At 44.1% G+C, this 553,104-nt stretch overlaps 42 protein-coding genes, 6 long non-coding RNA genes and 2 other non-coding genes across 90 annotated transcripts in view; 27 read left to right on the top strand and 23 right to left on the bottom strand.

The window, feature by feature from the left end:
- Window positions 1-16,174: 16,174 nt before the first annotated feature.
- On the bottom strand, window positions 16,175-17,886 carry LOC148395621 (uncharacterized). Its single transcript, XR_015859493.1, has 2 exons — window positions 17,498-17,886; window positions 16,175-17,143 (listed from the first exon to the last, which is right to left on the bottom strand). It is a non-coding gene; the product is annotated as an uncharacterized LOC148395621 (long non-coding RNA).
- A 707-nt stretch (window positions 17,887-18,593) lies between these two features.
- Window positions 18,594-33,509, bottom strand: arhgap32a (Rho GTPase activating protein 32a). The gene is made up of 23 exons (XM_088381147.1): window positions 32,999-33,509; window positions 29,594-29,708; window positions 28,875-28,971; window positions 28,320-28,402; window positions 28,100-28,184; window positions 25,838-25,924; window positions 25,639-25,776; window positions 25,473-25,565; window positions 25,281-25,403; window positions 25,084-25,161; window positions 24,576-24,657; window positions 24,321-24,470; window positions 23,885-23,987; window positions 23,664-23,808; window positions 23,498-23,580; window positions 23,284-23,391; window positions 23,074-23,219; window positions 22,799-23,012; window positions 22,552-22,700; window positions 22,399-22,473; window positions 21,985-22,323; window positions 21,815-21,928; window positions 18,594-21,487 (listed from the first exon to the last, which is right to left on the bottom strand). Exons 2-23 carry the CDS (start codon window positions 29,683-29,685, stop codon window positions 19,590-19,592), a joined length of 4,482 nt encoding a protein of 1,493 aa, XP_088237273.1. The 5' UTR covers window positions 29,686-29,708; window positions 32,999-33,509; the 3' UTR covers window positions 18,594-19,589.
- Window positions 31,909-32,929, top strand: LOC148395623 (uncharacterized). The gene is made up of 2 exons (XR_015859494.1): window positions 31,909-32,108; window positions 32,799-32,929. It is a non-coding gene; the product is annotated as an uncharacterized LOC148395623 (long non-coding RNA).
- Window positions 33,510-34,050: 541 nt separating the features above from the next.
- igsf9ba (immunoglobulin superfamily, member 9Ba) lies at window positions 34,051-74,995 on the bottom strand. Of its 5 annotated transcripts, none has more exons than XM_088380639.1 (21): window positions 74,862-74,995; window positions 64,035-64,187; window positions 58,114-58,311; window positions 55,519-55,665; window positions 52,607-52,758; window positions 51,140-51,257; window positions 49,861-50,002; window positions 49,178-49,323; window positions 48,113-48,396; window positions 47,923-48,042; window positions 47,377-47,527; window positions 46,542-46,665; window positions 45,520-45,695; window positions 45,216-45,442; window positions 45,063-45,147; window positions 44,825-44,986; window positions 44,712-44,757; window positions 43,827-43,913; window positions 41,711-43,327; window positions 38,682-38,815; window positions 34,051-38,604 (listed from the first exon to the last, which is right to left on the bottom strand). In XM_088380639.1, the coding sequence occupies exons 2-21, from the start codon at window positions 64,093-64,095 to the stop codon at window positions 38,402-38,404; spliced, it is 4,380 nt and encodes a 1,459-aa protein (XP_088236765.1). In that variant the 5' UTR covers window positions 64,096-64,187; window positions 74,862-74,995; the 3' UTR covers window positions 34,051-38,401. The 5 variants fall into 5 exon arrangements, 4 of the variants coding, with proteins under 4 accessions (XP_088236765.1, XP_088236764.1, XP_088236766.1 ...); XR_015859408.1 differs by lacking the exons at window positions 64,035-64,187; window positions 74,862-74,995 and adding exons at window positions 40,826-40,868; window positions 63,541-63,867 and having other exon boundaries at window positions 38,581-38,604; window positions 38,682-40,068; XM_088380638.1 differs by lacking the exons at window positions 64,035-64,187; window positions 74,862-74,995 and adding an exon at window positions 63,541-63,867.
- Window positions 67,451-76,235, top strand: jam3a (junctional adhesion molecule 3a). 2 transcript variants are annotated; one of them, XM_088380644.1, is made up of 9 exons: window positions 67,451-67,658; window positions 72,839-72,910; window positions 73,008-73,121; window positions 73,249-73,401; window positions 73,937-74,139; window positions 74,297-74,396; window positions 74,873-75,002; window positions 75,077-75,128; window positions 75,209-76,235. In XM_088380644.1, the coding sequence occupies exons 1-9, from the start codon at window positions 67,466-67,468 to the stop codon at window positions 75,242-75,244; spliced, it is 1,053 nt and encodes a 350-aa protein (XP_088236770.1). In that variant the 5' UTR covers window positions 67,451-67,465; the 3' UTR covers window positions 75,245-76,235. The 2 variants fall into 2 exon arrangements, with proteins under 2 accessions (XP_088236770.1, XP_088236769.1); XM_088380643.1 differs by lacking the exon at window positions 67,451-67,658 and adding an exon at window positions 67,697-67,825.
- Window positions 76,236-76,503: 268 nt separating this feature from the next.
- LOC148395626 (vacuolar protein sorting-associated protein 26B-like) lies at window positions 76,504-79,749 on the top strand. Its single transcript, XM_088380642.1, has 6 exons — window positions 76,504-77,148; window positions 77,528-77,684; window positions 77,804-77,968; window positions 78,037-78,212; window positions 78,279-78,421; window positions 78,497-79,749. The coding sequence occupies exons 1-6, from the start codon at window positions 76,926-76,928 to the stop codon at window positions 78,668-78,670; spliced, it is 1,038 nt and encodes a 345-aa protein (XP_088236768.1). The 5' UTR covers window positions 76,504-76,925; the 3' UTR covers window positions 78,671-79,749.
- On the bottom strand, window positions 79,143-80,802 carry thyn1 (thymocyte nuclear protein 1). The gene is made up of 8 exons (XM_088380645.1): window positions 80,733-80,802; window positions 80,292-80,341; window positions 80,059-80,219; window positions 79,926-79,994; window positions 79,760-79,852; window positions 79,596-79,691; window positions 79,326-79,476; window positions 79,143-79,257 (listed from the first exon to the last, which is right to left on the bottom strand). Exons 2-8 carry the CDS (start codon window positions 80,332-80,334, stop codon window positions 79,211-79,213), a joined length of 660 nt encoding a protein of 219 aa, XP_088236771.1. The 5' UTR covers window positions 80,335-80,341; window positions 80,733-80,802; the 3' UTR covers window positions 79,143-79,210.
- Window positions 80,803-80,885: 83 nt separating this feature from the next.
- Window positions 80,886-83,968, top strand: acad8 (acyl-CoA dehydrogenase family, member 8). The gene is made up of 11 exons (XM_088380045.1): window positions 80,886-81,045; window positions 81,343-81,443; window positions 81,508-81,677; window positions 81,831-81,940; window positions 82,016-82,092; window positions 82,168-82,305; window positions 82,381-82,516; window positions 83,014-83,111; window positions 83,187-83,339; window positions 83,421-83,523; window positions 83,591-83,968. The coding sequence occupies exons 1-11, from the start codon at window positions 80,931-80,933 to the stop codon at window positions 83,644-83,646; spliced, it is 1,257 nt and encodes a 418-aa protein (XP_088236171.1). The 5' UTR covers window positions 80,886-80,930; the 3' UTR covers window positions 83,647-83,968.
- A 7-nt stretch (window positions 83,969-83,975) lies between these two features.
- Window positions 83,976-116,829, bottom strand: esamb (endothelial cell adhesion molecule b). 3 transcript variants are annotated; one of them, XM_088380042.1, is made up of 13 exons: window positions 116,565-116,829; window positions 112,752-112,891; window positions 110,465-110,976; window positions 110,162-110,384; window positions 109,654-109,739; window positions 109,246-109,571; window positions 89,867-90,012; window positions 88,741-88,942; window positions 88,420-88,575; window positions 86,574-86,618; window positions 85,416-85,538; window positions 85,202-85,331; window positions 83,976-85,042 (listed from the first exon to the last, which is right to left on the bottom strand). In XM_088380042.1, exons 6-13 carry the CDS (start codon window positions 109,298-109,300, stop codon window positions 84,565-84,567), a joined length of 1,335 nt encoding a protein of 444 aa, XP_088236168.1. In that variant the 5' UTR covers window positions 109,301-109,571; window positions 109,654-109,739; window positions 110,162-110,384; window positions 110,465-110,976; window positions 112,752-112,891; window positions 116,565-116,829; the 3' UTR covers window positions 83,976-84,564. The 3 variants fall into 3 exon arrangements, with proteins under 3 accessions (XP_088236168.1, XP_088236169.1, XP_088236170.1); XM_088380043.1 differs by lacking the exon at window positions 86,574-86,618 and having other exon boundaries at window positions 110,162-110,976; window positions 116,565-116,827; XM_088380044.1 differs by lacking the exons at window positions 109,246-109,571; window positions 109,654-109,739; window positions 110,162-110,384; ... (1 more) ...; window positions 112,752-112,891; window positions 116,565-116,829 and adding an exon at window positions 90,480-90,777.
- Window positions 114,741-140,747, top strand: LOC148395630 (roundabout homolog 2). 3 transcript variants are annotated; one of them, XM_088380035.1, is made up of 25 exons: window positions 114,741-115,171; window positions 121,833-122,159; window positions 127,277-127,434; window positions 127,623-127,882; window positions 128,470-128,597; window positions 130,177-130,301; window positions 131,218-131,389; window positions 131,501-131,706; window positions 132,613-132,694; window positions 132,750-132,921; window positions 132,982-133,148; window positions 133,241-133,362; window positions 133,440-133,656; window positions 133,825-133,943; window positions 135,170-135,347; window positions 135,499-135,717; window positions 136,400-136,442; window positions 136,557-136,693; window positions 136,818-137,102; window positions 137,607-137,742; window positions 138,390-138,664; window positions 138,744-138,854; window positions 139,462-139,590; window positions 139,746-139,849; window positions 139,922-140,747. In XM_088380035.1, exons 1-25 carry the CDS (start codon window positions 115,111-115,113, stop codon window positions 139,931-139,933), a joined length of 3,945 nt encoding a protein of 1,314 aa, XP_088236161.1. In that variant the 5' UTR covers window positions 114,741-115,110; the 3' UTR covers window positions 139,934-140,747. The 3 variants fall into 3 exon arrangements, with proteins under 3 accessions (XP_088236161.1, XP_088236163.1, XP_088236162.1); XM_088380037.1 differs by having other exon boundaries at window positions 138,762-138,854; XM_088380036.1 differs by having other exon boundaries at window positions 114,742-115,171; window positions 132,753-132,921.
- On the bottom strand, window positions 138,212-139,161 carry LOC148395631 (uncharacterized). The gene is made up of 2 exons (XR_015859302.1): window positions 139,027-139,161; window positions 138,212-138,944 (listed from the first exon to the last, which is right to left on the bottom strand). It is a non-coding gene; the product is annotated as an uncharacterized LOC148395631 (long non-coding RNA).
- Window positions 140,748-141,269: 522 nt separating the features above from the next.
- On the top strand, window positions 141,270-142,759 carry lim2.3 (lens intrinsic membrane protein 2.3). Its single transcript, XM_088380046.1, has 5 exons — window positions 141,270-141,434; window positions 141,625-141,800; window positions 142,098-142,247; window positions 142,409-142,543; window positions 142,605-142,759. Exons 2-5 carry the CDS (start codon window positions 141,626-141,628, stop codon window positions 142,664-142,666), a joined length of 522 nt encoding a protein of 173 aa, XP_088236172.1. The 5' UTR covers window positions 141,270-141,434; window position 141,625; the 3' UTR covers window positions 142,667-142,759.
- Window positions 142,760-142,828: 69 nt separating this feature from the next.
- Window positions 142,829-146,529, bottom strand: hspa8b (heat shock protein family A (Hsp70) member 8b). Of its 2 annotated transcripts, none has more exons than XM_088380040.1 (9): window positions 146,366-146,529; window positions 145,312-145,521; window positions 145,022-145,227; window positions 144,798-144,950; window positions 144,169-144,724; window positions 143,843-144,045; window positions 143,571-143,769; window positions 143,275-143,507; window positions 142,829-143,196 (listed from the first exon to the last, which is right to left on the bottom strand). In XM_088380040.1, exons 2-9 carry the CDS (start codon window positions 145,514-145,516, stop codon window positions 143,029-143,031), a joined length of 1,923 nt encoding a protein of 640 aa, XP_088236166.1. In that variant the 5' UTR covers window positions 145,517-145,521; window positions 146,366-146,529; the 3' UTR covers window positions 142,829-143,028. The 2 variants fall into 2 exon arrangements, with proteins under 2 accessions (XP_088236166.1, XP_088236167.1); XM_088380041.1 differs by having other exon boundaries at window positions 145,312-145,518; window positions 146,366-146,519.
- A 2,006-nt stretch (window positions 146,530-148,535) lies between these two features.
- LOC148395634 (zona pellucida-like domain-containing protein 1) lies at window positions 148,536-150,911 on the top strand. Its single transcript, XM_088380755.1, has 10 exons — window positions 148,536-148,653; window positions 148,725-148,951; window positions 149,013-149,197; window positions 149,264-149,336; window positions 149,402-149,499; window positions 149,560-149,640; window positions 149,720-149,891; window positions 150,220-150,316; window positions 150,404-150,433; window positions 150,516-150,911. Exons 1-10 carry the CDS (start codon window positions 148,536-148,538, stop codon window positions 150,593-150,595), a joined length of 1,161 nt encoding a protein of 386 aa, XP_088236881.1. The 3' UTR covers window positions 150,596-150,911.
- sytl2b (synaptotagmin-like 2b) lies at window positions 150,679-162,893 on the bottom strand. 2 transcript variants are annotated; one of them, XM_088380746.1, is made up of 21 exons: window positions 161,928-162,893; window positions 161,679-161,825; window positions 160,276-160,430; window positions 158,895-159,052; window positions 158,680-158,785; window positions 157,698-157,746; window positions 157,559-157,625; window positions 157,171-157,489; window positions 156,968-157,104; window positions 155,021-156,847; window positions 153,941-154,054; window positions 153,826-153,876; window positions 153,668-153,756; window positions 153,500-153,583; window positions 153,205-153,374; window positions 152,712-152,814; window positions 152,328-152,489; window positions 152,120-152,204; window positions 151,925-152,021; window positions 151,645-151,850; window positions 150,679-151,379 (listed from the first exon to the last, which is right to left on the bottom strand). In XM_088380746.1, the coding sequence occupies exons 3-21, from the start codon at window positions 160,377-160,379 to the stop codon at window positions 151,231-151,233; spliced, it is 4,077 nt and encodes a 1,358-aa protein (XP_088236872.1). In that variant the 5' UTR covers window positions 160,380-160,430; window positions 161,679-161,825; window positions 161,928-162,893; the 3' UTR covers window positions 150,679-151,230. The 2 variants fall into 2 exon arrangements, with proteins under 2 accessions (XP_088236872.1, XP_088236873.1); XM_088380747.1 differs by lacking the exon at window positions 161,928-162,893 and having other exon boundaries at window positions 161,679-161,835.
- A 149-nt stretch (window positions 162,894-163,042) lies between these two features.
- picalmb (phosphatidylinositol binding clathrin assembly protein b) lies at window positions 163,043-173,887 on the bottom strand. 6 transcript variants are annotated; one of them, XM_088380748.1, is made up of 23 exons: window positions 173,196-173,887; window positions 171,041-171,183; window positions 170,834-170,909; window positions 170,661-170,763; window positions 170,474-170,567; window positions 170,224-170,335; window positions 170,037-170,143; window positions 169,911-169,952; window positions 168,493-168,578; window positions 168,280-168,403; window positions 168,064-168,197; window positions 167,806-167,906; window positions 167,495-167,647; window positions 167,112-167,195; window positions 166,747-166,839; window positions 166,493-166,600; window positions 165,978-166,094; window positions 165,864-165,894; window positions 165,687-165,786; window positions 165,360-165,419; window positions 164,893-164,997; window positions 164,457-164,562; window positions 163,043-163,860 (listed from the first exon to the last, which is right to left on the bottom strand). In XM_088380748.1, the coding sequence occupies exons 1-22, from the start codon at window positions 173,323-173,325 to the stop codon at window positions 164,470-164,472; spliced, it is 2,196 nt and encodes a 731-aa protein (XP_088236874.1). In that variant the 5' UTR covers window positions 173,326-173,887; the 3' UTR covers window positions 163,043-163,860; window positions 164,457-164,469. The 6 variants fall into 6 exon arrangements, with proteins under 6 accessions (XP_088236874.1, XP_088236875.1, XP_088236877.1 ...); XM_088380749.1 differs by lacking the exon at window positions 167,112-167,195 and having other exon boundaries at window positions 173,196-173,886; XM_088380751.1 differs by lacking the exon at window positions 167,495-167,647 and having other exon boundaries at window positions 173,196-173,885.
- An 857-nt stretch (window positions 173,888-174,744) lies between these two features.
- Window positions 174,745-209,270, bottom strand: LOC148395637 (uncharacterized). Of its 2 annotated transcripts, XR_015859483.1 has the most exons (8): window positions 209,150-209,270; window positions 204,875-204,940; window positions 200,609-200,848; window positions 199,738-199,812; window positions 189,638-189,728; window positions 182,124-182,305; window positions 178,948-179,180; window positions 174,745-176,901 (listed from the first exon to the last, which is right to left on the bottom strand). It is a non-coding gene; the product is annotated as an uncharacterized LOC148395637 (long non-coding RNA). The 2 variants fall into 2 exon arrangements; XR_015859482.1 differs by lacking the exons at window positions 199,738-199,812; window positions 200,609-200,848; window positions 204,875-204,940; window positions 209,150-209,270 and adding an exon at window positions 193,000-193,266.
- On the top strand, window positions 177,506-182,559 carry zpld1b (zona pellucida-like domain containing 1b). 2 transcript variants are annotated; one of them, XM_088381110.1, is made up of 10 exons: window positions 177,506-177,933; window positions 178,966-179,186; window positions 179,296-179,410; window positions 180,041-180,105; window positions 180,592-180,689; window positions 180,862-180,942; window positions 181,063-181,234; window positions 181,294-181,399; window positions 181,923-181,952; window positions 182,131-182,559. In XM_088381110.1, the coding sequence occupies exons 1-10, from the start codon at window positions 177,807-177,809 to the stop codon at window positions 182,313-182,315; spliced, it is 1,200 nt and encodes a 399-aa protein (XP_088237236.1). In that variant the 5' UTR covers window positions 177,506-177,806; the 3' UTR covers window positions 182,316-182,559. The 2 variants fall into 2 exon arrangements, with proteins under 2 accessions (XP_088237236.1, XP_088237235.1); XM_088381109.1 differs by having other exon boundaries at window positions 177,507-177,933; window positions 179,296-179,477; window positions 180,033-180,105.
- On the top strand, window positions 183,721-186,666 carry LOC148395639 (zona pellucida-like domain-containing protein 1). Its single transcript, XM_088381111.1, has 10 exons — window positions 183,721-183,817; window positions 183,997-184,217; window positions 184,278-184,462; window positions 184,533-184,605; window positions 184,674-184,771; window positions 184,970-185,050; window positions 185,118-185,286; window positions 185,349-185,454; window positions 185,800-185,823; window positions 185,961-186,666. The coding sequence occupies exons 1-10, from the start codon at window positions 183,721-183,723 to the stop codon at window positions 186,089-186,091; spliced, it is 1,185 nt and encodes a 394-aa protein (XP_088237237.1). The 3' UTR covers window positions 186,092-186,666.
- Window positions 209,271-210,466: 1,196 nt separating the features above from the next.
- Window positions 210,467-241,337, top strand: LOC148395640 (CD166 antigen homolog A-like). 2 transcript variants are annotated; one of them, XM_088381376.1, is made up of 16 exons: window positions 210,467-210,759; window positions 233,243-233,349; window positions 233,536-233,752; window positions 233,933-233,997; window positions 234,353-234,440; window positions 234,973-235,146; window positions 235,598-235,722; window positions 235,816-235,948; window positions 236,221-236,333; window positions 236,430-236,556; window positions 237,152-237,273; window positions 238,900-239,032; window positions 239,575-239,604; window positions 239,946-240,057; window positions 240,236-240,380; window positions 240,439-241,337. In XM_088381376.1, exons 1-15 carry the CDS (start codon window positions 210,702-210,704, stop codon window positions 240,336-240,338), a joined length of 1,707 nt encoding a protein of 568 aa, XP_088237502.1. In that variant the 5' UTR covers window positions 210,467-210,701; the 3' UTR covers window positions 240,339-240,380; window positions 240,439-241,337. The 2 variants fall into 2 exon arrangements, with proteins under 2 accessions (XP_088237502.1, XP_088237504.1); XM_088381378.1 differs by lacking the exon at window positions 239,575-239,604.
- A 1,391-nt stretch (window positions 241,338-242,728) lies between these two features.
- dyrk1ab (dual-specificity tyrosine-(Y)-phosphorylation regulated kinase 1A, b) lies at window positions 242,729-253,116 on the top strand. Of its 2 annotated transcripts, XM_088381136.1 has the most exons (12): window positions 242,729-243,532; window positions 244,794-244,855; window positions 246,206-246,402; window positions 246,524-246,616; window positions 246,714-246,902; window positions 247,001-247,148; window positions 247,233-247,519; window positions 247,601-247,747; window positions 248,053-248,193; window positions 248,283-248,586; window positions 248,662-248,786; window positions 248,937-253,116. In XM_088381136.1, exons 2-12 carry the CDS (start codon window positions 244,828-244,830, stop codon window positions 249,525-249,527), a joined length of 2,250 nt encoding a protein of 749 aa, XP_088237262.1. In that variant the 5' UTR covers window positions 242,729-243,532; window positions 244,794-244,827; the 3' UTR covers window positions 249,528-253,116. The 2 variants fall into 2 exon arrangements, with proteins under 2 accessions (XP_088237262.1, XP_088237263.1); XM_088381137.1 differs by lacking the exon at window positions 244,794-244,855.
- Window positions 253,117-253,330: 214 nt separating this feature from the next.
- trnap-cgg (transfer RNA proline (anticodon CGG)) lies at window positions 253,331-253,402 on the top strand. The gene has a single exon. It is a non-coding gene; the product is annotated as a tRNA-Pro (tRNA).
- Window positions 253,403-253,625: 223 nt separating this feature from the next.
- trnap-agg (transfer RNA proline (anticodon AGG)) lies at window positions 253,626-253,697 on the bottom strand. Its single transcript has one exon. It is a non-coding gene; the product is annotated as a tRNA-Pro (tRNA).
- A 265-nt stretch (window positions 253,698-253,962) lies between these two features.
- On the top strand, window positions 253,963-257,488 carry thap12b (THAP domain containing 12b). Its single transcript, XM_088381334.1, has 5 exons — window positions 253,963-254,311; window positions 254,599-254,719; window positions 254,880-254,987; window positions 255,066-255,102; window positions 255,258-257,488. The coding sequence occupies exons 1-5, from the start codon at window positions 254,223-254,225 to the stop codon at window positions 257,141-257,143; spliced, it is 2,241 nt and encodes a 746-aa protein (XP_088237460.1). The 5' UTR covers window positions 253,963-254,222; the 3' UTR covers window positions 257,144-257,488.
- Window positions 257,489-257,660: 172 nt separating this feature from the next.
- On the top strand, window positions 257,661-262,360 carry map6b (microtubule-associated protein 6b). The gene is made up of 3 exons (XM_088381335.1): window positions 257,661-258,431; window positions 259,507-259,723; window positions 260,560-262,360. The coding sequence occupies exons 1-3, from the start codon at window positions 257,815-257,817 to the stop codon at window positions 260,758-260,760; spliced, it is 1,035 nt and encodes a 344-aa protein (XP_088237461.1). The 5' UTR covers window positions 257,661-257,814; the 3' UTR covers window positions 260,761-262,360.
- Window positions 262,361-262,973: 613 nt separating this feature from the next.
- LOC148395646 (histone H4 transcription factor) lies at window positions 262,974-268,562 on the top strand. The gene is made up of 10 exons (XM_088380069.1): window positions 262,974-263,152; window positions 266,343-266,509; window positions 266,571-266,797; window positions 266,871-266,982; window positions 267,040-267,192; window positions 267,277-267,351; window positions 267,446-267,566; window positions 267,637-267,775; window positions 267,844-267,968; window positions 268,038-268,562. The coding sequence occupies exons 2-10, from the start codon at window positions 266,359-266,361 to the stop codon at window positions 268,435-268,437; spliced, it is 1,503 nt and encodes a 500-aa protein (XP_088236195.1). The 5' UTR covers window positions 262,974-263,152; window positions 266,343-266,358; the 3' UTR covers window positions 268,438-268,562.
- On the bottom strand, window positions 265,235-283,005 carry LOC148395647 (mediator of RNA polymerase II transcription subunit 13-like). Of its 3 annotated transcripts, none has more exons than XR_015859303.1 (35): window positions 281,762-283,005; window positions 280,283-280,517; window positions 279,385-279,553; window positions 277,591-277,736; window positions 277,327-277,524; window positions 277,046-277,243; window positions 276,811-276,967; window positions 276,622-276,729; window positions 275,796-276,512; window positions 275,480-275,696; window positions 275,367-275,394; window positions 275,165-275,286; window positions 274,986-275,076; window positions 274,706-274,902; window positions 274,437-274,624; window positions 273,484-274,373; window positions 273,222-273,389; window positions 272,767-272,990; window positions 272,478-272,673; window positions 272,070-272,382; window positions 271,759-271,975; window positions 271,482-271,673; window positions 271,187-271,410; window positions 270,966-271,108; window positions 270,729-270,887; window positions 270,465-270,647; window positions 270,250-270,395; window positions 269,949-270,113; window positions 269,758-269,858; window positions 268,929-269,582; window positions 268,728-268,812; window positions 268,013-268,416; window positions 267,656-267,918; window positions 265,851-267,581; window positions 265,235-265,756 (listed from the first exon to the last, which is right to left on the bottom strand). XR_015859303.1 is itself a non-coding variant. In XM_088380062.1 (30 exons), the coding sequence occupies exons 1-30, from the start codon at window positions 281,825-281,827 to the stop codon at window positions 269,450-269,452; spliced, it is 6,291 nt and encodes a 2,096-aa protein (XP_088236188.1). In that variant the 5' UTR covers window positions 281,828-283,005; the 3' UTR covers window positions 268,928-269,449. The 3 variants fall into 3 exon arrangements, 1 of the variants encoding a protein (XP_088236188.1); XR_015859304.1 differs by having other exon boundaries at window positions 268,013-268,663; XM_088380062.1 differs by lacking the exons at window positions 265,235-265,756; window positions 265,851-267,581; window positions 267,656-267,918; window positions 268,013-268,416; window positions 268,728-268,812 and having other exon boundaries at window positions 268,928-269,582.
- Window positions 283,006-283,631: 626 nt separating this feature from the next.
- Window positions 283,632-286,039, top strand: miso1 (mitochondrial inner membrane subdomain organizer 1). 2 transcript variants are annotated; one of them, XM_088380070.1, is made up of 5 exons: window positions 283,632-283,832; window positions 284,076-284,135; window positions 284,224-284,383; window positions 284,609-284,769; window positions 284,837-286,039. In XM_088380070.1, exons 1-5 carry the CDS (start codon window positions 283,695-283,697, stop codon window positions 285,077-285,079), a joined length of 762 nt encoding a protein of 253 aa, XP_088236196.1. In that variant the 5' UTR covers window positions 283,632-283,694; the 3' UTR covers window positions 285,080-286,039. The 2 variants fall into 2 exon arrangements, with proteins under 2 accessions (XP_088236196.1, XP_088236197.1); XM_088380071.1 differs by having other exon boundaries at window positions 283,636-283,832; window positions 284,840-286,039.
- A 68-nt stretch (window positions 286,040-286,107) lies between these two features.
- plch1 (phospholipase C, eta 1) lies at window positions 286,108-316,494 on the top strand. Of its 5 annotated transcripts, none has more exons than XM_088380066.1 (24): window positions 286,108-286,361; window positions 289,219-289,315; window positions 297,168-297,314; window positions 298,120-298,363; window positions 298,484-298,613; window positions 299,916-300,086; window positions 300,173-300,266; window positions 301,594-301,797; window positions 301,925-302,045; window positions 302,712-302,883; window positions 304,721-304,828; window positions 306,143-306,301; window positions 306,735-306,797; window positions 307,279-307,373; window positions 307,851-307,948; window positions 308,037-308,216; window positions 308,551-308,658; window positions 309,399-309,523; window positions 309,596-309,680; window positions 309,761-309,907; window positions 310,080-310,159; window positions 310,305-310,364; window positions 311,160-311,520; window positions 312,613-316,494. In XM_088380066.1, exons 2-24 carry the CDS (start codon window positions 289,237-289,239, stop codon window positions 315,087-315,089), a joined length of 5,508 nt encoding a protein of 1,835 aa, XP_088236192.1. In that variant the 5' UTR covers window positions 286,108-286,361; window positions 289,219-289,236; the 3' UTR covers window positions 315,090-316,494. The 5 variants fall into 5 exon arrangements, with proteins under 5 accessions (XP_088236192.1, XP_088236193.1, XP_088236190.1 ...); XM_088380068.1 differs by lacking the exons at window positions 286,108-286,361; window positions 289,219-289,315 and adding exons at window positions 294,115-294,227; window positions 294,326-294,468; XM_088380067.1 differs by lacking the exons at window positions 286,108-286,361; window positions 289,219-289,315 and adding an exon at window positions 291,239-291,598.
- A 1,611-nt stretch (window positions 316,495-318,105) lies between these two features.
- On the bottom strand, window positions 318,106-328,631 carry LOC148395650 (secretory phospholipase A2 receptor-like). The gene is made up of 37 exons (XM_088381428.1): window positions 328,354-328,631; window positions 326,951-327,150; window positions 326,783-326,889; window positions 326,547-326,659; window positions 326,424-326,477; window positions 326,193-326,348; window positions 326,027-326,106; window positions 325,532-325,646; window positions 325,409-325,456; window positions 325,175-325,342; window positions 324,462-324,581; window positions 324,282-324,386; window positions 324,172-324,195; window positions 323,595-323,797; window positions 323,424-323,530; window positions 323,175-323,287; window positions 323,058-323,102; window positions 322,830-322,985; window positions 322,661-322,743; window positions 322,325-322,439; window positions 322,207-322,254; window positions 321,968-322,135; window positions 321,449-321,571; window positions 321,255-321,359; window positions 321,149-321,181; window positions 320,945-321,082; window positions 320,572-320,715; window positions 320,280-320,414; window positions 320,052-320,200; window positions 319,858-319,978; window positions 319,734-319,785; window positions 319,597-319,663; window positions 319,394-319,527; window positions 319,274-319,323; window positions 319,042-319,215; window positions 318,802-318,947; window positions 318,106-318,727 (listed from the first exon to the last, which is right to left on the bottom strand). Exons 1-37 carry the CDS (start codon window positions 328,412-328,414, stop codon window positions 318,620-318,622), a joined length of 4,068 nt encoding a protein of 1,355 aa, XP_088237554.1. The 5' UTR covers window positions 328,415-328,631; the 3' UTR covers window positions 318,106-318,619.
- Window positions 328,632-329,164: 533 nt separating this feature from the next.
- LOC148395651 (uncharacterized) lies at window positions 329,165-332,040 on the top strand. The gene is made up of 3 exons (XR_015859538.1): window positions 329,165-329,304; window positions 329,672-329,914; window positions 331,248-332,040. It is a non-coding gene; the product is annotated as an uncharacterized LOC148395651 (long non-coding RNA).
- A 313-nt stretch (window positions 332,041-332,353) lies between these two features.
- Window positions 332,354-336,536, top strand: LOC148395652 (extracellular calcium-sensing receptor-like). Of its 2 annotated transcripts, none has more exons than XM_088381481.1 (11): window positions 332,354-332,987; window positions 333,148-333,377; window positions 333,449-333,531; window positions 333,705-333,884; window positions 333,997-334,185; window positions 334,250-334,717; window positions 334,782-334,991; window positions 335,057-335,180; window positions 335,254-335,447; window positions 335,516-335,797; window positions 335,877-336,536. In XM_088381481.1, exons 1-11 carry the CDS (start codon window positions 332,719-332,721, stop codon window positions 336,297-336,299), a joined length of 2,652 nt encoding a protein of 883 aa, XP_088237607.1. In that variant the 5' UTR covers window positions 332,354-332,718; the 3' UTR covers window positions 336,300-336,536. The 2 variants fall into 2 exon arrangements, with proteins under 2 accessions (XP_088237607.1, XP_088237608.1); XM_088381482.1 differs by having other exon boundaries at window positions 334,824-334,991.
- On the bottom strand, window positions 336,240-339,831 carry LOC148395653 (extracellular calcium-sensing receptor-like). Its single transcript, XM_088381483.1, has 6 exons — window positions 339,646-339,831; window positions 339,292-339,577; window positions 338,400-339,218; window positions 337,954-338,175; window positions 337,763-337,886; window positions 336,240-337,699 (listed from the first exon to the last, which is right to left on the bottom strand). The coding sequence occupies exons 1-6, from the start codon at window positions 339,780-339,782 to the stop codon at window positions 336,789-336,791; spliced, it is 2,499 nt and encodes an 832-aa protein (XP_088237609.1). The 5' UTR covers window positions 339,783-339,831; the 3' UTR covers window positions 336,240-336,788.
- Window positions 339,832-340,255: 424 nt separating this feature from the next.
- LOC148395654 (extracellular calcium-sensing receptor-like) lies at window positions 340,256-343,131 on the bottom strand. Its single transcript, XM_088381372.1, has 6 exons — window positions 342,929-343,131; window positions 342,599-342,866; window positions 341,731-342,522; window positions 341,417-341,647; window positions 341,226-341,349; window positions 340,256-341,166 (listed from the first exon to the last, which is right to left on the bottom strand). The coding sequence occupies exons 1-6, from the start codon at window positions 343,129-343,131 to the stop codon at window positions 340,256-340,258; spliced, it is 2,529 nt and encodes an 842-aa protein (XP_088237498.1).
- Window positions 343,132-347,150: 4,019 nt separating this feature from the next.
- On the bottom strand, window positions 347,151-350,049 carry LOC148395655 (extracellular calcium-sensing receptor-like). Its single transcript, XM_088381373.1, has 6 exons — window positions 349,859-350,049; window positions 349,491-349,779; window positions 348,615-349,421; window positions 348,321-348,548; window positions 348,125-348,248; window positions 347,151-348,055 (listed from the first exon to the last, which is right to left on the bottom strand). Exons 1-6 carry the CDS (start codon window positions 350,047-350,049, stop codon window positions 347,151-347,153), a joined length of 2,544 nt encoding a protein of 847 aa, XP_088237499.1.
- Window positions 350,050-350,253: 204 nt separating this feature from the next.
- Window positions 350,254-353,039, bottom strand: LOC148395656 (extracellular calcium-sensing receptor-like). The gene is made up of 6 exons (XM_088381374.1): window positions 352,951-353,039; window positions 352,596-352,887; window positions 351,738-352,526; window positions 351,446-351,667; window positions 351,258-351,381; window positions 350,254-351,194 (listed from the first exon to the last, which is right to left on the bottom strand). Exons 1-6 carry the CDS (start codon window positions 353,037-353,039, stop codon window positions 350,254-350,256), a joined length of 2,457 nt encoding a protein of 818 aa, XP_088237500.1.
- A 2,398-nt stretch (window positions 353,040-355,437) lies between these two features.
- Window positions 355,438-358,992, top strand: LOC148395657 (extracellular calcium-sensing receptor-like). The gene is made up of 10 exons (XM_088380679.1): window positions 355,438-355,703; window positions 355,765-356,065; window positions 356,141-356,227; window positions 356,299-356,406; window positions 356,476-356,642; window positions 356,708-357,161; window positions 357,364-357,594; window positions 357,731-357,854; window positions 357,919-358,391; window positions 358,558-358,992. Exons 1-10 carry the CDS (start codon window positions 355,438-355,440, stop codon window positions 358,990-358,992), a joined length of 2,646 nt encoding a protein of 881 aa, XP_088236805.1.
- Window positions 358,993-363,465: 4,473 nt separating this feature from the next.
- On the bottom strand, window positions 363,466-382,530 carry LOC148395658 (neprilysin-like). Of its 4 annotated transcripts, none has more exons than XM_088381535.1 (23): window positions 382,300-382,530; window positions 377,067-377,243; window positions 376,875-376,910; window positions 376,072-376,233; window positions 371,029-371,109; window positions 370,773-370,868; window positions 370,588-370,706; window positions 370,453-370,521; window positions 370,098-370,232; window positions 369,573-369,674; window positions 369,363-369,499; window positions 369,146-369,239; window positions 368,936-369,064; window positions 368,011-368,109; window positions 367,854-367,931; window positions 367,632-367,735; window positions 367,216-367,274; window positions 366,683-366,802; window positions 365,999-366,132; window positions 365,674-365,739; window positions 365,412-365,507; window positions 365,192-365,268; window positions 363,466-365,068 (listed from the first exon to the last, which is right to left on the bottom strand). In XM_088381535.1, the coding sequence occupies exons 1-23, from the start codon at window positions 382,340-382,342 to the stop codon at window positions 364,969-364,971; spliced, it is 2,313 nt and encodes a 770-aa protein (XP_088237661.1). In that variant the 5' UTR covers window positions 382,343-382,530; the 3' UTR covers window positions 363,466-364,968. The 4 variants fall into 4 exon arrangements, with proteins under 4 accessions (XP_088237661.1, XP_088237663.1, XP_088237660.1 ...); XM_088381537.1 differs by lacking the exon at window positions 382,300-382,530 and adding an exon at window positions 378,356-378,425; XM_088381534.1 differs by lacking the exon at window positions 382,300-382,530 and adding an exon at window positions 377,835-378,243.
- An 8,486-nt stretch (window positions 382,531-391,016) lies between these two features.
- LOC148395659 (putative G protein-coupled receptor 149) lies at window positions 391,017-398,093 on the top strand. 2 transcript variants are annotated; one of them, XM_088381644.1, is made up of 6 exons: window positions 391,017-391,309; window positions 391,415-392,166; window positions 392,658-392,839; window positions 393,243-393,745; window positions 395,485-395,628; window positions 396,436-398,093. In XM_088381644.1, exons 1-6 carry the CDS (start codon window positions 391,226-391,228, stop codon window positions 396,940-396,942), a joined length of 2,172 nt encoding a protein of 723 aa, XP_088237770.1. In that variant the 5' UTR covers window positions 391,017-391,225; the 3' UTR covers window positions 396,943-398,093. The 2 variants fall into 2 exon arrangements, with proteins under 2 accessions (XP_088237770.1, XP_088237768.1); XM_088381642.1 differs by having other exon boundaries at window positions 391,017-392,166.
- Window positions 398,094-399,344: 1,251 nt separating this feature from the next.
- Window positions 399,345-410,182, top strand: dhx36 (DEAH (Asp-Glu-Ala-His) box polypeptide 36). 2 transcript variants are annotated; one of them, XM_088381675.1, is made up of 27 exons: window positions 399,345-399,869; window positions 399,986-400,143; window positions 400,318-400,386; window positions 400,648-400,912; window positions 400,990-401,028; window positions 401,114-401,284; window positions 401,343-401,422; window positions 401,494-401,568; window positions 402,000-402,166; window positions 402,249-402,330; window positions 402,408-402,548; window positions 402,614-402,719; window positions 403,571-403,658; window positions 403,727-403,782; window positions 403,890-403,954; window positions 404,283-404,426; window positions 404,660-404,777; window positions 405,467-405,565; window positions 405,627-405,800; window positions 405,860-405,946; window positions 406,022-406,099; window positions 406,197-406,296; window positions 406,373-406,463; window positions 406,964-407,084; window positions 407,652-407,804; window positions 407,941-408,201; window positions 409,525-410,182. In XM_088381675.1, the coding sequence occupies exons 1-26, from the start codon at window positions 399,636-399,638 to the stop codon at window positions 408,178-408,180; spliced, it is 3,201 nt and encodes a 1,066-aa protein (XP_088237801.1). In that variant the 5' UTR covers window positions 399,345-399,635; the 3' UTR covers window positions 408,181-408,201; window positions 409,525-410,182. The 2 variants fall into 2 exon arrangements, with proteins under 2 accessions (XP_088237801.1, XP_088237800.1); XM_088381674.1 differs by lacking the exon at window positions 409,525-410,182 and having other exon boundaries at window positions 407,941-408,437.
- LOC148395661 (rho guanine nucleotide exchange factor 26-like) lies at window positions 408,540-436,263 on the bottom strand. Of its 2 annotated transcripts, none has more exons than XM_088381677.1 (14): window positions 436,066-436,263; window positions 434,307-435,699; window positions 433,975-434,026; window positions 433,759-433,901; window positions 431,922-432,139; window positions 429,633-429,785; window positions 429,374-429,503; window positions 428,931-429,005; window positions 427,913-428,002; window positions 427,690-427,844; window positions 413,911-414,120; window positions 410,078-410,148; window positions 409,891-409,995; window positions 408,540-409,824 (listed from the first exon to the last, which is right to left on the bottom strand). In XM_088381677.1, the coding sequence occupies exons 2-14, from the start codon at window positions 435,609-435,611 to the stop codon at window positions 409,682-409,684; spliced, it is 2,850 nt and encodes a 949-aa protein (XP_088237803.1). In that variant the 5' UTR covers window positions 435,612-435,699; window positions 436,066-436,263; the 3' UTR covers window positions 408,540-409,681. The 2 variants fall into 2 exon arrangements, with proteins under 2 accessions (XP_088237803.1, XP_088237802.1); XM_088381676.1 differs by having other exon boundaries at window positions 436,043-436,263.
- On the top strand, window positions 429,897-482,034 carry LOC148395662 (uncharacterized). 3 transcript variants are annotated; one of them, XR_015859588.1, is made up of 9 exons: window positions 429,897-430,342; window positions 430,467-432,722; window positions 437,203-437,283; window positions 438,198-438,357; window positions 460,363-460,466; window positions 463,820-464,017; window positions 465,317-465,410; window positions 473,322-473,470; window positions 481,427-482,034. It is a non-coding gene; the product is annotated as an uncharacterized LOC148395662 (long non-coding RNA). The 3 variants fall into 3 exon arrangements; XR_015859586.1 differs by lacking the exons at window positions 429,897-430,342; window positions 430,467-432,722 and adding an exon at window positions 437,041-437,128; XR_015859587.1 differs by lacking the exons at window positions 429,897-430,342; window positions 430,467-432,722 and adding an exon at window positions 437,054-437,101.
- Window positions 450,677-453,749, bottom strand: LOC148395663 (ras-related protein Rap-2b). The gene is made up of 2 exons (XM_088381683.1): window positions 452,891-453,749; window positions 450,677-451,520 (listed from the first exon to the last, which is right to left on the bottom strand). The coding sequence occupies exon 1, from the start codon at window positions 453,477-453,479 to the stop codon at window positions 452,928-452,930; it is 552 nt and encodes a 183-aa protein (XP_088237809.1). The 5' UTR covers window positions 453,480-453,749; the 3' UTR covers window positions 450,677-451,520; window positions 452,891-452,927.
- On the bottom strand, window positions 460,622-463,277 carry p2ry1 (purinergic receptor P2Y1). Its single transcript, XM_088381682.1, has 2 exons — window positions 462,947-463,277; window positions 460,622-462,219 (listed from the first exon to the last, which is right to left on the bottom strand). The coding sequence occupies exon 2, from the start codon at window positions 462,184-462,186 to the stop codon at window positions 461,125-461,127; it is 1,062 nt and encodes a 353-aa protein (XP_088237808.1). The 5' UTR covers window positions 462,187-462,219; window positions 462,947-463,277; the 3' UTR covers window positions 460,622-461,124.
- On the bottom strand, window positions 473,541-512,568 carry LOC148395665 (muscleblind-like protein 1). Of its 3 annotated transcripts, none has more exons than XM_088381679.1 (10): window positions 512,113-512,568; window positions 497,051-497,816; window positions 484,956-485,126; window positions 481,403-481,606; window positions 478,806-479,045; window positions 477,925-478,075; window positions 477,646-477,681; window positions 476,848-476,939; window positions 476,593-476,669; window positions 473,541-476,513 (listed from the first exon to the last, which is right to left on the bottom strand). In XM_088381679.1, exons 2-9 carry the CDS (start codon window positions 497,222-497,224, stop codon window positions 476,613-476,615), a joined length of 1,125 nt encoding a protein of 374 aa, XP_088237805.1. In that variant the 5' UTR covers window positions 497,225-497,816; window positions 512,113-512,568; the 3' UTR covers window positions 473,541-476,513; window positions 476,593-476,612. The 3 variants fall into 3 exon arrangements, with proteins under 3 accessions (XP_088237805.1, XP_088237807.1, XP_088237804.1); XM_088381681.1 differs by lacking the exon at window positions 512,113-512,568 and adding an exon at window positions 507,876-508,003 and having other exon boundaries at window positions 477,925-478,042; XM_088381678.1 differs by lacking the exon at window positions 512,113-512,568 and adding an exon at window positions 507,876-508,003.
- Window positions 512,569-519,776: 7,208 nt separating this feature from the next.
- LOC148395666 (succinate receptor 1-like) lies at window positions 519,777-522,836 on the top strand. Its single transcript, XM_088380851.1, has 2 exons — window positions 519,777-521,175; window positions 521,402-522,836. Exons 1-2 carry the CDS (start codon window positions 520,927-520,929, stop codon window positions 522,350-522,352), a joined length of 1,200 nt encoding a protein of 399 aa, XP_088236977.1. The 5' UTR covers window positions 519,777-520,926; the 3' UTR covers window positions 522,353-522,836.
- Window positions 522,837-523,562: 726 nt separating this feature from the next.
- aadac (arylacetamide deacetylase) lies at window positions 523,563-532,695 on the bottom strand. Of its 2 annotated transcripts, XM_088380849.1 has the most exons (7): window positions 532,537-532,695; window positions 528,735-528,958; window positions 528,444-528,601; window positions 527,251-527,479; window positions 526,588-526,657; window positions 525,831-526,002; window positions 523,563-525,467 (listed from the first exon to the last, which is right to left on the bottom strand). In XM_088380849.1, the coding sequence occupies exons 3-7, from the start codon at window positions 528,582-528,584 to the stop codon at window positions 524,859-524,861; spliced, it is 1,221 nt and encodes a 406-aa protein (XP_088236975.1). In that variant the 5' UTR covers window positions 528,585-528,601; window positions 528,735-528,958; window positions 532,537-532,695; the 3' UTR covers window positions 523,563-524,858. The 2 variants fall into 2 exon arrangements, with proteins under 2 accessions (XP_088236975.1, XP_088236976.1); XM_088380850.1 differs by lacking the exon at window positions 528,444-528,601 and having other exon boundaries at window positions 528,830-528,958.
- Window positions 532,696-533,908: 1,213 nt separating this feature from the next.
- On the top strand, window positions 533,909-543,705 carry igsf10 (immunoglobulin superfamily, member 10). The gene is made up of 10 exons (XM_088380848.1): window positions 533,909-534,005; window positions 534,703-534,955; window positions 535,376-535,505; window positions 535,584-535,974; window positions 536,243-536,998; window positions 537,062-538,699; window positions 538,779-539,915; window positions 539,989-540,892; window positions 541,077-541,443; window positions 541,518-543,705. The coding sequence occupies exons 2-10, from the start codon at window positions 534,720-534,722 to the stop codon at window positions 543,060-543,062; spliced, it is 7,104 nt and encodes a 2,367-aa protein (XP_088236974.1). The 5' UTR covers window positions 533,909-534,005; window positions 534,703-534,719; the 3' UTR covers window positions 543,063-543,705.
- A 3,489-nt stretch (window positions 543,706-547,194) lies between these two features.
- p2ry12 (purinergic receptor P2Y12) lies at window positions 547,195-549,600 on the top strand. 2 transcript variants are annotated; one of them, XM_088380853.1, is made up of 3 exons: window positions 547,195-547,298; window positions 547,369-547,601; window positions 548,195-549,600. In XM_088380853.1, exons 2-3 carry the CDS (start codon window positions 547,377-547,379, stop codon window positions 549,002-549,004), a joined length of 1,035 nt encoding a protein of 344 aa, XP_088236979.1. In that variant the 5' UTR covers window positions 547,195-547,298; window positions 547,369-547,376; the 3' UTR covers window positions 549,005-549,600. The 2 variants fall into 2 exon arrangements, with proteins under 2 accessions (XP_088236979.1, XP_088236978.1); XM_088380852.1 differs by having other exon boundaries at window positions 547,201-547,298; window positions 547,365-547,601.
- Window positions 549,601-551,536: 1,936 nt separating this feature from the next.
- p2ry13 (purinergic receptor P2Y13) overlaps window positions 551,537-553,104 on the top strand; it is a 2,250-nt gene continuing 682 nt past the window's right edge. Inside the window, exons 1-4 of the mRNA XM_088380660.1 lie at window positions 551,537-551,629; window positions 551,952-552,008; window positions 552,368-552,559; window positions 552,634-553,023. Of these exons, the coding sequence (XP_088236786.1) occupies window positions 551,958-552,008; window positions 552,368-552,559; window positions 552,634-553,023 (633 nt within the window). The 5' untranslated portion in view covers window positions 551,537-551,629; window positions 551,952-551,957. The remainder of the gene's footprint in view (window positions 551,630-551,951; window positions 552,009-552,367; window positions 552,560-552,633; window positions 553,024-553,104) is intronic.

Raw genomic sequence — 553,104 nt, forward strand, 5'->3', positions numbered from 1 at the left:
GAAAGATGTTGTTGACCTTTTCCTGGCCCGGCTTGACTCGAAGCAGCAGCACCTGTCGGCCAACATGCAGGTCTGCTTTTCTGTCCTGGAGAAAAAGAAAATAAGAAAAAAAAGTCTGTCAATTTGTCAAAACTCTAACATGAGCTCGGTGAGTCTGTCCATGTCAGTCATGGTGTCATGGGAAACACGTCTACACACGCGTCTTTCATGATGAAGCCTTCCTTCCTCACGCATGACCACGTCCGCATATTTTCAACACTGTCAGTTTGAAAAGCAACATGGGGAGAACACGTCCACGTCCATCTTCAATCACACCAAAGGAAATGCATTTGGTGAAGAAAAAAAAAAAACGTTTTTTTTTTTCTTCTTCACTGTTGGCTATAGTCAACGATGACAATCTTCCTTCAAAGCAGCTGCTAAATTTAACTGCGGTTAAAAATAATAACGAGTCACTTCAAAAAGTTCTTGTGTCATAATGACAAGCACGTGATGTGTTAGAAGAACCACACTGGCACAATTATCTCAAAATGCAATTTTTCTTATATCCAGCTCTTCATCATCTTCAATGACAGTGATCACCACTAGATGGCAGACTCTGCTGATGAAAGCCAAAACACCAAGAGAAGAAGAGCGAGCAGGTCTGGACACAAACAAATCTGCCTAGTTTGCCATGAAAGATTTCAAATTAAGTCGCCATGCCAACAATCATCTCAAAAGCATACAAACAGCAACAGTTTGAAGTGACTTTTTTTTTTTGAATGATGATTGACTCTGCTGAATATTCAAAGTATCAGGTGTGTTTTGAGAGACAAAGAAGGAAAGGTTCAAGTGCACGTTTTTCAGGGCTCCGAATTAGCAAAACAATTAAAAAGCGAAAGGTTAAGCATCTCCAGGAGAAAAGGTGTAATTACTACAAGGGGCAAAGAAAGCTCGGAGCGTCACCCTGGAGCAACCATGAGGAGCGAGCACCCACCTCGCAGCACCAAGGTGACTCAACTGCTCGAGCACTTTGCCAATTTGGGCTTGCTGTTCCGCTTCACAGGCAGCACCCTGACACAATAAGCACATTTCTTATCGTCTTATTGCCTAATCTCCCCATCGTATTTACTATTGTGGATGCATAATTCATTTCCTTTTCATTTCAAATGCTGCCATTATCTGCCACGTGTGGAGGCCCAAAAAAAAAATGGTGGTGCCTTTATTTAGTCATTATTTTGAATTATAAGAAGTGTTGTCTTTTGGCGGGGTAGCCTTGAAGCACCGCCATCATTTATCAGTCCCACTCCGTTTTTACTTATCAAATTAATTAGTTAGGTAATTAAAAGTTACATATTTTAATTAAATTGCTGCCGGATACACGCCCGTCACCTGGAAAGTAAAAAAAAAAAAAATAGGCGCCGCGGGGGGATTGGAGTCGAGCACTTTCACTAGACTTTACCACGTGCTTTTTGCTTTTGGACAAAATGGACGCCTTTCAACAAATGTGAAAATTGTGCTTTGGTAGAAAAGGTCAGCTTCTTTTTACACGCGAGTGCATTTACGTTTCTAGCGCTTCACTTATTTTCAAATTGCCAATAAAATACAAGTTGTGTTGAGAAAGAGACAAAGAATTACTTAGAAGACACTTAATTAGTGGATTGTAAGAATAGAGAGGAGTACAAAGTTGGCCAATTACGTTCATAATGACTTTTCCGACACATCATTACATCTCATCTACATCTATTTAAGAGAAGTCGGTGCAAGCCAATCTGCTTGCCGGCAACGTGTGAAAAATCACTGGCAGTAATTTGATGACTTTCTGCATGCAGGGGTTCATTGTTTAACTGTAATTAAATAAATGTGTGTGTGTGTTGACTTGATGACACCGAATACATCACTTTTGCTAAAGTTTCTCTTGTGATGACGTTATCTAAACCAAGAGTAGTTTCAATCAAGGGTGAGGAAGCTAAATACAAATGTTTTTAGCCCTAATGCTAATGTAGCCTAAAATAAGTTACACTCTCTAACAGTAAGTCAAAATTAAAAAAAATAAAAAAACACAAACAATTGTTTTTTAAGGGTTTTTTAAACGGATCCCTTCTCCACCATTAAACATATTTAAAGTAGAGTTTTTTTAAAGGGTATGTCAAAAAGATGAATTACCCCCAGGCAGGCTTTGTTTTGTTGAGCTGTAAAATGTATTAAATGTTTAATTAAATAGTTGAAACTAAGCGGACCCTTCCTCCCCCCAGTTCTGCTCCATTAAAGGACTGAATGATGTCATTAATATTCTCCGCCCTTCTGCCTTACTTCCTTAATTATGACTTTGAGGCTTTGTGTCATTCACGCTGTTATCACGTTTTTCTTCATTATTACGTTATGCTCTGTTATCGTCCGTAGCGTTATGCTTTCTATTCTTCTTGCGTGTTTGTGGCATTCAATGCTATGCCACATTTTGTTTTGGATTATTACATGATGCTACATCTTGCTGTGCTTTAGTGTTGGCTCGTGAGTGAACGAGAGTGATTCGTTCGTTTTTCAGTTCACATGACTTCAACCAGTAGGTGTCGGTAATGCCCATTGAAGCTGGTGCCATCTCGCCGTAAAACAAAACGAAGAAGAAAATGACGTAACTTCCTGTTCACCAACAGAATGGATCTGTGAGTGAGTGAGTGAGTGAGTGAGTGAGTGAGTGAGTGAGTGAGTAGTAGTTGAGTGAGTGAGTAGTTGAGTGTGAGTGAGTGAGTGAGTAGTTGAGTGTGAGTGAGTGTGTGAGAGTGAGTGAGTGAGTGAGTGAGTGAGTGAGTGAGTGAGTGAGTGAGTGAGTGAGTGAGTGAGTGAGTAGTTGAGTGAGTGAGTGAGTAGTTGAATGAGTGTGAGTGAGTGAGTGAGTGAGTGAGTGAGTGAGTGAGTGAGTGAGTGAGTGAGTGAGTGAGTGAGTGTGAGTGAGTGTGAGTGAGTGAGTGAGTAGTTGAGTGAGTGAGTGAGTGAGTGAGTAGTTGAGTGAGTGAGTGAGTAGTTGAATGAGTGTGAGTGAGTGAGTGAGTGAGTGAGTGAGTGAGTGAGTGAGTGAGTGAGTGAGTGAGTGAGTGAGTGAGTGTGAGTGAGTGAGTGAGTGTGAGTGAGTGAGTGAGTGAGTAGTTGAGTGAGTGAGTGAGTGAGTGAGTGAGTGAGTGAGTGAGTGAGTAGTAGTTGAGTGAGTGTGAGTGAGTGAGTAAGTGAGTAGTTGTGTGAGTGAGTGAGCAGTTGAGTGTGAGTGAGTAGTTGAGTGTGAGTGAGTGAGTAGTTGAGTGTGAGTGAGTGAGTGAGTGAGTGAGTGAGTGAGTGAGTGAGTGAGTGAGTGAGTGAGTGAGTGAGTGAGTGAGTGAGTAGTAGTTGAGTGAGTGTGAGTGCGAGTGAGTAAGTGAGTAGTTGAGTGTGAGTGAGTGAGCAGTTGAGTGTGTGTGAGTGAGAGAGTGAGTGAGTGAGTGAGTGAGTAGTTGAGTGAGTGAGTGAGTAGTTGAGTGAGTGAGTGAGTACGTAGTTGAATGAGTGTGAGTGAGTGAGTGAGTGAGTGAGTGAGTGAGTGAGTGAGTGAGTGAGTGAGTGAGTGAGTGAGTGAGTGAGTGAGTGAGTGAGTGAGTGAGTGAGTAGTTGAGTGTGAGTGAGTGAGTGAGTGAGTGAGTGAGTAGTTGAGTGTGAGTGAGTGAGTGAGTGAGTGAGTGAGTGAGTGAGTGAGTGAGTGAGTGAGTGAGTGAGTGAGTGAGTGAGTGTGAGTGAGTGAGTGAGTGAGTGAGTGAGTGAGTGAGTGAGTGAGTGAGTGAGTGAATGAGTGAATGAGTGAGTGAGTAGTAGTTGAGTGAGTGTGAGTGCGAGTGAGTAAGTGAGTAGTTGAGTGTGAGTGAGTGAGCAGTTGAGTGTGTGTGAGTGAGTGAGTGAGTGAGTGAGTGAGTGAGTGAGTGAGTGAATGAGTGTGAGTGAGTGAGTGAGTGAGTGAGTGAGTGAGTGAGTGAGTGAGTGAGTGAGTGAGTAGTAGTTGAGTGAGTGAGTGAGTGAGTGAGTAGTTGAGTGTGAGTGAGTGAGTGAGTGAGTGAGTGAGTGAGTGAGTGAGTGAGTGAGTGAGTGAGTAGTTGAGTGTGAGTGAGTGTGAGTGAGTGAGTGAGTGAGTGAGTGAGTGAGTGAGTGAGTGAGTGAGTGAGTGAGTGAGTGAGTGAGTGAGTGAGTAGTAGTTGAGTGAGTGAGTGAGTAGTTGAGTGTGAGTGAGTGAGTGAGTGAGTGAGTGAGTGAGTGAGTGAGTGAGTGAGTAGTTGAGTGAGTAGTTGAGTGAGTGAGTGTGAGTGAGTAGTTGAGTGAGTGTGAGTGAGTGAGTGTGAGAGTGAGTGTGAGTGAGTGTGAGTGAGTGAGTGAGTGAGTGAGTGAGTGAGCGAGTGTGAGTGAGTAGTTGAGTGAGTAGTTGAGTGAGTGTGAGTGAGTGAGTGAGTGAGTGAGTGAGTGAGTGAGTGAGTGAGTGAGTGAGTGAGTAGTTGAGTGAGTGAGTAGTTGAGTGAGTGAGTGAGTAGTTGAATGAGTGTGAGTGAGTGAGTGTGAGTGAGTGAGTGAATGAGTGTGAGTGAGTGAGTGAGTGAGTGAGTGAGTGAGTGAGTGAGTGAGTGAGTGAGTGAGTGAGTGAGTGAGTGAGTGAGTGTGAGTGAGTTAGGTTTAGGGTTAGGGGTTAGGGTTTGAGTGAGTGAGTGAGTGAGTGAGTGAGTGAGTGAGTGAGTGAGTTAGGATTAGGGGTTAGGGTTTAGGGTTTGAGTGAGTGAGTGAGTGAGTGAGTGAGTGAGTGAGTGAGTGAGTGAGTGAGTGAGTGAGTGAGTGAGTTAGGGTTTAGGGTTTGAGTGAGTGAGTGAGTGAGTGAGTGAGTGAGTGAGTGAGTTAGGGTTAGGGTTAGGGTTTGAGTGAGTGAGTGTGAGTGAGTGAGTGAGTGAGTTAGGGTTAGGGTTTAGGGTTTAGGGTTAGGGTTTGAGTGAGTGAGTGAGTGAGTGAGTTAGGGTTTAGGGTTAGGGTTTGTGTGAGTGAGTGAGTGAGTGAGTGAGTGAGTGAGTTAGGGTTTAGGGTTAGGGTTTAGGGTTAGGGTTTGAGTGAGTGAGTGAGTGAGTTAGGGTTTAGGGTTAGGGTTTGTGTGAGTGAGTGAGTCAGTTAGGGTTTAGGGTTAGGGTTAGGGTTTGTGTGAGTGAGTGAGTTAGGTTTAGGGTTTAGGGTTAGGGTTTGAGTGAGTGAGTGAGTGAGTGAGTGAGTTAGGGTTTAGGGTTAGGGTTTGTGTGAGTGAGTGAGTGAGTGAGTTAGGGTTAGGGTTTAGGGTTTGAGTGAGTGAGTGAGTGAGTGTGAGTGAGTTAGGGTTTAGGGTTAGGGTTTGAGTGAGTGAGTGAGTGAGTTAGGGTTAGGGTTAGGGTTTGTGTGAGTGAGTGAGTGAGTGATGAGTGAGTTAGGGTTTAGGGTTAGGGTTTGAGTGAGTGAGTGAGTGAGTGAGTTAGGGTTAGGGTTAGGGTTTGAGTGAGTGAGTGAGTTAGGGTTAGGGTTTAGGGTTAGGGTTTAGGGTTAGGGTTTGAGTGAGTGAGTTAGGGTTTAGGGTTAGGGTTTGTGTGAGTGAGTGAGTGAGTGAGTTAGGGTTTAGGGTTAGGGTTTAGGGTTAGGGTTTGAGTGAGTGAGTGAGTTAGGGTTTAGGGTTAGGGTTTGTGTGAGTGAGTGAGTGAGTGAGTTAGGGTTAGGGTTTAGGGTTAGGGTTTGAGTGAGTGAGTGAGTGAGTGAGTGAGTTAGGGTTTAGGGTTAGGGTTAGGGTTTGTGTGAGTGAGTGAGTGAGTGAGTGAGTTAGGGTTAGGGTTTAGGGTTAGGGTTTGAGTGAGTGAGTGAGTGAGTTAGGGTTTAGGGTTAGGGTTTGTGTGAGTGAGTGAGTGAGTTAGGGTTAGGGTTTAGGGTTTGAGTGAGTGAGTGAGTGAGTGTGAGTGAGTGAGTTAGGGTTAGGGTTTAGGGTTAGGGTTTGAGTGAGTGAGTGAGTGAGTGAGTGGATGAGTGAGTTAGGGTTAGGGTTTAGGGTTAGGGTTTGAGTGAGTGAGTGAGTGAGGGTTAGGGTTAGGGTTTGTGTGAGTGAGTGAGTGAGTGAGTGAGTGAGTGAGTGAGTGATGAGTGAGTTAGGGTTTAGGGTTAGGGTTTGAGTGAGTGAGTGAGTTAGGGTTAGGGTTAGGGTTTGAGTGAGTGAGTGTGAGTGAGTGAGTGAGTGAGTGAGTGAGTGAGTGAGTTATGGTTAGGGTTTAGGGTTAGGGTTTGTGTGAGTGAGTGAGTGAGTGAGTGAGTGAGTTAGGGTTTAGGGTTAGGGTTAGGGTTTGTGTGAGTGAGTGAGTGAGTGAGTGAGTGAGTGAGTGAGTGAGTGAGTGAGTGAGTTAGGGTTTAGGGTTAGGGTTTAAGGTTAGGGTTTGAGTGAGTGAGTGAGTGAGTTAGGGTTAGGGTTTAGGGTTAGGGTTTGTGTGAGTGAGTGAGTGAGTGAGTGAGTGGATGAGTGAGTTAGGGTTAGGGTTTAGGGTTAGGGTTTGAGTGAGTGAGTGAGTGAGGGTTAGGGTTAGGGTTTGTGTGAGTGAGTGAGTGAGTGAGTGATGAGTGAGTTGGGGTTCAGGGTTTAGGGTTAGGGTTTGAGTGAGTGAGTGAGTGAGTTAGGGTTAGGGTTAGGGTTTGAGTGAGTGAGTGTGAGTGAGTGAGTGAGTTATGGTTAGGGTTTAGGGTTAGGGTTTGTGTGAGTGAGTGAGTGAGTGAGTGAGTGAGTGAGTGAGTTAGGGTTTAGGGTTAGGGTTAGGGTTTGTGTGAGTGAGTGAGTGAGTGAGTGAGCGAGTGAGTGAGTGAGTTAGGGTTTAGGGTTAGGATTTAGGGTTAGGGTTTGAGTGAGTGAGTGAGTTAGGGTTAGGGTTTAGGGTTAGGGTTTGTGTGAGTGAGTGAGTGAGTGAGTGAGTGAGTGAGTGAGTGAGTGAGTGAGTGAGTGAGTGAGTGAGTGAGTGAGTTAGGGTTTAGGGTTAGGGTTTGAGTGAGTGAGTGACGAGTTAGGGTTTAGGGTTAGGGTTTGTGTGAGTGAGTGAGTGAGTGAGTGAGTGAGTGAGTGAGTGAGTGAGTGAGTGAGTGAGTGAGTTAGGGTTTAGGGTTAGGGTTTGAGTGAGTGAGTGAGTGAGTTAGGGTTAGGGTTTAGGGTTAGGGTTTGAGTGAGTGAGTGAGTGAGTGAGTTAGGGTTTAGGGTTAGGGTTAGGGTTTGTGTGAGTGAGTGAGTGAGTGAGTGAGTGAGTGAGTGAGTGAGTGAGTGAGTGAGTTAGGGTTTAGGGTTAGGGTTTAGGGTTAGGGTTTGAGTGAGTGAGTGAGTGAGTGAGTTAGGGTTAGGGTTTAGGGTTAGGGTTTGTGTGAGTGAGTGAGTGAGTGAGTGAGTTAGGGTTAGGGTTTAGGGTTAGGGTTTAGGGTTAGGGTTTGAGTGAGTGAGTGGGTGAGTGAGTGAGTGAGTGAGTTAGGGTTAGGGTTTAGGGTTAGGGTTTGAGTGAGTGAGTGAGTGAGTGAGTGAGTGAGTTAGGGTTAGGGTTAGGGTTTGTGTGGGTGAGTGAGTGATGAGTGAGTTAGGGTTAGGGTTTAGGGTTAGGGTTTGAGTGAGTGAGTGAGTGAGTGAGTGAGTGAGTGAGTGAGTGAGTGAGTGAGTGAGTGAGTGAGTTAGGGTTAGGGTTTGAGTGAGTGAGTGTGAGTGAGTGAGTGAGTTATGGTTAGGGTTTAGGGTTAGGGTTTGAGTGAGTGAGTGAGTGAGTGAGTTAGGGTTAGGGTTTAGGGTTAGGGTTTGAGTGAGTGAGTGAGTGAGTGAGTGAGTGAGTGAGTGAGTGAGTGAGTGAGTGAGTGAGTGAGTGAGTGAGTAGTATATATAGTATAGTAGTTTTTAAAAAACGTGTAAATAACGTGTATATAAGCCTAAATATTGTTATCCAATGTCTACTGCAATTTCACATTAGATTGCTGGTTTGAAACTGAACTTAATGAATGAATTTTGAATTTACTTTTATTATTGTTGTTTTTGTTATGTTAATAAACATTCATTATCAAATCATGTCTGGTGTTTTATTCCTTTTTTTTGGATTCGCCAATTAAAACATAAAAATCAGACATTAGGTTAACTGCTTTATATGACAATATGTATGTGTTTTACGTTGTGATATGAGTTGGTGTCCCCCAAAATAACACGTCGGCATAACGGATTTTTTTTTCCAACCTTTTATTCAAACACAAATACATTCACTATAATAACACCATCAACTACAATCCAACAAATACAAAATTAAAACATTAATGTCGGCATAACGTGTGTTGGCTGGCATAGGAGCAACACTGTCTGTCACTCATGCGTGAATCTTCACGAACGAACCTGAAAATGGCGGTGTACCTAATAGAGTGTCCGGGTGACGTCACAGATCAAACAGCCAATCAGAAAGTGGGGGTGAGGGCGGGTGTGGCACTTTTCACTTAAACCAGCGGTGTCGACCTCCAGTCCTTGAGGAGCCGCGTTCCAACATGTTTTCCAAGTGACCCTCGTTAAGCGCACCTGCGGGAAAACTTTTAGCTTCTTTCACGTTCAAAAGGAGCTAAAAGTTTTCACGCACCTGCACTTAACGAGGGAATCACACGGACACTCCATTAGGTACACCGCCATTTTCAAGTGTACCTAATAACAGGCCACTTTATTAGGGAAATATCATGGTCAAAGGTCACTGGTGTCAAGCTCTAGTCCTCGGGGCCGCATTCCAACATGTTTTCCAAGTGACCCTCGTTAAGCGCAGGTGCGTGAAAAGTTTTAGCTTCTTTCACGTTCAAAAGGGGCTAAAAGTTTTCACGCACCTGCACTTAACGAGCGACTCACACGGACACTCCATTAGGTACACCGCCATTTTCAAGTGTACCTAATAACAGGCCACTTTATTAGGGAAATATCATGGTCAAAGGTCACAGGTGGCAAGCTCACTCACTCACTCACACTCAACTACTCACTCACTCACACTCAACTACTCACTCACTCACTCACTCACACTCAACTACTAACTCACCCACTCAGTCTCACACTCACTCACTCACTCACTCACTCACTCACTCACTCAACTACTCACTCACTCACTCACACTCAACTACTCACTCACTCACTCACACTCATTCAACTACTCACTCACTCACTCAACTACTCACTCACACTCACTCTCACTCACTCACACTCACTCACTCACTCACACTCAACTACTCACTCACACTCAACTACTCACTCATTCACTCACTCACACTCACTCACTCACTCACTCACTCACTCACTCACTCACACTCAACTACTCACTCACACTCAACTACTCACTCATTCACTCACTCACTCACTCACTCACTCACACTCAACTACTCACCCACTCACTCACACTCAACTACTCACTCACTCACACTCAACTACTCACCCACTCACTCACACTCAACTACTCACTCACTCACACTCAACTACTCACTCACTCACTCACTCACACTCAACTACTAACTCACCCACTCAGTCTCACACTCACTCACTCACTCACTCACTCACTCACTCAACTACTCACTCACTCACTCACACTCAACTACTCACTCACTCACTCACACTCATTCAACTACTCACTCACTCACTCAACTACTCACTCACTCTCACTCACTCACACTCACTCACTCACTCACACTCAACTACTCACTCACACTCAACTACTCACTCATTCACTCACTCACACTCACTCACTCACTCACACTCAACTACTCACTCACTCACACACTCACTCACTCACTCACTCACTCTCAACTACTCACTCACTCACACTCAACTACTCACTCACTCACTCACACTCAACTACTCACTCACTCACACTCACTCACACAGAGACACACACACTCACTCACTCACACTCACTCACTCACTCTCACACTCACTCACTCACTCACTCACTCACTCACTCACTCACTCACTCACACTCACTCAACTACTCACTCAACTACTCACTCACACTCGCTCACTCACTCACTCACACTCACTCAACTACTCACTCACACTCACTCTCACACTCACTCACTCACACTCACTCAACTACTCACTCACACTCACTCACACTCACTCACTCAACTACTCACTCACACTCACTCACTCACTCACTCACTCACTCATTCACTCACACTCAACTACTCACTCACTCACACTCAACTACTCACTCACTCACTCACTCACACTCACTCACACTCACTCACACTCACTCACACTCACTCACACACACTCACTCACCCACACTCACACTCACTCACTCACTCACTCACTCACTCACATTCAACTAGTTACTTACTCATTCACTCACTCACACTCATTCCCTCACTCACTCACTCACTCACTCACTCAACTACTCACTCACTCACACTCACTCAACTAATCACCCTCACACTCACTCACACTCACTCACTCACTCACTCACTCACTCACTCACTCACTCACTCACTCACACTCACTTACTCACACTCAACTACTCACTCACTCACACTCACTCACACAGAGACACACACTCACTCACTCACACTCACTCACTCACTCACTCACACTCATTCCCTCACTAACTCACTAACTCACTCACTCAACTACTCACTCACTCACTCACTCACACTCACTCAACTAATCACTCTCACACTCACTCACACTCAACTACTCACTCACTCACTCACAGTCAACTACTCACTCACTCACTCACACTCAACTACTCACTCACTCACTCACTCACTCACTCACTCACTCACTCACACTCATTCAACTACTCACTCACTCACTCAACTACTCACTCTCACTCACTCTCACTCACTCACTCACACTCACTCACTCACTCACTCACTCACTCACTCACTCACTCACTCACTCACACTCAACTACTCACTCACACTCAACTACTCACTCATTCACTCACTCACACTCACTCACTCACTCACACTCAACTACTCACTCACTCACACACTCACTCACTCACTCACTCTCAACTACTCACTCACTCACACTCAACTACTCACTCACTCACTCACACTCAACTACTCACTCACTCACACTCACTCACACAGAGACACACACACTCACTCACTCTCACACTCACTCACTCACTCACTCACTCACTCACTCACTCACTCACACTCACTCAACTACTCACTCAACTACTCACTCACACTCGCTCACTCACTCACTCACTCACTCACTCACACTCACTCAACTACTCACTCACACTCACTCTCACACTCACTCACTCACACTCACTCAACTACTCACTCACACTCACTCACTCACTCAACTACTCACTCACACTCACTCACACTCACTCACTCACTCACTCATTCACTCACACTCAACTACTCACTCACTCACACTCAACTACTCACTCACACTCACTCACACTCACTCACTCACTCACTCATTCACTCACACTCAACTACTCACTCACTCACACTCAACTACTCACTCACTCACTCACACTCACTCACACTCACTCACACAGAGACACACACACTCACTCACCCAACCTCACACTCACTCACTCACTCACTCACTCACTCACTCACTCACTCACTCACATTCAACTAGTTACTTACTCATTCACTCACTCACACTCATTCCCTCCCTCACTCACTCACTCACTCACTCAACTACTCACTCACTCACACTCACTCAACTAATCACCCTCACACTCACTCACACTCACTCACTCACTCACTCACACTCACTTACTCACACTCAACTACTCACTCACTCACACTCACTCACACAGAGACACACACTCACTCACTCACACTCACTCACTCACTCACTCACTCACTCACACTCATTCCCTCACTAACTCACTAACTCACTCACTCAACTACTCACTCACTCACTCACTCACTCACACTCACTCAACTAATCACTCTCACACTCACTCACACTCAACTACTCACTCACTCACTCACAGTCAACTACTCACTCACTCACTCACACTCAACTACTCACTCACTCACTCACTCACTCACTCACTCACACAACTACTCACTCATACTCATTCACTCACTCACTCACACTCATTCACTCACTCACACTCACTCACTCACTCACTCTCAACTACTTACTCACTCACACTCAACTACTCACTCACTCACCTACTCACTCACCCACTCACTCACACTCACTCACTCACACTCACTCACTCACTCACTCACTCACTCAGTCACACTCACTCAATCACACACTCACACAACTACTCACTCACTTACTCACACTCAACTACTCACTCACTCCCACTCAACTACTCACTCACTCACTCACACTCATTCACTCACTCACTCACTCACTCACTCACTCACTCACACTCATTCACTCACTCACTCACTCACTCACTCACTCACTCACTCACTCACACTCAACTACTCACCCACTCACTCACACTCAACTACTCACTCACTCACACTCAACTACTCACTCACTCACTCACACTCTACTAACTCACCCACTCAGTCTCACACTCACTCACTCACTCACTCACACTCACTCAATCACACTCACACACACTCAATCACTTACTCACTCACTCACTCACTCACTCAACTACTCACTCACTCACACTCAACTACTCACACACTCACACTCAACTACTCACTCACACTCAACTACTCACTCATTCACTCACACTCACTCTCACTCACTCACACTCACTCACTCACTCACTCACTCACACTCAACTACTCGCTCACACTCAACTACTCACTCATTCACTCACTCACACTCACTCTCACTCACTCACTCACTCACTCACTCACTCACTCACACTCAACTACTCACTCACACACTCACTCACTCACTCTCAACTACTCACTCACTCACACTCAATTACTCACTCACTCACTCACACTCACTCAACTACTCACTCACACTCACTCACACTCACATACTCACTCACTCCCACTCAACTACTCACTCACTCACACTCACTCACTCACTCACACTCAACTACTTACTCATTCACTCACTCATTCACTCACTCACTCACTCACACTCAACTACTCACTCACTCACTCACACTCACTCACTCACTCTCAACTACTTACTCACTCACACTCAACTACTCACTCACTCACCTACTCACTCACCCACTCACTCACACACACACACTCACTCACTCACTCACTCACTCACTCAACTACTCACTCACTCACACTCAACTACTCACACACTCACTCAACTACTCACTCACACTCAACTACTCACTCACTCACTCACTCACTCACACTCAACTACTCACTCACTCACACACTCACTCACTCTCAACTACTCACTCACTCACACTCAACTACTCACTCACTCACCTACTCACTTACCTACTCACTCACACACTCACTCACACTCACTCATTTACTCACTCACTCACACTCAATTACTCACTCATTCACTCACTCACTCACTCACTCACTCACTCACACAACTACTAACTCACCCACTCAGTCTCACACTCACTCACTCACTCACTCACTCACACTCACTCACACTCATTCAACTACTCACTCACACTCACTCACACTCACTCACTCACACTCAACTACTCACTCACTCACTCACTCACACTCAACTACTAACTCACTCACTCACACTCAACTACTTACACACTCATTCACTCACTCTCTCACTCACTCACTCACTCACTCACACTCAACTACTCACTCACACTCACACAGTCACTCACTCACACTCACTCACTCACTCACTCACTTACACTCATTCGATCATTCACTCACTCACTCACACTCAACTACTCACTCACACACACTCACTCACTCACACTCAACTACTAACTCACTCACTCAGTCTTACACTCACTCACTCACTCACTCACTCACTCACACTCACTCAACTACTCACTCACTCACACTCAACTACTCACTCACTCACTCACACTCAACTACTCACTCACTCACTCACCTACTCACTCACTCATTCACCCACACCCACACACTCTACTCACTCACACACACACTCAACTACTCACTCACTCACACTCATTCACTCACTCACTACTCACTCATTCACTCACTCATTCACACTGAACTACTCACTCACTCATTCACACTCATTGACTCATTCACTCACTCACTCTCTCACTCACTCACACTCAACTACTCACTCACTCACTCACACTCATTCACTCACTCACACACTCACTCACTTACACTCATTCACTCACTCATTCACTCACTCACTCACTCTCAACTACTCACTCACTCACACTCACTCACTCACACTCAACTACTAACTCACTCACTCAGTCTCACACTCACTCACTCACACTCACTCAAACTCACTCACTCACACTCAACTACTCACTCACTCACACTCAACTACTCACTCACTCACACTCAACTACTCACTCACTCATTCACCCACACCCACAAACTCACACTCAACTACTCACTCACACTCACTCACACACACTCAACTACTCACTCACTCACTCACACTCATTCAGTCACACTCACTCACTACTCACTCACTTATTCACTCACTCATTCACACTGAACTACTCACTCACACTCATTGACTCACTCAGTCACACTCATTCATTCACTCACTCACTCACTCACACTCAACTATTCTCTCACTCATTCACTCACACTCACTCACTCAACCACTCACTCACACTCAACTACTCACTCATTCACTCAACTACTCACTCACTCACACTCACTCAACTACTCACTCACTCACACTCACTCACTTATTCACTCACTCACTCACACTCACTCACTCAACTACTCACTCACTCACTCACTCACTCACATTCAACTACTCACTGAAAATGGTGGTGTACCTAATGGAGTGTCTGTGTGATTCCCTCGTTAAGTGCAGGTGCGGGAAAACTTTTAGCTTCTTTTGAACAAAAAAGAAGCTAAAAGTTTTCCCGCAGGTGCGCTTAACGAGGGTCACTTGGAAAACATGTTGGAACGCGGCCCCAAGGACTAGAGCTTGACACCTGTGACCTTTGACCATGATATTTCCCTCATGAAGTGGCCTGTTATTAGGTACACTTGAAAATGGCGGTGTACCTAATGGAGTGTCCGTGTGATTCCCTCGTTAAGTGCAGGTGCGTGAAAACTTTTAGCTCCTTTTGAACGTGAAAGAAGCTAAAAGTTTTCCCGCAGGTGCGCTTAACGAGGGTCACTTGGAAAACATGTTGGAACGCGGCCCCAAGGACTAGAGCTTGACACCTGTGACCTTTGACCATGATATTTCCCTCATGAAGTGGCCTGTTATTAGGTACACCTCATGGACACTACAATAGGTACACTACACGAGGTAAAAAAACAAAAAAGAATAAATAAATAAATAAGAAAGTGTAGTGTAGTGGAGTCATTCATATACCTTTCAGGTGCTTTGAATGACTACCCTGAAAAAATTCGAAATTTCTCTGCCAAGGTGACCGAATGGAATAATATTGGTCTGCAGTACAGGAGAGGCGGGTTCGAGTCCCGCTTCATGTAACATTTGGAAATCACACGGACTAATACAAGTGACTTTAACTTTAACTAATATGCAAGACTCGAACTCGGTTCTCCAGAACACAAGGCAAAAAGTCCCGCTCTGAAAACATTTACATATTACACAAAGCCATGTGAGAGATTCGTACTCGGTTCTCCTGAACCCAAGGCAAAAGCTTTAACCACAAGACCATCTCTGGATCTTCAAAACACGCTGGAGTTTTCTTTATGTAGATCAGTCGATCGACAGCCGAGAAGCAGTTGTGGGCGGGCTCGCTGACAAGCAACCTTTGTTGATCTTCCAAACTCGTGTCGTCATGATGCAATACTCATTCAAAACAGTTAGTTGTCACCAGTAGAGCTTGGCGAAATTTTTGGGGTCGTTTCAGCCTTCTTTTGGTTGCAACCAAATTTAAAATTTAAAACCACGGCAGAGAAGGTCAAGCTTTTCCATATCACATCTCAGTGAAAATGATTTCATCAGGTACGAACGTAAACACGAATGAAACGTGAGCGTCATCACTTGTTCAATCATCAAGTATTGTATTTAGCGTCCTCATGGCACGAACCATCTTATCGCTTTAAAAGACCGCTGATTAACCAGTTCTGAAATTCAATAATCAATTATACATGTTCATGATTAAAACATTATTCTCAGTTGTTTTTTTCCATCTCTAAACGAGGCAACGTCGATCACGGTGAAGTCCGAACAAGCATCTTAATCAAAACGGCATTGTGGTGCTAACTTAGCAAACGGCTGATAATCACACATTTATATTTATGTACATATTTTTACATTGAAATGTTTTACATTTTCAGCTCATAATATAAAAGCTTCCAGCTGGATTCTAAGACATGAAATGGAACATCATGAGATATACATGTTCTCTCACAAAAAAAAAAAATAGACAAATAAGCATTAATATTTCCCGTACATGTTTAAAAGCACTGATGTTAACGTTAACTCAGCCTTCACACAGTAAGCGAAAGTTGTTGTTGCTAAAGTGGCTATTTTTAAAGGTGCAATTGCAGCTCGTTCACCGCATGGTCGCTACCGTGACAAAAATGTGGCGTGCTTCATTGGAAGGTGAGAATTTTTCCCCCCCACATTTAAATGGATTCCAAAAGAAACGTCTGCTGGATTGACCACTGATTTTCTTTGAAGGAGCATTTCAAGTTCCAATTTCTTAGTTTCCATATTTAAAAATAAAAAGTGAAATGATTTGGGGGTAATAACTCCACGTAGAAGCATTTGGCGTGGCAGTTACGGGGGCGTCCCTGGTGAGGCGACGTCACCTTTCAACTCGCATCTCAACATCTGGATGCTAGCAGATGTTCCCCAATCATTTCTCGCAGAGGTCAAAGTTACCCGCTCTTGAACTCTCCTCATGTCACTTCCAAGCGTTTTCAAATCTTTTTATGCTCGCATTGGGGCATTTTTTATGGCAATGAGATGGAAACTTCAAATAGTTAGTTTTCGTCTTTCGTGTCTCACAAGCCAATGTAGATACTTTTGCACTGTGCAAAAATCATCTCTGTAATTCGCCACCAGGGTTGCAGGTGAGCTGGATGGAGCGAGATGATGTCACTTGTCAGCCAATTGCAGAAGACATAAAAACATTCACACCTACGGAGACAGCATAAATACAGTTTAGGTTGAACTGGGTTTAAAAAAGTAACAATATTTCATGTACTTTGATTAAATACTGAATTGCAGGCATTCTAAATAGTGTGGTACAAATACCAGTACAATAATGGTACGCAGGCGCCCTCTGGTGGTAGCTAAAATAATGACCGGAAGTGGTGTTTTTTTTTTTTTTACAGGAAACAGAACAATAACATTAGGTGTCCATACAATGTCAGCGTCGCGAACGAGTACTCTCATGCAGTGCATGCATTCTCATTTATCAAGCGATTTAGTACAACTTTATGTTTTTAAAAGGCTCATTATTGCCATTGTCCATTCAAAACATTTACTTGCCTGATTGTGACTTGAGTGCGACGCCGAGGGTCTCCTTAACTTGCACATCCGGAAGTGTTTAATCGGGCTAATATGCACAATATAAACTTATTTTACTTATTTTAATACTTTTGTGTACTTATTTTAGAGTTTTACTGAGTTTATCGGTCGTTTATTCGAACTAAGCACTCCATTCGCGTAACTAGCCAGATGCTTGTAGCATCACGCACTTCTTCGTGGTTGGAGGGTCACGCACTTCTTCGTGGTTCTTCTTCTTCGTGCGCTGCCAAATTCACAAGCCTGCGTCCTCCGAAAGTCGCACATGAGGTTAAAAAAATAAATAAGTAAAATTATTTGTTGTACAATACAATGGTTTTAAATAGTGCACTGTTTACTAATAAACAAATTAAGCTTATGGAAAAACTAATCAAATGTTATGTCTATAGAAAGGGGAACAATTTGTCTGACGCACATGTGTCGTGTAACTTCCAGCTTTTCGCAACCTCACATTGAAAATAGTTTGTTCAAATTATGCTAGAATGTGAAAAATATTTGAACCCTTTTCAATTCAATTCTTTCGGGAAAAAAAAAACAGGGGAACAATTCTTGACTGAATAAACCCATCTGGTTGTGCTGCATCACGCCCGAGCCCTTAGAAAGAGATTGCTTTTGAATATTTTGCTCGAGGCCGCCTTTGTGTATGTGTGTCTCCGGTTTGTTCCAGTGTGCCATAAATAATTTGCCTTCAACCTTCACTGGCATGAAAATGGAAACGTGCTGCTTATGAGACAAGAAGGGGAACAGTGAGCATGCGTTTTGAATGCCAATGTGCGCATGAATAATCAATGAGTGCGCATAAATGCTTGACCATTGACACCATGCACCGGACCATAAATATGCTCCATTTGCCACATGCGGATGTCAACTCGTGTGACGTCATTAACATACACACACATACTGAACGTTTCCTGAGCAACTATTTCAAAGCAATGAGTCATTCATGACCTCCTGGGCAGAGCAAGATCTGCCGTTAACCGCCGTAAAGGCTTGTCTGAGCGCCACCTAGTGACCGTCAACACTACTACACGTGGGGTGAAAGCCACAATTGAAACGCCTCTAAGATAATACAATAATGATCATTTATTTGGAACGGATGATATATTTATTCTCTTTTTTAAGACAAGCACTAGAAATGAAATGTATTGAACATGTCTTATTAGAATAAAATCCTCTACATAACTTAAGAGTAAAACACCTTTAGTATAATAATGTCACAGTTCCACCATTTATGTGACAAAACATCAATAGACAAAAATAGATTTTTCTCACAGGGGGAGCTGCGTCAATCGAAGGTAGAGAGCGTATATACGGTAGCTTCATGATTTCATAAAACATCGAAGTCAGCGATCGCAATGAGGTCGATTCCCGTTTTTAAAAAGTGCGCTTTTTTTTTCTGCATTCCGCGACGATTCCGAGCAAGCGAGCAAGCATTTGTGTTTCCACAGAAAAATATATCGGATGTTTCTATCGAGAGGTTTGGAGTAGACGTCACGCCGATGCATTGTTAAGACAATGTGTTTTCATACAAAGTGCTTCCAGTTTTGAGCGCACTGCAATGAGACATGCACAGTACATTGGCCATGTTTTTAGTCAGCTGCGTGTTTTTTTACAAAACATACAGAACCACACTAGAAAAAAAAATCTGTACACGTTCTTCAGCGTACCCAACTAATTAAAATTGACCTGGTCTTCCCTTGGGTTGTACGCAACTAAAACATGACAGCCATTTTGTCAAATTGAAAAGCTAAAGCAGAGCTGGGGAACCTTTGGTCTGATGTTATGTTGTTTTTTTAATTAAACTATTTTAGACTCCTAGGGAAAAAAATGCATTTATGTATTGACTCTTAGGTTCCACAGCCCTGGTTTAAATGAAAAAAAATCTTGGTAAAGATGACACTAGCAGCATGCCCCCCCTTCCGCCCCTTAGCGGCAGCTTTGTACAGCTCCAGCAGGTTCAACAGAAGGCTTAAAAAAACAGTCGGATGGTCTGGCAGAGGATAAAGTGCTGTTCTCCTTTGGCCCAACTGTGCATGGACATAAAAAGCCGCGAGTGTCACTCACGGACGCCGGAGTGTGTCCTGACTGCCGACTGATAAAAAGCATCCTGAGCCAGAGCCTTGGACAGCAGCCTGTGGCCGGCGTGCGGAACGGCGGCGGCGGAGGTTGACGCGGTGGTGTCCGGGCCCGGCGAGTACCCAGGCCCGGCTTGAGTGGATCTTGTGAATTTAGGCCGGGGCGCTGCGTAAAAGCCCCCCGCCGTGTGGTCGTAGCGCACGGGCCGCACTTTGGCGCTCTGAGTCCTTCTGTTGGGCTGAGAGGAAAAGGATCCGGCGTGTTCAGCACCCACCGGCGATTTGGCAGGGCGGTGATGATGGCGATTCTCTCGGGTGCTCTGCGATCGCTCGGGCTTCCTGAGGATGCCGGCTCGGGCGTTCTTGAAAGGGTCCGTTTGCCTTCTGTCGCTCAGCTCGGCAAAGCTGCTCTCTGGCAGCGAGGGGATTTTCCGAAGCGGCGCCTGGCGACGACGCTGCGAGGCGCTCTCGTTGACGAGGACGCGATGCGGCTGGGGAAAGGAGGGCGACGTAGCCTTGACGGCGCTTTGGCTTTCCCTTTTGGCGGCCGACAGCATCCCGTTTCCCGGATCCGACTTACTCCTTATGTGCATGATCTCTCTTCCCGTCGAGCCAGCCGGGGAAACCGGACTGTCGTAGGGAGACGTTATTTTACTCTCCTGCGTCTGGTAAACGACCAAGTCGTCGCTGTTCATGAAAAGTTCCCTTTCGGGAGGATGGCCGTGTCGTGGGGAGTAGTAGAACTCTGGCGGCGCTCTTTCCTTGGTGGACCGCGTCCTATAAGGCTGACCGTGGCGCATACTGTTACGTTGGAAAGGATCTAAAGCATCTCGGTAGTCGGTAGGGTTCAAATCCGGGTAAGGGTTGTACAGCACTTGTTGAACCTGAACGTCCTCAAAGTGGGGCTGGAGCAGCCTCTGATAAGCCGCCTCCTGCTCAGGATAAAAATCAGGGGGCAGGACGTCAGCGGCCAGCTCGTAGCGACTGATTTGCGGGGCGTGGAAGGAGCGCGCCCGCCTGATGGCGGGATGCAGAACCAAGCTGTCTTCGGAGCGCTGCCAGTGGCTTTGCTGTCGCTGGCCGGCGGCCGGAAGTTGCTCGTCTCGGTAGTAGCGTCGGTACTGAGGCGACAGGGGCGGTCCTAACCCGGAGGCGGTGCAGCGGCTCTCCGAGGACTGCCTGAACACGTGTCTCGGTCCCGAGAGGTGACGGGGCAGAGCGTCGGGACGAAGGCAGCGAGCGAGTCGTCCGGAGTGAAAGGAATGCGGGGGCCGATGGCTCGGGTTGCGTTGGACGTCGTCGAGCGGGCCGAGCGCTCTGTAAGCATAGCGGCGGAATGATGGAGACTGGAAAGATCGCGGGAGGACTTCGTCGATGGAGGCGGGCATGGAGGTCTCGGCCAGGATGGCGCGAAAGTTAAAGATGTTGATGGAGTCGGCGTTGGCGTAGACGGGGGAGGTCAAGGGGCTGCGCGGGGAGAAGACGGGCTCGGTGGGAGTGGAAACGCCCACGCTTTGATAGGTGGGCTCCTCCGGCGTGACGTCGCCGTGCCGCGAGTCCAGGCTGCCCGAGCCGAGCGGGCTGACGTTGGGCGTGAAGTTACTCTCCGCTTGCGAGTAGAGGTGCGCGGGCGTCTGCCACTGGGAGGCGCCGGCGTACGGCTGCGGGCACATTTTGAGATCCAGAGCCGACGGCCGAGTCGGCCTGTCCTGAGCTTCCTGCCGCTGGAGAGGGCGAGCCGGTTGGTTCCTTCTTCTCTGCGAGCCGCCGCTGGCCTTTTGCGCCGACTCGGCCAGCGCCAGAGCCAGCTTGCGGGCGGCGCTCGTCGGGGAAGGGTGAGGAGGGAGAATAGACACTGAACTCATAAGTCTATCTGCTCCTGGGGGGGCAGAAGACAAACAACGCTACAGTATGACAGGACAAACAAAGCTATGGTAAGACGTGATGGGACAGGACACAAAAGCTTTCATAAGAATCTACATAAACACGCTAACTATATACAGTGCATGCGGAAAGTATTCAGAGAACTTCATTTTTCCTCCCTTTTACGTTTTATTCCAACATGGGGTTTTGTGTTTGGAATTTTGAGGAAACCCGTTTTGGAATGAGCCCATGACAACAAAATATAGAAAAATGGAAGTGCTGCAAAATCCTTCCTGGATGCACTGTACAAGAAGTGCTGACTTTACAGGTGAGTCCTACTGACCTGGATCCGGCAGGGTTTGCGTGGAGTCCGTCAGCGCCGACGCCTGACTGGCCGAGCTGCGCGGGCTGCAATGTCCGTAAGGCGCTCGGAGCTCTTTCGCATCCGCCGTCTCCCCTGTGGGTTGCAAAAGGTGAAAAGTCGGAACATCTGCCGGAGATTTCCTCGCTTACCTTTTCGGAGCTGCGCAGGGCTGTTGATGTTATTTGGAGAAGTTGTGGCGTCTGACTCGTCCTTCCTGAATTTCAGTCCCTCCCTGTTGCGGGGTGCCCGAGGAGTCCCGGAAGCCAGGCTGCACTGGAAGGACATGGGGTCAAAGTCCAGCGAGGACATTCCGGCCACGGGCGGGTCCAGTTCGATGTCGTCCTCCGGCAGGGGAGGCGAAGATTCTTGGGTGCCGTTCTGACTCGACGGAGGTTTGCTTCTGATTCCGAACACGTCATCTCGGTCGGATGCGGGCACGGCCTCACTGATTGAGCGGGGACGGAGATGCTGGTACTCTGGAGGCTCGCCTAGAGAGGAAAAAAAATATATTTTGAAATCTTAAAAACATTTCTTTGCAGCGTGGGCAAAATAGACTCGATTACCTTCCAAATTGTGCAACGAGGTGAGCGATTCCTCGCTTTTGGCTGAGCGCAATGTGCCGCTGTCGCCTCTCCCGCCTATTTCGGCAAGAAAAGTGAATCGTGCGCGCCGATTAAACGGAAAATGAAAAAGGCGGCACGAGTCAGCGAGCCCACCTGGCAGTGCGATGCTCTTTATCTCGTTGGGCTCGCTGGGGTGTCGCTTCAGCTTACGTTTGGACACGGAGTGCGACTTACCCAGGTGGAAGAAGGACAGCCAGTTGCCCACAGGAGACTTCTTGGGTTTGCTCGGAGCCCGCTTGACACTACGAAACAGAAAAGGGAGGGGGGGAGCGATATCAACTCGAAACACGTCCATTGGGCTATGTCTGTGATGTCATGCTGGGCCGGTCCTTGAACGCACCTCTCCAGCGGGAGCTCAATGACCGTGTGGAACTTGCCCAGCAGAGCCCCGGGCCCTTCCCCGACCTCGATGTAGTCGCTGTGGCTGAGGCAGGGCGTGGTGGCTGGCGAGCTAAGCTGAGCCTGAGTGCGGGCTTGAGCCTCCTCCAGAGACAGCAGCTTGGTGGATGGCGAGCAGACCAGTAGAGACTTGGGTCTGGATAAGGTGTTGTTACCTAGGAGATACACGCTCCGAGTCAGCGCCACCTTGTGGAGCAATCAGATTTTTGCACTCACCGGCGCTTTCCCGAATGATAGCGTTGAGCTTGGTGCTAAAGAGCGCCTCGGTGTTGTTGAGGATGAACTCCACCACCACCGATTGGATGCGCACCTCCATGAAGGCCGCCGTGCCGCTGAAGCAGGCCGACTCGATTTGTTTGGACCTGCAACGCACAGCCAGAGTGTCTTAGTTGAGCAAAGCGACGAACACTTTAATGGCTGACTCACCTGAGCAAGTTTGGTGCCCACACGATGGCCAAGTTTTTCGTGTGCATGTTGGTGCTGGAACTAAAAGTGGCCAGATGGGACAAGTGTCTCATGAGGTACTCCAGCGTCCTGCACATTGAGTGTCATCATTATTATTATTTTGTTATTATTATTTTTTTGCACATGCAATCGCATTTGTAGCCACCAGAATGTGCTAGCGAGCTATGGAGCAGACCTGTAATGTGGAGGCGGCAGCTGCTGGATGACGTTGTGGATTTTAACCAGCCTCTCCTCATCTGTGGCTGCAGACACGGCCTCCTGGGAGCGAGACAAAGAGGCTTAGACTCCCATTCTCTCTTTTTTTTTAAATTTGTGTCATCAGCAACCACAGAAAAACTCACTGAGAATCTGTCATACAGCTGGTAGGTGAGCAGAGGGTTAGGAAGCTCTCGGAAGTACAACTTGCAGAGGGAGCCCACCGAATGGATGTCCTGTCGAAAGACATCTCGGCTCAGGTCGGGAATCTGCTCCGAGTCAAACTCGTGCCTGAACGTGGACAAATTAAAAACCATGATATAATGTTTTTTTCAAAACACATAAACAAATCCATTTTAAAAGCAACCTGAGTTTCTGGATGTTGGAGGAGATTCCAGAGAGCCTGTAAATTCCGTCCACCACGCCGTGCTTTTCGATGAACTCGGCGCAACTCTTCACAACCTGAGGGACTGAAGGCAGACACCAAAAGGAGCAATTTAGAGCCAGCTTGAAGGCAATAAATGTCTTTTTGTTACAGCCAACAACACAGCATGAGTCATTGCGAGCTATAAAATTTCATTGCACTGGATGAGGGTGGCTGCTGATATTAAGCGTGCCCCCCCCACCCCCGATTATGAATAAATCCCTTGAGAGGATTAAAAACCGACATGGAATTGATCCAACCAACACAAGCAGGCTAATGCCGATGCTCTCGTTTCTTGATCGACATTATTGAAATTTTATAGAAGCAATTTTTTCTTATCGTTTTTTTTTTTTTTATTCTTGCTTTCGTCGCAATTCACCTTCGTGTTCGGAGCTGTGGAGGTGTTCGCCCAAGTCGCAGCCGAACACTCGCTCCCTGAGAATGCCGCGCTGGCGAAGCTTCTGCGGCGGCGGCCGTGACTTCATGAAAGATCTCAGGAAGGTAACCAGCTTGCCGTGCTTCTTACATACTGTCGATGGAGAGACAAAAAGCCCACTTGAGTGCAATCTGTCTCATGTCCCAGGAGGAAGTTGGACATCAATTATGCAGGAAAGAATAAAGAGGGGCGGCGTACCTGGTTTGGGAACCGAGCTTTGAACGCTGGGAGGAAGCTTGTCGTTTATCAGCTCGACACAGTCGCTCGGGAAGAAACCAACCTGAGAAGTCCGTGGAAGACACATTTATTCAAGGTGATGTCAGGCCATCAATGTGGGATTTTTTTTTTTTTTAATGTTTCCAATCTATTTCTTATATTGATTATGACTGCAAATAAAATAAAATCCTCACCAGAAAAAAAAACTTATTTGATAAATAAAATTTTAAATTTTTCACTGGAAAAAAAAAAACATTTAAAAAAACAAAAACGCTTTACCTAACAAACAAAAAAAAAAAAAAAATCGCAAAATACCTCACCAGGAAAAAAAGAAGTGTTTTAAATAATTTTTTTTGACTTTGAAACTTTTGAAAAAGGAAGCGTATTAAATAATACAAAAAAAAATGCTTAAACTGACAAATAAAATCACAAATTTTCCACACCGGAAGAAAAAGAAGAGTATTAAATAATACAAAAAAAGTTGCTTTACCTGAAAGCCATGTTTGCCTCTCCACCAGCCTGTATCCTCTTTTGGAGGCATGTCGATGACAGAAACAATGTCCCCTACCTGATGACAAAAAATAAAATTACCCCAATTAAACTACAGCATAAATACTGAGCTCAACTAACAAAAGACTCAAACACAAATCCAGATATATTGATTTTTTTTTTTTTTTGTGCTGTTACCTCAAAGGTCAATTCATCGGTGGCCTGAGCTGTGTAGCGTTTGGTGACGTGGGCGGCGGCAATGGCAGGGACGTTGATGGACGCCTCCTCAGACACCAGCATATGGTTCCCCTTGTTGTCAATCTACAAAACATGTCCACACATTTACTATAAATCAACTTTATCCACACAAACACACACACGCTTTACTACCTCCATCCATGTCAGAACCGGACCACAATTGATCTTGTTGTCGGCGATGACAGAGAAACGGGACAAGTAGGTGGCCAACATCTTGTTTACTGCCTGAAGAGAAAAAAAATGTAAGTGTTAAGAATGTTGTGTTTCAGACTCGCCTGAAAATCCAAAGTGCCAATACCTGGGCCGTATCCTTGGCCGGGTCGTATTTGGGCAGCTCGGCGAGTTGTGAGTAGCGGCGGTCGTAGATGCACAAGTGCAAATGTTTGTCCAGCACACGAAAGTCCTCGTAGGACCTCTTCACCAGCCAGTTTCGAGCCTGGAAGGAAGACCAAAGCATTTCAAGATGTTGAAATCTTGACACGAAGCGGCGAGAGTACCTGGCAGGTGATCTGGACCAGAAAGAGAAGTTCTTTGGAGTCCTGGCCCCCCTTTTGGATTTCACTCTGCCCTTCTGCAAAGGCCAGCTAAGAAAGAAGCAGATCAAAAATAAAGGTAAATAAGATTAAAATAAGATTTTAAATAATTGACATCCTCTGCGGAGGCGACCTGGAAATAAATTTTAAAAAATGTATCCAGACAACATTTTGGTTACTCAGCTAAGGTGAAAAATTAAAACATTAATTGGAGCAGTTTCGTCCACTATTCATCAATCATGCAGTCACAAATAAATAAATAATTCTATAAGCTTTGAGCCTTTTTTTTTTTTTTACTCTGCTCCAACCAAACGTCCTCTTTAGTGATGCTCTGAGTGGGGAAGAAAAAAAAAAAAAAGAGTTTTGGGAATACATTGGCAGATGTGGAAGCAATGAGTCGCGGGAGCTTCTGGGTATTTATAACAGTTTGAAGCACATTGAGACGGGCTGTTACACAACGCGCGGCGACCCAGTTTACTGCTACGAGGCGGTGAACAGGAACACCGAGAAAATAAAAGAAGAACCAAGAAAAAAAAAAAATCAGCTCAATGTCTTGATGCATGTCAGCCGTGTGCAAAATTCCACTTGGGTGGAAAGTGTAGAAATTGCATTAGCAGCCAAATGTAGCGCTTCAAGCTGTCTTTTGAATTCTTTTTCAAATTTACAATGCAAAAAAAAGTTAAGAATCGGCAGTAAAAAAAAAAAAAATTCTTGGTTTGAGCCTCAACAAAAAATGAGAAAATCCACGCGCCATAATCCAAACAGTAATTAAACATACAAAGGGTATTAGCAGAGTTAATTGGAATGGCCCCACCTCAGCCAATTCTGAATAAACCTCAAATGGATCACTGCCAACTTGTTATGATGGCTAAAGAAAGAGTAACAAAAGCCTGATATGCACATCCACTGGACTGCCACCAATGTGTCATTCTTTGTTGGCCCTGCATCACATCCATGCATTATTCACAAACAAAATCAGAACAGTGCTGCAAGAATTTCAATCTCATTGCTTTTCTTTCATGTAATTTAGCAAAAAAAAAAAAAAACAATTGGTAGGCAAAAACAAAGTTGCTGACTTAGGTTATACTCCAAGTTTTCATGAAAGCATTAGCATAAAAGGCTACGCTAGCACAAGCCTGTGTTACCTGGAAGCAGATCTTTCTTTTGGTCCTGGACCTCCCAAAAGCTCCACAAAAAAAAAAAAAAAAGAAAACTCAAATGTTTGCTTCACAAACCGACGTTGCTCCTCGCTAGCTGGAAGCTGGTGCATGCTCTCCCATTCAAAACATCCAGATGAGACGAGGATGCTCCGCACTGTGTCTCAGACTCCCCTCCTCCCTGTTTTGGTGCCCCCTCCCCCTTCCATCCCCGCCTGCCTCCCCCTTTCTAAACAGCGCTTCTGTCTCGCCACAAAAGGCGACTTGGCAGTGAACGAATGCGAATCCTCGTCTCGGCCAAACCTGGACGCGGCTACCGTGAAAGCTGGCACTGCGTTTGGGGCTGTGAGGGAGATTGGAGAGGATGGAGGTGCGAGGGGGTTGTCCTCGCTGCCCTTGTCCGGTTCAGTGAGATCTGATCCTTCCAACCCCCTCCCCCCTATCTGACGTCACATCTCCCTCGCTGTGTGTACTACTGACACGTCGAAAAAAATCTCACCTGCTTTTCTTCCACCCTTGGCATGATTTTACAGCCGGGTCCAAACGGGCACATAGTTTGCGTGATTGTCCTTGAAATGCAGCTCCTTAAATTGGGATGCTGCCTCAAGCGCTAACCCTGCTCGTGTGGGAGGCAAGAGAAGCGCTTTGAGGCGAATGCTAATCACCCGATGCAACATTAGCATGCAAACAGTGATGCTGGAATTTTTCTACATGTCGAAAAGATTGTTTTTGGAAAGCAGACAATTTCGGCTAATTGCGTTTCAAGCTTGATTAGCCCAGATGCGCTTTTTAGAAGAGCTCGTGCCTCAACTTTCGCCAGCCGCGTTCGAGATGTCGACTTATAAAGTCATAAGCTGATTCCGTGTGGTTTATTCTCAAACTAATAGGCGAGATCACGGCTTTAAAACGGTGGTGGGATCTGGATTAAGAGATTATAACTGAGAGAGCTAACAAACGAGTGGGAGTGGCACCAAAAATAATAATAAGTGTGAAAAATAGTGGCGGTTGATATTTCTAGGCCTAAGTGGTCGAAAAAAAAAAAAAGTACTTTTTGTCAAGGAGGGCTTACCTCAACGTTCCCAAAGTCAGCAGTCTCGTAGTGGAAGTGCGCACATTCGGCCAGACGGGGAAAGTGACCCTTGGGAAAGGTCAACCTGCAAAGTACAACGGCATCAGTTCGCTAGTCTGATGCTGTGATGGAGGCAAAAGACGCAAGGGTGGGGGGGGCTCATTGCACTGGCCTGGATACGAGGCCTGATTTGCAGCCCGTAATAGCACGGAGCACCTACTTCTTCATGTTCTTGACCTTCATGCTCGCCGTGCTGACGCAGGAGCGCAGGAGGGGCTCGGCTGTGATGTCATCACTGCGCGCCTGCCACACAAATACGGACGCCGATTAACGTGGACAAGCGAAATCATCTTTGCACTAAAAGTCATTCGTCGCCTCCACACGGTCGGGGCATACAAACACAAAACCATTTTGTGAACAGGTTCATCTTGTTTGGTGTTTGCAATCGACCCGACGCCGTTTGCGATTCGACCCTTAACAGGCCCGAGGCACGTTAGCATTTGAATATTAAAACCAGTTAAATGGATTGAGCTGGTTTCGTCATCCCATACTCAACCAACTGGCTGGTCATGTCCACAAAAGAGAAGCCGCACTTAGTGTTAAGAGAAGCCGCACTTAGTGTTTTTCCTTCCAGCGTTACATTTCCCTCCGAGACTTTAAAACCACTCAGTTAACAGACGATAAAGGGCAATGACATAAGATAGACGACAAAGCGCGTCTTTGGTAAAAGAACACAACGTTCATGAGGCATCTTGCCAGTTGTATGGATGTGTACCTGTATCTCCCGTGGTTGTCCCTCGTCTACGGGGCTGCTGGGGGAAGCTTGAGGTAAGACATCATCTTTGTTCGGCTGAGTGAATGGTGTCGTGTCTCTGTAGGGAAACAAAATGGCCGTTGTCTCACCCCGAAGCAACATATTAATGGTGGTTTTATTATGACTTGTTAGTCAGCAAGCACAATTAAGTGACAAGCTTAATGAGTGCCAAAAAAGAAAAAAAAATGTCGTAATTTGCCAGTCAGCCAGCAGAGGGGGCAAGTGAGTCAACAATACGTGTCACCCTCAAATCATGACACTGCACTAGCATGGTTGAAGTCATTCGACATGTGACTGATAAGATTCGAACAATCTTGCCAGTAAGACATGACAAAGCCGAGAGGAAGTGCAGTCTCGCTGTGGCTTTTGTGTTCGGCTCACCTATTCAGCCGACCATAAAGGCGGCCAACCACCAGTCGAGCGCTTCACAAAAGACCGACTCCAAATGTGACTCAATGAGTTCGAAGGGGGGGGGGTCGACTTTTATGAGCAACAAAAAGGCGGAAGGCGTTGTCACACTTATTCAGGGTGATGAGCTCAGTGACATGAGAGCACACATGACTCAGATTGCAACATGAAGTCACAAACTGCAAATTGGCTGTGCACGAATGGAAGATACATTGATGCTTGCTGACTCCATAGAAGTTGTTGTGAGTGCAGAAAAGAAAAGATGCTCTCACCCCTCAAGGACGCGACGACTCTCTGGGTCCCCCCGGGGCCGCGAGGCGGCGGCATTCTCGATCACCGCGGCAACCACGCAGCCAGCCTCCATGATGCCGTGGTTCCGCGAGCTCCCTGAAACGCGAGGGATGAGATTAAAAAAAAAGGCGGGGAGAGAAAGAGCGCTTTAAGGCAGGTGGGTGAAGAGAAGAAGGAAGAGTGTGCAGCGCGCGAGCGCCTCCTCCTGAGGCGAGAACGCTCCAACTAATATGTGATGATGTCATGCTACGATGCTGCCAGCTGACACGGTGATGATGCGGAGGGGGGCGTCTACTTGCTGAAGGGAATGGAATAGGCTATGTTGGGGGAGCATGATACTTAAAATTAGCCTGATTTGGATGAAAGGGGTTAGGGTTACAACTTTGTGCGTTGTTTTATAAAAAAAACCAAAAAACAATTTGGCTTGTTTCATATAAAATATTTTGAGTTCATGTTAGGCTAGCTCCGCTAAAATAAAGGCAAATGAACACACAGCTAATGCAACTTTTGTGATTTGAAAATTGCATTTTACGACACTGAATGAGATCATTTTTTCAACCCTGATAGTAACCCTGTCGCACCTTGTAAGTGATACCAAAAGTATTTCTGGGGCTATTAGCTGGCTGATATGATTACTCCTTCTCTCTTCATGTCGTGTAAACAAACAGAAGGCACAGCGAAACCAGACTCTCTAATGCTCCTCTCCGCAATCTTCCCATAACTAGCTTTGCAATGAATGCTTGGCGACAAACAATGAGTGGGGGCATAGGGGCGCAAGAAGCACTAAAGGCTCCATTACATTTAAACGCTGAAGCCGTTCCAGGTCGTCACTAATCAGCATTGAAACGTTGGGAGTGAACTCATCACCGGAGCACTTTCCCACCAGGAACGTGGCTGGCTGGCTGGCTTGGAGCCTCGCTGGCTGGCTGTTGACGGACTTGATGACTCAGCAGAATGCAAGCAGGCGTACAGGACCAGACTGCGATTCATTTTTATACAAGCGCTTCAAATGCCTTTGACGTGTCGTTTGATTTAAAAACGCGGGCCTCACCTTGGTCTTGTCTTTATTTACAATATCTGCAATTACAGCGCATTCCTCGGGGGAAAAATGCAGCATACCAGTCTAATACTTGGCCTTGTCGACCAGCATCGCACGCCGAGGACAAAAAAAAAAAAGCTGTGTTCTAAAATGTGAAGGCTAACATCGACTGAAAAACATGAGCTTGACACACCCGTCAAGTCAAATGAGATATGTTTGATTTTCTTCATCAATAGTGCTACTCTCATTGAGCTATAAAAAGTCTACACACCCCAGTGCAAATGCCAAGTTTTTGTGTGATAAAAAAATAAAAAATGGCGGCAAGATAAACCATGACAGCTATCGTTGCAATTTTTTAAAAAATGGATCACATTGTAGACTCGAGAGCTTCAGGCAGATAAAAAGGCTCGTACCGATAAAGCCGAACATGAAGACGTCATCGTCGAACAAAGCGCACGTTCTGACACGAATGTAACATTACATCGTATCTTCTGCGGCAAAGCAGACGCCACCACGGTTCTGCTGGTCCTGAAGCAGCAACAAACAAGACAGTCTTCCTGGAAGGAACCCTTTGAAGCACCAATACTTAAAAGGTGTTTTTTTTCTTAAACCCGCATTGAAAAAAAACCCGACATCTATCTGATGGCCTACATGGCAAAAAATAGGACGAGCTTACTCCATGCGGGCTGTTTATGGAACGTGTTTCAGCTGCTGCTGTCTTGACAGGACGAATGTCTACCGACATATTTTCTCAGCGTAAACATGAGCAGATGAGCCCGATTAGTCACGGATATATTTCTCTGATAGTCCACCAAGAATGTATCCAAATGCTCATCGATACCGCATCGTGATGTAATCGGTGTAGGAGTCAACGAGAGTCTTGGCAAAAGTTGTCTTTGTGGTCTATTTATAGCGCGGTGGGATTACATCGTCATCTCGGGTGAGAGACGGACGGACGGGCGTGTTGATTAAATATTTGTGGCTTTATTGTCCACAATTTAATCAGAGCGTGCTTAATCGCCGTGCACCCTGCCCTTGGTGTGACGACGGGGCGATTGAGCCACCGTGTGAGCCGACATCAAGTTAATCTGGCAGATTTGGAGAAGATTACGTGATCGTACGACACCCCCCTCCCTCCCCCCTGCACTTGAAAAAAATGGCTGAAAAGGAGAAGGGGCGGGGAAGACGGTGCCTCGGGCAGATTGAGCGAGTCAAAAGGTTTCTGGGAGGCTTATTACCCTCCTCTCGCCACCTCATCCTCAGTCTGGAGTCGTCGGCGTGGACGGGAGGGGTTGCCATGGTAACCGGCGGCCTCCTCTACACCGCGGGGCCCGTGTTGACTGCATTCCGCGGTGCACTCTTATTGAATTACTGGGCGCAGCCACAGTGTGCTTAATAATTTGACTATATTTCCTTGATTGGCGATCGGAAAAATTCACGGAATGGGAGCGATAAAGGTTGGGAATCACCACATGGTACTGAAAAAGTCAATAAAAGTTCATTACAAAAAATCTGATACTACCCAAGACGCACCAAACGACTGCTTTAGCAATCAATTGCTCCGTCAATTATTTTCCGATGAATCCAATTTTTTTTTCATCTATATCTATTACAAAAACCATAAAAAAATTGTAAATTTGGTTTAACATAAAGCTAACAATTCTGCTTTCACAGCGCACTACATACAATTTAGAAATTTAGAACAATTTTAAGTTGACCAATGTCTAAATGATTCACCGACTATCAAAATAGCCGGATTTATTGTCGGATCAAGTGATTCATTCTCACACCTTGTCACACCCATTTAAGTTACAAAATCCCGGACAAACAATGACACTACTATATTTCTCAAGTTTTAAAACGTGACTTACGCGCTTTTTTTGGTCACATGTCTATGTTTTGTCATTTTACATAACATACTCGTCCCAAGTGGCCTTGATCATATATAAGGTTGCATTTTTTTGGTTGCTGTCTATTAAAATGATTATGCATAATATTGCAGACATGTACAGGAACAGGAACAGCGAGTGTGTGTGTGTGTGTGTGTGGGGGGGGGGGGGGGGGCGAACACTGATAGGTAGTATTACACTATATTGCTTTAAGTGTCAAGTGGCCGGTTACAGCTAACTGGGTTAACTTCTTTGCAGGTGGACTCTGACCTGGCGCACCAAAGCAACAGCTGTGTCCTCCCCCACCCAACCACCCACCCACCGACCACTCACCTTGCCACATTTGCTGCTCTTTCTGGATGACAACGTTTGTGTGCATCGACTGTGCAGTCTAACGTGTGTGTGTGTTACGTGATGTCATGACGGAAGGATGAGGGCGGCTTCGTGCGTCCTCCTACCTGCTGCGGCCGGGTGTCCTCCGCTGGTCTAAACCGCCGAAGGGAGCAGCTCCTCGGCATCCGCCAGGATGTAGTCGACATGGCACTGCATCGACGCCCGGCGATAGTGTCCGCTGTTGACAACGTCCAAAATCGGAATGAATAAAAATATAAAACAAAACAAAAAAGGCAAAGGAGCTCCTGCCTGTCTCCTGAGGTGCTTCTCCGCTTACTGGTGTGTCTTCACTGCACTCTGGCACGGGAGCGCGCACGGCACCGCCTCCGTGCCCGCGCGTCGGATGGATGGCGCTTGCTAGCGAACGCGCGGGTGGTGTTTCCCACGCCGAGTCACTGCCGAGGAATCAGGCTGTGAAGTAGATGAAGGCGTGGGAGGGTCCGTTGCGGGGGGGGCTCAGTTTCGTAAGTGTCCACAAAGCCTAAATGAACCTTTATCCAGCACGAGCGCGAACGCTTACATAAGCGAGTGTGTAGGTGGGAGGTGGCTACCATGCTAATACTAGCCGTAGTTTGTAGAAGACAGAATGTCCCCAAGTTATTTACCGAGTGGCTTAAAAGGTGGTTACCCCAGGTGTGTGCACATACTTGTTAGTGTGTTTGTTTCCCAGCATGCCTCTGGGCTCTTGAATTTGAGTAAAAAGCACAAAGGTCAAAGGTCATTCTCCTTGGATGTATTTGTTTTTCTTGCTCCACCCAAGCCTCCTTGTAATTAGCTTTTCCTTAAAAAAAAAACAAAATTAAACATTAACTACAAATTTAAGATGTCTGCATTAATATTTAACTTTGAATAAATGCGTTGTGCTTTGACAAGAGGTCATGTTGACAAAAATGCACAACACTTACACCCGGTGTCTAGTATGTGAACTACACTTTATGAACAAAATGATTGAGATTGACCTCTTCTTCAATTAATCGTAATTTGGAATTGACACCTCAGATGACTCTTTATCTTCACAAGACATTTAGACAAAAGCGTCTTTTCCAACTTTGTTCTCCCTCTTTTGTAACAAAAACAAAGTAATGTACAGCTGTCAATAAAGAAAGTACAACAGGAACGACCTCTTTTGTCTTTTTTATTATGTCAAAATACAAAAATTTGAGAGAAAAATTCCTTATGGGACTAAGCGTTGGACATGATATGGTGACATGAATGTGTTCATATTCTCGCAGGCCGCCCATGTGGCGAGGATGAGCTGAGATGGTGCGCTCATTCGGCAACAACTAGCGCTTGTGGCGCTTTTTCTTCCCTTAAAAAGGCCGAAGGGTTGGAACCAGGCCAGAGTGAGTTTTTTTTTTTTTAGCTTGTTTCTGTTTCCTTCACACACACTCAGACACGCGCGCACAGACACACACACACAAAAGAAAATGATTTTACAGATGCCACTTGACAGCGGTGAGAAAAGTAATACAAATATCATACATAAGGCTTTGGTACAGCACCATACAGTATGAGTTAATTGCTCACAATGTGTCCATGTTAAACCTGATGACATGACGGAACAACAAAAGAGTAAATAAACGAGTTCATTGCGCCAAGATATTTACAAATGTGGATTTTGCACCCGGAAACAGAATGTAAACGTGATGTACAGCACAGAGTGGAGAATGGAAAATGTTCCTCTGAAGCACTACGTGGCTTACTTGCTTGATTATGAGCATTTTACGCTAAAACAGTTAACAATGTAGTGCTTTTTTTTTTTTATTGTAGCCTACAATAATAAGAATCATAATCATAATACATTCTAGTTCCTCAGTGCTGGTACACATAAAAAACAGAGAATATAGAAAAAACTACATATTATTCTAGCTTTCTGTCCATTTAACAACCAGCTCAGATGTCCGTGAATGATTGCTAAAGGTTGGTATTGTCTCTACATGCAAGATTAATACAATAAAAAGAATTGTATCATTTGTTTTAGAAAGTATCAACTTCCGACAGGAGCTAGTGAAGCAGAGAAGTTGTGACCGAAAAACAAAAACAACGGAGCTGACAGTACGTCCAAAGCAGCCATCTTTAACGCTGTACAAGATTCTTTTGGAGAATGCAAGAAAAAGAAAAAAAAAAGATCTCGGAAGACGAAATCCGTTTCTAGAAGAAGAGGATGTGGCTAACCGGTACAGTACGACGAGGAATACGAGACCCTTTGCGACGTGACGTCACACCACCGTCTCCTGCACTTCACTTGTGCCCAAAAAAAAAAGCCATTTCTTTTTTTGCTAGTTTTGAACTCTGGAGCGCAATGGTGGTTGGTAGAATAACTGCGGTTATAAATTGTGGGAAGTGCGTGGATTAAAAAGCATCTGCGGAAGTGCGGACACGGTGTGACGTCATGGTGGAAAGGTTCCATCGATAGTGGTGTGGCGAGAGACGCCCCTGCAGTGATGTGCTTGAGAAAAAATCGCTGCTAACGTGAGATGGTAGACCTACAAGTGAGTCCCCCTCATTTAGGCTGGGTTCACACTCGATATCAGCACTACTTTTTCGAGAGGGTACCTTGGAAGCACGGACGCACGCACACACATACACACGCTATAGAAACATGTTGAGGTCATTTGAAGATCACAAATCTAATTAGGGTCTTTTTTTGGCCCACGTTTCGGAAGCGTACACAATTTTTTTATGATTGACGGCTCTAGTTTTAGCAATCCCCCCCCCACCAGAAACACAAACAAAAAAAGAGGTTGTCGTTTTCTAATCTACAGCACCACAAAGTTTTGAACGTAGCACCAAGTTAGAGTGCTGAGAATCCGCTGAGCAAATTTAGATTTATCAGAGGGATTTTTATTTTTTTCTAAAGAGAATCTTAGGTGGACTATCTTTGTTTGCCACTTATATTGACATGTAGAACAATTACACACTCTTCCACTAGATGGCAGAAGTTACAATGAACCTGTGTATCCACTTACTGCCACTCGTGCGAAAGAATATTAGCTAAAAGGCTAACATTTTATTTTTTGTGAGTAAATTCAGAGATCATCATTTCGCTAAAATTGGTTAAAATAGGAAATTTGATTGATGGGATTTTATTTTTGAGGCCACATCACCCAGCCCTACTGTCACAACTTTTGAAGGCTCTGCGTGAAAGCGCCTACCAAAGTTCTGGAGCTTAACATTTTCACGGGATGAAATATACAAGCAGAAGCAATACATCGTACGTTGCTAATATTGTTACGTTCACTCCTCTGGGGGTAAAACCATGTGCGCTAAAAGCGTGACAAACGAGGCACCTTTAAATATTTCCACTTAAAGCCGTACTGTAAGCAAATACTGTTTTTTTTTTTGAGTGTTTAATATATTTACCGTATATAATCTAATTTCTCTCTCTACATCTCGTCATTTTTGTACATCCTCATTACAAGAAGGTCTTCCCGTAAAACGCGGGTTCTCTTTACAAATACGATACATGTACAGTACATAACAAATATAGATCTTTTTTCCGTTCTTCTTAAATTTCCGTTTCATATTTTGCGTGGGTGCTCACTTTCAGGCAACCATCAGCTTTGACTTCTCATCTGTGGCATATTTGCATGATTGAAAAAAGTATTTAAAGGAAAAGAGAGCTCGTAAAGGGGCCTAACAGTACCGAACGATTTGGCCTGGATGCAGGCTGCGCTTTAAAAAAGAAAAGAAGAAAACAACGGTCATTCAATGCACTGCGACATCGCGACATTCATTTCCTGTACAGCGAAAAACGTACATTCATTATCGGCTAGTGTCAGAAAATTAACAAACATACAGAGTAGTAGCTGGAAAGTAATGTATGGTTGTTGAACAGTCGTGCTGTTGGTTGCGGTTAAGCACAGTGGACCCCCGGGACTCGGACGGGATGTTTTGGGGTGGTTTGTTTGTTTTCTTTGGCTTTTTTTTTGTGTATCCATAATGATAAGCCAAAGAGACAAATGAAAATGACAGTAATAAAACATCAAAACAAAACATTGCCAAAGACTTTTACATTTGTATTTTCAGACTTTTTGATGGAGTTGATGTTAGCCTCAGTTGCTAGCTGCTAGTGAGCCGCTGCTACTCTGTTTCTGCATTTACAGGGAATTACCTATTGATGCAAACAATAATTCAATGCTATGCTAATCAACGCAATGCTAATCGTCATTAATTATGCCGTGCTCTTGTTAAAGTTTCCATGCTAACGTTTTTATGTGTGTCGCGAGGTGCTGCTTAGCTAGTAGCAGACTGTCTAGTCAAGTCTTAATCAATAATATCTATAGAGTTGGATCATTATATATTAAGATTGTGAAAAACTGTGTTGAACTTCTTTCATAACATGAGTCCCGAGGGTCCGCTGTATTGAATTCATTGCTTTTAGGACTTTCCAGCTTTATGAGGCAATTGTATGCTTGCTAAATTTCTACTGAACATGCAGCACCTTTACTCCGTCTGCATGAACTTTTATTTATTAGTTTATTTATTTGCCTTTTTTCCCCTTTTGGTAGCCCTGCGCATTTCACGTCTACTCGGAAATGCGCGGTGAAAACTATAAAAAGCCAACAAAGAAAACAAAAAGGAGTCATGCTTCCTCTCTGGCATAAAACAGAACAGTAGTATTGGAGCCCTTCCCGACGAGACTAATGCGAGAAGGCGACGGAAAAGGCAAGTCGAAGCTAGAAAAAAGACAAGCGCAAAGGCAAAAAAAGGCACCTCCAGATGTGCCACCAAGTGAAATTCATCCTTGTCAACATTTTACGATTGGTCACCCTGTTCGTCTAAAACCTCCCGACCGTCGGCAGAGTCCGTCCTCGTAACATCGACACATTAAGACACGGTCTCAAGTGGATAGTACCGCTAAATAAACACAAGCTAATAGCGAGAACCATACGCTAGCTAACGTGTCGGGGAAAACGAAACAAAAAAACGAGCACATTGCGTGACCCAAACCTTAATATTCTTTTTTTTTCTTCCCCGTATGTAAAAAGGTCAAGTACGTACAGTATACCACAAGAATTACAGCAACTCTGCGTTTACTCTGAGGTATATTTGGTGGTAAGAACCCTGTGTTTAAATACTGACACTATTTGTATTGTAGGAAAAGTTGGTGAGTCGTTGCACCGGGCATAACAGTACACTGTATCACTGGAAAAAATATATGGACCCCCCCCTCCCTCCCCCACATTGCCCGCCCCCTCCCTCGTGAGTGAAAAAAAAAATTATTACTGTAGTACGGAACTTCACTCCCTTGTTTTGACTATTTATATACATGATATATCTTTTCAAGTGAGATGGAGGGAAGCCAAACTAAATGTTCATGTACTCACGTCGATGCCTCCGTTGGAACCCCCATCAGCTCGAGAGATCATACGAAAGCTATCGGGTTGATACTAAGATTGGGTTGTAGGGGTGGGGGGCACAGCGGGCTTGAAATGGAGTTCAACAGCTTGGCAGGCCCCTCGGGGTCAGCGGAGGGTCCCGTAATTGGGGCCCTCCGAGTCGGCGCCGGTCAGGATGCCCGTCTGGTCTTCCTCGGAGCGCCCGCGATGCAGCAAGGAGGCCAAATAGAGATAGGGGTTCTTCTTGGTTTGCCGTTTTCTCGTCCGGTCGAGTAACTCGTCCCCGTGGGGCGTCTGACATGGCTGCTGGGTCTGAGAGGGAGTCGCACCTGAGATGGGAGGGGTGGGGGAGACATCTGATCTAGGATCCGAAAAACGATCTTCACCGATAATGATCAAAACTCACCGGTTCTCCTCGCAGAGGTCGCGTTGTTATTATTGTTGGTGGCCACTCCTTTAGCTTTAGTGATACAGTGGTGTAGCAATGCCGGGAGACTCTCAGACCCAGCAGCAGCATCGCTAGCCCCACCTAGAGGCTCCCTGGGAAGAGCATACAGAAAAAGAGAGAGGTACACCACACGGCGTCCTCGCATTAATCCAACACTCGGAGCCATCGTAGAGTGAAAATACAGAATAATGGCGGCACACCGGTCGGACTGCTACTGAGTGGTCTGAAAAACTCCACATTAGCACTGACGGATGATAAGCGTTAGACACAACCAGGTGGGACAATAAAAGACGGAGAGGAACAGTTGACGCACTTGAAGCAGTCGTTACACAAAGGACTTGATTTTGCTCGGATTGAAATGTGTAAATTTGTTGCTGATCACAATTTGCTTCCTGTTCATAAAAAAAAATAATATGCCATGAGGGTTTCCGCCTTTACATAATGACTGCTTCAGAAAAGCTAAATTGATCACTTCCTATTCATGGAAAAAAAAAAAAAAGAATATGTCTTAATAAGGATGGACAGAGAATAAAAAGGTGGCAGATTAGCTAAAATATTTTGATTTCATGATTGACACACCTCTTATGGAATTGATCCTTAATTACACTAGATAAAATCATTGGAATTGTATTTATTAAAAGATTTGAGATGGGGAAAAAAAGAAACGTCTACTCTAGTGAAATCACGACATGTGGGCCGGCATCTTGTTGGCATGCAATGTATCGAATGGCTAAATTCTAGTTGCTGTTAAAAGTCAGTATTCCGCATAATGACAACCCTGGTATGGAAACAGTGAGCCGAAACTAACAACTAGTAGCCTGTAACTAGTAGTGGCATCTTGTTAAAGCTTCACATACTTTTTTTCTTTTAGCTGTATGTGCTTTGTGATTGGCTGGCGGCCAGTTCAGGCTAAAGAGTCAGTTGTAGTCAGCAATAATAAAAATTTTTTAAAAAATCCTGTCCTGCTCTGCTTTGATGCCCATTTGTACACATTGCAGAACAAGAACAAATTGCAAACCAGCAAAATGGCCGCCCACATGCCCTTAAAAGCCCATCCTTGGAACACGATGGATAGATACACCTTTAATAAGTACATTTCCAGTCTTGACAAAAAAGGATCGAGTTGGTGTAGTTTCACTTATTTATACCTATTACAACTTATTGAGCTAACATTTAACTCATTCATTGCCAGATTTTTGACGGGTTTAGCTGTCCATGGTAGTGAATGAGTTAAATTGAGGCTCAAAGTGGAGCCAAAGGGCCGTATTGAGTGGAGTGAGGTCAAGTTTGTGGAGCCCCACATGGATTAACTGATCTTTTTAGGGATGGCGTCCATGGCTTGCTGCTGTGGAGAGAGAGAGCAAGAGGTATTAGCAGAGAGGGGCGGAGACAAAACCGGTGTGGGAGGGGAGGGGGGGGGGGCACGGCGTGCTGGCTTCAAGCGCAGCACGTTTTCCATATAGACACGAACACGGTACAGCACACGTCGATCGACATGAACACTGCGGCACAAGAGGCTTCACCATGCCGACGGGAGGAGATGGCAGGAAGAGGAAAATGGCCGTTAAGAAGGACGAGTCACATGACGGCAAAGAAGGAGGATGGCCATTAAAAAAAACGGTCACATGACGGAAGGAAGGAAGGAAAGAAAGCACAAATGTGAGAGAGAAGTCAAGTTCGTCTTGTTATTTGCTTGGTCGTATAGAGAGAAGTTTAGAGAATGCATGCATGGCATTTTGCACATGGAACAAATCTTTAAAGGGGAATACTCCTTTCTATCATTCAAGTGCGTCCTCTATTGATTCAAGGCTGTTTGTTTTTCCTTTTTTTTTTTTAATTATTTATGCACAGGTAAACATGTCAAGCAAAGCCACTGGCAAGCCTTTAATGGCGGCAACTTGTGCCGCGGCAGGCTTACATTGGCCTTAAGACACAAATGCGCCCTGCGGCCATGATGATTACAGTATTAGCAAAAAAAAATGGCGCTCACTTGAATCCAGCACAGAGGCACCACCCAAAGCGATTCCCCTTTAAAGGAGAGAGTGATTCGAGCCCTCCACCTGCTGACCCCCTCCCCTGTCAAACATGGGTCCGACCCTTACCTATTGCGGCGTGGTGGGCCGGGTCACAACGCTGCCCAGATAGCTGAGATCAATCAAAGACAAATCAGGTAAGACCCTCGCCCCGCTAGCAAACAGCAGTCTTATACACTGCTACAACTTCCCCCGTCTGGGGACCATTGAAACGCACCAGCCGGTCCTGGCTCGATGCTTGGCGAAAGGGGCCGCTAACATCACGGGGGCATATATACGACATTTTTGTAACTGAATTACCGCGTATGGTATCGCGGATGTATTAGCATGTTTTCGGAAACAAATCCAAAGCTGTCATTTCCGTAGGCGCACCCGAAGGCACCGTTCAGTTGTAAGTGGCGAGGTAATTTCTTCCGAACGCGAAGATTAACCAAGGTAACCGAGGACCAACTACAGACATGAAAATAAATCTGAAAATATACAATTAAGTAGTATGATACATTTTGGTACGCTTATTATCTCAACAGTGGTATCTATAAAGACAATTGTTGTAAAGACAGTTACAGTAATCTGTATTACACCTGATGGCAACAAATTTGTGTTTGACCTTTATACCGTGTTTCAAAACGACTTTTACCTGTAGTAATCGCTAAAATGCTTCAGCTGAAGGTTTCGCTACATTTTGTTTTATTATGTATACGAATCTCTATTTTATGGGTCAATATTATCTCAAAAATGTGCTATCAAAAATACATTGTCAATTTGAAATGGACTTTTTCTCAGGACGAAGAGATTAATTAAGATATGCGTGCTCAATGCTATTACATGCCTTCTGCATATTAAAGAACAATATGCGTCCTAATTACATCTTAACGGAGCCATTGGAAGTCATATTGACTTGGAAAATATAGAGCAGACAGGGAGAGACTATTCTCTGGTGGAAGGATCACCTACCCTGAGGCTGAAACCTGGAGCTGGGAGGGTTCTGAGGGTAGCATCTCCTCCTCTGTCCTTCTCTGGGATGGCCTTTGCCCGAAAACGTCCCTGCCCTCCGACGGGGGAGAGGGGGACTGCGAGGGGTAACTGGCTGCCGTGGAGGCGTAGGACATGTGGGCGCCGTGGTAACCAGGGCCGGCCTGCTTGCCGCCCTGACTCGGAGTGGGCGAGGCGGTCAGGGAGGACCTCCGGGAGACGCCGGCCGAGGTCTGCAGGCTGAGCTCGGCCATCTCCAGAGACCGAGAGGTGCGGAGGATGCCGGGGCGTGGAGGCGGGCGCACGAGAATATCTGGAGAACCCGGCTGGGTGCTAAGCGGGCTTTGAGAGAGCGGGGACAGGCGGGAGGGTTGGAGCACTAAGGGGGGCAGGCCGGGGTCGGCTCGGCGCCCCGCCCTCGGGCTGAGCCAAGACTGGGGGCTACTACTGGGGGCTGTGCTTGGGCTCCCTGCGCGGGCTGCCGAGTCAGGGTAAGGCAACACTGGTACGCCCACTCCGTGGGCCGTGTGTCTGAGCTGGCCGAGACTTTGGGCCTGTTGCATAGCTAAACGCCTAGCCGGAGGCCCCGGGGGCCCGGCTCTGCCCGGGGGAGCCACAGGGACCTCCAGCTGCAGGAGTCTCGGGCTAGTCGGATCCGTCATGGGAGGAAGGTGGAGGCGACCGGGCGGGAGCGAGTGAGAGGCGTACGAGGGCGGCTCGGCCATGTCCGGAGGATGATGTAAAGGATGGTGCGAGGCGAACATGAAGCGTGGACCCTCCAGACCCAGGAAGGGTAACGCGTGAGGCTGCCAACTTTCAGGTGAGCGAGGGGGAGGGCTGTGAGACAGAGAATGGCCGGAGGCGGTGTACTGATGGTGCTCCATCTCTCCGCTCTCCTCGGGGATAGAGGGATAGCCAAAGGGCCCCTCGGCGGTGCCCGGCGGGGAGGACAGAGCGGAGCTATGCGGGCTGACGTCGGGCATGTAGAATGGCGGCGGGATCCCTGATTCGATGCGGCTGCCCAGATACCCATAGAAGGGGCCCTGGGGGAAGCCCCTGTAGCGAGCGGACGGGGCCTGCCCCGAGGCGTGGATTGCGCCGCCCTCTGCGAAGCTCATACCTTCCATGGCCCTGTGCAGGTGGGGGCTGTAGGTTGGGGGCTGCGTGGACTCCAGGCTGGAAGATGTCGGGGACAGCTGGGGCCGCAGCGTGGGCATGATGGGCGGCAGAGGCCCGGGGTCGAAATCGTTCTCCTCGTCGGACTGCCGGAACTCGGGGTACAGGTCGGACTCCTCGGCGAAGGGGAAGCCCTGGATGCGACGAGGCGGCGGGCTGGTTTCCATGACGAAGCGGCCGTCGGGGCCGCGGCATATCAGCTCGATTGGCGTGGTGATTTCGGCCTCGTGTTTGGAGACGCTGTACTTCTTGCTGGCTATGGCACGCTTGGTTTTCTTGTAGAAGGAGAGCTCCTTGTCCTTGTCACGCTGAGGGCTGGGCAGTTTCCTGACGTACAGCCCGGGTCCGTGGGAACCCTCGGAAGAAATGGAGCGAGGCCGGGATGGCGGCGAGCTCTCTGGGCTGATCTTCCCTGATGACAACCTGAATGGGACAGAGACGGGGCTTTGTTAAAAAAAGGTTAGAGCCAAATCGGAGGTCCTCTGAAGCGCCTTGTCATGGGTGGGATTGCTCATGTACCCGCAAAAATGGTAAAGATGTAAAAGTTCTGTGTGTAGCCTATGATAGATTTTTTTTTTCTTCAAGGACACAGAAGAAATTTTTTTCAGCAGTTTCCTTCAATGTGACTTTCAGGGTGACTTTTGCTAGCAGCTATACCAAAAGCGTGTTTTTTTTGAAGATGCAACAAATGATTGCAAAGACAAGCATATGGCAACTTGAGGATGTCAGACAGCTAACAAACAAAGCAGGGATGACACACACAAAAAAAAAGCCTCAATCTGTCCACACTAAGAGCGGCGTAACGACGAGTTGCTGTGCGTGTATCTCAAAAGTGTCTCGGCATGCAAAAGCAACATAACAAAAAAAGGTCATGTTTATATGAAAACATGCATGCCAGGCCAGTGCAGTGCAGCACACTCACAGGGGGCTGGCGGGCGGGGGCAAGAAAGTGCTCCTGGCAGGCTCGTCCCAGCAGGGCTCTACCCCTGGCAAGGGGGTGAGAGGAGGCCTGCGGCGGGAAACAAACAACACGGGCCTAGTTCATCTTTAACTGTATCAAAAAGTAGAGGAGGCCTGCTTGCATACGGTTGTCACAAATGAGCCTGTTTTACTCCAATTGCAGTGCACTTGTATTATTTTTATTTTTTTAAACACAGACGGATGATTACACACACACTGTACGGTCAATGCGCAGCTAAACAACTTAAAAAAAGTGTTGAACACTGAGGGTCATGCAGAGAGCGGACAGTGTTTGAGGTTAAAGAACACACATGGAGATACAAAATCAATACACACACGCACACACACACGCTGCTGCTGGGCCACATTGTGCTTTAAATGCTGACCAGGCAGCTTTGAACTCTTAATCTGCTTGTGATCTCCACACGCTCACCTCTGTGCGTGTTCTTTTGCACCTAGCATATTATTTTAAGTATAATATTGTACATTTCTAAAAAGAATTTTTTTTTTACCTTCATTCACTGCCATTGACGGTGTCAAATCTGCACCGTAACTGGTGTGAGGTCTCGATCGCGTGGTGCTAACAGTGACGAAGCTAACGAGGCTAACGCCTAGTCTCATTCACCATCATCTTATTTTTGTACGTCTTGACTCACGTAGATGTGTGAAGACTGTTAATTCGGAGGAGTAGACCCGACTCGTGGGTTGATGTCCCTGTCTATTCTCCCCACAGCCACTAGGGGGCATGTTTGTCTGCTATCTTGGTATTGATAGGCTACGCTATGCTGCAAATCCCGGCACCAACGCCAAAGAAGATGCAGGACTGCGGACGTCAGCGTTTACTTACGGTGATTCCACGCTCTTCCTGAAGTGTGTCACAGACAAGGGGGGATCTGAAGGGGGAGACGTTCACCGTTAACACGTGTGGCGAGATACCGAAAGCGTACGCCGGTTAGTGACCTGGTTTGCGTTTGAGTTTGCGCCGGTGCTGCTTGTTGACGAAGCACGCCGCCAGAGTGCTGAAGAGAACGGCCGCTGCCAAGAAACAAATCGTTGCCACCACGCCCGCCACCAACGGGCGAGCCAGCCCCTCGTCGGCCACCTCCGCGGGGGGGAAGGGATCTGAGGGACAGAATGGAAAGAAAGTCAGTTCCTGCATGGTCAACATTTTTACGGTAAGATTTTGTTTTATACTGACCCGTGCTGGACACTCCCACTACATTACTGCTTTCGCTGATCAAGTCTTCCATGACTGCCATCACTCGAAACTCATACCAGGACTCCTGGTGTCCGAAAACAACATACCTAAGATCTTTAACCTTCTATTTGCCTGACTAAAATGGACGAATACCTGAACCAGGTCTCTGGCGACTAGCTCAGTCTCAGTGGACGGGATCAGGTCGTCCAGGGTCTCCCATCGCTCCCCGAGGCGGAACTCCATGATGTAGCGGTTGATGGGAGAGGAGTGGTTGCCCGGGGGGAGCCAAGTGAGGAGGACACCGTGCTGAGTGCGGTTTGCGGTGAGGCACCGTGGTGGGGTAAGAAGCACCAGTGGTTCTGGGGTACCCAGAGGAGAGCCTGGGGGAACACAGACAAACAGAACTCTGGGACTGTTGAAATTCACAGTGTCGATGGCCACTCAAACCTAAGCCCACCTGCAGTGTTGACTGTCACAACTTCGCTGAATGGGCCTGTGCCCAGCTTGTTCTGTGCCAACACGCTGAACTGATACTCTGTCCCAGGCTCCAGCCCTGGCACCAGCAGCCACGTCTGAGCACCAGAAACCGGCATGGAATGCCAGTCGTGTGGACCGAAGTCCACTCTCTTTGACCTGTGCCCGGCGAAGGGAAATAGAAACCACAGAATTTAAGAAGATTTTAAATATCATACAATAGCTTGTGACTGGTGTTTGCTAGTGCGAGTAATATTTAGCTTTTTTTTTTTTTAAACTGGCGGGCTTCACGGTTAAAAGTTGGATTGCACACACAAGTGACCTACTTACAGTGATCCACCAGGGAAATAAGGTCACTAACGAAAGGGAAACAATATTACAGTCACCTGATTATAACTTCTTTTTCTTCCAGCTCTGTAATGAAAAAATAACTCCCCCCTCCCCCCCAGAGGGACATAAAGTCCCTTTTCGTGCCGTTATCTTTCATTGTTGTGATCATACCAATAGCATCATGTTTGGCAGTACAAAATATTCCTTGTCATCTGCTTAAAAAATAAACACCTCCCTCAAATAAACCCTTTTTCCATAAAAAAAAAAAAAAAAACAAGTGCTGACCGAGTATTATTGCCTGTTGTAAACAAGTTCCCAAGCACAATTAATGAATATTTGTTATCTACTTAAAAAAAAGCAAACGCCTTGCTTGCTTTCCCCCCCAAGGAAGAAAAAAGGCAGTAACAGAGTCTTATTGCTTGTTGTAAACGCATTCCTTCCGCTAATAAATAACCGAGTGTGCCATTCACACACACACACAAAAAAACCTTCCTCGAATAAACGTCTCCTTCTTTCCCCACCAGACTTGTGCAGAAAAGATAGTGACTAATTATCTCACATCAAAAATGCTCACACATGGATATGGGAGACTCGAGCTTGTTTTCAGTGAATCTTGCCAATCAATGCGCGTAAACAGTCTCTCGGTTCAATCTTGAGTCGAGTAAATGCACTCACACTGGACCGTACCACACGGAAAAAGTCTGCTCGAAGCCGCCGTCGTAGCCCGCTTCCCAGGATACATTAGCGGAGGTGGTCGAGGGCACAACGTGGATGTTGCCGGGGGCGTGTGGGCTGGTGCCTGAGTGGGTCATAAACACACATACACAAATAGAAAGCATAAAGGAAAAGAAACAATACATATTTTGTATTCATCAATCCAGTCATAATTGTCGTTATGTGCACCGATTAACGTTTCAAGAATAAATTTGAAATAATTTGAGGATTAAGATGCAATTTTTCTAGGAAGAACGCCGTCATTTTACAACAATAAGCGGAAATAAAATAATATTTCCATTATACAATTGGTCTTATTTTAAGTTGGGGGATCAAAGTTAGCTTAGCATTAGCGCTGCACATACCATAGCTCATATGGTACATATAATAAGCAAACTAAGACTAGAACGGGAGTCTCATTAGTTGTGCTGATTTAAAGTCACTGCCGTTCTTGTGACTCATCCATGCGATGTGCCCGGCTGTGACTTTACAGTTTGCAGTAAAGACGTCCTTGCTCCACTGGCTGGACACACACAAAAAAAAGCTGCGCCACGCTGTGATTACAGAATGAGTCTTCAAATGAGGCACATAAAGCTATTACAGATAAGATGAAATGAAATTTTAATGACGCCCACGGCCAAATTGGATAGAGGCGAGCAGATTACGAGATGTCTATTGCTCGCTGCTTCGTGGGAATCGCACAAAGCACATGGCCGAGAGCCATGATAATCAACTTCAAGACCTGATGATGATGAGCTATGTGTGTGTGTGCGTGCGTGGGTGTGTGTAATGGTACCAATGACCAGGATCTTGGTACTGGCGGTGATGCTCGTGACCACGTTGGTCGCGACACACTCCCACTCGCCGTGATCCTCCTTGCTGAGCGACATGAACTGTAAGCTGCCGCTCGGGAGGATGTTGTGCTTGCTCCGGCTTGGCTTCCCAACCTGCATGTAGATTTTCAAGGAAGGAAAATAATCCAAAATAAGTTAAAATGTTACTATCCACTTGTAAAATTGGCCCAAAAAGTTAAATAATAATAAAAAAGGCAAAATTTTCCAAGATTTTTCCATAAATTTGTACAATTAAAAAACAAGTTTGTCAAAAATTTTAAAAAACTTAATGACAATAATGTCAACATTTATCAGGAAAAGTTTAATTCTTTAATTAATCATTTATTATTCAAATTGATTGAATTAATTCATAAAAAATAGTCATCATTTTGACAGCTCAAGATATTTTTATGTTCGTAAAATAAAGTGACTATCATACAAGAATGAAGCAGAAATTTGACTCAAACAAAATCCAAATACAACAAAAAAAAAAGTCATTTCTGTCTCACCTTCCTCCAAGTGATGCTGGGAATATCGGGGTCTCCAGAAGCAGCACAGGGGATGACTAACTCTCTGCCGGCCTCCTGTCGGTACTCCCCCCCAGGCCTCACGTTAAAGTAAGGGGGATCCTTCACGCGGACACACAAACGCTGGCATCAGAATCTATCGGAGGCGCCCACTGGCAGCTCCGCGTGGTACCTTTAGCACCAGAGTGGCAGGGGGGGACATGCCCATGGTACCCAGGGCGTTGTAAGGCACACAGGTGTAGGTGCCCAGGGAGTCTTCGGTGGCTTCGGCTACCCGGATGCTCCCGTCCGGCGTCAGGCTCCAGCCGGGGTACTTGTCCACTCGCAGAGGGTAGCCGTCCTTCTCCCACTTCACCGACGTCACGGGTGGATTGGCGTCGGCCGGGCAGCGGATGATGCCTGGCAGTTTGCGGGGGACGTAGATGACTGGCGGCATGTTGATCACTCGGGCCGGGTCTGGAGAGAATCAAGTGGACATTTTAGGAGAATGAAGTCACAATATGATGAGGAGAGCTACAAAGATATGATTTAAAGACAATAATTTTTTTTTACAAGAATTCCGATGCTTTCGGGGTTAATGGCATGTTTATAAGAGAATAAATCAAAGTGTTGAAATGTGACATTGAAACATGCTGTACAGTTAATACAGATTGTCTGGGACAACTGATTTAAAAAAAATATTGTGCGCCCGTGGCTGCAGAGTCGTCAATTCCCCCTCGGCGCTCCGTTCCCACATAGCTTAGCACGGTAATCAATGACTGGCAGGAGGCAAGCGGGGAGCAAATTAGCTCGGCTAGCGCACAACGGTTGACGATGAAGGCAGCCTGAGAGCAAAGCCTTCATTCTTGCAGGAAACAAAAATGGATCTCTCTTAAAATGAAGACATGACGAAACGATGGCCGCCACGTGAACTAAAAATGGCTAACGATGAAATGAAAATCAATTTCATACCTCATGAAATCAAGACCGGTTACATCTTAACATAAAAATGTCTGCCACGTGAAATGAAGATGGCAGCCATATGAAATAAAAATGACGGGCCTTAATGAAATGAAAAGGACAACATAATCCGATGTAATGAAGACGGCGACACCGTGAAAGGCTGTCTTGACGTAACCTTGAAATTGGGCAAGGAGGCTGCATAGTAGTGAGAAATAATAGAGCAGGCTCCACGCTGTTCCCCTCCTCCACCCAACCCCCAACCGGCGGCGCTGGCGGTTGCCACGGCAACACTCACACTGAACGGTCAGGTAGGCCGACGCCGAGGGCGAGATGCCCAGGCTGTTGCTCGGGCCGCACGTGTATTTTCCCGCGTCCTCGGGCTTGACCCGGAAGATGATGAGGGTGCCGTCGATGAGGATGCGCACTCGCAGTTTCAGATCGCTGCATGGGGCGACACGCGTGGTTTTATTTCAACGCACACGCAGACCAGTTCATACATGTGCGTGTAGCGTTCTAAATTACATGAAGAGGCCATAAGAGAGCAGCAGAGAGTCTAACAGTTGATCATGACAAAATTGGCACATTGCACTCAATAAAGGGATCATAAATTGCATTAATTTTAAACTTATTTAATTGAAATGAACAAAGAATTTGGTTTCTGTTTTTTGAATGATTTTTTTCCAAATTTAAAATTAAGCGTGTAGATTAAACCATTATCTTAATATTTTTATTCAGTTTGTATAGTTTTATTATTTTGTCTAAAATTCAAAATATGAAGTTATTTTTAAATCAGGCATTATTTTTTCTTAAATTAATTTTTCAAGTCAAACAATTAAAGTTGTCTTTTTTGACAAATAAGCACAATATAATAAATATTTCTTTTAGAAGATGCTGACATTGCGAAAGGTTCTGACAATAACTACAACACAAAACATCTTTCCACTGATGATGTACAAAATAATATATTTATATAATTACTTCTTGAAGTAGACATTATCCTCCTCCCAGAACCAGGTGTAGGTCAAGTTGCCAGGATACGCTTCGGCTTGGCAGGTGAACAATGCATTCTGGGATATGTTGACAGTGACGTTCTCTGGCGGGGACACAATGAACGGAGGCCCTGAAACACAAAATGTTGTTCAGCCATAATATTATCATCAACCGGCTGTAGTGACATTAATTAGTTGTATTAAGCACACTACAATGAAGCTGCTTGTTAAATATTTTCTTTGCCATTTTTTTTCCGGTTCTATTTAACTTCACACTTGTACAACGGTTAACCTGTTCTTCTACAGAGAGCACATGCATCATTTCCACTCCTAATCACCAGAGCGATGACACAACGCAGTACGGCAGCCACTGTTGGTTGTGCTTGTCGAGCTAGCGCGTGCTTCACATTGTAACCTTTCCGTCCCCCTTGAGAGCACACTCGCTCTTAACTCACCATAAAAAAAAATAGAGGGGAAAAAAAAAAAAGCAGAAGCCATGAAAGGTAAGATGTCTTTTTGTGAGCGGGGCCAGATACAAAAAAGCCTGCTGCTCGTTTCCAGCGTTGAGGATAAAAGTGGACGACTGACAGGCACAACGAGGCACAATCGGGTGAAAATGGAGAAACTTGGGAAAGAAAACTCACCCAGGATAAAATTAAAATAACCAATTAAAATGTCATTGGGGGCAGATCTGGCCCGTCACATCATTTTATGTGGCCCGATAAGGCAACTCGTGCGTCAACTCTATGTTTCTTGTTAAAATAATTATTGCATTTTTTTTTTTTTCAAAACCCCACTTTCAAAATAAATTTCAAAAAATTGCGTTTGAGTCAATCCAATCAAAATCTCGCTGTCACATAATATATGATTCATAAAAGTTTCAAAACAACCGCTTGAAGGAGAGCCTGACTGACCGGCTGACAGGCCAACCTTGACAGGCGAGGCGGACATACGTGGACCCAAAAGAGAGTCCAAAAAAAAAAAAAAATCTAGCACTTTCCTCGTTGTTGCGTTTTTAAGACAACACCTGGCTTGTTGTTTACGTTATGTCAAACCTCTCAGGAAGCTGAGCTGCACACGAGACGCAACATGTCGGACTATCGGAATTAATGGAGAGGAAAGATTAACAAGTACAACGCACGTCCAATGGGAGTGCTTTAGGTGTGGTGAAGCAGCATGTGGCTCACTATTCAAGTTTTTATTGAAAATTAACATTTTTCTGTTTATGGGCTAACAACACGAACCTTCTAATGTGAACCGACTCGTACCTTGCACCAGCAAACGGGTGGTGTGAAGCACCTCCCCCTGGTCGCTGTAGGCTCTGCACGTATACGCGCCCCTGTCGTCGCGGGTGATGCCGAGGATGGTCAGGCTTCCGTCGTGCACCTGAGAAAGAAATAATGATATGAACATTGCATGAGGCGGTTGCTGAGCTGCCTCAATGAGAACCAATAAAAGAGCATATGAGAAGCACGCACCCCCCCCCATCCGTCTATAAATTATGCAACAGGTTGTGAGGTCACGTCCATTCAAGTCACAAACAGCTGTAGTCAATGCATTATGCAGCCGAGGGAGAAAAGAGCTAAGCTCGAGGAACTCGGCCACATATTCTCCGTCTGACACGCTGTAAGCGATTGAACGGTCGCAAGATTAACTAACGCGCCGTATTTGTCGCGCAGTTCATGCGCGACAGGCTGAGAGTCAAAGTGTGAAACAAACAGTGAAAAGCTGCAATGTTGATTCAATCTGATGCCTGGGAAACAATTTATCATGACTTTTAATACGACTTAAAATTGAAGAGAAATTTTCTTGCATTAATATCAGAGGCAGACATTTTTTTTCTGAATTAAGGAATTTTTCCACCGATTATCTCTATTTTTTTTAGGATTTATTCGGGGACGTGTTTATTTTGTGAACTAGACAGTTTCAGGCATTTATTCACATACCTGCCACATTTTTTTTTTTTGGGAGGAAAGGCATTGATTTTCTCAAGTACAACGGCTTTGTTTGGAGGATGCATTATTTAGAGAAATGTGTTCATTTATAGAACTGCACCAGCAGGTGTTTATCTAAAGTGGGCTTTATTTGGAGGGGGGGGGGGGGGGGGCAGTTACACAGCAGAAGATTAACAGGTGTTTGTTTCGGAAGGCACTTTAATTGGAAAGCCTCAAAACGCTGAAGGTAGGACAATTGGAAACTCGACGACTGTACATATGGCCGCTCTTTTGTTTAACATCTTCAATATATGGAGCCTTTTCCTCCGTGCGCATAAATAAAGCAATAAAGTTAAGTAAAACGAACACCATGACAACCCCGCCCCCCCCCAAAACCCGTCCGCCTCCACCAGCTCCTGTCTGACACATTCCTGCATTTCTCTGGCGAGTCTCTGTGGAAGCGAGAGCATGCGGGTGAGCAAACACACCAGCACACACACACATACGCACACCAACATTTGGACAAGATTCTTCGCACGCGTTTCCCAGGAAGAAAAATATCAGAGCAGAGCGGATAAGCACTCGGCTCACTTCTGGATTTGTTCAAAATTCAAATTTAAGTGAAACGGTCAAATCAATACAATTGGATGCCCACAATTAATAATGAACATTTAGTGGAGATCTTTTTTTTTTTTTTTTGTGAAGGCAATTGGTGGACATGAAGATGTTCTGTCTCCATCAGTCATTCACATGAATTAGACTTCTTTGCAAAATAAATGACATCAAATATTTTTGTTTTACCGAATATTTAGCGTTGGTGGCAAGCTCCTCCCCTTCCCTCAGCCAGCTGATTACAGGTTTGGGGTTTCCCTGGGCGGAGCAGCTAAGTAGGATGCTGCCTCCTTCCTTGGCCTCCACATACTGCGGCGGCGTCGATGTAAATGTCGGCGGCGCTGTTGGAAGATATATAAAAAATATTTACTCATATCCAATCACAACAACAAACTTTCCTTCAAAAAAATCCAGAAAGAAGTCTCGATATCCTCGCATCACCCCAAAGATTCTCTGAAGCTTCAACAGCAGCCACCGAGAAGAAGCTCATCACCAGCAACCCGAGGGGCCAATAAACCTTCTTTCCATATTTTTTTTTTCCTCTGCTATGAGTAATTCAGATGATAAATAGTGGCAGTGTGCTCATTTTAAAAAGAAGACGACAAATGGGCCACTTGCTCGCTGCTGGGAAAGTTGCCACGCGGCGTCACACCAACTTGACTGTCTCTTTGATTTTCTTCCCGGGTAAATTTGATTGGGATATGTGGGCAAATACTCGTAAGACCAATTAGGGGCGGAGCTACTTTTATGACGTAACTGTTCTCTTTTCTGACCCCAATCTCATGTACCTCTTGTGGGAACGAGCACGCTGTGGCAAGCAAGCGAGCGGCACACGCGGCGGGTACATCGGTCAACTTGGGACTCTATTGTCAGATACAGCGAAACACCGGAGTCGCTCCACTTAAAAATTTTTTTTAAAAAAGTCAGCCGGGCGTCACGACTTCGCCCTACTTGCGGCATCGCTCCCGTCATCAATTATACACATTTAAAATCGAGGTCTGCATCCCATTGTTGTGCTGCGAAGGATCGTTCATCCTTAACTCAGTCCACTATGTTTATGCTAAGACAAAAAAAAAAATGGCAGTCAATGCCCATGACACGGTTTTTTTTTCCTCCTTACGTCGAGCGTTGTCTTGATGTCTGCAAAGCTGAGTGATGCGTGAAAAGCACAGCGAAGGGAAGCACCAGGCAGACTAGACAGGAGGAAGAAGAAGAGGATGAGGAGGAAGGAGGGAGGGAGGCAGACCGGAGGGAGACTGGCCTCACTGTTCTTTTTCGGGCACAAGGCCTCGCCATCTGACACCTGCCACTGAGTGGGCACTAATGCGCCGTCCGCTTGGCAGGAAGCGAAGGCCACCGAACAGGAACTCCAAAGGAGGTGCGAGTGAGCTACGTGTGTGTAAACAGGAGAAAAAGCAAAAAAGGCGGACGAGGACGGCACCTGCTTCCCTCGCACCACTTGTTTGATGTGAGCACTCTGAACCTACGCCAACATTGTAATATTTTCTTTTAAGGGGTCTTCAGAGCAAACTGGGTTCGTAGCGTTTGGCGACTCCTCCACGACTTCGCCCTGCCTTTTTTTTCCCCCGAACAAAAAGTCGAATGGAAAAAATGTTTGATTCTCAACATCCGCACCACAAAAAAGTCTAGATGACGATATTATTAGTCGCTGTTGAAAGGCCTGACGGGAGTGAAGAGCTCCGCAGCAGGACGCTGAGCGTGAATACTGATGAGGTAAAGCGACAGAGGTGCAGTATGCCCGGCACAACAAAAAGACATTGATAAAAAGTAAAACAGTCTGACCTATTCACTCGCCGCGCGGGACAGAAAATGGGGACGCTCTCGTGTCGGCGCCGTTTTATGTAACGCTTGCCGACGCCATCGGGGGGGGGGGGGAATAAACATTATGAGCCTTCACGCACATCAGCATGTTTCACTCCGACGTGATTATGCAGGGCTGCGGGTTTTATAAATGGTCCTCAACAGTACACGATTCCACAGCAGCACCTTGTCATCGTTATTCAAATAGGGAGATCGGCAAGGCACTGTAAAACATATGCATAATCACATTTCACACACCAGAAATACAGGTGTGAATGACACAGGAGGTTAAAAGACCTGTGAAAAATTAACAACTTTTTATTTTTATTTTTACTCGTGTAAAAAAATGATGCATAGTGCAGGGAAGGCAGTTTTTGTTGCATCGCGCACATCTGCAAAAAAAATAAAAATAAAATACAGCTTGATAGGAAAGCTAGCTAAAACGCACTCCTCACATAAAACAGTGTACACTGCATAGGATTTACTAATGCGCTTGGGGGGCCTTGGCGAGGAAATGCAAAGGTGCAGATATGTTATTTTCCCAGCCAGTCATCACTTTGGTAGCTCGCAGACGACGTCTCATAACTGCCTTTAACAAACCACAATCGATAACGGAGGCTGGCTCTAACCGATCTCATGAAAAGGCACATCACTGGGAGCTTTACCACAACTTTTAAAGACTGGATGCTTTTGTAAATGAGCAAAAATCAATAAAAGGTGAAAAAATTACATATATAGTGCAATTTTGTATTGGTCGATTTATGATAGTCATCATATATTGGTATTATGATTCTTATAGTATTGGTTGTGGTAAATTATCGTAGTATCATCATCAGATAATTCTTATAAATATTATCATTGTTATTGATATAATTTTTTGTTATTTTTATAACTAGGAGTAGTAGCAGTAATAGAAGTATAGTGGCAGTAGTGGCAATGGCGGAGCTGGAGGGGGGGTGGAGGGGCACTGTCCCCCCCATAATAATGATTGACATAAAAATGATTGACATTTGGGTATTTTCTCATTTTTCAGAGATTTTTCCCCATATTTTACCTAACCCTATTTCTATCTGCATATTTTGAAGATTTTTTTTGCTAACCCCCTAATATCCTTGCTCCCCCCCCAGAAAAAAAAATCCTAGCTCCGCCAATGAGTAGCAGTATTAGTAGGAGTCACATTACTTATAATTCTAAAAATCATATGTGACAGTTTTAGCATTCAAATAGTCATAATATTCTATAAAAATATTAATTTTACTCCCTGAAGCCGGAAGACTCACCATTGACCGTGAGGTGCACCCAGCTGCCGTTGTGGAAGGTGTCGTACTGTTGCTCCAGCATCAGGACCCGGCACTCGTACCAGCCCTGGTCCTCCGAGCGCACCGGCTCGATCTGCAGGGAGGCCTTCCCGTGCAGAGAGGCTCGACCTGTGCGGCAAACACAACGCAGTTATCAATAAATCGGCCAGAATCATTACCGACCGATGAGTTTGGTTTTAGCGCGCGATCGTCAGAGTCCACAAGCTGGTGACAGCCTGTGACGTCTCAGCGTCGAGTGCAAACAAGTTTATTTTCCATCTCAAATAAACGTGAAATTGGCCAACTGGCCGCAAAACAGACACATTCCTGGAGGCCACAATTTAACCTGATTCAAAAGTATCTGCGTGGGTGGAAAAAAAAACAGCCTTCCATCTCAAAGTCGGCATACGGTTTCACACACGATTTTTTTTTTTACCCCTCTCCTACTTCACCGTTCAGGCTAAATTGGAATTCAAACGGGGAGCAAATCACAAGGGAAGGGAGAAGTTGAAGAAAGCGAGCCTGCCGAAATCCGCCGCCTTTCGACCGTCTGTCGAGCACGCGGTCCGCCTTTGACAGCCCGACAGACTACAACGTTTGCTTCTGCTGGGCTTGACAAGTGTTCTGAGATGGAGCATCTTTGCAGACTTTGATGTGTAAACGAAAGGCCATATATGAGCCGCTTTCTTTTTTCTTAGAGGTGCCGGTGCGTTCTTGCGGAACTGTACAACACGCGATGGCATCGACCGTGGGATGGCCGCCATCGTTTAGATGGAAAAGGGACATTTTTTTGTTAGCGCAAAATCAATGGAGTGGGAGGTGCGCAGCGACTGCAGTTTTGCAGGAGGAGAAAAAAAAAAAAAAAAAAAAGGCAGTCTTAAAAAAAAGTCAGGTCTATTTTTGGGTCGGCCATTGAAGTGCTGAGTCGGGGCGGGAGGTGTCTTTTTGAGATCAAGGGAGTGGGTGCTGCTCAAGTGAACCGCAATGCATCCTAATTATCATTTTGAGGGCTTTCGCAACATGTATAATACAAAACTTTCGGGAGCACCTCTCCCAGAATTATTTGAAACCTCAAAGTCAGTTGCATGAAGGAACTAAATGTTTATTTCCCGCAAATAATGTTTGCTCTGGCTTCAAAACATCATTTCACATCTACAGGCCGTGGCTTCCTCCACACACATCGCTCCGAACACCCCGAGGGAGGGGGGGGGGGGTTGTTGAAAGATATATGATCTTCTTACGCCGGCAGCTTGTCCCAGAGCCCAAGAATCAGACGCTAAAAATCTCACAAGCTGCCCGACTGAATTATTGATGGAGTCTTTGCTTTGAGTCGGCACAAAAATAGATGTTTTTTAAATGCTGTAATTTCCATACGGCCGCGGGACAAGTGCGCGCGGTAATGAAGGGGAGATAATATAGTCTGCGAGGGAGGGGGGGGGGGTAAAGTGTATCGTTTAGCGGGAAGAGATTTTTTTTTCATTGGAATCCAGAGTTCGGCAGAGTCACTGACATCGAGGATGTAGCTGACGCGCAGCCTTAATAGGTGCTGCTGTTTTGGTTAGCAACCAAATGAACGTATAGATCATTTTCTCCATTCTCCCACACCCAACGTGTGGCCAGGTGGACACTGATACGCTTTGAAGGCGCCACTTTGCACATCGTAGGAAACCCGCTGCAGGTCAAAAGGCTCAAGTCAACAATGACCCCCCCCCCCGTAGGATCGGCACTACACAGGAGGGATCCCCTTTAAAAAAAAAAAAAAGTGCAAAGTCATTTTTAGATTCAAGACTTGAAATGCAGCCATGCTTTGCCTCACTTTTGACAGCGTATTAAGAGCCGAGGGTGGGGTTTGCGAGGCGGTAAAGAGGAACCAACGGGAGGGGATAAATGTGACCCCATTCTGACAGCTCGCCATCTTGTCTCACACACATACACACGCACAAGGCAACATCAGAGGAAGCAATTTCCTGCTGCGTTGAAGGCGCCGCGCAGACGCATCGACTAAATCAGCGCAGGAGGATTTATTTTTTAAGGTTATGATGCGATTCATGCGGCGTGTAATGCATCTCTAATAGGCGTGGATTTTACTTTCACTCAACTGTGTGAGTCACACATCAATCACGCACACCCGTTTATTTGTGTCACTGTTATTTCTGATGGGAGGATTTTTTATGTTTGTGTGTTTTTGGAATTTTCTAAAGGATGGCAATTACGGGACGCATCCCATAATCAGAGAATCAATAAAGAGTTGATTCATTCTTTCGATTTTTGGAGTTCGAATTAAAAAGTGGTCTCCATTTTGTGACAATGAGTGTCTGTCTGCGATTTTGGAATTTGTGTTTTCTAAAGGATAGATCACACATCTAATAAGAATCAATCAAGAGTTGATTCATTATTTTGATTCTTGGCGTTCGAATCAGAAAGTAGTTTCCGTTTTGTGACAATGAGTGTCCGTCTGTGTTTTTGGAATTAGCGTTTTTGAAGGGATAGCAATTAGGGGACAGACATCCCATAAAAAATAAATCAAGAGTTGATTCAGAGATTCTTGGCGTTCGAATCCATTTTGTCTGCACTCACCGGTGTACTCCGGGTCCACATGGGGAGGGTAGAAGCGGAAGTTGATGAAGAAGGGAATAGGCACTCCGAACTTGAACCACTCCACCACGTAGGGGGGCTGCTGGCCATCCAGGGGAGGGGACACGTCGCACCCCAGGATCACGCTCTCTCCGGCGCGCGCCGTCACAAACCGAGGCTCCTCTCTCACTCCGTGGGCACCTGAGGACGTAATTAGGCGCTTCCGTCAACAAATTGACTCCCTTGCATTCAAACACTTTATTGCACACGGACGAGAAAGCGGCACGGCGTTTGGCCGACGGTGCCGGAACGGAAGCTGCCAAGAGCTCGCATTGATCTTCGCCGGCTGCCACCGGGCCCGACCGCGGTCCAACCTGCCTCAGCAGAACCATCACTCCGGGAATGGATTTTCTCCAGTTTGCTCCCCCATCACCCCCGAGACCATGCTTTCATTGAGCCGTGCCATCAAGGGACATGCTGACATTTCACAAAATGCAAGTGGAAGCTTTCATTAGTAGGATAATGCTTGATGAGATAATTGTTGGTATCATTACGATCCATCAATCTTTTCGTTTTGACATTTCGATGCGAAGGTAGAGCCAAATATTGAGACGTTCTAAGATTGCCGATTCCACCCAAACCGTTGGCTCAAGATTTTAATTGAAAAGGAAATCAAAACGAGTCCCGAAGGAGGAACTAAAATGATTCGTCAACGACTTGTAAGATTGTTTTTTGTTTGTTTTGGAATTTTCTCGACTAACCAAAAGCTTGGACTCCGTATCTGAAAGGCCATATGGATCACTTAGCGAGTGTGTTTATCATTTTAATCGGCATTATCCTGTCAGAGAGTTAATCCACTTTGGTCGTTTCAGCCGGCGCAGATTCTGTTCAGAAACAGAAGCAGATTAAATCAAATTATGTGTTTTTTTTTCAGACTCATCTGCTGGAATCTGCTTTGCTATTGTGTCTCTTGACCAGAAAAGAAAATACTAAAGCTACGTTGTATTTCCATGCATAATTTCCTCCGTTGACTTCATAATATCCTCACTGACAATGTAAGTTTTAAACATTTATTTTTGAAATGTATAGAAGTATACAACAAAGCATCCTGATGTTTTTAGGATAAAAGCCGAACACACAAAAGTGGTGGTCTTTTCTTTTTGAAGCCAGGATGTATTTAGCCCGGGGGAAGGTTTTGAAATGCAAAGCACTGACATTAAACAGTCCTTTTTTTTTTTTTTTAAACCATTGCTATGAGTGAATAGTCGATAGATATCAAAGGCTTTTTGAATTCAAGGCCTTCGCGAATGGTTCAGATTTCCTCTGCAACTTCACACTGGCCACATTGTTTGCTTTGGCTAAATAGAGACACTTGACGTCAAGCGCAAACTCAACGCTCCCACTGGTGAGTGGGGGAGGCGGGGGGGAGTCAATTTGTTGTTTTCTGTGCTGACGTTCAAGATGGTTCTGGTTCCTGGCTGGACATTATTTTTGGATCCGTGAAGAGTTCCAGGGCTAATAATTGTCCAATCTCATTAGGGGATCCTCAAGGGGGCGCAATCAGCAGTGGCTCGATCAGAGCATTTAGCAATTTCATTTCCTTGATGGATTCACGATGATGCCCGCAAGAGTTTATGAGCACTTATTGAGACGGAATATTCATGCTCTCAACAACATATTTGTTTCTTATCATTCTAGCTTCAAATTCAAACTAAGAACCATTCTTCTTTTTTTAATTTATTACGCACAGACTAACATAATTAGCATATGGCTAAAAGTGTAACTGCTAACAACTCGCCAAATAAGCTCGCCATTAACAGTAATGTACTTTTTTGACTGTCCCTGAGTCTCCTTTTCATCTTTCAGAATTTGTCAAAAGGTGAGTAGTTTATTTTATACTATATACTTACTTCACTTCAACGATACTGAAAATATCACTCAAAACAGCACCGAGGTTAAACCGTGCCGAGTAAATGCTTAAATTAATTTGTGATGCTATAAGATTTATTTCATAACAGTGCACACAAACTACTAAAAAAGTGACATAAAAAAAAATTATTCATATTGTTATGATAAACCCCATGAACCAATAAGAGACATCTGTTCAAGTCCAAACAGCAGGCAGCTGTCCTTAACAACACGCCAGTCGTTCAGGGAGTATGATGGGGGGGCTACGAGGTTAATTCCACCACAGATTTCAACTTGTTTTCAAGTGCATGCAAACAACATAAAAAGCATCCCACACACTCGTCACTACTTCACTCCAAACGCTCAAAAAGCATGTTACGTCGAGCAAAGCGTCTCATGGACTACGTCGGCATTTGAAGTGTCGACCAAGCTAGCAAAGGGGGATGATTGCATGTAAGCTTGCGTCGTCGCGACAAATGCGGCAGGCTCACTGGACGAAATGGCCGCGGAGAGCTTCTCAAGGGCGTGCGGCCACTGGGCTGGATGGGCCATTGACAGGGAGGTAATTGAATGCCAGCCTACGTGGCTGAAGGTCACATCAGGGAATGAGCGTGTGGATGTGTGGATACGGTACGTATGCACGAAGTGGAAATGGCGTCTTGCTTGTGTTAGTTGAAAATAACTCAAAAAAATAACTCAAATTTAAAATGTTATTGTTGTGTGTCTTGATTTTATACTCTGAGGGGAAGCTGAAAAGTAAGTTGCTTGAAAAGTTTTTGCTATGAGATGACATCTCAATAAAAGACGATTCAATTTTTGATTTCGTTCGATTTTCCGATTCAAATCCTTTTTTTACAGAAGTGGCTATCATGTTTTTTCCGGGTTTTTTTTCTGATGGAGGTGCAAGGCTCAAAAATTGTGAGAACATATGATGGATGCAGAGGGGAGGGGCCGAGGGGGTGTGTCAAATCTAGCTGATGATGATTTTAAAAGTTCAAACGAGGCAAAAGTGGAATAATGCGAGTGGAAATTGACATCTCGGCTCTCGTACGCTTCGCATCAGCCCTGCCGGTGTGCTGCACAGATAAAGGAAATCGGACACCGCCAAAGCAACGCTGTTCCTTGTAGTAGTGAAGCACAGAGTGAAGGTAATCTTATGAGTGGAGTTAATGTGTGTGACCTTGCATCCGTTGCTAGCCACGAGAGTGGGTCAGCAGACCGTAGATTGCACAACATTAGATGGGCACTCACTGTTTTCATATGATGTTATCTTCATGCAATAGCAACCAATGTAACATCAATATATTTAAATACACGAGCTTGTGCAGGGATGGGCAACTGGCTCTCTTTGATTAATTAACAAAATGAATAAAAAAGCAAAATAAAATTTATGAGGAAAAGACAATTCAAAATGTTTTTTTAAAATGTAATCCCAAATAATTATATTTAAAAAAAAGTTATTAAAATATTCATTGTAGATTTCTGAAGGAAAATGCCACAGGAGGTGGTAAAATACTCAATATATAAAAAAAATACTGAAAAATAATTCTTAGAATCTGTAGTAGTTTTAAGATGTAATCTCACCATTCGCCACTAGATGGCAGTTGCTCATACTGCAAAGTATGCCAAACAAATTGAAGTCGGAAAGATTTTGTTTTAAGAACATGTACTGATCAGTATCGTCCGAAATAAAAGCATCAGCACTCTAAATCCAGACTCACACAATGTCCCAGACAGAAATAACAAAAGTCAGAGCGATCGATCTATCTGAGGCACAATCTCAAATCTCCCGAGATGCCTTTGACAATGTGACTGACAGTCTCGCCACCTACCCAAATATTTTTTTTAACCTATCGCCAAGTCGCGTTTCACAAGATCTCTGCATGCTGTCAAGCAGGAACGCAAAAGCTGAAAATAGTCGCCTTCAAACAGCAACGCTCTGCCAGTGTCACTTAATTACCGCTTACAGTGGCTCCTGCTTCACCTTGATTGGTTGCCAAATTACCGTTGACTTTGTTGAAGTGACCTCCAGTCTCACAGACCATATGCTCTCCAACCTCACTCCCAACCCGCTTACTTGGCAGGAAATAATAATAAATGAATGTATTAAGCAACTTCTGTGGTATTTTTGCGGCGCTGTATCGCAGAATAAAATCAATTTATTAGCATTACCTGCATTGTTTGTTAGCTTGAGCTAACTCTTCCAATGGACAGATCTGCATGTTGCATACTTAAAGCGTGCGAAACAGAAAAAAAAAAAAAAGGCGCAGATGCTCAGCAGTTGACTTGTCCCGAGGCTTATCCAGGGTATCGTTTGCCAGTTTGCACAACAAACCACGTCGGGACGTTCATGTTAACACGCAACACTTCTTGCCATTCAGATCTTACTTGACTGATTTCACTGACCATGTTTTGGCTCCATCTCATCAGTCAGCCACATAGCAGAAAAATTATAATCTCATCTAAACTTGACCTATTTACTGTCTTGGCAGCTTTGATTTACAGATGACATGAATCTGCGATTCGACTTGTCGCATAAGCTCCACTTTTTGGCCCTCAAGGTTTACGTCAGGGGGAGGGGGGGTATCTTAATGCTTTGCCTCACATTTGATAGAATCTTTCCTAATGTGCTTGCCTTTGTTCAAGCAAAAATAGGAGCTAAAGAATGAACAATAATTTTGACTTTCCGGCATGCCGCTTATGAACGCCGCCTTCAAATAAACGTCTGGAACTCTGCAGTTGAGCGTCTCGAAAGCTCTGGTGGCTTTTTGAGAAAATCCTCCAGTCTGTCACCTTCACTGCAGCAAAACCAAGCACCCTCTCACAAACTCACACACGCAGCCACGCTTTAACACCCCACTTTCTCTCAGACTTCACGCCAGACGTGTGCTAGCAGAGCACTTTTAACTGGGATGGGTATGCGTGGACGTGGGGGCGGGAGGGAGTCACTGGGATCAGTTACCAGGCAACAGCTTGGCCCGTGTCTCCCTCGTCTGGACATGAATGGGAAAGCAAGGTTAAGTGAGTGCATCTGTCAATGCACATGGAGTACGACTAGGACCCCACACTGAAAAAAAAAAAAAAAAAAGATAATTTGGCCATTTGATGATGCGCAACTGGACAATCGCTCCCACGACATCCTCCCATAGTACAAATTGCAGGGTCTTGTAGTACGTTTATCTGACATGTGCTGCATTATTTAGCTACTTGCTCCATCCTTGGAGGGGTTCAGACGGTCACACCCCTCTCTCTCATAGGAGCATGGGACCGACCTGTCGTGCTATGATCCTACATGCATGCTTTCTACACACTGAATGAAGCATGATCAATCGCGCTCAGAGTAATCCATTGTGTGTGTTGAGCGCGTGTGCGCGCGTGTGTAAGCCTTTTTAGGAGCGAATCTCGTGCAAGGAAAAAAAAAAAATGCCACGCATGTCTCGAGCTGCAGCAGCACACGCACGGACGCACGCACAGATGGTGTGCAAAAATGCAACGGGAGCTATTATATTGCACTTGACTCACCTTGAGCGGCCGTTCCTCTGGTGCTGAATACACTTGCTATAAGAGTGGCCACATACCAAATCATAGTACTATTGCCAGCCAGCTATCGCCACGCCAAGTGCCCCGTTCGTTCGACCACGATGGCTCATATTCGACCTTGCGCCTCCTTATCAAGCTCTTCTCTCTCCTCCTTTTTTTTTTTTTAGCGACTTCTCGTATCCGGTGTCGTCTCCCCGGCGCGCTCGCCTCCCTTCGTCCCTTCTTCCCTCCCCCGTCCTTCCATCCGCATCCCCGATGAGACACAGCACCTGCACCGCCGCCGCCGCGCTCGTCTCGCCACACACGGAGCAGATTTTTTTTTTCCTTTGCCCCCCCCCTCTCCCCTCCTTCTCTCTCTCCCTTTACGAGCGCCTGAGCGGAGAGCCCCGGAGTGGGAGGAAGCGCAAAAGCCATCCTCCTCCTCGCGAGCGCCCTCCCTTCGCACCCTCTTGCAAATCCCGCCCCTTTTCTCTCACCTGATTGGCTATCGGTCGGGCCTCCCGCGCGAGGATTGGCTGAGCCTGCCGTGCGCTTCATTCAAGGTGAGTTGGAGCGTGCCCGTAGTAGAGTAGTAGCAGAGCCGCAGAATCATGCGCACTGACAGAGGGACATGTCGGACATATTTCGACCTAAAAAAAAAGCAAGAATAAAAATAAAAAATCAATAAAAATCATCTACATGTGTACAATCCACGCCTTTCAGTGTTGATGGTATGACGTGATTGCAAGTGTGTGTGACGCATGGGTGTGGCGACAGAAATAAAGCATGAGGATGCAGCAGCTTCCCTCCACTACACATGGTTAGCCCTGATAAGACAGCAACTCCACTACTACGCTACACACACCTCTCCTCACCCCTCCCCTCGCCTATCCCCTTCAATGGATGCCTGTTTCTGCATGCATGTGCACACACAGGGCTGCGATGATTTCACCTCCAGAAGACGCCGCTTTGCACCAGCCAGGAAACCATCACAGGCTGTATTCTGCATGTGCAATATACAGTATGTTGTACATTATAAAGCCAGCATGCATGGGAGACTATGGATGAGCATATCTACCTCACAACTCGGTTCTAGGTTCCATGCTCAACTCAGGCCTTCCTACGTGGAGTTTGTATCCTACAAGGTTAATTCTGTCCATTTTCAATAGCGCAGGGATGGGCAACTGGCAGTTCTTTGCTTTTTCTGGTGCGCATACGTTAGCCACTAGAGGGCAGAATAATACAAGACAAAGAAGACTTTCACAACTAAGTGACTACAGTAATAGCTATTGTTCGCAGAAGATATAAAATACTGTATATGCCCGTGAGTAATTTTATTTAAGCTTTCGTATGGTATAATGTGATCATAATATTGATCCTCTTCTACAAGCTTCAGGAATTGTTTGTGGGCATCTGCACAGGTAGCGAGCTTTGTCCCTCCTCTGCACTGTAAGAATGATCTACACACACTTCCCGTTCCACCCCTCCCACCCGAAGTTACTGAGGTGCTGACACAACAACTCTGACGAGATACGTTTCCATGGCGAAACGCACGTGACGTCACAGGCATTTGCCTCACGAGGCAATTTTTATTTATTTTTTTTGTGATGGAGTCAGATTTTCCTGCCAGAGAAAATATAACATAATCTCTTACGCAACCAAACTATTAGTTTTAGATGAAGCCATAAAATCTTACGGATTTTGGGCGACAAGGGGAGTCCCGAGAAATCATTTTGGAATTATGTGTTACGTAACTTAAAAATGACGTGAAGTTAAGTGAGACAAACACTTTTTCCCATTGAACAAACAAAATACGTCACTACAATCTATTATTCATGTTTTAGAAATGGAAGAGAAATACACCCCACAGAGACTTCAAGTGACCCTTTTTTTTCAATGAAAAGACTTTTTGGTGTGACATTGTTAGGCGCTGTTGCCATGGTTACTTACACCCATGCCTCTACAGGTGTGTCACATGCATCACTACCACCGCAGAACGAGTCCAATCAAAGTAAAATTAAAGCAAAAAGGCAGCAATGAGGGGGATGACAAGCAGCCATGTTTAAAAGGAAGTCATTAAGTCTTTCAGGTTTTTTTTTTTCTTGCGCAAATCTATTTTTAACACAGTGCTAATTGCACCACACGCGCAATGCCTGCAAATTCACAACTCTCGTACTTCGGTTTAATATCACGTTGCTACTTTGTGATGGAAGTCATTTGAGAGAAATCAAATTTGGATTTTTTTTTTTTTTTTTTTTTTTTTTTACCCAACTCGTAGGAGCTTCCAGAATAGGAGGCAGAAATAGCAACTTTCCAAAGGGCAACACAAACTATCTTGACCTGACCCGCGGGCTAGAGAGAGGGAAGTCTGAGCTTCCCGACTGAAGCCGACTCCGGTTAAGCGATAGAAAATGGATGGATGGAGACAAAGCGGGCAGAACAGTAAAGCCCGGGTTTGTACTGCCTCCTACTGGTCATTGACAAGTAAAAAACTCATTTAGATAACCACGATTTATTTGATACAAATTCAGTTTTTCAAGTCGATTAATCAAAGATTCAAGCTTGAGTTTCTGGTTTCACGTATTTCAACTTGTAGAAGTTTTTAAAGTGACTATTCCTATTTTTGTTGTTTTTTTTTAGGGGGAAAAATATGGACGCTTTTGTCAAAGTTGCTAAAGTGAGAATATTTTGACTATCCTCTACTGTCTTTGGCAGGTGTTTGTTGCCTGCGAGACCGTGCACAGGGTTTAACGTGTACAATGGTCGCTATGGAAACCACATCCACTAGTTCCACCTCCCTCTCCATCCTCGCTGTACCTTCTGCGAGGTGGCGAGCATGTGTGCAGCTGCAAACGACAAATAAGACGCTGCAAATGATGGCGTGTCAGAGCTCAGTCCAGACTGTTACTTCACCATAATCAGATTCAAAGAGAATAAAAGTTAGTTTGGAGTCCACGTTAGGAGTTCAGGTTTGACTGCCGAGTCCTTGACTAGGTTTAGTTTTTATATTTAAGATTGTAGTGTGATTAATAATAGATATTTGAATGATTTTTGGAAGAAAATGCTGAGCTCTTATGGAGCCAGTATCAGGAGACGGCAAAGAATATTGCATTTGTGCATTGTTTAATATTGTTCAGCCAAAGCAGGCAGCATATGCCGCAGCAATAGTAAAGTCTTAGTTTATACCGCCATCTACTGGTCAATGACAAGTATACACTCATTTGAGTAAGCACGATGGAGCGCGCAATTCATGTCAAAAATCAGATGCAATCATTTTGATGCAATAATTGAATGCATCTTACACATATGTGGAATATAATTAAAAATCAGCACATGCAGATTTAGGGAAAATAATGTATTTCATCGTTTTAGGTGCAAGCTCACTTGTATTTTTGACTTATTGATTGGTCTTTCCGTGGTTATAAATGCTGTGGTCTTCAAGCACATAGTCAAAAGTGATGAACATGCATTTCCTGTCCATCTTCCGCCCCTATGCCCTTGTGCGCAATTTGACTTTGACTTCGCCCTCACCTTGATCTTACAGGCACGTTTATTTCCTTTTATTGATTGCTGCTTTCTGTGTAAATGGTAAATGTCACAACGGTTTGGTTTTGTTACATTAATTTTGACATTTTATAAAACATTATTTTTAAGCGTGAAGTGGGCATTCAATTAAACCTTAAATCGCCCCTTTTAATTTGACTTGCTATAAAGTCCTTTGAAGGTCTCATTCATTGCTTGTGTGTTATTGTTGTTGTTTTTTTGAATAATCCACAAAAGTGTGGGCCGATTTTTATGATGCTTAAGTGAGAATATTACCTCAATGACATTTTACTTCGGAATTAAAAAAAAAAAACCAGACTGACTTCAGCAGGTGTTTGGAGCCTGCAAGACAACACACAGGGCTTTTGGATTTCAAAGTGTAGCTATGGAAACTGGTCGATGGCAACATCCACCAGTCCTGTCTGTCGCTCTCCCTTTCTCTCTTTCAGTGTGCCCCCCATCCTCCTCGTACCTTCTGCGAGGTGGCGAGCGTGTGCGCTGCCGCGAACGACAAATGAGACGCTGCAAGATGGCGATTGTGCGACTGATAGCGTGTTGTGTGCTGTGCACCAACCTCGGTAAGACCGTGATCTCTCCACCGCGCATATGCTCGTAGTCTAATAGTATTGGCGTTGTGAATATTACACGTGACGTTGTCAGATGTCGGTCGCGGGAGCGGAAAGCAGCAGGACAACATCTGCTTTATGTGCGGCATCACTTTGTCTTGTCGTGTGTGCCCTCATGTGTAAGTAGAGCGTCCATTCTGTTTCACTTCACTACTATTGTAAATAATGGCTGCGAACGTGTGAGCGAGGGGCTTGCTTGAGACGAGCTGCTTTTTGTTCGACTCTAATACGGAATGTGGCACAACAGCGAGAAGAGGCACCTGAAGAATCTAATGTGCCGATGCAAGAAAATCTATACGGGAATATAATACCTATGCAGTATTGTATGTTGTTGCCTCGGTCGGTTGAAATGAAAGCTTTGCTGCTGGTTTTATTTTATTTAATTGATTTTAATTGGACTTGTACGCGGAAATCTTACACGACGAGAGCAAGTAAATTAAATAAATAACGAAGTCATACACATTCACATTTAGAGCAATTATATCCATAAAAGTACGACGTGATTAATTAAAGTCGAAATCTAATCACGAACATTAAATGTATTGACAGATCAGCACAATTCGTTAACGTGTTGCAACTTTCAACCAAAGTATCTTAAAGCGGTTATATTCGTCATATCGGATGTTATTCTTCATTTTACGTTACAAAACTGCATGAATATCGCTCAGCACTACAATAATAATTAATAGATCATCCAATAATTATGTCTCGCGATCAAGTGCGTGAAATGCAATGACCCCCCCCCCTAAAATTGGCATGTTTATTCGTTTTTTAATTTCAACTGGCCGGCTGGACTATTTCATGGAGGTATTTACACATTTCAAAATGAACGTGTATTGTTGGCATGTTTTTTTTTCTTGTACGCGCTAATGTAGCGTTGCGGCCATCAGCTGACTAATGATGCATAGACGGCAGGTGGTGACGTCTCATCAACCCCGCCACGAACAACCAGTCGGGCTGATGGATGCGGCCGGTGTTGGGATGATGTGTCGTGCTTGCGTGTGTGTGCGGTCACCTTGCTGAGTGCATGCCGGCGGGTGTGTTGGCTGGCGTCTATAAACGCTAGATTGCATCCGTAAGGCTTGAACTCCTGACCTAAGTGTGAATCAACGCGCTGACAGGTAGAGTTGCATTTATGAGACTACTTGCGACGCTGCCGATGACTCCCCTCTCGCACCCATCAAGTAGTTTTAGCCGATGAATTTTTGCGGTTAACTCGTTCGGGGCAACGTGTGCAATTTTCGAAACACATGGGACGTTTTGAGAATTTTTTGTAAGAATGTTCCGTTTTTTTTTGGTATTTTCGTAAAAGGAGACCAGTTACAAATGGGCGTTTGCGCCGTTGTGGGAGTGGACACTGTCGACTTACTTCCCTGCTATCAGAAGCAGATTGTTACTTTAAAAAAATCACTGTGTTTACTCAAAGAGTAAGTATAACGTTAGTTTACTTTTTTACGTTTTTTTTGTAACACTGCTGACAAGAACATAGTGCATGATTCCTTTCTTCTTCTACTGCATCGATTCAACCGCTTTTGGAAATTATGGTTCTCGGGCGGCAGAAATATCGATACAAATGATCCCTGTGGGAACAATAAAGGTTTCTTAATTGTGAAGTCATTCCCCGTTGAGGATAAAACAAAAGTTATTTACTCCCTAAGAGTGACTTCATTGTTTGAAGAGTGAGTATTGCGTCGGTGTGGAATAGAAGTGGTTGGGTAACACTTCCTTTCTCATCCCCCTCAAGAACTTCTGACAACGTCCTCATGGTCTAAACTGCGCCGGTTGTTTTGACAAAGTGGATCCCAACGGTCCGCTCGCTAGCAGCGTGTTTGGCGAGGCTGCGCTGGAATGTCTGGGAAAGGCGCTTTTTATAGCCACGTTCATATTTTGGCGCGTAAGAGGATTGCGGGACGTGACTATTGGAGTGCACGTTCCTCCACGTCGCAGAAAAGGTTTGGATTAAGACGTGTTAGATTATTGTTGTCATTTGCTCATATTGTCTTGGTGCTGACCTGCATTGTGTCACACAGACACCATTGTGGCTTGCATGCTTTTATTCTCCTGTCAGTATTTAATCTCGCATTGTCTCGTAGTTTCCCACGGCCTACATTTTGCTTTGGGTGGCAACCTCAATAAAATCGTGAAAATATTTGACAGTCACTAGATTGGGGGCAGGCCTTTGACTATATCTTGTCAGCCACACATGTGACTCAGGCAAGATTTTTTATTTTATTTTTATTAACGATGTGTCCGTTTTTACATCCTGTCCACTAAAATAGGGCACGAGGATTCAATTGTTTTGATATTACAATTTTTATGTTGTTAATATTTGACATTAACACCCTTTTTTCATATTATTATAATTTTTTTCTCTTGTAACATTGACCCTATTCTCATAATATCATGACTTTAATTTTGGAAAAATTAATTTGCAAAAAAACACTTTATTCTTGTAAAATTACAACATAACTTAATTCTTGTAAAAATAGAATTTCATTATTAATTAATAATAAAAATAATTAATTTAATCCTCACAATATTATATAAATAATGAAATTCTTATTACATCACAACATAATATATATACAATTTCTTTTTAATTTTTAAAAAATATTTTAACGCTCGTTGTTGCATTCCGACTGGGTTGCGGAGGATAAAAATCAATGTTCTCGTCATTTATTAATAATTAAATTTGACTCTTTCGCAGGCTCTCAACAAAAGTGACCTGTTAGCCTCCCTGGCGACATCAAGCACGTTTTGTTGATGTCATTGAATAAACGTGTTCCATATGTTTAGAATAACACAATTGCGTCGTTGTGAACGATGTCATGCTTTTTTTTCTCAACCTTGTGAAAGCGCCTCACTGGGGGTGGGGGGGGGGGGGTACGAGGGGGGGGACAACAACCTCTCATGTCTTTATCGCCGCTTGACCGCTAAACCATAATGCTACACCTCTGGCCTATCGAAGCTGTTAAGGGATAATCCACAAGTTGCGAGGAGGGGGGGATTGTTTTGTTGGACGAGCTCGCCTTGTGTCTCTCGGGATGTCCAGTCACAGCTGGAGTAAAAATAGCCCGCCTACCCCCCCAAATCGTGTTCCGGGTGGGAAAAGTCAGAGGGAAGACAGAAGCCGAGACCTGGACGTCACGTCTCATTTGCGCACGGCGACACGTTGATACGACTTGATGTTGGGGCAGGAGCTGTGTTTTATGTGTGTGTGTGTGTATGTTAGCGGCCTCCTGCTCAGAGGCGAGGGAAGTGATGTCGTGTGGGTAGCAGGCTGCTTTGAATAAAGACCTCTAAATTAGTCAGAAAGCTGCAGGGGAACAAGGAAAGGAGATGTGCCATGCTTTTATTTGTCTTCATTTGAGCCTCCATTTTGCTGCCTTTTATCCAGTCCCCAGTGGGAGTGCGCATCCCCCTTTATGACCCAGCAGGGGGGTTGTCGAGTCCCGTGTGTAAACTGCTATTAACTTACATGAGAATCAACACAAACACGACACAGATTTAGCAGATGGTGAAAACATTCGCCACGGCTAATTTTGAAGGACTCGCAATTGTGGGTCACTGTGGTTCCAATTCCCGCTCATCCAAAAGCATATATATAGTTTTACGAAAAAAGTGACTTTCGACGTGATGAAAAGAATTGTGCAAATGGATTCTCATATTTTATATATACTCTTACATGTTTCATGAGAAAACCTTTGCCACCAAAATGTTGCAATTTTACAAAAGCAAAGTACGAGGATAAAGAAGCACGATTTAATTTTTAAAAATGACAAATTTCGCAAAAAATCTTATTGTGACAAGTTATGATTTTACAATTTTATTTCTAACAACGATGGAAACTGAGAAGTAGTTCTGAAATTCAATTTTAATTGTAACAATTGTAATAATAATAATCTATTCTAAATATTCTCACAAAAATGACCATGTTGGATATATATAGCATCATTTGTGGATTCACCTTTTCCTCCTACTCTAATTTTGATGCTAAAGCATTTAAAACAAAATTGGCATTTACTTAAATAACACCGATTGCTTTGAGGAGTCCACTCAAGCAAAAGCGTGCTCGAACCTTAAGAGTAACTGTATGCCTCTGTGTGCCTCAGGCCAAACAAGAATGATGATTAAATATGCAGCACATTTAAGCACGGTTAAGTAATTTGCACGTCTGCTTTTTGCGGCGCCCACAATTTTTGTTTATGGTTAACGATCTGCATACATTTTAAACATGAAGGTCTTTACCTGCACGGAAAGCTTAAAGTAAAAAAAAAAAAAAAGTATCATCTATTATTTAGTAAGCGATGCTTGGGTTTGTCGAGTCAACGCTACGTAATGGTTATGACAATGCTCTGGTCTGAAGTGTTCTCATTTCATGTTCTGACATCTTCTAGCTTTCTTCCCATTAACTATTGACCGCACGTTACGCTTTCTGCGGCTGGTGAAGAAGACTAGGGCCAAGTCAGACCTCAAGGTCGCGTAAAACATTGCGGCCGCATCGATCGGCCATCTTTGTTGTCCTAGGCATGGTATGTTTATGAAATTGCATCCCGCGTCGTACTAAGAGGCAATTCCTAAAGCTTCGCTCCTCTCCCGAAGGCTAAATAAGGTGACCGCATTTTGATGGAGCGCCACCATTGTGCCCGCCAGTGCCTCCGTTGTCCATACCTAATAAATTGACAAATGAATGTACCCGTAAAGCTCAAAGTCAGCACTCCTAACCTCCGCCTGCGTTCTGGAGAAAAGCCAAAACAATAAAAGTCGGTCAGCGCCGGAATATTTACGTCCCGGTCCCGTATCGTTATGTTTTTTTATGAGCGGCAAGCGAACTTTAGGAGCTTCCTCTCTCGTGACCCGGCGCCGCTTGCATTATAATCCAATTAAGCGCCATAAAGCGACGAGGCGGATGCGATGCTATGCATCTTTCGGTTTTGGGTTAATCTTTTCGGATAGAAATAGGAAGCATTTAATGCTTCTCTTTGCGGAGAGCTCGTGTGTGTGTGTCGTGATAATCCGTTGTTTATATAAAGCGAGTTGCCCAGCTGATGTGTGCTAATGAAAACTCCATCAGGGTGACTCAGCATTAAGTGTTTTTTTTTTTTTTTTTTGCTTCTTCCATCTTTCCACAGGCCACATCCCATCATCGCTCGCGGTAATCCTCCGAACCACCGACAAGATCGTGTGGGCAAATGAGTTTGAGCGTAAGTTGCCGCAACCTATTTTCGCAAAAGTAGCTTTTCTTTCCCGGTCTTAATTTGCATGGCGCTTTTTTCCAACCCGCCGTTTTACTTTCCGCAGCCGTCGAGCTGACCTGCTTAATAGAGTCCATCTCCACCAACAACCCGAGGATTGAGTGGAAGAAGATTAGGAACGGCATCCCGAGCTATGTTTACTTCCAGAGGAAGATAGCGGGTAAATGAACGGCGCGCTAGGAGAGCTCGACTTGGAATTCCGTTGGCGACCTGACCCGAGTCGTGCTGTGCCTTTCAATCAGCCATTGTAAAGTGTTTTTTTTTCTTCTTTTCTTTCCTCTCAAAAGGCGACTTGGAGAACAGGGCGCAGCTCAGAGAGCCGGCCAACATTCTGATCTTTAACGCCACCCGCGCGGATACGGCCGAGTACCGCTGCGAGGTGGCCGCCATCGACGACCAGAGAGACTTTGACGAGATTCTCATTAGTCTTGCCGTGAGAGGTGTGCGAAATGAAACAAGCGAATAATTTTTTTTTTGTTAGCTGACTTAACACTTAGCAACTTCTCCAGACCTCACCAAGTCAACAGGCATGATTTAAGCTTCATTGAAAAGATGTGAACTGCTAGAAACGGTAACTCTTAAATTACTCAAAGACAACTCCAGACTTATGACAAAATGTCTCTAATGACAAAGGGCTTTGTTTCCGGGGCTTTCAGCCCAAGTGGTTACACTCAGCCCAAAAGCAGTCTTGGGATGTTCTCTGTACAGCGATTTACGACATCTACTCGATTTATCTTCCTCAGTTTTTGCTGTGTTAACTTTCTTTTGGGAAGTACAGTAAATTAAAAAAAAAACCTTAAGGCTACATCTGCTTGCGCAATCCTAAACACAGCCAACTTTTTGCCATTGTTTCAGTTCAGGTCGCTCACTTGCTTTCTGCCACCTGAAGTTTCCCGTCTCCCAATTTTTATAAACATTGTAAAAAGATTTTCAGCTGTCCGTCTTGTGGACAAATTAATTGCATATTGTTCGCAGTGAAGCCCGTGGTGCCCCGATGCAGCGTCCCCGAGGCGGTCACGGTGGGCACGTCGACCGAGCTCCGTTGTCTGGAGAACGAAGGTTTCCCGGCACCCGTCTACCGCTGGTTCCAAAACAACGAGGAGCTTCCCCAAGACCCCAAGAACACCCCCAAGTTTATCAACGCCACGTACACCATCAATACCGACACCGGAAGCCTGGTATGATAACCCCCCCGACCCTTAGTTAGCACGTTTTTGTCTGTTCAGCATATCAACAAAATCTGCCGGTATTGGTTTGTCTTCGGATGTAAACAGCGCATGCGAGGAATTTTTATGCTGCCGAGTGTCACTCGACCGACTTGACATTTCCCCTTAGAAATTCCGCAGGGTGAGGAAGGAGGACGCGGGGGAGTACTACTGCCAGGCCAAGAATGACGCAGGCCACGCCCAGTGTCCCTCCCAGTGGATGGACGTCTGTGAGTGACGTGTGATTGACACTTTTGACAACGATGAGGAAAACGTTGAGAACGTGGATAGCATAAAATGCGAAAGGGATTGATCGGAATTAGAAGCAACGGATGAAGAATACATTTCTATTTGTCTCACGCAAAAGATTTGCTGGGCTATATTCACTGGACACTTCATTAGGTACACCTGCAAGGTCTATTTTGAATTTTATGACGTATTCTCAGAGCCATACAAAATGTATGATGACATATTACCTAAAGGAACACATTTATATGAGTTATGACGTAGTGCTTAACATATTTATTAAACCAGGACCGTCATGTGAGGCTTACGTCACAGTTGGCCTAAAATTTAAGCCCTAAATTAACAGCTGTGGTAAATTACTTTATAATACGTCTTTGGGAGTTTGAAACAATCCTACCAAATTAATTGATTGTATATTGGGATGTGTAATAAGATAAAAATGTCTGTACCTTTTCCACAGATGATGTCGACGTCCTCGATATCGCCCTCAAGTCTGTTGGCGGCGTGGTAGCGGTCATTTTTGTGATCGGCTGCATCTGGCATTGCCTTTCCCGCGCCTTCTCCTCTAAAAAAGGCCAAAATGAAAACGAGTGAGTGTCTCACAGCAATGTATTTACACCAGCGTTGACAAGACATGCATTTAAAGTGTCATCGTTTACGACAGATTCAGTTGGCCGGCGCAGAATGATGGTGTCGACTACGGCGATGCGGATGAGGTACAAAATTTTGCTGGAGGGAGAGGAGGGATTTTAGATCAAATGTATTTTTCAATACAATTTTTTTTTTTTTCCCCCAGGGACATTTCCGCCACAAGTCATCTTTCATCATCTGAGCCTACGAGGAAGTTACATCAACGGCACTGGTGGTTAAGTTTGAGCTGTAACATGGCACACTCTGTTCTCGGATGCACATCAAAATCAAACCAAGTTGCCAAAGTAATGTTCAATATGGTTTTGTGGCACTAGTTCATGTTTTTTATAGCGTTGACAGATTTTATATTATGGAACTCTCCGGTAATCCTTCCATTGTCCACCTCGCACTTGTAGAGTTTATTTTTTTATTTCCTGAATATTTCTACTAGACAGTAAAGTCATTCATTCACTTCCAAGCTGTGACATTTAGCCGAATGATCAAAGTGTTGGCGAGGGATGTGTTGGGAGTAACATTCCATCACAGGTTTTGGAACAAATTCGCTTTTCTAATGTTTTTTTTATAGACTGATTTTTTTTTTTTTGCGGAAGTCCTGTGTCATGTGAAAAACTTTTTTTTGTCTTCTTCCAAGTGGCCAAGAGTTGAAAGGTATTTGTGTAGTTGTACAGGCAATAAATAAGCAGATTAAAAACGGAGGATATCAAATAACGTGAGGCACAATTTATCTGCCCTGAGCATACAGTAGTTACGACTGACAACATTATATGTCCAAGTTACCCAGTGGAATTGAACACTATATATATCCCACTTTGCTGCAAATTCAGTATTTACTATTAAAAAGTGGCAACGTTTGACATTTAGAGTGCTGTTTGTGTATAAGTGACCTTCTGTGTGTTACTACTTTTTGGGTTGTAGATATTGGACATATTGTCCAGTTTTGCATCAACATTCTACATAAATGCGCAAATGTTTTCCCCCAGTACCTTATTGTAAATAAGGCAATAAACTGTTCAAAATGGTGATTTAACAGTACAGTCATTACTGTCCAGTGCTGTTTCAAACTTTTTTTTTTTTTTTTAATGTTCATGATTTGTGTAAAAACTCAGGAACTGTTGTAAAATGCCCACTGTTCATGGTTGATTTTGTTATGAATAAAATACATTTGAACTGTTCATTTTCTTAGTGTGTCCTTTCAGCTGCGAGTTTAATGTGATTGAAAATATCTTTTTTTTCTTTATTATTTAGAAGTTTTCTTAACTATTATGCGTCCTTTATTCCTGTTAGCTTACTTTTAAATATTAATAATAATTTAATTGATACAAGAAGTAAACGAGTTAAATGTTTAAACATCTAGCTCTTATTGTGTATCTATACTTCCGGTCAGTGAGTAACTGCTTAATATGCTTTTACTTTGTAGCCACGTTTACCCGGAAGTAGTAGAGTCGACCCAGATGTCTTACATCCTGCGTATTTGACAACACTCGCTACATTCTCTTATCGGATCAAAACAACCATGTAATGTAGCGATATTCACGCCGCGAACGTGTTAGGCACACATCGAGTGTACATTTTCGGGAAAAATTGCGGCTGAAAAAGAATAAAAACGTCGTTTTTCGTTTTTTTTCTTTTTTTTTTCCCTAATCGATGGACATTTTGATTTGTGTTGAGCCGCACGTATCGTTATCGTGTTCCGCCCCGTCGTTCCCGCAATTGGGCATGATGGACACTTGACGTGTTTGCAATACAAATACGTCCACTATTAAAAAAAAAAAAAAAAACCGTGCCGCGGCCTGCGGACGGAGGGAAATTTAACCTTCGGGCCTTGTGCTATAGCTGTATACAATTTTAAAAAGGTGACAACAATGAGCTTCTTCAGTTTCGGACAAACTGCGGAAATCGACGTGGTGCTCAACGACGCCGAGACGAGGAAGAAGGCAGAGCACAAGACAGAAGATGGCAAGAAGGACAAATATTTTCTCTTCTACGACGGAGAGACCGTCAGCGGCAGAGTCAACGTCACGCTCAAGAGCCCCGGAAAGAGGCTGGAGCACCAGGGCATCAAGATTGAATTTGTCGGACAGATTGGTAAGGAATTAATCTACTTTATCTATCTCATGCAGAAGATGAGGAGGTCATCGGAGGAACTGTAGCACGCCTCGAAGCTGCGGTGCCCTACATTTGTAACCCAGTTTAGTCAGAACATAAATGGGGGGGAAAGTAAAAAAAAAAACTCGTGTAGCACACCTCTAATCTCCTCAACGCCTATTTTCTGCCAAACAATAAAAAACTGAAAAATTGATACCCCAAAAAGTGGTTGTAATTGCATAGATGCCACAAGATGGCGGCAAAGCGCTTAGAACAGAGAAGATCATAAAGCATCAACACAATGCATGTACACAATTGTGAACTTGTGTTACTCGTGTTTTAAGAGGAAAGCAAAAATGCACTTACTTTGTGTTTTCAGAGCTGTATTACGACAGAGGGAATCACCACGAATTCGTTTCCCTGGTGAAAGACTTGGCGAGGCCCGGTGAGATGACCCAGTCGCAGACATTCGATTTTGAGTTCACTCACGTGGAAAAGCCTTACGAGTCCTACACGGGCCAAAATGTCAAACTCAGGTAAACCTTCACAAACTGTAGCGACCTCTCAAATGTTTCTGTAGACAGCTCACAGCAGGAATAGACACTTCATTTTAGGGAGGGGCAAATAAGTTGCCAATTTACTGTAACTCCCACAGGTACTTCCTGCGTGCGACTGTGATCCGAAGACTTAACGACATCAGCAAAGAGTTGGACATCGTGGTGCACACACTCAGCACGTACCCCGAACTCAACTCCTCCATTAAAATGGAAGTCGGCATCGAGGACTGTCTCCACATTGAGTTTGAATATAATAAATCCAAGTAAGACAAGAAATAGTTCCTAATTAGCATCACGATTCTTGAATTGGATCACCTTCTCCCTCTAACAGATACCACCTGAAAGACGTCATTGTGGGGAAAATCTACTTTTTGCTGGTGAGGATTAAGATAAAGCACATGGAGATCGACATTATTAAGCGGGAGACGACCGGCACAGGCCCCAGCGTGTATCATGAAAACGACACCATCGCCAAGTATGAGATAATGGATGGAGCACCAGTCAGGGGTAAAACAAATGAAATTTCATTCACTATTATTATTATTATATAATCACATTGTGTTTTGTTTTTAGGCGAGTCAATCCCCATCCGGCTGTTCTTGGCGGGCTACGACATGACTCCCACGATGCGAGACATTAATAAGAAGTTCTCAGTACGCTACTACCTAAACCTGGTGCTGATTGACGAGGAGGAGAGACGTTACTTTAAACAGCAGGTAGCCATTTTGTCTTCAAGTGGCACGGAACCCTGCTATCTGATATGTAGCGCTATTTTCCCCTCGCGTTCCCAGGAGATCACGCTGTGGCGGAAAGGCGACGTGGTGAGGAAAAGCATGTCCCACCAGGCCGCCATCGCCTCCCAGCGCTACGAGGGCTCGGCCGCCTCGGAGAGCGCCTTGGAGCAGTGCGCCAAGGAGGAGGGCGGGTACGAGCCTCGCCTTCGAGCGGACCGGGGGTCCCCGTGAGGCAACTTCCTGTCTGAGGGATGACGACGAAGGGAGACTAGACTGGACTCATCCGTCCTAGCTTTGTTGTTTGTTTTGCTGGGAATCAAACTAAATCACCTCACGCGTTAGAATTCCTCCGATTTTCACGCTAACGCCATTCCGTGTGTACTCTTTAACGCTTTAATTGATTTAGTTTATTTTGAACGAACAACATTCCGGTTGGGAGCTCTGAAATGTGAACGAGTGTCGTCCAACGGGTGCGAATGTGTAAATAAGAGCGGTTCAAGGCGGCATTCCAGCGGCTGCGACATCCAAGTGTTAGTTTGGTTCGACACCTGCGTGTGTCCTCCTGCCACCAAACATGATTTTAAGTCTTTGAAAGTAGAGCTATTTAGATCTTTTTGCAAAGCGCTTATGACTGGATTCATTGTCCCCAAATGGTCAAATAAATTGATGCCAAATGGGGAAAAAAAAAAAAATGTCACACGTATTTTTCCATTGAAGTTTTATCCGTCACCCCAAACATTTTACAATGAGTTATTTCAGAAAATCAAAGACTTACAGCGGTTCTTGGTCCTCCAAGCTCAAAACAAAGTCAAATTGCTCTGCGGGGATGATAATAAAAAGTTGGCACCTACGCTGATGCCAAACTTTAAATGATCTCATCACTTACCAGAGGTGAGAGGCTGCACGGACAGCCTGGCCCTGGTGAAGAGCATGACGTCCTTCAGAGGGCCACCTTTGGTCTTATGTCGCTGGTGGTACTCTTTGAGCTCGGCTAAAGGAAGAAAACGCTTCAACATTCTTTGGTACTGAACGTCCACCTAGGAGTCAAAAACACCAGCAGCGTCGTCATCAATCCTTCTTGTCATGTAAGAAGTTTAGACTTATTACAAGTGTTAAAAAAAGTTTTTTTTTTAATTGTTTAGATTATTTTTCTTACCATGCTCCACTTTGGGTTGTCTGGCTTGCTGCTAGCGTCATAATGAACATCTTTCTTATCAAACTGAGTATGGTCAACATATGCTTCCTTCACTATCTGTACAAAAAGCAGAAATTACATTCAATAAAAATTACATTTGGTAAGTAGAACAATATACATCTTACTTTCATGATTCCTGCTATGCCAGGTTCCTTACAGTTGCTGTGGTAGAAGAAAACCAACTGGTCCTCTTTCATTTGCCGCATGAAATTACGTGCCTGACCAAGACAGAGCTAAACTTCAAACTGCGAGTGAATCTTTTTGAGAAACCGTTTAATTTTGCAGCTCTACCTGATAGTTGCGGACACCATCCCAGCAGCTGGTCTGATTGGGTAAGGCCTTCAAATCCTCAATTCCAAACTGTGGATTGAATGATGATGAGATGTTTGCAAGCACACTCGAGTAGTCACATCACGTATGGTACCTTGACGTCAATGCCTTTCTCAAAGCGGCTTTCTGGCTCAGACTTCATGAGCCAGCGACAATACTGGTTGGCGCTCGGCTCCTCGGAAGCCTCGGCAGAAGACGAAGCTTTTCTCTTGAGGCTCGGCTTTGGAGAAGAACCAACCTCTTTAGCGTCCTCGTCTGTGTTACATAGACTGTGCTTTTAAACAAACTGGACGAAATGGATGTACTGAACAAAATGCTTTAACCAACCTGAATTTGTTGTTAGTTTTCTCAATTTCTTCTTTGGAGGCATTGTTTCTCTGTAGGTAACAAAGCGTTTTAAAATCTCACGTTTTAAGTAGACTTGAATTTCATTGATATACAGTCAATATTTAGTACAGGAATAGAAACTAATGCAGGGCAAATATAATCTTTAAGAGAAAGACTATCTCAATACATTACATTAATGTTCTCAAGGTTTGGTTAAAAAAAAAAAAAAAAAAAAAAAAAAGCTTCGGTGTTTAATAGTCCGAGTAGGTCAAATTAGCTAAACATGTCCATCCATTTATTTTCTAAAGATAGCAAAAACATGTTTTGCTAAGATTAGTTTGGCGGAAACGATTATTAAGAGATCCACAAACATTATAAGATATTATATTAAGGCTTAGTAAGTTTAAAATGTCGCTGTGAGAGTTAATTTTAAAGTCATACCTTTAAAGTCACAACTGTCACCTCTTCAAGCGGCCATTAAAACCCGCGCAAATCCGGAATGCGTGACGTCACAAAAAGCGACGCTTGGCTTCCTCACCGGCGCATTCATTGGCGCTCGTTCCAGTACTACATATCCCAGAAGCCCTAGCGACTGGCGTGACATAACGCCGATTGGTAGAAAAAATAAAACAACAAAACATGGCGGTCGGGTCGCTGGTGAGAGTCGCCCGACTGACAGCGACCATTTGCAGGAGTCGCCGTTTATTCGCCTGTCGAAGTCCACAGAGACGAGGGATAGCTTCATGCATCGATCGTAAGTTCATGTAAAACAGTGCGCATAAATTTATCGTCATCAATATATTCATTTGCGTAATGTCTCGTTATAGACAATCGCATTTCTACATAACGATCCAGACGCATTTCAAATGTCATTTAACCACCAATTAATGCAGTTTGGCCATTTTTTAAGTGTACATTTAGCTTAAATGTCATTGACAAGAGGCGCTCCTTGCCTCATTGGTCAAAGATACCCGCACCCCTTCAATAGTACCGCCCACTATTTTTTCCCGTTATGTATTGCAATTAAATTGTATTTTTATTATTATTCCAGCATCTCACGGCCTTACAGATGAGCAGAAGGAGTTCCAGAAAGTGGCCTTTGACTTTGCGGCCAATGAAATGGCCCCGCACATGGCAGAGTGGGACCAGAAGGTTGGTTAAACACTCAAAAATGAACACCTCCTGAAATAAAAGGTTATTCTGCTTTTACCATCAGGAAGTGTTCCCGGTGGAAACCATGCGCAAGGCGGCTCAACTGGGCTTCGGCGGAATCTACGTCCAACCGGACGTCGGGGGTTCAGGTCTGTCTCGCTTGGACACATCGGTCATTTTCGAGGCCCTGTCTACCGGATGCGTCAGCACCACCGCCTACATCAGTATCCATAAGTATGTGTCCTTCAATGTGTATAACGGAGAGCTGCTTTTGATATTTTGGGTTCTCGATATGATGCAATTGACAAATAACAAGAATATTTTGCAGATTTTATATTGAACGTCATTAAAATGTGAAAGTGTCCCTAATTTGTAGTTTGCATGCAGTATGTGCGCCTGGATGATTGACAGCTTTGGCAGCGAGGAGCAGAGGCAAACGTTCTGTCCTCAATTGTGTTCCATGGAGAAATTTGCCTCTTATTGCCTTACTGAACCCGGTCAGTTACCTCCGATACTACGAATCGATACACTTCTCGGACTCCGTTACTTGAATGTGTCTTCTGTGATTTCAGGCAGCGGCAGTGATGCCGCGTCGCTCCTGACGAGTGCGCAGCGCCAAGGTGACCATTACATCTTGAATGGTTCGAAGGTAAAACCTTTCATCAAATTCGGACACCATGATCTGTCAACATTAATGTGGGGCGTACCTCTTATGTGACTCCAGGCGTTCATCAGCGGCGGTGGCGATTCGGACGTTTACGTGGTCATGTGTCGCACAGGAGCCAAAGGTCCGAAAGGCATCTCTTGTCTTATCGTGGAAAAGGGAGCACCGGGCCTCAGTTTTGGCAAAAAGGAACAAAAGGTAATGGCGGTTGTTTTTGTAGAGCTGCGGGAGACCACTAGATGTCAGTCACAATTTAGTTTGCGCCTTCCTCAGGTTGGGTGGAACTCACAGCCCACCAGGGCAGTCATATTTGAGGACTGTGCTGTACCTGCAAGCAACCTGCTGGGAGTCGAAGGTCAAGGCTTCACTATTGCCATGAAAGGACTGAACGGAGGCAGGATTAATATTGGTGAGGTGGCATATAATTGTTTTTCAATTGAGTCGCACAGGATATAGGTCGTATTAAGCAGGGATTTTTTTTTTTCAATATTCTGTATAAAGCCTGACATTTAAAGAGCGGTGTGTATTTTTTTTCCCATATCTATTTGTATATACGCTCTAAGTGCACAGTGCTACATTCTAGTGAATTTTTGAAAACTACAAACTGCTCATTTTATCGCTGATATTCTTATGGAGTCAAAAATACAATAATTAGTTCATGAAACAAATTTGAAGTCTTAATTTGGCAACAACTTTTTTCCATATTCCTTTATTATTCTGACATATAACTTTCAGCATCGCCCCCTGGTGGAGTGGAGTGATTATAAGAGAATAAACTTTGCTGTTGTAATGTCCTTTTCTTTCTTTTTTTAAATCTGTATTCAATTGTTTTGACCGTAACATGTAGGTGAGCTAAATGTTAGCATTTTGGCTTTTAGTGTGAACATTAACCATACCTTCAAACAGCTTCATGTTCTCTGGGCGCGGCCCACGCCTCCGTCCTGCTTGCTCGGGACCACCTGTTGGTTCGTAAGCAGTTTGGGGAGACACTCTCCAACAACCAGGTCAGTCGGAGACTTATTAATGGCTCAATATGTAAGTTAATTGTGATATTTACACTGCGTGTATTGTATTTGCAGTTCCTTCAGTTCAAGCTGGCAGAAATGGCCACCGATTTGGTGGCGTCTCGCCTTTTGGTACGTCAGGCCGCAGTGGCGCTTCAGGAGGAGCGAGCGGACGCCGTGCAGCTTTGCTCCATGGCCAAGCTCTTTGCCACGGACCACTGCTTCGACGTGCGTACCCCCACCGTTGGCGAATTTCTCTACTTGTGGTCGACGTAGTCATCATTTGGTTATTCTTCTGTACCTGCTCAGATCTGCAACCAGGCTCTCCAGATGCACGGCGGCTACGGCTACTTGAAGGACTACGCCGTGCAGCAGTTTGTGCGCGACATCCGTGTGCATCAGATCTTGGAAGGTCAGCCACTACGTCAGCGTTGATGTTCTCGATACGCTCTAACTCTCGATTGCTCATTCCTCCACAGGAACCAACGAGGTAATGAGGATGATCGTCTCACGCAGTCTTCTGACAGAGTCCTGATAAGACTTCTTTGAAGACCGCCATTTTGTGTTACTGTGTGACAGCACTTTGGAGAGGCCTAGGAACTTTTGAGGGTGGGGTCGGACTGGACTCGTTTGATCTAGAAAAAAGCAGACGCGTTATTTTGTGATGATTCAAAATTAATGCTGTCACTTTGCGAGGATTTCTGTTACAATAGCATGTTAGCATACCGGGACTTGTTTATATGTTTATATCACATCACAGTCACCTAATTTTTGTCCTCAAGTGACCTTGGTTAATACGGTATGTACAAAAAATGATTCTGACACTCCAAATAAAATCTCAGCATTTGACAAGAAAATTCCTCATTAAATGAATGTCATTTTTTTTTTTTTTAATTGGAAAACAACTGGCAACCATCCGAACTGTATTTCAAATGCTACATGTAGCTGCTCAACATTTGCAAATAACACCATATGTATACAGAATTTTTCAGTCGCCTAAATCCCACTACACAACCAGCGGAAAGCGGGGCCCATTATGGGATGTCGCCAGGCCCTCATACATTAGCTGTCAGTAATCACCAAAAACAATCCAACACCATCAACTATATTCACTATTTTTCTTTTAGCTTACATTCCGTCTATCACAGGCAACACATCCATTATGCTCCACAACCATTAAATTCTCTATAAAAACCTGAATTGTAATTTTGTGGGTTTTTTTTTTTTCCTTTGCTCTTAATTGAAGCTTCTTTTTTACAAAGCCAGAGAAACCTCAACGAGAATGTGCCTGAAAACTACACAACCTAAGCTGTTTGCTCTCCGGAAAATAAAAAAAATGTGCCGAGTCAGTAGTACGAATGAATAGAATGTCCTTGCAGGAGGTCACAGAGAAGTCCAATCACAAGGCAGAAAAACGTTAGAGCCCGCCCCCTCCTTGCTGTCCAATCAGAGGCTACACAAGGGAGCCCGCTTGGCTCTGCGCAGGCACCATGACGGCCACCGTGCCAGCCCGGGTCAGCGTGGATGACGAGCTGGCCCGCGGGGACGCCGTGAAGGCGGGCGGCGTCTGAGGCTGAGCCCCCTCCGTCCTGGCGGGGGGCATGCGGACCAACTGGGGCGGGCCCCCGTTAGCGGCGGGGGGCCGCTTATGTTTCCGCGACGGGGTCCCGCCCGCATTGTAACCCGGCAGGCCACGCAGGGTGTTGGCCTCGCCCGGGCGGAGCTGGTAGGCGTTGATGACGGAGCCCGTGTCGGTGGTGGACGAGGGCGAGTAGGGGTAGTTGAAGGCCGGTTGGCGGTGGTGGTGATGGTGGTGGTCGCCGGGCCGAGGGCTGGTGGCGATGGACGACAGCGTGCCGTTTTTGGAGACAATGTCCGAGCCTGTGTTGCTCTTTGCCCACGAAACTCGCTTCGGAGCCTGAGCGTCCTCTCTGTATACGGACCGCACAAAAACGTTTCAATTAACCAGCCCGCCAATAGCAAACCAAATCATGTGGCGGCCATTTTAAATCCATGCAATAAATAACTTCAATACACTTTTAGGAGGGGCGTCTAATATTATGGTTCCCACTATTTTCGAGACTTCTCACTTGATCTCGTTGGCTGTCTCCTCTTCAGTGTCCCGCTTCCTCCTCAGGACGAATATGAGGAAGAGCACCATGGCGACCAGTCCCACCATGGAGCCCAGCGTGGCTGCCGCTATCATGCCCGCGTTGGAAGCTGCACAACAACAACACAACACGTTAATCGGACCTGCTTGAGTCCTGGAGTGGCGTGTGTGTCTGTGTGTGTGTGTATACACACAGGTGATAACCTCCAGGTTAATGGAGCAGCTGTCTGTGCCGGCTGTGTTGCTGGCTCGGCAGATGTACTTCCCCGACATGCTTTTGGTCAGGTTGCTCAGCCGCAGGGTTCCTTGTCTCTCGTCTGAAAGCAACACACACATAAGCGTAGACACACACAAATACACTTGCTCACACCAACACAATCAGTGATAACAGTTTGACTTTACACTACTGCTACTACTTTAAAAGGGCTCTTAACTGTGTGTTTTGTATTTTTTTTTTGTGTATAGGAAGTTTCATGATTTTATTTTTACTCAGTTGAAAATATAATTATGTCGCATCCAGAAAGTAGTTCCCGCTGTGTCATGACACAACCATTGTGTCCATATGACCCTCGTGTTGACTCATTAGTTACTATTTCCTGCCATTAATCCGCCATTTAATCCACCTCTGATGCGTTTCCAACCGTCACTTTGGCAGCGAGCGTATACACATCGCTGTCCGTCGCACGAGCGCAGATTTCCGTCTCATATTTTTGCACACAAAGGTCGCGACACCGCGGCTAGCGCGTGTGTCCGCCGCTGTGCTTTCACAGTATTACCATTCTACAAAATCTGTTGCAGCAGCTGCCTTTAAAACGCCGCCATTTAAAAAAAAAAAAAAAAAAAAAAAAGGTTAAGAAGGACAAATCCATCTGCGAATCAATCTTCAGACAACACATGGAGGCATGTTGTCATCTTGTGTTGATTTTTGAAAACATGCTTCTTGGAATCGAAATGCATAATGACCCCTGGTTGATGCCACAACAGGGGCAGGCAACCGGGGCAATTGCTGAAGGAACCCCGAGAGGTGACCCAATTAGGTCCATGACACTAATGATATTTCTAATTTTGGATAAATAAATTAAATGTGGAGTGATGATGAAAAACTACAACCAATCACAGCCAATCACAAATCCAGCCTGGGAGCTAGTAGAACATCAAACTGTCTAATGTAGAGTTCTAACACAAACATTTTATATAGAGCAACATGGCAATGAGATACTAACACAAAACAGATTTAAAGGAGAAAATCGAACCAATTTTTTTACATAATATTGTCATCTGACTGATTTTTCTCCTTTAAAACTAACAAAAAAAGATTTAGGATGGAGGGATGAATGAGGTGAAACCCTTACCCATAAAGCCCAGGACCAGTATGGGCTGAGGGCATGGCCTCCATTCTTTTTTTTTTTTTTTTGTATGTGTGTTCGATGTTATCAGAGAAAGAGAAAGAAGATAAACATGAACAAGAATGGCAATGCGTGATGCAAACGAGGCGGAGGGGATGAGGAGAGGAAGAGATGCTCTCAGGCCCAAATCCAACTTAGGGCTCTTAGAGGGACTGATCAAGTAATGACATGGGGCATGTTAGATTAGGCAAAAAAACAGGAAAAGAGGGAAGAGGAACAGAGAGAAAATGAGAGAACGATGGATGAAAGAAAAGTTCCAGTATCAAAGGAGAGCGAGCGTACATTAAAGTGCCGCTAGAGTTGTGTTTTTCAAAGATTGCGAGCAAAATAAACAACAATCAAAGGGAGTAGCATTCATTTGCTAAATCTAAAGACTTAAGCGTCATAAAGAGATAAACGATGCACATCAATGGATGCTAAGTTGTTCTGAAGCAGATGGCCGCAAATGGCCATGCAGATTTGAAAGTGTTTGTTTGTTTTTGTCCGTATTTCCGCTTTCGGCATTAGTACAACAAACGACAACAAAGGCTGAATAAAGTAAAACGATAAGAGACGTATTGATTAAAGAAAAACAATTGACGTTGGAAAATACATTTTGTGTATCGAAATACAAGAACTTTGTTAACCGCATTCTTTCCAACACTGAACAAATTATTATTTTACTTTTTAATCCCATTTTAAGTTCTGCAACTAGCTACTAGCTTCATACTAGCGCGCTAGTTCCCTAGCTAGCGCTAAACTAGTTTCTTTTGTTTGTTGCTAGTGCCGTAGTAGCCGGCCAAATATTTCCGTTGCTAGGACAGCGTTAACCAGCTAAATATTGCCATAACCATTTTTTTTTTTTTTTGGCTGACGTGAGGCCGCTGAGTCAACAATGTTGTGTTGGGGTCAGCAGCGAGGTGCGTGACATTTGGGCTAGCACGGCAACAGCATCGCGTTTGCTTTTGCTTTGACACATGGCGTGGTTACGAAAAAACAGACAAAAATATTGACACAACAATCTTGCATCAGAGTAAAAAATATAATACAATTTTCATGCAGTTGTAAAACTGATAAACTACAGCAACCTCTTTTATTTTGGGGTGGATATTTTTAGTGGCATATTTTTGTCGCAGCAAGTTTTAGTAAATGCATACGAGCCAAATATGTAAATAAAAAGAAAGCCGGTGATGTGAGCCAGCAAACAAGCCTCAAGCTCTCTAATTATCATGTCCATTTGTTTAATCCTCTCAGAGTGTGTGCAGCTTTTTGTACATACTCAGTGTTATGTAAGCTTAAATTCAAATTTAATGTCAAACCAGCTTTTATTTTGCGTCATTTTGAAGTACAGTAAATTTTTATTTCGGCCTCTTTGCTGTCCGCATCATCTCACCGACTCTCGTGATTTTCCCCCAAAAATCATCCGACCAATCGTTGGGCGGCGTTTTCGAAGCCCCGTGAGTAGTTTGTCTACAGACCGTGTAGCGAGGCGGAAATGATGAATCGTGGTCACGTTGGGGGAAAGTGACCTTTTCCGGTGTGAATGCTCCCTTAGGTTCCAACTCAAGTTGCATGATGTGGACAAAAGTATTGAGACACCAAATTAAACATTTTATTATTTTTAATCACATTACCTTTTATTATTATTTTTTTTAAGTTTTTTTTAAAACTCTGTTTTTCCAGAGCCAGTTAATTGTGAACTCAATGAACTCACACTGAAAATCAGTCTTTGGAAGCTGGGTGACCCAATTCTTTTGTCCGCACAGCAACATTTATTAATTTATTTATTTATTTATGCTTGATGATTACTCACTTTGCATTGGCGAAAAGAAGACCTCCTGCATGGGGGCAGTCTTGGTCCACTTGTACTGAGGGACAGGCTTTCCATGAGTGGACTTGCAGCTCAGCGTCACGTTGCCGTTGACGACGGGCTCGCCAGTCATGGTGCACACCGGAGGGGACGGCGGGACTGGGAAGACGACACATAGCAGGATTAGGAACGATTATCGTCATATTTTTTGCTGGGAAAAGGTAGGAGTTTATTTGAGGGAGGCTTTTAGTGGAAGTAGCAGCGTCCTGGCATTTCTGATCACACCTGACCTTTATGCAGCGATGCCAGGGGGGGCGGCGTTACCTTTGACATTAAGACGCATCTGTCCAGAAAGGCCGGTGCCTCCGGGTATGATGACGTCGCACACGTAGGACCCCGAGTCCGTCTCCTGCGTGTTGTTGATGAAGATGGAGAGGTTGGCGGAGGGCATGGCGGCGCTGAAGCCCGCCCGAGTGCTGAAGTCATTCTGTCCGTGGCCCACCTCCCCCGAGCTGAAGTTGATCACCTGGTAATGAATCAAATGAATTCTGCATATCATACATTCTAATTGCATTGGTTGGCAGGCTTCTTTGCCGGTAGAGATTAAGCATATAAACAGAAATGGACGTCCATCATAAAGATAATCCTGATGTGTGCAGATGGCAAACGGCGACTTTTCCGATTTTCTCTGCGAGATAAGCCGCCAGGCATCAGACACTGAAACTGTTTAGATTATATTAATCATGCCGAGACTCACGCACGCTGTACGTGCTAATATTTACAGATGAAATATGTCATTCGGTTCACTTGCTCCCGGAACGAATTAGACGTGGCATGTGTTGCAAAATTGTTCATCTCAGCGGAGCATCTTTATGACCCCACACCCTCAGATGACCTTTCAGGACATCGTATGTAAGACCACCTCCCGCAAGTAAATAAAAATATTTTCCAAATAGTGAGTGGTGCTGGTGGAGTTTTATTACAGTTACCTAGAACTGAAAATGCAATTCCTAATAATCTCTCAAATCCTTTCAAAGCTCAGTGAGGCACTAATGTTCAAAAGGGACAAAGACTGACGAGAGTATTGTTATTATTGTCCGCCTACAACCTTTTTTTTTTTTTTTTTTTTAATCGCTGAACCATTTGTGTTCGGTTTGAAGCACTGTAAATAAATGCTAATTAGCTTTAGCATTGGCTGTGTTAAATAGACGTCATTCTCACACACATCTAAAGGCCACCGCTACGTCCCGTATCATATCCTTCCGTCATGTATTCTCCTTCGACAGCGCCACAATGACCTCCATTCACCGTGTTGTCTTTAATCCCACTAAAGATGATCACCGTTGTCAATTCCCGTGGAGGTCATCGCATGGTCAACTCCAGATCAGTACTTTCTGCATTATTTAGTGATACATTACTCACTGTGGGTGTTTTTAAGCCTTTATCTCACCTGCTTGGAGTGGTTTCCAATGAAGTGCCAAATGATGGTGTTTTTGGAAATATCCGAACTGGGGCTGTACCAGGCTTGCAGCACCACCATCTGGCCCTTGACCACCTCCATCTCCTGCCGCGGGATTTCCACCTTTTGGCTGTCACCTGGAAATGTAGCATAAATTTGTGTTGCCTATTAATAATCAATATGGCTTGCTCGGTCGTTTCATTGACCACGATGGGTAAGACTCAATATAATATGACGTTTTTTAATGTCTCTTATTCACGTGGCTGTCAACGAGGTTTTATTTAGTCCCAATACTGTGCATCCCCTTGATAGGAGAAAAGCTTGGGACTTTTTCAATTCCCCTTTCCTTATATATAATACTGTTTTATATATTTAAAAAATAATAATAATTAAAAAAAATATATATATATATATTATATGTATGCAATTGATGTAATTGATATTCTTTTTTTTTTTAATTAACCAGCCAATTAAGCTAGTACTAAAAATGTCTTTTGCCAAATATCTATCAGCATCAAAAAGTCATTAAATCATTGTGAAATTTCCATCTGCACCTCCACTTCATTTCCCATTCAAATTCAGACAGACAGACAAAAAGACTCACAAGGCGCCCAGTCACCAGAACCAGACAGCTGGAGCTGGATCAAATGATCCCAGCAATCGGAGTCCGAGTGTGTCTCCAGTTTGGAATGTTGTGGGGAGGAAAAGCAACCCAGAAGGGAAAATAACACAAAAAAAAAAAAAAAAGGAAAAATAGAGAACCCAAGTCCTCGGGAAGGTTTTGACGAGCTTAGCGCTCAAGAGAGAATGGTCAATCAAGAGCGGGAGAGCGCTGTGATCCACAAACGGACAGCTTGAATGTCCACATCTGTTCAGCCAGAAACATCTTTCCCCTTCTGGCTTTTCCATGCATGTGCAGGGCAGAGGAATTAGGAGATTGGAGTTGGGTTGGGCCGAGCTGAGCTGATCTGAGTGGGGATGCGCGCATTTGGACCAGTTGTTTTTGTGACCTGAAAAAAAGTTTACTTGCAGTGACTCTGTTTTTCTTTTTTTTTTTTTTTCTTGCCGCTTCTAATGGCAAAGTGACCTCTGCCTCAGTGGTTGCTCCTCTTCCTTAATTTCTCAATCTGTCAAATCCCGTTGACTAATCCCCGAACAATCCCGGGCTCAATCCTCTCACCTCACGTGAGGTAAAACAGCTCAGCCGGACATGGATATGATGATATTGATATAATGCTCACACACACGCATAAACATACACTTTGATACCAGAGTAATCAAAAATGAACAGAGCTAATCACTTTGCTTCACATGTAATCATGACATGTCATGCTAGCTTACACCGTCCTGTTTGGTTGTCATGACAACATAGGATGCAGACAAAGCTATCTATAAAAAAAAAAAATGATTTTTTTTTTTTTTTTAAATAAAAGGATTAAACTGAGGTGAGGTGTCGGGGGAAAAAAATGCTAATATTCCTCCCATTTTTCCTTTGCTGAGGTCACCCTCAAGCATCTATTGCACGACTGAGATTTACATCTTTCACTGCCATCATCGCCGCAGGCCATTTTCATTCTTAATGTGGCACAGCTTCGGTGTTCAGACAGAGGAATTGTCTTTTTTTTTTTTTTTTTATATACCTTCTGTTATATTTCTTTCTTTCTTTAACACCCCTCCCACCCTCCACAAATCCTGTTAGCGCTCCAATTTCATCTCCAGCTAGCGCTAACCAATAAACCGCCTTGGATCTGCTGTAACATTATGTAACAACAACAAAAATTGGAGGGGGGGGGGGAAGGTTTTGAGAATGAGGATGTCTGGAATGATGCAATATTTCATTTTGATTAATCAACATCATGCAATCACGACGGATGATCAGGTGGACTGTAGACTGATGATGATGATGATGATAAACGGGGGGGGGGGGGATAATACTCTTCTGTCTGCTTCATTGAGGAGGTTTAGTGTGTCATTCACTTGTTTATGAAACGAAGGAAAATCTTCGCTTAATCCACAGCCGTCTCCATCTGGGTTGAGAAGCAGACAGAGGTGTTCCGAGATGAATCCCAGCTCAAGCGGAATCGGCCAATAAACGCCGCTCGCATATGATTCCATGAAGGCTCCGTTCAACATTGTCCTAATTTCCACTTGGCCCAAAGGCGGAGGAAGTTATGCTTAATGTCGGCTAATTGGATTCTTCTCTTTAAAGTCAATAATTGTTTAGGGCAGAGGGTTCCCAAATTTAAGAGTAAAGAGCTGCGGCAGAAAAATAGAAGGAAGCTGCGCCACCGGGATTGTTTCATATTACAAGTGACAAAAGCAAGATTGATTGAGCTTGATGAATCAAAACACATTTTTATGATTTGGGTATTTGTTTTTACAGATATTATAAATGGCCTAGTTTTTATTTTAAAGTTGGTGATTTAGTATTTGCATTACTAAATATCTATCTTTTTGAGTTGGGTCCAAAATGCCCTAAGCTCTCGTTCGAGCCTTATGTAATACCAATATTTGCCTACAGGGGGCAGCACATTCCTATGTTGCCATCGGAGGGCTAATGAGGAGATAAGATCGCATCATCATTAAAACGGCATGATAAACACAGGATAGAATCTAATAAATGGCTGTAAAGTGGAGCAACAAGAGAGTGCGGCTCTTATTAGTCCCCAAAATAAAATCAAAATATGTCCTCGTAGTGTGTGCGTGTCTCTGCGCGCGCGTGTGTGTGTATGTATGAGATCAAGCGGAGGATAAAAAGTGCGTGGCTCAGTCAAAAGCCCCGAGGGAGCCATGTAAAGTCCTGTGTGAAGATAAAGTGATCCTCTTTAAGCGGCCCAGGTCTATCTCATGCACTAATCTCTGGTTGCTTCCAAGCCTTCTCTTGCTCCTCTCATGTCAGTCCCTCTCAACAGAGCCAAAACTCGAACTGAGCAAGTCTCCATACATCGATCACAACATTCATACAAAAAATAAAATTTATTATTAGGATTATTATAATTATTAAAATTAATTATTATTTATTATTTATATTTTTATTTATTTTTATTTTTCATTTTTATTTATTATTATTATTATTATTATTATTATTATTATTATTATTATTATTATTATACCTACACAGCCAACATGGCATCCATCCATCCATCCATCCATCCATCCATCCATCCATCCATCCATCCATCCATCCATCCATCCATCCATCCATCCATCCATCCTTCGGCATAGAGGCACAGGACTCAGGGTGACTTTAAAATTTCACTTTGACCAAATTGAAAACTCGCGACAGATTCGACAATGGAGCGAATCGGTTATTCTGTAAGATTTTGACAGACAGGAAAGATGGAGGGAGGAATGTAGGACAACCAAATAGCCCGCTCGGTGTCAAACGGCATGTTGGACTGACCCTACAGGCTTCAAAACAGATGGCGACTCAATAATAAATATTTGGGGAAAGGCGCCTTTAAATTGGATTACATTAGTATAATCTCTGCAGCTATTTTCAACTATCTCGGGCACACTGGTTTTAATCCCTCTTAACTTTTGATTGTGTTTTAAATTGATTCTCCGCGCGCACCCACACGCATGCGTGAGGTGACACACACACATACACAACTTGCAGCAATGCTCACACGTGCTAAAGTATATCAACAAACATAAATAGTTTTATCATCACTGTAACAGCTCGGGGTCAGAGCAGAAGCTCCATAAAGAGAAAATAAAAAACGATTGTTTGTTTATTGCTTTAAAGGATATTCCCTTGAGGTGTAGCATCTCTTTTTTTTTTTTTTTTTTTAGAAGGACCTATTTTAATCAACAAATGTGCGCCACTGAGATTTTTTTTTTTCTTTACAAATTATTGATATTGTTAATGGCTTGCTCCCTTTTATGCTAATAAGTTAGCACACTTTCCATTTTGGAGCTCTCATGACTATTTTGTTTTGTCCCGTTTGAATTAAAATTTTGGCACACAAAAAAAAAAATCTACACCACGGTAACGCCTTTCATACATTTTCAACATGCGGTGCTCCTCTGCTCCTGTTTTGGTTAGCAACTGAATCACGTTCAACTGGGCTTCGCCATTTACTATCGTGTGCACGTGTGAACATTTCCGTCCATCACGATGGAGACAAAGCAGGTGTCTATTTGAAGGAGATGTTTACTCGTCTTAATAAATCACGAAGCACCCATCCCGATAAATACGCAAGCTTTCTTGTCATAAAGCATTTATTCCGTACAACGCAAGTGCAACTATTTACACCCCAACTATTTATAGCGCGAGAACATGAAGTCATTTGAGACATTATTGCCTCCATCTTCATCACCGACGCCTCGTTATAATCACATTATGTACCCCGCCATTGAGTCCTCTTGCTTTGTCCTTCACCTTTTGTGCCGTTTTTTATTTACAAGCGTGATGATGCAGAAAGTGGCGGCATGTGACGCTTTGCGTGTGCCGTGTTTCTTAGCTCCTTTTGACAAGCAAACACATTTAACACAATGCCCGCAGAGCTGATGCAAACATGAAACGCAAGACAGACAAATGGGGAATGGGGGCGGGGGGGAGGGGGGGGGTAGCAGCGAGTGTGTTGGGTTTGAGGCAGAGCATGGGGAAAGTGGGCTGATGCTTTGATCACATGCAAATAGCACACACTGGGGATGTAGGTGTTTATGTATGTGGGGAAACAAAGACGGCTATTGTAGAGCAACTTTGCCGGAGTGTGCAAGTTTGGGAATCCGATGTCTTCTCGTCTGCGGTGGGCAAACTGCTTTTAAATGTCCTCTATTATTTAGGACCGTCATTTGAAAGCGATTAATCATGACAATATGACTTCATCGCTGAAACGAATTGCCGAACAAGACATTAAACAATTTTGTAAATGGTTCTCTATTTGTACCTTGCGATTTGTTGATGACTATCTTGAGATGTAGATATGCAGATAAGTATATTTGTTAAAAAATAGATTTCATGCTCTTCCCAGTTGTAGTTTACTGTCAAAATAGACCGAAACAAAAAATGACATTTTATGTATTTACCACAACCACATAGATTAGCATTTGACTCTGCTAGCATAATGCTAACGTTAAATAGGAGCTACGTTGCTGTGCTACGTTTTAAGCGACAGATTAAACACAAACAGTGCCGCACATATTCTTTATCCTCCGTGAAGAATGACTAATATTAGTGCCGTATCGATGAGCCAAGAGGAGCTGCGCCAAATCGGTCTGCCTGTCATCCAACGCTTAAATGGCCACCGGAAAGACTATTAAGATCATTTTAATTTCTTATTTGTCAATTAGTTTTATTCATCAGCTTTGTTACTATCCTGCGCCAATAGCAGGGCGTTACGCTACATCCAACACCAATGCTAGTAAATTTGGATGTAGGAATGGTCAGCCAGACTCGAACGGGCGGCTGCCAGCGGCCTCTTTATCCAAGCTGTCCATCATTCCCACATTGACCTCCCTCGCCAACTTTCGGGCAGGCAATGAAAGGCAATGCAGAAACTTAAATAGGCCTGCCATGTAATGTTGCGCCACAACAGAGTCCGCAACCGGCCGCCGAGGAGATCTCGATAAAGCGCGCCGCCACACCCGATGAACCGGCCACATCGCCGCCCGCGGGGTGATGCCGAGTCTTTCTTGCGTTGCCACTAGTAATTAACAAGTGGAGTGATCTGATTTCAGATTTCCACTGGGACGTCATCAGAGAGAACTCACAGGATGATCTTTATAATCTGCCCATGCTGCATCAAATAATCCAACGCCTCGAAAATTGATGGCGGGGGGGGGAATGAAAGAGTCAAAGCCCACACATACATCAATATTGGAATATATTCAAGGTGCTTCATTATTTTGACTTTATTTCAACGCACATCGACATGCAGCAGACCATGCTAACGTTTGAATCACAGCACGCTACATTTGCAGATCACATGACGCGTCTCAACACGTCTTTACCTTACGCGCTGAAATGAAGTGATGCATAATTAACAAGAGCCATTACATCGACCGAATCAATATTTAAAATAAATATCTAATAATAGCATGTATTTAGGACATGACGGCTAGAATTCTCGCCGCATAATGAGCCAGGATAGCGAAAGCGAAACGGAGCACATGGAAAAAAGTGGGTTAAAGAAATTTCAAAAAGTGGAGTCTTTAGATAGAGCACTTAAAGCGACACACCCGCTAAGTTGAGAATGTGGTTATAAAATAAAAATTGAAAGTCAAATCTTCAAAGTGACTCAAGTAAAGCAGTGATGGGCCTAATCTGGATCGCACGTATGATGTGAGCGACCCGCTTGAAAGTGGTTCGTTTCCCGGACATATTTGGCATAAAAGCGTCACATGTAACCTTAAATGCCATTTGAATAAAATCAAGTGGTTATTAGTCCACCAGCTCTGCACGCCTCTTCGGCAGTTCCCCGCCGCCATCACGCGTGACATTTAGCGGCGAGCGGGAGCGACATTCGTGCGTCAGGCACGCTGGCGAATCACGGCCGTGATTAATATGGAGCAGGTAATGCTCTCGCCTCGCTGTTGTACATTACCCGGCTAATGTGACGCTTTATTGATCCCTGTAGGGAAAATGTTCTTTTGGCGGCGAGGTCTCGGCGCAGGGTCAGGAGGAGCCGGAGCGGCCCTGCAGCCGGGCTGCTTGAGCATTCAGCGCGGGATTGAAGAATGCTCGCTGATATCATTTTGGTGACCGCAATAATCCGGCGTCAGCGTATTTCCACCCGTAGCGGTGACATTTCGTTTTTTTGGGGAGGGTTGAAAAAGTGGAAATCTATACGTCAACAAAGAAAAGTGTCGTATTCAAATTCAGTCACAGTCCAAAGAGAACCGCCGAGTTAATCTCGGAGAGAAAGGATGATTCGACACGTGCGGCGCGATACGATTCAAGGGCATTTTAAAGTGGAATGATTCGATTCGGTTCAGCGGGATTATGATTCGATTCGTACGGCTCAGTTGGAGAGGCTATGACGCGATGAGTTCCTTGTCATTTTACAATATGATTGAACGTGTCGGTACTGTGGCATTTCTTTCGAAAAGATAGAATGGGAACATTAGGCTCACATAAAAATATTATTATTATTTTTTAAAAATATGTAAAATATAAAAATAAATAAATAAAAATAGAAAATAAAAAATACAATAAAAAATACAATAAAAACTAAAATGATTTCTGATTTTTAATATCTTTTACGGAATACTTAGCAAGTAAGAAAGCTCATTTAATGCTTCTAAAAATAGCCAAATGTGATACTACATAGATATCAAACATTTTCTTAAAATGGGTCCAGAAACTGTTAACAAATACTACAAATTTTTTATGAGACCCAAGATCGCTATCTATCAGATTTTTCTGCTTTCTCCTCGATTCCAGAGTGCAAGTAGCCATTTCGAAAGGTGCGGGAAAGATCTATTGGCCTTCTACTCCCCTGAAGCCAAAGCCCATTATACCAGGTTTAACCTGCCGAGTCAAAACAATTGCTCTGGAGCTTGTGTTGGAGACCCAAAAAAAAGAAAGAAAAAAAAGGAAAAGTTGGGTATACCAGTCAGCTCGCACACACTCCTAGACCTCAATTTTCTTCCCCCTCAGCTCTTTTCGCCTCGTGCCACGTCTTGTGGTAACAGCTCTCACTCAATGCGAACCGGCTGCCAGAAACAGAGGAGACGTCTCGCCTGCTTCAAATTGGGTCATTGGTAGAAAAAAAAAAAAAAAGACGCTGCCCTAAAGACACTGTTATCCAGCAAGATGGCAGCTCACCTGATCAAGGAAATTGGGTCGCTTGCACCAAGGGGAGGGGTGGGGGGGGCAACGTGAGTGACAGCCAAGAGACCTTCGACATGAAGCTAAATATTCGCCGCTCTTGAATTCATCACAATTGACAAAGTGGTCGAACTTTGTTTCTACCAAAGTTCAGTTTCCACAGTGAGAGAGCAAGTGACCATGCTGGCATTTATTTCTGTGATACATGCGACAATCTCCCATCCCGGGGTAGTCCAGTCAGAGCTCCGTTCCCTGATGGAGGATGACACAAGAAGTTGATCTGTAAAAAAATGACGCTCGGGGCGCGCTTGTGTGCCATCAGGACGGTTGTCTAAGGAGAGCTGAGCCAGGAGTGCTAAGCCAAAACCTGATTTGAGCCGACCCCAAAAAAAAAGTCTGTTTTTTGTAGGAAAATCGGTTGAGCGTAGACTCGAGGATTGTAGGCTAGCGTCTTGACAGAGCGATGCATGAGAAGCTGTCTCGTCCGCTAACGTCATCCGCTAGCTGGCCGCCGGCGAGAGTTCTCACCCTTCTCTTATATGTTTCACGCAGAAAATGACTGTCACAACCATCGTGCCAACAGACGCACGGAGAAGTCCGACGACAATGATGATGATGATGGTCCCGGGCCAATTTTTAATTAGTGTCTTTCTTGGTGTGAAAATGCAGTTTTACAAATGAGTGTGGCGAACTACCAAATGTGTGAAATGACGCATGGGGGCAACAGCGGAGATGTTAAATCCATGCGACATTATTGACAACACATTTAATTTCAATTTTAAAGCCACCAAAATTGAATTGTTAGATGACGTACTTGACGGTGAGTCTAAATTCCAGCTCAGGTTACAACTGATGAAGATTCCAAGGTTCTTTGCAGGCTCTTAAATATTTTATGAGCCATTCTCCAGCTGCTACAAAACTAAGGCCGGAAAAGCTCAAATAGTAATCAGAACCTAAAACCACACCACGATTCAATGGACAACATAACTCAGCTTTAGAATGCGACCTCCTTCCTGGAATCAGAAACGGCACGCCGTAAAGTGTCGACACGGCTAATCAGATCATTTCAAGGCTTCTCAGAGCACGGCTGGCGTGTGGCTCGCCTGCCACCCAATTACGGAGGCCCCGTCAAGCGTTGGAAAGGTGCGAGGAGCTCAATCAACATGGATTATTTCAAAAGTGAAAGCATTCGATGGCACCGACACGCCTGACATGATCGATGGGCTGGCAGAAGCTCTTAAGGCCTCTCAAGGGTCCGCTTTACGAATGCATTTAAACACACGGCTCGCCTTCAACATCGGGATTAAGACCGCCGACTCCCCCGAGGCCGAACAAGTGGCATCTCCGGGTAATGATCGAAGACACATGAAAGAGGTTTTATTCTGGTTTTTGTGTAATCCTCTTGAGCTACTTTTCTCGGCTCCAATAAGTTGATCAAAATCTGGCACCTTAATGGCAACAGATTTGCCATTTAATCTGTTGGGTGTAGAAATTCAGTCAATGCTTCAATCTGGTTAGCGGCCATGTGGGGTAAGTCTCATTTGTTTTGATTGTAAAAACACTTATCTCCGGGTGGGCTTGTTACTAACCCTCAAAACGTTATATAATTAATCTATGACTGACCGGAACAAATGACACTTGGAGAGACCAGCCGTAATGTGGATGTTGACCTATTTCTCAACAAGGATTTTTGATGTCGCTTATAGACCTTTCCACTCATAATCTCATTTACATATTTCAGAGCATCGTATTAGCAGAAGGTCTCAGCCGACATTACATCAGTTACTGCCAAAATGTTTATCACCCAAAAACAAGAAAAACAAACATGGGGGAGCTGCCAAAAAGCAGTTTGGTGCTAGCTAACTAACAAGCTAGCTACTTAAATTGCTAGGTATCTCATTAGCTATCTAAATACACTAACATCAGACCCTTAACATTAAAATATGAATATATATATCATTATTTGAAGTGCTAGCCAAAATCAGATCTACCGCTACACCAAAAGATACATCAGCCAATTATTCAATCCCAGTTTCAAAATTAGCATCACAACACCAACGGCTAAATTGAACCACCTGAGCGCTAAAAGTGTCTTTCCAAATTTTCAAAACCATTACCTGGACTCAAATGCAATTGTCCTCAATTGCAACTTTAATTGCTAATCACAAATGGAGCATATTGAGTGCATCAAGCATCAAAGCTGATGGGAATGGCCAGATTTGCTCCAGCACGACACGGTATGACCCAGAGCGTTTCAATACGCATTAAATTGCCTTTCCTAAAGCCGTGATTGTGTTAAGATCTTTGCAGCCAGTTGGCAGCAAAGGGGTTAAGCCTTTAATTCAGCCACAATTCCACAGAGCATTGATTAGTGGAGATGGATGAAGCCACTGATGGAGGGGAAAGTCTTTCTTTTTCCCGTCTCCATATGCTGTTGTTGTTGCGGAGGAGGCTTTTATAGATCGAAACGTAAACGTGTCTGTAAACCTCATTTGACGCCGTTGTTTTTCTCAAATTAAATGAATTAGTGCTGTTTTCCGAAAAAAACTACCCGCCTGACGGGTTTACGGCCTCTCGGTCATAATCAGAGACCGAAATCTTGAGACCTGGTCTCGAGCGAAATGGTCTGTTTCCAAGGCCGGGTCACTAAGATGCTTCTTCGCGCTTTAATCTCATTATCAGCGCAAGCTGGCTTTGGCAGGCGAAGGGAGGGCGGACGAGACAACGTCATAACACGACCGTGGCTCTTTGACATGGGAGGCTGGGAGCTCATCTATTGTGGCAGGAACAAGACTGCCACTGTGCACCGAGTGTGAAAGATATGATAGAGTGCAAGTATTGCATCATCATAATAGTGCCTGGACCGATCGGGTATGATATTTGAAATAGAGTGGAAGGTGGAAAAGTTGAACATCGATTAAAACTTTCAGGAAAAATATCCATGAATTCATTTTCTATAGCAAAGCTTACTTCCCAGAAGCGTAAACTGTAAATATTAACATAATATAATATAATATAATATAATATAATATAATATAATATAATATAATATAATATAATATAATGCAATATAATATAATATATATTATATATAATACTTATTTGGCATTTTTCAGACTAAACCGAGTCACATTCCAAACATTTGCCTCTAATAAAAATCATGCGCGGTCAGTAATGAACGATCTTAATTGAATCAAGAACACACTAATGAGTCAAGCCAAACTGCATATTAGAAAACTCATGTCTGTTCATTTGCCACAGACAAGAAGGATTTTTTTTTGTGCTCAAAAAAGATAGCAACGTCTGTAGCATGTTTCTTTCCCAAAGATGCGTCACCAAAATATACGCCAATGCTTTTACGTCTTTCTCATTTGACAAGCTTGTTCTCTCATTTGAAGCCACTCGCCTGACATTGGGCTGATTGGAAGAAGATTAAAGGCATGACACTCATCTCCGCTGCGGGATTTGACTCAAAAGTGTCTCCGTGTTGGTCTTCGTTTGGATAATTAGCCTGCGTGACAGCCAACAGATGAATAATGAAAGACATTTAAATCCTGCTAAAGCCGCACAAATGTTCTGATCACTTACGACTCGCAAGATCATGGAAATATTTTTTAATATGGGGAGGGGGGGTTAATGACACATTTCTGGAGTTTCCCGATGTTGCCTTGTTTTCACTTTGAAGCTCTTATTTGACTTTTTGTTGAAGTTTCTTCTTTTTTTAAAAAAAAATAACATTTATTTTTCCGACTGCTTATCAACATTAGGGTTGTAGACAAAAATAACATTTTAGGTTTGAATTAATGCCTGATTTTAGGGCAAAAGGATTTTGAAAAATAATGTAATTGCATTTTTTTCCCCATTATTATATCATATATTTATAAACACACACCTGCAGCTTCTGATTCTACCTTGGACATGTTTATGCATTCGCAGATGCTTCTTGATACCTGGCACCAAAGAAGACAACTGTTGGCTTTACATCAGTGCAAGCAGCCAGTTTGTGTCATCTCCTCTCACTTCTGCCATCTCATTTTATTTTTTAACCAAAAGACTCACTGGACTCGGATGAGTCAATTAAACCTGGCGCACCATTTTCACTACCAACTGCTTATATGCACCATAACATACAGTTGAAGCTATTGCTTGTTAGCATTAAGCTAGCAGAATAAATTCAACTATGTGTAGTTGTTTTTGTTTTACGTTTTCCTTGCTTCAGTTGGACGTAGCAAAAAATAGCGCAGGGTCTAATGTTTCGAGAACTGCTCACTATTTAATTGTGGCTGCTTATTGTGTCAAAGCAAAAATAAATTTCAAATTGAGTCACTCATGTTAAGTATGACAATCGGACCGCTTTGATGATGGCAAGCGGAGAAATTATCTCATTTGATAGCTGACTTAATACCGTGTGCAAGTTGACGATTTAGAGCTGAACATCAGAAATGATGTCTGCGGCAGGTACCATGGTTACGTTTTTTTTTTTTTAAACCATGTTTGAGTAGCTCTTCGAGAATAGACACAGCTGTGTTCGCCACAGCAATTTAGATGACCACGTGAACATACCGGCAAAACCCGGGCTGGAAATAGAAATGAGCAAAAGAAAATACTTAATGTTCCGATTGAATGTTATATTCCGGTGAGGCTTTAGGGTTTCAAGACAAACCTGGATTTTTTGGAAATTAAATCTTGGTTGACTGCAAATTAAGGTTTTGGGTAAGACGTCTGAGTTATGGTTTCAAATTAGGGTTTTAAGAGTCAGACTTTAAAGTGGCATGATTTTGGGATTGGGTCAGGTGAGAGAAATAAGCAGCGATGGAGGGAAAATTCTCGGCACAGTTAATCTGGCTTGGGTGAAATAAAAATGGATCATATGATAATTAAAATAATCTTCATACTGTGGTGGAACTAATCTCATTCTAATGGCAGAATCGCTGATGTGGACACGCGGATTAGCTTTATTGGAGTATGTTAGGGAATTTTTATTGGGACTAACGTTGTTATCAGTACCGCTAATCGCATCCATGACTTTTTCCGAACATTTTTTGCTGCTTGAACCATTTTCGACATTAGCAGAAAAACAATGCCATTAAGCTTGACTGTGTCATGTCTCTTAAAAGTAAAAAAATGAAGAAATTGAAAAAATGCTGGTCCTCTTTCATTCCTGTTCTTTGTTCACAATGTGCTTCCTTGTTAAATGAATTAAAAGCGTTAATCGTTATCACCCACCCGAGGTTAAAAACGTGACCCTGAACTTGCTGAAAAGACGTTTTTAATCTATTCCGCAGCCAAGTTTCACTACCGTTAGGGTGAAGCACTACGGACGCTCATTGATTTTCTTTCTATTCTTTGCCAACAGGACAATAAAGACGCAGCCCCGTAATTGATCCGGCTGTCCACCGTACGGGTCCGATATAACGACGTCGCCGAGGAGACATCTTTCTTATCAAACGTGGCGGTGGTCGCGCACTAATGGCATGTGGGGACGCTAGCAGGCGGGAGTGTCACGTCAAGCGGCGGTCTGGTCATTACTCGGGCCCGCCTTCAAATCGCAGTCATCCCAACGAGCCAATTATTCTTGCCTTTGACAGATAACTGAACATACAAAAACACTCTCATTCCTTTTCTTAGCAACATTGACAGGCCAAAGGTATTCATTCGGAAGGCAATTTGTTTCAAAGCCACGGGGACCAAAACAAAACAAAAAATCCTCCATATGACTTTTAAAGGACAACAGCTAACACGCTAACATGACAACCTTGTTAATACTGTTTTAAATGGAAATTTTTGTTGATATTTTACAACACTGTCTTTTTTAGCTTCGAATAAAACCCAAACTAAAACAATTATAACATGAAAAAAAGCTAACAAAAACTAGCACTGATTTCACACCAACAGCTAACACACAAGGTTGTTATTAATACTTTTTTAAATTGTATTTTTGTTGATATTTCACGACACAATACTTATTGTGACTTTTTCCACTTGAATAAAAAACGAATCAACCCAAAACTAAAACAATTACGGCATTAAAAATAAAAACGCTAACAAAAACTAGCAAACTCTGAAAACTAATTTGCCGCACAAGCTAGCCTTCCTTGTCGGAAGACTTTTCCAATAGATGAGTGACCCCGGGGACCTTCATTGGCCTTCACGTGAACGTGCCCGGAGCTCGGAACACCGGGTTACACCTGCAGCCAGATGACGGCATTAATCTGGCCACGCTATCCCTCCCCTGCCATCTGGTGAAAGGCGCAACCTGCCTCTCACCCTTCAATGAATACTAATCTCAGCTTTCTTCTCCACGAGAGAAATAAGAGGACGATTCCAGAGGCACGGAAGCAGCGATTTGCCTATCATCTGACATTTTGAAAGTAACCTAGCTAGCAGGGGAGAGAAGAAAAATCCCGAAATTGCTCAACTATAACAGCCAATAATCTTTCCGCACTCCCCTCAGATGGCCCATTTTCCTTTCCGACATAAAAAAAAAAATCTTTCTCTCCATACCAGCGTTTCATTTCCCCTAGAAAATACTTTTTCCTCAACGGGATAAAAGAAAAACAAGTTCACATCAAAGACTTACTGGTGTCATCTTTTTTGAAATCATTTAAAATAATAATAATAATAAAGGAAAAAATATTCTGCCTGTCTCAGCAAGTGTGGACGCGAATCTTTTCCTTCATATAAAAGAGAATAATTGGGATGAAACCGAGACTTTGGCAGGTTTCCTCTGGCGCTGTCAAAATATTCCGAGATGGAGCTTCAAAACACGCGTGACTAAAAGGTCAAACAACTTTGAAAGTGAGCATTCAAAAGTCTTCACGAGTGATTGTAACAGGTGCACCTGGTTCGCATCATCACGACCCACACCCGGTGTGGGAGGGGGGGTGATGATTCACTTGGTGAGATAAATCATTTATAGGCCACAATCAGCAGGGACACCTCCGGCGGCATTACACACGCCTCAGGTCCTCCCCCCCTGCGAAGGAGACGAGGAGGCAAAACGAGGTAGAACGTCTCATCTCCTTCGGGCGTCCGACTGGGGTGACCAGCGGCGGCCGCATCGTTAGTCACACGAAGATGTGAACAACTGGTGAGCCAGCTCACAACTGATTCATCTAAGATGCACACATTAAAAAAAAAAAAAAAAGACTTTACATGTCAGCGAGCAAGTGGGAGTAAAAAAGACGCTGACTGTCACGGAGAATCTGGTCGGGAGCTTTTACTAATAATTGCCAATTACTCTCTGTGTGAGGGTGGTAGGAAATAAGAGAAGAGAATTGTTTGAATAAAATACATCAAATTCTAAGAGCAGTTTCTTAACCTGTCCGACAGTTTCGTCATTTTACAATAGACCTACAAAAGTGTGAAGGACATGCCACAATATTAGGTACGCCTGTGATATAGAATACAGGTCATGTTGCACGAGCAAGGAGGCATGCCGAAAATCATCAAATCGGAAGACGGCGATGACCAAAATATTAGCTAATAGCCGCGTGGTGATTTTGCGGGTAAACGAAAACACGCAGGATGCTTGCCAATGGAGTGCATTAGACCTCCTTCCACTTTACATTAGTCAGACAATCAATTGGCTTATTCGGAGCAGCTTACGAGTGGAGCAAATGGATTTGTGCCAGGAGAGCAAACAACACAAGAATCATGTTAATGAACTGTAATGCATTCTTTACATCATGATGATGTTCTGGAACCTTGGTCTGAGAGATTTTTCCTCAACCGGATCTCTTGAATGTTTAATTTGCCAAATACATAATACCAATTTCATAGGAGCGTCATAGAAAATCGGATTACAGGCCATTTTGTTATTGTTAGTGAATGAACACATATATTTAATGTAAGTTCTCTCAGGGAAGGAAAGTGATGCCTCGGCTCCTTCGTATTTGCGCTTTGGTGGCCCCGGCGCTCGCTAAAAGATTCTTTTGGCTGATTAGCATTGTAGGCCAGTTAGATAACGTGTGGGCCGTGGATGGCAAAATGGCTAATGCGGGTGTACTGTAGCGAACATCAAAGCGAGCGATTCGCCAGCGCAAAATGCTGATTGGTGTGTGAATATAATGACGCTTGGAAGTCACGTTCGCCTTCGAGTCGGCGGCGGCTGGATGGGAGGGGGGGGGGTGAATGAACAACCTAATGGGCATCGAATCCGATCTTTACGGCCAAAATGTAATCGTATTATATTTGTAAGCACGGAGCAGAAGCGAGCCAGCAGACTGTGACAAAGAATTTTTTTTTTTCCCGCCCCATCTCCTCAAATGCCGTTTAAGAGACAAGCTGTGCCGCGTCGCTGCTAATATCCATCACCATGCTAGTCTTGACCACCTTCTTAAAGTCACATGATCACGAAGAAACACCTGTCGGCTTCCACACACGCTGAGCTCAGCTTAAGTTTCTCACGTTTTGCTGACGTCGCAATAATAAAATTGAACTGGTTGAAATTGTACGACTTGTGAGGCTAGCAACTAATCTGGCCTAGTTTTAGAGAGTTGGAGAGTTATTTGCATTTTCCTGCCTGTAATCAGCATCTCGAACCTCGGCGGGGGTCTATGTGTGTGTGTGTGTGTGTGTGTGTGTGTGTGTGTGGTCAATTAGACAGCCTTGTGAAACACCCACACTAAGGTATGTGTCAGCCTAACAAATGCAGCCATGCATGGCGTCGAGGTGGTACTGCTGGTGTGTATGTGTATGTGAGTGTGTAATTTGCCGAAATGCACTCGGCTCAGTAAAGTGACAGCGAAGATGTACAGCGCGGCACTATCGTCTCCACACGAGATTGTGTCACTGACAGAGAAGAATAATGGGCATCGTGTTGCATTTAAATGTCACTTACTTCGAGTTTTTAGATTCCAGAGATGGGTACAGGTTGCCGGTAACAAACGATAAAATCTCCCACATGACCTACTGACCTCTATGATCACATAAAACATGCTTGTAAATATTTTAAAGGTCTGTATTCACATATTCGTTGTGAGTGTAATAAAACTGTGACGAATGCTAACCGATAGCATGTCAATGGTGTTTGCCATTATGTTTAGCTAGCTGGTCTTTTTTTAAGTTTGGTTGGTTGAAAAACATGAGTCATTTTCTTTGTTTTATTTAGTTTGACAGTAAACCTGGTTAAAATTTAGTTAAACCAGTTTTTAAAAAAATGTTTTTTGCATTATTTTAGTGGTGTAGTTAGTATTTCCATTGGTCCAAAATGTACTGCTTGGATTCTTTACACTGATTTCCTGTGAGTATAAAAAAAAAATTAAAAAAGAGGTTTAAAATCTGCAAAGATCAAAATTATTTTGTACCTTAAGACCTTTTCTATTCCCTCTGAGACTTCCTGATGGGAAAACAGTTTGTTTCCACACTGGCCTAATTTCTACTTCAGCTAATGAAGCCCTACATGATAAAATGAGATGATCCTCAGAGCTCAATGTCGATGGGATGCGGTTCCACCACCAGGCGGGCAAACACGAGGTCCACGCCACACGTCTTGAAAAAGAACCGTTTCGCTACGAGGCGTTAATTTGCAAACCGAGCTAACGCTACATTCCGACTGCGAGCTCGAGTCACCTTGGCACCGTCCTCAGCGCACTTTGAGAGATCAGTCATGTGACATAGCTGGCATGTACTCAAACATAAAGGCGTTAATGGTTATAAAGAAGCTGCACCCTGATTCGAGTCCATCATCAGAGCAGAGGGTTCGCCGAGATTGCACAGTTTTTGTTCATTTTCTGCTTTTAGCATCTGCGACAACAAAATATGTTTCGACTATTCAAATTCCTATTCAAACGTTCATTTAAAGAGGAAGTTAAACATTTTCTTATTCATTAATATTGATTCATATTGTCTTTGTGGAATATGAATCAAGGAGCCAGATCCGGATGTTTTGATTCGACTCCCAGAGGGCGGCCATTTTGCTACTTGTTGTCAACTGAAAATGACATCACAGTGCCAAACGGATGAGCCGTGATTGGTCATGAGCACGTGACGAGTGGGAGCACAAATATTGTTCAAAAACTTTTTGACTTGACTTCAAGTTTAAAAAAAAAAAAACTTCACTCCGACATAACATTTATGAGAGTGCCACATGATTTTTTTTTTGTCCGTGTCCCGATACTTATGGACGTGACCTCTCCAATGAAGGCGGCATGTGTTGACGCTTGACTAAATCCAAATGTTCACCAAAAATGCTAAACGAAAAATGACGCAGTGCTCAGTTGACTCACACAAGTTTGAGGAGCCTTCGGGGCTTCTCCGACGAGCATCTGAATTATACACAGTATGAGCCGCTTTGGACAAATTAATCATATTTAATGCGTGCAAACGTTTGCGTACGCTTGGTGACGCAATTATCACTTTGGTCTACTAAATAGCAACTTTTAAAGCAGCCGCTATTAACACGAAGGTTAGGCAGGACCTCATCAGAGCAGATCAGTGCAGTCATTGTCTGCCAAATAAATAAATCATCACGTGAGCATGTCTGCTTCTATTTTTTCCAGGTAAATCTCTGCTTTTATGTCATTCCCCAGCTCACTGGGGACGATAAAGTAACATCATCGTCGTCGAAATTCATTTTTGGAGCGTTCAAGCGTGCCGAGACAACATTATGCCCTCTTAAGATGAAGAAGTGCTTCTCTGCTGTGTGCTTAAAAGCACCCCCCACCCCTCGCCCCCTCCCAGCCTGGTTCAAAACACAGGCGACACAACCACAGTGGAATTGAAAGCTAAAGATACAAAAAAAAGACATTTTATGACTTGTCAGCACGCTCGTTCTTGCATTTGACTTTGCAAAACATGGAAGTAAGTGAAGCTTTAACCTTGAAGAGAAAGTCAAGTTCTCGATTTGAACACAAATACATGCATACCATATATTCAATCATCTGGTTAGAAGGGGAAAATCCATGTTTCAATTTAAACGGCTTCAATACTTGATTATTTAACCTCTAAGAACTTTGTTTGGACACCATAAAGGCTCCCCAAAGGCCCCAAAATGAGTCGTTTAAGTTATGTATTGTGCTAATATATTTATTTTCAAGTAAATTTGTGAGAATTATATTGTAGATTAAATTTTCAGACTGCAATTTAACTATGTTCATGTAAATTTGAAGCATTTTATGAATTATATTGTGCTTTTTTAATACAAATTTGTAGAGTTAAATGATAAATTCAGAGTACATTTTGAGCAAAAATCTATGTACTCCGACAAGAGGTTGCACGAAATAAAATCATGTGGATCCAGGTATATTTTAAAAATGGATTAAAATAGACTTAAAAACTGTATCTGGATCCAGATGATATATTTTGTGCAACCACTTGACGTAATAAAATTGTGTAAATTCAACACAGTTATCAATTATTAGCATTATGCAGATTTTTCTGCGCACTTTTTTTATAATGAAGTTCGAATGAAGTGTATTTTGATTTTAAGTAAAGTTGTAAAATTAGATTGCACATAGTAAAAGTGAGCTCATTAAAGACAGGATTTTGAATAGTGGAGTTATTTTATAGCAACCCTTTGACCTTGGGGTCAACCACAGTTTACATGCAAAGCAAACAAGAAGCCTTTTTTCCTCTTAATTGATCATCTTACCTTGAACAATCCACCAGATGATGATCAAGGCTCGCAGTTTTAAGTTTGTCTCCATGGCGCCATGCACATCCAGCAGGCATGCAGGAGCCTCTTCAAACTTGTCCAGCACACCTCACACACCTTCGACTCGCTCGTTCAGGTAACTCCACAAGAAGCCACGACGGGAGCGACGCGCGTCGTGCAAATGGAATCTTTGCTTCATGTTCCCATCCAACTCAATCACGGCGGACATGGCACGTTGCTTCCTTCCGCCGGGGACGACAAGCTCCGCAGCCTGTTCCGCTTTCGAGTTGCTCCTCGTTCACCTTCAACTGTGCTGTCGTGTACTACGAACACCAGAACAAGTGCAGCTTAGCCAAGCAGAACGTGAGAGAGTGCGCGCGTGTGGCGGCGGAGTCTCCTTCTCACCTGACTGGCTAGCTCTCTAGCGCCTCCTGCCGTACGTCACAGTTATCGCAGCTCATCAAGCGTTAAGAAAGTTTTGTTATAATACCCTTTAGGACAACAGCAAATTTTAATCTGAGTTTCATTTAATATGTCCATAAACTGATTAAGAATACAATCTATTTTATCAAATTTATTGGTCCTGTTAAATCTGTTGTCCCCCAGTACGTCTTGTTTATCGTCATTGCGTGAAAGTAGCATCGTGTAGAAGTTTTTTGTGAGTGCCATTTTATGTTGCTACATGGAAATTATAATCCACCTGACTGGTCCAATCCCAAAAACAACTAGGTATAAAATGTGTGTTTCTTGTTGGAACAGTCTCTTTCAATTAATAATTGATTGCTTGTATAAAGTTAGCTTCAGCCACCTGGAGAAAAATAGACGTCTGCTTTTTTAGAATGTAGCTCATAAATTCAGCAAGATGTGCTGTTATCTGAAGATAAGCTCAGATATGTTTGTGCGTTGTGCTCACCTGAATGTATCCATTGTTAAAGTTGGCAATATCTGCAATGGGAGTCCACTCCTCAAGGCCTTTTTTTAAAATGAGTTTCCTCCCTGTTGATCTTTGTGGCCTTCACGGTTACAATGAACAATACTTGCAGGTGAACATGGTGGTGTTGAGCTTGTCTGCCATCTAGCGGACATTGCTTGTAACAACACATCTGGTGGTGATGTGCTAATACATTTGACAGATCCTTGACAAAACGGGACATTTAAAGGTTCAATATTTAGACGGGTCGTTTTTTCCCTTCTGTCATCACAAGTTGATGTTTACCTTATCACGTTTTCCTGTCGCATTGCCTCATTTTTCTCCCTTAACAGCATATTCCAAGCACGTCGAGAGTATTTCAGTGAAATAGGCTGTGACAGTTTACGGCTATCTTCCATTTACTGCTAATCTCAGGCTGCCAGTTAGCCTCGAGAAGTCAATTAAATGGAGCAATCGTGGTGTCATGTTTTCAAAAGCTTTCATGTGGACAGATGATTTAGAAATAATCCCATTTATAGATTCGCTTGCTTGTTGGAAAAGGCACCTGACGTGAAATCAATGTGACGCGTTTTCTAGAACATTTTAAAACTTGGACTCAATAAAGGAAGAAAAAAAAGAAAGTTTGTATTCATCTCATCTCCTAACCTCTTTTTTTATTTTGCTTTCCTTAAAAGCTAGTAAACGTGTACAACAAATTCCAACTTCCCTTGACACTTCCGCTGGTGAGGGTTGCACTTATGTTTTTAGCCAGCAGAGGGCGTTCCAGAGCCTCGACTGGAATCACAGGTCTGACCTTTCTATTTAAATTGGAAAAGAGAGAAAGTAATCATTAGCAGTGTGCATTAGTGTAGAATTTACATTAAGGAACAGACATAAGCAATAATGCTTCTGGAAACATCATTATTGGAAAGCCGAGAGAAGAGCCTGTGATGAAATGCTCCAATAAAAAATATCATAAAAACAAAAATGGGTTCTTCTGGCTTAGTGGTAATTACATGGCAGGTCTCTGTGTGCCATGCAATCAACTGTGGCCCATTTCTGAGGTGAAAAGCACTTTCATTTTCTTCCCTCCTCTTCAATTTTTGCAAACATCCAAATGTGTTTGCTAAGTGAAAGTCATTCAATTGCTTTTTTGAGTTGCAACAAAAATTAACTCTAAAGCCTTATGCTAATGACGAGTTGGTTTCATTATGCTAACTATTAGCAATGGTTCAGCCTTGAGTTGGAGCCGGCAATCAATTAGCCAAATAATTTTTTCGTGAAAACTGGCAACGATTGCGATCTGTCTCGTTCTTATCTTTATATCAATGCTAATTTGAAAGTCTCGACTGATGATTCATTTCTGACCCAGTTACGCAACTATGCTGTGATTTCGCCTTTCTTACGTGCATTCAAAGTGATATAGCCTCCTTTTTAGTTTGCTGACTAATAGGAGACGCAAATGATGTTTGGTTTTGTTTTCCAAGTGAACTTCTTGTTTGGTGACTCTTTTGTTACCTCCGCACTGGGGATTTTTAAGCAGAAACACACACACTCATACACACATATTCCTCCTGTCGTCTCTCTCCAGGCATTTGTTTGATGAATATTAATCGAGCACACCTTTTAATAATGAATACAGAATTATTATAAAGTTATCTTGAACTCCTCCTCGCCTACTTTCCCAGACGTTTTACTCAAGGCCACATTGCGAGACACCGGCCCGTGAGGCATAATTAATAATGATGAATGTGCGTTTTTCCAGCTAATTAGGCCTCCATTTTTGACAAGAGCTTTTGATTTATTTATTTTTTTTGCTTGAGAAATTGGTCACACAGCATCACAATGGCTTATTGCTCAACCTTGTCCTTCAATAGCACAAAGCCATAGAAATAAGATTAATAAAAAAACAGCAGAAATGAACAGAGGCCGGGCTCTCGTGCAAGGACCAACGCGGAATCACGCGAGGAAATGTAACGTGAAATAGTGAGTAAATGGAATGCGAACGAGTGATATGTCCGGCAAATAGGCTCATTATATCAGCTTATCGCAGAGACAGTGGCAGCGCTCCTGCAGGGCCTGTGTGTGAGCACGACTCACTGCAAACAAGTCACACAATGCGGAGTACAATGGAGCAGCGAAAAAGGAAGTGAAATGTTGAGTGGGGCGCTAATAAAGGCTTCGCTGAAGCCCGCTTACGCTATAAATAACCCATCGGAGTTCATCTGACCCTTTCAAGGTCCTTTGCCAAACACACATATCAGCGAAATGTGCTGACGAGGTTTCCGCTCAGGTCAACACCTCAGATCTCCCAGAATGGACAACGTGCTAACAGGCGCTAATTGCCACTAGCCGACGATAGGGTGTTCATTTTTGTGTTGCATTTTATATGAGAGGGGTAAAGCAGACACATAAGGTCAGAGCCCGGGGGGGTGAAAGTTGAATCTTACATTCTTCATGGCAATCACACTGCATCCCACCATCTATACACACACAGCAACACAAAATACACAACATAACCCACAGCGGCAACTTCAAATTCCTTATCTCACACATGCACATAAACGAAAATGACAGTAATGGTAAATCTTACCTTATAGACTGCGCTTTAGGGCTTTAAGGGATTTTGTGCCGGTTCCAAATATATTGCATGTGCCCTTCGTGGAGCGCTTGACATTTTGATGAGTACAGTTTGTCAGTGCTGCAACACACAATCCAGGAAAATGCTTCGACCTGAATCACAATGACAAAGTCAGTGAAATGGCTTCCATTTTACACACTGGTCGTTTACATCGCAAGCTTGTACATAAAACTCAAATTAATCAGTATGGGCTCATAATATTTATTATTTTGAAACCCTTCAATGTAGTCTCAGTTTTAAATGTTAGATTGATACTAGCAAATATTTGTATTTTCCCAATTTTTATTTATTGTGAAACATACCAGACAAGCTAACATTTAGCCTAGCTAGCTCCTTTGATTTGTACTACAACAGACTTTGTGTGGGTCATTTCAAGTACATGTATCCCGAGAAAGTTATTCGCCAGTGTCTCCTCACACTTGTGAAGCTTTTAAAGGAAAATAAGTCCAATCTTCTCAAGTGACACCACCGGGACCATCACCTCCATTTCATGCTTCTTCACTCTTTGTGGCCCCTTAATAAGCTGCACACTTCTACTGAAGCAGAGACAGAGTCATTGTGGGGCTCTTCTTTGTGTCACGCTCTCCAACAGACATCTGGACTCCTCTCGAGCTACCCGATCCCCATTCGCATTCACCACGAACAAAGGCAAGCCGGCGTCCAAAAGTCACCCTTCATCAAGAGCACCTCGCCTGGCCTGACACAAACACAATGAGGTGGAGGGATGAGATGCGCCGACACGGCTGAATCGTTTGCTCTGGGCAAAAGTGAGTCGCATCCTCTGGGGAGATATGTGTCCACCACACCCCACAAGGGAGAGACCCCGGTCAGCCGGAGGAGACGCCATCAGGGCCAGATTGGCGGTGGGGACAACAGCTGGCTAATAAATCAACAGGGGGGGACTCAGCAACATGGCACTGCTGTATGACCAACAGGATTTTGCTTATACACGACAAAATCAACTTAAAAATATAGAATTAAAGAGTAAATTGTAAGACAAAAGTGTCAAACTCAAGGCACGGGGGTCAGATACGGCCCACCACATCATTTGATGTGGCCCGCTAAGACAAATTGTGCATTAAATTCCTGTGTCATTACTAGAATTGCATAATTGTCTTCACTTTTAATATCTTTTTTTTTTTAAATATTTGACCAGTTTTAGAAGCTATGACTACAATGCGGCCCGCGAAAAAAACAAGTTTGACACCCCTGCAGTAGAGTTAGCTTTTAGCAATCAGTTAGCATGTTGATACCACCTAACTGAAATCATTCTGTGACTGCTTTACGGTTTCATATTGTTATTGTTTTTTTTTGTCAATATTGTTACGAACAACTTGTGAAAATGTTACATAGCCCTTATTTATCTGTTTATAGTAAATCTATTCATTTGAATTTTGTAATTTGGCTCTACTCTGTGTTGACTATCGTAGAATATTTTGTTTTCCAAGCAGATCGGGAAGAAACACCCTTAACACAGTGCACATGATAATCGCTCAGCGTAATCTTTCAGAGAAATTCAATAAAACAAAACGTGCCAACGATGGGAAGAGAGGGAAAAAATCTATTATTGGCATTTGTGTACTGTCTGTCCCTTTTCTCTCTGCACATAGTGTGCTTTTTATCCGTCTCCCCAAAAAAAATAAAAAAATACTGCTTGCTTGGAATCAGGTGTCTGAAAATAGATATGAGCTGTAATCCTATTAAAAATAACAATTTATTTTCACTCCAATTTGTCTCACTCTCCAATTTTGCATATGTGATGTCCGCACTGTTAATTCACGCCGAGCTTTACTAAGATATTACACCCACAACAAACAAAGGGAGATTGCATTGTTGTTTTTTTCCCCCACTAGTGCATTACAATGTGTGTGTGTGTGTCCACACACACTTACTCAGACAAACACACACGCAGAGCACAGATGTCGTGTCTGTCCCTTTAAAGAGTGGAGCTGGCTGAGGATTTGTTGCAGCCATCAGGCGAAGAAGCGCAGCTCTCGCCTCACATTGGCGTCTGGAGAGCAGAGAACACGTTCTCCTCCTTCCCGATTGAGCTCAATCGACCCAAAGCCACCTTTTCTTTGTGTTCCAAGCAGAACCACGAGAGCTCCGAGCGATGCTGCCGTCTTGTAAGGTTCATCCAAGCGGACGGTGATGCTGATGATGCTGACAAAGCTCTCTGGGATGGACTGTAAAGTTTGTTTGGGGGTGATTTCACTCGCTTGAAATCATCCAGCTGGGGTGAAAGAGCCCGCTTGGAGTGTCAAGACAGAAAAATCCCGGATTGGAGCTTTGACCCAGAGCCGGCTTGGCGATGAACTTTGGACATCTGCTGTTTGGGTTGTTGGCCATATTCACCAGCACCATAACATCAGGTAAGACACGGATTACATGCTCATATTGTGTTACAAAAAAAAAAAAAAGCTTAAATACTACCAAATGAAAAAGCATTTTAATAGTTCTAAATTGTTCTAAAAATTTGCATATCGCTGTTAAATGACATTTTGAATATTTTATAATTTACTTACATGATTTGATTGACATCTTCAATATGATTTGATGACTATAAACTCAGTGACTTAAGGGACAACCTGCATATTATGTACCAATAATAAAAAAAAAAGTCCCAGTGGCATCCTATAGCATAATTTTATTCTGACATTCAAAGACCTGTGCAAGATTATTACTACCTGTAGAAGACCAACATTTATCCCAAAGGACATTCGCCAATTGGTTGATGTATTGTGAACGAATATCTTATTCTAGGAACTTATCGTCCAAGTGGGACAAATGAGCCAAAAAAAAAAGGACTTTATAGTATGTACATTAAGAGCTACAATGACTTGCCATCTGGGTGATAACCTCAAAGGACACACTGACCCTTTACTTTTACGACCAGGATCAACCACGAGAGTAGCAATAAAATCTGGTTCTCTATAGGGACGGTGGCTTTAGCTTGAAATGGCCCCCCATTCTCTCCACGCTCACCCCCACCCAACTGAAAATGCTTTTAAGCGCTTATTTTTTTATTACCGTTGCGAGCTGGATTACAAAAGCATTCCAACCATTGCTTTAATAGCAGATTATATTGACTGAGATTTAATCCAAACCCCAAATTAAATCTTGAGAAAAAAATAAATCATGAATACAGATTGTTAGTTGATCATTTATATCCGACTGATGATCTGGATTCAATCTAATTTAAAAAAAAATTAATCAAGCAGCACCACAGTTTTGTGATTGAAAATGATCAAATATATTATAATAATAAAGAAACATCAGTTATGTATATATGCATATATATGTACAGTAAAATAAGATTCACTGAATCAGAAAATAAATGAATAAATAAATAAATAAATAAATAAATAAATAAATAAATAAATAAATAAATAAATAAATAAATAAATAAATAAAAGTGAAAAAATATGTTTATTCTAAGAAATAAAATAAAACAAAAACCTACACTATGAAAGCCCTTTTCACTTTTGGGGTGAGAATAACAAATGGCAAAAACTTTCACTGTAAACACAAAGTGAAGTTCCATGTTTGTGTATCAGGTGACGTCAATTTGAATTAAAAATGCATCGAAAAGATTTTCCTGTGGCTACCGTCTTAACAAATTGTATCACTTTACCATTATGCTTAATTATGCTACTCTTCACATTGCCCCCTCTTGGCCGTGACTAATCAGTAATATCGGCTTGGAAGTGCACATTTGCATTAAATTACCATCCACGATCATTTCACTGTTTGGTGGTCACTTACCTTTCATATTTCCCTCTGGGATGATTTTAGCACTTCCACATTCTAATCACGCTCCACATCTCTTTGCGATGGCTTTTTTAGACTAGTGTAACTTCTCGCCAACTCAGGTGCTCTCGAACACCCACCATCTCCTCGTCTGCCCGCCTCCATTAATACTGCATGGAAAAGACTGAAGCTCATTTAAACTGCATATTTTGCCGATGCGTCTGACGGTAAAGCACTCGAGCGTTGAGTTGATTTCGAGAGGTTTTCAAGAGAGGAGCAGGTGGAGCTCATTTGGTTATTGCATTGAGCGGACAAAATAATGGTGAAGGTACTGAAAGATTTTTTTGGTAGGTGGCTGTGTGAAATTTGCTTTGAAAGTCAAAGGTACTTTATTCAGCGGGGCTTGACTCGCTTTTGACATTATTCCATCGAAAAAAAAAAAACGTGGGTGATATTAAACCACATGAAACCACCACTTGGCTGCAATTGTCTTTCACTGAAATGAATGGAAAAGCCGTTAAAAATGACGACTAGGCTAAATCCGTCAAGTCTATCAGCCGAGGCTGAACGTGACGTTAAAAAATTCCAAACATCATGTGACCAAACCCAAAAAAACCACGACCTGTGACATCAGCATCGTCTGTCTACATGTGTTGCTGCACAGCTTGTATCAAAATCATCAATTCCTGAAAGTATGAAATAAAAGGTGCAATCTATTTCCCTGTCTACGGTGTTTCCCATTATTTGTTAGCATTAAGCTAGCCGGAAAATTGCAAACACCCCTCGTAAGGCATTTGTATAGTTCTAAATACAGCAAGTGTAATTGTCTTAGCTTTACAGAAGACTTTAACTGGGAATGGCATTAAACATCTTGAAGCCTCTTCTTTATCCACTATCCTAAACTGTAGCTTGTTGTGGAGTTGAATTTACTGCCACCATACTGTTTATATCTCTAATTTTTGCTCACCAAAAAAATAAAAATATAGACGACAGCCCCTCCCACCTGTCTCCATGTAGCATGCACTGGTTTGAGGTTACGAAATTCATTGATGCCTGCAGTTCATTCTTATGCGGGAGCACAAATCTCCGTTAATTCTCCGTTAGATCCTATTAAGATGTGAGCTCTCTTGGCGCGCGTGATGCTGAATGATGGCAAACAAGTCTGGCCTCCTCTTTGTGCCCTTGCGCTTGCATGATGACAAATGTAGCTGCGGGCTCACGAAAACATCTATCTCCGTCTCCTCCACACAAAAAAAAAAAAAAACCATTGCTTGATAAAGCCTCGGAAGAAGCTTCTTCTGGTCTCATCTGTTCTATACCTGAGTCACGCTGACGGAGGCTGATGATGTCCCTGTTTCGGGTAGAGCCGATGATGACATCACCGCCAGATGATTTGAAGGGCCGTGAGGAGGTACACAATGGCTCAGATGGCTCGGAGCGAGGCCAGAAGAGAATCAAAGTCGACTTGGCTTTAAATTTGTTTGGTAAACACGTTATCACCCACCGGCAGAGGAGATTTGGAATGCTACAAGACTGCGGCTGCCATTTTATTGGCCTTCAGAATCTGGAAATGAATTAAAAATGGATTCAATGCGTTGGAATTAAGCTGATTTTGACCTCGTTATGTGTGAAAAGTTGTGAGGAGTCAAAAGTCCAAGCAAAAAAACAAAAATTAGCATGTCCTCTCATTGGTTTAAGAAGTACTCTATTACTGCCACTAGGGGGCGCTTCAGATGGTAGAAGTGTGTTATTATAAGTGTAGTGATGAGCTGGTATAACTACACATTTACATAATTGCACAATTTAATCAATGTATATTTGAACACAAATGGTGCAGCAACACTTCTAAACAGACAATAGTCACTTCAGTAAATCAATTAAATATTACACAGTCCAAAAAAAGGTCTGGAGTGACCCAAAAAGCTCAGTCTCAAAATCCTGAAACCTGAATTGACATATGGCTGAATGCCATAACGGTGACTTTTTGAAAATGTTTGTGTACACTGCACGATTACAGCTAAAAGGATTTCACACAGCTCACAGCGCAGCGCGACACTGCGACACTTCTCGCCGTCTCGAAAGTTTCACATTCGTCACTCGTTACCAATCCGACGTCTCATCCTTTGTGACTTATAAAATCAACGTAACGAGTCATCAATTTCTCCCGTTAAATGTTTAATTATTGTACCGGAGTGCCATAACACTTTTAATCTCACACCTTGGCCTCAGACCCTTTTACGCGGACCATTAAAGGTGTCCTTTTCACGACTCGTGTCGCTGGTCCGCCAAGGCGTCTCAAATGTCTCGTACAATTATAGGTCACTTTGTGTGGTTAGTTACCACTATGCTAATGTTTTCCTCGAGCTAGCAAACGTTACAGGTGGTCCGAGCTTGAGGCTTGTTAGGCATTTTTTAATTTGCCCACCAACTCGGAGTGTTTGATGTGCCATCAACGCATCTAAAGACGCTCTGTCACTTTGCAATTAAGAGCTTGTCTGTTAGCGTCGCTAATGGTTAGCGTCCCGCATCCTGTTCCCCGCCTTGATGTGTTTGTACAGCGGGAGAAGATGAATAAATCCTCCCAGCTTAGATACAATCAAGGCGATTAGCGCACTCTAATCGTCCTCACGGTCGGTTCACGGTGAGTGAGAAGTCAACCACGCTGCTAATAAATCACTAAAGTGGTCTTTTTCAATAGAGGATGGCTATATGGCTGTGTGGGGAATATCAAATTAAAGAAGAAAATTGCTATAATTCTGCCAGAAAAAAGCTCCACGGGTTTCTTGCAGTGGATTGATGAAGCGAGCCAGCAGGCGTCTGTAAAGGACGCTAGCTCAAGGTTGCATGTTGACTGTTTGCATTTTAGGGCCTTTCTTTTGCCAATATATTTTGTCCTTGAGGAAGCAGGAGATGCATTTCTTCCAGATAAGAACATACTGCAATATCTTTATTTATTTGTCATCAACATGTTTGACCAGTCACTGGCGGAGCTAGAGGGGGGTGCCCCGGGGGCACTGCCTCCCCCTGAATTATACTTAAACCCCACAGGTGCTAGTTTTGCGATTTTTCCGGGAATTCTTTTCTCACTTTCCCCTCACCACCTGAAAAGCACATATAGTGATTATTTATCGGCATTTCCGGAAGAATTTTTGGGCTTTGAAAAACCATTGTTTTTGGACCCCCCTGAGGTATCCTTGGAGTTCAGCTCTGACCCTCATGAGGCCCAGAAGTTTAGAAACATAGCGGGACGATCTATATGTTAATTATTGCAGCTATTTGTGTGCAATTATACTGTCATCCATTTCTTCATGCATTAGTATATGTGTGAAAAAGAAACAAAATATGCAGACTAAAACACCTCAAAAAAGGTGTCCATAATTGAAGCGCTACATCTTCCCCTTCAAAAGAGGCTTTCAAGCAATCATTCTGTCACCGTTTAAACATTAGCGAACAAAATGTCGCTTTGGTACAAAGCAAAATGTGTCGGCGTGTTTGCTCAATGTGTCCCTGATTGCAGGCTTGTCACCGGTAGAAGCTCGGCAGCCGCACAAAGTCAAGATGCCAGAGTCGTGTCGCACCCGTGACACCCTGCCAAACGGTGTTGAGTACACACAGACGTCTGGCTGTCGCCTCCGGGTTGCCGTGTTTCAAATGGCTGCGTGCTAATGAGAAGCCGCCACCGCCCCGTGTCATTAATTCAGTCCATTTAAAGTCATTTGTCTGTGAATTAGTTCCCCAGTTCTCCCGACGGTCAATTGAGTTATGAGTTCATGCGTAGGCAGCACTATTGGCAGGTTTCATGCTTCGGAAGGCGTTGCTAAAATAATGAATTGCTTTTCTTGCTTCTGCTCCTTCAATGTTGGATGGAGGTCACGGAACGGCTTACAAGAGTTTGATTGGTTCCGCATTCTTAGCTCAGAACACTTGTGTGGGTTGTTCTCAGGAAGCATGGTCCAAGAGTGTGACAAACAAGTCCAAAACTTTGTTCATGTTAAATGTTGTCTCCTCAATGTCATGGTTTTTATATGGAGTAGCAAAAAAAGCTAAAAAAAAATTCTGATTGATTTCTCATACAGTAGTGATATTAAATAATATTAATGATGTATTCATTAGCTTTGTCTTTTTTTTTTATTTCTGCGATGAACTTTTGAAGGCCATCTTAGTTGAGAGGAATCAAAGATGTTTCTCTTAGATGCAAACATTGAGCCATATTCTTGTTTGTTTATTTGTTTGTTTGTTTGTTTTGTGACCCCATCTTGTTCCAGTGGCATACAAAAGAGAGTTTCGAGTGATATTTCCAAGCCTTCCAGATGCCTTCGTTCTTTTTCGAGGGCTTGTTTACCATCTCTGGGCATAAAAAATGTGCTTTGCAAACTGTGTCAATGCAGCGCGGCTAAGAGAAGAGGCCATCTTGAGCGTTAGCATGGGGGTCACGTATTTTTACAATGTGTTTGCGGTGACCCAGCCAGAACGCCGGGGTTTCTTTTCTAATAGCTCGATTAGCGCTTGCATAAAACCTTTTAGAGCGGTGGGCGACCTTGAGGTGTGAGCGGCTCTAAAACGCTGACTTCAGGTTGACCGAAAGATGTCAATCTGCTTATCGCTACAAAAAGGAGGATTTGCGCCCCTTTAACATCAGCATGTGTGTCATTAGGTTACTCTCAACTGCTCATCTGCAATCATAATGGATTTTTTTTTTTTTAGTCCAGATTACGTGCTGGAAATAATGCCTGTAAAAGCAGTGCAGTGACCAATTTCATTTTCTTTTCATTTTCAGTTGTGTTAATTCCACGAGGAGGAGACCATCTGTTCGTCAGAATCCACCTAAAAGCGGCGGTGTTTTGAATTATTCATGGCTAAGAGTAACACGTTGTTAGGGATGCCGGCTTGGCCTCTAAAAGCTTAGCGTAAATCTGCTGGCCCTTTTTCCCTCAGTGGTGAGGAAAAAGCTGGTAATGGATCCCTTGGGAGATGCAGAGATAGAGAAAGAGTTATCTTCATCACCATAGCACACCTCTCATTCTCTCAATTTCGACTTTTCGGGCCCAACAGTCTCCTTCGACCGCAACAGGCTGACCAGCGACATAATAAATGACAAATTAAATGCTTGGCTGCATCCTGAGTGCAGACCTTGTCCTCTGGGATTCTCAGGACACAGACTGAACGCTTTTGAAAAATCTCATTTCCCTTCCTTCAATATTGCAGTTGTGAGATATATATGATATATAATAATAGAAAATAAAAAATATATATATCTAATATAAACATCTTTCCATCTCTAAGGGTCACGGGTGCGGTTCGAAGACAGCGCCCCACGGATCGTGGAGGACCCGTCCGACTTGATCGTCTCCAAAGGGGAGCCGGCCACCCTCAACTGCAAGGCGGAGGGCCGCCCCGGTCCCAGCGTGGAGTGGTACAAGGATGGCGAGCGGGTGGAGACGGACAAGGACGACCCTCGCTCGCACCGCATGCTCCTACCCAGCGGCTCGCTCTTCTTCTTGCGTATCGTCCACGGCCGACGCAGCAAACCCGACGAGGGCGTGTACACCTGCGTGGCGCGGAACTACCTGGGGGAGGCCGTGAGTCGCAATGCTTCGCTGGAAGTTGCAAGTAAGTTTTTGCGATATTAATTATTATTTTTTTCATATATATTAAGGTAGCTAGGCCAAGCTACCTAAGCCGAGCTAGCATTTGTACAAATGTTTGGCTGCTTATATACACTTTAATGGTATGTTTTACAACTTGTTTTTATAAACTATATTATTCAGATAATAAAGCATACCAGCAAATCAGGTATTATCACTCAAGTACAAAGGGGAAATTGATTTTACATATCTGCAGAATGTAAAATGGTTTAGACCAGGGGTGTCAAACTCATTTTTTTCCTTATATACAGTAAAAGCTACAAAACAAACTGACAAATAACTCGTTTTCAAATCAGACGAGTAAAAACTCGTCAAATATTTAAATATAGATATTATTAAAAGTGAAGACAATTTGCAATTCTAGTAATAACACCCGAATTTGATGCACAATTTGTCTTCACGGGCCACATAAAATAATGTGGCGGGCCGTATCTGGCCCCCGGCCCTTGAGTTTGACACCTGTGGTTTAGACATATTAGTTTACTGTCGCACAGAAAGTGCCTTTTATTCAGGTGCACCATGTTGGAACAAATCACATTGATTGTGGTGGACTTCTTCTTTAATTGCATCATTTGAGATTTGACTGCGTGCGTATTGTCTTTGTTGTGCAGCTGAGGACTACAGCAGGGGAGCAGAGCAGATACACGACACGCTCGCTCCGCTATTTTTCTTTCCCGTCGACCCGGGACGTGCGCCATTGTCTTCTCTCCTCCTAATTGCGGCAGCGTGGCTCGGCCCCGGGCTGAACCGCCGCTCGCCTTGGCGCGGGGGGAAATGGATTAGTCGGTGCCTTGATTAGGGGAAGCTGCAGAAAAGATTAGCAGGGTCGAATCGTCCCGGTAGGGGAGACGCAAAACAGCGGTTGGAGTCTTATCTCGTGTTGTGGTTTCATGACAGGGGCGTTCTATTTTGCATGGCTGGCCTCATCTGCATCTCACGTTCGCATTTAAAAACACAGATGTTACACCGCTCCCAAAGATACATTACATCCAGAAAGTAGTCACGGAGAAGTCAAGCTTGGTGAATATTTTGTAGCGACATTCTGTCAGCAACATAACACGGAAGTACTGGCGCATTTCCCCTGGAGCATGATCTGTTTACTTTTAATCTGCTTTCCTTTAGCAAGCAGAAGGGCATATGCTAAGCCAGCATGGTCGTGGTCTTCTTAGACCCCCCCACTCCACCTCCCCTATGAGGGCGATTGTGCTGACTGTGGGCTAAAAAAGTGACCCAATTACCTCTGGCAGGGAAGGCGAGGATGGGAGTGTGTGTGGGAGTGTTTTAATGAGAGACCACTTTTAAGATGGTGGTCTGGCACGAGGATTTGTGTTTGCGTGCGGCATGACAACAAGTGGTGGAGAGGAACTCGTGTATAAGTCCCAGGAGCGCTAACGAATAGCCATACATCTGTTCCACTTCACCGAGATTGACGTTTGCTGGCAGAGCGTGAAGTCAACTATCCTAATTTGATCACTGCCGGATTGTGTCTTTTTATATAAGTCCACTTTCTGTAAAAGCAGGACTATTCTTAATAATATTAAACTGCAGGAATTATTTTTAAAAATGTGGACATTTTAGATAAGCCTGTTGTGTTTTTTTGTTGTTCTTGTAATGTACTGAGGTGCTTTCGGGTTCCTTTTGTGCTTAAAATATGCCAAGACAAACAAAAAGTAGGAACAAAACAGCTCATCCAAAAACTAAAATAATAACAAAAACTCTCACTAGATTTTTTTACCAATTATTCCTAAAATGGCGGTGCACAAAATATCTTCCAGCCAGTGAGCGCCTTGTCTTAAAGTGTTTTTGCGCTTGGATGCAAGCCAGTGTCATTATTCTCTTTAACTACAAACTTCCAAAGCCTTGAAAGAAAGAAAGAAAAACACAAAATAATGAGACAATGTCGCAAGTAGCGCTTCCCTCCAAAGTGCCAACACCCGGCATCACCCATGCTAACGCCTCAGTGAAGAGACGGCGGTCACATGGCGTGGGAGGATTAAAGTAAAGTAGGACAAATAAAAAAGAAAAGTTGCTTTAAAAGGCTCTGCATCCAGATGTTCCTCTTATTCCCGATGAGGGATTATGAAGGAATCAAACTTGTCGGGCGGCGCTGTTTTCTCCTGTGTTTGAAAAACTTCATTCTAAACTGTTATAAACTCATAATTTTGGGGGAAAAAAATGAAATTGTCTGAAATAAAAATATTGAAATGTTCCAAATGAACAATAATTTCAGGTAAATGGCCTTACATAGATCAATAAGAGAATTGGAACCTTTAAGAAACCCTAATTTTTCAAAAAAAAAAGATGAAAACAAAAAAACAAACAAAGCACTAATGGACATGGAAACTAAATAGACAGGAATTAAAAAATAGAAACAAAATAATAAATAAACCATAGCAAAAACAAGACACGAGTGGCTAAGCGAGCTGATTGGAAGACACAAAGGGGCGGAGCCAATAACAACAGGTACAAACAAGGAAAACAAAAAGTTCCTGGATTCATTTTCGCTTTCTACCATGAGCAGAAAAGTCATCAAATCAGCTTGTTAAGCAGGGCAGATATTATAATGATATTCCTACAAGGAGACTCCAATCATAATAAATAAATTTAAAAAAAGTAAGCAGAAGTGCGTGCGGTGATAAATTAATTAGTTGTCAGACTCAGCACGAGGGCCCCCCAGCAGGGAGCTCGGCCGTCGGGTGTAAAAAGCACCTGCGTTAATTGTCCTCTTGCTGAGAGACGGACCACTTTACGGTTTTAAGGCGCACGACCAGACAATCCGAGCGAGGATTAAAAGGATCGTCGTCGGCCTTCCAGCCGATGACTTCATTAGTTCTGACTGGCTGCTGGAATCGGCCTTATTACCAAATAAAATGTTCACCCGAAATAATAAGAACCCTTTCCCTTTTAAACATACACACAGTGGTACGTATTGCGCAACACTGTTTGCAAACTATTCGCCTAGCAACAAGAAAGCAGCCATCGTTGAAAAAACAAAAGTCAGATTGTTTCACGAGTTCACGATACATCATAATAAATATTGCAGTTGACGATCCGAAGACTTCACTTCCCCACATTTTGCCGTTCGCAACATGACAGAGGAGCATCATGTTTCTTTCAGTGTGTCACTTATGTAAATAGCTTGTCGCCTGTTGACTAAACCGCCCCGCGGCTGTTTTTTTTTTTTTTTCCCACGCTCACAATCGATTAAAATAAAAAAGAGCCATCAAATGAAATTGTATCTCCTTTTTTTTTTTTACTCGTCTCCCTCTCACCAAATCTAAGAAGAAGACGATGCTCGGCAGGGGATATCAACATCAATCTAGCGAGAGCCGGCTCCCTGCCTGGAATGATGATGCAACGCTTATTTAGCCCTATTTTGTCTTTTATTGAAGTGCACAGGAAGCGCCTCGGGGAAATTGAGTTGGGAGGATTTGTCTCTGCGAATCGGAAGGGTCAGGGCCTCGCCATATCGCCCCCCCCCCCCTTGAGGAGAATCGCTTGTCCCGCTCAGTGCTATCATGGCAGAGAAGTTAGAGGGGGTGGGGGGGGGGAGTGACCGGCTTGCAAAAGTTGCAAGTGGGAACGGGAAGGATCTCATTAGCAGTACTTTAAGGGGAACAACGGAACCGCCATTAGTCATCTTTGGACAAGTGCTTAAGATGGCCGCCTCGGAAAAGTTTTACTTTCTGCAACTTTCTCCTCTTTTAAGTACCGTCTGTCTATCGGGCCCCCTCAGGCAAGTTGCCTGCCCTGTTATTTAGTGCCCGCTTCCAAGATTTTTCATCCAGGGCTTTGGATTGATAGCGGCATCAGAGAGCGTTTGTGTACAGAGCAAATGTCACGCGGGTTGATTTGGAAAGGGATGCTCGTGTTTTGTGTGTTCAGAGCAGAGCTCGTTACAGGAGCCAAAATGGACGCCCTTGTAGTTTCACATTGGAAGAGCGAGGTGATGGCAATTGAGGTTTTTTTTTTTTGCACGTTAGGTGAATGAATATAAATGTACTCACCGACATCCCTAATGAAGCCTCGTTTCTGCAAAAGGTCACTCCACCCGTGCCTAAAATCATCCGAGGTGCGCCGGTAGAATTCTCACAAAGCGTCCGGAATATTCATCATCGTTTCCCCGAGACGCTTGATGATAACGTTCCATTTTTACAACCTCGCCATCATTTAATTTCAAATGAGCTTAGTCCAAGCCCGGCGGGGTTGAAGATTGATGTTGCACGGCCCGGCCCGGCCGTCGTGATCGTCTGAGCTGGCAGGCAAGCGTGCAGATCATTGATGGAGCTCAAAATTGCTTCCAACTGAAAATGAAATTTGGTTAAATGTCATTATTAAGTTGGTTTTAATACAATATATATCTTAATAAATTATAAATCTTTAAAAATAAATATTTTTAAAATATTTATAAATTAGTATTTTTAAAATATTTAATTTTAAAAATATTTTTCAAATAAGTATGCAGTGGTGCATTATATATCTGCACCTTTAAGCAGATCTGCACCAAAAATCTTTTTCACCCGACTGGATGATGCTAATGAGCTACTTTTCACCCACACGTTGAAGTATTTTTCAAAGGGAGCTACTTTGAGGTACTTTAGACTGCCTGATAAAAGTTCTCCAAGTTGATCTGCTGAGCGAGATTACAATGATGGATTCCGCCATGGAGGAGACGGCTCGGCTTGACACCGAGCTTTGCTCTGTCACTCACGGCGGGAAATTAAAAGATATCAAGACTTTGCAAAGTCAAACTTCTTCTGCAAACACAGGTGTAGTGACATCCATGGCTACGGTATATTCGCGAGTTCTTTGAAAGGATAACGCAAAGCTTCTGTAAATACACAAAACCCGCCCCTCCCCTCCCTATGAATTATGAATTTGCAATGTTATTTGTTTACTCAGTGTAGGACGGGGAGATATGCATAAGTCATCAGCTCCGCCAGAACGGACAACAGAGAAAAACGCTACAGGAGAAAGTCACGCAAATCAAGACTAAACAATTCCAACAAATGTTTTGCCAGCAATATGGCCGCCTGCTTCTTGCCCATGTAATTAGTTCTGGTGGGGTTTTTTTCTCCGCAGTACTCCGAGATGATTTCCGTCAAGCGCCGAGCGACGTGGTGGTAGCCGCCGGCGAGCCCGCCGTCTTGGAATGCGTCCCCCCGCGCGGTCACCCCGAACCGTTGGTGTCCTGGAAGCGCAACAACGTCAGGGTCAACACCAAAGACGAACGCATCTCGGTGAGTAGCGGCCAAATTCTAATTTTATTGAAATATCATATTATTATAAATATCAGGTGATTATCCAGTAATTTAATTTTTTAACTGAAAATTCTAAAATTATTATTAAAATTAAATTAAATTAAAATTTGAACATGACTTATTTTTATTTTTAATACAAGACTTAGTTCTGATGCCATTCTTTTTAGGTGCGCGGGGGCAAGTTGATGATCTCGCACACCAGGAAAGGCGACGCGGGCATGTACGTGTGCGTTGGCACCAACATGGTGGGCGAGCGCGACAGCGACCCCGCCGAGCTGGTGGTGTACGAGCGCCCCGTGCTGGTGCGCAGACCCGTCAACCAGGTGGTCATGGAGGACGACACCGTCGACTTCCTGTGCGAGGTCCACGGCGATCCACCTCCCACTGTGAGATGGCGGCGAGAGGACAGGGAACTCCCGCGAGGGAGGTAAGAAGTGTGAACAAAATATTTTTTTAGCGCCAACTACTGCCAAAAGGACTTATTTGCAGTCTGATTTTTTTGAAGTCTCAGTGCCTGGTATCGGTAGCCTCCTCGAGTACTCAATACCTCAAAATAAGAGTGCCAACTATTGCCAAAGAAGACTTACTTGGAGTCTGTTTTTTTTAATTTACCTTAAGTATCGGTATCTGATATCGGCGGCCTCTTTGAGTACTCAATACCTTAAAATAAGAGCGTGTGGATCAGTGGTCTGACCTAACTCAATAAAGACGGAACCATAAAAGGATTCATTAGTCGGCAGAATTATCCTGTGACTGATTTCCTTTCCCTTTTTCTTCCAACTCAATATACCATGTACTTAGCTAAGCCTATTAAATAATTCTGCATTCGCTCACTCGCTAATGTAATTAATATTTGAAATTAATCGCTAATGATTAGTGGAATGACTTTCCATACTTTGCAAAATGAGCTTCTGTTTGATCTTATTATGCACATGATACCGACTCGGCTTCTTAAAGTGAAATTATTTTCCAGATGATGGCATAACTTCCCGCCGGGGTCTCTTCGTTTGTTAGGTTCGAGATCCGCAATGGCAACAGCCTGCGTTTATTCCGCGTGAAGGAGCAGGACGAGGGCACGTACACCTGCATTTCGGAGAACAGCGTGGGCAAGACGGAGGCCTCGGCCATGCTGCAGGTGCACGGTGAGCCGATGAACAGGAACAAGACATGCATTTTGTATGCCGGCTGAACATGCTCAAGCATGCATGGAAGCTAGCAAAAAAAACTTTCCCCACCTTTTTCCCAAATCTTTAATCCGCTCATTTTTTCATGTTGTCAGTGCGGCACTAATACTCTGTTCATGTCCACATCATATTAAAAAAAAAAATGTGGTCATCTCCTGTCCGGTGCTTGTTTTGGCCCGAGTTAGCATTCGCCACATCTGTCGGGATTATGCTAAACTGTCGGGATTAGGCCATTTGACAGATGTTTTGCTGGACGTGCGTTTGAACTCCCTGCTGCCGAGCAGCCCCTGCATTAATAAGACATGACTCCTCTTCCGTTTCTCCTTCCTGATTTTCTTCGCCCCGATTCCTGCGTCTAGATTCAAACGTTTTCCTCCACTTATGTTTTTATCAGTCTAAATGAAATCCAATCCCGGCAAATTGTCGTTCACTCCCATTCGCTGTGTGTGTGTTTTTTTCATTTTCCACACGCCATCGGCGCTTTTGTGATGTCGCTGCGTGTTTCATCCATCTCATTAATTTTCCATCTCTCTCCATCTTGTTTCAAACCCTATCATCATTCCAGCTGGCCGGCTACATAACTTCCACTCATCCCCTCCGTGCCGCCCCCCCCCCACCCCACCCTTGTCGTTTCGTATTCTTATTTTCCTGTTTGACAGACAGCGTGTCTTCCTTGGCTTTGAGGAGCACAAATAAAAAAACTTCAGATAAGCACAAGTCGAAATTACTACATCACAGACTCATAAATCCGTTCACGTCTCTGTCGGGCCTTCTATTGTTCAAATTAATTCTCACTCGGCATTTCTGAGCACCAATTAGCACAATTACTTACTAACGGAGAGGAGCAACGTTTGACCCCAAACTGCTCTGAAACACGTTCACTACCATCGACGGCTATAGACGTCAAATTTCCATTTAAACCGGGCTGACAGTGTAAAGTATTTTTGCTTTGACTTACACGGCAACTTTTTCGCATCTTATTATTTAAATGTGTGACTGCTATAAATCTGTTCAGATGTTAAAATTTTGCATGAGAAACCTGTGGGAAGATGAAAACATGGACAGGTGTTTTCTAGCAAAACAGCAGAAGCATGAGATGTCATGTGACTCATGCAGCCCACGTTGCGCACCGAATAAACATGTTGAAATTTCATGTTGCCATTTTTCCCAAAATTGTCCTTTTCTAGTTATAGCTGTTATAATTTTTTTTTTTATCAGCCAATACCAATTAGGTCATTTTTTCACTGCCAGCACTACAAGTCCCAGAATGCACCAAAAAAATAAAATTCACATTGACTCAAGATTTGCTGACATCACAAATGTCTGACTTTTGAGACACATTTTTTGGAAGTGTTGCTCTTTTAGGATGCCGAAAAATGTGCCGACTTGCAAACATAAGGGCGGACTAAAAGCCATGAAGTTTAATGGCCTATCTATCTTTGATGAGTTGCGCAATCACGTGTTTTCGGAGTAATGATGACAGCGAGGAAAAAGATGTGCTTAACTAGTTTCATCATCTTCTCCTCTCCTGCTGTAGTGCCACCTCAGATCGCTTCCAAGCCACGGGACCAGATCGCCTCCCAGGGGAGGAGCGTCACCTTCCAGTGCGGCACCACGGGTAACCCCCCGCCTGCCATCTTTTGGCAGAAAGAGGGCAGCCAGGTGAGCAATTGGAAGAGTCACTTTTATGACATCTTCTTAGAAGACTTAAAACGGAAGGAGCTGCTCTAATGTAGAGCGGATGGGAGGAGAGGTGGAGGAGGAAGTACAGCAGGTGTGTGAAGAACCTCTGCGGGCATTACTTGAAGACAAACGGTGTCCTCCTTCCACGTGGGGGCTGTAAATAAACAGCAAAAAGTTGCTTCAACATTTTTTTTAACTGGTCTGTTTTTTTAGGGGGGGGGTCCATCTGTTTATGTGGATTATGTGCCTTCCACTCACGTCTAAGCCTCTTACAGAAATAATATGCATGCCTGTGCAAACACATCTATGCTATTTCCCACTCTGGAAAATAGAAGAAAAGAGTATGAAACATCTGTTCCAGGCCCTCATGTGGATAACATAAAAAAAGCCCTTGTTATTTTTTTTTTTATGACACCAATTTTTCCCCTACAGACTCGTCAGTTTTCCCCAAAGTGTTGTAAACGTAACGACATCAGCTCATGAAGGCTTTCATTTGCCGAGTCTACTTGAACTCGGTTGCTCGCCAAAACCAAAGGATAAAAAAAGTCTCATATCTATTCGACAACTCAACTCGTTGACTCTGTCGCTAACCAAAACAGCAGTACCTACCATCTTTTCTCAAATAGAAGCCATTTTTGAAATAGAAACCATTCTATAAAAAGACATAACTATAATTATCTCAGTCCCTAGTCCCTGAGCTCTGTTGCTAGCCAAAACAGCAGCACTGATCTAGTTCTCTAAGACCCACCTCCTTTTTCCCCACTTAAGAATGGTGGTAATTATCTCAAACACCTCAATCTTCGTGTGTGTTTGCAATTCCCATCGCCACCTAGAGTACCGGAGTGGAACAGCATTATCAACGTGATAATTTAATTACTGCATGCTGTGTTTCCAGATGTTGCTGTTCCCTGGCCAACCGCCATCCCAGTCAGGCCGTTACTCCGTGTCCATGAAAGGCGAGCTGACCATTACCGACGTCCACCCGGAGGACTCTGGCTTCTACATCTGCCAAGCCATCAGTGTGGCGGGTAGCGTGCTGAGTAAGGCCCTGCTGGAGGTGGAGGGAGGTATGATTAATCACTTCCACCTACTTGACCTTTCACCTCATCATACATCAATTATGCTGACAATCCAAACCTTATTTTATGCATAGATGTAAATAAATGTCTCCATGCTAGAACCTTCAGGCCAGATCCCGCCAATCATTCGGCAAGGCCCAGCCAATCACACGCTGTCCCTGGGTGCCACGGCCCGCCTTCACTGCCGAGTCATCGGGGGACCCTCGGTCAGGATTTCTTGGGAGAAGGACGGAGATAGAATCGAGGGGAACGACGATCGCTTGACTTTAGCCGAGAACGGCACGTTGGAAATAAAAGACATAGAGGTGAGCGAGTGAGAATCAATATGAAAGTTGGCTTTATATCAAAATAGCAAGGTCAAATTACGACAATTTGAAATTTGACCTTCATCGTCTTTTTAGCTTTTCACTCCGATCCACTTTGATGCCAACTGCCAATTTATTCCATAATGATGAGCGCGTTTCAAAGAGCGACGTCTCCGAGGCGCCACCTATCTCTCTCTCTCTCTCTCTCTCTCTCCGTTGCAATTACGTGCTCAGGCGGTGTATAATTGTAATGTTAATGAAAGCCCCTGTTTGCAAATGCTAATTTAGCGCTGCGCTTTGATGAAGGAGTGGGAGCGCTATCGGGGGGCCGTAACCCCACCTGGACTTTGGCAAGGCGGCATCCTTTATCCTTAATTGACTGGAGATAGCCTATTAATCATCTAACTGGCCTCTAATTAAAAGGCCTGCTTATTGTCTGCTCTTGCAAACTTAACATTAAGCTTGGCTCCAGTGCACCATTGAGAGGGTGAGGAAGAGGAGGAAGAGGAGGAAGAGGAGGGGCGGTTGGTTGATCTGCCTTGGCAATGCCCTCGATGGAACAGAAGAGATGCATTAGTGTAACATCGAGGGGGTGTCGAGGGAGTACAAAAAAAAAAAAATGGAGAGGACGCGTCAGAGACTAAAAATATTTAGCCCGCCCGCACACTGACATCGCGCCATCAATATTTCATTGGTGAGCTGAAGTCATCTGAAGATGTTCACCTGATTGCATGCCGCCAAGGTCAACACTGCCGAGCATGATCTCATTAGGTCTCTGGATCTTTGCAGCAGTGCGGGGCGGGGCGGGGAGTTACTTTGAATCTTATTCTCGGAATCGACTCGATATTTATAAGAGAAATTCCTCCACATGATTCAAAATTGATTTTCCCAATTTGTGCCCGACAGGAAGCTGACTCTGGTATGTACACGTGTGTGGCGTCCAGTCCCATGGGGGAGTCCAGTTGGAGCGGGATGCTGACTGTTAGAGGTATTATGCTTTTCCGCACATCATCTCCAAAACCTCTCAGCGTCCCTTTCTTCAGCAGAAGGCCCTGTCTTGTCCCCGTCCCGGATTTCCGAGTTCATCCAATTGCCGGGACCCCCGCAGAAGCCCGTGGTGACCGACGTGACGAGGAACAGTGTCACCCTCACTTGGCAGTCTAACCCACATGAGGGCGGGGCCGCCGTCACCTCCTACGTCCTCGAGGCCTTCAGGTACGTGCGGCTGTCACTTTATTAGGCACCCCTACGCCATCTTTGGATTGTCGCCCGCAGCCAATCGGTGGGCAGCACCTGGCAGACGGTGGCGGACCACGTGCGGCACGAGCGGCATACCGTCGTCGGGCTCATGCCCAACACCGTGTACCTCTTCATCGTCAGAGCCCTCAACTCCTACGGCCTGAGCGACCCCAGCCCCATTTCGGAGCCTGTCAGGACGCAGGGTGAGATGATTTACTTCCTGGATGCCAATTGCTAAATCTCTGTGGTTAGGGTTAGGGTTAGGGTTAGGTATTTATAGAACCGTGTGTTCCAGACGGGAGTCCTCCAGAAACGGGCGTGGACCACAGACAGGTCCAGAGGGAACTCAGCGAGGTGTCGGTTTACCTCTCAAAGCCCATCGTTCTATCTCCCACCAGCGCCAAGATTTCTTGGACCGTGAGTGTCGAAGCATCATCGCAGAAGCTTTTCCATAATCGGATCACTGAACTTCCACTTCCGCCAACTCTCCGCAGGTGGCTCGTCATTCCCGCAACGTTCAGGGGTACCGCGTGTTTTACCGTACCATCGGCAGCTCGTGGCTGGTTCAGGACGTGGAGGCCACGTCGGATCACAGCACGGTCTTAGAGAATTTACTCGGCAACGCTGAATACGAGGTGAAGATCAGGCCGTATTTCAACGAGCTGCAGGGACACGACAGTCTCATGGTGTTGCTACGCACCCCGGAAGAAGGTAAATGATACCACGTAAAATTCTCCACCCAACTCCGCATGAGCAAGCACTAAACAACAGAGGAAAAACTGCCACTAAGGGAGAAACTTCAAGCGGAACGGAGAATGTCTACGCTTGCTCATAGCGCTGAATAATTATAGCCATGGCATTTTTTTTATCACTCCGCAGTGTTGAGCACAGCTCCGCAGGCAGTGTCGGTGGTGCAGCTCACCAACAGCTCCAGTATCAGCGTGTCCTGGGAGCCGCCGCCTCATAGTGTGTATTGCGGCATCATTCGGGAATACAAGGTACGGTCGTTTCAACATCAAGCAACAAAAAGAGCTAAAAATAGAACCTTGGATTACCAATTTGACTGATTTAGATCCCTGCATTCCAATGCAAAGAGTGTTTTTAAAGTAAAATGACTTGATTCGATTCGATTCATTGGGATTATGATTCGATTCAATATGGTACATCTCAATTTGAGTGTATTTTTGTCACTTTATATATTATACATAATTTATGAAAGAACTTGTCAAGACTCCAAACGTGGCATTTCCTTTAAAGACATATATCCCCTAAAAAAGACGATTTGATTCGAAGCGTTCGCATCTTTCAAATCAAAATGTTATCTTAGTGCACCCTTTGACTAATACACATTTTCCTTTGCTAGACCTCCTTAAATTCCAAAGTACAACTGCTCCATAATCATTTTGAATCAGCTAATACATTTACATTAGCATTAGCATCAGCGCTAATGTAGCTGTTATCCAATGGTCAGATGACTTATTAGCATTTAGCATGTACAATGACTGGACTGGCTTCGGAGCTTGTTATTGTCACAGTTTGCTTTGCTGCCCACTACATGTTATATAAGCAACTTCACCAACTTGGTCAGCTTGTTGACATTTGTAGCCCTTGTCTGTTTGCATTTATCACAGCGATGCTGTAAGGGAAAGAAGTATTTCTTACTGCAGCCATAATTCCTGCATTCCAGTCACTGGCGGCAGCAGGGTGTGGTGCAATGCAATGCAACTGGAACAAAGTGCTTTTTTTTTTCTTCAATCCGCCTTCTTTCTGTAGCTTACACACTCGCATTATGAAATTAGTGATTATTCAGAGCCTCTTATCTGCTGCCAGTACGTGCCGTTGTCATCGTGTTCTCGAGCTTCGCCGTGCCTGTCATCTCCTCTCAGCGCACTGATAAAACGGCAGTGTTCTGATTATCTATTCTCTCCCAGTGTGAGCGCCGTGCTGATGACTCAGACCTCGGGCCTCATTTCGGAGAAGAAGAAAAAAGAAAAAAACATGGAAACAGAGCAGACTTGTTGTGATTCTGTCTGTTATGTATTAATGAGAAGAATCGTAATCTGCCTCAGGCAAGGATCACTTTTAATCCCCTTAAACCACTCGCTATGTTTGCTCGAACAAATCTTGAAAGTGGACTCAAACTATTTTTTTTTTGCCACGAGATTTTTCTCATGGGCTTTTTTTCAAACACCGCAGCGTGAGCTTGTCCTCGTGTTGCGTTCAGGTGTGGTGCGTGAGCAGCATCTTGGACGAGGAGAAGCAAATCAACCGAACGGTGGACGGAGCCGTCGTGTCCATCCTGCTCAACGGTTTGCTGCCTGACGTGCGCTACGACGTTAGCGTGGCCGCCGTGACTAGCCTTGGAATCGGCGCTCCCAGCTCACCTGTCCACTTTGTCCTCAGTCAGTCCTAATCAACTATTATTATTTTTTTTATGACTAGTTGTCCACCTTGAGCTTTGACAAATTATAAAAGGGTGGTGTGTGCCCCTACGGCCCCCCCTCTAGCTCCGCCAGTGGCTCCAGGACTTTTAACCGTGTGCTCGTTCCTCAGCTCCACCGGCGGGCTACGCCTCCACACCGGTGAGGACGGACGGCGACGTGAGCATCTCGGAGCAGATCACCGTGGTGGTGCGGCAGCCGGCTTTTATCGCCGGGTTGGGCATGGCCGCCTGGCTGGCTCTGATGGGCCTCAGCGGCTGGTTCTACTGTCGCCACCGCCGCAGGAAGCAGCTGGGCCACTACACTACGTCCTTCGCGTACACGCCGGCAGGTGAGCGATGAAGGGTGGACTGCATTTTACAATTCAAAGGTTTCATGTTTTTTTTTTTTTTTCAATTTTGCCGCCATCTCTTTGTTCCCCCTTGAAAGAAAAGAAGTCATCACTTGAACTATTGCAGTGTAAATCCAGCCAAAGTGAACTTGGGCTGAACCTCTGAAATGTGACACTTTTCATTTTCAGATAGGCGGCGTTGTTGAAATTCGAAAGGATTACTGTGACTTCGACTGTCACTTCTGATAGACCGAGAAAAAAAGACATCTTGACACGTTTTCTTGCAAACAACTCATGGAAAAGTTCTTATTAGACCTCATGGGACATGCTCAAAGCTTACTGTCATTGTCAGCTGATTTAAGTGAATTTGTTTCGATGAGGCAACAAGAAACAATCGCGGAGAAACCTGTGACAACTTTAATTTCAAGTCAGTTGCAACTCAAGACCTGATTTAGAAACATTATTTCCTACCCAAACATACTTTTATGCATCATGCAACTGCCATTATAATTAATTCCTTATGCAGAAATCCCAAATTTGTATAAATTAATTTAAAAATTAAAAAAATTAAACCTTCAAAATATTTTTACATAAAAATTAAATATGAATTTATTTTTTTAACTATTTTTTCCCAATTTTATGGTCTCAAAATTTATGCATGATACTTTTTTGCTTCCTTTAGTTGGCTTTGCTCACGGAGAAGGATCCGGACTCATGAATGGAGGGTAAATATTACATTTAATTCCGAAGATTGTTTTTATGGTCATCCTCTGAAACAACAACCCAAATAACAAACACGATGAGTATTACATTAAATGCTTTTAATTCATTTCTTCCAGGCCGGGTATGTTGGGCTCGAACATGAGCAACTTCCCATGGCTGGCCGACTCGTGGCCCGCTCCCAACCTGATCCACAACAGCAAAGATTCCATCAAGTGCTGCTCCGGCAAACTAGATTCAGAGAAATATTATAACGGTAAGAAAGCATGGGATCAAATATGGCCACTGGCGGAACTAGAGGGGGGGCCTGTGGGGGCAACCCCCCACCCCAGAGGAAAGAATTTTTACATTTTAATGCAACATTCCACCTTTGTGCGCAGCCGTCAGTATGGCTAACTACCAATCGGTGAAGCACAACATGGCGTCCAACGACAGCCCCATCTACAGCACCATCAACGTGGCCAACGAGGAGGACCTGCTGAGCTACTACGACACCTACTCCAGCGCCTCCTACAAACAGGGGCCCGACCCGTATAGCAGCAGCCCGGCGCTATCCAACAGCGGCCTGGTGGCTCTGGAGCAGGACCCGGACCAGTGGACCATCCAGTCTGGACACTCCACCACCGAATACGCCAAGCTGCACTACTCCAAGAAGAGCAGCAACGGTGATTAGATGGCTTGTTTTGTCATTTTCTGCTGCCAGGGCATGAGGAGGACTTACAAGGTTGCGGAATGTACTATTGCTTAGACATCTGGCGTCATGGCAACCGGCAGGACACGGTGCCAAGGGACAGCTTAGAGGCATAATGATATGTCCTTGCATCATTGAATTCCATGCACGTCACTCACAATAAGCTTCATTCTTGCAACTTATTTGTTTAATTACTCAACTCGGTTCCATCTCGACAGCACTTCAAGGACGACCTCAAGTGAAACGCTATATAATATTTGAAGACTTTTTAACATCGTCTTTAGAAATAATTCAAGAATAACAAAGTTAGAGGGAAGAAAAAGATCGTTTTAACATTCCTGACTGGCGATATAGTGAAAAGTTCATATACTAAAATTTTTAGAGGTCCACCAAGCAGGAAAAGACATCGTAATGAGAAGAATGTCCTTCATGCTCTGTCTGACGAGTGTTCACCCAAGCATGTTGTCGCGATTGATAGAGAAACTGGTCAAGCAGAGATCCACCGGGTCGGTGTGCACCCCGGCGCCTCTCACTTGGGTGGACGTGTTGTCGCTTCCTCTTCCCGCCAACAAGGAAGGACGCCACCTAGAGGTGGACGACGAGGACCAGCGCAGGTAAGATGGCCTTCAGGAATAGATAATTGTGTGTGGCAGAAGAAGGGCAGGGCCGCTCTCCCCAAGGCGTGTCTTTAACTGATTGAATTAACCGCAATGTGACAACATGAATTAACTCGTGGTTTGTACTGACATGCCTGCGTTTAATTGAGCCTGTTGGCATTGAATGTGTTAGTCATAAAAGTGCTGCTGGAAACTGGAAGGCAATGTTTGGAGACTGCCATGTTGGAAATATTTAGTGAAGATCACTCCTGGTAAAAAAAAAAAAAAATTAAATAAAAAAGAATTGCTGCAACGCGCACATTTCTGTGATACAGCAGGAATTTCTTTGGGCTGAATTTGCCTTAGTTTATTATTTTATTTTGCATAGAGATTATATTTGTCCTTTATTTCCTTATTAATTATTTAATTAGAATATATATATAATTTTTTATTATAATTAAATTTTAATGAATTATTCAACAATGTATGAATTTGCAAATTTCATTTTATTTGTTCACCCTGGGATTTAAAAAAAACAAAATACAAGGCAACTCAATAATTACAAATCGTAGTTTTTTCATTGCACAATTTTTTTTTCTCAATTATTCAGGGGTCCTCAAGTCCTATTATTCTAAAGTAACAGTACTCTTCCATTTTTTTACTAGTTCCGGGGAGGAAGATGAGGACTGGTGTCCCCCGTTGCCGGCCAGAACTTATCTGATGGACGAAGCTTCCTCCGCCCTCCACTCGGCCACGTCCTCCCCTCAGCGGGACGCGTTGAACTCCGCCAACAACACCCGACCGCAGCATGTGGACCTGCTGGCTCGTCAGCACTCCCACTTCTCCCAGTCCAACCCGGATCTGTTCACAAAAAACACCGAGACGCCACACAGCGCCACCCGCTGGGCGGAAACCTTGAGGGGCGACGACCTCTACAAAGGTCAGTTGCAATTAGGCCTCTGCATTATTTTTTTTCCTATCTCTTTATGATCCTGGAGGCTGATATTTGCACTCATCAGGACAATCTCCCGTCGCAGGCGGCGATTTGAGCCCCATGACGCACAGATGCAGAACCAAGAAGAAAACCCCCAAGGATGGAACGCTCAGACGGGAGCCCCACAACCAAGCAGGTATGACTCATTATCTTCAATTTGCCCCAGTTAGTGTCTACTTACATTTTTTCAACTGTTATCTGCCGGATTTCACTTTCCAGAATGAAACTGCATGTAATATCAGAAAAAGGCATTATCAAATCCAGCAGATTAAAAGATCTCAAGAACATCCATTTCAAAACATATATACATTTGTCATGGATTGGAATGGAGCGATCAAATGTTATTGAGGGAAAAGGGAATTAGAGACAGCAGACAAACCAACAAAACGACCGAACAAACGCAACAACAGGCCTGCCCGACAATGACGTGAGACAAGAACACGTCAACAATCGGACAGGCAGTGACACACAGACAGGACAGGACTTAAATACACGACAGGTAACGAGAGGCAGGCGATTGTGATTACATTGATTGGGAGGTACCACACGAGGGGAGGGGCTACACAAACAGAAACCATGGTAACGTATAATAAAGTAACCGAGGACGAGTCGTGACAACGTTGCCTCAAGTGGCCGATACGTATTTCGTGTTTAGCATTAAATCACAACAAAGGCCATCTGCCTCCTTCCGTGCGAATACGAGTTCGAACTAAGCAAGGTGTTTATTTCCTACTTGACCACAGAGCTGCCCCCTCCTCCGGTTCCTCCGCCCACTGAGAAGTCCCTGCAGCCTCCCGCCGACGTTGGGACCCTAGCAAACGACGACCATGTTTCCCCTCACCGGAGAGAGGCCGCAAAATGGTCATCAGAGGGTAGGTGGCAGTAACAATGAAAACACAGCTGGGTGACATCATGTGATGGTCATGAAGTCTACACAACAGGATTGGGGGGGGGGGGGGGTTATGACAGTGTTTAGTGTTTAACCTATATTCTGTATAAAATAAAATCATTTGAATCTCATCTACAGATGAGAAGGTAATCCAGTACGGGTCGTCGGAGCAGATGTCAGATTTTGGGTCACTAGGTGGCGTCTTCACCCGCTCTCCAGCTTCTGCACACATGAAGAAGCAGGTACTTGTCGATTTCTATTGCAAACCTGTTAACGAAAGCTTCCAGTACATCCAGACTTTTCTTTCCTTCCAGAACCTCATGTGAGCTTCTCCAATTCCGTCTTTGTGAACCATTCATCAATCAAAGTGTTAAAAAAAAAAGGACTTCACATCTAAGTTGTCTATAAAATGTCAAGATTCAATCTATGGGACCCTTTCACGATTCCTACAGTGTTTTTTGTCAGCCTGAATTATTCAAATAAAAAGAAGTGTACATGTTAGCTTGTGCTAATCGATAGCCACCATTAAACTGTGCACATCCGCAATATCGTGATAGGAGAGTGTGTGTGTGTGTGTGTGTGTGTTTGTGTGTGTGTTTGTGTGTTTATTGCATTTCCATTGACTGTGTGCCAAAGTCAAGAGGCCACAACAGTGTACTGTCTGCTTGCATTTGTAATCCTCTGCTGCTATTTACACACATGCACGCACGCACACACACGTGAGGCTTGACTTGTGCTTTGTGTCGGTGCACTGTATTAAAGCAACACTATCAAACTATTGGCAACAGCGGCCACTAGTGGCCTAAATGGAAATTACACCACAGGCATCTATATGGATATAAAATAATTGATTATTTAGGAATATATTTCAACTTTCAGGCAATATTAAACTATTTTATTTATGGAAATTAAATAATATAATATATAAATAAATATAATATATTGTGTAATGAAAGAGTTACTTCAGATTTCATTGCAAATAAGTACATCAAACAAATAAAGTTAATTATATATATGAATATAAACAATAGTAATCCCTGAAATTATAATAGTTTTTTAATGTTGCTTTAAGAATTACACAATAAAAAGATCCTCGATTTGTTGTCTTTTATATTTGATCTTATTAAAATGTTTCCCCTACTTTGTGTAAATACCTTTTCTTCCATTTTTTTTTTTTAAACAGAGGATTAGGGGGCTTTGGGCGGGAGAGACAAGTATTTTTGCTCCATGACATGTCACGGCAACCATGACATGGTGTAGATTTTTTGAATGTATCTGAGAAAATGATGTGAAGTGTTTGAATCATATGTGTGGGTGCATGTGTGTACGCGTGTGTGTGCCGTGTGAATATTGTACTGTACTGTGACACCATTCATTATTTTTAATAAATCAATTTTTAAAAATTTGAAAGGTTGAGTTCCATGTCTGTAAAGCCAAAACTTTTGAAATCCGCCACACCAAAATGAATAAATCATAAGTAAATAAGCAATAGAAAATGTAAAAGTCAAAGTAACGCAAAAATAAGTTGGTTTGACAGGACAGCATTTGTCCAAAGACTTTTTTGTGACATTTTGAAAGGAAAGTGCTCAGTCATCACTTTTCATCAGTGAGGTGCGCTTTAACGGTTTTGTGTTTTCAGCAGATTCCCTCCAACAACAAAACGCATCGCAGGGCGCTCCGTGATTGGTCGCGCCCGCATTGTTCGGTGTTTCCCTCCGGCAAACAAAACTTTCCCGACACTTGCAGCCACACTCGGCCTCGTCTGCGCGTGGAATAATCACAGCGGTACTTCATATTGCTTTGGGAAAGGGAAAGCACGCAGGCCAGGTGAGAAATGCATCATTAACCAAAAAAAACCAAAATAAAATATTTTTATAAAGCCTATGTCTGGAAATAAATTAAGTCTCTTAGATATTTACTTTTGTAGGTAAAAATGGTAACGGCTCAGAAATGTGCTCCTTTTTTTGTTACGTCAAATGTTCGAATTTTCTCCAAAAATATTTGATTTGCGTGACAGTATGTACAGCTTCATGGGAGGCGGTTTGTTCTGCGCCGGAGTGGGCAACATCCTCCTGATCGTTTCCACGGCAACCGACTATTGGATGCAATACCGCCACTCCAGCAATTACATGCACCAGGGGCTGTGGCGCTATTGTGTGCCCGGCAAATGCATGACGCACACGGACAGTATTGGTAAGACCAAACGCATGTGCAATATCATGAGAGCCCAAATGCAAAAAATAGCAAAGAAAAAAGAAAAAGTTAGAAAATGGTACCACGAGAAAAACAATGGAAAAATATAAGGGGGAAAAAAAAAGGAAAAATACCCCTAATAAAAAATTAAATAAATAATGGAAATCAAATATCATTGGATTACATAAAAAAAAACTGACCAATAAAAATCTGACTAAAAATATTCAAAATTAAATATTAGGGTTTACATAGTCAGGATTTAAGAGCTGTTCAGCGAGCTTGCTTTGCGGTTGTCAGCATACTGGGACGCCACACGGGCTTTCATGATCCTGTCCCTGCTGGCTTGCTTCATCGGCATCGTCATCGGCGTCATGGCCTTCATCCACTACTCCTCCTTCGATGGCTTCGACAAGACCTTCGCTGCTGGCATCCTCTTCTTCATCTCCTGTAAGCGCCAAAACATCCCTCCGACCATCCAGCTTCCCTTTTTGCTTCTTTTTTTTCCCTATTATAGACCATTTTCTTCAGAGATGCCAAGTCGTCAGTTTTCCTCCCCAAACTTTCTTATTTTCTAAGATTTCCTTGGGTGCCATTTTGTATCCACGTAGGTTTCTTCGTGCTGCTGGCCATGGCGGTGTACACGGGCGTGACTGTCAACTATTACGGCAAACGCTACGGGAGCTGGCGCTTCTCCTGGTCCTACATCATGGGCTGGGTAGCCGTGGTGCTCACCTTCTTCTCAGGTACTCCCTCCTCTTCCTCCTCCTCTTCATCAAGACAAGCTTTGAAACCTCCTTGTTGCAGGTATCTTCTACATGTGCGCCTACCGCATGCACGAATGCCCACGGAACTCAAACTCGCGCTGACCTCACGGAGATGCCCGTACCAAGTCCCCGACATCATTTCCTCTTCAAGCCTCATGAATATTCACGAGCAAGCTCAATAAAGCACTAAATCAATCTGAATGGTTGTTTTCTGAAAACTGAAACAAGTATCATTATGGCAAACTAGGAGCATGACAACTTCGATGCTTTTGCGTAATTTTATTAAGGAAAAGTTTCGTATTGAAAAATGAGTGAGGATTAAAGAACAAGTGCAACGCCAAAGAGTTTGTGTGCAAATAAGAGCCCAAAGCCAGTGAAAGTACCTCGAAAGCCATAACGGGCGAACAGACGCCGGCAACACTTAAGGTAGACAACGTTGTGCCATGGCGGGGGGGATTTTTTATTTAATCCACCTCCTCAATGGTGGGTCCGGAAGAGGCAGCGCCACCTGAGCTGGGGAAAGCTCCGCCTCCCGGCATGCCACCAGCCCCCTGGTACAGCTTGGTCATGATGGGGTTGCACACCTTCTCCAGCTCCTTCTGCTGGTGCTCAAACTCATCTTTCTCTGCGGACTGAGTGACGATGAAGGGGGTGTTATTGAAATGTAAACTTCACCCAAAAAAAACCAAAATCTCTTGTCAAATTTCTACCTGGTTCTTATCCAGCCAGCTGATGACCTCGGAGCACTTGTCCAAAATCATTTTCTTGTCGTCGTCGCTGATCTTGTCCTTGAGCTTTTCGTCCTCCATGCTGGCCTTCATGTTGAAGGCGTACGCCTCCAGGGAGTTCTTGGCGGCCACCTTCTCCCTCTGCAGGTTGTCCTCCGCCTTGTACTGCTCGGCCTCGCGCACCATGCGGTCGATGTCGTCCTTGCTCAAGCGACCTGAAACGGTTAACGTTATTTAAAATGGGGAATATTCTCAGGTGTGGCATTGTAGGTACGAACCTTTGTCGTTGGTGATGGTGATCTTGTTCTCCTTGCCGGTGCTCTTGTCAGCCGCGCTCACGTTCAAGATGCCGTTGGCGTCGATGTCAAAGGTCACCTCGATTTGTGGAACGCCCCGGGGGGCGGGGGGGATCCCGGCCAGCTCGAACTTGCCCAGAATGTTGTTGTCTTTGGTCATGGCTCTTTCGCCTTCAAACACCTGTGGGCATTAGCCACCTCGTTAGTTCCTTTGCCGGGTGTCCTTGCGAGGGGGCCGGCGTGGGCGGACGTACCTGAATGAGCACGCCGGGCTGGTTGTCAGAGTAGGTGGTGAACACCTGCGTCTGCTTGGTGGGGATGGTGCTGTTCCTCGTGATGAGCGACGTCATAACGCCGCCGGCCGTCTCGATGCCCAGGGACAAGGGGGTCACATCCAGCAGCAGCAGGTCCTGGACTGCCTCAGACTTGTCGCCGGAGAGGATGGCGGCCTGCACGGCTGAAGTAACAAAAACAATGTTTTGAAATGATAGAACTGTTTTAAGATCTGTTTTGGTCCATTTAAAAGTGAACGCAAGTTTGGAAAGCATGTTTCACCGGACTTTGCAAATCCACACGATACCTGCACCGTAGGCCACAGCTTCGTCGGGGTTGATGCTCTTGTTCAGTTCCTTCCCGTTGAAGAAGTCCTGCAGCAGCTTCTGGATCCTGGGAATACGAGTGGAGCCCCCTACCAGGACGATTTCGTTGATGGACGACTTGTCCAGCTTGGCGTCGCGCAGCGCATTCTCCACGGGCTGCAGGGTGCCGCGGAAGAGGTCCCCGTTGAGCTCCTCGAAGCGAGCCCTGGTGATCGAGGTGTAGAAGTCGATGCCCTCGAACAGCGAGTCGATCTCGATGCTGGCCTGCGTGCTGGAGGATAGGGTGCGCTTTGCCCTCTCGCACGCCGTGCGCAGGCGCCGCACAGCGCGCTTGTTGCCGCTGAGGTCCTTCTTGTGCTTGCGCTTGAACTCGTTGGTGAAGAAATTGACCATGCGGCTATCAAAGTCCTCGCCGCCCAGGTGAGTGTCACCCGCCGTCGACTTCACCTCGAAGATGCCGTCCTCAATGGCCAAGATGGACACGTCAAAGGTGCCGCCGCCCAGGTCGAAGATGAGAACTTTTCTTTCTGTGCCGACCTGCCGACGGACGCGCACGTGGCATCGGGGTTAAAACAATCAAATGGCTTGTTGGGCGGTATTGACGTCTCACTTTCTTGTCCAGGCCATAAGCGATGGCCGCGGCGGTGGGCTCGTTGATGATGCGAAGGACGTTGAGGCCGGAGATGGTTCCGGCGTCTTTGGTGGCCTGGCGCTGAGAGTCGTTGAAGTAGGCCGGCACGGTCACCACGGCGTTGTTCACGGTCTGCCACAAACACAGCAACGCACAACGTTTGGGACCAAGCCTTCGACAAAAAATTCGTGGGAGTACCGTACCTTTCCGAGGTAGGCCTCTGCAATCTCCTTCATTTTAAGGAGCACCATGGAGGAGATTTCCTCAGGGTAGAAGCTCTTGGTCTCACCCTTGTACTCCACCTGGACTTTGGGGCGCTTATCATCGTTGATAACCGTGAAAGGCCAATGTTTCATGTCGGCCTGAACCACAGTATCATCAAAGTGCCTGCCAATGAGTCGCTTGGCATCTGAATTGGACGAAAACAAAATGACTATTATGTAAAAGGGGACAAAAACATGCGAGGTTAGTTGTCGATATTTGGGTTTCATACCAAACACTGTGTTGGTGGGGTTCAGGGCCACTTGGTTCTTTGCAGCGTCGCCAATCAGCCTCTCTGAGTCGGTGAAGGCAACATAGCTGGGTGTGGTCCTGTTACCCTGGTCGTTTGCAATGATCTCCACTTTGCCGTGCTGGAACACGCCCACACACGAGTAGGTGGTGCCCAGATCAATACCAATTGCTGGTGCCTTGGCCATGGCTTCTGGGGGGGGAAATAAATCAATTATGGGCAGAAAATAGCACTGTCATCAGAACAAACCACGAGGTGGTTTTATTCAGCTTCTTTCCAAACATTCAGAACTATTTTAGTCCACAAAGGCTCAGATCAAATGTGGAAACAAAATGTCCACTGAAGATCCACAGCACCTGTTTTCAAGCCTTTACTGTGGCAACAGTAGTCAAGGTGGACAAGGGCCAGTCATGAAAGCAGGTTTGAAATGGTGCTTGAATGGTCAAGATCATGAATGTTCTTCACTATAACAAGACAGCATAACTATTTTATCTTGCATAGCCGGTTAAATATATGGTATTTTAAACACGTATGCAGGTGTGAGTCTAAAATGGAGGCCGCATGGTGACGTGGGAGTTTCTTGAGCTTCACCTTGTCGTTATTAGGGTGTGGCCCGTCACTTCCACGAGGCGAACAACTTCCAGCATTTCATTGCGTAACAAAACTTTGTTCAACAGAGCTCGACATCGAAAGTTTTTTGGAATAAGAAATATGAACAATCGCAGCTTACATGCGTCATCGACACAATAAATAATATAATGGACATAGCGCACAATAAGTTACGAAAGTCGTTACAATTAATGCGGGTGTGTTTCCATTCGTACTTCAAGCTAATCGATAGAAACTATTTGGTAGCTATTTGTCCAGCTACTGTAACATACTAATATAGGGTTTAATAAAAAAAAAAAAAATTGTCCGTCGCCCCTCGTGGGCGAGTACCGAAACTTCCGTAATGTCGGCTTGTTCCATTGTAAAACTTTCACTCGCCGTTTTACGAGCTAATGTAGAAAAAACGAAAATAAAAATATGTACTCACCTGTTTATTACGATGTGTGGTTACACTTTAAGGCCTCTGCGGTGCTGTTGAACCGGTCCAATACCGAACCGGTGAAACGTCGAGAGAGTGACGAACTAAAATTTCCTGGTCTCGCAGGTTTCTTTAAATCTCGCAGCACGCCCGCCCGCAAGTCTCGCGAAGACGAAGACGCTCCAATGAAAAAAAGTCATTCACTGTTGCTACCAGCTAAGGGGAAGTTTTCGGCAAGGGAGGCTTTTCGTTGGTTTAAAAATACCTGCCGGGTTTGCATTTTTATGACGTCACGGTTCGCTATTATACAACGGTGGAAAACTACTAAGCACAGATTGGACAGAAAGATGATTAGAGCTAAAAAATGCCTTTTTTTTATATTTGTTAAAACTGTCACCACTTCACAACTAGTTCTGCCCATCCTCAAAAATCCATTTTTTTCATATTTGCTAAAACTGTCATTTTCACTTATACCGATAAACATGACAAATATATATATATATATATATATATATATATATATATATATATATATATATATATATATATATATATATATATATATATATATATATATATATATATAAATTGGTAAGATTGAACTTGGAATACTGCAGCTCAATATAAATAATGGCTCATTTGTTGCCATGTGCTGCAGGCTCCATGTGGTAACCAAACAGAGTCATCCAAAACTTTTGTCAACTCAAAGAGGTCACAGTTGCTATTCTGGGTTCTCTTTGTGTATGCTACTTTTACATATGTGCTTTCGGTCAATGGGCCTCAATGTGTACATGCAAGTTGTATTTCCACAGGGACACAAGATTTACTGCTCTGGGATATTTAGTCCCAGACTTTAGCCAAAGGCATGACTTCAAGATAATACAATTTTTATTTCGATGACAAAAGTCATTAAAAATGGCATTTGAAAGGTGAGCTGTCTAATGTATTGTAATAGTTCTTCACATAGCGTCATTTTGTGGGTGAACGCCACCGGGGAGCTGTAAAGCTAGACGTCCCTTGATGCAAAGACCAAGAACCGGATCTCTCCCCACACGGGTGTGTCCTTTGGTAACAGTCAGAAAATTCTCCAGTTTACTTTTTTTTCTTTTGGAGAATTTACAGCACTGCCTCGAGGGCGCATCAAAAGAGTGTCAGTTACAAAATTGTGACGAGCTCCGAGTTCCAATTTTATCATTTGAAAAGATCTCTGAGGTGTTCTCACATCACTTTGTTTGTTGTTGTTGGCTACGCAACACTTTCACTGCCTTTCCCATGCATTCACACAAGGGATGAATAGTCATTCTGTAAACATATAGCACCTTAGAAACAGAATCAGTGATAACATGAAAATTCATAAAAAACATTCACCATAGGATTAAAGTTGAAATATACAATGCACATATTGCTTTAATACTTTTTAAATACTAGCAAAATACCTGAGGTATATTAGGTATGTTTTATTTAGTGTTTTGTTTTTTTCTTTAAAAAGTGTTTTTTTTCTCCTCTGCAAAAAAAAGAAAAGGTTAAATATAGAAATTGAAAATAGAAAACACATTTATTTACAGAATGTATACTGTGAACGTCAGGGCTCGTGTTGCACTATTGTTTAGTGGCTTCCCCTTCCACGCCCCTATTGGTGACCCTATAAATGGAATCATGTGCGTGACTTCTGGAGCAGACAAAATGGGGATTTACAGGTGAGAATTCATTATTATTATTATTATTATTAGTCACCATGAATTTGCTTTTTCACAGCTTTGACAATGATAGTCTTGTATTATCATTATTTTCTGATTCCCTTTATGTAATACTTGAGTGCGCTAAAAAATTTAGAGCCAATTAAAATCGTGTATTTTTCATTTTTGTGAATATTGAAAGATAAACATGAGAAAACGGGAGCACGAAAAGGAAAACAGTAAAATTACAGCGGTAAACTTTAACAGCCCAAAACCAAAGTAAAGAGAATTATTTGAAAAAGAAAATACTGAATTCTCATATTTGTTTTTATTACATAGAATGACAACTTTTACTATCTTCCATTATAATTCAGTTGTTTTTTATGGCCTACATTTCTTATGTAAAATCTTGCCTTTTTCCAAAATGGCTAACTTTTGCTAACTTGTTTTCCCTTAGCAGAAATTTGCACTGCACTGGATATTTTTCAAGTTTGTCTCTGCAAATGTCTTCTTCATCCAGAAAAATGAAGTTGGTGCTGCTTGCGTGCCATCTCGCTATCTTGGGAATTCGGGGTCAGATACTGCCCGAGTGTGTTACGAGTGCCACGAACAGAGCCCCAGGTAGTGAACTTTCCTGTTTTCTTCCCATTTTGTTTTGTCTTGTGCAAAGTGTCCCACTTTGTTTGCCCTAGAAAACTCTGACATAATGGTCTACTGCGGGACGGACCGCATGGACCTGAGCATCTACCTATGCCCCATGTACCAAGCCCTCTACAACGAGTCCCTCATGGTGCTGAACAACGAATTAAACAACGAAGAATGTTTCGGCGTGGCGGACTTCACCGTCGTCCCGCCCGTCTTAAATTTCAGCTTCCCTATAAACGAAAGCGCCACGGCGTCATGCGGGAACATGTTTACCGTAAGTGGCCCCGCGGCTCGCTCGGAGAGCTCCGCGATGTGACCCGAGCGTTTCTCCGAAGGTCACCGATGAGGTGGGCACCGGCGACTTCGCCGACTTCTCCAAAGTGCAGTTTGTCAACATTTCCGGCACGGTGAATTCCATCGACCCGTCGGCCGGCATGATCACTTATAGGCCGCAGCTCCTCTACATGTTCTCCTGCCTCTACCCAATGCAATACATCCTCAACAACACCGAGCTGGGCGTGTGAGTGTGGCGGCCCGTCGGAGCTCTTTGACGGCACTTGTCTAATTTAAAAAAACATCTTTACAGATCCGGTGTGAACGTGGCCATTAAAGACAACAACGGCAGCTTCATCAGTACGCTGAGCTTGGAGTTATTCGAAGTAAGACCATTCCGTTCGCATCTTTGGTACGTATTATCTAACGAGAACGTCATTTGATTGGTCAGGATGCTCAGTTCCAAGACGCTCTTACCATCCCAGAGACGGGACTCCAACTGAAGACCAAAATCTACGTCGCAGTACGAGCCACCAATTTAACAGAAAGGTAGTTGTCGTCCTCTTGAGTTTTCGAAAAGGACAAGACAACTTTGGATCTTTTTGAAAGGTTCAACGTGCTGCTGGATCGATGTTACGCGACCACGAGCCCTTACCCGGACTTCAACAACTTCTATGACCTTTTTATCGGGTGAGCGCACGATGGTTTTGCAAATGAAACGTGATGTCGGGTTCTCGCTGTTGACTCACACCCGCTTTGTCGTCTCAAGGTGCACACGTGACGAGCAGACCGAGGTGCTGCTCAACGGAGACTCCCAGGAGGCGCACTTCTCCTTCGAGGCCTTTCGATTCGTGGAGCACAAGAATCTGACGGTGTCCACGTTCTATCTACATTGTGTCACGAGATTGTGCGAAGTGTCCTCCTGTGATGCATTAAAGCCTGTGAGTGTCACAATGCAAATAGCAGAATCCAATTTAGTGGAAAGTTCCGTTAGCCTGCTACCTAACCTGGACAAAAAAAAAAAAAAATGGAAAAAATATGACGTTACGTGATTTTTTTCCCCCTCTTGGATGAATTGAATTACCAATTTTAGTCATGAGTCTCATCCATGAAATCCTCCGAATGTCTAATTTAATTCGCCCTGCTATGGCTAACTCATTGACCAATGAGTAAATATATGGAGAAAAACTGTATTTCAAAAATAAATAAATACATTTAAAAAAGAATGAAATTAAACTAACCTTTCTTACTTACGTTTGTTTTGAACAGGATTGTTCCGGTACCCGAAGAAAAAGAGACGTTGAGGAAGTGTTGGCTAATGCTACAGTCACCTCACAGGCCATTTTTGTGGCCAAAAAGAGCACGGGTGTGTATTAATTGTCCGTTTTTAAAATATACGATTGCATTGAATTTACTTTTTTTTTTAATTTTTTTTATTGGTTTTGCCTTTCAGAAGATTTTCAAACTAACGCAGCTTCTTTGGGTAAGTTCAGACATGTCTTTATTTTTCAAAAATAAAAATACTGCTTATACAGTAGCGTATATCTATTTTCTCTATTCTTCAGGTTCGTCAGCGAGCCGCTACAGCGACCCACTGTTGGCGATCATCTTCTGTATTGTCATCTTGACTGGTTTTAGATTCTAGAATCCTTTCTAGATTATCTTTATATATTGTATTTACCATACTTAGCTTTTTTTTCCTATAAGGACAACTCGTTCAAAAGCACCTTATTTTTAAGTGTAAACTTTATTTAACATACACAAACTGAACAACTGCTTTGTTAGTTTCTGGAATTTAGTGTGAAAATCAACAATAAATATTGTTGTAATCTTACAGAAGTGATGATAGTACACCGCAAGCTTTACTCTAGATGCATATACACTTCTCAGTTTGATTTAGTGTTTTAAAGGAAGCTTCTGGAGTATTTGTTAATTGTCAAAATATATTTGAAGACATCCACACAGAGCAAAGTGTTGCAACCAGTTAGATGATAGTTGTAATAAGGCCACAATGACATATTCAGTCAATAATTTAAAAATGTACTAATGGGCCCTTTGTTGGTTTGAATCCATTTAACACATCCAAAATGAAAAGTTGTGTTTTTTATTGGTTTTGTATTGACTTTTTGCTCTCTTTTGTTCATCGGCCCGTTGAAAAAGTGAATAGAAAAGAATTCTTCGCCTTGTATGGATAATGAAGTCATCATGACCTTGGGCGTATAGTTTTTTTTTGCAAATGTTATTTGTGAAAGCGCTATGACAAGAGTGATGTACTTGTAGTTATTTGAAGGCCGTTTTGGCAGAGCTCAGCAGGCGAAGGGGCAGCACTCCCTCCGCCCATTCGTTGGGCGACGCCACCATGTGCTCCCACAGCGCCACTTCACCGGGCGTGGAGTCCATCCAGTCCACGGCCGACCCGTAACTCCTTCCTGAGAACAGATTGAATGTTGACATTAAATACATTTCATGATTCAGATCTGTTGATCCCATTCTTTACAATAAAAAAACAAAAGTGGTCACTAAAGAGACGACGAACTACAAATTAATTTATGCAAAACACACACTTTGTGGGGAGGGGCAGTGCCCCCGTGCCCCCCCCTCGCTCCGCCAGTGACAATCTCCATCTGCAGTTGAGTAGTTCGAGACTAAAACAATGGCAGCCTTTAAGAAGTCGACTGTGTTGAAGTGCAGTACCCGTGCCGGTTCCGAGCCGGATTCCGCCCAGCAGGTTGCTGGCCAGCTTGTCCCTGTCCCAGACGGTGAGCTCCACGCAGGCCTCGGTCAGGTCGATCGCCCTGATGCCGTCGTACACCATGGTGTGGTTGAACAGAGGATTGGCCGTCCTCCTCAGCACGCGTGTCTTCTGACGACTCTTGCGGCTCGTGTCCGGGAGCACGAAGCTGGAAATGGCGCGAGAATCGAGTCAAAACACGATGACACCGTCGCTAAAGATTTCCTCCGGTAACGTGTGTACCATTTGACGTAAGGGTCAATGGTGGCTCTGATTAAAGGCAGGTTCCTGCATTCTTTCACCCAGATGTGAATCTCTCCTGTTCTGGGAACATGCTTAGCTAAAACAAAAAAGAAAGTTTTACATAAGGTTGGGACATTTATCGAGTTATTAAAATTGTGTCATCAACACGATGGGGAGGAAATCATGAAAATTGACCTTCACCGTAGATGACCTTAGGCAGGAAGCGTACAGCCAATCTCATCTCTCCTCGGCCACTTAAAGATGCCAGAGTTGTTCTTGTCTGAATTACAAATATTCCGATTTTTACTTGTAGTACCTACTCTCAACACAAGACGGCGCTAAAGTGCCAACAAAGGGCTCAACAGGTCATGAGTTCCAGTGTGTGCGTGTTTTCATGTCCTACCTTGGCTTTGAGCGGCAAGTCGTTCATGCGGGTGTGGTCAAAGTCCCACTTGGAGAGGTCCACATCCACCTCACCCAAGAAGGTGTTGCGGCCAAACGTGTCGTGATGCCACACGGAGAGAAACAGCATCTGTGTCTTGAGAGACTCGATGCCAATGTGATACTGGAAAAGCAAATTGATTGTAAATATATTAATAAATAAAATATTAATGAACAACAATAGCAACATTCTGTACCAATAAATATTGTAGATAGTCTATATTTGATCAAATTCAGATTTTTTGGAATTATTTCAACATTTGCTCAATTGTAAAATATTGATTTAGATTTGTACTGTATATATGAAGACAAATGAAAATGTAGCAAAGTCTGCTTACACACTCACCCTGAGGATCTCATTAAAAGTCGGGTTAAGCGTCTTTTTCTTCACCGATGTTTTCTTTTTTCCCAGATGTAATTTGTCAGGAACGAGGTAACTTTTGACGTAGCTGAGAAAAACACATTTAGTCAAAGTCTTCATCACGTGAATAATAGCAGCTGTCAAAAAGTTGAAAAACTTTCATTATGCTAAATGTAGCTAAAACAATACACAAGCTGTTGGCAAATGTGTTTAAAACGTGATGCTGCCTCATGACAAGAATGATAAACATGTTTTGTTTTTTTACACTCGAATCCATCAAGACTCTAATCTAATTTACAACAGAGGAAGACTTAATTTGGTTTTATTTGATGAGAAGAAAGCTCTAACCAAATACGATCACGTCTGGAATGCTGGAGATTCGTGACATCTTATCTGCTCACTTAACCCACGTGTGGAAATATGTTTTTCGGGTATATTCTGAGAACTCTCGTGTTCTCCATCCGTTGATCATACTCACGGGTCTGAGCGACCTCTCTTGAGGTCAGCGGCCGCCAAGTCTTGACACTGAGCCACGAAGATGTGGAACTCTCGGAGCTTTTGCACGTAGTTGATGGAGAACTGGATGCTGCCTTGCACGTCCACGTTGCCGAAGTCGCCGCTGTACATGGTCATCACGCTCCCGTTGAACTGCCAACCGACACAAACAAGATGACCGTCGCGTTTGTCGGTGCTGCTGTTTTGGTTAGCGACAGAGTTTAAAATGGTCTCGGCTTTAGTGTAAGCGGCTCATGCGGTGAGTGAGCGAGACGTACAGACGACACAGAAGCCAAGTCAAAGGACGAGTCCGTCGTGCGTATTCCCGGGTGGAGAACGTCCTCGTAAAACTGGCTGTCATCCTGCAACATACGTGTCCTGCATCATGCATGGGGGGGGCACGCGTGCAGGGTCATGCCGGACGCCCGCGCCGTGCTTCGTTTTACCTCCGTCTTCAAAAACGAAGGGACCGACTTGCTCTTCTTCAGGCGCTCTTGCTCCGAGAACGGGCGTGGAGAAGGGGGCGTCATGGCGTCTACGGTGAAAGTACAAGGTGAGGCAATAACATATATTTGAAATATTTACAAGCACTTGAGATTGTTACCGTCAGGGGTTCGCCTCATGTTTGGTTTCGGCTCTTGCCGTCTCTCTTGTGCTACCAGGAGATAAATCATTAAATTAAAGGAAAACAAATTGAGAGTGATGATGATGATACTCACTTGGTGACAAAGACCCAAGCAGGTCCTCCATACTTTTAGCAAGACCTTTAGGTCTAGCTTCTGCTCGCTGCAGCGCTTTCCTCACAGGATTCTCCTCATCCTCGATATTTTTGCCTGACAATGGTAAAAAGAGAAAGCGATTTTTTTTTATTACAATCACGAGGCAACATAGGGCTAGCTTAACTGAATTGGGTTAGCTTTCTTGTTGTTCACGGCAGCCATTTTGACACGCAGTCACAAGATTATGCTTAAGCAATTCCAGTAAAATGACCTGAAATGGAATTTTGCGCGACACTGTCAAAGTCGTGTTACTGGTGTGCCTGATGAACCTTTCCAGCCCACAAGTCAAATATCCGCCAAAGACTGCGAGTGTTGACGAGTGACTAACTTTGGCAAACAAAGATAACACACACGGATGCAGTAAGGTGTCCTGTGTTTGTTGAACAAATGTTTCTCCAGAGATATCATTGCTGACAAATCCATCTTTACATAGTTTCAATTCTGTTTTGAAAATTCCTACAGAAAAAAAAAAAACCACGCAAAACTTTTCCCTATTAAAATAGAGCTTTTTGGATTGATAGTTGCTGTGTGCAGTTATCACCAGTAGATGGCAGTCATGTCTATAGTTCAACAGGATATTGGGGGGGGCTGAGGAAAGTTCTGGGCGCTAAGGCAATATCCATCCATCCATTTTCTGACCCGCTTCTCCTCACAAGGTGTGCTGGAGCCTATCCCAGCTGATTTTGGGACACCCTGAACTGGTCGCCAGCCAATCGCAGAGCACACGGAGACAAACAATCGCGCAATCACACCTACGGACAATTTGGAAGGAAACCGGAGTACCTGGAGGAAAGCCAACGCAGGCACGGGGAGAACAAGCAAACTCCACACAGGAAGGCCGGAATCGAATTTCGCATCTCTGAATTGTGAGGCGGATTTGCTAACCAGTGCCCCACCACGCTGCCTTACGAAGGCGATATTTTTTTGAATTTGGTTTTCTCATACACAAAAATTCCGGGAATCACAGACAGCATAGGTTCTTGAATGTGAATAGAACATGGATGGATGGATAGTACTTACATTTGAAAATATTCCTGGAGTTGGACAAGGATTCGGACGTGTTGCTTAGAGGAGACTCGGGATCAGCATCTGGGCTGCTGTAATTGATCCTCGCCTGGCGGGGGCTGGGCTTAGGGTTCTTCTTGGAGCCCGTGGGAGTGCTGGTCCTCACAGGTCCGCCGAAAGTCTCGGAAATTTCCGCCTCGGGAGGCAGGGTGCCCGGCTCGTTGGCCATCCCCAAGTAGTGGCTGTAGTCTCGGGGTACGAAAGCTCTGGCCAGGGGGGTCTCGGTTCCCTTGACGCTCTGAGCGCCATCGCCGCTCGGCTTCCTGCTTTGGGAGTGGACGGGGCTGACGTGGATCTTAAGCGTCGGTTCTTCCGGGTCGACGAGAGCGAACATACTGGTGGCTCGACGCAGAGACCTCCCGCGACCGCTGGAATGGCTGAAGCTGTCCTTTCTTCTTTTGGGAGAACGAACCTCCCTAGGTGGAGTTGGTGGCGGTCTTGCAGTTTTGTCAACCCTGCTTGAGTCTTTCAAGATCTTTTTGGGTTCTTTGGGCTGAGCAGACTCAGGCAGGTTCTTTTTTGGGTCGTTGGCTGAGATGTGAGATGTTTCAAAGGAGCGAGGCTCGGGGTGGGAAGAACCTAACTCTTCAGGTGGTTGTGGAGTGTTGATTTGCCTTTTGGGGCTTTTGGTTTTGGGGTCTGCGGTGGTTTCGTCCCAGAACTCCAGCAGGCTGCTAAACTGGGCTCGGCTCCCACCGAGGGAGGGCGACATTTTATCGATTCTCTGATTTAGAGGCAGACCGGTCAAATTGTCTCGATTGGACCCTTCGCCATCGCTGCCTGAGTTGTTGCCAATGGTCCGTAAGTCAAACTCCGATTTGGTGAATCTCTTGGTCATCTTTGCACCCCGCACGCTTTTGTGTTTAGCACCATTAAGCGATGGTTTGCCTGCCTCCTGCTCCCAGAAAGTTTTGAGCTGCTTGATCTTCTCTGCTGTGCTTTTTTGTCTTTGAGGACTCACTGTGTCTTTGGCTTTGGGTGACTGCTCGCAGTCTTTGGCGGAATTCTCCGGTGTTTTGCAGATGTTCTCGACATGGTTCCTGCAAGTCTTGAGGTCTGTTAACTGAGACGTATGCTCTGACTCTGGACTCGGGCTATCTCTGAACTGTTGAAGGGTTTCTGCTTGATTTAAAGAGACCCCTTTTACATCTGGACTGGACCGCAGAGGTGTTTTTGGCACTAGTGGTTCAACAAATAAAAGCTCAACGTCAGAACCTTTCCTGTCAGCTACTTGGGGATTAGCGCTTAAAATTTCAGGGTATGCATAGTTCCTGAAATTAGAACGGTCTAAGTCTTGGTCCTGTTTCAATCCCACATGCTGACTTGCATTGACTACATTTGTGACAGAGGGTATGTTTGGCCTCTTCTGGTTTCCTTCTCTTGTCTGGGTTTCATCTCCAGGTATCACAAGCGTGGTGCTTTCCCCAAACGATTTCATCCCGGTGATGTCATCATTTTTCATATCGTTCATGGTCTCATTGGCTGTTCCTTCTGCCTGACTCGTCAGTATTTCTTTCTCCTGAATATCTTTCTTGAAGACCTCCTCGCTTCCCGTCTCACGGTGTCTGTCCGGGTTCCTCGAGACCTCTTTGCCGTTCACCAAATTGCCGCTATCGGTTCTACGGTTGAACCAATCGAGCACTTTCGTGATGGAATCCTCGTCGTCGCCGGTGGGACCGGAGGCCGGGTTGGTCAACTTGAACGAACGTTTCTGTTGGGATCTCCTCTGTGTCTTCTGATTGGAGGACTCAATAAAGTTGATGTCATAGGATATCGGAGCTTCTAAATGTAAAGAAAATTATCATATAAGGAATAGGAGCTAGAGTAGGAAGGATGCATTAGCCTTTCCCTAGCACAGGTTGGGTCTAAGAAGACGACTTTGGATGACAACACAGATCTTACCTGCATTTTTTTGCCACTCTGGTTCCTCCACGGATGATATCTCACTGCCGCCAATGACTGGATCATGATCCCGGATTCTTTCCACGGTCTGATGCCGTCCTCGTGCGAAATTATCTTTGATCATCTGTTCTGTGTGTCTGTCCAGTGATATGGAATTATTTGAAAGTAGGACAAAAAAGATGCTAGTTATGGTTGCCACTCACCTGTGAGCTGTAATAAAAGATAGCGTTCCATTTTCCACCAGACTGGAATGAGATAAAACCTGAGAACCATCAGTCTTCTGCTGAGAGGCAGATGGGTGGGGTGACACCACGACTTCACCCTTGGATCGGTTGGAGCTTCCACTGGAGTTCTGATAGAGGATTGGTCTTGAGGCAGGAGCGACCTGAAGGTCCAGGGGTGCCTTTGTTATGAATGTCCGCTTTTTTGGGATGGGCTTAGAGGAGCCATCGGATGTCGTGGAGTTCCCCGATGTCTGACTGCTCCCCCTTGCTTGCTGATACTTCGGGAGGGAGGTGGGCTCTAAGGAAAGGGAAAAATCATTTTGAAAATTTGCAGTCGGATTGCCACGACTGAAGAATTTTGGCTCACCTGTTTTAGTGAGCTCAACTGGTTCGTCAACGAGGAGGGAAGCTCGATTAAAAGGGTTCGGTCTTGTCTGGAAGGACGACAGAAAAAAAATTACTGTAGGAAAGAGGCAAAGAAAAAATTGTGTTTTTCCAAAACAAACCATTCTTGGAGAATGGACTGCTGACACACGATCTTCTTTCTTAAGATTACTACAGGAATAAAAATGAAAAAATAAATACATGGGAATAATTTTGAAGGTCTCTGACTTAGTGGTCCACCCACCAAGTGTGAAATTAAACAACAAAGTAAATCTTTAGTTATGTATAATAACACAACAGGCACTTCAAGGCTTTTCCCTTCAAATGTACGGGTGGAAAGTGCTAGCATAAGGAAAAAAAAAAAAAAAAGTCAAATATTGACTGTTAAGAAACCATGTTGAAGGAGTCTTGGAAGTAGCACTTTGCTAGCTAAAGTCAACTTCTCTTCCCAAAGACTCCACAATGAGTCCATAACCTAAATCTAATTTAGATAATCAACAAACAAAAATGATCATCATATCAAAAAAACAGTTGATAGAATTCCAGTTGCCCAAAATAGGCCGCAACCATTTCTCATTCGGCGGCAATGACGCAGAAGGTTTTATTCAATTAGGCACTTTGCTTAACTTGCACGCCACAACGGGAACAAGGCAACTCATGGACAGTATTCACAACACCCGTGTAAAGTCACATATTCTCTTTTGGCGCCGCCTTTGTTTACACGTGAGGAGTCACAAGACACAGAGTTACACACACATGAACACACTCAGGTAGCTGAGCAAATATTCTCCAAAAAAAAAAAAAAAAAAGTTTCTTGAGACTTTAAAGAGATTTCCACTCGAGGAAACCGAGCTACGGGTAGATCGGACTTTTCGTTTATTATGTAATACATAAGCTGGTCATAATAACATGAAGGAGCATTAAAGCAAAAAAAAAGTTGGAATGCTGAAAGTACTAAAGGTAAAGTTAGAGCAAAGTCAGTTAGATTATGAAAAAAAACTTCTGAGAAAATATAGCAGAAGAAAAAAAGTTGACAGGTTATATTTTCCCCCAGAATATTTCTTTTGAGTGTAAATGTGTAAAGTCAAAAAAGAGGAATCATACTTCAATTCCCGTGGCATGTCCAAACATCTGGCAGGTTTCTGTGGTAGCACCACGTCAGAACTTGGACTCTTGAATGCTTGCAATCTTTCCGGTCTATAACAGCCTTCTGCAAACATATGAAAGCTTCTGGTAGGGATTATCGCACACAACTATTTACAGCATCAACATGGAACGTTGGATTGTTTTAAAAAAAAAAAAACACCCAGACACACTACCTGAAGCACTCCTTTGCTTCATGGAGGCCAAGATGATTTCAGAGCCATGGATCTTGTCCATATGCCTGCGAGACTTGGCGTCGTAGAACCACTGGCCCGTCAGGTACTTCAACTTGGAGTCTGACGATGGACCTTGGCTCACGATGCTCTCCAGCTTCCTGGTAGAAAAAAAGAGAAAATATATTTTCATTTTTGCAATATATACACCGCATAAAAAAATGTAGGTCATTTATCTTTATTTATCAGAGATCTTTAATTAAGTGTTACCTGAGAGTGAGCAAATCACATTTTCAGTCATGACATCATCACAAGATAGTAAATCGAAAATATAAACGAAGATCTAGGAAACCTTCGTGAAGACCTTTAATATGAGATATGACTCAATTGGTGTTTCTTGATTTTTGAGTTTGTCAACAAGAACATGTTTTAAGGGGAAATTGGTATTACTGATTCCTTGTGGTATTCTGCGAAGTGATTTTTTTAATCTTGTTAGTGCTTCACTTTTTTTTATGCCCTGAATGAGATTTCAAAGCAAATGAAATTTTCGTAGAATTAAAAATACTATCCAATCTCCATCATAATTGTTTTTATGAGTTAAGACTCAAAGTGGTTTGCGTCAAATTTTTCTTGATTTCTTGGGATTCCTCAACAAAGCTGCTCTTCAGCACATGGAGGAGTTCGGGAAAGTGGCAAACATCTCCATGGAGTGGAAATGGAATCAACAGAAGACGGTGTCATGTGATGAAAAGGCAGAGCATTATTATGGGATGTTGTCATAATCCTCTTACACGCATGCACACACATTGGCCAACCGCCTTCACTTAAAGCCTGATGCAGAACATAACGTCTGCTCGCATTCTTCATGCCGTGCGACTTACGAGGCTTTCAAGTTTGGCGCTCGGTGAACTTTGAACCCCGTTTGGAATGAAAAAGATTCAAAGGCATGAAGTGTACTTCATGTTGTGGCCTTTGAATCTTACCTGCACAGAGCCAATGTATAAAAACACTACTTTTAATTTCAATTGATTTTATGATCTACCATAATAAATGTGCTTCTTCAAAGCCACTTTTGCCACGCATGACATCACATGACAATAACATTAACTTTACATGTGTTGGTCCATTTCCATTGTGGTCACCACAAGGGCGCTAAGCCGCCTCCCCCTTAGCTCTGATTGGCCGTTAAAGCCAATATTTGACATTCTTGTGTGCGCCAGACCGCGAGTCTCCTCCCCCCGCCCACATGTCCATTAACGGACTTCTTTATGTCACATTCCCAGCCGCCACTTTGTTATTGCGCTAATCTCAAGCAGGGGTGGTCAACCAAAGGCTGGCGGGCCGTGGAGAGCTCAGAGGAAGGGTCCCATGTGAGATAACTAACCTGATTCTCTGCTCGTCGGCCTGCTTGAGTTGGGCGTCCCTCCTCAGCACGGTCATGATGACCACACGCTCCTCCTCCGTCAGGAAGCTCAGGTCGATCATCATACCTCGGCGCCCTCCTCTCCCTCCGACGGTGGGGGACAGATTGGGAAACACCTGGAGAAGCACAGAAGCAGCATTTAATCAGACATGTTGATGTTTATCACCCCTAAAATATTGTTACTATCAGTCAGTGTTTTCATCTTAAATTAAAATGAGCATTCCATTTTGTATTTTCTGCTAATAAGCTAACCATAATATATAACGTTATTAAAAAAAATGGGAAAACCTGAGCCCAATTAAAACAAGACCTCTTGTGCTATTTTGATCAATTTCATTTTTATTGACTGAAAGGCAATTTGGGAGTTATGCTGTCAATAATTATTAGAATGAATCAAAAATGTTACGCAACACGTACTTATAAATAGCAAACCACAGAAACTGATCATTTTGTCATGGTCTCTTAATTTAATTTCTTCAGCAAACAAGCCAACTTACTAACATGTGACAAATGTCATTTGAGTTCATTCTTTTTTTTTTTTTTTTAATTGTTTTAGCTATGGGAGATTTGAAGCAGTGTGAGATTTAAACAAAGAAGAGTTTTCAAGAACAGCACGCTTCCAATTCTTATAGTTCACCAAAAATGAGGCTTAGTGAAGAGCTGCCAGCCACTAAACGCATTTGTCGAATATTTCTTTCATGATGATTTATGAGCCAGACAGATTGCTTATGAATTACAAACGCGTTAAAATAGCAACGGTTTTGACCCTCACTCAAGTGTCGGGAAAAATCTGATGGCTCGGACAATATTATTTTGTTTTCTGACACAAAAGTCTTCTCGCTCGTATGAACCTATTTGTGCATTTCCATTCCTTTTATTTATCCATGCCTGGTTGCAGATGAAGCTTTTGCAAATATTTGAACTAATAAGAATATTGTAATGCGTCATTTCAGCCAGGAGCTGGTAGAGAAGTAAATAAGTTGTCACAAGATATATTAAAAAAAAAAAAGAGAGTATTGCAACTAAAAACACGTATTTACAGTATATATTAAATATTGAATGAACTTTTACAAATGCAAAATGTCAGATTTTTATTAAGGTTTAACTGATATTCGAGTTTTGTGCTAAATAAAAGGCAATTACAAATACTTTAGACTTTGTGTATCTTGAAATACAATTAAATAAAATTACTGTATAGGAAAACACAACAGCTATAGAAAAATCATTTTTCTCCATATTAATACAACAAAATGAATACAACCCTTAATATCTTAATTTAATTGACCTTTGTTTTATGCGTTGCATCACGCTGAGCGCAGTTTCTAGAAGCAACTTTGGACGTAAATATTGAAATGATCTCCTACCTTGGAGCTTTAGTGGGCCTCTTGTATGTGCAAAAAAAGGGAGTTTAGCCACTTGGCTGGAGCGCCGCAGCCGCTTGGATGAACTCAAAAATCTTCAGGGAGTAGCTAAGAAGAGGGGCAGGACTCGTTGGAGATGGGTTGGACCGTCTAGAACAGACAAACCATCTCCTCACTCGAGCACAAGTGTGGCTTACAGCTGCTGACGTCACTAGAAAGGGCTCATTAAAAAAGATCAAATAGTGAGCGTACCTGTTGTAATTGCAGCCGGTGACCTGTAGGTAGCGTCAGTGTTTGCCAAAAGAGTGCAAACTAGTTAGTTGTCCTGCAACTTGTACAGTTGTCTTGTCCTGCTTGAAAATAAAATTAGTATGGTTCAAAATAAATTTCCTTCTCTGGCCTACTAAACCATGTTCTGACCTTTTTGGGATTAATTCCCCCAAAAAATAAAAGGCATGAGAATCACAAACATGAAAATTGAAGCAATTGTGTAGTGTCGCAACACTGCCAAAGCCATTACTAGCACTTACATGGAAGAGGAAAAAAAAAAGAAAATGTGAGATAAAGAGACGATAGGCTTTTTTTTTTGTGGAAGCTGCTCTTTATTTGAAAAAGAAAAAACAATATTTGAGTGGTCGCCTGCTACAGGTTCTAATGACAGAAGAGATCTGCAGAGAGGATCATCCTGAATCAAGACTTAATAGGTGGAGTCAAATTGGATTTGAATCATGTTCATATTTCATACATCTTTCATTTTAGCAATCAAAGAACAGTCACTTGTTTTGTCTTAATTATCCTATTTACACTGAGCGCCGATCAACAGCGCTCGTCCCTCGTCCTCCACCTCCGCCGACGCTCGCCCACCCGCCCGCCGACCGAGCGATCGTGTTGATCTCCCGTCCGATTCACGTGGCGCTCGAGCGGGACGGCGGGTGGGTGTCTGCGTGTGCGGCGTGGAAAGATGTGTGCAACATGAAGACAACTCTTCACATTCAGAGAGTAAAGGCAGCCTCGAGCGTGCTCGCCGAGTCGATGGCGTGCCAAGCTATTAAAGCAAAATGGAGCCCGCCGCCGCCGCCGAGATGGTGCGTGAAGTGTTACTCAAGTTACAAACAAAGACCTCGATATAGGCACAGAATGCACTATGTACTCCTTAGCGCAGGGGTGGGCCACCCTTTTCGTATCAAGTCCCCCAAGGGCCGTACTAATTTTACAAAAACATGATCAAACTTCTTTTTTTTTCCTTTTCAATATTCATTATATATTACGAGAATGTGTTTAGGATTGGATGGTGGGCCGCATTGGTGCCCCACCCCTGCTTTTGCAGAAACCTCTGCACTCTCAGCACAGTGGCGGCTGTGATTTAATTTTTTTTTTACATTTTTCTTTTTTAATTTTCATCTAGCAATAGTAAAAAAAAAAAAAAAAAAAAATTAACAAAAGTCAATATTTAGTGCTCTATCATTCGGCTTAATAGGTGTCATTTATATAATAGCTATTTGTCACTCTACCTCTTGACGATAGTTTTAATGTTCAAGCACTCCCACGGGTGTTCAATGCTCATTATTATGCGCTGTTGATTTTACAATAAACCCCCCCCCGCCCCGCTCGAGCTCCTTCGACCGATAATCATAAATAAATACAAACGACACAGGGAATGTCTACTGTAAACACGGTAAAAAAGACACAAACTAAACGGGTGTAAACGTCGTTAGCATCACTACACCGTGACGGGTGATGGACTGTGGCGCCGAGGGGGAGGAAAGGGGGGGGGGAAAAAAAAAGGGGGGGAAGGTCCCCATCACCCGGCAACTAATCCCCCTCCCCCCGCTCGCTCAACACCCGACCGCAGTTTACATTTTTTTAGTGTCTTTTTTTTCTTAACCAAATACATAACATCAAAGTTTGTCAGCAGCCAGAACGTTACCCTTACAGATGACACTGTAAAATAGAGAGGGAATCCTTTGTTACCATGGTTACTGAAAACCATCGCAACATGTTTGATATTTTTAGTGAGTAGCGTGTGTGTGTGTGTGTGGGTTGGGGGGGGTGTAAGAGAGGAAAGTGGTGGAGGAGGAGGGGTACGTGAATGTCTCTCCGGAGACCTGGACGAGGACCAAGCTTTTTGCTGCTAAGTGCTTCATCTTTCCGATAGACGAGCTCTTCAAAGTTACATGAACTGCGTCTGCAAGGGAGAAGGAGACAAATTAGGCGAATGGACGCGGTCACGTCATCTCGGTGCTGCTGCTGTTGGATAAGCCCCGCCACACACTCGGCAGCATATATTCGATGAGCTGCATTAATGATCCATAAATTCAAAAAAAAAAAGGTTTTCAGTTTCCATCCATCCAATTTCCACTCCTGCTTAAGTTCTAGTTAGCACCTCAAACATCGTAGCTCAATGTCCCTTACACTTGTCCCTTAAGTGATATCATGCAAAGCTTGCTGTGGAAAAATATCTCGTGGGCGGGGCACAGAGAACAGTCAGCTGGTTAAATTCAATTAAATAAGAAAAAAAATCAATTCTTAGCAGTATGCGATGAGTGGCAGGATAAAATAGGCGGCGTGACGCTCATTACAGCCAAGACAGTGAGAGGAGCAAAGCAAGATCAAGCAAAGACTTAAAAGCATGTGGCATCTAAGTCAGATGAAGACAAAAACATGAAGACGACAGACAACGTGTGAGAGAAAGAGAGAGCGAGAGGAGAAGCAGCCACACACGGATGTTGAGCACAGGCCACATATGGGATGCGGCCGCCAGCAGAAGGGGGCATGCTGTACCTAAGGAGACGCTCTACAAGAAATCCTTGAGAGAGAGGTGTGCAAACGGGTCCTGTCCGGGGGCTCGGAGAGGACTCTGGCTGGAAGGGCTAGAGGCCGCCGAGGGCTATTCGTAGGAGGACACACACAAACAAGAAGTAGGGGGGCCAGAGGAGAAGTCAGAGAGTCAGCGCGGAAGACGGGGGGGGGGGATGAGATTAGTTCGGACAAGCGGCAATGTCAAATCGAATGCGTTGGATAGATGGAGAACAATTGGGAAAGGGAAAAAAAAAAAAAAAAAACGAACAAGGAGATGATGCGCAGTTTGAGACCAGAGCCGAAGCTCGTTCAAACCCGACATCATCGGTGTTTGCGCTAATTTGGGAATATGACAGCACGATGATCACGCACACCAACACGAACACCTGGCAGAAGCAGGGAGGCGTGGTGCACCCACCTGAGTGCTGGACACGGAGCCAAAAGGGTTAGGCGGCCTCATCACTGGCTGCCCGTACATCATGGTGGGCGGATTCATCATGCCCATGGAGCCCATTTGTGGGGGCTAAAAAGAAAAATGGAGGATTATTTATCAAACGTTGCATTCAAAGTACTGGTCCGGGAAAAAAAAACTCTTCTTGGCCGATTTGGGAGCAAAAATTTAAGATAGGAGCACTCGATGCTGGAAGTGAACTTTACGAGGAGCGGTTTGGCCGATTGTGAAAGAAGTGTAATTATTAAATAAACCCTCAGGCATGTAGTCCTTATCCTCTGAATAACAACCGAATTACTTATACCTACTGAGCAGCTGTAAAAAGCTTGCGCATGCAGTTTGATGCCCTCTAGCGGCCAAGGCGCGCACATATTCAATTTGTAATTGAGCATGAAACACATTTAACTTGTAACATGGTCGCTTGCAGTACTCACCATGCCATAGCCCATCATGCCTGTGGGTGTGGTGGCAGGGAAGGCCATGATGGACGGCGGCTGCGGGAACATAAAAAGTTGTTCAAGGATGCTAGAGATTTTTTTTTTTTCTATTTTAAAGGACAGGTAAAATAAAAGAAATCGTACTATATTCTATGCGCCATCACTAGTCTAATGAAAGTATTCGGATTAATAGTGCATTTGTGGAAAGTCCACCCATTTTCATCCCATGTCAGTGGGGGCGGCCATTTTGACACTGGCTGTCGACTGGGCCGCACGCTGTACACAGACTGAATGTCCCCCACCCCCGATGTAGATGTAAATCACCATGGAGACAGGGTTCCAGGTCGTCGTCGGTGCCGCTTTAGGTTGCCAGTTGGTGCCGCCTGTCAGCCTCTTCTCGCCGGGCTGACTCCAGTGCATGTCACTGTGGATTAAGGCGGCTTCAGTTAAGCGTTTCGAACGCAGTGCTGGGAGGACGCCGAGCGATCGCACGCCACTTACTTCTTCATGGTGCCGTTTCCGATGCCGAGGTCTGAGGGAAAACGCAAGAGGCTTCAGGCAGGGACGATACAAAAATTACAATACAGCTGAATAAATTCAGAAATGTATACGTACTGCCGACAAGGTTGGCGAGGGAGGAGTCAAGGTCGTCCGACACCAGCTTCTCTGGCTGCTGATTGGACGGCAGGTTGGAGCCGGCAAGAGTCGGTTTCAGGATCCCTCCGGCGATATCTGACAAGACACGGAGGGTCAAATTTATGAATTGGTTCACTTGCCAAGAGAAGTTTCGACTATAATGTTTTGATCAAATTTTGTTATGACGCAAACATTACACTGACTGTTGACCATATGAAATTCTGGTGCTAGTTTATGAGTTGGGCTTCTTATGAAAAGTGTAAATTACATGGCAAATAAAGTGAAATAAGTGAATAACCTCTCAATGTAGTAACATTTTGTGATCACAAGATGGCGGCACATGGCCATAAAACGGCATGTATCATTGAGGTGACAATAAACTAATAAAAAAAATCTCAAGTGTGAATCGCAACACGACTCTACCAAGTGCATATTAAGCAGGGAACATAAGAGAATAAAAAAAAAAAAAAGATGACTTGAAATGAAATCCTAACCTTCAGCATTGAGGCTGTTGCTGCCCGTGGCTTTGGCCCCAAACACAGACTCAAAGTCCACTTGGAGACCTGCAGGTGGCTGGGGAGGGGGCTGAGGCGAGGAGTATCCTTAAAGAAGATGAAAAGAAGGCAGCTGCAGCTTAGACAAGCGACGCCTCTCAAACGGGACGCGGTTCGACAAGCGCGGGGAGTCGTCGGCGAGTGGCGGAGCGGGATTGGCACATCCACGCACGCACAGAGAAAGCCTTCAATACCTCTGAATAGACCTGCTACAGTAGAGGGCTCTGTGGGGAAGGGAGCCTGGTGTGGGAGGTGCTGGGCAATGGACACTGGGCCACAGAAGGAGTCTGACACGCCACAGGAAGCATTAAGAAGAAGGAGAGGAAGAAGAACCAGAGCAAAAAAGAAAAAAAACAAGCGTTTCAGGACCAAGCCAAACAAGCAGGCAGAAAAAAAAAGAGCCAGCTAACATGTTAAGGAATTGAAAGTCACAAAAGTGTGAAATATTAGAGAATGTTACCATCACAAACGGGAGGGAGTGACTGAATATTCAAACAAAAGCTTTTGGGGTATTTTATAGGGTCCAATGTTTTACAGGACTCAAGAGCCATTGCAGTACCTGAGATGGAGTGTTCTAGCCGCACTGTGCATTTGTTATTGCTTGAAACTGACACGTTTGTGTCAGTAAAGGGATTGTAACGATCTAGGGGAATCAAACATAGTGTTGGTAAAACGAAAACAAACTTAAAAAAAGCTCTATAGCAACACATCACACAACCAAACTTCATCTAAAAAAGGGATTTGGGTGGTGGCGGTATCATTTTGAATAGGGGGTGGGCATCATTTTGGTTCTATCAAGGAGGAGGCAACGATTTTAGCTTCACAGACAGACACTGAGAACATTGAAACGACATCAGCATGGAGGACAAGCACACTACGTCGTCATGCTTCTACGCAGACATGAGCGAGGACAATGCGGAGGAACAAAATGAGAGTCATTACCACCAAACATTTCATGAGCAGACGTCCTAGTGGAAAAGCTAACACCGTCTGAAGACACGACAGGTAAGTGAGAGGCATCGACAACGAGTTTTGAGAGGAAAGGGTTAAGGTTTGGCATGGAGTCGTCTCCAGCTTCGGCGGAGGTGAAAGGATCTACAGGCAGGCAGAGAGAGAGAGAGAGAGAGACAGGAGAAAATGAAACAGACCAAAAACGAGTGGCGAGGAACTGGTGGACGTCAAAAAAAGAGCATGCAGAGCAGCTCCAAACAAGACGCAGGTGGCGAGCGAGAGGTGCGTCGGCGGCGCGCTACCTGCCCACGCCGTCGCCACGGGGAGCCCTGACGAGGCCGACTGCATGGCCGGCTGGAACGTGGACTGAAGGTCAAACAGGTCGCTCTCCATTTTCACCGCGCTGGAACCACGTTACAGAAAGATGAGTCGTCATTACGTACAAAAATAAATGACATGAAATATGCTGCCCCCTACTGTCACAATATATAATGCGGCAAAGGCACATTTTTAATTGCATTTTTTGTTCTTGCCAAGTCAGACAATTAAATGTAAGGTACCCGTTGGAACAGCTCGGTGTGGAGAAGAGATCGATGGCCGGGGCCGTGTTAATAGTTCCCCCCGTGGTGGAGATGGGCGACGTGTCAGTGGTGGCGAACGAGGGCCTCTTGGAGAGCTCCTTGAGTCTTTGCTCCTGCAAGATGAAGGACACGCATGAAAAATAAAGCAAAGCGGCAAGAGAGCGACTCTTGAGAAGGTCGGCTCAGTTGAACCACCTTCAGCGCCTTGAGTCGGGCCTGCTCCTCCTCCAGCGCCGCCTGCTTTTCCCGCTCATCCACTTTGGTGAAAGACATTCCCGTGCTCGCCAGCGACGACACGGCGTTGGACAGAGTGCTGGCTCTGTGGGGCGGACACAAGTCACGCTGGGATGCGGGCAACGCGGACCCGTGGAGTCACAGTCACAGCCCGTGATGGGCTAATTAACGTACCTGCTGGCTGCCGTGGAGTCTTTCACCTTCTTGCCCTCTAAAGAGGCCAAGTGCTGCTCCAGAGCTTCCAGGAGGCTGCTGGGAGCCTGTCGCGGCGAGAAAACACACTGTCAGCTTTCTGCTCACACACCGCATGACCGTGTGTGTGTGCGAACATCGACACCATGAAGGACAGTGGTGGGCAACCAAGCAAGGACAGACTATAAACCATCCTTTTTTTTTTTTTTAATAACAGTTCTTCCAAAGTTAAACGACTCTAATGAGGACAAGCGCAAGAAGAAAAAAAAAGGGAAAAAAGATAGTATTATTTAAAACTGTGCCTTCTAACAGTGACAAGTTTGTATTCTGCAACAACTGATTAAAAAAAATAATCACCCTAAAAAATTTAGATTTGAGTCAACCTTCATCGTAACACTCCATCGAATTTCACTGTGACTTGAAAGTTCATCGTCGCCCACCACTGATGGCGTTCCAGCCATACACTTCGTCTGCATGAGAGCGACGTGTGCGTGTGTGTGTGATGACGCACTATACCGCAGCATGTTCAACAACCTACGGCAGATTGTTGGAATGGACCACAACTAAGCACAACAGGGGCAGCCATCTTGCAGCAAATGAGCTACTCTGATTTGACACTTCACTATGAGGAAAAAGACACCACATAGACCCCCCCCCCCCCAACCCCTTCCTATTTCTTAGGCTGTTTGAGACAACCACGTGGTGTGAGACGGCACGAAGACATGCAAAAAAAGACAACATCGGCGAAGCAAGTCACAGACACAGAAGAAGAGTGAAATGAGAGTACTTACACAGACTGTGAACTAAAGTGGAAAGATAAGGGGGGGGAGAATACAGAATATAAAGGTGGTGACAGTCAGGGGAGGAATCCATTTGAGCCGCGCGGCAAATAAAACGCCGACAGTCCAAGCATGTGCGCGACCTTTACTGTCAATGTGCAAGTGTGACTCGACTGCAACCTCTGTGTGGACCTGACACCTTTATTTACTGTAGTGCAAGAAGAAGAAAAGGAAAGCTTGAGGCGCGAGAAGAAAGGACAGAAGAGAGCACAGCAACTTCGGTGGAACCATGCGCTCAAGAGTGTGGGGGGGAAAAAAACGACATGCAAAGTGCAGAAAGAAGAGAGCGTAGCCAATGGCGGCCATCTTGCTCAGGGGAAGCCGATCAGTTTGCTGCCTCTCGTTCATTGTCGTCGCACACCCGGCAAAAAATCTCAAGCACGCCCGCATTTTTTAAAGCCGAGTACACGAGCCGTAGCTTTCTATCACGGAGGTTTCATCTGACATCATGGTATTCTTCATCGTGGATGGAGCTTCTCATGAGTGTATATATTGGTAGGTGATTTTAATCGATCCAAAAAGGGGAAAGAGCGAGAGAGAGAGACCAGCTTGCAAGCTTACCTGGGAAAGGTCTGGAATGTCTCCTCGGTCGATGCCCACCTGCTGTTAAGAGCACATAGAAAGCCAAATGAGTTTTTCTTCACTCCCCACTTCTCACTGCAAGCATCCTGTAAGCCACTAACGTACCTCAGCTACTTTAAGGAACTCTGATATCCGGGTCATTCGGGTGAGGAACTTTTTGTAGATGTCCAGCCCTTCTTTGCACTGGGTTTTCTTCATGTCAAAGTATTTCTCTGTTTAGAAACCAAAGAGGAGGGTTTAAATGTTGGTGTGAGAAGAAGAGGAGGAGGAAGAGGAGGCGGTGTTTTCTTACCAAGCAGGTTGATGATGCCTTCGTTGTAGGCAGCAAAGAGCCTGATGGAGTCTTTGAAGAGGAGCATGAAGGCTGCATTGATGACTCCATTAGTCAGCTCGTTGGCATTGACCTGCGGCAAAGCAAATTAGACATTTTTTGTAAACACGCCTGACATTTCTCTTTGTGGCGTTGAGCGGAGAGAGGCCATTGACGCAGCACTCTCGCACATGAGCCTTTTTTTTTGCGGCAGGCTTCACCTCCAACTCACATTGAAATCGAGGAGGGCGTCCATCTGGTTCTGAATAATGGGGATGGTCTTGAGCAGCTTCTCTGTATTCATGGTCCTCATGACGCCGTCCACTCTGAGAGGATCAGCGGACACGAGTAGTTAGTAGCCGCGGCTGACGAAACGTTCTAGACAAGCACACGTCGTTTCCTCATTTTCAGCGTCTTACCCTCGCTTAACTTTGGTGAAGTCAAAGGCAACCTGTCTGTACGAAACGGCTTTCTCGTTCAGGTATCGACTGTACCGCCGGATAAACGTGGACATGTCGTACCCTGGAACGAAGAAACGGGTACGCGTGTCAGACATGTAAAAAAATGACAGCGGGCGAGGTGCAGAACTTACCTTGGAGGCCACTTTTGTCCAAGAAATTGCTGAGGTTGAATAATGTGTTCCTCGAAGCCAGGTACTGCACAAAACGCTGGAAATGGGAGTGAGGGAGAGGCGAACATCACTAAAAGGTATTAAATCCAATCATACATGCGATGGTAATCTGCTTGACATCAGTCGCCTGGGTGAGATTATCTGACATGGCGTGTGTGTGCGGCTCACCTCGTTGCCATACACCATGAGGTGGTGCGTGGTGATGAGCGACTTGAACACGACCACCCAGCTGGTGTTGGTGGTCCTCTCAAACAGCGAGTCGGCCAGTTGGGGAATGTTCACGTTCATCTCGTTGGTACAGTGGATCAGGTCTGACGCAGGAACAAACGATTGTGAGATGCCATTTTGTCCTATTCTCGTCCATTTTTTTTTTTTTAAACGTCAAGAACATTCCATAGGTTGAACGCAATGCCGTGCTGGCGCTTCTCATATTTTTGTCTTCATCCACAATAAACTAGTGAGGTGACGTTTGCTAACATTTTGAGCCTGATGGCAGAGCAACACCTGCTGCTTTTGAGGACTATGAATAAACACAAGTGAGCGAGCGCCATGAGGGACAAGCTGAGTTTTGCGCCCCCGGGTTCAAAGTTGCTATGATTTGGACTCTCTCGATTCAATTTGGCAACGGCTGATCAATCCGTGGCATCTAACATGGCCTCTTTTTAATAGTAATGAGCACATGGTGCACTCCATTCAGTTTTCTGTTCAGTGATGACGACCGCTGCCAGCGATTGGTAAATCATACATGTGCGGTCCCACTCGCTCGGGGCTCATGTCGTTTTTTAACATCCGCAGAGCTGGCCGAGCGACACTAGTCAAAGCTGCTTGACCCGATTTAAAATGGAAATATTTGATGGTCTTTATCGTTAAAAAAAAAAAAAAAAAACTTGGCTGACGACAGCACGGATCAGAACGACAACGTAATTGGGCCTCCCTTCTTTTGCCGTCCTATATTTGACTCCTCAAAATAGGGCAGGGTAACCTTCGCCAGAAGCGGATGCTAGTTAGCACGGGTGACTGCGTGAAGAAGAGCGAGGAGGAGGAATATGGAGGAGGCAGTCATGTGACAGCAAATAGCCGGCTTTTTGGGGGGCTTCTCGTGGGATATAATCGGACTCGTGTGACAGCCGTGATGATTCATACCGGAGGGAATTGCCTTGCGTCAGTGTGACATGCAAAGATAACTTGTGGGGAAATAAATCATGTTGCGCATGGGCTCAAAGTGCAAAGTGTAACTGAGGGTCACAACAAATAGAACGAGAAGAAACTCCAGGGTGGGCCAAAAGAAGATCTAAGCTTTGAGAAAAACATTCTTAGATTCACACAATTATATTTATCAAACTGTTATAAATCGTGAAGGCTCAAGATGTGGTTCCACATTGCAACACACAATACTACAAAATGGCAGCAATTTAAATAAAATCTTGCAGGGTGAGGGCTTGATGGAATGTTTAGGGTTACAATTAGGGTTAAATTGTTGGTGTTTTGATACTGTGCTGCAAATTCTATTAATTACAAATTCTGATTTTTTTTGTTTGGGGTTCCAAAACAAGCATTAGGACTTCCAAGATTAATGATCCGGCAGGTTGGAGTTTCTCTCCTGGGTTAGGAGTTAGGATCTCAAGTAATTAAAAGCTGGGTCTCTAACCAGCGGTCGCAACTCAACTTTCTGGTCCACCCAGTACTGTGCAAGTTTTACATTTGTGATTACAATGTTTATAGCATTTTCTTGACTTAATTTTGCGATTGGCAGTAAATGTTCCTCGGGCCATTGGTTGCCTACCAGCCCGTTGCTTTAACTCGTGACACCTCGGGCGAGTCACCTGAGCGGCACAACAGGTGTGCCACCTGCCAATAAAACAAAACGGGATCTACAAGCCCATCCCTAAAAATTATAATTGATAATTTAATTTGTATCCATTAATTACAGACTGTAGGTGATAATGCGTGAATTTTGCTGGCAGCAAATACATCTGATGTCATAGGGGGCCCGGTTCATACATTTTATACTGTTAGCATCTCCGACTACTATTACTACTTCTGCTTTTAACTAAAAGCAAAAATAGAGAATACAAGAAGAAACGTCATTAATCGACAACAGACAGCCTCAAACACTAATTCCGAAATTAGTTAAAAATTCACACGCTCGAGGAAACGTAGTTTAATTTGATGCCTTCTCCGTGACTTGCGATAGCTTTTAGCATGTTAGCGGCGCCTCAGGCTTTCGGGCCTAGTCGTTCCAACAGCCGCCATAACCTCATCAGCGGCGGCTTTAAAGAGGCGACACAGTTTAAAAATCAAAAAGACAATAAAGCATACTCACAGTCTAAATGTTTCTTCTTCGGGCCCATTATTTCGTGAGTGGTGGCCTTGCATACGGTTTTGGATACGGCGGATCCCGTTACGCTGTGCTGGGCTGCCGTTATCCGGTCCGTAATGCTCTGCCCCGACATCTTCGCTCACTCGTTCCAACACAAAAAAATAATTCTGGGGAGGGGGGAAAAACACACTTGCCGGCGTTTATTGTCGTCAATAAGCTCTAGCGGAGGGAGGATAACCCGTCCACCGCCTTGCGAAACCTGGCCGGACTCCTCCTTGCCTCTCCCACCGCGGTGGTTGGTGTGAAATCAGAGCTAAGCTAGTCGGCTGTTATAATAAGGAGGGCGGAATGTAGCGACAACAACAACAAACGTTAACAATGTGTCGTTGCGCCGCTAGCTGCCCGTCACACATTCAAGGCTTGCGGTGTTCGCATTCATCCGCCCCGGCTCTTGGTCTCGCTTTCATCCCGCTGTGGCTCACCGGATCCCCGCCTGCCTTCCTGCAGTTTATCTGCCTGCCTAGCGCCGCTCCGCCTCCCGGTGCCGCCGTCGCCGATGTAGCGCAATGGTGAGAAGGAAGAAGGACGCAGAACGGGCCCGGAGTGAGGGGAAATGGCGGAACTTGTCAGGCTAGCACGACGCCCGCTGACCCTGGATCCGCTGGCTCAGCGCCCGGGCTTTTAAAGACTGATGTGACGCAGGTGCATCTAACTGACCTCAGGCCAGCTAATATGGGCTATGAGGAGCCGTCAGGGACATAATTCACTATTATATTTCATACACACTACTAACGCGTTCTCGCATGTATTATTTATTTACCCCTCCCAGACACATTAGTAAAACACTGTCTGAGGAAACACAAATGAAATACACTCATTAAACAGATTTTTTTTTTAAATTCTACTCATTACTGAAAAGCTTTCATCCATGCAAGTCACATCCACCAATGAAACGCTCTAAAACGCTCTCTGAACTGCTCTCACACAAAGAACTGATATTTTTGCTCACTTACAAAATGCTCTCTCGGGACTAAACGTTAATAAAATGTTCTCACAGGCACCACTGCAAAGCTGTCAGTTGAAATAGTGGCAGGCAGCCAACAGTTGGATAAATTGCCTGTTGTTTTTGAATCATCTTAATCTGCAGAATTTTTAGATTTGTGTTTTCAAATCATTTTAATTGTTCAGTTTACTAATTAACATTTTTTTTAGCTCTACTTTCAGCAATGCTTCTCGGTTCTTTTCTGAAAAAAAAAAATCACACACACTGACTTTTCTCAGTGACTATAAATAGTAGAATTTGTCTATAAATTAATAATTCCAGCATAACAATGTATTCTAATTAACATTTTCTGATGACCTACCGGAGCTGTGACCTTTGAACCCAGAACCGCAGGGTGGGAAGTGCATTTGTGGTGCAGTGACAAATGCTGACCACAGGGAGGCAGCACAGAACCATGTGTCCTGCTCAACACTTCAAGTCAAACATCTTATTTTCAGTTGTGGGGCTTTAACAAAACTCTAACACACAAATGACAAAATGCAATATATATTATAGTCATGCAGATTCCTATTATTTTCAATTTTATTGAGGTCAAAGATAAATGTCCACACACCCCACCATACACGTGGATACTCGGGGAAGAAGAAAATATTGAGTTGCTTTCATAAATAATGACGTACTATTGAGTTTCCCTGCTCCACTTGGATTAGTTGCAGGAGACCAAAACAACCTCTTTTTTTTTTCTTTCATTTTTATTGTTTTTCATCATTTCTAATAAGTAAAATGGTGAATCCAAATGGCAAATTTGGCAGAAACAAATTAATTTAAACCAGGCAGTACAGTCCTGTAGTGAGCAGCACATTTGCAACGTGGATTTATTTATTTTTTTTGCCCCCCACATTAACTTGGGACTCGCACATACGTGACACTCCTAAATTGGCCCGAGGTGAACAGGGGCGTAGTTGAGAGGAGGTACAGAGGGGGCATGCCCCCCCCACCCCCCCTACTTTCTGAATCTGTCTCCTTCACAATTACAAGTAAAGCAATTCCAATTTGTTTTTTGACGCTGTGACAAGTTCTGAGATGCCCTTGAACGCATCACAAGTGGTTGTGTCAAAGGCGACCAATCACAAATACACACACACACACAGCATGAGACAGACATTCTAAAAAAATATTTCACAAACTTGCCCGCAATAGACGAGAACATGCCGTTATCAAGTTGTCAACGTTTTTTTTTTTCAAAACTTAAAGAAAACCTATCAACTATTTTCACCCGATTGACATTTCTGGCTTTTGGAATCACACAGCTCACTGAGGTTTGAATCTCAGCACCGCCTTTGATGAGGGCTTCACCTTCCAGGCCGTGTTCAATCCGGCGCGTCGGGTTACGGTCTGACTCTCACAGGTTTTGTGACGCCACTGTTGGCTTTCGAACGAGCGTGGATGTTTCAGCTCCATCAGATAACGGCAGCTCTATTTGGCACATCTTGAAAGTGGCGGTGCGTTGTGACTCGTGGGCCTTTAAAGGTCTCTGAGTGCAACGGCGCGCAAACACGGGTTCACCAGAGCACGGCCCGAAATGAGGAAAAAAAAACCTTTGGAATCTTCATGACGATGGTTGACGTTGGAGATAATGAATGAATTTGAAATCGTTTTTCTACAAGAAACAGTAGGAATCGAAAATAATCTCGAGTCAAACTGTGAACGCCCTCTTAAAGAACACATTAACTCAACTGGTGATGTTCTCAGGAAGATTTCACAGGGAGTCAATTTGTGAGTAAATGAAGTCGAGATCATCATTTCAATACTTTTTTGTGACATTTGTGTTTAGCGGCGTGCTGTGCTGTTTCGACTGGTTCAATAAAGGTTAAGAAATTGCTCCGGAGCGATTAACGTCTGTGTAAAATAAAACCATCTAAAACTACAAAATATCTCATGTAAAAGTAAATTGCCTTGTGTGAATGTTGTTTGACAATACCGTGTGCGAATGCCGTTTATCGATTTCACCCATCAATAAGGAAAATAACATTCATTATAACAATTCAATAGACTGTAAATTATTAAATAAACACTGTGGATCTTGATTAATTCACTGTTATTCCTCCCGGTGTGCACGTCTTGGCCACCGGGTGGCAGTATAATAAATGAAACGAGGCAGAGGATAAAGAATATATGCCTGTGATTATTTTTAGATAATCTGTTGCTGCATTGTTTGTGTTGAAAGGTCTGTCTCTTAAAGGGGAATAAAAAAAATCTTTATTGTAAAATCCCTTTTATTCTGCTAAATATGGTGTTTGTCAATAAAATAGACTAAAGTGTAAAACAGGTTGTCATTATAGACGATTAAAATTAGGGCTAATAACAGATTGTCATGTGATGTGTCAAGAAACTCGTGCGTCTGAAAGACAAGCCCGCCCAGAAGTAGAACGCAGGGCCACGCACTGACTAAATAGGTCATTAGCTGGGTGGGAGTTGTAAAATAAGAAAGATGCTAACGGGCTTACCATATGTATTCATTTCATGCGCTCGTGACCATCTGATCCCGTTCAGGGCCGGCCGTCACTTGTTTGTTTGGACGCGTCCCATATTTGATTTCAGCTCTACCTCATCGTCAACAGCCTCGGGCTTCATCAGGAATTCCAAACGGGATCGGAGGCCAACACGTGAGGCGGGTGTGCCGGCACGAGTCGGAGGATGGAAGACCTGTTTTGAAGAGGAGGTCAACGCTGAAGCAGGTGGAAGCGGGCATAGAGCATCCCGAGCATTTCAAAGTTCTGAAGTTTTATCATATAGTTTTTTGTGACAGAAAATCAAGCGGAGTTTACGTTAGCATATAAAACGACACCTGGGTTAGCGCATGACCTCAAGGACAAAAGTAGAATACAAACGTTCTCATTTTCTGAATGTACATCCCAGCGTAGGCCTCCGACAGCCTTTTAGCGACGCTTTGTGCATCCCAATCGCTTACAGACAGCTCCGCGTCGGACCATGAGCCGACTATTATGCGGATGTGAATGTGGGCCGATGACAGCTTAATTCGCTCGGACTCATATACGACTCCCCCGCCCTTCTGAGACCCGGCGTTTGTGCCAGCTGACAGGTGATGATCAGAACCGGCGGAGGCGAGTGGGAAACGGCGCGGCCGGCTCGGGTTTCGGGGCTCCGTGAAAAGATTTGTTGAGGCCGTTTCAGATCTGATGGAGGTTCCCACGTCCGTCACCGAGGGCATGTTTGGATAATGGCCGCCGCTATCTTTCATATCTGATGCGGGCGAGGACGCCTTCTCCCTGGTGGCGTTTCTTTGAAGGCATCAGGAAACGGTTAAACAGGTGTCGAAAAGGGAGCGGTGGGGGTGAAATGAGGCGCGACCCGACTTAAAAAGGCCTTGAAAAAGGGCCAGGTTGGCGACCGTCATGAGCGAGTGAGGCCAAAAGGGGGAGGGCAGAAGGGGGAGATAGAGGAGAACCCGGAGATAGAGGGTGGCGCTACTTTGCTTCGAGGTCACAGAGGGCAGTCGCCTCCGGACTCGCTGGCACTCGGGAGATAAACGCCATTTTGGAGCGTCCGTCCCGGGGAACGTGCGGCAGCGCCATGTTGACCTTCTGAAGATGACTAAAGCTCTCGCCGGTGCCCAAATGGGCTTCCTCGTCCTACTCCTGATGAGCGGCGTCGCCTCGGTGTCGGCTCAGTTTAACGGATACAATTGTGATGCTAACCAGCACAGCAGGTTTCCTGGTGAGGATGACGCACGCTCGCAACATCAGGACCGCGTTACTTTTCACATCGGCGATAATTATGACTCAAAATGTAATTTGGACCTGCAGATTGTAATGAGAGCCACTTTGAGCTGCACTTCATCACACTGTCTGATCATTTTTAATAATTTAATAAGGATGGGTGCCTGACCATATTCAAATATTTAATACTTTTTAATGGAATCTTTTTTTTTTTTTAGATTCACTTGTCAGTATGATGCAGTGCAGTTCGTTATAAAGCGAGTTTTCAATATTACAGATTTGATCAGGACAAAGTGTTATCTTGATTAAAGGCAGACAGAAGAAAACGCTTACACTGTATAGAATTATGAACAAAATGGATTCCAGCCTTCCACGTTGACAATCGGCTTCCCAAAATGAAAAAAAACTTTTTCATTTCATCAAAATAAAGTTTGGCTCTTGATGCTCACATTTCAAAACGTTTTGTATTTTTAAGTACTACAACAACAATTACAAGGATAAACATCATGATAAAAACTAGGGATAGGCGAGTACCGATACCAAATCTCGATACCAGAATTATTTCAATACCAGTATCGTCCACCCTCTTGAGGCCATTTTACAATCATAACCAAGAAATTAGAAGAATGATCTGTCCGTTTTTGGGGGGGGGGTTTTATGTATCCTTAGTACGAGTGGTATCGGTACTTGGTATCGGTGACAACACAACAATTAAGTACTGGTATCGGCTTGAAAAAAAAAGTGGTATTGAATATCCCTGATAACAATGGTTCAAATCTGTTCTGAATTTGTATCAGATTATTTCACACAACTGATTTAAACTGACATTGATGAATTTTAAATCTCCAAATGTTGAACGAACTGACTTTGCATTAAAGATATTATCATCTTATTTTACTTGACATAATAACAGTAATATCATACTTTGACACACTTTTACACTTTATATGTCAACATTATGACAATATGGATTTGCGTAAGTCAGCACCCCCCAATAAGTATACATACTCACTCAGTTGTTGTTTGAAAGGCGAGCGGGACGTCAGCGTGTATTGCGGCGTGCAGACCATCACGGTGAAGATCAACTTCTGCCCGGTGCTGTTCTCCGGATACACTGACACGGACCTGGCGCTCAACGGTCACCATGGCGACGCCCAATGCCGCGGCTTCATCAACAACAACACCTTCCCTACCGTTGTGCTGTTCAGCATCGGCCTCAGCACTCTGGAAGCTTGTGGCAATAGCCTGGAGGTGAACACACACACACACACACACACACACACATACGCATATTTAATCAATATTAGCTTCATTAAGCTGTTTACTGGCTTGGTGAAAAGTGATCTTGCTTCCTCCGCAGGTCAGCACAGCCTTGGGACCCAACGCCTACGGGAACATGTCGCTGGTACAAATCGGGAACGTCTCCGGCTTCGTTGACACCCCCGACCCTCCGACTATCATCAGCTACCTCCCTGGTTTGTTGTATAAATTCAGCTGCAGCTACCCGTTGGAGTACCTGGTCAATAACTCACAACTGGCTTCGTAAGTTGGCTTTTTTTCTGTTACTACTTTCCTAATCAATCGGGAGTTGGTGACATTTATCTAATCAAGACGTATTCGTGATGCGGGAGAACGTGATCAGAATAGAAACTGCAATCATGATACAAAACCCATTTTGTTTTCCATCGGAGGTGATACAATTAATCGATTCATCGAAAACTATTTTGCTAATCGAACAAGCACGTCAGGTTCATTGAGAAATCGATTGTGCTCAAACTTATTATACCAACCCCGGAAAATACTTCCAAAGTGACCAACATCAAAATACAGTAATTGATAATTACGACATCCTGTTTGTCTTAATTATTGGACTTGACAAAAAATGATGGAATAATGAAAAAAAAGGATTCTAATGTTGATATTGTTAAATACAAAATGATGGGCAGCTGACATAATTAATACTTCAGCAGCTCTTTTGTGTCAATTCAAGAGCTGCTGCGTAAAGCCTTGAGCTGAGGTGACGCTGGAAAGACTTATTGATAAGCTCCACGTTTATTATGGATGGCACCTGAGCTCACACATGGTATGTTTTCACAGTTCGTCAGCCGCCATATCCGTCAAGGACAGCAACGGCACGTTTGTGAGCACACTGAGTCTCATGCTGTACAATGTGAGTGAGCCGGTTCACCTTCATTCCAATCGCTCCACGTTCGGACCTCAAGTCGAGATCTAGTATCTAGTGAATATCAGTATTCGCCCAAGTGCCGACTTGTTTCAGATAGAATGTTATTTCTCGGCGGCCATTCGCCGTTTCTGTCACTATGACGATGTGTCGTTTGACAAGAAATTGTTCGAGGAACTATAAAATAGTGGAAGCAAAACTATTGTAAAGCTATTATTGATGATTATCATGATGAAATACAGACAAAAAAAGCATCCTTCTTTTAAAATGAAGTTTAAAATGATTTGAGGTCAAATTTGGGGTCACTGCACTTCTAGGAAACAAAAAGTTCATCTCAAGCCATGTAGTAATAAAAAAATAATAAAATAAATAATAAAAAAATAATGTAATAATAATAAATAAAATAAAAATAAAAATTTTGGGGACAAACAAGCTCCCATTTTAATTAGCAATTTATGATTCCTTTTCCTTTAGGACTCCACGTACAACCAAATGCTCTCCATCCCGATGGCCGGCCTGGCTTTGAAGACCAGAGTGTTTGCCGCAGTCAAGGCCACCAATCTGGACAAACGGTAACGCAAAGCGATTATTTAACGCCGACTCGATTTGACTCGATAAGTCAACCGCCGCCGCCGCCATTATGATATTATACGACATGGAGGCGCCGGGCCGTGACAGAAGGAGAAAGACCCGAGTGCATTTTCCCATGTGCAGTCTCGATCTCACCGTTTTGTCCCCCCGCAGTTGGAACATCTTGATGGACTACTGTTACACAACCCCCTCAGGGAATCCTAATGATGAACTTCGCTACGACCTTTTCCTGGGGTAATCTGACTTGTCCAGCCACCACAAAAGGGGAGCTATTAGCCATTCATGCCCGTCCGTCTCTCTGAAAGCAACAACGTCATATCGCGTACGCGGCTTTTTCTCTCTGTCTCGGCACAGCTGCTACAAAGACCCTCAGACCACCGTTTTCGAGAACGGCAAGAGTCAGATGGGACGTTTCTCCTTTGAGGTTTTCCGCTTTGTCAAGCACCGGCACCAGAAGATGTCCACCGTTTTCCTGCATTGCGTCACCAAGCTGTGCAAAAGCGACGATTGCATCATGCTCATGCCGGTACGACTCCGTCGCATCCGACTTGACTGTTCCGGCGTGACCCGTGACGTGTTTGGCAGATCTGCGGCCGGCGGCGAAGGCGGGACGAAGGGACCGGCCTCGGATCGCCTCCGGCCGCCAGTGGCAATGCCGTCATTAGCGCTGGGCCAATCATCACCAGGAGTGGTACGAGCGCATTCTTACGATCGATGCTTAGATATAAGGTCCGACACATTCGGTGGGTGTGCAGTACCAGAACCTCCAGAAGAAGACAAATTCATAAATGTTTCATATTGAGGTCAACATTGCTGGCATTTTTTTAAGCCGATTCCAAAATTCCTATAACCGATTAATCGTTCAATTAATGTAAAAAATGTTATTAATAAAATAACTTTTTTTTTTCTTGATGCTTAAAAAAAAGCATGATAAATTACAGGCATAAAATTTGACTATGCTACAATACTTAATTTTTTTTGTCGTATTTAATTTCAAAAAATCATTTCCATTTTTGGGGCATAGGTTTGAAGGTCATTATTTTCAATTTAGTAATGTCTAAAGAAAACAATTGACAATAAAAAATGGGACCCAGTGACAGGCACTTTTTAAAAAACGTTTTACTTTAGTGTTTTTTTAAACTACGCTAACCAGCTTCTACCTTTAATAGGAGTGAAAGTCAATTTAATAAAAACCCATTTTGTTTTTATTCCAGATGATACCGCTGTCAACAACACTCAGCTTGGTAAGCAAACTCACACAAATTTTATAAACTATAGAAAATGTTTAATATCTTTCTGGGATGCTCGGACTGATAATTTACGTTTTTCTGTCCTCGAATAAAAAAAAAACAAAGCAGGGTCACGATAAGTTCATGCTTAAGCACTTTTAAATTTCTTTCACTGCTCCATTTTACCTTCCAGCGCCAGGCGGCCCCTCCCATCTGATGAATCCGGTGACCACGGCGCTCATCTCGGGCGTGGTCATACTGGGCGGGACGAGCGTCGGCTTCGTATTGCTGTCGCTTCGCCTCCTGCAGAAGTCACACGTGCTAGCATCCTCCTCCTCCTCGGCAGCCTCAGGAGTTTGCAACCCCGCCTTTAAATGAACACAATTAAATTATAAACACACAATAGTTAATTAATTTGCACACACCTCACTAAATGTGTGTTTCAGGTGTTGTTAGATTTTAAGTACACGACAAAAAAAAAAAAACTTCAAGTTAGATAGTTTGAATTCTTATAAGGCAGATGGGTGCATTGTTACTATGATACTGACCAAAAGTATAGAAGCATGATTTAAAAATAGTTTTTTTGTGGTTAAAATCAATAATAAATATAATTTTTTAAAGATGCATTTTTGAAATACATTTTAAAGAACTTTTATGCTTTAGGTGTTGAATACTTTAATAAAAATGACATTTTTCATGTGTATAGTTTGTGCTTATAGCAAATAGATGAGAAAGCTTTCATATTTTGGTACATATATATATGTATATATATATATATACATATATATGTGTGTGTACACACACACATACATTTTTTTTTCCAGTGCTCACTTTGAGAGATTTAAAGTGGATTTTTCTACTTTTCTCATTTTGTGAGACATTTCCCCAAACGGCAACAGTACCAAATATTACCGCCTTTTGTGATTGCCAGAATGAACTTTTCCAATTTTCCCTGGATTGATTCTCCCTCGCCGTGACCCGTGTAATAAAAGTCTAGACCTCACGTGCATGACTGGCTCCACTCTAATCCCGACTTTCAACTGCCATTATGTGAGCATGTCTCCATCACGCACAAGAAACGATGGAACAAGTGGAGCGAATACTGAGACCCTCGGGTCACTGAAATCTTTCACCCAAAGTGGGAAGAAGAGCGAAGAAAACCCGCGTGGGGGTCACGTCATCACAACACGGCATGGATGATGAACGCAGACAGCCATCCTTTATCTTGACCCGGATCTGAGCTTTCTCTCAGGTGGCTCAGCTGACAAGATCATTTTACGGGACTCTTGCTTAGTGTTTCGAACTAATCTTGAGTTTAAAAAAAAAAAAAAAGCTCACAGTCACACAAAAAGCTAAGATAAATATCATCAAACAGACAACAGGCCCTCTTCTCTTTTTTCGAGTTCTGGTTCAATAGCTAGCAAACATTCCCCCACTTAAATTTCACATTAGCGACGAGAAAAAAAAAAGTGTACATTGTTTGAGCACGTTTGTTTCAAGTCGGGTTTCATCACCTGCCTGGAGGAGATGACCACAAAAAGCGAATTGTGTCTTTGACCCTGTTCCCCTCCAATCCCGAAACAGTCCTCAACACAGCAGTCAGGTCAGCGCATATAAAAGCGTCTCCACCGGACGTCCTCATCAAAAACTGGGCCGAGAAACTGAGGTAGGTTAGCTCCCTCCGAATGGATTTTGTACCCTAATCCAGGAATGCCTTTTCCGGATTAATCTACCTTCTGAAGTGACATTAGCGCTTCTCCCTTAGCTTCCAGAGCGAGGGGAGATGGCTTTGATCAGGTTCCTCATCCTGACCTCGTTGTGGATCGTGGGCCGAGAGGCCCTCAGCCTCTCTGACTGCGGAGTCTACGCCAGACGACCTGGTGAGACTGTGCGGGGGGGAAGTATTGATTTTAGTTTAGACAAATGCCCTCGAGGACAATGCACTGACTTCATATATTGACCCGCTGCATGTTGACTAATGTGCTGGTAGATATTTGCAGCCCAAACAATGTTGTTAAAACGTCGGCTGCAGTTTCAATTTTTTTTTTTTTTTTATCAGAATATACCGATATCGCCGTGGTGTGCGGCACATCCGCCATCGACCTGGCTATCCAAATCTGCCCGGTGGTCTACACGGGATACAACGAGACTTTACTGATCCTCAACCACATGGTCGGAAATTCGGAATGTCAGGGGAGTCTGGATGAGACGGTTGCGCCCCCTGTGGTTAGATTTAGCTTCCCCATCCGGGAGGGGAACGCCTGCGGGAGTAACTTCTTGGTAAGATCTATTTTGGGGTGGTTTTAAAAAAGTTCAATTTCTCAATGGAATTCTCTTTAGACCACAAGCGCGCCTGGAACGGGATTATTTTCCGACTTCTCGAACATCCAACGGGTCAACGTCAGCGGTGCGGTGCGCTCTTCCGACCCCACCGTCGGAACGATCACCTACAACGCGGAGCTCAAATATTTCTACTCGTGCGCCTACCCTTTGGAGTATCTTCTCAACAACACCCAGGTGGACGTGTAAGTACGCTAAGAGGTCAAGAAGTCGCAAGGTGTCGTCAACTCAGTTGTGCGCTCTCCTCTTTTGTAGGTCGTCTGCTTCCATTGCTCTAAAAGACAACAATGGGAGCTTCATCAGCACCCTCAGCATGACGCTCTTCCAGGTGCCGCTAACAAACTGGCTAAGCTTTTAATGCCGTCTTCATCCTTAACGTCTGTCTTCATTTTCCAGGATGAAAACTACACCAGTCCACTCATCATGCCACAGGAGGGTGTCGAATTGAGAAAAAAGATCTACGTGGAGGTGGTTGCCTCCAACTTGACGTCACAGTAAGAACTTTTGTGGATTCCGTGTTTATCAGAGACTTAAGATCACAATGTATTTGATCAATTCTGGTACTGGATACTTCCTGGGTGGCTCTCCTATGTCTTCAACCACGTGGATCTTGATAGATTGTAAACTTGAGGCTTCCGCCTGTGACCTGGAGTCTCTGACTCGGTGCTGGGGGCCTCATTGTTTCTCCTCAGGTACTTTGTGCTTCTGGATCGCTGCTACGCTTCAGTGTCACCGCACCCAACCAACTCCACCTTCTTTAATCTCTTTGTCCCGTAAGTCCAAAGGAGAAAACATTTTTGTTTTCGACTAGAACATGTGAGGTTGGTCTTGTTTCGAAAGGTGCTCCATCGCCGAGCTGACCGCCATTCTGGAAAACGGCGAAAGCCAAAAAGCCCGCTTCTACTTCTCGGCCTTCCGCTTCATCGAGCAGCAGAACGAAACCATCTCCACTTACTACCTGCACTGCGTGACGAGACTTTGCGAGCAAAGCACTTGCAGCTCCTTCAAGGTAAGACGGCGTCCATTTCTAAACACAAAAAAAACGACAAACACGTCGGTGACCATCCACAGCAATGCAACAATCGGAGGAGGAGGAACGCGGAGACGACGGTCGTCCAGCAAAGCATCGATGAGCCGTCCTTGCTCACCGTGCCCATAAAAACCAGAACCGATGAGCGTACGTATCCTCTGACATTGTTTCGACACTTTACGAAGACACCACAGCTCTAAATTGACAGAGTTTAGCGATGGAGTTATTTATCTACAGCAGGTCAAATTGGCTCAGGAACCCGGAAGATTGCTTTTGCCGAAAAAGTGTCATAACAGGAGGCTAAAGATTTTAAAGCTTCCAACCTGATGATTGGGAAAAGATGGATGCACGGTGCTAAAAAGCCGCGGTGGCTTTATATGACAAAGTTGTATTTCTCAGCCTCTTTTTAAAAAACGTCAGCCTGGTTGTTATCGTACAGCGACGATTCAAAACGTCATCCCTCATATTGAAATACTCTCCCTATCTTTCCAGCAGCCACTCAATCGAAAGAAGAGGGTAAGGATTTTTTTTCCTTCTTGATGGCACCGCTATTTCAACATAAACAACTTTTTTTCAATCTGGAGTCGCATAATTTCCTGTGCCGCCGGAGCGTCTCGGTCAAGTAATATTTTTGTTTTTTTGTGTGCACACAGTTGAGTCCGGCGATGGCCGACGTGACGCATCGGTGGGCCTGGGTATCGCTGTGGCCGTCCTCTTTGCGCTAGGCGTGGCGGCCATTTTGACAGCGGCCTTATTTTATTATAAAATGAGGCGACTGAGCTAGCAGAGGTACACGTTGTTTGCAGGAGGACTTTAAAAAAAAAAAAAAAAAAATCCTACACATTTATGGACGTATCACGATGCATACAACTTATTCTGTATCTTTTTTGTTGATGGTATTTTTGTGCAAGCTGGAATTGTTTTATGTAGTATTTAAAATACATGTACGTCACAACAATGATTCAAAGCAGCAGAGGATATTTTACTCTTAATTTATTTACAGATTATGCTTACTTTCATTAATATAAATATTGTAACAGTGTTTTGCCAATCCCAAAAATTTCAAGACTTGCTGCTGTGTAGATTGCCACCATTTTGGGTTGTCGGGGATGACGCGTATTGATTATTAAATCATGAGAGATGTACAAACAGAGTAAATCAAATCTAATCACTCACTGCATGTGATTCCCTCTCGTGACACAATTCAGATGGTGTGATCAACATTGCATTTACAGTCAAGCAGTTTTTGTAATGACTTTCCACCAGAGGGTGTCTAATCACCATTTTTTTTGTTCACTTGTCCAGTGAGACATTTTAGCAGTGGACAGGGAAAGTTTTAAAATTTAAATTGACCAATTAAAGATGTCTTATTCGCTCAATAGGAGCGCTAGGAAAGATGTCTTATGTCAATAATTGGCATTTTTTGCATTTCGGTCCGACTGGAACTTGCGTCCTCCGTCTCCGAAACTCAATTCGTGACGGGCTGAGCTCGCGCCGCCATTTAGTGGGGTCATGACTGATTTGATGGAAATGGAGATGGTTTCCTGTGCGACAAGGGGAGCAATCAACGGGTGATGAGATGAGCCACTTTTTAACGTGAATGGAGGGGACGACCAGCTGATCTCGCTCCATTAAGGCGGCAGTAAAATGTACGCTCGCGATGAATCTTTTCTTTTATGACTTCACTGTAATTTAATTAAAACAACAGGGATGGACACCGACCTTTAGATCGGGGCCGCTTTGCCCTCTAAAAGTGTTTACGGCCTTGAGGGGGGGGGGGTGTTGTGGACCTGCTGCCCGTGTTGCAAACGACAGGCCATATTTTATGGTTTTTTTTTTTTTTTGGTGGGCCGACGCCTGCTGACTTGTCATCGTGAGCGGCATTTGAATGGAAGCCATTAAATACTGTCACTTTCATATCTGCCAGACAAGGGTGGAGCAAAAAAAAAAAAAAAAAAACGTTTGGTGGTCCTTCTTAGCTCCTTTTCCTTTCGGTGAGCTGGATGAATAATTGTTCTGTCATTTCCACTCTAATTAAAAGGCACATGAGTGTGTCTGTAGGCTAACCGTGTAGCACTTTTCATGAAAAATGAATGGAGCAGCTGTAGCCTAGTTCAAGGCCGGCACATGAGCATAAAAAGCGGCATGACTTTGAATAAACATGGGCGTGAGGACGGCGAAGGAGATAAAATAATACTAAAAAAAGCCATGCGTGGATAAAGAGAGGTGCAAAAGTGTTACGGCAGACTGCTGAGCGGGCGGAAAGCGTGTGAAGGGGTCTGGTTATTCCATTAACCTTTTGTAATGAGGCAGAGAAAGTGGACGGCGGCAGGTAAAGCAAAATGTCATGTTCAAGTCAGAGCCACAGCACATCCTCAATGGACACTTTATGGCTAGCCTATCTTAGCTTACCTTATGGTGCGAGACTCTTTGCTGGCAATAAACATCATATGACTATTTCTCATGCTTTGGCTTCTATCTGAGCAAGAAACGTCTAAGAATAGGATTTGGAGATAGGCTAGTTGCTAACGCTAACTCAAATGATACAATTCTCGATATTTGGGGGGATGAAAATTAAGACTATGTCAAATGCTACTGCTACAGGCTATTAAATGGGAACAATTATTATTGTTAACAATAAAATAAGAGCTGTTAGCTTGTTAACCAGACGGCTATTAGCCTACTAGCTTAATTTGCGACATCCCATTTCCCAGGATTATTTGAATAGGGTTGGTGTAACCTTGAAAGGCTGACTATCTGACCATCTGCCTGCTTCAGTTGCAAATTTCCTTTTCCTCAAAATGTGTTAACATTACAAATTAGTTTGTGGGCTGTCGATGGCCCTCAGGACGTAGGTTGGCCAACCCTGGTTTGCAGCGTATCTTTGCAGCTCCCCTATGAATATAATTTGCCGTCAACAACAGTGATCAGCGACTTGAGCAAGTGAATGTATTATAGTTATCTTGAGGATAGCAGAAAAATGCCTCGTGATTGCAGAACTTGTGAGAATTAGGAAGTATTGCAAAAGCGCCACGTGTTCCTTTTTTTTTTGCTTTTCTTCCCAGGGCATATTGGCTCCAACAAACAATACAGAACATCATGTGGCGTATGTTTTGCGTTTGCGCCTCCTCCCGGGCCCTCGACGGAACACGCAGTATTTCAGCCGCGTCACATTTGCATGCTCATTTGCACATCAAGTGGACAGCCAGCATCATTAGCATTCATGTGAAGAGGTGCATTTGTCCAAGTAAGCTATGTGTTGCTCACTTGAGACATTCTTTACTCGCTGTGCGAGTCTTTTCTAGATAAGTTGCTTCTTATTGGAAATATTTATCATGACGCCCGGCCCCCTTGTACCTGCGCCTGTCTATAAAAATACTAAAAGAAAGAAACCTAGCGCTTTGTGCTAAACTTGTGTTGGGCACCAAAAAATAACATCCTAGAGTTCAATGAGCCCTCATCAACTTGGTGTTAATAGACTAAAAAGCGGCGGTAATTATTTGAATGTATATTGATTTGGAATGTATCTGCTCCTGTGAGCCGCTGAAGCGCCGAGAGTCCATCAGTACGACTCATGACGATGTAATTGTATTTATCGATTACAGTGGTAAACGTATTGATTGGTTGTGCTTCGCTTGTACAGGTGAGTCCACACCGTACTCGTAGCTGTGTGTCTTCTTCGGGCTACTTTGACAAAAAAAACATGGAAATCTCGTGAAAAAAAAGGCACTCGAATGTTAAATCCTTCCAAAGAGAAACTAATCCTGTTCTGGATGAGCCCCTCTACGACATACCTGCACTTTAAATCCTCTCAAAGGCTTTCTCGGGACGTGTACTATAAATCCTCACGTTATATAGCTAGATGAATTTGAAAAAAAAAAAAAACAAAGTTAACAATATGCACATCCTTTCTCGGATAAAAGTTGCATTTTCAAGCCATAAAACTAAAAGATAAAACAATTACACCTTGGTTATTTAAATGAACCACTTACCGTAGCTTTTCAGCTTTATGCTAATGCTAATTAGCAAGCCTGTTGTAGTAAAACGTTGAAAAACAATAACAGCCTTGAGTCAGTCATATTCTTGAGCTTCTAGAATGACTAATATAAGTGCCGTACTGATGAGCTGGGAGGAGTCGAGACTTCTCAATTCACAAAATGTCTGTCTGATATTGCCCCCATGTGGACAAACAAGGCAAGTACAATATTATGGAGTGCTATTTTTTCTCATTAAAATATACTTTTTGGGGAGACTGGACTGGATTAATTGTGTAACCCTCCAGACGCAGTCTTCAAAAATAAATAAGTCTGACAAAACAAGGTCTACTTACTGCTGGCATTTCAGGAATTCCTGGCAAGTCTTTCCTGGACTTTTTAAGTACATCGCCTTAAGCGTTCAAGTAGAATTGCCGCACTCTCTCTCTGGAAATAAAAAAAGTCAAGTTTAATCATTAAAGTTTAATCATGCAATGTCGAGGAGCTAAAACTTATAGCGTTAGCGTTTTCATCTTTTATTTTGGGTAATGTAAATGCATTATTATTAAAATGCCACACCACAGTTCCAGGATTTTTTTTTTTTGGAATATAATTTGCTGCTGTGAATAAATGTCCTTTTGAAGTGATATAAATGCTCGCCTCACCTTGCCCTACTTCATCTTAACTTATTTGTCTAGCTGTCCATCATCCTTTCAGCACTTGGCTACTTGTTAATGATTGATGCACCACCTTTTAACGTGATGGATGAACAGCCCGCCGCAGGATGCGACCAGCTTGGGTTAGCCGACCGCCCACCCTAAGACTCCCCCTCGCCCCCCCCCCACGGCCCCACCCTTTCGTCCGCTGATGGAGGAACAAAGGCACATTCAACAGCAGCTCCATTAATAATGTACAGCTTGAGGGGGTGATGGTGCCAGTCGGAGAAGTGGTGGGGGGTCTTTTCCTGGAAGATCAGAGGTTCTGTTGTGGTGAAATTAAAAGTGTATTTGCAGCTACTGTATATGAGTCACATGCAGTATGTCGGTTGACGGTGACATCTCCGTCTGTCATGGTTTCTCGGAAGACTCATGAAGCTTGAGATCATACCGGCATTATGACTACCCATATTTGGATAGCACTTGGTTTGAGTACGAAAATTTGCTTTCTCAGCAAGATCATACAAAAATGAGTTCTGGTCTGATTCAGTATCAATTTAAAACTGACTGTGCCGATACTGGAGATAGATACTGCATTATTTGCTTGATTGGTCAATTAGATACGATTAAATTAATTGTGAATAAAATAAATATAAAAAATAATTATAAATATATATAAAAATATATGAAAATGAACAATAATTTGGTTGATTGGTCAATTAGATACAATTAAATTAATTGCAAATAAAATAAAAAATTATAAATATATATAAACAATAATTTGGTCGATTGGTCAGTTAGATATAATTATATTAATTGTGAATACAATTTAAAAAATTGGATATTTATTAAAGTATTTTACATAAACTTTTTTTTCTCCTGCTCTTTAAATGACTTGGTCCATCATTGGATTTCCAAATTCTGCCCTTGAGCATAAAACTTGTTCATCCCTGACTTCATTCCTATGATAAACGTGTCACACAACAACATAGTTTGTGTCACGCACAAGACCTCACGCAAACATTTGCAGTTTCACTGATGCGAAACCTTATTTTCGCTCTCGAGCAATTTCCATGATAATTTGTTTTTCGCTGCTTCAGTCTCACTCATAATGTGAACACCTGCGACTCCAAAAAGATCCTATTTCATTGTGGACAACATATTTCCCTCCAATGCCGACGTGCTCGCAGCATTATTGTGTCAGCTTTTTTTTTTTTCGAGATTGTGTCGCCGGCGTGGTTTGGACAGACACCAAAGGGACACTGGAGGAACATATAAACAGCTGGCTAGGATGCGGGCCCCCAATTCGTTGGTGGCCACCGGGAAGCCTGTGGGGGATTATGCTTCATAATTCATAGAGGGAAGGCAGACACCCGTAAAGAGACAAGCCTCAGGCAGGGCAAAGTAGAAAAAGCCCCCCCCCTTTTTTTTTTTGTCATCTGCTGAGGAAACTCTAAAGGGCATCGCATCAAAAGCTAGCCAATTCGAAGTTCAATTACATTTTCATGAAACGCTTCGAAGAACAAAAAAGATGTACGTGAGATAAATGAGCCTGTAGGTCAGGGGTGGGCAAGTAGTTGAGCTCATGGAGCTCATATTTTTTGAAAAGGACACATCGGCCAAGTCATTCATAGATGGGGTCGAAAAAAAACAAAAGTTACATACAGTAGCTTAGACTTTCAGTCTGCTAGCTTCATGCTAACGCTAATTAGCATATATGAACAGTACGATAACAAATGAAGAAAGACTAGCGTCTGTGATGAGTGACTAATATTAGTGCTGCACTGATGAGCTGGGGGGGAATTGAGTATAGAAAATGTTACGAAAAAAATGGCCTACACAGGTAATGTTTTTTATAAAGGTGACACTTGGCATCAAATTAATTCGCTATTTAATTCATTTTTTTCCCAACGAGTCTCAAACATCAACATTGACTCTGAGAATGAATTATTAGCCGAGCTAGGTCGCCGCTGACAGCAATGTTATACACCTTTTTGGTGTGAGGAAAAAAAAAATCGCAGAGGTCTGCGATTAAGCAGAATAAGTCGACAAACTTCAGTTGTGACAAACACCAATGTGGCACTAAAGTTTTTTGGGGAATAAATCCCCTCGGTGTATCCAGACGTCTCCCGTTAAATCCCCAACTAGGCGCATTTGCGAGACTTTGATGCGGCGACGAATGCTAATGGGAGGCAGGCGATGAATTAAATTACGCAGCATACTCTGGAGCGCAAACTTCTTAGCTGTGAGTTATGATGTTGCCAAGTGGCGTCGTTTAGCCGCGCCGCGCTCTTTCAGGTGTCACTTTAAACATTTCAATTATTGCAACTTCAAGTTTTTTTTGGGAGCCTTGTTTGCGTACAGTAACTTTTTGTTTGACGTTTTAATCCACTTTAATGGAGGGTGATACAAAATGAAGGCCCATAGCGTAGCGCGCCGCTAACGCTTTATTACTATAATCGAAAGCAATGACCGTGGAAGTTGCTCACAAAAGTGAGTACTTTACATTTTTGTAATGATCTTTAACGAGAGACGAGAAACCACTGAAGAAATTGCACATGTATTTTTCCGTTCGAGGAGCAAAAGTGTGCACACCCCTGACCAGAGTTTCCATCGCATCATGCGTGGAGCTTTTCCATCATACTGTATCGCTCCGATTATCGGTCATTAGTGGCCATTGATTACTTCCTGGCGTACAAGCCAACTAAGTGATTTTGTCCTTTGAGTAGTTTACATTACAGACATCTCTGACGCCGTATAGATTTTATGCTAAGTGCTGTCTTGCAAACTGCACATTATGGTGGCGGTAAACAGGAAGTAATTATTTATAGATGAATGAGATTAATGGCCGCGAGAAAAGGGAAATTTTTAGTAAGCCCATCAGTGGATTCTTTTATTATCTTGATAAGTGTGGCAGCTAGCTATTTACAGCAGATTATACATTATTGCCATATGTTTTTGCACAGCAGAGGCAACGGTACGCATATATTAAGTGTAAAGACATATTTTGCAATGTGGTTACACACACACACACACAGATACACAACGATGTTGTAAATTACCTGACTTGAAAGAGATGACGCTATTCACTCACAGCTTCTTGTTAAAGCGGGAATCCCGCAGGTGCAGATAAAAACGAAAAACCAAGACGAACGAGGCCGTACCGCCTAATTATACAAATATATAACACGTATGTATATGTGCATAATAAGTCTTTGATACGCGGGCGGGAACATCGCACAGCCGCATTGGCGGGCCGCGTAATTGCTTGCGACTCGGAAAGTGAGCTTTCAAAGCGTGTGTGTATAGCGAGGTGAAAGGCGAGGCGGGATGAGAAGACGGAAGGTGTCGGATGAGGATGGAGAGAGAAAAAAAAAAGGGCAATCACCCGATACACCTTGCGGGAGGAAATCACTCACGCTGACGAAATTTAAACAATTGCTGATAAAGAGCGACAAGACAAATGGAGGGGGCCTTTTTCTTTGCGTGAAGTTTGCAATTCATGTTTGAGGGTTACCTGATGAATGCGAGATGCTTAATGTGCTACGGTGACACAGCAAAAAAGATTTTTCAAAAGAAACTAGGATGGAATTCGGAAAAACGTCAAGGTTGGAGTACTAACAAAGGCCGTTTGTGCGTGTGTTTATTCATAGTTTGGAATGACAAGATCAGTAACATTCCAAGCCCACATCATCTTCACAAAACATTCATCGGCCTAATGTAACACACGGTTGAATGTGAATAAATATATTAAATAAATAAATATGTTACGCGGTCCGACATTAACAATGATCCAAGGCCTGTGTCGCCATTAATACAAATCTCATGAATAAAAGGAATGAAAATACTCTTGCAAGTCCGGATATTTCGTTTTATTCATTTAAGGTGATCAATCATCTTTGTTCGGGTATTTTTTACAGTGCTTTAAAATGGTTTATAGCTAAACTGAATAAATATATTCGCTGTTTTTTTTTGTCCTCAGTCTGCGGTAAACTCGCTAAACTCCCTTCTGCATGTTTAACCAAGACCTGTTTTGCATACTTAACTGGGGGGCTAAATAATTATGCGCCTTCGCTTCCTGCCTGCTTCTCACTCTCGCTAAAATAGCGCAGGCCCTTTCTCGTGGGAGTTGGCGAGGAGGGAACCCGAAAAAAAAAAAAAAAGCGAGAGGCGTCGGTGCACAGAGAGCAGCTCCCACGACACTTTGGTAGCGGGGAAAGGGGATTTATCCGTAGAGATGTAAGAGCTCAGCATCTGCTCTCCAGCGAGGCGGAGGAGAGCGCTGGAAGCAAGGCGCATCACCATCGTTTGATTAAAGATTTATAACCTTTCAGACATGTTTTCTTTCCTTTTGGAGTAAAAAAAAAAAAAAAGCTGCCATTTGCTGAAAGCAGTTTAAGGTAAGGGTGTGGTTCTCCGTCTGCATTGTTTCACGGAGGATTTTTTATTAATTTTTTTTCCATCACGATGCCACATGACTGTGTTTACATGCTCGCATATGCTGGCAGATTTTTTTTTTTTTTTATCGTGAGTGAAAAAGCCTCCATTCAGTCACATCTGCATCCGAACTGGACACAATGACTGAATCGGCTGTGAATTGCAGTCCACTACTAATGAATGGGCACTTTTTTTTTTTTTTTAATCAAAACAAATAATGTATGAAATTATAGAGAATCATTACTTTATGAGATGACTGCACTCCCACGAAAACAAATTGAAACAGAAAAACATGAAGCTCCTAATTTATACGAGGACTAATCGTTAATTATTGATTAGATTACTTTGCTATCGCACAAAGCCCAGTTGACGTTTCAGCGGGAACGTTTGATTCACTTCGAATTTCGGGGAGGGGGTGAGTACATTTCTACAATATAGAACGTAATGTTCTCGGGAGAAAAATTACTGACCATTTAATAATACGTGACAGTAATTGGAAATGACTGGTGTAATAATTGATTCATTGTGTGGAATAGTCTTAAAAAGGTCTTTTATTTAATCAAAGGTTAACTTTGCATTGTGGTTGGCATAGAAACGGGCGTTCAGAACATTCAGACTTTCCATTTTCGACTTTCTTGACTAATTTGGCGCACTGTGTAAGGTAAAAAAAGTTTTTAAATGGTAATCAATTCATTTCAATGAAAAAAGCTGATTTAATGTAAAGGTGCTTTGAGTTACAAGCTTGATGGTGAAATGAATTCAACTCTCAAGTCAAGGCGCCGCTGTGCCTGTATTAGCTAGTCCAGCAAAGATCTGACATGCTTGTATTTCATGAATCTGTGGAGTACAAGAAGCAATCCGAATTGATTTTTTTTTTTTGTTATGTGTCGTTTAGCGTGAATCGCTTTTGTCGAGCCTCAGGCAAGACTGTCTGTCTGCTGTTCAAAACATTTGTGAGTGAAGAAAAAGTGGAACTTTTACCTAGTTCTAATATACGAAAAAAAAAAATCTAAATATTTTAGCACACTTGGCAATTTTGTCCTTGGTGCTAGTTTACCGATTGACATTGGCGTAACGTTGCATCACTGCTGCCGGGCAAGAAAGTTTCTTTGTCTCCGACTGCAGTTTGAAAAGTTTTATGGCCGTCAACAATCTCAGCGGACGTCCTGCTAGATTTCTGACTACGATATGTTACTTTATAAAATAACCCCTCTCAGGGTTCAGACTAAAAAGCCCGCATGGTTCTGCGTCAAAGTGCTCATTTTCGCCAAATGCCTGTCTTACTCATCTAAAAATGTCTCCTAATAGATGACTCGGGTAATGTGAGGTACGGGAGTAATTTTCACGCTGGTCCAAGTAAACCATGATTATCTTCAGCAGCACAAACACTCGAACGGCCATTAATGAATCTCACGCATCCCAATGTCAACCATTTTAGAAGAAAAAAAACCCCCCAGCCATAAGTCTGCTATGATGGCTGCATGTTTAAATGCAAACAATAATGTCAGCTTTTGCCATCCATTTTTATTTTTCAAGCAGTGAGGTGCAAAAAGCCCCTCAGGCTCTAAAGAGCCAACGTAAGCAGGGTTGCTTTCACACAGGCAGGTTCTCAGGCACCTGTGCTTCTCCGGAGGGTGCCAGTCAACTCGTGCCCTGCAGCTTCGCCCTTAATTGGTCTCCATGTCAAAAATGCAAAGTCTGCTCTCAGCCACCTTAATCCGTAAGCCCGATATGTAAAAGTCCCAGCACCACTTTGATAATGTCATCGCATGTAAATTCAGAAGGATCCACGCATCCCCCCGGCCAAATTTTACCTTATTAGAGGTCAAATTGGATTTAGTGATGTTTTAATGAGCAAGTTGAATCGTTTTGGCTCTTTCATCAATTATCCATCATGCTTAGTCGCTTGGAGAAAAAAATAAAAATAGTCTGTCAGATCACATCAACAGTGTGCGAGTCAAACATTTGTGCAGTTGACTCACATTCATGCTGAGACCAAAGTAGAAGCATCCCAGAATGATTCATTACTCAGGCAACGGGAGTGGAAATTCCGCAAAACAGGTAAATAAGCTTCAGGTGACTAACACGAGGCAATTTTGATTTATTTTTTCTAAAATAGACAATGGCAAGTAGGTCAGCCACAATGAGCTGAAACTGCTCAAGATGCTAAAACGAGTTTAGTCATTTACAAAAGTTGTCTTCACCCAAACAATCGAGGAAGTCAACTGCGGATTCCACGTCGAAGAATTATGTAAGACATCCTCAAACTTTCATCAAAAGAACAGAAACATAAAAGCCTCGCTGACACGTTTCCTTTTTTTTTTTTTTTAAAGATGCTTTTCCTCGCCCTCGAAACAATCGGCAAGGGGCAGAGAAGAAACTGGAAAACAGGAAGTAATAACAGAAGACTCATTGTTTGCTTTTCAAAGAAATCGAACGACATTCCTATCCGACTGGCGAAAGATGAGGTCATGTCGTAATCAGGCTGCACTTTTGTCAGGTGACGTTCGAAACTCACGCACCCCCGACTGTTTGCAAACAAAGAACAACACACTTCAGTGCCGAGGGTAATCAAAGAGCTTTCTGAAAAGTTTGTTGTGTTTCTTTTTTTTTTTTCCACGGCTTGAACTCTCCCAGGATGACAGGCGCTTAATTGGATCGCTTCGATGAGAAACACTTGGAAGTAAAGTAAGATGGATAGCGCTCACCAACGATGAGTGTTAGCTTCACGCTGGGCATGAAAACAGCTCCTCCAGTGTCGGGGGGGGGCTTTGTAAAGCTTAACAAGTGAGAGACAACATGAGCACATGCCGTGGTGGGCAGTGCAGTTGGTGTTTGGGCCTTTAAAGGGGATTTACCTGACTTAATCCAGCTCTTAGCACCACCGTGGCTGTCACGTCGTAATTATAGAAAGCAGCAATACCAAAAAAACCAACAAAAGGTAACTTTAACGGTGCCGCGGATTTTAATTGAAGCTTTTCCGAAGCTTTCGGGGTGGCAATGTGTCATTAATAATATGACAATGGCCAGCTATATGAATTTAAATTACAGTAGATTACATGTGGAAAGTAAAATCTGACTGGGCAGTTAAAAAAAACAACAACAGTCAAGTGAAGTGATGGGCAGGTTGAATGTTGAGTTGCGCCACAATTTAAAAAAAAAAACTTTGACGTCTTTATCCATCATTGGTAGCGAACGAGTTCATTAGTGTCTATTGAAATTTTTGTCCAAAAACAAAAAAATAATGAGTCAAGAGGCCATCCCTGATATATCCTGCACGTATAGAAAAATCAGATTTTTTATTCTACGCCGGTAGCCATAGTCACCTAAGCTTTGTTCCGTACAGTACCTTTTTTTTTTTTTTTTTTTCTCGAATACAAGACTGTGAAAATCAAGTCTCCTGGGTCCATGCAAGACAAAGAAGCATTGCCGTGGCCAATTGCGTGGCCCCAAGAATGAATCCGGCCCGTAAGAACAAAAGCGGCATTCGCCGTGAAATACGCACTTGTCACATCCCAACGGTTTGTCTTAAGTCCCGCCGCCCCGCTTGTGTTGACGTACGGGAGAAGAAGGGGTGGACTAAAGCCATCCCTCATCAACATCACTCCCGTTTGCACGCTGTGTGTCTGCACTGTCTGATAATGAGTCAGCTTGCCTGTGTGTCTCTAATTAGACAACCTTTTTAAAGTTCCCCCCCCTTACGTTTTTTTTTTTTTTGCCCCTGCTGAACAAATCATTCCTTTCATTTTCACCAACCTTGGAAACTATCACGAGGACAACAAACCATTCATTTCACATTCAAAGGGGAAAAAAAGAAAACACTTTTGTGATCTTTCATTTAAAATACCTGTCACTTTTTTTTTTCCCCCCAGACGATGTGTATTTGTAATTAACACGAGTGTGTTCAATGGATTCTGAGCAGGGGAAAAGTACTTGATTAGTTTTTGAACAAGTGTGATGGAAAGAGACAAGGTTAACATTTAAAGTGAGAATAGTCTTGCTATCCACATCCTGGCACTTTTCCCATTGTTTTGTTTCTTCAGGTAGAACGAAGATTTGTTTTGAAGCTGAATTGCGTCGGATTTCGCTTTTGTCACGTTGCGAATCGCTCTTATTTTCCTGAGCCGCCAGACTCATTTTTTGTTGCAGAACATTGACTTTCTAGCCGAGTGGTGATCGTCACACTTTGATGCTACGTCCTGAAAAAAGTCCAAAGCAAAACATATGGTTTAAATTTAAAGATATATTTTTTTTTTGCATTCGAGATTCCGAGGAAATTCAATTGGCTTGAACGGCACAAGATGATGATGAAGAAAAATTGTCTCGTGACCCAGTTTTCCCTCAGTTCTGCTAAAATTTCACTAAAATTTCAATCTTAACGACGATCTTTTGTCGGCACATTGTTCCCCGTTTTTTGACACATGCTCCATCAAACCGATATGAGCCTCCGTTGCTAATATTAGCCGCGGAGTTCAGCTCGGAAACTAGGTTAGATGGATCCTCTGGGGTCGTACCGTATCTTGGATATTATGACCACTCTTGGATGTTCCCTCCTCTCTCACCTGAGAGCTTAATGAGGATCAGCGCTATAGAAAATGGATGGATTTTGTTAAGACTGCACAGGTGTAGCAATGAAGTGTCACAGAGATAATCATTTATTAAAACATAACCATGAAAGTTCATGCCGTGAAAGTTCATGTTTGCGAAGATTCTTTACTCTGGGCTGGCTGTCTTGGAAATAACTAGAAGAATTCTAGGACAACCGGAACAAGCGCTCGATTCAGTGGCATGAGAATGCTAGTTCATAATATTTTCATGTATTGCTCCTGTGTTTCTCCATTAATAATTTGAGCCAAGAAGTAGCTTTTTTTTTTTTGTAGAATTTGAAAAACAAGTTTCAACGATGCTTTACAGTGCATTCCAAAAAAGAAAAGCAAAACAAAAAAACTAATTAGTTATGAGAACATCCTTGGGATATTTGACAAAGCTGTGTTGAAGCTGTTAGCAAAATGCCATCTTTACTTTGTCCTTCGTCAACTTTTGGCAGCAAGTTGTTAGGAAACGTCACTTAGTTGTGAAGAGGCGACGCACATAAGGAGGATGAACAATTTTGACTATTCACACGGTGGATTTGATAGCAAATGCAAAAATAACGTTTCTTTAGAGATGACGCACGTTGCAGCCTCAAGCGAGCGGCAAACAATCAGCCAAAACGTTGCTATTTTTCTCCCACATAATCGACGTGGCAAGCCAGGATTCACTCTCTGATATTAAAACTCAAGTCAAAAATGTGTCTCACTTTTGAATCGTGCCTTTAGGTAAGAACAATTAAGAAGAAAAATCCAAATGTCATGCTGGCTCACCTGTTTTCTGGGTTTGGTCATGTGACTGTGATGTCATGTTCCGTCGCCGGCAGTACAAGACAAAATGGCCGACACCTGAGATGGATAAAAATGGTTTAATTAATTTAATTTTCCACACACACCATATGAATCATAATAGCTTTATTAGACTAATGAGGGTTAATAGAACACATTATTGTGAAGAAAATTTACGACTTGACTTCCCCTTTAACTTCTTAAAAATTGCGCAAATCTCAACTCAAAAGTGACGCAACAAACCGGAATTTCCAGCTGGGCGAGAGCTTCGTCCAAGGATAAAAACTCCTCGACAAATATTTACGTTGATAGCAGTAAACAGAGTGAGTTGATACAAGCAAAATAAGTTAATAGTTGCTGTTTGCTTTCGCTCCCTCTCGGCCACGAATAGAAGCCAAATGCGAGGCATTTAAAAAAAAAAAAAAAAAGAAAGTTCTTTTGGCTCATCATGTTGCTGTCAACCCGCATAGTCAAGTGTAGTTTATCAAAGACTCCGGAGAGACTTTAGTTGCACATATTACAAAGCAAAGTGCAGACGGATATTTTTACAAGCCCTCGCCACGAGGGCTAATATCCGTCCCGTTGCGTTCTCTTAGCTGCCGCTGTTTGGGCGCTAATCAAGTTGTCCTAAGTGAATTGAATTAACCACGTTAACCCTCAATTTCATCGCAGGTCACAAACAATCACTCAAATGTATAATTTGATCCACTTCCTGTAATTACATTCCAGATAAAATCTCTTTGGAGAAGTAAACCGGATTAGTTGTGTCAAGTGACGCCACAAGGGCGGCGCTATACATTAGCATGTTCGAACGCCATTGTTTCCCAGTTGGACTCAACACAGAATCCAAACAAACCTTCATCATCTCCCGGAGTTCTGTCGAGGCCGGGGATTTGGGAAGCTGAAGCTTCAGGAGTCAGGGTTAAGCCCACATCTGATGTTGTCAAACACTTTCCAGCACTTCCTCGTGATCCAATTTCTGAGCCGGCACAGACTTTGACATTTTGATCCCCCCTCAACACGAAGAAACAATTTCAGCCAGTGTCAGCTGGTGATGGCTTGGAGCCGCCGTCAGCAGCTGTCCAAATGCCACCGCCTGAGGAGAGGAGACATGATAACGAGAATCGATATGTTGCAAATATATATACGTATCCTGTTGAACATACAAAACAACACATTCAAGAGCAAGAGTGTCAAATTCATTTTTTTGTCCAGAGGGGGCTCAGTAAATACGAGTTGGGAACATTTTCACACGTTGTCGAATTATGTGGCCCTCGAGCGACCTTGTTCAGGTTTGTGGAGTTTTTGCGATATTACTTTACAACGGTTATGTTGTAACTTGAACCCAATTGAATGTTTGAAATGATGTTAGCGGTAAATGTCATGCCTGTACTTTTGTAACCTTTGACCTGCGTGCCCCCAGGCTCCTCCGGGGTCAGATATCCTGTCCTAGGAGAAGGTCACTTAGGAGCGCCGACTGCCTCTCAGCCAGAGAGCTTATGGTCGACAGCGTCTTTTGAACTTTGACCTGCTTGATTTGACCGTCTTGTGTGGGATTATTTTGAAATCAATAACTGGGGTGACTCAATGTTTCAACAAGATTGCTGGAGAATTGACAAAATTGAACCAGTTTGACCAGTAAAATTACTAAATTTTTTGTTTTTTTATTTGGGGTTGTGTCTGGAAAATATTGACTATTTGTAAGATTATGAGTTTCTACTTGATAAAAAAAAATCTTTGTTATTCTAAGAATTTTTTTTATCTTTTTTTTCTTGGAAAAATACGATTATTGTACAATTCCAATTATTAACCCATTTTATACACTTTTTTTACGGGTTTCAGTGGTTTGCTTTTTTTCTTCCTGCGTTTTTTTCCACGCCATTTAGCGACACGCAAAGTTTGCTTACTTAAAGTCGCCTTGTTTGGAGGGTGCAAAAGAAGCACCTTCCGGGTGTCACCTTAAGCTTCTCATTGTTGGGACAACAATGCAGACCTAGCCCAGCCTTCAACTGACTCAAATCTGATTACGCCTATTTAAACACAGCCCGTTGCAAGACATAGCCCCCCCCTTCCCGTCTTTGGAATGTGGCCGGATGAGACCATCTTTGCCCTGAGGGTCTGGTCTTGTTTGTTACTTCAAACCAGGCAGACATTATCTCCGTTAGGCCTCGGGCTTTGACCCGCCGAGTTCATACGCGCCACTGACCTTCCACAGAAGACTGCAATTAACCACACCCACCGACAACCACCTTCATTAGCATAACAGTCGGCTCTGTTTCGGCCCGGGTTTCTCCTTCAGCTCCATGCCGTGCCCATGACAATGCTTCAGCTGGGCACGGAAGACACGGCGGAGGGCTTTGTTAAAACCCGCAGCTGTTCACTACGATGTAAATGGCCGCTAAAATCTGCCCGAGGCTAGCGATGGCTAAAAGACTTCATATCTTACATCTGTCGTCGCCGTTTTAAACTTTTGATGCAAGTGCCTGAGGTGGCCGTGCCTTGTCCGAGGCGCGTCTGCTGCGGGCTCCACTTTCCGTCACACTGTGCTGCTAAATGGGAACAAATGTGCGTTAAGTGGTCCACTTAGTTCAAGACGTTCGAGTACCGTTCGTAACAATTTCGGATTGTGTCGAGCTGGAGCAATAGCGGTGATTTTGATTATAATTACATGAAATGAGCGGCAATTTTCTTTTCTCCATTCATGAGCATGCAATAAAATGAAGGGAAAAAATATTTTTTTTGATATTGTGACCAAATACTGTAGAGGTTGACTTGAAGGAAGGGAAGGTTGTCAGCTAGCTTGTTCTAAAAGCCTGACTGCAAAGTCTCAATTGGAACATCATGTCAAACAAGAGACTAAGAAATGGATTTAGATGGATTGAGTTTCCAAGTGCTGAGCTGTCAATGAAGCCAATGAAAAAAGAAAGTCCCGATCGGCGCCAGCAAATTACTTGTCGGAGGAAAATAAACTTCCTCTCTTACAACATCCTCTCAGTGGTGACGAGGGAAATCTAATGATAGATGGACAGTGGATAGAAACGATCCTTCTGCTGGTGCAAGCCTCTTCATGCCTTTGGATATTGATTAATGTAAAACGAAAAAAATGCGTCGCTAGCAACCGATCATCATCCAGCTAAATGTTTTATTTGAAATCCATAGCGGCGGCCTACTTAAATATTAGCAAAGCTAACTAGCTACATGGCTAAATGCTATTATTGATGGAATTTTAAAAAGCTAAATAGCTACGCAACGGAATGCTATTGTTGATGGAATTTTTCTGTCGGGCGAGACGATTCATCTGATTTTCCGACTTGTGTTTCACATGTAGATGATGTGGCCCAAGCCATTCAAGCGCCGCGCTTTCCATTTTACGACTTCTTATTACAGAGGGTGATTGGCTCTAAATAACCTTTGTATGCCTAAACGAGGAACGGCTCAAATCTGGTTTTTACGATACGAAATACTCCGCAGGGGTTATGATGAGGAGCCGTAAATGCAAGGCAGCGTTTAAAAGCCAAATTAGACAATATTATATTGAATAAGCAAGCGCTGATTACACAGATTCACATTAACTAACAGCATATCGGTGAATGAGTCACCGATTTAATGATTCTTTTCCTGTTGATGTTGCTGCTTCATCAGGCGCCGGATGTTTTTATTTCTGAATGAAGTAGCAGAAAGCTGCTTTTATAAAGTCCTTCAATGATTTAGTCAAAAGCGTAAATAGGGCAAATATTTAAGCACGATATGAAAAAAAGTTGAAAATATTTCAGTACTTTTTGAATCTCCTGCACTTTTTCCTCCGCAATCCCTTTTTTTGTCAAAACTTTCAATTTCAATTTTCTACAACTAGCCAAATTATTTATGGCGCTTGAGTCTCAAGGTTCCACTGTACAAATTTCTGCCAGACTCCTGTGGAGAAACTGAAACTGCCAAGCGGGAGCAAGATTATCGAGGCGTATGGGATGTTCCGGCAGAACATTTGGTGGAGTTCTTCATGACCAACATGGAACATCTGGACACGCTCCCAAACGGCCATAGCGGGACGTAAAGACCACCGGCTGGTTGTGTTGTTACGCAATACATTTTTTTCTATGTTTTTCTACACAAGCACTTTTATTGACTTAATTAGAGCAAAAAAAAAATGTATATCGACTTCACCTTTGAAGTTTGTTTTTAATTAAAAGAATCGCAAAAACAAAATCCATCTTTCATTTAAGTGGAGATTTCGTCGAGCACTTGAGATTCGCGGATAATCAAGAGAAGGCGATTGAAGTTTAACCTCAGAATATCTGCTCCCGTCTTAAAAGAAGGATAACAAGGATGTGTACGCTTTGTATTTACTTTGGGTTGTTGTTCAAAGGCGAAGCCGGCAGCAGGCGGCGTTTAAGTGCCGCCGTCCGCGCCGGTGACGGCCCCCGCCGCCATTAAGTGACAAGCCAACAAATAGTTTCAGGCCGAGGTGAGAAATAAACAACGGTGGCAGCTGACAGATGTAAAGCAGCCCGCTTGACACTTTGCAGACGGAGGAAGCCGCCTTTCATGTTGCTAGGGAATTACATTGACGGACGGAGCCAGGTAATTTAACCAAGCAGGATACAGGAGGTGGCGGCGGCGGCGGCGCAGTAGCCCGCCACGCCACGCCGGGTCGGCCGTATCACACGACAGCAGCGCCACTGTACATCCCACGCAGATGACAAATAGCAGACGGGCGGAGAACATTTCACCTATAGCGCCTCTGAATCGTCCACAAATTAGTTTTGCGAAATGGTGTAGGTGGCAGGGCCCGGGGTGAGGTGAGTCATTTGCAAACCCCCCTAATGGACCCCCAACAATAGAAAATGTTCATCTTTTGAGGTATTCTGACGTTATTCTGATAATAGTTTTATTTTTTAAAAAGACAATTTGGTTGGAATGTCTCCTCTTTTTGTGACATTTTCTGAAAACTATGTAGGCTGAATAAATACGGCAAATTTTTTGTAGTCCTCCTGGACTGGTCAGATACTGTATATGTTTTCTTTACAGTTCTTTTTTCCAAAACTAATCTTACACAGCAGACTATATAAAGTAGTAAACATTACACATTGACACGTAAGACTCCCTGGAGAAGTCCGTAACTCACCACAGTTTCCATAAGGCAGCACTTTGCTACGAGGTCATTCGTCCCTTTGGGGTCACCGTACTGTCCCTGTGTGAAGATGAGCAAAAAAAATCGGTGTTATATATCAACCACATCACAATTGTGCATCACTTGATCCATTTACACCTACAATACTTCAAAGGTATATTTGAATGCTGATTGAAAATCTGAGAACTAAAAAACAAAGGTGTGAAAACGCTTTTACCAGAAAGCTTGTAGATTTCACAGAAGCACTTTCCGTCGCCGTGCACAATGAATTCGCAGGGAATTTGTCACGGCAAATTTATGCCGACACGCGCCCTCAATGCAAGGATTATAAAACCCACCCGGGGGGGACGAAGACACTTTGACAATAAACCACGGGCGTGTAACAGTTGCACGCTCACGTTGACTGCCGGTGCGTAATGTAATGCCGGTAGTTATCACGGTATAATGCGGACCGATGACGGAGATTGAAATAAAACCAGATAGGTCTTTAAGGTATGCCGAGATCTCCCTTTATAGTTCGTTTCACGGTCCTCTATGACAATATGTCCGTGGGCATAAAAGCATTCGATTCCGTGAGGGCCGATCTTTAAGCGCCATCTTTGCGGCCACGTTATTTTCCTGTGATTTGCACTTAATTTGATTTTCATTCCTTTTGATTGGATTTGTTCAAATGACTTAATTTGTTTCTATTGGAGGTTTAGAAATAATCTCTTGTGGGGTCAACACTAAGCCCATGAGACCTTTATAGGTGATTTTTTCCCCCGATATATCCCTTGTGTTATTTCAAATTGTTTTGTTTTATTGGGTCTTTCTTTTTTGCTGGTCGCATTTCGCAATAAATCTATTGTGTAAAGAGCCTCAGCTTTAATAGCGCAAACTTGGTGATTTAGGAGGAGGCCGGCGGGCTTATGAACACCGACGGGGACCGGTAAGATTCAACAAAGCGCCGTCTGAGTCCGAGCGGGACCGAGCCAACGATCCCGGAAGAAAGTGAAAGTAGTTATTACAAAAACGACTAACGGTGTAAAACGACACAGCTGGGAGCGCGCGAAGGGAATGCGGCGAGCTGATAAGACGGGGACGTACGGTAGCGAGGCCGGTGAAATGCAGACAATGGAGATATAAAGTAGACAAGGGAGTCATTGGCAGATGCCTCAGAGCAACAGCATGCCGGCCCATTTGCTGGAGGCTGATAAGGTTGTGCTTTCCGAAGATTAAACGCCGGACCCCTTGGTTGAAACTGTTTTCACGCGCTTAAAACGGAGTCAAAGATTCTTTGCGGAGAGAAAAAAAACTGTTTTATATAATGACGTTTTTCAGAACTTTTTGTCAGTACTTGACTGTGTACCCGAATGAAGGCTTCCATTAGCATTTTTTTAAACTACACGGCGCCAAGACTGAGCTGTACTCAACATTGCAGCACGATCAGATGTCAGAGTCGACTGGAATTGTCGTTAAAGATCCGCAAGGTAAAATGATACTCAATAGTGTGCGGGAAATGCATTAAAAAAAAAAAAGTAAGACTCCAGACTGGTCTTTATCCCTGCTGTTGCAAGTGAGTTCCAATGTGCTTGTTAGCGCTAGCATGAATTTAGGTCCCGGGGCCATCTCAGGTGACATGGCAACGACATTACCCGACTACCCAAGTCGGAATGTACGGTCCATCCACAGCGTGGATGAGATGGTCGTTAGCTGAGGTTACAATTCACTTCTCCTCGGAGGGAAAATGAGAAGCGTTGAGTCGGTCGAATCGCCAAAGAATTGCACACCTGTTCGTCGGTGTCAATCAAAAACCATGCATTAAATTGAAAAGTCGGAATTCGCTCAGTCTCGTTAGACGGTCCGGGTGCACTTAGTATTACGGCCGGTAAGTGTACGGGCATTCCATTGCACTAGTTTTAACAAGAAGGGGTTCATATTGATCGGCTTCGTAATAAGAACACCGTGGATGCAGAAAAGGGGGTCTCAAAGATAGAAATCCATTTAGCTTCTCTTGGTGCAAATGTGAGGATTAGTTGAGCGGGGGGAAAAGTTGGTCTCTGTGAGAGAACAATGAAATCAATAAAAGACATAGTCTTTGCAGAAAGGGAGGTAAGTCAGCATCGACAGCAGCCCGCGCTCGCACTCAATCGGATTAACTAATGAAGCAATTATCGACCCGGTCGGGGCTGCTGGCCAGAGAGCAGGAGTGGCCATTAAGTGGATCCTCCGCCTCCCTTAGAAACTCTCAAAATGTCAGAGTCACTCTCTTTGCCGCTTGACAGTTTAGCAAAACCTGTTCGAAAAGGGCTTCGTGGTGGGGGGGACTAATCAAGTAAAGGAGAGGGCAGAGGGGACAGACGCCCCCAAGTGGTCGGGAGTGGGAGTGTGTGTGTGTGTGGAAGGGGGGGCAGCGATCACATGGGTGGATGGATGGATGGATGGATGGATGGATGGATGGATGGATGGATGGATGGATGGATGGATGGATGGATGGATGGATGGATGGAGAGAGATAGATTGGTAGGTAGGTAGATAGGTAGGTAGATGGATGGATGGATGGATGGATGGATGGATGGAGAGAGATAGATTGGTAGGTAGGTAGATAGGTAGGTAGATGGATGGATGGATGGATGGATGGATGGATGGATGGATGGATGGACGGACGGACAGACAGATAGATAAATTTCTGAGTTGTGGTTGTAACTGGGTCGTTTCAGCTGCCAGCCACGGTTTGCGAAAGCGTTCGAACAATGTTGTTATTTCTCAACCTGGAGAACACATACTGTATGTAAATGACATGCGTAACCTGAACCTGTGTGTGCGTGTGTCTGTTTACGGGGGGGGGATTGCGGGGGCGGTTGCACATTTCCTCTGTGAAGGTACGGCACTTGAATGTCAAAAAAAAATATGTGCTGTCATTCGCTGTCTCTCCTTGTCCATAGCAACGGCGCGTTTGTGTGCTCGTCTCGGCAATGTCACAGGATGCCGTCAAAATAAGAGCACTCACTCTTTCATCAAGTGACGGACAGCAGGGGCACCGCCACTTTCTGCTACATGACATGACGTATTGTAATTCATTATTCCGTATGTAATCTCTTCCAGGAGCCAGGGGAGAGGAAGAAAAAAAAACAACACTCTCCTGTGAATGCAAAACCAACCTGCAGCTGCATTTGCTCCTGGAATGGAACGTTTTAACATAACAGTCTGGTTGATTCACCGGTGAAGATGTTTTGTTTTCATATTTGGCCCTTTCTCCTGGATTCCCAATTATGAGCGAGATGTTTGGTAATTGAACACAAGGCTTCAGGGCTGTTCATCAGTCATTTGCTTTCACCCGCACTGAAAAGAACCAAATAGTTCTTCTTCTTTTTTTTTTTTTTTCTCCCTTATGCCCCCTTCACAGTGCAGCCAGGCAGGAAAAATATTGCTTTGCAGTTAACTTCTAATCAAATTGCATTAGCTTTTCACAGCCGGTGCCCTTACTCCATTTGCACAAACCATCACGGACCTAGATGAATTTCACAGCCAGGGTGAGGAACACTGACTCGCCTCCGCCCACACACACACACTCTCACACATAGGCAAGTGTGACCAGAAAAGCATGATCGTGCAGTTGCAGAGTAAATCATTCCATCTGCAGCGTCCTTAAGTGACATTTTAGCAACTTCTCAAATGGAACCGTCAATGTGAAAGTCACAGCAAAGCGTCATCGGTTGTTGTCTGACTTGAGAAACGTGGTCAGACACCACAAAACGGAATTCACATCAACAGGAAGCTTCCGAGTCAGCGCAAAGGGTCATAAAACATTTTGATTCACGGAACTTGGAAAGTCAAACAAGCCTTTCTTTGATGCTGATTGAACTCGAAATTAATTTTCCCACGGAGATCAATTGTGTTTGGAAAATCCTCCATTTTTTTGTTTGTTTTTCCTTGAAATAATAAATACAAACAATCCAAATAGAACTAAGCAGTCCTTAATAACTTTGCCTCACAAATTTTGAAAATAAAAAAAAAAATGCAACGTTTAAGGCACCATACATCCAAGTCGAAATTTTACGAGCTTAAATCGATTGAATTTGGCGGGCGGTTAAAATTTATAGAGGAAGCCTCGGAAGCTGTCGTTCGTTCCAACTATTACCAGCGGAGTCCTTCTGTGGATAACAATTATTACGGTGCCACATGCAAATGTACTCAAAAGTCAGAAGATATGACCAGCGAGCTCAATTATTAATTAGCTGTGAATTATTAATATGGAAATGTCTTCATTATGATTAACGTTGAACTCACATCCTATACAGCCTAATTACCGTCAACCTTCTGTCAGCTGCCTGTAGGCACAAAGCGGCTGTGCGATCCCACCAGCTTGTTCGCATCTTTGTGTGCGTCTGTGCGCACCAGGTGCTCAACCACACACAACACATAAACACACACAACGGCTCATCTGCGGAAACAAAAGAAAGCCCCGATGACATAATTCTGAAAATACACCAGCCATAACATTAAACACAATGCGCGATACACAATACATAAGCATGATCACACTTTCCATTAATGTAACAAGTCTCATCTTGTAGAACCTCATCAAGGTTAAAAATAAGTTAAGAAAAAAATGGAATCAAAGTACATGTTCTATTCTCACGCCCACAATGCTCTTCTCACGAATTTCCATCTGCGCTATTTACGTCGAGTTTTTAGGTCAAGCGAGGCGGTTTGAAACGTCATGGTAATTTTGAATTGGCCACTTGGAGAAACCCTCAGAAGTTTATTGTTGGGTATTTTTAATCTGAAATTTGTCAATAAGAGAAGGGTCCCCGACAAAATGAGCAAAGCTGCACGCAAAGTGCCTGTACGTCAAGTAAAAATGATGATTAAAAATAACAAATGACATAAAATGAGTAGCTACGATGCAAAAATCAAACAGGCAAAAAAAACAAAACAAAAAATTCCCCCAAAATGGCCGCCTTAGTAAAAGACACCAGGCTACAATCTAATTGGTCACTTAGCAACCAGCACTACATATGGCTTTAATTGCTTTTCGTTGTTTAGGCCGGACCCCACAGTGGGCGTTGCAAAAACTATATAAAAAATATAGCCTCAAAGGGCCTTAAATAGGACGTTACCTTGATTGGATACCAATTAACAATTTTTCGCTCATGCTAAAAGTTACTTTTATTGGCAAAATGAACAAAGAACACCTTTTAGCACCTCACTGACTCACTTATAAAGATGCAGCACGTGTTTCTACATCGAAATGACAAGTGGCGATGTTGGTAGTGAGTGGGAGGGGGGGTCAACGGAGGGGGGGGGGTCAACTCATCCGTTTGAATGGCACTGGTCCCCCTTGAATTTCATATTCTGGCGGTTTTGCATTCGCGCCACTTACAGATGTTGATAAAGAGAAAGAGGGAAATGTTCGAGATAAGTGTAAAGAGGTTGAGTAGGAGGGGAGCATGATGGGGGGGTCGTCAGAGGGTGGTCGAGAGCACTTGTTTGAATGGGGGGAGAATGTATGGCTGCCAGGGTGTGTAGGGGAGGGGGGGATGGGGGCGTGGTTTAAACAAGAGTCCCCCCCGCCCTTCTCCCCCCCCCTGAACACTCCCCCCTCCTCTCGCCGTTCATCCGTCTTTCGCTGCGCTCTTCACTGTTACCTGTTCCAGCACAACTGGCTCCAGCTCTCGAGTTGGCGCCCCCCGCCCGAAAAAACTCACCTCAACTGTTTTCAACGCTTTCCAGGATCACTAAAAGACATTTTTATCAATAACAACTCGCCGTAGGAACCCACCGTCTTTCTTTTCTTGCCGCTCGAGGACCCCCACCACTCCGCGTTAGACTCGCCACCATGCACTTGTTGTCCGTCGGCTCCCTCGTCTTTCTCTTCGCAACCGTTCTCCGCCAAGGTAAGACTTATTTTTGATATTTTAAGACATTAAATGGCGTTCCCGAGTGGTTATGGGATGATTGTACCGACTTCCGTGTGCTCCCGGCCGTCTCAGGGGGGATAACGTGGCGCATGCCACACGCGCGCAGGTGCCGACGAAAAGTTAACTAGCAACCCGTTTTAGCATTTTGGAAGAGGGGCGCTCAAATTTTCATTATACCCCCAATTCCCAAAAATATCGTTTTAAACGTAGTGTGTATTTGCTTTTTCAAACTTATAAACCTTTTAAGTATAACCGTTGATTATCGCCCCCCACCGTTTTCATTGTGTGATTTATCTGGTTTCCGAATTTGTTGGTCCGTGAACGCATCAAGGCCAATTCAGGCGGCAAATATTGGACTCTGGTTTAATTCGGTGAGCACCATATGGCCCTTGGGCTATAGACTCACATTCAAACCATCACCGTGTGGCATGACAGGCAAAATAACCCCTTCAGTGACTTTCAAAATCAATATGTGCTTAATTTTTTTCCCCACAAGTGTGTATTACCCCTGGATGTCTTGCATACATAGCGCATGACTAGTTAATGCCCATCATCATGTGACGCTAGTTCCCTTTTGTTCAGGCTATGATTTCATCTCTTCAGTTTCATGTGCTTGCACTCGTGTTTTATGCAGCTGGATTGAGCTTCCTGGATTACTGGGATTACGATCAGTGGTTTTGACGGGGCCGTCTGATGGTTTTGCTAAAAGGTCAGACGGCTCCTGTGGTGCAGGTTCTAATGGGCTGGGAATGCGGCATGCGGTTATGGATGCTGGGACTGGTTCTGCAGCATCAGTTTAATGTGTTTCTTTCTAACTCAGTTCCTCGCCTGGAGGCCAACAGGTAGCGGAACTGTTTTTTTCCACAGTACTGCCTGCCTATTTATTAGCAAAGAATGCAGAAGCTCAAGGGACTGGACTCGTAGTTCTGACCTCAGCCTCAGTCACGCTACAGCTGTTTCTGCTGGAAATTGACCCCCGAGTAACACCTATCACTCCATTTATTTGTGAGGAAACAAAGTATTTTTTGCACCGCCGTGCCGTGCTTCACATCTTCACATGGTGGAGAAGTGCACCGGGTGGAGGTCAGACTTTTACGGCCCCGCCTGCTGCTCAGTGTGTGTGTTTAGGGAGTGATGGTGTAAACGCGTGCGCACAACAGATGGTCACCCGCCTGAGTCCGGCTCGAGGTTCTTTTTGAATGGGGTAGAACTGCGAGTCCTCATTTAAATAATAGAGTCTGGATGAGATCATCGATAAACATAAACTCAACAAGCGATGTTTATCGCGAGTGAACAGATGAGAGCCGCAGCCATTTCAATTTTGCGAAGTCCTCGGGGCTGTGCAAAATTGATATTAAAAGTAATGAATCAACAACTGTTCATGATTACGAGCATCTGTAGGTTAAGCGTGGTTGCATTTCTTTTTCCAATGCAGTGCCGAATGTTATGGAGCACACGGGCCATATGTTGCCCACCCCTGCTCTCAAATCTTTGTGCTTACGACCCACATAAAAAGACAAACTCAGCCCTAAATCTCTCCAGGAAGAGTCTGGAAAAGGTTTTTTGTTCACTCCCTCATCTCCACCCTACCCCCAACCCACCCCAAAAAAAAAACGCCCTTCCCCTCCCTTACCGCAGAACGCACAGCCATCCTGCGCTCGGTGTCACAGCTGGTTTTACTTGTCAAGCAAGTGGGGCTCTTCCACCACTAATGGACTTAGTGGGGGGGTGGGGGGGGCTCTCACACACCCACCCGATTTCACCTGAGATGGATCCCCTCTTTCATCCCGCTGCCGGGTCCCGTCCAGACTTGCGCGGCAGGATGTCGGAGGCTCCTTTTAATTGAAGGCTTCATGGCACGGTTGACAAGTTGTGTGCGGCTGTGTGTGCGTGTCCCATCTCGCCTTCTCTCCACAAGAAAGCAGATGGGCCCCTCTCCTCAAATCCATCCCCCCCCCTCCCCTTAAAAGACATGAAAACTATCCCTTTGTGGAAAATTCAGATGCGGTCCTGACAAGTCTGCCTGGTCTTTGACTAAAAAAAAAAAAAAATGCTGCATCTGTACTTTACTTCCTTGTCATCGGTGCTAAAATAAACAGACTGATGGTATCGGCCGTCTGCTCAGCCAGTAAATAATTGGCTCGGTGACGATATACAGGTGAAGCATAAAAGTCAAACGCGTTCCCTTACTGAATAGTTGTTCAGATTTACCCAAAACATCCCTTAAGAAATCTCGGAAACACAATTGATGTTTTCCAACGTAAATTGATTGACCTTTGGAATACACACGCACCTTTATTAGTCCTGTAATGAGAAAATTCCCACATGGTTTCTGTGGAGTATTCGAATTTCGATTATTCATTTTCAGGAAATGTTTTTTTTAAGCAATGTCAAACTGATACATGCGTTAAATTAGATATCTTTAATGATGAATTAGTGTCAAAAACAGTATTGATACAACCATAGCATTCTTTTTCTACTATTTAAATATCCCCAACTATGATTCAAGTGCAAAAAACAGCTATTTTGAAAAGTATATATATGTATTTTGTAGATTTATCAATTTTGTATCTGGAAAAACAACCACAAAGGTTCATTGTTTTAAAAATACTTGTACAGTGAGTAGAATGAATCAAGGAGCTGCTTGCACTTTTTGAATAAACAAAATGGCGGCAAATATAAATTTCAATGTAATTTTGAGACAGTAGAAACATGTGGAAAGATGTTAGAAGTATTGGCGTAGTAGCTACTTAGCAGTTAGCATTGTTAGCTATAGTGAGTACAACTGGTTAACTGATATTTTTACAACGTCACCCTAATTTGTTCGGAATGTGCCATAGTTGTCCATCGCAGCGGAATTGGAAGTGTAAAGTAGCTTTTTTCGAGTGTCAACGAGCGCGTGACGGCTGACTTTCTGATGGATTCCTGCTGGACGGAATGCAAGACGAGTGCGCACCCCGGCAACGCCATTATCTGTCATGGGAGAACACAAAGCCGCTGAGATGCAACAATGAAAGTCGCTCAAGGGATTGTTGCATTCACGCTGTGGGTTTGACGCATTGTGTGGCCTTGAAACTTATTGTGAGGAAATAATTAGAATTCCCGTTAAGAGGTTGGATTTTGTTGCCGTTGCTTGATTTTCATGAGTTGAAGTTCAATGAAACGTCTGTTTCGGAGTGACAGTTTGTATAGTGTACATACGGTTTATCATGTTGCTTTCGCTTTTTCGGCAGAGTCAGATAGTCATCTGCTGTCGCGGGCTTGTGGCGACGTGCACGCCCCGCCCAACGATAAGAGCGGCAAATTTAAACGGGCCAGGTCCGGCTGTAAATCACATGAAGTGGCGGGACTTCCTTCTTGCGCCTGTGTGTGTGGGAGGTGCTTGTAATCATTGTAGTACAGCCCTTCAAAATACACATGTATTTTGAAAATATCCAAATCACTGAATGAAATATGGAATTAGTACCAGTTATCGATATCGAGTGCTCACGTTTGCTACCGATACCAGCCACGATACTTCAAATCTCTCTTGTGGCTGTTCCGAACTCTTGCTTCAAGTTCAGGATCAGAACGGCTTTGATCGGACTTCGTGGGTGCTGTTCGACTCCCCCCATACGTGAGATCACTTCTTTAGAACACCATGTACTAGCGTAGCCACGCTCCATTGTTTCATGCATCACTCACTCACAATCCACCCAAGCTAATCGATGGTTCCAGCCCTTCCTGTCTTTCCGTGTTTGCTCATCTTCTATTATGTTGATAATTTCCCCAAATACAGTCCGTCTCTGACAGCCTCCCTTTCTTAATTGTCTTGTAATGACAGTCATTTGTTGCAGACAGCGAACTGCGTCCGCGCCGTGCGGCGCCACTCAATTTTGAGTCGTAATGGCGAGCCGGCGCGCTATGTGCAAATCACTTTAACATTTAAGAGCCCGCTCGAACGAAAACAGTAACCTTGAGGGAGCACGGAGAGATTCAACGCCCGCTGTTTTTTTTGTTTTGTTTTTCCCTACCCGGCCGAACAGGTGGTCGTGTGTGTCGTGTGCGCGAGTGTTTGTTTTAGTCACCATGGAGGGCCCCCCCGCACGTGTCTCTTTATGTTTCCCGTCGTGCGTGCATTTGTCGCCAGCAAATCGCTCGCTCACCATGTGATACACGACTCTCGGCTTTCCACCGAGCCGGTTTTAGTCGCTGCCGGTCACAGGTGCCATGGAGGAAAATGAACTTCCTGCAAGAAAACGGCTTCACTTCCACTGTGTCAAAGCCGGGAGATGTATGACTGACGTTGCCTTGAGTGAATGAAAAAACAAAATGGTTCCCAGGGAATAATTCAATGTGAAAAGGGGGGCTCTTTTGTTCACCCTTGACAGTTTTACACTCGAGATTGTCAGTAAAGCAGCAGCAAGTAAATCTTGATTACACTTTTGGTGATTGCATCGACCCGTTTATAGCGTATTTCTACGGGACACATTCTCTTACCCCCCCATTTTAATCCCCGTTGAAATGGCCTCTTCGGGCGTACAATCTTGCTTTAATTTGCCAGTCAGGTGAAGATAGGCTCTTTTACGTTAACACCTGTTTAAAGCTGCAAGCTTTTTTTTTTTTTTTTTGGTTTCCATTTAGGTTGGGAATTCATGTTGGGGAACAAATGGTTGCCTAATGCTTCACTAACTGAAAAAGTTTCCCACACCTTTTCAGGCAGGTTATTTGATATCTACCCACAGCTTGAACCTGTAAAAAAATACTATGACACACAATACCAGCTTGTCAAATACATACCAAACTGGTTTGTTCACCAAACACGGAATTAAGAGAATAAAACACATTATACTGTATATTTAACCAAACACTTTGTCTAACACTATTTTCTCTCTGCTAGCATAATGCTAGCATAAGCTAAAAGTGCTACAAGCAAGCTAATGAATGGCATCTGTGTCACGGTACAGTATAAACTTTCTGTTTTTCCGAAATGTTATATTCCATGGAAATGTGCATTGAATGTTTATCATTGGCTTTTAAAATATGGAGGTTACTCACTGCAATAGATATAAGAAGGATTAAATTAAAGTCTCAAATTGCAATCATATTTGTCTGTTTTGAATCCAAAAGCTTAAACTCACTTTGAGCTGCATCCAGTAGTTTAAGATTACCGCGCTATTGCTATTTCTCTTATTTTGGCCATGGGCTCTTCTCCTCTGTGTTGTGCAAAAAAAAAAAAAAAAGGTTTATTTGTTATCTGAAGAGAGGAGGACCAGAGTTGCATTGTTTTAGAAATAATGGCAACTGTCCTGCCGCGGCGCTGCTTTCTCCATGCAGGAACTGCCCCATTGACAAGCACAAAAGTAGAAGGAACGGGTTTTTTGGTGAAGACCAAGAAATTGGGCAGACACAAAAAAAAAAAAGTGAGGTTCCCTCGTCTTTTGTCATTGAGGCCCCCCACCCTCCCTTAGCTTTCACCGGACTCCCGCCGACTGTATTGTGAAGTCGTCTCTTTTCAAGCAAATGAGTGTACGATGGCGACTTCTTGCTCCTGTTCCTGTCTTTGTCATTAATATGGAGGAACACTCCTCCCTCCCTTGGAGGGAGCCGCCGCTCCCTGTTTCTGCACTCCGTGCGCAACCCACGCGCGTGTGTTTTCCAGAAAGACGGAAATCATCCCTCCAAATTGAAAAGCCGGTGGCCACACCCATCTTCTAACCGAATCTTTGTTCAAATTCTCCATTAGAGTCATTGCGGCGCTTTAATGAATTCCTGAAGAGGGCTCCATTAGCTGCGGTGACAACGCAGCTACCTTGGAGAATGACTGCGGGGACCTGAGCTTTTGTTTTTTAAATGACACTTAATGAATGTTCTTTTGTTATTAAAATGCTATCTTATACATTTGGAAAGGAAAAGCAAGGGGCCGAGACACCGCGGCGTTTGCGGCAGGGGGGCTATTATTGACTCGTAAAAAGAGGTCGGCGCTCAAGCTCCGATCCTTGCGACGCAAGCCCATAAAGTCATCGGAGTCCAACGCTAATACTATTGTATCGGACTTTTATTTGGGCTTTGTCGGGTTTGGGAGAAGTCACTCGGGTCATCGCGGCTTTTGTGCTGAAGGTGAAGCTTTCATTCAAAGCCTCTGGCCCATAAATGGAACATGGATCCATTGTTTTTTTTAAGCAAGCTCTGTTCGGGTTCAAAGGCTGTGTTTAGTTTGCCACATCTGGTGCGAATTTTTCTTCGGTCCATCCATTCTCAACATTGCTTATCCTGTTCAGATATGTGAGGGGGTTGATTTTGTTGTCCACGAGGGTCGCCATCCTCAACGTCCACATTATAATAACTGTGACTTTGGTTGTGTGTGGATTCAAAGGTTGGAGCTGGCCTGGTGAGTGACATGGGTGTCGATGAATAATAGAGTTCAGAGGTCAGTTTCTGGCCTGTTAACTGGCAGTTCAGGATCTCAGCGTCTTGCTCAAGGCCATGGCAGTTGTGAGTACGGGTGGGAGGGTCTTGAACCGGGGTTCCCCCTGGTGGCTGATTTTAATGTCTTGGCCATGATGTGTCTTTTATTCCGATGGGGAAAAAACAAAATCCTAGACCTGGACTCTTGAGTCGAAGTTACTACTGAGGAAGGATCGCTTTTCTTTTTCATGACTTTTTCCTTCGGCGCCCAACAGAACAGCCCCCGTGTCGGTTGCTGACCTCACATTCCTGCCGTTTTGAAGGCCGCGTCTTTGTTCAGCTCCAAAGTCCGCCACATGGACAGCCCGAAGCCATCTTCAGCGACACACTGCTTGCCGCCAACTCGTAGCAGACAGCGGCCCTCATTCACGGGAGCCTTGCTCACATATATCAGGGCCTGGAATTGAAAGCATTCACTTGGTGGAGACAGAGGATAGAAAAAGCAGGGCTGTGTTCCAGGGTCATCACGCTACCCGCGCTCACGGCATTTGTAAATTTCTCCATTTCTCCTTCCAACATCTCTGGAGATGGGGAAACTTTCTGAACAACGTAGTTGACCTTCATTTCTGCACTATCAGGCTCGATAGACATGATACATCCGGGGAGGGACGGTTGACATTGGAACACATCTCAATTTAAAACAATGAAGTTACTATGCTGGGTGGAAGAAAAAAAAAATCCATGTGGAAAAACGTTTCCTGCGATCCAAAGTTCTCCGTTGTTGTGTTTTATGAGTCTTCTTGCTAACTTATTATTTCTGGGAAATGATTGTGTTTACACACTGCAGGAATTCGCAACCAAAGGTCGTGTAAAGTAAACAGTGACAAAAAAAAAACGTTATTTCCGATTCCGAGAATTAAATGATGTCAGTATCAGGTGTTGAACCAATTAGTCCTCAAGTTACTCGTTTCCCGGCCCAAATCCTTCACAACTCTGGAGTAGCACTAAAGGGTGAAAATTAGCAGGTTGACTTTCTACGTCGATGCCGTTAAAACCAAAGAAAGACAACAAATCGGTGTAAAAGCTTCTCGCCAGCGTTCCCCAAATTTGAGTTTTAATTTAAATAAGTGGCAAGTGTTTACGCGCCAATTACTCCCACAAGCGAGTCTTTGTCTGGTGCTTAAGATGTTTTTTATGATAAGACGCCTTGCTTTGCTGTCGAGCATTCCGTAGCGCCACTGGCAGACCTCCCGGGGAAGGTGAAGAGATGCTTGTCTGGTAATTGGGAGTGATTCTTAATTTACTAATGGGATGTCTGAAGAGGTCAAACGGCCTCGCGTTCCCCCCGGAGTGAATTGTTAAGTATCACGCAGCGTCCCTCCGCTGCCGTTTTAATGCAGACTTTTTATGCTGATTTATCCCCTCGGTGCAAACAAATCACCGTTCGCGATATTACTTTGCGTGTCGCGTGCCGTATTATAGCCGTGTCTGGATACTTTAGAGAATGAGGTCTTTGTTAAATGAACTTTTGCCGCGCATAAATTGAACCCATTATGGTCTGTGTCATTTTCACTCACTGTGATCTGAGCGACAGTCCGTCAGAGGAAAACGTCAAGCAGTCTGCTAACGTTTGCCGTATCACTCGATACGAGGAAGTCAAGCGAAAGGAGGAGAGCCTCCGTTATTTGTTACACGAACATTTAAGACAGTAACGGCTCCCGGCGGATTTCCGATAATGAGATCATTTTGTTAAATTTCATCTCGGGCCATTTTCTCCCATGTAACACTTGAATGATTATGTTCATTTTCTATCTCTTGCTGTTGCTTGCTCCAATTTCCCCACCTTGTGTCATTATGTTGAACATTATGAGAACGGGGCAAGAACATTTTGGGCGTAATTCATCGTGGCTCTTGTCTCACCGCCGGATGCTACGCTAGCTAGCAGTTGTGGTTGTAGAAGCTACTTTGACATGTTGACATTGGAAACGCGATGGATCAAAACGAATTATTGCATCGTTTCTTTGCTTGAATGTGTTCGGTTTTCACATTTATGCTATTTTTATTTTATTTCTTTTTTTTTATTTGAACACGCATGTCTATATTGTCTTTGATACTAATCCTTTGGGGGACCATGCGTGATTTCTCTGGTATTCCTATTTTGGTGTGGAAACAGTAAAGGTGTACCTTCCCCCCCCACAAAAGTTTTTTTTTCTTCTTCTGGAGCATTTGCCTGAAGGCGTCTGTGTTCGTCTGACCTTGCAGCAGAAGATTCCTCCCGAGACCTCCTGAGACAATGTAGCCTCAGTTTGCTTGAAGGGAATAATATGTGCAAGAGATTTGTTTTTCTTCTCTTCAGGCCATATATTGGATATGGGAGGAAAGGCGGGGGTGGCACATTTTTTTGAATTGATAGACAGGTTGTTTTTTCTCTTTTTTTTTTCTTTGCAAAGAGATGTTTCCCCCACCGTCTGTGAAGCTCATCAGCAGCTTGATCTGCCCGGCTCATGCTGCACACAAAAGTCTTCCAATTGTAGCACACGGAAAAAAAAAAAAGAAAAAAGCAGCAGCCATGTGAGGCTGATGGTTTAAAGCACTTATCTTGATGTATGGGCTTCCCTTCATGTCCTGATGGAAGAAGAAAATGTAATGGCCACCACTAATGAAATTATTATGCCTTAAAGGACCTTTGGACCCATGACGCCAGCGACATATGTTGAATTGCATCAAGCGGAGAATGGTTATCCCTTCCTGCCCAAACAAAAGAAGCAGACCAAGATTAGTTCTATTGTGACATTTTGATCTACTACGCATCTTTGGAAGAAAAGAAAATAACACTGTTATTGACCGTGCATGTTCAAAAGACAAATGTTCCTTTTAATTGGATAGAAGCTCACTAAAGGAAACATATTTAAAAGTTCCTGTGTTTGCTGCAACAACAACAAAAAAGGCTCCCATTGAGATCAATTACATTTGCAAGAGTTCACTTAACCCCAGAGTCTAAATTCTTAAGATGACGCAGGCACTATTTTAAGAAACACTTTTGTAAACTTCATATAAATATAAGTTAACTGGTCCAGCCGAAGAAAAAATAACACGTTCTTAACTATGTTTAACTTTAGGGAGGAAGGGTAATAAATATTAACTGTAACGGATGTAACGTAAATGTGAAACCATAACTGTACAGCAGTATAAATCATTTCTTAGTTGTTTACCTGTACATAAAATATTTTGCCTAATCTCATTTTGGTTATATCATAGTTTGAGGTGTTAAGAAAACTAAAAATATTCGAATCAGTCAGTGTTCGGCTTGTTTTCTCCGCTTAATAGTCAGAAACTGTTGTTTTTGGCAAAACCAAACTATATTCTCCGCTGATTACTAAAAAACAAATCTCAAAACAGGCTTTTTTTTTTTGCTCTTTCGTTTGGTGTGTATTTATACTTTGTCTTGAAAGATCAGTCCAAATGTTAACCAAACTACCATCCTTGGTTACTCTTTTGAAAATCGACACAAAATTCCACGGAATATGGACACGAGGGTCCATCATGTCTCAGACTGTCGTGATATGGAAACACTTCTTGCTTGATTTTAGTTGCACTCTGAGCAGCCATCTTTTACTCTGATTAAATGAAATATTTTAATCCCCTTTTTATTTAACTAGTCAAAGGAAATAAGATTAGCGGTTTGATCAAAGAGGTTAGCCTTCGCTCCACTGGAAGATGTCATGTGGAAAACCCTACAAATTATATTCTGAAAGCATGTACGTAATCATATGTGTGCATTTTCTCCATCCTGCATCTCGAGAGCTTGAATCAGAATGCACTTGAAAGCGTCATGCCCTCTTAATATCAAGCAGACAGCCGCGCTTATTAGCATGGCAAGCACAGCCCACTCAGGTCCTCAGCGAGAGGGGGTCAGGAGGTCCGCCGTTGCCTTATGAGTATATCGCAACATGCAACACATCAACTCGGCCTAATGTGAAAGTATCGGCGGCGGCGGCGGTGCGACAATCGGCAGCGCAAAGCCATCTGCTGAGCGAATGCTAATGCCGCTTAATAGTTTGTGCCGTTTATAGACTAACAAGGCGTGAAGCGCAATCGACGCAGTGCAAGAAAATCAGGCGTTAATGGAGCAAGCACACATGGGGTGGCTATGAAAAGTCGACACACCCCTGCTCAAATACCAGGCTTTGCCGATTAAAAAAAAAACAATCACGAGATCAAAACTCTTGTGAATATGATCTTCCACCATTCAAAACACCTCTGATGAACCCCCAAATCAATTTCAGATGTTCTCGTAGGCTTGTCCTTATTCTATTTCATTTAAAAAGTTCAATTTAATTGTATTTCATTGCTTTCTTGCAGAAGCCTGAAGCTGGCGTACTGTGCTGTAAGAAGTGACTAATATAATGTTGAAAAGCATGTCAGAACAACTGAAATTAATTAGCAGTTATTCAGACTCGAGGCACTTTTGAAAAAAAATGGTGGCAGGCGTGTGATGACTCCCATTTAACTCGTTCACTGCCACCGACGGCTATACAAGTCAAATATCTATTTTAGTGAATGAGTTATAAGCGGGTGTGCACACTTATGCAACAGTTACTTGGTTCTACTCTAAAATATTTTCATTGTTAATCTCATTTTTTGATATCACAAAAACTGGCATTTGAACAGTGGTGTGTCGATTAATGTCCACTGTAAATCAATTAATCTGTCTTTTTTTATTTTTTATTTTTTTACTGAAAAACTGATGAGGCTTTTAAACGCAGTAAAAGGGGCTGCATGGTTGTTGACTCATGGAGACAAGTGATAGACTCCGGGCTCGTTGGTAGACCTCATTTACATTCCGCAGCAGTTTGGTCACCTCCAAAATATAGTCATAGCGATAATGGAACGTATAGGCGACCCGTCAAGTCTTCCCGGAAGGAGACTTTAATCTGTTGCCGCCAGCTTGGCTAATGTTGAAAAATAATATGATTCATCGCATTGCTTCTCGGTCGCAAGGATGCCTTTTTGTCTGCCGCGTATTGACTTTTTCCTTTCTGCTCGTCATGCATCTTACTGGCGGCGGCAGTTAGAGGTGATCCTTTTTGTTTTGTTTACCCACAATTTGGTCGCCGTCTCGGTGAGGAAAAGAGCCTGAAGAAAATGAGATGACAAACTAATCTATTGTTAGCGGAGAGGCCGCTGAGGTGGCACAGTCAACCAAATGCGCCAGTTTTTTGGGGGGAAAAAAAATGTCGGGAAACTTTTAATGTCAAATAATTTCAGGGACAATTCTGAGCATCCTTGCCAAAAATATCTATTATTATTTTTTTTTTTTGCACTTTCTTGACGTGGAAGACATCAACGCTTATTTTGAAAGGGAACGTATGTGAAACCAGTCCTGGAACTTTTCCGACAAACCTGCTATTTAGAGTTCAAACAAATACAGGTCAACACAATAGACCAAAGTTCACTTTACAAACCTTTGAAATGTACATGTTTGCGTACTCTTTCTAAATTTACACACACATCGAGATGAGAACGTTCCTCCGAGACAAACCGGGCCAGACTGATTGATGACGAAATCCATTTCACGCTAGAAAATGAATCGATTTCATCGATCGGCTGTTTAAGACTTTCTTCCGCTTTTGTGTCATTACGGCACAAGGGGAGCTTTTTAGGTGATGAACAAAAGTGATTAGGAATGACGATCAATATACAGTCATGACAAGTAGTCAGCCCTTGCTCCATTTCCAGTCGGCGGCCTCTTAATGTGATTCGGCTTAAAGAGATCCCGGCTTTACTGCAATTTAAAACCCTCCTCGAGTTGATTACGTCTCCCCGTGATTTCAGGCTGTAGTTTTAATTACCCCGACTAAACGATAGACTTTGTAAACAAGTCCAGCCTCGCCTTCCTTTGACAGCCTTCCGCCGCCGGTATGGCGAGCAAAATCCCATAGATCCACTCAAATCCCCGCAATATAGGGAAGGAACGACGAGGCGAGCCGCCAAATGATGTTTTCGTTTTCTAGTGCCTCTCCTCGTACACGCCCGTGGCAAAAAACCAAGGCTTCTCTTCTGCACGGAATGCTGAAATGGCTTTTTATCTGCGCCCCTGAGTTAAGAACGGCCGGAGAAAAGTCTTTTTTTTTTGAACACGAGCTATTGTTAAACTCCGGTAACCAAATGTGACTCCGAGAGCGCTTTCATAAACTGCGGCAAGAATTAATGAACAAAACGCAGCAAGGCAACAATAAAGCTCGCAGGATCATGCGAGAGGAAATTGAATGGATTTCAGCAGGTGGATGGATTTCATAAATTGTGTACGGCTTCTTTTATCTGCGCCTTATAAAACTCAACGTTGTTGCCTGCTGCCCACGAGGAACGGACACTTATTTTTAATAGGCGTCTTTTGATCGCTGCTTTTAGGTAATGAACTGAGAGATTACAGCGCATGGGTGGGGGGAAAGTGTTTTCCGATCAAGGGTTCAGTATTTATAAAACCCTCCGAGGGATCTTGTAAATGTATGAAAAAATACGATGGAATGATATATTAACAGTATTTGTGGGTTAAATGTTTTGGGGGGGTTTTATAACGGTTCCGCTCAACTTACTTGAAATTGTTTTCCAGCTCCGTCTTTGTATATAGACCAAATCAATTGACGCTTTCAGGTTTTACTCGTACTGAAAAACTCACTTAGGATGTTTGCGACTCCCAAAAAACATTTGGAAACCTCATTTTAGATTTCGTCTTACAAAGAACCCAGTCGGCCATTTTGATTGACAGACAAAGTAATTCCAGCCATTATCAGGGGATCCTTCAAAAACAACCTTGTCCTAGATGACTGCTGACACTAAATAGTGAAGAATTTCAGTTTTCACCATGGCTCACCGTAAAACATAAAGCTCCAAGATTTATTCCGCTCCATAAGGTCAGATCTTAACCCCGATGTCAGGTGTCCAACTCTGACAACGTCCCATTTTCCGTAGCTTCGGCTTATAAAGACAGAAATTGAGCGCGAAGGTTACTTGCACTTAGAAATCAATTTGACTCGACTTCACCTGTCACAATCCCCCCCATTTTTTTATTTTTTTTTCGGGGTGGGGTGCGTTCACCAATGCGTCACACATCATTTCCGCATGTTACCATTTGAAATATAATGAGTTTTATCAGCGCTGCTGTGGGAATCAGGATGGCAGGACCCGGGTGTTGCTTTTTAATAGCTGCAAATTATTCGTTAATCCCATTTGCACCTTTAAACCTCACGTATGACTGAATCCACACGATGTCTATTTTCAGAGTGTAATATCCCGGCAGTGAGTCACGCGTGAATTATTACGCTTTTCTCATGACACACGTTGGCCATTTGCTCTCTCTTGAGACAAAAGGTTGAGGTCAGTGCTTCCGGAAAAGCGGATGTAAACTAAATGCCAGAAACATTGGCTTGCCTTATATCGGGAATGTTTAATGGAAAAGGAGGAGGCGGAGTTAATGGCCGTGCTTGGTTAATGGCCTTCTGTTGCCTTTAATGGCACGTCGTTAATGGGAGGTGTGCTCGGGTGTTTTGAGTCATGACAGTCTGGATTACCCCCACCATGGCCCGGACCCCCCTCAAATACATAATTCACCACATAATGGACGTGATTTCTAAGTGCACTCAGCGCTCAACCACTCCAGCCGGCTGGAGTCTTTAAGAGCGATGTGAGGACACAATTTATGATTTTTTTTTTTGAAGAGGATGCTTGTGTGGTCCTGTATGGGTAGGAAATGATTTCAAAGACTAACGATGGTGCTGGTGAAATCAATTTCTCTACCTTATGGCACGTCATTAAAATAGTGATAATCACCATCTTTTCTCGGGTAATATGCCTTTTATCTTCCTCATCAGAACAATACAAAAAAATATAATAAACGCCGGTGGGAACGTGCGAAAGTCTGCAAGCAAAACTTTTCTTTTTCCGGAACCATTTCAATTAAATCCTGATCGACTGCTTTGATTGTGCCGCGGGTGCCTTCAGTGTGAGACTGTAATGAATATAAAAAAAAATACCAAGCCTGCTTCCTAATCAGAAGGGATAAATGTGAAAGAATCTTGCCTTTCTTTGTGTTTTGTCGAGTATGTTTCTCTCGTGCGGCACCCAAGCTTGAATGTTAGCTTCGAGACGGACATTCTGATTGTTCCGCCGATGAATAGAATCGGCGGTGAACTTAACAACGAGACGCCCGGGTTGTTATTTGGTGCCGTGTTTTACAAAAAGTTCCCCTGAACAAAATCAATCACACATCACGCTGAGTGAAAAATGGCAAAACTTTTAGAAACATGCACACACGGATTGTTTACCACCTCGCCCCTCATTATATAAACCAACACAGCACAACTGTCTGTTTTTGCGATGGACCATAATGCAACGCGCTCTCGAGGTGCTCGGAGAGAATGACTCACTTCTTCCTCCGGGCTTATTGTTTCCCCGCTCGACCGAGCTCGGCAACGCGGAGCTGATGCAAATTCTCGCACCTGCTGCACCGGGGATTGTCCACTGGCATCCTGGGAAACGTAGGAAATGGCCAATGTCGAAGCAAACAACACGAGATGGCGTTCCCAGAGGAGGTCACGAATGGAAAAACATTCAAACTAGTTATTAATTTTAACTCAATAAATGGAAAAGCTCATATAAATTGGGGATGGGCGAGTATCGGTATCAGGCTGACATTATTTTAAGGTATTGACCGAAAAGGACTTCACAGTTGCTAGGGGTAACGACCAATCACCACGGCTCACCTGTTTTCCGAGTTTGGTCACATTCGCAAGCTGAGCCGCGATTGGTCGATAACTGAGCCTTGAGTAACTGTGATGTCATTTTCAGTCAAAATGAGATGGATCCTTGAACGCCGTCTTAATCAATATTGTATTCAGACTTACGGGGTGGCGGAGAAAATATTATTTGAAAGAATTGTTTTTCCTTGACTACCCCTTTAAATGTTTTAGAAAATTCACTCCAGATGAGGATAGATTTTAATTGGAGCTCGTCCTTTTTGACCCGCATGCATCAAGAGGGATTGGGCAAAAAAAAATACACCTTAAGGGTCAATCATCTTGCTCAAAACATCATGCTCATTATCCAAGGTTATCTGCCGGCTACTTGCTTTATAAAAACACTGTAGTGGCGATAACTAGCTTTTGTCTTGACAATGTTAAGAATTTTCAACGCAAAGTCAATGGGAAAGTGTGCAATGAATTCAAAGTATTTGTTTTCAAATTGAGATACTTGTAAACCAAAGTGTTAGAATTTTTTTTTTTTAGTGGTGCACAAACTGACATTGATGATTGCATGCTAACACTCTGAGGACAATATAATTCTTTGTCCTGGCTTCGTCCATCCTTGGCGGAGGAAAAAAAGAAACCGGAAGCTCGGAAACATTTGCAAACACAAAGCAACTATAGGAAGCGGACAAAGTGAGATTCCGGGCCATGCATTAGCGGGATTCACACCTACTACCGGCCGCGGGTGTCTCGTGACCACACATGATGCAGCAAATGAAAATTGTTTTCTTTGCCCCAGGGGGCGGGAGCCATCAAAACGTCTCCCCAGAAAAAAAACTCTATTTCACACCGGCCATTTCATCATAGCCTGGCTCTATTCAGCCTTCAATTACAATGAAGCACAGAGAAGCATGAAAAGCTTGTAAAGCTTTCTCACTGCCTCGTAAAAGTTTTTGGCCTATTTTTCCCAAATGACACGCAGCATTAAAAACGGCATGATTGGGTTTTTTTTTTTTTTTTTTTTGCCAGGCCATTGCTGGCTAGAGAGCACAATGTTCAAAAACAGAAAAAAAATCACGTTGCCTGGTGACGGTTGGGGAGGCGATGAGGGGGGCATTATGCTCAGTGGACCTTGAACCCATGATGCCTAACTGACATAATTCCTCCTTTGCTCACAGTCCTCTCCTCCCAGCTCCATAGCAGATTGTTGAATGTGTCCTTTTCATTTCTAAACAGAATAGATTTGAATAAGCTACGGGTACAACCTATACTGTAGTAATGGAGATCGTAGAATATTCATTTCTGGAAATGAAATAAAACATAAACTTCTTGAACTCTTAAAAAGCAATTCACGGTGCACATGCTGTTTTTGATAGGGACATATAAATCTCTATTACATTTAAAAGGTACTCGTTCTTTACAGAGGATAAAGAATATATGCTTGTGACAATTGTTCACTGTCTGCTAAACTTCTGTTTGTTGTGAAGCAATAGCGAGTTCACTGCTGCAAGTTTATGCTAACGAGTGAAAAAAAATGAGGCAAATGGCGACTCCACTCTTAAACGTAAGTAGATGAAGCAATGTTTTGTAAACATACAAAATGATTTCCATTACATTCTGCTTTTCTGTTGCCGGTAGATATTTTTTTATGACTGAATGGAATTTTTTTTTTTCGCCATGAAAACCAAACCATCGCATGAATGATGAATTCACTTTCAGTTCGGAGCACCCAGCGGGAGATCTTGTGCATATTATGAGTTGCAGGGGAGAAGATAATGTGTCCCCAAGTATGAAAGAGAGACTAATTTATCACTTGCATATTTTTTTTTTGTTTTTTGGCATCGCTTGGCTGTGCATCAGTTCGCCATGTCAGACCATATCAGAGTTTTTCGTCACAAAGCTAATAAACGCGTTGGGCTTTGGACAGTATTTCTCGTGGAGCTCGGAGATAAGAAGTGGCAGAGAGTGGCTCACTTATTAGACCGAAGAATAGTGAGACTTAGTTCGGCCGGCCTTGTGGTGGGAACGGGGGGGGGGGGGGTTGTCATAAAATGGACCCTTTGTCTCCCATCTTTTGACGCACAAGTGGACCTTTTTTTCACAAAAGGATCCTTCTGAAGGTCACGGAGATGGCAGCCGGGGCAACATCTTTAGGAGGCCGGGTCACTCTGCCCCAAAACAGATGGTGCAGCTGGAAAAGCGGCGTGGACGCCTCACACTGTACAATCCGTTTTCACACGATCTGCCACCTGGTTACTTCCCAGCATGCCGCAATGTGGGAGTTTTTTTTTTTTTTTTTTTTTTCTCTGCTCTTGATAACAGAAGCACTCCATCATTAACAATCATCCCATTGAGTTTTTAGTTGAAACTTATGACTAAAGCAGGGCTTCCCGAACTTAATTGCTAATACACAACAAACGGCCATAACATCGACATGCACGTATAAACGATTGATAAAGAACACAAAAGACTTTAATTCACTAAGGCCAACGTGAATCAAAAAGACCTTTGCCAAGAAAATGTGTGCCTGCTTGACAATCAATAAAACGGTTTACAGCCTCTTCATTCGGCGCGGCAATAAAAAGTGACCCGGTCCCAACCCGAAGGCTGCTTTAAAGTAAAGTTCCTGGGGTAAAGTTTTTCCAATATATTATCTCCACCTTTTCTGTGAAATAAACTGTACACAAAAGCTTACAAGCTGCTTGTCGTTATATTTTTTTTATGCAACCGGATACCATTAGCTTGATGCTGTGATGACAGTGATGGGCAATTATAGATGGCTTGAAAAAGCAAAATTATAGCGCGGAGAAAATTTGACATTCCGGCCCATTTCACAGAGCAACATGAAAGAGACGTAATGCTGCAGCAATGTGATTGCCGTAGTTGGGATGGAGTTGTTTGTCGAAATGGCTTCACCAAGTACAAACTCTGTATTACACACAACAAGCTCATTAAATGGCAGCCACTGGGTTGTTTCGAGAGCCCTGATGGCGGCCATTTTCCCAAATCATGCCACATCTTCCTGTGGGACTTTAGCTCGTTGCGTGACAATGGATAAATTCGGAAATTTCCCAAATTATTTGAATCAAGATAAACATTCGGCCCCCCGGTTAATCGAATAGAATTTTGCCTTTCCGCTTACACTTTTATGACAAGCAGAGCACGTCGACAAGGTCAAACAACAACTCCGAATTTTGCTCACACCAGTCGTTTCAAAATCTTATTACTATCGGTTAAAAATATCAGCGACCCATGCCGACACTTCTATAAAGAAAAGTATTAAAAAAAGGTGCGAAAAAAATGGTTTTGGTGAGAAATCGCTAATTAATTACAGCCCGTTTCGCACGGAGCTCCACCGAAGCGGGTTATTTTCACCACTGCGTGATTTCAACATAACCCAAGTGAGAAAATTCCATTTCACACTGTTACTGTTCTACGTCCGATACAATGTCGGAAGGTGAAGAATCGCTCGGTCAGCTTCGTCGCCTTGCTGAATACACAACAGCAAAACGGATAAAAAAAGATTTGGGGCTTCCCAGTTGGAAAAGTCTAAAACGTTTTTTTTTAACCAAAAGTGTTTTTTTTTTTACCAAAAGCTACCCAAAGACTTGATTGACCAACATCAACCCAACTCATAATTCTTCAATCAATTATTTTGCTTTTAAAAAAAAAAATCTAAATTAATGCTGAAACATGAGCTGGCTAAACAGCTAAATAGGCCAAATTAATTGAACTTAATTAACTTCCTTCTGCAAGCTTGACTCAACAAGTCAAGTTTATTTATATAGCCCTAAATCACAAACAAGTCTCAAAGGGCTTCACATATACAAAAAAATGACAATTATTCTCCAACCCCTGATCTTAAACTCCCAGTAGGGCAAGGAAAAACTAGCACCTCTGCTAATTGTAGCCAATTAGCGCTCCCCATTTTACCTCAGTGTTACCCAATAATCATTTCTTTTACTCGTCCATATATTTGATTGACAGCACCACTTCCAAGTCCAACTCCACAAAATGTGCACTCACTCTCTAGGCTAGTGAGTTTATTTACAAAAAGAAGGCATTACTGAAGGCTCCTTATCAGAAGCAGCCTTCATTAGAAACTGCAAACCTTCTCCCAAGTGGTATCGATCCAAGTGAAGTGCTCCTTTCTGCCCCCTCACCACTGATCCACCGCTGCAAGGAGGCTATTTGCCATCCTGTCTTTGTGGACATGCGCCACGGGACCTCCATTCAATGCGCAACCCTCATTTTCAGTGCTTAATAAGTTCGGACTGGTTCTTTCTTGTGCCGCTGAATGACGAGTGTGTGTGTGTGTCGGTTTCAAGTGGCTATGGAGGGACGTTGCGAGTGTGTGTGTGCCGGCTGATTTCCCTCGGTGAGCTCGGAGCCACCACCCTACCCCCGTCTCACGCTTGTTACCAAGCCACCTTAATCAGGAACATGAAAAGCATCTCCGCTGTTCCCGCCTCCTGGAACTCTCGCTCACCTGTCGACCCGATTCACCCCTTTCCCGCCGTTTCGGTAACATTCCCACCAGAGTCGAAAATTCCCGCCCCCCGGTTCAACGGGTTAATGTGGTTAATAAATTACACTTGATGACACACAAAGGAATGCGCTTTGATTTCAACTCGGGTTATTGCCTTGGAGATAGTTGCTCATGTCTGTTTGTCAAAGTGAAGTCACGGAGATCATCTACTTTTGTTGAGAAGGATTACCTTATCTCAGGCGGCGGCGGCGGCGGCGTCTCCAGCGTGCGATTAGCTGTCATTGTTTAACAATGCAATCCGTGGCGATAACAACCCGGCTTCTTAAATTCACTTTCTAAATGTTCTCAGAGTGGATGAATACAGCTTTGTTCGAATAAAAAAAAAAAAACGGCCATTTTAATTTGGAAATGGACATTGTAGTCGACCGCTAATCTCCACCGGCGATTTCAGGGTTAGATATTGGCTCCTCTCCGAAGCTCCACTCTGTGCTCAAATTAGCATTAGCGGTAGCCACAGTTTTGTTTTGACGACTTTAGACGAATACATGCTGTCTTTTTCCCCCTTCAGAAGAAAAAACGGCATTATCTGCGCTTTGCCCAATTTATTTGCTAACCAAAACAGCAGCATGTGGAAATGGCCTCTTGGCACGCTGACTTGTCCCGTTTCACTTGAATTTGACCTTGTATGAAATAAAATGTATATAAAACAGTTCCCCAATCCAGATAATGCGCAAAATCTAGCAGCTGAGCAGAGCATCCATATGCGTAGGATGTCCTTTGGACTTCAAAAGCCCTCTTGAAGCACGAGAGAGACAATTTCGTTGCATTTGCGTCAGCACGGCACAAAAATAAAACCTCAACTCTGAAACTCCGGCTAAAGCCTTGTAGCATCTACCCGGAGTTGTTGCTTCCTCTTTGATTTTATCAATTTTTTCACCTGCATATCTCACCTTCCTGTCTTTTGTTTGCTTTCCCACCTATGTCTTATCAAGCTCGTAAGCCCCGCCCCTCTCTGTCCAGTAGCCAATCAGCTGCTTTCCCTCTATTCAGTTTTATTGCCCTTTTTAACTTTGTTCTTCCCGGTTTGCTTCCTTATTGTTCAAACGTCAACTCAGACAGGTTTTGCAGATCAACTCGACTCCATGCAGTTTTTCAGTGTATTAAATTGAGTATGGATTTGTTTATTCCATTTGTTTAAATGCCAAAAAGCCTCATTTGTAAATCCAGGTATTGTATTGAAAAATGCCACTGCAAGGTTTCTGAAAATGTAATAAATGCATTCCCACGGCTAAAGCGCGCTAACAAGCAAGGATATCACATTTTAAAATGCCAGCCACGCTTTTGGATATATTCGATGTCTGTGTAAAAAAAGATTTATTATGACCTTGCTGAACACAAAAGTAAAACTATAAAAAAAAGAGTCACAAAATAGTAATGAAACAACGACACTTGTGCTAATCATAATAATCAAAATGCGGGGGAAAAAATTCTGTCAATATGAGGGTAAAGTTATTGCTTTTATTTCAACTTTATTCCTATAACTTTCATTTATTTAAGTTTAAATTTTTTCTCCTAGTATGCCATTATTCCCCAAAAAAATATGACCCATATATTCCGATTTTCTTCTCCTGAAATTACGATTTTCTCAAAATATTACTTTTATTCCCATTGATTTTAATTAATCGATTAATTTGCTCTAATTTGATTATTGATGACTTTTGACTAAACGTAGTTGGCTATATTAAATTAATTAAACCTTGTGTTGACAGGCTGTATCTTCTTTTTTGAAATTATTCCATACTTTGGACCTTCTGTCTTTTATCGACTGTTTCCTCCTGGCTGGCCGGCATCGTGCCAATTTATTTCTACACGCAGTGTTGCTTGTGTCCGCAGGAGCATTCTACTGTGTCCAAAAAAAAATAAAAAAATCATCCCAGCAAAGCTTTGAGCTTTGACACTTTGCTTCAACCTCAAGTTTTTCGATTCATCGTTTCAATCGATTAATCACCGTACACCTTTATCGCAACAATTCCAACAATTTCTCGCATGCATTTTTAAACTTCTCATCAAAATTGAAGGAAATTGCGAAGCAAATTAGAGCGGCTCATCTTTTTTCCATCTATTTAAAGTCTGCTGCTTTACAGGAAGCGGAAACGTTTAGCGTCTGTCGTTTTGACTTGAATACGATGTGACGCTTTGAATAACAGCCACTCTTTAGTGTGTCTTTAGTTTCCTCTTAGTGCAAGGACATTACTCTTCTCCCAAAACGCGTTTGGGGACTGACTACTCTGTCCACTTAGATTGAACTTAAGTGCTGATGAGCTGTTTCATATTCAAGCTTTCACTCTGGATAGCTGACAGCCACTCGTGTGCACAGCTCCCAGAGTCCTCGCGCTGGGTCTCCGTGAAAAAGTTAACGAGAATAACTGCTCATTATCAGTTGGGCCACGCTAGCCTCTGGTTCCCTGCAGCCTTCTACCTCTTAACCCTCGTCGCATCCAATCCAAGGCTCCTCCTTGCCAGCACTTTGTCTCCATGGTGATGTTGTGAATGAAAATTCAGGCCAAGAGTTTTTTTTTTTTTTTGTCTATCTGATGGGAGTTATTTAATTATAAGTGCTATTCACTTGAGTCAAACACTAAATGAAGTTGTGTGAATTATTAAATTTGGTTTTGGAAATACACAGATATAAATATATATTTTTAAAAAATGTAGAAAGTCGCATGTATTTATTTGAATGCTCATCACTAATTCAAAAAAAATATGTTATCTTTTTTTTTTTAATTATAATTTATTCATCTGTTTAAAAAAATGCCCCGTCCCTTTTGTGTCCTCACAGCAAGCAGCCTGGAGACGGTGGCGGGCATGTACGGCCAAACGTTGGAGATTCCGTGCAACAAAGGAGCCGTGAAAGCGGAAGATGTTCTGATCACAAAGTGGAAATATGTAAGTTGGCGGGGGGAGGTCAGCGGATTCAAAACTGTCTGACACCCCGGGTCCGACACCCATTTATCATGCCGGAGCCACGCCCAGTCTGAGTGCATTTGCGGTGCACCGAACCGTGCGTCTGTTCCTCAATGTGACAGTTGTGTGTGTGTGTTCCTCATGTCTTTGGCAACAAAACCTCTCCAGGATAAAGGGGACGGACGCGTAGGAGACCTGCTGGTCCGAACGAAAACCGAAAGCGTCTCCGTTTTCGCCACGGACGAATACAAGGACCGCATCAACATGGCCGCCAACTCCAGTTTGCTTCTGTCTGCCGCCAAACTGAGTGACCAGCGCACTTTTACCTGCATGGTGGTGCTCAGCTTAGATATCAACGAGTACCCGGTCAACGTGGTTGTCTACAGTGAGTCGCGTCAACACTGTTCAAGTTGTCAGTGTGAATTTCCAAATTGGAATATTTTGAAAACCACCCCCCTAATAGAAATCCAAAGAATCTCCCGTCTGTGTAACTTTTTTGGAGTGCATGCTGCACTTTTTGATACCACTCGGATCATCAATATATTTATAACGGTTTGTATTACAGAGGCACCCGCAGGAGTGGAGATTTCGGACAAGGCACCAGAGCTGGAGATCGGCAAACCTACCAAGGTGTTTTTTTTTTTTTCATTCCCTGCGTGACAAACGTTACTTATACCGACATTTTTTTTTTTTAAGAAACATCAAGGGAACCTCCCTCCCCTCTCTTGAGGCGTAGTGGTGACCATGTTACTACAGTAATGAGCCCTTTTGAAGTGGTGCTCATGAATTAGTAAGCAGCACAACCCACGCCGCTGCAATTAGAATTCCCACAGGACCAGAGAAACGTCTTTAGGCGTTTCATGGTCCATTGCGTGGAATATCCTCAAGTTATCAGGAGCGGGAGGGGGAGGGTTGGCTTTACTGATATTTGCTGAGTGACTTTCGAAGTGTTTTATTGAGGGATTTTGGTCATGTTGTTCCACAGCTGGCCACTTGTGTCGCAAAAGACGCCAACCCGGCAGCCAACGTCACATGGCTGAAGGACAACAAACCTCTGGTGGATGGCGGCAACGGTGCGTTCTTTGTTTACAAAAAGGATGCTATTGGTTTTCCCTCCCGTTAAGGTCCTTGAATGGTGTGAAATCTCAACGAGTCATCGATTGAGAATTGATCCCACATTAGCTGCACAAAAGTCAGCTATGTGGATCACTACACCGTTTTCCTCATTTGACGCTGTCGATTTTTGCTACTTGGTCCGAGGGCGGCGAGCTGATATCAAATTGGTGACCATTTTTGTTCATTATTCGGTCAATATTTCATCCTTGTGCTATCTGTTGATACCCAATGACTAAAATAAGCACACATGCTAACGTTAGCCTAGCTTGGACCTAGATTATTATACTGTTATTGTTGACTCATTTGTTTAATGCCGCGTGGAAAACTGACCGCCCCGGAGTCTGTTCGTCCTAGTCTGGAGTTCCTCGTGAAGTCTATTTGTAGCGTACATCAAAAGAGAAACGAGTCAACAGAATTTCCACATGGGGCTGAAGTTATAAATTTGTGATCGCGTCTTTGTGACGGCTCGTCGTTTGTTTATCGGCGCAGGCGTTTCCATCCGAGCCTCGGTGCAGGTTGACCCCGCGACCGGCCTGTCCAGCACCTCGTCCACGCTGGAGTACTCGGCGACCAAAGAGGACGCCGACGCGCAGTTCTCGTGCAGCGCTCGGCACCAAGTTGGCAAAGAGTTGACGTCACCCGAGCTCACTTTCACCATCACATGTGAGTTGACCGACTTTCTTCGTTTGGATGCAAAATTGCAAATGTTTCTTTGAGTTTCATCACCGCAGGACTATGAAATAATAATTTCGACTCGTGTTTACCTCCTTTGAATGAAAAGATGTTTTTTCTTCTTTCTTTTTCACGAACCAACAGTGTTATACGGGTTATCTGAAAAACTTGTGACTTTTTGGTCCTCTAGTGTTGCGGGGATGAGCCGGTAAAACAGGATTAATGCAAAAGCGCCATTAAATATTGAAGCTGCTTGCTCGCTGTGGCCTCCAAATAAGCGGGTGCACTTTCACACAAGGGAGGCTAACAGTCTGTCAAAGACTTTGCCTCACGTTTTGAAAAATATTTTTTGGGGCCAACTACTCCCATCCAAGTATGCTTTGTTTTGCTACCTTGCCACCTTTAGAGCGCCTCATTGTCACGGCTTACTGTTTCCTCCCAGACTCCACGGAGAACATCATCCTTCAAGTGATTGCCCCAGAACCTCTGCTGGAAGGCGACAACGTGACCCTCAAATGCGTAGCGGATGGCAACCCGGCGCCGACCAGCTTTAACTTCCACCTGAAGGTACCGCTGATGAGTCAAAGTCTCACACGGTGGTCGTTAATCAGCGGACCACCCCCGAGCTAATCAGCGGCTATTGTACGTGTGTGTTTGCAGGGCGATGTCATCCCGGTGAAAAATACAAATACATACACCCTCGCTCATGTCTCCCGTGACACCACCGGTGAATACCAATGCTCCCTAATTGACAACCCCGCCATGATGGCTTCCAAGGACGTCATAGTCAATTGTAAGACATCACGCCGTGTTTGTCTGAAAAATTACTGTCATTTTTCTCCTTTTTATTTTTTTATTTTTAGAGCCTTTTGCGTTGCTGTCGAGAGTGAAGCGCGTTTGCCCCGTACCGTTCAGATCTCTCGGTCTTCCTACTTTGTTGTGTCATTCTCCGCTAATAAGCCGCGGTGCAACAAGAGAAGTGGAGTTAATAATAGAAATATCTCCGAGCTTGTCAGAGACACGAGCCGTCGTTTCTCCATCCTTTCACGTCTTTGTCTCCCTCAGACCTAGACATCAATTTAAGCCCCACTGGGAACGTCATCAAGACAGCCGGGGAGGCCTTGGAGCTGTCTTTTCAGATCGACTCTTCGGGCAAATCAAAAGTCTCCTGGACCAAGGTATAAAAAAATAAAAAACAACTCGAGCTGTCGAAAGCGTCTGCCTCAAAGAATAGTTTACTCTTGAAATGAAAAATACTATTTTGTTCTAATCAGGACAATGTCAAGCTGGACAAAGAGCCCAAGTTTAACAAGCTGAAGTACTCCGATTCTGGCCTCTATGAGGGTGAGGTGGAGATGGGGGCACTCCGCAGGAAGGCTTCTTTCGACCTGGTTGTCGAAGGTACGGACTCAGATTGTATGTCGAAATGCCCATTTTCAATAAAGACTTATTCACGAGAAAATATCTAATTTGTCATACTTTAATTGTCATATCAGTCAGGCTGAGCTCAGCATGTCTCCTCGGTAGCTTCGCCTCAGGAAATCCATATTTTATTCAAACGGCAAGGAAACGTTGCTTTCGATTAGCACAAATTAGCATGCCCTCTCATTTTTTGCATACAAAAAGATGAAGGGGGGAAAGAAAAATGACCCTTTGTGATTTCTTTGCATTTCTGTGCCCAGCTGTCCAGGAGCTGTTGCCAGGCAACCAGCTGAGACTCCACAAAGTCCCTGACAGTTATAGAGTTAACACAAAAAAAAAAAAACTGGCAGGATTTGGCAAATGATGTCCTTTTGACTAATTAGTGGTCTTTGCCGAGTTTATTATCACTCTTTTGGGTTGAAACGGGAGTGAGAGGGTTGACGGTTTCAATCATCAAACAAAAAAAAAAAAAAAGAAGTGAACACTTCTGGCTATTGCTTTGAGCTCTGCACTTTATATTGGATGTGTGTGTGAATGAAAAAGGAACATCACAAGAACGTGGTGTTTGTTGCAGGCGCTCCAGTCATCAAACAGCTGTCCAAACACCGTAGTGAAGATGGTCAACATAAAGTCTTGATTTGTGAGGCCGAAGGCTCTCCAAAGCCATCTGTTTCCTGGAGCATCAATGGCACCTCGGTATGTACACACTCACACACACATATTGCCACAGCGGCGACGAGGGAAATCGTATTCGTTCCTTTTTCTCTGGAAACTATACAAGCAAAAGGAGTGTTGTGATCATAAATGTTTTTTTGTTGTTGTTTTTTTTTCTCCAAAAACAACACAGCAGTCAGCTGTGCCGCCAATTTGGGATGACAAAACCAATTAGTCGCATTGTCATCGTTAACAAGGTTACGCAAAGATCAATAGATCTCTTCCCCTATTTTGGATTTGGTAACTTCTAATAATGAAGAAAGGAATTGATTGTCGAGACATTTTTTACAATGACAAAATACGCTGATATATTTTTTTACTATTTTTTTTTGCAGTTTTAGAAGCAGTAAAGACATCTGGTGTTTCACTTGATGTATTTTAAGAAATCAAACGCATACTTGAGTTAAAAACATATCATTCGTACGAGACAGAAGAGCGTCATTGTCAATTTACTTTGACGCCTGCTGTCCATATCAAAATGTATTTTTTTTTATGTCTGACATATCAACGTTCACGCCACAAAATGAGATGGGGGAAAAAATGCTTTTACAATGTCAGTCTTTTTCAGGAAAACCAAGTCCATTCATATTTTTAAAACAGTTGTTGAAAGTATGAAACATCACCCATGACGTAATATCGCTTTTTTTTCCATAGAAAAAGTTGTTTTTTTGTATCAGTTAATAGTATCAGTTCATGTCATTTAATCTGAAGTTTACCATTTCAATTTGATTCATGGAAATTACATGACTTTTTCACGTAAAATGACGTTTGTCCTGAATGATTCTAACTTTATTTAATTACAAAACTTTCTTAAATCTACACCTTTATTCAATACGATTCTTCTCTAAGAGTATTAAGGACCTATCGGAGGGGCTCCTTTTACTCGTCAAATCCCTTTTTTATTTTCAATAACTGAGCATAAATGAGACGTGGCCTAAAGAAAGGAGCTGATTTTCCAAAAGCATCACCCCACCCTCCTATCTTCACTGGATGTTCCTGTTGAGCGCCATATCGCCTTTTGTTTGGGTTTTTTTCCCCCCTGCAGCTGTCACACCTGTGAACATATCCGATCCTGGCAATTCGAGGCAGGTGCACCCTTGGAACGCACAAACAAGCTTAATTTCTCCCAGGCACGATCACCTTGTTGACACAAAGTAAAAATCCCGCTTTTTTTTTTGTTTTTGTTTCTTCACTTAGTGTACCTGTGAGGCGAATGACAGGACAAAAGTGCCAACGCGGGCAGAGTGAATTACATCCGTGACCTCGAGGGGCTTTGGTCTGAAAATCTATTTGCGCGGGATCATTTTCATTGCTTTTAGTCCAAGCTGCACTCAAAGGGTGTTGCGTATTCTTTTGTGTGTTTTTTTTTTTTTTTTTTTTTTTTGGTGGGATCGGCTTCAGCGCTTGCAGGCATCCACTTGAACGAAAAACTGGTTGAACATTGCCTCCTAGTGGTGCTTAAAAGCACTCGCCATTTTGTCCCTGGTTACAAGAGTCAGTTCTCCTTTGTGCTTTAATTCATTATTATTACATTTATTGTTATTATAACAGGTGTCATAAAAAAAAGTAGCTTCTCTGAAAAGGCAATTTTTTTTTTCCCCACCACAGCATGATGAAAGTCCCTTCGTCAATGGCAAGGTCACTCACAAAATCACGGTGGTACCCACCGTCAACCTGACCGTCTCCTGTACCGTGTCCAACGAATTTGGCGAGGACACGCGGGACATCAATGTGTCGTCTCGTAAGTACGACGTACCCCGACCCGGTGGCGTCATCCGCTAAGCCGCCTTCATCGGCGCTTCCGCTCCACCGACTGTCCAATCCGCTCGCATGCTGACTCGACATGATGACACTTCTCATCATTCACTTTCATGAACTGCTTTATTTTTTCTTCACTGGTAAACAAAGATGTAACAATGTGGACAAAAGTATTGGGTCATTTCGCATTTACAAACAATGGAAGTAAATGTTCAGTAATGGTGGTTAATTACGAAGGCTTCTACCACCCTAATTAAGTGCTGACTTTTTTCAGGTATGTCAAAATACTTTTGTCCATCGTCACAACTAACTCGCATGCCAACCGTCTCATCCTAAACGATTGCCGTATCCTCTTTTCCCGCTGAGTCATGTCTGCGCGGGTGTGTGTTGGGATGCTGGGACTCCACTCGACTCGTCCTCTCTCCGATTCGAAACTCCTGCATGCAGACAGTAGACTAGAACGTAGCCTTAGACGTCATTTTTGCCTTGGTTGAACGATAATTTTCATTTCGTATCTGATTTCAGTATTTGAGGAGGTGAGAGTGGATAAACGAGGTAAGTCGTAGACGTCTTTTTTGCATGTGGTGGAAGCGGCCGGAGAGCAAATGTTGTATGAAAAGAATTCGATACGTGCGGAATACTGATACACTGAAGGAACCGGCGCCACCAGCATCCTGGCAAACATGACCCATTTTCCCGCTGGCTGAACAAATGACGTCATAAACAGGATCGCTGTCATTAACATTTACCCCAGCGAGTCATAATCACGTACAGTGGCAGTGTGTCCATCCAGCCAACGCGTTTAGGCTTCAACTTCCTGTTTGGGGTCAGGAAGGTCCGCACCGGCCGCGTGACCGTCAGCGGCGTGACGCCGGCGTTTGTTTTGTGTCACGCAGACCAATCGGACGACGCCGATCAAACCAAGTTGGTGGTCGGGGTGGTGGTTGGACTTCTCATCGCCGCCATGGTCATTGGGCTGGCTTACGGGATCTACCAGAAGAAATCCAAGTGAGTCGTAATTCCCACCACTATGGAATACGGATTTTGTCGTTACGAGGCTCGGGAATAATATCGGCTAGCATTTTTAGCCCGAATAACAGGCTGACCGTATCTTTGCGTGTGTACGGCTTTAAAAGCCGGTGAGCGCCGTGGGTGTCAGCTTAACCGAATGCGCCGTCCTCATTAGACAAGGCAGCTGGAAGACCGGCGAGAAGGAGAACGGCTCCTCCGAGGAAGAGAGAAAGCTGGAGGAGAAGGTGGAGGAGAACAGCCAAAAAGCCGAAGTGTAGAGAAACGCCCGAGCCGCCTGCCATCCGTTGGGAATGTGAAAGGTACGCAAAGTCGTCGCAACCCCGTGTCGATTCCGACTTACGTTGTCGTCCTTTGCAGTGAGAACATGGAACTTTGCACGTTTCTCCTCCTCACCTCATCTCTTGAGAAAAGAAGAAAAAAAAATGTGTACATTACAATGAAGACAGCTTGGATTTGATTTCAGGGAGAATTTGACTACAGATCCAATCCCACTCTGGAGGAAAAAAAAAAAAGCAGACAATTGGATACTGTATGTGATCTACATGCACTACTTGACACACACGCACGCATATACACAGTTGTAGCTCTGTCTTCTGTTAGCAGTCATGTTTGTTAGAAAGGAACTTTTTTGGGTTAGTTGCTGCAAGTGAAATCACTTCTAGACCAGTTTTGCCTTTGCTGTAAAGATGTGTGGAAAGCGTGTCTTGTTATGTCATCTGCTTTTTTTTTTTTTTTTTTTTTTAGGATGTATATACATCTGTTTATTCGTGGCGTAGAGAAAGGACTAAAGGGTTATTACTAATGTCGGTCTTGGCGAGGATGCGCCATTTATAATTTTTTTTTCCAAATGTACTGTGCAGTGGCGGCGGCCTCCACCGAGCGGGTTAATTGATCCCGGCGAGTGATGTCCACGTCACTTTCCCGAATCCCCCCGCTCGGGTCTTCATTTTTGAGTTTGAGTTGTCACTGCTGGATCTCAAAATGGGACGATTCCATTGTGAAGTACGAGTTTTATTTTGTCGTTGTTGCTGTTACTATTTATGTTGTGCAAGAAAATGAGCTTTTTTTTCCCAAGTTTTGAATTGTTGATGAAACCACGCTTGCAGACTTGAGACGTATCTTAGTTAATTTCTGATTTGAAAGCATCCAATTGGAAGAATGACCAAAGAAAGTGAACATTGCCATGCAAGTATTGTAAATATCTGTTTTGTTTTTTGTACTTTTGTTTAAAATAAAGTGTACATTTGGAAAACATGGCCACTGTTTTATTTTTTTATTTTTTTTATTGGGGGGGGTGTTATTGCTATTCAACAGCATTTTTAAAAAAAATAAGTTTCTTAAGTTAATACCGGTATGTTGGGGACCCCCTTACTTAGATCTTGTATACTGGCACAAAAGCACCAATGATTAGCCAGCTCCTTCAAATAAATAAACCCATTTTAACAATTAAACTTTGCTGACAATTTATGACTGTTTAAGCTTTTGTGGAGGTCTGAGCTCCGTGACGTCCTTTGTGGTACAGGAGCTACTATAAGTAGCTGGATTCAGATCAGCAATTAGTATAATTGGACATGAAGAAAGGCTATGGAAGTACATGATCATTATATAGAGTTGCTTGATCATTAAAATACGAATCTTTTACATGATCATCACCAGCGAAATTGCTGCTGATGTATAAAATAAATTACAAATCAAATGAATGAATAACAATACATCTGTTTTTAAAGCACTTTATTGGACACATAAGGACACTTTACAGTTCATACAAAGGCGAAATTGTTAATTGCAGTGTATTTGTGCGTTTGTGCGCATGCGTGTGCGTCACATTGTCATAATTCAACGATTTTATCTTTTTTTTATCCAGAGATGTACCTAATAAAGTGTCCAGTGAAGTCTTGCTCTTCATCCAATTTGAATCTCTGCTGCCACCTTGTGGTCAATAATAGACTTCACTGTTTGCACACGTCTGCAATTTTGTTAGGTTGTCGTGATTTCTTTAAGATTTTTTTTTCTTAAGGTATTGCGTTGGAAACAGTTAATCAAGTTGCAAGCTCATGAAGTAGACCTGTTTTTTGTAAATAAGAAAAATAGTCGAATACCAAACAATACTATTCTTAGTTGTGAGAAAATTATATATTGTATTCAAATTAAAGAGAACCTTCTGTTAATATATGGTGACTTCTATGATTAGTCACGCCACATGTCACATTTTTACAATATTCACTTATTTTTCCATATAATACAGTATTTCTTTCAGATGCAAATTTCTAATTGTAATAATTCAAGGGAAATTATAATACATAGTATTTCTGTCTGAACTCTAATAAAATACAAGCTATAGTATTGTAATGAATATAACAAAACACCTATAAAAAAATAAAAATGAGCTTTTTTTCCAATATAAATGGCTGCGTTAAGTTAATAAAACTTGTCTTTGTACATATGTCTGCTGAAGTGTAGCCACAAGTAAAAAAAAAAAAAAAAATCCAATGAAGTTACGCATAAGGCGCTGTGGAAGAGTTTCTCTGTCCTCTTTGGCCAGTTACATTTTCTTCGTCATTGGTGCATCCGGGTACTTTGGGTTTTTGATTGACAGTTGCCATGGCAACAAGCGAGCGCATCGCCATTTTGTCAGGAGGTTTTTTTTTTCTCCCCCCCCCCCCTTCCAGCTTCAGTCTTTTTCAAATGTTTCTCCCTTCCCGCCGGAATAATGCTGTCAGTGGATATACATTTGACGTTTTCGGATAACGAGATGCGTCTAATGGATCGAGTGAAGAAAATCAAGAGGCCGACGTTTTAACGCGGTAGAAATAATTAGGCGGCGCCGCCACGAAAGTCGGCTTGTCCGCGTCTGTGGTCCACCGGGCCGGTTCACTGCGCAGGTTTGGACCGCGCGCCATTTTGTGAAAATTGACACAAAATTCCAAAGCGGAATTACCGGAGGACGCGGTGTCCGTTTGGGCTTTCAAACACGCCGAATCCACCGTCGCCGTCGCGCCGCTCGAGGAGGTCGACGCGAATTTGACAAAAGACTGCGTAAAAATCGCTTTGACGTAGCATTTATTTAGCGGCGGGGGCTAACGATTGTTAGCTCGAGGCTAGCCCGGGACAGGTCGCTAACGTTAGCCGCGTTCATTTTGTCAACTAGCACTAGCCCGATTCGCTAAAGCTTAGCCACTAACTTATGCGTGCTAGTCAACGCTAGCATGTTGCTAGTCATCAGCTGATGGTAACGTTCCTCCCGATCGTCGATCCCCCGTCCAAAATGGAGTGTTTATTAGAGCTGCCTGGCAAATAATTGTCATATTTGCCCGTCGGAAGACGGACGCCGGATTGGATTTAACGTGATCATTCCTCGCTAACCGTGCAAAGGGAGGGGAGAATCTCAAGCTGGATAAGTTCCCTCATCATACAGGTTATTGGACTTTAAATGAAGATCGTGCCATCAGAGGTGAGCGGCTACTACATTTATTTGGTTTTTCTTTTAAACGGGATGCAGCCTTGTGCTTCGTGCCGATTGTTTTGTACGTATAAATCAAAATCGATGATGGATCTGTGAACGGTAGCTCAACCGCGGTACATGGCGGGGCTAGCTAACCCATTAGTGGGGCTGAAAGTCGAAGTGTTAAATGAGGACTATTTTCCATTTCGAAGGCGTTCTAAAAAAAGGGGGGGCGGCTGTGTGTGGAGAGTCATGCTGGTACCGCTAACATTAACCCTGCGGTATTACAGTGTCATTGTGCGATCGGGCTTTTTATAACACACACGCACGTCTTTATTTCAAACCTGGATTGGTTGAATTAGATACATATGTGTGTGAGAGCTCGTCTAGCCTTCATGTTGCTAATGCCCGAGAGCTAATTCAACGAAGCCCTTGGCTAATGGTTAACGTTGACTTGTTGACGAACCAGCTGAGTGGGCCCCAACAACCCGCTGGCTCAATTGAGCACAGCGTCACTAGCTAAAGCCTTCCTTTCCACCACCGATGGATGGATGGATGGATGGATCGCATCGGATCGCTAGACGAAACCCATCGGAAGGACGATATGCGTTTACGGGGGACCAGAATAGCACTGAATATGCGTTCTAATAATTTCCAGCCATGACGAAATTCGCCCCTTCGTCTGTAAGTACACCGCTACCCACAGCCGCGGTCGTTATTACATATATAGATGGATATTTGCGGGCTGGTTTAAGATTTTGGAATGCAGTCTGATGGGGGGCCTATTATAGAGGTCACTAATATGATATCATGATTTTTTTGTATTTTATATATATATATATATATATATATATATATATATATATATATATATATATATATATATATATATATATATATATATAGTGCACCTTCAAGGCCTCTGTGGATTGTTGAGACAGAAAAGGAACTGTTCAAATGCAGCCAGTCCTGAACAGATGTATCAAGATAATTTCCACCCAAAAAATGAAGCAGTGTGCTACTAATTTTTTGAGGGATTGTGGTGTTAAAACCAAACAATCTGTGTGATTGTAACTACAGTCCATACAGACAAGAAAATCTACTCTGCAGACTTTTATATCTCCAAAGTAGACTTTTTAAAGTTTGAACTCAACTCGCTGGACATCCTACAACCCATAGACAGACTTAAACCAACTAAAACTAGTAGAGGACGTCTCATTAATAAAAAAAAAAAAAACTAGTGATAATAATGTGCTTTTATTCCTTGTAGTTGGTTGTCTGCTGGACTCTCCTGCCAGGATGATATGACATTTTTGCACAAGATGCATCCAGGTTAGCGGTTGTTGTGTGTTTACATCTCTCTCTATATCCTCTTCTACTAAATGGGAAGCGGTGAAGTTAAGTTCCTCCCTGTCGCGGTGCTCTTCTCCAAATTTGCATCACGCTGTTATGTGGGACAAAGATGCAGCGCAGTTGAACTTTTCAGTGCTTTAGGTGATTACCTGGAGTGGTTTTTTTAAAGCTAGCAAATGAAAGCTAACATGTCGAAGAATTGCAAAGAAATGTTCCGGGGCGTTCTATTTCAACCAGGTCGTCATGTATGTATTTATAAGTGGAGCAGAAGGCATCTTGTGTTACACCTTGTGTGCGCCTTTAAATACAGCCTTTGCCTGCGCGCTCTCGTCTTGCCGTCCGTCGCCTGCCTGCCTGCCTGCCTGCCTTTATTGCTTGTCGCTGGCCGTGTATTTTGAGGCGCTCCCCGGGCTGGCTCAGCTTCCCAACGCTCTCGTCGCGAGTGTAGCTTTTGGGGCTGTGCGGCGATTTTGCCGTCAGCCTCTCGTGTCGAAAGCGGCGTCTAAGTATGCCAAAGTTCAATTTGATTTCTTGTTTATTTCTTGTTTTCTCATTGGAAAATGGGAGCCGCTCTGCCCTGGCAACAAAAGTAGGCTATTTGCATACCGCCTTGTGATTGGCCTGTGCGTTGATGGGCTTGCCAAATCACGCTGTATCTCTGTGGTGATAGGCTATGCTAATTAGGTGCTGTTGCTGGGATTCTGAATAGTGGTTACTGTGTAGCGCTGCTGAATTGTGTTGTGTGCTGAGAGATGCTGATAGCTCAACGTGCTATTTCATATTTTTTTCCCCCCATTCCTTCTGCCTTAAAATGAAGGATGATTCACTGTACAGTACGCCGGGCCTTTCTTTTCACCCCTTTTTACTCTGCAGCCTGCTCATGCGCTGCCCTTTTTTCTCCTTGCATCTTACTCATGGCAACCAATAGGATTTATTTCACTCGTTCAATTTTATGCTTTAAAAGCAACGTGTTAATATTGCCGCATATATTACATTTTGCTGCTATCGTCCTCCCATTTTATCAGCAAATTTGCCAGTTGGGCTGTATCATACCGATCATTTCAATACACGTGTAAATATTGCATACGTTTCAATTTTGCACGTTTTTCCCCTCTTTTAATAGCACACATGCAGATCTATGCTTACCTGTCGGAAAAGCAAATGAGTAGGTGATCTATGAATACAGGGCACATTGTCCTGTATGTGGTGTGTGAAAAGTAAATACTACCTCTATGCATTGTAATGACACATTGTCATGATTCGTCTCTTTGTTTTGATGGTATACCTCGCCGGCGCGGCGACTCAAGGCAAGGTGCTAATGTCTTGCAGGAGGAGAGACTTCAGCATGCAAACCTTCGTCTGTCCGGCTTGCGCCCTCTTTTTCTTTACACACTGCTGGTCTTCAGATGGCTGCTCCAATGCCCCATACGCACCAGCAGTACAGTGAGCGCCACCAGCCAAGCACTGACCAATCTGTTACGGTCTTACCGTACAGCGACCAGACGACACAGCTCACTGCCAATCAGGTACAGGGACACATCCCAAGTAGCTCCAAAGCGCCGCGTAATAACCGTGGCGCTTGAATTGTCCACCAAAGGACAAACATGTCATTTATGATCTGTTATGTAACATTTTTTGATACTTCAGAGGCACATGCCCCAGTGCTTTCGTGACCCAACTTCAGCTCCCCTGAGGAAGCTCTCCATTGACCTTATCAAAACATACAAACACATCAATGAGGTCAGTCGGAGCATTCGGAAGCAATGACATGAATCCCAAATTGTTGTTTTTTTTTTTTACCCCCTCCCCTAAACTTTGTTTTTCTTCCTCCCTTCAGGTGTATTATGCAAAAAAGAAGCGGCGGCACCAACAGGGTCAGGGCGAAGACTCCAGTCACAAAAAAGAAAGGAAGGTCTTCAATGATGGCTATGACGATGATAACTATGACTACATCGTCAAGAATGGGGAGAAGTGGATGGACCGATATGAGATTGATTCCTTGATAGGAAAAGGATCATTTGGACAGGTGGGTACTGCTGCGACGTGTTTGTTAGCTAAGCGTAAATCATCAATATTTTAACTGTCGTCATTTAATTCAAACTTTGAACGTCTAACTTTTTTTAGGTTGTGAAAGCATACGACCGAGCGGAGCAGGAATGGGTTGCAATTAAGATCATCAAGAACAAGAAAGCTTTCCTCAATCAAGCCCAGATTGAAGTGCGCCTCCTAGAGCTTATGAATAAACATGACACCGAGATGAAATACTACATAGGTAAATAAACACTCGCTTCCAATCCGGTCAGTCACGCACTCGAAATTCTTGTAACGCCCGGACGCAACCGTCTCTTTCCCACAGTTCACCTGAAGCGGCACTTCATGTTTCGGAACCACCTCTGCCTCGTGTTTGAGATGCTTTCATATAACCTGTACGACCTGCTCCGAAATACCAACTTCCGCGGCGTCTCGCTCAACCTCACCCGGAAGTTCGCTCAGCAGCTATGCACGGCGCTGCTGTTCCTGGCCACGCCCGAGCTCAGCATCATCCACTGTGACCTGAAGCCCGAGAACATCCTGCTCTGCAACCCGAAGAGGAGTGCCATCAAAATAGTGGACTTTGGCAGCTCGTGCCAGCTGGGACAACGGGTACCTAATGCTCTTTGTCAAGACCGCGTGCAGGATTCCAAATGTATACAAAGTGCTAATTGTTTTTCTTTGTCCGTGCAGATATACCAGTATATCCAAAGTCGCTTCTACCGCTCCCCAGAGGTGCTTCTGGGAATGCCCTACGACCTGGCCATTGACATGTGGTCCTTGGGTTGCATCTTGGTGGAGATGCATACAGGAGAGCCTCTCTTCAGTGGAGCCAATGAGGTACATGGAAGACCATTATCCAACAGATCATGTCCACGGCCATTGTTTTGTTACGTGGGTCAATATCGCCATACCTGCACACCTTTTGTCATGGTGAAAATGTGGTGGGACATTTAAATATTAAAGTCTCATTTTATGGGCAGTAGTCACAGGCAGATGCGGAAGTCTCTTCCTTTGTGACTCTTTTTAATTGGATGTACGTGATTTTTTGACAATTTGTTTGATAACCACTCGCAATTTACATGTGCAAGTTGTCCAGGCCTGTCTTGAAATGTGTTGAACCTGATTTGTGATGACTTTCTCAGGTGGACCAGATGAACAAAATAGTGGAGGTTCTCGGCATCCCACCTAATCACATAATGGACCTAGCCCCAAAAGCCAGGAAGTTCTTTGAGAAGCTTTCAGATGGTACATGGAGTGTTAAAAAGACCAAAGATGGCAAAAGGGTAAGCGGTGATCTTTACGCAATTTCTGAATCCACCAAATAAAATGGAAAAAGATAGGTAATTGTATTTTGTTTTTCTTTTCATGGCAGTATAAACCTCCAGCTTCGCGGAAGCTCCACTCCATCCTGGGCGTGGAGACCGGGGGTCCGGGTGGGCGGCGGGCAGGCGAGTCTGGCCACGCTGTCGCCGACTACTTGAAGTTCAAGGACCTGATCCTGCGGATGCTGGACTATGACCCCAAGAGCCGCATCCAGCCCTACTATGCCCTGCAGCACAGCTTCTTCAAGAAGACGGCGGATGAGGGGACCAATACGAGCAGCAGCGTGTCGACCAGCCCCGCCTTGGAGCAGTCCCAGTCTTCGGGGACCACCTCCAGCACCTCCTCCAGTTCAGGTACATGACTCTTGAGAAAATGGAAGAGCATTTGTTTAGGCGGTACTGCTGTAACACTTTTGATGGCTTCTTTAGGAGGCTCCTCTGGAACAAGCACCAGTGGCAGAGCGAGATCAGACCCCACCCATCACCACTTACACAGTGGAGGACATTTTGGCACTGCCATGCCAGCCATCGATGGAGACAGCCTCTGCCCACAGGTCATACTACATTCTACTACATTCCGATATTGATTGGATTTGAGTAAGGGTTCAGCGCCAGTCAATTGGATATATTTAACTCTTAAGCCGACGTAGCACTTATTTTTTGGAACCGGAGCATCACATGACGCGATCAATCTTTGTCAGCAGGCTCGACAGCCTTACCCGCCTCCGCTGGTGTGGGGAGGCGGCGTCGTACCGGAGTCAGTCACCGGCGAGACCCACCCAGTCCAGGAGACCACCTTCCACGTCCCCCCCCAGCACCCGAAGGCCCTGCATCCCCACTCGCACGCTCATCACCACCACCACGGGCCCATGATGGCCACGCGGCCGCGCCCGCGCCACTACACCTCCCCGACGCACAGCTCGTCGACCCAGGACTCCATGGAGGTGGTCCACGGCCATCTGTCCATGACCTCCCTGTCTTCCTCTGCCTCCTCTTCCTCGACATCTTCCTCTTCCACCGGGAACCACGGCAACCAGGCCTACCAGCTCCGCCATTTGCCCGCCGGAGCGCTCGACTTTGGTCAGAACGGCGGGCTGAGCATGGGGCTAGGTGCCTTCTCGAACCCACGGCAGGAGACCGGCATGGCTGCGCACCCTGCTTTCTCCATGGGCACGAACACGGGGCCTGGCCACTACCTAGCCGAGGGCCACCTGAGCATGAGGCAGGGCATGGACCGGGAGGAGTCTCCAATGACTGGAGTGTGTGTGCAGCAGAGTTCCATGGCCAGCTCGTGACTGCGCTGACATTTTTGGCTGTGTGTTCCCCCCTGTGCGTCATTTTTAAGGTGGTGTTTTTTACTACAAGGTGTGTTGAGAATCAAAGCTGCTCACGTCAGAAGGGAGATATCACTGAACCGCTACTACAGAGAAAAAAAGCAAAACAAACAACAAACCCTTTGTTAAGAAGAAGAAGAAGTATATATGTAATTGTCATCCGATTTTTCTTTTGCGACCATTAGGCACAAAGTAATACTGCGGAATAACCATAGTGAGATTGAGACATCCATTTGACCATTTCACCACCGTACGGTATTTTGCGGCAAGGAGGAGCATTTCACGCAAAGTTTAGGCCGCCAAATGCTTGCCTGACATTACTGTTCCACTGGTTTGTCATTATTTCGCCCCCCACCCCACCCCCCCTCAAGCAAAATGTCACACAAAGAAGCTGCTTGTAAATCCCGTAGCTTGACGAGGAGGGCGAGTGTTTTTTGCGGTGATCTTTCTTGTCGGTGGCTAAGTCGGTGTTGTGTAACTCGACATGACAGCGGAGTTCCCTATAAGCGTGTGCTGGCCAGGCGCGGGCGGATACGGGCGGATCCAGATGCCGAGCGGGTCGGCAATGGGGGAGGCGCCCGCTCCTCGCGCCAAGACGCCCCGAGCTCCCACCCCCCACGAAAAGCGGCGGCGCGAGCTGCGACGTCACGAGCGCAGCGGAAGGAATACAGTCGGTGGCTGGTTCGAGATAAACCCTTGGCCTTATGACTCATGGACTTGGACTGGGGATGGAGCTGGACATTATCATTTTGAATTAAGATGGCTTTTCTCTATTTTTCTCTCTAGACAGCCCTTAATTCTTGAAAACATTTTAGAAGAAAAAAAAAGGTAAATAAGAATGGTAATTTGAGGCCTTTATCGACAAAGATTTCTTCTTCAGCAGGGCCCCACATAACAGGGTCTTATTGTACACAACAACCTCCTAAACATGACTTCCTTAAAAAAAAATCTTAGTCACCGGTTAAGGCTTTTTTCAGTGGAAAGAACTTATCCCAGAGTCGCCCTTTATTTTTTTGTTTTTTTTGTTTGTTTTTTTTTGTTTTGTTTTTGCATGTAGTTCCTCATCAGAACCACCTGCACAAGTCTCTCCATCCCCCCCCCCCAAAAAAAACATGGAAACTGAAGAAAAAAAAAACAAGAGTTAAGTGACTGCCTTTTTTCGTCCTCAAATTATGCTGTGAATTTTACACAAATTTATTTTCCCTTTGGATATGTTTTTATACCAAAGCAGTTGTTTTATAGCATAATAGGTGTCTGTAACCAATAATGTAGCAGTTCACCACGCGTTGACATCTTATCGGGACGTCAACACAAACAGCTCCTATATATGTATATTTATATATATATATGTATATATATATATATATATATACACATATATATATGTGTGTATATATATATATGGGCTGCTCGATTATGGATAAAATCATAATCACAATTATTTGTTTAATATTAAAATTACGATTATTTACATGACTGTTTTTTAAATTGGAACAGCGTTTATTGAACATGTTTGTAACAGTATTTATTGAACATGTTTTAAAAGAAGAACACACTCTCCTCCTGTTCGAATATGGCCTGGATCCACACCCACGGGGGCGTAGCAGTTGCATACGCGTCCCGGAAACCCCAAATAATAATTTTCAATTATATGAATTTTGAAATCGTCTGAAGCCTCAAGCGTAATCATGATTAAAATTTGATTAATTGAGCAGCCATATATATATATATATATATATATATATATATATATATAAATACACATTAGCAAAACTGGAGAGCGTTGTTCAGGCTATTATTGTGTACACTTTGACCACATTTGTTTGCCACCTTTTACCAAAACCTGTTTCCATAATTGGTAGATTATTTTGGGAGTCTTTTAAAGATTAAAAAAAAAAAGTTGCTATGTTTATAGAATCTGGTAGTTACTCTGCAGGCTCCGGAGTAGCGAGATAGCTGATGGTGGTTTAAGAAAATTCTACAAAGAAAAAAAAAAAAAAAAGAGACTAATGCGTTCTATTTCTGTTTTTCTTCTTTTTTTTTTTTTTCTTTTTCCCCATTTTGATTTTTTTTTTTTTGCCCCATCCTACATACTATTTCAAAGGGTTTTTGCTGCCTTTCATACATTTGGTCAACTTGGCTTGGATAATTGTGTTGAGTGGTCTAATGTTGTAGTTGGTAAAGGGCACATCCCCTTGATTGTTGTCTTGTTCAAAGGGACGCCCGCCATCTCATGTTTTTGCCTGGGCAGACACGCATGTCCTCCAAACATTGTTTTGTTTTTCTTTCACTTTTTTTTCCTTTTACATCAGGGATTTTGAAGTGCTTTCTTTCTTCCTTTTTCTTTTTCCCCTTTCTTCCGTTTGCTCATTTTGACCAGCTTTGAAATTAGAGAGGAGACAACCTGCCCACGGCCACCCGTCCAAACGGACGACAGGCCGCTCACACGTATACGCTCAAACAAAAACATACATACGTCATACCGTTGTGACATTTTCGAAGGAAAAAAAACAAAACCCATATGCCAAATCACGCTCCCATTAAACACCAAATATAAAGCTACCTATATTGAGACTGGGGGGGAGGTCTATCTGGATGTCAAGGTTAATTGCAAATTTGCAATCATTTTTGTTCACACCCTCGCCGAATTTGAGATCTTTCGACACGTCGGTCGGCCGTTTTGATCGCTGCCGGCGCTCGTACTGGTACTAAACATTCCAAAAATAAAGAGTGAAAAAGACAAAAAAATTGACTGCAGTGACTCGTAAGTGTGCGCCTATATTTCCGATCATGCTGATTGACCTCTTATTTAGAGCAGTTGTCATGAAATGCAGCCCCTTTTTAATAGTTGAAATAGAATTTATGTATATATTTATATTTTTTTAATAAAGGAAGTATAGAACTCACTACCTTGCTCCTGCTGGTATGTTGATTATGTTTGTCAAATTGGGTGACCATTCATTGGGGCAGGAACTCCTGTTTTTTCTTAGTGGCAAAAACTTGACTGCATCAGGACAACACTATGAGGTAGGGTTTGAATCAAACAGGGAACGCTAGATCTTCAAACCTTAATAATTTTCACAGGGTATATTGTAAGTGCATGTACATCACAAACCTTACTTTTTGGTTCTATGAGAAGCACATGGTTGGTGAGTTTAAAAAAAGAAATATATATATACATATATATGTATATATATATTTTCAAAAATGAGATAAGGTTCTATCTTTCAAATGCCTGTTCCGTTTGTGGGTTGGACACAAACATTCTTGTTGACATATCTGAACACCCAGCAGAAGTGGAAATCCTCTTTATTTAATTTGGATTGATCCTTGTTTTCTCCATTTTATACTTCACTTTTTTTTCCACTCTTCTCTTTTTTTTTGTACATGCAACATGCACTATAGAATTGAACAGCATGGGGGAAAAGGATAAGTCCATGTATCCACAGATTGTAAGATCTAGTCAAGACTTTGCTGTGTTTATGACAATGCCCTTTGTATTATATTAAGACAGTCTTATGTATGATATATAAAAAGAAGTTAATTGAAATGCTCCGTGTCTCTTCTTTGATTCTTATTCACAAAGCTGTCTCATTTACAACATACTGTAAAAATCCGAAGTTTGCCATTGAAGCGATTTTATTGTCATGCAAACCCGCGATTTGTTGTAATTGTTCATATACATGTTCGGCATACGTCAAATTTTGGTTTTGCGAATTCCACATCAATTTCATCAAACAAGAATGTACGGTAATCGACGGCTTGGCTCGTTGGTCTAGGGGTATGATTCTCGCTTCGGGTGCGAGAGGTCCCGGGTTCAAATCCCGGACGAGCCCATTTCAGATTTTGCACGTACGTTACATCCGTTTCAAAGTTAATGCCGAATCCTATGTGTAAAAGGAGGTTTTAGCTTTAATGAAAAAAAAAAAATCACTTCCGTAAATCGCTTTGTTGCTCTTGGTTTTGTTTTAAGATGACGTTCTAATACCCGGATGTCTAGTATTACTGTAAAAAAAGTGCTTATGTAATTAAAGAACTTGCATAGTGTCGGCAAAAGAAGGGCTCGTCCGGGATTTGAACCCGGGACCTCTCGCACCCTAAGCGAGAATCATACCCCTAGACCAACGAGCCACATGTTAGTGTAGGCACAAATTTTTATTTTAAATTAAATATTACTCTGCTGCGCATTGGTTCTGAATTGTCTCTATGTATTTATCCAAAGAATCAAACTCAAAGACAAACGTGTACGTCATCACACGTCACTGAACTATCGCTGGCAACAGCGAGAAAACCCTGTGATCTCTGACGTAGAAATTACGTCAAGCAGAAGAGGACTCAGGTTTATTATGATTGGTCAACGTCTTGTTGACTCAACCAATGACTGAGGCTCTTGTATGTCTCAATCCAATCAATAGCCGGAGTGCTGCGGTGAGCGGAGGGATTGCCGCTCGCGCTTCTCGCTTTTCAACAACCGTCAAATGACACACTTTTGAACTATTGCATGATTGTTGTACTCGGTCCTCCAAGACGCAGTTAGGCGCAGTTTGTCTGGTTTGACAAATGTAACTTTCAGAACGAAACGATTTTTAATAGGGTGACTTAAGTCAGTCAAACGTAGTACTGTTAGCCGAGTTAGCTAACGAATTAGCTTGAAACATGCCGAATTTTTGCGCGGCCCCAAACTGCACACGGAAGAGCACACAGTCGGATTTGGCTTTTTTTCGCTTTCCAAGAGACCCTGGAAGGTAAGCTAGAATATTTTATACCGATATACACTAGCAAATATGGGCATCGAAGCACAACTCACGCTTGCAAAACATTTTAATTTACATACTCATGTGTTGTCATAATTACAACTTTCTGCACACGATAGGGTTACCCAAAAGTAAAAAAAGCTAAAAACGTGTCATTCCACGACATTGTTATTATTGTCCCCCCCACCATTTTCTAATCTTGTAATGTTTTATGTTGGCACGCAGTAATCGAATAATGTATTGTAATGTCAACAAAAGTGAGTCCTGTGTGTTTGCAGATGTCGAATTTGGGTAGAAAACTGTCGCAGAGCGGACTTGGAGGCCAAAACGGCCGATCAGTTAAACAAACATTACCGATTGTGTGCCAAACATTTCGACCCGGCCCTGGTGTACAAAACAGTAAGTACCTCATTCATGTGCTTACATGAATGCTCGTATTTTGAAAGAAAAGGTACTTGTGACATTTTCTCAGTCAATTTCCCAATGGTAAAATAAAATGGAAGAGTTTCAAGTTCTTTTAACACCTCGGTTAAAAGGCCCATTAGTATGTTTGTGTCAGAGCCCTTACAGGACGGTGTTGAAGGATACGGCCATTCCCACCATCTTCGATCTGACCAGCCACTTGACGAATCCTCGCGTCAAACACCGCAAGCAGATCAAAGAACTTGTGAGGGAGCGGGGCAATTTGTGTTTAAGGGTATCTTCTGTTCGGTAATCTCCTTATTCTGTCATCTTTTTGTTGTAGACAGAGGAGGACCTAAGACGAATCAAGGAACGAAGATGTAAGTGAATTAGGGCTGAATCGGAAACCATTATTTTTCGAAATCATTCAGCCCTGCCAAACACGTGTGCCATTTTGAAAAAGTCACTCCCAAAAAAACTGTTCAGTGCAAACCAGTTGACCACCAAGCAAATTTATCCCGTCTTCACTCCTTAGTGGCATCATCTGCTGAAAAGTCCCAAAAAGACGCGGCCGCCGAAGAGCCGATCGCAGACGAACCGCAGATGTCTGCAGAGGAGAAGCAGCTGCGTGATTACCTGCGCTCCCTATTTGAAGTGATCCTGATGCTGGCCAAACAGTGCATCCCCTTGGAGTCCTTCAAAGGCCTGGACGGCGACGACGCGCCCAATAACTTCCAGGCGCTGTTGGAGTATCGCATGCATGCCGGAGACGAGGCCCTGAGGAAGCGCTTCGAAGCCACGGCTGTGAACAGCGAGTTCCTCACCTCGGCGCAGCTCTGCCAACTGCTGGACGTGTGCGAGAACACGGTGCGAGAAGAGGTGTTGATGGAGGCCAGGGAGGGACGGTTCTTCTCGCTGGTCACCGACGACTTGGTGGACTTTGCCGGCGACAAGCACCTGCCGCTCTTCCTTCGCTTCGTCAACCAGCACAACGTCCTGCGCGAAGAGTTTTTGGACTTTGTGCCGTTCGACGGCGACGAGCAGGCGCTGGTGGAGCGTCTGGAGGCGCAGCTGACTGATCGCTGGGGGCTCGTTATGGAAGATTGCCGCGGGCAGGCGCACAAGGTGACCGGGGCGTCGGCCACCAAGATGAAGGCGGTGGCCGTGCACCTGATGGAGAAGTACCCGTTGGCCCTCTACATGCCCTGCTCACGCATGGCGCTCAACATCCACCTGGCCAACAGTCTGCCCTTCCCCAACGTGCAGGTGCTCATGGAGACACTCAGGAGGTTGGCTTCCTTCTTCAAGAGCGCGGCGACGCATGCTGTGCTGACCGCCCGCATCTCGGCTCACTACCAGAAAAGCGACGAAAAGGTGGCGGCGCTCCATCAGGCCTGCGGCCACGGCTGGACCGAGCGACACAACGTCTTTGACGTGCTCCTCGACATCCTGCCGCCGCTCATCGCCTGCTTGGACGTCATCCACAAGAATGCCGACGGCGCCTTCGAAAGCGAGGCGGCGGCCGACGCGTACTCCCTCGCTGAGACCCTGGCAGACTTTGAGATGGTGATGACCGCCGTGGTCCTGAAAAGCGTCCTCACCTTCACGCGGGCGTTCGGCCGGAACCTCCAAGGCGAGACTCTGGACGCCTTCTGCGCCGCAAACAGCCTGACGGCCGTTATGCACTCGCTCGTGGAGGTCAACGACAACATCGACGTGTACCACGAGTTCTGGTACGAGGAGGCGACAAACATGGCCACCTCCATGGAGATCCCGGTGCGCGTGCCCAGGCTGTTTGTTCAGCGGCAGCGCGCCGCCGACATGGGTGAGATCCAGGCGGAGGCCTACTTCCGCGAGTACGTCACGCTGCCCATCATCCAGAGCGTCATGCAGGAAGTGGAGGAAATGTTCTCCGAGGTCAACCTCAAAGTCCTCAAGTGCCTGTCGCTGGTGCCCGCCATCATGGGCCAGATGAAGTTCAACACCAGCGAGGAGAACTCGGCCGACACGTACCGCGCCGACCTGCCCAGACCCGAGACGCTGGCGGCCGAGCTGCACTGCTGGCGCATTAAGTGGAAGCACCGCGGCAAGGAGGTCCGCCTGCCCACCACCATCCACGAGACCCTGCAGCTGCCCGACATCAAGTTCTTCCCCAACGTCAACGCTTTCCTCAAGGTGCTCTCCACGCTCCCCGTGCTTCGGATGGAAGAGCAGCAGAGCGCCACCGCCGGCGAGCGGCTGCGGGCGTACCTGGACGCCGTGCCCGCCAAGCTCTGGAACCGCAGCCTCGCCGTGCTCAACGTCAACGGCCACGTCAAGCCCGACCTGGACGTCATGGTGGACAAATACTGCAGACTCTACCCCGAGGACGAGCCTGAGATGGAGGCGGAGCCTGAGGAGGAGACGGCGGCCGCCAAATGAGCCTCATCCTCCATTTTGTTTCTGGACTTCATTTTTTGTATGACCCTTCTGGAGGTCAGTTCATACAAGCACGGAAAAAAATCGACATTGTCCGTTGCCATGATTTGAATTTGTGACTTTATTGCTGTCGAAAAGCAGGGAGACCACAAGAAGGTGCTGCTGCACCAATTCCACACTTGCCTGCCAGTTTGTTAGGTACAGAAAACTAAGGCATTTGTTTTGTGTATTACATGTTTTTGTGATATAGGCACCACATTTCCCTAACGATCAATGAAGTTTGATCGTTTTAGTATTGTTATATATATGAAAAAAAGATGTTTCTCAATAAACTCTGGATTTCGGTCATTGCTGTGTCCTATTTTTATATTTTACCGTGGCATTAACTGTCCTTGGGACAACTGAGATTTCCACAGCAGATGCATGTTTGTATTTTGTGGGGGGATAATTGAATTGTGTCCTTTCATTACGCCCCAAAAAGTAAAACGTTGCTTCCTCCCTCTGCTGGCTTAAACACGCAGTTGCGTTCAGGTGCAAACTGTGGGTGTGGTCGTCTTGACGCGTGCAGCCTCAGCACGTTCGTCGAACCCGCCGACATCCTGCAGGAGGGAAGCAGCGAGCAGGGAAGCCCGCCAAGCAGCCTTGCATTAGCACCACCGCGGACGCAAAGCAACATGGCGTGGCCGTGCATCACGCGGGCTTGCTGCATCAACCGCTTCTGGAGCGAGCTGGACAAGGCGGACATCGCCGTGCCGCTGGTCTTCACCAAATACTCCGACGTCCAGCATAAGCAGCCGAGGGGGGCCGCTGCGGAGAGCCAGCCGGAGGCCGCCAAGGCACCGCCCGCTTCCGCCGGCCCAGATGCCTCCTCCTCCGTCATGCGGCAAGACTTCAAAGCGTGGAAAGTACGCCCGGAGCCCAGCTGCAAACCCCGGAACGAGTACCAGCCAGCGGCCGGCCCCTTCAACCCGGTGACCCAGTACCAGAAGGACTACAAAGCCTGGCCTATCCCCAAGAAACACGACCACCCTTGGATCCCCAAAGCCGACGCCCCCACCGCCGCCGCGGGGAAGGTGGAGCGAGTGGCCGCCGAGATGGAGATCGGCGTGGAGAAAAGCGAGATCGAGGAGAAGCTGCAAGAGAAGGAGGTGAAGGAGCCAGCCGGGAGGGACAAGTCCGTCGAGAGGAAAGACCTTCAAGAGGCGCCCGGCGGCGGCGGCAAAGGCAGGGCGGCCGCCGACGCTCTCAACAGGCACATTAAGGAGACCAGCACTTCGAGCAGCAGCTACAGGTAACGCCGAGACATCTTCACAACGTTCTTCTTCTTTTAACGGACACAGAAGATGCTCAACATGTCGTCATTTCATGATGGAATTTCATTTTTAGTTTTTTACAGATGGTCCCTGAACGCCACATCCGCATCTCTTAATGACGTGCTGTATTAATGATATATATCCATTTAATCATTTACCATTTAATATGCAAAAAAACATGATATACATGTACTGTTATTTTATTTTAATACTAATGTTACATTAGAATGTAATGATTAGGTACAATAGTTTTTATTTATCATGGCCTTGACTGAGATTTAGTTACATTGCCCCCATTAGCTTGTCTAAGTGTAGATGAGATTACAATACAATTATAGTTTAAAAGTAATTGGATTCAACCAGAGTTTAAGTCAGGCTCCTCCACCCTTCTACTGTCAGTGCACATTCTCCTGTTACAAGACCCCCATGACCTCCATAAGTGAGATTTCCGTAAAGATAGGTCTGATGTATTGATCCGCCCCTCCCTCCTTGGCTATCAAATCAATTTTGTATGTTGCACCAATGAGACTCTCTCTAATCACATTGGAGCGTTGACTTCCTGCAGGAACGCAATGTAGGCCAAGATTGAATAATTCAATAAACCGCCGTGAGGTTGGTTGCATGGAGATTGTCAGCCATGTGATCTTCTCTTTCCATTTCAGATTGGAATAAGAAGATGAGCAATTAAGCTTTATTAGGTGGAACGACTGTTATGGCCATTTTACACAGTGGACGGTCAATGATGCTCATTAGCAGAGATGAATGTTGTCATGCTTCAGCTGCCTGTTTGCCGATAATTATACATCCAGAAGAACCTTCAAAGTTGAATATCCCAGAAGTGGTTTTCACGATGATGCCTTTTGTTGCATTTTTTGCATAAATCATGAACCACTTTGGGGACATTCAACGTCAATCAACAGACAGAGCGTGTCGTGTCGTCACGGTTAACCAAATGAGCAGCTGAGTCCAAACGCAAAATGCTCCCCGGAGACATGGCGGCCTTCACTCAATCAAAGCAAGAGCCTTCGACATTGTGTTGCCGCTGTCTTGCAGAACTGAATTCAAGGCCTACAAGGACGTGAAACCGGTCAAGGCCATCAAGGCGGCGTGCCAGTACAAACCTCCGGCCGGGAAGGAGAGCAGCTTGGAAACCAGCTACAGCGCCACTTACAGGGGCGAGCAGGTCAAGGCCCAGCCGGCTGACAACAAGCTGCTGGAGCGCAGGAGGATACGCAGCCTGTACAGCGAGCCCGGCAAGGAGCCGCCCAAGGTAAGCGCACGCCTACAAGCACACACACACTTCCCAGGATCATTTTGTTAGAAACCCTGATGAGGTCCAATTGAATCAAATGTGTATATTTTACTTCTAAAATTGTTGGCTGGTTTTGCCATTTCAATTTCTCCACCCATAACAGAAATAGTTGTCCCATATTGTGTGTGCGTGTGTGTCAACGTGTGTTCATGTAGCCCCTCCCTCTCTCATTTTCGTAGGACGGGTCAGAGGCTGAGAGCACCTCTGTTCTAAATCTGCTCTAGTCAGGTGTGTTTCCATTAGAAAAGCATGGAGGCTCACCTCAGACGACACACACACACACACAAAACCACAGTATGCACTACCTTAAGATTATTAAGATCTCCATCGGTTGCCTGCGTCACCTCATTTCTTTTAATGAATCATTCATCAATATTTGTGGAGTCATACTACAAAGGCATAAGTTGGAGACGACCACATTTATTTTCCCCATGGGACCTCCTCCAGGTTTGAGTGATGCTAGTCTTGACATACTATTAGAGCACTAGAAGACCCACGAAGAAAGACACAATGTCTTTCTGAGACGTTTGTTTTCTTTTTCGACTTTTACCATCTATAAGAAAGTCATTGACTGCACTAACAAAGACGAACAGAATGTGGAATAAGTGTCACTTTCTCCCACTGCAAGAAAAAGCACAAAAAATTTTTTTGTGCCGTTGATGTGTCATTACACTAACCTCCATTAAGCCCCATAGGACACCTTAAGGCTACGCATGCTCAAACTATAAAGTCGAACTAACAAAAAATATATTTTTTTAAATTCACATTCCGGTGTGTTTTTGTTGTTGTTGCAGACGGACAAATCGGCGACTCGCATCCGGCCAAAGAAAACGACCACGGGGAAGTCTGTGAAGAAGGCCAAGGAGAGCAAGGAGAAGAAGCTTCTGGCCGCTTCGGCCAAGAAGAAAGACGATGCGGCCGCGGCGGCGGCAGAGGCGGGCATCACCAAGAAGAACAAAGAGATCAGCAATAGACTGGCCGAGGCTAAACAGTAACAGCCGCATCGTCTTCGGGCCTAATCGCAACATGCTCCACTGCCTTTTCCCCCATTTAGCTCATGTATGTCAATGTGTGTGCGTGCACAAAAGAGAGCAAACGTGTGTGTCCTCAACGCTGATTTATTGTCACACATTGTTGATTCAACACCATTTCACTTGATAAGACTTCATTTTCACGCATTTTTTTACAAATGCATTGCACATTTTGCAGCCATATCACTCCACAATATTCCTAACATATCATTCCATCATTTTAATCATTCCATTTCATTTATGATTTAATATCATGCCACGTTAATCCATGTTTTTTCTTCAGCTATCCAGCATTCACCCTTTTTTTTTTTTCTTTTTACCAGAAATTGCATTTTCTATTGTTATCCAATACAATACAACTTTATTCATAGCACGCTTTCACAATGATTAGCTAAGCACCTAATTTGCACGTTGGTCCCGAAGAGCCACGCTTATGTGTCCTGTACATGTACAAAAGGGCGTCTTTACACTGGAACACATCCAAGGATTGTAAAAAGTCATTATGCCAGGGGATGAAAGTGTCGATTTTGTCGTTATTGTGCCTCGACTGCCTCCCCATCAGCGGCTGATCTCCAGTTTCATTCGTTTTGTTGCTAAGAAACCAAATCAATTGGAGTAGAATTCCCTGCAGCTTGCATGCAAGGCCCCTTTTTTGCCCCCCCCTCACCCCACCCCCGATATACAGTACGCATTCTCGCTTGTACATTGAGCCGTTTAGGGTCCATATATGCTGTGCTTCTTGAAATTATATATGCATGTCTCGTAGTGACAAAAAAACGATAAGTCTAGTAGTGGCTGTACAAGCTCTGAAGTAAATACACACCAGCAAGGTGGTTCCTAATGCACCCTTAGTCTTACACTAATACGAAATTGTACTTTTTAAAGTAAATTGTTGTCTTTTGCTTTCAATGCATTATGTAAAGAAACAATACCCATGAGGCCAATAATTGACATTTTGAGTAGGAGTCTTAAAGCCACACTGAAGAGCAAAAATACAGTGATGAGAAAATAGTCACAAAAATACAGAGGAAAAAATGTAACATTGTAAGATAGTTTTAATGTTACGAGAAAAATGTCAGGATTTTAATATTGTTAATGCTTCATATTGAGAGAAAATAAATAAGTAGTGTTATGACCCAAAAACATAGAGTGAAAAATGTAATTTTGCAAAAATCCGAGTAAAATTATTCATCAATGACTTTTTTTCTCGTAATATTACAACTTTATTGTCATATTTGTACTATTTTGCTTTTCAGTGTGCCGTTAAAACTCCTTCATTGTCTGCATATGTGCGTGAGTGTGTGTATAAATGTGTGTGTGTCCATATCACAAAGACAACAAAGTGCCCTGGTGCCCAAGGCCCTCATGTTTTTTTTTTTTGGGATCCATTTTATTCTGAGCGTTTTCTCATCACAGTGATGAAAAGCTATAAAGGGACAAAAAGACAAACAGATGCAGACGATGACGTGTGTTCTGACCTTTGTGTGTGTGTGTGTGTGCGCGTACGTGTGCTTCTTAGCTTGTTCGAAATGAACTCGAATTAAAGACAAAAATTGAATGTCAACTCCTGTGATTTGTGTTTCTTCATTTGAGGTGTACAGGAATAAGTAAGTAAAATGAGGTCAAAATTTTTTTGTCTTAGAAAAAACGTGACTGATGCACAACCTTAATAAATAGCGAGAAAATAAGATTTTATTAAAAAAAAAATACATCAAACATATCACAAAAATATCATATGTATGCTTAAAATTTCTAACCAAGAAATGGTGAAAGCAACATCCTTGGTGAAAATCCATATGACTTGCCTCACTGCATTTCATTTTATTTACTCGTTGAAATGTTGTAATCCATTTTTCTGCAACTCAGTCATCTTGACACTAACGTGCATCAATAATTCAGTTGTTATGTCTAGTGTGTTTCCAGAGGGGCCCCAGATAGTAAATAAATGATTAGAGAGGACACTAACAGTAAAAGACCACCTGCACCAATTCTGCTTATTAAAATAGTATTTACTTCATGATCGAGTCAATAATACTTCTATTAATGACAGAGTTTAACCACTTAATTTGAAATCATTACGGTATTACATACATGTGTTCAGTGCAAAGAAAAAAACCCAAGAATGTTGATAGAGGGCGCTGTTTCAATAGATGATGGCAATTCTACTTTTAAAGAACACCACGAAGAAGCATACGTCACTTCCGGTTTGGTCACAAACGGAGCAAAACTGCGGGGTGTTGCAAATTTTTCCATAATAACATATTTTTTGGGTCCCACCGGGTTCTCGCGTTGCTGGGGTGTGAGTCCAGAGGACTAACCACTGCACAATGGAAACCTTGCTTTAATCGCACGGAAGGTACGTACACTATATGGTTCAATGGAGCAGCTCAAGCGAATAGACCAGAGACTTGTAGAACTCCAAGTCATCAACATTAACTTTGCTACACTCGTGACATGGTTTTTCATTTTGGATGCGTTTGCAGTTCATACTGATGGAATAAAATCGAGAGGTTATTTGAATTCTGCATGTGCGCTATAGTATGGTCGTCGTTAGGTTTCATTATCATCTTTAATGACCGCAGATGCAGTAAATGTCGGTAATGACGCTGTAGGGCGACGTTGTAGATGTATATCTTTTATGCAGTTTTGACCTTTTTATTAACATGCACATTACATTTGAGGTCATTATTTATGTTGATGTCATTTATTTTTGAAAGTGACAACCAAATTGGCTAAAATGGTCTGGAGCCACTTTTTCTTTTTTTTCCGGGTGATTTGGTGTTGTTGGCTATATTCAAAATTATCTGTGCGGTTGCTGTGTGTCACGATAGCACACCGATTAAGGCTCTGGCAAGTACATTACTCTTATTTCTTTGCGTCATGGGTTCAAATCCCGTCGATGGCTTTTCTTTTTTTTTTTTTTAGAGTGCTATTTTTTGCAGCCATTCGGAAATGCAAACGAGACGTTTCGTTCAGCGTTTTTATTGAGAATTTGAACAAAAACGTCCGTAGAATATTTTCACTATCAGCAACCGCGATCAAACTTTTTTTTTTTTTTTACCGGATGTATCAGATGTTAAACTTAACCAACCTACACTGCTGCGTATTGTAGTGATGTACATTCCAGATTGCTGGTTTGAAATTTACTTTTATTATTATTATTATTTTAATAAACATTAAAACCTGTTAAAACTTGTCTGGTGTTGTATTCCTTGTTTTTATTTTTTTGGGCATGAAAACAAAAATCTGACATTTGGTTAACTGCTTTATATGACAATATGTATATGTGTTTTACGTTGTGTAATATGTGTTGGTTGTCCCCTCAAATAAAGAGCAAGTAGTCAAATACACATTCTTGACACATACAAAAAGTGCATAAAGTTATTAGATACACTTGAAAATGGTGGTGTACCTAATGTAGTGTCCTTGTGACGTCACAGATCAAACAGCCAATCAGAAAGTGGGGGTGAGGGCGGGTGGGGCACTTTTCGCTTAAACCAGGGGTGTCGACCTCCAGTCCTCGAGGGGCCGCGTTCCAACATGTTTTCCAAGTGACCCTCGTTAAGCGCACCTGCGGGAAAACTTTTAGCTTCTTTTTTGTTCAAAAGGAGCTAAAAGTTTTCACGCACCTGCACTTAACGAGGGACTCACACAGACACTCCATTAGGTACACCGCCATTTTCAAGTGTACCTAATAACAGGCCACTTTATTAGGGAAATATCATGGTCAAAGGTCACAGGTCTTAAGCTCTAGTCCTCGGGGCCGCGTTCCAACATGTTTTCCAAGTGACCCTCGTTAAGTGCAGGTGCGGGAAAACTTTTAGCTTCTTTTTTGTTCAAAAGGAGCTAAAAGTTTTCACGCACCTGCACTTAACGAGGGAATCACACAGACACTCCATTAGGTACACCGCCATTTTCAAGTGTACCTAATAAGAGGCCACATTATTGGGGAAATATGGTCAAAGGTCATAGGTTTTAAGCTCTAGCCCTTGGGGCCGCGTTCCAACATGTTTTCCAAGTGACCCTCGTTAAGCGCACCTGCGGGAAAACTTTTAGCTTCTTTTTTGTTCAAAAGAAGCTAAAAGTTTTCACGCACCTGCACTTAACGAGGGAACCGATTCTAAACATAACAGGAATGCACAATACTAGTATAAAAGAGTGCAGACAATTACAGGCTGTCAGGTCGAAATAGCTGACTGGTTAGTGACATGGGCTTTGGCTCAGTAAGACCTTGGTTCGATCCCAGATGTGAGAAAATACCTAGATGTGCTTTTATTGTGCAATTAACCCTTTATTTATTCTTTTTTTTACCTCGTGTAGTGTAACTATTGAAATGTCCATGAGGTGTACCTACACATAGTCATATAAAGCAGTTAACCAAATGTCAGATTTTTATGTTTTAATTGGCGAATATAAAAACAAGGAAAATAACACCAGACAAGTTTAAACATAAATGTTTATTAAAAATATTAAAAGTACATTTCAAACCAGCAATCCAATGTGAAATTGCAGTAGATATATTGGATAACAATATTTAGGCGTATATATGCATACACATTAAGTGTAAATCTCCCCGTTGTTGCATAACGGCGTATCCAAAGTCTGCTTTATTGTCAATTTCTTCACATGTCAAGACACACAAAGAGATCGAAATTACATTCCCACTATCCCACGGTGACAAGACATAGTACACAATATACACACAAGGAAACAACACAAAAAGTAAAAACAAGAAGGCACAAACGAATAAATAAGAGTGATGAATAAATAATAAATAAATAACATAATAAATAAGAGGAGCAAAAATGGAGCAAGTGTGCATACAGCAGACAGTCAGAACATAGCGCAAAAAGTACAGGACGTTATGCAGCCGAGGGTGGAGAGAGTTCAGGATCCTCACAGCCTGCAGTATGAAGCTGTTGCTGAGTCTGGTGGTGCGGGAGCGCAGGCTCCTGTACCTCTTCCCAGAGGGCAGAAGATCACACAAAGAGTGAGCGGGGTGACTCACATCACACACAATCGTGGTCGCCGGAGTGAAGCACCAATAATCTTACCAGCCGTGTTCACGATGCGCTGCAGGGCCTTCATGTTGTGTTCAGTGCAGCTACCACCCCACACAACGATACAACTGGAGAGGACGCTCTCAATGGCGCCACGGAAGAATGTGGTCGTGATGGCCGGAGGAGCACTTGCGCGCCTGAATTTCTGCAGGAAATACAGGCGGCGCTGAGCTTTTTTCACCAGTAATGCATCGTTTACTCACAGATTAGTTTGTTGTTGAACAAGAAATGTAATTCACGACTCGTTCGTGAACGGGAAGTGACGTCATTTTCTTCTTCGTTTTCTTTTACGGCGAGGTGGCACCAGCTTCAATGCGCATTACCGACACCTACTGGTTGAAGTTAATATGAACTGAAAAAAGAACGATCGTTAGCTCTCGTTCACTGAAAAGATTCGTTCTTTCTAACCCATCGTTCACTCACCACTGCGCTATCAGTGCTCTCCGCTTGTACTTTGATGTCGAAAATGTCTTCTCCTGTACTCAGCATGTAGGCCTTCATCATGATGACCACCAAAAGGCTGGATCAATTTGAGGTGGTGTGCGAGTGGGCGTCATGCGGTTTCAGAGGACGTAGCATGGAGGAGCTGAGCGACCACATGTCTGCTCATTTGAGAGAGTACCTGGGGGACAAGGACGCCCTGGAGGAGCTGGGTGAGGCTGACGTGATTTAAATTATGTCCTATCACACTCACCTTTTCATGTGTTTCCCCAGATGAATACACTTGCCTGTGGAAGGGCTGTCCCTTCGTCTCCATGGGCAGCCCGGCAGAGTTGGAGGCGCACGCGTACTTCCACAACTACCACACCAAGCTGAAGTTTGTGGGCTCAAAGCTGCTCCGGTCTCGCCCCGACCTGCCCGCCTGCACCCACGCCGTGCACAGCAACAACCTGCTGCCCGAGTGCTCCGACAGTCACGTCTGCCAGTGGGAGAGCTGTGATGTATGTGACAGCTAGCTTTTAGTCGAAACAAGAGTGCTTTTAGAACTAAAAGTGACCGTTTGTCTCCACACAGAGCACATTTACCAATCCTGAGTGGTTCTATCGCCACGTGGACAATCACATCGAAAGCGCCGAGCCGCAGTCGCTTTCCTATCAACAGCAGGCTCTCTACTGCCGCTGGTCAGGTAGGACTGTCAACGGTTTTGCTCTGCGCTCTGTTTGACTTTGATTGGTCCTGGCAGGCTGCGATGCCTACTTCAAGATCCGCTACCGCCTGAGGGAACATATGCGAAGTCACACGCAAGAAAGACTAGTGGCCTGCCCCACCTGCGGCAGCATGTTCTACAGCAACACCAAGCTCTTTGACCACCTCCACAGGCAGGCCCAGCCAGTGGGTGAGAGGACACTTCAAATTGTCTTTCGAGACCCTATTGAATTTCTTCTCCGTTGTTCTAATACTCCTCCGTGTGCTCTCGTAGAGTCGCTCGTGTGTGAACACTGCGGAAAAGCTTTTTCCAGCGAGAGACTCTTGAGGGATCACGTACGACAGCATGGTAAGCGTTGTCATTTTCATATGTGCGATAGCATCTATACATCTACAAAAAAAGCCGATGTAATTTTTGGAAAATATATTGTGTGATTTTCCAGTGAATCAAGTCAAGTGTCCTTTCTGCGATATGACGTGCACCACACTGGCCGCCCTTAAGATCCACATCAGGTTCCGGCACTGCGACGAGCGGCCGTTCCCTTGCGACTTCTGCGATAAAAGGTCCGTGCTCTTTCGCTGTAAAACAACACAGACGTGACCAGAAGTTATCTTTACACATTTTTCTCATTAGATTCAAGAATCAGCGAGACCTCCAGAAGCACACAGACGTCCACAACGAGGGCTCGGTGTTCCACTGCTCCGTTGAAGGCTGCACGTATTCCTGTCAGACTTTCCAGACCATGAACCAACACTTCAAGAGGGTGCACGAGGTCAGTCGGACAACAGTCGTCGGCTCGTCAACGCCGATGAGATGAGTGATGTCATGTTTAACGTGCAGGTGGGGGGCATGTCCAAGTATAAATGTCACCTTTGTGACAAGGTGTTCTCCTGGTGTTATACGCTCACGCTTCACCTGCGAAAGATACATGAACTCAAGTGGCCCTCTGGACATTCACGATTCAGGTCAGGAAGATTAAGTTCACATTTGCAAAAGCTTCAGTCCTTACCACGGCATAAATGGCTCTCTTGCAGATACAGGAAGGACGTGGACGGCTTCCTGAAGCTGAACATGGTGCGCGTGGAGACTGAGGAGGTGACCAAAGAAATCATGAAGAACATGAACAAGAAAGCTGCCAGCCTTCGCAAGAGTCAGCGAAGCCGCGGCGAGAGGGCCGCCGTCACGCCCCACAGCGGACGCTGCTCTCCGCCGTCGTCCACGTCTTCCTCTAACTCCTCCTCAGAGGAAGTGTCCACTCAGTCCAGTCCCCAGCAAGGCAGCGATTCGCCCGTCTACTGCGTGATGAGCACCATCCCGCACATCGAGGACGAGCTCGGCGGGAGCGGCCAAGAGGAGGGCGACGCCGGCGGGACGTCTGGAGCCGTGCAGGCTCTCACCATGGTGGCCAGGGGGCTGGGCATGGATGTTGTGTGACAGCACTGACATGGCGTTTTTAGCGGAACCTCATTTTATTGTTCTCAAATGTTGACTTGAGCTTTCATTGTTCTAGATTCCAAATGCATGTTTTTTTTTTCTTAATAATGCTGCTTTTAAATTTACACACGTGCTTTGTGTTATTTTATAAGCCAATCCCAAGTGAGCATATCTCATCAAACAGTTGAGGATGTCAACTCAGCCAATCAGGACCAATCTTTACAACCTTGAGATTGAAAAAATAAATAGTTTGAGATTTTGGTGGACAACTATGAAAGGGTTTTGCTTACCAAACTTATTCTTCATTTAATTCCAACAAAAAAGAATCTTAAGAATCCATTCAAGGAGGTGGCATCATGTAGACGCACTTTATTCCTAAAACAGAAGCTGCACCATCAGTAGCGGCACACAATTATATGTACACATATACACACACGCACACACACGATTACCTAAATCTGTTATATAAAATATATCATCTGACAATGTACCTTTTGAATTCCTCTCCAGAGCTCATTGAGTTCAAGTGTGCGAGAGCGTCTGGAGCCCCAAAATGGCGGGCGAGACGCGACGCTTCCTGTGCGCTCGCCGCGGGGAGGGGGCGGGGCCAGGCGTCCACTTCATGTTTACAGCGTGGCGATAAAAAGGCGTGTACCCTTCTTTGAAAAAATAAGATTCTAAAAGTCATCTACAGCAAAAAGTTCACCACTTGTTCCAAAGCCACTTCCTTTACACTGAGATGTACACACCCGCTAGGATTTGTAATATATAAAAGATATTAAGCGTTAAAAATTCCACATTTAAAAACTTACAATAAATAATATATGCAGGCATTTCATTAGGATAAAATTTCATCGATTGCAATCTACAGTCATTTAAAAACACCTTTTTACGAAACCTCCCTTGATCATCCAAAATGGATTCTTGGCATCTGATTGGACGCTGGGCGGGAGCGCCGAGAGGCTTCTTCCTGCTCCCGGCGAGTCGCGTGACGACGGCTCGTCCGTGAGCATCAGAGCATGTTCATGATGAAATTGTACATCTGCGTCAGCACCACAAAGTGAACAGGCAGACAGGAGCGGCGGTCCTGAGTGGCGGGGTCGCACGTCAGCCAGGAGAGGGCGTTGTACTGCTCCAGGACAAATCTGAGACACACCCAAAAAAATTACTTTCACACCTGCCCAGCGTGCAATGCTGTAAAATGTTCAATATGAAGATCAAACTTTCTTCAGCTTTAAAGCATATAAACAACCTCACGTCTGTACATGTAAAACTTTTTTGTCGGGCATAAAAAAGTGGACCGTGCGTTCAGTGACTGACCTGAGGACGTCTGAGGTGTGGTTGGAGTCGAGGGGATGGGAGTGTTTACTGTGCAGCAGCTCGTCGGATTGGACAGAGGACACGTGCAGGTGTAGAGAAGCCTGGAGGAGACCATGTTCACATTATCATCATGAGCATTTATATTTAATAATAATAAAAGTAAAAACTGGAGAAGAGCTCCTATCTGGTACCTTGAGGAACAGAGGACACTGGTTCTGAGCTTGAGGACAGGCTGACCAAAACCAGTCGGGTAGCGGTCCGGCCTTGGCAGTGGACACGAAGTAGCCCAGCGCCATGGGTTGCTGCAGGATGTTCAACGCCTCCTCGTGAGACTCCATGCGATCCGCGCTCTGACCCTGCAGCACAAAATGCCAAATGAAAATCAGAAAAGAAAATCATTCAAATCACAAATGTTTACTTCATTTTCAAACAAATTGGAGTGTGTTTGGAGGTATTTGCGAGCCTACAACACGAGCTAACGTCAGTACCGACCTTGCTTCCGTCGCCGCCCTGGTGGTAGTGCGAGCCAGGCGAGTGAACAGGGGAGGTGGTGGGCGAGTTGGGCAGGATGCTGATGATGTCCGGGTCCACCATGTCGTTGTCGAACAGCTCGAAGATGCCAATTTCGTCAGAGCCGTCTGTGACGAAGGAGAGGTTTGCTTCGTTCCAGAGCTAATCCTGCTACTCGGCGTGGCGCCAAGACTCACCTGGATTAATGGGGTTGAAGTTGATGTCGATGGGCTCCGACGTGTTGGTGTTGACCTGCACCATGGCCGAGGTGGGAAACACCAAGATGTGCGTGCACGATGTGTCTTGCGGCGTGCTCAGCTGCGACGTCTGCATGTTGAGCGTGGTGCTGCGGCCGAACACCGAGCCCGTCGACACCGAATCTGCACGGCGGGAGAATTCACACCAATCAAAACCCAGAACAATTGTTTGTTTGCTCACTTCACATGTGTCTTGAGTTTTACCTGGCATGACCACAAAAGAACCTTGAGGCTCCATGGCGACCAGGCAGGCGCTAAGGATGCTGGGAGTGTCGGCAGCAGAGATGCCGCACATCCGGCATGTTTCTTTCAAGCGTTTGCTGAGGGACTGAAGGTTCCTCCTGCTCAGCAGAATACTCCAGTCTGGACCAATGAGCACAACGAGAACACATTAAGTTTTTCTCTAATGATTTGGGGATGCTGTCATGGGCACGTGTTTACCTCTGAGCTCGCCGTGGCCCATCCTCCCCAGGCGACCAATCACCACCCTCCACGGCAGTGAAGTCACCTGCACCAAGCCCAGGCACCAATCCCACAGCTTCTGCAGACCCAGTCGTCGGGCGGAGCCCATTTTCCGGCGGGCCCTACAACCAAAACACACAAGCCAGTTAAAAAGAAGAAAGAAAAATTGTCGGTCCTCAGCGCTATCGCCTGTGGCTTACCTGTTGGGCACGTCGATGCTGATGATGCAGCTCTCCAGCAGCTCGCCGTGCTGGTCGGTACAGGAGGCCAGCAGCCAGCGCTGGTCGTGCGACAGGCAGTAGCCCACAAACAGGATGTTGTACTTCTGCGACGCCTCGCCGAACGTCTCGCCTAGCTCCGTCTGCTTATCTTTCACCGGGGCCAGAATGAAAGGCGGCGTGTACAGACGCAGACACTCGGGCCTCTGCATGGACGGAAAAAGTTGATAAAGCTCAAAATGCCAGGAACCTTTCAGATCAGCCTGGATGACGCTACCTCTGGGTTTTTGAGCGCCATGTCGATGGCAAGGCCAGGACCGAAACCCGTCAGAGCTTTGAAGTTGGTGGAGTTAGGCAGGGGCCGGCGACATTGCGTGAAGACGGAGAAGGCGAGCGACTTGAGATGCTGGCCGTACAGGTGCCGCTCGCCGCTGTGCACCGGCTGCAGGAGGTACTGGCACGGAACGATCTGACAAAAAACACAAGCGGACGTTAATGAATAAAAGGTGACGGGACAGCTGACGTTCGAAGCAGACCTTTTCCACGACACCTACCTGCACGGAGACGGCGTTTCTGATTCGACTGGGAAGGAACTGGAGCATCTCCGTGTAGCAGCGTAAGAGGCCCAGCGTGTAAGCGCTGGAATGGACCTCGCGGTCGGCGTCGGTGTAGCTGAACGGGTCCACTATGTACACCACGATGGCGGGCGGGTAGGAGATGGCGTGCGACTCGCCGTCCGTTGGCTTGCCCACTTTGTCTCTCTCCATTGTGCTGAGGAGATGAAAACAATGTGCAATGGCTTGTTGGGGAAAAAAAAGAGGCGGGACTAAATCACATAGGTTATATTTCCATAGAAATGACTCACCTCTCGGGTGCCTCACTCGAGCTTTGGGCAGTGGCCCCATTTTCCGCACCCGGGCCTTGTGGGTTGGACTGGGGCCCGTTATGCGCCGCGCTACCCTGCAGCCCGCCGGCTCCAAATGGGGCGTAGGAGCTCGGCTTGGACGACGCCAACCCACCCATGGTCTGGGTGCCTGAGGGGGCGGGCGGAGGGGCGCTGTTGATCTGGGTGGCGTTTGAGTTTCCTGAAGAGGCGGAGCTCTGAGAAGATGCGGCAGTGGCGGGGTTGCGCTGGGATAGGAGGGAGCTGTCCAGAGACTGCTCTGCTAGGTAGGGAGCTAAGAGAGGAGATGAACATGGATGTTCTCAGCACTGATTGGAAGATTATAATTCAAAATCTCAGAGGGAAAATATAGTCTGGTGAGAGAAGTACCTAGATCGTAGCGGCAAACTTGAGCAAAGACTTTGAGTTTATTGAAGGCCTCGCTGTTGCCATCTCTGGCGGCCATCTTGAGGAACCAGTCGCTGAGGGGCTGCTCGGCCATGCTCCTGCCTTCTGTGCTGCCGACCTTCAGGATGCCCTCGGGATGGCTTTTGCAGATGGGCCTGTGCTGGCCGAGCTGGCACGCCTGTCAGAGGAAATCAAATCACAGCTTCTGCTGAGGAAACTTTTTTTGGGGGGCAGAAATGTGAGCATATAAATAAGAGCAGGAAACACGCACCTCATACATGGCGCTCAAATCTTTGAAGAACGTTTTGGCCCGGCTGAGGAGCGTTTCGCTTTCTGGGCAGACGACGACAAAGCCGACATCCCTCTGGGAGCCGAAAGGATCCAGGAGCAGCTTTTCCCAGTAGGGCAAGCCAAAGGGGGACAGCACCACAAAGTCGTACTCGTAGCCCACCAGAAATGTCGGGATGGGCAGCGGCTCGGGAGACTCGTCTGTACCTGTGTGCCAAGCAAGAAGACAAGCTTAAGAAGCTCCAGAAGCAAACTAGGCCTGTCACTATCAAATACTTTCAAAATCAATTCATATAATAAAATGTTATCTTGCATGCAAGTGCAATACAAATAATTTTTTTGCCCTGACCGACATTTGAAGATTCAAACGACTTGAAATTGAAAATATGCTGCTAATGTCGTGAGCTCAACTTTGACTTGTGTCCTCTACGGTCTTACCATAAGACCCCCTCCCGGCCATCTTGTGGAACTGCTGCCAGGTGAGGGGTCCTTGAACGCCCCACGAGCGCACGCTTCTCTTCTTCTGAATGGTGTCCTGCAAGACAGGCTGGAGGGACAACAGCACCCGCAGCACGTCCTGAGAGAACAGCTTGTTCATGTCCGCTGCTGCACGAGGGAAGAACACACAAAAGAAGAAAAATCTTACTTCGTAGTCGTTAACGGGACGAGAAAAGAGAGAAGGACGGAAATGGATGCTTACATTTGCATTTTGGCCACTGATGAAGACAAGTGCTTTTCACGAGACTTTCATCCACTTTGCCTCCCGACATGTTGTCCATGAACTGCCGGCCGTGCTCCAGAGCCATGTAGCAGTCGTTATAACAGTCTCTCTCCTCCACCCTCACAAAGGAGCTGGGGGCGGAGCTCAGTTTGGGGTACTCCACACCTCCCATGGGCGCAAATGGGTTGGTACACTGGTCCTGGAGGAGTAGAATGAGCTCGTCGGGCGGTTTCTCCTTCAGACTGCACGACTTGTGTTTGGCGGACGCCCGCAGCTCTTCGAAGCAGCGCTCCGTGTCGCGGCCGGCGTCCGAGCCGCGGCCGACCACGTCCAGCTCGTCCTCCAGGAAGAGCCCGGCGGACTGGCCGAAGCGGCGATTGGCGACGGCGCTGAAGCCGCACGTGCAGGGGTACTGGGCCTCGCCGTTGTCCTTCAGGTACACGCCCACGTCGGCGCCTCGGATGTTCATGTTGCACACGCACACGCAGCAGCTGTCGAAGTTGCAGTCCTTGAAGAGGTTCATGACCGACTCGGAGAGGATGAGCGTGACGTAGAGGCTGTGCGCCTCCGGGACGGACGGGACGGTGGCCGGCTCCACCGAGCTGAGCGGCCGGCAGGTGGAGGAAGTGGAAGCCGGGGAGTAGAGGTCAGAGTTGTCGTACTTGAGCGAGCCCTGGACGCTGGAGGGTCCGCGTGGCGTTCGAGGGGTGCGGGGAGTGCGAGGCGTGGGCACGGAGAAGCGGGGCGTGGCCGGCGACGGGAGGATGCCCGCGCCACTGTTGCTGGGAGGGGCGCTGCTGGACATGACGGGCGTGTGGGTCTGAGGCGTGTGGCTCTGGATGTCATCGGGCTCCACGCTTGGGATGTTGCTTTTGCAAAACAAATTCTGCCGTTAGATGGTTCCAACATTTGACAGCGTCTTCATTTCTTACCTGTCTTTGGTCACCACCGGTGGCATCAGCTCCATTTTGCCGATGCTCCAGTTCCGCATGTACACACATTTGTGCTCGGGCAGCTTGATGGGCATCAGACACTGACTGGGCAGGGTTTTCAGAGGGGCGTACATGGAGCAGCCAATAAATGGCTGACTCGTCTCCGGCTTGTACACAAAAGAAAAGTCCTACGAGAAAAGCGAGAAGGCGGAAATTCAAAGACGGCGTGCTCTTTGCGTTGGGCGCTCCGGCGGGGGGGTGCGGCGTACCTTTACTTCAGTGGGCTTGGGGCTGCAGAAACCCTCCTCCACCTCCATCTTGAAATGGTTGTTGAGCTGGCTGCTGTCCAGCAGGGTGAGGCCGGCCCCCGCTTCCAGGCTGTCTTTGCTGCCGGAGTTCATGGGGGAGTAGCCCTGCTGGTCCGTAGACGGTGGGGTGGGAAACATCTTGTGTAGATCTGCCGTGCCTGTCCGGGCAGGGAAAGGAAGATGTCACTGCCCTGCTGAAAAACATTCCCGACTCCAAAAGATCCGTGAAGGATAATCTTACTGATGGAAGCCAAGGGGTCCAAAGAGGCGGGCTTTGCTTCTTTCGAGACAAACTTGTCATCTACACCAGCGTTGGCTCTTTTGGCTCCAGGCTTTGGGAATACATCATCATGTCGGTGAATAATGCAACATTTAGCAGCTCCTCGGCCAGCATGTGATAATCTTCAGATGTGCACTTACCGCTAACTCATCCTCATCCGAATTGAAGATTTTATCCAAGTCGCTATAGGACACGGCCAAGTCGTTCTCATGGATGAGGCTGGTGGAGGCGGCTGGCTTGCTGCCTGATGGACCTTGACCTTCTGCACCACATTTACACAAAAAAGCACACCGTGAGAACGCGCCAACTTGGTACTTACGCAATGATCGAGTTAACACTCACCATCAGCTGAAGCCGATCCGTCATCCAGCTACGTTTGGGAGAAAAACAGATCAGAACTTAACCCAGCTTTGTCTCGCGCAGTGGTTCTTAAAGTCAGGACACACGACGCCTACCTTATGTTTCTTGCTCCCATCCCTCTCAACTCCAGACTTGTCCCTCTTTTCCCTGAAACTGAATTCCTCGTCTCCTTCGTCAAAGGCGTAAGGGTCCGGCTCGCCGCTGTGGTCGCCGTCCGTCGTGGCGCAGGACAAGTATGTATTCCTCCGCTGGGCGTAGGTCTTCACCACGTCCTGGGACACTTTGAGAGGCTGCATGGAGCCCACCATCAACCTGAGGAGGAGATTTTTTTTTTTTTTTAAGCACACATTGTATTTCTACTCAAGTACTGCACGCGAGTAGTTTTCCCATCTCTGCTGGCAAATTGCTTACTCTGTAACAGACACGACGCTTTCGGCTCCCGCGCCGCCTCCAGAGTCATCTCGTACTTTATCGGCAGGTAGCAGAGGTGTGTGAAAGATGGCCGCCTTCTTCCTCGGCAGGTTGAAATACTTCCAGGGGTTGTGTCCGGAATCTTCGTTGGGGTTGACGGCGGAGCCGATAAAGACGGTGGGCTCCAGGGTTTCGTTAAAGGGTGGGGGGAAGGGTAAAGGCATGGGCGTGCTCTCCGGAGGGGGCTCCTCCGACGAGCTCTTCTGAGGCAGCAGGCAAGGCTCCACCGAAGGCGGGTAAAAGGGCTGGTGAATGGGCGTGGAGTTCTTCATGCCGCTCGGAGTCAGGTTGCCGTCGGCGTGGTCGCACGGGTGCGGGCTGAGCGGCGGGGGCGGCGGCGAGCCCACCAGGTCGGCGGTGGGGCCGTGGGTGTGCGGCGTGGGCGCTTTGGGGGGCGCGGCCGTGTCCACGTGGTGCAGGCTGGGGTAGGTGCCCTCCTCCTGTCCTCGCAGGCACAGCCTGGGCGTCTGAGGCTCCAGCGGCTGCTCGTCGCTCACAGAGTTGCGGTGGTGAAAAGGAGTTTGCGGCCTCTTTTGCTGCTTCTCGCCCTTCTCCAGCTTCTCGACCAGCTTGTGCTTTGGGGCTGGCGGGGTGGGCTGGCCTGACGACGGCGGGTGTCCTGAGGTGTTGATGGGCCGCTGCTTCGGATTCTTATGCCTAAGTGAGGAGGGGAGATGATGTTAAACAAGATATTCTGAAATGGAATCTTATTTGCCCCCTCTCCAAATAAATGATACTTTCTGCCCACAATATTTGATGAGCAAACCTTGAACAATTGCAATGTGGCCTGTGGACGGGCTCCACGAAATCCCACAGCCCGGTTTTGTCTGCCTCGTCCTCACAAGTCCCGTTGGTCAAGTTGGTAAACTTCCTCCTACCGAGACAGAAGAATTGACATTTACCAAGAAATTCCCAGCGTTTCTCTTCTGGATTTAAAGATTGTGCTTTTATGTACTTGTTCCCTGTGCGGTTTATGTTGTACTCCTGCCAAACGGACTCCACCATGTGGCTGGCCAGCCTTCGAGGGATTTTCCCCCCGTGAAGAGTGTTGTTGTTACTGAAGCCGTCGGACGCAGAAGACAATTTATGCCACCTGTGTGCTGGCTGATAGCCTACAATGGCGGCAAGACAAACGTGATATATTAATATATAAATCCAAGTATATTCCGTAAAAACTGCCGCGGCCGTACCAGTCTGAGCTTCCTCCGGCGACGTTGGTGGCGTCAGCGTGACAGAGGACATGGCGGGATCTCGGTGAGCGGCCTGGCCTGACTGAGCGCCGCCGCATGTGCTTCCTGAGGTGTTGGATGAACCTTGAGAGACCACTGCGGGGAGATCTGTCAGGGGGAGGAGCACCAGACAGGAAGGGTACACCATCCTCACTCCAGCTGGAACAGGAACACACGCAAATCAGAACGAGTACAAGGAAATGGGTGGAACGCTTCTGCTATTAAAATACGTGACGCCTCACCAACGAGAACCTCCACGGCTGCCAGGGAGTCATCTTCCCAGTCGCCGTCCTCCATCTTCTCCTCCTGGATCTCCTTCGGATTGGGGCTGATGGGATAAAACTGCCGCCACTCTTCAATGAGCTTCTGCGTGGGGTGGTCTGACATTTTGAAGCCCTGGCCCGTGAGGGAACCGTTCAAGCCGTACGGGCTCAAGATGACTGCAAAGCAGGTAAGGGGGAGTTAAGCGGAGAGTGACAAGTAGGCGGGATCCGCACGGGGCTTACCTTGCAAGGGGCTGGAGCTCTGCTGGGCGAGGCTCAGGTGCTCCTCGCTCAGCCGCTGCAGAGGCTGGTGTTGCGCAATCTCCACGCTGGTGCACACGCTGCTGTCGCCGTGCACGAAAAATGTGAACGCGCAGGACAGATGCTCGCTGTCATGGAGAGCGAGAGAAAGAGAGAGAGAGAGAGAGACACACAGTGGCGCATTTAATAGGGCAGGATTAGGTCTTTGAAACGACACAATGACACTTTGGAACGAGGTGTCAAGTGAATCTCCTACCCATTTGAAATCATGAACAAAAGCTCACGGCTCATATCCTCAACAGCCTCCATCTGACTTACTTTTGTCAGGCTATTTCTCAATAAAAATGTAAAAAAAAAAAAACTTGAATAGTCTTAAAAATAATACAACAATCGAGGGCATTATTTTCCATTTCGAACAAGCGGCCAAGTGCACTGAAATTGTACTTGTTGACATAGTGGGTGTAAAAACCACAGTGCACGCTCAGCATTTTCCAAAGGCTGACCCTGTTTACTGGCCAGCAAGTGTGAGCGACAACAACTGCGTTAGGAGGAACTGACTCAACTCCCACTTACAGCGCCTAACACATTTATTAGACCACCACCCCAACGTGAGCTTCGTGCCACAGCTGCCTTGAATTAACTGCAGAAAAAATATTTTTTTTACTTGTATTCCTTGAACAAAAAAAAAAAACCAACAACCTAAATTTCTTTTTTTTTACTCAAGTCAAAAACTAAAGGTTGGTAGAGGGAAGAAAAGAGTCATTCCAAGGCATCCATTTTGTGTTTGCCTGCTGGGCTATCAAACAACTGCAATCAAATATGAGGACAATGTTGCATAACGGCTAAATAAATACATCCCAAGCAACAAAGAACCCGTCTGCGGTCAAAGCCAAGTATGTGAAGCAAACACATTGGAGCACTCAAGGCATCTATGCATCCACTTTTGATGGCCTTTCTTTTAATTAGGCTTGGCTTGAATCCAGGGGAGTCTGCTCGGGGTGGCGCGGTTGACATGTTTTGGCGCCGTGCACAGAAACATATTGAGAGACAGGACAAGGAGCTTTGCTAAGTGAACTGGCGGGCTGCTCTCCAGAAGGCGCGCTAACTTGCGTCACGCATGGAGGAGGTCACACGCCAAGACAAATGTGATTTTAAATGGACTTCATATGACACACTGACGAAAATGCAACGTCAACATGGCAATCTGAGTTCCGAAATAGTGGGACACTTCGAGCCCCGCGAGGAGCATACACCAACATCTGCGAAGGCCCCTTTTTCAGACAATCCCCCCGCTGGGAACGAGCGAAGGACATCGTGGCGTGGGAAGCCCCCGAATTGTAGTATGAATGAGAACATCTGTCCCTACTGCGGTATATTTACTGGACATACGTGTGTCACAAAAGTTCCAGGACTGACGTCACAAAAGACAGATTTCAAAATCCAAACTAGAAGCACCGTGGATCTGTTCTAAACAAAATAGCTCAGGTCTTGCACCAAAACAGCTTTCATTTGGAAAAAGCAGCATACAAGACGAATGTTCCATCGCTCAGAAACCAAGTGTGCGATTTTACTACTGTATTTTTTCGGTAGCGGTTTTTCTGCTTTGGTTGCACTGCAAAGAATTTGCCCCGAGGCATGTTTAAGCTGCATGCCGCATTTAATGGGAGAGACAGAAAATAGCTTTATGTTTAAAAAAAAAACACACACACCTCCATCTATCAGCATTAGCACAATGACAAGTTTCTGACCAGGTACAGCTGCGGGGTTCCTTCCTACCTTTTATTGATGACTTTCTCGTCCTTCTGATAAGGCTTCACAAACCACTTGCCGATGCGTACAAAGCCGCGGTTCATGAGGCAGCGCTCCAGCAGGTTGTGGATGGCTTTGAACAGGAGCGTGCGACACTCGTAGGACAGGCCGCTTTCCCACTCGCCGTCCTCCTCGCCTGGAGAGAGGCGGAGACATTAGGGAAGAAAAAAGAAAAAAAAAATGGAAACGTACATGAACCAATCCCAACGGGCATCCTCAAATTGTGTGTTTAAGTACGATAAAAGTTGTCAGTCAGGTTTTGGCAATAAGGAGGGCGTGAGTGAAATTGAAACTTTTGAACGACCTCACATTTATGGTGCTGTAAGGAGGTCATGTGACATATTCTAGGGGTGGTGTCTGGTATTTGCAGATTCCCACTTTGTGTCTTCAGCTGCAAGTGTTTGGGGGGAACGCCTGTTGAAATACCCCAGGTGTACCTAATACCATGGCCTGAAAGTAAACAATCCAAATCTGCTTGTTTTTGCCCCAATTGTAGAATGACAGGCTCGTGATCTGCGCTGACCCAACAAAGAAATGAGTTATAAAACCCCGGAAGCGATCATCTTGAATGGCTCGCTGAGAATCAAATTCCTCAAGCGTTTTTTGGAGGAAAGCTGCTACATACCGGCCTGAATCTCCCGTGGCCCAGAGCCAGCAGATTCCACACAGCTTTGGACGACTGACTCACAACACATCAGATGTTGTATAATGCAAAAAAACGGGAAAAAAAGGATTGCTTTGAAATGATAAAACTAAGTAGAACGTTCCCGTGGAAGTGCCTTTATTACACCTGTGTTGTCACTCGAGCGCTAGGAGTGGTTATATTTGACCGAGTATGCCCGACGCGACGTGCAATCAGACTCACTCAAGAGTTCGTTATGGATGAGCTCGGCGAAGCTGGGGTCGTCGCCCCACCAGAAGAGCCAGAGTTCCCGGCGACCGGGCGTGTGATGCCGCCGCCACACGCTCAGCACGTCGGCCGCCATGCACCGGCTGAAGCTGCACAAGATGGGGTCCTCCTCGGTCACGGGGAAGAGGATGGGCGACGACGTGGGGCCTTCCCACACAAAGCGTCGCCATTTTATCCCGGTCAAATCAGCCTAGAAAAGAAGGGAGAGCGTTGATGAAGAGGTTGGAGAGACAAAATATAATTTCTTATCCTAGCTGCAACCTTTCCGTGTCTATTGTCCCTGAACTCTATCACTATTGCAAAACACGTGGACAAAGCATAAAGCTGGCCACCAATCTGTTGAAAGTTTTTTTTTTCTTCATTAGTGGGACTCTTTCCTAGTCTATGTGGCCTAGTGTTTGATTGTATATGTATCATGTGAAAAGTTATCATCTGTTAGACCATACAATATAACCCATAGTGGATCATTTATATTGTCATGATTGATGTGTGGAGTTTTGGCTTTACTCTACTGCGACCCTGCTCACCGGTGATGGCGTATTGTGATTTTCTAGGAACGTGATCGTTTGAAAATATAAGTGCAGGTACAAATTGATAGTGGTTAAAAAAAAAAAATGCGGTCAGTGTCATCATTAATAATTTTAATTAATTGATAACATAATGTCATTATTATTAAAGTAATTTGCTAAATTAGAAGAATGTAAAGCTCAATTTTGGGGCCGTTGAAAAAAACATCAAGTCTCAGTAATGTAACACCGCGACTGATGATCATTTGAAAGTGTGCATGCTCCTCCCTAATAGCAGTTACTGTCTAAACTATACATTCCTCGCTGACATGCATGTTTTGAGCATGTGTGAAGAAGCCCGAGAACCACAGGGAGAACATGCAAACTGCACACAGAAGGGGCCAAATGTGCTCTAAAACTTATCGAAGTAAAATAACAGTCAAAAAGCATATAATCCTAAAGAGCCGCTGCGAATATGTTCAAAAAAACATGCCACACACGATCATAATGATCATAAAAAGTTGCCAGCCCACATGCGCATATCAGTGGAAACAGATTAGTTAGTAAAACATTGAACAGCTGACGGGCTCGTCTAACACGACTTCAGTGTTTGTAGTAAGACTTGCTCGTAATTAATGCTAATGTCAGCGTATTGTGCGCACCCTTGGCGGCATACGAGCCCTATTCATAAGGCAATTGGGCACCGCTTGGCCCCGCAGTATGTGTGCTGCTCCTATTATGGAAGTTGGCCGAGATCACGATTTGCAACTTGCAGGCCCCGATGCCTTCACGCCAGTCTGCAAGTGACGTTACAAAGCTCGGCAGCCTGATTAGCCAAAATGGCTTTCCGTGGCCTCAGCGGGCGCAGAGCTAGGCTAGCTTACGCATACACATTCATATACACTCACAACACAACACACAGCCTTACCAGGCAGAAGAGGTTGGAGTGGCAGTCCTCCAAACTGGCCCCGTTTGGTACAAAGCACGAAGTCATCCTTGTCACTGCGTCTTCGGAACCTTTAAGTCCATGGTCTCACACAAGAACTGCTCGCTCGGGGGGTGGTGAGGGGGGGTGCTGCTTCTACGACCAGCCGCCGCTAGTCAGCCAGGCAACTTCCAGCCGGCGCTAGCCGCCGCTAGCCCGACAGCTAAGCCAACGTTATGGATCGCATCGAGCGGAAAGACAAGCATCTAGCTAAACGATTCATCAATCCGATTTGAAATGTATTGTCCGGTGGGCTTTCCAGTGAGCGAGCGTGGTGGCGGCGGTGAGGCTACATTACCGTAAATATCAAAATAGCACGAGTTAACATGACCGGATTGACTACCGCTGACTAAGTGATATTCGCGGTGCACAAAAAATACGGGGGAGCTCCGAAAGTAAAACAGGAAAAACTTCAGCCCCGAATGCGCTAGCGCTATTGGCTGCTAGCCGATCTGAAACAATTTCAAGGCAAAGGAACTCTGTGTGTCTGTCTGTCTTGTCTGTGTGTCTGTCTCTCCCCTCCCCCTGGTCTCTACTAGCCTGCTAGCAGACGAGCTAACATGCCAGAGGTCCAACAACGCTAGCCTCCATAAAACAATTAGCTCCGCCGCCCCCCCGTTTCGCTAACAAGCACCATGATGCTCCCCCGTGCGATCTCCGAAAACAACCCCCGAGAAAGGAAGGAAAGGGCGAAACGGCGAGGCTACTCATCGGCTTGCGCGCCCCCCTGCCTGTGCTCCATGGCTCCAGCAGATTTCCATTATTTCAACTCATGGATTGAATTCTTTAATGGCGGCCAGGAGGACAAGTCTGCCTCTCGGCTCTGATTGGCCATTTGCCGCTAATGGGGGCGTCATCCGGCTTCTAGTAGCTCCATGACTTCACAGTTTACAAGATGAAAGCTCCACTTGCATCTGTCATACTACTGTCACTGGAGCTCACCCCCTCAATGATGTCTCTCGGGCCGACACGTTGCTCACTGCAACACGTTTTCATCGGATTGTGTCAATGCACAGATGCGAGTTGACATAATAAAAACTTGATCTGTCATTTGCACGGGGTTTTGACTACTCATGTCCTGACACATTTCGACACCTGTTCTAACCATTCCAACTTCAACTAAGCAACGAAAATCAGGACTACTCGGATCCCTGAAGTTCTCACTTCTAGGATTCTACATTCGCCACCCCAACATTCATTCATAATGAGACAATTAACAAAAAGTCAAACAATTTAGCTCATTCTAAACATGCAACAACCACACTTTTAAAAAAGCAATTGCAATGTGCAGAGTTGCCAATGGATATACATGATTTGTATATTCTAGGCCCATATTAGAATATTTTTACAATGTCATGGAATTGACAAAAATGGCTATGATTGAACATACTTTGACTAATTCAATCCAATTTAAATTAAAAATATGTGGGCGTTATATTGTGTACATTTTCTGAATGGCCGCGTTTTGCAAATATATATATATGACAGAAATAAATATGGCCCCTTTATTTTATCTTAATTGATCGTATTATAGTTTGCAAACAATAATTTCATGGAAACAGGGAAGCATTGTAGTGTATCTATTTTACACATATTTCAATTTTATGTGATATAGAAAAACTTTCGATAAAATAAGGGGGCTCTCTAAGATTTCAATCTGAGGTACAAATTTGGACTGGTGTATTCCTGTAATAAATACATAAGTAAAATCCTACTTTATGTGTCAAATGACGCCTTTCAGTGGACTTGGACGTCAGCGTGTCATTGCAAATGAGTCCACAAGGCGGAGACTGACGTAGGCGGCGACGTCTCTCCTGGTAGGTCGAAGAAGAGAAGGGGGCGGGACTTCTGGCAACACAACCAACATGTCAACAACATGCCGGAATCCTGCAGAGAAACACAAACTGAAGACAAGGGAAGACAAGGGCCACAAACACAGCGGCAAAACACGGCGTCACACAACATCGTGGCTACTATCTCTCAATTTGCAGATGATAATCTCACACTTGTGCGGGTAGGAGCCTCCTGAACGCGGAAGTCGTACAATCTGATTGGTCCATTGGTGTGAGGACAAGCCGGTCACAACATTAGACACACTCGTGCAGTGTAAAAAGATCCAAACACAAAAAATTAATTTAACAATATTTAGTTTTTTAGATTGTACGCTCCATTCCTTCCTTCCCTTTAACGCAACTTTCTGCATACTGTTTTTGATGACATTGTTACCATCATAACCCATCTCTTGTCTCACACACAGAGTTTAAGTGGTGGGCTCGCTCTTACCGGGGTGATTCTAATAGCAAGGAGCATCAAATTGGTAAGAGTTCAAACACACAACAGCTTCCCATGCAGGGAAACACGCAAAGTCTTTTGGAATCCAGACCATATGTGCTCTGATGGTCTAGATCACCAAATTCCAAGCAGTATCTGAGATCCCCGCTCGTTTTGTGGAGAACAACATCAGCCTCCGCGGGAGAGTTCATTCCGTCAAGGAGCAAAGCCTCCAAGTGGAGCACGTACCCATCTACCTGCCGCTGCTGTCACCTCTACTTACAAAACACAAAGGTCACGCGCATGACATGACAACCCCCTCCGTCAATATAACGGGTCACAAACACCGGTAAAAGCAAATCATCAAGATTGCTTAATGTAGGAACACCAGCTTCCTCTTCTAATGTCACTTTGACATTTGTTGTGCCTTTTAAGCAGGTCGATTATCAAATCATGGCGAGCGTTACCGTGGTAAGTGTCCAGTTCATGCGCTTCAATGCGTTCATCTTGTCTGGTCAGGTGTGTCCACGTCAACCTTGCTGGTGAACCTTGCCGGTGTGGATCTGACCGCTGACGGCAGGTTATGGCTGCAGAGGAACGTCCGTCCCTCTCAGACAGTGTGGTTGAAACTGATCAGTCGACAGGAAGACACGTTGCACTGTTTTGTGGCACACAGTAAGGTGAAGAAGACCCCCCTCCGTTAAATGACCCAATGTTTGAGCTCATTGTCCTCTCCTTGTTGTCCAGCAGGGGGCGTCATGGGCTCGCTCCATGAACGAAGAGGCCCTGAGACTGGGTCTGGCCCGCAGGGCTCCTATCAACGGGCTTTCCCCGGACACTCGCATATTCTGGCGTCTGCACAAGCGTCTGCACAGGGCAGAGGTCAAAGCTGAGAAGAAGCGTCTGGGTTTTTGGAAGGAGGAGAGCCGATGGGAGAGGGCCGTCAAGGCTGTATTCAAACTGATACGGAGAATCTTTGGGAGGACCTGATTTGTTGAACATTTAGATTTTTCCGAGAACATTTTCTCGTATTATTTGCTGCAAATTGTTGCTTGTATCTCGTAACAACTTACACGCTTGTATCTCAAGGCGCCATTGTATCCTTAACTTTTTGTGCCTAATGTTTGTGTGTCTCTGGATACTACATGGTCCACTTGCCCCTCCTATGAGATCACTGTTGCTATAGAGCCACTAAATGTGAAACACAAAGCCGACTCAGGGCAATATTGGCCTTGCTCAAACCCCATGGGAACTTTGTGTGTGTCTGTGGGGAGAAGAAAAAAAAAAGGGGGGGGGGGGGCGGGGGAATCCTAATAGATGCATTAGCGCTGAAACACGAGAAGGAAACGATGGCCACAAACTGATGTGTTTTGCTTAATGAGAGTGATCGCTAACAAGCAGAGCAAATTTTCTGTCTAAATGTGTTTACAAAATGACACCATGCTTCTGCAAATGGAGACCACAGTGAGTTGTGTCCCGTGAGGGTGCACCTAAGCACTCAATCCCAATGGGCACACAAGGAGATTAGAGGAGGAGGAGGGTCACGAGGGTGGGGGGATTTTTGGGTAGCCAAGCACAAAAGACCAGAGAGGAGGAGTCACCGGGATAAGGGAGAGGGGGCAGAAGGGGGTGTGAGTAGCAAGGAAAGAGGGAGTGTGGGAGGGGGGCGTTGATGAATCAACCGGGACCTTCCTTTGTTGTGCAAATGTCGCGAGTGACTGTTAAAGGCCGGAGAGGCTCGCCCATTGGCTGGATGGGTTTAAAATTGTAAGGTGCATCTGTGGGCTGCCAGACTTTGAACTGTCACTCCGAAAGCGGTGGGAGGGAAACCACGGTCCAGATCCAAAAATGGCAGACCAAAAAGAGGTTGGAAACGTGTGGACAAAAGTATTGGGACGCGTGAACGTTACACCTACAGGATGAACGAATAAACACAATTATCTTAAAAAATGATTACTGTGTTTTTTTTCTTCTCTATCAGTCCACTCCGCTTTCTCCACTCCATGTTTTCCGAGTCACGAGTGTTCCCACTCCAGGAGGAGCAGTGTTTGAATAAGGCACCATGCTTGAGGTTGTGGTGGTGGCTGCTACCTTGCCCACACACACCAGTAAAGTCTTTCGGAATAAGCTTCACATGTGACGGCAAAACACCATCCACAGATTTTTTTTTTGACAGTTGTGATCTACTCACCATGGATGGATAACCTCAGGATGGAGTGCTCTGCTGAGGGTGTCAGGACTTTGTGAGGGAAGCTGTCAAGAGCTGGAACAAGTAAGATAAAGAATGCATGACATTTACTTTATGACTGGACATTTGGGATTTGAATAATATCCACACATAATTAGTTTGAAGGCCAGTGTGCCTATTTTGTATCATAATTGAGTGAATCAGAGAGAAGAATTAATTTGATACATTGTTGTGATTCTTTCAGTAGGCCTAAACGATGCAATTGTTTTTTTTTTTTGTTTTTTCCACAAATTAACGGTTGACTGTTGAGATCACATGTGGCTTGTCTTTGGCCATTGTGCCTCAACAGCAAAGATTTTCTGCTGCAGGGCAGTTTAACAAAGGCCTTTATTACACTCAGCCGGTAGCCATCCCAGAGAGAAGACGCGGGGGCACTCCCCCAGCCACAGAGACCCAACTGAGTCCTTGGGGAGTTTGATTGGAGCGGACTCTGTAGTTGGATGGATGAGGGAGAATGAAAGTGACAGGAAACAGGCAGAGGTTTAAAGTAAAATCATTCCGACATCATTTTTGAAACATACTCAAGTGAGTCAATGTCGTCATCCAGCCACGTGCACTGGCAAGTAGGGGTGTGCAACCTGTGGCCCGTGGGCCAAGTTTGAAATCGAAATAGTGAGGAGAAAAATTACGCTGGTTAACGTAAAATTTTATTCACAGACGGCTTTATGTCAACCTAAACATATTTTTGACAGATTTTTTTTTCCAAGCACAATTTTTTTCTGATATTTTCAAATGTTTTTGTTTCTAAGTTTGACATTTTAAAATCTTGAAATATTTGTTTTATATACATTATAATTTATAGCTTTGGTGTTTCAGGAATAAATTCCACCTGTTGCTAACCAAAAATAAACTTGAAAAATGTACTTGCATATTTGATTATTATTATTATTGACCAGTTTAGTTTTCAAAATATTTCAACCCTGCAAAATATAATGAAATAATATGACTAAAAGATTTATTTGTGTTAATAATATAAATATTTTTTAGTCATATTTTGTATTCTCCACCCGAGACCTTACGCATGCATGTGTGTGTGTGTGCGTGCGATGGAATGTTTCAGCCGTAAATTGACTCCCTTGTTGTGATGTGAGCGAACTATTGTGAGCAGTATATCAGTTTGCTGGTTTAGAGTTGTAGGAGGCGTAACGCGAGCCGCTGCATGTGGGCGCTCTCGACTCTCATGAATAACTCAGGCTCCGCAACCCATGTTGGGACCGAATGACCGTATTTATTTCGAGGGAGAAAATAAAACATGACAAGTGAGTTCACGTGATTGCATAAGTGTGCACACCCTCATTACTTGGGCTGTTCTCATTACAAAACAACTGATTGAATTAAAACTTGATTAATTTATTTTAGTTGTCAGTGCATACAGTCCAAGGTAACGATTGAGATGCTCAACTAAAGTCTGATGAGATTTACATGATGTCACACATGATTTGAACTCCAAGTTTGCTTCAACTCTAATTTAAAGCAGCACCTTTGTTGCTTTGTTTTAACGGCTCTAAATGGAGAACTTTGGACCCGGCTATTTATAATTGACTTTATTCCCCTCTGCACTTCCTTGTACTTAAATTTATGTCACTTTGTGGCTGCTAAGCTTCTGAGATGGCTATCTGGACGCTCTGTAATGTGACTCTGACCCCTCCGTAACCTCGCTGCTTCTTCCAGGTTTGCTCTGTCCCCTTATCAGGTCAAAGAGCTCCGGGAAGCAAACCTGGCTTGGCCTTTTTCATTCTATCTTGCCCTTGACAGCTTTACAATAGGATACTCCGAATGAATGAAAAATGGCTGACATTTGCTTAATTTGCAAATAACAGCTGGTGGCATAAAATGAAGTGTGCTGGCTTTGTGACATGTGTTAGAATGGGAGGGACAGATGCCGCTTCTTTTGTGTCTGCATTTATTAGGTCATTGTTTCAATGCATGACCGTAATGGGCCATTTGGGCTTTTGTGGATGTGACATGCAACCTTTGAATTCCCATCGGCGTGTATTTGCAAGACAATGGTGACTTCAAAAGACAGTGATCAATTGTAAACAAGCACTTTTAATGAGGTCAAACATCCACTATGAGTTAATCCTAAAGTGTGTTTAACATATTTTTGATCTATGTGAATTTATTATAGCTAGTAGTTTTTCCTGACCAATCACAGCGCACATGAAAACAATCACACTCTCATTCATCGACTAATTTAGACATTAATGAACCTAACATGCATAATTTTGAAATGTGGGAGGTTTTCTTAGAAAATGTACTGTATATTCAATGTTTATCAGCATTTTTTGAAAAATTAATAGATTTTTTTTTTTTGCTCCATTTATATATATTATATTATATATATATTTTTTTAGTTGAGATTTTCTCCATGTTGCACGAATGAATGGTGGCGGTCGACTGTATAATATAAAACATTAAATAATTACATTTGTGACACACACACACATTGCGCTTAGTGGACAGTCAAAGGAAAGCACTTGACCTTTGCCCTCTTTGAGCAGACTTCCTCTCGGTTCAGGAGACTCCAGACGCTAATAACTCACTCGCAGACTCTTCGGCCTTTTAGATCTCCAGTGTGTTTGTGCTCAGTGTGTGAACGGGGGAAGTAGTACATCACAGCAGGACAGACAGGCGACAGGTGGCGAATGAAAGGTGATCAGAAGCATCTACAGTGATGGAAAAAGAGGAGCAACATGAGAGTTGACATAAACGACAACATATGCTAAGAGTGGCATGTGGAAAATCAGCGTCAATCAAGACATGTAGACCCCCGATGGCCTTTTAGCTGTCCCTGTCAGTCATTTATTATATCTGCATATTATGTTCTCACTGCCAGATCATTTGTAACTAACATCTTCTACTTGATTGTCCTTTTTTTGAGGTGGTTTCACGTGTCATCATGAGCGCCTGGGTGGTGAACAGAAAAGGGGAGCCGCAGTACCGCCGCCATTTTCTGACCAATAACAGCGTCTCGCAAGGTAAAAACCACTGCCGGCTACTGTTAGAAATTATGTTGAATTATTATTATTGTTCCTATTATTTTGATGTGTCTGGGATTAGGTTTCTAATGGAGCGTCACTCATTTTGGTGTGTACCAGGCCCAAATCATGTCACTCATATCTAAAAAAAAAAAAACTGAATATGACAAAGTTTTCCATTCATCATATTTTTTAAATCCATTTTGCGTGAAGTTTTCAGGATTTTGTGGTTCTTAAACAATTGCCGCACGCATGGATGCAAATCACTCCACATGTTGTCAAAATAATAAATTTACATAAACATACAGCACAACAGCGGCAGTTACAGTCGGACCCGCTCAGTCTACTAACTTCCGGGTACAAACGTCACACACTGTCCATGTTATACGCAAAAGGATACATTGTACAACAATAACCGTATGTATCATATTATCAAATAATAATTAACTCAGAGTACCAGCAGTATTGCGAGTTGTGATCATCATCATTTCAACATCGTTACTCACCTGTAACACACAGCACAACAGAGGCAGTTACAGTCAGACCCGGCGAAACTCCCGCGCAGTCTACTAACTTCCGGGTACAGAGGACCCCCGTAGTTGTCCTAGGTGCCTTATTTAAATCCCCAGATACCGTATTTAAATCCCCAGGTGCCTTATTTAAATCCCACTGATACAATACAGTACTATTTGCAAATAACGTGTTCAGAAACATATTCACAAAGTAATTTAAAAAATAATTAACATGGTGGGTGAGTATGAATGTCCATCCAAATGTCCCAAAAAACACCTGACTTTTCAATAAAATCTTAGTGAATTCTTCGATTACATGGTGCACATCACAAAATGAACAGTAGAGGGCGCCGTCTCTCCACTTTTTGCGTGTTTACGTCTGCTTGATGGCAGGTCACACACATCATAATAAATCAGCATCATTTGAAGCTATTTAGACTGAATTGTGAGCGTTGCTCACAAATCTGTTGCAAATATCTGACGCTTTGCTGCATACAAAATAACTCGATGCTAATCAAGTAGTATGTGTTGATGGTTTAGCGTGGAATGTGGAAAATGCAGCTTATAAATAAACGATAATGCAGGTATTTTTTAAATAATAAATCCGCCGATAAAGAAAATGAAAGGCAAGGCAATGATTGTGAGAAAGTCTGCAGGGTCGGTGTCGGTAGCATGTACACACACGTGCACACGCATACACCAAACGCACGCGCACACACAGAAGTGAGCGGTCACGTTCAGATGGCTTTTTTTTCTTCCAGACTGCACTAATCGATTTACCGACGACCTCTGCGGCTGACTTTTCGTCTTTAAACACAACTCTGTCTGCACCACATTAATATGTGTGTGTGTCTATGTGACTTTATAATTGTTCCACTGCATCCAATCCTAAATTAAATGGCTTTAATGTGAACTATGCCGTGACCGAGACTAATGTAGAGGATTCCCAAATAGGAACACTTTCATCAGGGTAATGTCTCCGGGATACGCGCGCGCGCGCACTCACGCACGCGCGAACACGCACTTCCAAATCGCCAAATAAAGGCAGGGGGGAGACATGCAGGGGGAAGACACAACATCACCAAAAAATGGGTCACTGTTTTGGCGCATTGGTTTTTTATTGTAAAAAAAAAAAAAAAAATCAAAATAGTATAGAGTGACTCACTCACTCACTCACTCACTCACTCACTCACTCACTCACTCACTCACTCACTCACTCACTCACTCACTCACTCACTCACTCACTCACTCACTCACTCACTCACTCACTCACTCACTCACTCACTCCCCCGCCCCAATGGACCCCCGATGCGATCCCAACCTGAATGATGGGAGACATCCAAGTGTGTATTCTTGCGCATCTTCTATCGTCCTTTTTAACACGCACGCGCAGGCACACACGTTCTCACACACGCACTCACGCACTCGTGGGTCCGTGGAGCGTGTGAGAAATCGGCTTACACGCGCTGAGGAGGGGATGTGCGCGCGCGCGCTGTCTGTGGATGTGAGCCCACACCGCACACAGGAGCCAGGTGTCCAGAAGCTCGGTTTCCTTATTGTTTATTATTTTATTATGATATAGAAAAAATGACCAAATCATAATTTGAACCGCTACCAGACATGGGGGACTAGTGGCGTGCTTTTTAAATTTTTTTAAATAACCAGTTAATACAATGCGCGACAATAATGGACCTTAAAGCGCATGGAGGGATCTCGTGAGAGAACTCAATGGCAGAACTTGAAGTTTGCAGGAATCTCAGTTTGGAAAGGGGTAAGTCAACAGTCTTGTGATTCTGATTCATAAGATTCAAGTGAGTCATGTCGTTCCAGATGTGCGTAAACTCTCCATTGCGCACGCATAGCGATGGAAGCCTTGCGCTGTTTTGACTGTTGCTGCGAGTTTGAATTACATAACATGCAACAATGCGACGTCAACTAATGCTGGCAAAATATATGGCAAAAAAACGTCCCTTTGGTGCGTGCGTGTCACTAGGGGGCAGGAAAGCCTCAAATTGTCCGCCCACAGGGAGCAGTAAATGATGTTCGAGACTCATTGCTGCATTTTTAGAAGGGGAGGAGGGGGTGTCACGTGACTCATTTCATCATTTAGGACAATAATATAGAGGCTGATCTTTTTTGGCGTGGTCTCTCTTTCATTCTGTTGTTATTCCAAGGATGGGAGTAGAAAGTCTTATCATCCCCCCCCCACGCGCCAGAAATGGCTTTCCCGTGTAAAATATGCTTGTAAAATGTGTCTCCTCCTCCATTCTGATGATGATGATGATGAATCTCAGCACGTTGCCGCTCTCTCTCGTCGAGCTCTGCGTTGCCCCGGGCCAGAGAAAACAACGAAAAGACACCAGGGGATCGCGCGCATCCTCTCTTTCTCGTCTCCTCGCCTCTCGTCTCCTCTTTTGAGTGAATTTCTTTCTGTTCCGCTTCCGTGTGTTGAATAATGCAAACACCAACCAACAGCTGGCATTTAATAATCCATCCGACTATATTTTTCTCCATACCGTGGCAGCTCTAAGGTTTGAACAGAAGGGATTGCTTTCAAAATAATGGAATGACTCATACACCATTACTTTTATGAACAGCAGGTGATGTTTGAAGCCAACAGGCCGCAACATATCGCCCCAAATACATCATCATCAATAAATACAAACGAAGCATTTCCATGAGGAAACTCATCACAATTAAAATCCAATGCACGATCCACCTGTTTGAATGAGGGCACTTGTGCTTTGACATCCCCCCTCACTTCATAATAACCCACCCGGAAACTCGGCCCTGCTTATTAACACATCTCAGTCTCCCATCCACGCCTCTTCTCGTGCTCCTGAAGATCAGTCAGTTTGCTTGACAGAGCGGCTGCGCTGCCAAAGATACTATATCTCAATGTGCTCACACAGCCTCACCGTCTTGGCGAGGAAGAAAGAGCAAAAGCTCACAGGGGAAGTCAGCATCAGTCTGTGCTGACACACACACACATGCACGCACAAGTACACACGCCATAATGAAGACTTCAGTTCTCTCACTTTGATGTCAGAACTCCTTCACTCATTGGAGCCCCCCCACCAATGCTGCAGCACAGTCGGTATACACATATTATCATGCTGCAATAGTCACGTGTTTTTATTTTTCTTATTTTGCGGACTCCCAAGGGAAACCTAGCAACTCATTTGTAGGATGGCGACGTGAGCCCTTCCTAATTAGCAGAAGTGTGTGTGTGTGTGTGTGTGTGTGTATGTGTGTGTGTATGTTTCGCAACCTTTCACGTCGCAAATGATTGTCAAAAATTAATTTTTTGTTGTTGACGAAAACAAGACTGACAAAATCAAAATGTCAGCTTATGTTTAAATAAAAGTACATCTGCATCTAATACTCAACAATGAACAGCTCCAAAGACTGAATTTTTGATTTGAGCGGTCTAACCAACACATTTTTTTTAAATCAGGGAGCTGTCCATGGTTGAAACACGAGTCAATGTGAAGCTAAGTCGTGTGCTACTATTAAAAAAGTCTTCCAGTTCCATTTAAAAAGTGAGCAGCAACATTTTGAACATATGAGGGAAGAATTAAAACACTCCAGAGACCAGATTAAAAAATAGAGGGCTACATTTGGATTCCCGCTCTAATATTAACTCATAATGACGCAGAATGATCAAATCAGTACGAAAATAGAAAAAAAATGAGTCATCAGCTTTATACTGATATATTGGGGATTCCATCACTGAATATCAACAACTCGATTTGAACTCATTCACTCCCATTGACAACTATACACGTCAAATATTCATTTTAACAAAGCTGGCTTTGCACAAGTTAAGACGTCTGACATGTTTGTTGAGTACCTTTTATCAAATGCAATTTTGAAACACCTGGGACTTTTGTTTTTTGCTATGCTAGCTCTCATAATATCTGAATGGAAAAACACCAAAGCAGAACCCTCGGTGTTTCCCCGTGTTTATCCTGACAGAAATCATTTGCGTGTGTAACGGACAGATGGGTGACCTCACATATCCCACATGATTATCCCGGTACATTATCATGGCTGTTATGTCACACGGCGGGTTGTTATTGCTCCGGTTGACCTTCTAAGTGCAGTAGACTAGTCCATGTGCGCATTTGCTTCAGCTTTATCATCATCTGCTCAACAATAGCACTTTAACTGGCACAACCTGAGCTTCAGTCAAGGAGGTGGGAGGATGGAGAGGAGAGTGGATGACCAAGAGGAAGGCGTGTGTGTGTGTGTGTGTTCCGGGAAGGAGATGAAGGTGCTGACACACATCAGAGGATGAGGGGAAAGCAGCGGGAGCTCCTCAGCCTCTGTTTGTGCGTTGCGGCAAGGATGCTCGTGTGAAGTGTCCATCAAGCCACAGGCGGCGCAACTGACTGCTGGTATTACTTTTTGGACAACTTTTTTTGGGGTTGTAAACTTTTTTTTTCTGAGGAGGGAACAAAATGGAGGAAATCTATTTTTCACTCTTTGGTCCCAGCGCATACAAAGGAGCAGCTTCGTTAATTGGCGGCTCTGTGGAGAAATCGGCGGTGTTAACCGTTGCGACTTTGCTGGCGCGCAATGTCGAGAATGTTGGAGGCAACCTGGCTGCACCCCCAAAATGCAGATTAACGCTTATAGGTGAGCATGTTAAAATCTCGTTTTGTTCTTTCTGTAATTGTGTACACTCGTGGGTCAAATCTGGATTATTCTGTTGTTCATTTTACTGTGCTGTTTCTAATATTTTGCTTCCCTCATTGAGCTATACATCGAACGGTTAAAAATATTGTAATATTCTGATGTATTTTAAAAAAATGAGTAAGAAAAATGTAATTAGAAATAAAAATACATCATATATTATTCATATAAATATAAATATAAAAATTCAGACAAAAAATAGAATAAATAAAATACAATAAAAATAGAAGACAAAAAAAATGTATTTATTTATTTATTATAAATACACGATTTAATCAAAAATAGATATTTTAAACAAATGGCAGAAAAATTGGGCCTAGAAGCTAAAGCTAAAAGTAGCTCCAGATTTCTGAGCTGTCAGGGCTTTTTTGAAACAATCGCAAACGTTGCAATATTATAATTCAAGGCTTTTGCATTTGATTGCATCACACCGTCCATGTGTCTAACATCCGGCCGCTCACTTGATATTTCGTTTGCTGTCTGCTTCGCTCCAGTCGGATTTAACAGTGTGTATGGTTGCTGACAAACATGTTGCATATTGATAATGTGTTCGGCATGCTGCTGCCGCTACTATTTAAAACAGTAAAGGAAGAAACAGAAGCTCATGTTTATGCATTGGCAGAATCCCCACGACGACGGCGCGGCTCTCGCTTCCCGCCATCTTTGATCCTGCGTGAGGTGAAAAGACGGACGCTCATTAGTTGTGCTGGCTGATTTGACGTCTGCCATCTGTCATGGACATATTTTAAGCTATTTGTCTGTCTGTCAAAGTGGATGGATTAAAAACAAGGTAGCGAAACTTCAAGTTGGAAAGTTGGAAAGGCTGAACTTTGACCCCAGGTCTCCATTGGTTGATGGAGGTTTTAGTTCACGTTATGGAAAAAAAAAAAAGTGAGATTTCACTTTAGTGAGCATCCAAAAGATTTTATTGTGATCCCAAATGATGCTAATTGTGTGTGCTAAGGTGACACGGCTAATGTGATCTTCTTTGTGTGGATCAGAGAGAGGACAAGCTTTGTTCGATCACATCAATGCAATCCGTTCTCTTATTAAAATACGTTTGAATTTGCCGCTTCAAAGCTTTCATGTGTTATTTACTCCCAGGGTCGGTAAAAGTCGTCTAATGTCCATACGACCGATGTCGACATTAGACATCAAGATGGCAAACTGTCTGCACATGTTCAATGCGTACATTCTCTTTCATCTTCCCCCAAAAATATTTAAAAACAGAGAAAATTTTACCGTTCTCCAGCGATGGCAATTCGTTTTTGCCCCCACCGATGTTACATAATTGAACTCGTGCGGTTTATAGCCTGAAACCAACCGAGATACGACACCCAGAAGAATACGTCGTCTCTCTCTCTCTCTCTGGATCCGGAGACTTTAGATTGTAGATCAATAACACGACATTTTCACTTTGACCGCGGTTAGGAGCCATCTGTTAATGAAGCCGCGGGCTTGAGAAGATTGAACGAGATAAATAACGCACACTCCGCCTATTTCCTTGTCTCTGATTAATTCCTTTTGTGTGTCTGTGTCTTCATCATCCGATTATTTTCCTAAAGGCTTCTAACCATTAGCCGCCCAATATTGTTTTAGCTGATGGAAGATAGCCACGCTAATGCAAATATTTGACTCGTTTGTGCAGTTTGCTTTCTTATAAAATCTTAAATGGGTGATCTTATCTCTTTGAGGACTTTTCTACCAAAGTGGTTGTTTCCACATGGTCCACATAAAGTACCTCAGACATTTTTATCCAAAGAAACACCCCAGTTACATAATACAGACTATGGCTCTTGAAGTATCACCATACTCTTATCAGTCTTCCCACTGCACCATTCTGTTTATTTTTTAATTTATTCTTTTGGAACCTATCCTCTGTTTTTGTGCTCAGGCCAACACGATAAGAGTATTAACTTGGCGCCAACCATTGGAATCTTGTTGTTTTAATTTCATAGATGGTGTTTTGTCGTTAGCGTCTGTTTCATTGGTGGTCCTTCAATACACCTTTTGGAGTTTTTAATTTTTTTAAAAAGTACTATTGAATGCGTTTGTTTACGTAACATGCGTTCTGAACTGTGTACATAGACGACTCTTTATCATCATCTTTTTTTTAAATGATTTGCTGCCATCCTGTGGTGTTCATATGCAATTACAAACGAGTACATACCGAATGCATATACTGTACTGTATCTTTCGGCGATGCCGCTATAGGTGCTACTGTTTTGGTTAGCAACAGTCGGTTTAGCCGAACTGCCTCAAACAGAATTATCCGTTGGATGCACAGGTGTACCTAAAAAAAACATTCGCTCCTTCCAATGTATTGAATGAAGCTGAGACGTTTTGCTTCCTCCTGCCCGGCGAGGCTTGGATGTTCTTCCTGTGCATCAATGACTCTGTGTCTCGCTTCTATGAGCTGCTTTCAGGGCTTCCTCTCAGTGGCGAGATAGATGGCCTTGTGTCCACACACAGCAGCGTCTCTGTGTGAGCGTCACACTCTGACCTTGCCCACGTGGAGTGAGACCAATTAAAAGACAAATAAAGAACACACACCTGCTCCTTTTGTGTCTTACATCATCACTCTTGTTTTTTTTTTCTCATTTTAGTTTGATAAAAATACATATGTGTTTGTTTCTTTCCAGTGGAGCGATGCATGAGTGTGATGCAGTCCGGGACACAGATGGTGAAGCTGAAGGCAGCATCCAAAGGGCTTGTGAGGCTCTTTTACCTGGATGAGCATCGCTCCTGCATCCGCTGGAAGCCATCACGCAAGAGCGAGAAAGCCAAAAGTACGTTTGCATAACACACGCTCGGACGAACGTACATGGCACAGTCGGGGTAGAGTATTTAAAAGGGGATTTAAAAATAAAAAAAAGGAAAAAAAATACATAAAAGAAATGGAAAGAAAATGAAATAAAAATGAAATAATAACCAAAATAACAAATTAAATTAAAAATTAAATCATGTAAAAAAGAAAATTACTAAAATATATGTAATAAGTGATGTCATCCTCTTATTCCACCTTAAATGGCTGACAAGTTGTGTGTGTGTGTGTGTGAGTGATCTTCATTGCTTCCATCCAAGAGGATTATTTTTTTCTCTTCAACATCAACCCACAGAGACGCCTATGGATGTGTACAAACATGTTGAAAAATGACACTGTTTGCCACTGTCAGCGTTCGATAAGCCTCTTAAATATGTCTACTAGGCGCCGTTATGAAACACACACTCGTGCCCTGTCCGCTCCAAAAATGTGTGTGTGGGATGTAAAATGATGCGGCCATATTGTTACTGTCAGCCAAGATGGAATTTTGGAGATGAGAATTTGCTAGGGGAGGGGTCGGGGGTGGGGGAATCGTTCCACAATGGATGGTGACAAAAACATTTTGGCTCAAAATCAAATCAAGGAGCTTTATAGGGTGCATCCAATATGGCCGAACAATAAAAAAATAATGGATTTGAATTCATTTTTTTTCCTTTCTATAATCAGGCCAAGTGGAGGGGACAGTTACACAGCCAATTGTGATTATTTAGCGTGATTAGATAAATCGTCTTAATTTTTTTTTTTTTACCTTCCCTCTTCCTTCCCGCCAGTCACCATCGACTCTCTGTACAAAGTGACAGAGGGCGTTCAGTCGGACATCTTTCACCGGCATCCCGAGGGCAGCTTGGACCCGGCGTGCTGCTTCACCGTCTACCATGGCAACCACATGGAGTCACTGGACCTGGTCACGTCCAACTCGGACGAAGCTCGGACTTGGGTGACGGGCCTCCGTTACCTGATGGCCGGCATCAGTGACGAGGACTCTCTCGCCAAACGGCAGCGCACCCACGACCAATATCCTTTTTACGTCAATTTATCTGAGATTTTTTGATCGTCGATAGGTGCTGCTGTTTTGGTTAGCAATAGATTTCAAATATATTTGCACAAATCTCCTTAACGTGCGTGTGAGGTGACGTGGATGAAGCAGACGTTTGAGGAAGCCGATAAGAACGGTGACGGCCTGCTGAACATAGACGAGATCTACCAACTCCTCCACAAGCTCAACGTCAATCTCCCGAGGAGGAAAGTCAAGCAAATGTTCCAGGTGTGAGAAAAAAACACAACCTCATTCTATAAAATTCGGAGTCAGTGTACCTAATAAAATGACCTGGCTATGGACCATTATCAGATTAAATATTGACAGTTCTAGGTCAATATGCTCACATTTCTTTCGGGTGTGGCGGTACGTTCAACACGCATGAACGATTTTATGGTTTTAGGTGAGATAAAAAGTTTTATGTGAGGGGAAAAAGGCGAAAAGTTGTCGAAGAGTGTTAATTTTTAAAGGTGAAGTCACACTAGGCTAATGTCAAAGCTCCACGTGGGACATTAGTGATGTTTCTGAAGAGGATCACGCAGTGCTGCAGTGCAATGTTAATGACCATCAATGTCTCACTTTATTAGGAACTCAAGCGGAACGCCTAACAGATCATTGCGCTTTTCGTCATCGGTATTTTTTTTTTCCCGACAGTCTTCAATGATTTGTGACATCACTTTGGCTTGGCGGTTTAAAAGCTTTACTTCTTGCCTGAAAAAAAAAAAATATATATATGATGGCATCAAAATAATTTATTGCCCAGTAATGAGAGGAACGAGGATGCTTCCATTTAGATCCTCACCAAAATGATTTTTATTTCACGGAAACCAGATGAAGAATTTCTTCCTATTTTCCCATAAAGCTCGGTAAATATGTCATGCCGAAGGCCTAAACATTTTTGTAGAAGGCCATCATGTGAATTCTCTCGGCGAGCTCATTCAGGGTTGTCGTGCGATGGAGGGATTAGCCGCCGTTATTAGATCTCCCGCCCCGTGAGATCCAGGTGATATGAGGCGGTCGGCGGCGGCGGCGAGCTGTCATCGAAGGTGGCGGACTGGAACGAGCAATGAGGCGAACTGAGGCTGTCCTCGGGCAGCGTGCGTGGTGATATGAAAGGAAATCTTGCACTCAAATAGTTATTATACACACAGAAAAGGTGTGTTCTCTATGGTTGACATTTGTGAAAAGGGCAGAATGTCGATCAAATTGATTTCATACACTGAAAATAAGGGTTTTCCAAACTGAGGGTTGGGGCCCACAATGGGTCCCTGAATTAATTTTTCAAGGACGCTCAGTAGAATTCATTTAAAAAAGAAAAATTGAGGCTGAAGGATACAAAGTGATTTTTTGCCGATAACGGCAAGCTTGTTGGTGATTATGTTCTCGTTTTGAAAAAATTTAGACATATCTGGAAAGGTTAAAAAAAAAAAAATCTATTAATTTATTGTAAAAATTTGGACTTGCTGCTACTTGACTAACCTAGCATAACCTTGAAACATTTGACCGACGTGACTTTTTCCCCGCCCTCAGGAAGCAGACACAGACGATCAGCAGGGTACGCTTACGTACGACGAGTTTGCCGTTTTCTACAGGATGATGTCCATGCGACGGGACCTCTTCCTGCTCATGATGGCCTACAGCGACAGGAAGGACCACCTGACGGCCGACGAGCTGGCCAACATGTTGCGCTCTGAGCAGAAGGTGAGCAAGAATCAACAATTGAGCCCAAATTGAAAGATGTTGCTAACCAAAACAGCAGCTGATGAATCTTACATTTTGTTTTGCAGATGGTAAACGTGACTCCGGAGTACGTGGCAGAAATTATTGACAAGTTTGAAATATCAGATGAGAACAAACAAAACAGTGTCATGGGGATTGAAGGTGAGTTGTATTATGTTTATGTACCGTATTTTCCGCACTATAAGGCACACCTAAAAACCTTCAATTTTCTCAAAAGCCACCTTATAATCCGGTGCACCTTATATATGGACCAATATTGAGCCACTACAGCAGGCGTGTCCAAAGTCCGGCCCACGGGCCAAATGTATATATCTTATATATGGACAAAGTTTTAAAATGGGCCAGTCATTGAAGGTGCGTTTATAATCCGGTGCGCCTTATAGTGCGGAAAATACGGTATTCATATTTTTGCGTACAAAAACTACTTGGAAAAGGGCATTGGGCACGTTGACGTTTTACCAGGATGCTTGCCCGTAAATAATTCGTTCTTCAGCGACCACTCGCCCCCCCTTCAGTGTCACGGCGAGTGCCAGCTGAAGACTCGACTTAAGACGGGCGGCAGAGCAAAGAGGCGTGAGAAAATTGGGAAGTCAGAGTGCGGCACGACAGGCGATGCGAGGAGGTGTAGGAGCGAGACTAATGTCATTGTTGATGATGTAGGAGTCTGACTGCTAATGCCTGCGGGTCTTCAACATGCTCCTCTGTGACCAAAATAAACTTTGACCACCAAGATTTTCAAATATTTGACAGAGACAAGATTGATGTCCATTATTTTTTTTTCCTCCCAACGTTTTGGAAAAGCCACAGTTGGCTGTCCACATGAGCTGATTCTTGCTATTCCTGTCTCATTCTATTCACCTCCCGCTCCGGATAAATGGAAGCTTTCTTTCCAGCTTTCTGAGTCCTCATCCGTTATCGCTAAAAGCCTGCCCCCTCAATGATGTGTTTTTTGCTGGATGATCAACCTGATGATGAAGATATGTCACATCTGCACTACGCCGCATTTGGACAAGAATGATTAATATTGCTCCTCAATCAAGAGCTCATCGACCGGTACAGATAAATTTAGATTTTTATTTTTTGGTAGCAGAACATTTATGTCCTAATCAAAAATATACATCACCCATCCTCCATACCTATAAATAAATAAATAAATAAATAAATAAATAAATAAATAAATACATTTGAATGAGATTCGATGAGATTTGAACGTTTCTTGATCCAGGTAAACAACAATTAAATCGAAGTTAAGGTTCAATATTGAGAGAAAAAATGTCGGTGGGATATTGTGAGAAAAAAAATGTTACAAAAAATTTAATATGACCAAAACTCAATATTAAAGTGGTAATATAATTTTAAAAATTTAATAAATCTGAAATTACTTTGGAGTATTATGAAGAAATATTTGAAATGAAAGAATAAAATACATAGTCATTTTGATTTTTTTGTTTTGTTTTCCTCCCTGTAGGTTTCACGAGCTTCATGCGCAGTCCGACCTGCGACATTTTCAACCCGCTTCACAACGAGGTGAACCAGGACATGGACCAGCCTCTGTGCAACTATTTCATCGCCTCCTCTCATAACACGTATCTGACCGGGGACCAGTTGCTGTCGCATTCCAAGACCGACATGTACGCCTGGGTTCTCCAATCCGGCTGTCGCTGCGTGGAAGGTTCGTGGCTCAGTGATGTCACAGAATCCTTTTTATCAGACCCGACCAACATATCTTGATTAAAAATATCATCTCATATCAGCCCTTTTGATCCACGAGGTGTGTTTTGCCTTCCCTCTCTCCGCAGTGGACTGTTGGGACGGTCCAGATGGTGAGCCGATGGTCCAGCACGGCTACACGCTGACTTCCAAGATCACCTTCAAGTCCGTCATCGAGACCATCAACAAATACGCCTTCGTCAATAACCAGTGAGCCGGACCGTGACATTTAATTATTCCCCAAACAACAATGACATTCTGTCCACAAACATTCCAATTCCAAATGTGGTTTATTGCATTATTGAGCGTGCTCACTCGATCCACTTTATGAAATAATCTTGCAAAAATGCTGCATTTATATAAAAGCAAGCGGCCGTCATCGATTCGAAAGCCGTTTAATGTCTAAACAGTCAACAATGGCTTTTATGATTTTTGGCTATCCTTAACATCTAAGTGAACCATCTGCTCATCAGAGTTCCCTCACAGGAGAGTCCAACGCCACCTCAACAAAACGATTTCTCTACCAGTGGCTCTTTTTATAAAGCTATTTATTTCCTTGAAAGCCACTGGCAGGCCGCACGGCAACGGATTCAAGCGGTGTAATTAAGTCTCAAGTGGAGTTTCAATTTGGCAGCAGCTTGTTGGAGCAAAAAATAGAATTGCGTCGAGTTTGTTCGCCCGCTTGGCTATTATTTAGATCAATTGTCAGCTTGTTCTGTGTTCTCTGCGGCATTGCGTTGCGTGGCCAATTAATTGGACTGAGTGTTCCTTATGCATGAAGCTAACGATCTTGTCGTGTTCTCCAAGCAGGAAAGAGGTGGTGGTTCTTCACAGTGCTCACTTTTCTCTTACTCAGCATTTGTTGATATGCGGCAGGTACCCGGTGCTTTTGTCCATTGAGAACCACTGCAGCATCCAGCAGCAGAAGAAGATCGCTCAGTATTTGAGGGAAGTGTTTGGTGACAAGCTGGATGTCGGGCATGTGCTCACTAGAGAGTCCAAGACCTTACCTAGCCCTCAGAGTCTGCAGGGCAAGATTCTTATTAAAGTAAGTCAAAACCAACACAAGCTCAAAAGCCACGCATTTTTTATTTTCTTCATTTTTTTTGTTTAATTCTTATCTGTTTTTTTTTTTATTTATTTCATTTTCTTTATTTTTTTTAATTGAATTTTTATCGGTTTTATTTTTTTGTTTTATTTTTTATTTTACTTATGAGCAAAAATTTGAGCTGCAATATGATCGATCACATGATGGGACTGCTAAAATATTCTGAAATCCATTTCTATGCATTTTGATGAAAACATTACGAGCAATTCTCAGTATGAATCCCATTTCATTAACACTGGTGCAGATTATCCGGCATTTATTTAATTATTCTGCTTTGGCTATGTTTGACATGCTAATTAAAATGATTATTAACAAAATAATAGAATTTAGGATGACATTAATTAGCTGTGCTCAATTTACTTCATAATACGAAGAAAAGGAGTCAATGAGTTTTAAACAGAGAGCCAGTTCTCAAAAAGATTTGCTGGATTTAATAGAAAATATAAAGCAGAAAAATGAACATTCGCCCGGATAGTATTTGAATAAATCACCGTTTTAACAATACACATGACGATATAAATATTTAAAAACATCTCATATTTACGGTGATCTCTTTTATGACACTGACGCGTTCAGATAAAAAGCAGCAATATTTCCGTGAAAAAAATTTTCCTTTATATGAGCGTCGCATAAATAATAGAACCGTTCATTAAGTGGAAATGAAAGATTCCGTTGACAAAATCCCGTCGGTGCAAAAGTACATCTCAGTGCTCGTTACTCTTAATATTTTGTATCAAAATATCGGAAATCTCATTCGGTTGTCGTTTGACTCACAGCGGCCATTTTCCATTTTGGTGCCACAAAAAAAAAAAAAATATATTTTTGTTCATAAAAACGGAGAGAGAGAGTTTTCTAGCAGCTTCCGAGTGAAGAAATAATGCAGTGTTCCCCGGCAAAGAGCTTTCATCTCCAAGCAAAGACCTAAAAAGAGTCAAACAGCCTTATTGATTATCCCACAAAGCCTTTGAGTCCCCTTTAAACTCCTCGGCAGCTTCCAAGAGTACGGCCAGATAACGAAAAATGGCAAATAAGGAGAAGAGTGGTAATAAAACGTACGTCTGCGAGGCCGCCGTGTCAACTGCAGAGGGCTGAGAGTCGGGCATTGATTTTTTTTTTTTTCTTTTTCGTGGAGGAGCTCAGAAAATCTGCCTCCTCCCACTCACACCCTCGCTAATGGGCTCCCGCTCGACCGGAAGAGCCTCTCTCGGGGAGCTTTTCTGAGAGTTGGCGGCGGTTCGTACATTTATGTTGATGTGGAGGAATATGCCGATGTCGGGGAAAAGGATTGAATGAGTCATTTGGAGGAGTCCACCTCCTCTGTTTATTTGTGTTTATTTTTAGAACAGGGGTCACAGGTCATGTGATTTTTCCATGATCATGTGACTGCCTATTTTGTGGCAAATATTTTGTTAAGGTCAAGTTTTATTATTTTATTTTATTATTCTATTATTCTATTGTTTTCTTGTTTTCTTATTTTCTTTTCTTATTTTCTTATTTATTTGTTTTATTTTGTGTTTTATTTCCTCAACAGGTGTTTTGAAATGCTAATTTTTAGAACAGGGGTCACCCTGGAGGTCATGTGATTTTCTCCATGATAATGTGACTGGCCATTTTTTGGCAAATATTTTGTTAAGGTCAAGTTTTATTATTTTATTTTATTCTTCTATTATTCTATTCTTTTCTTATTTTCTTATTTATTTGTTTTATTTTGTGTTTTATTTCCTGAACAGGTGTTTTGAAATGCTAATTTTGGTTCTTTCCCTTGGACTGCGTTCAGGGCAAGCGCCTGCCCGCATATCTGTCCGCCGATGCCGAGGAAGGCGAGGTGTCCGACGACGACAGCGCCGACGAAATTGAGGATGACTTCAAGCTAAAGAACAGCAACGTGAGGAGAAAAAAAAATCCAGATTTTTTTTTTTTTTAAACTTCAGCTCAGTGAGCCCGCCAAAAAATGCGCTGTAGCAATTTTTTGACCCTTCTCCTCTCAACGGCCTGCTTTATCGTCCTTATTAATATGACAAAAAGCAGGACAGCCCTCCAATTATTGGTCACATGGTTCCCTTGTGTGACTAAATACGGCAGCGTTCCGCCATTTCTAGCTGGAGGCGCGTGGGCCGCAGATGCCACTTTGGATGAGCCGAGTCCTTTTTTAAAGGGGCGGTAGCAGGTTTCTACTGACGCAGAGCTTTTTATTTATGGTGGAATATAGGGTGCTCATTAAAAGCGCAAACAGATAAGCGTTCTGGGCTGCGGACTAAAAAAGTTAATGCCAGCGGGTTGCAATACGTGATAATTACTTGCTTCCTTCCTGCCCGTGAAACAAAATTGTATTTTAAATCGCTTCCGAGTTGGGCAGGCGCAGTAATGAATTTAGATGATGGCGATAAATAGCGAGGAGGCCGATTGGGGAGTTGATGGTTGAGCAGCTGCAGACATCTATAAGCAAATGATTGTAAACATCTTTCGATTATTTTGAGACAACAGTTGCTCGACATCTTTCAAGAAACTAATCCAGTTGAAGTTGCAGATTGTCATACTTGAAATCCCACTCCCATTTTTTACTGTGATACGTATCTTGTTGTTCTATTTTAACTTTTTTACAAGTATAGGTTATTTTATTTCATGACCTATCAGGTGCAAATGTGTGTTGGTGTGGTAAAATTGCTTGAATCCTTGAAATCTGAACTTTAAATATAACTTGGAAAAAACTTAAAATCGTAAGAATAATAGTATATAATATATATAATATTATAAATAGTAAGAATGATGAGATAAAAGTATACTCAAATTATAGCAATTAAAAATAACTAAAATAAATAAAGATGAGAAGTTGAGCTTGAACTCTATTAAAAAACTTTTTTTTCAGATTAGGACAAATATGCGTCTTTGAGTTTTGTTGTGTTTTTGTGTTTCTACGGCCTTGTTGTGTAAATATTGATTATTTAAAGCAATCACACTCCCGGACGCCGATGCTAATAACTGTTAGCATGTCAATGGGATTTTTCAATGACTTTAGCATTAGCACAAAAACAAAACCTTTATTGTATTTAAATACAAAATCAGTAATTATTTTTGTTGTATGTTTCGTTTTACTGTAAACTCCAACTGAGGTGACATTAATCATCTTAAGAGAAGCTGAGGGACGGCAAAATGCACCAAGTCAATTGCTGAGTCAGCCATCAATTTTTGGTTCTTGCAGGGGAACGGTCAGCATCATCAAGTGGAGTCTCACATTAGGAAGAAGCTGGACTCCCTCCTGAAGGAGTCTCGTATCGGCGACAAGGAAGACACCGACAGCTTCAGTATCCGAGCTCTGCTCAGGGCCACGCACCAGGGCCTTCAGAAGAACCTCCGTCAGGTACACCAGCGACGCTCGGAAACAATACAAAATGGCCGAAACGGAAAATAGTCATCTCTGAGCTCAATGCACGGTCGGCGTGTCATGTAACGTGTCAGAACGGCTCCAAAGTGATGAAAAACTCAAATTCTGAAGTTGCTTTACTTAATATTTCATCTCCTCCTACTTTGCCTCTTGTGCTATTTTTAGAAGCTGGTGTTTCCTGAATGCTGTTCGAACATAAAAGCTGCCTTTTTTTCTTTCTCATGGTTACAAAGCGGCGCAAAAATATTGCCTTTCCCTCAAAGAGGTTCACTTAATCGTTTTTCACAGGCCCAAAATCGAGGGTCAAAGGTTAATATCATAAGCTAGATTATTTTGAATCACTGTTTTTCTGTCACATAAGTAAACCCGCGTGATTTGCCTTTGACTCTCCTCCCGCTGTGTGTTGCAGAGCTCCAGGGGGGTTCTGAAAAAATCTCAAAGCCGATCCTTCATCACCACACTCAAACAGAAGGTGGGCTTCATCCGAGGAAGGCAACTTAGTACATCTTCATCTTTTTATCCACCGGCCTTATATGTAATTCTATACACAAGGAGCACATATAGAAAATAAATTATTCATATCTGCAGGATGCGTGCACTGATTTCAGATATTCTCCTAAAGACGTTTCAGTTTTTTTAGACTTATGTTGTGAATCCTTCAAAGTTTGTGTAAAAAAAAAAAAAAAAAAAACACTATTTGTCATGCTTTCACAAGATGTTTAGATTTTTGTTGTTCTAAAAATGCCACTGAAGATGCATCATTTGCATCCTCCCCCGCATGTTCACGTGTGTGCGTGCACGCGTCGGTGCACGTAATGCGCTGGTGAGGTGCTTCCACTCTGTCGTAATCGTTGTGAACCTGCTCCTCTTCTCGAGTGGACACACACACACACACACACTCAACATGCCATTCTGTACATGCGTCAACCGGAATATTTTTCTGTTTTGTCCAGAGGCACTCCAAATCACGGCTGACGTGTCAAAGTGGGGAGAAGGAGGAGGACGAGCAGGAGACGTCCACAAGGGACAATGGAGGACAGTTTAACAGGTCAACTTGCTAAAAACACTCCCACGTAGCACACGCAAGGTTTGATGAAAGATTCAAGCAAAATAAAAAGAAAAAAAAGACATTACTATAAAAAGCTTGATAGACAATGCAAAATTATACAAAAGTATTATGACGGGTAAAAATTATATAAAAGGAAAACATGAACAAAATACATAAAAATATCAAATGGAATAGAAAAACAATATACCAGACAGTAAGAACTTTGTGAAAAATACACCAATATTGAAAAAAAAAATTGACAAATTTTACAGCATTTATACAATAATAGAACATGTGGAAATTTTAATATAATGTAAAGAAATAATTAAAATAATAATAATTGGCTGCCTTGGGCCATTTTTCCTATAATGACTGTATTAAAATAAATATTGTATATTAAACTAAAAATACCCTAATATTTTTTCTCAATCACCCAGCGGCTATGCATGCTCTGACTGTTCTGTCTTTTTGTGGTAGGGGAGGACGGAAGAGGAAGACCATGAAGCTGAGTCGGGATCTATCAAACTTGGTGGTGTTCACCAACTCCGTGGCCTCGCAAGAGTGTCTCAACGAAGGTGCAAATTTATGCGCGGCTCAAATCCGCCGCAGCTGCAATTTCAAATCCCATTTTTGGAAACACGCCTCATCCATGTTTGTCTTCAGGTACGCCGGGTGACGTCCTGTCATTCAGCGAGACCAGAGCCCAATCGCTGGTCAATCACCGAGCCGAACACTTCCTGGCTTTCAATCAGAGGCAGCTGTCGCGAATCTATCCCTCGGCTTACCGCATCGACTCGTCCAATTTCAATCCCCAGTTCTACTGGAACGTCGGCTGTCAACTGGGTAAGCGCGTCTTTCTGCGCCTCTGGTGACAATAAAAATCCATACAACCCGGCGGGTTGCTAAAAATGCTTTTTTTCTCTCATCGAGTTCATCCCAAACTTTTTTTTTTTATTCGATTCTTCCATGTGAATCTCAATCAAGCCAGACGATCCTTGTGTAGTCAGTGCAGCAAGTCCTAAGTTAATTACAAACATGATTGCTTGAGAGAGGAGCAAAGGCTAAGCAAACAAGCCTCGTATTTCCTTCGATAGACTTCATGAATGCCAAATATGTCAGGAAAGAAATTTCATGGAGCTCAAATACATCCAGCGGTGATGACATATTTGCCTTTCAGTGGCGCTCAACTACCAGACGGAAGGCCGAATGATGCAGCTCAACAGGGCAAAGTTCATGGTCAACGGAGGTAGCGGCTACGTCCTGAAGCCGCCGCCCATGTGCAAAGGTAACGACACACATTGGAATCTCACATCCATCCATCCATCCATCCATCCCTCCATCCATCCATCCATCCATCCATCCATCCATCCATCCATCCATCCATCCATCCATCCATCCATCCATCCATCCATCCCCTGGTGGGGGAATCTGAATAGACACTTGTAGTATCAACCTTCTGCCAATAGAGGGGGCTAGCATCAGGAAGGCCATCCATCCATCCATCCATCCATCCATCCATCCATCCATCCATCCATCCATCCATCCATCCATCCATCCATCCATCCATCCATCCATCCATCCATCCATCCATCCATCCGAGTCACAAAACCATCAGACTAAAACCAAATCCTACGAAAACAGAAGCAAAAGTTTCCATGATTACAATTTAAGTCCAATCTTACTCTATCTTGACTTTCTACAACTCTGCATATGTAAGTGACATAGAATCGCCGCAACTCTACTTAAAACGTCATTAAGGGGATTTAATGGGTAGTTTACAGTGGGAAATAACACTTAATGTTTCCTTTAATCTTCACTTGACAACAAAGCAGAGGGGTGCTTAACCTTGGGTGACCGGTTCGTGATGCGGCATTTACTGCCTCGTAACTTTGCCGTTGTGTATTTTGTGTGTATGCTTTCTGTATTTAACCCAAGAGGAAAAAAAAAAAGACAAAAAGAAGCCTCAGCAGTGCTATTGAGTGATAACGTTCACATCAAAGCTGTGATGTTTCACATTCCCTGCAGGCACTTTCAACCCATTTAGCGATGACCCACTTCCGGCATGCCCCAAGAAGCAGCTCGTTCTTAAGGTCATTAGCGGACAGCATTTGCCCAAACCGCCGGATTCCATGCTAGGGGACCGAGGAGAGGTACCAAAAAATAAATAAAAGTTGCAATAGATTAGACACACTAGTCTTGAAAAACTGTCATTGTTTTTTCAGATCATTGATCCATTTGTGGAAGTGGAGATTATCGGTCTGCCCATCGACTGCTGCAAGGAGCAAACACGCGTTGTTGACGACAACGGTAAGAAAAAAAAAAATGTCGGTGTGATCAGAAAAATCAGAAAGCGGAACAGCACTTGATTTTGGATGGACTCTTCCGAGGTTTCAACCCCGTGTGGGAAGAGACGCTGTCCTTCACGCTGCACATGGCCGAGGTGGCCTTGGTGCGCTTCCTGGTGTGGGATCACGACCCAATCGGTCGAGACTTCATCGGCCAGCGGACGGTTGCCTTCAGCAGCCTCATGCCCGGTTCGTGCGCACATTCCATCGCCCGGCTCGGATATAGAACCCAATTAGACAGACCCGACAAGACACGTTGTCACATCTGAACAAATGTCTTCTTACTTCGTGACAGCTTTCACGGCCCTTGGCCGCGTTTTTGTGTCAAGTCGGTTTTGACTCGAAAAAAATCTCTCACCAGGTTACAGACACGTCTACCTAGAGGGCCTGACCGAGGCGTCCATCTTTGTGCACGTGTCGGTGCACGACGTCTACGGCAAAGTGAGTATCCCGCCGCCCTCGTCTGACTTTGCGCTTGAACCGCTTGATGCCCGCGGGAATATATTTTGCAAGCGGGCCTGAGGAAAAGAGCTTTTCGCCAACCCACCGCTTATCGGCTTCTCTGCCAATCCTTTTGTCTTTCTAGTGGAGTCCTCTAGTCCTGAATCCAAGCTTTACCATAATGCACTTTTTAGGATCCAGCAAGGTATCCATCCGGATGTTTTTGTGAAAGCTGTGTGGTGCTGCATGAACTGTAGGAAAATGCATGGATGCAAAAAAAAAAAAACCCCTAAAACGCTTTGTGTTTGTGACACTAAACGCAAAATTGCCACATCAGAGCCGCAACGGAATCATTTTTTCATTGACGTGCATCTTTTATTTATTATTTAATAATCATTATTAATAAGAAATATGTATTATTGATAATCTACAACTGTGCATGTGTAAGTGAAATAGAATCGCCACAACGTGACTTAAATAAATAACAAATATTAAAATATTAAATAAATAAATATTTATTATTAATAATGAATAAATAAAACAATTTATAAAAATAAAATAAAATGTTTATTTTGTCATTATTAAGAGATTTTGAAAAACCAAATAAATTGTCATGAATTGCAATACCGAGGAAATAAAAAATCACATTTCGATTTTTTAATTCGCTTCCAGGAAATTGAATATGCGGTGATCTTGCCAAGCGTCAAGTATCAGGTGTTAAACCTCACACTTCTGTCACGGCTCTGATTCTACCTCCCAAGGCGGAACATTTCTGGGTCCTGCCGATTTGTGTCAGTGCTGTTTATATGGAAACGTGAAAAGCCTTCTTCCCCAGCTTCAAAAAGCACTCCTAAGATTTTTTTTTTCTCATGTAAGCATGCTTACATAACCCACACAACGGCTTCCTCCATATTTTGCTGTGGTATCTAAAAACGCATGTCACCATCTGAAAACAGCTCCGTTCTTCTCGAGCTCACTGTTGTTGTTTTTTTTTCCCCAGGGAAATCAACTTCGAGGCATCCGCGGTTTGTTCCACCGTTCTTCCAAGTCCTCGGTGGATACGACCTCGGCGGGTCTTCGGAAGCGCTCCATCAGCGACCACCTGCTTCGTCGCACGGCCAGCGCCCCGGCCAAGGGCCGCAAGAAAACCAAGATGTCGCTTTCCGAGTCGACGGCCTGCATGTCTGAGCACAAGAACGGGGTCGAGGCGATCGGGGAGGAGCCGGGGCCGGAGAAGAAGCCCCAGGCCCGGCCCCTCCTCACCCACAGACCCATTTCTATGCCCTTAGACAGGCTTCTGCAGGGACAGCTAACTCTGTGCTCCTCAGACAAAGAGCATGATGGTGCAAACGCCGTCGTTGGTGGGTATCAACTCTCTTTTTGAATTCTTATCTGTTAGAGAAAAAAAACATTTGGAAATACAGACCAACTGGAGGTTGACCTTGACTTTGGAAGTTCGACTGTACTCTAAACTGCATGATATTTTCCGAAAGCAACATAGGGACTTCTTCATCTAACAAATCTCGAATCCAGCTCTTCTGCTAACTCTGCTACAAATCAATTTAAATATGCTGTAAAAGATGTGACCTGAGCGACTGCAGCTTGCTCCCCACGATGCCTTAACATGCCTTTTCTGTCCCATCTTCATTTGCTGTGCTTCTTGATAGTAGAGAAGTGACTAGGATGTTCCTGCAGGTAAATCAGACTTACGTGCCTCTTGTCTGAAGATTGCATCGTTCGAACAACATGCCAGTATTACGTCTTCCCAGTGTTATTCTATTTCAGCCCTTTTCCACTGCACGGTGCCTACTCAGCTCTCAGAACCTGGTTCTAGTTCTCGTATGGGGACAGGTTTTGAGTCCCAAGATGATAGCAAAAGGCAACCTCAAGCCAGTGCTACGCACACATGCTAACATTAGCATCTGGATTTAGCTTTAGACACTGGACCTCAAAGTTTCCCATCGGCCCATTTTTTTCTGCCCACAGTCTTGTCTTAAGTAACGAGTCTCTGTGGTCGACTACAATCCTTCATTGTTGTTGTTTAGTAGTTCATCTCATGACGCGTTGGAAGCAATGTGCTTTTTGCAGTTTTTCCCTCGGCACTATTTTGAATACCCCAAACTGAAATAAGATAAGCTAAGATGAGACTGTGCTACGCGGTGGAAAAGCGGCAACTGAAAGTGATATGAGAACAATATGGCTGTGCCATTTGATCCCAACCCCATCTGATCATCTCTTTTCCTGAAATGATGTTTGCAAACATGGACTCCAAAGCTTCATTCTCCAGCTTCTCCCTCACAGTACTTGGTGATCCATTTGTCTGTGGTTTACGTTGTATTGGCTGGATTGTTAATTGTCGTCTTTGCTCTTGTTGGATGGCTTGATGGCTTGCGGTCTACCGATTCAATTTCTGTATTTCATATCCCTTAACGTCCAACCATCTGTTTCCACAGGAACTTATTCGTTTGACAGAGCCAGGTCTTCCTCTGTGGATCTTCTCATGAAATCATCCACTTCCATTCAAGAAACCATCCAATCCCCCTCGAAGATGAGGAACAAAAATCCCAATAAACCACAGGAGGCCTCTTACCTGGTTGTCGGTGATGATAACATTAGAAATGAGGACGACTATGTCAATTACCAAGCAAGTAATAATCGAGTCAACCAATCGAAGATACACTCAGCCCTTTCTACCAACAAACAGTGTCGATCAGATAAACTAGAAACTTCTTCGATCAGCACGGCGTTCACCGTTGCACCTTCTGTGTCCTCTTCCTCCGCCCCTTCTTCCGTCACCCCGCTTCCCTCTATCAACATGGACCATGATCTGAAAAGTTCTAGCTCTCTCCATGACAGCACCATCTCCAGACTCATTGATGCTATGTCCTTAGGCAACGAGCAAGACTCACGAGGCTCCATATCAGCTCTGATTGGTCAATTTGAAAGCACTGCGGACCAAAACGAGAACCAAAGAACTTCCCAAATCTGCACTCCAAGAACGACCCTTTCACCGTCCACCATTCACCTGGCAGACTCAACCGGACCTGCTCTTTTCTCCAGTCCAGAAACCGCTGAACTTGAAGAGGTCTATACCATTCTCGATGAGGAGATGCTATCATCACCCCCTTTATCGGCGTACAACCAGAAAAATCAGTCCGTCCACGATCAGGCAAATACTCTGAAAGGCCTATCGTCAAGCAGCTTGGCTTCTTCTCCGGTAAAAGGGGCTCAAGGTTTAGGGAGCCAGCGCAATAAGTGTTGGGACGAAAGGAATGGAGATTCAGAGGAGGTAGAGGAAAGTGTGTACGAGGAAGTGTTTGACCCACCAGCACCGATAACGGAGCAACAGAGGAGTTCTACTCAACGATACATGCGTCCACCTTTGAACAATTCTTTTCAGCTGTCCCATGACCGTGTCAGCAATGCGTTTGCAGAGGTAGAGGTGAACGTCGATGAGGATCCAAAGGAGGTGAGCGTAACCTCATCGAGACGAGTATGGGAATCCCTCGGTAGTCCCTCAAAACAGAGTGCTATTTACCAAAACGAGTCCACTCCAAAATACTCCCAACAAAGACTTCCTCTGCCGTTTTGTGAGCCTCAGCAATACCCAACATTTTCAACACCATGTCCTTCCTCGTACAGTAAACCTTTGTATCAACGACCGAATCAACAATCCGGTGTTCAGTTTTCTCCGATGCGTAGACCCGTGGACTCTAAATTTTCCAAACCACGACCCCTAAGCCACAACGGCTACCCGAGTCCTCAAAGCAATCCCTTTCATTATAGTCGAGAGTTTACACAACAGAGAAGCTTCAACAACAGCCCGGTTCCAAACGGTTTTCTCCAAGGCAGCCAGATCCCCAACAGTTTTCACAAGGGAAGACAAGGATATCAAGTCAGGGAGCAGGAAAGATGCTTGCAAAATGGATTCTCCTCTTCGGAAAATCTTCACTCTGTGCCGTCAGGAAATAGCTTCAGTGATCGAGGCCTTTACTCAATGCCTTCTGATTTTGATACGGTGTACAGTCACAGGGACTCTGGTGACTTGTCAGAGTCCGCACCCCCTTCAGTCTCGCAACTAAGTGAAATCCAAGCGTCCACTCCTAAGCTTTCTTGCAATCAAAAGGTAACCGTGTCCCAGGTACATTCCGACACCAAAGCTCCAAAGATTTCAACCCCACGCTCTTTATCCACCGGTCCCCAGTCGATTAGCGTGGATTCCACCGTCAGCACTCCGTGTAAGTCCAAATCTCTTGGGGATCTGACATCTGAGGACATATCATGTAACTTTCAGAGCAAATACCACATCATAAGTCGTAGTTTCATCACTCCACACATGAGGAGACAAAAGAGAATGGGAACCATGGGGGGCGGTACTTTCCAGTCACAGTCTTGTGACCCGCTGACAGAACAGTTGCGTAAACTGGTCAATCTTGAGATTGAAGTTAGTGAAAGAGACATGCGTCAGTCTCCTCGGCGCGATGAAGAACCCTCACGGACAACCAGCACAGACCCCTCGACTTCCCGAGATATTGACGACTCCCCTCCACCACTCACGCGTCGCTTATCGTCCCGTAGCCAAAGCCGAGTGCGCCACATCAACAGCCGCGCTCGCGAAAGACAGCAGGAGGCACTGAAGCCACGCTCAAGCGGCGTGGTCAACGGCACCGCCGCTGTAGGCGGGGTTGTTTTGCGGAATAAACCAGCCTCACAGAATTCACCCGTGAACAGACACTCCACTGGCTCTTACATCGCAGGTTATTTAGGCCAGCTGGAGGACAGAGGACTTCCCGAGGGAGCTTGTACAGCGTCACGTCACGGAAATGGCGATCAACATTCAGATCGTTACTGTACCGATGACTCACTTCCTCCTTCAGACTCCTCCCACTTCTCATCAGAGCCAGAAGTCTACTTCCTGCTTAGACTTTAGCTTTGACCTAACTTTTTTTTTTGTAATCCGCAAGCTTTTCCCTGAAGCTGGACATGGACTGTACCATTTTACTAGTGTTTTGTTTACATTCTGATTCTGTACGAGCTAATCACCTGTGACTGAAAAAGACACCGGTAACCAGTGATGTGCTAAAGCTAGACCTGGGCCTTCTGCGCTGTTGCTGTTCCATTCAAGTTCCATAGGTGTCAAGAGTACAATGACAGAAAAGGGCTGAGTTTGGAGAAGCTAGTCATAACTTCAAATGTGTGAGAACACCGTCGCAGCTGACAGGGTTTATAATTTGAACGTTGTGTTTACCCCGCAAGAAAACACGGGAAATCAATTTGATATTAGCTTTCATATGAATTGGTTTTACAAAAATCTCTCATCGTCCGAATAGTCTGGTCAAATAAACAAAAGTTAAGCAATATACCTGTCCTATACGTAAAATAATGTTAGCTTGTTAACCAAAATGCTAACGTCATGCTACTACTACTACATCTTGATTTGTTTCGCACGATTTATTTGTATGTTGGACATCACCTTCAAAGGCAGAAGTCAATTTGCACAGCGTATGCCTATTTTCAGATTCAAAATGACGCCATACAAACTGCATTGTTACAGCATGAAATTCATGTATGAAATGTTAACGGTTTTGCTAGTCAAAAGTTGTTCAGTCTGGCGGTGTGTTGTCGATATTCTACTTTATGTCCAAATAAGACAGACGTGTTATCGTTGTCCCAGTGTTGTCAAAATTGAGACACCGACGCTAAAAAAAAAAGATTCGACTGTGAAACAAAGTGTTAATTTGTATAACTGGAATATGTCGTGAAGGTCACCACCATGAAAGTCTTCCTTCTCGTTCACGTGTAAATAATTCCGCTGTTGTCTTTTATCTTGGAATGGTCTTTGAATTCTGACTGTACGTTTATGCATGTTACCTACACGTGAACATCGTCGCGCATGACTATGCACCCGTTTACACACACACAAAAAAATGTTGCAGCGCTCGACAACTTTTGCACAGGATGGACGAATAGTCCCACCGGGGAGGACGAAGACTCACAACTGGGTTACAATCTAGCGTATCAACTTCTGTGCTTTTTGGCTCGTTGCCTTCTATGGTCTGCAAACAAACAAAAAAAAAGTTTTGGAACTTTTATTTTTTTAATTGCTTTGATACAGAATGACAAACTCTTGACAATTCTGGTGATTTTGATTTTGTACAACTTGTAACGGAATGCAAATGAGTGTACAGCACTGAGGTCAAGGAAATGAACGGAGCAATGTTGTAACTGTATTATTTTTTATTGTTCCAGTGTTAAAATGGTCTTTTTTCTTTGTATTGTTGCTCATCACAAGACTGTGAGCATTTTCCTACCAATGCAATAAAAACAATGAAATATTTGGTTTCCACTGATCCTCTTCTCTTCAAAATACACTATATATATATAATATATATATTATATATATTATATATATATATATATATATATATATATATATATATATATATATATATATATATATATATATATATATATATATATATATATATATATATATATATAATATATAATATATTTAAATGCCATTAAAATTCAGGGATTTAAAGCTCTCATTCATGCTCCCAAGCCTCACATTTATTCAATAATAAATGCTCAGAAAGTCATAATTGTCAGGACTCGTCCCCGATCGTTTCATAGTTCTGTTCGTGTGTCTGTGTGCTCGCCCCTCCCCTCCTGTGTGCTCGCCCCTCCCCTCCCGTGTGCCCATGATCAGTGTAATTATTCCCACCTGCCTCTCGTTACCTGTCGTGTATATAAGTCCTGTCTGCCCCTCACTCCCTGTCGGATCGTCGACGTCGTCCCGTTTGCTGTCGTTGTGGTTCCTGTCTGTTTCGAGTCTGTTTCTGTTTACAATCCCTGTCGGTCAGTCTCTCATGTTATTAGTTTGCCAGTTCACGTCTGTTTCCCTCGATGCCTCCTTCCACTTCCCTTTTCCCTCAATAAACCCTGGTCCAAGCTGCACTTGGTCGCCCTGCTCCATGTTCCATCCGATCCGTGACAATAATGAGACCCAATATGGCCCATCGCACACAATGAGGCATAATTACTCGTGAAATAGCCATAATGGAGCTGATAAATGGAACACCTGTTGGAAGCGGGTCCTCGGTTAACCTGCCACACCTTGTTATTATTAATGTTTGTGGAGCAGAAGGCCGATGCCCGCATGCACGCAGCATCTGGCCTGTGGAATTACTTCTTTCTGGCTACTGACAATCATAAACACCCTGCTTCATTTCCTATTCAGTGGTGCGTTAGTTGCCCATTATTTTTCCATTGATAGACTCCTCCATAAAAGTCAACATATTTTTCTATAGATAACTAAAAATGTGATTTAACACAGACACTTTATAAAAATAGTCAAGGATGATAGAAAATAATCTGTAATAGTTTATCAACTCAATGGATCGAACCAATATTTTATAATCTTTCTAGTGCATGAGCTTACATATATTTGCGGGCATAATTTGGTACGAGCCACTTTATTGTTGGATTGTTTTTCCACCATCACTGCAGAGAGGAGTCATTTCCAATCCCGGCTGGCGTCATCATTTATCTTCCAAAGGCCTTCTGACTATTATGAATGTTATCAACAGTGCTTTCTCTACCATAGAAGGTTGCTTGGTTCTTCCAAAACCATGCAAAATGAGACAAGGAAAACAAACCAAAGTCCAAATCAAAACCAAACAAACTAACAAAGTGACAGTGTTTCATCAAACTTTAAAAGTAGCATTTTTTTTCACTTGATTTTAATGGGGTTTTAGAGTTTTTTTTCCATCATGGGACACATTAAACTACTTTCTAATTTTCATGAAATCAAACGAGCTGTGTGTAGTAACAGTGTTGCTTAAACCATACACGAAAAGAAAAACCACTAGATGGCAATGTCATACTATTCAAATTGTGCCTTTCCTCCGGTGATAGCTTTTGCTTAGTCACAAAGACACCAATTGTCTTTATTATTTTATTGTTTTTTTTTGGGGTCAAATAAACATGGTAAAACAACAGATGTAATCATAATAATGCATGGTAAATTTAACAATAAGTAAATGAAATATAAGAAATCAATAATGAAAATGCATGGTAAATTGAACAAAATAATAATAATGCATGGTAAATTCTAATATCAGATGTTAAGTCAAGAAGAGGAAGAAGAAAGAATGCATGCTAACTTAAGAGAATAATGACACATGGTAAATCCAACAAAACGACTAATGCATGGTTAATCAATCATAATAATGCATGGTAAATTGAACAAATAATATTGCATGGTAAATCATAACATCACATGTTAAGTCAAGAAGAAGAAGAAGAATGCATGGTAACTTAAACAGAATAATAGCACATGGTAATTGCATGGTTAATCAATCATAATAATGCATGGTAAATCAATCAGTCAATCATAATAATGCATGGTAAACCAAGCAGAATGATCATGCAAGGTCAATTGCATGAATATGAATACTAGCAACTTGCATTGGCACTTTCCAAATCCAGCGGATAACGCGCTGTGGGCATCTTACACACGTAGCCGTTCAATTGCATGCAGGACATCTTCTTCCATTTGCCAGACTGAAAGTCAAAATGAGATTGATTTGAAATCGAAACTTGTCTTCGGCGAACGGGTCAATCTTTTCTGCACCTACCACGTTCAAGGTGGCCACGCAATTCTCCAGCAGGTCGGTAGGTTTTCCCGGAGCCCAATTGGTGAAGGTCACCTTCTGACGGTCCAACCACGTGAATCTGCCGAGATCGACCAGGTCGTTCAGTCCGGTCCATGTGTCTCCGGGGGCTGCAGAGGACAAACGGCAACAGAGCTCTCCAGATTCGCTTTCCAGATATGGCAGATAGCGAGCCGATGTGAGCGACGCTTAGCGTGCACGCACTAGGCTTCACAAGGTCGTGCAGCCAATTCTGCTCAGCCTCGGAGAGGATAGACACCAGATTGGCATGGAGACTCCTGCAGGAGTCCTGAGCGTCTTGCCACTTCTTTGTATCATCAAAGCGTTTGTAGCAGAAGTCCGCAAACTCCTCCCAGTCAGGTCCCAAGCATCTCGGCTCTGCGCGCAAGATGGCGTCACGTGAAGAAATGCTTTCTATTCTGGACATTCTACTCACCCGTGTCAGCAAACGTGTAAGATGGAGACAAAGCCAATTTGTTAACATATCTGCAGAGAGTAAAGTGAAAATGAGCCAGGTATCTTTAAGTGGACTCGCCAGTGAAAGCGGAGCACGCACACGTTCGAGATGATTCCCCTACAGGTGGAGCCGTTGTAGGCTTCCTGTGGCAGTCCCTTCAGCAAAGTCACCTCTCCTCCGATCTCGTTCTCAATGACGCCCGAGTGAATAGCGGCCGCGCAGATGTTTGAGTCCTGCACTCAGAGAACGTCTCAGACACAGAAGAACAACTCCGCTTCCAGGTCGTGCGGTAATTAACATACTCGGTTGTAGAGTCGTATTCCGTAGACCTTGTAGGCGGCTCCGGCGCAGTATGGTGGGCACTGCACCCTGCGGAAGTAGTTAGTTTTAGTAAGGAGGACGCTTTTCGGCAAGAAACGTCTTATCAAGTCCGACTCACGTCATTAAACCGTCGAGGCCGAGGTTGGCGGCTGTGCTGCTGCATAAGATGTCTGCGGGTCAGAAGGGAAAATCAAAACCCGTTTCTTGCTAGTTTCTCATTGCGCTCCAAACGTTGTACTCACTCCGAGGGGTGTCGCCAGACATGCACCCTAAGACGTCAAAGCGTAAGCCCAAAAACTTTGGCTGGAGGCGGATGTACTGGGCGAACATGGGCCTGGTTAGAATATACGTCCCCACAGAAGGCTGGAAACAAAACACATGCGTTTGCAAGGAACGACAATAGCCTGGACGACAAAACGAGTCGACGACCGCTCACCTGCTTTGGGTGGCGATACCAAGTCACTCCGTCACTACTGAACTGCATCGTAAATGCGCTGGAACCTCGTCCTTGGTATGTACACTTCTGGGTCTCAATGCCTGTCACCGTGAAGTTCTGACCGAGGTTCACCTGGATCCAGCTGCCGACTGAGGGCGGAAGGCATTCCATTGCTCAGGATACGAAACTACGACGGACGAGCTGTGATTTTTTTTTTTTTTTACGTACACATTACGGAGGGTCTCCAGCAATCGCTGCCCCCCAGACGGGCTTTGTGAGGTTCGGCATTGATCGCAGAGGAAGAGGCTGAAAGAGAAGAGTCTGGGATGCTCCCGTCAGCGATGCCCAGACGATCAAGACACACTGAGGAAAGACAAAAAAAAAAAAAAATGTGGAAGGAACGCTCGCGCATTCATTCTCATGTCTGGTCACCCGTTCCTAGCCGATGCGCCAACTGGGGCATCCGTTGGATTTTCCTTGGCACATCATCCATGGGCAAGTGACAGAATGTGAAGCCTACCTTTCTTCTCGCAGCTGTAGACGACGTGGAGGTATTTAGAGACACCAGAGCAGGAATCCGTATCCCAAGGGTAAATGTGGCAGATCTGATAGTTGTCACACAATCCTCTTAAGTGAGAGAGAGCCCCTTCCACCCTGCAGTCATCTGCAAGTGACAACACACCACCATTTTACGTGCATCTTATTCGCACACTTATATACTCCAACTTGTCACAGGACGTGGGGAATTTGATGGTTAATGACTATTAGAAAAAGAGGAATCCAAAAAGGCTTAGCTCTTTTTCATCGTTTTCTATTTTCATTCAACGTCAAATCAACCTCGAGACAGAAACGGCTCCAGGACAAAAACAACGATGCCACTGGAGGATCCTTACAGCGTGATCCGTCGCCACCGCTCAGACAGACGCCGCTACGCTTTTGTCCATAGAAAGCCGACCGTATGCGGATGACTCTTTCATTGGGACATGCGAGGGCTTTCAAATCGTCTTGGCAGAAACGTTGCTCCTTGTAGCCTGTGAGAGCACAATCGGTGACTTCTCTCCATGTCTTTTTTTACAGAGACGTACAAGGTGACTTACCGTCATGTGGCAGCTGGGGTTTTGCTGGTTTTCCTACAAGCGGGAACCAGAACGTGGATGTTGACGCGTGCTGACGGTCCACCGTGGGGCGTCACATCTCACTTACCTTTTCCTCTTTTCTTGCAGACGTAGCCGTTCTTGTTGTCGCACTCATCACGCTCCCAGCTGCCGCTGCCAGTGAATAAAAGACATTCCCCCCCTTCAATGACACCTGGATGGAGGGAGGGAGGGAGGGGAAACAAGCTCTGAGCGCTCATCCGTTCCTCCAAAGTGCAGCTGACAACCGCGCCTCAGTCCGACCTGCACTCGAGTGGAAGTAAGAGAAGGGAGATCCGTCAGCCCACTTGCCGCCGTCATGCTCGATGGAGGCGTTGGCGCCTAACCACAGGGAGGTATCATCGACCAACAGAGTCTTGACGATGCCTTTGGATCCCAAAGAGAAGATGCAAGATTATTCAACAATTCAACACTTGACTCTGCACTTCCGACTTGATGGATGTGGCACGGCCGTGACAAAGCGCTAACAATACTGCAACAAAGAGTGAAACAAACAAACAAAAAAAACACCCAAGCATAGCTGGCCATATCTCAGGTTTATCAGGTTTCGAGTTGGAAAGGAAGGCGTAGCAGGGAAAAAAAAAGGTTTTTCTCAAATTCTTAGCAAATTCATGCCCAGCCTACTGTGTATGAAGATGGCGTACAAAGACATGACGCCTTTTTTGATTTACTTTAGCTTCTATTTCTTGTTTGCTTCATGTTGGAATATAAGAATTGATCTACTTGTTTATGGCCAATATATTTTAATTCATGGCCTCCTACCGTGTACCAAGCCCTGCTCGTGCAAGTCGGCGATGCTGAGCAAGTTTCCTTGGCGGCTTTTGCAGTAAGCTTGCGCCTCCTGCCAGGTCTTGGTGGCCTGAAACTTGAACAGGTAGCAGAAGTCGTTGGTGGGGTCGTCCAGCCACCAGCCGCATTTCTCAGTCCAGCCTGCAGACGTAAGACAGCATAAGACGGCGTGCCGATGGGGTAAGACGGCTGCAGTGCGCGACGACACCTACGTCGTTGGCCGATTGATGGTGGCAGTTGTCGAGGCCCTGCGCGCTTGGCTGCATGGTAAAGGAGGGCGGGCGAATGAGGAAATGAATGAAGGAGCGCTCGCGAGTGACATTTTTGCACCTCTTTTGCAGACAAATGGCCGCTGCGTTGTGCAAGAGCTGGCACTCAGCCCCCCAACAGAATTTGGGAATGCGCAGTCCTCCGTGGTGCCGTTATTTTGCCACTCATCAAAGTCCTGTGGACGACATGAGCATGTTGGACTCTGTCCACTCGGCTTCCCAACGCTCTTCCTCGGCAATCGCTCACTCGCGCCCAAGTTTTACCCATTTCCCCTCCAAAACAATCCAATCGTTGAAGCCTCGAGCGGCATTTCTCCACTTTTTTTTACCCTGCTCAAATTTGGACTTTCCCAGCTCATCTTTTGAAAAATGACTTTTTCAAAGGCATTTCACTTACGTAGGTTGTTCCGTCACTCCACTCGTATATGTCGTCCTCCTTCTTGAGTCCCACGAAAGCAGATTGTGAGGTCTGCGAGTGATCTTGAGGAAAGCAAGGAGAACACGAGCTTCAGGGCAAGAAGAGCTTCAGTCAAATGACGACTGCAGCGCTTGCTCTTGGTGCTCACCATACACAAATTGGGCCTCTTTCTTGGAGTGGACGCTAGCCAGGTGGCCTCCCAGGGCAAGACAGAACTTCTCGGCATCATCAAAGGTTTTAACCGTCTTTTCGTAACGATAACAATAATCGCCAAAGTGGAAGGTGTTGTCCTGGCAGGTGGAGGCTGGGGCCACAAAGAAAAACATGTCCATGACAAGGATGGACGGCAAGTGCAAATAAGCGTGCTGCAACTCACTCTTCACTTCAGCAGGACCACTTTTGGGGAAGCACTTGGAGCATTCTGCATAAAAAAAAGACCTGATTGAGCTTTTCTCTTTTCAAAGTCAACCTGATTACAAACGTGCAGGCTTACTCAGCGGCCGTTTGCACACGTAGGCCAACGAGGAAAGACAGGAGCCAGACCGCCACTTGCCGGGCTCACCCCTTCCCCCTTGGTTGACGTAGGCGCAGGACGCAACGTCGGCGCTGTCGGGAGAAAAATTAAAAAAAAAAAAAAAGGAATTATTTTCCCGCGTTTTTCTTTTTTTCCCTTTCCCCAAGTGGCCGTTTTCAAAATTGGCTCCTCCGCCTGACAACAGCATGCAAAGTTGTTACGTCTTACATTTTAAATTGGTCTAAGGCCCAGTTGGTGTGTGTCGTTGTACTGCCATCAGACCAGGTCAGATTCTGGACCCCGCCTTCAAAGCGACACCAGATCTTGTCGCATTTCTGGGGGGAAAAAGAACAACAGTCCCAGTTGTCGCTGCAGAGTCCACTGCCGCTTCCGTCTCACCTGGTTGGAGAGTCCCAGCCAGAAGCGGGTGTCCTCGCCCATGGTGCGCTTCACAAAGTCCTCCTCGGCCGAGGAAGTGACGGAGAGCAGGTTCCCGCCCAGCCAGACGCAGTGGTGCCAGGCCCCCAGCCAACCGTTGGGCTCCTCCACCTTCTTGTAGCAGCTGGAGTCGTGCTCGAGCCACCCGGGAGCACACTTGTTGGCTGAGGGCACAATTTGGGGAATAGATGAGAGCACACTCCTGTTTTTGCCCTCCAGTCCACCATTTTGAGTAAAGGGCAATTTGCGGGTCACGGCTGGCTAAATCTACATTTTCTCTGGCAAATTGGAAGATCCGGGACGCGACTTGGTTAGCTTAGCCCAATGGCATCAGAGACGTTTACATTTTGAAAGGATTCCGGAACATTCACCTTCGCGCTTGAGAAACAACCAAAGTGCCGCTGTACAAGGTAAAACGATGCAAAAAACATTCAACACGTGGCTGAGTACTTCATAAAAATGAAAAAGCACACAATTTGTTGGTTGGCATGGTGTGACTCCAGGGTCATTGTTTTCAACGAAGTCGAAGGCGACTTACACTCAGGAGCCGGCATAGCATTCACTGCAAGAGGTAAGGAAAAGAGACGTCAAGGCACAGACAGACGTCAAGGGGCGATGACAGTCGGTGGGGCGTTGCCTCTCACTTACCCACTTTTCCTCTCTTCTTGCAGACGTAACCTCTCGTCTCGTTGCAAGAGTCGTAATTCCAGTTGTTGCCAGTGAGAAAGGAAAGACAATTTCCATCGGCGGTACCTGGGGGGGCGGGAGAGAAGATCTCAGCGCTCCTCCGTTCCTGCAAAATGCAGCAGACAACAGTCTCCGACAGACCTGAAGTCGGGCGGATGTAAGTGAACGGGGTTCCGTCAGCCCACGTGCTGCCTTCGTCAAGGATGGTGACATTGGCGCCCAACCACAGAGAGGATGCGTTCGTCAGAGGCTTGATGTAACCTGTACCAGAATGAACGACATCATCAGGAGGAGCCGAGTGAGGAGGACGCCTTATCCGTTGAGCTCCGGGTGATCGACTTTCTGAGCTCAAAAGGAATTGAGTTAGACAGGGGTACCATTGAGAAATATTAAAAGCAAAGCAGCAATAACGGTATAACAGTATAACAATAACAAACACAAACCGGAGCGACTGAAACAGGCTAGACGGCTGAGGGGATCAGACCTCAACGTTTGAAATTGTGGAATGGTCTGGAAAATGAGCACGTAGAAGTGCTTTCAAAAAAAGTGTCGAAAAACTGCTTTCTTGAGGGGGGGGGGGGGGAAATCAAAACAAAACTGACTACACACATGCAAAAAGGAATCTGAAAGTGTGTCCATTTCGGTTTTATTGATTGAATTATTTGTTGAATGGAATCTAAAAAGCTCCTACTCAAGCATTCTTTGTTGTTGGGGGTTTTGGGTTGTTTCTCTCAGTGACTTGGACTTTAAAGCGGTGTTTTATATTCCTATTTTCATGTTTTAAATAGGTTCGGAATGAACATATAACAACAACAACTTGTTCATGGCCAATATTTCAATTCATGGCCGCCTACCATGCACAAAGATCTGCTCATCGCGGTCGGCGATGCTGAGCAGGTTCCCTTGGAGGCGTTGGCAGTCAGCTTGCGCCTCCTTCCAGGTCTTGGTGGGCTCGCGGATCATCAGGTAGCAGAAGTCGCCCTCGGGGTAGTCCAGCCACCAGCCGCATTTCTGAGTCCAGTCTGCGAGCCAGATGGCGTAAGACAGCGCAAGACAGCGTAAGACGGGCGGCAGTGCGGGACACCTACCCGGCTGGCCGACTAATGGTGGCAGCTGTGGAGGCCCTCCGCGCTTGGCTGAAGAAAAAGGGGAGCGAGTATGAGCCAATGCTTGACACATCCAAAAGGGGCGCTCGGGAGGGACGTTTGCACCTGTTTTGCAGACCGGTGGGAAGCGACGTCCGCAAGCAACCAGTCTGTACAGGTACTTGTTGGCGACAATGGTGGAACAAGCACCATCGTTGTTGTACCGATATTGACCGTAGTTCTGCGGATGAGATTTTGGACAGAACTTTAGCACGTTGGATTCAATGTGGTCATCTTCCCGCCGCATTTCCTCACTTGCAGCCTTTTCGTACCTTCTCTCATTAAAGTTTCACTTTGGTTGTTGGTTTCACTTTGTCAGTCAAAATAGTATGAACATTGCAATACAACATTGTGCCCGCCCTGGCAACCCAAATGTCTGGGGGAAAACGTGCACAAAGCAACTAACCCGACAAACCCGAGCCACCGTCCAGGATATATCATCTTAAGCGCCTCCTCTCTAAAATCAGAGCACCAATACTTTGTAAGCGGCTGCCCGATGCCTCTAGACAAGACGGATGCCTGCAACATGACTTTTCCAAAGGCCTTCAGCAATCCACTTACAAAAGAAGCTGTTCCGTCAGTCCACTCGTAGTTGTTGCCCTTCTTTTCTCCCACCCACGTGGCACCGTAAGTTGAGTGATCTTGATGAAAGGAAGGAGAACAAGAGCTTCAGTGCAAAAAGAGCTTCAGCCAAATGACGACTGTGGTGGTGCTTCTTGGTGCTCACCAAGAATGAATCGGCCCTCTTGCAGAGAGTGTATGCTAGCCAGGTGGCCTCGCCGGGCGAGACAAAACTTCTCGTCATCCTCCCAAGTTCTATGCGTCGCGTCAAAAAGATAGCAATCATCGCCATAAAGGAAGTTGCCATCGTTGCAGTCGGAAGCTGAGGGCACAAAGAAAAACATTGAGGAAACCACGACGAGATGGTTAAAGTGCAGATAAGCGTGCTGCAACTCACTCTTCATTACAGCAGAAACATTTTTGGAGGTACACGTTTGTCCCTCCGGGGAGCCTGCAAAAAAAGACCCATTTGCACATCTCACCTTTCATCAGCAACGTGACCACGGACGTGCAGACTTACTCTTCGGCCGTTTGCACATGTAGGCCAGCGAGGAAGCGCAGGAGCCAGACCTCCACTTCCCAGGCAAAAGATAAGCTCCTTGGTTGACGTAGGCGCAGGACGCGACGTCGGCGCTGTCAGTAGATTATAAAAAGGAACATTTTCCTATTTTTCCTTGTGTGTTCGTTCTCAAAATTGGTTCCAGAACCTTTACTCGTGTCCGCCTGACAACAGCATGCGAAGATGTGACTTCTTACCTTTGAAATTGGTCCAAGGCCCAGTTGGTGTGTGTCGTCGTACTGCCATCAGACCAGATCAGCTCCTGGCTTCTGGCTACAAAGCCACACCAGACATCGTCGCATTTCTGGGGGGACAAAAGAAAACAGTTCCAGTCATTGCAGAGTCCACGACTGCTTCCGTCTCACCTGGTTGGAGAGTCCCAGCCAGAAGGGGGTGTTGCCCATGGTGCTCTTCGCAAAGTCCTCCTCGGCCGAGGTGGTGATGGAGAGCAGGTCGCCGCCCAGCCAGACGCAGTGGTGCCGGGCCCCCAGCCATCCGTTGGGCTCCTCCACCTTCTTGTAGCAGCTGGAGTTGTACTCGTCCCACCCGAGAAGACACTCGTTGGCTGAAGGCACAATTTGGGGATCAGAGCACACTGATGGAACACTTGCACATTTTTACTCTGTGCTCTTCATTGGCGGCATCTCAACGAGGTTTCTGTCTTTTGTCCTTCATTTTTGGGTCCAGCCAGTGCCATGCAGCAAAGTGGAGCTGCTGATTGTTCGCATAAAAGCATCACTTACGCCTGCCAAGGATTGCACACAATTGGCCCAAAGTGATGATGCTAAGCTTCAGATGGACAGTGGGGCAAAAAGTATGTAGTCAGCCACCAATCGTGCAAGTTGTTCCACTTAAAAGATGCCTCATCATTACACCACCCACCAGTTACGCACATGTGGCATATCGATGACCTAAGCTCAAATCAGGTCATCACACATTTCTCCACTAGAGGGTAATAAAGCACAACGCAACTCAATCGAATGTAGTAACACGTTGCAACAGTTGGACCGCTCCCTCCTTGTTAGCTCAAGAAGCCCGTCCGCACGTCCTTCTTTATTTATATCAAAGTACAAAGCCAAGCAAGCCAGGCTGGACTGAGTGTTTCATGGAGAAGGGCTTTTAAAGTGCGGGCTCAATCAAACAATCAATCAATCAATCATTATTAGTAGTAGTAATAATACATGTATTACTTTTATTATTATTAAACGAGTATTATCACTATTATCATTATTATTATTATTACATATCACTTATGTCATGTTGACATTCTCTGTCTTTAACCCTAACGGTTAAAGTGTCACAAAGTCCAATCAGCCGCTCCTGAAATCCAAGCGTGCCCATGTTTTAGGAATAAAAAAATAATAAACAAAACGCAAAGACACTTGACTCAACGGTTTTAGCTCGTCATTTCAAAGTCGAGTTGCCCGTATGTTCGGACATAAGAGCAGCCCACATGATGAAAATGATGATAAAGGCAAGCCTTGATAACAAGAAAGGTCCGGTCCGGGACAATTGACCACGGCACAAAGCAATCGTGCGCCTCTCAAACCGAGTTGTACACAGCAAATACATAAAAGTTTCCGAATAATGAGGATTCTTCAAAGTTCATCAAAGTTCTTGTCGTCCAAATGTGTGACATTGCCATGATTTCTTTTTTTATTAATCTTTTATCTCAGGCACCAGATGCAGTCATGCTAAGTCACAGTACAGAACATTCCATCCAGCTCTTGACTGATGTTTCAATGGACTAAAGATACAAATTGCTTACCTGAGGGACATGTCCAATATATGCCAATCACGAGAAGAACACGCTTTAGTTCTTTCCACATGTTGGAGGAATATCCAGCCCCCCTCTCACTGAGGGTCGGATCGATTGCCGTCGGAAGAAAAGAAATGATAAGTCGCCTTACTGAGTCGCTAGTGGATTCTTGTCCCGAGAAAAATGGACGTTTGATGCACCCTGCTCCGAGCTATCGAGGGAGGCCGCGCCCACATGCCGTCAAACACGTCACATTCAAAGGCAGTCATCTCAAAGCACTCTCAAGCTACGTGGCACTCCCCGCGCGCGCGTATGTTTGCGTATGACCAAAAGAAAAAAAAAAACAGAAAAAAAAACAAAGCACTAATTCCTTTCCTTTTTGTAACTTTGTAAATGTTCTGGACGTGAACAGAAATGAAAAGCAGCGAACTCGTTTAACATTAAGATACAAATAATTAAATCCAAATCCAAAAAATTTAATTCAAAAGCATGTCGTACTTCTTCCCACTCCTCCTTTTCAGACAATAGCTCATTTTGTGCAGTAGATTGTATTATGTTTGTACCTAGCATGTATACAAAGTCATAATTTAAATGACGTTCACCTTGTTTTTGCTTTTTATTGTCATGTGTCTTCATTTGATTGATGATGTTTACATGTTTGAAACAAATAAAGTCATTCAAAAATGTATTTATTCGAGTCATGAAGTTCTTGGCTGACGCCTCATCACGCGCGCTCCTTTGGCTTTGTTGCGGAGGAGTTGTCAGAACGTTCAAGGCTTCTTCCACAACGATACATTTGTTTAATAAGAGCACAAAGACACATAGTTGTTCACTATCAGTCAAATTGATAATAACAACTAAAAAATATCCACTTAGGGATAAAATTCCCGGCATGAGATATCTTGGGAGGTCTCGAGCGACATGACTGCACGCTAAATAGAAGTCAGTTGAATAAATAATGTAAGTTTTGAAAACAAACATTTTCTTTCCCGTTCACCGCAGGTCACAATGGGGACACCGATTGTCATTTTTGCGTACGATCGACATTAAGCAACAAAAGGAGAAAACAAAAATTCACTGATCGACCGTTAAGGCTGACTGTTTCCTTGATGACCTTGAGGTCGACATACCGGTCACTGTTGGGCAAATTGATGAGAATAACAACTGAAAAGTATCCACTTGGGGACAAAATTCCCCACATGAAATATCTTGGAAAGTCTCGAGTGGCATGGCTGTGCGCTCAATAAATGTCCATAAAAAAAGCGATAACATTTGAATAAATAATGCAAATTTTCAAAACAAACGTGACATTTTCTTTCATTTTCAGGTCACAAACGGCCACGGCGCTTGTTACCTACGTTACACCTGCGTGAAGCTGGCCCCCTACCCCACGCAACGTCGAAGGAAAACAGTTCATTTCGTTTGTGCCGTAAAACAAATTTGTTTGTGCTGCAACGCAATGTTTTAGTGATGAGACTTTATTTCATAGGTCATTCCGAGTCCACCGGCGCCCCATCTGCTCCAAACGAACCCAAAATGGCTACCGCTCGCTTGTGCTCCGAAAACCTTTGTACGTTTTCGTAGCTATTACTTGAATTTAATTTCGATCGTGACGTCGACCCTATATATATATATATATATATATATATATATATATATAATAAATACAGAAAATAAATATGTATATAATAAATACAGAAAATAAATTATATATATAATAAATACAGAAAATAATAAGTGAACAAAATAATAATAATGCATGGTAAATCACAATATCACATGTTAAGTCAAGAAGAAGAAGAATGCATGGTAACTTAAACAGAATAATAACACATGTTAATGCATGGTTAATCAATCATAATAATGCATGCTAAATCAATCAGTCAATCATAATAATGCATGGTAAACCAAGCAGAATACTAGGGATAACCACCAGGAGGTGCCCGAGGGTGACCGGACGTTGTGGCGGCCATTTTGGAAAAATCATGGTACCGTGAGTGTAAGGGACACCCAAAATAAGGTAAGAGCGGATACCAATAAAAGATGCTGTGAAGATTTTAGTGATCCGAAGGAATCACATCAAATGGGATACTCTGCCAGTGGAATCCCCAATGTCAAAACTGAAGTGCAATATAATGAAATGTGATAATTGGATGTTTGAATTACAGTATAAAAGTACAATACCAATAAAGAGTAACTATCAAAATAAAATTGATAGCTGAACATTAAAATCAATGAGATCAAAAGTGTAGGGGATAAAAAAAAAGTAAAATAGTAAGATAGTGAATGGTGTGAAATGGATAAGCAACTTTTGTACTCAACAGGGACAAAGGACGCAGCCATATTTGAAGACACACTACTCAGGGTTGTGAACATTAAAATAGGTTTTGACTAACAATCGGAAATCCAATAAAGCCACGCTCAGGGCTGCTTGAAAGTATATCCAAATTTACCTGGAGTAACTGCCGGGAGAATGACAGATAGGACACAAGGGATCCACAAGAGGGCGCCACCAGGAACCTGAATAAATGGAAACCGTGAGTGTAGGAACTTTCTGAAATAGTGACCCTCTGGCAACAACCGCAACAAAAACAGGTTGGCCTTCCCTGGGGCCTTGCGGTGTATGAAGCACAGGGAAGTGGACGGAATTAAATCCAGCAACTCCTTAGGTACTAATGGGACAAAGCAGATTGCTCAAGAAGATTGGAGCATACTTTTGTAGGCTGGTTCTCACTCTGATCAGGGTGGATTGATCCTGACCTAACGGATCTAGCGGTGTTAACAAAAGGTCAAGGTGACTCAGGGTGTAAGTGCTCAGGGGCTCCAGTGCTCTTGGACCCTGATTGGAGGAGAAAGGCAGTGGTGCACTGTGGTTGGTTCTCACTCTGATCTGTTCTTTCTAGGTACTTTGGAGGCAGGTTTGCCTTCCCTGGAACCTAGCGATGTACGAAGCACAGCCAAGTGGAAGGAATGAATCCAGCATCTCCTTAGGTCGTGCGTTGTCATGGGACAAAGAAGATTTCTCAAGAAGCTTACTTTTGTAGGTACAACCGGGAGAGAGCACTGGAGAGGCACTGCTTAGTCAGGGCTGGCTCCAGTTCTCTCGGACCCTGATCGGAGGAGAAAGGCAGCGGTTCACCGCGGCTGGTTCTCACTCTGATCGGCATGGATTGATCCCCAGCTCTTCTGCCCTGAGCGGCTTGACCTGGATACCTAGCGGTGTTAACGAAGGGTCAATGCAACTCAGGGGGTAAGTATGCGGCCCCCCTGAGTTCCGACTCTAGGAACAAAGCACGCAGGGTGTGGTGGTCCAGAGCGGAAGGACCTTAATCCAGGCTCAGTCTTCTATGAGGTGTAGCCTCGCTCATGCAACAGCACATTGCACCACATACGTTAATATTGGACTTTAAAATGGCAAATTGGAACAGTCTCGAAATTCTTACCCATAATACTCACATCCCCTAGTCCAGCTTAGGTGACTAGGCCGAGGATGCACCGGGACCTAGGCGAAGTAGAATAGCTTTTCTTTTTCAGCCATTCCCTCAACAATTACTGCAATACAGGCGAGTTCCCTCTCGGTACTTTGTAGGCAGGTTTGCCGTCCCAATGTACGAAGCACAGCCAAGTGGAAGGAATGAATCCAGCACTTCCTTAGGTCGTGTGTTGGCATGGGTCAAAGAAATTTTTTTTATATATATATATGTGTGTGTATATACATGTGTGTGTGTGTGTGTGTGTGTGTATATATATATATATATATATATATATATATATATATATATATATATATATATATATATATACATATATATATATATATATATATATACATATATATATATATATATACATATATATATATATATATATATATATATATATATATATATATATATATATATACATATATATATATATATATATATATATATATATATATATATATATATATATCCGAGTGAGACTGGAACCCCTAAACCTAACCCTAATACTAACTCTATTGATAATATTCAAACTTGAATGATTGAATGAACGCCAACAATGACAATCAAGACCTCCTTCCTTCCTCCGTCCTTCAACATGTGGAACCCCTGAGTGGGTTGTCTCTGTGACTTTGTTGCTTTGCTGTTCTTGTGAAAAACACAGCTGTCTATCTTAATGACTGTTTTTGCTTCATGTTTGGGAGAAGGGCGTTTGTTAGGGCTTCATCTCGCCGGGGGCAGTTCATGACACTTAGAAATAGAGGCGCAGTGAGAGAGAACTGCCGGGGCGGTCACTGAGGCGAAGTACTTCTCGGCTGTAGGTCGTCTAAATGTCAGTTTACTGCAATTATCAACTAATAATTCACGGTTTCTTTCTGATCCACAGTTATCCATGTCTTGGCTGTCCTGGTTCTCCATTCGCCGGTGGCCTTCCTCAGCCCCGCTGGTGATTCTGGTCGGGCTTGTGAGCAGGCAGCCGGGCCTTATGATGGGTTCGCAGGCGGCTCACTCGCTGACTTGTTCCCGGTGGGGAGCGCCCGCTAGCCCGGGGCTTTTCCAGGATGGAGATGTCGTCATTGGCGGACTCTTTCATATCCACTACCAACCTCCTGACATAGACTACGATTTTATTGGTGAACCAGACTACAAAGAATGTACCGGGTATAACCTTGACATTTATTTATTATCCCATATTCATTTTGGCATCTCAGTTCCAGTTGATTGTTCATTATATCATCTTGAATTGCAATCCAATTCAAGAATCAGATGATATCTTTACGAGTCAATCGGTGTTTTGTCGTCTTGTCCCTCTCCACCCCAGCTTAGAGCAACTCCCCTTACAGTACATTTACTCCATGGTGTTTGCCGTGGAGGAGATCAACCGGAGTCCTCACCTGTTGCCGGGTGTGACCTTGGGCTACCACATCCACGACAGCTGCGCCCTGCACCCGTGGGCCACGCAAGCAGCCCTCTCGCTGGTGAGCGGAGGCGGCAGCACCTGCGACCCAGCTGAAACCCCGCAGGACGGTTCTGGAGAAAGCTACGGGAAAGGTACCAACTCGTGATATCAATTGCACACCATCGTGTTTTACATTTTAATACGGTCCAAAATGTTCTGTGAGGTGTTCCGTTGATCATCGGTGGTGCTTCATCCAAAACGGCCATGATACTCTCCAATGTGCTGGGGCCACTCTCTGTGCCTTTAGTAAGTTTATTAAATTACTTTTTAGAAGGTGATACAAACATTTTATTTTGATTGACGTAGTCAGTCAATTGAACATTTTTTTAGATATTTTGCCGCATCATCTCAGAAGGAAAAATATTAAAATAAAATGGGGAAATAATATTGAATCCTATATATACGTTTTTGCTTCTTAGATGAGCTATCAGTCGAGCTGTCCTTGTTTGAGCGACAGGCGCCAGTATCCCAACTTCTTCCGAACCATCCCTAGCGACATCTACCAAGCACGGGCCATTGCCAGGCTGGCCATATACTTCAAGTGGACCTGGATCGGCGCCGTTGTTGCAAACAATGACTATGGTCTGGTGGCTGTCAAGGTGAAATTGTATCAGGAATAATGCTTACTTTTAGTTACTAATTAAATGTAGTTTGTTTTGGTGCACAGCTGCCGTTCATCCGAGCAGTTCATAACGCTTATCATCATATTAGGTGTTCCAGGAGGAGAGCGAGGGATCCGGGGTATGTCTGTCCTTTGTGGAGACTCTAAATAGAGAAAACATTGTGAATGATGCCAGGAGAGCTGCCCTCGCCATTAAAGCATCAAGCGCCAGAGTGATCCTGATTTTCACGTGGTACACGGACGTCAGGGAGCTGTTTCTGCAACTGGCCCAACTAAACGTGAGATGTAAACAGTCGTTCAATCTTTCCGATTCGACGTGATCCTTATTGTTGCTGACGCCAGGTGACAGACAGGCAGTTCCTTGCCAGCGAGGCCTGGAGCACCAGCGGCGATCTTCTCCAACACCCCGTCACGGCAAAAGTGGCGAGCGGAGTCCTGGGCACGGCCATCCGGAGCTCTCCCATCGTCGGATTCGAAGATTATCTCCGAAGCTTGACCCCGTCGCTTCGCCCGGGTGATTACATCTTGAGGGACTTTTGGGAGACGCAGTTCGCTTGCACCCCTCGGCTATCCGACGGCACAAGTGCGCCTGACCGCACGGCCTCCCCGCCCCTGTGCCGAGGGGACGAGTCCCTGGAGGGAGTAGACAATCTGTTCATGGACACCTCGCAACTGCGGCAGGCCTACAACGTCTACCTGGCTGTTTACGCCGCTGCTCACGCCCTTCACGACAGCCTCGACTGTCCTGACAGCTTCTCCGGGGACGGCAACTCCACCTGCTCCTCCCCCACAAATGTTAAACCTGCTGAGGTAAACACACTTTGATTTTCTTGACTAATCTACAACAACATTTATGTCACTGTCCCCCTTTCAGTTGCTGCAGCACCTAAATGAAGTCAACTTCACCACCCCGCAGGGGGAGCAACTTTATTTCCAAGGTGCCGACATCCCCGCCAAGTACGACCTGGTCAACTGGCAGAAGAGCCCCGACGGTTCCCTGAAACTTGTTCTGATCGGCCGAGTGGACGGCTACGAGATCCACATGAACGACACGGCCGTGCAGTGGCACTCGGGATCCAGTCAGGTGCTTATAAGATTTCTGATCAGTTTGTCCCACACACTACGTAAGGATATGATTTGACTTTCTAGGCGCCCGCGTCAACGTGCAGTGAGAGTTGTCCTCCCGGTAGCCGGGTGGCCACCAGGAAAGGAGAACCCGTGTGTTGCTTTGACTGCATCCCGTGTGGTGAAGGACAAATAAACAACATGACCAGTGAGAGAACATATCAAGACTTGTCACTGACATACTGTCTCATTTCCTGATCCCTTGTCTTGATATATTTCAGATTCGCCCAATTGTGACCGCTGTCCACTTGAGTTCTGGTCCAACGAGGACCATACGGTCTGCGTCCTCCGCCAGCTGGACTTCCTGGCCTTCAACGAGACTTTAGGGATTACCCTCACTGCGGTAGCTGTTTCTGGTACCGTGGTGACCACCGCTGTTTTTGTGGTATTCGTCTACTACAGACAAACTCCCGTGGTGAGACGTCTTACAGATAAAATGTAGCGATGCCTACATGACAAGATGTCTCCTCTTTCCCCTTTCAGGTCCGAGCCAACAATTCAGAACTGAGCTTCCTTCTCCTCTTGTCTCTCAAACTCTGCTTCCTATGCTCGCTGCTGTTCATCGGCCGTCCGTCCGTTTGGACTTGTCGCTTCCAGCAGGCCGCCTTTGGCATTAGTTTTGTGCTCTCCGTGTCTTGCCTGCAAGTCAAGACCATCGTGGTCTTAGCGGCCTTCCGCTCGGCTCGGCCTGGCGCCGAAGCCTTGATGAAATGGTTCGGTCCGAGCCAACAGAGAGGGAGTGTCTGCGTATTCACCTGCATACAGGTTAGTATGTTATGAAATAAGAGGTTAAATTTAGTAGCTTGGAAAAAGTACTACCCTGATGCTCTTTCCGTCCAATCAGATCATTATCTGTATAATTTGGCTGTCCCTGAGCCCGCCCCAACCGAAACCGGACTATGATACCCCGGGGTTAAAGGTGACCCTCAAGTGTGACATGGTCTCAGTGGTGGGCTTCTCTCTGGTGCTGGGCTACATCGGCTTGCTGGCCTGCACATGCCTCCTGCTAGCCTTCCTAGCTAGGAATCTGCCCGACAACTTCAACGAAGCCAAGCTGATCACCTTCAGCATGCTCATCTTCTGCGCAGTGTGGGTCGCCTTCGTGCCCGCCTACATCAGCTCGCCCGGGAAGTACACGGTCGCCGTGGAGATCTTTGCCATTCTGGCCTCCAGCTATGGCTTGCTTTTTTGTATTTTTGCTCCAAAGTGTTTTATCATTCTTGTGAGGCCGGAGAGAAACACCAAGAAACATTTGATGGCCAGGTAGCAACTTATTGTCAGGTTATCATTTATTTCAATGCACTACATATGAAATATAAGATTTTTTTTTTAGATTTGTTGTAATGCAAGTTATAAGGAAATATACATATATCCATATAAGTAAACAATATCTGACACACTGCATTCTTTTCCTAATAGATTAATATTAAAACAACCTTTTTCTGGAAATGTACTATATTGTATGGAATACAATGTTTTTATGTCTGTGCATGCAAAAACAGCAATAAATATATAACCAATTTTATTGTCCTGTATATTTTCATAATTGTCATACTGTTTATTCTGAAGTTAACTTTTAGCGGAGTTTTTGGGATCAAAGTAAATTTTGTTTTAAAAATAGCTTGGGTAAACTTGAGTGGAAAACCAATAAATTATTAATGGTAATACATATTTTTAGCAAACCACAATATATTCATGCAGTCATTTTGAGTACATGGAATGAAATAAGCTGCAATTATACAAAAAGTCAATAACCTCAAGGACCGGTATGCAACATTTTCCCCATGATATGCTTTTTGGTATTCTTTTCTGGCTTTATTAGGATGATGTAACATTTTGGTGCAAAAATGCTAACAAGCAAACCAAAAGCGGAAGCCAAAATAGCAAATATCTCCACAGCCACGGTAAACTTTCCGGGAGAGCTGACGTACGCCGGGATGAAGGTGATCCACACTGCGCAAAATATCAACATGCTAAATGAGATCAATTTAGCCTCGTTGAAATTATCCGGCAGCTTTCTCGCAAGAAATGCCAGAACTAAACACAGAAGCGAAAGAAAACCGATGTAACCCAGCACGGCATAGAAGGCAGCTTCAGAACCAGTGTTACATTCTAAGATGATCTTATCGCTGTGTCGGAAAACCGTATCCGGAAACGGTGGATTTAATTTTAACCAAAGTACACATATTAATATTTGGACCAGAGTACAAGAGCAAACAATAACCCGTTGCTGCCTCGGCCCAAACTTCCCGGCGGCTTTACTTCCGGGGAACGAGGCCTTGAAAGCCGTCACGACCACGATGGTCTTGCCCAAGACGCAGGAGATGCAGAAGGCGAAGGTCAGTCCGAAAGCCGTATGGCGCAGCATGCACACCCACGTTGTCGGTCTGCCGATGAACGTGAGGGGACACAGGAAGCACAGAAAGAGAGAAAACAGCAAGAAGATGCTCAGCTCGGAGTTGCTGGCCTTGATCACCGGCGTGTGTCTGAAGTAGATGAAGACCAGCATGGTGGCCAGCGACAACGAGGCCCCCAGCAGCGACACGACGGTCAGCGCAACGCCCATCGGCTCGTGATAAGTCAGGAACTCTATGATTTTCGGAACGCACTCATCCCGCCTCTCATTGGACCAGAACTCTTTTGGACAGGGCGTGCAATCTGCTGCACCTGTTGGATGACAAAGTTTTATTCCCCGAATCGGGAATTGTGCTTTTTGTTTGATGCACACACCTGTCCTGTTGGCGATGGTACCATCAGCGCACGAGATGCAGTCAAAACAGCAAATGGGTTTTCCCTTTATTTGAGCTTTTCTGGTACCCACCGGACATTCGTCAGAGCAAACCGATACCGGCACCTGAGGAATTGAAAAAAGTACAGAGGGTGCAAAAAACAGAGTCTAAGTGAATCAAAACTGAGCTCACCATTTTGCCCGTTCGCCACACGATCTGCTCCTCCTGGATGCTGAGCTCATAGTCGCCATTATCAGCCAAGGCAAAGTGACCCAGCGTCACGTGTTTCACCTTCCCGTCTCTCAGCTGCCAGTTGATGAGGTCATAAGAAGCCGGTGGGTCACCATTTTGGTCGAAGAAGACGTCATCACTGAATTGGTTCTTAAATTTAACCCTTTGGAGGTGATACGTCACCTATGAAAAATAGCAAAACAGTTTTAAATTTTTGCATTGGACACCGTGTATGAAACGCTGGAGCCAATCCAGGACACCATGGATAGATTACCAGGAAATAGACCGTGCCCATTTCTATCTAAACTCAACTTTGAATCTTCAAATAAATATCCATTTCTAATTTTTGAATATGGAAGAAGGGGCATCAGAGTAACTTCGTGCCGGGTCACAAATTTCAGTCTCACCTGTTTTGTCTGAATGTCCGACACATTCATACACGGTCTTGCTGATTTTCCACTGGCAGATTTACAGAAAAGCAACTGGTGCAGAGCATGTGCAATAGCATAGACGGCCTTGTACACATTGTAAGAAACTCTCAGCTCAGTGACGTTGAAGAAATCATCCTGGGATTCTGTTAACGTCTCATTGCCGGTGCAGATTCGTTGTGAAGTGTCAGCTTGCTCCCCTGGTAGAACAGCTTTGCAGCCCACCATTATCTCCCAGAATTCCCTCACAAACGCTGCGTTGGCATCAGCGTAAGGACTGATACCAGTGAGGAAGGACTTCAACTTTGGAATGGCCATCTTAGGCATGACAAAACCGAGCGCCCCGCCGAATGCTCGGTAAATTTCCGGGTTGGACGGTCGCGCTGCGGTTATCCAGGCCTCGCTGGCGATCCACTGGATCCCTGTGAGGTTCTGTTGCACCATCATTTTCATCAGAGGGTAAAAGTCACCCTCAGGTACAAACGCAAGAATAACTTTAACGCTTGATCCTTTGATCATTTCCACAACGACCTGGAGCTTTTCCGTAGAGTACGTCCGGAGTATTGTTCCGACGAATGCCACACAAACCCCGAACTTTTCAAGCTCGTGTTGAAAGGCGAGGACCCCGTGACGCCCGTAGTCATTGTCCGACTGAATGGCCCCGATCCAACGCCAGCCAAAGCGTTTGACCAGGGCGGCCAAAGCTTTTGCCTGGAAGAAGTCGCTGGGAATGGTTCGAAAAAATGTCGGATACTTTGAGTTGTCGCTTAAACAGGCACACGTTGAGAAATAACTCACCTACGAGACAAAAACAAAGATCAAACATGTTCAATTCAATCGAGATATAATTCCGAAGTAAGGCTTTCCTCACAATGGGTACTTGGAACGGTCCAAGTGTCCCGGCTACAGCGAGAGACTGCGACGAGCCGGACTCCGCTATGAGTGCAGATATAGCCGGGAAACAAGACGAGCTGGGTTCCGTCTCCTCTTTTCCACCAGCGAGTGTTAGAGCAGCTCGTAAAGTGTTGGTGGGAGATGCACACGAGTTGAGGATCCTGTACCCGAGTGAAATGTTAGGCAAGAGTGTCGTATCGTTGTTGATCTCTTCAATTGCAAACGCCATCACTTGAGTCCATCGAAAAGCTCGAAGGTCAAACCTAAAAATAAAACAAAGCCATGAATGGACGGATAGTCGACCTGACTATTCCGATGTTATCAAACTCACCCCGCGCATTCCACTCCAGGAGGGTGATACTGGAAATTTACGGTTCTGCCTATCTCTTTATTAAAAACTGGAAAAATGCCCCCAATCATAATGTCTCCTCTCCGTAAAAGACTCGGCATGTCGAACCTGCCGAACATCTCGCAGCCGCTTGCTGTTTCAAAGTCCAACAGAGACAGGAGAGAAGACACGAGGACGGCTCTCCCCAGCATGTTTGCGCTGCATTATTGAAGCGAGACGACGACTCGGCTCTTATAAATGCAAATGAGCCAAATAAACAGCGGAAGTAATGCCCAGAGGACCCAGCCTTGGCGTGTTGGAATCATATCAGTGTGCTCACAGAATATAGAGAAGAGAGTGGAATAAAGATGAGGTCACTTCCTATTTGTCGAGGGGTTGTCATTTGTTGGGGGGGGTTTGTGCTTGTGAACAGTTTGGACAAAGATGGTCCAGGTTGAATGTGAGAGAGTGCTTAACTACTCCTAAACTTGAGATGGATTTGATATTTTTCATGTAAACACCAGCCCATTGTCATCAGGTCAATTTATTCAATGAACAGAAAGAGTACACAATACAAATTAGCAGTTCGCCTGATTTAAATGAAGGGATGTTTTTAAAGGATTTTTGGTGGTATTCTTCCCATGAGATGTTTTTTGGAGTTTTTCTCTGGCCTGAAGATAATAATGTAGCATTTTGGAACAAATATGCAAGCCAGCAATCCAAAACTTGAGGCCAGGATGGCAAAAATCTCCACGGCAACTGTGAACTTCCCAGGGGAACTGACATAGGCGGGGATGAAGGCGATCCACACTGCGCAGAATATCAGCATGCTGAACGTGATCAGCTTGGCTTCATTAAAACTGTCCGGCAGCTTCCGGGCCAGAAAAGCAAGTAGGAAACACAGGAGGGCCAGAAATCCGATGTAACCCAACACGCCCCAAAACCCGATTGCGGAACCCAGCGCACATTCAAGGATGATCTTCTCCTTGTAGTATTTCAGATTCATAGCAGGGAATGGTGGATTTGTACAAAGCCAAATGATACAGAACAGAACCTGAACCAGGGTGAGAGCCAGAACGACAAGCCTCTGCTGTAACGGCCCAAACATTTTCACATTCTTACCTGGCAACGTAGCTCGGAAAACCATCAGCACCACCACGGTTTTGCCCAGAACGCAAGAAATACAGAGTACAAAAGTGATACCGAAGGCCGTGTGGCGCAACATGCAGGACCACTCGGTGGGCCGACCGATGAAGGTCAGAGAGCAGAGGAAGCAGAGTTTCAAGGAGATGAGTAGCAGGAAGCTCAACTCCGAGTTGTTGGCCTTGATGATGGGAGTGTCTTTATGCTTCAGAAATATGAGGAACGTCAGAAAAGCTAAAAAAACACCAACGCAGCTTAACCCGGTTAAAAGCGCACCCATGATCTCTTCGTAAGAAAGATACTCGGTGGGTTTTGGAAGGCAACGGTCTTTCTCAGCATTGGGCCAGAATTCCGCTGGACATGTCAAACAGTCGGGAGAATCTGGAAACACACATGTCATTGAATGATGCCCAAAACAAGTTCGACTTTGATTCCCATACCTGTCTGATTACTTATTGTCCCCTCAGGGCATTCGAAGCAGTCAAAGCAGCATATGGGCTTGTTCTTGTTCATGGCCTTGCGGGTCCCAGGAGGACACGGTTCCCTGCACACGGACCGGGGAACCTGGAAGAGCAAAACAAAGCAGCAATGGGAAAACATTTCAAAAAGACCTTAAAGCTCATCACTTTACCTCGGGGCTGTTTCCTCCCCAGACTATTTTGGCGTCTTCCTTCAGTTTAAACTTCCGACCCTCAGGAAAAGACGTGTCATACCGGCCGATGTTCACGATCTCAACCGTGTCGTTGTCGCTTATGTGCCAGTTGACTAAGTCGTACTGGACCATGGAGTCGCCGTTATTGTCAAAGAATACCTTGGCCCCGTACTGAGTCGTGAAATTCACGTACTTAAGGTGCTCCAACACCTACAAATACATTTCAAAAAATAAAAAATACCAGATAACACATTTTTACATTCCGAGACGGATCCTGTGTGTTTTCTCCTTACCATCTTAGGTTGGACCTCGCTCTTGTTCACGCAGGAACTTCCTGTGGTTGGATTGGCTCCATTTTCACATTGCAACAAAGCGTCAAGTGCATACGCGACCGAGTACACGGCTTTGTACACGTTACTCGTGGCCCTGAAGTGACTCACGTCCGTGTAGTCACTAGAGACCGTCTTCAGGTCCTCCCCACCGGTGCACAGGGTTGACGTGTTGGAGGGAGAAAAGCTGCAGTCAAAGAACGTCTCCCAGAAAGCTTTTATGATGTCGCTCTGGGGCTTCAGGTCGAGCAGGAAGTCGTCCAGCCCAGGAATGGAAGCCCCTGGAAGCGCAAAGCCCATCGCCCCTTGGAGAATGTTCCTGCTCTCCACCGAAGCCAGGTCCTGTTGCGTGATCCAAGCCTCGCTGCCGACCCAGTGCTTTCCGCTGATATTGTAAGTGGCCATTTTAGATAAGAAGGACTTGGTGTAGGATAAGGACATGAACAGCAGAACCACTTTTGATGACGATTCCCTCAGCATCTTCACAATGGCCTCATGTGTTTCTCTGGAGGTCTTTTTGTAAACGAGCCGATATTCAACACAAATATTTTCCTTCTTTGCTTCAACCATAAATTCAGTCGTGCCTTCATCAGCATACAAGGATGCACTATAAATGATCCCCACCCAGCGCCAATCGAAGTACTTCATGAGCTGCACCAGGCCCAGCACCTGAAAGCGGTCGCTCGGCACCGTTCTGAAGAAGGTGGGGTACAGGGTCTTATCCGATAAACAAGCACACGTTGAAAGATGGCTGACCTTCAGGTGAAATCAAAGAAACACATTCATTCTATTACCCGTCCATTTTCCGGACCTCATCCGAGAAGCACCTCACCTGCGGAATGGACAACGGGCTCAGAAGGAGGTTGATATCCTCGCTCACTCCGGATGACGAGTGACCGAGGAGAGCTTGGATTCGCCCCCTGCAATCGGACTCATCCTGGCTGATGGCTTCTATGGCCGCTCGGATCAAGTTCTCGCTCCCGCAGCCGCTGTAGATTCGATAGCCCAGACTGACTCCCGGCAGAAGCTGCGAGTTCCTGTTGATCTCCTCCACCGTGAACATCACAGTGCGGACAAACTTCAGCTCTCTATCATTCCACCTGTAAACCAGTTTAAGCGTTAGGCTTGTGGACGTTAGATGGAGCTGGTTACCTTTACTTACTTAACGCAGTACGAATGAGGGACCGCCTCGTAGTCATGGGTGTCTAATATTCGAGTCCTTGCCAGGGAAAAAATGCCCCCTATCAGAAGATCCCCTTCCTTTGAGAACTCCAAGAAACCTGTCTGCCCAATCAGTTTGCATGTTTGGTCGTCTGCCTTTGAGGTTGCCAGCAAGACGACGAAGATGAAAGTGAACCAACCCATCGTCGGCCGCCCTCCTCTTCGCTGATGCAACACTGACCCCGCGAGCTGACCTTTATAACCAACACAGCAGCCAATGTGCGCTTTCTGACAATTCCCAAATGAACACTACTTGCTTTTCAGTGGTTAGTATTTTGTTTTGGTGGCTGGCAGATATGCTGTCCCACCCAAAAAAAACCCCATGTTTATTATAGTTCATTATTTTCAATTCATTAGAAAAAATAAATTGAATATTCCAGCACAATGTCATGAAATACTTTTACAGCATTATTTATTGATTTTTTTTTTGAATGTACTAAGTTGTCCTATAGTCTCTGGGTTATATACATTTTTGTTCATTACCTATACCTTTTTTTTACTGTCTGAGTCACAACAAACTTCATAAGTTTTGTCTGGTGGCCTTTTTTTGATGTTGAGATAAAGAAAAAAAAATACGGTAATCACAATTGATAGTGTAATGTGTATGTGATCATATTTTTCTGACTACAATAGTCTGGTGAAGTGGAAAACATTTAATTAAGATGGGTACAAAAATGTGTTTGTAAATATCAACTGAGTTGCTGTAAACAATTTAATTGGACATTCAGGATTACCATAATAAAAGAACGATGTACGATAATGTCAGTCACAAATTTTTTGTTGTTAAGTTTTAAGTTTATGCATTTTTTTTGTCTACCACTGTAATTTATGCAAAGTCATTTCTTTCAAGCCTAATTATCAATACACAGGAAAACATGAGTTTATAGTTTTTAATGAGACAAACATTTTTAACCACGCTATGAAAAAGCTCCACCTTGAGGTTGCCTATTTTTTCCTCAACACATTTTAGACACAAATGTCCCTGATATAAACATTTGATAAACAGACACCAATGAATGCTGTGAAATATTCTCAAGTCTTGAATGGTTTGCAAACTTGCTTCTTTCCAACATTGTCACATTATTTGATTCATCTTCACAACCAGCACGTACTTCATTGGCACTCTCGAGTCGTGCATAGGGGCAACCAGCTCCACATGTAAGACGACGCTTATGGGAGTCAGCTGTGTCCAGAACCCGAGAACCAACATGGACAGTGACGTAAACAAACAGTATAAATGAGACACCAAGTCCGAGTGGTCCAACATAGACCAGAGTTGTAATGTCTCCACGGCATAATAAGCAGCCCGACAGGAGATGAGCAGAAGGGAATTTTTACCCAAGGAAGACTTGAAGCAGGCAACTAAGCTTATCCAGAACTTCTGGGAGGACGGACGGATACTAACAGGCGATGGAATCCAGCACAGTGTGAAAGAAAGAAACGTCACAACGGTGGTGTTGCCGGTTCTGATCGGTGATGTTTTCATTCTGGTGATGTGAAGCCACGCCAGTAAAACGGCGGCCAGAAACACCCTCCCGACCCATCTGCTGGTATCGGACCTGCCTGGGCTGAATTTGATTGTGTCTGTGGAGAAGAAATTAGCGTGTTGGACGGGATCTCCAGAAACATTTTGCCTTTCTCTTCCCGTCTGTTGTTACCTGATCTTGTGAGAAAGGAACCTTTTGGGGAGAGAGTTGGAAAGGTTCCTGACGGGATCTGCAATAACGGTACCTAACGGTACGGTAGAAGACAAAGTCCACTTTTGGAAGATGGACACAACAGAGACTCTTTTTGTCCTCAGAGCAATCAAATCACATAAATTGTATCAAATGATTTTTTTCTGGAGGAAATTTTAGAGGCAAAACCTGCTCACAGCAGACCCGGATGTCAACCCTGATGATTCCTCCGGCCCCAAACTTGAGCTGGAGTACACACGTACGACTATCCCGGAATGATCTTTCCTCGATGATGTGATCGGGGTCATCGTCCACATTTTGGAGGTCCGAGATGATAAACCTGCAGCCAATCAGATGTCTGCTGGAATATTTGGCGTTTATCTGCACAGATTTCAAAATCGGAATGAAGATAAACAGAAGCAACTTGCGTATGTGACTCTCGTACTCACATGCATCAACACATATTTAATCGGCTGAAGACACAATAGTCGGAATGTATGTTGCTTCCTTGCAGTTATTTCTTCTTGATCATCGTGCATCAGAAGTCCAGCAAGGTGTGTGTCCTTCAATGTAGCATTTCTTCTGAAGAAGATCCTGAGCGGGACAGAAGTCTTCGTAAGAGATCTAAACAGGTATGGAGTCTCTGTTTAGTGCAAAAGGACAATTATTGCACTACTTTCAAAACAAAAGTAAAAATTAGGCCATCGTTATTCAAGCTGCTACATGTCGGGTTGCAGATGATTCCATTGATGGTGTCCAGATCCTTGAGAAAAAACAGAGAGAATGTTACTTACCTGTCACAGGCTAGCTTAGTTTTTTGGAGAACATGAGGTGACATATTGGAGCCTTCATGGTAGACATGACGAGAGCTGCCCAGTGACACCTTCCAAGTGAGCAGTGCCAGAAAGACCAACGCCACTGATGTCATCTCAGAGATTCGCCTTTGGCACAGTCCGCCTTCTTCCGAGGGGGGCCTGACTTTTTATAGCATCCCGACTGCCATCCAGGAGTAGGAGGCAACCTTGATGGCCGTTCTCCAAGCTCAAAACTTGAGGAAATCATGTGACAGGAATTGACCCAGTGCACGCCTTTTACGATTGATTATTTGGTGGTCAGATCATGGCTTGAGCATCCTACAGTTCCTGCCCGGGAAGAACATTGGCGTGTTGGAGCAACCTTTCTACTCCCTCACCCTTCTGTTATTTCAAAGGGGAACACAAATAGTTTGTGATTTGACGTTGAAACGTATTTTTCATGATTGACACACACCACTTGACACACACATTGAATTAAAAATATAATATAATATAATATAATATACTAATAGAATAGAATAGAATAGTATAGAATAGAGCATAGCATAGCATAGCATAATATAATATAAACAAAAATAACATAACATAACATAACATAAACAAATATAACATAACATAATATAACATAATATAATATAATTCAGCTTTTATTTATGTCACATCATCTTAATTTTGTTTTGAGTGCCATGGATTGAACAAAAGAAGCGGGACAACACCACTACAAACTCCGTCAGTGAAAATTAACGTGATGGAACAGAAACAGATTTTGCCCCAAACTGCTTCCACAATAATGGAAGCATTATTCATTTTGACTGGGAAAAAAATGCAATATTTCTGAACTTTGATTATTTGAATAGAACTACACAGAGACTGCACATCTTATTAAAAAGTGGATCAATAGCAAGCAGGCCTTTAGGTCAAAACCGGAGAAAAACAGTCAAGGGAATAAATGAGAGATCCAAGCAAGCTCTTAATTGGCATAAAGCAGACAAGCATGTTGTGATGAGAGAGTTAATGAACGTGGATTCTTATTTTCTGCTCGAGGCAACATGCCACCTGTTGTTCAAGTTGTTGTGGAAGGATGAAGCAACATTGTTTCATTTCTTGCCTGATGCCTTTTGTCCTCTCCCTGTGGGCCGGTACCTTCGGGTAAAAAGGTTCCAAGATGAGGATGTGTTCATCTCCCACTGGTCTCCTTTCGTCTTTGTTGTTTTTTTTTAATTGTAGTACAACGTGTCCTGTTCCATCATTGTTCATTTGAACTTGAGACAGGCTGTCAAGGGATTCGGAGGTGGATGTGCATTTATTTTTTTACATCAAAAAAATCTTCATGATCTTTCTTATGATCATTTTACAATATTTGTTTAAATTTTTAACGACTTTAATTTAACAAGAGAAAATTTACCTTTAATACCGAAGGATAAAAAAAAACATGCAGAGAATTTTTTTTTTATTTTGAATGTCAGAATGAATGAAATGCATACAGTATATTTGCTCTCAAACAAATGTGATTTTATTTTAAAATTCCTAATACTTTAATTCAACAAGCCACAATTTTTACCTTTACTACCAAAGGATTAAAAGACACGCAGAGTAAATTGATTTAATTTATTTGTAATGGCAGAATGAATGAAATGCATACATACACAAAAACTCACATTTTATTATTTATTTATTTATTTGACTTCCCCATGATGTGTCTCTTTGTGTTCTTCTCAGGCCTGAACAATATGATGAAGCATTTAGGTACAAAAATGCAAAACAGTAATCCATAACTTGAGGCCTGGATAGCAAATATCTCCACAGCCACAGTGAATTTTCCCGGAGAGCTGATATAAGCCGGTACGAAGGCGATCCAAACTGCACAAAATGTCAACATACTGAAAGTGATCAGCTTAGCTTCGTTGAAATTATCAGGAAGCTTTCGAGCTAAGAAAGCAATGACGAAGCATAAAATGGCCAGGACGCCAATGTATCCTAAAACAGCCCAGAAACCCAAAACGGAGCCCAGTTGACACTCCAGGATGATTCTATCCGGATAGAGTATCATATTCCTAAACGGGAAAGGAGGTTTAATGGTTAGCCAAAGTATGCAGATGACCACCTGGATGAGGGTGAACATCACCACGCAAAGTCTCTGCTGCGTGGGTCCGAACCACTTCAAGAGCTTACTTCCAGGGAGGGAAGCTTTAAAAGCCATCAAGACCAGGATGGTCTTCCCCAGAACGCAGGAGATGCAAAGCACAAAAGTAATACCGAAGGCCGTGTGCCGCAGCATGCAGGACCACCGGGTGGGCCGACCGATGAAGGTGAGCGAGCACAGGAAGCACAACGTTAAGGAGAAGAGAAGCAGGAAGCTCAACTCGGAGTTGTTTGCGCGAACCAGCGGCGTTTCTTTGTGGCAGTAAAAGACGATCGTCGTCAACGTGGTCAGAAACACTCCCAGCAAAGAAAACAAGGTTAGAAGACTTCCCAGGATTTCTCCATAGGTCAAGAACTCGATTCCTTTTGGGATGCAGGCATCTCTGTGCTCATTGGACCAGAACTCTGGCGAGCATTTCATGCAGTGGATAGAATCTGGAAGCAGAAGAGTTTTTGTTTACATTAATACTTTTTTGTTCATTATGCCACATCTGGTTGAATTACCCGTTGAGTTACTGATTTCTCCTGCGGGACACATGATGCAGTCATAGCAACACACTGGATGTCCTTTCTGGAGAACCTTGTGGCTTCCTGGAAGACAGCTCTGACTGCACACTGACACGGGCACCTGTCACCCAAACACACAATTCCCGTACTTCCTCCAGAATACACAAGTAAAGCCTCGTAAACCTCGCTTCACCTCGGAGTCTCCGTTTCCCCACACCACTGGAACGTCACTCATGACGAACTGATGGCCGCCCGTCTTGGAAGCGTCATAAATGCCAACCGTCACCGCTTCCATGGTGCCTTTGTTTGTCATCTGCAAATTGACCAGTTCGTATCTGGCTGGCGAGTCGCCGTTACTGTCAAAATATACCCTCTCCCCTCCTGGGGTAGTAAAGTTCACCATGCTGAGATACTCCAGAACCTGGTAAAGGTTATTAAAGGACATTTGAAGTGGTTTGAACGTACATTTTAAGAATCAACTCCTCACCTGCCATGGCTGAATTTGTGCCGGATCGGCACAACTCCCATCGGGAAAGGGCCCTTGCCCTTCTTCACACTTGAGTAGGGCATCAAGAGCGTGGGCCACTGAATAAACGGACTTGTAGACATTATTGGTAAACCTCAACTCGGACAAGTCTGCGAATTGGAGGTCTTGCAAGCTCTCCAGGCCGCTGCAGGGCTTCTGTCGTCCCGCCTCGGTTGCGTTCAGGGAGCAGTCGAAGACGCCCTCCCAGAAGTCGTGTACAAAGCGGCTGTTAGGGAACCACGAGGGGCGGAGGTTGCAAAGGTGCTCCTCCAGCCCGGGGATCCGAGCCCTGGTGACGGTGAAGCCCAGCGAGCCCACCAGGACACTGTGCCCCTCGCTGTCAACCAGGGAGGGATCCGTAATCCAAGCTTCGCTGCCCACCCACTGCACACCTGTAACATTTCGCTCGTACAGCTCCTTAGCCAGCAACTTAATTTCTCGGTGAGACATAAAAGCCAAAATCACTTTAGAAGAAGCACTTTGGATTTTGGATGTTATTCTCTGTAGATCGGCAGGTGGACCAGAGGAGGAGAAGGCGTCCGAGTACTCAATGCACACACCGTATTCTTGGGCGGCTTGGGTGAAAGCAACGATGCCGTTGAGGCCGTACTCATTTTCCACGGCTATGACTCCGATCCAGGTCCAGCCTAAGTACTTGACCAGCTCTGCTAGTGCTTGGCTTTGGTAGTAGTCACTGGGAATGGTTCTAAAAAAGGTCGGGTACTCTTTCCTGTTGCTGAGACAGGCACAAGTAGCAAAATGGCTGATCTGTAATCACAAGGACAAATGATGCTGTGATAACGTATTTAACTTTGATGTCACGGAAACAGTTCTTACCACCGGAACATGGAATCGCCCAACAACTGGTGCAAACGCGATGGTTGGTCTGGACCCTGAATGTCCCAGGATGGCTTGCACTGTCTCGATTTTGGTGCAGTTTTCATCATCGACTTCTCCATCAAGGCCACTCAGCAACGCCATCGCGGCTCTCAGAATATCCATCGTCCCGCAGTCGTCGTAGATCTTGTAACCCAACTTGATGCCAGGTAGCATGTCTGGGTTTTTGTTGATCTCATTGATGGCGAAAATCATTGCCTGAGCAAATTTAAATTCCCTGAAATTGATACTGGGATGGCAAAAAATACACTTATAAATACAAGCAAGAGACTTGAACAGTATCAAACAGGACATACTTTTTACATAACCGCACTTCTGGAATTACTTGAAATGTATCAACCACAGAATCCTGCCCTGTGCGGAATGAGAAAATGCCTCCGATGACAACATCGCCGTCCTGCGCCAGCTCAGGCGGGAGCGCCGGTCCTTGCATGCGGCATACACACTCCACCCTCTTCTCGGTTAGCAGCACCAGCATCAGCAGGCTCAACAATGACATCGTGTCACTGTGCAGACCAGCCGGCCGGCACTCAACGTGGTTTTATGCACCCAGGAGGGAGAAGTTGTCATGGTTTGTCATCTCATACCTCAGGAGACCACAAGAAACCAAACAAATCCAAATGTGTTCATAGAGCAAGTCTGGATTTTATTTTATTTGGATGTGACAATTGGCTCTATAAGTAATCAATATTTCTATTATGACTCATACGAATCCAAACGGTGTCCCGATTGGTTTTCGGGACGATTTTACAGTCCCTTTAATTCTCTTCTTTGTATTCTTCTCAGGTTGCATTAGTATAATATAACATTTAGGTATAAATATACAAACGAGCAATCCAAAACTAGAGGCCAATATTGCAAATATCTCCACGGCAACGCTAAACTTCCCAGGGGAGCTGACATAAGCTGGAATGAAAGTGATCCATACGGCAGAAAAGATCAACATGCTGAAGGTGATCAGTTTGGCTTCGTTAAAGTTACCGGGCAGCTTGCGGCCAAGAAAGGCCAGAACGAAACATAACATAGCCAAGATTCCGATGTAGCCCAGCACAGCCCAGAAACCCACGACTGAACCCACAGCACACTCCAAGATAATTTTATTTTTAAACTCCTTGAAGTTCTTCAAAGGAAACGGCGGGGCGATTATGAGCCAGACGATACATATGACCACCTGGACGAGAGTGAACGCCACGACACCGAGTCTTTGCTGAAGAGGCCCGAACCACTTCATGACATGCCCGTCAGGAAGCGCGGACCTGAACGCCATCAACACCACGACGGTTTTCCCCAGGACGCAGGAGATGCAGAGCACAAAAGTGATACCAAACACCGTATGGCGTAACATGCAGGACCACCAGCTGGGCCGGCCGATGAAGGTCAGAGAGCACAAGAAGCACAACGCTAATGAGAGAAGCAGCAGGAAGCTCAGCTCCGAGTTGTTGGCCCTGACGATCGGAGTTTGCCGGTATTTGAAGAAAACACGAGCCACGGCGGCGGTGGAGAACAAGCCCAATAACGACGCCACGGTGAGGAGAGCTCCCATGACCTCGTTATACGATAGAAACTCTGCTTCCTTCCTCGTGCAGGCGTCTCTCCTCTCATTTGACCAGAATTCAGGGTTGCATCGTTCGCACGTGACCGAATCTGAAAATATCAGAACATTTAGTAAAGTCCAAAAACTTCTCAACAGGATTTGATGAATCCTACCTGTGATGTTGCTGAATTCACCCTCAGCACACCTCACACAGTCATAGCAGCAGACGGGCTTTCCTTTCTGAAGAACCTTTCGTGTCCCTGGACGACATTCCTTACTGCAAACAGATACCGGGACCTGCATGATGAAAGGGAAGTCGTAAGCACGTTTCGCAATCAACGTTGGCAACTTTGGAGCTCACCTGCTTAGAGTTCCCCGCCCAAACCAGAGACCGATTCTGCAGATTCAGCTGTTTGTCCGCCGACGCGTCGTAGAGACCGACGGTGACGAATTCAACCGTCCCATTTTCTGTTGGTTGCCAATTTATAATTTCATACTTAGCTGCCGGATCTCCGTTTTCATTGAAGAAGACCTCGTGGCCTTCTTTAGTTGTGAAATGAATCTTCTTCATCTGGTGTAAAATCTTAGGTGAGATACACAAGAGTGCTAATTAGCTGTTTTGTAAAAACAACAAAACTTTTGTTTGGACTTACTGCAAACGGCTCGAGCTGCATCCGGGTATTGCATGTGGTGTTACACCCAAGAACTTTATGGACTGCATGGGCCACAGCATACACAGCTTTATAGACATTGCTAAAGATGGGCATGAGTGACATATCAGTGAAGCTGTTCTGCGCGTCTTTGAGGTCTTCAAGCCCGTTGCAGTCTCCCCGATTCCCGACTTTTTTCGACTCAAGCTGACAGTTGAATATCGTCTCCCAGAATTGCCTGAACGTGTCATCACCGGATGAATTCAGACGTTTCACATCCAAGATGAACTCCCTCATACCGTCGACGTGGGCTTTCGGAATGGCCAACCCGAGGGCTCCGTTAAGGATACGCGTCCGATCCGAAGCTGCCGTCTGGGAATCAAAAATCCAACTCTCTGTGCCAACCCACTGGTAGCCGCTCAGGTTGTGATGAGACAGTTGGTGTAGCAAGACATCCAGATCCATGTGGGAGAGGAACGTAACGATCACCTTGGATGTCGAAGCCTTAATCACATTGATTATTTTTTGTATTTTGCCAGGTGGATCCGTCCTAAAGAAAGATACCGAGTACTCGAGACAAACACCGAGCCCTTTGGCGATCTCGGTGAATGTGGCCATTCCATTATTGCCGTAATCGTCGTTGCTTCTGATGGCTCCTACCCAGGTCCACCCAAAGTGTTTGACCAGGTGAGCTAGAGCTCGACTCTGGTAGTAGTCACTCGGGATTGTTCTCAGGAAAGATGGGTACTTAGTTTTATCGCTGAGGCAAGCACAAGTGGCAAAGTGGCTGATCTGCAGGAAAAGACAAAGGCGAGATTTATTTTAGGTGACTACAGCACACCATGGTCTAACTCAACCCACCAAAGGGATCCAGAAGGGTCCGACGGTGGTGGCTATGGCCATGCAAGGAGAGGAAGACGTCTCTCCCACAATGGCCTGCACCCGGGCTGGTCTGGGGCAAAGCTCCTCCAAAGGACCATCTCCATCCCCATTGGCCAAAGCGAGGGCCACCCTCACCCCTCGAGCAACGGAACCACAAGAATCGTAGATTTTATACCCGAGAGAAACTCCAGGCAGGAGATCGGTGCTGTTATTGATCTCCTCGATGGCAAAGAGCATAGCCTGGGTAAACTGGAAGCCCCTGAAATTCAAACTGGGCACAAAAGGTTTGCATTTGAAGGAACGCCGTTGAACCTGAAAGAGGTCATTTATTTACCTGGTGCACTGAAGCGACTGCGGTTTCTGCACAAAGCTATCCTGTCGGTCTTTCCAGCTGCTGTGGAGGGAAAAGATTCCCCCTAACATGATGTCTCCGTCTTTAAAGAGCTGGGGGTTCTCGGGATCTCCTCTGTGCCTGCAGATTGGCTGCCCAGCACAAGAGAAAGACCCGATTAGGAAGAGGTGGAGAAGTGCCAAGCCTTGCTCTGCCCACCTGTTGGTGTGTGTCATGGTTTCTGAAGCTAAACCACAGAGTGACCATTCAGGTGAATCCAAGCTAGGGTTTTTATAACTGAGCTGACCCGTGAGGTGGGGTAAGAGGATGGAAACAATCCAAAGACATGAATCTTTTTTTTCTTACTTTCAACATCTGCATCAAGCGGCTACGATGTCTGCATTTTTTCTATATGATATCTTGCGTGACGCTTAATTCTTTGAGAAGCTAGTTCCAAAAAAATCTAAGCTGGGTTCACCTTCAGATGGCAGGCCAGAGATCTTTAGGGTCCCCAGACTCCCAGACTTTAGGGTGAACCGAGGAAATTCCAACACTTACATCCACTTATTCTTTAATTTTTATCACTATCTCATTCATTGGAAATAAAACCAAATCTGGAAAAGAGGATTTAAATTCCACTTTTGACAGGTGATCCAAACAAACTTGCACACACGCCTGATTAGGCAGCTCATTGGCCCGTGCCATCTCTAAATTGCCCTTGTTTTTTTTTTCCACAGAAGGGTCTGATGAGGGTCACGTTTCATTAAAAACGAGGATGTTTGTGTGTTTGCAGTGGAGCAAAGATCTCAGAGCTCTCCCAAGGGTCAGCCAGGTGGGATGTGTACAAGGTCTGATGCCTCGGGCTTGACCTTGACTTACACCTGAGGTCCATAAACACTCACACAAACAAGCGGAAAAGTTCCTCGGGAAATTTGTGGCTCTTGACTTCTGTCACAGTTTGCTCTCGAAAATGCGAGAAAAGGCCATGTGGCTTTAATTGAAGAACTAGTACTTGTGCAAGTGTGTGTGGTCCCCTCACAAACACCATACGATGAACTATTGTGCTACCTTCTGGCAGTTTGTCGAACTACAGCTGCAATAGTACAGAACATATACAGGAATTAACCTTAATAAAGTATATGCCAGACTTCTCCAAGCATATTAAGATGATTTTATTTAATGTGCAAATTTGAGGTGTTATGGGAAAGTCAAAGTCATCCAATTAGCTTGTTTTGACCTTGTCCAGTGCTCCTTCAATTAAACGTGAAGTCAATTTATCTCCCACGTCGCACCTGATGAGCATGTGTGTCTCCCCAGCAGCCTCAGGCCACACGGCATGGTTCTTTCTGGAAACTCTTGCTTGTCTTTGCTTGCCTGGCGGCCCGCCGGGAATCAAGTCCGCTGAAGCGGTGCGTGCCCACCCGGTCGACACAATAACACGTTTAAGTGCATCCCAAGTGTGTGTTATGATCTGCCCTGCATGCCAGCTTATTATTACTGCTGAAGGTCTGATTAAAATGAAAAACATCACCAATCCCAAGGCAATCCCACAGCTGATACCTTCACTCTGTTGATTTGTCCAAGTTAGACATGCAAACTTTGAAGTGATTTATGTATATGTATGCAAATATATATAAATATAATATAATATATATTTTCTACACTACAAGGCGCACCTAAAAACCTCCAATTTTCTCAAAAGCCGACAGTGCGCCTTATAATCAGGTGCGCCTTATATATGGACCAAGATTGAGCCACTACAGCAGGCGTCTCCAAAGTCCGGCCTGCGGGCCAAATTATATATATATATAAACAAAGTTTTAAAATGGTCCATTCATTGAAGGTGCGCCTTATAATCCAGTACGCCTTATATATGGGCAAAATGTTAAAATGGGCCATTCATGGAAGGTGCGCCTTATAATCCGGTGCGCCTTATAGTGCAGAAAATACGGTTATATAATATAATATAATAAATATATACATACGTATGCACATATACATATATATATACGTACATACATATACACATACACGTATACACAGGTACGCACATATACATACATATATTTACACATTTATGCACTCATATATGTACAGATTGTGTGTGTCATGTACTATGTGTCTAAGTGTGTGTATCCATCCGTCTCTCCTTATCACTGAAGGTTGACTTAGGCCTACTCAGGCGTGACACGGCGAGATGACACGGCTAATGTCTCGTCTCAGTTTGGTCTAACGCGCCTCCTCGTTATGCTCGTTATTTACGTGGAAGCCGAGTTTCCTTTTCCATTGATTTGCTGACTCGGGGGAAATCAGTTCAATTTGCCGGTGATGCTATGTGACAGGGGGCATATACATTGAAGGCTATAAATGCGTGGTGCTTTGAAAAGTGCTTACACTGTGACAATGAAGCACTGTGTGAGGTTCTCGCTGATGCTCAAAACTAAATAACTTGTAGTCTTGAAAGTTTTTCCTTTCATTGTTTTAGAAAATATGTTTCAGGTTTGGAGAAAGCTCAGGTGCTGGTGGCGGAGAACTGAAGTGGTGGTCTGGAGCGTCATGTGGGTGTTGATCTTGTTCCCCCACCAATCCTCCCAAGATCAGTCGCAACATTGCGATGTCATCCCAGGTTCCATGATCTTGCCATATCTGGAGAAAAAGGGGGACATCATCCTGGGTGGGCTCTTCTCCCTACACGATACGGTGGTGGAGCCCAGCCTGACATTCACCTCCAAGCCTCCACCCACGGAATGCACCAGGTAATCGTTCGGAGCAGATGATGAGTCAGCGAATTTAATTGTTGGACGGTTTTGCTCGCAGATTTAACTTCCGAACATTCCGCTGGATGCAGACCATGATTTTTGCAATCGAGGAGATCAACAGGGAGGGAAAACTGCTTCCAAACATCACTCTGGGTTATAAACTCTACGACTCGTGCAGCAACCCCCACCAGGCTCTCAAGGCCGCCATGGAGCTTCTGGGAATCCAAAACGCCTCCGTGACCGAAGGAAAAGCAAAGCAAAGCATCTGCAAGGGGGGCGTACCTGCCGTGATCGGAGACGGGGGCTCCACCCAGTCTCTGGTCGTGGCCCGTTTCTTGGGGGTCTTCCACGTGTCGCAGGTGAGCGGGACAAACCATTTTGGTTGTAAATTGAAATTTTGGACTTATTTCGAATAAAAGTGGATTTCTATACAGGTCAGTTACTTTTCCAGCTGTGCTTGCCTGAGCAACAAAAAGGAGTTTCCTGCTTTTCTCAGGACCATGCCCAGTGACATCTTCCAGGTCTTCCGTCGTCATGGTGGGAATTTTTCAACTTCAGTTTGGACATGAATATTCAATTTTATTTCTTCTAGGTGGACGCATTGATCCAGCTGGTCAAACATTTCGGGTGGACTTGGGTGGGTGTGATCGCGGGTGATGATGCGTACGGTCGAGAAGGTGCAAACATTTTTGCTCAAGAGGTGAGTCCGCAACAACGGAAAATTGGTAAAAAGAATAAAGTTGTATTTTGGAAACACTCTACATCACAGGTTCGCAAACTAGGCGCATGTGTGGCCCTCCATGACATCATCCCCAAGAACCGAGCACCTGAGGTGATCTCGTCCATCATTTCCAATATCCGCTCTTCCGGGGCCCGCGTGATCTTGGTGTTCGCCGTGGAACAGGACGCAGCGGCGCTTTTTGATCAAGCCCTCCGGTGGGGACACATCTTTCTTTTTCAATTACTCCCGAGTGTGAGATTCTGCAATTCCATCATTACAGAGAAGGTCTGGACGGGATCCAGTGGCTAGCAAGTGAGGCTTGGAGCACGGCGGCTGTCCTCTCCACTCCCAAGAAGTACTTCAGCATCCTGCAGGGCTCCATGGGGTTCGCCATCCGTCGAGTCCACATCCCAGGACTTCGGGACTTCCTGCTCCGTCTGCATCCATCCAACCCTGACGCTGTCAACGACCCGTTTCTGATACCATTTTGGGAAGAAGTTTTTCAATGCAGTCTGAGCGAGGGAAGGGTTAAACCCCCGTGCACCGGCGCGGAAGATCTCAGGACGGTGACGAATATCTACTCGGATGTGTCCCAGCTGCGGATCTCCTACAACGTCTATAAAGCGGTGTATGCGATCGGGTATGCATTGAGGAGTGTGGGGGGCTGCGAGGATGGCAAAGGTCCTTTTGCTCTTCAGACGTGTGCCAATCCACAAAGCGTCCAACCGTGGCAGGTACGAGTACGAAATACACGACTCGGTCATTTATTCTTATTTCAGGATAAACTCAAAGTGTGCTAAAATGTTTCCATTTGGTGCATCAGCAACATCACACGCCACTCCACCCACTTCTATTGGAATAAAAATAAAATAAAACAAACAAATAAATAGACAGTAAATTTGTTTTGAATTATCTAACAATATTGTTTCTCTTTAGCTGCTTCACTATTTAAAACAAGTGAAGTACTTCAATTCCTTTGGGGATGAGATCACCTTTGACAAGAACGGCGATCCGGCCGCCATGTACGATTTGGTCAACTGGCAGCTGAGACCAAGTGGTGGGATCGAGTTTGTCACCGTCGGCAAATTTGACCAGACGGTCAAAGACGGACAACAGAAGCTTCGAATCCAAAGCGAGGACATCGTGTGGAACGGCAACAAGACCCAAGTAGAGACATAACTTTTAACAACTATTTGTTTTAGATTTTGGATACAGCTCTTGGATTACCTAGCATCTGTACCTAATGAAACGTCTCGTAACTGTGTTTGTTTTGTGTGACTGTAAAGTTGCCCTCGTTGCACAGGTCCCGCTATCAGTATGCAGTAACATTTGTCCGCCCGGCACCCGCCAGGCCATCCGACCTAACTTCCCTATCTGCTGCCATGATTGCGTGGTGTGTACAGCAGGGGAGATTAGCAATCAGACCGGTGCGGATCCTCGCTCCTCCTACGTGACAAGAAGCTCCGCTGTTAACCTTGCTCTGTATTTTAGACGCCATAGAGTGCACACGCTGCCTGCCCGAGTTCTGGTCCAACGACGAGAGGACCGCCTGCATCCCTAAAGAGGTGGAGTTCCTCTCGTTCAGCGACACCATGGGCATCACGCTGATGGCCATATCCCTCATGGGTTCCTTCTGCACCTGCGTGGTGGTCTTCGTCTTCTCCTACCACAGGAGCACCCCGGTGGTTAGGGCCAACAACTCGGAGTTGAGCTTCCTTCTGCTCTTCTCATTGACTTTGTGCTTCCTGTGCTCGCTCACTTTCATCGGTCGGCCGTCAGAGTGGTCGTGCATGCTGCGCCGCACGGCTTTCGGTATCACCTTTGTGTTGTGCATCTCTTGTATTTTGGGAAAGACCATCGTGGTGCTGATGGCGTTCAAGGCCTCACAGCCTGGAAGTCGAGTCATGAAGTGGTTTGGGCCCACACAGCAAAAAGCCATTATTAGTCTTTGCACTCTGGTTCAGGTGAGGACTATTCATAGACTACATTTTGATTTAAAATAATCAAATAATCAAATAATAATAGCTTTCATTCAGATTAAACTTCAAAAAACAAAATTTATCCCCCATATTTTAATTTTGATAACCTATCTTGCAGGGTCTAATTTTTGTTAACTTTTTATTCCTCTAGGTGCTAATCTGCACAGTATGGCTCACCGTGGCTCCCCCGACCCCTCACCAGCTGATTCCCCCCAAGAGCGCCGTTGTCCTTCTGCTTTGCGACGTTGGCTCGCCCGTGGCCTTCAGTTTGGTCCTGGGCTACATCGGCCTGCTCGCCTGCCTCTGCCTCGTTCTGGCCTTCCTGGCCCGGAAGCTTCCGGACAATTTCAACGAGGCTCGCTTTATCACTTTTAGCATGCTCATCTTCTGCGCCGTGTGGGTGGCCTTCGTGCCCGCCTACATCAGCTCCCCGGGGAAGTACTCCACAGTCACGGAGGTGTTTGCCATCCTGGCCTCCAGCTATGGCCTGCTGGGCTGCATCTTTGCACCAAAATGTTACTTGATTCTCTTTAAACCAGAAAAAAACACCAGGAAGCATCTCATGTCCAGAATGGAGAAGTTTTAAGAAGCAGTTTGCTTAATCAAAAACTAGTTAGAGTTCATAGATAATAAAAAAGAAATAAAGATCTTCTACATACTGGTCTAATACATTTAAGCACTGTATTTTGTGATAGATGATAAAATTGTATTACATTCTGCCTTTTAAGCTTTTGTGATATTCTGGACATAATAGGGGAATTTTCTTTTTCTTTTTTTATTAAAAACCATATTTTCTTTTTATTTGACCGCTAGGTGGCAGCAGAAGCTAGTGGTGCACTGCCTTCAGCGAAGTTCAGCCATATACAATGTAGTAAAAAAAAAAAAAAAGGTGAACCTAATTTTATGCAAATGTTTCATAGTGGCAGTTTATTTTCATTTGATTGGAATAATTTTAAATTATTTTCAGTTCTTTGTGGTGCCATTTGACTTGTTGGAGCCACATTAGACTTATTGGAAGCTCATTAAGAGGCAGAGGCTCACTAAAATAAATCTGGTGACTCCATTGGCACTTTTATCAAGAATTCAGCCATTTTCTCAATTCACCCTCCATACATTGTGATTCTTTAATGACGGAAGTTGCTGAACACAAGTGTTCCAAAAGGGAGAATTCTAGACAAAGTACAAACAAAAGATGACTGTGAAATAAGTAACTCAGGTTTTCTGTGAGTTGCGGCAACAGACAGATTTTCAAAATAACAAAATAAACTGTAGAAAAATCAGGCTTGGACAAAACAGCACAAAGCACAGCATGGAGGAAAACAAGGAAAAGATGACACTGACTATACAAAAAAACCTGGATTTTTACATTTATTTTATGATCAATTATTATTATTGTTATTATTATTTTTATTTTATTATTCCCACTCTATTTTTGTCCATTCATCATTATTATTATTATTATTAATATATTAATATTATATTATTAATTATTATTATTGTTGTTATTCAAAGTCAAAAAAGTCAGTTATATAATAATAATAATAAATAATAAATTTAAAGTTATTATTATTTTTATTATTTTTCCCCCTTCAGCATTTCTCCATCTACACTATAATGCACGTGACAATGATCGGGTACAGAAATATCAGTGCATGGACATGAGGCTGCTTGTGTTGCTTAAGTACAATTAGCAGGAGGTATTGATTATCAAGTCCAATTAGGATGAGAGGCATTAGGGAGACAAGAAGGAGGCGAAAGCTGTCTTGCTGGCAAGAGACAAGTGTTGGCCTAATTACGCCGCTCTTTCTCGCTTTCCTCCTTCTCCCGCTCGTCTTTCTTCATCTCTTGTTCTCGGTCCCTTGATCCCCTTCAGCTTTAGTTTAACAGGAATATTAATAAGCTTTCATTTGATAAGATGTCGGAATCGTTTCATGCGTTTCCATTGAAAAAACGGCAAAAGAAGGAAATTGAGTCATTTGATTGTTGGAGTAGCGTGATGGACTCTGAGAAACTAAAAAAATTCTCATCCCTCACCCAAAGCAAGAAATGGATGGGTGGATTTCAAGCTCATTTTTGAGCTTACAACGTTCAAATTATTCCCGCTTCAAAAATTTCGCTCTCCAAGAAACCATCATGACCGGCATTAAAATACACTAAGAGCAGTGTTTCTGTTTTTTTTTCCTAGAAAGTACATTTTTATATTATCGAATGAAACGAAAATATTCTCCATAGCGAAAAATTCTTCGGAGAAAATCTTCTGGTTACGAAGAGCCACAAGCCGAGAAGTAATAACAGAAAATGGGAGATAATTATGTCCTTTTGCTCATCTTTGTTGCGTTCATTGGCACAAAACACAAGCTTGTTCTGGCTTTTCTGTTCCAAGACAAACTTTATTACTTCATGGAAACTTGGGCGGATAGATTCTCAGTAAAAAAAAAAAATACTGCGATAAGTCTTGGGTAATTTTGAGCTCATTCTTCCTTTAAGAGCAGTCTTTCAAAAATTGTTTCTCGTTTCAGTCAGCCTATGACTCATCCCTTGACTAATTTTTGATAGGGTCAGAAATACGAAGACGAGCTACAGATATATGATTAAAAGAAACAAACAAAATAACTAAAACCAACTAACTTAATTCAAAAAACAAAAATACACAGCTACTACTGCTTCTTGAGTCACTTCCAGTTTTTGTGGAACTCTTCTTTGTTTGTGTCCACATGACTATATTACACTGCCCTGTAATACGGAGTACCCCAAGGCTCCTGTTTAGGTCCTCTTTGATGTATAGACTGAAATATTTCTATTAAAAAAAACACTTATAGCCCTTAAATATAAACTAACAAATTAGTTGATGATGTACGGTTGAATCTTTCACACTCTTGTCAGTTTGGATTTTTATTGACCTTACCAGTAGTTGACGTTTATTTTACAGCCAACAGAATGATCTTTAAGAGACGCCACAAAGAATGTTTCTTATGGTCTTTAAGCAGTAAAAAATTAACCCAATTAAACTTGAAGCCACAGGAGATAGCAAGGCCATTCCTCAGCTAAAGAAGATCCCCCTGGGAAAAAACTCAAAGAGGTCCAGCTGGGACCGAATCCATTGAGAAAAGACAACGAAGACATTTTTTAGGCGTCTGCGTGGAATTTTGAGAATTGCGGCTTGATTTCAGTCCGACGTAGGATTCCAATATCAACTCTGGATTCTGCTAGTCGAGAGCGACGCCAAGACAGACACACAGTGTGATTTGTTCTCAAGCTTGAAACAAATAAAACCATTTGTCATCAATTTATGACTTTTATTTGTCCCGACCAATCTGCAGAGCACTTTTGAACCCGCGCTTAAGCCCAAAGGAGCCTTGCCCAGTAATAACATCATCAAAATAAAAAGTAGGCAGACCATTCGACGATAAGCTGCCCCATGTTCACAACTTCCTGCCAGGGATTCGATTCAAGACGATAATTAGACGTGCATGCTTTACCGGGTCACTCGCTCATAGATTAATGACAGATGTTTGCTTGTTACCCCATCCACAAATATTCTCAAATATGACGCATCAGATTTGCTAACATGTATGACGGGATCAAAACAGGAAATGGACTTTAAAATAATTCAGCTGTTGTAACTTTCTGGAAATTAGTTGAACCGTGTTTTCTATTTAATTGAGTGAAGTTGAGTAAATGCAAATGGTTTGATGGATGGATGGATGGATGGATGGATGGATGGATGGATGGATGGATGGATGGATGGATGGATGGATGGATGGATGGATGGATGGATGGATGGATGGATGGATGGATGGACGCAAACCAAAGCAAACCATGTTTTCTATTTAATTGAGTGAAGTTGAGTAAATGCAAATGGATGGATGGATGGATGGATGGATGGATGGATGGATGGATGGATGGATAGATAGATAGATAGATAGATAGATAGATAGATAGATAGATAGATAGATAGATAGATAGATAGATAGATAGATAGATAGATAGATAGATAGATAGATAGATAGATAGATAGATAGATAGATAGATAGATAGATAGATAGATAAACTGTGTGGCTGCAAAGAGACACAAAGGCAGAACTTGTGTTTGTCAGCAGCCTTTGACAGTGAGAGCACTCCACTTTGTGTCGAGAGTACGTCAGTGTGGTTTCATCTCACATGTAGCACTCAGGAGAATTACAACCTTGCGTGTATTATTAGCTTCTGTGTGAGTTGTGTGTAGGTGGGCGTACGTACATGTGCGCTGAATGCACACAACGAAGCGATGATTGCCTTCTGGACGACTCACAAACACATACATGGGCCGCATGTGTAAGAAGTGGGCTCTTTTACAGGGACATGCTGAGGTGCTGTCATGTTGTGTGTTTGTGTGTGTCATGACAGCAGGATTGCGTGGGTAGTGCGAACTTTTCACAGTGGTTGTCTTCTACACACTCACGACAAGAGGTCACCATTCGTGATGGCGACTGATGAACAGATGAGATGAGTCCCGCCAATGTAACACTTTGGGTGTGTTTGCCCCGCAACGCAAAACGACTAGCTACGGCCCTGGGCGGAGCCAGCGATGATGTCACAGATATCGTTTTATCAGCAGCTTTTTGCGTTGATGAACGAGGCAGCCTGTTTTTGACTCTCATGTCATTTTCAACATCCAGTCGCAAGAAGCACTACATTGCAGATGGATGGATGAATTTTTCTTTAGGCACTGACCAAAAGGAAACATCTGCTGGCTATCACTCTAAAATGCATCAGTGGAACATTTATCATTTTCATGCCTTTTGAGTTATTTTCTTTTGAAAGGAGGCCAAGTTCACATGTTTGCACACCCACAGTAGGAATAGCCCCCCCGTCCGCAGTCATCCAAATGTTTTATTTTGAAAGCGGAAGAAAATGCTTTTCAAGATGATTATCTTACGATAAAATATCAAAATACAGGCAAGTGAGGTATATTTGTCTTTCTATGGCTAAGGCGCGGCCAAGCCAAAGAAAGCCCGAGCGAATGATTGACACAAAACGATTGTGAACGGATAATAGGAAAACAGCGAGATGCCGAGAATGATTTCTATATAAAAGGCAAAGGACTTTTTTATTGCAGCCTGCAGTTACATGTGAATAAGAAAAGTCCTTAAAGAGCATAACCTTCCACAAATAACGGCATGCACCTTACAAGCGATGCCAACAGACACACAGACTGAAAATCCAACAAATACAGGATTCTAATTTTTGCCCCCCCTCCAAAGTACAAAATAAAGCTCCCCCACTTTTTTCATTACCTTTAAATATTTGCCACCCCTACAAAGTCAGACAAAAGTTTTACAAAGATTATAGTGCTCTGTTTTAACCATCAGCTCATATGCGATCCTCTTACGAGTGTACCTAATATTGTGACCGAGGCAACAACAACCCCCCAAAAACAAACCGAGGAGCTTTTTTTCAACTTGAAAAATAGCAAATGCTCTTAAAGTTTAGTACCGTGTTCCATATGATGAAAGAGATATGGGTAGGCAAGTTTCCCTTCTTCACACACCGGATTCAAACGATCCGGATCATTATTAAGGTTCTACCCAGCTTGCCGATCAGGTGATTATTTGAATCGGGTGTGCTCCGACCTGGAAAACAGCCAGGACAGCGGTTCCTTAAAACCGGACTTGGCCAACCCATTGCTCAAATTTCCTTACGCTCTTCTGCATACACAAATACACCGAATGTCAAAAAACGTAATAACCCTAACCGCTAACCCTAACTTAACCCCTTGCAGCGAATTCCTAAAAATCAAGTGACTCACTCCAACCACCGAGCCGAACTGCCAAACCACAATCCCGAACCCTGACCACAAATGTCCTATCTCTAAACCACAGCTCTAACCCTCCCTCTAGTTTAATACGTAACTTTTAAACGTAACCGCTGATCCGTCCCTAAGAGCGGCACCACAGGTCATGTAAGGCATTGCGATTGGCGTGACGAACAAACAGGCAGCCGTGACAAAGCCACAAATGGAACCGAGCGTGTTGATTGTCATCTCGAAGAGGATCTAAAAAAAAAAAAGACCGAAGTGAACGTACTTGACGGAATAAACATCAGACCTGCAGTAAACAATTCAGTGAGAGTAAAAATCACAATTAACATGTTTGTTGCAAAAAAATAATTGCCTGATCTGTAATCATTTAGCTCAACGGGACGTATGGAGAGACGAGATGAAGGCTGAAGACAGTCCTACATAACAGCACAGTGGTTTCAGCCCTCTTCTGTGGGCGTTTGGTGTATTTATAAGCCAGTGGGTTGGAGTACATTAACCCCTGTGCAGTACAGAACATGAAAAAAAAAAAGAAAAACAATAAAACAAAGACTGATTGTTGGCTGTATCCAGTTAGGATCATTTGATGAAACAGAGGTGACGGTGTTCCATCTGTTCGGGGAGCGTTACAGTCAACGATCTGTTCTCCGAGGAAGTGCGCGTACGGTACGGCGGCCCCGCCCCGGCCAGATGGAGGAGATTCCACTTCCTACGTGAAGTCCGAGGACCGACGGTACGCGGAAGTCCACACGGGCCCGTCGCGGATCACCACACGCGGCACACCTTGTCCGATACCATGTAGCTGCTTTGGTTGCAGCCGTACACCTTGGCGAACTCTGGGAAGTTCTGGAGGGACCCCAGCACCCTGACAAGCAAATCATATCAAAAACAGAACATGTAATTTCTGTTCTATTATACTAAAAAAAAGAATCATTTTACTTCCTTAGCAATTTTAGCTAGTTTTGGTCAATAACCTTGAAGCCCCCACCTGAATTTTCCCGGACTGTGCTGATCGACTTGGATGGAACTCAAAGCGTCTTCCGGTCGCCGCGTTCCACACCACACCTAACGCCGATTATAATCGATTTCATATTTTGTTGTTATCCTTCAGACCGCCAGCTAATCAACTCCATACAATGAACGGCATTCTCAAAGAATACGTCTTATTATTGATCTAATCATTCATCTGGCAAATAATTGTCTACTACCTGAGCAAAGTTGAGGAAGAAGAGTTGATCGTGATTAAGGTCGAGCCCTGGCAGCCGTGGTTCCTCACCGTGTTTCTTCACGTAGTTCTGATAGGCCTGCAAACACACAAGACACGTCGCTATTTATGTCAATATATGGAAATACGAATCTAATTTAATTCAACAGAATAATTGACAAGCTCTACTTGTCAGTCAGACTTCTCCAGTTAATATTGGTAAGAGAAGACAGTCTTGTCCCAAACGTTGTTTCCGGGCTCATTACCTGATAGGCCTGTCGTACTCCTCCGTTATCAGCAATGTTCTCCCCGAGGGTGTTGTTACCTTTTAGCTAGAAGGATGGACAACAAAGAGATGGCAGCGTAAACAGCAATCCAGCACACACTAAACAAATCTCTTTCTTCAGAATGGAAGAAACGGTTTGAAAAGGAAACGGTGCCTGGGGGGAAATAAATAAGGACCGCGGGGGAGTTTGCAATCTGTCAACAGAGGAAAAATATGAAAGCGTCCGTGAGGCAGGGAGGAGATGAGCGGACGTGACAGATGTGTGAAAAAAACGGGAGAAGGTACGACTTTTCGGGATACCGTACGTTGAGTCCGTTGGCCAGGTCCCAAGAGAAGTTGGCGTACTGCTCCACGATGCACGCTGACAGCTCCAAGAACCTTTGAGCCGAGTCCTCCGTCCACCAGTCCTTCAGGTCGCCGTCTTTATCGTATTTACGGCCTTGAAAAACAGCAAATACATCACTTTGATAAATAAACGAAAAAAAAAACGTCAGGCGTTGACTGAAATCCAAAGATTTCAGTAATGCGCTTCCAAATGCGGAATGGTCTCTTGTCATTTTTATATTTCATTATTTATTGGAATACTAAAAGGGGGTTTTTGGTTTACGGGAGTCCTGATAGATGAGTTTTTTTTCCGATTAGGAACACGATAAACAAGTCTCTGCGGTGGCACCCTCGATGATCTCTGCACTTCCATTTTTGCCCAAAATTGTAAATATAAGTTGGCCTACAGCGGTAGTTAGCCTTACATCCCTCATCGCCATGGCAACTCAGGCGCAAACCAAAGAGCCCCTCGGTTTACCTGCCATTGATTTTCCTTTTAACCATGTTTAAATATTAGCTTTGCTGCGTCCCAATCGTTCACGAGGTCACACGTACACGCAAGTTTCCTGCCGTCTGACCTCGAGACCCGCAAGGTCACGTAGCCGGGTGCCCGGTTGCTATGACGAAACAGGGAAGGGATTATTTAGATGAAGTTAGCAACCTACCGATGTTGTCAAAACCGTGCATGACCTCGTGGCCGATGACCATGCCGATTCCTCCGTAGTTGAGAGATTTGGCCTGGCCTTTACTGAAGAACGGCGGCTGCAGGATACCGGCGGGGAATACTAACGGAAGAGATGAGACGGAAAGATTTGCGGACCTGCCTCGAGTAACAACATGGACAAGATGAATTGTGGTTCAGTGGATCGAAAAAGTCTGCACTGATTAAGACCAGGAGAAGCCGACTAGACCAGTTACAATTTATTTGGGGTTAATCGGAGACACGTTAAATTGTGTTAATTTCGGATTCCACTTGTGAGAGGGTGTGCACACTTGTGCAACCACTATCTGATATTTTTTTTACACTTGAGTTGAACACATGTCAGATCATTGGTGGAAAAAGATTTGAGATGATTTATTTTGGTCTCGTATTTTTCATTTCTCATGGTCACATTTTTTATGTCAGCAAAAAATCCAAAGCGGGTGTGCAGACTTTTGATATCCACATTGTGAAAGTGGCATAGCGTATGTGGAATACTTATGATGTTTTTTCTCCACGAGTAGAAGGCGTTAATGACAGCTGCTCCTGACACCCACCTGAAGATGAGCACAAGATTTATTAGAATAAAAAATGTTTTGTTTTTTTTGGTCAATTTTTGGTTGGTTTTGTTCTATTTCATTTTAATATCCTCTTTTCCTACGTCTACTTTTCATGGATTGGCTATGAGTTCGATTTTGGTCTTTACCTGTTCTCAATCAGCGCCGTCCGGACACACCTGTGTCTTATCCAGGTGGGCCTGGTTGTCTCGTAAATTTGTTTGTATTCAGTTTTGCGGTTTCTATCAGTCTATGTTGCGTTGTGGTTTGGTCTCGTCATGTTTTTTGTAGTGGCTAAGGTTTTCTTTCTTTCTGCTTCCTTTCCATTTCAAACATACACAATTTGTTCAGTCTTACTCATCTTTGTTGACTTGCACTCTGAGTTTCTGCAGAATTTTCTTCTTGTTGTAGGCCGTGGTGTGCACGATGTTTTCAAAGAACTCGTCTACGCTGTAGTTGAGCTAACGCCAACACACAAGCCAGTTACGAAACGATTTAAAAAAAAAAAGAGATCTTCAGCCACGATAAAGCCATCGTGTATCACCTTACATCAGTCTGAAAAATTTGGCGGACACTCACGTCTTTGTACTCGTCGTTGAGGTAGTTATCGTCCATGATGTTGTCAGAGTAGCCAATTTGTTCCCGGATAGCACGAACCTGAGAAGAGGAACCGATTTTTCAAATGATCCTTCACTCATTCCAACGTCCAAATGGATAAAGGAGCTGTTTCCCGTACCTTTTCCTCTGCTGCTTTTTTGGTGACTGCATCCATCCAGGTCAGTTCCTTGAGGTTACTGATAAAGACCTCTCGGATATCTTTAATCATCTCCTCCATCTTGGGCCGGAAGACAAACGAGTCAATGGATTTGTCACGTAGAAACGCAAAGCTACGACACACCGTTTAGTAAGAATTAAAATGATTTCCCTCATTATTATATAATTGGGTCAGCGGGTTAAAATAGATCTTAAAATAGTGATCCAGGGCATCAAACAGCCATCAGCACCCGGCGTTGTAAATCATCTCACTTTTTGGGTTGGGTGCGTTCTTGCACATTTCTCAAAAATGACACACGTCGTAAATCTCGATGTCATATCCCACTCTCGCATGTGGAACGCAGCCTGCGTGTTTGTGTGTCTTCTCGAGTTGTACGACCATATGCTGGTAAATAGATTGCAGCCTCAAAACACAATGGCCGACAAAGATTTATTTCCCGAGTGACTCGCTGTGAGGTAAAACTCACAATACCGTGGGTGTCATTTAAGAGCGCTGCTGCTTTACTACGTCAACAATTCTTGAACTTTTTATTGCACTGTACGCTTTCCCTATAATTCTTCTCTATATGCTATTTTTTTATGGGTTGTATTTTTATCGAGGGTTGAAACAAATTTTAAGACTGTTGATAACCTAAAACTGGCCTCAAACTCTAATTTGAAACCCAAAAACTGTCTTTAAATCCGAATTTGGAATGCTTGAAACTCCAATTTGAAATCTTAAACCAGGGTTACAATTCTGGCCTGACAACCTAACCCATGCTCGAAACCCTGAATCTGGTTTGAAACAACCCAACCGTATCTTAAAACATTAATTTATACCCGTAGAGATGTTGAAGGGAATTTACTCAAATGTGAAAAGGACTGAAAGAAACCAAAAATGGACTGACCATCTTTTTGCTGTTATCCGAGAAGGCCTCCTGCACGTAGAGGCGCCCGACGGCATTGTACATAGCACTGCTGACAAACACAGCGCACTGACGCCACACCGGTTCCTCCGCCGTCGCGCCGTGCATCGCCTACGAAGAAACACAACACGTCCGTTTGATTTCCCCGAAATCATTCGTGACGAATTTTTCTATCAACATCCCGGGCCGTACTTTTTTGAAGGCTTTGGCCGTATCCCTGTACGCTTTGCTCAGGTGATCCACCATCCCTGAAGCGAAACGCCACATCAAGTAGTTCTGCACGTCCCTGCGAGGAGACGAGGGAAGGCCTTCAGAAAACGTGACGGATCGATCGGATCGATCGATAACCCTCGCGAAAACGCAGAGAGCCGCAAATATGCGTGAGCCGTGTTTATTACGAGTCGCGTACCTCTTTGAATATTTGGCCAGGAGTGGGTTGAGCTTTTTGAAATAGTTGGGGCTCAAGTTTATCACCTCCTCGGTGTCTGTGACGGTGATGTTGACTGTATTCATTATCTGGGCGGTGAAATAACTCCAGTTGAATGGCTTCGGGACAAAAACAGAATATATTAGAACGAGGACGAGAAGGTTTAGGAGAGCAGAGTTCCCGACGGTTTACCCTCGAATCCACTTCGAGGGTGAAATTGGTGTTGAGATCTCCAAGTTCCATCCGGTTATAACGCAACTCTCGATCGTTAGAGACACTCGGGGAATCGTTAGCCTTGGAGAAGAAAAGAAAGAGGTTAAAAGTCAACTCATTTCTCCATTTATCCACCCCCCGGTCTCTCTGAACCGTGAGCTTAGCCGGAGTGCCGTTCCAGGAACAACAAACATCTCTGGCGCCTTTGAGTTCTGTAAATGTCAGAGTCTGCACAGCGGTCGAGATGGCTTTGTGTTGGTAGCCAGGTGAACGTTGTGATTAATTTGAGCCTTCTTGCCACTCAAAACACTTTCCCCCATTGAAATGAATGGAAATGCGATTAATCCGTTCCAGCCCTCACCGATAAAATTCCAATGTACCTGCTAACCTGATGGGAAAGAACCAAACCTACTTTGAGAAACGTGCTGTTGATTGTAAATTTGACCACGCTCCTGCTCCAGTCTAAGATGACGTTCTACATCTTATTGCCAAGAATGTGCTTACCTCGGCAATGCCCCGCTCCAGCTCCATTACCCGCGCCACTTCCTCTCTGATCAGCGTCTCGTTGACGGACAGACCTCGGTCCGTCCGGATCAGCTTCACCAGGTCAATCGCAAAGAGCTCGTAGAGCCGGCACGCCTGTCGAGCGATCACGATCAAACGAGACAAGCGAGAGTGAGCGAGGGCTGTCAATTATTGAAGTTCAACCGTCATGGACGCAAGCTGTGAATCCGGTCGATTGCTTCTCTGAATTGAGATGAGCCCGAATACTGCTGGCACTTAGTTCTACGTTTCAGAGCTGATTTTGTTACGTATCGGTGGACAACACGATAAAACCAAACAAAAACATTCCACCCACTTCTTCGTTCGATCCATTACAAGCATGGTCACCTTTGGACCAGACGCCCAGACTGTGCTGCTGCTCAAACTGCCAAAGAGAAAACCTTTTTAGTGGACGAGATTTGAATGTTTGCTCGAGTTATTTCACACGTACATGAATGATGTGTGATTTGGAGTCCCGTTCATCAACGTCGACGTACATGGACACCAGGAGAACATTTTGATATTTCACATTCAACTTAGCTATGACATCCTCCACCCGCCATGTTTTACCTGCCGGAAGAGACTCAATGAGAATGTGTGGAGGGTACAAAAACAGAACTATCAGGAGTACTTCACCATAGTCGGCGGTCCAATTGTCCACAGCCATGGGCCACTCAAAGACATCAGGCAGGGTCATGAACAAAGGACTACCTCCCTTTTGCTCCGTTAGACCTTTGGAAAAAAAATTTCATCATGCAGGGGTCATTTTCCATGCACAATTTATTTATTTATTTATTTATTTTATTTTATTTTATTTTATTTTATTTTATTTTATATTTATTTATTTATTTACTTTATTTTTTATTTCAATTATTTTATTTATTTCACTCACTGTCATTGGTGCAGGACTTGTAGAGGGTCTTTGCCTTGCTGAGAGCTTCCGCTTCATCCTCCACATTTTTTTCAAGAACACCTACAAAACAAAAAACCAAACATAAAACTTTTACTTGGCAAGCGCTCTTAAAGCAAACTACCGTTGTTTTAAAATGTCTTTATTTATACTCAATGAACCTACAGATTTGATTTTAGTCGTTACAGTCCACAGTAATATTTCATGTTTTACGTAAAAAAAAAAAATCTTGAAGCAAGCAGAAGGCTCTTACACAAAAACCAACATCCCATCAATGGCACAGCCAAGTGACGGGACAGAACAGAAAATAATTTGTGTCACATTGAGGCCGCTTCAATGCGGAACCGTCGACGTCTCCGGTTTGCGGGAAACCACTCGTGAAAATGGGTCGAAGCTACATCCGGACATGGTCTCTAAAAGTGTTTCATTTATCCACTCTGCCCTCATTTGCCTTAGCTGCCAGTGAAAACACTCTAAATTGAATTCAATATCCAATCAAAAGGTTAATTATTTGCTTTTTTTGCTTGACGTTTGCAAGCCTCCGGTGGACTTATTCCATTTTCATTTGCACTATTTATGTGCCGGTTAAATGTTAATGAAGAGAGAGCCTTTGGCGGGGCGCTCGCAGCTAAAGGGCACACGTGGCGTGCGCGATCGGATTAGCGACTGCTTTGGCGCGAGTGTTTAACTACAGCCAGGCTATAACTCAAACACGCCACGCGTACGTCTTACACTTAAGGGCGCGCTTTTATCGGGGAATGGATTTTACGTTTGTTTAAGGCATCCTGTCTGAAGCAAAGCGTTTAAATAGCTCACGAGTCGGATTAACCTTGATGATCTTAAATCACACCCCCCTGAGTTCCCGCCGACCTTTGCTAGTAATGCATATTAAACCAAATTTCACGGTTCGTTATATGATTAGCTTGGCTGGAGGGAAATCCAGAGCCGTTTCCGATAAACACACCTGCATCATACCAATAACAAAAGGTAAGCAGACCTGCATTGACTTCCGTGTATTGGACAGTCATGCTAACGCTAATTAGCTTAGTGCTGTATTGATGAGCTGAGAAGAGCTGCGGTATTTCTATTCATTTCAATGGGAGGGAAAAATAATCATATTTATATCCCTGTATATAATTCTTGATCCTTGGGGTATTTTGTCAAAAGCAAGAAAGTCACAGTCCTAACTAGGAACTGTTTTAAATTCAAACATGCACAATACGTCTTCCATTTCCTTAAAATATTTGTCAGCACGACAGCTCATTAAAGTGCATCAGCTCCTTCACAGCATAAATAGTTGATGTCGCGGGCAATTACCATCGAACCCTCAGCGATCATCATCCGTAAACTTATGTCGCTGTTACGTGTCTTGTCAGACGTGTTTGGTAAAATGGCTGCTCAGCGTCAAAGTGACGGCACATCCGAGACCGAGAAACGTGGATTTATTCCAACTGGCTTGTCGTTGTTTTGTATTCACAGCAAAGAGGAAAACATTGATTTTGGAGCGTTCGCCTGGTTATAAAATGTTCTGTATTGTAGCCAGTAGAGTGTCGAGTGAAAGGCCGAGAGCGAAGGTTATATATGAGCCTGTAAAAAATATGCCACTAAAGCAATATTTGCCGGCATCAACATGGAATTATTTCCAGGCTCATACAACGACGTGGCACGCCGGATATCGCCGAGGGCGCTTGAGTTTGACATCGAAACATAAACGATGACGTACGCTTTGACAGCCCTCACTAAAAGAGAAATATCACACATTTTTAGAAGAGTTCCAAGGTTCCTTATCACGTTTTTTTTTTACAGTGGAGTGGACGATATGGAGAGTTATATTTTTTCCATTATATAATCATTATGTATACTTTTTTTAAGATTTTAAGATTGGTTTAAAATGATGTTGTTTTGAGAAGACACATTTACTTTTTGGACATATTCAATTATAGATATTTTCATGGAGTTACTTTTTCTGCTATTTATTCCAGAGCTGAGTCCCCATGCAAGCAATAAAAAAAAGTTAATTTTCCACAGTATCGTTACTCTAACGAGATGAAAATGATTCCATTTTCCAGCTGATAAATTAGACTCCGCCCCTTCATCGCCCGTTACATTTACCACTTTGTATTCTTCCAAGCAGTAAATACTTCATTTGGACACATGATGACGATCAATACTACAATTAAATTCGCTTAATTGTGTTTATTGATCCTCGATAAAATATTATTGATAATGAATAATATTCCTTTAATCCATCATAAATAAACATTTAGCTAATAAAGACGTATCGTCATAATAAGGGTCATCAAGCTTAGTATTTATACCATGATTTTATCTATTTTACAAGAAAGCTTATGTGACGGAATTATTAACCACGACATTCTAATTCGTTCACAAATCATTGATAAACAACTAGTGTTTTATAACGAGCTCCGCCCATTGATTGCTAGCAAAGGAGCAAGGTGGGCTCACCACTTGGCAAGCAAACGGGGTCACGCTCATAAATCTCCATAAACTTCTCAACAAATGAATTTTTCAAGCATTTGTGAAGCGTTCATAAGGGAATCCTCTATTTGTTGACGGACATGCTCGAATTGGACTTGAAAACAGCTTTCGTTGCCAACTTCCACACGCAAAAATAAACCCCAACATGTGTGTGTATAGATCACGTCTGTCGAGGCCGACGGCGTGACGGAACGATGCTTGTGATGTGGCCGCTGATGAGCTCGAAATACAATACGGGATTTCGACAGAGCTGTTTTTTTTGTTTTTATATCCCTTCCCCCTGGTTTTATTCCTTTTCAGGCTGACAGCAAATATGAAAAAAATACACCAAGCGAAGACAGGCCACGTGCGTAAATGCTCAAGCAAGATTACTCGAATGAGACGTTGAGCAATGTTTATTTTGCCCCCCCCCCTCCCTGTGTGATTTTGCATGTCAGGCCAGCCAAGCGGGGAAAGAGCAACAGATTATATTTGTTTGTTATGAAAACAAAACGCTTAATGCTGGCCATTTGTACGTATTTACTACGGTGAACAGACCGGCCTTTGGAGCTGTTACATCTCGTCCCGCGGCAAATTAGTGACGGGAAGCAGAAGCCGGAATTTCATTTGAGCGCTTCACTAATGACGCTTTGCAATATGCACTTTTATCACTAAAAGCACCCTGTGAGGAAAAAGGACGGAAGCATTAAAATTGTCTGCATATCAATATTATGTTGAGCTGCGGAATGAAATTTTTTTTCGGGGTTTCAATACGCAGCTCTGATTTGACATGCGAGTTTAATTTGTTCCGTAACTCAAAAACACTTGCTACTGTCCAGCAAGTTTTATTATTCGAGTCCACGTATTGTCACTTTAACAGCTTTTGGGCAACTTCCAATATCGTATTTTAGCCCGAAAATCCAATTTGACTTTAGAAGATGCGCTGAACTATTCATTCAGTTTCGTCCGTGGAAGACATTAACGCTACACAACACTCAAATACTACCAGAGAGAGATTTTTAGTACGGATGTTTATACGTATAGATGTCCAATCAGTAAAATACCGCACACGTTAGTGTTTTCGATAATGTGTCCCCCTCCGGGCTGTCCAGATTGCAAAGATAAAGTGCAACGAGACACGCTTTGCCTTTTCCTTCCGCCTTAAGCAGAGCGTAAACGGAATGATTTCACAAGTGATAGTTACGAGGCCTTCCGTAGCCGTTCGTCGCCTACCACTGAAGTCAGAGTTAACAATTTGATTCATCGCTAATAAATATTAGCTGTTCTTTTTTTTTGCTTAGCGGAAGCCTGAAGGTGTTGTTGTTTAAGTTTTAACCAAGCAAGTCTGCAACTCAAATTGATGCCAGCCGCGGTAACGACACTAACGACATTTCAGCTTCGGAATGCTAATGCTAAAACGCTAACCGCGTCGGAACGCGTTTAATTATGTGTGTCTTGAAATTTTAGACCCCTCTGGAATTCATCCCGTCATCATATACCCGAGCGGGGGAGCTGCCAATTGCTACTTGTCCTCTCGCAGAAAAACTGCAATCTAATCGAAAGCCGAACTAACTGTTATTAAGTGTAAAGAAAATGGCCACGTTGGAATTATTAACTGTATTTTGATACCCTGTTGATAAAAAGGAGTTAACAATATTTCAGCTACTTGAGGATGCTAAAAACGTGTTTTTGTTGATTGTGTGCATTTTGATCCGAATTTCAACACAGGCAGAAATTAATCCGACTGGAAGGTTCAGTTGAGGGAGGTCGGGGGTCGTCCTTCAGGCAGTTGGCTCCACACCGACTGCAAATTGACAGCGGTGACCTCCATGCCTGCGGGAGGACCCTCTCACTTACAAGTATTGCGCGTCATAAGGTGAGAAAGAATGTAACACAAGCTCGTTTGTATCCGTAGCCACGCTGAAGACACGCGGCGGAGCTCCCTCAGTGGATCAGATCAACTCTCCCGGCATTTATGACGGCTACCCAGTTTCGCTTCCTGAATTAACATACACTTTAATTGACAAAATAAGTCAACTCCTCATCCCAATTGATATTCCATTTGTGACTTGGAAGCGAAAGTTTTAAAATCACCAGCAAGTTTCTATACGATTTTTTTTCCACGTTCGGAAGGGGGGGCCTGAAAATATATCCTATTCCATGTTTTTTTTTCTTTTCCATTTACGCTGCCATGACGCACATCCTATTATGCCACTTGAGAATCGAAATTGTGTCACTTGAGCCATACAGGATAAAAGCAGGAAGTCAGATCATTTAAGTCAGATAATAACTACAGATCATTTTCACTATAACGTCCAGTTGCGCAATCGATCCATATTAACTATACACAACATTAATTTAAGACTAGAATCACTACTTTGTATTAAATTTGGCTCCGGCTAACCCCTAATGAGGACAAGCACGGTAGAAAATCAATGAATGGATCATGGATAAGCAAAACACTGTTTTTCACTGTTCGCCATTAAGGAGAAAGGACGCCATGATTTGTGTTGTGGCCTTTATGTGTGTGTATGAACAGACGCTGACCTTTGAGAACGACCGCCAATTCATCTTGCAGGATGCCAAAGGTGCTGTATCTCGAGCTGGTCTCGGGGATAATGTTTTTTTTCAGCCATCCCCCGCAGGCGTATTGGTAGAAGTTGTCGCAAGGGTCCACGGCGGCGTCCATGTTCTCAATCAGCCGAGCCGCTGCGCCGCAAAGAGAAAATCTATCAATCAGTCTTTTACATGAGGAATTTCATAACTCGGATGAATCGATGGCGCTCCATTCGTCTTTTCTAAAGCAGATGGAACCAAAACATCCCAAAATGTGCTCAGGTTGTATTTGAAGAGCTAGCGCTAGCTAAACACCATCTGACAGGGTAAATACGCTTGATTTGTTTTCTCTTTCAGAACCAGTCAAGCTTTTGCCTCTTTTTTTTCTTTTGTTTATACCCGAAAAATAAAATCAAACATCATCGAACCCGCCGCCTGATATTTGTCTTTCGGGTTTGACCAGAAGATATGGACCACCGGCCTTTTCCGATGTTTCGCGCTCTGCCGGTACGGTGAATTACGAACATATACACAAGTCGCCTTGAAAACAAACGACTCTTTTTTGTCCGTCAGAGACAAATACACTCATAAAACACACACACGTGGTGAAAATCTTTTTGTTGTTAGCTTCATTGGTTTTTAGGGAGCATCGGTCAACCATTGCACAAGTCGGACAGTGATCCACAGCAGCAGCAGCTCACGTCATGTTTCTGTCAAGATCAAGACTTCAGAAGACATCTGCTCCGCGTTTATCTCGTCACGTATGACGTCAAGAAAGAAGACAAACCGCTTACCCGATCGAGTGCAGTCAGCTGTCGTGCAGATTTCGACTACAGGGAACACAGAAGAAAAATCTTGGTGAATATTTACTGTGATGATGTCAGGGGAGAAATTGACTATGTGTGATTTCACACTGTCAATGTGCACACTCAGCAGGACATCTTGTGTTTGAAGATGATGGATTTTGGCTCACTCCGGGAACTCACCAGTCTGCTGAGTGGCAAAAAGAATGACGAGAGCCACGACGATGATGAAGAGCAACGAAACCACTGCGATGAGAGCGACCTCCAGGGAGGTCCAGCGAGGTTTTTTGGCAGACTTGGGCGTGTTGTTGTCGGTCATGGTCAGTACTTCACCTTCTGCTGCCAGTTGTATGGAATCACCTGAAGAGCACATTACACATACCATGAACTGACTTGAACAAACAGACAGACTGCCAAATAAACAAAACAGTGACTGAGGTAGTCATATATGTATTTAACAGAACCCTAAATATTTGCTAATTTGACAATATCTCATTTTAATTGACAAGCTAGTTTGGTTCCAAAATAGCTAGTAGCTAGCTTCTGCTTATGTCATCAATATACTGTATTGTATTGCTTAAAAAACATATTTCTGAGGTAGTCATAAATACATTTAACAGAAGCCTAAATAAATGCTAATTTGACCATATCTCATTTTAATTGACAAGCTAGTTTGGTTCCAAAAAAGCTAGTCGCTAGCTTCTGCTTATGTCATCAATATAATCTATTGTATTGCTTAAAAAAAAACATATTTTAGGAGGTAGTCATAAACACATTTAACAGAACCCTAAATATTTGCTAATTTCACAATATGTCATTTTAACTGACAAGCTAGTTTGGTTCCAAAATAGCTAGTAGCTAGCTTCTGCTTCTGTCATCAAAATACTGTATTGTATTGCTTAAAAAACATATTTTTCAATCAGTGTAGAAAACAGAATCCAAATTACTTACTGTACTTTGCGGCGCATGCTATTTTAGTAAAGCATTCTGTTAGATTCTGCATGAATAGATTCATTCTGGCCCTAGCTAGCTAGCTCACAACCTATATCGCAAGCTAGCTATATCTATAAATTTTGACAAACAAACGCTTCATTTGGGTATGCCCTACTTTTCAGTGTGTCTCTTTCTTCACAAGCCTTGAGAATAAAAAAAAAATAAAAAATAAATCTTGGAAATTTGTCACAGTTCAACTTCATGGCCACTGATGGCATAAAGAACAAAGAAAGCGGTGGGAAAACAACAGATAGCTACTGCAGACGCTTTCCTCCTGCTGCTCACTAAACAGCTTTGTTTTCCTCTCTGGGGCCAAAGTGAGAACTTTGCAAAGTTCATGTAACAAGCAAGAAAGTATCTCTGAAGGCAATTAATCTGTAATCCCCCCAGCACGCACTCACGCAATCGCTACTTACACACACACACACACACACGGGCCTCGAAGCCACGGTGTTTTTCTCTTTCTCTCTCACACATACTTTTATAAGCCGGTGTCATGAGGATCCCGTAAACACGGTGGGTCTTTCCATGTGTCGGCTGAGATGAGAGTGCCACACAACCAGAGGACAAAGCCTCTTGGCTTTCTTTGAACGAACACAAAGACCCACACAAACACTTAACGGCATTCGTTTCGAATCGTATTTCGTTCGACAAAGCTACAGATCGATTTAGCGGTTACCACGTCTGCTCTCACACTGGAGTCGGGCTGAATCTCGGTTCAGGTTTCCAATAAAAGTCACCTGGGATGGATTCAGGGGTCATCTACGACCCTAATGAGGTCAAGCACTGTTTAAAAAAACAGATGGATGGACCAATTGTTTTTTTAGAATCACTTGATCGTCACTCAGATCCTCCGTCGCCCACTCCTGCCATCAAACCACCGAGGTTTATTTGCCACTTGAGCATGCATCTCTTCACTCCTCACGCACCCGAGTGGAAGCTTTTCAGTCGAAGCCTGTCCTTCTTTTTTCGCCAGCACTCGTTTTGAATAAAAGAGAGACAAACAAGGAAATGAATTCAAACATCCTGTGCAATCTGCCTCGCCGAGGAGGCGGAAGATGCGGAGGTCAGATGCTTTTGACTTTATTTTACTCGTCTGGAGGCAAAACGCGTAGCGGTGACAGCCAGGCGTCCCGCCGCTGCAATCAAACAGTGTGTGTGTGTATGTCACGTCGGCGTGCATTATTCCACTTCTCCATCCTGATTCATTGCGTGCCAAGAAATGAAATGCAGATGCAATGAAGTTTATACAAACACAAGACCAGGCGAGGGAATGTGCGGAAAGAAAGACAAGAATGGAGGAGGTGTGCAAACCAAGTGGGACACTAAATCATGTTTGAAGGCGACTACCTCACACTGAGCTGAGGCATGTACGGTATGGCTCTCGTGGGCCAATCAGAGCGTGTCGTTCATTCGCCGTCACCGTGCTGGCAAATGTGTATATACATTGGAACCTCCAAAGTGGAACACCATCTAATCAAGCCTTCCATGCTAAATGATGGAGTGAATTTGTTCCAAGCGAATGGTCAAACCTGAACATACGTTAACATTTTAGCATTCACAATAAAGTATAAATAGAAGTTATGGATGGATGGATGGATGGATGGATGGATGGATGGATGGATGGATGGATGGATGGATGGATGGATGGATGGATGGACGGCCATGTCAGTCATGAGTCATTCAAGAGACTGATCAAAAGACTTTTTGGGAGGAACCCTGCGGAGGTGGCTGCTGAATTTCCCAAGCCCCATCAACCTGCTCCTCTCCGCAGGCCCGTGAGCCCGAAATGTGATGTGTGCTGCTTTTAAGGTGACAAGGAAAAGAAAGAGAAAGATTACTTCTCTGGAAGTGTGTGGCGTACACAAGTGAATTTCCTACCTGACTGCTGTGCACAGCCTGGAAGCAAACCTTTGCTACTAATAGTACTCATGTAATTTAAAGTTCAACCTAGTCCCATTTAAACCATAACAGGGTAACAAATGTAATTTAGCAGGCCGTCCAACAGTGGGGGAGAAAACGAGTGTAAAAACGGTCAAGCCGGTCTCGGACTGAGCCACGATCAAGTCAAGTTAATCATGTTAACGATGCACGAAGGGTGAAAGCAACCAATCAATGAAGAGGAAAGCATAACAAGTGAGTCCACAGAGAAGAGAACAGCAAGCTTTACGGCAACATGTTTTATCGCGTTGATGCTTTTATTTGAGAAGACCTCAAAGTTTCCACGCTCCCCCGTCTCCCTTTCCTACAGCCGTCTTTCCCAAAATATCCAAAACATAATCACTCCCCGTCTCTTGGGACCTTGGCAACCCCTTCAAAATTAAAGCCATCATTCACCGGGACACCTGAAAAAAAAAAAAACACCTCAACAAACGCACACACACAACACAGTCGGAGAGTTTTACAGGCCATATGCATGTGAGCCATGAACATGTCATACGGTTAATTGAGGTGTTCTAATAAGCACTGGAATGTGCCCTAGTTTAACTTAAAATAACACATTCTGTGTGGGACATGTGGCCAGTAGCTAAAATGGATCGTATCCACCGACAAACGCTAATGAGTACATTTGGGGAAGTTTGGGCACTCGATGTTTGTCGTATTAGCGGTGTCGATTTTATACGGTAAACCCCAAGAAAGAGTCGGGTTACTGGAGGGACGCCACAAACAGGCGAGGTTCTGGATATGTGGCCAAGAATGTGACCAAAAAGGATGACCGCAGGTTTGAGTCCCTGGAAGAGATTTTGGACCGATGGCTCCTCCCACTAAACCAAATAGTTTCGCTGACCAATCCGTCCAAGCCTCATTAAACATTGAAAAAGTCTTCGAAATAAAACTTCCTAGTCAATTTGACATTTCCACAAAAGTTGAAATGATATAGATGAAAAATATGTAAATGTGGCGTTAGCAGACTAAATCATATCATGCAGCCACCCCCAACAGCGTGCATATCACAATTTGGGAATCCGCGCTCAGAGGGATGCCGAATGCACTATTTTAATTCGCAGCTCAGCAGACTGCAACCCTATGAAACCTTTAATAAATCTTCACAGTCCCTGACACTTTGAACCCGTGCACTCCAATAACCAGTAATACGAATTTTGTTCTAAAATGTCAAACTCTCGAGAAAACATATTTGTTTTCGAACACATTTAATCGCAACTAATTACTATTGAAATTAAAGATTTATTTTTCCACCAGAATAGCATTTTAACAGCCATTAAAATGTATTGGGGGAAAAAACCTGAGTCAAAATTTTTTTCAAAAACATTGAGAATTAAAATGGTATTTCCTATTTAAAAAACGGTGGGATGTTAATTTAAATTGATTTAAAAATAATGTGATTTTTTTTAAATTAAATTTTAAAAGAAATGTTTGAAACCACCACTAGGGGGCTGACGCATCCCAAAAGTCAGCGTACTGCTCATCTATGCTGCAAGTGTTGAGGGATACCGACTGGCTCATTCCACTAATTTCAAAGAGAATAGCAGCTCAGTGGCCCTATAAAACTTTTAATATATTTTCACACCCACAAACACTTTTAATCTCGTGCACCCCTTGAGTGCAGTGGAATGTTAATTTCACGAGAAAAAGACCTTCGGGGGACAAAAACTACATAAATGTTGCCATTGCACTTTTAATCTTGGGCACCCCCATCAAACCCCAAAGAGTATGCACGCCACTATGAGAATTCCCACTGCCCCTTTTGCCTTGTAATTTCGGTGAGAATAACAGCTCGGCTGCTCTATTAAACTTTTATTATGCCCTCGCACCTGACAGAATCTCATTTGAAACATTGAACTATATTTTACATTTTCATTTCCACCATGCTGCCCGAATTTCAATTACTGTATGAATTTACAAATCTTTGATTAAAATTCTAATTATTCAAAACAATAAAATAAATAAACTGCATCATTCACGTTATTTGCAAACATTCAACAAACTACTTATCGAGTCACGTTTTAATTAACCAATTTTAGGGCACCGTGTCGCCCACGCGCCACACTTTGCCCACCCTTCAATTCTTCCAACCGAGTCCCACTACAACAGTGGCTCTGTGGTCCTATAAAACTTTCAATATGCCCCCGCAACCTGTGCCACAATCTCTCCGTTGAAAAATAGAGCAGCATACTAAATCTGACATTTCCACCTCGCTTGAAATAACAAAGATGAAAAGTTTGCGCGCGGGGAGACTCGCTCGTGCAATCAAATCAAAGCACACGCAAAAGTGGACTCCGCTCAAGCACACATGGTGTCACTCCTGTTGCACGTCGTGAAGTCTTGTGGGGCATTTTTTTTTTTTTTACATGAATCAACTGGTGCAAACTGGTGTCACGCAACGTGCACGCCGATACCCCCCCCCCCCCCCCCCCCCTCCATGCACACGTAATAGACAGAAACCCAAATCGGCGCAACTTACCGGACGTGTCAGGGAATTTTGCGACGATGCTATAAACTGGCATCCCATCCGTTCGTTAAACATCCATCAAATCCACTCGGGAGGAGGAGGCGCAAAGTGCAGGTCCGCTCGTCGCAGTCTGGAAAGGCGCAAAATCCCGCCTCTCTCTCCTTCCTTACTGCGCGCACACACACCCGCGCACATGCACACGCACGGACAGACTCACCACAACCTGCACCAGCATGACATGCAACCAGGCAAGAAAAAAAGAGGCAGCATCTCCGAAGTGATCCATTGCGCTATTGCGCATGCGGTGCAAGTCTAGTCAGGTGTGAGGTGGGTGCACATGCTCCACTTTGAAGCCCCCACGGAGCCGGTGAAGTGCGCAAAGGCTGACAAGCACGGCGGAGCAAACGTATTAACCTCGTGGACTTAAAGAAAATCCATCATAATTGTATAGTCCTTTGCATTAATCAGCACTAAAAAAAAAGATGAGTGACCCCTGTTGGAAATTGTCCATGGGTGTAAATAAAACTGTTTATGCAAAACTTCCCCTGTGTTCCTGATGGTTGCCAGGGTTACTTGAATGCCAATGATGATGAGCAGCGTTATCACTTAGGTGGCCATATTATTCTCTGCTTGTTTTAAATAACCAACAAGTGTCTTCTACCTAAAAACCCACGATTGCGTTCTCGTACTTCAAAATGTACGTTCATGCTTTAGAGAGGCTATGAGTAAGCTCGTGAAATTCTGCCTAGCAACAGGGCATTGCAAAAAATGTTTGGCCTTATACAGTAGCATTTTCTTGCTCATATTTCATCGTTCTAAAGTTTTGAATTATGATTTCACATGTTTTTTAAAAGAGCATAACTAAACTGAGGGTTGTTGTTTTCCAGAGGCTGTCTACAGAATAATAACAGAGAAACGATCTTGTAATTCGGATAATTCTGTTGCGGGCCAGTCAATAAAACCTTTGTCACAAGATTATCTTGGATTTTCCCACTGTTATTTTTTCAGTAAATCAAGCATTTGACACGGCTCAATGTTTACTCGAATGCGCGAATGGATAAACGCCGCTTTAGCTTTCTTTTTTGTCCTTTTGTTTGTGTGATCCCGCTCGCATGAGGCTATCTGGTGTAAATAATAAAAGTGTGTAATGGACCATCTTGCGACATTGGAAAACATCAGCAAAATAGGATCAATGCAATGAATCAGTTACTTAAATTACATTCAGAATTGAGGAATTCAATAGTGGGGGTTAGGGTTAGCCCGTTAAGGTTATTGCTAAGAGGGGTATGGTTCTTTTTGAGACAACCTGTGGATTTATTATATTTCAGTTTTAATAAACTTCTTTTTATATAGTCTAATGTTACTTCAAACTTTGCCTGTGCAGTATTTTCATGTTTTATGAGGGCTAAATTCACTTTACGCTGCTAACTATACGATTTTTTAAGTATATCAAGATGGCATTCCATTTGCTCTGTTTACGAGTTTAGTCCCAAGTGGTCTTTGGCTTCCAGTTCTTTTAATCAAGGTCAACTCGGGGACAATAGAGCAATTAACTGCGAAATGTTCCCGACCCCCTTCCAAAAAAAAAAAGAACGTTAATAAGTTAGGTAACGTTTTGAGACACAGTCACATTGATATGTTGTAATTGAGGTAAAATTGGTTAATATTCCCGACAGCATTGTCAAAAAAAAAAATGACTCAAATTTACGCAAGCTTCTTCTCGTGTCACCTCGTCACCGTCGTCTATATTTGTTTTCTGTCACGGAAACACACGCGAGCATGATTTCCATCCATGTGCAATGATCAAGTCGGTGAAGCACAAGTGACAGCTTTCAAAGTATCGTCAACACGTGAAATACATCCAAAGGGGCCAGCTGCGCAAAGGCTGTAATCAAACTCTTCATCATTTCGCAGCGCCTGGTCATAAATTAAATCCCTCGCCCTCTGTCACAGTTGGCCATTGGAGGCCTGTTCTCTCTCGCTTTATCGCCTTGTAATTGTGTTTTGCCCTGTGTGGCCAAAAAAAAAAAAGCAAATATTTCTTGTTTTTTTTTTTTGTAGCATGAAATTTATCATACTTCATTAATCTTTTTTTTTTTGGGATTGATTTTTATATTGTGTTGTGTGTTTGCATGCTAGTGTTGGCTAGCAGTTAGCAATCTTTCACTTGCTAACATAAAAACAGGAATGTTTTGTGGAATTAGCGTTGATGAAATTATTTGGTTTTTGCCTTTTGGCTCGCGATAAAATCATTACCTCTGAGCTTTTAATAGTTTGCTCTTTTCATCGCCTATCATAAAGGAGGAAGTATCCCGAACTGACAAACGGCCAGATGAACAGGATTTATGTTCCTAAATTTACATTTTCAGTTTGAATCACGATGGAAGTTCATCGGAAACAAAAAAAATGAACAAAAAGTAGCTTCCTAAGCAACAAAGAGACATGAACATGTTTTTTTTTCATTTATTTATTTTTTTGTCCTGACTCACATTGGAAATCAAATGGTACATTCCCTCATTAATAAATAAATGAATAAATAAATGAATAAATTGATAGATAGGTAAATAAATAAAAATAAAAATTAAAAAAATACATAAATAAATACATACATAAATAAATGAATAAATAAATAAATAAATAAATATGAAGCATTTTTTTTTAACCTTTAGACAAATGTACTCCGTTTGCTTGTTTCACAATCAAAGCTTCAACCCAAAATAATCGGCGCCCGTCATCCGTAAAACAGGAAGTGACCTCCCGACATTCAAACAACCACAAATAAAGAGCTTCAAAAAACCTTTCTTAACCGCCCAATCTCCCGTTTCTACTTCGCAAAATCCCATTCTTGACAATTTGTCGCCTTCTTCTTATCGTCACTTTCCACAACAGGGGAACTGTACGACGCGAGCGTATTGGAGGTGAAGTGTCAGGTTGTTTGCTTGGATCAGGTTCACTCCAGTGGTTTGTTTTATCAGTCGCTTCTCGCTAGGAAAAGCGTCAAGGGAGAGCTCCCGCTATCAGCAACAGCCCGGGCTGCTCGGTTCTGATGTGGGCGCACACACATGCACACACTTTAATGAGCTCGCTTCTGTCACTCAGAACTCTTAGATTGAGCCTCACGCCGGTCGTGAGGCTGCAAGAAATAGAAAAAGATAGAAAGGAGGAAGAAGACGAGCGAGAGAAATACTTCCGAGTGCCAACTTCTTCTGTAATTCCCCGACTGATACAAGACACTTGAGTCATTTTATAGATGTGCTTTTCAAGAAAGACTCCGTTTAATCCCTTAGCCACACTCGAAAGTAGCGCAGCAATCTGGAGACGACCGATAGTCGGCTCGGAATGTAACGTCGTGATAAAAAAAAATTGTGTCGGGGTGCGAAAGATTGGACTTGGTTCATTCTTCCGGCTCCCGTGATCATGAAACTGCTGTGACTTTTCAAATACTTCTTGAATAGTCATAAAATGTGGTGTTTGAACTTCTTGTGGCAAGAAACCAAAAACTTGCCACCTTGCAAAAATTTGGCTTTGCCAGGCCGTGGGACAGGAGATAAATCATCAGGTACCAATGTGTCAAATTTACAGCTTCTCACTGAGACACAAATCCGGTTTTGTCAAGCACTTGTGTCTTCTTGGCTGGTTGCCGACGAAGGAATCGCTGATGTTCGGGCCCTTGATTGATGGCACACGCCGAAGGGAAAAAGGTCCAAGTCCTTTGAGTTCTTTTTGCATTATGGAGGGCAACCAGTGACCAAGAATCTTAGATTTAGGGTTAAGGTTAGGTTTAGGGTTAGCTAAGGGTTAGCTAAGCTAGCTAAGGGTTAGCTAAGCTAGCTAAGAGTTTACGCTAACGTGTGAACTGTAGCTACCCCTTTGGTGACTTTAGGAGAGAAACACTGCTGAACTCAATTTTGGGGGGAATACGGGGCCAACCAAATTAGAGTTAGCGGGAGGGGCTAGCTTACATTCTGAAGACAGCAGGCCACTTGCTAGATCAGCATCTCATTTCCTCGCCAACATGCAACGGCGATGCCCGCAGCAGCTGCTCCGAAGGTGCTGACAGCTGGATGGCAGGCAGGTCAACGCCATCACGGCTAGCTCAGCGGGATGAAGACGTGGAAGCTAACGGAAATATGACCATTCCGGTTCAGTCCGAGTGCAACTAATGACTTGCTATTGTGCCAAATGCCGAGGCTAACATCACGCTGGTATTATGAGCGTTTCTCTCGCTGCTTGCCAAGGTCACAAAAGCTTTTTTTGTCACATGATCCTTCCTTCAAACAGTGTCAACAACACCCAAGAATTCCTACACACTCCATGTTGATAAGAGACTTTCCGAAACTCCCGATAGACTTTAAAAAATTATACCGGTCGAGCTGCATGTCTCCATGTCGCTTTAGCCATGATTCAATTTATTTGATTTATTTCTATTCCAATTCTTGTCAGGTCATAGTGGCATATTTAATGCTGTGGCGTAGCATGACTCCGCATTTTTATTTATTTTAGAGCCTGTTTATGTAACTTTTTTGTGACAAACTTACTATTTCTTGGCAAAACTGGAAAATACGAATTTTTGCCACAACATTATACAGAATAGTAGCGTGTGATGTTGAGTAATGGAAGCCCAGCGACATTTACTCTTTGCTTTATAACCCCCCCGGTGGCGAAACACGCTTGCTATTTATAGTGGATTTCAAAAGGAGGCAAGACTTTTCTTTTTTAAAGGCAGCCAAGCTGCTCATTTCAACTGGATGGGGCCGATTCAAAACACACGAGATGAGGTTTGATGAGGAGATGGCTCACGTCACATTTGGTGTGTTTGTGTGCGTCCGTGCAAAACGTGTGTGTTTCCGAGGACAGGAACCGAGCCGGTGTGCAGATGGCTGCCAAGAAAGCGATCAGTCTGACAAGTATTTTGGATAAATATGTCGGCAAAAAATAAAAAAGCATCACACGCATATGTCACATAACTTAATGTCGCCTGCCTTCGTCTAACAAATGTGACGATTTACTCGCCCAAATGGTGGCAGCATTAAAAAGGCCAATTTCTATCAGTCTCGCTATGCTTAATTCATCAGAGAAGCATTTAAGTGAGCCCAGGAGGCGTGCTAATGGGGCCTTAATGAAAACCTCCAGCCTGCTCATTAAAGTGGACACACACAAACAAACATCAAGCAGGAAAACACATACACAAGAGACGCACAACCCAATCTGTTTATCACATGACCTGTGTTCTACTCTCCTTTCATCACCTCCACTTTAGCGCATCCCGTCACAGGCTAGCAGGAAGCCAAATGCAACGGTCGCCATGGCAACTTGATAAAAAGCAGCCATTGCTGCAAGCAACTTTGATGTGGATAGGGTTCTCGCGAAGGGGTCATATGTTTGCTATCTTTGGATTAGTCACCTTGCTTTTATTTTGCATTTTATTGACTATGGGTAGCGGTTTGAAAAAAATAAATAAAGTGTTTTGAAAAATACATGCTCACAAAAGCGTTATGACAAAAAAAAGATATCGGTCATGATAATCGTGATCAAAATATCAGATCATGAACTCGTTGACAACATCCCATAACGCACCAAACCTTGGAGACTATTTATTTGCTCCTGTTTTGGTTAGCAATAGCATCTAGATGATTCCTACTGGGGCTTTTTTGTGAGGAGGAAAAATATATTAAGCTTACAGCACTCAACATTTTCAATGAGGAATAAACAATAGACAGATGCTGGATGTTTTTCTGCATAAATATATTCCACTAGTCTTGATGGTTATACTTTGACGAGCCTTCTGCTTGGCCGCTTCCTTTCTTCCTCTGCGTAATTCATTCCATTATGCCAAGCGAGCCGAAGGAATTCATCACAATGATTAGTGTGACGCATGCTGGAGCGTAGTTCATAGTTCATAGATGGAGGTGAACACCACCCCCACCCCCCTTCTTGAAAAACCTGATCTAATTTGCCACATTTCTTCACATCTTGTTAAGTGTTCCTCACGCTGAAGTGCTGCTGGGACTCAGCTGGGGGGGTTCATCTCGTCTTTTCTTACCTAACAGCTTCTGGCAGTGAGTCTTTGGAAGTAGAAACTCGGATTATGTTCAATTAAAGCATTGCACACCGAAATTGTGTTGATGCTGGGTCGTTTGCAATAATCCCGCAGTGTAACATCGCCGTCTGGTGGTCAACCACAAAAGTTATTTTTATTTTTTTTTTACTTGTGGGTCCATTTTCAAATAAATAAATAAATAAATAAATAAATAAATAAATAAATAAATAAATAAATAAATAAATAAATGTTTGGATTAATTTCTAATATATTTTTGATACAAACTGATAAGCTGATAAACTCATGAAAAGCACCTAAAATTAATTGTCTTTTCTCATTTATTTTTCAAATATAATCACTGATTTTGATGTGTGTGTGTTAAAGAATTTTCAATGAATAATGGATGCGGCTAAGGGTAATGGCTGCTTTGTTGTAAAACGTGCTGTGCTGAAATGCGTCACCAGAGGCCACTAAGCAAACACCCAGCAGCCTGCATCCTATGCAAAATGGACTTATATGGAGTACGATGTTCGCAGACTGAATATTCAGTATATAATTCATGAATTCATCACACACTGGCGGAGCTAGAGGGGGGGCCGCGGGGGCACTGGCCCCATATTTTCCAGGCAATTTTTTTCAATATATCCACCCGTCGCCTGTAGCGAACATATCATGAATTTTTATCAGTGTTTTCTGGACATTGTCGGGGGGAACAATTATTTTGGCAGACCCCCTGAGATATCCTTGAGATACGCCCCCCCAAAAGGAAAACATCCTAGCTCCGTCTGTCATCACACAAGAGGGGATTCGAATCCAAAACCTCTGGACTGCAAAGCAGACGTCACTTCTCGCCCATGCAGAAGTCTTGTATGTTTGTACTTCACTTTTAAGTCGATGCTTTTGTTGTAAAATTTATGACGTGTCGGAATAGGATGTCGGTTGTGAGATCAAACGTCTTTGTTCATTAATTTTAAGTTTTTTATTGGATTTGACGACAGTCAGTGTTTATTGAAGAAGACACTGCAATGAAAGTAGATACTGGCAAGTAATGAAGATGTCAGGTTTGAGCCTTCGACCTGATTTATTGAGCTATTAAAAAAGTGAAAGTTAAGGAAAGGTTTGGCTTACATAGAATAATTTTAGGTGGTGTTTAAGGACATCTGAATGATTCAACCTGCAGATTGACAATTACGATTAATTGACTGAACTTTATGTAAGGATTCATTTCTTAATCAAAGCAATAATAATTCTTGCCTCCCAGATAAACAAGTAAAATTGTTGTGATGTGTTTTTAATGAGCTAATTAGCATTTCATCACAACACCAATTGTGTTGCTTATTCTGGTGTACACAATCTGGCCACATGGGGGCAGTATAAGACAACCTCATACCCTCTTGGTTCTTAATATGGCAGTAAAATTTGTCACTCCGTGCAGGAGATGAAGAATAAGTGCTAATGAGAATTGTCTGTCTCTATGTGTTGCAGCATCTTTTGTGTTCAGACATCTGTTGCTTAAAGTTTAACAGCCCCACCACATCTTATAGATGCTAAATGTTAGCCAATATGTGCCTATGGATTTTTCCATATTTATGGAGATTGTTTGTAATTTTTTTTTGTTTTATGTTTAGTTTGACTCTAACCTTCAACTGAGAGTAGCAATAAACAGCCTCTTAATTGGAAAATGCATTTTTTTTTAGTTTCCACGCTTTTACCCCCTTTCATTGCACACCCGTGTGTGAAAACACAAACTAGGTCACCTTGCAGTGCAATACTAAACTCAGCTGGTATGTGCGTTTGTGTTTGTGTGTGCACACCCACGAGAGTTGCATTTTGTCCTCTAATGTTCCCCGCTGCGTCCCTGTGGCTCCACAGAGAGAGCAGAGTCATTAGGTGGCCTCAAAGTCACTTAGCCCAAACTCAATTAGCCGACCACAAGTCAGAGATGTTTACACTCATGTTTATGTCCCCGGTCAGGATGCTTTCTGCACTGTACAATGACATCATATCATTGAGTCGGAGAAGAGTAATAAACTTTACAAGTGTGACCTATAAAATGCACAGAATGAGAGCCGTAAAAGTCATAGGAGGACGGCCATGAACCTTGTGAACAAACATGGTGGTCCTTCGTAGCTGAAAATCCTTGAACATATCGCAAAGGGACAAAACAAGGACACGGCCGGGTGGGATTGGCACACACCACCTCATCCGAGTGTAAACATCTGTTCAGTAGTGCTAGTTCATTGCCAAGTTATTAAATTTGATTTCTAAATCATATTGTTGGCTGTTTGGGTTTGAAGAAGCCATTCCAGGACTATGGATTCAAGTCTGCCATTTTTTTTTTTTTATTATGGGTTGAGCATGCAAGTCAAAGTTTGATCACGCAGGCCCCTTCGACCACCTCTCACAAGGATGTTGGATCACCGTGGCCACCCCACTGAAAATTTCCTAGCTACGCCTCTGACTGTGAGGCATGTAAAGTAACTATTACTCCACCTTGCTGCCTGGATTTAATACCTAAACTATATAATTGATTATCCCACCTTAATTGGTTTTTGCTAATCACAAAGTGATTGCTCCCACTACCACAAAATAAAATGAATTTCTTTTTGCGCACAAGTGTAGCACGTGTGTTAAATGAATGGTGTGCTGCGCACGTATAAGTAGTTTCGTGATTATCATGTCGAGCCCATCCCCGACTGTGACTGAGAGAGAAAAGGGGGTGGATGTCGACAGCGTGTGCACATCGGCAGCTGGACGCGATGCTGCGTGCCCCCCGCGCTGGCGCGCTTGGAGCGGCCAACTTAGCTTGCCACCTCCAACACGCACAAAAAAAGAATGATGTATGTTCTCTCATTTTCGTGCCAACTTTAGGTTAGTAGTAACTTGATCGCCGGGAAGATGTCCACGCCGCAACTCAACTCCTCGCCGCCCGACCAAAGCCACCTCACGGCGGCCACCACCGATCGGACGGACGCCTCCGAGGTGACGGTGGAGGGGCGCATCCGCCTGCTATTCTTCGCCTTGTGCGTAACCATCGCTGCCGCCACCTTCGTCGGCGGCGTATACTCGCTCCTGTCCCTGCTGCAGATGAGAAGGAAGACGTCCCTGTGTCTCATCGTGGCGTCCATGTCCGTGGACGACCTGCTCAGCGTGGTGCCGCTCTCCCTCTTCATCCTCCTGCAATGGGAACGGGACGGACGCTCGGCCAGTTTATGCAACCTCGCCGGGCTCCTGTACGTCTTCCAAGGGGTTTCGAGCAACATGAAGGCCTGTCTGATCGCCGGGTACACTTTTTACGTGACCAAGAGGTTCGGGGTGCTTCGTTCCATCCGGCGGCCCCTCCGGGTGATGTGGGCCATTGCCGGCGTGTGGGCGGTCAGCCTCGCCGTCAGCGTGCTGCCTTTGTGCGGATGGGGCAGCTTCGCGCAGGCTCCTCTCGGCTGCTTCCCGGAGAGTGAAAGCTTCTACACACTGCTGCTGTGTCTTTTGTATTCATTGTGCTTTTGCGGCTTGCTCTTCTTCTTTCTGCCGCTCACCTACCAGCTGCTGTGCTCCGGAGAGCCGCAAAGGCGCGTGCAGTGCGCGGCGTATTTGGGCGACGTCCGTTCGCTCTCTCGGGACAGCCTGGATAAAACTTTCGGCGCCTATAACGAACTGAGCCCGAGTTCATGCGGGACGACGTGCGAGGTCAAGGAGGGGAAGGAGGCGGGAGCAGGGTGCTCCGGGGTCATCTGCCGGCAAAAGTCGGCGGCTGTGGGGGACTCCCCTGTGGTGTTTGCGCAAAAACGCTTCTCCATGATCCTGGCGGTTGTCAGGGTTACTCTGTGGATGCCGATGATGATGAGTAACAACACACACACACCACGTCTAAACATTTACTTCAATATGTTGAATGCACATTTCCATTGTATTTGAATTAGCAAACAATTGCAAGTACAGCGATGCCTTGAGATACGAGTTTTGATTCAATATTAGTCATTTTTTGCATAAGATCTAAAATATAAATTTTATGTCTACGTGTGCTGCACCACTCTTTGTGTTCCCTTGCATAAAGCATATCAAACAGATCGGCTTTATTTAAAAGTTCAAAGTGCATCAAATCGAACCAGATTTAATCACATGAAATATAAAAACTCACTCAAAAAATGGATGAGTGGAATTTGCAATGCATACTGAGAAGCTAAAGAATGCAAAAAATGAACTTTTTGGAGTTATATGAAATCTGTTTAGGGGCAATAAAAAAGCAAAGATGGTCTGGAACACAGGTCACATGACCTCCAACGTCGACTCGGTTTCATTCGTACCCGTTTCCTCCTCTCTTTCATTCACAGACTCTGATGCTGGTGCGCCACGCCGCTAACGCACGCAGCTCATCCCTCGAGACGCTCGGCTTCTTCCTGACGTTGCTGGCGCCTGCCGTCACGCCGCTCTTCGTGCTGTCCAAGCGCTGGATCCACATGCCGTGCGGCTGCTTCATTAACTGCAACCGTGAGCCCGAGCCCGACCCTTCAGGTAGTCAGGAATCGAATCACTGACCAATGATTCAAACAAACATGGAGGCAACTTGAGATGAATTTCTATTACGACAAGGCCCGCGGAGTAGACATGGCACCTGAGAAGCCGTAGTTTACACTGGAAGTAAATATGATTCAAGGACGTATCGATTTTAAAATGTAGCAATGTGATTCGATTCCGTAACGATTCCATTCGCCATGGTGCAACGCTAGCCTTTATGTTTTATTAACATGCAACCAAAGGCAAAGTTTTCCAAAGCCCAAATTATCCAAGCTAGCTAAATTAAAAAAATTCTATATACGTGGAGTGCAATACGATTCAACGATTCTCTAACGTAACGATTCAGCCTGTCAAATCGAAACCGATTTTCCAATCATTTTTTTGTTGAATCCATTCACAGCAATGAAAAGAAGATTCGAATTCAACCTCTCCCTCCAGAAAGGCTGCGGCGTGTTCAAGCTATCTCACGCTAACATGTCTCTCGGCGACACGCCGGCCGAGAAGCGAGCCTACCACAGCCTCTTCAACAGCGATTTTACAAACAACCGTCTCGATGCGTTGGAAACTGCTGGGCTCTGCAGCTTGGGCCCAAATTTTCCTTTTAGCGCCACACTGCCCGTGGACAGCTCCTTTCATCCGGACCTCTTATTAGAAGACTTTGGCAGCGGCGGAGAAGCACTGGCTGATTGCCCTCCGCTGCCCCGCGAGAATCACGGAGGTGAGGAGGGCCTCCGTGACGTTCCCTCGCTTCGTCTTAATCAGCGGGAGAAGGAGCGCAGTCTCACAGACACCTCGTCTGTGTTCGAGGGCTCGGAAAGGAGGCTGTCGCATGAAGAGTGCCGGAAAATCGAGTTGACCGATTGGGAGTGGTGCAGGAGCAAATCGGAGCGAACGCAAAGACAGGTACAAAGCAACTCCATGAAGCAATTTGTAGCTGTCGTTTTGCAGTTTCCGGTTGGCGGGAATCGCTCCCCCCTCCCAACCTGTGACATCACTACGTCTTTTTATGAAGAGACATTTCCCAGTTTCGATAAAACTACTATTATTTGCAAGATAACAGCACAGCTGCCTAGCAAGGTCGTCTGCTTTTTCTTTTTTTTTTCTTTTCTAGTTAAACCTCAAACTGTCTCATCTTACCACCAGACTGAACCTAAAATGGCGCACGATTAGGCAATCGAGCGAGATGCTGTCAACCATGCTTTAAGCGTAAAATGTCAGCCCGTCAGTCAAAAAGCAAATATTCATTTCATGCTGACCGACAGAATTGAGCTCACAGTTGGGCTCGGATCAATTTATTGGCTTCTTAGCGGAGAGCTGGTGGCGCCTGGGATGTGTGCTCATGTCTATAATAATTGGGTTCATCCAATCGATGCTAACAATTTATTTTTGTAATTGTGGTTTGCTTGCTACACAATACATCACAACAGTATGGTTCTGAAATAATTCAAATCGACTTGAAATACAGTTCTATTAAATATAAAGGACTCACAGGCAGATGAGAAAATAAACGCCCGTGTCAGCTGGATGAAGTAATATAGTAACGCTAAAAAAAAAATGAGCCTTCCACTCCTCACGGTGCATGAAAAGCCGTTTATTTATCTTAGCGTGCAAGCTGCGAGAGAGCCGCAAAGCTAAACATCCATCAGCAACAAAGTTTGTGATTCACGGTGCGCCTGGTTGTGTTTTGCTGCTCATTAGCAGCCGAGATGTCATTAGCCATTGTCTCTGCGGCGTACTGTCAATCCCCTCTGGCCTTCCAGCTTCCACGGAGAGACGTGAAATCAAAGCTTAAAGACATCTTTGGCCTCTCGCTGACTTCATCGCCGAGGATGTTTTACCCCCCGGGGTGGCTTTATTGCAAAACTGAAAGCCTTTAAATATTCTGCCAGCATGAGAATAGATTGTACCAAAATTTCCAGGGAAACCCCAAAATGGCCATCAACACACCAATCACTGCAAGATAATCAAACCGAGAGATTCGCTAATTGGGTCTTAGCTGACTTTGATCGCACGTAAGAGAAAATGCTCATATTTAGCATCTCATAGCGGCCTGCTAACTTGATACACTCGGCTGTCTTACATTTATTTATTGGAAACACAGGATAACCTTCATCCAAGGCTCAAACGTAATCATTCATTATTTGATTTCTGGCGGATCCCGCCTAAATAGATTTATGCCTCCGCGAGGCGTTCACTTCCATCTGAGTGCTCATCCCGCTGATGGCTTCTAAGCATTATTTGATTTACTTGACAATGTGATCTTCTTCAGCATTCGAGTCGCGCTTCCTCCCTTTTTTCGCCCCCCTCCCTTCCACACACTCATTCACACCAATAAGATAATGGAGCCAAGCATTGACATCTTTCTTTGTCTCTGATGTGCACCATCGCCAGACGATCATTACAGAGGAGGCTGCTAATGTAAATAATCTTGAGGCCTCTAATGACATCCGACACGCTCTCCTCCTTTTCTTGCGAACATCAGCTCAATTATTTAATGATAAATCTGCCCTCAAGTCGGCACGGCCTGGGCTGTAGTTAATTATTGGTGTGGAAATATAAGCGTAGCTCTAGTAGCAAGTTTGAAACATACCAATTTGGAAAAATTGATATATTCTGTTTTGTGGACTCTTCTTTTAATGTAGAGGTCACCAGCCAGTCTGTCCATCCCGCTGTGCGCTTTCCAGGGAACCGTGTCCCTGCAAGCCCCCACTGGGAAGACCCTCTCGCTGTCCACCTATGAGGTTAGCAGCGATGGATTGAAAATCTCCCCCAAAAATTCCAAGAGGGTATGATGATGTTTTATTTTGGATTCTGGATGGATACATTGTTTATTTATTCAAGTCATATTTAGGTTACGTTTTGAGAAAATACTTTTGAGTGTATTTAATGCTATTTAAAAGCTAGTGACTAGTCACTAGTGGCTAGCAATAGTCACAGACTTGTGGCTAGTCACTAGTGGCTAGTCACTAGTGGCTAGTGGTAGTCACTAGTGGCTAGTCAGTAGTGGTTAGTCACTAGTGAAGTCACTAGTGGCTAGTGGTAGTCACTAGTGGCTAGTCACTAGTGAAGTCACTAGTGGCTAGTGGTAGTCACTAGTGGCTAGTCACTAGTGGCTAGTCACTAGTGAAGTCACTAGTGGCTAGTGGTAGTCACTAGTGGGTAGTCAGTAGTGGCTAGTCACTAGCGAAGTCACTAGTGGATAGCGGTAGTCACTAGTGGCTAGTCACTAGTGAAGTCTAGTGGCTAGTGGTAGTCACTAGTGGCTAGTGGCTAGTGGTAGTCACTAGTGGCTAGTCACTAGTGGCTAGTCACTAGTGAAGTCACTATTGGCTAGTGGTAGTCACTAGTGGGTAGTCAGTAGTGGCTAGTCACTCATGGCTAGTCACTAATGGCCACTTGGCTAGTCACTAGTGGCTAGTCACTAGTGGCTAGTCACTAATGACTACCACTAGCCACTAGTGACTACCACTATCCGCTAGTGGTTAGCATCTTTGCCTCACAGTTCATGAATTTGCTCAACTGCCGAGCAGACAAGTGTGTACCAAGCAACGTTTGGATGTTTATGTGGCTTTTTCAACTATGCTAATCCCCAGGTGGAGGTGTATCGCTCCAAATCGGTTGGCCACGAGCCCAGTGCAGATGACAAAGCGTCAGGTGACCACACAGGCGATGTGAACTTCAACGGCGTCAGTATGGGACTGGACATCGGATTGGGAATGGGAACCGGGGTAGGGGACACCAATGTTAAAATCCACCTGGAGGTCTTGGAGATCTGTGATAATGAGGAGGCCATGGACAGCGTCTCCATCGTGTCAAACATCAGCCAGTCGTCCACGCACGCCCGCTCGCCGTCGCTGCGCTACTCACGTAGGGAAAATCGTTTTGTTTCCTGCGACCTGGGCGAGACGGCTTCCTACTCCTTGCTCATCCCCACCACCGGCAACCCGGAAGCTGAGTCCATCAACATCACCATACCCGACACGGTGGAGGCCCATCGGCAGAACAGTCGCAAACAGACGCAAGGAAGCTCGGGATATCAAGAGGAAATACAACTGCTCAACGAAGCCTACAGAAAACAAGCGGGAGACTCCGAGGACTGAAATTCTACTCGTTCTGGTGAAGGTAAAGAAAAAAAATGGCCTTTCACTTGACTCAAGGAGAGATTAATAGATTCGGACGTGTTTTAGAGGTGACGTTATGGTCACATGTTTGATATCACCAATGAGGGGAGGGGTCAGCTGACCCGTGAGTCTGACTCATCCCTGTTTTCAGTGTTTCATTACAAAAAAGTCGCCTTGACCACATGGATGCAGACCTGATGATGGTAATGGGTTTTGATGGGGCCGCCACAAGTGTTTATCGTGTGTTTCGCCGTTGCTCGCTAGTGCGCCGTATTTGTTTTAATCATGTCGTGTTTCTCCTCCGCATCCATTATGTATCGCACGGTCAGTGTTTTTGCTAGCAAATGAAAAGACTGCAATTTTTTCTTTTTTTGCAAACAAGAATGTACAATACCTTTTTTCCTAATCACAGGAAAAAATTGGGGCTCACTTTCTATCCAATCACTGCATGCATAAATCCACACAACTGAGGTTCCAGAAGTCATTTTGCGCATTTTGACACCAAATTGAATTCTTATATTGTTGCCGACCATTCTAGCAGAACTAAATATGCTTTCATTTTCCCCAGATAGCAAATATGTAAAAACAGAATAGGTATTTGAAAATATATGTTGATATGTTTTTGATGTTGCCGCTCATCTTTGAGTCATTTACAGGCTTCGCCATCATCCTTTGGCGATCTCACCTCATCAACGGCAACATGTTCCTCCCCCCCCCCGAAGAACGTTGTCATTAAAGATTCATTATGAAAAACTGCCTACGGACGAGACTGCTGAGAATTTCCATTTTCCAGCGATGTCGTGATGTATGACAATTTCAGTTGAACCATAATAAATGCAAAAGTGGAATTCTGCCATTTTGGCTCTTAATGGTGCCAAAGGTTCAGAGTGGAGCAGCGTAGCGGAATTGATATGTTGTTACTCGATCCATTCATGCCTTACTTTTGATTAATATTTGTGTTAAATTGATCAGTAAGTGTTTCGCGTTCTTAGCTTGTGGGAATTTAGGCTTTGGGCATCGGGCGCTTGGGTGTCTGCATGTTTGTTCATTCACGCCAGCCATCTGGTTCGACACACAACTGGGATTCCTTATTGGAGGAAAAATAAATAAAACATCTATTTAAACTTTCATTTGTTGCGGTAATCATTATGCTTAAGCTTCATGGCACATATTCATTTGTGCTCTGCGGATGTGTATATAGTTTTTTTTTTATTGCTTAATTGGGACATATAATCAGTTGTGTCTTAATAAAAAGTGGCCGACATTCATAGCACACAAAAGACAAAAAAACGATGCCACACTTAAGAATCATTTATTGGTAGTATTACGGTTAGCACATAGTTGAAATTGTCTGGGGCCAATGGGCATTTGTTACCATGACGACCAGGGAGAGCACTGGGATGTTTTCTGTGGGCTAAAGAGAAATGTAATCAGAAAGAGTCAGGAAAGAAGAAAATGACACACATCCTTGCGCGATACATTGCTAAATATTTATGTGGGGAGAAAAAATGGCCGGAGGGTTTTTATGATTCTGTGAACACACAGATCATTTGTATGTATCACCGGTCTCCCCAAGGCAAACAAAACAAAAAGTGCACACCAGGAATCATCAGTATTAAGCAATAGGGGGGGGAAAAATCCACTACCGCATCCCTCACAGTTTATAAAGCTCTTTCATATTAGTTTCTCCCACTTGATGCCCAGCTTGCTCGTTCAGCTTCAGCTCTTCACATTTTCTTGAGCTTAAGCAGTCGGGTGGGAGAATCAGGAGCTCCAAATAACACCGCACCACATTTACTAGCGCTTGGCAAACACAAATTAGGTTTGTTTTTTTTCCACAGCACAAAGCAATACAATGGATGTCCTCAAATGGCATCTTCTATTGTAATAGATGGCGGAACCTGCAATTTATCACCAGGTGCATTATTCACAAGTAACTAAAAAGACACCCTCTTGCTTATTAGGTTTCCCAGGTGGATAAAATAACTTTTACTCATTGACTGATACCACCACTAACTATCTATCTATCTATCTATCTATCTATCTATCTATCTATCTATCTATCTATCTATCTATCTATCTATCTATCTATCTATCTATCTATCTATCTATCTATCTATCTATCTATCTATCTATCTATCTATCTATCTATCTATCTATCTATCTATCTATCTATCTATCTATCTATCTATCTATCTATCTATCTATCTATCTATCTATCTATCTATCTATCTATCTATCTATCTATCTATCTATCTATCTATCTATCTATCAAACTTGGCAAATAAAAATTGATTTGATTTAATTTGATTGATCTATCTATCTAATCATCGTATTCCCACCCATTTCCATGTCAACCAATCAGAGCGCGCCACGTCATTTACAAGCGACAAACAAATGGTGACGTCCAAATGTGCGACACACCGGAGAGAAACATGTCTATGAATGACTAATTGCGGCTCGTTAATTGCATTGTTTCCCAACAACATACCTGAAAAATTAACTTTATATTTTGTAAACGTCATTGGCAAACGGTTTTTGTTTTTAATGTAATACCCGCCCCTCCCTTCGTTGAACCGCCGAGTGCCAAGATAATGCTAATGCTACTGGCTAACTCTCGTTAAGAAGTTTTATTATTTTATGCCGACGCCGCTCGTGTTTTTTGCGGCGGCATGAGTTCTAAGTACGGAGGCGGAGGGCGAGGCAGAAGAGGAGGCAGTAGTAGGGGGAGCAGTAGAGGCTACCGTGATGGCAGCAGAGAAAGAGCTAACCGGGGAGGTGGAAATAATGGCGACCCCGACCAGGATTCCTTTTCTCGTCATCCTTCGCATTTGAAAGGCCGAGAAATTGGCTTGTGGTATGCAAGACACGGAGCAGTCAGGAAGAAACAGGCTGACCGGAGATCGGTATGCTTTTTGGGGGGGTTTATTAGAACCACACTGCTCGAATAAAGTGTAGAACTTGTGACAAGTTTCACAAACATTTCTCGTTTTAATTCTCCATTTTGTCTGCATGTGTGAAGCGGGCAGTGGTCCAGATGGATGAAACCAGAGAGCAGCACATTATCAAGCTGCTCGACTCCGTCCAGTATGACCAGCCAGGTTTGGAGAGACCAAATAGTGATGCGAGAGGTTCTGCGTCGGGCAGCTGGCGTGTACCTTCCAGTAAAAGTAGTCACTGGTGAGAACTTTTTTTTATATATATAATAAATACTTTTTCATTCAAGGGGAAAATCACTGCTTTTGTAGTCTCCCCGATTAAAACAATCGTAAAGCACAAGGCTAAGCAAATTTGCCTAATTGATATTAATATTCACGATACGATAACTGTGTGTGACCAATGTGCTTCGTGCAGCTACTTCGATGGGGACATGAGTGAAGAGGAAAAACAGAAGATCAAATTTGAAGAGGAAGAACAGAAACGGTCTGCATCATTATTATTATTATTATTATTATTATTATTATTATTATTATTATTATCTTCATTATCCTCAGGCACTATCCCGCTGCTCATGACTAACATTTTGACATCCAACGATATTTTATTGTGGCAGTTTTTCAATCTAACCATGTAAAAGAAGGACATAGATAAGAGACCAAAAAGAATGGAAACACAATACTTATAATGAATACTTTAGTGACTGTGTAAGACAGCTGATTTTGTTTTTATTTTTCCCCTCCATAGTTCAATCTCTCAGGCAGTTAAAGATGAGATTCCTGACACTTGGGATGATAATGATGACGACGCCGTCAATGATGATGACGACGATAAGGATCATGCGATGGAGCGGCAGCAAGTGAAGGTGGATGAAGACAAGGAGAAAGTGAGGAGGAATGACAAAGATCTCGAGTTCCTACTCCATGAAACATCCAGAAATGTTGCGCTGGATGAGTCGTTGAAAAGAGATCTGGAGTGTAAGAAATCACACCCAAAGTATAAGGAGATGCTGGTGAGTTTGAGTGACAGCTTGGTGTTTCTCTCATCGCCATTCAACGCTTAAGAATTTGTTTTTGTCCTTTTCCACAGACGTTCAGAAAGAAGTTGCCATCCTACGGGAAGAAAGAGGTTCATTCTGAATTTTGAAATCTGAGATATGAGTTTAATTTGATCATGCTACCAATTAACAATATTGACATTGTTGCCCTATTAGGAGCTGGTCCAGCTGATTAATTCCAACCAAGTTCTGGTAGTGAGCGGTGAAACGGGCTGCGGGAAAACCACCCAGGTGACCCAGTTCATCCTGGACGACTACATCAGGCGCGGCATGGGCTCCGTGTGCCGTGTGGTTTGCACGCAGCCTCGCCGCATCAGCGCCATCTCGGTATGCCAAAGTCCTTCACGTCGTCGCTTAGCTCGAGTCTAACTTTCGTCTCACGCAGGTCGCCGAGCGTGTGGCCGCTGAGAGGGCGGAACAGGTTGGCAATGGAAATTCGTGCGGTTACCAAATTCGCTTGCAGTGGTAAGTGCAAAATGCCCAAAAATTTATTTAGGACGAATTTGGAAAATTCAGTCCATTTTGTCTTTCTCCAGCAAGTTACCACGGGGAAAAGGTTCAATCCTGTACTGCACCACCGGCATTGTTCTTCAGTGGCTTCGCTCAGATACGTGAGTGTCCCGCCTTCCAGCGTTTCATTTTTGACTTTTCCTTCCCTGTGTCAGTCCACTTCATCGATTTACGCTTGCTGTCAGTTGGCAGGAACATTACTATGACCCCCTCACCCCTCCCATCATCCTTTTAGGCAGAGAAAGCACACACAGTTGAGTCATCCCCGCCCACTCCTCCTCGCATCCTCGGTCGAAAGCGAGAGTGTCGGCTTTTGTTATCTCATTTGCGCTCATCCCAAAGTTGGCACGACTTGACCTGCGTGAGTCATTTTAGGGCTACGGGCAGTCAGACCAAACGCTGCAAGTATTGTGCCGAGGTCGCTACAATACATTTATCCGAAAAGTACGATGCAGAAATATTTTCAGGGAACCCAAGAACTTCATCACAGATGAGCATCTTTATATGAAATGCCCAAAACATGTCCTGACAGGAATTTATCAAGTATCAGTCACTTGGTCCTGGATGAGGTCCACGAGCGTAGCCTGCAATCCGACGTGTTGCTCACCATCGTCAAGGACCTACTCGACGTGCGACACGACCTCAAGGTCATCCTGATGAGTGCCACGCTCAACGCAGAGAAATTCTCCAAGTACTTTGGTATTTGCGTCCTCCACGACAAGCATCATGTTCCAGCTCTTATCTTTCGGATGTCGTAAATAATCGCGCTCTTTCCTTTCAGACAACTGCCCCATGATCCACATCCCGGGCTTTACGTTCCCAGTGGAGGAGTTCCTCCTTGAGGACATTGTGGAGATGATGAGGTAGAATATGACATTTCCATCTCACTGTTAGACCTTGATTGTTGAACCTGTTTTTATTTTATTTTATTTTTCTCCAGATATCAGCCTAAGAACAACGACCGCCGACCCGCTTGGAAAAGAGGCTTCTGGCAGGGGCGCCACTCCAGACCTGAGAAGAAGGAGAAGGAGGACGAATACAAAGAGAGCTGGCCTTGTTATGCTCGCACGCTCCAGGACAAGTGGGTTGGAGAATTATGGATGAGGTAATACTGTGTAATATAATGTCACTTGTTTTTCCTCCCAGATACTCCGAGAGCACAATCGCCGCTCTCGAGACGCTGGACGGCGACGACAAGATCGACTTGGACCTCATCGTGGCGCTTATCCGCCATATTGTGCTCAACGACGAGGTAAGTTCGAGGTACATTTTGCACAGTGTTATCCAAACCGAGTGTTATTATCGAGCAGATGGCAGGAACAGCAGGGTTAGGATCCGTCCAAGCGCGCCCAGACATAAGATGAGAGAAAATGACACGACAACTGGGCAGCGGGTCGGCGCTAATGAGCCATTGAACAGATGCTCCCCCTCACTGAATGTTGATTCCCTATTCTTTTGGTCAATTTCCAGCGCCACGCTTATTACTGTAGTCGTGGAAAGACTGACTAGTGTTTAGCTGCGTCCGTCAGTCACGGCCACGCTCAGCCCGAGTGGCCGATCGACGTACGTCAGATGGAGCGACTGATCGGCCGTGACAAATTCATGAATAGAAGAAGCGGCCGAGTGGTTATTTAATGCCTGCGGTGCACCATAATTAGACCAATAACGTGCAGCCATGAATGGACATTGTAAGATAGTAAGTCAACATGACTGTTCTATTTTCCTCTAAGAGTTTATAAAAGACTCTGTAGACCAATACTAATAATTGGCTATAATTTAAACACAGTTGGCTGGCGGGCGAAAATGCTTTATTTATTTTTTTTATTTCCGCTCCTATTGAGAAGATGAATTGCAGGGTTATTTTCAGCCAATTTAATATCATCCCCACCGTATTTCTTTGTCCTCGTCTAAAAGCCGCCGCTATGAAATGATGAAAATCCATCAATCATAAATAAAAACACAGACGCTCAAGTTGTCTCCCAACACGCGGCAAATGTCAACTTGGGTGATAACAAATTGGGCTAGATAAGAAGCTGCGAGTAAATAAGTTTGGAGGATAGGAGAATTCTTTTGTCCTCATCTTAGTTTGCTCACGTTGGACAGGAAGGAGCCATCTTGGTCTTCCTGCCTGGCTGGGACAACATCAGCAGCCTCAATGATTTGCTGATGGCGCAGCAGATGTTCAAATCAGGTAAATTAATCTTTTCATAGTTGTCACGTGACTTTATGACATCATTAAAACCCGGTCTGTGGTTGCAGATCGTTTTGTCATCATCCCGCTGCACTCGCTCATGCCGACCGTTAATCAGACGCTGGTCAGTGTTTGCCGCCTCCATCTCTCTTTCCACGTCCGCTTTTATTTTCACTCCTCCGTTTGTGCCGAAATCCAATCTCAACCTCATCTCCCTTGCTCCCTCCCAAGGTGTTCCAGCGTCCTCCACCTGGGGTGCGGAAGATTGTGATTGCTACCAATATAGCCGAAACGAGGTAAGCGACCGGCCGGGACAAATGTTTTTTTTATTTGCTCCAGGCTTTTCCCAATTTCACTTGGCTGCAAAGCGGCGAGTAAAGATTAAGAACTGCGAGGGCTTGAAACGGGGCTGACTAATTGAAGATTTATTCTAGCGCTCACGCACAAATGAAAGAAGTTGACCGCGCTCTCCATCACTAAAAATAGGTGCCAAGTTCCTCCCTAGAGCTCGATTTTATTTTCTACTCCAGCACGATTCCGAGTCCAAACTGAGCATTTTCGAAGCGCTTGCTTTGAAGTGCTTTTCCGTCTGATTTCATTCCATTCCCCCCCAACTGCTTTCAGCATCACCATCGACGATGTGGTTTTTGTGATCGACGGAGGCAAGATCAAGGAAACCAACTTCGACACCAACAACAACATCAGCACCATGACGGCCGAGTGGGTGAGCCTGGCCAACGCCAAGCAGAGGAAAGGTCGCGCTGGCAGGTGCGGCGTATGGATTTGTCTTTTGTGTACTCACGGCGGTCCATTTTATGGCTGTTTAGGCCGCTGTGATTACAGGCCAATTTTCCTTTTATCATCCACGTTTGTGGTCCGAAAGGAGAAAAGGAGAAAGCTTCTCAGAATGGAGCCAGGCCCAATTAGCATGAGATGCTTGCTGAAAGCATTTTAATGAAAATTATTCTTAATTAAGCTTTTTTTTCTCTTCTTCTTCTTAGAGTGTGCCCCGGCAAGTGCTATCATCTGTACAACGGTCTCCGAGCCAGCCTTTTAGATTCCTACCAATTACCAGAAATCATGAGGACTCCGCTGGAGGAGCTGTGCCTGCAGATCAAGGTCCGTTTGCTAGTAACGCGCCGTCCAATCACAGGCGGGCTTCTCAAAGCACAAATCTTCTCGCATGCGCCGAGTTGTTGGAAAGGCACATTTGTCAGCATTGTGATACATCAAGGCCATTTAAAATTCAATCTGTTTTCCCAACATTTTTTTTATAGTTTGGCTCACCCTGTGACTTATACTCAGGTGCTTTCTCATAAATAACTTTTTAGGTCTCTGATTGGCTGAAAGGTCCTCACATTTTTTGGAGGATCTGTTAATGTGCTTTTTTTTTTTCCTGCAGAGATTTTCTTTTTTATCTGAATAACTGTACTCAGCACAAAGGACTTTGCGTTCACACGGCGCCCTCTGGAGGAGGCGAGGGCATCGCCTCTTTTAGCAACGGATTGCCATTTATGTCGTTCATCCGCTCTGGAAAGCCTCCCAATCCACTCACTCTCCGCCTCAGCGCATGCTAATGGAACACGAAGGGAAAGGTCACTCCCGTCGATTGTTTGCATCGGCGGCTTTATTGAGTGTGTTTTTAACGTTGCCCCTGAGGTTCAGCTTTGAGGCATTTGAATACATTTTCGCAGGTGAAAGTATTTCATGTCCGTTTGCTAACCGAGCAGGAAAAATATAACAAGCTTATTCTATTTGTGTCAGTCAGCTGTATTAATGTGTTTTGGCTTTTGTATTCTCTTATCTAGATATTGCAGCTCGGGGGCATCGCTCACTTCCTGCAGAAAGCTCTGGACCCGCCCAGTGAACAGGCCGTCAATCTAGCCATAAAGAACCTACAAGTCCTGGTAAGATAAAAGAAATTTTAAATTTGAAAAATGAGTCAAATATCTTTTTGGTGTGCGTCAGAACGCTTTGGACCATTCGGAGAATCTGACGCCGCTGGGTTTCCACTTGGCCCGCCTACCCGTGGAACCTCACATCGGAAAGCTCATCCTGTTCGGAGCGCTGCTCGGCTGCCTCGACCCCGTACTCACCATCGCCGCCTGCCTCAGCTTCAAAGACCCTTTCTTCATCCCTCTGGTAGGGTCGCCGCCCCTCGTACGTAAAAGCAGCCGTGGTGTGACATGATGACCTCACAGGGCAAAGAGGCGCTGGCAGACAAGAGGAGGAAAGAGCTGTCCAGGAACTCCAAAAGCGACCACCTTACTGTGGTCTATGCCTTCCAGGTAGTAGAGCTGATCACATGCTTCGTTTTTTTGTAATGTCGTACACAAATCGGTCATTATTTGTCGATTGGTCAGGGCTGGCAAGATGCGAAACGGTGGCGGCGCGAGCAAAACTTCTGCTGGGACAACTTCCTGTCTGTCAACACACTCCAGGTTGGAAATAAAGATGAGCGTTTTATTTGTAGACTTTTGGACCCGGTTAGCTTTTGCCAACACGTGACCCCGCGTCTTGACTCCTTGTCTCGTTTAGATGCTGCACAACATGAAGGGCCAGTTTGCCGAACATCTCTGGCACGCGGGCTTCGTCAGCAGCAAGGACCCTAAAGACCCCAACTCTAACGTCAACTCGGGTAGATAGATAGGAGGAGCTCTTCAATGGATAAAAATAATTTTTTTATACCAAAGTGACATTCTGCCTTCCCTCAGATAACGAGAAGCTGATCAAGGCGGTGATTGTAGCCGGCTTGTATCCTAAAGTAGCCATGATCCGACCAAGGCATAGCAAAAAGAGGCCCGGGTGAGAAAGATCATTCATATGAATCCCCTCACGAATGTTTTCAAAGTTATGACACACTCACTTATGCTTCACGCAACCTTTCATAAGTTTATTTCAAACCCAGACGGTCAGACCGAGAGCAGATTGTTCCCCGCTGTCAATGCGCCGTTTGGAACGTGGCCGTCTGAAACGCTCATCGCGCTTCCCTCTGTGCCCGTCTTGGCAGGAGTTAAAAGCTGAAACAACAACAACAGACAGACAACTGGTGCAATAGCATCCTAATGAAATCTAAAGTTGCTCCAAGTTTGCAAACACATTTAAAATAGCGGTCCGTCTGCTTTTGTTTACTACTAGCATGACACCTAAGGATAGAGATTTCCGCTTAAGTCAATCATGAGCAGGGCCATCTGCTGGTGCTGCTTAATCATTGCATCATCTCTCTATATATACAAAATAAATCAACAAAAAAAAATACAAAACGAAAAAATAAAAAATATTTTTGTTTTTGTTATCTCGTGCAGGGTCAAAGTGTACACACAGCACGACGGGCAGGTGAACATTCACCCCAAATCCGTCAACTCCGAGGAGACCAACTTCAATTACAAGTGGCTCATCTATCACCTCAAAATGAGAACCAGCAGCGTAAGAAAGACTTTCCTTCGCCTTACTTTGTGTTTAGACGTGTGTGTGTCGCCTCTGCTTTGGACGCGGTCTCAGCTTGGCGAGTGGTTAAAGGTTGGCAGTTTTAGCCCGAATGAATATTTGATTAAAAGGCTGCCTTTCAAACGCTCTTATGCTTCAAAGACTGCACACGCTCGGACACACACACACACACACACACACGCAGGCAGAGACGAGAAGCGTGGCATTGACGTCACGGTGCAGTGACGCGTTTGTCCCTGAGAGGCTGATGCGGTCGTCTCCGCTTTCTCGTTCCTTTTTTTTTTTTTTTTTATGATTTTATTGTATTTGTCAAGGAGCTTCCAGGATGAAATGTGCCTCTTGAATGCAGACTGGCTTTTAAGCAGCCCTTTTTTAGAATGTATTTATTAGCCGCGCCAAGTCCACAACTCCCTGGCCGATTTGTGATACATTGCACCACCAATTTTACAAGCTCTGACCATTTTTTTGGAATAAACCTCAACCTCACCACCTAATCACAAATCCCAAGTCCGAAACCGCCTCGTGTCTCATTTTCTGTCTCCTCAGATCTTCCTGTACGACTGCACCGAAGTGTCGCCCTTCTCTCTGCTTTTCTTCGGCGGCGACATCAGCATCCAGAAGGACGAGGACCAGGAGACCATCGCCGTGGACCAGTGGATCGTCTTCAGGTCGCCGGCACGCATTGCTCATCTTGTCAAGGTAATACAAAGCAGCTCAACAAGCATTTTTTTATATATATATAGCACAACCATGGTCAATTTTCCCTAATTGGTTCATTGAAATGTATTTGTTCATTTTTATTTCATAATCAACATCTCATCTGTTCTCTCTCCAGAACCTAAAACAAGCGCTTAATTCTCTGCTGGAAGAAAAAATCCGCAGGCCGGCCCCTGTGGACTGGAAGAACCACCAATCCAAAGACTGCGCCGTCATCACGGCCATCGTCGATCTCATTACCACGCAGGAGTCGTCCACATCAGCGGCGAGCGCTGGGGGCGGAGCCAGAGGCCATGACGAGCCTTTGGCCCCTAGAGGACAACACAAGTACTTCAATGACGATGATGACGACAATTAGCTCGGAGTAAAAGAATCGCAGGTTAGTTGTCGTATTTATTAGAAAACCACACACATTTTTGGGTGCTTTCTACAAGTCGGACTACAGAAAGTGAAAGCAGTTTTTTTTTTGCATTTGATTCGAACACTCATGTTTTCAAAGCCCATCAATAGTCACCTCAAACGTATATAGAATGTGCAAAACCGGTCGGTCATTTAGTGTCAAAATGTTACGACTATCTGAAATAAAACTCTACTTCAGTGTTTGCCAAACTTGAATTTAAGTACAAAATGCATTGCCATATTTTCCATTTATCATTGCGGTCGGATCAAAAACTTACATCATCAACTTACATCATCAAAATAACAAATAATAAATCATTTCCAATAGGTCAACAATTAAGCTTTTATTATTTATGACTTGATGTGCCATACATACAATCAGCGGACACTTCATTAGGTACAGCTGTACAATCGAAAACACCCCGGACAAGGAGCTGTATCAAAAATTTCTTTTACAGCATTTACAGTAGAAGTCAAAAGTTTAGGCACAGTTTCTTATTTAATAGCATGGCAGAGTGTTTACAAAATTTTGATGAAGGACAAAGTTTCAATTGTATTTGAAAAACATTTAAAACAATTGTTTTTTTATACATATTTACAACTGGTACACAGTTGATTTACAAGTTACTGCAATTCATGGTTACAGGATGAAATCTTGGGTGTGTGGATGCAAAAGGATTTTTTTTTCCATTGCCACACCCCCACAGCTGTGGCAGATGGTCTTGTTGGCACCTTAAGCTGCAAGAGAGCAAACTCATGCGTCACCAAGTGTGTGTGTGTGTCTTGTCTCTCAATTTAAAAAAAAAAAAAAACACCTTCAGCTTTTAATAAATGGCATTTTCCACCTTATGTGCAAAAACATTGCCTCCCCACCAAATGGCCTATACGGACAAAAGTAATGGAACAAACTTCTCTTCAGCCTTCCCAATTTTTGTGGGAAACCTGTTATTAGCTGAAAATGTTTTGGTGCCAAGGATGTATGAAGTTGATGAGCTTTTTTAGACAAAAGTAGTAATTTGCTGCCATCTTGTGGAATCTCAGTGCCAAATCCATTAAGACAAAAGTAGTGTTTTGCTGCCATCTTGTGAGTTTTTGATGCTGTTGAAGTGAGGAGAGGAGCTTTTTTTTTTTTTTACACAAAAGTAGTGCTTTGCTGCCATCTATTGACAATTCAACGGGGAGGAGTTGTCCTGGATTTTGGGTTATTTCACAGGGTTCGTTCTTCATCATTCAAGTCTCCTGTTGGTGCAATGGTCTTGGGTCCCAATACTTTTGTCCTGATAAGTTCTGTCTGTTTTTTAAGGACACCTTGACAGCACCAGGTTGATGCCACCTTCTCAAGGACCTATGAGTTATTCATAAGATGTCAGCCATCTTATGTCATCCCTGTTATTCATGGTCACCGAGGACTAACGTGAGGACTGGCTCAGTCAAACGTCCCTTTTACGGTCCCCTGAACGTCACACGTTGGTTTCCAGGCCCTGCAGGCGGTCCATCCTCTGCACGTTACGCTCGATGGTGGCCTGACACGTGATGGGCTCGGCGCATTCTGCCAGGAACCAGCCGCGCTCGCCGTCACGTAGACGCTCGCCTTCGTACCAGCCTGACACAAAGAGAAACATCTCGTGGGGAATCTGCGTGATTAGATTTTTGGATTTGGTTTTCTTACCATCTTCAACCAGCTGTGAGACAAGCACCACGTCGGCCACCTGCAACGACAACTCGTCCGGCTGCTTGGCCGTGTAGGTTCTGGTCACCTCCACCTGCATGGCGTCTATAAAGACAATTCCTAAGCACTCCTTTTGGACGCCACTGGTGTTCTATTTAACCACCACACGGGGGCGATATTGTCTTACTTGTCCTATCTTGATTCTTGTCTTTGTTGACATTGTGGCCCAGGGCGCTGATCCACCTAGCGCGTTCGTTCCTAAAAAAAATAAACACTTTGGGTCAATTAGCAATTTATAATAGCTTATTTTATTCCAGTATTAAATGGCGCAAGTGTAGCGAATAAATTGAATGTGCATGGGGAGCTTTGAGAGCTTCAACAGAATGGGCCTCATTGAGTGGATTTGAGTGGCTCAGCAGGTTTTGGAGACAACAGAGGTGTGTTGTCAGGTTGAACAGAAGCAGCACAAAGGCAAAAGTCTCACGAGGCCACTGAGGGACTTAAGCGATTTCTCTTTCGTTCTTGTCTGATCCCTGAGAAGAAAACATGCACAGTGGGTGGAGCCACGCAGATCAGCTTCCACGAAACTTTATCTCTGGATTTCACCTGTTCCCACATCCCACTTAGCTGAGGGTGAGGATCTCAAGAGTGAAGGGATTTGAGTGTTTTCTGAAGCTGACTCATAAAACATGAAGGAACATGCTGATGGAAGTTAAGCGCAGGTTATCCTGTGAGTCAGCCTGGATTATTGTTTTTCAGTTGGGCTCGAGGACACGTGGTGTTGCAAATCTTTACTGGTATCCCATAAATATGAGACGATACACGATTGGGATTTTCGAGCTTGATCAGCGGGCTTAAGTTAACCGATCATAAGGTAATTTACTTTGCAGAGTATTCACCAATTTATTTCTGCCCATGTTCAAATGAGTATGATTTGAATATGAAACATTTATTCAATTAAAAAAAAACAAGCAGAATCAGAACACTATTGATTTTTTTCTTATCCCAAACCCATTTTCCCATCGGAAACAAAGGAAGTTGATCTAATTCGTTCCAGGGTGAACCTTTCACCGTCATAAAACGTCATTTTTACATTGCTTAGTCATACACGTGTAAAATTCCAATCTGCTTAATAATACTGGCTTCGGGGACTGAATAGTCCCCCCCCAAAAATTCCAAACATCTACATGGCATGGTCATACCCACAATTTGTGAGTTAACATCTCTAAGGTGGCCTACTTGTGCGACTCAAGTCGTCACATGCTTTCACTTAAGCGCCGTCACCCAACACTCAAATTCTTATCACAAAATGGCCGCTTTGTGATTTATTAACCAACTCCGAGTGCAACCTTACCTAACAACCAGGTCATCCAACAAGACTCAACAAATGCTTCGTAACTTGATGTAGTGAGCGAAGACAACTGTTTTTTAATATAGCGATGGTGACACATGTCCACATTTGCCACCGGGGACGCAGCTGAACACATTTTTTGGGGACGGCGGATGTCGAATTGTACGGTATGGATGGAGGGCATATGTTTCTGACAGGCGCTTTCATGGTTATCTGTGGAATGTACATACCCGACGTGAGTGTGTGTGTGTGTGTGTTTAGGTGCAGACAGGTGTTAGGCCGGTTAGGTGAACGACAAAAGGACGAGAGAATGTGAAGCGTCATAAATCCGTTCTCAGTAGATCTCCTTACTGCTTCTTTCCCGGCTAGATAAAGAGCGACGACAGCCTTCTTCTATCCTTCCTTCCTTTTTTTTTTTTGTTTTGTTTCCCTAACCTTCAGAACAGTTCTCCAACCCAAAGCAAGGGTCAAAGCACGTTTTCCGACGCTTGACGGAAACATGAGTCTGAACCAGGGACGTGCAGTCAGGGGGGGGCAAGGGAGGCCGTGCCTCCCCTGCCATCATGAAAATGGCAAAAAAACTAATTCACTTGTCATATTCATTAATTATTTTTTTTATAATAAAAGTCATTTATATGGGGGGCCTCCCCACGTCACTGACTTGAAGGGAAACTCCCGTGTCGGCGTATTTAAACCAGAGTAGAGCGGCAAAATTCATCAAAAACCAAAATATAGCATCATGCTAGCAAATACGACAACCGTTGTGTGTTGGAATTTCACGTCTGACTAACAACTGTGTTGGTTTGCTGCATGGCTTTTTGTGTGACAATGGCTGTTCCAGCCCGGAGACGACGAGTTATTCACTGAATGGGGGTCACGCCAACGTGTGCACGGCACCAAAACAAAAGAGCACACAGGGGCTGGACAACAATGGCAAGTTTAATCCCCCCTCCACTAAAACGGGCTCACGTTTAATGATTGTGTCACTCTTGCCTCGCAGTCTCAACAGTTTTCTCATAGTTGCAATTTATTCAGCATTTTATTTTCGTATTTGTATATCTGACCATATCGAAGTTGTCATGGCCGATCGGTTAAGGCGATGGAATCCATTGGGGTCTCCCCGCGTAGGTTCGAATCCTGCTGACAACGGTCAATTTTGGGGTGTCAGTATCTCTACACCAGAATTTAATAAATTAAATATGCATATAAGTTGCCCTCTTAAAAAAACGATAACTTACTGAGGTCTAAGGACCTCCATAGTTCGCTCCAATCTAATTCGACTGACTCAACGATGACCGCTTCCATGTCTCACGTGGGCTTGAGTCACTAATTCGAAAAGAATAGACATCGGAAGTGAGAGCTATTTTCTGACCTAAAACAAAAGATAGCGCAAACACGAGATGATCAAGACGGGTTGAGGGAGTGAACCGTCGTGTGTGAATGGGGGGTGGGCACTCGTGGGAAATAACCCGTTTAACAATGGAACGCTGCTATGCAACCACTGTAAGAATGGACACTTGCCAGACTACTACAGTGCACACACACATTGTGACATCCCAACCAAGGCCCCCCGAACTCCCAAGTTATCAAAGGATGAAGGTTTTTTTTTTCATCACACCGCACAGTGCACAGAGGGGGCAGTAAGCCCTCGTGGAGACATGGACAACACTTGTCTTGCTCATCACAATTTCCCCCCTCTTCAGCGGGCCCCACGTAATTACAAACACGTCTTTGGTCTTTTTTTTGTCAAATAACCGAAAGCAAACATTAGCAGACTCAGCTGAAAATAAAAAAAAAAACAGGCGCAAATTGTCTCTCACTCATCAGTTAAATGTTTTATTGATATTGAGTAGATAGTACGCTAACCATATTAGCATCGTTAAACATTTGAATGACGGTTATTAAATTAAATAAATTAGAAATATAAAAAATAAATAAATATATTTAGAATAATAATAAAAAAATTACTTGTAATTTTTCCAGTAGAGTTAATAAAGGTTTTTACGATCAAATAAAATTAAACTCCATGGGGACAATCGGTTGTTATTATAGGTTGGAAACATTTTTTTTAAACTAATCATATTTAGTTGGGAATATTACAAAATTCTCGTGAGAAATAGTCTGCAGCGCCGGCACAACTAAGTGCAACTGTTCATTCTCCAGCGTGGGCTGTAACAAATAAACCGCGTAGCAAGCCAAATATATGACAGATCCCCTTTGTTTATGTGTGCGTTACATAATCTGTCTAAACAAACCCTCTTCACTCTATTTATTGTACAAAAGGGAGACGGAACTGGCGGTTCGGGAAAAGCCTCTCCTAACAAAGATAAAAACTATAAACCACGTAAAAGTACTTCTCAGATGTACCGAAATGATTCAAGCAGCCACGTGCCTTTTAACATATTAAAACCACCGACTTGGCAGGCCGTCAATAAAACTATTAACCGGTGCGCCCGGCTCGCCTCTCAGCAAGAGCCAAGACAAAATGACGGACTAATAAAGTTTATTTCCCAAGTCCCATTAGCAGGAGGTAGTAAAAGGTGAATGTTATGGCGGCGACAATGGAAGTGTAACAAAATATCCCTGCGAACCCGACAAGGGCCGAAAAAGACGGCAGTGAAAAAGCTGACATGACGATTGAGCAAGAACTGAAAAGATGGAGTACTCACAGTAGGTCCGTCCCTAAGATCATGGGCACCTTTTCGCCGGAGTGGTTGCTCTGGAAACGTAGTCGGAAGAGGTGGTTGGCGCCGCCTTGCCGTGAGCTCAACATGCCGGCGGTGCCGCGAACCGGCGATAGGTTGACCTCCTCGGGCAGGCACGAGCCAACCCAGATCTCGTCCCTCAGGGCGTAGTCGATTACAGAGTAGCTCTCCTCGCTGGGAATGAGAAGAGGACAGTGGAATTGTCACTTTTGGATGTTTTTAGAATCGATGATTGTGTCGATGAGTTCGTCGATTAATCGGATAACGTTTTATTTGCATTATCTGTTTATTCACCAATTATTTTTGTTTAGCTCTCCTCGCTGGGAATGAGAAGAGGACGGTAGAATTGTCGCTTCCGGATGTTTTTAGAATCGATAATTGTGTTGATTACTTAATCGATTTTTCTGTTTATTAACCAATTGTTTTTGTTTATCTAGTATGATTTAACGATTTACAAAAACAACAATTATGACTCTGATACTAGCGCCAAAGGCATAAAATTGCCATGTCCACTTTTTCTGTGTCGGTGCCCAGAATAGCGGCGAAAAGGGCGGAAATTCCAGCTGGTTATTTTATTCAACCCCCTCTCAACCAAACATTAAATTAAGATCAGGTTTCTTCATCCCAAACCCCTTCGAGGCTAAAGACCGTCAAGTTAATAATGGTCACCTCGAGAGGCTCATCAATCAGTAGCCACATAACATGTCACACTTTACAGCAGTTAAAATAAAAACTTAACCTGTTTCTGTGGCTTGGATTTCCCACGAGTACCTGAGTGTTCGCTTTTGTCGGCCAGCGCACACGCTCACGAGGAAACATCTGGAGCTAATTGCGCGGCCTTACATGTGAAGCGTGTTTACGTAGCGCGCCCAAAGAAACAGGAGCTGAAGGCGAGCCCATGTGGGTTTTATCAACTCGAGACTGGAACGGCGGCCCAACTGGCGAGGAAACGCCGTCACGTGAGCCAACGTGTCCATTAAGGGAGCGCGCTCCAAAACAAACGGGAGTGTCGAAATGCTTCTGTTTTTGCACCCTCGGTTAAGAATATGAACTGTTGGACTAGCGAGGTCGCGTCCGGTCAGGGATTCCGGTTACGGTCTCGAAAAGCTTGACCACCTGTTGAAGACTACCCCACCCAATTGTTTGCAAATTAACAGTTGGGGGAGAACAATGATGGATGCAGAGGGGAGAGGAACCCAATTAGCATTAGCTTCTCATTAGCATACTGGAATATTCACAGCTAACAGAGGCCTGGTGGAAAAATTGTCTTTGATAGTATTTTCATCATGGTTGAAATCAAATGAGGATTTTCTACCTGTTGTGTAATAAATGAAATATTCTTACACACAACTTCTGTATTTCTCTCTTGGCAGTTTTAATGACTGATAGCCCTACAGGTAAAATGTCTGGAATGCCTTTCGCGTGGCGGGGGTGGCGAAAGGCAATTGGAACGTGAGCAGAACCTGCATGGTTGTGTGGTGAGTTTTTTCATATGAGTGGGTGTATAAAATGCGAATTTAAACTATTTAAGTGACCCTAATCCGATACGGTTTAAACCGGGGGGGGGGGGCAATTAATTTTTACAAGGGGCCACATGAAAAACCTGAGTTGTGTCAGAGGGCCACACCTACGATAACTTAAACCTGCTCAATTTTACATCCATTGTAAAATGCACTAAATTATTTATTTTAAATAGTTGGAACTGGTAATTAGAAGAATACAATTCTGTTTATGTTGATATTAAGCTATGTGAAATTGTGGTGTAAAAAAAAAAAAAAAAAATTAAATAAAAAAAAATAAATAAATAAAAAAAATAAAAAAACAATTATTAATCAGTACAATTTATTCTTAACTTCTTTAACTTTTCCTCAAATGACAAAGCCGCTCCTCACGAGTCTAGTGGCAGCGGACGAGGCTTAATGGCGCCAAATAATAATGGCCGCCCGGACCTGTGACGTTAATGCATTTCGGCCTCACGACACCCGCCCAACCCGCCATCCTCATGAGTCTAGTTGCAGCGGGCGGGGCTTTTTGGCACCAAATAATAATGGCCACCCGGTCATGTGACGTTAATGCATTTCGGCCTCACGACACCCGCCCAACCCGCCATCCTCATGAGTCTAGTTGCAGCGGACGAGGCTTTTCGGCGCCAAATAATAATGTCATGTGACGTTAATGCATTTCGGCCTCACGACACCCGCCCAACCCGCCATCCTCATGAGTCTAGTTGCAGCGGACGGGGCTTTTTGGCGCCAAATAATAATGTCATGTGACGTTAATGCATTTCGGCCACTGATCTTCCCGCGCTCCCCTGCCCGTATAGTATGCACTTGCGCGGCGCGCGTTCCACCCCTCAGTCAAAAATAACAGGCTGCCTGAAATGTCAGCGTTTACCTTGGATTACAATGATCGCGGGGATTTAATCTATTCTCCGCCCGCCTGCCGTCTCTACGGACGGTGGACAGCAAATGCAGTTGAAGCCTGAACGCGGTAAAGGCTTTATTCTGTTTATTGGGGGATACGCCGCGCGGCTACGGCGTCGCCCCGTTCAATGTTGCTTATCAGTTGACGCACGGAGGCGCAGCTGCCGTCGGCGTTCAGGCCATGGCCAACGCTACATTACAGTCATGAAAAAAAAAAAAAAAAAAAAGAAGAATAGTTGAACAATAACTAACTAACGGTGTTAGCCCCTCAGTGGCGGATTCTATGATGTGTCAGCTCGCTGGAGCAATCCTAAAACAAATGCAAACATGCAGACACAAATGAGAACTAGTGTGCTACTCCACGCTTTGCTAACGGGGTTAGCAGTTTCCATTATGTCACAATGTTCAAGATTCAACGGTTTTTATTTGCCATGTCTGACGCTGCCAAACAAGGAATTCAACTTTAGTAAATCACAGCCTCTGTTCAACATTTAGGTGACTAACAACAACACTCATGACATGTGAAAAATGGCAAATATTCTCAAACATCCCCTGGTCTTAAACTCCCAAGAGGGCAAGGGTAAAACTCAAAACTCCAGCTAGGGGAAATGAGAAACCTTAAGAAACAGATGGGAGGGTCCCTCTTCTAGGATGACCAGGCTGCAATGGATGCAGTATAACTAAGACGAATAACACATCCGTTCTGGACTGGAATGTTCTTTTGATGCACTTGCCTTGCCTTGCCTTGCGCTTGCCTTGCGCTTGCCTTGCGCTTGCCTTGCGCTTGCCTTGCGCTTGCCTTGCGCTTGCCTTGCGCTTGCCTTGCGCTTGCCTTGCGCTTGCCTTGCGCTTGCCTTGCGCTTGCCTTGCGCTTGCCTTGCGCTTGCTTTGCGCTTGCTTTGCGCTTGCCTTGCGCTTGCCTTGCGCTTGCCTTGCGCTTGCCTTGCGCTTGCCTTGCGCTTGCCTTGCCTTGTACTTGCCTTGCCTTGCCTTGTACTTGCCTCGCCTCGCCTCGCCTCGCCTCGTACTTGCCTCGTACTTGCTTTGCCTTGCTTTGCCTTGCCTTGCCTTGCCTCGCCTCGCCTCGCCTCGCCTCGCCTCGCCTCGCCTCGCCTCGCCTCGCCTCGTACTTGCCTCGTACTTGCCTCGTACTTGCCTCGTACTTGCCTTGCTTTGCCTTGACTTGCCTTGACTTGCCTTGACTTGCCTTGACTTGCCTTGACTTGCCTTGACTTGCCTTGTATGTGTACTTGCCTTGCCTTGTACTTGCCTTGTACTTGCCTTGTACTTGCCTTGAACTTGCCGTGCCTTGTACTTGCCTTGTACTTGCCTTGCCTTGCCTTGCCTTGCCTTGTACTTGCCTTGTACTTGCCTTGCCTTGCCTTGTACTTGCCTTGCCTTGTACTTGCCTTGCCTTGCCTTGTACTTGCCTTGTACTTGCCTTGTACTTGCCTTGTACTTGCCTTGTACTTGCCTTGCCTTGTACCTGCCTTGTACTTGCCTTGTACTTGCCTTGTACTTGCCTTGTACTTGCCTTGCCTTGCCTTGTACTTGCCTTGCCTTGCCTTGCCTTGCGCAGCCTTGCCTTGCCTTGCCTAGCCCTCATATGGCCTTGCCTTGCCTTGCTTCGCCTCGCCATGCTTTCGCCTTGTGCTTGCCTCGCCCTCCCTTGCGGTGCCTTGCCTCGCTTTGCCTTGCCTTGCCTTGCCTTGCTGTGCCTTGCCTTGCTGTGTCATGCCGTGCCGTACCGTGCCGTGCCGTGCCAGCTTGTGCTTGTGCCTGCCCGTGCCTGTGCCGTGCCGAGCCTTGACGTGCCGTGCCGTGCCCGTGCCTGTGCTTCCGCCCGTGCCTGTGCCTGTGCCGTGCTCTGCCGTGCCTGTGCCTGTGCCTGTGCTTAAGCTTGTGCTTGTGCTTGTGCTTGTGCCCGTGCCCTCGCCGAGCCGTACAATACTGTGCCGAGCTTGTGCCTGTGCCTGTGCTTGTGCCTGCTTGCGGCTGCGCCACGCCTGTGCTTGTGCTACTGCTTGAGCCTGCAAGCTTGTGCCTGTGCTTGAGCCTGTGCCAGCGCTTTGCCCGTGCTCGATCCTGTCTGTGCTTGTGCCTGTGCTTGTGCCTGTGCTTGTACCTGTGCCTGTGCCTGTGCTTGTGCCTGTGCTTGTGCCTGTGCTTGTGCCTGTGCTTGTGCTTGTGCTTGTGCTTGTGCTTGTGCTTGTGCTTGTGCTTGTGCTTGTGCCTGTGCCTGTGCTTGTGCCTGTGCCTGTGCTTGTGCCTGTGCTTGTGCTTGTGCCTGTGCTTGTGCTTGTGCCTGTGCCTGTGCTTGTGCCTGTGCTTGTGCTTGTGCCTGTGCCTGTGCCTGTGCTTGTGCTTCTGCTTCTGCTTGTGCTTGTGCCTGGCTTGTGCTTGTGCTTGTGCTTGTGTCTGGCTTGTGCTTGGACTTGTGCTTGTGCTTGTGTTTGTGCTTGTGCTTGTGCTTGAGTTGACTTGACTTGTACTTGCCTTGTCCGTGCCTTAACTTGACTTGACTTGACTTGACTTGACTTGACTTAAATTGCCTTGGCCTTGGCCTTGGCCTTAACTTGCCTTGTCCTTGCCTTGTCCTTGCCTTGTACTTGCCTTGCCTTGACTTGACTTGACTTGGACTTGCCTTGTACTTGCCTTGCCTTGCTTTGCCTTGTACTTGCCTTGTACTTGACTTGCCTTGCCTTGCCTTGCCTTGCCTTGTACTTGCCGTGCCTTATACTTGCCTTGTACTTGCCTTGCCTCGCCTCGCCTTGTACTCGCCTCGCCTCGCCTCGCCTCGCCTCGTACTCGCCTCGCCTCGCCTCGCCTCGCCTCGCCTTGTACTTGCCTTGCCTTGCCTTGCCTTGCCTTGCCTTGCTTTGCCTCGCCTTGTACTTGCCTTGCCTTGCCTTGCCTTGCCTTGCCTTGCCCTGCCTTGCCTTGCCTTGCCTTGCCTTGCCTTGCCTTGCCTTGCCTTGCCTTGCCTTGCCTTGCCTTGCCTTGCCTTGCCTTGCCTTGCCTTGCCTTGCCTTGCCTTGCCTTGCCTTGCCTTGTACTTGCCTTGCCTTGCCTTGCCTTGCCTTGTGCTTGCCTTGTACTTGCCTTGTACTTGCCTTGCCTTGCTTTGCTTTGCCTTGCCTTGCCTTGCCTTGCCTTGCCTTGCCTTGCCTTGCCTTGCCTTGCCTTGCCTTGCCTTGCCTTGCCTTGCCTTGCCTTGTACTTGCCTTGCCTTGCCCTGCCTTGCCTTGCCTTGCCTTGCCTTGCCTTGCCTTGCCTTGCCTTGCCTTGCCTTGCCTTGCCTTGCCTTGCCTTGCCTTGTACTTGCCTTGCCTTGCCTTGCCTTGCCTTGCCTTGTGCTTGCCTTGTACTTGCCTTGTACTTGCCTTGCCTTGCTTTGCTTTGCCTTGCCTTGCCTTGCCTTGCCTTGCCTTGCCTTGCCTTGCCTTGCCTTGCCTTGCCTTGCCTTGCCTTGCCTTGCCTTGCCTTGCCTTGTACTTGCCTTGCCTTGCCTTGCCTTGCCTTGCCTTGCCTTGCCTTGCCTTGCCTTGCCTTGCCTTGCCTTGCCTTGTACTTGCCTTGCCTTGCCTTGCCTTGCCTTGCCTTGCCTTGCCTTGCCTTGCTTTGCCTTGCTTTGCCTTGCTTTGCCTTGCCTTGCCTTGCCTTGCCTTGCCTTTTACTTGCCTTGCCTTGCCTTGCCTTGCCTTGCCTTGCCTTGTACTTGCCTTGCCTTGCCTTGTACTTGCCTTGCCTTGCCTTGCCTTGCCTTGCCTTGCCTTGCCTTGCCTTGCCTTGCCTTGCCTTGCCTTGCCTTGCCTTGCCTTGTACTTGCCTTGCCTTGTACTTGCCTTGCCTTGTACTTGCCTTGTCCTTGCCTTGTACTTGCCTTGTACTTGCCTTGCCTTGTACTTGCCTTGCCTTGCCTTGCCTTGTACTTGCCTTGCCTTGCCTTGCCTTGCCTTGCCTTGCCTTGCCTTGCCTTGCCTTGCCTTTTACTTGCCTTGCCTTGCCTTGCCTTGCCTTGCCTTGCCTTTTACTTGCCTTGCCTTGCCTTGCCTTGCCTTGCGTTGCCTTGCCTTGCCTTGCCTTGCCTTGCCTTGCCTTGTACTTGCCTTGCCTTGCCTTGCCTTGCCTTGTACTTGCCTTGCCTTGCCTTGCCTTGCCTTGCCTTGCCTTGCCTTGCCTTGCCTTTTACTTGCCTTGCCTTGCCTTGCCTTGCCTTTTACTTGCCTTGCCTTGCCTTGCCTTGCCTTGCCTTGCCTTGTACTTTCCTTGCCTTGTACTTGCCTTGCCTTGTCTTGCCTTGCCTTGCCTTGCCTTGCCTTGCCTTGTACTTGCCTTGCCTTGCATTGCCTTGCCTTGCCTTGCCTTGCCTTGCCTTGCCTTGCCTTGCCTTGCCTTGCCTTGCCTTGCCTTGCCTTGCCTTGCCTTGCCTTGCCTTGCCTTGCCTTGCCTTGCCTTGTACTTGCCTTGCCTTGCCTTGTCTTGCCTTGCCTTGTACTTGCCTTGCCTTGCCTTGCCTTGCCTTGCTTTGCCTCGCCTTGTACTTGCCTTGCCTTGCCTTGCCTTGCCTTGCCTTGCCTTGCCTTGCCTTGCCTTGCCTTGCCTTGTACTTCCCTTGCCCTTGCCTTGCCTTGCCTTGCCTTGCCTTGCCTTGCCTTGCCTTGCCTTGCCTTGCCTTGCCTTGCCTTGCCTTGTACTTGCCTTGCCTTGCCTTGCCTTGCCTTGCCTTGCCTTGCCTTGCTTTGCCTTGCTTTGCCTTGCCTTGCCTTGCCTTGCCTTGCCTTTTACTTGCCTTGCCTTGCCTTGCCTTGCCTTGCCTTGCCTTTTACTTGCCTTGCCTTGCCTTGCCTTGCCTTGCCTTGCCTTGCCTTGCCTTGCCTTGCCTTGCCTTGCCTTGCCTTGCCTTGCCTTGTACTTGCCTTGCCCTTGCCTTGCCTTACCTTGCCTTGCCTTGCCTTGCCTTGCACTTGCCTTGCCTTGCCTTGCCTTGTACTTGCCTTGCCTTGCCTTGCCTTGCCTTGCCTTGCCTTGCCTTGCCTTGCCTTGTACTTGCCTTGCCTTGTACTTGCCTTTACTTGCCTTGCCTTGTACTTGCCTTGCCTTGCCTTGCCTTGCCTTGCCTTGCCTTGCCTTGCCTTGCCTTGCCTTGCCTTGTACTTGCCTTGCCTTGCCTTGTACTTGCCTTGCCTTGCCTTGCCTTGCCTTGCCTTGCCTTGCCTTGCCTTGCCTTGCCTTGCCTTGCCTTGCCTTGCCTTGCCTTGCCTTGTACTTGCCTTGTACTTGCCTTGTACTTGCCTTGTACTTGCCTTGCCTTGCCTTGCCTTGCCTTGCCTTGCCTTGCCTTGCCTTGTACTTGCCTTGCCTTGCCTTGCCTTGCCTTGCCTTGCCTTGCCCTTGCCCTTGCCCTTGCCCTTGCCCTTGCCCTTGCCTTGTACTTGCCTTGCCTTTCCTTGCCTTTCCTTGCCTTGCCTTGCCTTGCCTTGCCTTGCCTTGCCTTGCCTTGCCTTGCCTTGCCTTGCCTTGCCTTGCCTTGCCTTGCCTTGCCTTGCCTTGCCTTGCCTTGCCTTGTACTTGCCTTGTACTTGCCTTGCCTTGCCTTGCCTTGCCTTGCCTTGCCTTGCCTTGCCTTGTACTTGCCTTGCCTTGTACTTGCCTTGTACTTGCCTTGTACTTGCCTCGTACTTGCCTCGCCTTGCCTTGCCTCGCTTTGCCTTGCCTCGCCTTGCCTTGCCTTGCCTTGCCTTGTACTTGCCTTGCCTTGTACTTGCCTTGCCTTGTACTTGCCTTGTACTTGCCTTGTCCTTGCCTTGTACTTGCCTTGCCTTGCCTTGCCTTGTACTTGCCTTGCCTTGCCTTGTACTTGCCTTGCCTTGCCTTGCCTTGCCTTTTACTTGCCTTGCCTTGCCTTGCCTTGCCTTGCCTTGCCTTGCCTTTTACTTGCCTTGCCTTGCCTTGCCTTGCCTTGCCTTGCCTTGCCTTGCCTTGCCTTGCCTTGTACTTGCCTTGCCTTGCCTTGCCTTGCCTTGCCTTGCCTTGTACTTGCCTTGCCTTGCCTTGCCTTGCCTTGCCATGCCTTGCCTTGCCTTGCCTTGCCTTGCCTTGCCTTGCCTTGCCTTTTACTTGCCTTGCCTTGCCTTGCCTTTTACTTGCCTTGCCTTGCCTTGCCTTGCCTTGCCTTGCCTTGCCTTGCCTTGCCTTGCCTTGCCTTGTACTTGCCTTGCCTTGCCTTGCCTTGCCTTGCCTTGCCTTGCCTTGTACTTGCCTTGCCTTGCCTTGCCTTGCCTTGCCTTGCCTTGCCTTGCCTTTTACTTGCCTTGCCTTGCCTTGCCTTGCCTTGCCTTGCCTTGCCTTGCCTTGTACTTGCCTTGCCTTGCCTTGCCTTGCCTTGCCTTGCCTTGCCTTGCCTTGCCTTGTACTTGCCTTGCCTTGCCTTGCCTTGCCTTGCCTTGCCTTGCCTTGCCTTGCCTTGCCTTGCCTTGCCTTGCCTTGCCTTGCCCTTGCCCTTGCCTTGTACTTGCCTTGCCTTGCCTTGCCTTGCCTTGCCTTGCCTTGCCTTGCCTTGCCTTGCCCTTGCCCTTGCCCTTGCCCTTGCCCTTGCCCTTGCCTTGTACTTGCCTTGCCTTGCCTTGCCTTGCCTTGCCTTGCCTTGCCTTGCCTTGCCTTGCCTTGCCTTGCCTTGCCTTGTACTTGCCTTGTACTTGCCTTGCCTTGCCTTGCCTTGTACTTGCCTTGCCTTGTACTTGCCTTGCCTTGCCTTGCCTTGCCTTGCCTTGCCTTGCCTTTTACTTGCCTTGCCTTGCCTTGCCTTTTACTTGCCTTGCCTTGCCTTGCCTTGCCTTGCCTTGCCTTGCCTTGCCTTGCCTTGCCTTGCCTTGCCTTGCCTTGCCTTGCCTTGCCTTGTACTTGCCTTGCCCTTGCCTTGCCTTGCCTTGCCTTGCCTTGCCTTGCCTTGCCTTGCCTTGCCTTGCCTTGCCTTGCCTTTTACTTGCCTTGCCTTGCCTTGCCTTGCCTTGCCTTGCCTTGCCTTGCCTTGCCTTGCCTTGCCTTGCCTTGCCTTTTACTTGCCTTGCCTTGCCTTGCCTTGCCTTGTACTTGCCTTGCCTTGCCTTGCCTTGCCTTGCCTTGCCTTGCTTTGCTTTGCCTTGCCTTGCCTTTTACTTGCCTTGCCTTGCCTTGCCTTGCCTTGCCTTGCCTTGCCTTTTACTTGCCTTGCCTTGCCTTGCCTTGCCTTGCCTTGCCTTGCCTTGTACTTGCCTTGCCTTGCCTTGTACTTTTCTTGCCTTGTACTTGCCTTGCCTTGTACTTGCCTTGCCTTGCCTTGCCTTGCCTTGCCTTGCCTTGTACTTGCCTTGCCTTGCCTTGCCTTGCCTTGCCTTGCCTTGCCTTGCCTTGTACTTGCCTTGCCTTGCCTTGCCTTGCCTTGCCTTGCCTTGCCTTGCCTTGCCTTGCCTTGCCTTGCCTTGCCTTGCCTTGCCTTGCCTTGCCTTGCCTTGTACTTCCCTTGCCCTTGCCTTGCCTTGCCTTGCCTTGCCTTGCCTTGCCTTGCCTTGCCTTGCCTTGCCTTGCCTTGTACTTGCCTTGCCTTGCCTTGCCTTGCCTTGCCTTGCCTTGCCTTGCCTTGCCTTGCCTTGCCTTGCTTTGCCTTGCCTTGCCTTGCCTTGCCTTGCCTTGCCTTTTACTTGCCTTGCCTTGCCTTGCCTTGCCTTGCCTTTTACTTGCCTTGCCTTGCCTTGCCTTGCCTTGCCTTGCCTTGCCTTGCCTTGCCTTGTACTTGCCTTGCCCTTGCCTTGCCTTGCCTTGCCTTGCCTTGCCTTGCCTTGCCTTGCCTTTTACTTGCCTTGCCTTGCCTTGCCTTGCCTTGCCTCGCCTTGTACTTGCCTTGCCTTGCCTTGCCTTGCCTTGTACTTGCCTTGCCTTGCCTTGCCTTGCCTTGCCTTGACTTGCCTTGCCTTGCCTTGACTTGCCTTGCCTTGCCTTGCCTTGCCTTGTACTTGCCTTGCCTTGCCTTGCCTTGCCTTGCCTTGCCTTGCCTCGCCTTGTACTTGCCTTGCCTTGCCTTGCCTCGCCTTGCCTTGCCTTGCCTTGCCTTGCTTTGCCTCGCCTTGTACTTGCCTTGCCTTGCCTTGCCTTGCCTTGCCTTGCCTTGCCTTGCCTTGCCTTGCCTTGCCTTGCCTTGCCTTGCCTTGCCTTGCCTTGCCTTGCCTTGCCTTGCCTTTTACTTGCCTTGCCTTGCCTTGCCTTGCCTTGTACTTGCCTTGCCTTGCCTTGCCTTGCCTTGCTTTGCCTTGCCTTGCCTTGCCTTGCCTTGCCTTGCCTTGTACTTGCCTTGCCTTGCCTTGCCTTGCCTTGCCTTGCCTTGCCTTGCTTTGCCTTGCCTTGCCTTGCCTTGCCTTGCCTTGCCTTTTACTTGCCTTGCCTTGCCTTGCCTTGCCTTGCCTTGCCTTGCCTTGTACTTGCCTTGCCTTGCCTTGCACTTGCCTTGCCTTGCCTTGCCTTGCCTTGTACTTGCCTTGCCTTGCCTTGCCTTGCCTTGCCTTGCCTTGCCTTGCCTTGCCTTGCCTTGCCTTGCCTTGCCTTGCCTTGCCTTGCCTTGCCTTGCCTTGCCTTGCCTTGCCTTGTACTTCCCTTGCCCTTGCCTTGCCTTGCCTTGCCTTGCCTTGCCTTGCCTTGCCTTGTACTTGCCTTGCCTTGCCTTGCCTTGCCTTGCCTTGCCTTGCCTTGCTTTGCCTTGCCTTGCCTTGCCTTGCCTTGCCTTGCCTTTTACTTGCCTTGCCTTGCCTTGCCTTGCCTTGCCTTTTACTTGCCTTGCCTTGCCTTGCCTTGCCTTGCCTTGCCTTGCCTTGCCTTGCCTTGCCTTGTACTTGCCTTGCCCTTGCCTTGCCTTGCCTTGCCTTGCCTTGCCTTGCCTTGCCTTGCCTTTTACTTGCCTTGCCTTGCCTTGCCTTGCCTTGCCTCGCCTTGTACTTGCCTTGCCTTGCCTTGCCTTGCCTTGTACTTGCCTTGCCTTGCCTTGCCTTGCCTTGCCTTGACTTGCCTTGCCTTGCCTTGACTTGCCTTGCCTTGCCTTGCCTTGCCTTGCCTTGTACTTGCCTTGCCTTGCCTTGCCTTGCCTTGCCTCGCCTTGTACTTGCCTTGCCTTGCCTTGCCTCGCCTTGCCTTGCCTTGCCTTGCCTTGCTTTGCCTCGCCTTGTACTTGCCTTGCCTTGCCTTGCCTTGCCTTGCCTTGCCTTGCCTTGCCTTGCCTTGCCTTGCCTTGCCTTGTACTTGCCTTGCCTTGCCTTGCCTTGCCTTGTACTTGCCTTGCCTTGCCTTGCCTTGCCTTGCCTTGCCTTGCCTTGCCTTGCCTTGCCTTGCCTTGCCTTGCCTTTTACTTGCCTTGCCTTGCCTTGCCTTGCCTTGCCTTGCCTTGTACTTGCCTTGTACTTGCCTTGGCCTTGCCTTGGCCTTGCCTTGGCCTTGCCTTGGCCTTGCCTTGTGCTTGCCTTGTGCTTGCCTTGTGCTTGCCTTGTGCTTGCCTTGTGCTTTGCCTTGCCTTGTACTTGCCTTGTACTTGCCTTGCCTTGCCTTGCCTTGCCTTGCCTTGCCTTGCCTTGCCTTGCCTTGCCTTGCCTTGCCTTGCCTTGCCTTGCCTTGCCTTGCCTTGCCTTGCCTTGCCTTGCCTTGCCTTGCCTTGTACTTCCGCAAGTCCATTAAACGGTTGAATAAATAAGATAAATAAGAAATAAGATAAATCAGCCATTTTCCTGGCGGCCCAAACACCACGTACACCCCTTGTCCCCAAGAAAGGAGTCATTCAATGGCCGCATTAGAAGAGGGGGGGTGGGGGGGCTCCCACACCCCGTCCACACCCCGTCCACACCCCGTCCACACCCCGTCCACACCCCGTCCACACCCCGTCCACACCCCGTCCACACCGCGTCCACACCGCGTCCACACCGCGTCCACACCGCGTCCACACCGCGTCCACACCGCGTCCACACATCCTTTTCTTAGGGCCGGAGGATTTACGGATGCTCCTTTATAAATTAGAATAGAGTTTGAGGAAATGCGGCAGACTGGTGCTTTTCTTTCCACTGTCAACGGTGTGCGGCTCAGCGATCAAATACATGGATGAATTAAACAACGGTCTTACCGGGGGTGGGCAATTAATTTTTACAAGGGGCCACATGAAAAACCCGAGTTGTGTCAGAGGGCCACACCTACGATAACTTAAACCTGCTCAATTTTCTTCCATTGTAAAATGCACTAAATTATTTATTTTAAATAGTTGGTACTGGTAATTAGAAGAATACAATTATTCTTTTTATGTTTATATTAAGCTATGTGAAATCGTGGTGGAAAGGACAAATTAAAAAAACAATTATTAATCAGTACAATTTATTCTTAACTTCTTTAACTTTTCCTCAAATGACAAAGCCGCTGCATCTCTGGGTGCGAAGTTTGATAAAAAGTCCTTGTTGGGCTTGCAGTTTTGCTAGCAATGCATCAGCCTCATCATTTCTTTATCTGTTACTTCATTTTTTCAAATTTTCCTCTCATTATAAACTATTCACAATTAGCGATTAGCTAACATTGACTGTTTAAAATATGCCAGGTTAGCATAAAGGAAAAGGTTAGGAAGTGAAGATGAGAGGGAATCCAGCTGCTATGGATTCTTGGACGTTATGTAAGTGTTCCCGCTTTCCTGCTGCGTGACAGCCAAATCTGACACAGGTCTTGTTTCCCACTTAATATTCCCACTTTGGATCCAGGAATCTGTTCACAAGTAATCAACCTGAACCGTCATTCAACCACTGAGGAACATCTCAGCAGACATGCTAACAACTAGCAAACAAACATGTTTTTCTCCAAAATGATGTCATGGCTGTTTCTAACCTGCCAATACTTCAGCAGTGTTTTTGTTTTGACGGCCTGCACATAGCCAAGTTGCGTGACTCTGTAGCACAAAACAATATTATAACAGCTACTTTCATTCGTACTCCCATTTCCCAAAAGCTGGTCCAAATTCTGGACTGCGCACACCAACCCAGTCTCCCTCTTCCAGGTTCCATTCCCAGAAAAACATCATATGGAATGTTTCTTTTCATCCCCGCCCTTCTCATGGATTCTTAGGAATTTTAAGCGAGCCAGTCAGGGGACGATCGATTCCAGAAAGCAAGTGAGAGTGATTTGAAGTTTTGGGATGCATAAAAACACACACCCACGCGACATGCTAATCAAAAACACATCATTTCCAGGAAGTATTTAGCCTTGAGCTGGAATTGCCTTTCTAAATATGTTGACTCAACGACAGACAGTCGATGGCGGGTTATATTCTTACCTCTTCTTACGAGTGACGATGAGAACATCGTTGAAGAGGAAGAAGTAGACCTGTTGCCGCGACGTCCTCTTGAGAAATATACTGTTGTCCTCCACGAAAGCTCTCAGCTCGCCACGCTTCACCATCCACCGAGATGATGAAACCAGTGGGAAAGGCTACGAGGTCAAACAAAACCTTAAATTAGTCAAACTTCTTAAATATGTCATATTTTATAAACATCTACCTTAATTTTAAAGTCCAACTGGGAGTTAATGGTGTACATCATCTCAGTTCTCTCCATGGTGCGGGCACCTTCGTTGCATTTTCTTACCACCTGCATATTAAAAAAATATTTAAGCTACAAAAAAATATATAAGGAGGAAGGTATATAAAAAAAAAGTAAGATTTGGTACTCAAAATAAGAATTATTTATTAATTAATTTGATTTTTTTTTAAGAAAAAAAGGTCCCCACTTTTCTGGTTTTCCGTAAAAATATATAAGGAGGACGGTATATAAAAAAATGTAAGATTTGGTACTCAAAATAAGATTTATTTATTAATGTGTGTGTCTGACTTCATAAGATCAAGTCGGGTTGTTATGATGCGTCTGGTGTGTTGGTGGAGTGCTCAGTGCTTGTCACTTCTCACTGTCAACCCTCACCGCTGGCTAGCAGTGTGCGAACGGGAGAGCCGAGTACGTAAGTCTCTCCCTGCCAGTACATAGCCTCTCTAACAGCAAGCCCTATGTAGTGCCTCCACGCGGCGACACATGGTAACTGGGTACAACACGGACCCAGGCAAAACTACAAGGGACTCGGAGGAGGTCTGGCCCCTAGACGTGCGGCACGCAGGCCCACCGGTGTGTGGACACGCCCTGGTGCCCACGAACCAGGCCCCAACTATGGGTTAAATAGTACCACTGCCCAGTGGGCTCCTCGGGAGAGGAATGGGCTAAGGGAGTCAACCCCTACAGAAAATCAATTTCCCCTTGGGTTGGTGTCAGGAAGGGCGTCCGACTGTAAAAACTTTTGCTCCAAAAATATTCTCAGTATGGCATTTTCATCCACTGGCCATGGACCACCTCCAGTGGAAGAAAGCCATATTGAGAATCCAGTCCTACCCAGCGGCAGTCTGGAAAGTGGACTTTAAACCGATGAAGAAGAAGAAATATTAATTAATTAATTAGATTTTTTTTTTTAAGAAAAAAAGGTCCCCACTTTTCTGGTTTTCCATATTATAACAAACATTGTTTACTCACTGACCTTGCTGACGGCATGTAACGACTTCTTACATTCTTCATACTGCGTGGAATCTTTCGGAGTCTTCTGACAAATAGTCTGCAGGAGACAGGGCACGCAAAAAATAAAAAAACAGGATCAGTTGATTGTGGCTATAAAAGCACACGGCGCCTTATCAATGCTTGATAGAGTGTCGAAACTCCAGAGCAGCTGTGGGAAAAAAAGTCAACCGAAAGGAAACTTTCTCAGGATCTAGAGGCCTCTGTGTTGACTCTTGGGAGACGCTCACCACATTTTGTAGCAAAAGAAAGTGGAGCACGAGAAATTAACAATAATGGACATTGAAGAATAAAGTCAAACGGGACGTGACGTCAAATCACCTGAACTGAAAGTTTGCTGTTTGAGCTTCACGCCCTGAATACTGTTTGCTATGCAATAAGAGTCAAATAATTCTAAATGACACTCACGTCCATGAGCAAGGGTAAGCGCGTGACCCTCTGCATGGGCAGGATGAGGAAGGAGATCATAGGGAGGTTCCTGCAGTCAGGGTGGGCCTCAATCTTGCTCAGTACCTCCTTAAAAACTGGATTCTTGGATCTGGACCATGAGGAGGAGTAAGAAAAAGTAGCTTGAGTAAACTGTCAAGGTTAAAGTTTGAGAGTAGTACATTCTGGATGGAATCCAGAGGAGATAAGATAATACGTGTGTTTGCCTGCGGTCACTCACAAGAGCCTCTGAAGGGTTCTCTGCTGGTAGACCTCGTTGGAGCAGTACGTCACGTAAGGATCAAAGTTGGATTCGGCGTGCTTGCAAACGATGTCGCTGATGCTGTCGATCACAACGTTCTGCTGGTGTTTCTCTTCCAACTGTTTGAAGAACCTAAAGACAGGAACATTGGTCTTGTAAAGGTTCCCCGGAGTCTTCTTGTGAAGAAACCACATTGAGACCAAAGCGGGGGGGTGGGGGGGGGGGTGAAGTCATCTTGCAAATATTCGGCCTTTGGGGGTAGTTCCTGAGGGAGTGCTTGTGTGTAACAAAATGTCGCTAACCACCCGAGCTACGCCGCCCACCCAATCAATCAACGACAATAGCCGAGAATGCAAAGCTGATTCATCTCCGCTTGGTGCTAGCAGAAGATTTTGTTGCAGGACATAACACAGGCAGGAGTCCACAAGGCAGGAAACATCCCCAACACCTTTCCCTTGTAAGATCACAGAAGAGGAACTCCACACCTCTTAAAATAGAGACACAGTCCAACATGAAACTTTTCCTCTTCCTGGGGAGCACCAGATGGTCTCTAACAGCATCCAACAAAAAAAGCCTTAGCCAGTCATGCGAAGGTGTCAAACAGGAAGGCAACGAACGGCGACCTTGACCAAAGAAGATGCCCTGCTCCACTCGAGCGTGCCACTCGACATTTAACTACCCTTGATACGGTAAGTCTAACTATAGGAGACAATGCTTTTTAAGACCACCCCCCCCCCCCCCTCCCCCTTCGTTATGAGGACATGCCCACACAGGATCAAAGTGAGTTATCCTAAACATCTCTTCTAAGCTCAGGTCAAGGATGTGGCCTCAAAACTCACTGACCCGACCCCTGTGGCTTCATGTTGGGAATGTGGAAGGTAACATGACTAAGACTATTTTACAAATAATGGATGTAAGAACTTTGTTGCTAACCAAAACAGCAGCGCGGTCTTCTATACAAACAAAGTCCCTGACGTGTATTTTGGAAAATTCTACTTAATGTGCGTAAGTTCCTTCCGTTGTCATTCTGGTAGAATCTGACTTGTGTTTCAACTCCAACTTCACTTGACATGATTTACAGTAATCCCTCGTTTATCGCGGATAATTGATTCCGAAAACCACCCGCGATAAATGAAATCCGCGAAGTACGGTCACCAACAAGAAGTACTGGGCAGGCTAACGAGTTAGCGAAAAGATGCTAATTCGTGATCGTGCTAACACGCGAAAACAGACCTCTAAAGGAATGTAAACGAACATTTGGAGCAATACTAAATTGTCCTAAAGGTTAGACACATGTTTCCTCAATTTAGAAGTTTTATTTTGACTTTTAATGTTTTTTTTAATTAGGGAAAAAAAATCTGCGATGTAGTGAAGCCGCGATAAACAAAACACGAAGTAGCGAGGGATCACTGTAATATACGACTCCATGTCCAATCCCACTATTTGTGGAAGTATGCTAAAATGACAGGCTTCGTGATAATATAAGGAATGCTAGTAAATGAGTTTTCTCTTAACCCGAGGCGGTTACTGATGCTAGCTACCCAATGTGTAGGTGTGAAGGGTATGAGGTGTGTGTGGAATGACGTGTCCGAGAAGGTCACGGCAAGTCTCAACAGAGGGAAGGAATTTGCGTGTGGGTATGCGACGAGGAAATCGGCATAATATACGTCAAATCGTTAAATATTCCATCCGGTTGTATGACTAATTCCTAAGGTAGTACAATTGGAATGCAACCCACACATATTTTTTATATGAATGTGATTAGGGACAAAAAAATGACACAACATTTTTATGTGTGGAGTATCATTATCAGGAATGGGGGAGCTTTTTCACCAGCGTTTCCAACTGGGCTCTTTTACAGGATCCTTAAAAGTCTGTTGTTACCAGACTAGGAACGTCGTTAAACGTCTCCATCTAAATCAGGGTTTATAGAACAACTGGCAACCCGAGCAAGAATAAAAAATACAGCTTTTAACTCAACTCGCCTTTTAGTCTTAATCTCGTCTTCGAATCTGTTTCGTGTCGACTACGCTCGAGCTGAAAATAAGCCAGGCTGCAAAATGTGGCGAGAAAGCAAATGTCGTGGTGTTTATAGACACACCTCGCATGGAAGTGAGTGTGTCGAGGTGCTATTAAATGCCAAATTATCCGGCTCATTGGCCGAAAGCAAAATACCACAAAGTTTTTACGAGACACACAGGAGTCGCCCAAAAAAAAACCTTTTGTTACTAGAATCTAATTTTAGCAAACAATGTTTGTATTTCTTACTTTTTGCTGGCTTCATAGACGTCGGTGATATTGGAGAAGAGGTGGTGGTGTTCCGTCTTGGTCATGGCCTCGCTGAGTTCCGGGGAGTTCTTGAACATGCGGATGAGGATCTCCAAACTGTGGAGGTACGAGTGCTCCGAGGAAATCACCTCGAAGATCGCCTCTTGTCTTTTGCATTCTTCCTGATTCATCCGATCAGACACACCGCTTTTCTTGACCTTGGTTGGGAGAAAACATTTGAGTCAGTAAAACACTTTTTGTGCCATTTTCAATTTGCCTCGCAGGGATTCTCCTTTGCATTTATAGCAAGAGTGTGCTGTGATTGCTTCTGTTGTCTCAGCGTATAATGAGTCCAGTACTTAACATACCGCACTCGGCGGGAAACGGGCAACAAAGATGTTGTCGAGATCTTCATTGCATGCCCATGGCGACGGATGACACGCCGACGTAAAAATAACAAACGGCCCGCCGTTTGTGCTCATTGAGGACCATTTGGCCGTAAGCACGGAGAAGGAATCTGAAATGGGTTTGATCGAAATCAAATCTTTTGGGTGTGAACTGAGATGAACTGATTCTGCCAACATCTTAGCCTGAATTAAAAGTCTGACTTGAGTTTCAGATTATTACACCAGCAGAGCCCTGAGGCACCTTCTACTTCAAATTAATATGCAAGAAAATTCCCTTAATGGCCACGTTCCAAGACTGCACCTCGTGCTGGAGAGACACCAGGAAGTGATACTGCTTCATTTTGAGTTTCTGGCCTAACGCCCAACTGGGAACAAACAAACTTAAATCAAACCGGTAAATCCCTCGAGGCTCCGCCACGTAATCCATTCGGCCTTGTTCAAAATGTTCTTGTTTAATGATGTACAAATTATGGATGTTTTCAAGTAACGATTGAAATATAGAGTTGCTACAAAATGGCAGCACATTCTTGCTGGAATTTGTAGGAATGGATTATGGATTAATTACGTCTCGCACTATTCAGCCATAGTTTAATCAGTCGCTATCGACTCAGATGAATTTGGTGTCCAAAAAACGGCAATCTCCTGAGAAGTCAAGCTGTGCAGTTTATCTGAAATATCGACAAATGTACTGCAAGGTGGAGATACAACGGAGACAACTGGTAATTCTGGTTCTCGGATTAGTTAGAGCATGGGTGTCAAACTCGAGGTCCGGGGGCTAAATACGGCCTGTTAAATCATTTTATGTGGCCCGCGAAGACAAATTGACTTACTAAAATTACAAATTGTCTTCAGGACAGCTGCAAGGGTTGAAGCTCTTAAAATAATTTTGGAGCAGAAGGTTAATGATTTTGCAGACGGGTGTAACGGATTTGTTGATGCCTCAGTACAGGATGTTTCCTTTGACATGTTTTGTCACGTCCCACCAAGTGATAAAAAAAAAAGCCAGCGAGGATGCCGAGGAATAAACAAACTCACTCATCTCTTCCTAGAGTACATTCCCTCCATTCCGATTTCTAACTGCATTACGCAACTCGGGCGACCGCACGTCCCTCTCAAGGCAACATTTTATGCATAACTCCAGTCTGACAAAATAAGATTAGCTCGCCAACGCATTGGCAATGAGACTCCGCAGTGCTCCCAAAAAGAGGTCTGGCTGACTGACTGCCTCTCTCTTGGACTCTGAGCTCTGTCAGCGACACTCACCCAACTGGAAATGACGGCATTCTTGAGAATGCGAACATTCCAACTACCGTATATTCGACTAAAGAGACAAGACGTGAACGGAGTAGGGGAAATGGAGCTTTTGGGGTTTGTTTACAACGGAAGGAGCAGTTTGTAATGTCTGCCGAGATGTGTCTGTCATGTCTAACCACAGTAAGCTGGCTCCAGGACGTCCGGATCGGTCTGTATTGCAACACGATTCCGTTATCAACCGGCACTTCCACGGAATCGGCATCTTCATCCGAATCGTTATGCAAGGCCTTTTCCTGATAGTTCTGGTACAGTTCCTCCTCTGAAAGACATCAAGAAGAAAGGATTAGTGACTGAGAAAAGGGATTGAAAATGAACTGGAGGTGGACTCTCACCTTCGCTGTCAAAGGTGCGTTGAGGGGTCAGACTGTTTTTCTTGTCGGGAATCTGAAAATAGGATACGACATGTGGGATTGTCCATACACAGAAACTGTCTGCTGACCTCTATCTAATGACAAAGCCTCTGTGTTTGTGACTGCCATTACATCATGTCTTCCAAGCATCAAATAATAGATGTCCTTGTAAGGCTTTGTTCTGAATTTCTGGTGTAAGCACATGAACTTTATTTTCCACTTAATGTCCACTTTGAGGAACACACAAGATCCTGTGCGTGTGCTTGATCTGCTTATCTTGATACTGTTATCTTTATAAGACTTGCTCAGCTTACCTTGGTCTTTTTTGTGCCAGTAGGAGTTGTAGGGCTGTCAGGCTTGGTTGCCCCCGGGCTGGTGGGCTTTATAATACAAGGAAGGCCCGGGTTGGCTGGAGGAGTTTTATTATCGCTATCTAATCCCTTCATGGCCGCTTGGGAAAGTGCCTGGGCCTCCAGATCGACTCCGGTGACAACAGCCCTCCGGTAGGAGGTACTTCTTAACCCTCTCTTGAGTGTCCCCGGGCTTTCGTTTTCACCATCTGTCCCTTCGCCGTGCCCGACTCCCGTGGAGAAGTAGGCCCCACTCTCCACCATGCTGAGTGTTTTTAAAGTCCGCTTGGGAACGTCCAACCCCAGAAGCCCTGCCAACCCTTGGCCTTGTGGCCCGGATGCGGGGGTCTTGTTCTGACGACTACCCGAGGCTAAGCCCTTAGGGATGAGCTGCTGGGTGCCCATCTTCAGGGCGGCGGGACTGTGGGTGCTGAGTACGATAGAGGGAGCGGGTGAGATACACGGGGAAAGGGAAGGGGAGGGGGAAGATGAAGAAGCACGCCTGGCATCTTGGGAGACGGCAGGCGAGGGAGACGACTGTCCGAGGAGGGGCTGCCGGCTGTCGGTAGGCGAGGAGGAGCGCGGTGTCGGGGGGTCCGAGGAGGTGAGGGACGACAGGGAGGGGATACTAGAGGTAGAGCTGTGAGAAGGAGTCCGTCTCGCTGGAGGATATGGACTTGACGGAGATGAAAAGGACAGTTCAAGGTGGTTGTTGTTGGGGGGGTGTTGAACCGTTTCTGGTGAGGCTAGGTCGTGATATGACGGGGTCTTCTCCTTAGGCAAGTTCAGGCTGAACACACTGGAAATGAGTGCTTGAGGAGAGCGGACACACTTGTCAGGCCAGACTGTCCGTCCATTGCTATGATTGACTCTGTTGTACTCTTCATTACTCACTTTGTTGTCCAACGAGGCCGATCTACTGCCATCAGATTTGAACTTAGACAAAGAGAAGCGTCCATTGGAGAAATGTCCGATACTTATACTCCGTACCACTCTGGACTTTTTGGAAGGTTTGTGTAAAACATGCTTCAACACCGCCGTGTTCTTGCCTACAACCTGAGACGTAACCACCAGTTTCTCAGCCGGCTGGCTCAAAGTGAAACCGCACTTGTCCTCATCTGGGAAGTCCGCCGTCGTGACTCCGTTGGTGTGGTAGCTACGCGGCCGCGGCTTCCTCGAGTCCGGCTGGCTTCTGTGGTTGTCCGTACGACGCTTCCACAGAGGCATGATGTTGTTGTTAGACAGATCCACGTCGTTGCCGATATCCATGGTCCAATTAAGGGGGTCCTCTTATCTGCGTCACAGCCGGAAGGCCGCCGTGCAAATACCGCCACCCTGCCGAGAGCCGAGCTCAACCCTTAGGGCAAACAAAGACGGATAGCAGTTCAATCGGCCATGCCCAGATTCCTATAGTTTACTCATTAACAGATTAAGGTTGTAACTAAAACCAGTAACCTCTAGAAGAGGTTTTAAATTTGGCTACATCATGTGACTTTGCACCAAAGTTTTATTATATAGGGCGGAAAGCATACATAGGGCGGAACCCTCTTGAAACAGGTACATGGAGTCTCTGGGGTACACATTTGTCAAATTTGTTCCAAAACAAATAAGAACAATGTCAGTCTCAGAAGTAAACCCTGAAAAACGGAAAAATCCAACTCCATGCAATGCAGTCAATTATTTCAAAGTTTCATATTCACCTGAAACAGAAACGTTGACCTACCGCAGGTCGATCATGTTCTCCCAATCCCCCTCTCCTAAATTCCAAAGACTTAATTCCACATCGTATTGGAATCCACACACACAAAAAAGTGCGTGAAAGCGGATTTGGAGGCGAAACAGCGTGGAGGGAGCACAGAGGAGTGCGTGCAGTGCAGTACGCGCGCGGCAAAGAGCGCTTCTGAGGCAGAGCGGGTTGGACTGGACGAAACTGGGGGTAAAGTCTCACTGGGCCAGGGGGCGGGGATAGAAGTGGAAAGGAGACACCGCTCGTCCGGTTCTCATGTGCGGACCCCCAAGCGGGCAGTATCGACCCTCTCACAACTCTTTAACAGTACAATCTAGTGCGTTTACATTCTGTGCTTTTAAACTTAAAAATACGACTTTTGCACGTTTCAATTATTGAATTACATGTCAGGAATAATACTATACATTTTTGAATATTTTAATTAATTAATAATTATTACAATCAATTTATTGCACGAGTTTAACTACATTTATTTAATCTAACCAGCTCTGTGTACAATAACGTGATGTTACTTTGAATTGTAGCTGCCGTGCGTCACCTTGTGGCTAAAAGCGGATTTGCAACATGAACTGACAAAAATACTGCGCTTCAGTATATGTGTATTTTAAATGCAGTTGGAACTGTACATAAAGTAGTTTTCTAAAAATATATATAAAAATGCCAAATTGCATTTAAGATATTAAATAAAACAACTATGACAGGCGTTTCAATCAAAGGAAATTCCATCCAGCAATATCTAGTCAATAGCAATTATAATCTCTGTTGAGGATTTCACAATTTTTATTTATTTATTGAATTTATTATCTTGGGAAATAGGAAAAGTACATAAAAGGTGGAAAAAGTGTTTGTAGCGGTATACTTTGAGTGCCTACTGTTGTTCCTGCCTTGGCCACCAAGAGGCAGTATAATATAAACACATAGCGGAAGAACACAGCTGCAGCTTTTTTCTCCCTCCTTTTTTAATTAGACTGACAGCTGCAGCTGGCTAATATGAGTTTTACGTTGTGTGCCGGTAAGCTAGCAAACTTTTCGGACGAAGGTATCTTGTTTGCTTAAATCCATAACATATAATTTCCTTTCATTCATATTTAATTTTACTTTCAACCTCAACAGGGAAGAGGATGAAACAATTTGAAGCAAACAAGTGGCCAAGTGTTGAGTCACTCCACTGTGGTTCCTGGGACTTGAATTTCTGTAAGTGTTAAATATTATCACTGTACATTTAAAACTATTAATGGTTAAAATATGCTGTCAGAATTTTTTTTTTTATCTTGAGTCACTCCAGCTGACCACTGCAGGTGCACAGATGTTTATCCCAAAAGTAAACTAAAAACATATGAGACGTTTCACTTTCTGCTCCATCAGATTCCAAACCAGTTCTCACATTCCAAATACTTCAAATGTTGCTTTGTATGTACACAAGAATCAATCTTTGCTGCGGATTTGCTTTTGTCTCTAAGCTGCTTAGCTGGGTTCGAGTTTAACCTCAAGTTGTGTGGGCCGAGCTATCCGACCTAATGTCACCTTTGAAAGTTGAGAAGCTCTTGTGTGTTATTCTCATTAACATGCTAGAATAGAATTCTTGTTTATTTGCACAACAAGCACATTCAATTGTGAGTAAACCATTTAATAATAAAAATAAATGGGTCCAAATAACCCTAGAAGATGAGCTGAGGAAAACTTCCATGGATTGTCCATCATGATCTCAATCCATCTTTGCTTTCTTCATCTTGTGGCATTTATTAAAGCTGACCTTCCCTCCATAATGTTGTGACTCATTGCCACTCGTCGGGAGTCCTCGCATCCCCTCTCGTCTGTTGCCACCCACGCGTCTCCCGGCCCCCTGTCGACAAAGAACCGACGACGGCCCGCCTCCGTCTCATTATTTATGCAAGAGCCATATGTTGCTCGAAAACAGCTAATGTCTGCAAATGTGTCAGCTGATGAACCCGCTCGTTCTCTCCATGTACACAAGTGTGTAAGGAAACAACAATGGGGGCGTCCATCGCACACATTGTTGGCACTTGGGCTCGTCGTCATGGTTACGGGGCATTTGGCTGGTGCTGATGAGATGACCTCTGATTGACCCAGTGTGTGCCTTCGTGTAGGATGATGATGTCATCGTTTGTGGAGAAATGAACCAGATCTCACCTAGAGTTGAGATGGATATCAAAACGCCTTAAGATGGATTCAAATAACCTTATGTGAGGATGGTGTGAGGAGCTTCGTCAATATGCCACTAGAGGGCGACATCTCAACAAGTACAAGGTAAAGTACACTTTTTTTTTTAAGTCATTTCCTGTGTTTTGAAGTTTAAAAAAGTATTTAAAGGCCTCATTTTATCCATGTTCCTATTTTTGCTCTCTTGTTATTTGCAAACTGTCTTATTGTTTTGCAAGTTTTATGACAACAAATGTATGAGTTATTTAGTAAAACCTTTGCATTTTAGAAAAACATTGAATTGAAAACTGACAAAATGACTGGAAAATGTCAGTCTACCCCCCCCCCCCTCTTTTGTTGTCTCCAGCAGAATTGCATAATTAATCATCTGTGCGTGAGAGTTTTTATTCTTCTTCATTTCCATGATGATTTTCATGGGATTCTGATGAGGGCACCAAAAGGGCAACTAAAACATTCTCCCTCTACAAACACAATGTTAACTTTTGATTTGATTGTTGTTGTGTTAGTGTCCACAACATTCACCCACATCTTTTCCTGCATCTCATTAAGTGTTCAATGAGGCCGTGTCGTGACAAAGTGAAAGATGCGGATGCTCGTTTGCCGCAAAGATAACATCTGTGAAGACGATTTATAAAACAAATGTCCCGAAAAAAAACAGGCGGCGGGAATGTTGTTGCATTGTTTACAGACTGTGTTTGCGTGTGTGTGCTTGTGTGTTTGAAAAGGAGGTGGACAAACAGCAATTTAGTCCCGCCGGGCGTAAACCAGAAGATACATTTGTTTGGTTATCCCACACACGCATTTAGAACCAGCTGACTGCAGCATCAGGGGAATAAAATCAAATAGGACTCATTTAGTTTCAATTCTGGCACTCTTATTAGAATCTGTTCACGGTCCCTGTTTGGGATTTGACCTGTCAATCAAAACAGAGCGATATCATCTTTGTGTAGGAATAATTTTAGCAAAATGAATATCCAACCTGGCTGTAAATTGTGCCCCCTGGAGTTATCATTGGCTAACGGTTTGAGACGCCATGTCGTACCGTATTTCTTTTTAAAAACGACAAACAAGATGGCGTCAATGTCGAGGAATAAGCAGATTGACCCGTCCTACAAATAGAAGAAATAAAGATTTTGAAAGATTGTCGGCAGTGATTGCTGCATGTTTTGGCAACAGAGACTCTCCACACTTCGCTTTTGAAATCAGACTGTTGACCAATCATGAAAACGGTGTGACGGTTCAGTCGTGTTGGACGAGCCTTAGAAAAATTTAATGAATTAAATAATACCCGCGATATATTTTGGATCGTGGTGACATTTAATCAAAGACCCCTAATTGATAGCCGAGTACTTTTCAGACATGTCGGCGCTCCCCGCTGAGTTGTGTTCAAACGCGAGGTGAAAAAGCAAGCGTGTCATACGTCTCGCTGTCCTGTCAGGGTGTCATGGTGCGCTCGAAATAGCTCATTCCTCTGTGTCGCCTCTCACTCTTTCCTCCCACACCGCTCAGCTCGCGGATGCAGTCCTCCCGCCTGAGCGGCCCACACTGTTGTTGAATGACGGTTTTGTCTTCGGATGACACATGACAACCCCCCCTCCCTCTCTGTTTTTTGTCTTTATTCTGTCATCCTGTATCTTTTTACACAACAAAGAATGGTAAACAGTACAAGTGGTAGTTTGTGAGACTGTGTAGACACACACACACACCACCAAGTCACTAAAACATCCGCAATAAATCATTTAGCGCCCCTTGGGTTTTGAGAAAACGATGACATCATCAGGATGGCAAATGTACACATTTTTCTGTCGAGTGAATAATGCCCCGGTTGATATTTGCAACACTGTTGCCATGGGAAACCTGGAACAGTTATGATTTTAAATCACTCCCCACATTTATTTACCAAGATAAATATTTTCTTTCATCATTTCAAAACGAAAACGCTGGCGTGAAAAGCGACTTTGTCCTTGAAACTGCTCAGTTTTGTTTGACGCTGTCATTATGGATCTTCCAAGATCACGCTGGTTTACTTCGTGTTGATATACATTCATATTTTGACGGTGGCGGCGGACACGAGAGAGGATGCGTTGGCCACGAGCGAACAAAAGACAGCCGCAGTATGAGCTCATCCGTGAAATAGGTGAGCTCATATTTTGTGCCTGCTGTTAAATAGAACGTCTGACAACCGTGGCTCGGTAGAAACTTGGTCCTGGATGGCACGTATTTTATCCATACTGAAGACTTGATAGATAGTTTGGTCGAACTAATGAGTAGTGTATTGATACACGGAGAGAAACGGGTAAACGACTTTGCACTTGGAGCTGAGATAACAATCACGCTTGTCAGAGAGCTGTACACGGATTTCTCTCGCTCCTACACACTGAGTCATCCGTCCTCTCTCGGCTACATCTTTTCATCTTTTTTTTTTTTTTTTGCTCTCGCTTTCTTTGCCTGTGTATAGCAGATTTGAAGAGAGGCTCCTGGCTCAGACAGACAAGCTGTGACCCCCACGCAGACTAATGCAACCCTTGGCGGCATTTAAAAAAAATAATACTAAATGTGTGTGAAACAAAAGCGTAGGGTTCGTTTGGCCCGCTGATGCTCGGGGAACAAAGCTGGTTGCGGTCATCGTTTTTTAAAGCAAGGAAAAAAATAGGCGTGGTTCGATTAGTTCTGCCTCTTGAAATCCAGGCACCTATAAAAAATGCACCCCGATTGCCGAGGCACTTTTATCACAGGTGAAATCGCTTTTCACACTTGACCGGCTGCCAAAATGTGAAAATCGCTCGCACGGCGCTTTAATCGTAAAAGACAATACAGGGTCAGTGTGTTTGTGGGTCTGCATTGAGCCCAACACAATGGTGCCAGCGTGTACTGTCACAGTCTCACGTCAGTGAACTACTTACAATATGGCGCCTCTTCCCCTCCCAATGTTTGTTGCTTCTTTGGTAAAAAAAAAAAACCCAAGCCGCATGGTTCTGAGCTTGGTTGCAGTTGTTGTACTTTTTGACTCCTCTAGATGGCGCTCTGTTCAACATTGCGCTGAAAGTACAATGACTCGTGTAAAGTGCTTTCTGGAGGACTCAAAAATACAACTGGTTCATGAAGCAAATTTGAAGCTTCATTTAGGACGTTTCCACCGGTTAGCTATCTTGAACACTTGTTGGTGAGAGGGAATATTTGTTGTTCTTTGATTGTCGATTTGGAGCCGAACTGTTTCCTGTCAACATTTTACAATGCTATTGTCCCGCTAGCCGTTTAGCCCAACGCTATCTTATCATCAGCAGTCTCCGATGTAGTGTATGCTGATGTGTGTTGGCTTGTCTGCTCCCTGGAGGTTGCGGGGAGTGAATTCACTTCACAGGAATGCACAGCTGAGTCGAGCTGTTGTTCCACCAAAACACCTTTTGTAACGGTTTTCGGTAATAGCTCGCTTACCGTCGCGCAAGGCTGCCGCTTGCCGTGTCAGATTGAGCCACCTGCTGCGAGCCGTGCACCAAAATAGTTTTTAAATGTACCTTCTGTATTATTATTCTTTCTAACTTTAAATTGGGTCATTATGTATTAGAATGAATAATTATTGCTTTTTGTCTGAGCTTGTGAAGTCCTCACAATAATCTTATTATTAATACCTCTGATATTGTTCGTGTTATCTTTCCGGAGGTGTTCCTAATGTCGTGGCCAGCGAACGCTTCCTCACAAGAACATCTCCCATCATGTCCTCCTGGCATGAGAACACTTCGCTCTCAGCCGCCTACACTCGTTTCCAGAAATAGGCGAATATTCCGCGGGAAGCATGACGGACACGGCGGAGGAGCCGTGCACCTTGACAAGGCAGTAAACCGCCACCGTAAAATCGTATCATGTCGATTGAGAACACATGTGGCACCCTGAAAAATCTGCCGAAAAATGCACGTCCCCTTTTAAAAGAATGCATCCGCGTCAATCACGATTAATGTCGATTCACCTCCGTATGAATTTTGATTCCGATATTCCAGGAAGGAGATGTCGTGATAAGAAAGCCCAAGAGCACATTTACCCACATTGTTTACCTAATGATGCTGGTGTGCTAAAATACCCACAGAGGGACAGAAGTGCGGATAGCGCCAATTAAAGGGTGGCGTCGTCATAGCGACGGGTCGAGCAGGCCAAGTCTGAAGTTTCGCCGCCTGTCCTTTTTCTTCTGGTGCTGTTTTTGTTACCTTAACTGCAGCAATTGCAACCAAAGCAGCTTCGGCGAATTTTCTTCTTTTCTTTCTCTCGGGCAGCTGTGCCCTTGTCAGACACAAGTGGCTGGTGGGGGGGGGGGGATTGGCCCCCCCACGTCCTTACTCTTTCACCATATTTTTTTTTTACAAAATGGCCGTAAGTCATCGTTCGTACAGAGAGCTAGAAAGAGGAAGTGTGATTCTTTTTGATTCCCCTGACCTTCCTTTTTTTTTTTTCAGTCTGATGCAAGTCTTGGCAGGTCAGACGTGTAAAGTGAAGCAATTAGTTGGCTTGTGTCAGCGATTTTTCTTTTTTTTGGGGGGGGTGAAACTGAATGTGCTTCTTCTGTTGCCTCGACTCGGGCATCATTTTGTTGTCTGTACTGAATGTACTGTTGTGAAAGGCTGGATTATTGCTACACTTGTGTGTGTGTGTGTATATGTATATGTGTGTGTGTGTGTATATATAGTACACGTAGACAAGTACAGGCTGGTAGGCAGACGCCAGATCAACCGAGTAGGAGGAGGAAGACTGGCTGACAAGTTAACACAGAGGTTGCATATTGCTGTTACGCAACCGCAGACGCGAAGGTGGCAACTCGATAACGTAGGTGGGCTCCTTATGTGACGTGAGTGTGTGTGTGTGTGAGTGTCCTGTGGGGATTTATCTTTGCCCAGCAGGCACCATATGGTCCAAAGTGTAGACTTCCTCAAAACAACACACACACACACACACACATGCGCAACTGCAAAAACTAAGCGTATCAACAACACGTATGAAGAGAAGAACCATAGATAGCGAAATAGAGTCAAACTTTGAATATTTTCATGAAAATGTCATACAGGAACAGAAAAAAAAAAAGTAACTCTTGACAGGTACTTTGAGAAAAGATGCCCCTTGAACAGCAGGCCCGGGGGGTTAGTGGGGGGGTCCACTAAGCCCCTCAAGGTCCATATGGCCAAGAGGCATTCAACACCCAACCTAGACAATTTTGACTAAAGTAAAGTTGGTTGAACACTACAGAAATGCCAGATTTATTTTTTTTTGTATCAGGATCAGTTTCATGATCACAAACAACCAAAAACAAATAATTTGAAAATGCAACCCACCGCTACGTTGTATTTTTGTAGTCACACTTATTTTCCACAAATTGTGTAACATTTGGCGACGAAGACGGATCAGCACTTTGCACCCCTGGTAGGAATATTTTATTCAAGACTATCAGCCATTGGAATCGCTCGATGAACCATTAATGTAAACGTCAAAGTAAAAAAATGAATAGCAATTTGTTTTCTTGCGCTCCACGTGCTTTCGTAACATTCAAATCGGTTGCTCTCCTCCATCTTTAGTTTCTGTCTCCCTGCCTCATTGATATGCTCAGATATTGCTTTTCAACCCCCCCCCCCCCCCCCTCCCTCCTTGCCCTAATTGGCGCACAAGTCATTACAGTTGACATTTCACACATTAAATATCAATCAGCTGGGCTCTAATCACACTTGCAAAAGGGAAACAAATCTCACGGGAGGCATTTGGCGGCTTCGAAATCTGATTTAGTCAACATTTGTCCTTCTGTCAAACGAATACGGAGCACCAACCGAAAAGGCTAACACGCTCGTCTGCTGAGATGAGAGATGAGGAGAGCTACTCGCGCTGTAGCTAAATGGGGGCAAAGCAGATGAAACGGCGAGTCTGCCTGGGGCCAACGCAGCTCCAAAACGTATTTATGAACGGGATAAAAAAATATTATGATGGACTATTAGTTGAATCGGGGAATGATGACATCATCTTGAAAAACAATGAAGCCAAAGTTACGCCAACACTTAAGATTAAAATAAATATTGCTAAATGGAATTTTCTTTATAATCATACAAATGTATTATTTTTAATATAACATACATTTAATCTTTTGGGTAATTTTCACTATAGTTGAAAATGTTCAATGTATAATTTGCATCTTAAATTGATTTTAAAAAATGAATATTAATGAAATATAAACAATAGTTGAACAATTTCAATATTTTCGAAAACGTTTCAACATATTTTTTACATTTAGTTTTTTTATCTGCATAGTTAGCAAAATACATTTGTAGTCATATTTAACATGAAAAATACTTTTAGAATATCCTTAAAAATATTTTTGGAAAATACTCATTTTAAGAAATAGTTTATTTTCTTTTATTCTTAGGCGTACACATTGACTGAAATCCAAGAAAGAGGTTCCAATAGCTAACTATCAATGAAGAAAAATGTGAGTGTTAAAAGTCCTAGTCAGGGCACCGGAATTGTGGATCCACCCATCCTTCCTGTCAGCACCGCGCTCGTCACTTGATACCATCGACGCTATTCAGTGTCATGTCACATGTGACAATTATCTCGGAGTGCTTCTTTCGCACGTCCTCACAATTAAGTCATTCACCAAACAACGTGGCCACTGTTATTGCAAAACTCTCTCTCGTGCTTTCTTAATATAATATTTATACGTATGATGGACACACACACTTTCACTGCACCCCAATTGTAAACATTCTTCGAAACACTTGGGCCCAGCAGCTGCTTTATGAAAACAAAAATGAGGGTGCACCCAAAATTTGCTGTGTGGCCCAGCGGCGCTAATGTGGGTCACGAGGCCGCAGATTCTCAATGTCACACGAGACTTCCTCTTCCATTGCTCCACGCAGGATATGAACAATTTCCTGCGGGATTTGCCGCTGCAAAATTCCCATAAACGTCAACAACGGGGCATTTTTAAAGATGAGGTCATAAAAGACGACTATGCCAACAAATAAATCCAAGTATGATGGAAGTGTGGAAGAACTTGCACTTTTTCTTGATAGAGTAAGCAAAATTTCATTTTACTGTAGTAATAACATTTTGATCATGGGTGCAGTGAAAGCTTTTAAAAAGCTACAAGTTAAAAAAAATATATATATATTTTGGCCGTGATACTGGCCTATTGTAGCATCTCTGTCATTGCCATGGCAACGTTCTCTCACAGTCAGTGTTTGAGCAGCCAGGACACCTCTCGTGCTACATGTTATTGTTCCGAGTTGTGCCTGGGAGTAATAAAAGTCGTGGAGCAATAAAAACATAAAAAAAAAAAAGCATTCTTCCTTACTGTTGCTTTAACAGTAAAACAACAATGAAGCGGCCTGGCTCATAGCTTATACGTCAATGTTATGCTAATGCTGCTGCTGTAAAAGCTCCAACGGCTGATGTTATAGATTGCGGGGGGAAGTCAAATAATGTTTTACACAGAATCCCAAAAAAAACATTCTTCTCGTGTCTAAATTGAGAAAGAGGGAAACGTATTGTTTCTATAGCTATAGCTTTTTTTGTTTTTTCACTCCCACCTCATTTGCCTGCCGCTCAGGTTACAAAAGACACGTTGTATAAAATGTGCCAGAGGAACAAAATTTGATTATGAATCACAACTCCTGACTTGGCAGGGCGGGGGTGAGCGAAGGAAGAACAGCATGTGGAGATAAGCAAACACCTCAGCTGCAATATGACAGGCGAAGGAATGCAGGGAGGAAAGCAGGCGATGGAAGATGATGGAAAGAGAAGTCCGGGGGGGCCGGGTTGGAAGGTCAGGGATGTCGCGGCACGTTAGTCACAATGCGGGACGGGGTTGCTGTGGTGACAGCACGGTACGGATGAGGTGGTGGGAAGCGCTCACATGACTCAGGCCCCGGAGGAGGCTCCTCCGATTCCTCTTGTACTTGATGATGATGGGGGGGTGGGGAAAGCAGGAAGAGTCGGGGTCAAATGCGGGATTTTTCTCAGCAAATACGATCCATGATTATGCTACAAACGTTTGCATTGCAAATCTTTTTCCGATAAAATCAATGGAAAGGTCAATCCATTCTAACCTCCCTTCAGGAAAAAAACAAAAAAATATATTGGTCAACAAGGAAAATAAAATGTATTAATACATATAAAAAATATATAATATAAATTCATATAATAAAAATGTGTAACAACTAAAATTAAATCATATATAATTAAACAGTATGTCCATCCTTATTAATTCATTGAAGCTCCTTTGGTGTGCTTAAATTGGCCACTATGGGCAGTATAGTACTGTCATGCAGAGACAAAGAAGAGTTTCAAAACTACAATGAGTGACCCAGTAAGTCGGGATAAATGTTTTAAGTGCAGTAAACTCCCCTCCAAGTTTGCCTTCACGCTATTTTCACGGTTAATAACAGTTTTGGGTGTAATTCCACTGTCAAACACTAGATGGTGTAACATTAGGTCGGCAAGAAGTGGAGTACCCCACCCGACCCCATGTATAAATAGCATATTTAAAATAAACTGAAGTCAACCAAAGAAACAAACAAATAGATTGATTACTCAAGACCAAACCATCCTAGACACGAGGATGCTATTCTTCTGTCGTCTGGTCCTAACCATCATGGTGGAGCCAGAGGTCCGGGGAGTGCGTCTATCATTATATTCCAGATGAGAAACTCCCAGTAGCTATCACGCGACATAGGCCCTTATGCGGTTTCGGCCTAGAATCATGCGCAATTACCCGAAAAGCAGAGACTCATCCTTCCTTTCTCTAAATGCATGTGTGCACTTAAAATGGTTACGTACGGCCTCGGATTGCGCGTGCGTCGCTACTAAATAAAACGACAAGGAAATGTTCCAAACCATAAGTCCCGTGGCAGCGAATGAAACCACACCCAAACCGCAGCAACTCTGTCAGTCGCTCTGAAAGCAAAGTTGAGTAAAGACCTTAAGACCCTAAACACTCTTAGGATGCTTTGACACCAAACGGTCTTCAGTAAATTTATTTTTTTTACCCTGTGATTCATTTGGACAGGTGGGAACACGGCAAACAAACTGATAGGGACTAACCCGACCGGTCTTTCAGAAAGACGTGGTTGGTCACGGCGTGGTTCCAAAGGCAATCGAGCGCACTCCTTTTTACCCCAAACATCTTTGAAACCTGTTTGGATTCTGTCATGTAGCTAGCAGGACGAAGAAAGGTATTCTTGATAAGATCTAATCATGCTCCAAAATCGTCATGGTGACGTGAACGAAATCGATACGTCTTTTTAGCGTACCGTGTCGGTTGGCTATTTTCTGGTTTACGGTTTTCTGGTGGCTTTTCCAGATAGTTCTAATCATGAAAATGTCAACAATGGCTAGTCCATAGCCAAACATTCCTCTTTGTGTATTTTACAATAAGAAAAGTGTGCGATTTTTAGTATGCGGAAACAAACCGAAAAACGGACACTGCCGAAAAACTGATTTCAGACCCGTGTGAGCGAACTACTAGTGTGAAACTACGTTTTCCCGGCAATTATGTCGTCACCGCATTATGCCTAATCGGTCATTGTCGAAAACGTGGTAGCCGTGTCACCAAACAAAAGCTACTAATCCACACGGGGATGTTACAAGTAACCGGACCAGTCCAACCGGATCCTTTGGCCTACTTTCTTTTTCGGTGTTCTGTAATTCCAAAATGGGCATAGGTGCATTTGAGCTGTCTGGATCCATCTTGCGACACATCGGGGATGATGAAGTACTTTGTTGCTTAAGTCTTTGCAATTCTTTGCGTAGTATCGCCCAATAACTGAATTCACAAATGTGCAAAATTAGCTAGTCACATCCATAGAACCTCCCGGCTAAAAACATGTCCAGACATGACAGCGTGCGGAATGTTGGGAATGGGAGGAATTCAGGGGCATTCCCATTCGAGCTCCACAGGGAGAAACGCCGCTCCCCGACTCGCGGGGGAAACGGAGCGACCGTCGGCTCAAACAGACCGACCCTTGTCAGGTCGAACAAGTCTCGGCTTCTTTGCGGGAAGTAGCGCAGCAGAAATTCTGAATAGGGGAAAAAGACAAACAGGAAGTGGTTCTTTCCACACTTTGCTATGGCGAAGCACGCAAACGACGGTTGGGGATATTTAAAAGGACGGCAAGAACCCTTCTGGTGAAAAGATTTACTTAGTCCGGAAGTTAAACAATTGTGAGACGGATCAAAATTGTTGTCGTCGGGAAAAAAAAATTTTAAATTCTGCCTGACCTCACTTAAGACCTCAGCAAATCACACGGGACTTACACAAATCTCCTGAGACCTTAGCAAATCTTCTGAGACTTCGACTCTGTGAGCATCTGAAGGATTAACTGCACTTTTCTGGGAAAATATATTGAAAAAGTCAAAATGTCTGAGTTGAAAAAAAAATCATGCCTCAAAATCTTTTTTTAAACCGTAGTAGTAAGTAGTATCTACTATTGTCAGCCTCTCAACAACAACATACTATTATACTTGCCATTTTTGGTTACATTTTTAATCTTAAAAGTGTACCCCGTTTTATTCGCTGCTCGCAATGCACTTGCACTAACATCGCTGACCACGATGGCCAGGCTAAATCAACTCATGTTGTCACTTTAGATTTAACGCAGATGCTGCACAGGCGTTTTTTTCTTTTGGGCTTAATTATCGGCGTTGGGTAACTCGATGAAGGGAGGCTAATACAGTTAGGAGGAATGCCAAAGAGCTACAGCCAGTGGAGAAAAGAAAACCGCAAGCTTGTACACAACACAGCCTCCGAAATAGCACTCTGACGCTCGGGGAGCAGATGCAGCCTGTAATTCAGTGAGGAGTCTATATAGTGATTAAGTCTGGTGTTTAAAAAAAAAATGTTTCAACGAGCCACTCATCACGGCAACACCAGCAGAAAAGCCTGATTTATCTTTTAGGAGATCAATAAGCAGTTTTAATGCATAGCCTAGTGTGTGTGTGGTCAAAATGGCCGCCGCCCTCGAGGTCATACCTCAGCCCAAACCCCCGTAACCATGGCAACCACATCATGTGACCACATTGAAAAAAAAAAATGCCACTCCTTGCGATACCTAAGTCTAGGAAATATGAGGTTGAAATTAGGAAGTGAAACCCTCAAGCAGAAAGAAAAACCTGCCGTGCCACCGTGTTTCCGCCAAAGGGCAAATTCTTCAGCTATCAGATGTTTACGCCGCAGTCGTGGCTTGAAACGGTCAAAAGAAGGAAGAGATTGTTAACGTTCACACCATCTGGCTTAAAAGCAGCAATAAATGCTCTTATCAGTTTGAAGTTCAACAACTGCTGAGGTGTCAAAGTCAAAGTCAAAGTCAGCTTTAGAAACCGAAATTTCGTTCCCCCCCATCCCACGGTGACAAGACATGGCTCACAACAGACAAACAAGTAAACAAGTATAACAAAAGCGTGCTGAATAAACAATGAATAAATAACACAACGATAAATAAATAAATAAGAGGAGCAGAAAAAAAAGGAGCAAGTGCGCGTACAGCAGACATTCCCGAAAATAGCGCAACAGTGCCGCACGCTACGCAGAAGGGGGTAGCGAGTTCAGGGCCCTAACAGCCTGGAGAAAGAAGCTGTTGGCCAGTTTGGTGGTGCGGGAGCGCAGGCTCCTGTACCTCTTCCCAGAGGGCAAGAAGGTCAATTCACTATGCGCTGCAGGGCCTTCAAGATCTGTTCAGTGCAGTTACCACCCCAGACAGCGATGCAACTGGTGAGGACGCTCTCAATGGTGCCACGGTAGAATGTAGACAGGACTGCCTGAGGAGCACATGCACGCCTGAGCTTCCGCAGGCAGTACAGGCGGCGCTGAGCTTTCTTTGTTACTGTGTATGTCGTTTTTATCTTTTATTGCAACGCCGTTCTCACCTGATTCCACGATCAGCTCGAAGCCAAAAACGCTGACTCAGGAGTTTGGCGGGTAGACCACCACCCGCCGCTTCACATGACTGACATACTGACACGCACAGAAATACAGTCAATATGTGTAATTTGATACCTATGGTATGGATGTGAGGACGATTGCAAACGGCCTTACAAACCAAGAGGAACCTTCAGGGTTCATTTACGATATCAATCGTGAATGTTGGTTTTTATGTGGCGGAAAGTTTGATCGCAAGTGAGATTATTCTGTTGGTAGCTTTACTTCCTGTTGTGTTGCGCAAACAAGCTCGTCATTTTTATGTTGAGGGAGGAAGTATTGTGACATACCATGCTGGTTTTGCTTTTTGTGACACTTTTGTGAAAATTTAGGTTTTAGAAGATTGTCATTAATGATCTAGCCAAATTTTAATGGTTAAGACAAAAGCTTGCCCCTCCTCAAAAATAAGAATTGGTCATGATAAAAGCAGAACAGAAAAGGGAACAAAAGAAAGAACACAACCTGTTTTGTTTTTTTAAAAAATGCCATCTGTATTAAAAGTTCTTTTTTTAAAAACAGACCGGCCACAGTTAAAAGGCTGGTCCAAAATTCACTTTACAATCAGGATTAGATTTGTCAACACCATGTACATTATTATCATCATCATCATCACTTGTCCAACAAAAACAAAGATTGATTGAAGAGGTCTGCAAGTGGGTCGGGTGCCGTTGTCGTAATGGTTCCAGTACCTGTGCGTTTCAAGACTGGACGCGGCTCTAAACACCGGCAACTCAAAGGAGAAAACCAAAACAAAAAGACCCAAACGTACAGAAGAGCACCAGTCCTTGTACAGAACACCTCGAATGCCACGCCGAGGTGTGTTGGCACTAAACAGGAACAGTTGAAGTGTGTTGGGGAGGTGGGATCAAAAAAAAAATTCAAAAGGCACTGGACACGAGGCGGTGGTCCTCACGCCAAGTCCGTTAAGATCTCCTTGTAACCCCCGACAAGAAGAGAGTTGTTGCGTTATTCCACCACCAACTTGTTAGACTTTGGAACAAAAACACTCTGTACCCCGTCCAGGTTTGAGTGTGGTTATTAACAAAATATATTTTCAAAGTCTTTTCGAATGTTCATTGCGTCGTGCTTGAGGGAAAAATTTTGAGTTCCCTGATGGTCTAGAACTGGTTGGATCAGACCTCAACTGTGGACCACGCCGCAAAGATTCTCTGACCCAGCAGAATTCCTGAAGAGTGGATGGACCCCTCCCCTCCTCCTCCTCCTCGTCTTGTTCCCCCTGCAGCATTCCTCTTCATTTTTCCTCCGAGGCCAGGCTGAGACGCCAACAAGACACACTTGCTGCAACACACTGCCACAAAAAAACAAAAACAATGGTCACCAATCAAGCCAGGACCACAAACGAGTCCCAGGATGCGGGCCAATAAAGAAACCCAGGGAGAAGCTCTGAGAAAGTGAAAAGAGCCTACGCGGTCTCATGGCAGAGAACCAACCTCCGACTTCTTTAAAAGCTAATCAAATTCCAAGAACAACCCGTCTCTTCAGTTCTGTAATCGAGTCAGAAGCTTCCTCAATCCTATCAGTGTGAAAAACAAGAACAAAACAAACAAAAGAGCTGACTCAGTCTGGAAGGAGCTGGTTTCGGGACTACAAGGTCACAGGTTCATGACTAACTGGTCCAAAAAGTAACGAGGTCAGTAGGAGGTTCTGCCGCTAGTGTGCCACTAAACAAGCTTGTAAATGTTGCGTGACAAACTTTGTGTGAAAGCCTTCGTAGGTAAACTAAGCCTACACTTGGGTTCAATGGATTCCTCGGTTTTGGTTCCTACATTAGCGACATTCCAAATGTTTAAATTGCAACGTTCCATAATCCAATCTAATCTCATAATCACTTACACAATATTAAAGGCATAATTCCAATACATATTTTAGGCCATGAAAATGAAACGGCACACCGAAAGTGGCAGTGGTAACTGTACGTGCCTTTGTGTGCCGCGTGACATATTCTTATGCTACAATGTAAATTCATTGTGTTTTTCATACAAATATTTACTGTACTTATGATTTAACCATTATGTTATAAACTCCGTGATAATCTGCAGTCTTTTGCACTTTATTACAAATTTGGGTCATGTCGCTACCGTGGGAATGTAAATAGTGGAGCCTCATTAATTATAATTTCATATGTTAAATTAACAAGTATCATGCATTTAGTATTGAGCAGGCACAAAATTAACTTTTCTTACTCTTAGTTTTAATCTGATTGGCGTTAGCCTATTTTTTCATTGGCCAGTGGGGCAGCTAAGATTCAGCCTCTTGAACTTTACCTAGCAACAAGTGGCCACGTGACCAGGAAGAAAAAAACAACAATTCTGTTTAAGTAGCTACGAGCTAGTTCCATTATGTGAAGTTTTACAATGACATTTGCCTCTGTTGACTTCGTAAGACAACATGATGTTTACTGAGTAGTATGTTAACACATTAATTTATTAAATTATTTGAATGTTATGCTACAAACGGGCTTTCAAACGGATCCCACCAACATTTTGGTGGTTTCTGCCTAAGCCCCCCGCCCCACCCTTCCACCGACTTTTCTTTTGAATTTGCCAAGTTTTTTGAGCAAACAAAGGGTGATGATCGCAGCCTCAGACAAACTTATGGGGATGTGAAGTCTAGAAAGTCACAATTTTAAAAGACCACAGTAGGAACGACTCGACTCACCATTGCAAAAAAAGCGAGCAAGACGCCAAAGTTTCCTTTACAAGATGACACAGGATGAACAACACTGGTCGTCGCCATTCGGCGTGGACGCATAGTTCATCTGGCGGACTATCTCGGCGAAAAGCTCGTCCACCGAAGTCTTGTTCTTGGCCGAGGTCTCCATGAAGGGACAGTTCCATTCGTCCGCCAGCGCCTTGCCTTCGCCGGACGACACCTCCCGTTCCCCCTCCAGGTCCACTTTGTTGCCCACCAGGATCATGGGCACCCTTTCGTACCGTTTCACCCGAATGATCTGGTCCCGCATGGGCTTGATGTCCTGGAAGCTCTGCTGGTTGACCAGACTGTAGACCAGGATGAAGCCCTGGCCGTTTTTGATGTACAAGTCTCGCATGGAGGCGAACTGCTCGGTGCCTGCCGTGTCCAGGATCTCCAGGACGGACGGCGAAGAGTCCACCTCGATCTCCTTCCGGTAGAAATCCTCTATCGTAGGGTCGTACTTCTCGATGAAGGACCCCGTCACAAACTGGACAGTCAGTGCGGATTTGCCGACTCCTCCGGAGCCGAGGACCACCACTTTGTACTCCCTCATGGTTCCCCGAGAGAGCAGCCTCGCTTCCTCGCCGCCAGCAGTTGTATTCGGAGGGGAGGGGGCTTTCCAGTCGCTGGCTTACGGGGCGTGGCTGCCGAACTAGCGCCGCTCCCGGGTGTGTGTACGGTCGGGGGGGTAAGCTCGGTTGTTCCCGAGCCACTCTCAAGAATAATGTCGTGACATGTCGAGTCAGTGCTAACACCACCCGGCCTCGTTGTTGTACTTGCGCCCTTCGCTTCTTCACTGTTCGCTCAAGTAGGCGCACCGCGCTGGTTTCCCCCCCCTCACTTTGTTATAGTAAAGCGTACTCAACACGTCATCTACTTCCCGTTACGCGCTTTCAAAATAAAATCATACGTCTCAATTTATATTGGGCAACTGCAGGCATATTATTACATTTATATTACAGTTTCCCGTGTTGCGCTTGCTAATTTTCTCTAACATTAGACACGGGACCAAGCTTCCTGCCCACGCAAGCGTACGTCTGACGTCCCTCAAAGTGAACACTTTGCGTATTTTAAAGGTGCAGTAGACCCGAGACCTGCTGCTGCTGCCCCACCTTGGAGTTTCGACATCATCTCCTTGCTCACTACCTCTTGACTCACAGCATTCTTTTGTCCTGCGTGCTGTCGTGTGATGTACTTTACCAACTTTTGAGACTCAAAACAAGTGTTGGGAGATTTTCAAAACAACCCTCGGTGACTACTACAAGAGTCATCCTTGTGACTTTTAATTGTTAAAGTATCGAGGCAAAAAAAAAAAAATCCCCTCTTTTTTTTCCCCAAGATATAACCTCCATTATTAGGTCCCAAACTTTCAATATGCCGTAAGCCTCTTGTTCAACAAGCAGGGCCGGAGCTACGCCGTGGCAATGGCCTGGTCATTCTCTGGCCACCCCGCATCAACAGGACATTTCTGTCTCCTGCCATTTTCAAATGTATGCCATATTCTTAGATCATTTGATACCAGAATTGATTTAAGTTTACAAGACAAGGGTGTGCTGTGATTACTTTTTATAGGCCAAGTGTCTCATCCAACAAGTGCTTGACTGAAAAATTCTCACACACTGGCACAAAAATTCCATTGCCACCTCAGAGTCAAGTGACTCTTGTGACCGCAGCGTGTGACACAGCAGGCTTTGTTGTTGCCATCTAAAAAACTTTTGGCCGTATATGAAGCAACACGACCGTCGTCTTCGTTGCTTCCGCTCACTAAATTGCGCAATGATCGCTGTCAGATTCGTATCAGGTCCCTTTTTTTTTTCCCCCCCACAATCAACTGTGTGACGTTATTGCATGCTCGGGTTAGGTAAATGTTGTTGGGAAAGAGCTTCACGTGTTCCGGATCAGTTATGATTCAAAGCCCAGCTGCCGTGACTTCATCACCTCCGGAGGAGGCAGCTGGATCGATCGAGTTTTAATTTGTCCACAAATCAACAGTCGAGCACACACACACACACAGAAAATCACATGCGGAAACACACACAGTCATAAATACACACATCAGCCTGAATCACGAGCGTGAGTCACTGAGGCTCCATTTCCATACAAGCATAATCATTAACATTGACTTGGGTCAAACATGTGGATTGTCCCGAGGCTAATGAGATCTCCGGCACGAATCGTGTGGTGCTGTCAGGCGGAGGTGGCGCTTACTTTCACACCGCCTAATCGGGCCTTGGCTCTCTAACACCGCTGTGCTAAATGCTCAAAAAGTGAGTGATGGTCACTTCAAACTTTAAAGGGTCACTCATAAAGTCTGACTTGAAATTTCCTACACCAATCTCTGTAATATATATATTTTTTAAATACTTCAGCTCTCCCTCATTTCTCCTGCATGTGGTAATTGAAAAATGAAGTACACTGGCCCCTTGTGTTCAGAAGAACACAAGGAGATACATAAAAGATACAGCAGACGCTTTCTTTGAATCCTCACGCTCGGCCCCTGAGAGTGACGGCAGACTAATTAAAATGTCTGAAACAATTGAGCTAATTAATTAAGGGGATTAGTCGCATCCCTCGTCCCGCCGGTGGAGAGAGACCTTTCAAAGAATGTGTTTTAGGCATTGCCATTTCAATTGTAGTGTGTGCGTGTGTGTTGGGGCCAGGATATTATGTGCTGTTTATAGCTTTCCCCTATCCCGAATTAATTACTCCATTTTAGTTTGTGTTTGCTCTCAGCCTCCGAGGCAGTGCTAGTGTGTGTTTTTGATTTATGAATTATTCAGACGGTCATTTATCATTCCTGTAGAGGCACGCGGTGACATTTAAAATAAATTCACAGCCCCCCTCGCCTCACAATATCATCTTGTGATGTCTTTGTAGTTATAAATTGTAGTCAGAAGTATGTGTGACATTAAACAAAACATATTTCGATATATTTTGTATTTACATTGTAAAAGTTAGCTAACAAGCTGACTGACTGACTGACTAAACTGTTAACAGTCTGGCGGCAGCAATATGCAACCGGGCGTTGTGTCCAACAGGGGGCAGCAGACTGCCGTTCAACCCTACATGTGCGCTCAGATGGTGATTGGAATGTGTGTGAGAATTCATCGAGGATAGCACACACACACTTGCCAGATAAGAAGACACGGCATCTTTATTTGGGCCCCACAATGGCAGCTTTCATACTTTATGTGGCCCGGATTAATAAGCCATACAGACCACCACAGTGGCAGGGGTCAAAGGGTGAAATGTCATTGGTGCTACGAATCCTTCATGGTTGAAAATGTTCAATCTTTGTTGAATGTGATCAATCTATCTCTCTGCATCCATCCAAATTGCTGCTTTGAATTAAAATGGATGCAGACAATGTACAACGATCAATCTAAAATGAAAGGAATTCCTGGAGTCATCTGACAGAAAGAAGATAAACTGTGAAAGCAAATTGATTAACAAGGACAATACCACTTTGTCAAAGTCAACACAGTGAGCCATTTATAAGCTTTACCGACTCGTAGACAGAAAAATTCATTTATTGCAATTTATCATGTTGTCATATTGCAAACCGACTGACTGCTTTGAAGTAGAAGAGTTTTTAAGGGACTCTCGACCTGTTGTGTTGCATCATCTTGTTACTTAATCGTGACAAGTCACATCTCCGTGGTTGTAGTTGTTCAAACATTGGCATTGACTTGACCTTGAAAGTCGCATCTAAGATGTCAACAACGGTTTCCTCGCTCCCGCAAACCCGCGCCCCGATCCATATCTTCCATATTAGTGACTTGATGCGCACTGAGTAAGATGAGACAGCGGGCCGGTAGGCAGAGAAAAAAAAAAAGCGCTCGGTCACCGTCAAGGAGCAACAGCTAAGTTTAGCGGGGGAATCCAGGACGACTGGATCGGCTTTCACGAGCGGCAAAACGCTACAGTGTAAACAAACACATAAAAATGTAACAATCAAAGACGGAAAACGGAAGTCGATTGGGGCACGTTCAGGAAACTCTCCGAGTAGAAGTTCGTCTAAGTATAAGATTGATTCAAACCGAAATAGCTGATAGTCTCAAGCAAGGGTCCTTTAAGCACCTCCAATTTGAACTCAAATGCTGCATCGACACTTTTAGACACTCAATAAAAAAAGTCAGATATTCTTTAACTTCTGTGAGGAGCAAGATAAGGTGAGGACATACGCACACAAGCACATTATTATTTTTTTTTGTCGGAAGAATGTCAGAAACCTTTTATTTCACCTGCTAGGAACTCTTATCCTATTTAAAAAAAAAAATACGGATACCTAAAATGTCCACTTTAATATGCTATATATTTATAGAAGCAATGATGCATTAAAACAAGCAAAGCGGGAGCGTTCTTTTCTTTTTTTTCACCGCGTCCCTAATGTCTTCCTTCCCGGCTTTAAACACACCAAAACAAACAGCAAGAGCAGGAGATAAGAAAAACAACCGTGAAGCAAGTGTCAGCTTTCTCAGCACATGAGGTGTTATGAATCCACTTGTGAAAACACACAGAGTGGCCCGATAGATACTTTTGGGCGGATCATTCTTCTTCACAGGTCACTGCAAGAGAGCGTAGGCGGTAATATCGTCTAAAGGCGGCGGCAGCGTCTTCTGAGATCGTAAATTCCGACACGTGTTTACACACCACGACAATCGGCGTGCAGCAATTTTGACTCATGCTATTCTTAGACTTTGACACTGATTGTTATGATTGCGTTTAGCTGAAATTTAGATCTCAGAACTGCATGATCTAGCTTAGCTTAGATCCATGCTCAGCAAATTCATGGTCCCTTATCTCGTCGCCTCCCTTCTCATTTTTTTTTTTTTTTTTTTTTTGCATTTCACCTCAGCTGATCTCAAAGACTCACTTATCAAGCAGGCCGGCGGGTCAGTACATCTCGCTCTGACACCCACTTGACCGTCATGTCCCTCCGTTTGCCGTCGGCCCTTCATCTTTTCACCAGATTGGAAATTTATCTTCCATTTTTTTTTTTTTTTTATGCATAAATGCAAAAGGGAAACATGTCAAGTGTCAGTTATGACAGGTTGCATCGCTTGAGGTCGCGCTCAAAGCAAATGAAACCCCACCCCTCCGAAATATGCAATTTCATCCCTCACCTAAAACTTTGTTTGGTCCTTCCAGATTGAGCGAGTGTCTGCTCGAGAGCGTTGTAATGTGTGACTGACCTTTAAAAGTGATACATAGCGGCGCCGGGAAGTCAGTCCGGCAGTTAGGTCACCTGCATAATGGCGACATTAAAAAAAAAATCTAGTTGCCGGGCAGCGTTCACAAATTCATGCGGGACTACCCCCCCTCCCCATTGCACTGTCAACATGATGGACGTGTAAAGTCAAAAGCTCCCTCCTTCCCAACGTACAGAGACGTTCAACTCGCTGGGCTGACGCTGTGGAAAGTAACGGCCCAAGTGGGTATCTGGCCGGCTCGCGATAGCATCGTCGGGTGCTGCAGCCATATGCTCTTCATCATCCTGACACCCTTATTATGGACACGGTTACAATCTGGATGTTCACACTGAATGACAACATGATGGATGGGCTGCTTGCCCCCCCGCCGCCTCTAAGTACTTATGTGACTTTCTTTCATTTTTTAAAAGACCTGCTCCTAATGTTATTTACAATTGTACAATATTACAAAATCATTTAAAAGGGGACAAAAAGCATGATGAGCTGCAACGTGCCCAATTGGACAAAAAGGGGCGGAGACAGTAACATTTTGGTGGGATGACCATCGTGATAGTGAAAGTCAACTTGATATATTTTCTTTTTGTCTCTTTTGTCACTTCCATCCCATTGCTTGCTTACAGCCAATCACAGATCATTTATCACCGACGCCATTTTGAATTTTGCTACCCAATCTAAGACACCATATTTTAAACCAATTCACATTATATTGTATCCTATCATAGCTTTGTTGGATCATTATTATCCAACAAAACAAGAGAAGGCGATGAAAAATGTCATCAAATTGTTAAAAGTGACAAATGACATTCCGTTCCATTCATGTGAAGAAAAACACAACGCAGCCAATGACTCACACAGTCTGAGTCATTGGCTGTCAGTGAAGTGTGAGATATGCCAAGCTGGCAAACCTCTTCCACAGTAAAAAAAATAAAATAAAAGTCCGCCATTGTCGTTTACACGGGAACTCAATGTTATCGTATTGTGTAGCGGAGGGCGTAAATTTCATTGTGTAACAGGGAGTTGTGGCTTCCACCACAGGAAATGCAGGATTTTTTTTTGGTGGGTCTGTGTTTAGTTCCCACAGTACGTTTCCCCCGTTTTGGCCCGCTCACAAAAAGCAACTGTCGAGGCAAATGCTGCCACCCTGTTGTCATGGTAACAACAATAACAGGACCACGGCGCACTGATCCACCTGCGGTTTTATCGCAAAACTATCACCAATTTGTACTCAACAACAACCCCACAAAAAAAAAATCTCATTCAAAAATATCAAGAAAATCCAGCATGTTGCTCAAATCTGTTTTTGTGCAACAGTTTGATTGCAAATTTGGTCCTTCCTGTCTTGACTCAAAGGGCACCCACAAGCCAAGATATCAATCACCGAGATTTAAAGACGACTGTCAAACGCTTAACTTTTTGACCAAAAAAAAAAAAGCAACAAAACAGCCAGGACAAAGGCTTTCATCACCTTCAGGCGCCCGAGCGAAGAAGAAAATCGAAAGCTTGTTTTTATTCACATGCCAAGCAGGGAAATTAGTTCCCCTTCCTGGCCGACACAAAAGACGTGCTGCTCTTTTGTTTTATTCTTCCCCTCAGTCCTTTGCGTCTTCTCAGAAATTTTGAAAGCGAAAGTTCGTTGACGACCTTTGATCCGAGTAAGAAAAGAGGACAGCTTACACTTTCATTTCCTCCTACTGCAGCAAAGTGCAAAAAAATCCTCCGGCGTGGATCTCATCCATCGGTTCACAATCCACGAGGGTATTTTGTATTTACTTTTTTGTATTGGGTAAAGAAGACAAATGTCAGAGACTGAAAGTCGAGACTGTGGAAGTACAACACGGCCGTGCCCTAACGGTTAGCAAACCAGACACGCTAACAATGGAGGACATTGAGTGCCTCTCTTGTATTAACTTTTTAAAAGTTACATTTTATCCAAAGTTGTCCTTTCTCACAGTTATTAATCAACCAGTTGTTGATCACCGAGGTGCTCTAATGGAAAAGCAACAACTTCCAATTGGCCCATGCGGTATCACCAAGTGTCTCTCTTTTAAAACATTTATTATTCACGTTGCAATAAACAGTTAGTTTTAGTGACAGTATTTGCTACCAGACTCCACGTCCACATATTAAACGACATCCTGTACAGCGACGAGAACATTCATGACAATGTCCTATACACAAAATACTGTTGGCATTGATCTTCTTGTTTTCTTCTTGTCTGTGCAGGTTAACAAGATGGTGGCCACACGGCAAGCTGACAAAGCGGTCCGCAGTAGGGAGGGGGAGAACCCCCCCCTCGTTCAGTGTAGTGCATTTCAATCTCCATCTCGGTAAGTGTATTCACCGGACACTTCATTAGGAACAGAATCTAACGAGATCCAAAACACGTCTTCTAGCATAAATCAGTATGACAAAGCTCCTGTACTATCATTAGGTGTACCTAATGTTGTGTCCTTACAAGTCGGTTACAGCCACTGCCCACCCCCCCCCCCCCCCCCAAGCTGCTTAACGGCCCTCGATGGAGAACACGCTCAGTGACTGCTGAGTGCAGGTTCCGATCTTTTAAATCTCTTTTTACGCCTCGGCAAATTCAAGAGCAAAACCTTTTTTTTTTAGTCCAGAGTACAAGACCTTGGGATTGATGAAAAGGCCACAATATTAGGCACGGCGTGATGATTACAAGGAGGGTGATGCTTTTGATTGACGCGGCTGTTTGGACATCTCCAGCCATCCGTTTCCCGTAGCGCTTATTCTGTTCTTTATGCAGCTTGTTACAGAAAGTGCTACGACGAATCAAGGTCACGCAGATAAATACGATACGCATAAATACATATATGAATGGACGTCGACCGGGCGTGAGGGATCACAACAAAATGACGCATTTGTGTGTACCTAATATTGTGGCCGGTGTGACACATCACAAGCGTGTATCCACATAGGGGTCAAGATGACCCTTCCGGGTCGGTTTTGTTATCCAACACTGTTGGGTCACATCCGCCGCTCGCCGTTCTCCACGCACTCCGCCAGACTGTTAAGTGCCGTCTCCTCGCTTTTGGACTGCAGCGCGTTGTCGCCCTTCTTGGAGGGCTTCTTGGTGGCCCGCGACAGCTTCCTCCTGAACGTGTCGCCGGCCAGGAAGTAGAGGATGGGGTCCACGCAGCTATTGAGGCTGGCCAGACCGCGGGTCACCTGATAGGTGGCGTAGACGCGGTTGTTAAAGTCACACATGGCCGGGCTCTGGAAGTACAACCGGGCCCGCATGTTCAGGTTCTTCATGACGTGGAAAGGCAGGTAGGAGACGGCGAAGACGGCCAGGACGATGATGACCAGGTGGATGGATTTCTGCCGCAGGGGCGCGTTATTCATGTCGTTGCAGATCAGGGATTTGACGATCATGCCGTAGCAGGCGAAAATGATGATGAACGGGACGCAGAAGCCAAAGACGGTCAAGGTCATGCTGTAGATGAAGTAACCGGGCAGCTCATCCTCGGTGGTGGTGTCGTAGCAGGTGGTGGCGTTGCGTTTGGAGCCCGTCCGCGAGTAGTAGAGGATAGGCGAGATGGCCAGGACCACCACGGCCCACACCAGGGCGCTGGTGATGACGGCGTTTTTCTTCTTGAGCCGGCCCAGGGACTTGAGCGGGTGCACCACTCCAGTGTAGCGGTGCACGCTGATGCAGGTGAGGAACAGGATGCTGCCGTAGAGGTTGACGTGGAAGATGAAGCGCTGCAGCCGGCACAGCACGTCGCCGAAGATCCAGTCGGTTTTGTTGAAGTAGTAGAAGATGAGGAAGGGCAGCGAGAGCACGTAGCAGAAGTCGGCCAGCGCCAGGTTGAACATGTAGACGGAGATGCTGCTCCACGGGCGCATGTGGCACACAAACATCCAGATGGCCAGGCTGTTGCCCACCAAGCCCGTGATGAAGACCATGATGTAAACGGTGGGCAGGTAGTAGAACTGGAAGCCCGTCTTGGTGAGCGAGCATCCTCGCGACTGATTGTGCAGGTCGCTCACGTTCAGCAGGGAGCTCAGGTTCAGGTGGGAGGTCATGATGTCCGTCACGGGCAGGGGTTTGACCTTTGACTGGAGAAAATCAAAGCCAACATTAAGGAAGCAGACTATCTTGTTGGACAGTATTTCCTTGAAAATCAATTACTCGATTAATTTTTTTGATCAAAGGTTTTTTTTTTTTTTTGGTTCTGAACTTGCCTATCTGGAGCTAAACCTCCTTGGACTGTAGTCAGGAAGGCTAAATCAACAACTGCGTGCTGTGATTTTTCATGATCTCTTTAAAACACAATCAATGACCCCACACAATCAATCGTAATTTTAACAACATCGATTGATATGTTCATCTCGTCACAGGGGAAGGTGTAGCCACAGCTTAGCTTGTTTGGTTTGAGGTAATGATGCTGTGGGTACTGAGGTAATCATCGGTAGGGAACAAACACACACACACACACACACACACACACACACACACACACGGACTGACACAGTGGGCACTTTTCCAGCATCCAATATCTGGATATTGTTTAAGGACATATCATTCGGACCTGAAACCTTTTTGCTTGCGGTATGAACTCCATTATCACTTTGCCCCAAAAATAAATAAATAAATAAATAAATAACATTTTCACCATATATTTTAACTGGCTATGTATGAATTCAACATGAACGCATTGCAACATTTATCCGCGTGCATTTATTGCATTCACTTGCAGAAGTAGTTACACACCATCTTCACCTTTTGCGGAACAGGCACAAAAACATGCACTGGATCACACACACCCGGACGTAACGTACTCACCACTCGGTTCCACTTGTAGACCACATTCCTATTCCCACTTGGGAGATAATCACAAAGAGCAAGGCTGAGTCAGGTGTCTCCGCTCCGTCCGTTAAGGCGCTCAGAAAAGTTGCGTACTTTCGACCTTGCATGCACTGTTGCACTCAGGCTATGTGTGTGTGTTTGTGTGTATCTGTGTGTGTGTGTGGGAGACAGTTACATGCTGGCTACTTGTGCGAGGAAGCGGAAGGTGGCCAGCAGCAAGACGGCGGTGGTGGAAGGACACCGCAACAGAAAGAAGGAGACAGCTGCAGGAATTGGCATGAATGAGTTGCAGAGAGCGGGAGAGAGAGAGAACGAGAGAGAGAGCGGGAGGGGAGGTGCACAAGAGCCACAAAAAAAAAAAAACAAAAAAACACTCACATGTTTCCCAGACCGCCTCCTCCACCTCCTCCTCTGGTTACGGAACTCGAGCCTGTGAAATAAGCGAGAGATTATTGGATGATCCCTCATAATAATCAGATACGTGCAAATCATACTTAGTGGCCTACAATGTGTTTACAAAACAGACATTGGGGAAAAAAAGGTGATTAGCCGCAGTATGTAGAAGGTCACAACATTAGGTACAGCACAGGCGTCATGGCCATCTGGAATTTTGGCGGGAACATGTTTGGATTTCCCCAAACGGACAGCTGTCAGTGTTTTTGGAATGTCTTTTGTGATTATTCTCATCGGTTTGTGCAGGTATGCACATCGTTAAGAGGGGAGGGTCTCCATAATTGTTCTGCTGTCCAAAATGATCCTCCGCAGGAGTTATGAGACTCCAACTGGGGTAGCGGACTATAAATAAAAGCAACATGCTCATCAGGATTGTCACTTTTGTGTCTCCTGCAGGACCAGACAACACAATGCGCAAGAAGACAAATGGTGCTTGGCAGCAGGCAAGGATGCGGACCAAAAGGTTAAGTGAATCATGTTGTGACGCCAAACATCCCGGAGGGGAGCCAAGAATCCAATGCAGCTTATTGCTGTAATGGCCATCGAGAAACTCGGACCAAACCAAACCAGACGACATCAGCTCTTTTAAAATGGGTAAGCACCGTTTTTTTTTTTTTTTTTTTTTTGCCCCTCCCCTAAAATAAATACATCATGGGACAACTTATGGGCCGATTAAGTATCGTAAAACAATCACTCATGTTTATTTTGGTCCCAAGCAAATCTAATTTGCCATGTTTAAGAATTTGGTAGCTCTGAGAAAGTAAGCTAGATTTTTAGACCAGGTAAATGCAGGTCTAAGTTGTGGCGCAGGCGGTTGGCTGTGTTCACTCCCACAACGGCGCAAACGTCCCTTTCTCACCGCGCTTGTCTATAAAAATATGAAAAGAAATAAAATTCCAGTCACGCGTGAAAACTGGACCAAGTCAGGGAGACTATTTATAATAAAAAAAAAAAAAAAATCTACTATGCTGCTGTTTGGCTCACGCATTGCTAAGATTGATATAAATGTACTGACTTGGCAAGGTGAGCGGACCTCTCCTGCGTCTGCGTGCACATTTAAAGTCTCGGCGCATTTACAGGAAAGCCACTTAAAGCTTCCCGTATGGAAAAAAAACCCGGGGCACGCTAATGTCGCTAAGTGGAATCTGTGAGTATGTGGCCATCTTATCAATCTAAATGATGTCGCCTTAAAAGAAACCAAACGATGCTTCAGTTTGAGACATTTAGGTTAGATTTGCTCATTAGTGTCAAATTGATTCAATTAAACAAACATTACATTTAATCATCCTTCATTATTTGGAAGAGTCCGAATGACTTTGCATCTCTCCTCTTTAAGAACTGGACAATAAACAAAAGACTATTTTCTGGACGGGGAAAAAGCAAAGAAAACATAAATGCAAAATGTGTTGATGCATCCATCGAGCATGTTCGTCAATATACTCAGTACTTTGATCGCGTCGTTATGTAATCATAACAAGGAACCCAAGTGATGAGTAGAAATCAGCACGCGTTCCTTTTGCTCCCGGTCCTGACCCGTATTTCTTCGGCTGCCGCTTCACCGGCTCCATTGACACCCCAATCAGCATCGGCAAGCGCACTCTTCTCCCTCTTGTGTCATTTTCATTAGGCGGGATCGAAAGCCACGGCCCGACACCGCTGGCCTATCTTTCATCGGGGAAATCAACATGACTGTGTTGCATTACTCCAATTTGTGTTTTGCGTTATTCATCGCTGGTGTATCGTGACCTCTCCACCCCCACGCTGCCCTGCTTCCATGATGATGGAATTTCCATTTATAGTCATTGCATAAATTCTGATTTGTATGTTTACTCCAGCAACGGCAGACTGGCTGGGTTTTATTGATCCGCCGATTCCCATCCTATCTTCTTGCAGGTTTTTCTTCCCACGAGAGTCCACATTCCGAACGCCCCTCTGAGCTCAGCTGGCTTGAGGATCAGCGCGTGAGATTCACACACACGTGCGCTAGGTCAGTTCACGCCTGTTCTTGTCTTTCTGTGCTTTTACGCCGTTTTTGCAATGAGTCATGTCCTCGTTGTTGTGATTTCATATCACGTTAGATGGTTAGCGAGGGAAATAGATGATGACAAATAGAGCATCTGGAGATGATGGTGGAGCAATGCATCAGCTGACATTCAATCAGGTTACTGTCTTTTTTTTTTTTTTTTTTTTTTTTTAAAGTGACATAACCTTAATTAAGTATTGGTGATTTAATTTTAGCCATCCATTTTCTCTTATTTATCTGGGATTGGGTGGGCGAGGGCAGCAAACATTTATTTTTTTTTAATTTAAAAAAAATAAAGATAAGTTATATGGTGTATAGTATAGTGAAAAAAAGTATAGTGTTTTAGGACTAAATTTTTTCTGATTCGATATTATTAAAAATGTTTTGTCAGAAATTTAATTACATTTTTCTTTTAAATTACACTAGTCAGAGTTTTAAAATGTTTCCTAGAAAAATAGGTGTGACACAAAATAGTTCATCATAAATATTAGATCCACAAAAACGACTTCCTCAACTTATTTTGTAGAGCCGCATGACTTTTTAGTCGAAACTCAAGCACTCGTAAAGGTCAGCTTCTCCTGAGGCCTCAACTGGGATCAAGAGGCTAAACTTCAAGACCTCTCTTGACCTCGTTCTAAACCTCATGTGCCGCTTTCAAGCCAACGCCTGAGATGTGAGCATTTAATGTGCGCCTGCAGACTCTTGCTGCAGTCAGATCGATGGACGGGCGAATGTCAGGGAGATTTTGGCGAGGAGCAATGAGAAAGGTCAACGTGTCCACCCTGCGCAAATGTCATAGTGATGAAGTTGTCACATTGGAGGGGCTTACGTACGCCTGTGTGTTATTACAGGAGCATCGTCGCGCGGATACAGTGTGAGCCGCTATCGACCGCGGCCTCATACATATTTCATCCTTGTGGTGATATTTCAGCTTTCTGTAATAACCCCCCAAAAAAAAAATCAATTCATGTGAATTAATCGCGTCGTAATGAATCACCGACGTCTTTTCCCCCACTTGTTTATTTCCGAGTGTAAATGGCCAGCCGCTCCTCGAACCACTTTGTGCTACATTTTTGTTGTGTAGCAGCCCATGCAATTTACTGCATGTTTATCACGGCACTAAACAGACCGTTATCGCAGAGAGTTGAGAGACATGCGTACTTGCTTGAGACATTTACTCTTTAAATCCCGATGAGAAGAGAGAAGAATATCAGTTTACGTGAAGAATGAAAGCTAATGTCGGCTAGCTTTTAAATCAGTGCTTCCGAAACCTCTTACACCAACTATTTCAAAAAGTATTTGGCGAACCAAGTACCAGCATTACATTTAAACACAGTAAATTAGCCTAAGTGTTTATCAGAAATGAGGCAGAGGTTATCTTCCTAAAAAGTATATGGGAATCTGTCATAAAGAATGTACAGTAATATTCATAATTCCCACTCATTGAAATATATTGGCAATTAAAAATATATATATTTCCCCCCCCCTGACCCAAACTATATCGTCTTCTCAATGCTGAAGTAGTTATAGAAAGAGTAGGACTAATAAGATAATGGATTAGATAAAGTTTTAAAGCTCTTCAAGATTTACTGTTGTCTTTAAAATTGGGAGTCAAAAGAGGAGTACTGACTGAATTTAAAGTAAGAGTTTAGACTGTCCAGAAAAGTTCACCTAAACAGGAAGTTCTCACTTGATGATAAGTCTGCTGGGCGTTCTTCCCAGCTTTGTAAACGCAAACAAAACGAGGGATGCTACAAATGAAACCGGGCTAGCTTTTAGCTAGCTTGTTGCGATGTCATACATAAATCTTCCTTTCATACTAACATGTTAATGGTGAATGTCATAGCAAACGTTATCTTGTCTTAAAGAGGAAGTCTACCCCAACATTTCATTTAAATAACTATTTGCGACACAGTGTTCTGATTAATGTTTCATTTGCGGAAGGAACCTGGTTTTATCTATCTCAGGAGGCGGCCATTTTGCAATTTACTGTTGACTGAAAAGGACATCACTATTGCCAAGGTCTCAGGTCACAATGTAGCACAATCAATGCAGCACTTGTAACAATGATAACACTTCTTCCTGATAAGTCTGTTTTTTTTTTTTTTTTTTTACTAACATTATTGTCGGAAACATCGCAGAAACGTGTTAAAACCACAGTCGAAATCTCAGCACTCTCCCATCGCTGTAATTGATCCTTGCGCGTATTTAGGCCGCGCTGCCGATGGCTAGACAAAAAGTCACTCGAGTGGCAATTAAGCAAATGCTCTAATGGAGCGTGGTGACGAGCAATTTAATGAAGTGGGTTAATATCACTCTGATGCATATGCTACTGTTATGGAGCTGATGAAGTGAATGTGATTTCTGTCATTAGCTGCGAAAGTCATCATTAATGGTCAATGCGGCCAAAGAATGTCAAATGATAACAATGAATTGAGCCAATGATCTGATGTCCCTTGAAATGATGGCGAGTGGATGTTTTCATGCGTCAAGTGTGTGGCCAGGCAGATGTAGAGGATTGCCAGCCTAATGGAGCATTCCACTCCATCATTTGTTGGCCCCGAGGATGCGTTTAGAGGAGACGCTGAGTGCAAAGCGGCGGCGAGAGTCGCCGGGCTAATGGCACGCATTAGCGCTTTTCTTGGTGCCTTTTTGGTTGACTTAGTGCTGACTCATGAGCGCAAACAACAAACAGGAAGTGCTTGACCCTTTCCCAGCAGAGCTTCACGTAGACGCGATTCCATTTGAAAACAAAGAGTTGCTGCGTCACTTCGATAATATTCCGACGGAAGGATTAATTTAACAATGCATTTGTGATTGTGGTTTGGAAGTGAATGCCATCAAATTGACCGTTGTTTCGAATTGTTTGCTTCTTCTCATGTAGCTAAATAAACGAAGCTACTTAGCAGGCTGTCCGCATGTAGCATTAGCATTAGCATAAAGACTTTAATATTATGCCATATGACGTACTCGGTAATTTCCCGCTTCATTGCTTTTCAGTCTAATATTTATGCTGAGACTTGAACTTTAATAGCTTATTCATGATAAATTAGTCTCATTTTTTTCACTGAGTATTTTTCCCCCTTCTCATTCATCCTTATCAGCATTCGAGTGAATTATTGTCTCCAGCAGCTACAAAAGTAGTTCCTTTTTGTCACTGTCAATCAAAATTGGGCATTAGAATTTTTGTAAAGGCTGATTACTCCCCCCCCCCCCCACCCCTTTTTAAAATTTTTTATCTTGTTCATTAGATTGTGGTCTTTGAGGGTATTTTCCGTGCTTTGAATTTGCTGCTGAATTTTCCAGGATGACCCAAACTAAAATAGAATATTATTTAACTATTACGTGATAAATGGACTGCACCTCCATGATCACAAGTCCTGGCTGTGAAAGTGAATCAAAATGGTGGAAGTGGATTACCGCCTAATGCATGTAAATCATGCAAGGACAAAGGCACAAAAAACTGAATTTGTCCAACTTTTCCCATCAGGGGAACAAGCCGCCGTAAGACGAGAAAACCTCCCGAGTGGAAATGTGAAGAATCTCCGCGTGCATTTTATGAGCCATTTACACAGCACAAGTGAATCAAATGATTCAATTCGACGATATGTCTGAACACGCTAAGGAGCACGCGGCAATGAGACGCAACCCCGAAGGAAAAAAATGTAAAATGAAGAATTAGGAACGGGCGACAGCTCGGTTGAAATGGCAAGTTGCAGCAGGTTTATTTTGCTCGCTTTCAAAAGGTAAAAACTGGACCATTTTATGAGACAGCTGAAAGCCACACTTGTCACTTGGACTCATTTTCTATCTAATGAGTTCCAACAAACTGAAATTGTTCGCTCGGTCATTGTCAGCGTCGAAACCAATCAATGCCCACCAAAGGCAGTCCCGGGTGGATGCCTGCGAAAATTAAACATCCAACGCGCTCCGTCGAGAGGAGCTCGCAGATAGCCGAGTCTTCTCCGCCACCCCGCCGCTTATCAATACGCTGCAGCGAGCCAGGCCGGAGTGAGATGGATATAAAAGCTCAGGAGGGAGGAGGACTTGAAAGAGGGGACGCACACAGAGAGAAAAGAGAGGCAGCGTTTGAGGGCGAGGCAAAGGTTGAATGACTAAAAGAGGAGCAGGAACTAGGATGAGAAGAAAGGCAAAGCTTGACAGAAGAGATGAAAAAGAGGAAGCAGCGGCGCGTTACATCTGGCGGGGAGCGGCGAGAAGCAGACAATCTCCTCTTGTTGGAGCAGAGCAGAGCAGAGGAGGCAGCGTTGCACCATGGGAGCTCGCAGACGCTCACAGATGAAGACTTCCAACTGAATAGCAGCCCAAACAATAAAGTGCATGTTGTGCATGAATGCTTGGACGTTTTTCCAAGCGAGCGTTTCACGGCACAAGAAAAGGCCTTTAGAAAAGCGCTTCGGCACTTGGCAGTCAAACAAATGACAATAGAGCTCTCGGCGATAAACTGCGCGGAGCTTTTTCTCGCCCGACGTGCGCTGATAAAAACCCAGAGGACTTCTCAAACCACACCAATGCAATTATGTACACTGCATTAATTCATTGGAATCCATATATAATAATGATAACTGATATTTTTTGCAGGTTTTTTGATAATGACAAAAGACACCCCACCAAATATAATTGCAAAATTATTTTCTCTGTAATCTTTTTATCTCCTATTTTGTTATTGGTTATTGGAATTTTATTCCGTCAAATGTCGGAATGGGCATCAACCTAAAAAAAAAAATGCCATGATGCTCAGACCCTAATGAAGAGTTTAAATAGCGAGTTATTTATTGATCAATATGTATACAGTAGTAAAGTTGTTTTAGCCTAGTTCTATCTTTAATTTGTAATTGTACAGCTTTAAGGGCAAATGCTCCAAGTCTTCTGCACAGTCAAGAGAGAAAAAGTAGGAAAGGGATTAATAGTTGATGACTCACCAATTTAACTTCTGGAAACTCATAATTAGTCAAATAATGAAAGCGAATGATTTGCCAGCTAATGCTTAGCTAACGAGTGGTCATGAACAATGCTACAGAAGGGAAATGAATCCATGCACTGCTGCTAAGTACTTGCTCATTATTATTTCATAGTCATCTCACGTACCATGTTAACTTTTTTTTTTGATGGGTGCCCCTCCACACGCAGTGAAGCATACTGAGCATTCATTAAATTGCTGATTTTAATCCTCGCAATTAGCACACGCCTACTGCGCTGTTAATTTGAAACCAAAGAAGCAAGACGCTAACTTCCAAATGCTAAATATGTCGCCGGTTTCACACAGGGGAAATGGATATATTTTGAAAAATCGGAATATTTACTTGTGCTGTTGCTGCCAAGCGTAATGTTTTTTTTTCATAATTTATTGCTAATCTGGCTTTGAGAGAGGTTTGTTTGTGATACCGCTAATTGTTGCTAATCAACATTTTGATATTCAATTAGAAAGTGTTGCAAACGTTTCATATAAAAAATATGTTTGAGTGAAAGTGGTAGCGGCGTCTCTTGTCCAAGATGCAATAAAAAATATGTTAGCATAAGTAGCGTGTGAGAAATGACCTGGCAGAGCGTAATAACTTAAACTCCATGGCGCCGTTGCTACGGCCATTTCTCAAAGTGAACCAGTCGATTAATATCCTGCCTTCAATATCAGTCTGTGCTTCCTCTGAACCATTTATTCTCCACGGCATTAAAACAGAGCCGAGCAGAACAGATTATTGAATTCTGTCACATCTGGTTGAGTGAGAATGTGAAGCCCTTGTACTCCGGAACTAGCTTGTTAAGTGACATGCAAATATTTGGATTTGTTTGTACATTTTGGTGGGAACGTGCCCGTGGGCTGTGGCGACATCCCAGCAGGAAATGACAAAAATATATGACACTTGCCACTCTTAAATTAAATTCAACTCAGTCTCTGACAGCATGTTTGGATTCTCAAAAGTGTCGAATAAAGGGGAAAGAGAAAGGATCATTTCCCCGTCGTGCGATCGCTATCTCGATCACAATTGCTTGTTCCTGTTTGGCGACAAAGATTTTTGTGTTAGGTACCGATTAACTTAGCTTAGCTATTAAAGACAACTGGCCCACTAATGCTACATTAACATAATGTCAGGGCACAAAAAGTGAAACTAAAATGTTTAATTCATTATATAATTGAGAAAAAAGGCCATATGTGCCTTATGGGTGGAAAAGTTGAAAAATATTTCTGGAATAATCAGAAAATACCCAAAAGTCCATCATCTGACCTGGCACATTAATATTTCACCGGGTGGCAGTGCCCCCGCGGCCCCCCTTCTAGCGCCGCCAGTGGCAAAGTCCACCTCAATGAAGTCAAATAACCCAGCAAGGACTTAAAATCCATTTGTGCTTTGTGAGCTGGAATTTTCACTGTCTTTCATTTCCGATTTCAAAAAATGCCATTGTCCGCCTCCTCGTATTTCACCGAGGCCTCACGGGATCTTTGCCCGTTGCTGACATCCTCAAACTGCACCGCAACAATCCCACAAAAGACAAGTTAACCATCTGTAGCTCGCTAGCGTTGTATATTTCCGGACTTCCTGCCACTGCGTGAATGGCGCTCGTTCATGCGCGGGGATACAGCTGCGCCCCGGCTGCCCTCGAAATTTGACCCATATTGTGACAATTCCGGAAGATAGAAACCCGCTGTCGTCTCCTTCTTGAAGGATCCAAATATTTAACTAGTGAAGATTGCTCTCTGGATAAGAGAGGGAAAAGTTTATTGGTGCTAATTTTGTCGTTTATTATTGTTAGGCTAAATTATTGTGTTTAAGACTTTCCTATCATCAAAACTCACCAAAATTTGCAGGTATGTTCATTCTAGTCAAAATGTATGTTTGGTTTTTGTGGCTAATGGTGGAATTTTTTTTCCCCTCATATATATACACACGTTGAGGCCCAAGCCATTTTCACGCAACATGAAATGTTAGGTATGTCTAGTATGAGCAGCCTCACCAAAAAAAAAAGTCTTTAGAACCAACGTGTGTGGGAGGAGCATTGAAAACTGGCTTGCTGGCGCCCTCTAGAAGTTTAAAAAAAAAAACATGCCAAAAGAGAGATCCTAAAAACCTTGCGTTTAAACAGGGGTGTGTAGACTTAATACATCTTTCATCCAGAATAATTTTTTATATCATTTGTGGCGCCACAGTGGAACCCAAGTTTTGTGCTTTTTTTTTTTTGCTATAGCTGTTAACAGTATTTTTTATTGTGGTTAGTAGCGGTGCTTTTTTATTTTTGTCAAAATCGGCATATTTGATCCCGGTAAAAAGAAAGCAAACAAAGAGACAACTCGGAATTTGACGCATTGCACTTGTAATGCCTCAAACGTGAGCATCCTCTTTGTCAAGGTAGACCTTTCCACACTGGATCGTGTCCATCACGCAGCAGCATGTTGTGTTGTTGTCACATTCTGAATCAATAGCGCTCCTTTCTCCGATGTGAATCGAAATGCAGCTGCTTTTTCGCCCATCTGCTGCAAACACACTCACCGTAATCAGACGCACACCGCCTCGAAAATTGGCCAAGTGATGACTCAGGATGCTGCATCAGAAAGAAACAGTTTAACAATTTGACTGGTGTGAAGTGTAGTCAACCCAGTCAAGTGGTCATCTACAATTCTACAATGAATTAATGATATATTATTAATAATCAATAAATGTGGTTACAAATAAAAGCAGTATTTTTAATTTTTCACCCCCCACTATTGTGTGGGAAAAAAGAATGAGGCTGTGTGGCTCGACAGCACCACAAACCACAATAATAAAAATTAATACACATACATTAATACCTCTCGGATAATTTATTATAATTTAATACAGTACAATGAATCTCATGACATCCACTCTTATGTTCTCGCAGGCAATGGCTCGGGTGCCGCAAAAGCAAACCTGACAAAGTGGCAGCTCCATCTTGTGGCCGGGCGCTGCGTCACAGTCTTTCGGCTCCTGCTCGATCCTTAAAGGGACAAAAACTGCTTTTTGACACAAGAGGACCAATCAGCTTCACAGGTTAGAATGAATAACAACAAACATTACATCACCCATCATCCTTGTACAAATACACCATTTAAGTCACGTATGCAGTTTCTTTGTGTGTGGGTTTTTTTATTACATTTTTTTTTTTAAATCCATAACAGCAAGAATCAAATATAGCAATGCAGCCCCCCCCTTCAGGGAAAACAAACAATGTAGAGCTTCATCTCGACTCCATTCAACATTTTATGGCTTTAGACTAGCATTTCATCTCTTGACTGACACACGGGGATGGGGAGGGGGGGGGCACGCCGCAGATAAACAAGCAGAAACAAACATGGCGGAATACATCATCTTAGCACTATGAGCAGAGAAAACAAAACAAACTAAAAAAAAACACAAATTTTTTCAAAGCATGCGCGCTGGTCGCAGGTTAGGGATGGTCTGGTGACCAAACCCCCAAAATGTTGCTGTCGCTTTTCAGGAGCACAGCTTACACCAACAGAACATACTGAGAGCTTTGTGTTGCATGTCTCTCCAAGTGGTGACTATAATGTAGTTTCAGGATTCTTTTTTTTTTTCTTTCTTTTTTTCAAATAAACCACTATTCTATATATTCTTTTTCTATAAATATCTTATTCCATTACATATGGATAGTGTATGAATATTGTAAATACATTTTTATCTGTAACATGTTTTTCTTTAGTCTTAGTACTGTGATTTTTTTTTTTTAAATATGTTTAACATGCATTTGTCTCCTGATTAAAGAGACAGTACGTGTTATGTTTGGGCCTCACAGGCCTGACAGTGCAGGGGGGGGGGTAGTGGACCCCCCCCTGTTCCCCCCTCCTCCGGGCGGTTACCGGGCAAACTACAAGCTGCTGACTAATTAAAAAAAGAAAAAAAAGGAGAGCGTTCCTGAAAAGGGGAGGGGTTAGAGAAAGACAAATCAGCGCCCTTTGGATGCAAGCGTTTTTTTTTGTTTTTTTTTCTGCCTTTTTCTGTGTGGTTATCCTAACAAAACGCTCTGTCCTCATACACATTTTTTTTATTCAAAATAAGATCTCAATATACATGTTTTCTCTCTTTTCTTGACTATGTACAGAAGTGCAAAAAGTCAACCTTTTATCGCCTCGGGAGTTTGCCCCTGCCCTCCATTTTGTTTTACAATTGGCTGAGTGGGCGTGGACTTCCTGTCATGGGATCCCACAGAGGAAAAAAAAAAAAATATGCAGCTTGTTTTCCCAACATGGCCCAATTTCCAAGGAGTAAAAATATTCCAACAATTATATTATTAAATTTGAAATGGATACAGTAGAAAATAACATATCTAAAACATCCAAGAAATTATATATATATATATATAATTAAATGGGTAGTTACAAACCTTACAATAATTAAAATACTAAACGGTTGTCGCCGGCGACAGTAGCCATAGCAACAACTCGACCTCTCCGTTATACTCGCACTCTTAGGTACTCGTTGAAGACCTCGTTGCTCACAAAGAGAACTCGGGGAGTGAACGAACACCTATCTGCATATGGTCGGTATGCAACTATGCATAACATATAAAATACTAACATTACCATCAAGTCGTACCAAAATCAAGACATATACGTACACAGAATTTCAGGTAAAGATGAGGGAACACACAGAGACACTCAAACACGCGTTATAATCGCGATAAATAGAACTTAAAAAAAAAAAAGAATTGAAACGAGTGTTGGCATTGCACAGATGAGGCTTCCCAATGGTGTTGCATTGTGCTGACCCGGTGGTACATTCTAAGGCTTTAGATGAGGGATACAATCGTAACCTTTGTTGTTGTTTTTTTTGTGTCACTTTCAATTTTCTATTCATACATGAGATGTTTACAAACGAGCTGGCGAAGTACGAGTGAGCTACACTGAATCCTTAAAGCGAGGTACACATAAACCGATTTTTAAATGACTTTCAGAAATGTGACACGCCACACACGGCCAGGAAAAAAAAAATCACACTCACATATACATATATATTTGCCTTTCTAAATAGTGCAGAATTTTAAGTCTGTCCTAGATCAGGTAGGGACAAAAAAAAAATGCTTAAGACAGACCACACCAGCCAGTGTCTAATAACACTAGCCAACAGGAAAAAAAATTGTCCTTAAACAAGTTTGATGATTTAAAAAAAAAGAATGTTTTTCTAACACAACAGGATTCTGAGATATTTTAGTTTTTAAGTTTGCCCAATCAATTTTACTTTGCATTGCAATTCATAACTACAGAAAAAAATATTCAGAAAAAAAGATCCACCTGTTGCTGAAACTAAAATCAACAAAAATAATTTATTCTTGTCTCGGATTCAAAAACAAATAAATCATTGCAAGTGAGGAAAAAGGCTCGGTTGTGTGTACCCCGCTTAAGTCGTCCCACAAAAACACCCCCCAAAAAAAAAGACTTTGGCTGAAAATCTGAAAATTCAGACAACTATTCTTAAACACGTCCGACATCTAACAGTGTCATAACCTCCCATTAAAAACAAAAAACAAATCACACGCCTGTTAGCAGTTGTCATGGCAACTAAATTATACATCTTTGTTGACCTCATGGCGGAAGATTTGAGGATTTCATATCAGCAGTGACGGGTCGAGTGGTGATGCCTTAAAGGGAAAGCCGATTGCTTTGCGTGACCGTAGAACCATTGGCGTATTAGCACAAGTATGGCCTTTTTTTTTTTCTCGTTGTGGTTGATTTATCGTAACATAAAAACCTTCATGACACAGTCAGATTCTTCTTCGTCTCCATCAACCGAAATATAAGGTGCACCTTTTGTGTAAACACATGAAAGACAACCAATGAAGAAACGTACAAAAGACGCCGCGATTCCTCCTCCGCCTCACTGGCGCATCGTCTTAGTCGCGTCACATTCAAAGTGTGCCCGGTGAATAAAGGTAAAGGCGCCCTCCCTTCGCAGAGAGGAGGAACAAGGCGCTCTTGAAATGGAGGTGAAGTGACTGGAGCAAACTCTCAGTTGTGGATTCAGCGGCTTCCCGTTCGGCTCGCCTGTTGAATCGCTGGTCTTGGCTCTCCAGATCCACCTGTTCAAAAAAAAAAAAAAAATCCAATTATTTCTTTTAACTTGCCGTTTCGATCGGCGGATGAGTCGGGAATACATACTTTTGTGATTGAGGCCCCTCCTACATCTGGGTCATGTATTTATGACTAGTCAGATGCTCCGCAGATATTATCGGAATCTAACACCACATGGAGAAAAACGAAGCGGAGATCCACGTTATACTCACCGATTCAACCCGATCACATGAGCTGACAAGTTGGAGATTTTAGCCTCATGCTTTCATTCATAATTCGTCAAGGGGGCACACACATGAGGGAGACGACCGCTAGAGGGCGCAGGAGAAGAGCGGAGCAAACCTGATTGGCTGAGGCGGTTGCAAAGGGAACACTTGTGGCAGATGTGGTGGCTGCAGACACAGTGGCCGGAGTAGCGCCGTGCATCATGGGTACTTGGGGAGGGAAAGATCACACACACATATACACACACACACACTAGCATTTGAACCTCAGCTCATTAGCAGCGTCATTTCTATGCCGGCATATGGGATGGGCCGTAAACATGAGCGATCTGGACTGTTATTATAGTTGTTTACAGAGTGGGCCACAAATACTATATTTTTATATATACTTATATACATGTGTGTATGTATATAACTATATGTATATTTACATATATATACATATACATCAATATACACATATAGTACATGTTACTAATACTACTAGTAAAAAATGTATACGACTTATTGTATATTAAAGGCATCTTCAGTGTCAATAAAAAAAATCTAATTCACTAAATTAAAAGACAATACTGACACAGTGACATTTAAAATACAACTTTTAAAAACGTATATTTGCATTCATCCTCCGACTGGTAGAAGTTTCCGTATCTTGCTTATTCAAATGACAAGACAAATGAATAAATTCAAATCCCTCATGTTTATAGCCAGGCAGTATGAGGTGTTAGTGAGCTTGGGGAGGGGACGGAAAAACTGCAACAAGCATTAGGTGACAGGCACACCTGCAGCACAGCATCAAAGAAGGGGTCATACGACTAAATGTGTTGTCAAAGTTCAAAGGTCAGACATAGTGCGCCATTTCGTCTTTACATTAAACCGTACAAGAGTAGAATCGGTAAGGAAAGCTGGCACCTACCAACACTTGTTGCAGGCGTCATGCACAATATCGAGCCTGCCCATCATGCATTGCAACAGGAAGTGGAGTGGACAAGGAAGGGAACAAAAAAAAATGAAGAAACGTCATTTGTTAAAATCAGACATGATTGCTTTCCACCTGGATGAAAACATATCGTCGCGCAAAATGATCATAATTAGCGCAATCGGCATTTTTCTTGAATCGGTCGGTGGAAAAGTGACGTTTCCGTACGATTCGGCGGCCGGTTTATCGTGCACGGTGCGACGCTCTCCGACTCACCCGACGGGATGAAGGCAGCCTGCTGCTGGAACTGCATGTTGGCCAGGGCCTGTTGGTACTGGAACATACCGGCGTTGAACATGTTGCTGGCACCGTTGGCTTTTTCAAGTGCGGGTCTCTTTGGTAAAGGGGGCAGGACGGGAGGGAGCCCCTGATGAGGGGGAACCACAGCGACCGTTGACGACCAAACAGTCGGGCACGCGAAGACAGGGGAAAAGAACACAGTTAGAGGATGTTGTCAAAGCTGGCAACATTATTATAGACCTTTAAAAAAAAAAAAAAAAAAATCTTGATTCAACTGCTATATGGCAAATAAGGAAAAGCTACGTTGAATTAGCATCATGCTACAATCGTCCAAGCTAAAACAATAACATTGCATGCCACATGCATTATAGATTCACAAGGTGATGAACTGACCTTCAAATATATGCATAGGTATTTAATTAATCTATTTAATGAATTTTAGTTTTACTTTTTTTCTCCAAGAGATACTATGTGGCACTACTGGCCAGTAAGTTTTTGCCACATTTCACGTGGAGAAGGAAATTCATCAGTTCATCAACCCAAAATAAACATCTCGGAAACAACAGCAACATGCCGGCAAGCCAAGAGACGAAAGGTCATAGGTACCAGGTCGAAAGCCGCGTCGAGAGGTCGCTTCGGAGATTTGACAGTCTTAATTAGCAGGCAGCGAGCACGTGATGGCCAACGGGCCAATGGGGTTCAAGCGCATAAACATTAACCAGCAAGCGGGGAGGCGGGCAGCGGTGCATTGAGGGAAAACAAAAAAACAAAATCATTGCAGTGCGCTTTCAAACTACAAGACCACAACATGCAACGCGAGTAGCAACACGTCACACGCTTGCGCCATGTTAGCCTACCATGGCTGCAGCGGCCGCCGCCTGGTTGACTTGATGTTGGGCCGCTTTGATTTTGGCCTGCAGGTGAGCGGGCGGGTGGAAGTACTTGCACTTCTCCCGAGAGCAACGGCCCTTGATGTAATCCATGCACACCGTCACCGTGTTGTCGTTGGTGTCGATCATGGTGCTGTCGGACGGGTGCGCAAAGCGGCAGTCGTTTTCGCCACGGGTGCAGTTGCCCCTTTGGTACTCCCGACACACCTGGGCCACAAATTTATTGAATGTAGCAAAACCTATTTGTAAAAAATGCAAAGAGACAAGCCGTCGCTAATCCACAGCTTCATTTCCTTCAGCGTTTGACAAATTAATTCATCCGCTTCTCCTGTTTACAAGCCGATGATCACTTCAGGCACGCGGAGATAATCAATCTTATTGACGGGCCAAGGCCTTACTCGATTGATAGGCAGGACAGAGCGTGACTTTACAGGCTCATCAATCAAACCGCGTTGAACCGTTATTCAAATGGGCCTTGTTGCAGTTCCTCGGAGGGACGATAGGGAGCAGCAAATTGTTGTGGGCCTCATTGACTGCTCAGTGAGGCTCGTGGGAAATATGAGAGCTAAACGAAAAGGGCGCCTGACATTGACTATTTACCAACCCATCCACACAAGGTGAGCGCATATATAAAACGACTTTTTTCTTCATTTTGACACTTTTAAGAGGCGCGCGGTAACTTATCATCTCTGCTTGAGCTCAGTCTGCTGAGTCTCAATCGCACTAAAACAGATTTAATATAATAACACCCTATGTGTATACCTCTCCCCCCCCCTCCCTTCTCTGTTTATCAGCCCCGCTGTCTGCTCACATAAAGCGATTTATGCACAAACTGTCTGTCGCCATGACGGCTAATCATCTCCAAACACCAATCACAGCTCGAAGTTGGGTTAAGGCCTCGGTGTATCTCTCTAAATATACTCACGTAATACACATTCATCCCCTTCCCAGCGCCACAACCGGCCTTATTGAGAAAAAGAGGGCGCCTTGTTGTCAGGCAGATGTTGGCAAGGTGGGTGAGGGAGGGAGGGGTGAGCAAACGTGGGAGTTGATGATGAATTTGGAGTGAAGGACAGAGAGATCGGGATCAAGGAGACAAGAGCGCAAGAGAGAGACTACATGGTTGGTTCAAAAAAAAAAAAAAGAGTTGTCAGAAAATAGTGAGGCTAAATTGAAGCAATTTGATGTTCCCTGCAGCCAGCGTGGACCGGCGTGTCTCCCTTAACAGTGCTTAATCATGCATTCGAGTGAGCCGTAACCCGCCCTGAGTGCTTAGGTGGGGAAGCAAATGAAGGGCCCGTTAATCATATTTGCATCCCCATGGCAACCGACGTTCTCGCCATTTGCATCCGGTGAGCCGGCAGGTAAAAAGCCCATATGTGAGTTCTGGAAAATACAGAGTTCTGGAAAAATATTTGTACAAAAGCCACTTGTCTTCTAAAATAGGAGATTTCAAATCACGTGGAACGTATTTGTCCATTTTGTGATACCCTGCAGAATTCCAGCCCTGTTTATTTGGAATGGCGCGGAAGCAAGTCAAATATGTCTGGTTCCTCGGATATTTTTAGCAAAGCGAGTTCCTGGTGAATTTGCGTTCCAAACGATGACCAAAACGGGGTTACAACGCCCGCACGTTTGGGCTATTTTTTTTTCTTCCCCTCACAGCAATGATGTAACCAGAAGGTCCTCTTAGCCAATCAGAAGCCTGAAGGAAGACATTCCTGGAAAAGGCACAGGAATGTCGGATGACTCAAATGGGGATGATTGTGTGAAAAGTGCTTGAAGTAAAGATATCGAGAAAAGTCAAGTATAATCATGACCAAAAAAAAATAAAAATGAAATCCAATGGCATCGCTTGATGACCGCAAGAATTGATTTCCCTCATAGCTCCGCCCCGTCTGCTCCCACCATCTATTTTGTTCTGTCACTGATCCAATCCCTCCTTCTCAGCATGTCGCCTACCCGGCGACTTCCACATCACCCCCCCCGCCGCCATCAATTACCTGACCGCCCACTGTTACATGTTAAATGCAAGCATCCTAACTTTGCCCGCCCGCAAACTAACGATCAGCTCGTTATTCTGCCGCCGTCGTTTCCCGGGCGGGGCTGCATAATGGATGAGATCGAGCTACAGTCCAATTAATGATTAGCTGCGCGCAGCTAGACGAACGGCGCGCTCATCATGTGACTGATTGGTTTCATGGAAAAAAGAGAACCATTCTTTATGAGTTTCACGGCGGTTCTGGGAAAACGTGGACTGGGCTAATGTGCTCCTCTTATTAATGTCACTTCCTCTTTGCTTAAGTCTGGCTAATGACCATATTATGGTAACGGTTGTAGTGTAGAGTACACAAACTGTGTACTGGATACATAATTAAATACGCTGTTTGAGAGAAGTGTCTTTAATATTCAGACACATCCCACATTTCAAAGGCTAATCGCTTTGCCGGGCTGTGAAATAACGTTGGGTGGCCGCTGTATTTACGAGAGTTTAGCTTGAAATGGATAGACGTGATGAAATGATGATTTAAAATCTCCATAATACATGCGTCTGTGCGTCTCACCTCCAGTCTATCTGTCCTCATCAGTTTCTGCGCCGCCGTGGCAACTGGGACGGGGACACTGGCGTTGCTGGTGAGCAGTACCGGCGCGCTGGGCAGGATCTCGGCGGGCATCAGGCCGGGCGACACAGGGCCAAGGTAAGGGTTAAACGCTGGTGCGCCACCGTTGCCGTTGGCGGCCAGGCCGGGCGTGACGGAAAACATGGGCTGAAAGGAAAGTTAAAGGTTTGATTCATTACGATCATCTGCAATGTCTGTTCTGCCATGTCACACCTTTTTGCAATTCCAGTTCATTCCACAACACAAAACCATATCCTGTCACTATTGAATCTTTTTAGAGAATGATTGACAGCTTTGCAGTAGGATGATATGTGCCCTGGAAATGTCTGTTTGAATATGTATAATTTGTGGGGGGGGGAAATGTTCTATACATGTTTGTGGTCAACGTTTTCCCCTCCAGCCCTGATATCATCCCCTGCCCTTACTTATACCGTACCTCACCTTATCATCATACCATAGCACACCATGCCCTGCCCCGCCCGCCATGCCCTACTGTACCATGCCATGTCATACCATACCATATTCTGCCATGCCCTGCCCCACCCTGCTCCGCAATGCCCGCCGACCCCACCCTACCGTACCATACCGTGCTGTACCATACCATACCCTGCCCCTCCCTACTGTACCATACCGTACTGTACCATACCCTGCTTTGCCATGCCCTTCCCCATCCTGCCCTGCCCCGCCCTACCGTACCATACCGTACTGTACCATACCATGTCCTGCCCCGCCCTGCCCTACCGTAGCGTGTCATACCATACAGTACCATACCATACTTTGCCATGCCCTGCCCCGCCCTACCGTACCATTCCGTGCTGTACCATACCATGTCCTACCCCGCCCGACCGTACCGTGTCATACCATACCATACTATACTTTGCCATGCCCTTCCCCATCCTGCCCTGCCCCGCCCTACCGTACCATAGCGTGCTGTACCATACCATGTACTGCCCCGCCCTTCCCTACCATACTGTGTCATACCATATAGTGCCATACCATGCTTTGCCCTGCCCTGCCCCGCCCCGCCCTACCGTGCCGTGCTGTACCACACCAAACCATATCCTGCCCCACCCTACTCTACCATACCGTGTCATACCATACTGAGTTAGCATAAGCCTGTTTGCCTTTATTCATCTTCCTTTCATTTTCAAATGACATAAACATGCTGTTCTATCAGCAGCAGTAAAAACCAACGTGCTGGTATATGAAAGAGTATTTTCCTAGCATTGTGATTCTCTAAGAGGCAGCCATAACACACTGATGTTTTCCCTCCACGTTCTTGACCTGGACCCCGGTCTAAGAGTTGTCCCTTGAGATCCTGCCAACAGGACACGGTGAGTAATAGAGCATCGGCGACAGCCAGGGTCTGGGCGGTTACGACGACTCCTTGCTTCTCTCATTAAATCAACACAAATGCCATGAAATCTCTAGTATTTCCAGCGCTGCCTCCGGGAGCATCTGGAGAATTAAATCTTATCACAAGGTGCACTTGAAAAGTGGATTTGCGCCCCTCAAGGTACACTGATCTCGAGGTTTGGCCGGAGCAGACATGATGTCATTGAAATGAATCTCAGTCATGCACGGTGATGTCAGCCGTTAAATATTTTTCAAACGCGACTCACGGCCATTTGTGGAATATCGTTTGACTGTGATGTTTTGCTTGCTTTGACACAGCAACCCGCGTTCATTTATGCTGCTCGATGTTAAGATCAAAGATATTTGTATAAACATAACATTTGACATGCAAACGCTTCGAGGGGCTCATCAAAGTGAAGCCGCCGTGCTTTTTTTATTTCTTTTGCAAATGACGAAATATCAAAAGGGTTTGAATTCAAACTGCACACCCAATTAGACAAATCTTTGCGATCCGTTTAACAATGACTTTCAATACGGTTAGGAGTGATATTGCAAAGGCTGTTGAACCGGGGAATGAGTGACTCGGGGGAGGAATAAAAAAAGATTTAACTAATAAGTCATTGAATGTGCCAAGGCATGAAAGAGTGAATAAATGCCTTTATTATATTTATTTATTTCATTGTTATCGTTGTATTTCTTTTATCGCTTATTTTTTAATATCTCGCATAATGTTGGCAACCGTGCGGAAGGCAAAATAAGAATTTATTGCACAGGGGGGAACAACTGTTCATGATAATGAACACTTGGAATCGGAATCTTGAATCATATTGGAGACTAATTGGGCAAAGCTAGAGCTGAGAGGAATAAATACGTATTTAAAAGAAGTGTATTTTATCGGTTGCCCGTCCCCATATGTTGGTATGCACGAATTAATTTAGTGCTAATTATCTCCTAACCACCGAGCCATGGCTCGCAGATCTTCAGGGTGCCCGGGACCATAGGTTGAGGACCGAAAAAAGGGAAAGCTTTAGACGGGAGGCGGACAATTCCTTGACAGAACATTGTTGTCCCACCTTTTGTACACACCAAAGGTGCGCTTGCACGACTTTGTTGTGCTGTCTCTCCTCTCGCCTTCACTTGACCCACTTGTCTTAGTTCTCTTTCGCTGCCGTTTATCTCTCATTGCCTCACTTTGGTGTGTTCTGTCCTTCTCTGTCTCCGCCATCCTCCCTTTTCTCTCTCGCCGTGACACAAACAGAAAAGGAAGGCTTGGCGTCCCCACGGAGATCTATCGCTTCTTTAAAACCTTTCATGGTTCGCTCTGTTCCCCTCAAAGGGGCTTTCCACTCGATGCCAGTGATAAGCTATTGGATAAGTGAATGTGTGTGTGTGCGTGTGATTGTAAATCTGTGGGCTTTACACATTAGGCATTTAAAACCCATGTGTGTTCCCATGTGTCATAAAATGTCTGACGTGCTTTCATCAAAATACTCAAAGCATCAAAACATATATATATATATATATTGAGAGAGAGAGAGAGAGATTTAAATTATTTATTTATTTAAGGAATTTATTTATATATTATATTATTATATTTTATATTTATTTAAATGATGTATTTATTTATATATATTATATATATATATATATATATATATATATATATATATATATATATATATATATATATATATATAATTTATAAATAAAATATTTAAAAAAAAAAACTTGAGAATGGACAGGCAGTCCAGAAATCCAACAATTTGTCAACAATTAAAATATACAGCTTGCCTCCTTTTAAGAGTGCAGACAGTGTGACAGTTCTTCCAAGTCTCCTTGCCCCTTCATCACTTTGAAGTGATAAAGCGAATTTGGACGAATGTCGATCGATTTGTGGGCGTGTCCTCGGCGGGGTACGGCTGTCTCCAGCCAAATATTAAAGGGCGAGCGCGCCTTGCTAATGAGGACATTCAGTCTCAGAGGAGTAAGAACTCCTGGCCAAGAAATGATGGCGTTATAACAGCGTTTAATACCCTGGGACATGCCTGTGGCTCACAGTCTCAGCTGCAGGCTGTTGTAAAACTTTATCAAGCATGCCTGAGGAATTTGTCAAAAACACATTCCCAATGTGCTCCCTCACCACGGGCTGGAGCTGCGTGCCCGGCATCATGGCGTTTGCAATCTGCATCTGCTGGGCCAGCATGGCCATGTTCTTCTGCTGGATGAGGTTGTTCCTCCCGTTGATCTCTAGTTGGGTCTTCAGGTGGGGCGGGGGGTGAAGGTATTTGCAGTTCTCCCGGGAACAGCGGCCCTGTTGGGGGGGGGTGAGTGACGTAAAAGTATTAATGGAGGTTGACCTGACATCGGTGCTCAGTTTATTTTCAAGACACGATTTTTTTTAAACCCTCTTTGTGACCTGAGATCTGCACTTTGGTATTTTTCTCTAATCGCTCTAATCTCCTCAAGATGACAAAGTAGCTCGAAAGCAGATAACACGAAAAGAGAGAGAGAGAGCGTTAGCTACAGTAAATGTCAAACAATACAACGGAATCGGTGCGGTCAATTCAAAATTGGTCGAAAAAGATCATTTTTGGACTCTAAAATACAGTTTATTTTATACTGAAGTTCTTTATATTAAGAAAAAAAACTATTCTGTTAAAAACACTTTATTCTTGACTCTATATATATTTTTTTTTAATTTATTCTTTTCTGTCTCCTTGTTAATGCTGTTAATTGTCAAGGCTGACTATTGTTTATTGTCAGATTAAACAATGAATACCAACCCTTCAGTATTTGAATGAGCTGCTAAAAAATGAGGCTTTCAAATAATGAAAAATTAAACCCTGATCTCAAACGATATCAAACTACTTTCACTGCGGGCAAAAATATTTACCTTCAAACTGAAATGCTCCCGCTGTTGCGGAAAATTGATTTCTTAATGAACAAAACATTAAAAACAAAAAACAATACACAAGCAACCCTGGCTATCTCTCAGCTGTTAGTGTTCCACTCCCAAACACCTGAGAGTCGATGCTTAACAAGGCCCGCTGAATCATTATCGACCCCCATCCAATTGAGACGAGTGTCAATATTTGCCATCATCTCTCGGCACGAGAGACCGAAGCGGGATGCCTTCCCGATTGGCGGGAATAACCGTGCTCCTTCTATCGTTATAAAGACGGGAGGGAGCAATTTGTGACCGTCTTCTCTACGCCGAGGGTCATTACATCCGCCCGGCAGACCCCGAGGGGAAGAAGGCAGGGAATGTAATTTGCGCTCTCATAATGCAGGCTGAACTCCCCCAAAGAGATGTAATATCTAACCGCCACCTTTCATCGCCGATATGCATGCTGACGAGAAGGTTGCCATCCGGCGTGTTCACGCGTTCATCCGGCTGGTCGTGACGGCCGCGGCCGGCTCCCGTGGGGAATTAAAGGTTGCCTGTCAGGCCACTGCTTATCTCCCGCAGATTATGTCCACCGCACCCGAGTGCGACACCTACGAGCGAACGCCTCCCCGCTCGTCCTTTGTATTTCCTCGCCTGACTAGTCTGCCTAGCGACAGCGCGAGCAGACACTTTGCAGCCGAGAATGTCAAGAGTTCTCCCGGCGTCGTCATTGGCTCAGAGCGACGCGGCGTTCCCGCGGTTGCACGATACCGGCGCCCCTGGTTGTACTCGCTTCATGTGTGGCGGCTGCAGTTATTGATTACAGCTAATTGGTTAATGTCTTTTGATTTTCAGGGTTCATTACCCCTGTGGGTGGCTTAATGATAGCATGTGAAATGTTTGCGTTTGCCTGCGAATGGGTGGAACCATATTTACTTTGGCACAAACAAGATGTAAAAGTTTATGCAGCTACAATTTTTTTTTTTAAATTATACATACAAGGTGTGTCGGAAAAGTTCCAGGACAGGTGTCGCACGAGCTAACTAGTAAAGAGGCACCATATGTATTTTTTTATAGATTTTTTTTCCCCATATTAACATATAACACATGACAAAATAATATATATTTTTTAGATTATTTTGGTTTTATAGTAACATATAACACATGACGAAAATAATTATATTTACCCTCCAAAAAGCAAAAAAAAAAATGTCTGATCTCTTTTTTTTCATCTCTGTTGTCAAGTTAAATAATGAACAAAGTACTAATAGTACTAGTAATCAGAATTGGCATTGATCTAAAAAAATCCATATTGATTCCATTCTCCTGGAAACACTCACGTTAGAAATCGGTCCCTCTTGAAAATCAGTACCAGCCACGTGTTTTTGATAGCAAAAAAAATAGCACTCTCTAGATAAGTCCTTTGTAAAAACATAACGTAGTAATCAAACAGAATGAACATTTATTGCATAATTTTCCGTTCCGACTTTTTTTCACACAATAAGTATAACCAAAGGAATTTGTGCAGCTGAGCAAATCTCTGAAGATAGATAGCGCTGTCAAGACATTATCTGGGTGATGTATTTCCATTAGCGTAGAGGTGGAATCGATTTTAGCATGCTTGTTAGCTCAGTGCATTTTATCAGCTACATTCTCAAAAGGTCAGTCACCGAAAGCAGTTCTCCATTTATTTATTTTTTTTATCTGTCCCTGTCTTTGATTGTTGTTTTAAATGCTGCTTTTAAAGAGTGTCAGTGTCGGTCAATGGTTTTTTTGTGTTTCTTCTGCCCTCGGAGAATCGAGTGAGCTTCCATACTCATTTCTGGAGCACCTCCTACAAATCGCTTATGGTAGCCACCTAAATCCTAAATATGTAAAAATGAATAAATAAATAAACCTCCTATGATTTTACAGATATAGATCCTAGCATTTACTGATTAGTAAATATCTTATCGCGTTGCAATGATGTCATCACCTATTCAGCCCGTGGCCGACTCCCATCGCGCATACAAATAGCGTGAATACACGTCGACATAACAGTCATAGCCGAGATGCTAATTTTGATTTACACCACATGACTTGCATTCCCACTGGTGCGGTCTCCAACATATCATGTTGTGCCGGTGATGACCTTGGGTTTAATATGAATCCCATAATCCTCTTTTGAATGGGACTTCGGTATCATCAAGAAAAGTATCTTGAAAGTACCATAGGGGGACTTGCACAATAGGCAACTCCTCTCTTCTCTCGGCTTTCTCACTGCTGAGTGTTGTGCCTGTGGAATCCCCCCATGAAAGAATTCCACAGGAGAGCGAGAAGAAAGGAATCAGACATACGGAGAAGTGAGACAGATGCAGAGAGCTCATTAATATTAATCGGCGGCGTCCGTCTGCGTGTTCAATACATCCTCCGAGGGACGGCTTGTGCATCGCAGGCCCTGCTGCACCCTCGCTCTGGCGATCACACATTGATTGAATCAACAATGACTCGTTACAATTAAAGCTCAGCTCAATTGGACCATCCCAAAAATTTTCTTCTGAGACCAACCCCCGACATCAATCCACGAGGCGCCGTCTGCCTGGGCGAGCCAGAGCCTTGATGAGCAAAAGGCGAGAGCAATTTTTCCATGGCCTCAGAGACACCCCCCCAAAAACATCCGCACAACTTGCCCACCCCTTCTTGCAATCAGTCATGTCAACTGGCCCCCCGAAGAATTGGCGAGCGATCCCCGGAGCCTAAAAATATCCATCCATCCATTATCCCGTAGCACTTGTCCTCATTCGGATCACGGGTGATCCTCGCTGAATTTGGATGAGACAGAGGCGGGGCATGCCCTGGACTGGTCGTCAGCCATTTGCACGGGAGATTTAGCCAAATGGCAAATATCAAGATTAGCAAATGATTCGCTTTGATTTCTTCATGACATTTGTTGGATGAGGAACATCCTTTTGTCCAGGTCAACAAAAAATGAAATAAAAATGAATTATAATGAATAACTATAATTATATCATTTTTAGCATTGGAAGCTAATGATGGCACAAAATCATTAGCTGTGATCAGCTTACTGAATAACCAATACATGAAGCTAACACAGCCTTCTTTTGAGATAACTTGGGATAATTTGATGTAAAAACCTTCTAGTGTTTTGGCACAATACATTCCTTGAACAAAAAAACTCTGCATTCATTCTAATTGATACTTTAAGCCAATCCTGTCAATTAACCTTTCCACTCAAGCTATTCAAGCATCTCTTAACCTTGGTCTTATTTTGATTCAAACTCTAATGTGTTCTCCATTCAACATCTATAAAGCTTAGCTTGACTGATTTGTATCTCTCACTCGGCGAGCCAGCCAAGAAGGGATCACACAGCGCATTATAGTCGGCTGGATGCAAGAGTGGTGGCCCGTGCTCGTACTCGGGAGCTGGCAAGTGGAGCGGCGCAATCAACAGTTTGAGATTGGAAGAAGTGAGCGATGAAATTTGTTTCATCCGAGAAGATAGAAACGGGCCTTGAGACGTTCAAGGAAAGCCGACAACAAAGTGACTTCTGATTGAACTGACTTGATTGGAGAGCTGAACAATGCGGGGAAATGGGAGTATGTTTACATGACGGTCTAGGAATTGTTTTTTAAGTTTTCATCACTTGAGGAGATGTGATTGCTCCGATAGATGAGTTCTTGTGTCAAGTGCGACGATTGTCATTCGGTCGAACGCACGTCAAACAAACGGGACGAGAGATTGGACTGTGATCACGCTTGTCGCGTTCGATTCGGTTCAGAGAAACGCTACGACGATAGTTTGTGTGAACGCTATCGTCCAAGACGATTAGCTCACCTGAGATCATTTGAAGAGGTTCCAGTTAAGTCGGAAAGTGTCTGATGTAGGCGTGTAATGATTCATCTGATTCGATTTTGGGTTCCTGATTTTTTTTCGATTTTATTTTGACTCATTTTCCAGCCAAAATCAGTTTTTATTTTGATTATCTACATTTTGTCCGTTACATACATTAAATTTATCGAAATTCACACAAAATAATTAATAATAATTATGATTTTCACTGTTAATCTACATTTCTGTCTTATTAGTGTTTTATTAGTAGTTGGTCATTTATGCAAACGGAGTGCACCAGATCAAGGTAGGCTTCTTTTAAACAGTCGGATCAGAATTTTTATTCACGCAATTAAAAGTAAAAATACAGAAGGTTAACGGAGAACAAGGAGAAGATTCTATCTGTCTGACAAAAAACAAAAAAAATTCAAGAAGCCTCTCTTCCGCTAAAATATGCATTAAGACCGCACAGCTGTCATCCAATAAGTCGAGAATGGAATGGACTGAAAATGGCGCTAGCAATGGCGTAGAATGTAAATGAAGGGGCCGGAATGTTCCGCCGTGTTCGGTTTGTGATAATGAGTCAGGAGGGGGAGAGAGGTTGTCGAGCACGCCTTGAAGTTCCATGGAAACAATGAAAGAAGGTGTCATCCAGGCTATGGGCAAGAATGCTAATGGTGACCACACACAGTGACACACGCTACTGAGGCAGCGTGTCACTGTAGCAGCTCGTACCATTGCCTCGAGGTTAAAGCAGATAAGAAAGGATTAGCATTCATTACTGCAGAATGCGTTGATACCCGACACGCGCGCAGGCGCATGTACGCGCCTTCCATTACTGTACTACAATGCTCAGCGCCCAAGTACAAGGGCCGCGGCGGTAATAGAGCTCGTAATCCTTTTGTAAAAACCGCCGTCGAGCTGCTAAATCCTCACGCTGACATGACGGGGAACGGCTAATAACGGAGCGTTGAAAATTCGCTCGTCTTCGACGAAATTTGCTGACTGTGCGATAAACTTACACCAAATGGACATTAGATACACGCTCGCAATCTGATGAAGGTATATTGGGCTTGTGTAATACATTTATTTACTGCTATACTTTCTGTTTTATCTTTAGTTTGACTCAGTACTTTTTTTTTACTTCCTTGATTTTTAAAGGTCATCAAATGACATTTTTATTTATTCGATTTTAGTTTGTGGATTTAACACAGGATATTTAAATATGATTTGATATCGAAACATGCTATTAAAAGATCTTGATGATCCGATTTGAACCAATAGCCTCACGAAAAGCTATCATCTTAGTTTATTTTGATTCAAATTACCTGCAAAAAAATTCGGTAGTTTGCAGTAATTTATTTAATTTTAACACAGGATGTTTAAATATGATTTGATATTGAAACATGCTCTTGATCTTGATGATCCGATTTGAACCAATAGCCTCATCTTGGTTTATTTTTATTCAAATTACCTGCAAAAAAAAATCCCGCAATTTGGTAGTTTGCAGTAATTTAGAACTAAAGTGCATCATGGGGGTTCTGTTCGAAAATTAGCTCACCAATAATATAGGACATTGTGATTTTCTAGGCCCGTTGAAAAAAATTTGATCCCTGCTCGAGACATACCTTGATCCTTCTCTCACACACATACAAGGGCTTCACCTTCTGACTGCACGCTCATCCTCATCAATGCGCCTTGATCAAAGTTCCCTTGTACAATTTGAACAAAGGCCGGAGGGAGGCGATCACCTTCCCATAATGGAATTGTCTGTGATGTTGTCAGCGTGCAACAACCCAAAAAAAAAAAAAACAGCAGACAGTATAAAAGATAATGCTTTGTGTGTTAACACAGCAGTGATGAGGGTCGTCACGGCAACACAACACAACCAGCTGCCGTTTCCGTCACGAGGGCTGCTACTTTTACGCCGCCGTAATCCCCTTAAAGTCTGTTGACGAATCCCAGCGCCCAACCAAGACAGACGCTCCAACAATAAAGGGGGATATTACACACATTCTTCAATTTCACCCGTGCACACGCTCAACTGGCGGCGTTATACTTACTCCCCCCCCCTCCCCCTCCCATCTGTCCATCAGAGTCGGTGTTAGACCATTAAACGTGTGTGCAGCCGTCCATCACTCCTTCAATTCCACTCTTTCCACTCTGTCTATAATCTGCGCATTGACACCGGCCGCCCTCTGTCAGACTTCATGTCGTCATGATTCAATCACACGGGCAAATCAGCAAATTGCCTTCTGGAGCGCAACTACTGTACTTCCTCGAACGAGAGGCCGACGACACGTTTCAATTAGCCGCCGCCCCAAAAAAAAAAACGCCACTTGGTAGATCAAACAGCTCCATCCTCATCTGACTGTTGGAAGTTTGCGAAAGCACTTCGCCGTCAGCCAGGCAGACGCATCCATCATATGCGACGGATAAAAACGTACGCAGGAAACAATTAGTTTTGCCTCCTACTTTACTGCATTATTGATAAGAGCCAAGAATGAAAGGACATGCAAATAGAAGCTGCTAATGTGAAGCCCGGGGCACTTACACGCTGCATTCCCCAAGTATTAGTTTTATGTGGACCAAGCAAGTCACAGGAGGTCTGGCCCTGCCCATATGCAGACATATATGTACAAAGAAAGACCTTACACCTCCTCTAAAATGCCTCCTACTCTTTCGTTAAGAAGATTACGTTTGTGGAAGATGAAATAAGCCGCGAAATCCATTCGTTTTTTTCATCCATCTCAAGGGGGCGGCCATTTTGCTCCATGCTCTCAACCGCAAATGACATCACAGTAGGGCTCAGGTAACAACCGTCATTAATAAATAAATAAATAAATAATATTATATAATTTGTATGGACAATATAATATATACACACACACACACACGAATGGCTATATAAATAAAACGTAACGATAATTTTCAGATGTATCCACTGCTAAGCTTTCCGTCATAGGCTTTATACACTGTCCAGATTAAGAGGCAAGACACTAAGAGGCGAAGCAAAAAATAAAAAATAAATGAAGAGCTCTCCACCTCGATCTCTAAGGATCAATACCGCACCGAGATAAAGTGCTGATAAACACTTGGGTTTCTGTTAATTAGCACTAATAATCTCCCCTTTTCCCGTTCACTTTCTTCCACGTCCTTTCCTTCTTTGGTCTTTCTTCGTCACGTATTCATTCCGACCTGATGTTCGGAGAGACAACAAATCAAAGGAGGGAGGTTGGCGAGTTCTTTTCAGAAGGCTGATAAATCTCCCACTCCCGTGTTGTTTGTGTCTGACGGCTCCACAGATGAGATTTAATGAACCTCTCATCCAACTCTGATTATTTTCTAATTAAAAGAGCATGAGTGATGGCGACGCGAGCGCATTGACGACTGCTGCTTAATAACGGCGTGTTAAAAACAACAAGCGACAGCCGCGCAAACACAAGCCTAATTCGTCTGAGCAATCGGCTAAGGTTGTTTGTCGGGGAAGGAGAAAAAAAAAATGAGCAAATTTAAATAAACAAATACGCCGAGTGTACATTTAATTTGCCGAAGCAACAATTTTCCGAAGCGCTTATAAGTTGTCTTTACATATCAAGTAGGCGGGGGAGACTTGTTGTTAAAAGCTACACGAGTTTTGTTTTCATTATTTTGAAGGGCTTCGTATTCACTCAGCTAGCTACAGCTCACTTATTTGCTTTAAAAAAAAAAACAACCTCAGATTTAAATAGTGCCAAAGACTTTGCGCCATCCTGTTTTGTAGAGGCTAACAGAGGCTAATAGAGGCTAGCCGTGCCATTATTGGTGTCAATCTATTCAGTTCTTTTGACTGCCATATTGACTCCAAAAGCACCTTTCATCAAATTCTCACCAACATGTCACGTAGATTATTTGGAAAATTCAATTTGTTGTTATAATGAGGTGACTTTTGCCCAGGATGTATTGTATATTTTTCCAGCGCCATATAAATCAGATACAGCCTGTTGCCGGGTAGACTGCAGTAGCCATGACGACCAATACATCATTGTTTTTTTGTTTTTTTTTTTTGGAAGGGGGTCGGATAAACAAGCCCAAAAACACAGAGAGTACCTTGTATGTAAGAGTTTGTACCAATTAAATGCTTGGCAAGACGGAAATGTAGAGTGCCAGGAATGACTTGTCATTTCCCTCCTGAGGTCATGCTCGTTATTTGGCAGGCGTACACTCCTCACACTGAGATCAGTGTACACTTCCATCGACAAAAGTCTTAAGACACAGCTCTTTTCTCAATCAATGAATCCATTAGCTCTTGGACTGGACTACTTTGTCTTAATTCCAAGACATTTTGGACAGTTGTGAGCTTCCAAAAAAACATGGTAACACTTTGGGGAAGGGCCTTGTGATTAAGTAGCTGTTAGCATAAAAAAAAAGTAGCCGTTAGCATGATCATATTTTCTTATATTTTAACGTACGTGTGGGAACCCGCAATAGATGCCGGCGAATTCCGCAGGATCAAATAAAGAGCAAAGGGTCAGTGACATTTAAAGGGAAGAGGAGACGAGGCGAACACGAGCAGACGGACGCACAAAGCTGGTTTGGGACAACAACAACAACAACAACATAAAAGTGAAACAACCAGTTAGCAGACAAACGGGCGTCCTCAGGCGTGTTCATGTTTCGTTGCTCCCACTCCATCTGCTTTCCCGCCTCCGCCCCATTACGCCTTATTTGTCTGCAGTCTCATTTAGAGGTTTGTTTAAATCCGCCACACTCCCGCAGAATTACAAAGAACGGGAAGGTGGGTTAAAGGGTGTCAAGGAGGATTTAGACGGGGACGAGACAGACTAACGAGAACTGATTGGAATTCTCTTCACAACTACAGCGGCGGTGGCGGGACATCACGACTCAGCGCTCAGACATGCTGATGTCACCGCTCCGATTGCCTCGATATATCACTTGAGTGATACATTTGAATAGTGGGGCACAAGGAACATGTCCCGACTAAAAAAAGGTGACCCTGGACAATCGCAAAGTTCACCCTTGTGCGTATTTTGGCTCTGGAGTTGTTATGCCATGTTTTCATGCTGACGCGGCGTCTTTTAAGATGGATGTGTGCGCGTGCTGAGACAGCGTATCCGCAGATGGACGTAAAAACGGTGGCCAAGCCTCTCTGAGGACACCGAGACATTTAGAAGAGGACTTTCAGGGGGGGGAATCGAGTGAGACTGCGTTGATAGCGGCTGTCTGCTCTCGGCTTGCTTCATGGCCGCGGGCTAATAAAAGCCTCCTTTCGTAATGTCTTGTGCGGGCTAAGAACTGAAGGATCAACCAGGACGGATCCCGTTCGGCTCGGCCCGCCAATATAAGATCTAAAAATGGACATTGCTTTAACTCGTACATAACATTCAAACGTAACCGAATGAAGGGACAACAAACGTAACAATGCCGTGTAATAGCTCGCATACCCAAAGGCATTGCGGGCTGACGTCTTTAGACTCCATCTCGATCTCATTAAAATTTAACAGGGTTCTTCTCTCTTTGACGTAGACAAACAAGCCTTGAAAGGTTGTTAGCTGGTTAAAGAAGAAAAGTGTGCAACCATTTGACCTAAGCCTCCACGACCAACGGAGCTCTTACGCTAACGCGGAAGTACCCCTCGAGGCCGAAACGCCCATTGCCTATTAGAGTACAACTATATAAATAATAATACGCTGTACATGTTGAGGACGCAGCCGAGAGATTAACGAGAGCAGAATGAAGGAGAGCAGATTAAAGGAGCTCGAGCACGTCTCCGTTTCAAAGAGGTCTTATCCCAAGTGCGGCATCCTCTCAAGCACACCAAAACACATGATTGAAAGTTTCGAATGCATCGGAAGGATCCTGTCCTCACAAAGCAAGTGTTACGCAACCAAGTCCCCGCAACGAACGTTACCCTAAAATTAGTTATTTCCTCGGGTTATCACATACTTCGAAGTGTTGGTTACATTTGGCGCCCATGCATGAGGATATTAAGTGTGTTCCTGATGGATTCACATTTTTCCATCCCTGCGCCTGCGTCGGTTTTTCTTCCAGGTACTCTGTATTCCTCTTCCATTCCACAAACATTCACAAAGATTATAAATTCATACAGTCGTGCATAGCTGTGAATATGAGCGCGAATGGCTGATGCGTACCCAAAATCCACCGGGATAGCTCACCGGCGAATATTCGTGCATTTGTTATCAGCGTCGACAGATCTCTTTTTTTTTTTTAAATGAAAAGACATTGGGTCCAAAACTGCCCCCTCCACTCCACGCCTGGATGTGTGTTTTGAGTTCATGTGCAGATAAAGCAGATATATCAAACTGTCAGGGAGGCATGCTGCGGAATGCCCTGGCACGGATAGTCGTGTCTGTTCTCATGATCTAAGCAGGCCCCGGCAGCCTCCATTTGTCCGGTCCTGTCTTACCTGTACCTACCGAACCCCGCGCAGGCATCCCAGCATCCAGGCAGCCGCCATTTATAAGACTAATGTTGGTAATACAGAGGCCAGCTGAAGCAGAAGCAGGCTCAGCTTTTAAGCCAAGGTAAGCTACGGTCGGCTTGAGGGACTTCCAGCTCGGCTCTCCGGTTACGTGGCTTGCCAATCAGATAGGAGCCAAATTACACGCTGCTCATTGCTAAATAGAACAGTGGAATTCCGATGCTCTCTGCCCACTTGAGCCTCGCGGCACTGGAGCGATGATATCACCGGCGGGGTTGCGACTCACAACCCTTTACCTCGCCGCCGCCTACGGTTACACTCGTTCCAATCGGGGTGCTCCGTGTCAACCCGGCTAATCGCGGGGCACGTATACAAGCATTCACACACTCTCGAAGTCCTCAGTTGATATTTTAAACACCTAACCTTAGAACTTAGGGACGAATCCCCGACTAAATTTCCCACACCGAAATAAATAACTCATGTAGTCTGGCATTGTGAATATTTACATATAAGAAATTTAGTACGACACTCTGAGGACTTGAAACTGTGATGACTCCCCGAGTGTTGATGTCCATCCGTCCTGCTGGAGTTTCCTGTCCCTCGTTCGTCTTAGGGAGGACGAGAAAGTGGAGCCGCACAGTGGAAGTGCGTTGTCCGAGTGCCAGGGTAAAAAATAGAATTAATTGCGGAGCTTTCCGAGAACCCCCCACCCCCGTGTTGTGTGACCACAATATGAAACAAACACTCTTACGTATGGAGTCCTGGACATAAACAACACTCTCATTGTTCTTCTCAGTGATAGAAACCTCAGCAGTCCCACCCAGAGACCCCGCCGGTTAACTTGTCTGCTATGAAGAATTTCTTAATCTCATTCACAGATGTTGTTGCGATGACCGCCACCGGAACAAACAAACACTGATTGAAAGCTATGAATCATCAAAGCATCGGCGAGACTACAATTCCGACGTAAAACAACTACAGACAATAGTTGTCTCCATTAGGAGCTGTAAAAAAACATAACCCAAAAAAAAAACTGCGTGATGAATGGCTCAGTGATGAATTGTTTGTCACTCTCACCTTGAGCGAGTCAAAACAGGCAATGACTCGGCCGTTTTCCACTTGGCAGCTCTTGGCGGGGTGGGCGAACTTGCACTCGTTGTCCGGCCTCGAGCACGTCCCCCTCTGGAACTCCCGACACACCTCCAAAGTCAGCCACTTTGTGTCCCGGATGGGCGTCACGTTCACCGCCATTTTGGAACCGGAGCGACAGCAGTTGCGGAAGCGGCCGAGGTTGCCCGATGAAAAAGAACGTATATCCAGCAAATGCAATTATGAGCACGCCTGTGTGTTGCTAATGAGGATGGAAAAGTCAATGACATGGGAGACGGTGGGGCTCGAAAAGGTCTTTGTCTGGATGTGAGTCAGGGGAGGCCTCTTGAGGCTCTACAACCTGTAGCCCATCCTCGGGGCCCGCTTGCCTCAAATAGGAAGCCTTTAGCGGTCAAATATCGGCTCGCTCCTAGGCTCGACTGTCAGACGAAAGGATGGTAAAACATTATTGATCGCGTCGGCTCATGATGGGAAGAAGCAGAAAGGGGAGGGTGTGGTGGAGACGACTGCGAGAGCCACGATCTTCTTCCCGCTCACAGCGGCTGATTGTATCTGTTTGTTCTCAACATCGGGCTTTATCTGCGGAGGCAAGCAGGGAGGGAGGGGCCCCGACGTTAGCGTTTCAGTGGCGCAGTGGATGGCGTCGACGGCCCAGCGAGGCAGCGCTGACGACTGTGGCGGGGTTCAGCGGAGTCCAAGATCCACGGGCGGGAGAGGAAGAAGGCACTTCTCTCTGTGGAGAAGGAGGGAATCGTGTCAGCGGGGCAACACACAGAAGCTTAGATACGCACTGATTCAGAGGCAGTCGCTAACAACCAATTTGTCATGTTTCTTAGACGTTCTTAGACATGTCTATGAACCCATAGTAAAAAAAATAAACCAAGCTAATCAAACAAGAGTCCGTATGACGATAAGAGTTTTCACGACCTCAAAACTAGCCGGTAGCGTCGTAAACCGAGAACCGCAAGGTGTCTTCTTTCTTGTGTCTGCTCACTCGACAGGAAAGTAATTCCACAAATTATTATTTGGATAAGCGTCTGTATCAGAAAATGTGGGTTGAAGCAAACCCTATTCAGTTTCCGTTAAAAGTCAACTAAAAACATGGTGGATGACCTTCTTAACTGTGTCCTTTCACATTTAAGGTACATCATCTTTAATTATATTGAGAATAAATAGAAAAGATAACAACAAAATTAATCTTGAGCTTTTATTAAATTACTTCATACCCACACAGCATTTTTTATGCATAACCGGCCGTGCTAAATTTAGTGGTATAACTAATAGATCAAGTTTATCTTTTAATTGCTGCCACCATTATTGTACAATGCTGCCTTGGACATGGTTTGAATAAATATTGTCAAATCCAAGGTTACACATTTCCAAAAGGCAGCAATAACGCTCGGCTTTTTCTGAATGGTTACATCATAGACAACGAGTGTTTTTGTTTCAAGGCTAACTTGTCTGTTATGCTAGCCGTGTATGATCTGGAAGCTAACCCGGAACCTCGCCAACTGTGTGTCAGGCATGCTAATTACTAGCTTCCCCTTCTGAATGACACCAATAAAAACTGTTTAACTTTCTCAACTGAGCTGCCAATCTTCCCAATCTTGTAATGAGATGGTAGTAATATCAGCTTTGGCAGTCGGCCACCGACAAGCGAGACGAGGGCGACGCGAGCATCGCAGCGAGTTGGATGATACTCTCTTCCACGTCCTTATTAGATTGCCGCTGACAAAAAACACATTTAGACCTCTTTGCTCTCACCAAAATAAAAAATACTCTCTGCAAAGTAAAGCACCCTCATGCCCACAGCCCACATGGTGTTACATCACTTCTCCATCCCCCGCTCACTACAGCAGATGTGTTTATGAATACTCTATTGTTAGGTGCACTTTATTTAACACATCTTTCCGCAATTTAGAATCAGGATACAATTTGTGATAATACCCCTTAAAAATCACATGTACTTGGAGTTCAAAGCATTCCTATTTTGTGAGTGAAATGAGAATATAAACACAATTGCTAGCATTAGCCACTAGAAACCGCTGCTAACAAGCTAGCCACTGGCTTCAGAGACTGAAGCAAGAATAGCCAAGAAATAAATAGAGGTTAAAAATAAAAAGAGCAATAAAAATGCGGTTTTATCCGGACTGGGCCAGTCGTGGATGACTTTTTTGGGCCAAAGTTGATATTTTCAGCTGTGTGTGTGGGGGGGTGTTGAGGTTAGCGTTACCCACTACATCTGGAAGGAACCCGAATAAAGAGGGAGCACTGCCATTACCAGACTATTAAATATAAAGATGCGCAATAAGTCTCTTCTTATTCATAAACATTGGTCAAAAGTATTGGGACACCACCTCTCCTCAAATAATCGATATCAGATGCTACAAAAAGCTGCACGTAATGAAACTCTGAGTGCAGAGCAAAAGGGATCGCTGATTCACGATGGGGGCAGAATGTCAGTGAAGGACGGAGGCCATTTCCTATCCAAATTGCTCCCCTGGGTCAATGCGGACTTCAAATGAGCCACTGTTGCGCTGGCCTTGTGATGCGACAGAATCGAACAAGCTACACACACTAATGATAATAACAATAATGGGTAGTTTTGATTTACTTTTTCAGGGAGCTGAAATGCGATCCCAACCTCAGTTCAGCTTTTACGAGTATTTTTGTGACACTTGAAAAAGGAGCTGAACCAACAAAAGATCTTAAGGAGACAAAATGTGGTATTTTTCTTTTCTCCATAAATTTCAACTAGCTCCCAAGTGTTTTATTAACTTTGGTTGAAGTACCCTTAGGATCAAGAATTACAAAAAATTCTAAATGTCTTAGCTTAGTGAAATGTTCTTCTAAATTACTAAATGTATTTTTTTGTGTAGTTTTGGGCAACTTTAAATGATTATATACTTTCCACAAATTAAAATAGTTCGGAGGTGTCTTAATAATCGCTATCATGCTGCCTGTATTGCATTTTTTTTTTTTCAAAACAGCTCAGGAATAATACACATGAAAGAACGCAGAACGCCACTGTGCCTTAACACCAAACAATGTACAAAGTCTCCCCAACCTTTATTGTCATTGCTCAGAAGAAAAAAGTCCGTCTTGGTTATTGAGCTCTGCCGTCATGCTGTCATTTCTTTACGGGAATGAAAACAAATACTCTTAACATTCAATGACCACATGAATAGAAGGCGAGCCCGAAGCGTCCAAATTGCAATTAGACAAAAAAGGCAATCTCACCGAGGCCGCCGCTCAAGAGCCGTGACAAAACGAGCCACGGGTACGGTCCGGCGCATGAATAAATGAGACTGTGACGGAACAAGGCTAAAACTGTGAGGAACGGTGTTGAGGAGGAAATAAATAAATAAGGGCTTCATCAATAAGCATCTCAGCGCTTGTGAATAATGCATGCGGCCATTTTCCATAGCCTGAGGCAACAGATATGATTATACCGCCAGATCAACTCCAGACAATGTCGACAAAGGGAGAGAAGTGTGGCAGTAACGCGCCCTACCCACCTGACACCCTTTGACCCCTCACTCAAAGGTCCGAATTGGAAATATCGTGTTGATACATCCAAGGGTGGACCAAAATATCACATGATAAATTCTCAAGATCCAGTCTCGATTAGCGGTCGGACACATCATCGATATTGTGATATATCACATCATAATCTTTGACAAGTATGGTCTCAATTAGAGGCGGGACAAAATATCAATACTGTGATGTATCACAGCATAACCTCTGACCATGCAGTATCAAGGACGGGGCAAACGTATCGATGCCCCAAATATTGATATCACAAAGTATCGTATCGGCTAAACTACACGGTCAGTTTTTAACTTCTGTAGATGTCTCTTTTATAATCGGCAAAATATTGTGATAATTTCGCATCGTATCAAGTTATACCGACTGTAATTCTCGCCGCTATCAACAACAAGCTCAATAATGTAGCACCTTGTTTACGCAACGCCATCGGATCCGGCGCTAATATGCTTGCTATAACGGTGCTGCTCATTTAGCTCCACGGGATTATTTGGAGGCTTGTGGCAATAAGCCTTGATATAGACAAGGGTGATTACTTTTGATTCATGATAATAAACCTAGGCTTCGCAATGATGATTAAAAACCAAATGAAGGGGAAATAAAGTGTGCTATTTACGTGGTGTCGGCCAAGGGCGGCAAAAGATTGCCTGAACTGTATTATTTTTTTTTATTACTAAAAGTAATATTCTTTCTTGATATATACAGAAGGTGAACAGAGAAGACGGGGGAGAAACGAAAGCAAAACGAAATAAAGCAGGCCGCAATATGTTTAATATGTAATTTGACAACAAGACGTGTTGTGTCGAATCTGAAAATTCAATTCAGCTAAGCAAAGCAGAAAAGCGACGCGGTCGTTTGGTAATGTGAGCAGTTCAAGGCCCGCTTACTGACTGACGCGGCAAAAAGCAGACGTCGGACGCGTCGTATTACAAACGGCGACGCTGTGGATGCTGGACCCTGAGCTGACCTTTACACTGATAGGACCGAAGAGAACGAAGGGAGGGAGGAAGGGGGCGCCGGGAAGGAGCCAAGCGGTGGAGGAGGGTGGCTAAAAGCGGTTCTAGCTACAAGCTGGCAAAAGATGGCAGGTTGGAAACAACACGGTGAGAAGTGGGTGTCGCAAATACTCGGGAGTCCGCTTCAGCCCCACCAGGCACCGTCTAAGCCATGCAAACAGGATGGCTTCACTAAGTCCTGAAAATTTTAAGGGATCCGAATCAGAGAACACACCGGTTCTAAACACGACAAACATAATTCTATCTCAAAATCCATCAATCTATTTTAAACACGACAAACATAATTCTATCTATCTATCTATCTATCTATCTATCTATCTATCTATCTATCTATCTATCTATCTATCTATCTATCTATCTATCTATCTATCTATCTATCTATCTATCTATCTATCTATCTATCTATTTAGCTAGCTAGATCGCTAGCTAGATCGCTAGCTAGCATCTGATGTTTTTCAGTACTACTAAGAAAAAAAAGGCATAAAAACGTTGTTCTTTTACAACTGTGTAGCTTAAACTTGTAAAACTCGTATGCCTCGCCGACTTCCCAATCAGGCCCAGGTTTTTAATTGACAGTCATGGCTTCAGGCCAAATATTTTCCCATTAGCCCAAACTTTGCGTTGAGCACTGATTGCTTGTTTCCACGGAAAAGATCAATTAACATTTCAGCATCCCTCAACGGACGTGTGCCAACGCTGTCAGCATTTCCAATGCGAGCTTATCACCTTTCCATTTGCGCACCCGTTTTTTTCCCCCTTTCACATATGCCGTTACGAGCGTTGTATACTACCAACTGTGCATTTCCCATCTGCTCGATTTTGTAACCGGTCGCATCAGTGGGGGTTAACGATACCGACGACGGTAAATGTCAAAGCTGTACTAAAAAAAAAAAATCAGCCTGCTCATTTGTGAGTCAAGCTCTCCATACATTTTGATATAAGCAGGTTTAATAATAATGTAAAAATACCTCATTAGGAATATATTAAATCAGACGTCAGAGAATAATTGTTTGCCAGGCTCGGATCCGACACCTTGCCAAGGCGACGACCGTATTAATGAATTAATGAGACCCCGGGCGCGAGAATCCATGTCGAGCAATAACTCAGGCCACGCCCCCCCCCTTCCCCCGCGAGTTTGTGATTGGACTCGCCCGTGTTGCCTTTGAGCGCTCATCATTCCCACGTCGGATGAAGTCAATCCATCGTGCCATCAACGCAACGTTGGACTTCATTTCTATTCGAAACACGCTCGCACGCGAGTGCGGACTGCTAAGCATGAGGCAGCAGATCTGCATCGTGGAGGGAGGATGCAAGCTAGGAGATGAATGGAAGGTCAACAGCGCCATTGATATTCAAGACTCGGGCGCATGAGTAATATGTGTGCATACGATTAACATTGACTATCGCTCTTTGGAGAGCAAAGACTCTCTCCTTCATTTGTTTTTTTACCCCCCCCTGTCCAGTCATGTTTACATTAGAAAAAAAATCACTGCTGTCGTTAGATTACATACCAGGAAAAACTACAAATACGCTTGCCTGACCACTTGTTGCTAGGCAGAATTTGCGATTGTACCCCGCAGATCAACAAAGTGCCAGCTTCACCCACTCGCTGTTCGAATGAGTGCCAACAGCGACAGGAAATCAGACAGACACAAATTCAGAATATTTTTTCCCCCCGAATGTGCCGAAATCAGTTAAATCGCTCGCTCTGTACTGAATATCAAATATCTATTGTTGGGATACGGTTTCAGATGTCACATTAAAGTAAATCTATGGCCACAGAGAGACTCTAGCTTCCCCTTAATGACGGCAAAAAGAGTCAAGATAGATGGATTTTAAAAGCTGCTTGTGCTAACGCTAGTGCGGCGTAATGCAGCAGCAGCAGCAGCGACGGGCGGCGGCAGCGAGGGTGTCACTGAGTTCATGGACATAAAGCAAGCCACCGCCAGACTGGTCTGCTCCCCGCAGGAATAACAATGGAGGAGGGTATACGTCGCTGTGTAAAGAACGCGAGAGGAAGAAGGAACGATCGGAAGACCAGAGTAAACGTCCGAGACAGACGGAGACATAACGGGGATAAAAAAGTGCAGGAGATGCAGTCGTAATAGGTGGGGTGGTCGGTCAAGGGGAAAAAGTCGGGAAAAAAAGCTCCCTCGGGTGATTTTACGGCCTTCTTCGCTATCATTATAGAGAGACATACAGTACAGTACATCGAGTCTTTTCGCTTCCGTCGAGCAGATGTTTAGTGTTGTCGGACCAGACCGACGAGCAAATAAGACAAGCGACTGAGACAGATATGATCTGATGTCGGTTGGGATAGGTGTGTCAAAGCAGGGGGGAAAATAGATCAGCATTTATTTTTAAATGGATTTATTTTGTACAGAAATCGTCATTTGAGACTTTTGAGTTGATTGCGCAATACTTATTATTACCATTTTTATCTTGTTCTCAATAAAGAACTAATACTAATAAAGACTAAGCAAGAACCAGGAGTCATAAAACCGATGATTACACACCATGTGATTTGTAAGTTTCGATGTCGTGACCAGTTCAGGAAATGCCGCGTTGACTAGCGATGACCCAAAAGCGCAAGCTACCCAACGTGTGACTAAAGACGGAAATACTTGCAACCAAAACAATCTTGATGACGTAAACCCATTTCCAAAAATGGCCATTTTTGCAAAGAAACAGCAGTCTTCACTTAGAAGCCTCAAAATGCCTCGTCAGAGTTCTTGGCATTTGATACTCGCATTTTTGAAAGGCTCATAAATCTGAAACGCAGGCTCGCTTGCATCGATGAGAAGTATCTGCTTACCATGCGGGTGGTGAATGGAAGACAATTGACCATGACCTTTTTTTTTTTTCCCAAGGATGGCACTGTGTATGTATCTGGACTGGAGATACTATCTTTAATATGCTCTAGGCTACGTGTTGTCTGATACAGCATACCCCAAAATGTTTAAATTCCAATCCCCCCCCTTAGAAAAAAAGCTGAAAATTAACTATGCGAAACATTTTGAGCGATAATAAATCAAGTTGATCTTGGAAAAGATTGCTTGGTGGCAGGGACTGAGAGACAAACCTCCCATTGTTGTGTTTGTGGGAGGCGTTTTCTCACAAGTGTGTGTAAAATGTTTGGTCTCGTTGTCTTTGAGTCATTTAGCAAAACTTAATGGCTAGCCTGTTAGCTAAAAACAACTGTAAAGCGCTAATTGGCTAGCCTCCTAGCTAACATCAACTGTAACAGAATGCGATCCAGTTCAGCGGCTAGCTTGCTAGCTAACATTAACTATACAGAATCCTATCCAGTTCAGCGGCTAGCCTGATAACTAACGTCAACTGTAACCGAATGCTATCCAGTTCAGCGACTAGCCTGCGAGCGAACGTCAACCGTACAGAATACTATCCAGTTCCGAAGCTAGCCTGCTAGCTAACGTCAACTGTACAGCGTTCTCGCTATTCAGTCCCGTGTCAAAAGAACTCATCTGTTCCTTTAAAATGAAATTCATGACCAGCAAGTTAATGTCATTTTGCTTTGACTGACACGTCACCCATTTAAACTATGACGGAAGAATGTTCAAATGAAATGGTCACTGCTTCCTCTTGAACGATTTGGTGCTACGCCCAAAAAATCGGGGAGCGTTCCGGTAGTTATTTTGCAACGTAATGACTGCTCTCTATTCACTCTAAAATGGCCGAAAACACGAACCACTGTACTAGCGCTCGTGAGACCGTGCAGGTGTATTTCTTTCTCCTTCATAACCACAGCGATGTCATTCTGACATCGTTTTTTTTTGTTGTTGTTTTTTTTAACACCATGCGGTCATTTTTCTAAACCAGGGCCATCTCGGCGAAAAGCAGCGTGAGGGCCAAACAGGCAGTAATCTGTCCACTTCTCTCGACTATGACTAATGGCTCACGTTTGACAAGGTAATCTGCGGAAATCACGACGGGTAAACTCCGTGGGGGCCGGCTGTATTTACCAAAGATTACATCTTCTGCGAGTGTGTGTTGGGGGGGGGCGACAGCTTTACAGACTGCTGGGAAAATAGCAATCACACGCCATTGAGTGACTGGCCTGCGATGTTGCCACTCGCCAAATGCGCTCAAAGGACTCCCCCCGGCCATTTTTGTGTCTCTCTAAACGCCCGTGGCGTGCTCTGTGTCGTACTCCCCATCACCTTCTACTTTGATCACAGCTCTTTTTTTTTTTTTGCTCTTTTGTTGAATGCATTCTGACTTTGTTCAAACACATCTGCATTCAGCAGATGACCCTTCAGGGCCAGAGGAAGAGAAAAGCTGACAGATTTATAGTTATTTTTTTTTTTTACATGTAATTCCACAAATTCCAATCCAGTTTTTTCCCCCCGCCATGAAAGATTTGAGATGCGGTTCTTTCCTCCGATGACCTTGTGAGTCTGTCTGCTCTGATCTGAGGCGACGCCTTTTTTTTTTTCCCGAGCAGACATTAAAAGAGAAACACAGACGAGTCAGGGGAGAAAAGAAGGGCGAGGAAGTGGTGGGATGAGAGGGAGAGCGATTGCTAGCGTTGGAGTGTTAGCACTCGTCGACGTGACAATCTGGCCACAAAATTGGGGGAGTTGATGGAACTTTATCCCCTCTGGCCACCGACGTTACGATAACAACCTGGACTGGTTGCCAGCCAAACACATTCGGAGACAGACACGCTGTCAGTGAATGGGAAATTAACTTGAATGGAAGTCAGCCAAGTGAACTTCTTCCCATTTCCTTCGGCATTAAACGACAAAATCAGCCAAAATAAATCAATGTGAAAAAAGTTCTAATAATAGGTATATCCTAAAAATGACATTATAGAAAATAGGTGGAAATACAAATAAAAGTACAAATGAATCCAATAAAAAATAAATGGAAAAAATAAATATAATTGAATTGATTCATATTTTAATTTAATTTTATTTCATATATATTTTATTATTTTCACATTTATTTATTTTTGCCAATTTTGGTCCTCCACACTCCACAGCCATATGGCAACATTGTAATCTTCCAGAATGTTCCGATGCAGTGCAGATATTCGCACAATGCAGATGACGGATTTGGGATGAAATCGAGCAAAAAAAACGATCCACGATCCAATCAAAATTGGATTAATCTGCCCAATCTCTTTAAACACCAGAAAAGCCCACAAATAGCCAAACTTAATTACAAATATTGGGAAAAAAATGTACACAATCTGACTGTATATCCAGGGAAACGTTGATTTATTACCAACGGCAGCACAGAATGTCCCTCGAGTGAATGAGATTGTGTTTGCTCTACTGTCCTATTTTGCGGATCCAATCAATGATGTCATTGATCAATCGGCACATGACAACATTACAACAGCAAACTACCATACGATCCGATCTGAAGTTTTTTTGGTACAGTAAACGAATGCCAGGCAAGCGGCGATTATCATTTTCCCTTCAAAGGTTTTTGGAAGGCGTTCGTACGCCTCCTCTGTGACGCCTCTGCATCAAAACGTCGCCTTTAATGAACCTTTGGGTGGGAGCCACCTGCATGAACAACCTCACAAGTCGATACACACAACCCAAAGACTGATAACAATTCAAACAAAAGTGCTGTCAAATCTGAGAATCTGCATCCGAAACTAATGCAAAATTCAATACGGACTACTTGTGTGCGTTCGTGCATGTGTGTGTTAATATTTTCCTGAGCATGGCTGCCAATAGTGTCGGAAACGTGTGTGTGTGTGTTTTGTCATTCATCCACAGCATCAACAGTAGGACTCACAACACTGCTGTCCAACTGGAAGAGTGTGAGAAATAGAGTCTGCCAGAACTGAGGATGTGTGTCAATGTCTCAACGTGTGTGTACGTGTGTGTGTGTGTGCGCCAACAACTCCGTGCAACATTAAACACTGACGCTCGCCCATTTGTTTGTCCGCTCAGCTCTTTTCCACATTAAGTGTCCCGCCTCACACTACTGCACATTAGTGGAGAAGCACGCTGCCCATCTGCATGCCATGGATATGCGCAACTACACACAGACACACACAGACACACAAGGATCCATCCCACTGACATCCAGATGGTTGGTAAAATATTCCAAAAAGTGATATGGCAGAAGCGAGCGGGAGTAAATAATGAGAGACAAGTCGTGCTGGCGTCGAAACACACACACACACATATATACACACACTATGTGTCGCACACACACACACATGCACGGAGAGTAAACAGACTTACTGTGCACAAGGACTCTCATCTGACTGCTGCTGAGAGGAGAATGGAAAGTGAAAACCTCATGCTTGCTTGGCGGCACTCCTCTCCCCTCTGTCACTGCCTCCCCCCTTCCTCCTCCTCCTTTCCCTTCCTCCTTCTTCCTCCCCTCCCTCGCTCGCTCGCTCGCCCGCCCTTCACTCCCTCTTCCGCCTTCCCTCTTGGCAGAGACTCGCCGCATTCAGTGGCGCGCACGCCGTCTCCATCTAAGGCAGCGCAGGCTAAACGTGTCACACACAATTTATCCGCAGCAGGAATCTCACGGCCGGGGTCGTATACAGAAAGGAGGAGGTGTGGAAAGGGGAGGGGGGAGGTTAATAGAGGGGGCGTGAGGTCGGGAGGAAAGGGGGGTCTTGAACAAACTTCTACTGTCGACTCCTATGATTTTATATAGTGTGAAAATAAAGCGCCGAGGATGTTCTGGCCCCTCCCTCGTCCTTGTCTCTCCACCATCTGCAGCCACTACCTCTTATCCAGATGCATTTTTTTTTTTTTTTTTTTTACCACCTGCACCCACACACCTTCCCTTTTTCACTTTCTATCCACGAGAGCAGAGTAAGGACAAACAAAAAAAATGCACGGTAAACATAGCCAAGGTCGAAGACAATAGGTGAAAGGACGGAGGTTCACTTTGGAATCAATGTTTTCCCAAAGGAAATAATGGAAAGAGAAGTTAATCGATTCCAGGGTTAAAGGGTCACCGTCGTGAAAACCTCCAGCAGTTTTTGTTTCAACATCTCATTTGGCTGACATTTTGTCTGTGTTGTCGTTTTTCAACAGGTAGGCGTAGAAATTCAGATTTTGGAACGCCGTGTTTTAAAAGTCTAAAAAAAAAAAAAAGGCCGCCGGATTTTGAATGCTTTGTCGTAAATGTTTCTGAGATGGAACGCTGGAGGTAAAACAAAAGGCTTTTTCATCAAGGATGTTTTGGCCAGCGTTTGCATTTGGTTTGACGGCTGTCATCGACATTTGGCAACAGTCGAGAGACAAACAAGACTTGAGTGGCGCTGGGCTGCGTTCAAGAATTCAATTTGTACATCTTTTGAATTCGATAAGTTCTGCGTGACAAAAACAAACGCTGGCTCAAACTTTCTTTGTCGGAGTCCGATATATCGTTGATTTTTTTTTTTTTTCACCCCCACAATTTAAAACCAATATTCCTTCACTGCCATATAGACGTCAATATTCCATTTGCTTTGGGAACCTCCTCTAGAATCTGTATAGATAGCTATTCATATTTCAATATTTTTAATTTTTTTCGGACACCCTGTGTTCGAAAGACCTTTCGATGTGACGCAGTAATAAACACACTCTCCAGCATCCGTCCGCTCCGGGACAGCAAGAGTCCCAACTGTTGCCATGGCGGCAAACTCCAGCAACATTACGTCAGGTGCATGCATGTGAGTGTGTGTGTGTGTGTGTGTCAGGTGGATGTTACTAAGTGACTCACACTCACTGACGTGTGACTGCAACAAGTCATGTGCTGGGAATGTATCACTACATTGGTTCGTGTGTGATTTGACAGGAGCCTCCTCCCCAGAGCTCATACTATGGACCTGCATGTATAAATATTTACAATACGTCCCCACGGTCAAAGCGCCGCAATCGGCGACGATATGAAATGACGATTTCAAGAGCCCTCTCCCCCCCCTCCCCCCGTCTGACTCGTAAAAGGCCCTGGAAGCGCCTTCAAGGCATTGCACAGAAATCACAAGCTTATGATTGTTTACAGATGGACTCTAAAAATACATAGCGTGATGTCACCCCAAACGGGATTTGTTTACTTCTAACGCCGAGGGTTCACGCAGAAGACACTCTGCTTGAAATGATATTTCTTATTTAGGTTTTGTATGACTTTAAAATTGAATGGAATTTTGAAGTAGGTGAAAGCAGGAAATGTCAAGTATATATATAATATATATTGTATATATTATATTATATTATATTATATTATATTATATTATATTATATACAGTATAGGCGATGCAGCAAACTGATGAATAAGTACTTTTGAAATCAGAGACTAGTAAAAACTGTTTAAAATTTTTAAAAAGATGAATGCTAATAAATATTTCTAGCAATTTTTCTTTTTTTATTATTAGTGAAGACAATTTGTAATTTTAGTATTGACACATGAATGCACAATTTGTCTTCGCGGGCCACATAAAATGATTTGGCGGGCCGCATCTGGCCCCCCGGGCCTCGAGTTTGACACCTACGATGTCAGTTTAGGGAGAACGAGGGTGTGAGCGGAAATGTACGCTTGCTAAACATTTCTTTGCGATCCCTTAAAAAGGCCACCGCCGCCTATTCCAAGAAGAAAACGAGGAAGGCGTAAGAGGAAAAAGAACACACGGAGTAAGAGAGCGAGAATTTAACGGCGACATCTGGAGCCATCGATCATCTTTCATGCTAAGCGAGGCCAAAAAGCTCAACTGACAGCGAGAGAAGCTACAGATATTATTATTTTTATTTTTATGGAAACTTCCAGCAAGGTGATCTGCTTTAAGTGGTCTCGGCTCGGTCGTAATGGATTTCACGTCACTTTTTTCCCTAACATGCTGAATATTTATGACTTTTCTTAATCGTCGTACTTTTATGTCAAATGGCGGTTCCGAAAAATTCTTTTTACCCGGCTATTATTTTAAACGTCTCATGAAATGAATATATGTAGATGTGTGTGTAACTTAATAATAATCCATTTTATTTATAATGCACTTTAGATTTGGACACAAATCTCAAACTGTCAACACATTTTTGAGCTGCTTTTAGAGAAGTGGCGGGAAAATGAATTGGAGCTAAATGGAGCCAACGGAAAATGGAAAAGATTTAACATCCAATCTGCATGTTATTTTCATATTTTCTTGCCGTGCCACACGTGCACACAGGCGGCCCGATAAAACGTAACAACCGTGCCGAGGCCAATATAAGTGAAATGAGCGGCGATGTAGCCGGCGTTCTTCAGGGATCAGCGTGCAACCCGACTCGACCGCCCATTCGTTTAGCTTCTATTTGCAAGCTATTTTTCACTCAGGGCCTATTTGGACCGAGCGGAACGTCTGCACACGAGACCGAAACGTGATTTCTCGGTGGAATCACATGATCCAGAAACAAAATCTCCCATTTGAGTCCCTTAATAAGGTAATTACGTTTCAAGAGCCGCTGCAGCCCCGCAGCCGGCGGCGCCTGCTAGCTAAAACCACACAATGACCTTTTAAAGACGACGTTTGAAGTTATGGGGCAAGAGATCAAGCGCTTTGGGTTTAGAATTTCACCCAGGAGTCAAGATTTTGATCCAACTCGGGCTAAAAACCAGGCTGATGAGTTTACGCTAGCAAGAAATGGGTTATCAGGTTAGACCTGTAGCTTTACTTGATGAGTTTAAGCTAGCAAGAAATGGGGTATCAGGTTAGCCCTGTAGCTTCACTTAACTAATTTTATTTAGCGATAACCTCCTCCGTCACGGGTCATCACAGCAAGTCGCTCACATCTGTGTGGGAAACAATTTTTTCAAAGTGTTTCATTGAATTGACTTCAGCCTGCCCAAATCCAATTTTCAGCCTTGGTTCAAGTAATTAACCCAATCTTGGGTAAGAGTAACCAAGTCTGCTCAAAGTCGACAGTCGATCCAGAGTGTCGGTTAGGAAAACGTACAAGCACACTTGCTGAGTCAGCAGGTCACCGAGGCACAACTTCAATGACAGAATTACAATTAAATGAATTACACAATACTTAGTGACTTTTTAAAAACCAAAATCTTGCACCCGACAGATAACCTAAACTTATTGGGTGAAATTTTACGACGTGTAAACACTTAAAAAAACTGCAAGTCAAAGTTTTTAGGAAGTTAGTGACTCCAATCGAAGTAGATAAATAAACTGGCTGACCTCATTTAATTTTTGGTTGAGTTGCTTTTATTTTAGCGTAATTTATGACATTGGGTCGGTCATTGTAATACAAATTAACTTATGTATTTATTTAAAAAAAACATCAAAAGAGGATCTTAAAAAATAATTGCATATTAAATTATTGAGGAAAAAAAATTCACTTTTCAAAATAGTATATATAACACCAACAAAGTTGTAAAAAAAAAAAAATCCTACCATTAAATACAAGTTGTCTTAATCCCCTAATAATGGATGGCGCTGTCTTGGCAACAGAGCACAAGGCGGAAACAGACAAGATTATTTTCGGGAGGGCTTACCTGTCGTCTTGTCGCAGTCGTGTGTGTGTGTGTGTGTGTGTGAGAGAGGCTGAGTACACAACCCCCCCAACCCCCCGCGAGACCAACTGATGAATGTGCACGACAGCGGCGGTCGCTGCGTGATGGCGTCGCTCTCTTTCTCTCTCTCTTGCTCGCCCACTCTCAGCTGATACAAAGAGGGAGGGGGGGGGGATATCCTCACCTCCCGCATGGAAAGCGAACTCACACACTCCGCATCCACTCATACGCGCCTCTTCGCCCGAGCGGAAGAAGCCTCGTGATGACGACGACCGCCGCAGCTACGGTTGCTGTGGCAACAGCCTCCCCCTCAACCTCCACTTTCTCCCGCCCTCTATTTTATGTTTACATTGCGGACCAAAACATAAAAACAACACGGCTTTGTTTGCAGAAATACCCTCGCCGTTGGTGCTCACCAACTGTTGCTTCTGCCACGCGCGATAAACTGGGCGGTGAGGACGTGCAGTGTGTGTCTGTGTGTGTGTGTGTGTAGGATATAGTTGTCGCTTCTCTTTGCTAACACCACGAAGGGCCTGCCACACTTTGATAAGACCTCGCATCGGCAGCTGGACACTCAGATCAAATGAGAGGCAGCGGCTCGACACAAGCGGCGTATAAAAAATAAAATATATCAAGACAGGCCGGGCCTTAATGGAATTACTGTCATCATTATCCAACCTTGAGTTGGATTTAAATCACACGACGCATAAAGAAAGAGGAGGAAATTGAAGGGCCTTCCTCCCTGCCGTCTCCCAGGGAGACGGACGGAGTAGGCGGAAGGTTGCCGCTGTCCTTCAGGTCTTGTAAATCCAACCTCAACCTCACTTCCCGGTCCGTGTGGAGACTTGTGTGTCATGATACCAGAAACACACACACTCCTCATTTGAATGATTTATTGTCCTTAATCGTCATTGATTAGCATAATATCAGTGGCTGAGGAATTAATTCCTTTACTAGACTCGTGTTTTTTTTTTTTTTTTAATAATATTTTCCACGTAGACGAGTAATTACGGAAAGAACAAACTGCAATATTCATTTTTCTTCACTGGAAGGAAACATTTTGGTAGAAGGAAAATAGTCAAGATAGATGTTAGTAGTCTCACAAATGTTTTATCTCAAGGAACCGGACGGGGATCTCGTCAGATCTTCCAATTTACCGAGAAACAACGAGATAGCAATAAGGCTAATCAGCCAACTCGTGTTGCGAGGGATTGAAATATTCATGAGGAGCATCTCAAGACTGTGAAAGACGTGTGGACGAGGAAGAAAGATTCAAGGGGGGGAGGGGCGGATAATGAACAACGCTTTTGACAAAAACAACAGGTGTTCTGACAGCGAGACACAGACAGGCGGGCTGAGGATAACAGAGCGCCAAACGCTGATTGTTTGCTTTGTTTTTGTCGTTGAGCGAAAAAAAAAATGATTGATGCTCAAAGAGTCGTCTTTTCGGGAATAATTAGAAACTCTAGTGGCTTGTTAATGCGGGAAAATAAATTTGAAATTAATAGCTGAAAAAATTGCATATTTTTCCACTTTTCTGAATGAAGCAAAGTTTCCATAGAACTCATGTCAGTTTTTTGTAACTGTTGTGATATGAATGACACCAACGAGGAAGCGTTTTTGTGTGGTGATAGCTCACAATAAAAGAAAAAAAAATCCCGGCAGCAGCCTTCAGGCAAAATACAGTCGAGATTTCTCGTTTAAGTCCACATGGTCACATTGTTTCACTGGAGGAAAACATCAAGCATCAGAACATCTTTTCTTCTATTATTGCCAAAGTCATCATGACCTTGCTTGAAGGCTGAAAGCGGGCACTTGTCTACTCATGCTCATAATGAATGCGTTGTCACAGGCGAGAGGTAAACCAAAGGGAAATCCCGGGTGCAGTCACAAGATCAATAGTGGGCTCGGCTCTACAGTTGGGAATTCATATAGCCGTGCTGGAAAGATTTGGTGTGGATCTATCTATTCATTTTTTGTAGTGCTTGTCTTTATTAATTGGTGGGACCACTAGCGGAGCTAGAGTGGGGGGCTCCAGGGGCACTGCCACCCCACTCTTGACTTTTGGGTATTTTTCCGGGAATTCTTTTCATTATTTCCACATTTTCCTGGTAAAAAACATAGAGCCGATTCTTAGAAGAATTTCCTGAAGAATTATTTGGGTTGGTCATTTTATTTTTTTGCTCCGCCCCACTACCATTGACGCCTGTTGACTGGAGTTTTTTTTCAGTTGATAGGATCTCGCCAATCTTGTCCTCCCACTCTTGACTTTTGGGTATTTTTCTGGGAATTCTTTTCAACATTTTCCTGGTAAAAAACATAGAGACGATACTTAGAAGAATTTCCTGAAGAATTATTTGGGTTGGTCTTTTTTTTTTGCTCCACCCCTCTACCATTGACGCCTGTTGACTGGAGTTTTTTTTCCAGTTGATAGGATCTCGCCAATCTTGTCCTGTCGTTTCTGAATAAGAGAAAAGCTTTCTGGCAACATGCGGAATTGCTCCGAAAATAACATCAGCTAAACAAAATGGCCGCACAAGTGGACACGGTTCCTTTAGTCCGTCTGGGTAAAGTCTGCCTGGCAACAGGTGGCACATAACCAGGAAAAACGATCTGCTGGATAGACAACATTGTCAAACTTGGTCCTGATCTTTGAAGGCCGCATTTCCAAATATTCCGACACCTATGAATACAATCTGTACTTTGGTGTTACTCACGAGGCACAAGATTTATACCTGACAATGTGCTGACTCGGGGGTGCCTTTAGGGATAGCGGGATCATCTGCAGCCAGCTCCAACTGTCCTGGATCCATACGCTTCCTCTTGTTTCACGCAGACATGTGATCCCCTTGGCCCACGGAATCCTTTTCCATCGTTGCGGTTTACGACAAATCCGCGCCTCCTGCGGCTCAGCCGTACGAGATGACTCGCACACGGCAAATAAAAGAAGAAATTGAAAACAGTATTTTTGAAATGATGGCTATTCCGCGACTTTTTTTAATTAGGCCAATTGTCATTGCCTTGCTCGGTTGATCCCGGGAATTGCACCGCGTGTGTATGAAATCAATCGAAGTGAGCGGGGAACAATTTAGTCATCCTCTCGGGTTTGCTTTAATGTTTGCTCGCGCTTAGAAGTAACACAGCGCATCTTCTGACACGAGCGGCGCTCCTCGTTATCTTCTGTCCCTCGTATGGGTAACCGTGACATTTTTGCTCTTTTGGCTAAAAATAAATCAGCTTCCAAGAGGTGCTGGCCGTTTTAATTAACTCCAATCCCAGGTGTACTGTAACAGTGAAATGGAATTTCAAAAACAGCTCACACAACATTTTGTAGTTGCGCTAGTCGATGTATATCCCCTTTTAAGCTTTTGCCGTTCTTCTGTCAAACATGCAAATCCATCCGAGTTTCCTTTTCTGGTTTTGTGACATAATCCCGAGATGTGCTACTAATTCCATTAGCACAGCGAATCCAATCCCGTTATGTGGAACTCCCACTGAGAGGCGACAGTTCAGAGCGGCACTACATTTCCCATGATACCAAAATGAATTATCTTCATATATATATCTATATATATAGATATATATATATACTTTAGTTTTTTTTAGAAAGAAATTTCTGAATTCACTTTGCAGGGCTTTGAAAGGTTTTTTTTTGCCGAATTTTTATTTTTTTTCATATGTAGTCGTGCATGCGGCAATTTCAATTGTGCCCTTGCTACCTACCTTCAACGACAAAATTTGACTGGAATGGAAATGATTTTCTGCACTGACTAACTCATTGTAAACTCCAAACACTGGAGAGAAAGCTTTACATCTTAATGTTAATATGCATAATTCATAAAGGTCCGTAATGCCTCAAGTAAGGGAGCAAAAGCTACGCTCGCTGGCCACAACATTGCACCATCGAATGAGATCGCATAGAAGAAATCTTTATTATTCTCTCAGCGTCACTTAAAAGTGAGCATTATTATATATTTTTTCATATGGCTTTTATTTCAATGCCTGGTGATGTAGCCACTTCCAGTGAATAAGCTCGGGAGAAAAGTATCTGGATTGACTTCATGTAGTAGTGTCAAAGCCATGTTACCTCATAAGGCTTCCAAGTACAAGCGAGCCAGACCACAGTGGACTTCCTTCCAGGCTTGCTTTGCCGGCGTCCCAGGCTTGCTTTGCTGGCCTGGCTGCTCGACATCTTTCGTTGCTCACTGAGTCGTGACTTTGGGAGAAAAAAAAAAAAATGTATATTATTATTATTTCTATTATTTATATATACATATATATTTATAAAGAAAAGAAAGATATATATTTTTTATTATCTATACATTTATTATTATTTATAAAGAAAAGAAAGATATATATTTTTTATTATTAGCTATATATATAAAAAAAATATATATATATATACGGTGTTTGTGTCTGATGGAGAGGCAGAAACAGAGAGCGGAATAACGAGGAAGGGGGGGGCAGCACAGAAGCAGTTGTCAGGCAGAGTCTAATGATTCTAGATGAAAGCTGACTGTCGGAGATAAGTCAATTCTTTGCTCTGCTAGTTTTGCTTCGTGGTTTAATGATATTGCTCTAGACTACTAATGCTAACGCCTGCTGCTGTATTTTGGTAATATGCTTCTTGTCTTTTTTTTTTTTCTCTTCTTCACTCCCCTGTCATGCATGCGCAGAATTCTAAAACTCAGCCTCCGGGCTGCACTCGGAATGACATCACCCTGACGTTTCATTTAAGAGTGCGTACGCCATCTGTGTTTGTGTAAACACAGCAAGGCAGGTGCACACGAACCTCTGTGCGGGGTTGACACAGAGGAAAAAAAAAAAAAAACTGAATAAGGATGGAGCTTTCTTCCAGGGGGGGAGGCTGTGCACACAGGGGAGAGCAAAATACCTGACTCGGGCTCAGGGATACTGGAAAGCTGTTTGTTGAGGCAGCGGGTCATCGCAAAAAGCTTAGCCGCTTGATGCGCCGCCAGCAGCAAGAGTAGCCGGATCCGCATGAGAGAGCCAGCGTAGTCCGGGGGAGCTTCCGTCTCGGATCTGTGTTTGCCCATAACCACTAAAATAATTTTTTTCTGGTTATGAAAAAAATTTAAATTTGACATCTTAATCAAGAAATGATAACTGTTAGATAAAACATATGCATAATTAATTTGACCTTTGATTGTGTCGTAAACATTTCAGAAACCAACAAACCTTATGATCATATTTTCAGCTTTGTATTTTGTACTTAACGCAAAAAAACAAATAAGAGGCCTGATATTATTGATAGTTGTAATAATATAAACACTGTCTGGTAGACTCCATCAGTTTTCTTGATGTTCTTCTTCTTCTGATAGTGTTCCAAGCAGCTCGCCGTATGATATTAAACACTGTTAAATTATTAATAGCTTGCTCACTGGACATTGCTGCCTTAGACACTTTTTAGTTGGAGTTTTTGGATCATGTTTTTTCTTTCCTTCACATACACCGCTCATCTGCTTTAACTTCACGGATTGGAATAAATCACAGAAAATTTTATAAGAATGCAAATCATTTTTTTTTATTTGAATTTTTTTATTTTTATTTTTTTAAATGTTTTCATCCATCCATATTGTTTTGATTCAATTAACATGACCTGAGAGGGTAACAATGTTAAAAATAACACAACCAATTCTGCAAATGCCATAATGGCACCACTGAAGCGGCAATGCTTCATCTCCTAGAGACCATTAATGTCCACACAAACATTTATGGCAATCTAACCCGTGGAGATAAATAAACGAGCAAACATTGCCATTCGCCGCCACTCCGCTAGAGCATATCTGGAATACCAATAAAAAGACACGCCTCGAGTTATAAATGCAAATAAAAGAAAATGATGAAAATCTGCTACGGGTTCATCGTAAATGCGTAAATGTGAGAAAATCCAATTTAGGTCCATACGTTCTCACAACATAAGTCAAAGAGGGCGAGCCGGTGGGTCAATATGAGCCTCGAATAATCCAATCGGCGGAGGTGAAACGATGAGACGAGCAATGTCACGGGGCGACACCTCCGACCCCGCCGAGAGAGGAAATGAAAGAGTCATGCCGCTAATAGGGGAACAGTTGGGGTGCAATCGTGTCATACGGGTTAATTATTTGACTCCCGGGTAGCAATATGTATCCTTTCAATGCACGTTGGTCTCTTAAACGAGGTGACGGCAAAAGTCCAACGGGATGACTCAACCCAGACAAAAAAAAAAAAATTATCTTTGGATGGAGAAAGCGTTTAGAGAGACATCAAAACCGGAGCTCCCCGAGCGACCCTTCTTTTGTTACCGGGCAGCAGACAGAGGCACATTCCTGCGGGAGAGTTATTTAGGAGAACAGTCGAGTGCTTCGACAATGGCTGGCGAAAGAGACTTTGTCCTCTGCTGCCAAAAACAAACACACACACACAAACTTCATCTGGCTGTACATACTAAATATTGATTACTAATAGCATAGATGCTATATGTTAGCCCATCTATGCTGTTCCCCATTATGTGTTAGCATTAAGCTAACAGATTTTTGTTTCTGTGGTTGTTTTAAATACAAAGTTTAGCCACTGCGTTAATGAGTACCATTAAAACAATCCGCCGAGTACTAAGGTGAAAGCCTCCTTAGGCCGGCGTCGTAAAAGTCGCTTCACTGCTCCCAACGCGATGATGTCATCAAGCGGAGACACTGAACAAGAGGGTCGTTATTTTCGAGTGCGGTCCTGGTCATGAAAAAGCCTCTATGTGGACTGCATCTGTGTGTACGTGTGTGTGTTTTGGGGGGGAAACGACTGTACAGAGAACGTGAAAGTGCCACCTGCTGAAATGAATGGCGAGCGTGAGAAGAACACGCCAAGCAAATGACACCCAGATGTCGGTGTTTGGAGCGCATCCGTGTCGCGTTCGCACAGCTGCCACTTTTAATGCGCAGAAAAACAAGCGACAAAGCTTTGTGGAAAATCAGAGCACACAGTCAAGCTACTGTTTTTCTTTGGGTTGTCGTGTCGGGGGGGGGGGGGGGGGGGGGGTGTAAATCACACAGCTGCTTGTTGCATTACGAATAAAGTGCGGAATAAGCCGCGAATGGCGCTTTAGGCCCAAAACAAAGCATTAAAGTAAAGCTGTGACATGTTTTCTTAAATGGTTTATCGCACTCTTATTTCATTACACAAAGACACTAGCTGGGCTTTTGATCCAATTAAGTCGCCGTCTGAATGATGGAGGTAAAAGCTTTTAACCGTGTCACCTTGCGCAAGTGGGACAGTGAAGGCTAATGGGAGACCTCTTTTGGAAATGGGCCAGCACGTGACACGCTGAGCACGTTTAATTGACTCCGTCGCCGTCCGATAAACTGACATTGTTACGTTTGTGGATTTTGATGTTTTCCAAGGCAAACAAATGACCTTGTTTACTGTGTCAGATAAGAGGTCAAAAGGTCCATTGCATAAGGAGGAATCTCATGTTGCTACTTTCGATTTCCTCTTTTCTCTGTCTCTCTCGCTCACACGCACACACACACACACACAAAGTAATGAGGTCACGGTGACATTAATTGACACAGCTTGACCCCTTGACAAATCAATCCCTCGTGATTTCTTTTGTTCTCAACATGCTTTTTTTTATTACTCCTTTTAAATGTCATTTTTTTCCAAGAAACTTAATAATTTGACATTCTTTTCTGATTCCAATTAAATGTGTTCACCATAAATTACTGTGATCATCACGTGGTAGCGTTTTGTGGCCTGTTGGCCAAATATTGGAGATTTGGCTATCTGCCGCCCTCTGTCGAATTTCATTGGTATCACAAGTCACTTGTTGCAGTTTACTGTGTCTAATATTTTGATTTCCTTTTTATCATTTATCAAATATTCCTCATTATCCAAGTCAGATTTTGAAAAGTACTATCATGAAGAAGCTCATTTTCAGATTTTTTTAAATATATAATAGTGATGAAAAATGTGCCCTGTAAATACAAGCATCCACCGCTAGAGGGAGCTCTTATGCTCTGTAAAATGGTGCCTGGAAGGACGATGGGAAAGGGATTATTCCACTTCATGACCTCTGTAAAATGATAATGTGCTTCAGGTGTAGCCACAAAAGTATGACCACTTGCAAAATATTTGTCTATTCTTCAAAAAAGAAAAAAAAAATCCCAGTTATCATTGTCAGTAACCTTTCAAATGAAAAGTCGAAAAGCTAAGGAGGTCGTCTTTCGGAGCGCTTTGCAAATAGACCTAAAATCAGCTGACGAAAGAAAACTCACAATGCCAAGAGACATTACCCGGATAAGCTGGAAAACCAGTTTACTGCTAACGACTCCCCGGCTTCTTGTTTTGCTCTGAGTAGTTGCAGTGAGAACTTCTCACATATTCCCCAAATATTTGTTCTCCGTTATCAGAGCTATTCAATGTCGCTTGATAAAAAGGATTTACACTGCGAACCTCATCGGTGACCTTCAACTGGAAGGCTTCCTACTCCAATAAAACTTCGGAATGCCGCGTAATCATTTCTTGAGCTTTTTAGTAATACAAGCAAATAACCCGCGAAGATCGAGTCTCCCGAGGATGGACGGATTGTGTTATACCTAGATTACGTTCCCTCTCTTTGCATTTTTTTTTTAGCGAGAAAAAAAAACCCTCACATGTCTCTCAGCAGTGAATCATGTGCTCTGAAAAGGCAGACCAACATTGTGGTCATTGTTGCCAAAATATGCAGCGAGACGCACGTCCGAATCAACCTCACGAGTTGTGCAATTGGCGTGAAAAAGCACTTGACATCATCCACCCTTACAAATGAAAGTCAACAACTCGCTATTATTCTCTATACACCAAACCACGGCCTTATGTTCGCTGCTGGGAAATATGACACGGCTCCTTCATCGTGGTGGTATCAATTTTTTTTTTTTTTCTTTCTCCCCCAAAACTCATAAAAGTCAGCAGTACCTGCAGCGCTCAGTGTTTACCGTTTCCACTTTGCAGTTAGCAGGACTCTGCTCACGACTTATTTGCGCTTTCACGAAACTCCGGCTGGATGTCACGATGGTGAGTCCACTTTAAAAGTTACTCAGTTTGAATTGGATTCAATCATTTGTGTCAGTTTTGTTGCTAATTGTGCAACAATGAATCAATCGGCAACTTAAACTATTACCAAATTAATCGATGATTATTTTTGCCAATGAATCTAAATTCTCTGAATATTTTCATATATACAAAAATAAATCAAATTAATTTAAAAAAACATTTTTTTACCGCAACTTTATTTTCCCAGGTGTTGAATTGTACAGAAATCGATGATGTGCTCGAGCGTTTCTACCTGTCGCCCTCATACGGGCTGGAATTCTGCATCGGGTTCCCCGGGAACTTGGTGGTTGTACTCGGCTACCTCTTTTGCTTGCCCAAATGGCGGAGCTGCAATGTTTACCTCTTCAACCTAGCCATCTCTGACCTCATCTTCCTATGCACGCTCCCACGCCTCTCCTACCTCTACGCCAACCAGCAGAGAGAAACCAACTACTACGCTTGCGTCATCAACCGCTACGTCCTGCATGTCAACCTCTACTCATCCATTTTGTTTATGGTCTGGCTGAGCATGGATCGCTTTTTGCTCATCCGACACCCCACGCGGAACCACTTCCTGTTGAAACCGCGGGCGGCGTTGGTCGTGACCGGCTTGAGCTGGCTCGCCGTCAACGTGGAGGTGATCCCCATGGTCGCCTTGATGCTCCAGGACCTGCAGAGTCGAAACTGGAGTCGCTGCAATGACTTTGCCAGCCTCCAGGGGGATGTCAGCGTTTTGGGCTACAGCATGGGGCTCACCTTAACCGGTTACCTTCTACCCCTTCTCGGACTCTGCGGGTTCTCCAGACGGATCGCGCAGCTACTGCAGACCCAGGAAACGGCTTTTCGGCGCGGGACGGCGCAATACGAGCACGCGCTCAGGGTGGTGGCTTCGGCGTCGGCCATGTTTTTGGTTTTGTACACGCCGTATCACGTGATGAGAAACGTCAGGATAGCATCGCGGCAGGCCTGGGCGGAAATGAGCTTGTGTACGAGGATGTACATCGAGGGCTTCTACATTCTGACCCGACCCTTGGCCTTCTTGCACAGCGTCATCAACCCCGTCTTCTACTTCCTCATGGGGGACAGGTTTCGTGAGTTCCTGCTGGCAAAACTTCGAAAGCTGGCCAGAAAGACATCGCAGCCAAGAGAGCCTGTGTGAAAAATTCATGATAATTAACACATAAATTTGAGGAAATTTATTCTCCACTTTATTGGGTCGATAAATATGACTCTAAAGTGACGTCAGGCAAGATGTCAGCATGTCATGTGTCTTAACTAAATGAAGACGTCAACACAGCAACTAAATGTCAATTGTTTTGTTTTTGATGTTTTCCAAAACATTGTAAGGACATAGACGACATCGTCTCACCAGACCTCAGCGTTCGCCATGTGAACTCAATTCCTGTCTGAGTGTGAAGCTTTTATTTCACTGAGTGAAAAGGGAATGTTAAGAGATAAATGTAATTAAAGATGATGTACATACTAAGCTACTCGATGTGAAGTAAGAAGACTGGAAGACTCCATTTTGTGCTGATTTTATATTTTACAGTGACTGACTTCATTACAACCTTCATTCATGTTCAAACTTTGAAAGTTCACTATTTTTTTTAATAAAATATTTTAAACATTGTCCCTGTGGTTAATGCATGTGTTAAAATAATGAGTTTTCTTTTCAAACATTTTTGTTATGGGGAAAAATTTATTTGAAACCTGGAAAAATTTGAGGATTTTGTTGCATCATAGGAAATCCACGTGATTTTTGGGCCTATTGCAGGATGGCCAAGGCAGTTGAAATATTTTTGGGGATTATTATTAGTTTTTCTTTTACATTTTGCCATTTTTTAATGTGATTTTTGTGTGGATTTTTTAAATAGATTTTTGGGGGGATTTTTTTGTGTATATATTAAGTATTAAGTGTGAAAAGCCCTTGACTGGAGCTTTACTTATTAACCCCATAAATCATTTCTTATAGTGTATGTCCAGGAAACACTGCAGCAGTTTCTTACACACTGCATCTTGAACACAAAAAAAAAACAGACGTCAGAACTGAAATGCACCAAAACTTTGATTCAACAAGAAGCCAGTCAAAGAGCATGAGGGGCAGGCAGAAAATCTTCTCTGCTAGCAAATATGAAAGGAAGGGAAAGGGCAAGTGTTACCAGCACCAATGTGAGGCAACTGTTGGGAGAAAATTTGGGAGGTAGGTCAAGGCTGTGCTGGGAAGAAAATGGACTCAAATCAAAAACAGAAGGTCAAATAAATCCCGAGAGAACGTGATAAGCTCTAAAGACGTTTGTGAAAATAGCCAAGCATATCAAAAATGTCATCTTCATCCTCATCACGTTGACGATAGAACAACACTGCCAGTGGAAAATATTCGTAGTTATTATTTTATTGATCGTACGTCAGCAACATAATTACGAGGCAAAGGGCTTGTCGGCTAGTCTATATTTTTTTGCGACCCCGTGGCGGCACAAATTTTCTTTCTCCATTTGATACAGCTCACAATAACATACCAACCGTAAAAAATAGAAACATTTACATTGTTTTTTTGAATTTGCGTGAATATCATTAACCTTTAAAAGCCAACTTCAGTTTGTTCCCTGTTTTGGTAAACAATGTCCAGTATAGTGAACATCCAACATGGTGCCCATGTGTACCAGGTATCCCATGTGTCTAAGATTCTCAAAATAAAACAGTTCGGCCGAAGCCGAAAGGGAATATCGAGGTTTTACGAAATGCGTGGACTCGTAATACTACAGGCAAACAGAAATGTGTTTTGCGCATTCCATACATTATGCAAGTGTAATCCATTTAACCAGCACTATACGTTTTCTTTTTTTTTTTCTTCTTGCTCTCTCACGGAGAGTCTCTTATAATCCATTTCACGTTACTGTTATTATCCCTTTGTAGCGGTGGAGGATTTCAGGAGCGGATCTCCAAAGGGGGATTGAATAACACATGTAAGCACACCTACATACAATACAGAAGAATAAACTTGCACAAATATTTACATTGACATAAGCACAGGCGGGGCTGGCTTATTTGAATCGTCCTTTACGATAAATTGTTTACCCGCATTTGTAAGTTATCCCCATTAAGAAATCTGTACCTATATTGATTGGCATGTCGGGAAACTGTGCAATTGTGTGCTTCCGGATCGATTGTACACTCGCTGCAATCTTAAAGAAATGTTTCACTCAAGGACACCGTGTTCCCACACTAAGAACTTGCTGAGACAATTTCAAGGAGTATGTTGGAGTTGAACTTATTCACTGCCAAGCCCGGTTAAAATTTGACATCTATAGCCATCAATGGCAGTGAATACTTTCTAAGACTAGGAAATCCGGTTTTGAAAATACTCAGGGACACGTGGGAACCTTATCGGAATGAAAGTAGTCAAGAAACAATTTTTGATGCGCTCCTGAGTTTGGGGGGGAACCGAAACAGCATCTAGTCTCCCGCAATACATGTCGATTTCTTAAAACCAAGATTTTCAAACACTGTTCAAAGTAAAAAAAACAACAACTCTAATATGTATTTATAATCTTACAGTGTGACAAATATACTCGAGACAATTTCCCTATCTACTATATTTACAACGATGAATGCCGAACTGAGAGAATTCGGGTTCACCGACCCTTGCGTGAATGTCAGGGTTTCTTTTACAAGTTTTCCTTGAGCCATTTGATGTAGTTGTCCGTCATGCGGTGACCGATGCGGAAGTCCGTCGGCCACACGGTGAACATAATGGCTCCGTGAAATCCCGCGTCGTAGTGTTCGTGCGTCACTTCCACGTCGGCGGCGCGCAGTCGCGTGGCGTACATAATCCCGTCATCTCTCAGGACGTCGTACTCGCATGTCATGATGTAGGCTTTGGGTAGACCGCGCAAGGCCGCGTCCGGGACCAGCAACGGGGACGCCCTCGGGTCGGATAAAGATTCAAACGATAGCCCGGCCTCTCCCTGCGCGACTTCAGGGGCGCTGTAATTGTATTTCCCGTGATACGTTTCAGGCAGGAAGGCGCTCCAGTTGACGAACTTCAACAGACTGGACGACTCCGGGTTGTTGTGGGCGTTGGCCATCATGGCTCTGAAAAATGCCCTGTCGCTGGTGAAGTACTCGCTCCAGAAGCGTACCATGAGGGTACGTGGTAAAATGGGCATGTCTTGATTCTGCTGATAAGATGGCGTGTTCAGGTCCAGTGCCTGGAGCACAGGGTAGATGAGGGCTTGGGCTTTGAACTGAACCTTTTGTGTTGGCTCCTTCAGTAACTGCAACGATACGGCAGAGAGAAGAAAATATCTGACTGAAATCGCCCGAGAGCGTCTGATGACATCGACGTATTGCGTCATCTCACCACTTGTGTGATTCAAAGCCAACATGATCCATCAACCCCTCAGGCAAAACCCACATGCTTGTCTCTATGCCATTCACACATGACCCCCAGAAGCATTTTAGAGAGCTGCAAAGTTGACTTTAGAGGCAGCAGATTGTGAACCTGCATGACTGCTCTTGTGCAAAAGTTAATCGCCCGTGGTAAAGTATACAGAGATGGCATCTACTTCAGATTTTAGTAGTCCGAAGATTTTACTTTTGGTTTAACCTGTTTAGCAAGACGCAGAGGTTTCATTTACCTGTTGGGACACAGCGGCTGCCAGGTTCCCCCCGGCGCTGTCACCGGACACCGCGATTCGGCCCGGGTCTACAGAATACTGGGCGAGCACGTCTATCTGGAGAAAGTGCTTGACAACACGATATACGTCCTCGTACGGAACAGGGAAGTGGTGAGGAGGGGCAAGGCGGTACCTGGAAAGATGAAAGTTTCGATGAGCAGATTGAATATATTCGTAACTTTTTCATAATCGTACTGGAATTATGTTAGAGTAGAGAGAAAACAAGTATAAACAGGTTTTTATTTTTATTCATTTTTTTTAGTCAGCCTTTGCTAAGGCCACTAAACTGAATAAATTGGTCCGAAATTTTCAGGATTTGTTTTTGAGTTGATTTTAGAATTTAGTTTTCCTTTGCGTCCCTTGGGTCTCGTCAGGTGATTGCGTCTACCTGTGCTCGTTTGGCCGATCTTTTGCGTTAGCCAATCAGCTTCCTCCGATCCTTTGTGTCTCGTCACTTTGTATTTAGTTCCGTTTTCATTCAGTTCAATGCCTTTCTCTCTACCTTGTCTTGTTGCTGTGGTTTTACTTGATTTGTTTCAAATCCAAATACTATTTTGCTTTCTTTTGATACTTATTTCCCTCTTGTTTATATGTCCCTCCTGTTTATTGAGTTTACCGTTCACGATAGTTTGTTTCTGTTTCGTGTCTCCAAATGAAATTCATTTATGAGTGAACTCCAGCATCTGCCCTGAACCTAATCTTGACAGAAATGACTTACTCCACGGAGAGAATGACAGCGTTTAGCTCAGTAGCCACTTTTCTGGCCAGGAAATCATATGGACCCATATCTGTGAAGAGAAGACAGAACACAAAGTCATTTTCAGAGGGCAACGTAACTGACATTTTCTCATTTCCACTCGCTGCAGATGAACCTGTTAAAAAAACTACTTCAGTCAAATCAGGTCAAACTCAATTCATTCCAACATTCCAGTCAGTGCACCATAACTATCGGATGGATAATTATCGGACCGTCAATGAAGAAAAATGTTGTCACAACACGTTAGACAATAACCCGCGGGATATTCGATGTTAATTCATTGGCTATTTTTGTTAGGCTCGTTTATTTACTGCAAGTGATAACACGCAAAAGACATCCAAGCAAGAACCCGTTGAAATATTCCCAACGTTAATTAGAATAGCTTGTAGTCATTCTCGAGATCAAATAAATGTTCTCAAACACCCAGGATAAACAGATTGCAGGAACAGCACGACACGTGTCAAACTGAACGGAGTGTCGTCAGGGGTCCTGAATTAGAAAAGCCGGGCCCCCCCTTTGAGGTCCCCACCGCTCCGACAGACGGTGTGTTATTTCTTCCGAAATAATTTCACGGCTTTATCATCCATGATCGGATGTCGAAATATCACTCCAATCTCGGCTTACGTGAGCTCCCCAGACACCATCCTCCGCCGTGCAGGTAGATGAGAGCCCTCCTGAGCTCCATCTCGCCACTTTGCCACTTGGGTTGGTAAAGCAGCACCTCCACCCCGTCGAACGCCTCCACCGTCACGTTGACGTGTTCGTCGGAAACCGGCGCGATGTTTTCAAGCAGGGTGATGACGTACATGACTCCCATGTAGTCCTTCAGGCCTATTATTTCACTGAAATCTGCCTGAAAGAGGAAACAAAGGAAGGGTAAATTTTAGCTAGTCAATTATATTGATGACTAATGGATGTCAAACTCTGGCCCGCGGGCCAAATTTGGCCCGCAGTGTAATTATATTCAGCCCGCAAAGACACATGGACTTTATGTGCCCATACAAAAAGTGCCAAGTGAACTAATACGAGACGTTCATACATTTATTTGGATCGACAGTCATAACGACCCTCAGAAGGAAACTATGACTACGATGCAGCCCGCGGTATTGTTTTAAATCAAAATTGTCAAAGCAGAAATTATTCTCTGATTGCAGTAGTGAAAGCTGACTGATTATTATCTTTTGTTTTTAATCATAAGACATTTGCAAGCATCTGCTTTTAATTTGGAAAACAATGACCTATAATTGAATCGGTTCACCCCAAAAAAATACACAATCGAGCCCTCTCATGCGATCTTTGTGCAAAACAAGTCACACAAGTAGAACAAAAATCATTATCAAAAATAATCACATTAGTCAAAGCCAACCTCTTCACCGATTAATTTTCTCACAACAACAACAAACGATGCATGTGATTTTAAAAAGAGTCATATTAATAACCCCCGGCAGGGATAAGAAACAGTATACCACATGCAGTTTCCTTAATAGGCTCTATTATTAGAAGGTGTGAGCAGGACTATACTACACATGGATTAGCATTTGACATAATCTGGTGAAACCACATCAGCGAAATATAAATACAATGCATTGCCTATAAGAATTCATCTACAAAGCCGAATCTTTCATCTATATTTTAATTTATGTATAGCAAATATCAATTAAAATGATTTTATTTCCCCTATAAATCCCAATTAGAATAATTTACAAATGATTTTGACCACATATAGAAGATGATTAAGGAATTTATTTTTACAATATATTTTTCCTAATGACATCAGGTTTGCAAATGTAAATAAAAAAGCAGAGTTGAGTGCTTACCAGGTGGCTGAGACTTCTGAAGAAAGTGTCGGTCAGCATGAGTTTCCATCTCTCGTCTATATTTTCAGGAATGGGCTCGTAAATATAATAAGCGCTAAAGGAGCAAAGAGCCACGACTAAAAAGATGCTTCCCAGCCTCATCGTGCATGCGGCGGCGTCTGTGTGGAGAGAACGACCGACCGACCGCTCAAGATTGACTCAACTTACGCGCGCCAAAAAATAAAGATTTTTTTCCCTCTCTTCTTTCTCCTCCCCCCTGCTGTTCAGCCGCGCGTGTTTGTTGACATTTACCGCCACGCAGCTCGTCTTTTCTCTCTATGCGCGTGGAAGCGTCGTTTGGAGTGGTCAAGTGACATGCGCACGAGGCAAGAACCGTCCCGTCCCACCTTGGCCCGAGTTGTGAATTCTTCAGGTGCCTCTGGATCAGATGCAGCTCTCGCAGCGGGGGGTTAGTGGTGCAACGGGGGTGAACGTGTTGTTATTCGTGTCCCGCCAGATCTTGTGGCTGGCACGTGCTGGGAAGAGAACATAAAAATCAATTTGACACGTACATTAAAGCAGATGAAGCTTTATTTACAAAAAAAAAGAAACACTAATATTTTGCTAAAAATGACAAACACTTAGAAGGAACCTGCACAAGGAACTTATTGAGCACTGAAGGAGACCATGAAGGGAGATGTTGTTCTCGCATGGAAATCTGGTTTACATCTAGTGACCTTAGAAGTTGTCATATAAAATATTTTAACGAGACGACTTTACAAGAGGTGAATTGTTTTCAGTTGACATAAGTGCATTGACAACAATTCATTCACAATTTTGTCCCCGCAATTTTTTTAACTCTAATAGTGAGATCGTGGCGGAGAAACTAGCAACTTTTTATAGTTGCGTGTAATTTGGAATTAGCCAATTAAATCAGATGTTATGAGGAAATTCATCTTCTAACTGAATAGCTGCTGTGGCAAGGGTGGAATAGTAAATAACTATGACACTCAAGAACCCCCCCCCAACTCACCAAACTTCTGAGGCGACCACTACGTTTGGGTGATAAATCTTTCATGAAGCCCCTTCGCTCTCGGGCGTGTCAAGTAGCACACTCGTGGATGTCTTCATCCACGTAGCGCCGTGCTGTGCGATGCTACGTCAATACCGAACATCCCGCTGGGCAAAGAGTGCTCCTGCATTCATTAAAATGCGAGCTTAGCTCATATTTTACGAGCATTTTATGGGCGATATTCAATTTAACCCTCACTGGAGCCATATGGAACACCTCAAGAATTTCCAAACCTGCTGAAGAAGTCAGCAGCAAGCACATTTCAAACTTTTAAATTTGGAGAACTCCCGCAGAGGCCACGGGGGGCATTTGCAGGAGCTAGGGGTTTTAAATTGATTTTGATTTGAAGGAAACTTTGCGTACATCTTAATAGTGATGGCGTAACGGTATATCTTAAATTTTAAATCAATCCGAGCAGGGGGTCCGGGGATACGGCCTGCCGAAGTTTGACTTTCAGCAAAAAGGGGCGTGGCCTAATTCCCATGATCCCTTTTATCTCCGAAATTCCTGCGTCAATCTTCATGAAGCAGCTTTTGGTGGAACATGTTATCAACATTCCAAATCAGTACTCATTTATAAGATGGTTGCATATTTTTGGAAACTTGACCTTTTGACTAGGAATGTTTTTTTCAGCATACTCAAATCTACCGATACCAAGCCCCGATACCACAATAACAGATTATTCTAAGTATCCCAATATATCAGATTTCCATGAAATGACATGAAGTTAATGGTAGGATTATGACGTGACCAGAAAGCACAGGAACAGCCTGGACCTCAAGATGTACTTTTTTTTTTTTTCTTCGAGGTGCCTCATGATCATGGGACTGCTACTAAGAAACAGCAGCGGATTAGCGCTCTATCAGTAGTCGGCTGTACGAGACTTGTGTGATAAGGAATGTTGGAGGCTTTCACCTCATTACACTTGAACTTTGCTATCAGCAGACCATTGCACAAAGAGGAGGCGAAGACACTTACACAAGGCAAAAGAATTGTTCTTGTGCAATATTAAAGTCATACAAACGTGTGTGGATGGAATTTATCAGAGGAGGGACTTTTCTTCTAATGGGATCGTTAGAAAAATAACAAAGCGTCATTCTCCACACTACTACGACTAACGCTTATGATAATAATTATTATGAAAATGTCTATGTGCTCCTGTTGTCTGTTCATTTGATGAAACCTATTCATTATTTCACAATATGATACTATATCGTTTAGTGGCCAGCAGATGGCGCCATGACCTAACTGCGTTGACCTAAACTGTGTGCCGTGTCGCCTCCTGTAAAATAACAGACCGTATTATAAGGAATTAAGTAGATTTGATGTAAATATAATCAATTTGAAAGTTTTAATTTGAATATTTTCACGTATATTTTATTCATTTATTTATTTATTTTCATTTTTGTTAATCTATTTATTCATATTTAATTTCATTTATATGTAGATGTGTGTGTGCTTGTGTGTATTTGTGTATATATATGTGTGTGGACGTGTATATGTGGCTGTGTATACGTGTGTATTTGTATAGCATGCGTGTATGTATGTATATGTGTATTTTTATATGTACATAGTATGTGTATATGTGTATATGTGTGTGTGTATATTTAATTCCACTTTAAAAAGTACTCAGAAGTTCACGTAAGATAACTGAACAAGTAAAACTAAAGAAAAGCTGTCACCAATATCTTTCTTGTTTCCCAGCCAGTACCTTGTTTTTCTTCCAAAGACAAATCAAACTTTATATAGGTGTTGATAACGCTCACTGATGACAAACTGCCGGGCTTATCACACTATTACGTAACACCAGTGAGACCTTTATATCCTATAAAAAGCTTAGATGAACTGCAAAGCTTTCATTGGGACTGGAGGCCCCCCCGATGACCACTCAGGAGGAATTTATTGGAGCGGGCGGATAGGAAGCCTTGTGGTCACGGTGCAAGATCCCCGAGGCAATCAGAAACATACTGTCCATATGTTCAAAAGTAAAAGACATCTTTGGAATGACGACTATTAGCGCTTGCCACATAGCAAAGGGCAGGAAGTTGAGTATTTTTTGCTCATGCAGCAGAAAGCTCAGTAAAACCAGACTGGTAATTTATAACAGTAGAGCAAAACATGTGAAAGAAGCTAAGATGAATCAAAAACATATCGTTGGGGGTAGTAAAGGGGACGGGGGGTAGCCCAGTTAAGCCCCGCCAGCATTTTATTTGATGTTCTAAAATATATTTATAAATTATAAAGAGAAGCCTGCACTCAACTGAGCGCAACATTGGTTCGCAATGTTTCTGCCCGTATTGCGGATAATCCGTCAAGCGGTTGACAAGCATCTGGTTTTGGTGTGCGGCGTGGACGGGAACAATAGACAAGAGTCCAAATGCCTCAAACCACGAGATTATGTTGCAAGCCACATGAAAACGTTGAACGGGATGCTAAGAAAATGTGTGCTTGCTGTGATGAGGAACCTCTGGAATCACCACGGATGACATTTGTCAAATCAGCAAGAAGCCAAAGGGCCATGTGTGAGTTCAGTGTGTCAATGATGTTTCAGGGTCAAGAAAAGGACCATATTTTTGGTTCTGTGTACTTTAGATGATCATTTAGATTAGATTTTAATATATTTTAAAAATATTAAAAGAAGTATTGACTCATTGCATATACTGTATATGACTTTTTATGAGCACATTTTATATGATAATATGCCAGGACAGATAATTATTACATATTTTTTCAAGAATTTGGGTTTGTAGAAACAGTTTTTTTTTTGGGGGTGGGTATCTTTGGCCACCCCTGATAAAATTCTAGCTCCGGCAGTGGACACAACAATAATTCAAGATATAAGGGTTGAATATAAAAGAATTTGATTTTGGGATTGTAGAAACTGTGGTTATTTTTTTATCTTTGGCCCCCCTCGATAAAATTCTAGCTCCGTGGACACAACAATAATTCAAGATATAAGGGCTGAATGTAAATCATTTCCTCTCCCACAGTGAAGCACCCTCAATTAAAGTCCGAACTGTAAGAAGAATATCATAAACTCGCCTGCGACAACATCCTGTGCGATCCACCCCATGTATCCCGAAGTCGAATATTTTCAGAATCCAAATCACCTCTCGGTATGACGTAGTGCAATACTGCACCGAGCGAAGGTCATCAGGTGAATGTGTCCTCATGTATACCCAAGAGCCTAGCAGCTTGCTGTGACAGTTTGCTGAGTCATCCCTTTGGCCTTTAAACTGGCTACAATTATTTTCCCGCATTGAGCAAACTTACCAGTCGGACCACATTTGAAGAATTATTACTCGATGAATAATACAGCTGGTTTGCGATCGAAGTCCAAGAAGCAGAATCCCAAACAAGCATCCTTGCTCCTGTTTTCCCCAATCCAACACACACCAAGACACAAAATATCGCAAATCTACGCGATTCCGTATTCATCCTTTCCCCTCAGCCTTACTAAGCTTCTTATTGCTACCCAAGAATAAGCTTAACTTTTCATTTATTGCCGCCACTGCCAGAACATAACACTGGCAAGGAGGAAAATCAGCTCTTTCAGAAGATTAAACTCACTTTAGCTCACGGGAATAAGCCCCGAATCCCGACTAATTGAATTTATTCACGCTTGTATCGTAACCGCGAGGGATGAGAAGGAGGACGAGAGCGTTTGAGTTAAAAAAAATACTGAGAAGACTTTTGACCTTAAGCACTTGAGTGGTTCCTGTAATGTCTTGAATCAAAAAAGAATTCCAATAAAGTTCCCGAGAAGTCGGTTGTCCAAATTGTGTGGCTTCCAGATGTTGGATGAAAAAATCGCAAACAAATGAAGTCTTTGCGATCTTTGTGATCTGAAGCAATAGATGAAAAGATTCTCATTATCCTCTCATTCCGTACGCATGAATCATCCCTCCACACGTTTATGAGAAGGCTATCTGATCTCCTTGCTTTGTGGTTCCAGTCCGACTGAAACTTCATACTGTCCATAAATAGATAACTCCTTTCAAACAAACAAAAAAAAAACCTTCAGATGCAAACGACGACATTCGAGTTGTAGTAATAGTATCGGTCTGAAAAAAAAAGTAGTATCGGACATCTTTGATATCGACGTCATACAGGATTTGAGATGTGAAGGCAAAAATATTCAAACACAAAAGGGCTGTATGACTTTTCCTCTCCGGGAATAATAGGAGAGAAATGAAATACTATTATCTTGGCAGCCATTTTGGCCAGGTTTAGCACTCCCCAGAAGATGTGTGCCTTTTCCAGCGGGCCTTATATTTCACAGCTACTCCAGGATTACGTTCGGGCAGGTTGGAAAGAGAAGGGAAGGGGAGGGGAGGGGGCGGTAGGGGGGCACGTATAAGACCAAAAAGAAGTTTCAGCTTCAGGCGCTCCTTAGACATGCTCTCCACAAGAAGCGGGCCCATCTGGGGATTATTTCTGGAGGCTTATCGGTTGGAACACTTTCTTCTACTGGAGCTCTAATTTGGTGGCAGTCAAGTTTGTTTTTACAGGTGAGGGGAAGTTAGCATTGTTTTTGGCCGCATTGCTGTTGTGTTACTGTTTTCATATGCAAGAGCATAGCAGTGATTTTTGGGTTGAGAATATTATTATGATATTGGGCAGTATTTGGGATAAAACTTTAAAGGAACTTTATCGCATGTCATCAAGATGTGCACCATTCTTTTTTTTTTTTTTCTAAAGACTTTACCATCCAAATTATTCAACCACTTCAGCAAAGGTAACAATTTAATAAAATTATAAATTAAAAGGGGCCATTGTTATTTATTTTTTTTTGTAAATTTTCCAAATTAAAGTAGTTTATAAAAACGTTGATTTGTGCAACCGTGGCTCATATTTGATCTCATTAAGGTCAATTTTAAATTTGGATTTTTAAAAGTTACACAATCATAAACATTATCAAGTACTGGTGCTCTTTGGACCCCCCCCCCGAAAAAAAAAAAAAATCAAAATATCACAATTGGGCAAAATCATTTTCTTTGTAATTGTAGATTTTTTTTTGTATTATTCAATTAATATTCCACTTCCAAATTCCAATCCTGCCTGTTTTATTCCAATGCATTACTCCAAATGAACTCACTAATTAAACAAGTCTTAACCTCCAAACTTTTACTGCATCAATTTTGCTGCTATTTGGGAAGAATTAGTCACCATTGTTATCGTGACCACAGTCTGCTTTCCTGTCTCTAGGTGGGTTGAAATTTACGATGCAGATCCAAATGACTTTTCCGTGCACAACGAGCGCCTGCGGAGGTTCATACCTGCGGAGGTGTCTGCCGTCCCCGGGGTCTCTCTTACTGCTCTTGGCCGCCGTGTCCCCGGTTCGAGGCGACTGTCCCACGTCGTGCATGTGCTCCGTAGCCACGGAAGTATTTTGCACCTTTCGTTACCTGAACGCGGTGCCTGGCCACATCCAGCCGTCTGTGGAAAGAATTAACCTCGGGTGAGATTCCACTTTTCTCTCTAATGTTTAGCAGACTGAGGGGTTATTATATCCACTGAGTGCTCCTCGACTTGTTCTTGAGTTGACCTAAACGATGCTGGAGGTTCAAGCATTCCAAGATGCTGACGTCATAATAGCTTTGAAAAGTCAAACGGCTGGGTCAGCCTTTAATTAAAAGCATTTTGACAAAATTAGCCAAAGCCTTTTCATTGTCTCCTTTGAGGAGCAAGAAGGTTCCTGTTCCAGATGAGCTCCCTTGTTCTTCGTGCATTTTTTTAGTCCAAACCTAAAGAGCTATTCTACACCGAGTGGAAATAACATTTAATGAAAAGCTCGGTTGACTTGACATCTCGTCATTGATTATATTCAAATATACTGAAAGGTCAGAATTATTGCTGGAGGATTTTTTACGTTTTCCAGGTACAACAGCATAACCGTCCTGCGTGAAAACTCTCTTTCGGGTCTTGAAAAATTGGAAATCCTGATGCTCCACAGCAATCTTATTCACAGTATTGAGGACGGAGCATTTCGAGATCTACGATCATTACAGGTGACTATCTTCACTAATCAAAAAGACAATATGTGTTTCTTCGCCAGAATAGATTCTCTGGATTTTTTTGTTCATTAGACCCTCAAGATGTCCTATAACAAAGTCAAAGAACTCAACAAAGAAACATTCCAAGGCCTGGAGAATCTGCAGCGACTCCACATGGACCACAACTTCATTGACTTCATCAGCCCGGAGGCTTTCTACGGCTTGACGAATCTCCAGTTGGTCAATCTGGAGGGCAACCACCTGCAACAGCTCCACCCAGATACCTTTGTTACCCTGAGACACAGCCAGGTCTTTAAGTTGTCCTCTCTGAAGACCATCTACTTGTCGGACAACTTCCTCAGCAGTTTGCCGGAGGAGGTTTTCTCTGGCTGCAGCCGTCTGGAGAATCTTTTTCTCCACGGCAACCGTTGGGCGTGTGATTGTCGTATGACCTGGTTCCCGTTATGGACACGGAAGCACCCGGGTGAGTGATGCATTCTTCTAGTTGGCCCATTTTTGAATGTCAGACTTGTTTACTCAACCTTTGACCTCATAGGCAGTGAGAAGACTGAGCACACAAGACGGAAAGAAAGTTTTCAAGAGCCAAAGTCTATCTTGGAATTTATGACTTGGCCCACGTATAAGCAAATCATAAATGACTCTTCTATGAGATTATTTTATGGTTTTACATGACCATTGGTTGAATAGTCATTCTCTACAACCGGCTAAAAATCATGTTTGAATGTTTCCAGGAGTGCTCAAATGTAAGCGGGACAGAAGATATCCTCGAGGCCAGCTGTGTCCCATTTGTGAAAATCCAACTCATTACCAGAAGAGACGCCTCTCTCTTCTTCCGAGTGATGCCTTCACTTGCACCAAACCTTGGATCCATCTAAAACAGAAAAACATCAGCTTGGACCAAGGGGATTTCACTCCAGTTTCCCCAAAGGACTTCATCGCCCCACTCGGTTCCATACGAATGAACCTGACGGATCAGTTTCACAATGATGCTAGCTTGTCTTGCACTGTCCAGAGGCCATCTAAATTTGAGAACCTCTCACTTACCTTAGAGGAGGAGGCGGGGTACAATATCACTGCACTCACTACGACCATAACTTCATATTTGGTATGCAACCTTGACGATGAACATATCCAACATTTGTGGCAAATCCTGGCAGCCTACAGTGAATTTCCCATGAGACTTGAAAGAGGTTTGATGTTGGCTAAAACTCCCCAAATGGTGTACCGGTATAGTCAGATGAAAACGGGCGAGGATGAGCTCCACACAAATATCGATGCTGAGATTAAAGCTAATCCCGCGTGGTTGATGCAAGGTGAGGTTAGTTTGCAGCTCGACCGCACCACCACGACGTTCTCCACTCTGCATATCAAGTACCAGTCTGAAGTCAACCTGCGAGTCGAAAACACCTTCCCCAAGAAAGACCGCTCCCCTTGGACGATGATTAAGAAAGACAATCAAACCAAAACGGAGCATCTCGTAATATCAGGTGAGTCGTGAAAACATCTCCAACGGTTTATCTCAGAACTGATGTTTATATTTATCAATGCAGGCGAGGTGGTTCAGTTGAGCTGTCAAGTCCGAGGGGATCCAAAACCTATACTGGAGTGGATTTTACCCGATGGCATGAAGGTGCGAGCCCCTTATGTCAGTGAGGACAACAGAATGATAATCACGGCCGAAGGGAAGCTCACCCTTCGGGGTGCGGATGCCTCGGACACGGGCCTCTATCGCTGCATTGCCACCAACTACCTGGATGCTGACATTCTGGTTTTTCGACTGACAGTATTGTCTCCTGATGTGGAGGAGACAGATGTCAATGGTGTCCACGTATCCCAGAAACTGGGAGAACATCTTAGTTTTGACTGTAGCAGCTCAGGAAGTCCAAAGGCCTCTATTCAGTGGATACTCCCAGACCACTCCATATTGGACAGGTCTCAAGGACAAAAGAAGGTGTTTGAGAATGGAACGCTACTGATCGAGAGCGTGACTACCAGGGACCGAGGATTTTATAGATGTTTGGCTGCTAATCACTTGGGAATTGACCTTCTGGTTTCTCAGGTGACAGTACGTGAAAGCTCAGAGGTATGGACGGACTTTGATCATGATGGATCAGGCATGGGAATGAAGAACCCGGTAGAGCAAACTGACAAGACAAACATCCCTTCTGACAAAGCATCAGATAGAGCCAAAACCGTTGTTTCTGATCGACGTCATTCCAGACTGAGGTCACGGGGCAAAAGTAGGTCAGAAAGCCAAATAGGACAGAGGAGGCATTCAGCCAGCAAAAGACGTGGATTTGGTCATAGGGTTTTTGATAAAACAAAAAGTCAAATTGATCCAAAGAAATTTGCAGAATTTATGAAGAAGGCACAAGGTGGAGTAAGAGAAAGAAATACAGAAAAAGACTCAATCGATGATGAAATTGGCTCAGGTGAGGCACGTGACGATTTCATTTTACTTGCTACACGTCTGCCCACTACACGTAACCCTGAAAAAGGTGGCGACTTTGAAATGGAAAACACGATACCAGTCACAAAAAACAGCCAAGGCGTCACTTTGAGTCAAGAAATAGAAAAAACAACAGATTATCCGCCAATCCAAAAAAACATATATACAAACATTCCACTGATGAGTGACAGAGAAGATGTCACAATGTATGACCCGACTTCACCCAACTCAAGCCCCTTCAGTTCTGATGAAACCACAGAGCTTCATCCCCTGGAAAGACTTCCCAAAACTATTACAGACTCTTCACAAGAAACCCAGCTCCAGTTCTCCGGTCAGCATCCTTCAGAACCAGAGACCTCCACTGAGGTGTTCTCATTTACCCTTGATCCTAATGTAACTCCAATGAGGGACGGCACAGACCCCATGGAGCTTTACGATCCGGAAAGCCAGTCCACTATCACAGCTGTCACCACCACACAGAGGCGGGACGATCAAATCACCTTCCATACCACCCAAACAATAAACTCCCCATCATTGGGATCCACCATCATCTCCAAGCAGCACATCCATATCATCCCCCACAAGAATAGTCGAGGAGGTGGGCGCAGAAGAAAGTTCCACGGTCGCAGACGCATCATCAAACCCAACAGGATTACTGACATCCAATCCATTATCAAGAAACTGATCCAGCCAACCGAGCGGAATACAACGTTGCCATACACAATTGAAGTGACGACAGGTAAATTTAATTGATCCCATTTGTGTAGTTTTTACATTGACCTAACAATTGATTTATTATTTGTTGTTTTCAACCACAGATATGGAACTGTCCACACCCACTACACAATTCGAGGCAAAAATTGTCAACAAAAAGATTCAAGGAAGGCAAAGAAATCCAGTCACCACAGAAACATTAACGATACCTCAGACTTCAACGGTGACCGCAACGACATCTCCTGCCACTCAACCCACCATCGCTACACACATCCCAACAGAGTCTCTATCGCCAACCTCAAGAACAGAAACGAGAGTCGTTTTGTTTGATGACGATTATGGAGATTTGTTCTCTGCGGATTTTGAGATATCAAATCTGAAGCCAACTGCTCAGCCAGTAACTACCGTGACCCCAAATTATTACTCCAAGTCTTTGACCACTGCTGAAACACCAACTCTTCCTTCCCCGCCTACAGTCAAGCCACCTCTAGACAAAAATCCCGACGGAGAAATTTCCTATGGGTCCGGTGATGATTTTCCTACAACCAGACCGAGACCTGGTGGAAAGAGAGGGCGCCAAGGACGTAGAAGGAGACCCTCAAAGAAACTAAAAAATACTAAATTGTATTCAATCAACACAAGTCCGACTTTTGACAAGAAAACAACAGAAACCACTGTCCAAACAACTTTACGACAAAAGGGTACCTCAAAAACTCTAATGTTTACAACATCAGGGGAAATCGACAAAACCACAGAAACATCGGAGGAGCTGACCTATGCTTACAACCGAGTCGACTGGGGCAGTTCCTATACGACGAGAACACCTTCTGTCCACTCAAACACGATGCCTGCCTTGGAGAAACCTTACACAACCCCTCAAAATCGAGTCTACTATAACGTCAGAACCCCAACACAGACATTTAAGGGTCACACAGCAACTACAAAAAAACCCAGACTGACAGAGAAAGACATTTCCTTTGAAACCATTACTCGATATAGACCAGAACAAGACTACATCTACACGTACAACAGAAACAATGTCAAAAATGTCTTTGTCACAACCAGACCCAATGTTGCCGGCACTCAACCAACCACAATGCTCATGACTAGAAAACCCAAAATACTTGGTGGCAATGCAGCGAGCTTTACGGTCCTGACCCACTCGGATGCCTTCTTACCATGTGACGCAGTTGGAGACCCAGTTCCTGTGATATCCTGGAAACGCTTCTCCTCAAGCACAGGTACTAAGATGTTAATTGTTGGTATGGTCTTTTAAAGAGAACTATTTCTCAGGTTTTTCTCTCTCCCATCCAGGAAACACAGTTACCATCAAAGGAAAAATGGGCAAGTTCGAGGTGTTACGCAACGGCACTTTGTCGATACAAAACGCCAATACGAAGGACCGCGGCCAGTACATCTGTATTGCCGAGAATGATCATGGATCAGATAAACTTATCGTCACTCTCTCAGTGGTGGCTTACCCTTCACGTATACTCGAGCCGAAAATGAGAGAGATTAAGTCTCATGCTGGGAATACCGTGGAGATTCAGTGTAAGGCAGATGGTCGGCCTACACCGGCGATTTCCTGGATTCTGGCAAACGGGACTCAAGTAAGAGACCATAGAACACCGGATGGAAGGGTTTCAGTGACTGCTGCTGGGACTCTGGTCTTTAGACAGGTGTCTGTTTTTGACAGAGGTCATTACAAGTGCATTGCTAGTAACCCGGCCGGAGCTGACACAGCTACCGTCCGCCTGCATGTGGTCGCTGCTCCACCAGGTATCCTCGAGGAGAAACGGCAGCAGGTGAAGGTTGTTTCAAAACAAAACCTATGGCTGCCCTGCACAGGTCAAGGTAGCCCTGAGCCAAGGATTCACTGGGTGTTGCAAGATGGCATTTTGGTCAATTCACAGAGATTCGCCTGGGACAAGAGGATATCAGTTTATGAAAACGGAACCCTCCTTATTAAGAATTTGTCTCCGATCGACAATGGTAAATATGAATGTATTGCAACCAGTTCCACAGGCTCGGAGCGAAGAGTGGTGACTTTGACGGTGGAGAGAAGAGAAGCTGCACCAAAAATAGAGGTGATATCCCAGCAAGTAACTGAGTTGTATTTTGGGGATCAGCTCAAGCTAAACTGCTCAGCAATCGGAGAACCTGAACCCAGGATTACGTGGAGGCTACCATCTAATGCGATGGTAGAACAATCACATAGGTAAGATTCCATAATGTAATGTCCAGAATGTTTTTGACTGCATGCTCAAGGTAATTGATTAAGATTTATTGTCAATCATGCGATTGTTGTCTGTTGGTTTTTAAATGTTGTGAAATAGGAAATGATGGGATCATCACCAAACAGTTTTCCCCTTCTTCTTTCCAATGTTGATTCCTCTCCTTAGGATGGGCAGCAGATTCCAGGTTCTAGAAAATGGTACTCTGGTGGTCAATTCTGTGATTGATAAAGATGCAGGTGACTATCTCTGTATGGCGAAAAGCACAAGTGGTGATGACGTCCAACTTATGAAGGTCAAGGTGTCAATGAAGCCAGCTAAGATAGACCCCAAGCCTCATGGCAAGAAGAAAGTTCTGTATGGTAATGACTTCAAGGTTGATTGTAAAGCCTCAGGGGCTCCAAAGCCAGAGATCTCCTGGGGACTTCCAGATGGTACTGTTGTCAACAGTGCTCTACAGGCTGATTCCTTAAACGGAGGAAGGAGAATACGTCGCTTCACTTTGTTTGACAATGGAACGCTCTACGTTAATCAAGTGAGTCAACAACAGAACACCGTCGTGAATTATTTTAAAAGATCTATCGTAACGGTTTATATGTCTTTGTCCAGGTTGGTATGTCCGAGGAAGGAGACTACACTTGTATCGCTGAAAACCAAGTGGGAAAAGATGAAATGCACGTACATATCACCGTTGTGACCGCAGCTCCCAAGATACGCCAAAACAGCGAGACCTTTGCCAGATTGAAACCCGGAGGTAACATCCGTTTTGACTGCGAAGCCATTGGTGAACCCAAACCCAGGATCTTGTGGATGTTACCCACCAATGATGTCATAGCAGCATCGAACGAACGCTACTTGTTGCACGTAAATGGCTCTTTGGATATTAGGAACGCAAAGCTAGTCGATGGCGGGGAATATGTTTGCGCGGCTCGCAACCCTGCTGGTGAAAACCGAAGGGTTTACAAACTTGAAATTGGTGGGAACCCACCTGTGATCAACGGTTACCATCAGAACAGGACTGTTCTGAAAGATTTCTCGACCAAATACTCGAAGAAACTCATTGACTGTAAAGCCGAGGGCAATCCTCCACCGACTATCACCTGGATAATGCCAGATAACATATTTCTGAGGGCGCCTTACTTTGGTGGCAGGATTAATGTCCATCATAACGGGACTTTAGAAATTCGTAATGTCCGTCCTACTGATACGGGAGAGTTCATTTGCATGGCGACAAATGATGGCGGAGAGTCCGTGTTAGTGGTACAGCTCGAGGTGACCAATACGCTCCGAAGACCCATTTTCAAAAACCCTTTCAATGAACGGATTCTCTCTCCTTTGGGGAAAACCAACGTTCTGAACTGTTCTGCTGACGGACACCCAAAGCCAGATATCACTTGGATTCTACCCAATGGAACACGGCTTACCACTGGGCGTAACTCCCACAGACGGGTAGATAACGATGGAACTTTAGTCATCTATAACTCTGGCATTGAGGATGCTGGGAAATACCGTTGCGGTGCCAAGAACATCATGGGCTACATTGAAAAACTGGTCATTTTGGACGTGGGCCAAAAGCCGTACATCCTCACAAGGCCGAGGGGAATAATCCGCAGTATGTTCGGCGAGCCTCTCGTCCTTCATTGTCTGTCTGATGGAAGTCCGAAACCCAAGATCTACTGGACACTCCCTGGGGGCCACACACTTACCCAGCCTCAAGTCGTGGGGCGCTACAATTTACTCAAGAACGGTACTCTAATTGTACAGGACACCACTTTATATGACCGAGGGAACTATATCTGCAGAGCTCGGAATGATGCCGGGGAGGCTGCGCTAACAGTCCCTGTTGTCATCATTGCCTACCCTCCACGCATCACGGCAATGCCACCTCCAACCTTGAGTTTAATGGCGGGAACCCCCGTGAAACTCAACTGCGCTGCCATTGGCGTACCCAAACCGGAGATTACTTGGGAGCTGCCGGATCATTCCGTTCTGTCGGTGGCCCAACAAGGGAGACGCTTGGGAAGTGAACTGCTTCACCCTCAAGGCACGCTTGTGGTCCAGAAGCTTTCAGCCGTTGACTCGGGCACGTATAAGTGTGTAGCCAAAAACCATCTTGGTACTGACCTAAAGGCTGTTTATGTGCGTGTACTCTAAAAATCACAGCAGAAGGGAACAGGCTTCAAAAGACGTTGTACATTATTTGTGATTTTTTTTTTTTTACATTGATTTAAATTGAGGACATTAAGGAGACAGTGGGATTTAAATGGGATTAAGAAAAGAAAACTAAAAAAAAAAACATCTGGTGGGATGGATATTTGTTTTTGTGACTTAGGAGTGAATGTCTGGAAAATCATAGCTGGTACTCACTCATGTGGGGGATTCTCGAGAAGCAGAAAGTGTTCATACATTTGAACCCAAAGTGATTCCATTGAGGCTTTAACGCCGGCCACACATATGGATTCAATTAGAGCACATACACTTTTGTCAGCGGCTCATCCTTTAGCAGCAAATTATGTGCAAAGAACAAATCATTAAATGTCTATTATTTTTAATGAATATACAAATATGAAAATTGTTTGACACTGGATATGAAACATTTTTTACAACAATACACGATTCCATAATTCAGTTTTGTAACAGATGCATTTATTTCTAAAACGATTTCAAAGACTTGTGATTGATTGTGTTGTACACAAGAATTTACAGTAATGTTATACATTATGCTTATCTGTAATAATACAGTATATAATTGTGTCATACCTACTAATGTATGGGAGAAAATAAATCTAACATTTCATTTTTTGGTAGTTTTTCCTTCAAATCACAATTAAATGTATGAATTAAATTACATGATAGACCATTATGGATTTTTAGCAATTATCTCTGAAATTTGTTGTTGTTGTTACTTGTGGTTAATTATTAGGAATGTTGCCCTTTATTCCACTGTTCTCCTATCTCAGACCATAATAATAATTTGGAATCTTTTTATAGTTTAATCCTTCCCCTTTGGTGTCTAAAAGGAAATTGTATTATTTGAGATTGGGCTGATATGTGGCTACTGAAAGGAAATGTGTGTTTTGTCTGGCAGTGGGACCGCAGCTGCTAAAGTGAAACACTGAAGAGAAAGTTCAACTAGCTTCCAGTCAGATAAACACGCTGTGTTTTTGCTCGCTATGAGGTGCGTAGGTCGGTTTCCTTGACCACCTTGGAAAATCACATCTGTGGTGACTTTTTCACTTCTGGTCTGGTGTTGCATTTTGGTTTTGTTTGAGGGAGGCCTGAACATGGTGCAGTACTTTTCCGTTCTTTAGTTTTGCTGCTAAACTCAGCAACACATTCCCTGAGGATCGGTTGCCGTATAAATGGAAGATCCTTTTCAAAACATTTGCAGCACGCAGTTCCATCTTGCCGGCAAGCATACAGTAGAGTAGCGAGTGCGTACTTCTCGGTGTCTACGCCGGCGATATAATTTCACACCACAGTTGCACAATCCTCACTTGGGCCTTTTAGCCACAACTAAGATCTTTGCACGTCGTCTTCAGGGAAGCTGTGTCATGCTGTGGTCATCTCAAACATCCAAAGGCTATTTATTTTGCAGGCAGGCCTTGTCAGCTGCCGTCTTACTTTAACTACGAGACTATACCCTGAGGGACACCATTTTGAATTAAAAAAGTCTATATATAATCGTCAGGGGTCAGACAAAATATCAATAGCAGTATAAACATCCATCCATCTATTAAAACGTGACTCTTTGCCTTTTTCATGTCTGGCCTGAGGACAGTGGAAGTACTTCAATAAGGGTTTTCCATTCTGATTGTCTGCAGATGTGGTTTTTGCGCCCCTTCAGAAGACAACCAGGTGGAGCCCCACGACTGTAAACTGTACGTTCCGCAACCAACATCATGCTAAAAACATCAAAGCATCTCCAAATGACAACAAACCAGAGTTCAAGCTGTTAAACTGGCCAGCTCATCTAATTAAATATGTTAAAGTGCTCGTTTACAACAGAAGCTTGTGTATAATTGGCTCGGCATTTTAACTGCAACATAAATGAGGAAGCAGAATCAACAAAAAAAATCTGGCACCCAATAAAACCACAGTTTCCACAGTTTCAAGAGGTTGATATACATGACATGACCACCTGCTACTTAGCACATACCTCGGTGACACAACCCCCCCCCCCCCCCCCAACTGTAAAATAATATGAGCGCATCATTTTCCATCAATTGTTAGCTGGCAATATCGCGGAGTACATTTTGCTAGCGAGGTATGCATCGATCCTAAAAATGCAATCAGGTAGTCCATCGGTGTGCCTCGTTGTCTGCCATGAGTGTGTGTCACTCTTTTATTATATTTATTCTATTTTATTTTGACAGTCACCATAAGGCTGGTGCTGTGGGGAAAAAAAAATCCACTAATGAATAGGAAAATAATATAGCAGCTGTATTGGATCTCATTAGATTGTACAGGTGTACCTATTAAAGTGACCGGCGAGTGTGAACGACTTTGTGTGCCGAAGTGAACATCTGATGTCTTGCGTGCTCGCACACAAGCGTCCGCTGAGCACACAGAGACACGGTGTCAAATATGCGAGCTATCCCGGCCCGGCCAACCTCTCAAAGGGATCTGTTGTCCTTTTTGTCCGCCGGCGGTCCGCATCTCCACATCCTGCTATCACGGGCACACGGGCAGAGGGATGATTGGACAAATAGTCAAAGAGCGATGAGATTCCTCACCGCTGCAAGGTACACACTAAAAGTGTTTTTACTGTATGTGAGGAAAAATGAAGGGGCAGGGGGTGACAGCAGGAAAATTATAGTATTCTCTCGCTATGTTATGGATTGTCCGGTTATTATTTGTGAGTGTGTGTGATGTTGCTTTAAAAGAATCTGCTTGGAAATCGATTGAGGAATGAAAAAAACTTGGGCAGATGTGCATGACTGGAGTTTCCATTTGGAATCGATTTTGGAAACGTGGCTTTGTTTTGGTGGTGGTAATGGAAGTCAGTCAAATGTCTTTAGGAGAGGTAATAATCCGTCGCATGACTTGCACAACATCCGCACAAGTAGCTTGTTCAATGATGCAAAATCCAGACCAGATGAGTCATCATCAAGGCGAAAACAAAGCACTTGCTATTTTTCCGGAATGAAACCAGCTGGTGGACCGGAAAATCAAACATATCCAGACATTCAACTTTAAAACCTGAATCAAAGTGACATTCATGAGGACAGAAAGTCATTGTGTGAAACTTTCAATTGGGAATAAAACCCAGACTCTGTAGCCCCAGGTTACCAATTATACAAAAATAATTTTGTATTTCTCTCAAAGTACACACACATTGGCAATCTGACAACGGTAACACAACAGTAACTTGACACTGTCCAAACAAAACCCTCGTATTTCAACTGGACCACATTTACGACTCGACCGAGGAGATGCATGAACGCAAAAGACCCTCGCAAACAAACACGGACCACCGTCCGGGCGCTGAAAGGTTACGCCGACCTGTCACAGTGACGACGTGTTTTTTCTAACGGGTGAGAGGTCGCAGTTTGTCAGCGCACAGCTGCCGCGCCAGCTCCTGGATTTGTCTCGTTGTCGACTTTTCTAGAATCTCTTGAGTGTTGTGCGAGGAAGATTAGTCCTGCTTGTTCAGCTTGCTGTTTACAGAGTTTGTTTTGGAAATGCTGATTGGTCGCAAGCCAGAATGATTTATGATCATCAAAAATTATTGCATAACTGTTTAAAGGAGGTCATTCAAAGTACTAATGCATTTCCAAAAAGTGAAACATTCACAGACAATATTGTCAAATATGTGAAAATTCTGAGAGACAAACGTTAATGCTATTAGCATCATTTGGCTACTAGCTTAATTAGCTAATATTGACGTGAAGCACATAAAACGTTTTTATCTGTTTATAGAACATTTTCAACAAAGTGTGCACCTATCTGGCGTAGGTATGCGTGCAGAAGAATTAAGGAAGTGAATGATGCTTAGGTTTCAGTTCGGGACCAGACAGAGGAAGTTTCAGCATTACCGCCTACTTGTTGGTACATGAATGTGAAAAAAGAAAACAAATTTCAACATCATGTGATGTTAAAAACAAAAGCAGCCCATAAAGGAGCTTGTTTTCGGTTTCTCGGAAAGATGATCCGATTTTTCGCCAAGAATATCTTGTGGTGGTTAGCCACTCTGGGTCACAGGTCAGATATAAAGACATTGGGTCATATCCCAGGGCAATGAAAGCTTGACTGGCATTTCTTCCTTTTATCAATCGTCTGCAGCGTTTCCGTCAAACAGGAAGCAGAAGGCAAAGTGAAAGTCTGCACTCAAGACACTCCGTGTCACATTCGACTGGAGGCAGCCGAGCGGTCGAACACTCTTGCTTGGTGAGATCTTCAGTGAATGACTTCAATTATTGTTTCAATACTTGAGGTTGGTGCTTGATTTTCCAGATAGTTTTCCTCATGGACGCCAACGCAACCCTGGGCAACCTGAACTGCTCCCGCGACAATGTCCTCAAGACGGTGGTTTTCCCAGTCCTCTACTCCATCCTGTTCCTTGCCGGACTGATACTCAACGGTTTGGCGGTGTGGGTGTTCCTGCGCATCCCGTCGCGCTCCCATTTCGTCATCTACCTCAAGAACGTCGTGGTCGCCGACGTCGTCATGACCCTCACGTTCCCTTTCAAGGTAATTAAGATCGGTAACGGGTGGTGCGTTTAAAAGGGTGTGGAGACTTTTTATATGCTCTGGCGACCAATCTGGCGAGTATCGCATCAGACAGATTTTAATTCCACTCTCTGGTTATTTACGTTTATAAGAAATAAATCTTTGACCCGTGGCGTATTTCATGATCCAAAAATGTCATACCTGCGATGCACCTCTTAAAACCAGACCGAAATTATGACGTGCACCCATGACAACACTACTAATTTATCGATGTGTCTCTTCCCATCACGACTCGAGGCCGCCACGTCGTAAAATGTGTTTTTGACGATAAGCCACCCAGTCTGCGATACTGCGTATAGACCGAGGCGAGGGAAACGATAGTAAACGGCGGTCTGACATTTCACGTGGGAATATTGTCATCTAAAAGATTCATGGGGCACTTTCAAACATCAAATCGGCCGCCAGAAAGGTTTTTCACGTTCCGTTTGAACTTCAAAAAGTTATTTCCCCTCCGAATAGCTTTACTTTAAGATCATCAAACACCTACATGGAAGGATTGCTAATTGGATGATTAGGAATATATGGACGATCCACAATTTCCTCTCTTGCTGCAGGTGTTAGCAGACTCCAATATGGCTTCTACCGGCCTGAGAATATTCGTGTGCCGGGTTTCCTCGGTTCTCTTCTACCTCACCATGTACATCAGCATCCTCTTCTTCGGACTGATCAGCATCGACCGCTGTAGGAAGACCCTGGCACCGTTCAGGGGTACCAACGCTAAGCGGTTGGCCCTCAGGAAGCTTCTGTCCGTCATGTTGTGGATCGTCTTTCTGGGGTTCTGCCTCCCCAATGTGATCCTGACCAATAAGACGCCGCCGTCGGCGTATTTCAAGTGCAGCGACCTGAAGAGCCCAGCTGGGCTTTACTGGCACGAGGTGGTCAATCACGTGTGTCAGGTTATCTTCTGGGGGAACCTCCTGATTGTGATCGTGTGCTACACGTTAATCACCAAAGAGCTGTACAAATCGTATTCACGCACCAAAACTCGAGGCCCCGATGGGGGAGGCGGGGCTTCGGCCAAACAGAACCGGCAGCCCAAAAGGAAGATGAACACCAACGTCTTCCTGGTCCTGGCCGTGTTCTTCGTGTGCTTCGTGCCGTTCCATTTCGCCCGTGTGCCGTACACAATGAGCCAGACTCGGGATCTTCTCTTCCACTGCCAACTCAAGCTCTTCTTCTTCCAACTGAAGGAAAGCACGCTCTTCCTGTCGTCGCTCAACTCACTTCTGGACCCGCTCATCTACTTTTTTCTCTGCAAGTCCTTTAGGACCACCTTGTTCAAAATGTTCAGGCTGCCCCCCGGTACCTGCAGCTGGCTGCTCGAGAGGGGCTCGGAATCAGATTCTGGCAGTGCCCTCATCTGAAATGTGATGGATTGTCAGGTGACAAGGGACTTGAAGCACCTGAATTTCAATATTTCTTCACGCCTATGTAGATGTTTGATTTGTAATCAGCTTCTTTGTGCCTCCATGTCGATAAAATCTGGCTCGTTAAGTCTAGTCAAGGTTATTTATGTAGGCCTTAATCAGAAAGAACTCTTAAAGACTTTACAACTAGTTCAAAGTTGCTTCAGTGGCTCCATAACATGATTAACTTGTGCACACTTCTGAAGATCAAACTATGAATTGATTATTATTCTCATGACACCTATCCATATATTGCAGGTAGATTATTTTTTTGCACTATGTTGATTAGTCAACATTAAAAATGTGATTTGATTGTATTTTTTTAATTGTAGTTCATAGAACACTTGTTGATGTTATTTTTTTGTAAAACATTTTTTAAAGGTCATATGTTAACTTTTGCTGTGAATAACGCGATCAATAAAGTTTGATTGAGTCACTAATTGAAATTGACGTCCCAGAATTCAAATGTATTGATCAGGCATTCTAAAGTAAATGCATGTATTGCATGTTTTAAATTAAACATGCTAATTAAAGCAATACAGAAGTAATAATAATATGGCGTTTCATGGAAATGCATTAGAGTACATTTGAGGCCACCTAGTGGATAAACGCAATACACACAAGTGTTTTCTTTTTTTTTTGTTACATTGATGGCTATTTCAATAAGATTGAATAACTGCGTCCCTAAATTATTTTTAAAAGCCACTTAATCTTCATCTCTGTTGAAGTGGTGCTTATTTCTGCTTGTTTTATACTCTGTTGTCAATACTGGATATGTAGCAGCTGCCCTCTCGTGGCTAAGGAATGCATTACATAGCATAGCATTCTTTTCCCACTCCAAATTATTGTTAAATGGAGGAAGAAATACATATTTATTTATTTATTTATTTATTTATTTTTATTTAACTTGAAAAAATAGAAGCAAACTTGGTTCATTACTATCTATAAAGTAAAAGCAAGATTTTATTATATGTTTCATGTATTGGAACTTACTAAACCTTACAGATATACTGAGTGAATTAAATTGAAGTGAAATAGTATCGATATGACACAAGTCGACAATCAGAGCGATAAAAATCCTGGTTGGTGCATTTTGTCCTTCTTTTTGTGGGAGTGACACAAATTGGACATAAAACCGGATTATAAAATTTCTACTCTGACAGCAGAAATTTTACGATGCTATTGTAAAAGCTTATTGGGCTGTATAGTTTTCATTTTGATCTTTTATTTATTTATTTATTGCTTTTAGATTTACAATGGGGGGGTGTTGAGAAAACCTCACGCTCTTTTATTTGACTTGTGTTGTTCCTTTCAACACCTATCCAACTTTTAATTGCATAAACAAGATTGTCAATGTGTCACTTTTCAAGGCTAAGTTGTAATGTATAGAAGAATGCACTAAGGGGGATTAAAACTACAATAAATTTGGACTTGGCAACCTCAGGGTCGATTCTCTCAATCATAGGCGCGCCGCTAAATTCACCTTGTTTTTGGTGTCAAGATTCAAACAAGTGCGAATCAAGCATCTGTACGATTCAAGATTCAAGTTTTTATTCGTTATGTGATCGTGATGTAAATATCAACCGCAAGTGATGAGAAAGGATGTGGCTCATGTGGGTAAACGATTTACAAAATTAGCTGGAAAATCAATCAAGTCTAAATACTAAATCAATTTTATTTTTTAAAAATGTTACAATTATTTTCCATTTTTGCGGACCGCTTACCATATCGCCACGGACCACGAGAAGGCCGCGGACTCCCGGTTGACAATCCCGAATAATCGAAGTCTTGTTGTTTTACTAGTTGAATATAAAACGTAAAAATTAGGTGAGTAAAAAAATCTTATTTCTCATATTTGCGCATATTGTGGATTTGTTGCTGATTGTTAAATGTGTGTATGGTTTGTGAATCAACTGCGGGGTTATTAAAATGTCATATTTCGGAAGAGGAAGGTTATCCTGAGGCAGATTGTTCTTCTCATGTGTTGTAAGCAGGGAGGCCCACGCGCTTACGTATGAACTCTGACATTTGAGAATTGCGCTAAGAATATGTTTTCCTCCCTCACGTTTTGCTGAAACGCCATTTGAGAAGATGATGCTTTCTCATGAGTCATTTTTGTTTCTTTTGTGGGAAATGTGGTTATGACATGTCAAAATATGTCTTTTTATTTCCTTCATTTTTTTTTTCTCAAGCCGCTGCGCCTTACACTTTATCACCGGTTCAAATAGTAAACCTCCGTTAATTAAACGATCGCCCAGGGGCCGCTTTTCAAGGCCAGCATTTCAACTAGTCCATCTTTTCCCATCTGCTGTCATTCCTGGTCCAGATCCAACAAGCAAAGTCACACAGGAAATTATGCCTGTCATGTTCTCTCAAAGCGCTCCTTTTATTTATAGAAGGGCGCAAAAGGGAGGAAAATTCTATAAAGCATAAGGAACCAATATGACACATTTTGAAGTCGTAAAACTCACATTTTTTTAATTTTATTTTTTTTAGTTTTGGGGGGAAAAAAAGGCTGTTTGGAAGAGTGGGCAGGAGCGTGCAGCAGGCCCACAGAGAAGGGTCCCCTGCAACGTGCCCGTGGTATTTGTTTATCGATTGGCACACACGGGAGCCAAAACCTTTCGGGGAACAATTGGGACAGGAAGTGTGCAAGCAAAATGTCTTTCACTCACAGGAAGCCTGGCAAAGTCGTTGGGTGGATTGGGGGGGAGTCGCTTTAAAGACAGCACGCACACATTTAAATAGGAGTCGTTCAAGCGAATTTACTGAAGTAACAACAATATATGTTCAATTGGACTTTCTTTGTTTAGCTAACTTCCTGCAGCTGACAGCAGTGAAAGCGGAATCGGATATTTCACTTCTTCCTTTTTCTGAAATATTGTGTTTTTTGCTCCCATCTCAGCCTTATATGTTCTTCTTCTTCTTCCCATGCCTCACAGTCAGGAGTGAAGGACGTAAGGTAAGAAGCAATCATTTCAAGAATTTCATCTTTTTAAAAACTCAAATTCGTACTGATGTGAAGTCATAAAAGTAAATTAAGTTTTATTTTTCTGTACGTTTGTTGCCATGGCAGCTGGTGCTTAAGGTTTTACCACAGAATACGCACGAAAAGAAGGTCTTTTATAATTGTAATGTGTTCTAAAATGTTTTTTTTTATGAATACAAATAATCTTCCTTGTGTGGAAGCTTAATTTGACACAGTAATGTAATGGAAATTGTTTTAATATGGTTGAAGCAGCATGGGGTTCATGATCCCTACTTATGCTTGTTAAAAGTGTAAATAATATCTATTCTAAATATTTATTTTGTCATCTCCAGAAAGACAAGATGAACGACTCGCAAGCCAACGCTTCCTTCAAGTGTGTCCGGGATATCAGCGTGACCTCGGTGCTCTTCCCATGGCTGTACAGCATCCTCTTCATCCTCGCCCTGCTGCTCAATTCCATGGCGGCGTGGGTTTTCTTCACCATTCCCAGCAAGTCCACATTCATGGTCTTTCTAAAGAATGTGGTGAGTGGATTTTAAATCAGGCTCTTTTGTGATATTATTGATATCGACAAATGAGTGAAGTATTGAAACGACAGGTGGTGGCTGACTTCTTGATGACCTTGACCCTCCCCCTGAGGGTCATGAGCGACACCGGTCTGGGCGGGGATCAGCTACGGGCCTTCCACTGCCGTTACTCGGCCGTTCTCTTCTACGTCACCATGTACATCAGCATCATCTTGCTGGGCCTCATCAGCCTGGACCGTTACCTGAAGATAGTCCGGCCCTTCGGCAAAGGCGTCCTGCAGCGGGTGTGGGTCGGCCAGGTGCTGAGTGGCGTCGTCTGGGTGGTCATGTTGTCTATGGCGCTGCCCAACACGATCTTAAGCGACCAGCCGCCACGCTACTCTAACGGACGGGTCAAGTGCACGTCCATGAAGAGTCAGGCCGGCTTGGATTGGCATGAAACATTCATCTACTTCTCTCAGGTATGGCGAATCAAAGTCGTTTGATTAGGTACAGCAGCAAAATATTAATTTGATGTTCAGTGAGTCCAATCAAACATGATG

The sequence above is a fragment of the Syngnathus floridae genome, chromosome 7 (assembly GCF_059516105.1).
Source record: "Syngnathus floridae isolate MCC-2025c chromosome 7, RoL_Sflo_1.0, whole genome shotgun sequence".
NCBI classification, from domain to species: Eukaryota; Metazoa; Chordata; class Actinopteri; order Syngnathiformes; family Syngnathidae; genus Syngnathus; species Syngnathus floridae.

What these genes read in the sequence shown, in the direction of transcription:
- arhgap32a (XM_088381147.1), bottom strand. Translation starts at nt 29,685, where the DNA reads ATGGAGGCTGGCTGCGTGGTTGCCGCGGTGATCGAGAATGCCGCCGCC. An exon ending in AAGGTCAAGAACATGAAGAA is followed by an intron (nt 28,185 to 28,319) that starts GTAGGTGCTCCG and finishes TGTACTTTGCAG; the next exon opens with GTTGACCTTTCCCAAGGGTC. An exon ending in CCCTGCGCAGCTCCGAAAAG is followed by an intron (nt 21,929 to 21,984) that starts GTAAGCGAGGAA and finishes TGCAACCCACAG; the next exon opens with GGGAGACGGCGGATGCGAAA.
- igsf9ba (XM_088380638.1), bottom strand. Translation starts at nt 63,604, where the DNA reads ATGATTTGGTATGTGGCCACTCTTATAGCAAGTGTATTCAGCACCAGA. An exon ending in CCACCAACGCTAAATATTCG is followed by an intron (nt 51,258 to 52,606) that starts GTAAAACAAAAA and finishes TTTCTTTCTCAG; the next exon opens with GTGCACGACGGAAGCCTGAC. An exon ending in AGTGGGAGTGTCCAGCACGG is followed by an intron (nt 44,987 to 45,062) that starts GTCAGTATAAAA and finishes TCTGTCCCTCAG; the next exon opens with ATCCCTTCCCCCCCGCGGAG.
- jam3a (XM_088380644.1), top strand. Translation starts at nt 67,466, where the DNA reads ATGGAAACTGGTCGATGGCAACATCCACCAGTCCTGTCTGTCGCTCTC. An exon ending in GTGGGCAAATGAGTTTGAGC is followed by an intron (nt 72,911 to 73,007) that starts GTAAGTTGCCGC and finishes TACTTTCCGCAG; the next exon opens with CCGTCGAGCTGACCTGCTTA. An exon ending in CTTCCAGAGGAAGATAGCGG is followed by an intron (nt 73,122 to 73,248) that starts GTAAATGAACGG and finishes TCCTCTCAAAAG; the next exon opens with GCGACTTGGAGAACAGGGCG.
- LOC148395626 (XM_088380642.1), top strand. Translation starts at nt 76,926, where the DNA reads ATGAGCTTCTTCAGTTTCGGACAAACTGCGGAAATCGACGTGGTGCTC. An exon ending in TGAATTTGTCGGACAGATTG is followed by an intron (nt 77,149 to 77,527) that starts GTAAGGAATTAA and finishes TTGTGTTTTCAG; the next exon opens with AGCTGTATTACGACAGAGGG. An exon ending in GGCCAAAATGTCAAACTCAG is followed by an intron (nt 77,685 to 77,803) that starts GTAAACCTTCAC and finishes TAACTCCCACAG; the next exon opens with GTACTTCCTGCGTGCGACTG.
- thyn1 (XM_088380645.1), bottom strand. Translation starts at nt 80,334, where the DNA reads ATGCCTCCAAAGAAGAAATTGAGAAAACTAACAACAAATTCAG. An exon ending in AAAACTAACAACAAATTCAG is followed by an intron (nt 80,220 to 80,291) that starts GTTGGTTAAAGC and finishes TATGTAACACAG; the next exon opens with ACGAGGACGCTAAAGAGGTT. An exon ending in ACAACCCAAAGTGGAGCATG is followed by an intron (nt 79,477 to 79,595) that starts GTAAGAAAAATA and finishes TTTGACTCCTAG; the next exon opens with GTGGACGTTCAGTACCAAAG.
- acad8 (XM_088380045.1), top strand. Translation starts at nt 80,931, where the DNA reads ATGGCGGTCGGGTCGCTGGTGAGAGTCGCCCGACTGACAGCGACCATT. An exon ending in ACATCTTGAATGGTTCGAAG is followed by an intron (nt 82,093 to 82,167) that starts GTAAAACCTTTC and finishes ATGTGACTCCAG; the next exon opens with GCGTTCATCAGCGGCGGTGG. An exon ending in TTGGCAAAAAGGAACAAAAG is followed by an intron (nt 82,306 to 82,380) that starts GTAATGGCGGTT and finishes CGCCTTCCTCAG; the next exon opens with GTTGGGTGGAACTCACAGCC.
- esamb (XM_088380042.1), bottom strand. Translation starts at nt 109,300, where the DNA reads ATGGAGACAAACTTAAAACTGCGAGCCTTGATCATCATCTGGTGGATT. An exon ending in CATCTGGTGGATTGTTCAAG is followed by an intron (nt 90,013 to 109,245) that starts GTAAGATGATCA and finishes CTACATTTCCAG; the next exon opens with GTGACAGCCAAAAGGTGGAA. An exon ending in GAGACAGCCAACGAGATCAA is followed by an intron (nt 85,043 to 85,201) that starts GTGAGAAGTCTC and finishes GTCCGTATACAG; the next exon opens with AGAGGACGCTCAGGCTCCGA.
- LOC148395630 (XM_088380035.1), top strand. Translation starts at nt 115,111, where the DNA reads ATGAACTTTGGACATCTGCTGTTTGGGTTGTTGGCCATATTCACCAGC. An exon ending in TACGTCCTCGAGGCCTTCAG is followed by an intron (nt 132,922 to 132,981) that starts GTACGTGCGGCT and finishes TGTCGCCCGCAG; the next exon opens with CCAATCGGTGGGCAGCACCT. An exon ending in CTCCAAGAAGAGCAGCAACG is followed by an intron (nt 137,103 to 137,606) that starts GTGATTAGATGG and finishes CGCGATTGATAG; the next exon opens with AGAAACTGGTCAAGCAGAGA.
- lim2.3 (XM_088380046.1), top strand. Translation starts at nt 141,626, where the DNA reads ATGTACAGCTTCATGGGAGGCGGTTTGTTCTGCGCCGGAGTGGGCAAC. An exon ending in GACGCACACGGACAGTATTG is followed by an intron (nt 141,801 to 142,097) that starts GTAAGACCAAAC and finishes TGCGGTTGTCAG; the next exon opens with CATACTGGGACGCCACACGG. An exon ending in GGTGCTCACCTTCTTCTCAG is followed by an intron (nt 142,544 to 142,604) that starts GTACTCCCTCCT and finishes TCCTTGTTGCAG; the next exon opens with GTATCTTCTACATGTGCGCC.
- hspa8b (XM_088380040.1), bottom strand. Translation starts at nt 145,516, where the DNA reads ATGGCCAAGGCACCAGCAATTGGTATTGATCTGGGCACCACCTACTCG. An exon ending in CCCCACCAACACAGTGTTTG is followed by an intron (nt 145,228 to 145,311) that starts GTATGAAACCCA and finishes CGTCCAATTCAG; the next exon opens with ATGCCAAGCGACTCATTGGC. An exon ending in CTTATGGCCTGGACAAGAAA is followed by an intron (nt 144,725 to 144,797) that starts GTGAGACGTCAA and finishes GTCCGTCGGCAG; the next exon opens with GTCGGCACAGAAAGAAAAGT.
- LOC148395634 (XM_088380755.1), top strand. Translation starts at nt 148,536, where the DNA reads ATGTCTTCTTCATCCAGAAAAATGAAGTTGGTGCTGCTTGCGTGCCAT. An exon ending in AACAACACCGAGCTGGGCGT is followed by an intron (nt 149,198 to 149,263) that starts GTGAGTGTGGCG and finishes ACATCTTTACAG; the next exon opens with ATCCGGTGTGAACGTGGCCA. An exon ending in CCTGTGATGCATTAAAGCCT is followed by an intron (nt 149,892 to 150,219) that starts GTGAGTGTCACA and finishes TGTTTTGAACAG; the next exon opens with GATTGTTCCGGTACCCGAAG.
- sytl2b (XM_088380746.1), bottom strand. Translation starts at nt 160,379, where the DNA reads ATGATGATCGACCTGAGCTTCCTGACGGAGGAGGAGCGTGTGGTCATC. An exon ending in AGTTGAGCTCACTAAAACAG is followed by an intron (nt 157,490 to 157,558) that starts GTGAGCCAAAAT and finishes CCCTTTCCTTAG; the next exon opens with AGCCCACCTCCCTCCCGAAG. An exon ending in CTTTTAATGAGATCCTCAGG is followed by an intron (nt 152,490 to 152,711) that starts GTGAGTGTGTAA and finishes TTGCTTTTCCAG; the next exon opens with TATCACATTGGCATCGAGTC.
- picalmb (XM_088380748.1), bottom strand. Translation starts at nt 173,325, where the DNA reads ATGTCGGGGCAGAGCATTACGGACCGGATAACGGCAGCCCAGCACAGC. An exon ending in GAAGAAGAAACATTTAGACT is followed by an intron (nt 171,184 to 173,195) that starts GTGAGTATGCTT and finishes TTCCTGCGTCAG; the next exon opens with ACCTGATCCACTGTACCAAC. An exon ending in TTCACCAAAGTTAAGCGAGG is followed by an intron (nt 170,568 to 170,660) that starts GTAAGACGCTGA and finishes TGATCCTCTCAG; the next exon opens with AGTGGACGGCGTCATGAGGA.
- zpld1b (XM_088381109.1), top strand. Translation starts at nt 177,807, where the DNA reads ATGACTAAAGCTCTCGCCGGTGCCCAAATGGGCTTCCTCGTCCTACTC. An exon ending in CTTGTGGCAATAGCCTGGAG is followed by an intron (nt 179,187 to 179,295) that starts GTGAACACACAC and finishes CTTCCTCCGCAG; the next exon opens with GTCAGCACAGCCTTGGGACC. An exon ending in TGAGTCTCATGCTGTACAAT is followed by an intron (nt 180,106 to 180,591) that starts GTGAGTGAGCCG and finishes CTTTTCCTTTAG; the next exon opens with GACTCCACGTACAACCAAAT.
- LOC148395639 (XM_088381111.1), top strand. Translation starts at nt 183,721, where the DNA reads ATGGCTTTGATCAGGTTCCTCATCCTGACCTCGTTGTGGATCGTGGGC. An exon ending in AGTCTACGCCAGACGACCTG is followed by an intron (nt 183,818 to 183,996) that starts GTGAGACTGTGC and finishes TTTTTTTATCAG; the next exon opens with AATATACCGATATCGCCGTG. An exon ending in AAAAACCAGAACCGATGAGC is followed by an intron (nt 185,455 to 185,799) that starts GTACGTATCCTC and finishes CTATCTTTCCAG; the next exon opens with CAGCCACTCAATCGAAAGAA.
- LOC148395640 (XM_088381376.1), top strand. Translation starts at nt 210,702, where the DNA reads ATGCACTTGTTGTCCGTCGGCTCCCTCGTCTTTCTCTTCGCAACCGTT. An exon ending in CGCAACCGTTCTCCGCCAAG is followed by an intron (nt 210,760 to 233,242) that starts GTAAGACTTATT and finishes GTGTCCTCACAG; the next exon opens with CAAGCAGCCTGGAGACGGTG. An exon ending in AGATCGGCAAACCTACCAAG is followed by an intron (nt 233,998 to 234,352) that starts GTGTTTTTTTTT and finishes GTTGTTCCACAG; the next exon opens with CTGGCCACTTGTGTCGCAAA.
- dyrk1ab (XM_088381136.1), top strand. Translation starts at nt 244,828, where the DNA reads ATGACATTTTTGCACAAGATGCATCCAG. An exon ending in AGACCAAAGATGGCAAAAGG is followed by an intron (nt 248,194 to 248,282) that starts GTAAGCGGTGAT and finishes TTTTCATGGCAG; the next exon opens with TATAAACCTCCAGCTTCGCG. An exon ending in GAGACAGCCTCTGCCCACAG is followed by an intron (nt 248,787 to 248,936) that starts GTCATACTACAT and finishes CTTTGTCAGCAG; the next exon opens with GCTCGACAGCCTTACCCGCC.
- thap12b (XM_088381334.1), top strand. Translation starts at nt 254,223, where the DNA reads ATGCCGAATTTTTGCGCGGCCCCAAACTGCACACGGAAGAGCACACAG. An exon ending in CGGCCCTGGTGTACAAAACA is followed by an intron (nt 254,720 to 254,879) that starts GTAAGTACCTCA and finishes TGTTTGTGTCAG; the next exon opens with AGCCCTTACAGGACGGTGTT. An exon ending in GCAAGCAGATCAAAGAACTT is followed by an intron (nt 254,988 to 255,065) that starts GTGAGGGAGCGG and finishes TTTTTGTTGTAG; the next exon opens with ACAGAGGAGGACCTAAGACG.
- map6b (XM_088381335.1), top strand. Translation starts at nt 257,815, where the DNA reads ATGGCGTGGCCGTGCATCACGCGGGCTTGCTGCATCAACCGCTTCTGG. An exon ending in ACTTCGAGCAGCAGCTACAG is followed by an intron (nt 258,432 to 259,506) that starts GTAACGCCGAGA and finishes GCTGTCTTGCAG; the next exon opens with AACTGAATTCAAGGCCTACA. An exon ending in CCGGCAAGGAGCCGCCCAAG is followed by an intron (nt 259,724 to 260,559) that starts GTAAGCGCACGC and finishes TTGTTGTTGCAG; the next exon opens with ACGGACAAATCGGCGACTCG.
- LOC148395646 (XM_088380069.1), top strand. Translation starts at nt 266,359, where the DNA reads ATGATGACCACCAAAAGGCTGGATCAATTTGAGGTGGTGTGCGAGTGG. An exon ending in GCCAGTGGGAGAGCTGTGAT is followed by an intron (nt 266,798 to 266,870) that starts GTATGTGACAGC and finishes GTCTCCACACAG; the next exon opens with AGCACATTTACCAATCCTGA. An exon ending in TCTGGACATTCACGATTCAG is followed by an intron (nt 267,969 to 268,037) that starts GTCAGGAAGATT and finishes GCTCTCTTGCAG; the next exon opens with ATACAGGAAGGACGTGGACG.
- LOC148395647 (XM_088380062.1), bottom strand. Translation starts at nt 281,827, where the DNA reads ATGACTTCGTGCTTTGTACCAAACGGGGCCAGTTTGGAGGACTGCCAC. An exon ending in ATTTGAGCGCCATGTATGAG is followed by an intron (nt 272,674 to 272,766) that starts GTGCGTGTTTCC and finishes TTCCTCTGACAG; the next exon opens with GCGTGCCAGCTCGGCCAGCA. An exon ending in AGGGCGGCGACGGAAGCAAG is followed by an intron (nt 270,114 to 270,249) that starts GTCGGTACTGAC and finishes TTTGTGCTGCAG; the next exon opens with GGTCAGAGCGCGGATCGCAT.
- miso1 (XM_088380070.1), top strand. Translation starts at nt 283,695, where the DNA reads ATGCCGGAATCCTGCAGAGAAACACAAACTGAAGACAAGGGAAGACAA. An exon ending in ATAATCTCACACTTGTGCGG is followed by an intron (nt 283,833 to 284,075) that starts GTAGGAGCCTCC and finishes TCTCACACACAG; the next exon opens with AGTTTAAGTGGTGGGCTCGC. An exon ending in TAGCAAGGAGCATCAAATTG is followed by an intron (nt 284,136 to 284,223) that starts GTAAGAGTTCAA and finishes CTGATGGTCTAG; the next exon opens with ATCACCAAATTCCAAGCAGT.
- plch1 (XM_088380064.1), top strand. Translation starts at nt 294,291, where the DNA reads ATGGAGGAAATCTATTTTTCACTCTTTGGTCCCAGCGCATACAAAGGA. An exon ending in AAGTCAAGCAAATGTTCCAG is followed by an intron (nt 298,614 to 299,915) that starts GTGTGAGAAAAA and finishes CCCCGCCCTCAG; the next exon opens with GAAGCAGACACAGACGATCA. An exon ending in GAACGTCGGCTGTCAACTGG is followed by an intron (nt 308,217 to 308,550) that starts GTAAGCGCGTCT and finishes TTTGCCTTTCAG; the next exon opens with TGGCGCTCAACTACCAGACG.
- LOC148395650 (XM_088381428.1), bottom strand. Translation starts at nt 328,414, where the DNA reads ATGTGGAAAGAACTAAAGCGTGTTCTTCTCGTGATTGGCATATATTGG. An exon ending in TTACATCCGCCCGACTTCAG is followed by an intron (nt 324,387 to 324,461) that starts GTCTGTCGGAGA and finishes CCGCCCCCCCAG; the next exon opens with GTACCGCCGATGGAAATTGT. An exon ending in TTACTTCCACTCGAGTGCAG is followed by an intron (nt 321,360 to 321,448) that starts GTCGGACTGAGG and finishes CCCTCCATCCAG; the next exon opens with GTGTCATTGAAGGGGGGGAA.
- LOC148395652 (XM_088381481.1), top strand. Translation starts at nt 332,719, where the DNA reads ATGTCTTGGCTGTCCTGGTTCTCCATTCGCCGGTGGCCTTCCTCAGCC. An exon ending in GACTACAAAGAATGTACCGG is followed by an intron (nt 332,988 to 333,147) that starts GTATAACCTTGA and finishes TCTCCACCCCAG; the next exon opens with CTTAGAGCAACTCCCCTTAC. An exon ending in GGCCACTCTCTGTGCCTTTA is followed by an intron (nt 333,532 to 333,704) that starts GTAAGTTTATTA and finishes TTTGCTTCTTAG; the next exon opens with ATGAGCTATCAGTCGAGCTG.
- LOC148395653 (XM_088381483.1), bottom strand. Translation starts at nt 339,782, where the DNA reads ATGTTCGGCAGGTTCGACATGCCGAGTCTTTTACGGAGAGGAGACATT. An exon ending in CCTGGAGTGGAATGCGCGGG is followed by an intron (nt 339,578 to 339,645) that starts GTGAGTTTGATA and finishes TTTTATTTTTAG; the next exon opens with GTTTGACCTTCGAGCTTTTC. An exon ending in CGGACATTCAGACAAAACAG is followed by an intron (nt 338,176 to 338,399) that starts GTGAGACTGAAA and finishes TATTTTTCATAG; the next exon opens with GTGACGTATCACCTCCAAAG.
- LOC148395654 (XM_088381372.1), bottom strand. Translation starts at nt 343,131, where the DNA reads ATGGGTTGGTTCACTTTCATCTTCGTCGTCTTGCTGGCAACCTCAAAG. An exon ending in GCGAGGTCCAACCTAAGATG is followed by an intron (nt 341,648 to 341,730) that starts GTAAGGAGAAAA and finishes ATGTATTTGTAG; the next exon opens with GTGTTGGAGCACCTTAAGTA. An exon ending in GGGGAGGAAACAGCCCCGAG is followed by an intron (nt 341,350 to 341,416) that starts GTAAAGTGATGA and finishes TTGCTCTTCCAG; the next exon opens with GTTCCCCGGTCCGTGTGCAG.
- LOC148395655 (XM_088381373.1), bottom strand. Translation starts at nt 350,049, where the DNA reads ATGTCATTGTTGAGCCTGCTGATGCTGGTGCTGCTAACCGAGAAGAGG. An exon ending in GGGGAAACGGAGACTCCGAG is followed by an intron (nt 348,249 to 348,320) that starts GTGAAGCGAGGT and finishes TTTGGGTGACAG; the next exon opens with GTGCCCGTGTCAGTGTGCAG. An exon ending in AGAAATCAGTAACTCAACGG is followed by an intron (nt 348,056 to 348,124) that starts GTAATTCAACCA and finishes TTCTGCTTCCAG; the next exon opens with ATTCTATCCACTGCATGAAA.
- LOC148395656 (XM_088381374.1), bottom strand. Translation starts at nt 353,039, where the DNA reads ATGTTAGGGGGAATCTTTTCCCTCCACAGCAGCTGGAAAGACCGACAG. An exon ending in GACCCTTCTGGATCCCTTTG is followed by an intron (nt 352,527 to 352,595) that starts GTGGGTTGAGTT and finishes CTTTTCCTGCAG; the next exon opens with ATCAGCCACTTTGCCACTTG. An exon ending in TGCAGCTCGAGCCGTTTGCA is followed by an intron (nt 351,668 to 351,737) that starts GTAAGTCCAAAC and finishes ATCTCACCTAAG; the next exon opens with ATTTTACACCAGATGAAGAA.
- LOC148395657 (XM_088380679.1), top strand. Translation starts at nt 355,438, where the DNA reads ATGTTTCAGGTTTGGAGAAAGCTCAGGTGCTGGTGGCGGAGAACTGAA. An exon ending in TGCCCAGTGACATCTTCCAG is followed by an intron (nt 356,228 to 356,298) that starts GTCTTCCGTCGT and finishes TATTTCTTCTAG; the next exon opens with GTGGACGCATTGATCCAGCT. An exon ending in AAAGCGTCCAACCGTGGCAG is followed by an intron (nt 357,162 to 357,363) that starts GTACGAGTACGA and finishes GTTTCTCTTTAG; the next exon opens with CTGCTTCACTATTTAAAACA.
- LOC148395658 (XM_088381533.1), bottom strand. Translation starts at nt 378,094, where the DNA reads ATGCCATCAGTGGCCATGAAGTTGAACTGTGACAAATTTCCAAGATTT. An exon ending in CCCTCGAAGTGGATTCGAGG is followed by an intron (nt 369,500 to 369,572) that starts GTAAACCGTCGG and finishes TTTGTCCCGAAG; the next exon opens with CCATTCAACTGGAGTTATTT. An exon ending in AAAAAGCAGCAGAGGAAAAG is followed by an intron (nt 367,932 to 368,010) that starts GTACGGGAAACA and finishes TCCTCTTCTCAG; the next exon opens with GTTCGTGCTATCCGGGAACA.
- LOC148395659 (XM_088381642.1), top strand. Translation starts at nt 391,226, where the DNA reads ATGTCCACGCCGCAACTCAACTCCTCGCCGCCCGACCAAAGCCACCTC. An exon ending in ACTCTGTGGATGCCGATGAT is followed by an intron (nt 392,167 to 392,657) that starts GATGAGTAACAA and finishes CTTTCATTCACA; the next exon opens with GACTCTGATGCTGGTGCGCC. An exon ending in GCCCGAGCCCGACCCTTCAG is followed by an intron (nt 392,840 to 393,242) that starts GTAGTCAGGAAT and finishes ATCCATTCACAG; the next exon opens with CAATGAAAAGAAGATTCGAA.
- dhx36 (XM_088381675.1), top strand. Translation starts at nt 399,636, where the DNA reads ATGAGTTCTAAGTACGGAGGCGGAGGGCGAGGCAGAAGAGGAGGCAGT. An exon ending in ATATTGTGCTCAACGACGAG is followed by an intron (nt 402,720 to 403,570) that starts GTAAGTTCGAGG and finishes CACGTTGGACAG; the next exon opens with GAAGGAGCCATCTTGGTCTT. An exon ending in ACCAATATAGCCGAAACGAG is followed by an intron (nt 403,955 to 404,282) that starts GTAAGCGACCGG and finishes AACTGCTTTCAG; the next exon opens with CATCACCATCGACGATGTGG.
- LOC148395661 (XM_088381677.1), bottom strand. Translation starts at nt 435,611, where the DNA reads ATGGATATCGGCAACGACGTGGATCTGTCTAACAACAACATCATGCCT. An exon ending in CTGGCACAAAAAAGACCAAG is followed by an intron (nt 434,027 to 434,306) that starts GTAAGCTGAGCA and finishes TCCTATTTTCAG; the next exon opens with ATTCCCGACAAGAAAAACAG. An exon ending in ATCGTCACTCGTAAGAAGAG is followed by an intron (nt 414,121 to 427,689) that starts GTAAGAATATAA and finishes TCTCATTCCCAG; the next exon opens with CGAGGAGAGCTACTCTGTAA.
- LOC148395663 (XM_088381683.1), bottom strand. Translation starts at nt 453,479, where the DNA reads ATGAGGGAGTACAAAGTGGTGGTCCTCGGCTCCGGAGGAGTCGGCAAA.
- p2ry1 (XM_088381682.1), bottom strand. Translation starts at nt 462,186, where the DNA reads ATGACCTCCCACCTGAACCTGAGCTCCCTGCTGAACGTGAGCGACCTG.
- LOC148395665 (XM_088381679.1), bottom strand. Translation starts at nt 497,224, where the DNA reads ATGGCGGTGAACGTGACGCCCATCCGGGACACAAAGTGGCTGACTTTG. An exon ending in GCACGCAGCTCCAGCCCGTG is followed by an intron (nt 481,607 to 484,955) that starts GTGAGGGAGCAC and finishes CTTTCCTTTCAG; the next exon opens with CCCATGTTTTCCGTCACGCC. An exon ending in TGAGGACAGATAGACTGGAG is followed by an intron (nt 479,046 to 481,402) that starts GTGAGACGCACA and finishes TTTGTGGCCCAG; the next exon opens with GTGTGTCGGGAGTACCAAAG.
- LOC148395666 (XM_088380851.1), top strand. Translation starts at nt 520,927, where the DNA reads ATGAAAGTCAACAACTCGCTATTATTCTCTATACACCAAACCACGGCC. An exon ending in TCCGGCTGGATGTCACGATG is followed by an intron (nt 521,176 to 521,401) that starts GTGAGTCCACTT and finishes TTATTTTCCCAG; the next exon opens with GTGTTGAATTGTACAGAAAT.
- aadac (XM_088380849.1), bottom strand. Translation starts at nt 528,584, where the DNA reads ATGAGGCTGGGAAGCATCTTTTTAGTCGTGGCTCTTTGCTCCTTTAGC. An exon ending in TCAGAAGTCTCAGCCACCTG is followed by an intron (nt 527,480 to 528,443) that starts GTAAGCACTCAA and finishes TTCCTCTTTCAG; the next exon opens with GCAGATTTCAGTGAAATAAT. An exon ending in CAGCCGCTGTGTCCCAACAG is followed by an intron (nt 525,468 to 525,830) that starts GTAAATGAAACC and finishes GTATCGTTGCAG; the next exon opens with TTACTGAAGGAGCCAACACA.
- igsf10 (XM_088380848.1), top strand. Translation starts at nt 534,720, where the DNA reads ATGCAGATCCAAATGACTTTTCCGTGCACAACGAGCGCCTGCGGAGGT. An exon ending in ATGGACACGGAAGCACCCGG is followed by an intron (nt 535,975 to 536,242) that starts GTGAGTGATGCA and finishes GAATGTTTCCAG; the next exon opens with GAGTGCTCAAATGTAAGCGG. An exon ending in GGAGCATCTCGTAATATCAG is followed by an intron (nt 536,999 to 537,061) that starts GTGAGTCGTGAA and finishes TTATCAATGCAG; the next exon opens with GCGAGGTGGTTCAGTTGAGC.
- p2ry12 (XM_088380853.1), top strand. Translation starts at nt 547,377, where the DNA reads ATGGACGCCAACGCAACCCTGGGCAACCTGAACTGCTCCCGCGACAAT. An exon ending in CCCTCACGTTCCCTTTCAAG is followed by an intron (nt 547,602 to 548,194) that starts GTAATTAAGATC and finishes CTCTTGCTGCAG; the next exon opens with GTGTTAGCAGACTCCAATAT.